The sequence below is a fragment of the Drosophila arizonae genome, chromosome X (assembly GCF_054131065.1).
Source record: "Drosophila arizonae isolate 15081-1271.41 chromosome X, UAZ_ARI_1.0, whole genome shotgun sequence".
NCBI lineage: Eukaryota > Metazoa > Arthropoda > Insecta > Diptera > Drosophilidae > Drosophila > Drosophila arizonae.
In genome coordinates this window covers 27,181,457-27,758,172 of record NC_142927.1, presented here as the reverse complement: position 1 = coordinate 27,758,172, position 576,716 = coordinate 27,181,457, and the positions used below count along the sequence as shown (strand labels likewise).

Sequence of the window (576,716 nt, the reverse complement as noted above, 5' to 3'; positions counted from 1 at the left end):
CTTGCCCGAGGTCTCATTAAATCCCCATCAAAATTATTTTGTTAGATCTCTAGCTGAACTAGGTGAGTCTTGAGTAGCACTTGTTACAGGGTAGCTGCTAGTGAGGTTTGTTGCTCACTCTCTGACGTTATCACCCCCCGGTCGCCTACCCCTTTGCACGTGGCTTAATCACGGTTCCGATATCGAAAACTCAAGCTCATTGTAATGGGGGCGACTGTTCCCAGTTGATTGACTCAGACTAGACCCAATCACAAAATGTTTAGTTAATTAGGCACCCGATAAGTCACCGCCGTAATACCAATGCTCTTCCAGTGCAATTGCCCATTACGCAAGTATTCCCATTGCCAGCGTTTTGTTTCCGGGCACAGCCTAGACTTTGTGGCAATCGTTGCCCAGTCTGACTAACTGAGTTTCTGGACTACAGCCCAACAATCCCTTCCCTTCCCCGCCCCATCTCATCGTTTCAGATCGCCTGAGCTGGAGCTGCGAACTACGTTTATCGGCAATCGCGATCGACGGCGTGTGCAGGCATCCAGCGGATCTGTCTAAGCACACTCCAACAAATATTGATATTCATTTATGCACATAATCCCAAATTAACTGTGTGTAAATCCCATACGCAAGTTTTATGGCCCTCCCATATAACAAGTTGGCCATGTGAAGGCTTTCAGTCGAACTCGAGTATCAATTGAAATTCAATATCTTCGAGTTGAGTTCGTTCGATTTCCGTGACTCATCCCATTCGACTCTATCCAAGTTTCCCGATTCTCGCTCACATTGTTCAAGTTAATCAAGCAGTCATTTTCATTTAGCTAACCTGAGTTACTTCGTTGCCACTCCGATTTCAATGATCTTTTCCACAATATATTTTATATAGTTCCTCGAATCAATAAACACTTCTTTAAGTCAAGCTCTTTAGCTTCTTCTTCTTGCTCTGTTGTACTGATCATCGATTCGCATTTCAATTCATCAATTTGCGAGCTGATAACTCAAAGTCAAAGATCATTTGATTGCTTTAATCAACCGATTTAGTCATGTAGTCTAGATAGGCCTATATACATATATGTATATATAAATTTATATGTAATATTATTTGCACCGATTGAGTAACAGACTAACTGAATGATTGACGTTTATGTTTTGTGTTCTAAGTGCAATTCGAATGCGATTCGATTAGAGATTCTAGGGCTGTTCCATTCGAATTCCCTATAAATCTGGTTACAGCAGTTTTGATTGTTCAAATACGTTTATATCTTTTTTAGGGCCATGCAAATATTAAAAGAGACACACTTATAAAGTATATATACATATATGTACAATATAAGTAGAAGCTTTACAATTTTCAGTACAGCTCTTATATATATCTACATATAATTTATTGATATATTCATCCGACTTGTTATATCCGAATGTTTTATATAGAAAATTCAATTCATATAGATATCATTATATAATAATATATAATATCATTCTATAATAGAATCTATATCGATTGATATATTCATAAAAATAATTATTTATTTGTTGAAGTACTCTTAGTTCAGTCGATTTGTTATATAAAGAAGACCAGCTCTCTAAACAGAAAAATCTTTATATTCGTAGTACCTGTATATGTATGTCAATTACAGTGATTCACTTGATCTTGTTTCAGATCGAGCTGCATTCAACTCATCAATTCAACGCTGATAAGCTGCTGTCAAAGAGCGATCGTCTCAATCAACCGATTCACTAATCTATTTTTTCATTTCATTCTCCAATCTATAGATCGTCTATATATATGTATATATAGTATACACATAAATATATATGTATATGTACGTACATACATATATGAAGCGAATGCATCTAGAGGCTTCAATCTGTTGGTATGTTCTACATTTTCGACGTTTCTTCTCTTTTCGAAGATCGTTACGATCGATGCCTGGAAATTTCCGCAACATAAATATTTTTGAAAACCGAGCTGAAGGCAGCCCCAAAGTCCAAGACGCGGCCCTGCATAGTTGCCAGCCAAAGGATCATTTGGCGATCGTTTCATTTACAGCACGATCTTGGCCAATTCCAGGTAAACACAGTGCCCGGACACTGGAACTCTGGGAGCTGCCAGTGGAGCCAACTGCTGACTGGCTGACTGGCTGGAACGCTGGTCGATCTCAGGCGCCTAATGGATAGTTCTTCTTGGAAAAGAAAGCGGCCTGCCTTAAAGGAACGTGGCCGGGGCCCATGGTCAGTCGCGTCTCAGGCATGACGAGGGTTTCAATGCTACATATATACATGTATGTATATATGTATACATGTGTGTGTGTGTGTGTGGGGCATTGCTGTGGCGAGAGACAGAGGCAGACATTGGGCCGCCGAAGCTGGAGGCGCATAAAAATGCACAAACATACACACACACCCATACATAAATATACAGGCATACATACATACATACATACGTATGTATAGCCCCTGTGTGTGTGTGTGTGTGTGAAAGGCGGCAACGCGCGCGAAGGCAAAACTTTTATTAACTTTTCCAAGAATTGGAATTTCTTGGATCCTGTGTGCCTGTTGCTGTTTCGCTTCGCTTCGACTGACTTTAAATGCGGTTGCTGCTCATGCGAAGCTTCGGCTCGCCTCCTCTCCTCTCCTCTCTTCATGTACGCACACACACACGTACACAATATCGAGTGAGCTTCAGGTGTTGTTAGGTTTCGATCTGGCATCTCTTTGCTAGTTAGCAAACGCCGCAAAAGTCGCCGTCGCCGTCGCAGTCGCAGTCGCAGTCGCAGTCCCAGCATTCTTTAGCTGGCAACTGACCTGACGTTAGCCGCTGGCTAGCAGCAGGGAGCGTGAGCAGGAGAGAGGACGGGTGAGAGAGAGGGGCTTGCGGGTCTTGGCGTTGCCACCGTTGTGTCCAACGTCGTCGTCAATTTGAGTCAATTTCTGTTCGGTGCCGCCGCAACGAAATGAATCGAACGAAACTGAACGAAAAGCGCATAAATAAACGTAAAACAAAAACAACAGAAACAACAACAGCAACAACAACAACATCAGCAGCAACAACAACTGTCGATTTAGAAGCTGCCCGGGAACGGGGCCCTTCAACGCCAACATATACACACATACACACACACAGACACATTGAGCCAGACCCGCGGACGCCTACGTGCAGGCAAACGGGTAAACTGCAATGGCGCTGCTTCTGCTGCTGCTGCTGTTGCTGTTGCTGTTGAGACTGCTGCTAGCACAGAGGGCGCAGCGAGGCATCAACGGGGGGCGACAACGACTGGCGCGCTGGCAGACACACTGGCAGCCGTTGCCGCTGCTAAAGCGCCACACAGTGCATACACATAAGTGTGCGTATGTGTGCTTGTGTGTACTCTGAGCGAGTTTTTTCGTATTACGCTCTCGCTCTCTTTCGCTGTCGCTGCTGGCGTTGCTGCTGCTGTTTAAGTGTGCGTTTGCTTTGCTTTGTCCGTGTGCATGTGTGTGTGTGCTTATGAGGCGCATGTATTTTTAGTACAAGATTGTTGTTTAAACAAACAGGTTTTTTTACACCGCAGCAAATAACTCGTCTGTCTGCCCGCTGCCCTCGCCTGCTGCCCGCAGCGCCACAGTGTATATGTGTGCGCCTATGTATCTGCGTGTGTGTGTGTGTGTGTGTATGCATGCCGGTTCTGTTGCTGCCGCCTCCGCCTGCAACGCTGCGCGCTGTTGTCGATTTTCAATTGGGGAGACGTCGACGGCAGACAGAGCGGCAGCCAGTTCCAGCTCTTAACTAATTTTCCATGGCAGCCCTGGCGCCAACAACAGCAACAACAACGACAACAACAAAACCAGTCGGTCGCGTATCGCACATGGCGCACATGCAACCCTGGCAATGTCCATGTCCGATGACCGATCTACAACAGGTTGTGGGGGCTACATATGCGTCGCACAGGAAACTGTGCGCTACCCGCTGCCCTGCTGCCGCGCAGCCCCACTGCCGCCCGCGCGCTGCTTTCGCAATTCACCGCCACACATATATACACACATATGTTTGTGTTTGTATGTATTTCGCTGCTTTTTTGGGTCCCCGATGATGCTATGCGCATTTCGCGTCGAAATAAGCGAACACCTTTGGTGTGAAATTCCGTTGTAAATAGTTCTGTGTATGGTAAGCAGTGGGAAGCGGGCAGCGGACAGCGGACAGCGGGCAGCGCATAGTGGACAGCGGAACAGCGTCGAGGCGTCGCGCTGCGCTCACGTAATTTCAGCCGCACTCTTAATGCACGCTACCCAGAAAAGCTTTTGGCCAACGAGCTTTTGAACTGCATTCTGTGTAGGATGATCCTCAAATTGGCTAACCAGTTAGAGTGAGAGCGTGCGCTACACTACGTGAGCTTTCATAAGCTTTTGCCACGTACATAGAAACGAGAAGAGCTTTTGAATGGTTGATACATTAGCGGCGCCTCAACGTCTGCGTTGGCGGCGACGTCGCTGGTGCTGCTACTACTGCGGTTGCTGCTGTTGTCGCACATACAGTGGCGATCCGGCAAGGTGTACCTTAAGCTAATGTTATTTAATTTATTTTTGTATTCACACGTTTCGTATCAGTCATACACACGCACATACACACAGAGACAGTTACATGGGGTTTGGGGACGGGAGCTGAGGCGATACGGCCAGGGCAAGTGACAAACGTTGAGGTGAGTGAGTGGAACGTTTCGGCAGTGGCAGCGGCAGTGGCAGCAACAACAACGACGGCTATAACGAACGTGGGCAGCGACGACAACATGAACAAGCGCCAAAAGCAGTTGTCGTCTTAATGTGCGCTTGTGTGTGTGCGAGTGGGAGTTGGTATGTGTGAGAATGAACACAGAATGAATTCTTAACTCGCTCGCTTGCTTGCTCACTCGTTCAGTGGCGCTGCTCTCGCCAGACATTCATCCGCAATTCATTTGTCGTCGTCGCTCTGTCTGCGCTCGCTATACGCTGCATGTGCATGTGGATGAATGTGTATGTGTGTGCGTGAGTTTGTGTTTTTGGAGTGTGGGTCGTTCGTTCATTCATTCGCTCTCACATACACAGATAGAGAGAGAGAAAGAGATACAGGTACTGCTGCTACACGAACAACTAGTGCGCGAGCTCATGCTCATGCTCGTAGCACTCAACACACACAGCATAGAGTGTGCGCTGCTCGCTCTGAAGTGCGGCAACAGCGCATCCGATCGGCACAGACAGAATGTCGCCAGTTCATGCTACGCCGCCAGACATACTGTCGTCGTTGTTGTCGCCGCTGCCGCTGCCGCTGTCGATGCCGTTGCCTTTGCCGTTGCCTTTGCCTTTGCCTTTACGCCGATCTGCCTCTCTCACCGTCGCCGCCGTCGTTGTCGCTGCTGCTGCCGTTGCCATTGCCGCAGTCATCAAATCACATTTCACACGCTGCGCCCCCTACCAACGCTGACTTTGCCCTACCAACACGATCACTGCCGCTACCGCTGCCGTTGCTGTAGCTGACCTGCCGCTCCGCCTCTGACTGCGCTGCACTTTTTAAATGATGTTTTTTTTTTTTGCTGTTTACTTTTTTTTGTGTTTTTAGCAGCATATGCAGAAGCTGCACTGTGGCCCCCTTCCTCGTTGTGCTGATGAGTTCACCAGCTCCAAAATGAACCAACCGACAATTGGCACATGCACACACACACACATGCGCGAGCATGCATGCGATTCTCTATAAGTTATGCGTGTGTGTGTGTGCTTTGCTTGTATACAGTGCGACCTCGACTTTGGCAACTGATCGATGCGAAAGCCAAGCTGTAGCCAAATATACTTACTACACACACATACAATCATATAACCACACGATATATACTTTCATATATAATGCATATATAGAAAAACGCGCTTGATCTAACATTAAAGACTGTCTGCAGTTTCCTTTATTTTGCTCAAGTACAGGGACCATGTTCTAGATTGAACATATCCTTAAAAGTATGTAAATTCTTTTCATTATCAAACGTATTTTTTATATCTCTGAAGGATCTGGTGAACAGTAAAGCTAATGCATTGCCACGATAGCGGTTCGTTAGCAGAGCTTTCACTGTACACATGTATGTATGTATGTATGTATATACATGCATGCATGCATGTTGGTATGTGCATATAGTTCACACTGTATTTGGCTCGATCGAAATAATTTCGTAACGCTATCGCATTCTGAAGTGCTACCCAGTAATTTTCCACACATACAGGCCCATAAAAGCTTAAACGATCGATTGGACTTCATTTTCAAATGTTCATAAAAAATCCATATAGGCGACATCGAAATCTGATATAGGTATTTCCTATATATGAAGTACGTATAAAGAACAGCTCTGTAAGAATTCGTTCTCAGACTAAAAGACTAATCTACTAGAGATATTTAATGTTTTAGCTTGTCGATATTTGCGAACTATTTCCGAACAAAATAGAATTATATATGTATATATGTATAGAACCTTTTTAATTATAAAATATTTATAGATATTTGTATCTCTATATTCTAGTGCTAAATTTCCGCGATGAATACTGGTGTATATATATAAATAATTTATATACGTATATACATATATAAATTCTTTCGACTGTTAACTACAAGTACTACAAGCCACTCGAGTGGCTTTTTGCCCAATTTTAATTGGCTCAAGGTTTACAAGTGGGAAAAAATCAATTTCGGAATGCCATTTTAGTTTATTTTATATGCTCGTAATACTGCTGAGAATAATATTGTTGAGCAGTTTTGATCAGCTCGTAATATATGCATATGTAGTATATAGTTAAAGAGTAAGTATAGTTTATATGACTTATATAGGCATTTCTTTACTTCTGTGCCTACAGGCCTATATCTGTACATTCAATCCAATCCAAATATACCAACGATGATCAATTTTCATTTCAACTTTGCATCACAAATATTCTCCACGGGGCATTTCCTAGTTCATATGATGTCATCCATTCTGAATGCAATTGCACTGATAACCCCAAGTTTTTCGATTCAAGAGTTACGAGATGATAATCAGCATTTAAAATGTGATTGAGTCTAGCATTATCTGCAATCTATTTAATCTTTGATCTATTGATGTCATCAATCAGGATTTACTAAATAGAAATATGCTGAATATTGAATCTAAACTTCAGATTGAACTTTGAATCCGACTTGTAATATATGAATTTAATCTAATATAGAAAAGTTTTGTTATATATGTATACTATTTGTATTTGTATTTGTGCATTTTTCTTAAAAATATGGGATTTATTTATTAATTTATAATGGACCTTTTTATTTATTCCCTATCATACTTAGTTTAATTCTATACAATCCAGTTAATCACATACAAAACTAAAGCTAAACTAATCTATATTGAATTATTAAATGTCAATAAAGAGATTAAGAGCCATAAAGAGCTTAGATCATATTCTCATAGTGGAAACTGGGTACCAAAGGCCCAAGCTTTCTTTGATAGAATCTAAATATGAAACAGAGATCAAGATGCAACGAGAAATATATAATTTACATATGTATGTATGCAATTATTATATAAATATATATATACATAGTCTTGCGCAGTTCTGAGCAACATTTTGTAATATTTTTTCCCCATTCGCAATTTTCTGCTACACTTGGCAGTAAATGTATTTTTGGGGACTTTTCTATATAGTTTAATGGCCTCAAACATCCGCCATGCCTGCAATTCTGTCCAGTCAACAGAAAGATCTATAAATATATATAAGATATGTATATAATATACGCCCACAACTTGTTGTAACTAAGAGTTTTGGAGCTGCTTTGACACCATCAGCATTAAATGCCGCAAAAAGTTGTAAACGAAAATTTTGCTAATTTTTTAACGATTCAGCTTTATGTGGGTGGTTGAAAACCCAAACTTCATTCCATTCTACTTCAGGTGGCGTTGGTAGTATTTGTAAGACCTATCTGACTATCTGATTAGTGGACTTTCTTTGCGTTCCGGTCTATATCTATATCTATTATCTATATCTATATCTATATCTATATCTATATCTATATCTAATATCTATATCTATATCTATATCTATAGCTATATCTATATCTATATCTATATCTATATCTATATCTATATCTATATCTATATCTATATCTATATCTATATCTATATCTATATCTATATCTATATCTATATCTATATCTATATCTATATCTATATCTATATCTATATCTATATCTATATCTATATCTATATCTATATCTATATCTATATCTATATCTATATCTATAGCTATATCTATATCTATATCTATATCTATATCTATATCTATATCTATATCTATATCTATATCTATCTATATCTATATCTATATCTATATCTATATCTATATCTATATCTATATCTATATCTATATCTATATCTATATCTATATCTATATCTGTTATCAACCTGCCTGTCTCGGCCTTGGTATGGCCTGCATTGAGATGGCGGCATAAGTTCTGTTGAATTGGTGAACCTGTAGAGGAATTGGCCTGGCAAATGCCACAACATGTGTTGGCCACCGGTCAGCTTTAAAATGGGGCTTTCCCGTACACCCGATCGACAGCCGGGCCGAGCCCGTAAACCAATCCGCATTGTGCCTTCGCCTCTGCCCTCGCCTCTGACATTGGCTTAGCCAGGCCACAAAATGCGGCTCAGGCCACGAACTGGGCTCGAGCCCAACCACCGAAATTCAATCTAAGCATCTATCTGCAAGTCAGTTCAATAACACCACACACACGCACACACACATGCACACACTGCTACCCACAGTCGCGCACACCATCCGGCGGCATTTGTTTTGGATTTCCCGTCGGATTAAGCAACTTAGTGCACAATCCGTCGCTTGGTTCGCGGCGTTTTGTTTCCTTCAGTTCCGCACTTTGCGCGAAGGTAGCCCAAGCGATCCTTCGTCTGTCCCTCCGTCCGTGCGTCCGTCCGCCATCGCCTCAGCCTCGGCTGCCTGCCCACTTGCCCGCTTGCCTGCCTGCCTGTCCGGCCGTGGGAAAACCCAATCAGACGCAACACTTCGCGCATTCCTTTTTATTAGGGTTCTATATTGGCGTAATCCAGATTTCGCATTTTATGCACCGATCGCATAAAGAACTTGGCATCGCTTTTACGACGCCGATCCCTAAATCAGCACCTAGTCCACCCTAATCCCAAACTGAAAGATCAATATTCCGACGGCACTTAGCACTGCCTCCCGTCCTGCCTACCCGAACAGCACTTGCATTTTAATTAAAGTAATCATGACTATACGATCCGTTCCGATCCATTGCGATTCGATCTGAATAAAAAGTCCCTCGATTCACTTCCCTCTGCTGCAGATTTCCATGGAGCGAATCGGCGTCCATTGGAGAATGTCTGTGCGGTCCGTGTCGAAGTCTTGCATACCAAACACAACCATTTATCATATGACCCACACTATATATCATATATCATTCGGCTGCAGGACCCTTTGACGCTTGGTACGTGCCGACGCCAAGAAATTATCATTAGATCTTGAATAAGAAATTACAAAAACAAAAAAATGAATTCTTGAGAACTGGGATTATAAAAGGCGGCATACAGTGTGGAACTGTTCAGAAGATTACGACTGGTTTAAAGAACCTTTATGCTATATAGGCGAACTAACTCATCCTTATCCTTATCATATATCTTATATCTTATATATGTTATATCTTATATCTTATATCTTATATCTTATATCATATATCTTACATCTTATATCTTATATCTTATATCTTATATCTTATATCTTATATCTTATATCTTATATCTTATATCTTATATCTTATATCTTATATCTTATATCTTATATCTTATATCTTATATCTTATATCTTATATCTTATATCTTATATCTTATATCTTATATCTTATATCTTATATCTTATATCTTATATCTTATATCTTATATCTTATATCTTATATCTTATATCTTATATCTTATATCTTATATCTTATATCTTATATCTTATATCTTATATCTTATATCTTATATCTTATATCTTATATCTTATATCTTATATCTTATATCTTATATCTTATATCTTATTTATATCTTATATCTTATATCTTATATTCTTATATCTTATATCTTATATCTTATAATCTATCTCTTCTATTCTTATATCTTATATCTTATATCCTATATCTTAATATCTTATATCTTATATCTTATATCTTATATCTTATATCTTCTATCTTATATCTTATCTCTTATATCTTATATCTATATCTTATATCTTATATCTTATATCTTATATCTTATATCTTATCTTATCACAGATTGAGTAAGAGTTTTTATTCAAGTCGGAGAACTGTGAAACCCGATGACAGGGGAATATGATGGATGGATCCATATCCGGTATAGGGAAGGGCCAAGAATGTACGTGGGTGAGTGAAGGAGGGTCTGAGCCGCATAGCAGGGAAATGTCAGCGTTTTTGGTAATTCATTTAACAGGTGTCCATTATTTGGCTTATTTAAAAGTTAAATCAGTGGCAGCCGATTCGAGGTGCAGACGCGTGCGGCATATGGAATTCTCAGTTTTGAAATATCAATTATTGTCTAACGCATTGCCATGGGGATCGCAAACAGTAGCCAGACGCAGCTGTCCATAAATCGCTCAAACTTATATAGATATCGGTCGAGGGGGCGGGGTGGCAGGAAGGCGGAGCGGGACAGGTGGCGACCCCTGAATAGTGTCAACGGGTACACCTTCGCAATACTAATTAGTGGCATGCAGCGCCCAGCGCACATAGCGAGGCAGCGCAGTGCGCCTTCAATGCATTAGATATACAATTTCTCTGTGTGTGTGTGTGTGTGTGCATGTAGAGATATGTATTTATATATAATATATACATATAGCCATAAATCAGACAGTGGGTTCCGTTTCGTAGGCGTTATGCCGCCATATCTGATCAGCGATTGCCAAAGAGGTGCCAGAGATTAGTGATAAGCATCTGACATTCGAGGCGCTGCGCCGCATACCAAAACCACGTTCCCAAATGTATCAATGCGGCCCGGCATTGCGCGGCTTGGACGGGGCTTTAGTTGGCTCTATGACAGCCCGTCCGTCACTCGTTAACTTGGTTTAGAAACTCAAATAGTGCCCATTAGCGGGGCAGACTGGCAGCCATATAGATCGATAAACATATACTATATCTATCGATGGAAAATATCTCTTTATTTTTTTTTTTAGATTTTACTTTTGAACTTTTCGAGCTTCTACAGAGCTCGGGACTTGTATGAAATGCATAAACTTTTCATGTATAGAAATATAGTGATACGTATGTATGTAAATATGAATTTATAAAATATGCAAATTGATCTGTAGAGCCCTACCTTTGTGTGTTCTCCCCAAAACAATATTTGATCTTTCAAAGTACAACATGAAATTTGTCTATGTATTAATTTCGGAGACGAAAATATTACTCCTATATTATCCACTATATATTGTAATATGTATTCAGTAAGTACATATATATGTATATATTAGGTCAACATACACATATAATAAATTAGTTATATTTAGTATATATATAATTAATTATTATTTGAATTTTTTATCTTTGTAATTAACGCGTTTGATCTAATTTTTATACTGATTCACGAAATAAATATACCGGCTTAGGGTTTTAATATCGGTCTGTCTGTTCGTCCGCCCGTCCGTCCGTCTCTCAGTCTGAGCGTAAACCTATTCACTGCTATTAAAACAGAAACTTGATATTTGGAATATATACATTGGTATCCATTTTTGACCGAGTGTAAAGATTTTTCCAGGGAAATATGAATAAGGGAAACGATATTACTTGAGTTGCTAGAAATAAACTTTAAACTTGAAATAAATATTTAAGGGTACAGCCCAAAAAAAGATACATATATTGTATATATCTTTTACTATTGATTTACCAAATAATATACTAGAAAAATAAATATTCTCTTGATTCTCTTGTTAAATTTGATCATCCCATTTTTCAATTGTTTATGTAAATTGTCGTTCTATATAAAAGTCTTTAAGGAACCTACTACAAACTCAAATATTATCGAGGCTTTCACTTGGATCCATGCTATATATAATATCAGTATATAGAATAAGCATATTTTCTTGCATTTTGCTCTGTAATCTTAATAGATGGTATATACATATATAGGTCTTGATTATAGAATTAATTATAATACAATATATTTGAGTCTGGTATCATTATTGTGTATGTCTGTATATGTATGTATATGTATATGTACATATGTATTTTTATATGCATATACAACGCTCATAGGTTTGTCAAATCGATCACTAAACTCTAATATCTAAATGATATATGCATAGTATAAATATAACAGGCCGGGATCATGATATATCTGGCCTGTGAGCCAGGATCTTGTATGGTTATTAGACGTATATGATATATACATACATATGTATCTACTCATATACATTTATGCACATATATATTAAGAGTAAATCATATACGTAAATGTATATAGATATGTACAATATAGCTGATTCCAAATGAATTTCCGTCTGCCTTATCGATGCACTGCACTGCATTTGAAGTGCAGTTTGTGCTATTATATGGAAGCTGCACTGCATTCGAAATTAGTTTTCTGCTGCTGCATATACAGAGGCTGCACTGTATTGCAAATGAGTTTTATTCTGTTCTAGAGAGGCTGCACTGTATTTATTTGAATTATTTCTGTTAAGGCCATGTTTGTGCACTATGGGTTGGAAGTGCATACAAATAGACTTGGACTTGGACTTGGCCAAACGGACAGACAGATTGACATTTGTCGCTCTCTGTCTATCTCTCTCGCTCTATCTCTCTCTCTCTCTTTCTCTCTGTCTCTCGCTCCATCTCTCTCTGTGTGTGAAGCATTTTGGCTGTGACTTGGAAGTTTTGCTGCAGCTTTGGGCATTTCATTCAAAGTAAATATTTACGAGCATGTGTGTGTGTGTGTGTGTACGCCTTGCTTTGCCAGGCTAAGCACAGTCACTGTCGCCGCTGCCTTCGACGTTTGTTTATGCATTGTATGTGAATATACATACATACATATACATTTATGCATATGTGTGTATGTATGCAAGCAATGCATGTGTCGTCGTTATTGGGATACCTACATTGCATATACTCACACATACACACACTCACACACACGCTGACACGTTCAAGAGAATCCATATCAGCACACCACACCGACAACAACAATAACAAGAACAATTATGCCCTCCCAAACGTATGAAAGTTCAAGCACACACACACACACACAGAGAGAAGCTCGTGCATGTACAGAGTTGCCATATAAAGGCAAACAAATGAGCGGCGACAGAGACGGCGACGACGGCGAATGCCCACAGGCCAGCCAGTCAGCCCAGGCCGAGTCGGCAGAGTCGAGCCAGACAGTCTGTCGCCAGAAAAATCTACACACAACAACAGCAACACATACAGCAGCAGCAGCAGCAGCAGCAGCAACGACGACGACGACGACGACGACGGCGACGACAAGAGCGCAAGCCGAAAAACGAGGGCATGGGCGGGCAGTGGTGGTGGTGGTGACGGTGGGCGGGGTCGGCGCGCGGGCGATGGCGTTGTTCAAGTCGTTTGCGTCGCTGTTGGCGTCGCAGCTGGCGCGCAGCTCTGTATCTGGTTAAGAAATCGTTCCAATGCGCAGAGCAAAGTAAAGTAAAGTAAAGCAAAGCAAAGCAAGGCAAAGCGAAGCGAAGTGAAGCCAAAGCCAAAGCAAAAGCGAAGCAGAATTCCATTTAGATTATATGCTTATTTTTTGTCGGTGTTGTTGTTGTTGTTGTTGTTGGCGCTTTTGACGTGCGGGCAACGTGTTGTGCGGCAGCTTGGTAGGTGTTACAATACATAATGCATACACACACACACACACACACACACATTCATAGAGTGAGCCCCATGTGCACACATGTATGTATGTATGCATGCATGTGCAGCGCTGCCAATGCGGACGACAACGACGCGCATTGCCAGACCGTTCGGCGGCGCGCACAGCCGTCACATAACGTCATCGCCAGCATTGGAGGGGGTCACGGGGGGCAGCAGCGGGGTGGCGGCGTGCACAACGGGGGGTGTTTAATGTTTAGGCTGCCTATGCTGCACCGCACACACACACACACACACACACACACACAATCTATGCGCGCTGTGAGTGTGCGGGTGTGCGTGTGCTAGCATCACACCGACGCCACCGCCCCCCCCCCCTCCGCCATCACCTACTTTAGCTTCTCGATGCGCTTACGCCCCTGGTCGCTTAGCTGTTTGCCTTTGTAGGTTTGACGACGCTGCGACGACCCGAGTACGAATTTTATCGCCCACGATTTGTGTTGTTTGTTTGTTTGTTTTTGATACCCTACCCTAGCCACGGCACACACCAGCAACAACTGGCATTTGCACACACACACATGCACACAGACATAGCTCTATTGCACATGGGCCACTTAAGTGCAGGCCCAGCAACAGGAGGGGGCCGAGCATGGGGCAGGGTTGTCGCCATTGCCATAAATCGCCTCGCTTTCGACTGCAGCTAACTAACTAATGTGCGTGTTTGTGTGTGTGCGTGTGTGTGGTTTGCTTACCCACAGCATACAAGCATACACTGCCCCGGCCACCCCCTCACCACATGCTGTTCAACAGTTCGCTATCCCCATAGACAAACATTTGCATCCGAAGCTCCCGATCGAAAATGAAATTCGATTTCGATATTCTGCATATGCCATACAGTAGACTCTGGCTGGCTGCAACTTTTAAAATTTGCTGGTTTATGAACAGGAAGACTTTGTTTTTAATTTAAATATCGAAAAAACTAACTCAAAATCCTTTTTTTTTTTTGACAAATTTCTTGATCCTATGGTTCAAGATTAAGTCTAGATTTTGGCTTTTATTCATAGTTATGTTATAGTTGAAGTTGAAACGTTAAATATCCAAATTTAACAATTTTATACTTTACTACTTTATAGAAAAGCTTTGATCTTAGTTCATGAAGATTCTAATAAAATTTAAATACTATTGAAAGCCAATTGGATTTTTGTTTTTTTTTTTTTTTGAAAAGAAGTTAAAATAAAATTCTAATTCTAAATAGATTTGTGTATCATACATACAGATTTTATATTAATTTATGAAGAAGTTTTGGGATTAGTTTAGAGTTTATAAATAAATGAAATAAACATATTATTAAAAATGGAAATTGAATTTTTGTTATAATAAGAAATTAAAACAAGATTCTTATTGTAAATAGAGACTTTTATTATTCGGACAAATTTTCAATTTCATTAGATTTGCTACAGCGAGTGACTACTGTAGCCAAATTGCACATCTCTTGCATTTCCTGCTTAGCCCGAAAGTCCGAAAATTGCAAAAAGAACCGCAAGGAGCTGGCGACCGAAGTGCGGTTAGCACTTCCAGGATAGAGCAGGCGAAAGCCGAGGAGCGAATTGGCTGGAGACGTGCTGCGGCAAAGGCGGCGAGTCCGGCGAGTCCGGCGAATCGCTCGGCATTGGGAATCGGGTCGCCTCTCGGGCAGCCGCAGCCAACTGTACTAAAGATAGAAGCGAGCATGAACACGTTCTCACTCACACACACTCAGACGCAGTCACACACACACGCAGGCAACTGCACACAGCAGGCGAGCAAACACACAGGAAACGTGGACACCAAGACGAAAAACAAAAACAAAAATTAAAAAAAAAAAACAACAAAGTACAAAAAAAAAAAGAGAAAATGTTATGGGACTGACGTGCGGTGTGGAACCGGGACGGACGCTGCATAAGTGCATCATGATGTGGTCTGAAACCCAACACTGTTGCCTGGCTGCGAATATTAAAATACCCACTTAAGACCAACAACAACAACAACAATGGTAAGTAGTACCCTTACACGCACACAGTCGCACGAGCTCAGCCCGATCGACTGCGGCCAGGCGACATCCAGACATTGGCGCCCTTAGCACTTGGGTTGCAGCTCTTGAGGCTAAGAATAAATTATAGTTAGCTCTTAGGGCGCAGGCGCGGATGTTGCTGGCGCTCAAGTAGTTGGTGAGGCAAACAGTCGACCGTAGGGCGAAACCAACACTTAGACCAAAATATCACTCACTTCACACAGTTTGATTTAAAAAAAAAAAGAAGAAAATCATTCAGCAAACAGCAGTTAAGTTTGGAATTTCCAAAATTCAAATTGCGCGCCTTGACAGCAAACAGTGTGTACACACAGCAATGACAGCTGCACAACATGAGTTGCAACGCAAAAATGCGCTCATCGTGCACACAGTGCGCGCTATCGATAGCCAATCGCCTGGAACCTATCGATTAGTTAGCCAATTTTCCACACACTGTCCTCGCTATTGTGTGTGCGTGTGTGTGTGTGAACGCGTTGATTTACAAGAAAGTACTTCAATAATACCAAAAAGAAAAAAACACCCACAAAATGTCAACAAATTAAATTGAGTTGCATTTTGCCATTGACAGGTGCTAAGCGGGCGAGCGACTGTAGCAGGCAGCAACAACAATTAACCAAGCGAGCAGCAATATTAATAGCAAGCAGCTGCTGGTGGGAGGCATTAAAACAACAACAAAGGCAAACACTCGCTCACACACACACACACACACACTCATACATGCACAGATAGACGAGCCAGCGCAGGAAAAACAAATACAAAGGCAGCTTTTCCAGAAATTGGGTCGCGTTCGTTTTTTTTGTTTTCTTTTTTCGAGATTCAAATTTGGTTTCCATTCGCCTTTTGTTATGGAAACTTTGAGCACATGTTTCGGTTAGTTTCCTGTCAATGTTGAATATATACATATAATATTTATTTGTATATATATACATATATGTGTATTCATATATGTGACTTAATATCAATCGAAAATAATCGTATTTTGCTTTTAGCCTGAAACGCAACTGGACCCAGTAGAGAAAATCCCTCTCCCTCTCACGACTCCACCAGCGAGCGAGCGTCATGAGTGTCGTTGGCAAGCAACTGAATCCCGTGCAATCGAATCCGGCCGCCGCCGCCGCCTCCTCCTCGGCAGCTGCAGTCGCTCCGGGCAGCAGCAACAGCAACAGCAGCAGCAGTGAGTCGAACGGCGCGAATGCTGCAGCTGGCGCCGCCGCTGGCATTGGCATCAGCATCGGCATTGGCGCCGGCGACGTCAAGCGCAAGGAGGAATCCAATGTGACACCGGAGGATGTGCTGCGCCTGAACAAAATCACAGACGATTATCTGTGCTCGGCCAACGCGAATGTGTTCGAGATCGACTTTACACGCTTCAAGATACGCGACCTGGAGAGCGGCGCCGTGCTCTTTGAGATAGCCAAGCCACCCAGCGAGCAGTTCCCAGATGGCCTCTCCGTCGAGGACACCATGCTGGCCGCCGCCGAGGATCTGTCGCTCGATGACACTGCCGATCCCAATGCCGGGCGCTATGTGCGCTACCAATTCACGCCAGCCTTTCTCAACCTGAAGACAGTGGGTGCCACGTATGTTGAATCGGAGTATTATATAGACTCGGATTGCCGTATATGTATTTACCATATGTCCATCTCCCTTCCAGTGTCGAGTTCACTGTGGGCAGCCAGCCAGTTAACAATTTTCGCATGATCGAGCGTCACTTCTTTCGCGACCGCTTGCTAAAGACTTTCGACTTTGAGTTCGGCTATTGCATTCCACACTCCAAGAACACTTGCGAGCACATCTACGAGTTCCCCAATCTTCCGCCAGATCTCGGTGAGTAATAGCTCCCATGCCCCAACTGCAGCTGCACATGCACATGCACATGCAAATGCGAATGCAAATGCAAATGCAAATGCAAATGCAACTGCTGCCAGCTGCAAGTCAAGGTCATGTGCCCAGGCACATGCATGTACAGTGCGCATTCGATATGAAGTATACGAAGTCAAATAGAGCTGGAAGAGCTGTGAAGAGGAGTGCACTATATTTAAATACCCTGTAATGCTTTAGAATTTAAGTAGAAGTACATATTCATAATAGCTGATTTGATTTTGGGCTTTACCTCAAAGAGTTTTGTGAAAACATGTCTTACATAAATAGTTGGAGCTTTAGTTTGAAAGGGAGTGCAAGATATTTAAATACCCCTTAAATATTTTCGCAATTTTAGGCATAGATAAAAACTTTTATTGAAACTGAGCTAATATTAAACTAAACCCAATGAAATTAGGTTTTTAAAACTTTAATTTGTAAATACCCTGTATAGCTTAAAACTCTTTTCAAAATTTAATAGATAAATTGAAAAGAACTGAATTCATTTTAGGCTTTAACTATGAAGCATATTAATTTAAAATGAAGTGTAGGACAAGTAAATACCCTGTAAAGCTCAAAAAAAATATAGTCCATTATTTATGCCATTTTGTAAAAATGAAATTGATTTTAAGTTTTGACTTATTCAAAAACTTTAATGAGAATAATTTGTTAAAAAATACTGAACTTCGCTTTCTTCATTCAACATAGCGAATGCACACTGTACTCATGTAACTAGGTCAGTAGTTATTTAATTTGATTTAATTACGCTTTGCAGTTGCTGAAATGATATCCAGTCCGTTCGAGACACGCTCGGACAGCTTTTACTTTGTAGAGAATCGACTCGTAATGCACAACAAGGCGGACTACGCCTACGATGGGGGCAAACCTACCTAGACCTACGCCGAGAGCTAAGAATTGATGCAGCAGCTACACTATAACTAAAACCTATAGCAGCAAAAGAAAAAAAAAAAAACAAAAAAAAAAAAAAATGAAAACAAACGAAAAAACATGAAAAACTAAACTAAAGCTAGCTGACTCTCAAACACACACACACGTACACACACACACCCAACACGCACATTAGCAGCATTCAAAACAAGGAACAAAAACAGAAAACAACATGAAAAATCTTAGTGGAAAAATCATGTTAGCCTTAGCACAATGTTTTACCCACCATTCCTGTTTATGTATTTATTATTATAAACAAGTTCACACACACAAAGAAACACACACACACACACGCACGCAAACTGTGTTCATTTATATGGAAAACGATAAGCGTAAAACAAAAAGGAAAAGGAAAATCGACTTTTAAAGGAAATATTTAGGTTTTAAGAGCTATGTGATTTTCATGGAAACACAGCCGCAATTAGGAACCCCCTCTCAACTTATTTATATTTTGTATTTAAATTGTACGTTAAGCCACACACACGCACACACACACGCGCAGACACACACACACACACCCACCCATTCACATTTGAATACATATACACATCAATCTCGAAATATCTCATTTACAAATTTACAAATTTATCCAAAAATTTGCTTCGAATGGGTTTGGACTTGTTTTTGATCTCTAATTTGTGTTTTAAATGTGTATAAATATTTTAAAAGTCCGTCTTTACTATGTATACACTCAAACACGAGAAAAAGAATTAAATTTACATTTAAAATGTATTCATGTTGCTTTATTTCTTTCGCCTCTGTTGAGCAATCGATTTGACATCTCGCTCTGATTTGTGCAATTACATTGTCAAATTTGGTAAAAATCGGGTGGAAATTTGCTCATGGATCGTTGAGGAATTCGGTAACAATCTGGATGAACTGTTGCGGCTTCTCCAGATGAACCAAATGGCCCGTGTCCAGCCAGTGGATGTTGGCATTGGGAAAGATTTTCAGCACCTCGGGCCACGACTCGCGTCTGTAGAATGCGTGTGTGAGAGCGAGTGAGAGAGAGAGAGCGAGCGAGAAAGAGAGGGAGAGAGAGGGAGAAAATTGTAATTATATTTATATTGATATGCAATTATAATAAATATAGCTCAGCTATTTACTCCATATATGGTGAGCGGGTGCCACAGATGAAGGTGGTGGGTCCCGTGTAGGGCGGCAAATTGGCAATGTGCTCGCCGTAGCGCGTGAAGCCGGGCAAACTGTTGAGCAGGACATTTACGTTGCAGGCCCAGTAGAATCTGTGTGGAGCGGCTTCAGTTAGAGGGGTTTCAGTTCACTCAAATGGAGCACTTACTCGCCAGTCTTTGGTCTTTTGCGCAGGTTCAGCAAAATGAAGTCCACCGAACTGCGATCCACGGTTTCACCCAGCTTTTCCTTGGCGGCCTGGCGTCCCTGGGATAACGACATATCCGGTGGCATATCGATCTGCAGCATAGCCTTGAAAATACCCGTCATATCCTCTATAGTTCCGGGTATGTAAACTGGCGAAATATCCACCACAATCAGACGCTCCACAAGATCCGGCTAAAGAAAAACCAAGATATCAGTAAAATATTTAGGAAGGCGCGGCTTCCACTGTTGAATATCATACGTTTGACAAGGTAAAGTGCATGGCAGAGCGTCCGCCCATGCTGTGACCCATCACACAAGTCTGGCTCAAGGACTTCGCCTGCGTGAAAGCAACCAAATCCGCCGTCATCCCAATCGAGTTGTGCGTGTCCGTGTGCGGACTGTCTCCATGATTGCGTAAGTCCACTGTGTAGACCTGAAATGTAGATGGAAGTGCATGCTAGAGTGTCATATGGCTGAGATGACGGGGAGTTTACTTGCTTACGCGACGATTGGTCTGCTTGGCCAGGGCCCTGCTGATGCTACGCCAGTTCTGCTTGGAACCGAATAAGCCGTGCATTGTGATCAGGGGCGACCTGCTGGCATCGGGAGTGGGTCCATCAAATTGCTCGTGGCTCATGGCAATGGCAGGGATGCTGGCATAGTGCCGGCGATGCTGATGTCCGACAGCTGCCCGGCCTACGCTCGCCAGACATTGTATATACGATTTGGTCGCACCACTCTTTGGAAGACAACGTAACGTTTCGTTCAACAGTTGCATTTCGCTAGGGCTGCACAACGGCTATCGATTGCGCAAATTATAGTATTCTCATAGCTACAAAACCATCGATAGCTTCGTAGTGGACCCCTCTATCCCGATTGTCAAATGTATTGATCAAATTTAAGTCAGACAATAAAAAAGAAAAAATTTGAGATATAGGCTACTTTAATTGACATGACTTACATAAAACATTCAATAAAAACAAAAGCGTTAAATTATTAATTATAAGTAGTTAGGTCATGGGATAATTGAATATCGATGAACAATCTTCAGATTAATAAATGCATTGAAGCATTATTATAATAGGTTACAAATCGCTTTATAAATAGTAGATTGTAAAATCAAATATGGTAATTTAAATGGAATTTGAATTCCTCGTTCCTGCACATTGAAAATAAAAATATCGATATCCTGTACTGAAGCGATAAAAATAACATCGAGTGCAGCTCTAGCAAACTTTGTTCACCACTAATATTTTCTGCAGTTGCGGCGGCTTCGTTTCTGACAAGAAATTTTTTGTTAAAAAGTCGCATGGCAATTTTAAAAATTTAATAGAGTACAATAAGGAACAGGTAAACGCTTCAATTCAGGATCATATATATTGCAAAATCAGCTGCAGACTTTCAACGCCGACAGCAAAAACAAGGCACAATCCGTGGTAAACGCAGCGAAAGCAAAGACATTCACAATAGCCGTCGACGGCGTACTCTCGCACACATACGCACACCACGTCTGTGACACACTCACGCACTCACTCACACACCTTTACACGAAGCCGGAGCCGGAGCCGGAGCCTGCTGATAGACCTTTTCTTTGGCCCTGGCAAGCCGAAGAGTGAGCGACAAGCTAGCGTAAAGAGGAGGAACGGAGGCAGCAGCTGGGGCAATTGCGTTTAGGTGAGCAACAACAAATTGTGCAAATTCGCAATGCAACCAAAAATTGATATATATATTTTCAAGTATTCTATTTTTCCCCTCCAACACTACGTAAGTGCAAAAAAAAGTATAAAAAAGTAAATAAAAAAAAAAGTGGTTTACACACATCAAAAATACCGAAAAAAGTATTAAAAATATTACACCGAAAGACAAAATGTATAAAGCTTCGTAAATCGTATAAGACTCTAGTGACTTCTGTGAAAAAGTTGTGTTTGAAAATCGGAAATCTCTTGCCCGTCTCCCTTCAGACCTGTGCTGAGAATAAAACTAGCGATGCGATTTATAGTTCAGTATCAATTGTTTAAATGTTTTCCATAACAACTTGTTTCGGTCGCGAAAAGTGCGAGAATTAAAAAAAAAAAAAGTAAAAAATACCGCAGAATAAATACCAACAACGCTAAAAACGTATATAGACGTCAAATGTCGATGTCATATACGAAGTAACCCATGTGTGTGTATATTTATATATATATGTATATATATAAATATATATACATATCTATATATATTTACATGTATACTGAGTAAATAAACTTCTATCTATATACATATATGCATATATGTATATTTATATTTATGTGTATGTGTGTACGTGTGTGTGTTTGTGTGTCTTTTTTGCATTTACTGTAGCCCTGAGAGACACGAGCAAACGTAGTTCTTTTATTATTATTCAGTAATTCATAAAAGCTATTGCTCTCTCTCTCTTTCTCTCTGTTATCTTTCGTTCGCGTAAAGTCGATATATATACGAGTTTAAATAAACAATCACAACACACACATCAAATAAAAAATAAACTATTCTAAAAAAAGTATTTAAAAATTAAAAGTACAATCATGAAGGTAAGAATCTAACAAAGTGAACAGAAAACTTAACGTTCAAAACTTTTCTTTCCCTATTAAAATAAAATAAAATAAAGTATGAAAAAGCCCAGTCGAATGAAATGAGGACAAATCATTTAGCGTCATTTCACCTGAACCTCACCTTCCACATCAACAATATAGAGAGCATCAGGTTCATGTTTAAGATTCCTCTTGTTTACCTTTCATCGCGAATCTTCCTGTAGATAAGCTTCCTCCATATTATTTATCTATTGCCATTATTGTTTTTAGATTATTTTCTTGGCCAAATTAGGGTCTGGATATAATGATATCGGAAGGGAACAGTTAATATAGATATAGATAGTTAAGCTTAAATATGAGAGTAGAAATATCTTGCCAGGGTTTCAGCTTAGATTAAAGCTAAACCATTCGGTTAACTGTTAGTTCATGTTAGTCAATATGCTTAGATTAGTTTAAGACAGATGCAAATAAAACACGAGCTAAAAGAAAATATTGAATTCGAAAATATGCAGAATTTGTGAGTTTCATACAATAGAATCCAAGCTCTGGCTGTTTTCCTTCCTTTACTCACTTTTCATGCTCTCCCACTCTTTCCCTCTCTCTCTCTCTCTCTTTCTCTATCTATGCTCCCTTCGCTCATTACCTTTGAATGATCAACGTTGCACAACTGTTTACAAGATAAAACCAAAAAAAAAAAAAAAAAGAAAAACCTATATATATATATATATAAAGATAAAGATAACCCACAACTTCGATCGCCGAAGTGGGATCCCGTTCTTTTTTGGGATACGTTGAAATATTCGAAAAGTTAACGAAGAAAAACAAAAAAAGTTCTCGATATTACGATTTACGCGAACTAATCTTTGGCATCCTTCGCAGCATATCAAGGTGAGCATAGACGAGGAACAAAGCGCGGCTCTGATTACGACATGGGCGTCAGCGTGGAGTCGGGAGATGGCAGCTCCAGGTCGTCGTCAGAATCACCTTCGAACTCGCGTCCATCGACACCCACAAAGGTAACAGGCGACGAGGACGAGGACTCCACTATGAAGTCTATTGGCGATAATAATGATCCTGGCATGGAAGTAGCTGGCGATGCGGATGAAACGAAGGCTGCACGCTCAGTTTCCAGCAGCTCCTCGTCCTCCTCTAGCAGCAGATCCAGTCGTCGTGGCAAGAGAAAGAAGAAAAGCTCTGGAAGCAGCAGCAGCAGCAGTAACAGCAGCAGCAGCAGCAGTAGCAGCAGTAGTTCCAGCAGCAGCAGCTCTAGCTCTGACGAAGACGATGAAAAACCCAAAGCGTCACCAACGGCAGCAGCTGTGCCAGCTGATGATGATGATGTCTCTGCAGCCCATGGCGATGCTGATGACGATGCAGATGGTCATGCTCATGGCGGGGGTGATGGCAATGATGATGCTGCTACTGCTGCCTCTGCACACACGAATGCAGATGACGAAGCAGATGCCATTAGCTCAGTTTCCGGCTCGCCAATCAAATCACATTCGGCCACATCGGCGCGTAGTCGCAGCAATAGCCCAGATCGCCTGTACAACCAGGGCGGAGTGGATCTGAATATTAGCCACGAGGATCTCAGTGATGTGAGCGACATCGACATGGAGAACAAGGCCACATCCAAAGACTCCACGATGGTTGGTGACGACGATGACGGCGCCCTCTCGAGCGACTCGCAGCCAGCCATTGACGCAACCCAAGCTCTCAATGGCAAGGATCGTCGCGGCGGAGAGGACAAGTCAGCCAGCCAACCCGTGACAGATAATAAAATGGTAACAATTATAATTAATTGATATAACATTGAGTCGATTGTGCTTAGGTCACGAATTCAAATCATTTATTTGTTAGGCAATTAATTCCCATATGTCGAATCAATATCATGTCAATTACAATCTAACGGAATTTCATTTAAATTGATATTCAACAGGAGCCGGGCAGCACCAATGGGTTGGATGATCTGGTCAAGGCACACGACGATGATGCGCTCGACTTTGAGGCTGAGGAGGGCGAGTGTCCGGAACTGAAGGAGGCGGACGCCGAGACGGATGGGGCTGCCAAGGTGGCCGCTACAGCAAATGGCAACGATTCAAATAAGAAAGGAATATCTCCGCCGAAGCAGCTCGATGAGAATAACAAGGTGGTGCAGCTCGATGGCGATAGCAATGGTGCGGGCGATGGTGATGGCGAGGTGTGCGACGAAGAGGAGAACGGCACGGGCGGCTCGGACAATGCCAAAAAGAAGAAAAAGGACGAAGAGCTGGAAGAGGGCGAAGTCTCGGACGAGGATGAGAAACGACCCGAGGAAACGGAACCGAAGCCCGTCTGTCGCTTCTATACGCGTGGCCAGTGCACCTGGGGCATGAGCTGCCGGTTTTTACATCCGGGCGTCACGGACAAGGGCAACTACACAATGTTCGAGAGCCTCGTGCGATCCGTGCCCATGCAGAGCGGCAGCGGAGCGGGCAACCCCTCGCGTGGAGCCGGCAGCAGTGCTTACAACAGTCATATGGCCGGTGTGCCGCCCGCCAGTGACTATCACGATTACCGTAATGAGCGTCCGGCCGCGCTGCACCATCGGAGCGCTGCGGCACTGCATCACGGTGGCGTGTATGCGCCGGGCGCAGCTGGAGTCAGCGCACACCATGATGCACGGAGTGGGCTGATCATACCCGACGGGCCAGTGGTGGTGGAGAATGCCTGGGAGCGAGGGCTGCGCACGGCTAAGGAGATGATGCGCAAGGCAAACAAGCGCAAGGAGCAGGACATGGACTTCGAGGACAAGAAGATGAATCTAACGCTTTCGCCAGATGAACTGGAAAAAGATCCGTATTATCTCAAGGAGCGCGCCACCTCGCCCGCCGTCGTGCGAGAGTTGCCGCCGACCAATCCAATCAGTCACGGCAATCCACGAGCCCTGCTGCCCTCGGTGTACTCCATGTACGGCCAGCCGGCGGATCGGTATCGTTTCCCCTATATGCCGTCCATTCCGTATGAGGATGTGGATGCCTATGGCCGTATGGCGCGATACCGCGAGCTGCCGCCGCATCGAATGCCACAGTACGAGGACGACCGTAGACTACGTCCTGCACGGGAAGTGATTGTGCAGCGCGTGGAGACGGTCGGACGTGGTGATGAGTGGAGCGATCCGTGGATGCGCTCAAAGTCGATTGGACGCGGTCCGTCGTACGAGCGCGATGACAGGCGGCGTCGGGATCGTCGCAGCTACAGCAGCAATTCATCCTACTCCAGCTCCAACAGCTCACAGAGCGATTCCAGCTCTGATTCGTCGCGATCTAGCAGCGCTTCGGATCACAAGCGCCGCTACTCGCACAAGATAATGTCCTCCTCCAGCTCGCGTCGCCATGCTGCCGGACGAGCGCGCTCGCCCAGCCAAATACCACGGCGACCCAGACACACATCAAGTGAGTGCACTGAATAGTTGCTATAGAGTAATTTCGATAAACATTTCTTTCGTTCTCATAGAGGGCAGCACTTCGTCTACGTACAAGCGCGCCGCGTTAGAGAAGCGCAGCGGCGGCGGGCACAGTCCCGCAGCAAAGCGCAAGAAACTCACCCCGACGCCCAAGAAGTTTGACAAGATGCGCCGCCGTCGAAGCTCCAGCTCATCTGACTCAGGTATGTCCTACCATTTAGCTATTGAGTAACAGACTGACTCATAACTTGGGCACTTCCAGATTCCTCAGACACTTCATATTCGGACTCAGATTCCGGCAGTTCCTCGTCGGACAGTTCGTCGGGCTCGCGGGAGACGCCCGCGAAGCGCATGCGTGCCACAGACAAGGCGCTCAACGAGCGCAAACTAATCAAAAAACGTTAGTATGAAGTAGATGTACTATGTACCATAATGTATCCTAATTGGGGCATTTCTCTGATCCATTGTGCAGCCACTGAACAATCGACCAAGAAGCGTTCACCCATTTCCATTGAGATTAAGAAAACATCGAACATGGTGGGCGTGTCGGCGCTAGTGTCGCCCGGCAATTCGCCCGGCCCCGATAAGGAGAAGGGCGCTGGCAAAGACAAGGAAAAGGAGAAAGAGAAAGACAAAGACAAGGACAAGGACGGCAAAAAGTCACGCCGAGAAGAGCTACTAAAACAACTGCGCGCTGTCGAGGATGCCATTGCCAAGAAGCGCTCCAAATTGACCTGATAATATACGTTTGCCCCCCTCCCAGACCCTCTCCACCTCAATGCACCAGCAACCTTAGCAGCCGCAGCAAACGCTCCTAAAATGCCAACCACCTTCAGCATTCAGTATACAATCTATAGGGTATGTGTGCGGTCGTCTGTCATCTAACTGCAGCCAGGCACACACTTGTGGATTGGGAGTTTATAACTGCAACTGCAACTGCAACTGCGACAGCGACTGCGCCTACGTCTGCAACTTAGCAATTGGGTCTGCTTCTGGATTAGCATTAGAATTAATCAGCTGCCTTCGAAAACAGCCTACAGTCTTTGCATACGTTTTTAAATACTTTTGTTGTTTTACCTAACATCGTAACGCTTGTGTCGATGTTGTGTCGATTGTCAGTTAAAATCAAACAATTCAATGCATTTAGTTTTAATAATCCCCACATTATTCACATGCCAACCCAGACCCATATCCGCACATATACACATACGCAGGCAAACAGACTGACACACAGACACCGATGCAAATAGACATTCACACACATCCTGCACTTTTTTAATCGCCGCTCGCCAATGATAATACTTCATTGATAATGCTAGATGTAATGATGTATAAATAAAAGGCGAATTTCATTGTATCAATTAGTGTATCGTCTTTTATTTTGATTTCTTTTCATTTCAATCTGTATGTATATATAATCTGCAAGATAACTGAATAACTACATCAAATATAATATAACTTACTGTTATTTAGATTAACAAATTCTCGTTGTTTTTCTTGGGCAAACGAATTCCCATGGAGTTGTTGCTGTAGCAGTTAGCTTTTGACGGTTTGTGCGGAAGTCCTTACCACACGATCGTTGGCTGATTGCTGTGTGACCTAAGTCTAATTCGGCTCGAGTAGCTCGTATATGCTGAAAACTTTTAAATTGTTAACTGATATTAATGAAATTTGATTGATTGATTAATTAATTGAGCTGATTTCGTAACTTTTGTGAATTACATTTGCTGCTGCTAATTGTCTGTAATGGTTAGCAAAAGGATGCATGTTACAAGCAGTCTAATTGGATTCTGCGCGCCATCTATGGCTAGAACTAAATACAGATCGTGTCCAATAAGAACATTTATGGGAAAGCTGAATTGAACCTAATTGGAGTTTATTGTTTAATTATTGAAGTTTTTGGAAATGAAACGAGTATTTTTAAAATATGGCAATGAATGTTATGAAAGGTTTGTACTGTAATGTCTTCAACGATTCGCTGGGATTTTGAAGAATCTTTGCAATATGCCAAATGGTTGCGGCATCTGTCAGAAATTGCAGCGAATCTTTTTTTTACGCAAATGTGTGTATGTGCGTGTGCTTGTATGTGGGTGTGCGTGCATGTAATGCGTTGTAATTTCACGGCAATGCGTGTGCGTGTGTGTGTGTTTGAACAAACCTATTTAGATGACGAATCACAGAAATTTGCCCTCATCAATGTGCGTTCGCGAATCGCAACTCCATTGCCTCGCTGCGACCTATATACATATATATATGTACGTATGTATGTATGCGTGTGCATAACGGCCACACCATTCCTCCATAGTCCAATCCCAGAGCCATCCAACCCCAACCCTCCGCCTCGTCAACCCACAACGTCGACGCTATCGACACGTTCTGTGCGTAACAAACTCCGACTCCAACTCCGATTCCGACTGTGACTTTGACTTTGACTATATTATATTACACGATATTTGGCGTTGATTTCAAATACCCTCTCGAGTGGTATTACGATTGTATAAGGAATCATGTGAACAAGATGTGGGTGAGTATTGCAGATTGATATATTCATATCTGAATATCAATATATCAATATATACATCGAAATTTAAATGTGTATGTATGTATCTACTGATATGTTCAACTGGTTTATAGATATGATAATTATAGATTAATATATGGATGTATACATACTTCTATAACTTTACATATGTACATATGCATATACATGCATCAATAGGACAACATATATCTTCCATATATCGAGCTGCCTATATGTATATGTATGTGTATTTTCAAAGGAAATGTGAGATTTAAGCAATCAGAAATCATATATCGAATCATATTTCCTTGGTTTTAGCTTTTATATACATACATTCAGCTGCTAAGAATGGAAAGAATCCTTTGTCCATGTATACATAGGTCTAATAGAGGGAATGTGTTTCTAAAACGTTTACTATTCGAGCATAAAATCATATATATGTATGATATGTATATATGATATTTATCCTTGAAGAGTATCTGCTCTTCGATAGCCTCTCATATGTGTGTGTGTGTTTACGTGTGTGCCAAAAAATTTTGCAATTTCTTGTTCTTTTCTCGTCATCGTCGCTCATTTTTTGCAATCACAGCCGCAAAAAGCTGTCAGAACACATTGTCATCATCAGGCTAGCGAGCCACCCAAACCACCCACCACCCAGCCAGCCACCCAGCTAACCCACCCACCTGGTCATGTGTGCGTACATGTGTTCGTAATCGTTGCCCCTCAGCTCAGGCCTAGCTGGGGAAATAGTGTAATAAAGGCCAGCTGAACTGAAACCTCAACCCCCAACCCCCAGCCCCTACCCCTACTCCTACTCATATCCCCGCCCGTTGGCCGTAGCGCAGGCAACCCCCCAAAGCAAGAGCAGTTTCTTGGCTGGATTAGCGAATTCCGTTGCCATTTTTTACGCACTTCCAGGCAGGCAGGCACAAAAAAGAAAAAAAAAAACGTGGTGGACACCTTGAGAGTGATAGACGGGGTGGCAGCAAGAGGGGGAGGGGGCAAGGTCTGGGGCCGGGGGCGTGGGCCTGGTGGCTGTTTTTGTTGGGCTCGGCCCAACATGTGCGACAGCAAAAACAATCACGAACAGATTTATCGCATTCATATTCAGCTTGATGCGATATGTGACCCAAGATGTGGGCGTGGCTGCTGGGCTGCTGGGCTGCTGCGGTCGAGTTACTACGGCCGGCACTTCCGGGCGCAAAAAGAAAAAAATAAGTATGCATATATATGTATGTATGTGTACATATACATGTGTATGTATGTCTATGTATGTGTGGGTTTAAAGAATTGCGTGCGTATGTGTGTCAAGACCACAAAATGGGATTACATTACTCAAAGAAATTTATTTTGACAGAACTAATATTTTTACACAGATCAGGCTGCTGCCGCTGCTGCTGATGTGTGCTGTCCCTTGTCCCCTTCGCTCCCCTTTAGCCACCGCCACCGCCACCACCACCGCCACCGCCCACACCCACACCCACAGCCATCCCCACGCCTTTCTGGGTCGGAGATTGCGGTTTTGCTGTAGAGCAGGTTTTTTATTTGATTTTTTTCATTTTGTTGTTGCTCTTGCAGCAGACTTTGACTAACTATGCTGCCCTAAGCCGCAGCAGGCGGTTAAATTGGCTGGCAATGCTATAGGGCTTGCTGCTTCAAATTGAGTCCAGAACTAAAGTATCTAGATACCTATAGTTGCATATATGTATGTATGTGCGTAAAATTGCATTGAGTTCTATTGGGCTTGTTCCTTAAACCAGCTAACCAATCCTACATCATGTTAGCGTGACATAGCAGTCAGCTTTTAGTCTTAGCTATTAGATAAACGTACTTATAACGCTAACTCGTAAGCCTAGGCCTGGTGGGTGTATTCCAAATTCGACTACCTAATGGATGTATATTATTGGTACCCAAATACTTGCATTTTTTATACATGAAACCAAACTAGGGATTTCATTCAGAGAGCTGCCATAAGTTGATCTTGAATATTTGTATATATAATACATAATATACATATACATAATACATATATAATACAGTATGATCTCAGCCTTTTTTGATATTAATATTGATATTAATATTGATATTCATATTGATTTTTGAATTAATATCACTAATATCAAAAGAAATTTGTCTTAGTAATTGCTGAGATTTCTTTGCTTGTCATAGCAATTAGCTTTTGTATGTGTGCCTAATAATCAAAGTTAATACGAAAAGCAATTTAAAATTTTATTGTTTTCGACTAATTCAAATTTGATTGATTTAGTTAATCTAGCATTTGAAAAGGTAGTTTTCTTCTTTTATTTATTCACATTAAATTGAAAAATATGTATTTTCTATAGGTTTTTAATTCCATGTACTTGCAATTTGATCTTTGGAAGGTAAATTATACCAGCATCAATATATAGACATAACGTATATTTCATAAAATTATTGATATTTTCGCAGGTAATAGCAAACGTCTCAAATAGCCGAATAAATACGTTTTGAGATATTTTTATATATAAATAACATCTCTCTCTCTATCTCTCCCCCATTCTCTCTATCGAAAGAGAAGATAATCCACGAAACTCTGGAAAACGTAAATATTGTAAAGATTTCCGACTCAAGTGATTTATGCTCAACTGATCATAAGGACGAAGAGCGATTGCTTTTATTCAAAATTCTTATCTATTACAATACGTGTTCATAGTTTTTAAGGCCTGTAATTGGCGCATACTATGCTCAGCATAGGGCCCAGGTGTTTTCCTTATGTCGATGGGAATTATGTATGTCTAACGTTGGGAATAATGCTCTCGCGCCAGGGGGTGACCTCCAATACTGTATTATGTATTATGTTAGTTCGAGAAAACATTATCATTATACAGGTGACATGTACAGGTAGCTTTAACTGTCTCAAATTCCTTGATTTACTTTCAGTTTAGGTGACTTAGCAGTGCCTTTAGCTCCGCAACTAAGCGCAACTAAGAATATTTATATTAGGATGGACAGAATGTTATTTCATTGATGTGCAGAAATTTACTTTGAATAATTTCGTGAAAGATTTGTATTTATATTAGCACAACAATTGCTAGACTACTTTACGCCTTAAACTTTACCGTTTACCATAGTCGCGAGCTTCTGTATGCCAACTGGAGCATGTGAGAAAAGTTTGCAATATAATTCAAGCGCTTAAGCATAGCATTGAGCTTTGCTTCCAGCTGCCAGCTGCCCGCCTCTGGCTAGAGGCGAAGCCTTGACCAAAGCTATCAGTTATGCTTAAACTGCGTTATCCTTTGCTTTGCCTGTGTGTGTGCGAGTGAGTGTGTGTGTGAGGCAGATCGAAATGGCAGCCAATTTCCGCGTCTTGACTTGATAAACGCGACTGCAAAATGAGGGGTTTGGGCCGGCTGCACGGATTTGTGGAATCGAGCGACGAGGCTGCGTTGCCGGCACGTGGGGGATTGAGTCTAGCATTAGCAATGTATATACATATACATATATGTATATATAACACTTATATGTATGTACTTGTGGGCATATATGCTTGGATTCTCGTGCGTTGTCCATGGCGTCGCATAGCCAAGGAAACGATTTTGTCAGCCCAGTTTTTTATTATTTGCACTGCGACTGCGTATGGTCGTGTGTGTGTGTGTGTGTATGTAGGAGTGTGTGAGTGTGTGTGTCCGTCCGTTTCCTTGTGCCCGGCACAACTTTTCTTTGATGCAATATGTACAAACGGCCCGGCCAGCAACAGCCAAAGGACCAAAGAGAAAGGATGTCGTCTGTATGCGGCTCGACCCTCACGTACGAACTTTTGCCATAACAACAACTGTGGCCATTACGACGTTGCCAGAGCATGTGAAACACACACAGACTAATACACACGCGCGCGCTCACACACACACACACACAGTTGTACGGGCTGCTGGTCCTTTTGGTTTCTTTCGCTACCTTTGAAAAGTCCAATTCGCAGGCCAAAAACGCAGCCCACAACTTTAGTCCGAGCGTTGCGCTGTTACTTGCCCGCCGCACCACCCCACCACCCCACCAGCTCAGCAGCTCAGCAGCAACAGAAGAAGCACCACCTCCACTTCCACCACCGAACAGCAACAACACCGCCATTTGCCATCAAAAGGCTTTCAATGGCAGACGGAGAGTTTGCTTCAAGCTCGGTCCAAATGTCGAATGGTCCTGTGTGGCATGTGGCATGTGGCATGTAGCATGCCCTTGCCTGGACCCGTGGCCCGTGGCCTGTGTCCCGTGTCCGTTGCACGACGGACAGAACAGGACAGGACAGCGATGGCGTTTGCTCGTATTTGCCTTTGCTTCGCTTTGCTTCTGCCTTTTTGCACTGGAAACCCCCGCCCATCCAGCCATCTTTGCCACCTCCACCCCCTCAGCCGACAGTGCTCTGTGGGCGTTTGGCCTGTACACGGGGTTGATTTTTCGCCATTATTGTAACAATTTTGATCAATGGCCCTATTTGGACCGCTGTCCGCCAAACGAAGCGAGCCCAATATCAGGCGAATCCCAACCGAAGGAAAATTCGGCTGAGAGCGACGTCTCATATTCATTCGTATGTTCGTGGTCTAACATTCTATTTTTTCCACTTTTTATACATATATACTTCCATCTTTATTTTGGGTATCGTTGTTGGACCTTTATTTTTTAGCTAATACCCTAGCTGGGTGCCCAACGGAGTTTGATAGATATAGATGTAGATATAGATATAGATATAGATATAGATATAGATATAGATATAGATATAGATATAGATATAGATATAGATATAGATAGATATAGATATAGATATAGATATAGATATAGATATAGATATAGATATAGATATAGATATAGATATAGATATAGATATAGATATAGATATAGATATAGATATAGATATAGATATAGATATAGATATAGATATAGATATAGATTAGATATAGATATAGATATAGATATAGATATAGATATAGATATAGATATAGATATAGATATAGATATAGATATAGATATAGATATAGATATAGATATAGATATAGATATAGATATAGATATAGATATAGATATAGATATAGATATAGATATAGATATAGATATAGATATAGATATAGATATAGATGTAGATGTAGATATAGATATAGATATAGATATAGATGTTATCACTTTAGGGTATTCGTTAGTCGGATATGCCCCTCTTGAAATATCTTATTTGTTTTTTTACTCCTTTTTTGTTGCATGTTTATTTTATTATTTATTTTTGCCGCGTTTGCTGCTTTTTGCCCGACGCGTGACTGTTATTATTTGTGCTTTGGCCTTATGACCACACACATACACACAGACACACTCTCTCACTCGCACACACACACATAGAGCACCCGCACATATGCGCGACCACAGGCCATGACAACATTTCGGGCTAATCGAAGTTAACCCTTGGCTGGCTTTGCCAATTTTTTATGCATGGCTCCCATTTGCCATTCAATTCGATTCGATTCCATTCTCGATTTCTGCTCTTGTTGTTGGTGTTGTCCATTAAATTTACGACACAAAACGCAGTCGGGCAAACAAACAAACAAACAAACAAATCGACGCATAGACAAACAAACAAGCAAACAATCGTGACGCAGGAATGGGAGCAACGAGCGGGGCGCGACGAGCGGGCAACCGGGAAGGAGGAGGGATGTGGGAGGGGAGCAAACATTTTTATAAAGTCGCCGTCGAAGATGACGCCAATGAGGCAGGCGCCCCACATATTGGATGAGCTTCCCAGAAGGGGGGAGTGCGAGTAGTCCCCCCACCCGCTCAGTCGGCGGGACACACATGTTTGCGGACAGTTATGCAAACTTCGCAAAATGTGAATTTCCAATTGGAATTGACGAGAGTTTCAGTTCACTCCGAATCGAAGTTTGCGGTTGGACTCAATTTGTTTGTCAGACCATCTGGAAATCGCAGACTTTAGCAAATTTACTTATTTGTGCGCTAGTGGTAAATGGTTAGAGTGGACATAAATATAGCCTAGATGAGAATATGTCTTTGTAGTGCTGGAAAGCGATTTGTGAGCGGGATTAACTCTAATGGGATTGTCTACATAAATTTGTATTCAAGATTTCTTAGGTAGAAATTGTATTCAAAATATAATTAAATTTGTAAAGAACACTCTGACATCAGACCCGATTTACCACGCCCTTAGTGCTCGATCCATAGAGAGTTTAAATAGAACCTTCGAAGTTGTGAAAGCTATAGTTTTACCCAAGTTATCACGCCCCCAATGGACAAATATATGATGTACCTAGTAGGGTTATTAGAGTGAGTAAATATTTCAAATAAAAACTCTACCTTTACTTTAAAAAATAATGCTTCTGTTATATCAGATATATCGTCTGTTTTTCACGTCCTCAGCAGGGTGTTGGGTGGCTATGTATGTTATTTCTGCAATGCACGTCAATTTGTCCGTCTACACGTATAATAATACTGAATAATATTTTAAATATGAAGTGACTTTTATGAATATTATATGAAACTGAGGAAAGCAAAAAAATATATTGCTAGCGATATAAAAAGCTATTGTAAAAAATTTTAATAATTAATAAAATAGAGTTGACCTGTTAATATATAAATGTAAAAATATAAATTACATATGGATCGTGAAAGATTATTATTTAATCTTAGTTACTATCCTCTTTCATATTATTTTTAATCATACTCACTATCGAAATATGTCCTCTTTCATATTATTCTTAATCTTACTTACTGTTGAAATATGTCATCTTTCGAAGCTCACAGTTAGGCGTATAGTATTTCCCAGAATGTGTCTCACTATATCAATTTAGAAGAGAGTGATCTATCTTTTGCATCTTGTGAGCATAGTTTTAGTGATCTGCTTTAAACTTTATCCTTGAACTTTTCACTCAAAGTAAGATCTATGTCTGTTGAATAAATAGTGAATGAATCTTCAAGGGCGTATCTCAGATTTTGATAGCAATTCATTTCAATTTGTTGGGCTATGTTTTCATAAGTTCGATTTCTTAGCCTCTCCTATGTTAATCACCCACATTCGGGCCTTGGCCAGCTATAGGCCAACCAGCATGAGCTGCAGTCCAAGCCATGGGCAGATGTTGCGCATGTAGCCAGCCAGCATAATGCGCTAGGTACACAGGCACGTATCACTATGTGTGTGTGTATAGTATTACAAAAAACTGATGAACAAGGTGCAAATTAAGAGAATTCAAATGCCAAGCTGTGGTCGACAGATGAAGCGAATGAGCGAGAGAGAGAGAGAGAGAGAGAGAGAGATAGACGGAGGGAGGGCAATGGAGTTGGATAGGGAAAATACGCAGATGTCCTTAAAAGCAACTTTTTTACACACACACACACACACACACACGCAGGCACGCACACATATACGACGAGTCCTGTTTTATTTTCAAATTATATGAAAAATTTGTAAGCGTTCGCTCCCGATCTCATATGACGAAACGGGACATGCAAACTACAAAGGACCTACAACAACAACAACAACAACAGCAACAGCACGCTCTCTCTCTCTCGCTCCCTCTCATTGTGTGTGTGCCGTCAGATTGCCGCAAGGTAGGCAAAAAAAAAAGTGCACACAAAATCAACGCCGAGCCCGTGTTGTATCTCTCCTGGCCCGTGTCCTGTGCGTAAAGGCTGCTCCTGCCGCTGCTGCTTCTTTCCACTTATTCATTTTTTTGTTGTGTTTTTTTTTTGCATATCACATGCCGGCACGGGGCATTGGCAAAAAGGGGTAGCTGCGGCACGGCGAGGGGGTTGAATCATCATTTGAATAATTCGACATTTGCGGCCTGCCCGCCGCCGTCCGACTGTCCACCCGGCTGTCTGCTTTGCCTGGATACCTTTTCCACCTTTCCAACTCTTATTTACTTTTTCTTTTTTCTTTCTTTTTTTTTTGCGCGCAGCTTTCCACGCGCTGTAGCCGCGCATCGAATGACGAAAATTTTGTAATAAATAAATAATCCTTTTCCATGTGGAAAAACTATGCCACACACACACACACACAGATGAATGTGCCTGTGTGTGTGCTGTTGAGCGGTAAAATTTGCTCTCAATTTAAAATTATGCTGTGCAGGGAAAACGAGGCCATACAAATGCAAATGCCCGCATGTGTGTGCGTGTGTGTGTGTGCGTGTGCATGTGTGTGTGGGTGAGGATAAGCTATAGCGGATTTTACAACATCAAAGCAACACCTGGTCAACATTGAGCATCCAAAATCGAAACGAAATCGCAATCGATTGGATTCATCTACTCGAAACAACTTTCAGCGATGCGAAATTTGAATATTCACTGAGAAAAGTCGAAGACGATGCGATTTGTCGCTTGGTCGCAGGCTTGACGAGAGTCACATGAGAATAAGACAGCAATGATATGTACGCATGTGTGTGTTTGTGTGTGTGAGCTGTCGCTAGATTGGATGACTGCTGAAAGTCTTCATAGCGTACTGGATTAAATTTACAACATTATTATGGACTTTTTGTCTATCTCTCTATCTGTCTAATTCTCTATATCACTCTGTCTCTCCTTAAATCTATATTATTCTATTGCTCTGATTGTCGCTCGTTCTCTCTCTGTTTCTTGTTCATTACATTACTTTGTTTTTCTCTCTCTTTTCGTCTGCTTTTCTATGTTTTTCTCTCTCTGTCCTTCCGTTTCTATCTCATTCCATATTACTCTCATAAATTTCCCTCTTTCTGTCTCTTTTTCTTACTTTCTCTCTCTCTCTCTCTCTCTCTCTCTCTCTCTCTCTCTAATTCGGCATGCAATCTACTTAAATGAAAATTGTTCCAAAATATAACATTGGTTCTTAGGATTAAATGAAGTCCATTTTTACAAGAATTGTAAAGCTTTACTTAGTGTAATCGATTCTGTGAAGTTTTTTTTTCCGGGAAAACTATTTTATTGTTTTGGTTTATAAAGTTATTTGAAGAGAGCTAAAGCTAAAAGAATTTCCTAATTCTGTTCAAATTTTAATTTTCGTTTAATCCATATTTTTTTTTTATGTGTGTCTGTGTGTGTATTTTTTTACCTCACACAATTTTATTAAATATGTATATTTTCAAATGTCTATAAATCTAAATTTAAAATTGTATTGTTACTCATATAAATATTTCAATATTTCGAATATTTTTTTTTTTTTCAGTGTATTTGCTTTGGCAATGATGTCACTGCATCATTCAATTGAATTTCAAAACAATTTTCTATTTTCAGTTTTCAATTTTCAATAGCTGCAACCCCCTGCAACCCTTTTCGCTGCATTTCTCGGATGGAAAATAAATTTGCCTGTCGGACATTTTGTTAGCTGCAGCAGCCGCAGATCCTAACCCCTAAGCCCCTTAACCCTTTACTATTTTTTTTTTCTGCACATTGCAGATTTTCGCTTTTTGCTATTATATATATGTATATAATTTTTTTTTGTTGGGCGAATGCACAAATCTATAAATCTGTATGAAATTCGAAATGGCAAATGCTCGCTTACATTCGTTCGAATTGGCTCAATCCATTAACCACTTGACTAATTGCATCAAGACCCAAAGAAAGAAAGAAGATAAAAAAAAAAAAACGGCGACCTTTTCACCCAAAAAAAAAAAAAAAACTCTGGGTTGACAGTTCAACAATGGCAGTTGAGAGAGTTCATATGGATAATTGTTAAACAGGACTATTTGGCGCCTTATCGCATTACACGGCTTGTCCTGGTCCTCCTCTTCCTTTCCCTCTCACACTCACTCTCACTGGCGGGATAGCCGCCGTAATTGTCCAAGCAGCATCCTTTTATGCCCTAAATCGACGGCTTCACACCTCTGGAAACAAAATAAAAAAAACAAGCTAAAACACCGCAAAACTTTTGCCAGCATCCGCAACAACAACAACAACAACAATAGCAACAGCAACTGACAGAACTGGAACAACAACAAACAGCCTCATTTTCACACGCACTTTGAACCTTGGCATCAGTTTCCGAGGTCCAGTTGCAGCATCCCCTAAGCACGATCTAATGCGCATAGTTTGTCTATTTCTCTCTCTCTCTCTCCCTCTCTCTGTCTCCTTCTCTCATTGGTCTCTTTTTGGGGTAAAAAAGTTGGTTTTTGACAGGAAACGTGCAAACATGATGCGATATAATACCATATAATATCATCTAATATAATGCACATAATTGCTTTGAGCCGGCAGCATCACTCAATTGCCTCATTGCCGGCGCAAAGTCAAGGACCCTTCAAATGATCTGAACAACTACAACAACAACAACAACAGCATAGAGAACGAATCCCTTTTTTTGTTTTCATTTATTATTTCTCCCATTTTCCTCGTTTTTTTTTGTCCTTTTTTTTTGGGTGTTTTGTTGCTTATAAATTGCCGCTAAATGGCTGATGAGTGAGAGAGAGAGAGGGGTAGGGGAAAGGGAATGTGGGGGGAGGGGGTTACACCCTGTCATTGGTTTGTTTAGGGTTTGATGTGTCAATATTTGACAGATCAAATTGATATTTATACTTTAATGCCATAATGTCTCATTGTGTATCTGTGTGCGTGTGTGTGTGTGTGTGTCCGGCCCTAATCAAAGTTGACTAATTGCCTGATTAATAAAAAATTTGATCTCTGTGTGTGGGGGTCGCTGAAAGGTCAGTGGAGGAGGGATGTCTAAAAGTAAATTGGATGCTTCATCTCTTGTTTCCATAGAATATAAATATGTAGAGCTCTCATTACAATTGTCTCTAAGAGGCCGCTAGAGACACAAATTTCTAATCTATTGACAAACTTGACGGAAAAATATTCATATTCCAAATGAGTTTTTAAAAAAAGTATAATGAAGTATGAAGTATGCTCACCATACTATATAATCGGACTATTCAATTTTATATAGATGTAATATATCATATAGATATGTTAATATATAGTCTATTCAGATGAAGATCCATTAAGAATACTTTAGTCAAAACTGACTGGCCTAGGCACTTAGTCTTCAAGATTCAAGCTTATCATTCAAGACTCCTACGACTCGGAAGACCGACTGCACAATATTCATTAAAGAATACGCACTAATTTATCTATTTTATTAGTTACCTTAACTTACCTTTAACAGACGAGGAACTGAACATGCCCTCTTCATCTATGATGCTGATCCGAATCAAATATATATGTGCTATATAAAGTTGACTCTCGTTATTTCGAAATTCAAGGGACTCCTGAAATATTTCGAATTGTCGAGTGTTTAACCATATGAGTACGAATTACCGCGTCTTAGCAATGATTTTTAGTTCGAATTACTGAGTGATAACTTTGAATTAATGAGAGGTTCGAAATAACGCAGGTTTGAAATAACAAGAGTCGACTGTATATGATCCGCAATAGCCGTGTCTGTCGATAACTAAAGAGTTCTATAATCAATGTTTCAGTTAGGTTAACACATACTAGAAATACATTACCTGATTCAATATACTCTAAGTACATAAAATATCATAATTTATGTTACCAGTTGATGTAATACCAAATCTCTCTAGATGCTGCTCAGTTTTGAATGGGATAAGAAATATATTTTTGTAATAACATAATCTTAAGACAGTCCACCCTACCCTGGGCCGCTGCACAGCTGGGTGTGCGGCACTGGGTAGGGCACCCTGGGACATTGACGCCTGGGCCCCTCGGTGAGGGATGAGGCCTCTGTCGCGGTTCCATGCCGTCACCCTGCTCTTGTTCTTTTCGCTGCGCTCAAGGAGGCGTCCGGCAACTGTTTCCTTTTTCCGAATTCGATTTCGGGCGCTCATTGTGCGACCGAACGGTACCTAATCATTATAAATTATGTGGCAATGGGCCAGCCTCAACCTGGGGCGCTGTCTGCGAAGGGGTTAAACTTTCTCACGATCTATAAAAATGGAAAAATGGAAATCCATAAAAAGACGAAAAGGGAAAACGCAAAGTCTTGAGCAATAATTCATGTACGCAAACCTTTTCTATCAGCCTTTATCTCGGCACGTAACGGGTTTTCACTTCGCCTTTTATTGCGCTCGGCATCGATCGATGGATCGACGGTTCGACGGATCGACGGATCGACAGTTCGATGCGAGGGAAAAGTGTTTTTTCTTGGATAACTGATTAAGTTTAATTGTTTGTCATGACAGAGGAGAGACAGGCATGCTTGAGGGTTACCTGGGCAGACACGACTGCTTGAGAGTCTCAAAATATTTGCAAGAAGGGTTACCAAGTGCTGCTGCTGCCTCTTCGCCTTGCGCATCCTGTGAGAAAGTGCAACAGGGGCAGCTGCAGCTGTGCAAATATTTCGATTTCAGCATCTTTAACTGAATGGATAACCTGATAGAAGCAACAGCAACAGCAACGGCAACAAGATTTTAATTGGAACTTTTAAATGTGATTTGCTTGTTTAGCGTATTTAATATTGTTGGGGCTGTATAAGTGTGTGTGTGTGTGTGTGTAAAGTTTAGAATTTCATTTGCTTGGCACGAATTTAGCAGCCAATGTTACAAGCACTGGTAGAGCAAAGGCAAACCAGCTAAAAAGCAGCGAAAGACAGTAAAAGAAATCAAGAAGCATCAGACCAGGGTCCATGTAAAGTGGATAACATTTCAGAGCAAAGGCAAAAAGAAGCAGCCAGAGCAACAACAGCTCCTGCTGGAGCAGCAACAGCAGCAACAGCAGCAGGAGCACCAGCCACTGGTGATGAAGTTGCTACGGAAATTCGTTATTGTGTTACCACAGGCGATGTGTCTGTGTCCCAATGTTATGTTGCCAGGGCCAGGGCCAGAGCCAGAGCCAGAGCTACAGCCAGAACCAGAGACGATGCGGCGACATGCTTACCCACATCTTTAGCCACATTCGCAGTCAGCGTCTGTCCAATAACAACAGCAAGAGCAACAGCAACAGCAGCAGCAGCATTCGGCTACCACGCACAGTGGTTCTTAAATGAAAATCGAAATAGATCTTTGTATGCAACGATAACACTGTGCTGCAATTAGAATTAGAATCCTCCAAATGATGCATGCTATTAAAAGTATTCCTGTTCATCGCTATGTCCAAAGTCTCTGGTAAATATATATATTTTCATCTGTATTGTAGGCATTGGTTACTGCTAAACTCCAGCAACTCAACTACTTAAATGGAACAGACTCTTATAGAACAGACTCTTATAGCATTATATCAAGACAAGCGTCCATTCACCAGAATGAATGATAATCAGCTTAGCTCATCCTTTATGTCAGCGATACCTAAACTATGAGATCTAACACGCCTCCTCCTGCCTGTTCACACTCTATATTTCCATGTTCAATGGAAATATATTGACTATTTAGCCAGGCCAGACCCTCTCTCTGTCCGTCTGTCTCTCCATCTGCCTTTCTCTGATCTCCTACATGCTATAGACTCTAAATTCCAAATGTATATTCGATCATATGCATTCACATTAATTGCTTCCAGTAACCCATCCCTCATTGCTTACTATCGATAAAAATCGATTTTAGTTTATTAAGCATAGCTTGAATATTACATAAGCTAAATTTCAATTTGTGAGTTTCTGAGATGTATACACAGACGATATATTATATATATCTGATATTTTGTATGTATCCTGAATTTTGAATATCTTCTTCTTCTTCACCTCAAATATGAAAATTTTGATTTCAAATCGCAAATGTCATCATCACTCGGTGCACTCTCAACATGAACAATCTTGTATATTTTTGATTATTTTCTATAGGATTAAAAACCACTCTTATGAAATTAAATTAATGTATGATCTAACTATGCACAAAATTGATTTTTAATATTTACGAATTCTCAATATACATATTTACAAATAAATACCCATATCAAATATTCAGAATTGTAAAATTCCATTTTTATTTTCGTCACATTTTCGTTGCCTTGGCCACACTGTGCGGCTGCTGATGCTGATGGCTGGCGCCGGCCACCTTTTGCTTCAAATAAGAAGTAGCGACCTTTTGCATGCACGACGATATTTTAATATGCAAAATTTCAAATAGTCCTCACACACACACATACACATACACATATACGTTGATTCCTTTGGTCATGTGCACGACGTAGGACATTGGTCGTTGAGGGAGAGTTGGGCCGATTGAACGGACGCCCGCTAGGCAGTTGGCATGCCCAGCGCGTGGGCGTATTTGGTCGCCAGAGTATCCAATTCAAAAATTTTGCAAACCAACCAAGCGGAATTGGCAGAGGCTGGGACGGTTGGCGGGCATGGGAGTTAAGCTTAAGAACCCGTCCAGAAACTGAGGCGGGGCTCTCATTCGCCTTTTTTCATTTCCTTTTCCGTTGGCAGGCGGCGGCAGTGGCGGCCACCGAAGCGCATCAACAAGCAACAAGGCAGCCAGCGCATATACACACACACACACATATATCTATATATATTTATATATATACCACACCCCCACACATATGAGGATCTAAAGGGCGTACGCAAAACGACCCCGGGGGCCAGACCGCTCGTTCGACTAACCGACCGACCAAGCAACCGTCCGTCCGTCCTTTCGTCATTCAGTCACTGCAGGTGGTACGACATCCGCCGGAGCTTTTGCTGAAAAACTGGGCCCGCGCTCAAATTGGGTTGCTGGGCATATTGAAATTATGTCTGTGCAAGCGTTCCTTGGCTTTCCATTTGCATTAAGGGCGACTTAGCTGGCTAAATGCGAGACCGCGCTCTTGAGACATTCCCTTGACCAGGGTCCTCCACTGTGCTCGCACAAACCAAGTAACGAGCCAACCAAGCATCTATCCATCCATCTCAGCATATGTCAGGGCAGTCAATCACAACTTTCTGCCCTGCTCGGGCACATTTCCTGATTTCCTGATTTACGCAGGTAGCATTCGAGTTGACTCCATTTGCGGCTCTATTTGTATTGTTGTGGGCAGGACAGCTAACACACACAACAAGGCACACACACACACTCTCTTGTGGGGTTGTTGTGGATGGATGTCAGTGCATTAGTTGGCCTAAACGAAATCCCCCTTCGATATAATGTGTTTGGCAAAGGCAAAGTTATTGCGTGCTTGGTCAACAGAAATGATTGGATAGACCGAATTGGGCATGAGATGGAAATCAATTCGATTATCCTATATATTCTTGCAGTATGCATGCATATGCATGTGTATGTATATAAATATATAGTGGGGTGCTTGTTGGGCACATGAAAAGATAACTTGTAATATTATTGGGAATAGGCTTAAGGCTTGAGTGATTAGTGAAAAATATACTTATATGTTATAAGCTGTATATAGGATATTTGTAAGAGCTCTACAGTAAAATATTGTGATATTTATGGATATGTGTCGGTATTGATGGTTTGATTGACTGATATTGAGTAGGTCAAAAAAATGTTGTAGGGGGTACACGACTAGGAATACTCTGAAGTCCGAATATACTACATTGTTTATACCTTATAACACCGCCTCTTCTGCCTACTATACGCCTTTCATTGCAATAGGTTCAGGGTAGAAAATTATTGAAAGTGTACCGAATTTAAATTTTCCTCAAGCTCTACTTACACCACATGGGAATCCATGGGAATAGGCATGGCAAAAGGATTTTAAATAAAGTGTGGAGTGGTCCTAGGTAGTGATAGTCAGTTTAGCATGGATCGCTCACACAGCAAGTAGTGCAGCATAGATTGGACTTATCTTTAATATGGTTATAGAAAAATAGGTAACCAAAACTGGAAGGCCCTTCAAATTTCCATAAAGACAAACTGCTCTTCCTATTCTTGATTAGTCCTAAGAAGGAGCTGACAGTAAATTCATACCAGATTATATTGTATATAAGCTTCTTGGAATTTCTTATATCTAGCTATCTATACATCCAAGTAATTCTTGACAGGGGGAAAATAAGATCGGCATTCAGTTATTTAGTATACTTGATGGGAGATTCTTTTTTTCAATGTGACTCGAAATTTAACTCAAATAAATTAGATACATTAACTATAATAGTTTATTAAATATCTATGTATATACAGTTTGCAAAACTTGAAATGCCGTGTGTTCCATCAATTAGCCAACAAGCTCAACTCATGAGACTTTGCTGAGCCTTTTAATAGATTTAAAGGGGCATGAATATAGAGAAGCGAATGCTTGGATGGCTTCACAAGTGTTTTCTTCAGTTGTTTTGATAAACCATTTGATATGCATTTAATTGGAGCTTACAACTGGCAAATCGATGCGCATTGTTGGGGCCACCTCCCACGCTCAGTGGAAGCAGGTGAACCAGGTAAAGCGAACGTAATGGACTTCAATATGGAGTTCCAGTTGTTTCTCTAAGAAAAACAACAAAGGAAATCGCCAACTTGCATTTATCGCTACGTATCAGTGGACGGGGGGAGGGGGGGGGGGGGAGGGGGATGATTCGTTCTAAAAGAAGGAGGGGGCTTAAAGAAACAGCAGTCGTAGCGACAGAGCTGGGTGGAGGGTCATGCTTCTGACATGGCCAGACTTTGCTGCCAAGCGCTTGTCTCTGGGCTCAGCTTGACGCTGGCCGCAGTCCGGATGGGACTGTGACTGGAACGGGGATTGAGGCTGAGACTGGGAGGCAGCGATGCTGGATGGGGTCTGTAGACAAGGCACAAAACAATATACGATGATATGATGCGTGTGCCATGCGCGCACTCGCATGTGTATGTGTGTGTGTGTGTGTGTTTCAGGTTGTTTTTGGAGCGCGACCGACGCGTTGTTGTTTTTGACGCGTTGTTGTTTTCGAAGCGCCATCTCCTGGCTTGCCCCCTCCCCCTGTCCGCTTACCCAGTGCACACACAAAAGAAAACACAAGCGTCGCATATGTGTGAAAGACGAGCTGTGGGGCTGTGGGGTTGTGGGGCTTGTGTTGGGTGGGCAAGAATATTTAACAGGAAGAAACCAATAAAACCTAATGATATGAAAAAATGCAATTTTCTGAAACTCAACCAACACACGCATTCACACAGACACACACATACCATAGACACAACAAATACAATGATACGAAGCACAGGGGAAAAGGTTTACACGTTCACAAGAATCGTGGCAACAGCAAAAGGCAAATACCGCTGACGTAAAAACAACTAAAAAGGCAGCAATATCAAGGCGACTAGCAACAGCAGCAGCAGCAGCAACAGCAAAGGAATAAGTAAGCTAACTTGCAGTAGCAGCAACTAAAGAACATGCTGTATCAGTGATATCAATAATAGCAAACATAATAGCAACAGCAGCAACACATGAGCAAGTAACAGCAACAGCATAAGTCGACAGCAGCAGCAGGAAGAGCCACTAGAGCAACATCACCTGATGCATCAGTGGCAGGATTCATAGTCAGAAGAAATGGCAATAACAACAGCAGCAATATAAGAAGAAGCATAACCAACAGCCAAAAATCAGATGCTGACTATTGCTGTTACACCAGCAGCAACATCTCTAGTAGATGCACGAACAGCAACAGCTGTAGTCTTGGCAACAGCAACAGCAGCAACGTAAGACCAAGCAACAGCAATAGCCAAAAATCAAATACCAGCAGCAAAATCTGCAACAGCAACATCTCCAACAAATGCACGATAGCAACAGGCGTAGTCACAGCAGCAACAGCAGCCACACATTAGCTAGCAACAGCAAATCATCAAATAACAACAGCGATAGCCCTGACAGCAACGTTAACAGAAGCAGCAACAGTTGCAGCACTGGATCAAGCAACAGCGAGGGCCGAAAATGAAATAGTAACAGCATATAATAATATCAACATATAAGTAATATCAACAACAGTAGAAACACTAGCTACAGCAACAGAACTAAACTGATTCAACAGCAGCAGCAGCAGCAGTAGCAACTGACCGATAGAAACAGCATCAATGCCAACAGAATATGTGAGCAATGATGTAGATAACAGCGACAACATCTGAAGAAACTCAGCAACTGCAAGAGCAGTACTTTGCTATATTAACGGCAGCAACAGCAACAGTGTTATGTAGAAGAGCAACAGCGACAGCAACAGCAACATCTTCATATTGCACATTGTAAGGACCAGCAACTCTTTAGTTCAAATGCTGTTATTATTGTTGATAATGCTGCTGCTAGTCTGTGTGGCAATGTTGCTGATATTTCTGTTGTTAAGCTTATGTTGCTGTTATTCTATATGTCATTCATATTGCCGGGTCTAGCAATATTTATGACCGCGTTGATGTTACTGTTAATATTGCTGCTGCTGTTAAAATTGATATTGCTGCTGCAAAAAGAATACATTTACGCTAATGTGGATGTTCCTGTTGATACTGCTGCTGTTGTTAATATTGCTGCTGTTAATATTGCTGTTGTGGCTGCTGTTGCTTCATCGTATAAACATTTCGTTGCGTTTGATTTTCCGCTTCAAAAAATCAAAAATATCAGAGCCGTCTTGGCCAAACATGATTATGATGATACATATGATGAAGATGATGATGACAATGATGATGATGACGATGATGATGGCCATGTCTTTGGCGCTTCTTGTGTTTTGCCTCAGTGACATGTTGTCCTCTGTTGTCGCTGCTGCTTCTACTTAGACTTTTTGTTGTTGTCCGCGCAAGTTGTCATATGTGAAGCTTTGCGCGTTGCTGAATTTTTATATTACGTGCACAACAACAACAACAACAACACAACAACAACAATGAATATGGAAAGACATACACGAGCCAGGCTTCAAAAAGAACGGACAAGGATGGCAACAACAGCTGCTGTGAGCGAGTCGCAGATAGAAGAGAACGTGGGAAACGTAACGAAATGAAATGAAAGACAACAACAACAACAACAACAACAGCAGCAGCAGCACCAACAACAACAACAACAATATAAACATGGCACCCAACACTTGTTTCATGTCCTTCCTTAGACGTTTGTCGTTTATACAGCGCCTGGCAACGTCCACTGCACGTCCTTTGGCCAGGCAGCAGCTTGCTGCGGAGAGAGGCTGGGCTATCGGTTATGAGTTGGAGGATGAAACGCCAGCCAGCCAGCCAGCCAGCCAGACAGACGCTGCATATGAAAATGTATTACCGTTAAACGGAGGGCGGATCATACCCAAAACCCGAACCCTGCTGCCAACTGCTTTACCCCCTTCCTGACCGCTCACAGGACACACAGGCGCAACGCATGTAAGCAATTTTCAAAAGTACTTAGTCAGCATCTTTTTAACCCTTACCCCATGCCCAAGCCCTCCCGCCCTTCCTTTGAAGGTGGCCGCGGGGTGACCGTTCGTCAGCAGCGCCCACGCATGGCGCTTCGTAGATACCGAAGGGTAATGTTATGTCCTGTCACTGGCTACAGCCAAACGATAAGCCAGACGACAGACCCACACAGCCCGCCACCTCCCTGCTACCTTCACCCCCCTCGCCAGATGCCCAATGAACGTTCCGGCTCTAGCTGACGCCCTCGCTTAGCGAATGATTCTAGGGCAAGTCGCAGGCCGAGCATTTTTTTTTTTTTGAATTGCGTTTCCGTTGACTTTGGCAAAGGTTTTTCTTTTATTTTTTCTCCATTACTCCCCCCCCCCCCCTCTCTCTTTCTCTCTCTCTTAACACATATTAAGCCGCAAAAATATTGCCGACTATTTCGCAGCTAGAACGAAAAAAAATTATGTATATAAAAACAAAGCAGGCTAGAGCATTTTGTTGTGTGGGACTCGACTAGCAGATACCCTAGTTGAGCTGCTGTTGGCACTGTACGGCTTCAAGTATCTGAGGCTGCTTTCCTTCAAACTTACAAAACTAAACAGATTTTCATCTCAACTACTGTTTTCCTTATAAGACTTTCCTTTGCGATTAATCGTTGTATTTAGATTTTACTTTAAGCTTGTTAAACTTTTGAGAAATAGAGCGGATCTATGATTGACAGAAGTTTGTCTACTCGAAGCTTTAAATTTTAGACTGTTTTTTTCCGAGCCAAGTCTGCATTTTATTGCGTTTGGCTTTACTATATTTAGAGAAACAAAACAATTTATATATGTCTTCTAATTAAAAAAAAAAGTAATAAAATTATAATATAACACACATATAACACCCTTTTCAATCAATTTCAAGGGGTATCACAGAAAAATGTTTATAAATATATGTCATACTACCAATTGAATACGCAAAACATGCTCGGCAATGGGCAAGGGGATTGGGGACTGATTCGGCTGAAGGGTAAGCAGAGTTGTGGTACGCAAAAAAATAAAAAAATGGCACTGGCCTTCTAATTCACTCGATAGCCATTCATTGGAAATTCTTGATTGATGCTCTGCCCTCGTCTGCAGCGCATTGATAAGCTGGCAAACACTGTGTGTGTGTGTCTGTGTGGGGGTACCACTCGACCTCCCCAAACCCCAAGCGTTGCTACCCAACCACTCAGGCAGCCCGAAGCCCTTTCTTCAGCACATTTTTACAACTGCTGCGTTGTCAGTTAGTTTTTCAATTTTTCATTTTACATATTTCAGGGATTAGAGGACGACAACAACAACTCTCAGCTACTAGTTGCAGGTTAAGGGCAAGAGAGGAGCAGCCCTGAAATGTGGTTATCGGAACTGCAATAAATATATTCATATTCATATGACCCCCGACATTCACGCACGAGTATTTTTCCCCAGCTCCTTGTTTGAGAGAGATATATACGAATATATTTATAATACCTTTCATTTGGAGTCGAACTAAATGTAAATATCTTTCGTTGAAGCCTGTTAATCAGGAATAAGAGTTCTTGTAAAGAAAAAATTATTGTTTGATTCAATATAAACATAAATTTTTAATCCAAGTCAAATACTTGGCAGTATAAGAAATTTACAATTTAGTTCAGCGAAAAGATTTATGATTCCTGGAATTTGTAGGACGTTATGTCACCTTGATGAGATCTCTCAAATTCTTCAGCATATTTGAAGTTTGCAACTGTTCAGCTTGTTTTAGATCGATCGTATGATCTGTGGTCGGCTTAAAAGAATCGTCTGGGATAATGAAACATGGGCATGACTATAATCATAAATGAAAATATGAGTCGAGTATAGTCCACTTGGTTGCCATCATCATCATTTTTCATTGTTTGCGCTTGTTTCGGTGACTCAAGTCTTTAAAATATTTTGCTGAGATGTCGAGAGACGAGTCATGTTTCCTCATTTCGGCGACCGAATTTCGTCGAGCTCCACTCCCACTCCTAGTCATATTATTATTAGATGTTGTCGCCTTGTAATCGGAGGTCCTGAGCTTAAAAGGAAAATCGTTGGTGTACGCTTCTTTCTTGCTGGTCTTTCTGGTTCGTGGTTCTTTCGGTGAGGGAGAAGCTAATCTATTAGCACGAACCTTGGTTGGCTTGAATGTGTAGTCAGAGGCTGTGTATGTGGACTCCTCGGTTCCATATGATTTGGGCGACTCCTCGCCACGCAGTGATTTTCGCTGACGATCGTGGTATAGGGATATCTTTTCCTCAATAATCTCATCTAGTTTGTGCAGCCTGAGATTCCTTAGCTTTTTTTCTACTGCCAGATTCACCGTATTACTAATCGTCTCGTACATATCCTTGACCTCCATTAGGTGCGAGTCGGTCGGTCTCGTCTCGGGGCGCAACTTATCTAGGGCATCCTCTGTGATCAGAGCAAAGCGCAACTTCGGATACCGTTTCGTGTTGCCGGCCATTACTGAAAGAATATCTCAATGCAAATGATGCGCGAGCGTTAAATGAATAAAATATTTGCAATTTTGGATAAGTTAAAAGTGAATTTAAAATTTAAAATTTTTTTCAATTTTTTCAGCCCTACAAATTTGAGTCTTGTTCGATAAATGTTTAGTAATGTTATGAGAGAAAAGATTTTGTTCATGTTACTCGACGACTGACCAAGTGGAATTATTTCTCATGGCCTACTCCACTTCAATCTTTGTACATATCTAGCTCTCTCTCTCTCTCTCTCTCTCTCTCTCTTTCTCATTCTGTCCCTCTTCGTCACTGATTGCCTTTGATTCGAGCACTTCCTTTGCGTCTATTGTTTTGGTGACATGTGACAGGCCGTACTTCCCAATATTGGCACGCAGCGCATTGTCCTCAGCCTTTTGAGTCGGGGCTGGGCAAAAACAATGCTCGAAGCGTGGGGTGAGACCAGCCGCTGAGACTGCACTGACTGGAGAGCAAGCGGCGCAGAGGCTTCCTTCCAAATCATGTCCGATGACATTTAACAAAAGCTCGCTGGAACAAGTCACGTTCTCGGCTCTCAATTAATAAAAATAAGCAGCTTTACCGAAACCCCTAAGCACCAACTATTGTATACTCTTTACATTTATATGCGCATTAAATAATTACATACAATTCTGTAAAATTAATATTTGTTTAAAGAACATTTAATGCATAATATATCATTTATTTTCAGTTGCTTATTTTACATACAACTTCTTTGTATTATAATATCTTTAGCAATTAAACGTCTTAAAGCAAGAAGACAAATCCAATTAATATGCTAAGTGCTTGCTTGGTGACCAGGCAAAGTTCCTGACATAGTTGTCACGTTCTTTGGCCGTCTTTAATGAATACATCGGTCGCTTCTTGGGCTGACATGTTCACCTTGTTGCTGGCCTTTAGTTGTATGGACTTGCGTTTGAGAGTCGACTCGCTTCTTTCGCTGATTCCGCATCTGGTTACCCTTCGAGTGGAACTTGCATTTTCATTTCCATTTAACATCTATGAGCGGTGACATTTCGGGGTTATTGTTTGCGATCTTCGGGTCCTGGGTCCCGGTCCCGGTCCCGGTCCCGGTCTCGGTCCCGTCTTTTGACGACGTGTCACAGGCACTTCAGGAAGCCGGCAGCCGATCTGAATGGAAGACGCGGCCGCAAGACCTTCCAAAGCGAAACATCAGCGAGCCAAGCGCAACCCCAATAACCGAGCCAACCAAAAACTCAAATGCAAAAAAATAAAAAAGCCGAAAACTGAAAATGAAAAATGATAATTTCCATTGACGCAATTTTTAACATTGCCCTCGTGTGTGTGTGTGTGTGTGCGTGTGCGTGTGCCGTTACCTGGTAGGGGATTCGTGTTTGGTTTTTAGGATCGGCATATGCATTGCGTTTACGGGATTAACTCGATTTACGAAAGGGTTACGCATGCAACGCGAACGTCCCAATAACAAAATATGCCAAAGTGTTTAATGTGCATTACCCGTTCCCATTTCCATGCCAGTTCGCATTCCGAATACTGGGTCTGCCAGGTAGTGGTTCTGTTTCTGCCTCTCAGTCGCTCTCTGTCTCGCTGGTTGGCAATGAGTGTGCACAAAAGGCGAGCTCCTTTGCCTGCCTAATTCGCGACGTCGAGAGGTCCCGAGGGGGTAGCACGAAGTGCTTACAAATTACGTTAAAAGTGAATTAACCCTGGCGCACAGCCACATCCCGATCGTAGGCAAATGTGTGGCGTCACGATCGCGCATTACCAAAGTTCTCGAGCACATATGCCGCAGAGATCGAACGTCTGTCGGCCTAACGGGTTGTGTGTGATTACTCGCTCTCTCTCTCTCTCTTTCTCTTTCTAATCGGCACTACTCAATTATCAGTCGCCATCGGTGCCTTATCGATTGGACCCATCAGCTCTGCGCATTTCACAGCTGATACTCGAGCGCGTTTTACGGGCGAACAGCTTCGACAATCCGATCGGACCACCCGATCAAGTCAAGTGGCCGCCGCAAAGTGTCATCAATTAGCCAATTTCCATTGTTTGCTTCAATGTTGGACTGTGCTTTTTCACGTTTTACTTCAGATGAATTTTGGAGATATTTCCGTGAGCAAAGGTTTCGTTGACAATGAGGGTCGCATACGAAAAGTGTTTGATTGGAAACTTTTGAAAGTATTCCCCGAGCAAAGTATTTATATAATTTGAGTACTGTGTAGTGATCTAGTTACATTTGATATCATTGCTATTATGTTAAATTTTATTAGAACCTATTTTAATGCCTTAACAAAACTATTTAAAGCAAAATTAATTTCATATTAGTAGTAATATGTTGATCGAGGGAGGTAGGTTTGATGAGCGTTTGAGCGCGTAAGTTGTGTACTTCTAATGAAGCATTTTTAATCGACTAATTCTAAAAGAATAACGGGACAGTAGAGCAGTATAGCAGAATATCAGTGTAGCAGTTTTGCAGTACAGCAGCATAACAATATAACAGTATAACAGAATAACAGTAGAACAGTAAACAGTATAACAATATATCAGTAAAACAGTATAACAGTATAATAGTATAACAGTATATCAGTATAACAGTATATCAGTATAACAGTATAACAGTATAACAGTATAGCAGTATAGCAGTATTATTTTCAACTGAATAGCTTCTTATTTTCCAGCTTTATTGAGGTGTATCAAAAGTTTAAAGACCTGTTTACATAGAAAAAGCAACGTTTGGGGCACATACATGCTTATTATGGGCAATTTGTACAGTATCAAATTGACAGAGTAAAAGGAAGTGAGTGCTCCACGTTGGGTGATGGGCTTACACACACACACAAACCGTCTAAGCAGCGATGCGAAGGCGGAAAACTCACTGTCAAAGGCCATTCGAGAAATTCAATTGTATTGCCTTTGGTTAGGGTATTTGTTTAATAATATGGCGAGTGTGTGTTTGTGTGTGTATGTGTGTGGGTCTATCTGTTTGTCTGTTTGATATCAGAGCGTAACATTTATAAATGTAATTGTATAAATGGGCTGCTTATGCCCACGGTCGAGCCCCCGCTGAATATGGAACTGTAAAGTGTACTTCGGCTTGTGCCCATAGGGTTGAAGTAATGGCCGGTTTGCGCTGTCCGTTAGCTATTAGGGGTGGACCATGGGCTCGGATTCGGAGTCGGAAACGGATTCGAATTCGGATTCAATTCGAATCGCAATAAAAATATGGCCACAGACAGAAGGAGAAAGGAGAGAGAGAGAGAGCGAGCGAGCGAGCGAGACTACTGCGACAACAAACAAACAATAAATGTGTACGATTTCGAAGCACTTCAAACGTTCGGCCCATTCGACTCCCACCACCACTACCCCCGTCACCATCAACAGCACCACCACCACCACTACCAGGTCCAGCAGCCACTTCAGGACTTTTACCTCGGTGCCGTCCATCAACAACACTAACGAGCTGGCAGCTTAGACTCAATGGCACAATCGAGTCGAGTCGAGTCGCGTCGAGTCGAGTAGAGGAGAGGAGAGGAGACTGACAGGGTGTGAGGGTGGGTTGGCTGGCCAGTGCCACTGCCTCAGCCATCGTTGTTCTGGCCGTTGTCCGTTTCAAGCAAAGGGGTCAATGCGTACTGCGGAGCTTTGGTCTTGGTCTGATCTGGGCTGTTCTGGCTGTACACATTCAACCCCTCGGACAGATTGACTTTTATGTTGATAGCATTCTCCCGCTCTTTCACTCTACCTCTCTCTCTCTCTGTCTCCCTCTATCTCTCTGTTGTTCTTTCTCTTTGTCCGCGTTGGTTTGTGTATGTCCACTACGCAATTCGTTGGCATACCCACCCCTCAGGTGGCCATTTTGAATATTGGCAGTGGCCAAATAACACCTTCCGTGGCACAACAATTGATTTTAATAACTGCGTCGAGCCATTTGACCAGGTTCAGCTGCCGTTACTTGAAAATTTCATCACCTTTGCGAAGTTTTCCGTTCATCTCCCAAGGTATTTTCATTTCCAACCTAACTGTAGCTCGCAACTTTACGTAGGTGCTTTTGGTGTAAATGGAAAAATCATATTCAAAGGACTTTCCACATAAGCTTATTTCACCATCACTTCAAAGCATCGATGTTCCTTTACTATTGGCATGTCGTACACGAATAGGAATAGGTATAGTAAATCTAACAATGGGGCTGACAACTCGTCTTCTACGTTGAAATTTCTTTGACATGAGTCCACCTCAAATGAATAATATGAATCTGATTGCTTAAGTCAGCTATACCAAACATCTTGTATCTAGATGTAGTATATGTTTTGATTGTTTAGTTTATAGTACTGAGCTGCTTGGTTAAGGATTTCCCCATTGCTGTTCATCAATCAATTGCGCATTAGACCCAAATTGATGAGGTCAAGTGACTTTGACAAGTCCACACATCGTACTTAATGTCAGTTGCTGGCACTGAATCCGAAAATTAGCTGCTCATGCCGTAACTTCGGCTTTACCTGTACCATTTTGCTAGCCACATACATGTGTAGCTCTAATAAGCCGCCCTAAGCCGGTGTCCATGGGCTGTCCGTGGTCCGTGGTCCGTGGCCCATTCTCCACAAATCCATTACACGCATCAAATGCTGCTCCATATGCACACGATATAGAGCTGGGCAACCTAGCCTGTGTTCAATGGGGATAGACCTCGTCCTGGCTGTTGCCGCCGCCCTGTTGCTCGTCCTTGGCTGTGTGCGGCATCGCCAACCCCATTGGCGTATTAAGACAAAAGGTTAAATTTAAATTTGAAACGCAAATGGAGATGGGACATCACGTCCACATTCACGTAGCTGTCCGTGAGCCGTTGGAGATGCGTGTGCCATTCCCCATGCGGCTTGCGCCATGTGCCTTGGTCATACGTTGCAATGTGGCTGGCCAAAATATCTCTTAACCCTTTCCCTCTTAACCCTCTGTGTGAGAGTGCGCCTCCAAGCATATTGTTGGCTCGGAATTGGATTGTTAGGCGTAAGGTGTAGCAGATGGTGTGGATTTTGTGTGTGCGTGTGTATGTGTGTGTGTCTTGGTTGTTGAGGAGCGTCCATGAAAAGCAAATGCAAAGGCAAAGGCGAGGCAAGGCAAGGCACGGCAAGGGTTTAGTCCGTAACCCGACCGATGCGAACTCAATTCTAGTCCAGGGTGGTTTACTCAGTGTGCGTGTGTGTCTGTGTGTGGAAAGAATAAAAGAAACTGCTGCTAAGGCCAGAGACGTGGCCAGAAGGAGCTATACGTATGCTAATGGACATTCGAGATTTTGGTTTTGGTATTTTAAGCAGCTCAGAGCCGCTCAGCACTGTTCGGTTTAGATGGGGGTCTGGAAAGCTGATAAGTACGTTTGATGCCGCCTCTCGAATGCTACGTGTGTCTGCCTGCCTGGTTGCCTGGCTGCCTGGGTGACTGGCTGACTGGCTGACTGACTGGGCCATGGCCATAGCTTCGATAGCTTGGGTAAGCTGGTCGAACTGAAGCACGGGCGAGGGGCCAGCGAAAGGGGTTAGGCGGTGGCATGATACTCATTTTGTGATTGTGTGATGATGGATGGGACATGTGCCGTGGGGACTTTTGTAGCAGCTTAGATGCTTCAAAATGCCGATAGCTGTCGAAAGGCCGAGCACGGGAATGGAATGGAGACCAAGAGCAAGACCAAGACCACGACCAAGACCAAGACTGAGACCGAGACCGAGAGCAAAACGAGGACCTTAGGCCAGTTGCTCTGCTTGTCCTTGTGCTATTGAGCGTGTGCAAAGTCCCAAGCTCTGGCTGTCCGCTCAACTGTGTCGGGCAAAAGGATTCGAACGATTTAGCATTCGAAATAAGTTGCTCCGTTGTTCTGTATTCTGTGCGGGTGTGTGTGTGTGTGTGTCACTCGGTCTGTTGTCGGTCGGTGTTTGTTTGCTCGCGCACTATTCATACCTGATATCCAGGACCATTAAATTCATAAAATATGCATGTGGATAAACATAATGCCAGGCCATGCGAATAAATACTTTTGTCAAGATTTGACCATGATTGAGTGCTTGCCGAGCCACCTCCAGCACCGCCCACGCCCACTCAAGTCGCCTCCCCCCATAACGCATGCCAACTGCCCATAATTCATGCAGTCGATTGGTTCGCACACTTTCCGGATTAGTTACGGAGCAGCGACCACTCGACCCTTGCAATGGGTCAATATTCAGGTGTCAAAGTTCATCTGGGGAGCCTTTGTCAAGCTGAACCTTGAAAATATGTAAATTTATTTTTGAATATTGGATTTACTTATTGCAGATATATGTAGTGATTGCATTATGATTGGAAATTCGTTAGTATTAGAAGGTAGTTTAGGCATATGTATGTATATACATATGTATTTCGATAGATAAGTCAAGTTTTACGAGTTGTTAAACATCAATTCTCTAAGAAGTAATTCGATTTCGTACTTAACATGTACTTTATAGAGCCTGTTCTCATATATCCTAGATTAATCTCCTCTCAACTACTCCAAAGTACCGGCTCCGGGCTTTGAGGTCTGTTATACAAGTTTCCTGACTGCTCATTGCTCCAGGATCTCGAATGTTATTTTTTTTAGTACATGTAAGCGGACTTTTAGTTAATGCTAACCATAGTAAAGTCCTTCTATTTAACGTTCAGGTAAAGGCTTTCTCAATAGAATCAAATTTGTTCTATTAAGATCACAATTCGGAGTGTATATTTATATACTTGTAATGTGCCTCCATTTAAGCATTGATAGAGAAAAGACACACACACATACTTAGCCATTCACACAGCCACACCCACAAGCACGACACAGCACCCACTGGGTGAATGGGTGTACTCATTAAAAATGAACGTTAGCATTTTGCAGACAATTTCAACCTAATTGGCCCATATCGAGCTGCTGCCAAGGCAGCCAATTTGGTGGGCGCTGTCACAAGGAGGCGTGGCAGGGGGTGTGCACTAAAAATTAAAAAAAGAAGCAAAATAATTAATAATACATAAACAAAGCGAAAATACAGCAACCAGTGTGGAAAAGTCGACTGCATAGGCTTAAAAATTGCGAGGCATAGATAAAGCGAAAGTACGCGAGAAAAGGACAAAAATAAAGAGTCGGACAGAGAGAGAGAGAGAGAGTTAGAGAGAGAGGAGCGAAATATTAGATAGAATAAAATAGCTGTGTCATTCGTTATTTTTGAGTGCTATTATTAAGCATTTGAAATATCATACCATGATGCGGGACATGGGTCACATATGAATACATGTGAATATGAATCTAAACATGAATATGCGCGTGTGTGTATGTGTGTGTGTGTGTGTGTGTGTGTTTGTGCTGGCGCGTTATCCATTAGCTTATATTAAAATCATTTTTTGCAGACTGAATGGCTGCCTGTAATGTCTGGGACGATGCCATACAAAAACCACGCCCCACAGACCCAGACCCACAGTCGGGCAGACGGACAGATAGACACAGCCAACAATCACGCACTCACACACACTCCCCCTCCCACACACACACACACACACACACACACAACAGACACTCGCTGGACGGAGGCTCGAGATGAATGGGCCGGGCCACAAATGTACCGAGTTGGTCGCATTGTTTAATGAAAGTTCTTTCCAAAACTTTTGCAAGCCGCTTACGGGAATGTGGACTCAGCTCTCGAAGCGAATCTGTATGTGTGCGCGTGTGTATGTATGTGGGTGTGTGTGTGTGTTGGCGTCGTGGGACGTTGGCCGCACGTATGCAAATGTGGCTTTCCCTGCAGCATGAGCTGATGGGCGCGTCTGCGGGGGCGGCAGGACGCCGCGACGTGTGGTGTCAGACGGCAGTTGACAGCATGTTTATTTGTTTTCCTGTCCCTCTCTGTCCACCTCCCCCGTTCTCCCCTTGTCATCTCATTCTCTCGCTCGGCGGACTACCTCCCACTCGAGCACTAGATGTGGGCACTGTCAATCTGAGCGTCCGAGTTGCAGCCTACCTTTTCGTATATTTTCCGGCTTTTCTGTACACTGTGCATGTGAATACACTCACATTTATTCACATTGGTTTAGCACACATGTGAGTGTAGAGGGTTTATCTGCTGCAAATGAGTTTAATGGATACATTCATTTTTTTTTACAGAAGTACAATTTTTGAGCCTTGAATGAACAGTTGTATTCATTTGCTCAATAAGGTCAGAATGTCATGAATCATAAGCTCATAAGCGTACATATAATAGTAATTCAAAAATTTAATTTAGTGTATATGTGGGTTTTGTTATTTATTATTATGTATGAATCGTTTGAATTTGACTAGTGAATACACTCATTGCAATATACATGCAAACACAATCGTAACAATTTAATTTTAATCATTTTTACAATGAGTATAATGGATATATTCGATTTTAATATTTTACTTATATAGTTTAGTAAATAGTTTAAATACAGAATAATAATCATGTGATTGAAATGGAATGCAATTACTATGAATACTAATAAACATATTCAAAAATTAAATTTTTTCTGATTTCAAATCATCCAAAATAATTTTTAATATTTCTTTGAATATATTTATTTACATTTGTTTGAATACATTTATTAGTCTATGGTGAATACTTACTTATATATACTTATATATATTGAATATGTTCATATATTCACACTCAATTGTATAAATACAAATGAATATACTCAAGAGCAAATTCAACTGTTGAGTGTTTTTCTGGTTTTGCATTCGCATATGAATACACTCACATGTCCACATTTCTGTCCAGTCGCTTGTCCGCCATATGTCCGATTTCGGACATGCGCGATATTGTGCTCACACACACGGCACACACACATACACACGCACATGCACACATACACATACAGTCGGCTGCTTTTATGCTTGTGGCTGGAGACATTCGTCCATTTGCCCATCTATTTCTATGTGAATATGTGGGTAGTGTACATATGTGAATGCGAACGCTCTTTCTCTCTCTGGGAGTATGTGTGCGTGCGCGTATGTGTGCAAGAGTCCTTTGTTATTGCTGTTGTCGCTTTACAGGACTTTTGGTCCATTTAACATGTCTCATAATAATTGTGATTGGGGTTTATTTCGCATTCATTTGAATATGAATTAGCATCGTTTCGCATTTGAATGTCCAAAATGGGCCACAAGCCACCCACTGGGTGGTTTCCCAAACTGTACATGCATATGTATGTACATATATGTGTGCAGGAGCGAGAGAGAGAGAGAGAGAGAGAGGAGAGAGGAAGGCGCAAAAGGACGAAGCTGCTGCTGAATGGATGAATAGACTAGAATTTTGCCAATTTAGCAAAAAGGGAAACGTTGCGATTGTATCTGCCAGTGGACCACACAGACACACACACACACACACACACTCATACTCATACTTGTACACAGATAGAGCTCTTTTAGCAGCACATCCTTAAGGAACTGTAGCAGCTGCCCACGTGAGTCAAGCGGTAGCCAAGTACCAAACGTCCGTCCGTCCGTCCGTTCGACTGGGTGGTTGACTCTCATAAAGACGTAAAAAACTATGCAACATTTTTAACTGTCAGTTTTGTGCAGTCACCAGAAGATGCTCGCCTGCTGTGTCTGTGTGTGTGTGTGTGTGCCAGCAGAGGATGCGCCGCATACCCGGACTGCCACACTCGCTCGCTTGGCCGCTCCGGGCTCGTCTGACGCTCGTTTGGGGAATTCGCTCTTATTAATTAGTGCAAAACGGCCCTTGGGGGACACAGACACAGGACCTCAGCCGGGCTTTCTGTGGGCTTTGATTAAAGAGTTAAAATGATTGCCGAGTGGTCAACTGTACACGGCAACTGCGTAATACCAAAATACCACCCAACCTCCCAACCACCCCACCACCAAGCCAGCCAGCCACCCAGTGGCAATGGCATTTACTTATCTGTGGCTTGCTCAGAGTTAGGCCATAATTCTTGTTATTCCGAGTTAAGAAAGGATATAGTAGTTACACTTGAGAAGTTGTTGAAACAGCTTTCCAGGGCTTTCTCTTTTGGCTATTAGCACACCTAAGTGCTTTGATAAGGCATGCTTAACACTAACATCAAACTCAGACTGATTGATTGATGACTGACACGATAAAAGCTGGATATTTTATATTAATAAATTATTGAAATTTAAGCTTCAGCATTTAACTGGCTGTGAAGCCATTAATGCAGATGTAGGTAGCTTGGGTTTTTGTCTGTTAAGTGCCAAAAAGTATCTCAAGCTGCTATTCTTAATTGCATTTGTATTGCAATATAGCATTTAAAATCTTATTGATATTATTTTGATTTATTTATTAGACCTTACAGTTAATATAAATTTAAACTGACTTAAGCAGTGTCTATTGGGCTTTTCGACTTGTCATTATAAATTTTTGAGAGCGGGCTCTACTCTTATGTAATCTCATTATGTTAGCCTCAATATCTGTAAACATCTCAGATCAGAAAACAGACCGTTGTGTTTTATTGTTCTACTCCCAAAAGAGAAAAAAACACTTAAATATATATAGGTAAACCACTTACTTAATTAATTTCGAGTATGAATTTTTGGAATATGCAATATGCTTATAGCATGTGAATAGCTCAGGAATAATTTAGTAGACTTTATTTAACGATTGATATATTGATTAAGTGAAAGCAGAGTAAGTCTATTTTATTATATCTGTATATGAGTTATCTTATTTTTTTAATTATTACTTTTACCATATTGAATACCATATTCAAGATTTAAGAATTTGTTTTATATTTGTAGCTTGAGCCCAGTAAAATGGGAGAATCATGGCTTACTGGTTTCGTTGAGATGTATCGATTGAAGGGGGCATGGCAGATATGAAATATATATGTTCTTGATGCAAATCATGTTTATTTCAAATAATTCGTAACTATTCCCTCTTTAATATTATCGATGTAAAATGATATCGAAATTCGGCAATTAAATTTTAGTTCGATCATCCTTTAATTTAGAGTCTCAAACTGTTACATTTTGTCTTATTTGTATTTTGTTCAATTTTTATTTTGTTATATGTGTACATTTACAATTTTCATTTAAACTCTTTAGAATTAAGTTCAGTGGCTGATATCGACAAGATGTAAATGAGTTATTTTTTCTAAATTAACAAATATTCAATCGAATATTTAGATCATATACTAAATATTTAGTTTTAATTCCCTGAAGTAACTTCTAAGATATGAAACAAACCATTTGGCCAATTGGTAAAGGCATGCAGCGTAGGCATTTTTGCTACACAGACACACACACACATATGTGAAATTTATTCAGTGAATCTTAATGTATATTGAGTTGTGCGTGGATTGTCATTGTTATTGTAGTTTGGATTTGCTTCTTTGCGTTTGAACTTTGATGTGGCGGTGTTGATAAAGCAGATGTGACTGGCTGAGGAGTTCTGAGTCCAACTGTGTTCTCAAATATTTTTAAAATTCTAAGTTGTGTTTGAAATGATTTTTGAATCCATTTCATAGAGATCGAAAAAAAGTTAAGCTGTAAATATCATAATAGATATCATACGGGTACGGCAAAGTTGGGGCTAGTGCGTTTCATCTTGCCTGATTGGCATCTAGAATACAGTAGAGTCCGGCTTTAGCGACTCTGCTTATAGCGTCTTCCGTTTATAACGACGGTCCCTTGAGCGTCGCTATAGTCGGAGTATACTGTATATTGACTTCATGTATGCTCTGCGCCTCTAACGACAACTCAAATCTTCAATGGACTCCAGACCGTAAAGAAAGCTCAGCGAGTGTTTGTTTTTGCCTCTTTCAGTTTGCTCACTGTCAAAATATTTCTTTCGCATTTTTCTCTCAACTGAAGCTGTTTATGTGGAATATGACTTGCTTTTGTTTGCCATGATTGTTTACGTTTTGCTTGTTTCCTGTCTAGGCCCCACCCCTTCGCATTTGCCAATTTCCCATTTTCCAGCTCTAATTGCTGCTGTTGCGCTTTGTTGTTTTTCACGCGCTGCCTTTGCGGTGAGCGTCTGGCGAAATTTTGAAAAAATTGCGCATCGCCCACTGTCAGGATGCGTCGGGATGCGACACGTAGCACATAAATTGTGTCAAAAGCAGATAAAACAAAGTGCAGTTGTTTTTCCACACATGTACATGTGTGTGTGTGTGTGTGTGTGTGTGCGAGGACAACGGGATATCAATCCGCAGAAACATGCCCTTTCACACCGCGTTATCGGCGCCCCTCACCATCCGTGGCAAAGGTCCTGCCGTCCTCGTCATTGCCAGCACATTAGATCATAAATAAAATTAGAGCAGCGCCTTTGGCAGCGCCTCTTGCGTCCATTACGCGCGTCCTATCAGATACGCCTGGTGTGCAAATGTATCTGGCTGCAACTGCTGTTAGTCCATCTGTAGCCGTGGCTGGGTTGGTTGCTTCGTTGTGTAATATTGATTAAATTGGTGAAACTCTTTTCTCTCTCTGCTTCTTCTTCCTCTCGCTTTTTTTTTATTTTAAATTACTGTAAAATTTCGCACACTCACCCAGTGGTAACTCAGTCTCATCCAACCTCTGTCTGTCTGTCTGCCTGTCAGTCTCTCTGTCCGCTGCTGTTCGTGTATGTTTCACCCTTTTGCCATTATCCGTTCGATTGCTGCTGCTGCTGCTAATAATATTGACACAAAGGATACTCTCTGGTCCTGCACTTCATACAAAAGGTATGAAAAAGAGGATGAAATACAGCAACAACAGCAGCAGCAGCCATGGCTTTGATCGGTGAAGTCAATTGTAACACATCGAATTGTTCGCATTGATAGATTTTGATTTATTTGCAGTTATTTATATGCCTTCAACCAGCCAGTCAGTCAGCTCTCTCTTTCTCTCTGTACGTGTGTGTGTGTGTGTTGTCGATGACTCGACGCCTCATTGAGTGACGGCCGTTGCGGCAAAGGCTCTAACTTTACCTACTTCACAGCGACATTAGATTATCCGTTCTTATCCTCGATTTTTGGTTTTTACCCTTTTAGTCGCTTTCCACAGCAAAAGATTCGCACACACTAAAGCAAACACACAACCAGAGACAGAGAGCCGTAGAGAGATAGAGAGAGGGAGGGGGGAGAGAGACTAACATGCATAGCAAGGACTTGCCACGTGATGCACATGGCCTACAGGACATTGCATCTGCTCACAAATATCTGCATACGACAGGCTGGCGAGGGTCCGCACATGAGTTATGCAGAAGTCTTGCATTGCATTTGCCATTATGTATTCCTGACGCAATTCTGTCATTGGATATACGTAAGCGTTTTCGCATTTTCACGGACAAGCTGCATTTGTTACATTGAAAACAGTTATGCGCATGTTAAAGCTAATGTGATTTAATAAGAGAGCTTTGCAGACTCTTAAAGCGCAGTTATATACATACAGGGCTGTCCATAGTCGATGAATCTATCTGGCAGCCCTGTATATTTTGACAGAGATGGGCACACGCCGTATAGGCTCAAGGCGGCCATTTGAGAGATATTATATTCAAATAAGGAGATGTCAACAAATTTACTTGAACTAAATAAAATGATTATTATATTCAACATAAAAAATTGTGAATTTTCTTTGATATAAAAATAAACATAGTTTCCTTGAATATGGACAACCCTGTAGCACACATGACTGAGATAATCTACTCATGTTGTTTAAAGTATCTATTCCTATGTCTGAGAGGCTAATAGAAGATTGGACTGATATCGGTTACCTCATTAGATATCGGTTACATCAGTTAATCAAGAGCAAACTTAAGGAACTTCTTTAGTTATCGTACAAAGTCCAGAGCAAACTAGTTTCATACTTTGATAGCCTTCCGACCTATATTGATGATAAACATATCTTTGACCTATGCATTGGTATTCCGTTTAAGATTCACTTCTATCTGTTCATACTATCTATTTAAAATACTAAATTGGGAAAAATTAAAACGACTTTTACTTCAGGCTAATCAACCCTATCTTGGAACTTGTAAGATCTGGAATTCATATCTTTCATCTATTGGTATTTCGAGTAAGAAGCAATTTTATCTGTTCACATCATCTATTGCACAGATGTATTCTTACATGGAATATTTATGTATTGATTTGTATGCTTAGTCTATTTAAGCTTTGACACAAGCATCACGAATATCTGCCCAAAGAACGCTGAGATAATTCTGCAATAAATAAGATATTTAGCTTATCAAGGCGTAACTGCGTCAGCTTTAGTCCCTTAGTGATTCATAAACTTCTTCTTAATGCAATTATGTATCTGTTATCTTTAGGCAGATTGCATTCATTGCAGATGCAGCAAAGTATCTGAGAGATACATACACTATATTCACATAGGCTTTCCTTGCGTAATCTCTCACTCTCTTTTCAGCCCTTTCTAATGCAACTGGAGTCCGACTTCAGCAAATGTCCAAGTGTCCAAACGTCTAGCTGTGTGGACGCCAACCGCATTGCTTGGCCATGGGGGTGGTTCGCGTATCTCCATAAGGCTTTGCAGGAATGGAAAGCCCACACATATGTGTATGTGTGTGTGTGTGTGTGTGTGCATGTGCTTATTGCATATCCTTAAGGTAATCACATTCACAATATAATAAAACCATGCGGTGACGTTCGTTTTGCGTTCCAGCTGCTGTTCGAGCCGCAGCGACTGCTGAATGCGCTGCAGCGGCACATGTATGTCCACGTGTGTGTGTGTGTGGGTGAGTGTCTGGGTGTGAGCATAGCGCATTTGGTCATGTGGTTAGAGCCGGGCCAAAAGCAGCAGAAGAAAGCGTTTGCCTTCATTTTTGCTTTACTTACATCTGTCCGCATGTGTGTGTGTGTGTGCGTATGTGTATGTGTATTTTTTTTTTTTGGAGCGTCTTCTTTTCGTTTATTTTGAAAAGTTTGTTGGTATCCGGCTACAAGTCCCTTGGGCAGCATTTGCCACCCCATTCACAGGCAGTTGTGTGAGAAGACAACGCTACAAGCAAACCACCCACACACACACACTCGCACACACACCTTGGGCGCTCGTTTGGAATTCTTCAAGTTAATGTTGTTGTTCCTGTTTTCATTTTTTTACTCCTTCTGCTTCTTCTTCTCTTTGGTAACTGTGTTGTTTTTTCCTTTTCCAAAATGGACATATGGCCATTGGCATGCCCAAGCCTCGGCCGCCCGCACCCACATTTATCAGTGCATAGCTGTGTGTGTGTGTGTGGGTGTGTGCGTGTGTGGTTATCTCCATGTAGGTTTTAAAACCTTAAACAATTTCGGCAACGGCTTGCGAATAGACTGTAAATTGGGAAATTAATGGCCCTGTTACGGCTCGTGTATTGTTTTTTAAAGGGTTTTTCTTAAACCCCCTTTGCCCCTTTGCCACTCCTGCACATGTTTTCCTTTTTCTTTCATTTTTGTTTTTTATTTTTATTTATTTTGCAGACTGACTGATAGGAGGCATTTGCCACCCACTGAGTGGTTGTCTGTTTAGCCTGTGCATCAGGAATGGACCTCGACCAGGACCAGGACGTGGACGTGGACTTGGCATTCTTGCGGCTTTTCTATTTGCAGTGGGATTTATGAATTTGTGTGGCACGGAATTCAGCGTCTGGAAACTTTACTTTTAAATAAGTTTTTTCTTACTGCCCATATGTAGCTCTGTCTGCTTGATGCCTGTAGATAGATATGAAATAGTTTAGTTAGGTCTTTGAAGCTTTTATTTTTGCGAGACAATAAAACTGTTCTAAATAAAAAATAAATGGATGTAAATATGATTATTTAAGCATGGTTTAGCTTATTCTATTAATATTTACGAGTATGTGTTTCCACTATCAAATATTAATGAAGAATAAAAGCTGAACAAAATCTGTGTTATTTATATGGTGCATGATAACTCGAATAAATATAAATTAACTCGAAATCTATGGAATATACATATTTGAATTAAATAATAACTAGAAATTTAGTTTACTTCTGAAAGTTGCTTACATTCATTCTTAAAAGACGGACCCTACAAAAGCCTTTTGTAATCATTAGACGCCTTCTATCTTTTCATCTTTGTTTCTTTACTTTTTTTTTATTATTTCTCTCCATCAAATTTTCACATACTTTCTTCTTCCTCTCTTATCTTTTGCGTTTTTGTATTCAACTCTCTCTTCTTATTTTCAAATTTTTAACTTCTCTTCGTCTTCTTGCTCCAGCTCACTACTTTGCTTTTCTAATATCAGCCACAGATGTTCAAATATTCTTGTTCTTCTCTATTCTTGTATCTACTCATTTCTTCTTCTCGACTCTTATGTTTTATATTTCGTTTTTCCTTATTCTCCTTATTCGCATCCGCTTTTTATTTCAATCTTAACTTTAATTGGGCTTTCATCAATATTCAGCATTCATTAACTTACTCTTCTCTTTTCTGCTATTTCTATTACCGTTTCTTCTATTTTCTTTCTTGATTATTTCTCATAGTATACTTATTCTTACTCTTTGTTTTCCTTCTACGTTAATTTCTTCAACTCTCCATATATTATACTTTTTTTGTTCATAATACTTCTTCAATATAAATAAGATACAGGAATAGATCAAGAAGAAGATCATAATACATGTACAGTCTCAGTATCCTTTTATAAGATTCATAAACACGATCGATAGAGTACTCAATAAATTATCTTTACTAACTGCAATTACAAATAGAAATACATCAAAGCTAAACTAGTCATGAAAAGAGTATTTGTTATTCGAGCTTATCAGTGGGCCTATCAGTGTTTGAATTTCAGCCTGGAGGGTTCTACAAATAGTTGGGACTATGCTCCACTTGGTTCTCTAGGAAGTCAGATAACATTAATATATGCGAATCGAATATAGGGAAAAAGTCTTAAAAAGAACTAAAAAGGAAACAACGAAGAGAGAATTGCGAAAACATGTTCAAGCCAGGGCATTAATATATGTATATATGTATATCTGCATATATATTTATGTAATATTGGTTACTGAAGTGGGCGCAAACAAACAGAAATAATAAGACACGGGCAGAGAATGAGAGAGAGGGAGTGGGAGAGGGAGGGGGTGAAAGGGGAAAGGACAAAACAACAGAGGACGAAGCATATGCAAAAAATTTAAAATAATAACAACCCAAAGGAAAACAACATTTGCAGATATTTTGTCCTTGTTTGCGGCGGGTTTTCTATGGAAAGGGATGGAGAGAAGGGAAGAGACAGAGAGATAGAGAGGGGAGTGGGGCTTGACGATTGGGGATGAGAGGACGTTTTGGCCAAACGGACCGACCAAACGGTCAGGATATGTGCTGCTCCCAGCGCAGACCATAAACACACTTGCACACATAGAGACGAAGGACTATAGATTGAATGGAATGATACACATCGAGAGATCCCGAAACGCGCTGTTCGGACTTTTGTGGGAGTTGTTTGTGTGTGGGAGTGTGGCGGTGTAGGGGTGTGGTCGTGTGGAAGGGCGCAGGACATGTCTTAAAATTTTAAAAAGGACCACAGCAGCGACCAGGCGACGACCAGAAAGGACCTTGGCAGCTGCTTTGCATATGTGTGTGGGTGTGTGCGCTCGTGTGTGTGTGCGTGTATGTGGACTTTTGGGTGTAGTTTTGACAACGAGCATTGGGCTAAAAAGTTTGTGCTTTGTATACACACACACACACACACATATGCAAGCCAAGCATATAGATATTTATATATTTCTATATATACTAGTATATATGCATGTGTGTGTGTGTGTGCGTGAGATGTGTGCTTTGTGGTCCTTTTGGGTGGCAGAAGGTCCAGATGCTTGTTCTGTTGCCCGGTTCCGTTTCATTAGTTGGACTGTCGTTTCGCTTACCTTCATGCTGTGGAGGCTTAAGGGGGAAGGGATGTAGCTCAGCTCCACATACACATACACATACACATACATATCTATACATATGCATATAGCATACATGTGTGTGTGTGTGTGTGCTTTGTGGCTCCGCCGAATGCCGAATTGGATTTATACGTGTATAATAAAAGTACTTGACGGGAGGGCCAAAACACTAAATGACTATAAAAAGCACTTTGAAGAGGGTCAAATGGAGATAAATTTGTGTGTGTGTGTGTGTGTGTGGTCACAAGGACTTGCGGGACGCTGTGTTAAGGATATTTGCTTGTGTCTAATGTGTTTTTATTTTCCAGCTCGTTTTCGTCTTACGTTTTACGATTTCGACGGTCACTTTTGTGGACGTGGCGAACGTTGTTGGGCTTCAAATGTCCTTCGTCCTTCGTAAAAGGGCTATTTGCATGCATGCATGTGTGTTTGTGCTTGTGCGCGTGTGTGGCTGCCTGTGGGTGTGTGCGTGTGTGTGTGTGTCTTGGGGGTTTTCGTTTCAAAGGGGGCATTGTGTATTTTATGGCCACACACCCAGCATTTCTTTTTGCGCCTTTTGACATCGGTCTTTCGGTCGTTGGACCAAGCCGACAACTCGCCCCGTCATTTGAATAGTACCCATCCATACGTTAGCGAAACCCAAATGCCCCAACCACCACAATGCTAAACTTTCCCAATTTCCCATTCCAATTTCAGATAGCGCATAGTGCCTAGGTAGTTTAGTCCAGAAAGCATTTCCCTCAATGAGACTAACAAATGCTCTTTCTTTCTGATTTTTATAAATGAATGAAAGAAGGAACGTTTTTTTTTTGTTTTGCCGGAAATTATTACAAAGCATTTAGTATATTCTGTTCCAAGTTCAAGTTGACATTTAAAGAACTAGCTGACAAAATCAATAATTGTAATTGCTTACATCTGTATTTAAGCATTTTGTTTACCGCATAATACGAGGTTAATTCGGAGGTTATCGATATTGAGAGATAGCTAATCAATTGATGCACTAGACCTCAGCTCTAGGAACTTTTTCCAAATATTGAATAATCCCAATGAGTTTCAAATGTGAGCTGAGCTCAAGCTAAGGTTCAAAGTTTTAGATCTCACTATAAACGTATTTACTAAGCTCCAATATAACTCCGTTATATAAGATATATAGAATACACTTTTCTGTCAACTGAACGATCTCTGCTTTGGACGAAGGCAGTTTTGCGCTCAGTTTCATAAATCACAAAACCTTTCAAAGGGGTCGAGCCAAGTTCTTAGCGCACATTCCTGCAGTACGAAAGGCATATGGGTCCTGAATGTCGAAAGTAATTCGATACTTTTTAGGGTTGAGTCGTAACTGGACGTTTGCATCCATTTCTAATTGCAAACTGTCAATTACTTTTGAGCAGGAGAGACAGAAGCAGCGAGTGTGAGCGAGAGAGAGAGGGAGAAGGAGTGTGAGTGTGTCGCAGAGTTATGGCTCAAGAAATTGGCCTTTTGGCAGTTCCCGGCGGAATATGCATGACGTACGAACGAGCGAGTATTTCGCTAGTATGGCCGATTGGCCCATCTGGCAAATGGACAGCGGTCCAAATTTGCAATTTTTATGGCTTATAAAAAAGCAATAACAACAACAACAACAGCAACAAGAACAAGAACATTATCGTTTCTGTAACCGGATACCCGATACATCCGCCTGTCGCTTTAGCCCCTTGTCCTAGCCCTGGGCAAGGTCACGCTCAAGTTTTCACGCATAAAACATGATTAATTTTTGTTCGCATTTTTATGCACTTTCAGCGCAGTTGCTGCCTTTCAAAAGCAAAAGCAAAACAAAATAGAGGTAAAAATATTAAAAAAAAAAAAAACATATCAATCATTTTTGCAGATTTTCCCCGAGGAGTTTTCCCCGTGAAAAGCTAAAACATGCAACCTAATTGGGGTGCCTGCCATTTGCCCCGAGCGCACTTTTCGTCCAAGTCATCGGACATTTGACCATTAGGCGAGGTCCTCCTTGACAAAACGGGTTTCGGCGACGGCGTCTTGGGGTTGCTGCAAGACACAAATCGGCAGGCCGAGCGAACTGGTCAACGGGATCTGGACTGGACAGCGGCATAGCAGTTTGTCCAGCTTCTGTCCTTTGGCATTTGGCTCGATCACCTTTTGATGTTCATCTTGAGACACGCGTCACAACACGACGGCAGAGTTCAAATTGATTAGATAGTTGATTAATTAGCAACTCATTCGCTCTGGTTACATACGGCAAGGTCAAGAGCAATGACAAATTTTGATAGCTCTATGATTTTCTTATGAAAAATTTTTTTTGTATACCCTGAATTTATTAAGGGAATTAAGAGTGAGATTTGAGGGATATTATGCTTACAGGCACAGGGATGTATGGCAGCACCATATATATTACTGTTGTTCTATGTGAACACAGAGATATAAATATAGTTTCAATAATTATAAACTATCAGCAGGACTGAACTTGGCCATATCAAATATCTGCTTTATCTCAACTCTATCTATGATATATAGCTTTAAATCATTCGTCTAATAATATTATGTATTCTGTACAAGATATTGTTCATTGCCTTAAAAAATAATTATAAATAATTTCTTATTAAACTAAGTTGTCCTAAACTCGATTCGTGACTATTACAAATATTAAATAAAATAAGGAATCGTAACATTTCATATTGACATTTCGTTCCGTTTACCTAATAACAATATTTTAATGTCTCAAGCCGAATGCTCAAGATTTCAGTGCTCAATTCTTGAGTTAGATTTCCTGCAAATTCCCCCAAGTAATTATGTTATCGCATGTGACATATGTCATGTATGTAAATAAATATCTAAGCAGAAAATGCCTATTTATTAGCCTAAACTCTTAAATTATTGTAATATACCATTCACAAAAATCTGTATATATCAGAGAGTGAAATAAATGGAAATTGAAATTGAATAATTCCTACAAAATAAACATATAAATTTTAGCTTGATTTTTAACCATAACTAGAATAGCATAAAAGCTGGCAAAACTAAATCTCAAGAATGGGAGAATCTCAGTTCTGTAATCGTGGAGAGTGGGCGAAATTAACAAATTTTTGCTCCAACTCCAAAACGAGTAAATATGAGTTCAAGTTAAAGTTCTCAAGTCTCCAGCGGGAATTCAAGAAAGCCAATATATATATTTTTATTTCTATGAAGAGCATAAGAAGCTTAGGCTAAAATTTTGACATCGAAAAGCAATTATATTTTAGTTAAAAAACATAACCTAGCCAAAACTCAATATAGTAAAAATCATTAAATAAATGTAAATATATTAAATATTGTTATTATTTGTTCAGTAACCTAAACCAAGCTGAATCTAACTTAACTTTATCAATAAATAAAAAGCGAATGTGTCAAATATTTTGTTATTAATTTTTCAAGTGGCGTTGACTAAATTTTAATTTATATATTTATAATATTTATCTTTATTAACTTATCCAGCTCCTTTATAGTGTGATCGCGCTTCATTCGACTGCGAGCTGCGCAAAGGAATCTCGACAACTGACGAATTTTTCAGCAGCCAAGCTGATCTGGGTTAGATCCTACAGTGCTGTCCAAAATATTTGCCCATTAGGTACAGGAAAAGGTCACGTAATTGTCACCTCCCCGATCTGATTGGAATCGTAAACTAGCCAATCGGGAGTTCTTGCTCTCATTGCTAGGGGTAGTTGCCGATCTCGACTATGAAACAACCCCTACAAAACTAAATAATCTAATTTTGCATGCTGAGAGAGAGCGAGAGAGAGTGAAATTTATATACATATATAAAGAGAGAGAGAGAGAGGGAGAGAGAGAGAGAGAGCGAGGGAGAGGAAGACAAGGGGAGAAAAAGTAGATAAGAATAGTTATGCTGAGCAGAATATTAGAACATTTAGAAAGTCGGCGAAAGTCGGGGTTTGATCTGGTTGCTCATATATGATATTGCCTTTATATTCTTTATACATCATATATCATAATGGTAATAATAATTATGGAAAAACAAAAGTTCCACAAGTGTATAAATGTTGAATAAAATGATTTAATTATGATTAATTGAAATTTTCAATTTTATTATTATTTTTAAGGCAGAGCAGAAAAGAACAGATGAAGAATTTCACTTAAATGCCAGGTAAGGCAGTATCCCGCGCTGTCGCTTCATATTTGCGCTTATAAATAAAGCAGCGCATTTATTTTTAAAAGACGAGTCCCACAAACAATTTCATAGTCTACATCTGGGGGACTGGGCCTGGGTAATTCCCAAATGTGTTGCCGGAATGTTGATCATAAGCAAATTATTTGCCTGACGAATGTGGAATGTGTGTAGTTGTTGCAGCAGTCGATGGCAGGAGGCAGCAAGGCAGCAAGGCAGCATGGCAGGAGGGCGCAGGACAAAGTGAGGAGGTTAGGGGAACGTTGGGCTCAGGCCAGTGTTTGGGTGGGTCTGTCAAGTCGACTTGTCTAGACCTAAAAACAATGAATGTCGAATATCTGTTTGTGATTTGTTTGAAATACTTTTCAAAGATATACACCTCCACACATACATACATACATACATACACACACATACACACACACACACACACACAGGCAGATAGAGAGAGACGCATTTAAATATCTTTCGAGTGCTCTCAAATTAATTTACACCCAATACAAACGCACACACACATGTGTGTGTGTCTGTGTGTGCTCACACGTGAGCTTGGCATCGGGTGACAACGAATAAGGACTATAAGAAGAATAAGATAAAGGGAAAGGGGCAACAATTAGAAGCCAAAAAACCGAAGCCAAGTCGCCAACGAGCACAAAAGGCCCCCAGCGTCGGCTTCTGTACACAGTTTTATATAGCCATGTGTGTGAGTGTGTGTGTGTTTGTCACATGTGTATAGCCAATAGTTGTGTGCGTGCGTGTGTGTTTTTTACGACATGGCTGCAGCTCCACATGGCTGACTCGCAATGCTCTCAATTCCCCACTGGAGTCTACCCATGCCCCACTCTGACTCCCAGTTCCGTTCACCGTCTCCCCCTCCGCCCAGCCTAACCCTTACGCCGTTTCTCTTCACGTTTACGTTCTGGTTCTTGTTCTCACGTTCGCGTCGAGAACAAAAGGTTAAATTCGCTTTCAAATGGTCAGAATTATTTAATGCGATGGGTTTTAGGTGGCTGGCTACAGCTCTACGGCTCTGACTATGGCGGACAGGCAGGCGCACTGCGTCCGACATTGCAAGAGTGGGCGTGGGTATATATATACATGAGTGTGTATGTGTGTGTGTGTGTGTGAAAAGGGTTATTGCCAGCGGCAAGCAAACACCACCGGCTGCTAGCTGCGTGGACATCGGACATCGGGCGGACAGACGACCATCGACCGTCGACGGCCTTTGGCTGCCAGTCGACCATCCACAGCCGTAAATCCACCCGCCGCCATTGCGATGCGCATCCATTGCCATTGCCTCTTCCGCTCTCTCTCTCTCTTTCTTTCTGTGTGTGAGTGAGTGTATTCAATGGTTGCCGCAACGGCTGCCCACTGCTTTGCATTAGCATTAGCCTCAACTTGTCCAGCTTTGTAAAGTTTCTTACTCACAATTAGCAAAACACGGAAGAGTGCCCAACAGATTTGAAGCTACCCAAATTAAGAATTTCGAAAATGTGAGACTATTTTCACCCAGAATATTTTATGCTGCAAATACTTATTTTATTCAAATAACATACAAATAATTATCATAAATGGCTATTGGCTGATAATATTGCAGCCTTTTAGCCAAGTCCACGTGAGAAGATGCTGATAAGCTATAAATAAATATTTCATTATTTAAGAAAAGAACAAGTAAGAAGGCTCCAGTCGAGACTGCTCGACTAGGAGATACCCTGAACCCTCCAAGCTGATATTCTAATCATTCTGCACTTCTTTTATGCACACATACATACACATGCTTCCACACGCACGCATAAGCCTGCACTCTGCTAACTGCGCAGTAAGCAGCGACTGCGCTTGGGCTGCGCTGCAGTGTGGGCAATATTATGAGAATTTATTTCTTGAATAATTTCTTTTGTAGACATACGATCTTAATGAAACTTTTAGGGCGTAATCATATGGTGAATATGTGTGTACATTCCAAAGCCCAGGTCTCTAGTACTTGAAATGCGTCTTTTACAAATTGGGGGTGAAGGGGGCGTGGTATCCAAAATCTGTAAATTACAAAAACTTTGTACCGATTAACTTTATATACAACGCAAATTTGAAGACTCCAGGTCTAAAAATGTTCAAATTAGGCCAAAAAAACAAAATCAATTTTTCGATTATTCTCGATAAAAAAGTTATCGGACGATTTATCGAAAAAATAAAGCAAACTCGTACTGCGTATGGTACTCACGAGTATGCATGCCAAATTTCAGCTCTCTAGCTCTTGTAACTTCTGAGATCGACGCACTCATACGGACGGACGGACGGACGGACGGACAGACGGACAGACGGACAGGGCTATATCGACTCAGCTCGTCACGCTGATCAAGAATATATATACTTTGTGGGGTCTGCCACGCCTCCTTCTGCCCGTTACATACTTTTTCACAAAACCATTATACCCTGATTTCCCATTTTCAATGGGTTCAGGGTATAAAAATCTAAAAACATCCAAGAAACATGCTGAAGAAATCATCCAAGTATATTTGGATATGGAAAAGTTCTATTGAGCTCGCAATCGAATCTGAGCAATATTTGAAGTTGAGCTCGAGCATATGCGCCAATGTGTGAAAATGTGTGGAAATGGCTCAATCATTTCATACCGGAACCACAACGATTGTCAGCTGAGTGGACTGCAGCTGATTTCAAAGCCAGCAAAAACGCAATATTCGGTCGGAAGGGTCATTAGCATTTTGGGATAAGCTTGCTATGAACATACTATATACATATGTATACCAACATGACAAAGTTGAGTCTGACTATAACGACTCCGCCTATAGCGTCCGTACGGATATATGAGTAAAGTTACAAGTGCGATATGTATGGTTATAGCGTCTCCCGTGAACGGAAACGGATACCGGATTTTACGTATATTTATTTATATTTGCATGACATATATATGCCCATGGCATGTATATTGGAGATGATATATATATTATACATAAATGATATATAGACATATATGACCAATCATCATGATCAATTTGAAAAGGAAAAAGCTGAAGAATGATAAAGATTTATTAAACTGGAAGTTATACGACAATTTTTATGCATTATCATACATAAGAAAATGAGACAAATGAGAAATGAGGCTTTCAACAAATATATAGGTTTGCTATTGATAAAATTTGATAAAAAGAGTATTTGTGGTATGGTATCAAAGTTAATATCGATTGTTGAATATTCAATTATTCGTGAAATTTCTTTCTCTCATTGTCCTTCTTTCACTCTCCCTCCATCGATCTCTCTTTTTCCCTCTCTCTATGCTCTCTCACTTTTCACATGTTTGTTCGTTCGCTCAATATCAATTTGAATATCGCTGGAATACAATAGAGCAGCTGTCAGTCTAATTAACATGAGGCTCAGCAACAACAATGTTTGCATTTCTTTTCGAATGTATAAAACGAAGCCTTTGTTGCCGTTTTGAAAGTATATCATATAAATGACAACTTTATTAGCAGATAACGTTAGAAATCATATAAGAGCATCATCCAGTCGAGTCGAATCCCTGAATAAGCAAAGAAACATTCAGTTGGATTATTATTATTATTATTAATATTCTTTTTTGGCAAGAAGTGCTCAACTGAGGGATACCGTGTAAAGTGGAGTATTTTAAAAGGCTCTGAATAAGCGAATATTCGGTGATAGAGCAAACTGTAGAGCTCTATAAGTATTAAATGAAGAGTCACAATTCTGGAGTTATTGGATGGAAATTCTTATACATAATTAGTTTATTTCTTATATTTCTTATATATGATGATTCAGATATTATTGGTTTATATCTCTGATGATATTATATGTCCTTCATTTAATATACTTTTTAATAAAATTACAGAAAAATAACTTATTTTAAATATTAAATTTTATTATTAATGGCGCCATGGAAATGAAGCGGAGTTACACTTCCATGTACAAAGATATCCTGCGCAGTTACTCCATATTTTAGTATGTAAACTTTATATATATATTATATTATATTATTTATATTATAAAGTAATGCACTTATTTTTAGTAGTAGGCAAGTTCCAAAAAGTCTATTTAATGACGGAAAATATCAAATGCTTTAAAATTAATTATTTAAAAAAATTATACTCTTTTACTGTGTACCGTATGCAAGAATATTCGACTATATATACGTTTGTGTGTGTATTATACTAAATGGAATTATTTTAACTGAAATATAGATGCATATGGCTAGATCATAGCTTATCTAGCTAATCGATATTACCTTATTGAGTCGCAATAGCCTTTTTACCCTACATTACCATTTGCAATGCCTTAAAGGTATGGAATGTTACTGTATATATATACATATATGTATATTTATTTATATATACTGGCTATGAAACAAATTACTGGCGGTATTGCCTATATTTTGTTGTTGTTTATGATAAGGCACGATCGGCTCACAAAAAACCGCAAAGTTTTCTATGAAGCGCAGTTGAAGGTAAAGATTTTCGGATATAGTAAAAGGCTTGACTTATGGATGTGGGCTTTTGGATGTCTGATTCTTACAAAAAACTAGATATTAAGGACTATTCCAACAGAGTACTGCAACCAATACCAAATTCTGAATGGAATTGCATGCGACTTTTACCTTCAAGGAAATCGCAAACCTTTTTTTAAATCTGATGAAAGTTATAGGTTACGATGATTATAAAATCAATTGGATGATTTGTGCAGTATCTGAAAATACTAAATTATCAAAAATACATTGTGAACGTAGTTGCTACTAGAATTACATTTAAATTAAAGGAAACCCTTATGTTGAAGCTCTTGAGTCAGGTTTATAGATCAGCTATCCCACAGAGTCTCTCGCTCATGTTTTCTCTTTTTTGCTTGGAAAGGGCTAGGGCCTTGAGTAGCTGACATGCAACAAGATTGTAATTAAACTAAGTAGTGTGATAAAAGTGTCCTTTGAAGTTGTGCAAGCAAGCTTAGAGTTTGTACATGTTCTAACGTATATAAATATTCAATTCAAATTTCAAATGTACATAAGTCTCAATTATATATGTATTTGAATGCGTGTGTGCATGTGTGTGTGACGCTTTGAGGGTTGATTGCTAAACTTTATAATGAGAGCAAGGAACACACGCGTGCCTCAAAATATTTACACACAATGGGCCGAGGAACGGCCCGGGCGAGAGGACAGGCACTGGCCGTTGGTCGCTCGGTCAGCAACTGCGTTGCCCTTTGGTAATTTGTTGTCCATGTATGCGTGTGTGTGTGTGTGAGTGTGAATCGGTTTTCAACCCTTGACAAAGCTGGCTGGTGGAAATGGTAACGGGAGACGCAGCCATTGCATCTGGTCGAACAGCTAGAGTTTGGGAACTGGAAAATATTGTTCGAGCCTTATAAAGCGCTGCACGTTCACAGCAGAAGGCAACAACAACAGCGCGAAGCTCGAGGCTCGAAGCTGAAAACGGGAACAGAAATAGAAATAGGCACAGGAACTGCCAGACAACTGGATAGGAAAGGACAGGCACGCACGGGAAGAAGAGATTAAAGGTTAGCACTCGCGACCTTGTCGGGGCCCCGGCAAGCGCTGCGGCGCTGCGGCACTGACTCGACGGCGTGGCAGCTTGGCAAAGCAGCTTGTGGCATGTACGTGCTCGTTGTTGTTGCTGTAAGCCGGACAGCGAGAGCAGCCACACAGCTAGCCAGCCCAAGCTGCCAGCCAGCCAGTCAGGCAACCCATTAAAGCGAATCGTAAATCAAATGAGTTGCATAAATGCCTACAAAATGTTTTCAATGTTTTCGAATTTTGCGGCCTACGCCAAATATCCGCAAGTAGGCAATAAACATTTGTACACCCAGTTTTTAGCCAGAGGGAGCGGACCGCAGACCGCGCAGGGAGTTGCCCGGATAGGTGCTGCTGCTGTTGCTGGTGTTGGTGTTGGTATTTAGATTTGGCTGATTATGAAAGCATTTGGCAGTTAGCAGCTTGTTTAAGAAGCACTTGACTGGGTTTAGTATCAATCGACGAGCAATTGAAGCAAATCACGACGAATGACATTATCTCCATTAAGAAGTCTCCCTGAGCAACTAATGGCTATGCGATGTTCTACAGCACTTGACTTGAGTAAATGGCTTACAGCACCTAACTAACATACGAGTAGGGTAGAGCTGGAGTAAGCAGGGAGTCAGGCAGATTCTAGAAAATGTTAATGTAATAACATGTCTGGGAAGCTTAAATCAAACTAATAATAATAATTAATTAACAACTTCTTAATACAGCTGCAATATTTGACATTTGACAATATCTGCACTAATCAGTGTAATTGAATAATTAAGAATGCAAATAGTCTTGTATTGCGAAATTCTGTGCAACGTTTTACAACACAGATTATATTAAAAGTGTATTTAAAATGTATTCGTTAAGTAAATTGCTTGACAGAGTTGTCAAACAGCTCAATAATCAAGTCTTTAACATGCTACTCGCTCTGGTATTAGCATTGCTTGTTTCAGGGCCAAAGAGCATTTCACAACACTAAGCCTTTAGTAAGCCTAAGTAATTGTCGAAAAATGAAACTTTAAATATAATTCGTTTGTTTGAATTTGCTTAGACCAACTGGTTGAAGCATACATAATGGTGTTTTACAGCACTGTATTTGAAAGTACATGAATGGTGTTGGTGTCATGAGGAATTGCATTGGCTATTTAGCCGAGCTTAGTTTTTGAGGGACTAAATGGAAAGCATATTGTGACATATGTAACTCATAAAAGGTTAAAAATGCAGTAATTTACAACACTGTAAAGTTGACACTATTTTCAATTGATTTCCCGAACATTTATTCGTTGCATTCACACAGAGATGGTAGATTTGCCTAACAGTTTTCGCAGCATTTTCCAACACTGCAATAGATGCAACTCTTTAAATTAGTTGTTATTATTATTTTAATCGTTGTTTATTTTAAACCCAACTTTTAGTTTTCGTATAGAGTTGAATTTCTTTTTAGCTCTCACACTCTCTCTGTTTCGGCTTCTGCTCACACTCTTTGTATGCTTTTGGCCGCGTGCAGGCTTTTTTGGGCCCTGACCGCGATGTGTAGGGGTTGGTCCAAAGGGGGCTGGGGGTTGGCCGTATTGGGCTGCTGCTAGCCTAGTCAAATAAAACACTTTCTAAAATTTGACTTTGGGCAGAAACCGCATTCATTACTCTTAGCCGAAAGGATGTGTAACCCTTGCAGGAATTTACCGTTTTTAATCTCATTTCAAAAGTCCTTTCCAGGCACCGCACACACACTCACACACACGCACACGCACACGCACACACACACACAGACACACACACGCGCGCGCGCTCCTATATATATGTGCATATGGTGTAAATATGAGTATTGGTCCATCTTGGCTAGTGTCAGATGGAAAAATAAGTTCTGGTCGACGGGGTTTTTGGGGTTCGCTGAATGGGAGCTGGGCTCGAACGGGAGGATTGAAAATGATGGTCCGACAGATTTTGAAAATTGCCAGTCGCTCGTCCTGGACGACAAGATGGGACAGACAGCCGCCAGGCAGTCGCTGCAAGCGAGCGGAGAGCGGCAAGTGGAAGTGGGCGAACGCAATGGCGTCTGCTGTCGCGCTGCTGTCGAGGCGGAGCTTGGGGCTGGGGTCTGCAGTAGGACTCGAGGCGACCGCAGACCTGAGCCTTGAGCTGGGTAAATATTTGTGGTTTCCGAAAGGATACTTTTAGCTATGCGTAAATTCAAAAAGGCAAATTGGCAACTTTTGAGCAGCCCTTGGTCTGACCCCCTCCTCCCGTCTCCCACCACCTTTCGCCGCCCCGGCAATCGAAATGCGGCCCGGGCTCATTTGCTGGCCGCTGCGACCTCGCGTGTCTTGGCTAGCGAGCAGAGCAGAGGATAGCAGCTGTTGAGTGTGTGGATGTGGATGTGTGTGTGTGTTAAGATACATATCTTCAAGCGTTGCGGCAAATACAAACACAAACACACACATGGGGCGGCTGCGCCAGCGGCCCCATTGAACTGGGGCGTCTGCCAGCTGGGTCTGGGGTTAGGGCTAGAGGGCCTTGGCTGGGGCGTTGGTGATTTCATTAGGACGGTGACCAAATAGATTTATTAATCCTAAGGCTAATAAATAGTGTTGCGACATTCACACACACAGAGAGCGAACCACAGCTTCCCAATGCTGGAACCGGTTGATGCTCGACCCCGCCCAGTCAAGGGTTGCGGCTGCTGCTGTTTATTTTCGGGCATTAAAGGGCAAATTTCGCAGTCAGTTTGGCCAGCATCACTGAGATCGCACCCCCTTGATGCTGCCGCTGGCGCTGCTCCTGTCCATTGGTCAGTTCATACCCCCTGCGAACGAGCCAATTAACCTCTGTCGGGATCGCATCTGATCGCCGAGTTTTCCTGCTCTTTCGGATGCTGTGCTTTAATAGAAAAAGAAACGGGTTTTTATTATCATTATTTCGAGTGCGTTTTGAATGGGAGGGGCTCGCCTCGAAGGCAGTGCCTTAACCTCCGGCTCAGCTTGTTGACCCGCTGACCTCTCCCTTGCCAGGCGGCAGCAAATTGTTGCACTTAGCTAGCAATTAGAGCGTCGCGGGCAAATTTAATTAAAACCGAGGCAAGCCAACTGCTGGGTGACAATTCGGCAATTCGGTAATTCGGTAATTTGGCAATTGCTCTGCTCTGCAGCAACTAAGCCAATCTTAGCTGAACGTGCAACAATGCTGCTTGCCACATGCCACATGCCAGCCAGCTCTTTGACGAGCTGTTGAAATGACAACATGTGCGCATTCATTACCTGACAGCTAACTGAGCCTGCTAACCAGGCCAGGCAGCCGCTAAGAAGGGGTTGGCATGGCAGGTGGGCGTGGGCGTGAGCTTGTAGCACAATGGGCCGAATCGGACTGGAGCTGTGTCCGAGCAATGAGCACGCGTCGCATTAATTAACGCAAATCGCAATTGAAATGGAAGGCACTGCGATTTTAAATTTAATTAAAAGACCAAAAAAATAAGGGTATTTAAATAGATTCCGGTATTTATATACAGACTTGAATATGGGATCTACTTCTAGATTTATGAAGAACCTGAAATTAAGACTACATAGAAAAATGAAATTTTTGGAAATTAATTATGATTGCTCTAGCCGGAACTGCTGGACTAGGACTAGATCCTGAGCCCAATGATGGGCTGGCATTCATAGCACGCAAAGATACGCGCTCTTCTAACTGCACAGTTGACGCAGCACGACTGCAGGACGACTGCAGAAAGGATGATACCATGGGAAGTTATGGGTTGAATAAATTTTCTTTTAGATGAACATTACTACTGATTTTATTAGGGCGTAAAATTGAGCTCATGTGTATGTATTTCCCAAAGAAAAAGTCTCTAGCATTCCAATTAATTTTTTTTTTGTAAATATTAAAGTCCCGAAAATAAAAATTCTCGGTGCTTACTGTATATCCATAGTAAGTCTGAAGTAAAAAAAAAATAAAAATAAATAAATAAATAAATGAAATAAAATAAATAAATAAATAAAAAAAAAAATAAATAAGTAAAAAAAATAAAACTAGTGAGAAAGCTCTAATCGAGACCTTGAGCCCTTCGAGCCCATTCCCTTTGAAAATGCGTCCAAGATATAAAAAAAGAGTTAAATATCTCTCAAGTTTATCTCCGATTGCGTTATCGAAAAAATGTAAGTTTGTACGACTTATGTTTAAAATTGTACATCTATAGATCATGGTTTATTATCCGAACCGGATCGCTGCGTTTATATAATGGTATATACGGGCGGATCGACGAAAGGACAGATAGAGGGATGGACATACAATCGAATCGCCCATCATCGTCCTAATATACATAATGGGATCTGCCACGCTTCCTTCTGCCTGTTACAAACATTTGAACAAAACCAGTATACCCTAAAATCTTATTTGGGCTCACTTGGGATCACGGCATAAAAACATTGGGAATTCGGTATCCAGCTCAGTTTTAGTTTGATCGATCCATTTCAATATATCTAAGAGAATTTTAGATAATTCGATAACAAGTCCTTTACTCCTCGATTTAATTATTTGTACACCATGTTGCATAACTCAACAACTAGCTCAACGTGGATAGATATTCATATGTATATGGCTTATAAAACATCCCATTTGGACTCTAACTAAATAGATTGGCCCGCCGCTGTGCGAGTTGGATCCCTTGGATGTGCTCCACAAGCAGTACAAAGCCAAAGCCAGAATCGTATACAGATGAAGATTTCATTGTTGTTGCGCTTTTAGGGGGCAATCGCTGCTCAAGCAGCTCAATGTGCGGGTCATTAAAGATGCCAGCAACAGGGGCAGGAGCTGTGAGGGGGCGTGGGTGGGGCTGCGAGTGGAACTGGTGTTGGGGAGGCAGGGGAGGGAGCCAGCCTGCTGTTCCCCAATGCATTGCCCGGTTGCAATTGTGCAACAAAACGTGGCGAGCGTAGCAGGGGGCAGCAAAGCAAAAGTCCGTCTGGCAATTGGAAGCAGGAAGCGGGGTGCATGCAAAAGTATGCGGACTCCTTTAGGCAAGGTGGACAAATGGATTTTCCAAATAAACGAAAAGGGGGCGATGCTCGGAAAGAGGCGTGAGTGGGGGCTGGGGCGGGGGCGGGGGCGGTCGGAGTGGCTGTGGCAATGCCAAAGTCGAGTCACAATTGCATTCGCATTCGCATTTGTTTGAAAGAGTCGAAAGAACAACAAAAACTCAGCCAACACGCACACATACACACACACTTAGGGAAAGAAAGAGATAGAAATATACACTATGTGGCAGCTAGAAGAAGAATGCACAAAAACCCACTGAAAAGTTAGAAAAGTCATTGAATGTCAGCCATGCAGCAAGCGCAGGCGGTGTGTGGTTGCTTGGCTGGGCGGTTGGGCGGTTGGGTGGCTGGGCGGATGGGTGGTTTGGTGTTTGTGTGTGGGCGACTGTGGGCTCAGCTCAGTTGCGCCAGTTGTAGCTACGTGTATATCCTTGCATCCTTGCAACGCCATCGCACACACATTCGCCGGCTTAATGATTCTTTTATTCATTATTTTCTGCTCTTCTCTTTTTTCTTATTTGAATACCCTGTAACCGTTCGAAATGGCACAACGGGGTATGCTGTTGTATACCCCGAAGGCAAAGTATGCGGCAGTCCACTTAATTTTGTGTATTTGCCTTTTTATTGGTCCCTCTATCCGATCATCTGTTCGATTTTTATTCATTTAGCTTGAGATCTTTCCGAGTTACTTGAGTTATTCATGGATCCTACTGTCTTTTCTTTCTAATTTGATGTAAATTGAAGAGATTAGTATCCTATCATTTTCGGACAACTTTATAAAAGAACAAATTGATTTAAATTATTTGGAAGGCCTTGGAAGATGAACACAGAACACATAAGCTGGGCCATGAGAGAGTTATATACAGTTTAATAGGATATTTAATAGATTTTTGGATTACGATTTAGTTCAATAAGTATGAAATATAATAGCTAGAGTCTTCTTCTCCTTCTGATCCCAACTTACAGTAGAATATGGTGCTTTAGGGGCCGTCGTAAAACCCGGAAGGCGCTAAAATCATATAACTTTGTCTGGGGACTAGAATTTCCGTCGCTATAACCGTACAGAAGCTATAAGCAGAGTCGCTATAACCAGAATCTACTGTACAATATATATATTCTTTTTTAGCATATATCCAAATTATTTATTATATGAATATGCTGTGAATATTCCAATTTTCATAATACCAAATGCAAATGGAACTAAATGAATTTTGTGGAACGACAAGTGCATTGACAGTCGGTCAAATATACATACGCATTATCAAGCCGAAGGCCCCATTTGTCAGCGCAAAATTCTTAAGTTGGTCCTAATAATATAAATATATTCATATATTAATACTATAATAAAAATAATTATTATAGTCTCTAATAATAATAATATATATATCATTCATATACATATACATTACGTGATTTTGGTTCCTTGAATAGAGCATGGCAAACGTTTTATTTTCATATCTGATTACATTTTCACATTAGACTAGGGTATCTGGTGGTCGGACGCTTTCGAGTGGCGCACATCAACTTGTTTATTATGTGTTTTTTTTCTTTCTCCATACGAACTTTGCATATATCGCATGTGCTTTGGACAGCGGCGCGCATTTAGCCAGAAACGTGGCGAGGGAGTTGGACCTGGGCCGGTGGGGCATGCGAATGGGGGCTCGGAGGGGCTTGTGGGCGAGCTAGGTGGCAGGTAGCCATGGCTAACGTGAAGGAAACGCTGCGAGGCCGCAGCGCCCGCTGGCAGTGGTGTCTGTGTGTGGGGACAGGGGGGGGGGAGGGGGCAGAGCCGCAGAGGGGCCTCGGGGGCTGTTATTAACGAGCCAGCGAATGCGCGAGCGAGCATACCATGTCCTGCCGTGTGTCCTAGTCCACCCGCCTCTAGCCCACTGCTCGGCCAGGCGACAGACCACTCGCAATCTCTCTCTCACTCTCCCTCTCTCTTTCTCTCTCTGTCTCTGCGTGCGTGTGTGTGTGTGTTGCTGCCTCTTCTCAGTCATTGCGAAGAGAGTACAATGTAAGGACAGTGCACTCCACACGCTATTTTCAAACAGAGCCACACTCGCACACACACACACACACACTCACATACTCACTCGCACACACACACACACACACACACACACACTTGAACATGGTCGCTGGGCAGACGAACAACAACACGAAATTTGTGCGCGCCAAAAAGGATGCATTGAAAGAAGGCGCGCTCAGACCGCTCTCTGTATCTACGTCACTACAAAGCCCATTCCTAACAACCTGCTCCGCGCAGCCCCGCTGCAGTTGGGGCTCCGGCTCCAAAGCCAAAGCGCCACAAAGGTTCATGGACAGCATGAGAGTCCTTAGCCGGGCACAAAAGAAAGGCTTAAGTTTCCATTTGGTCTCTAGAGCACGATATTCAGCGTTAGGACATGCACACACACACACGCACACTCACACACACACATATGTGATACACGTTCGTGTTGGCTGACTGAAGATGTAGCTGGAGCTAGAAATGGAGTTGGAGCTCCGGTTTGGCTTGGTTCGGCTGGGTTTGGTTTTGGTTTCCTCGGGCTGCTTTGCGGTGGCAATGCCCAATGCATCCCCTTAACTTATAGATACCCTGCACTAGAGGATATAATGGACTGGTGGGGCTGTACTTCTTACGATTCCACTTTAGTATTAGCTAAAGACTTGGAAATATATTTAAGTTTGAATTGCCGGTAGATTTCCTTTTATAAAGGATATAGACTTCCGACTAAGACGCTGAGCTATTTCTGTTTTATTCACGTCAGTTCAAGCTACTCTGCTATCAGATTGAATCTTGTATCAGAATGTATCGATTAATGAGTATATGGTAGTCGTTCATTATACTCTCCTTAGAATGTGTTATCGAATATTTCGATTCTGCTTTTCAAAATCTTGTATATATGCAGTATAATGTTATTTGTATAATGACGCCCCTCTATCCCATTTATGACATATTTTACAGGGTATATTAACTGCATCTCCCATATACATTTTTAATAGAATGGAGCATATTCTTCGGCTGCTCACAAAAGACTACAAGTTGGACTGGCTATTTGTTAGAGACAATTTGCAGGGTATTCGGCTGCCTCTTCAACTCTCACTTTGTCCACTTTTTGCCTTTACAAATGTTTTGTGTGTCCTTGCTGGATGCTGGCGGAGCCGTAGACATTTGTTCTTTGACTTTCTTTGCTTTCCGGGCTGCCCAAACCTATGCACTCCACCCATGCCACCCCCAAACACCCCCCTCATATGGGTGTGTGTGTGTGTGTGTGTGTGTGCAGAGCTCTGCTTCTTGCATGGCAATGGCCAAGACAAAATCCGATTCAAAGTTTGAATCCGTTTTTGGCCATTTTCTATTTGCTCTTCCAGCCAGTTTCATTGCATGGCCAGTCGGCGCGCCTCTCTGGCAGTGGCCAGCGCCCGGTCCCCTTGGAGCTCTGCCCCAACACTCGCGCGGTTCGTGTCGATGCGAGCTGTGCACACTCTGGGAATTCGCGTTCTGTGCCTTCGGTAATCAACGCATTTTCCCTGGACGCTCGCCGCCATATTTGGTTAACTGGCTGCGGGGGTTGGGCAAGGGCCTGAAAGGGTATTGGGCATGTGGGGTGGCCGCTGTCCTTGTCACATTTGGTCCGCCATGCTGGCGATGCTTTCAATTAAAACATCACCCGGCTCTCGGTCTCTCGGGCCACCCGCCACTTTTCCAAATTATTCAAGTGGTCAGATGGTGTTGTTCATTATTTCTGTAGTTGTTGCTGTTGCTGTTGCTGTAATTGCTTACACACTTGCGATAGGGTTGAAACACACGCACACACAGATACATATATATTCGACACAGACTCACGCTTGAAACCCGCATTTGTTTCTGCTCACAAAGTTGAGGCAGTTCACACGTACATACGTATGTGTGTGTGTGTGTATGTGTATAAGTATATGCATATATATCTATATTCATTTACATAACTTTAGTCCTGGCCTGGCAATGGCTGTTACATCCGCTTACATTAACAGCATTGGCTCGGTCTCTGTCTCTGTCTACGTCTCGGCCTACGTCTGCATCTCCTTCCTTGGCTCCGGCTCTGACTCTGGCTCCGGCTCTGACTCTGGTTTCTCGTTCTGGCTGCGAGTGCTTCAATTCGAACATAATAAATTAATTTATCATCAGAAAAGAATCTCTGTAAGCAAGCAGTAAAAGTTTCACCCTTATGGCCACACACATACACACACACACACACACACACACTCGCTCACTCACTTTGGGTGTAGGCTACCCGTGATATACGAGTATCAGGCACACACACTTGAATTGTTCGCTCTGCACGAACTGTCTCGCATCCCAGATTCCTCCAAGACCAATCCTTTGACTGCTCACCGGGCTCCACGGCAGTATTGGTCCTCCATTTTAGTTTTCAGCCTGCATACAAGCTAAGAGCAATTAGCTAGTGCATCTATCTTCCTTTGATTGGTTTGCCAATGGATTTATCATGAAAAGAGTTTTAATTCAACTTCTTACCTCTCAAAGTAATTCACTTAATTTGTTTTGTTCAATTGACATTTTTTTTATTCTTTTCTATTATATAATTAAATTTCTTTTAGGCAATGTTAATGTTGAGAATTCTATATAAATATCCTATGCAATATATCCTTCTATAGTTTCAATAAATATTTTTGTTGTTTGATTAAGATGAAAGAGGGGTAAGGAATAATTTCCAGGAAATAGCTTCCAGAGTGTGGGACTTTCTCTTTTCTTATTCTTCGTTATTCACTTTAATATTTCATTATTACCAAACTATGTATATAATGTATACTATGTTTAGCATATTCAATTCAATACAAATTGAAAACAAAGTTTGCTTAAAGAATAATAGTAATAATAAAATTATAGTAGTAATAATAATAGTAATAGCAACAATAATAATAATAACAATATTAACAATATTAATAATATTTATTTATTTATATATATATTTATTTCGTATTAGACATTGGCAGTTGTTATACATAATACAGTGAAGATATAAAAACTCAACCTCAAGTGGCTCTAAAAAAAATAAATTATTTGGAATTTTAGGTTTCATTAATAATTTCAAAACAATTGCTGAACTAATTCGGCGCCTCTCCTTAAGGTAAGTGGACAGGCTTTTAGCGCACCCAAATCGACTAGACCTGGCACACAACACCAAAAGGCGAAGGCTTACAAGGCTGCACCCTCTGGAATACAAAACTTAATAAGCAAATAAATAAATAATGTAAATAATTAGTTATAACATGTAAATACTGGCCTCTAGCTCACATATAGTTTAACTTTATAGAGTCATAGACAATAAGATGAAATAAATAATTCTTTAAAAAAATGTATCCGCATTGATACAATCCAGGAACAATGAATTCCAGTGTCTGTATTGTCATATAGTATAATAAGTATATATAAGTCTTACTTTTTTGAGTTGTTTGTATTAATTACTACGACTACTACAATTAATAAATGTTTAAAATTTTCATTTATATCAATTTACTTGCGACTGCTCGTGAGGAAATGTAAAACTCAGCAAAGTCAATTAAAGTCTTGGGGTACTCACAAATACAACAATGGCCAGAATGTGTCCGAGGATTATTAAATTTCTGAAATAGACAAATATAACAATAGCAATTTGGCGCAGCTCGCCGGGGCCGAGACAGCATCCGAGACAGAGAGCGAGACCAAGTCCGAGCAGAGCGAACATGTCTGACGCACAAGTTCGAGCCGGCCACAAGTCATTCGCAACCTCGGCCAGGGGGTTGCCATTGCTAGACCGGGCAGCGACGCGATGCGTTGACAGCGCTGCCAGCGTGGGCATCGGCTTTGGCTAGCTCTGGCTGTGGCTCTGGCTCTGGCTGTGGCTGGCCCACACATGCGCCGGCCACATGTGTGCTGCGAGCGTGTCGCAGTCGTTGGACTCCAATGCCAATTCCAATTGAAGTTTCCGCCCCGCCAATTGGGCGGCCAGTTATGTTGGATTGGTCACTGCTGGTTGAGTCTGGGCTGGCGGGCCGGCAGCCGGCGGAATTGGGGTCCGGCCACGGACGGTTTCTATGCCCAACGGCCAATGGGGGCCCATTGGGCAGCTCAGCGAGCAGAAATGTTTGGACACGCGCTCTATCTCGCTCGCACACACATAATAGCACATGTGTGAGTTGAATGGCATGCATGCATGCTTGCATGTGTGTGTGTGCTGTGTGCTTCTGTGTAGCATGTGTGCGTGCGAGCAATTTGCATTTCGTGCGTTGAGCTGGCGACATCTGGCGGATTTTTTGTGCGCGCTAAAAAGTATGCAATGCTTTTTATTACACGATCATTTCTGTTGACCATTGGCGTTGCCTACTTTCGTGCGTTGCTATAAAGTTTATGGCACGCGATCGAAAATTAAAAATGCGTTTGTTTCTTTTACATTTTTTCTTTAATTTGTATGTATTTTTTTTATATTTGTATTTTGTAACACAGACAACTATTTTAATTATTAATTTACGCTTTGTATTTATTATTGTTTATGTTCAAAAAATTACACACACTTGAAAAATATTTGGTTTTATTTTCGAAATTTTTATTTTTAAATTTTTAGTTGCACATTTCGCTCGCTTTTTATTTCTGCTGCGATTTAAGTATTTTTGTATTTGTGCATTGTTTTCTTTTGTTTTTTGTTTTAGTGTAAAGATTTTTTTCTTTATAGCTATAATTAAATTTTCTAATCATGTATGATAGTGTTTAGCTTGTTGGGCTTTGAATTTTGGATTTCTTTCGTCTTCGACTTCGATTTCGAATTCAAAAACTTTGTGTTTGTTGCTGTTAAAGAAAGAAAGAAAATAAAAACGAAAATGTTTTTCTTATAGAGTTGAAAATAAAACATAAGTATTTTATGATTTGTATAATATTTGCATTTTTATTCAATTTTTCTTGATTTTCTATATGAACTATATGTATAGGTATATAGATAATGTATATGTCTTGTCGTGTCTTGTCTTGTCTTGTCTGAAACATAATTGATTTGAAGAATTTCACAAAAACGAAAAACTAAAACATTCTCTTCTCTTTCACTCGCTCTTTCTCTATCTCTCTCTAATAAATTATGCACGATAAACTTCATAGTTGGAAAAATTGCTTGTAGTGTTGTCGCAAGGGGGGGGGGGGTTGACAGGGGTGTTTGTTTAAGGGGTGCGTGTGTGTGTGTGTGCGGCAACAGTAGAAGCAATTTTTACTTTAAGTATTCTTTTACTTTTCTTTTTTCTTTTTTTTTTGGTAAATTGAAATCCAAAACAAAACAAAAAACAAAGAAAGCTGAAAAACCAAAAAGGAAAAGAAAAAAATAAGTTAAAACTAATTTAATTCTTTTTCGATTTGAATTTTTCGCTCGCCAAATAAATTTGTACTAAAAACAATTATTAAATATTAATCAAAATGTGAGTTCTTTTTATATATATTTAAAAGTGTGTTTTCTTTTCTTCTTTCAATCAAATAACGAAAATCAACAGCAAAAACATTTATGCAAAAAAAATTGGTTCATTTCTCGTATTACTTGCTACCTTCTCCTTCGCTCTCTTTCTCTCTCTATCTCTTTCTTTATCTCAGGGAAGAAAACAAATACATACGTTAGTTCCTCAGTCTTCTAAATCTAGTTGTTTGTTGTTGATGTTTTTTGTTTTTGTTTTTTCTATAATTGTTAATTGCTTTTCGCTTGAAGTTTTACGTACAAATTTAATTAATTTTTCACACATTTTTCACGTGCTCTTTCTGTCCTTTTCTAATGCTCAACTGCAGCTAAATTTTTTGCTTTTGCCTTGTCACGAATTTGTGTTTTTTCTTCTGCTTCTTCTTCGATACTTAAGCTAATTGTTTACAAAAAAAAATTGTGTTTACATTTATAGATTTATTTATGTATGTAAAAAATTTGATTACTTTCCGTTTTTTTTTTTTATAGTTTTTTTTCTTCTTTTTTTGTTTTAATTACAATTAATAATAGAATTATTCTCTATGCAAAAAATGTCTCGAAATAATATTTTAAAAAATTATATGCATATATATATATATCTGTTAATATATATGTATATGCATATGCTCATATATCGTTATACCGTAATAATTATAGTTAATAAGAATTCTTTTATACAAGTGTTGCTCTTTAGTGCCTAAATTTCTAGATTTACTAAAATGTACATCGATGTTTAACAAATACGCGATCTTAAAACACACACAAAAAAAGATTTATATATAAGTCTACTATATATAGTATATAGTAATTATGTATTTTGTCGTGTCTTTTTTTCCTTTTTTGGATTTACTCTTAGTGTTTTTCCCACAGTAGTAGTATTTTTTAAAGTATTTTTTGTTGGTTTTTCTTTTATACAAATGTTTTGTTTCTTATTCTTTTGTTTTTTGTTTTTGTTTTACTTAATTGCTATAAATACACTGGAAAATGTGTCAGACGCAGTTGTCCTGCCGCATATATTCTTAATTTTTAATATATATATATTTAAATATATGTTTCGCATAAATTAAGTATTTTAAAAATATTAAAAAAAAAAACTTGGAAAAAAAATTGTGAAAATTAATCGTAAATACATATATTCATATATGCATGCATATATACATATATATTTCTATATTTAGGTATATGTAGTATAGTACTTCTTTAGCAGACACACACACATATATAAAACGTAATAAAAAAAAAATTGTTGAAAAAAAAATTGAGTTTTTTGTTTAAAATTATATTACATAACGGTTATTGCTTTGGTATTAAATGCCTCTGGTCGTGTTGTAAGTCGCCTTCAAGGAGCAGCCGAATGCTTGCATGGGGCAACAACAACTGCTGGCGCAATCTTTTAGAAAGTTGCAGTTGCAGGGGGCGAGAGGGTTGGGCCGTACCTGGGGAGGGGGGCTGTATCATAACCGTACGACAACTGTGCTTCACTTCATATGTACAAGGGGCGAAGGCGGAGGCGGGGCGGGGCGGGGCTCGAGGGCTAGGTGCAACATCTTTAGAAGATGCGCGACATGAGGCGGCTGCGGCTGCTGGCCAACGGATGATGGTGGTGCTGCTGCACTTGCTGCTGCTGCTGCTGCTGCTGGAGGTGGTGGTGCTGTTGTACGGGCGGCAGCAGCGCGTGTGGATGCGGCTGTAGCACATGTGCAGCCAGCGGGCCATGCAACGTGGGCGGCGGGTGGTTGTGGTTGTGGTTGCTGCTGCTGCTGCTGCTGCTCCAGCTGCTAAAAAGTCATGCCTCCTCCTTCAGCGAGATGGAGTGCGCCGGCAGGCTGGAAGAAGCGTTGGAGTCGTTGTCGCCGCTCACGCTGCCCGCCAGCGACAGATTGTGTCCGAATTGCGGCGGAAAGCCCACAGCCACGCCCATGGGGCAGGGCGACGACTGTGTGGGCAACTGTTGCTGCTGCTGCTGTTGTTGCTGCTGCTGTTGTTGCTGCTGCTGCTGCTGCTGGGCCTGGGCAGCTGCCTGCAACTGTTGCGCGGCAGCGGCTGCCTGGGCAGCAGCCACAGCATTGGCCGCATTCGCCGCAGCGGCCGCCGCCTTGCCCTGGTTGACGACGCACTTGCGCATGTGCTTCTCGAGGGTGGAGGGCACGCTGAAGGGCATGTCGCAGAAGCGACAGCGGTAGACGTCCTTGCCGGTGCGGCCGTGCGTCTTCATGTGGCGGGTGAGCTTGGAGCTCTGGGCGCAGGCGTAGGAGCACAGCTCGCACTTGTACGGCTTCTCGCCGGTGTGGCTGCGCCGGTGCACGGTCAGGTTGGAGCAGTTCTTGAACACCTTGCCGCAGAACTCGCAGGTGTCGTTCCTCTGGCGCGACTCCTTCTTCAGCAGGGGTCCCTGCAGCAGCGAGTTGGCGCCGCCCAGCCCGAGCGGCTTCAGCTTGAGGTTCTCGAACAGCGCCTCGTTGCGGTGCAGCGCCGACATGCCCCACCAGTCGCCGCCGTCCATTTTCATGCGCTTGGACAGCTCGAAGGGATTGGGGAACGGATTGAAGAGCGGCACCTGGGCGGGCCCGTCCTGCGGCTGTGGCTGGAACATGTTGCAGTTCTTGGCGAACTCGTCGCGCAGCCGCAGCGCGGCCACCGGCAGCCCGTTCAGCTTATCGCCAGCAGCGCCTGCTGCATTCGAGGCGCCTCCTGGCACGGAGGAGCCGCGGTTGTTGTTGTCGACGGCGGCGGCGGCGGCAGCAGCTGCGGCCACGGCAGCCGCCTCCTTGCGGCCCGACTCCTGCAGCGCCTGCTTGTAGGCCTCCGAGTACTGGGCGATGTTGGACAGGCCGAACTTGTCCATGAGCTCGCCCACCAGCGAGGTGGCGCCGGAGCTGGTCGTCTTTGGGCTCTGGCTCTTGCCGTCGATGCGATTGTTGACGCTGAGATCCTCGGCCTCGTAGTCAACGTCCTCGCAATCGTCCAGCTCGTCCTCGTCGTCCTCTTCCGCATCCGCGTCCGCATCGACGTCCTCGTCGTTGAGCTCCTCGTCGGAGTCCTCCGGATTGGGATCCTCGTCGTTGTCCGCCTCGTTCGTCTCCAAGGAGTCGGCGTTGCTGCCCCCGTCATGGCCATCCTGGTTGTTGTCGCCGCCGTTGCTGCTGCTGCCGTCCTGGCCCTCGGCGGGGCTGCGATGGACGCGCATGTGCTTCATCAGCTTCTGGATGTGGGAGCACTCGAAGTCGCAGGCGGTGCACTTGTACGGCTTCTCGCCGGTGTGCGTCCGCTGGTGGATGATCAGATTGTTCTCGAAGCGGAACTTCTTGTCGCAGTAGCCGCACGCATAGCAGCTCGCCTCCAGCTCCGCCTCGCTGCGCTCGCCCTCCAAGGGCTTGCTGGGCGGCGTGCTGGCCGTGCTCCGCGGCGTGCCCGGCAGCTGTCCGAGCTGTCCGCCGCCATTCTCGGCGCTCTTCTCGGGCGGCGTCAGGGAGTGGGGCCGCGGGGTCGCCGTCAGCTGCACAGAGCTGGCTGCGGAGCTGGGCGAGGGGCTCGCAAAGCGCGGCGATTGCTTCTGTCTAGGACTCGGCGAGCTCGAGTTAACAATGTTGCCAGCTCCAGGGCTTGTTGTGCCCGCAAGCTGACGCAATCGCTGCGAGTAAAAATCCATCTGCTGCGGTTCCAGTTGCAATGCGGCGCCCGCTGGACTCACAGCGGCGGCAATGGGTTGCTGTTGCTGTTGCTGCTGCTGCAGTTGCTGCTGCTGCTGTTGTTGCTGCTGTTGCTGGTGCTGCTGTTGCTGCTGTTGTTGTTGCTGCTGCTGTTGCTGCTGCTGCTGTTGCTGTTGCTGCTGAGAGCTGAGCGACGGAGGCGGCAACGCAGCGGGCGGCACTGAGCCGCGCTGACTGCTGTTGCTCGAGGGCGGCCGTGGCTCGACGCCGCTAGGAACATTGACGGCAACTCCTGGCAGCGGCTGCTGCTGTTGTTGCTGCTGCTGCTGCTGCTGCTGGGTGGTGGCGTTGAACTGGGCCTGGGCGGCGGCGGCGGCGGCAGCCAGATTGAAGCCGTGATGGCGGAACTGCTCGCTGACCAGCTGCTCCATGCGGTAGTGGTCGGCGGGCGTGGGGCGGCCGAAGAGGGGCGCCACGCTAGGAACTACATTGCCCTGGGCCAGCGCCGGGGGCAGCGGCATGCGGAGCAGCTGGAACGGGTTCGCGTGCATCGCCTCGGGCGGCGCCAGGAGCGGATGATGGCGCATGCCCGCTGCCATTGCCGTTGCCATGTTCTGTTGCTGTTGTTGCTGTTGCTGCTGCTGCTGCTGTTGCTGCTGCTGCTGATGCTGCTGCTGCTGTACGCGCTGCTGCAACAGTTGCTGTGTCGGTGAGTTGCCGCTGCTCGCAGTGCTGCTGCTGCTGGTGTTGGCCGAGCCGGCACCACCAACAATCGCCGTTGCGCTGCTGTTGCTGCTGCTGCGCTTCGGGGCCGGCGATGCTGACGCCGACTGTGACGTTGACTGCGACTGCGAGGCGACGGCCTGCGCCATCAGCGCATGCAACGGCAGCGGCATGCCAACGGTTGCTGCTGCTGCTGCTGCCGCCGCTGCTGCTGCTGCGGCCGATGAGGGGCTGAGGCTGCGGTTGGGGCTTAGGCTGGCGTTCGCGGCCGCCGACGCGGCTGCGTTGAGGGCGGCGGGCGTGGCCACAGTCAGACCTGCCTCCACGTAGATCTTGACGCCGTGCGAGTGCTGCACGTGCTGGATGAGGCGCCAGGCGGAGGTGTAGCGGGTCTTGCATCTCGAACACGTATAGTTGCTGGGCTCTGCACGGAGAGAGGGGGGGAAAGAGGGAGAGAGGTAGTTTAGTTATGTTGTCTGTCAAATATGTGAACTGGCAGGAAATGAGGCTGCCAGCAATTTGCCTTATTAATTATTAATAAATGCCAGCGGTGGGCGGGAGTGGGCGGAGGGGGCAGGGCGGATATGTTGCAGATATTTGCTGCTGCAAAGTTTCGGCGGCGAATTTATTTATTTATTGATTTTGTGTGCAATACGCACACACACACGCATACAGAGACAGAGATAATGTGAGAAAGAGAGAGGGAAAGAGAGGCGCGTGTTGCTGGCGTGCTTAGCATACAAATGGGCGCGCGGCAGCAACATCAGCAGCAGCAGCAGCAACAGCTGCAGGTGCTGTCCCTTACAGCAGGATATTGCCAAACACACCCACACACACACACACACACACACACCTACACATGTCATGTATCGTAATAGTTTCTGCTTCTTTTTCACTTCTTTTTTTTTTTTATGTGATTTGCCGTGCGGTTTGTCGCGACGTTTGTTAATTTGCCACGGAAACCGAAAACTGTAAACCGTAAAACGCCACTGAAAATCAGAAACCACCAAAACCACCCGAAAGGAGCCACATGTCCTGCGGCGGAAATTACAAGCCCACACATCCACACACTCACACACACACACACACATGTGGCCATAACTATCGACGAGGGTTCAATTGGGGGAGCGCAGGCGGGGGAGAACGCAACAGATGCGATTTTTAAAATGAAAAATGTGAAAATGTGAAAATTTGCTACGCCAAGAATATAAAAAAATAAAAAAAAACCGAAGACAGCAAAAATAATAATAATAATAATAGTAAAAAGATGCGAAGCGATGAGAGCCAAAGCGAAGCAAACGAAAAGCAAAGCAAGAAAACGAATTGCAAATACGCTAAGGCAAAGGAAACGAACGATGAGACTAGATAAGGAAAAGAGGAGGAAGAGAATGGCACATCTCTATTGAAGAATGAAGATTGAGATTGTGAAGAGAGAGAGAGAGAGAGAGAGAGAGAGAGAGAGGGGGAGAGAGAGAGAGAGAGAGAGAGTGGGAGAATAGCTAACAAAGAATAATTCCTAAGCTCAACATAGCCAAGAGCTAACTAGAGTAAGTAGATGAGGAAATGAGGAGACCGAATCCATCTCTCTATCTATATATGTATGTTATATATGGAATAGCTACAGGCCAGGCTGGAGGCCTTTGTGGCCCTGCCCGGGTTAGGGTATCAGCACGTAGCCAACGAGGCACAGACTGGGCACGGGGCTAATCGATGGAAGCTGCTGCTGCACAGGTCAACACATGTCACCGCAGACGCTGGCCATGCGGGCAACAAGGTGTTAATGCGCCTCTATTAGAAGCCAGCTACCCCTCGGGTGCGGGGAGGAAGCAGAAGCAGAAGCAGTAACTGTGGAAAACTGTGGAAAACTGTGCAACGCACTTTGCATTTAAATGACGCTTTAAAAAATATTGAAAATGAAAATGGAAATGGAAATGAAAATGAAACTGAGCGAGGAGCTGGAGGAGGAAAACGCATGTCGCGCACGAGTCCATAAAGGTTGAGCTCAACAGCTGAGCGAGAGAGAGAGAGAGAGAGATAGAGACAGGGAGAGAGATGAGGTAACTACACTTTTGCTTTTTCTTTTGTTTAGTTTTTCGTTGGTTTTATGACGTTCCGCGCGGCTGCAGCTTCTCGTTTTCGTTTTCGTTTTCTCTTTTTTTTTCCTCTTTGTTTTTTATATTTAACTTCCTGTCAAAGGTGAGAGCGTGCTGAACATGATTTGGCTACGACCCCGACGCAAGGACAATGCCGATCAATGGGTTGCTGGCGAGAGAGGGCGGACGGAGGGCAGGCGGATCTCTTGTGCCCAAAATCCTGGCCTGATGCGGGCCGCAGGAAATGCAAATGAATCTGACAGATACACATAACTCGATTCTCAAATAAAGGGTTGCTGCTCCTCAGGGGTTAGGGGTTGCACAGGGGGCAGCCAACTGCTGTTGTTGCTGTTGTTAGGGATCTCATGATCATTATCATTCGGGCACATCATGATTGTCATAAAAAACGAGGCAAAAGTTGTCGAAAAACGTGCGGCATTTGCCAACTGCTCCTACTTTTTGTTGTTTTTTTTTTTTTATAGGCATTTAGAGAGACGCGCGTTGCGCACGCGCCAAGCGCGCATCCTTTACGTCCTGGCAGACGCAACTGCTGCCTGCCTGTCTAAATGTCTGTATCGCTGTCTGTCTGTCTGTCTGTCTGTCTGCCTGTCTGTTGTCTGCCCTGCGCCTGGCACGCTCTGATTTTGGCAGCTCGTTGAGCGCTGCTGTTGCTGCTGCTGCTCGCCCGCTGGCATTGTCCTGCGGGAGTTGGGAGTCCAACTCCAGCTCCAGCTCCAGCTTCAGCTCCCGCTCAAGTGACCCGAGTGACTGCATTCAAAGCAGCTCAGACGGAAGCGAGCTAAACAAAGAAAAGCCAAGTCGCGTCCCGTCTCGGCTCGTCTCGGCTCGTCTCGAGCCAGGAAATGGCAAATTGACCGCCTGCTGCAAAGTGGAGCCAGGAAGTGCGCCAGGACAACGCCACGTATGAGCAATGCCAGGCAAAGGACGAGAGGTCAGCGGGTGGGCAGCAGCAGCAGCAGCAGCCACACAGTCACACACACACACACACGCACACACACACACGCACACACTTGAAAAAAGGGTTGCACAGTAATGGGATAATTGTTGCAGCTTTTTGCCGCATGTTGCCAACGCAGCCGTCGAGTGTCCTGCGGGCTCCTGCGGCGATTTGCATGGCTCGACCTTTGCCTAAGCCTTTCGCTGTATATCCTTTTCTTGTCTTCTTCTTTTTTGTTGTGTTGTTGTTGTCGTTGTTGTGGCACAAAGAAAGGCGCGCGCGTAATCCTTTTTGTGGGTGGACGTGGAATTGCATGAGCCGAGCGCATTAGCCATTGATTTCGATATTGAGATGGCAAGCAGGTGGCTCGACACCGAGGCGGCCGGAGGCGTGGCACTTTTATTTTATGCACACATATTTAAAAAAGGGGGCGACACTAATGCCTGGCTTAGTGCCAGCATGAGTCAATAATTGAATGCGAGTGCGGTGAATGCGAAAAGCGGACTGCCTGACTGAATGCCTGGAAGTGGATAGAAGTGGTCGACTGGGTGAGGGGAAAGGCGGAAGGGGGAAGGGGTGTGGTGGCAAGGGGCAGGCGAAAGCGGCTGAGGCTGTGTATTGATAAAATGGGTTCAAGCACTGTTGTCCTTTTGGCTGACCTGTGCGACCTGTGTGCCGTGCGGCACCCCCAACCCCCCGCCGAAAAAAAAAACTGAAAATGAAAATGAAAATAAAGGTAGAACTCAACCCACTCTCGGCTGATGGTTTTTCATTGTTGCTGCGGTCGCGACACGCTGTGCATTTGAAACTTTGCCAGCAAATTGATAATTAACATGACACACACACACACACACTCGCACACACACGCACACATACACATACGCATACATGTGTGCTGACAGGCGAACAGCGTAAAAAGCGTGTAAAAAATTTTTCGTGACATTCGCGCGCTGCGCAACAAATATTTAAATTTTCCCCCCATTTTGTTGACAGTTTTTCACAGCGAGTCCTCTGCTTCTGCGTGTGTGTGAGTGTGTGTGTGAGTGTATTCGTGTGTGGTAGCTATGGCAGCAGTCGCTTCATATTTATAATTACCAAATGGACAACAATTGGATGCGAGGACAGCCGCAGCAGCAGCAGCAGCAACAGCAGCAGCAGCAATTCTTGAATGCGAGCAGAAAAATACGAATCATGAAAAAAGTCAAACAATGCGTAATTAACGTGACAGCTACAGATACATCTGCAACTGTATCTGTATCTGTATGTGTATCTGTATCTGTATTTGTATCTGCGGCCACTGCGCTGATGTGCTGACAGTTTTGCATTGTCAGGAGTCAAACAACTTTGTTGCTGTTAACTTTTGTCGCTGCTGTTGCTGTTGCTGCTGTTGTCGCTGTTGCTGTTGCCCGTGTCAAAAGCGCAAAGTTCAAGGGTTAAATTGCGACAATGTATGAGTGTGTACTCGCATGCGGCATTCAAATGCGAATGACACGCATCAAGTGTCAAGCGCTGATGGCTTAGGCAAGTTCATCAGCGAAAAATTCACTTGGACAGGTTTAACTAACATGTGAGTGTATTCATGAGTGCACTCACCAGCGCATTGCTGACAACGAACATAAGAGCAGGTCAGCAAAATAATGATAAATGAATCAACTATACACATGCAGATATTTATGAATATATTCATAAGTATTCATGAGTAAATACTAGGAAAGGAAATAAAAAACCTGACATATTTTCTTTGATTTTAAGTTTTTATTCATCAGTGTATTTACGAGTATTCAGGAATGTAGATATGGAAAACACTTTCCAATTTCAATGATGAGGATCATGAGTATTTTGAGTGTATTCATAAGCAATCATGAATTCGATAATGACAAATTATCAAAAACTAAATATTTATATCAATCACTCAATTTCAATGATGGAATGCACTCATGTAGTAAGTATTCATGAGTGTACTCAAAAGTGTGCATCATTAGTATTCAGAGACGTTACTAAGTGCAACTGAATAACTGCACTCATACCTGCTGTGCACTCATTCATCTATTCACTCATTCAATTACTCAATCAATCAAGTCGAACTCGAACGGCGCCTGTCGATTGACGTCGCGTGGCTTGTCGCGTCTCACCTTTGACTCCGCTCAACCCGCTCGGCACGTGGCGCGCCTTCCGTTGGTCAAGCTGACCGCCTCAATGGTCAACGTGCGCCCCGACTTCTGACCCCCGAGTCCTGACCCCTGGGCCTTGCCTCAACCCCTTTAGCAACTTCTTGGCATTCTTCGCCTTTGTGCGTGTGTCAAATCCAGTTCGCATTCGCATTCCCGTTCCCATTCCCATTCCCGTTCCTATTCACATTCGCACTCGAGTGTCCTGTGTCCTTTGTCCACTCAAGTGGTTTTTTTTACCCACTCTTTCTCCCTCTCCTGCTCTCTCTCTCTCTCTCTCTCTCGCACATTCCTTTGCCTCTTTAAATTACCCTCGAGGGCAGCTCGACTTCTGTGGCTGCTGACAGCTTCTGCTACAGCTTCTGCTTTCTGCTGCTTTGTTCACTGTCCTGTTGGGCTTATCCTTTCCCTCTTCGCTCTTTGACCTGTCCATAACTCCACTGCCTCTCTCCCTCTCTCTCCCATGGCCGTAGTCCTTGTTATTGTTTTTATTGCTGTCTTTTGGCGCTGGGCTTTGGCTTTTCATCAGCTTCATCGTTCGCAGCATTTGCATTGAAAAATGTCAAAGTCAAAGGGCAGCAGCAGCAGCAGCCGCGTGACAATCGAAGCTCGCTCTCTCTCTCTCTCTCTCTCTCTCTCTTTCTCTCACTCTCTGCGCTCGCCTGTTGTCCGAGTGTCCTTTTTGGTCCTGCTGCACTTCAGCTTTATCAGCCGTTTTGCGCTTTGATGTCGCCCACGTTCTCATTTTTTTACTGCATGTCCTTCGACATTCTCTCAGCTGCTTTTTTACTTTTTTCCCTCTGTGTCGCAGGACAAAGCGTTTTACAGCGCAATTGGTCAGAAAGGTCCTGAGCGATGCTGAATGTGGGAATAGGGATGGGAACGGGGAGACGGACAGGGGCAGAGTCAGAGCCGTAGGCGAAGGGGGCTTTGTTGTGATAATGCAGCTGCAGCTTATCGCGCGCTCAGCAGCCCCGCGGCCCGATCAGCAAGGACTTATGGGCAGCCGCGAATGCACATCCTTTGACACACACACACATACACACAGTAACACACACACACACACGCACTTCAAACACATTTTTTAGTGCACATTTTTGCCGCCTCGTTTGATCTTGATTTTAATTTTTAATTTTTTTTTTTTAATTTTTATTTTGGCGCTGGTCACTAAAGCAAGGCATGGACATGGGCATGGTCGGTGGCTGGGTTCAGGGGGCAGGGGGTGGTGGCTTTCTGGCTTTTAATTTTGATTACGCAAATATGCGCATATAACAAGCATGCCACAGAATGTGGGCCCGCTGCTCACCTGTATGCACCGTGTTGGCCTCGGCATCGACGAGCTCCATTTTGGGTCGCTTGGCCAGCGGCTGCTGGCACTCGTCGCCCGCTGGCAGCACCTGCGACTGCTCCAGTTCTCGCTCCCGCTCCTGCTCCCGCTGCTCCTCCTGCTGCTGCTGCTGTTGCTGCTGCTCCTCGTCGAGCTGCTGCTCCTCTTGCGGCAGCTCGTCGTCGGCGAGGGGCTCCTGCTTGACCTTTGGCTTGTCGTCGAGCAGGGCGCAGTCCTCGATCGCAGCGCGTCCGATGTGAACGTCCTGCTCGCCGGACTGTGGACTGTGCGGCTGCAGAGGCAGCGCCTCGCTGTCCGCCTTGGGCGTTGTATTGTCGTTCTCTGTCGAGGACATGGAAGGGTTAGTCATGGGCCGCTGAGCTGTGCTGGGTTACTTACCATCCACGAGGCGCTTGGGCGTGCTGCTTGCTCCGTCCGCCAGCAGATCAGCCGGACTGGGCGGTGGTGTGTGGATGCGTGAGCCGCTCGCTGCGCTGCTCGCAACGGCCGCAGCAGCCGCCGCCGCCGCCGCAGCAGCAGCAGCTGTGGCCGCAGCAGCGGCAGCGGTTGCGGTGGGTGGTGCCACACCAACCGGAGCCGACTTGCGACCTGTGATTGGCGCCGATATCGATGGACGGCGATTGACCAGGCTCAGCGGACGGCCCTCGTCGGCATCGCGATCCATGCTGGGCGCCTGTGTGGTGCACTGGCCGTAGTTCTCCTTGTTGCACTGCATCACCTTGTGCTGTATGAAGCGGACAATGTCCGACAGCGCGAAGGTCTTCTGGCATGCGCCGCACGTGAGGATGTCCTGCGCGGCGACCGCATCGTTCTCTGTCGAGTCGGAATCTGCAATGGGCAAACAAATTGGTTACTCTCTTTGTCTTCTCGGCTTAGCCAACGTTATTCGACTCTGGTGCTGAGCCACCCCGCACCACCCGCACCACCCGCTGTTAGCTGTGTGACACTTTTGCACTTGCAGTTCATAAATTTGGGCAGCGCCTCTCGCTTTTATGGCCATCGCAAGTTGGCCATCAATTCTGGCTTAATGCGCCGCCAAGCTAACCACATGAGCTCTCCGCCGGGTGGTTGCACGCCCGTTGCCTAATCTACTTTTCCTCCACTACGTTTTCAGCTTTTATGGCAGCGATTCCCGCTCGACTGCCATGAATAATTGTCTCACATCTAGGGCAGAGTCTCTACCATTTGGAGTGGACGAATGGAGCTTACGAAAAATCAATATCGATAAAGGTATCAATCGATTTACAGCAACTTATCGATAAGTTTCGCTAATCAGAGTTTCCATGCATTAAGCACAGTAAATATTAATTGCAAATTGGCAATTGGCAATTGGCATTTGGCATTTGGCTTGCCATTCACACACACTCGTACACACACACACACACTTAGTTGGATGTGTCACAATTGATTTGCAACAACAATTTACGGCTGGCAATTTGGTTGGGTTTTTACGCTGGCAAAGTTGTAGCTGGCAGCACCCATGACCAAATGCCAAATGCTATGACAGCCCTGCCCAAAAGCCTCCTCCTCCTCCTCCTCCTGCTCCTGCTCCTGCTCGTACTCCCCCTCCTCCTGCCGCTACCCACTTATTTACATATGGACACTGCTCTGGGCGCTGATAAGAGGGCGTACTGCTGCTGCTGCTGCAGTTGCTGGGCTCGAAACGTGGGCGGCGGGGGAGGGGGCGGGGCCGGGACGTCGGCTAGTATTACGCGAATCGATTCGCTTGCACTGCTAATTTATGTATTTGCGCGCGCCCAAATAAAGCGACAAATGGTAAGTTCACCCCAGCAAAAACCACACTCAATCGAATGTAATCTATGCCCACACCTCCTCATCCCCTCCTTCCCCTCCTGCTCGGCACTATTTGCATGTGTGTGCGAGTGTGTGTGGATATATGTGCACATAAATTCCAGCGAAATGCCGAAAAATGTTGTGAGGCGCCTGCAATTAATTCGAGTCGCAATGAACTCGCCAAAATTGCTGCCGATTGTTTGTGCCACAGAAGAAGCAGCAGCAGCAGTAGCAGCAGTAGCAGCAGAGACCGCAGCCGAGGCAGTAGCAGTGACAGGGGCAGCGGCCGGGGCAGCTATGGCTGTGCCTGCCCTCGGGGCTAGGCAACTTTTGGTAATTTATCGATGAATTTTGATTGACCAAGCAAGAAGAACTTTACGCACCAACTAAACTCAAGCAGAGGGGGATGGAGCAGGAGTCGCTGAGAGGCGGGAGAAGCTGTAGCAGCAGCAGATTAGCCGTCAGGCATATGCGACCAACAAGGGTTTGTCTATGCAAAAAGAAAACCCGATTGAAATGTTCTCAAATTGACAAAGTTTTCCTCACATTTTGTCAATCCCGAAACCCGAAACCCGCAACCGAATTGACCCAATTCAGAGCCGATCAAGCCGAAGCTGCGACTGAGCTCCTATGAAATGCTAAGCACAAAATGGAATCTATGTATGAGAAATATTTGTCTCTTGTCTTTTGTTCAAGAAATTTATTTATTTGTGTTTTCCTATATATTTATTATACTATCTATATTTATTTTAAGGGCTTTTTGTTTTAATTATTTATTTTTATATTTTTACTATTCAATTTTATTTTATTATAGAAAATGTTGAGCATTTGGTTTATTTCATTTATTTATTTAATTTATACATTTTTTAAATTGAATAAAAATGTTTTCAAAATTAAAAAAATATTTAAGTCCAATAAAAAATATATATTATGATACTTGTGAATTTTAAAAACTGTTTAATTTTACTTTATTTCTAATCATAACATTCTCTTTTTTTTTAAATTTATATTTTTATTGTATTTAGAATTTTTTGTTTATTTATTATATTTTATGCTACTTTATTATATTTTTTTATTTATAATTTTTACATAATTATATGTTATATCATTATATATTATTTGATTAAATATGTAATTATTTTAAAGACATCGCACTGCTCTAATTTCTATTCACCTATTCTATCTCTATTTCTATTTACTTATTGATTTATTTCTACGCTTTCGTCTCCCTCCCTTTGGCTTCACATTTGGCTGCGCCCTTAAGCTAATTGCTCATCTTTTATTACGCACAGCCGCTGCTCGGCTGCAGGATTACAGTCTAGCCCTCTCCCACCTCAGCCCAACTCCAGCCTCGCCGCCTCCTGCTCGAGCTGCCTGACTTTGTCAATTAGCTGTCGCAACATTCATAGCAAAAAAAGGAAAAACAAAAAACAAGAAATATTTATTGACGCGCTGTCGTTTGCCACTTGTCAAGTTTGTTGCTGTTGTTGTTGTTGCTGTTTGGGCAGTTTGAACAATTTGCGGTTGCCCACACACACACACACACACACACACACACACATATATCGTCTAATGCGCCCCGAAGCGTTGCTCAACTTTTCTTTTACTATTTTGTTTTTTTTTTTTTTTTTTTTTGCCACGTCCTTTGTCCGTCTCGTTGCGTGTGTCCACCCCCACCCACAGCTGCCGCCCGCTCGTTTGCTATTTTTTTTATCAATTGATTGTCCTGCGACAGGGTGACAACAAGGTCCTCACACACACACACACATACACACATGCTTTTATTTAGCTCATATTATTATTATATGTTTATATATATTCCTTTTTTTTTTGGGTAATTTTTGTGATTGCTTGGGCGGACCTTGGCCCGCTGCCCGTTGCCCGCTGCCCGCTGCCCGCTGGACGTTGCTGACTTTTCGCTTTTGGTTTCTGTTTCAATAATAACAACAATAAAAAACATATATAGAGGAAAAAAGAATATGCTTTCGCTTCCCCTCGTTGGCCTATTGACATTCGCTTTTTTATACCCATTTTTTGTTGCTGTTGTCGTTGTTGTTGTTGTTGTTGTAGCTGTTGCTGTTGGGTATTTTATTTATTGATTGGCGATCATTGGCGTGAAATCGACGCAGGACGCAATTAGCCGCCTGTCTGACTCCATGAATTAAACATGTGTTGCTGTTGTTGTTGTTGTTGCTGTCAGTTGTTGCTGTTGGTAGTCGTTGCTGTTGTTGTAGTTTTTGGTAGTTGTTAGCTGCTGCGCGATTGGCCAGTGGACAGCCAGCGGGCAGGTAAAACAGACTTGTTACCTGCTTTCATGTTGTAGGCGTTGCCTCGCGCTAACTCGGGACTGGCAGGGAGCGAGAGAGAGAGAGAGAGAGGGAGAGTGCTTGAGTTTCTCTCTGTGTGCATTGGACAGGGGTAACCGAGTCGAGGGGGGCGTAACTATTTGACTAAGCGATTAGATTAGATGCGAGCGAGTGTGTGTGTGTGCGTGTGTGGCGAGAGATTAACGCGCGCGTCTGGCAAAAACTAGGTAAATATAAATAATATACAAAACTTATTGACAGCTCCAAAAAGTCTGCTGCAATATTAGGAGCGAGCGCAAGGGGAGGGGGCTAGGGCTGCAGCAACAGCAGACTGCGACAGCAGCTGCTGGCCAAAAAGGTGTATCGAAAGGGTGTTCAAAGTGCCAGCAACTGTCAAATGTCAGACAGACGCTGACAGTCGCCTGACAAGTGTCAACAGAAGGTAGCTCTAACTCTTGCTGTGTGAGAACGAGAGAGAGAGAGAGAGAGGGAGAGAGAGAGAGAGTGAGTGTGAGTGAGAGTGAGCTCACGTGTATTTGGCGAATATTTCATAAAGTCAGCTCATAAATTGAATTATCTGCACAAAAGGGCAAAAAGGACACGACCTAAAAAGGGTTCACCATACTCACACACACTAACACTAACAAAGGCGCAGCCAACAACAGCAATTTAAGCAGCCAGAACGAATGCGCTCAGCACCCCCTCCAATCGAACCCCACCCCCACCGCCGCCGCCTCCTCTCAGTTGACCAGCTGCGCTGACAGCCAAAAACAGTTTCGAAAATCTCTTGAATTTTTCGCACAAAAATGTCTGTGATGTCATCGCATATGTGTAATTAATTCAGCTGCGCCCCCAGTCCTCTATGCACACACTCTCACACATACACACACACAGAGAGACACACACACGCAGAGACAATAAATAAATTGAAGTGCGTCGATTTGTTAACCGCGCAGCTTAAGATTTATTTACGAGCTGCTGGCAAAAGAAACAAATAAAACTATCCTGCGGCTATTAATATGCGCCTAAGTGGGTGTGCGTGCGTGTGTGTGTGTGTGTGTGTGTGTGGGAAGTAGCACAATTAAGAATTAACATATTAATAGGACTTTTGCGCAAATTATCAGGCAGGCACAAATATGAAACTCAAGCAGGACTCAACTACAGATACACAGTCTAAGATACAGATACATCTCTCTCTCTCTCTCTCTCTCTCTCTCTCGTTCTCGCTCTCACACTTCCTATTTTTGTTATTTATAACATTTTCATGTTATTGACTGCACGCTGCGGCAACTGCCCCACCAATCCAGCCCAACCCCATAAAGCCAACCACCTCCCATATGCTGCCTCCAGCTTCTCCTTCCTCCTCCTCCTCCTCCTGCTGCTGCTGCTAACCCCGCCGTAGCTGCGGCTGCTTCTGCTGCTGCTTTTGTTGTAGGCGTGGCACAGGCAGAAAACAATACGTTGATTGTGCTAATTTATGCCCCCACCCATACACCCACACACATGCACATCCATACACACACACACACACACACATGTGGAGCAAAGGACGCGCTTTATGGCCAAAAAGGTTATGGGCCAGTCGAGGCTGGCTGCGCGTCGCCGTTTAGCTGGAAACCAGGCTGGCCATAAAAACCAGGCGAGCGCCACACGGACGACTGTTTTTAGGTGCCCACGCACACACACACACCCACATGAGCACTAACAGGCGCGGACCAAATGAAAAATGGCGACTGAAAAATAGCGGAAAATTGTTACGTGGAAGAAAAGCAAAGGGAAAAAGAAAATCGCCAACTGCAGCAGCTTTGATGTGCGCCCAGCGGAAGGTCAGCGCGAATGCTGCAGCACATGAGCTCACACACACGCACACACACACATGCAGACCCAGAGCTATATACCTATGCACAGTTCGCAGCGAAAGCTTAAAGCCCTTTAAAGTTCTATGCGCTGTAGAGCAAGGCCTGGCAGGAGTCTAATGCGATTCAGCTATATTTGATAAGGAAGTCGAAAGGAAGTGCTCAAGAGAGCTGAGGAATATCTGCAAGAGATTGCCACTCGCAGTTTCTTATGAAATGAAAATGCCGTTTTAAGTCAGTTTTAAATATTATTGTAGAAAATATGCAAGAGTTGCTGAAGTTCTCAGAGAGCTGCTCGATGACATATGAAATATGAAGTCATTGAATAAATATAAATGTATAACTATTTTTAAAATTTATAACTTATATTTAGCCATGATATACATTCATATTCATCGATATTTATAGATAGATAAATAGATGCATAGATAGTTAGATATTTGGTAATTGAAATCAGCCCCATGAGCTTTGCAAATGCAATATAATTTTTGATTCTTCCTCACTTTCTCTTAGTCTCAATGTTAGTGAGAATCCGAATTCACTTGAGGATCAAGAAATAAACAACTAGCACTTTTATAAGTATATTAAAAAAAGAAGCTTACGAACTGCTTTCTCTCACGCTCTATTGTAGGAGAAAGAGATTCTTACTATTTTTCATATACCTGTACTCTCTATATTTAATTTTATATATTTGCATCATTGTTTTCCCTGGAAGTTTTCGCTTCAAAGTTTTCCTTTCATTATGAATGGTTAGAAGAAATGCAAGAAGAAGCAGAGCTTATTATGACACCGAGTGCTCCATTTGTCGAGTCGTTGTCTATAGACAAATAAATTATGTACTAAAAAACAAGTTATTGTTGCTGCTGCTGTTGTTGTTGTTGTTGTTGAAAAGAAATGCTGTGTAAATATTTAAAAATGCTGAGCCACATTTTGTTTGTTGTCGCCTTATTGTATTGTTTTTTGTTTTTTATTATTTTTTATTATTATTATTGTTTCTGCTGCTGCTGTTGTTGTTGTTGTTGTTGGGTTTTGGCCAACGGGGCTGCTTCTTGAGCTCATTTAAAAAGTTAACGAACAAAAAAAAAAAAAACACTGACAACGAAGCGGGACAGACACAAAAAAAGGTTAAACAAATTCGAAATTTTTCGTTGCTATTGCGATAACACACACACACACATACGCCCCCACAAAGGTGTGTGTGTGTGTGTGTGTGTGTAGTGGACACAGTCACACACATAGCTTGACAGTGACAAAGCGACGTCAGGCAGCTGAAAACTCATGCAATGTGAAGGCGCGGCGGCAGGCAGCGGGCAGCGGGCAGGAGGCAGGGGCAGGGGCAGGGGTAGGGGGCAATGCCTTAATTTGTTTAAACAAATTACGTGGATAACCAACAGGCAGGCGGCTGGCGGCTGGCAGCGGCTAAAGGTGTTTCTTTCATTTCATTTTTGGAGCAGCTGAAACTACAACAAACACACATGCAATTGCCTCTATGTGTCGGTGTGTGTATGTGTGTGTGTGTGTGTGGGTGCCTTATCAGCTAGCTGGCGACCAGCGACGCGGCGTTGCCATCGCCTTCATCGCAAAGTGTTTTAGCATACAAATTTGGTTTTATTTGCCTACGTTGTTGTTACCTGGTGCTCGCCCCCTCCTCCTCCTTCTCCGCCTCCTGCTGCCCCAGCAGGAATGGCGCTGCTGCTGCTGCCGCTGCTGCTGGTGGCCAGGTGCCCATGGCATAGTCCAAGGGCAGCGAGGGAGCTTCGACACACTGGCTGCATGCGAGGGTGGCGCAGCGGCGGTTAGCCAAAAGCCAAACGCTGAATGCTGATAACACCCGCATGTGCTGCCCGACTTCGTGCCCATTCCCTCCACATCCTCACAGCCCCATGCTGCCGCTAACATAACCCCATGCCAGTGTGTGTGTGTGTGTGTGTGTGTGTGTGTGTATCTGGACAAACAAACAGTCCGCCAGGTTGAGGTTGAGTGAATGAGCCATATGCAAATATAGGCGGCCTGGAAGCGAGCATTAAATGTGGTCACATATTCAAACACACACACGCACACACACACTTACACTGTGTGTATATATATTGTGCTCTATATGCCTCGACACAGCAACAATAAACTGAGCAATGTGTGTGTCAAGCCAAAAGCTGGACACACACAACATACGAGGACTGTTGGACTACATACACACACACACACACACACACCGATATATACTATATAGCCAAGGCAAACGCTGCTGATAAGTACAAGGGAAATGAGCACAGCGACGCGCAAGTCAAGCCATACGAATTTCAGTTACATTTCAAATTAGCCGACAGAGGCATAAAATTATCGATAAATGTATCGCAGCAACTACAACGCAGTAATGTAATTTGAGCAATGATTTCTTAGCCAAGTCAACATAGAGCTCTAAGCTTCTTATCGAATTATCGATAAATAATGGGACTCTCATTGCAGAGCAATTCATCTGGAATGGCATTACTATGCCTGCCCATCGATAACATTATCGATAACAGCAGCTGTACATGTGCCAACTATCCAACGGCTGCAAACGCTATCAGCCGACTGGCTGGGCTTGCCCTGAGGGCGTGAGCTTGCGGGGGCGTGGCAGTGCCATGCGAAGGCTTCAGCCAGAGCGGCCAAGTCCAAAAGACCTGGACCGCTGTTTGCCTAGTGGCATGAAGCGTAGCTATTGTCAGTGATAAGAGACTGTTGTTGCTGTTGTTATTGTTGTTGTTGTTGTTGTTGCACGCTTGCGACAATGTTGTAATGTGGAGGTTTTACTTTTAATTTTTCCAGGTCGCTAAAATATTTGTATTTGTATTTGTGTTTGCATTCTGTGGTGGGACGCGCTTGCTTTATATTCACCCGAAAAGTCAACGACAACAACGGACATGCCATATGTAAATAGGCGCGATCTATATAAGAATGTCTATATGTATGCACTCATATATATACATATGTATAGCAGATAGGTTGGGTCTATGCCATATAAGACCTGGGTACACATAAATGTATCTCAGATTGTGTGGGTGCGGGCGTTCTTGTTGCTGTTGCTGTTGTTGTTGTTGTTGTTGTTGCTCTGCTCGGTAACGGGCGCTTATCAAAAGTACAGAAAGAAAAAAAAAAGAACGTGAAAAAAAGAAGGCACACGATTCTTGCTTCGCTGTCGCTGCGTCTCCCATGTGGAGGACGGCGAATGATTAAAGAGGCAACAAGAAGAGCCGAACAACCGGAAAGGTGAAGAATTCTTGGAAATGCTGCAAACTATCTTGAAAGATCGTCTATCTCAGCGCGACTTATTACGCGCAACATTGCCTCTTGATAAGCAAGCACACACTGCCACGCACTCCCCACCCACCCACTCACTCACACCCGTGCTCTGGGGCTAGCATTGCTCCGAAATTATTTTGGTACACTTACGGCTCAGCGAACGGAATCCATGATCCTCACTGATCGACAGCATTTTGTTGTACATTTTGTGGAATTTGTTGTTTTATTTTGTTCAGCTTGTGGAACTTCACTGTGTCATTTAAGATAGTTGGAATATTCGTTTGGTCAGTGTTTCAGTTTTTGGCACATCACATAGGGGTATCTCTATACACCGATATACAAATATAGATATATTGATAGAGTTCTTATCAAGGCACCGCGTTGCACACACACACGATCGTAGGTAATCCAAGTGTCCTGCGCTGTGTGCGGAGCCAACAAAAAAAAAAAAAAAGCACGAGCTGACGAGACGAATCTCGACTTCGGAACGTATTCAAAATTCTCGCACGTGTAACGGTTAAGTTGATGCGGTTTCTGTTTCGATGTCGTCGAGTGCGTTTTTACGTAGTTTTTGTCGTTTAGCCTAACAGGATCTTGAGCGCGTCCTCTGGTCTGTACGGGCTGAGCGCGTGTGTTGTTGACCCCACAGAGGCTTCACGTGGACTGACAATCGAAAGTCTTCCTGTGACGGTCGTCGACGGTCCTGCCCCTGTCTCTCAGTCTCTGAGGCTGTGCGGTCGACGTCGGCGTCGACAGCACGGTGACTGCATTCGTCTCTGTGCCAGTGTGAGTGTGAGTGTGAGTGAGTGTGTGCTGCGGACTGCGTTTGCCCTCGGTCCGTGTGCGGGACACACGAGAAAACACACAGAGAAAAAACAAAAAAAAAAACGTGTGTGAACGTACACACACACACACACACACGGGGTAGTTGCTGCTTGCCTCTCGCTCGCACTACTCACACTCATGCGTGTGTGTGTGCTGCGAGTGGACGTCGACTAAGAAAAGGGGGATGAAAACATCTTTGGACTCTGCGGCTCTGCTCCCTTGGCCAGCGCCAGCGCCAGCGCTAGCAGCAACTGCGCTGCTGCTGCCAACGTTCGCTGCCAGCGTCGCTGTCAGCGTCGCTCGCTTTGTTTGGCGCTCCTGCTGCTATCTGCTCTCCCCCACCTCCCCTTTCGCCGTCTACCCATCGCCAATTGAGCTGTTACACAGCAACAACTACAACAACAACAACAACAACAGCAGCAGGAAGAGGCAAGCGGCAAATGATAACTGAAGATCTAAAGGCAACAGGCTGACTGACAGAGACAGAGGCAGCAAGAGAGAGAGAGAGAGATTGAGTCGAGCAAATGAGCGAATCAGTGGCAAAATCTGACATAGTTCTACATTCAGATCTCCAAGAATTTATAAAAAAAAAAAACATAAAATAAAGAGATTTCCTCAGGTATCAAATATGGGTGAAATTATCAGGTTAAGGTTATATCAATTCTAATTAGACAGATATTTCGAATATGCCTAAACATAAATGGATGGCAGACTTTTCAAATATATTGAAAATACATCTAAGTGAATAAATATATATAAATATATATTATATTATAAATGTAAACATCTTTATTGTTATTGGAATGTATTTTAGATATTCAGTTCGACAAATAAATATGGTTTGTCTATAAAGCGAGCCTGCATTACATTATTAATTATTTATTAATTATTATTTATTATTTATTATATATTATATATTATTTATTATTTATTATTTATTATTTATTATTTATTATTTATTATTTATTATTTATTATTTATTATTTATTATTTATTATTTATTATTTATTATTTATTAATTATTATTTATTATTTATTATTTATTATTTATTATTTATTATTTATTATTTATTATTTATTATTTATTATTTATTTTTTATTATTATTAATTGATGTTGAATAAATGAAATGAATTTTAATAGAAATACCATATATGTACATAGAATTTTGATTTATGGCTATATAAGTTGTGCTGTACACCTATCTATACACTCACAAGAACTACTACAGATGCAAGTGAAAGTTAGTGCCCCGCAGTTGTTAAACATTATCTAAGTAGATAGCAAAGCAAAGTGAGCTAATCTCTTGATATTCCTGAGCTATTCCACTTCAGCAGTTAGTACCAGAGTCCGCATAACTTGTATATATGGTACTAGTCATACATACATATAGTCACAGTCTGTCTCAGCATCTATTGCGTATATTTGACATAGTCATAGCCCAATGGTAGCCCCATGCTCAGGCTGTTCCACTTGGCTGGCAGCATCTTTGATGTAGAGCTGGGAATCCTTGGATTGCGCATCCAACTGAGTTGAGTTTGTTGCCCTCTGCGCAGTGTTGAGGCATCTGCGCAGCTATAAACAAAGAGAGGGAAAGAGAGAGGGAGAGAGAGAGAGAGAGAGAGATTTGCGCTTGGTCCATATGGAAGCTGCGCAATAAGCGTGGCGGCCAGCCCCGAAATTCTTGATGCCCCGTTAGCCCCGACTGGATCTGGATCTAATAATAGACGATGCTCAGCTCGCCCAAGAGCGAGCGGGATGCACAGTTAGCGGGCAGCGGATGCCGTAATACTTTTCCATAGAATTTCCAGCCAACAGTTGTTGCTGCTGCTGCTCTGTGAGTGTGTGCATGTGCTGTGCGATTGTGTGTGTGTGTGTTTTTTTACTATAGCTTAATCCTTTTCGGGGGGTAAGAAATGTTTTTTTTTTTTTTTGTGTGTTTTTTTTTGCGCGCGCATTTCTTGCAATCGCCTTGGCCCAGGAGACGGCTGCGCAGGCGCCGAGCCGAATGCTAGGGGTAGGCCACGGTCACGTCTTGCGTGAGCTGCGCAGCGTGTAAAAGGATGCTGCTAATGTCCTGCCAGGCAGCGTACATAATAATAAAAAAAGAAAGAACGAAAAAAACGTGTCCCGCTTTGTGCGCTTAATCAAATGCCATTCAATGCGAAATGGAAATGGGAAATGGAAAATATTGCCAGGGGGTAGGGGGTAGTACGGAGTAGGGAGTAGGGGGTAGAAGGCAGAGGCAGAGGCAGAGCCGCCTTGCAATTTTTTATGCAATTTGCTGATCGACGCCTGATTTCTAGAGTTTCGTTTTTCTTTTTCTTGAGTTGTTTTCCATCAGCATTTTTTTTTTCGTTTTTTTTTTGCAACCCCGAGGGTGCTCACTCGTGGATCGACAGCTCCTTGCTGCTGCTACTGCTGCTGCTGCCTTGCCAATTGCTTTGTGCCGTGTGTCCTGGCCAGGTAGGCGCAGGCTGGCCTCTCCACCCCTCAGACGTCAGATGTGTGTGCGTATGTGTGTGTGTATGAGTGTAACGGCATTTTTTTTCTATGCAAATTTTTTTATATTAATTTTTTATGTCCCGCGTGCGTGTCCTGCTCGCGCGTGTGTGTGTGTGTCCTTGTTGTGTTGTTTTTTGCCCTGTGAGCTACTTCTTATTGTTTTTTTTGTTCGTCCTTCTTTTTTTTTGACTGTCAGTCGCTGGGTTCCTTGGGTGGTGGCCAAGATTTTCCCAAGATATGAAATATGCAGAGGAATGAGGCTGAGCAAAAAGGGAAGGTAGCAGGGCAGCCGTTGTCACATGTGAGGCAGACAAGGTTTTGCATTTGATTTAGGCAGGACGACCCAGAGCCGGGACCCTCGCCGGCTGTGCGCGACTTGTCCTTGCGCATTGATTACCGTCGCTTTTTTAATTCAATTCAACAATGATATAAAAAAAAGAAGCTGCTACTGCTATTGCTGCCTGGGTGCAAAGCCCGATATAAAAAAACAGAAAACAAGCTAAAGAAAGGACAACACACCCTGACAGGAGCTGCGTCCCAGGCCAAGCACCCAAGACGGGCAATTGTCGTCTCCGGTTCTTTGTGTCCCGTTTTCCCTATGTACATCGGAGCTTCAACTTTTTTCTCTTCACTATTTCCAGTAGTTTTCGTTTAAATGAGCAAATCTTCCCAAAAAAATGCATTCGTTTTTAACGGAAAATTTATGAGAACTCGAATCGGGTTAGCGAAAGGATGTGCCAGCCCTACCAGCTCCTAACTCTTTACTGCTTTTTTTTTTTGTTTATTTTTTTATAGTTTTTTTCTTGCATAATTTCCGTCTTGGTTTACCGTTGCGTGTTGTAGATAGAAATCCAAGAGATGCTGCGCATTTGAGCAAACCAAATAGATCTCAGGATGGAATGGTTAGGAATTGGCAACTGTGTTATAAATGGGGTAAAATAATAAAAAAAAGAGTTTTGGTAATTTGAGAAGCAAAAAAGTGTAACGGTTTTTCGAAAAACTTGAAAGATTATAACATAAAAACAGTTCGTTAGGCACAAAAAAAAAAGTAAATAAAAAAAAAATTAGAATCATAAAAAGATATTTCAAAATGAAGCTAAATAAAATATCTCTCTATAGATTTTTTAAATTTTATATAATGAATATGTAGTATTGAGATCTATTCAAGGTATGTATTATAATAAATTTAATGATTTTCCATAGTTAATACAATTATTGACAGCGAGAATGATAGAACTATGGTTGATTTTTTGCTATTTCATGAAATATTTGTAACATCATTTGAGCTGCATTTCAAGAAGAAGCAAGACTCTGCTTTCCATGGGCCTATCTGCGGGCCTTTGTAACCTGCTTGACCTGTGCAGGACCTAAGTCTGGAGAATTCGTTTAGCTGCTGTCATAATCAGGCGTATCAATCAGCTTTCCCATGCACACATTTTTTATTCTTTCCATATAGGTTTTTCCTTTTGAAGTGCTCGTCGCTTTGCTAATTCCCAGCAACAATGAAGGAGGCCAAGACAGAGAGAGAGAGAGAGAGAGAGAGGTGGCAAGAGTGAGAGGGAAATAGACGTGTCATAACTGAGTCTCATGCATAATAAACAGTGGCGAGGGAGTCTCTGAGTCGCTGAGTCTCTACACACCCGGGTCTCAAAACTCTCAAGTCCGAGCTCGAGTTCGAGCTGGAGGCCCATTCAGCGCTCGTCAAATGTGTTTTTGACAATTATTGTTGTAGGTGCTCCGTTTGCTTTATGTGCAGATCATCGTGCCGATGGTAAGCAGCAGGATGATCATCATCCTCATAATCATGATGATGAAATGTTGTCATTGGACGTGGACACAGGTCGGCCGACACCGGACAACTGAGGCGCACGTATGGGACCGAGGCACAAAAAATGAAACGAAATGAAATGAAAGAAAAAGAAAGCAAACTAAAGACGCAGAGGCTAACAATCAGATACAAAACACGCACCGATACAGATACAGATGCAGATACAGATACAGATACAGATACGGATACAGCTACACAGATATCTCGGATGGAGTTGGACGGAGACAAAGTGTCCAAAATAGCTGCACGTTGAGCAGCGTCCAGCGTATTGGACATGCCAAACGATCGCACACACCCGCACACTCACACACACACTCACACACATACACCGTCAGAGTTTGGGTCTGTTTGCGTTGGTCTCTTGGGAGCGTCTCGGTTGCTGATGGGATCAAGACGCGACGCATTGACACGCAGATTGTGCAACTGCCCAGGCACAGACTGGCAACAACGGCAACAAAGCCGCATGCTGCACATGTCCAACAGACAACAGACAACGCCCGTTTCTCTGTTCCCCTCCCCGCTCCCCTTTGCGCCCTTGCCCTTCACTATTTACTCTCCGACGGAGACAGAAAACTTTCTTCAATGTGCGCCGCAAGAACGAAAATGAAAATAGAAAAAAATAAAATAAAATAAGCTGCCTAGCGGAGGGGCAGGGCAGTGACAGTGGCAGGGGGAAGAGGGTCACAACAATTACTCCAAGTGACACATCTTCATCTTCATCTGCATCTGCGGCGTGTGTGGACGTGCCCCATGCGCCGCAGTATCGGTTAACCCAGTCGGGCAACGTCTTAAGACCTCTTTTCCTTGCCTCCTTCGCCTACGTGGGCAGCATTTTCGATTAGCAATCGTTGAGGGCAGGCACGTTTGGAACACGTGGAATGGAACAGTTTCGCAATCGGGCCATGCAAACAGAAAGAATGAAATAACACATCTCTTGCCTTTGGATTTGTCGACGTATGTATTGTTAGCTTTGGAATGCATGGAATGAAAACGAGAGCAAACGGGAAAGCACGCTATGAATGAAACTATAATGTCTAAGCTTCAGATTAGGTAAGTCCATTTAGAATACATCAAATGATGCATTTGAAAGAAAATATATGTAGTGGAATATTTAGTTAGTTAGTTTGGAACACTTGGAGTGGATCAGATTTCCAGTCCAGTGAAATGGAATAGATGAAATATTTGCTCATATGGAATGGAACACTCTTTCAATCAGAGTGTAAGATTTGTCCTGCTTTCTTACTCTCGAGCTGAGCCACTTTGGAACGCATGATATGAATCAGTAACTGAATTAATGTAAGACCTGTCAAGCCCTATGTGAATTGCTTTACATTGGTACATATGGAATGGAACGCTCTTTCAATCAGAGTGTTAGATTTGTAATGGTTTCTTACTCTCGAGCTGAGCCACTTTGAAACACATGGAATGAAACCGTAAAAGAGAGAGGACGAACACAGTCGGATTGTACCAAGTCGGTTCGAATTCGCGTGTTGTAAATCTGTGCTTATCGCATTTGTAGTTCCTTACCTGCCCTAATGGGCCGGCAAATGAGCGAGCCCTGGCCTCGGGCTGCTAGCAACAATGATTTACACGCAATAAACGCTGTTGTTGGCCCATTGTGGCCGCAACTTGTCACTGACCAGCGGCCAGGACAACGGCGCTGGCACTAAGGACATGCCGGCAAACAATAGCAACGCCCACAACAGTAGCTGCTCTCAAGCAGCGATGAGGGTGAGCGCCCAGCTGAGGGTGAGTGCAACTAGTCACAACACCTACACCAACACACACACACACATGGACACCTTTTGTTTTGATGCTGTGCGCAATCGTAAATATAAACTGCATTCGGGTAAACGACCACAACTGATGACAATCGAGTGCAGATCGAACAAGTGTCGCACAGCGAGCGGCAGCTGCAGCTGTTGCCGCATTGCGATGGTGGGCGTGGCAGCTCTTGCAGCCAGGCCGAAACGAGAAGCGGCTAAAGGACTGAAGCAGTTAGAGAATTGCTATAATTTCCTATAGATAACAAATTCCTTCGATGTTAATATCGAAATTATCATCAATTATGAATTGATGTAAGCTGATAACGTATCGATATGTTTATCGAATTGATCAAATTTGACTGCCGCTGCAACCCTTTATGACATGTGCGGCGAATCAGATCGAGAGTAAAGTAAAACTGATCATTAATCAAAATTGGCTCTCGGCCCTTGTGGATTTATCGAAATGCATCTGCGCAACGAATTTAAATTTGTGAATGCATTTTCCGAATAGTTACAGACCGAATGCATTATTGAGTCATGCGCCGCTGCGATGCGGGCTGCCAAAAAGGGTTAAATTGCGTTCTATGAATTTAGCTAATTTCATTTTACAATTTAATTAGGTTTTGGATTTCCACATGTCCCGCATCTGTGTGCCAACCAGCACAGGCAGAGCGGGAGAGAGAGCGAGAAAGAGGGGGAAAGCATTTAGACACGGGCTGCGCATGCGCCCAGGAATGTCTGGCAGAGGCGAACGCTTATCAGAAGAGTCGCTTGGTTAATTGGGTCACACACAGCATAACCAAATTTGGCCTCCAAGGTGGCTCGCGATTGACGGATTGAGTGAATGGGCGAATGACAGTCGCTGTGTTTGTTCTGTTTGCGTCAGCCACGCTTCCGCTTTTATGTTTTTGGAGCTGACTTAGGTTCACGTTTTTATTTGGGGCTCTCTAGTATTTTTTTCTTGTTTTCGTTTTTGTTTTTGTCAGGGCGTGTCGTCTGCTCATATTTCACGCTCGATTGGCCAACTCAAGTTTTGCCTATAAATTTGAAATTGTCATCAGCGTTTTGGGCGCATTAATTGCCGTATTGCCCACGTCCGCTCGTGCAGCAGCGGCGCCCAACTGCAGCTCCCAACTGCAACTGCAACTCGAAGAGGACAATACGAGTTCGTGAGAACTTGATGCTTATCGCTGGCCAGCAGCAACAGCAACAGCAGCAGCAGCAGCAGAAGGAGCAGCAGCAGCTAGCAGAACGTCTGGCACCATAGCGAGTGGGCAGTGGGGAGCGTCGCATCGTGGCCAACGTGGAGGCCAGACCAGACCGGGCTAGCCATGCGCCCGGGAGCCAGACTCAATTGACATTTGGCAATTGATTCGCCTGATTAACATTCGAATGCCACGCAGGGGCAGCTCCGGCGTCGATTGGGCGCTTGGTCAATATGAGACTTAGAACTGATTCTCTGTATCTTTAGCTGCTGATCTAGCCTATGAATATATATATCATGCTATTATATGTATAATACATATAAATTTAAATGTATTTAGTACCTAGTCTTTGTCATACATCTCTATTTATTGAATCTTAGAACTGATTCTCTGTATCTCTAGCAGCTGATCTAGCTTATTTTGCTATTGCATAAAAAAATAGAAATATTTAGACTTTACTCTTTATGCAGTCACAGTAGAGACTAGATTGAACTAGCACAAATAAATAACATAAATAAATATGATAAATCAATCATCATCTCCATTAATACAGTTAAGACTTTGCTCCTATCTCAATCCTTTGCTCAACTTTTAACACCAATTCAAAATGTAGTTAAATAGATTTCATCATGCGTGCATTGCTATTCCACTTCTATCATTAGCTTCGAGGCGCATTTCTATATAGTTGGTTGTGTTTGTGGTAGGCACAGCTGCCTCCATCGCTCACTCGCACACAGATTGAGCTGGTTCGGCTATGGCTTTGTTAGACACCTCTAAATGACAATTCTTAATCCTTTTTCTCACGCACCAAAAAACATTCGCTGGCAATAAAAAGTACATATATATATATATCTAAAGAAAGAGCAAGAAGCAGAACAGCAGCAGCAGCACTGCTAGGGCCAGGGCCAGGACCAGGGCAGGGGCAGGGGCAGCATATGAGCAAAAAGAAAGAGCCCTAAAAATGTTCTCAAGCATTGAAACTCACGGATGACACGTTGCAAATATGCCAAATACAGCAGCAGCAGCAGCAGCAGCAGCAGCAGGAGTAGCAGCAAATGCGCATTGTCATTGTCCTGGCGAACGGCGATTCCGCTACAAACTGCCCCAGGTAGGCAATTACAACAACAACAACAACAACGACAATCGCCAACTGCATCTGCATCCTCATTCGGAGCAACAATGGCAAATCACGATCAATTCAATTACGAACGGGGCGAGATGTAGTGCAGCGCTGCAGCGCGTCTCATGTGCGCAGGACATTCAGGATATGCAGGCAGCGGGGCCTCGAACTGGAGCCTGGCTCAGCAGCTGCACCTGCTCGATTTTCCCATGACTGTAGCAATTTTCCTGCGCTTCGAATTTTTCATTTTGCGAATCGTTTTTCGCGTCGAATGGCTAATCGGAACTAGAGGGAGATCGAAATCGAGAGCAAGAGAGAGGGAAAGTACAGGGGAGAGCTGCTGCGGCACCTGTAGCTACGGGCTGTCCTGCCAACTCAAGTAGCGGACAATGTCCTTGCCGAGAGACTCGAGACTCGAGACTCACGAATCGATCGAGAGGCTTTTGTCTGGCCTCGGCCTGAAACATGAGGCGGCCCAAGAAGTGGCAGAAGACGCGCTCGGATCCCTCATGTATCCTGCTAGTTGTAATGGGATAAGCAGCGCTAAGGCTCAGAGCGGGGGGCACTCACTTTTGTACGCACACACACACATGCAGACACTCACGCACACACAAGTGCTCGATAATGAAATTTTAGACTTGTTCCTGTAAAGTGCAGCAAATTTTCGGGCATTTTGCAGGAAAATTGTGGGAAAATCTTTGTTAATCTCTCGCTGATCAATTGTTTGATCGTTTTGCAGGTGTTCAATGTACTGCATGCATGTGTTTGTGTGTGCGTGAATTTTAGACCAGGTTTATACAATCGACTGATCGCAGCCAATAGCACTCGCAACAGCCTTACAAATATTGGATATGACAATCGGATTTAGTTTAATTACAGATCTAATGCATCTTTATGCAAGTCTGATCAGAGAAATTGAAGTTGATCGATTGATCTGAATTAGTAAGAGTCAAGAAATGTTCGTGATTTGATTATCTTCCTATTTGTAGGAAGTGGTCGAAAGATCGGCCTTAAGTTAATTGCAAGAGTTCAGCGGAGCAAAAATGGGTATCCCTTTTTAATAATGAATTGACCATTGATCAAGTCGAGATCCATCTAGTCAACTCTACAAGATCAATTGCCTAAATTGATCCTCGATCAGTGCTAATTCTTCAATTCTATCTTCAGTTGATTAGTTTAGACATTCCAATCGCTGATCATAACTTACTGATCAGTGATCGCAATTCATTCACTACTCGTTTCCAGTCACTGATCACTGATCACTGATAACCGATCCCTGATCATGTTGCCATCAGCCTCAGCAATAATTTCAGCTTTTTACCCACTTTGTACAGTTGACTGTTTAATTGCATGTGATGGGAGTTTAGCGGTAATGCCTGCTCCCAAAACGCACTGCGCGGTGCCATTAACCGTTACACTCACCTGCAAAGATAAAGAGAGAGAGAGAGAGAGGGGAGATGAGTATAAATTATTAATTAGTGGAGGTAAGAGTAAGAAATGGGAGGCAAATGCAAATAAATTAGCTAGAGCAAATGGTGAGAAAAAGCTGACGAGTCCGTTGCTGTCGCTGCTGTTGCTGCTGCTGGCCACGTGTTGCACGCGAGTAGGTGTAGGTGTAGGTGTGGGTGTGGGTGTGGGTGTAGGTGCAACGGGAACCGTTCACCAGGTGCCAGGTGCCAGCTGCCAGTGACCAGTAATGACCTCCAGGGGCCCCTAGCCAAAGGGCCAATGCGAGGCGCTGCTGCTGCGGTTGCTTCTGCTGCCGCTGCTGCTGCAGTTGCAAGTTGTTGTTGCACGCTGCAGCCATGTGAATGTGCTCGGGAATTCGCGCTGCTTACGAGTGCAAAAACAAAAGAAGTGAAGTTCGCATAACTGGAATTAAAGCAGCGCCAAACCACACACCAGCAACAGTAACAGCAACACCAACAATTGCAACTGCAGCAGCAGCAGCAGCAGCATTAACAGCAACAGCAACAGCAACTGAAACTGCAACTGCAACTGGCAGACACATTCAAAACGGAGCTCGTGGGTAGCGCGAGTGCTAAATGGGCCACAGAGTGGAGCCAGGGCCAGCTCACATGCAATCGAAGCCGCTGGGCAGTGGGAGCAACGGCAACAGCAGCAGCGCATTCGGATGGGCTGGAGTGGACATTGACGCCGTCGTCGTCGTCGTCGTCGTTGTCGTTGTCGTCGTCGTCAGTCAGTCGCCTCGTGGAGTCAGTCACCCCAGCGCCAAGGCGGCGCAGGGGAGCTGGGGGAGCAACAGGCCAGCCCCAAAGACAATGGTGGGAATATTCTCATATTAAGAAATCGCGCGATCTGCAGCGCCAGATGTGTGACTGTGTGTGTGTGTGTGAGTGTGTGTGAGTGAGTGTTTGTGTATGTTTATGCACATGCTTGTATTTGGTGCAACGGCAGGTCAACCCACCGCCCACTGCCCGCCAGCCAAGCTGCTGTTACTGCTGCTGCTGCTGCTGCAACAACGTTCGTGGCAAATTCGCAACGTGTCGTGGTCGTGCCTCCGTTGTCATGTCCGAGAGTGTAACAAAGACCTCGCTGAATAACCTGGTGCCTCAGTCGTCCCGCCGCTCCCCCAGCCGCCCCGCCGCCCGCCTTGGCTGGCCCATTCTCTGCTGCAAACGCCCCCGTCAAGTAGCGCGAATAAACATTAAACACAAAAACAACAAAAATGTAGCGGCAACAGCAACGGCAACAACAATAATTGCATTACACATAAAAATAAATTGTAATGAACTTAAGGAAGAGACAACAGAGCAGCAGCAGCAACAACAACAACAACAACAACTGCAACTGCAACTGCAACTGCAACGGCAACAGGGGCCAATGTGAAAATCGATGCGGAAGCGGCAACACGAAAGGGCAACAACAACTGCGGCAACAACAACAACAGCAACAATTCGTCGCTTTCTTCGCCATTTCTCTGCTCTACTCAGCTAAAAACAATCTGAGAATCTTAGCCAGTTGCCCATTCTTCCGACTTCCCTCTGTCTCCCCACCCCCCGCTTCCATTTGCATTTGCATTGATTAACGTTATTTACCCTCACATGCACCAAACAAAGCTAATTACATACATATTTATCTAGTCAAAGATATTATCCATCCAAAATGTGATTCAAATCAAGTTATGCTGAATCTCTTCATATAGAACTATAGAACTAAAGCCAATTGTGTACGTATTCCGTTTCTATATTTTATATATTAGCTGTAAGCTTATATTTCGTATTTCACTCTTATAAAACAACAGTTTTCTTAAAGAAAATATTAATTTCAATTAATTTTTTTTTTTTTTTTTTTTTTATAAATACGAAAAAATATATAAAGAAAGGAAACTCTTTGAAAATTTGTTGAATGCAGTTTCTAGACAATGTTTTCATTTCTTAATTTTTATTTATTTATTTTATTTTTTTTTAGTTTATTTTTATTTTATTTTATTTTATTTCTTTATTATTTTTATGTTAGTATTTTTTTGTTTTTATTATTATTTATATATATTTAATCTATATATTTTTTTGGTTTTAATTGCTTGAGCTTGGTTCTTTTTAAATTTTTTATATACAAATATAAAAATACATATAAGCCAAATAACTCTTTTAAATTCATCAAACAAAAAGGTTAATTACTCCACATAATTCATAAAATATCTAGCTAAGCTATCTTTAGTGCAAATATACTAATACATTTTTCCCATAAGCTCGATATAATATATAATATCTGTGAACTTAGCGATAGTTTTAGTCAGTTTTGTTATAGTAAAATTTACTTTACATTTCTGCAAAAAGCTTCAATCCATAATTAATTGTAATAGCTGAACGATCGCAGAATGCCATAGGAGAACGCACCCGTATTTGTATGCATATTTATTTAAATCTATATACATACGTACATATACGATCTTTGTTTGAAAGTTTGCAGTTGAAGTCGAGTAACTAGTAAAAATTAGTTCAAGTTGCGATTCGTTAGAGTCCTTCGGATGAGTGTAGGCGTGTGTGTGTGTGTGTGTGTATGTGTGTGTATTGTTGTTGTGTCAGTCAGCGAGTCAATTAATTAGCCATGATTCTCACGACCTCAAATTAAGAGAAAAGCCATAACAAATAGAAAATAAAACGGCAGCAGCTACGAAACGGAGGCAATTGTTGCTGCTGCCGCTGCTGCTGCTGCTGCTGCTGCTGCTGTTGCTGTTGCTGTTGTTATTGCAAGTCCCGTAACAGAAGAAAAGAAAAAGAAAAAGAAAACAGAGTACACAATGGCCCTAACCTGCCCTGGCCTGATCTGTGCCAGCTTTGGCTGCAGCTTGGACAATTTTGGCCTTTAGCCGCTGCCCCAAAACTCTGGCTGAAGCTGGCGGCGCTTGGCTCGAAACGATAAAGATTCGAGTGGGCTAAGAGCGAGCAGGAGGAGGCGAAGCTGGATGAGCTGCTGGTGTAGGCAATAGGAATGTCAAGCAGCTTAGTAGGCGGCGTTGGCGTTGACGTCGACGATGTCAGAGCCCGTGCAGCAGCAGCAGCAACAGCAGCAGCAGCGAGCGAGCAGCAGCAGCCGCTCGCTGGGAGATCTGATTTAAAACGAAATTAGGAATAATGGCAATGGCCTGCACATGACACACACACACACACACTCGCACACTAGTAATAGAGCATTCACAGTTACACAAAGAGGCAGCTAGAGCGGGAGAGCGGGAGGAAAGTCTTAGCCAAGTCCAAGCGTTGACAGGCGGCAAATGCGAACAAGACAGTTTTGTACCCACAATAGAAAAAAATGGAAGAAGAAGCAGCAGCAGCAGAGACTAGAGAAAAAATCAAATAAAATAAAAAAGAAGCAGCAGCAGCAAAAGAAATTATCTCACGGATAATCCGAACAACACGACTCCTCAGCAAACTCACCGGGCAGCCCTTGGCCCCCCTTCCTGCTCTTCCCCCCTACCCACTCCAGTGTGCCCCTCGGGCGCCCAACCTTCACCCAAATGCTAGCAGCTCACCCTTTTGGGCAGCTGCGCTGCTCTGATCTGGTTCGGTGCGGGGGCGCGTCGCGGCCCAAAGACAATGGCTAGCTGCAAATGCACCTGACACGGCACCAGCCAGCAACGGGAAAGTGTTGCCAAGTTGCATGCTGCAAGTTGCAAGTTGCAGGCTGCCAGTCCAAGCCCCCACCTCCCGCACCCATTGTGGCTGCCCCACTCCCAGCCGGCGGTGGTTCGCCGTTGCTATCAACACAAAAGTTATTTTGTATTTGTTTGGCGAGAGAAAGGGTAACAGATTCCCACAGTCCACGGGCGACGTGGCGGGAGGGGTGGGAGCGGGGGAGTGGAGGAGCGAGGCGAGCTGCTTGGGACAGGGCAACTGTTGACAACTGCAGCTAGAGCCCATTGTGCACCGAGCGACTCAGATATGAATAAAATGAATGAGTACTCGCACTCACACTCACACTCACACTCGCACTCAGTCGAGCCAGTTAAACTGTGTGAACACGCGGCTCAGCCTTAGCTGATTGATGAATGTCAGGCACAACCACAGCCCGAAATTCGGTGTCGCTCTCCGTGCATGTGTGCGTCTAACGGCACCTGAGAGGAGCAGGTGTCATGGGAACCCAGCAAATGGGTCGCGGTCACACACTCGGCGCGGCCAGCTCAAAAGCAACAGCCACTGAAGGTCGCCAATGGAGATCAGCAGCGAGTGGGAGTCAAAAACTGGAAGAAGATTGAATGGAGCATACCTAGGCGCATAGATGCTGGGGAGCTAGCGTGTGAGAGAGAGAAAGATAGATGGTAGCACAGGAGACCTCTAGAGTTAAAACCAATATATGTATATATAAAGATGGATCACAACTCATTTATATATCTAGAGGCATAGAATTGACAAGTGTTAAGAGCGGTAAAGAGAGTGATAAATGCCCACAGAAAGCTCAGCTAAATAGAAGATGTCTGGGAGTCAAACAAAAAAAAAAAAAATAATAATAATAATAATAAAAATAATAAAAAATAAAACAAATTTATTTATATTTATGAAGAAGGATCATAACATATTTGAAATGCAACTGATATTTATTCTATTTATAATATAATATAATAATATAAGAGAAATATTTCCCTTGCAAAAAAGTGAATATTCTCATTTCATATCAAATACCTTACATTATAATGTTAATTCTAGTTCTAATGCAATGAATCTATCATCTCTGACCTCTTTTAGTTGCTAAGACATACAACAAGATTAGGCTGCCACTAAAAATATCAGAAAAACCATTAAATAAAATATAAATATTAAGCAAAAAAAAAAATAAAAAAATAAAAATCTTACCTAGAAAATAAAATTCAAATTAAATTCTGATAAATTCTATGATCTAACATGGCAACATTTTGACTTCTTTCGCTGTCTTGCTGAGGTGCCTTAGGCCTGTTCAAGTCAGATGCGCTGCCACCCAGTGCTGCACAACGTAGTGGGACAGTGTTGTCAGCGCTTATTGAATTCGGCACACGTTAAGATCGGAGCAGTGCCACACTTGAGTGCGAGTGCAACGTGAAATACATGAGCATGATCTATGGCCCAAAAGCTGTCAATGCGAACAACGAAGTGCACAATGTGTGTGTGTGTGTGTGTTTGTTGTTCTTAGTGTTTGCGCAGCTCCTGCCGCAAAATGGGGCAGGCAACTTGAAGCAGCCTTCAATGCTGGGCGCATTAATTCAATTTCATCATTTGAACGGCAGCCCGTTCGAAAAATGCGCAAGCAAACGCAAACGAATGGGAAAATGAAGGTAAATAAATAGACAAGTGATGTGCAACGGGGTGGCACAGGTTGCCACAGGGCGACTCAGGTGGGCGGCGTAGGGGGGCAGCACTGAGGGCAGGCCTAACTCTAACTGTACTGCGCGCTGAGTAGAGCAGTGCAGAGTAACCCAAATAAAGCCAGCAGAAAACGAAGCGCTAAAAGCCCAAAGTTGAAAGTTGAGAGCCAAGCGCTGACTCAAGTCAGGCTAAAGTATCTGCCAGATACTTGAAAGATGCGCTGCAGTTGCAGTCGCATTTGCAGTCGCAGTCGCAGCTGCAGTCGGAGCTGCTCTGCGTGATCGACCGACTGTCGATGTTGGCCACAGACGGACCGACCTGAGCTGCCAGGTGCCATGCAGTCAGGGAGACGGACGGAGAGACGGACAGACATCCATCCATATGTATGAACTGTTTGTATAACGTTTGAAAGTCATGTTGCTGCAGATAGTTGAGGCAAGGTATCTGCATATCTGCGGGCACCTGCAGCTGCCCCCACAGCACCACCACACCACCACAGCACCGCCACCACCACAGCAGCGAGCAGCCAGTCTCTAGTCGCCACTTGCATATCAATGCGGCCAAAATAAAATGTGACGGCTGGGCGCACGATTAAAACTGCGATACATGCGATACAAGTGCAGATGCAACTGCATCTAGCAGATACTTTTGCCGCTGCCTCGGTGCCTCGGTGCGTCGACGACGACGCCCCCTCCCCCGGCTCTCTGATGCAATTGAAGGCCTCCAAGCACAGGCCTACATTATAGAATCAACAAAAACAGAAATCTATTCAAATCTGGCGCGAGCACGGTGCGGCTGGACTACGAGATACCCTTTAATTGAGCAGCTATTAGAGGACGTTCGAATAGCATTGCACCAAATGAAACTAGGTAACAGGTATTCTTCAACTGTAAGTTCATGAGTTTGATCGACTATGAGCTACCCTGTTACAGAACTTAACAGCATGAGTCAAAGTTATTTACTCAGCTTTCAATCATCCAGCAAGTGAAATATTGCCAGCATTAAGTTCCAATATTCCAATAATGAAAGAGTGTGTGCTTGCTTGGCTACGAGATACCCTTTACAAAAATAATTAATAATCTGTTAAAGCTTATATCTCCTACTCTTGTTTGCTTGACCCAATGGAAATTCTTAAAATAAATAAATGAATAAAATAAAGCTATATTATTTTTTTATTACATCAACAAATTCTCACAAATTCCGAAGAGAGTGAAAATTGAATTTGATTACGATTTGCATCCAAAGGGCTTTCGACTATGGCATAGCCGAGCTATAGCTTATAGGGTACATAAAAGTCGTAAAACATTAACAGCAACACATAAGACAAGCACACACACACACTTACCCACACACTCACACACAGCACTGGAAGTGCAACAACGTCAACAACGAGCGTCGTGTTAGTTTTGGCCCTCGGCCTGCTGTCTGCGGTCGGCAATTGAATTCATTCAATGCGGCTCCCGCACCCGCACCGCCTCTCTACTCGCTTCTCATCGTTGCGCTAACCACGCAGACAGTCGCAGGGACAGCAGCAGCAGCAGCCGCAGCAGCGACAGCGACTTGATTTGCTTTTTGGCTTAGTCGACCGCAACAACAGCATCAGCAAAAACAACGACAACAACAGCAACAGCAACAACCACGTTGGCAAGTCGACTGGGCCCTCGGTCGCGGCTGCTTCGCAATTTGTATTAAGGATTTGAGCTGAGTGGACAAACGGAGCTGCGGTCGCCGGCTGCGACGGGCATTTAACTAAAGCCTCGATTCCCAATTCAATTTTTGGCTACACACTGACAGCATTTGCATTTACACGCACTTGCCGCAGGTCGGACATGCCGCAAGCCCGCGGATGACATCAGCGATGCCCCAGCTCCAGCCCGCAGCCCGGCCCAAGCGATCAGGCAGCAGGCTCCGTGTCTGGAAATCAATCGGATGCCTGCATTTAAGGACAGCGCAGTGGTTGGCAAAGGCAAATTCGGACAGCAATAATCTAATCGATATCATAATTGCTAAAGCTCTAACACTGCTGAATATGGAAAATAGAAAGATAATCGATAATCGATCCAAATAATAGACAATCAAATTGAATATTTTTTAGTGAATTTTATAACAACTATCAAACTGACTAATTAAACTATCGATAATGTTATCGAAGTATTTTAACTATTAAAAATAAAAATAATTATCTGTACATAAAAATCAAATCCTAACTTTTATTTTTAATTCGTATTATTATATTCATAACTCTTATTTGGGGTCCTTGGTCTTAAAAGAGTTGAAGATTCGTCTCAGTATTAATTGTAAGTTGAATAATTATCGATAACCCTATTAATACCAGTGCGAACCTCTAATGCTATTCTTAAGTATAGCTATATGGTACTATATGAACCCATTATTGGCTTCCCTCGTCCAATTCGGGCCCACGGTGCGAAGCTGCCACACGGAAGGAAGCTCGGCAAGGGCTCGACGCGTTAGCCGGAGGGCCGTTAGCCAGCCACGCACATTGACACCTTTCAATAATTTCAAACACGATATGCCCAGGTCTGCAACCCACTATCTTAGACCTCAGTTGGCTGAGGGGGTGTGGCATGCCACGCAGCTGCTGTGATTTGTTTCACTTAGTCGTCGTCATTGTTGTTGTTGTTGTTGTTGTTGTCGAATGTCATCGTAGGTAAACTTGCGTACGTCGTCGTTGGGATTTGAATTGTTTAGACATGCACGCAACATTACCGCACATTCGTGTTCCGTCGTGTAAGCTGCTCATGCTGATGCCGATGCTGATGCTGATGCTGATGAGGATGATGACAAAACTAAACAAAGAGCCAAAGCGAGGGCCAGGCCAGAAAGATCCACACAGGAGCAGAACGGTCCAGTCAGACAGCGGCTAAGCGGGCTCTTAACAAAGAGTTCACTTTGGCAGCCCGTTAAATGCCATTTAACATTCAACAGACCAGTAGTCGACCGACTAGCCAGCCGACCATCTAGCCAACCATTTAGCCATCCAACCATCCATCCATCCATCCATCCATCAGTCAGGCGGCAGTCAAGGTTACTAATTAGGCAAATGTTACGTTTCGTCTCTGCGAGTCTGGCCCACGTGATGCTAATTAAGCGACGTTGCATCAAATGCTTGTTGCAAGTCCGTCAGTCAGTGCCACATCGTACATGAAATGAAAATTTTTGCGTCGCTATCGCAGTCCCGTTCCCAGCCAATTGACAAGCCATGCTCGGACATTGACAATGCGCCCTCAGAGGTTTGACATGCTAGGCCAGAGCCGCAGCTATTGAGATGTCATCGCGGGAGCAAAAGAGAGTAAGAGAGTGAGCGAGTGAGCGAGAGAGATGGGCTGATGGGGGCACTCGGGTAGTATCAAACACGCCGGCCAAGCTTTGCTGGCATTTGGGCAGGCGGCTAACGAGCTCACTCGCTCGCTCACTCGCTCGCTCACTCAGCTCGGTCGCTCGGCTCTAAGGATTTGACCGAGAGGGCCTTTGAATATGCTGCTGGCATAATTAAAAGGCCAACATCCAACAAGTTGCGATTACACGCGTTGGCCATGTTATGGGCCATGTACTTAACTTGTTGCAGCCGGCCCAGCCAACACAACCAGCCGTCTGATTGAAATGCCAGCGACTGGCGGCCATGTGACCGACCCCAGGCCCAGTCAACTCGGCCCCCTCCCATCCGCAGCAGCTGCTCGAGCACTGTATGGGAAATCAGAGCAATGCTCACGACGCTTGTAGAGCACAAGCAGAAGCTGCAGAAAATCGCTGGGAAATTCGCTTGGATCATCGGCGACGGGGTCTGGGCCTGGCTTGTGGTTTGCCTTTTCTAGTAATGAGGAAGTATTCATCGCGGATCACACGAGTCGAGTCGAGAACTGAGCCTACAACTAGAGCTGATCTATGTCGTAGTGCGCCCTACTCTCCCTCGCCTTAACCGAAATCTCTTTAATGACATTTCTGTTGAGCTGCAATCAAAATCTAATAGGACAAGCAAATATTTCACACGAGCAAGAGAAAATCATAAGCATCGACTTTACCAGGCATTCGAACAGGAAGTTCCGTCCGCATCCACTCGAAACTCATCTGAGCCACTCACCTGCAATGGAAAAGAAAAGAAAAATGTGCAAATTATTATTAAATGATAGGTTTGGTCTATTGCAAATCCATAAATATGCATTAAAGGCCACTCGACTGTCATATTTAGCACAACAAGTTCTGGCATTTGGGTTGGGTCCATTCAGACTTTAGTTAGGTGTGTGAGTGTGGCTCTCTGTGCTCGACTGTTTGGCTGTCTTTCTGTTCTGTTTTGTCTGTGGTTTCATTAAAATTCTCCCACGCATCGCAGACTGGTCGCCGATGCCGGGTGACCTAAGCCTGGCCAGAAAAGCCAACTTGGCCAAGAGAAACGTCGACAGAGACAGAGACAGAGACAGAGACAGATATAGCCAAACAAAAAACTAAAAACAAAAACAAACAAAGGCAATTGAACGATCTGTGATCTGTGACCGGTTCTTGTGTGGTGCCAGCTCGAGCTGTGGCTCTTCCTCGGCCTGTTTGCTGTTCTTGTTGCAATAAAATGAAACGTAAATGAAATCTATTGTATTCTATATGAATAATGAGACAATTTTAATAATTTATAGACAGCTTTCGGTTAACCGCAATAAGCCAGAGCGATGTGCAGACAATGCATCAACACCAAACCCAAGCAACAGCAACAGCAACAGCAAAAACAATATCCCCACCGCAAAGAGTTCGATGATCCTATTGCCTAAGTCGGATATGGTTTCTCGAGTCTGCAATCGTTCAGGCTGCCAACTGCAATTGCAACTGCAACTGCAACTGCAACTGGGCAAAGACGATAACAAATCGCGATTGGCATCGCTTCCGATTTGCGACAAAGGTGAGAAAGCTGCCTCTGTCTCTCCTCTCGACTCGACTCGTTGCCAGCCATTCACTCACTCACTCACTCACTCATTCATTCATTCGTTTCGGTATTCATTCATCCATTGACCGCAGGGCTTTCGGGGCAATCGCTCGTAATTGTATCTGTCGCAGCAATAACTCAGCGCTAGCCCCGTGTCCCGTGTCCCGTGGTCCGTGGTCCCTGTCCCGTGGCCCGTGGCCCGTGGCTGAGCTTCAGTTACAGTTTGGGCCACATGATCCCGGCTGGCTGCTTTGGTCCGTTTGTCTGCTATCGTTTTATGGCTTGGCTATTAGCTGCAGGAACAAGCAATCTTCTGCTAGCTGCCAATGGGACAACAACTGGAAATTAAATGGCTTCGTCGCAGCACAGGTGACGGATGCTGGATGCTGCTGGATATTAGACCTGCAGCGGAATCTTTATTATTTATAGCTACAAATGTGGTCGAGCAATACTTTGTGGCATGGCATTGCACAGCGACCGTCTCGCAGTTTTGGCTGGCAACAATTGCAGTCAGGATTGATTGGAGAAAGCGACTCAACTGTAGAGGAACTTGGGCAAGGGTATCCTATAGACCTGAATGATCTATGGGAATTCTAGAAATCATTAATCCCATTATCGATAACAGTCATTAGTGACTTGAATCTTTGCTTAAAACATCACGAGTCTAAGAAATTTCATTGAGAAACTTTATCAGATCCATGCCATAATTACTTATCACAGGAATGATAGGAAAAACAAGTAAGAAAGCTCCAGTCGAGACTGCTCGACTAGGAGATACCCTGAACCCTCAAAGCTGATATTCTAATCATTCTGCACTTCTTTTATGCACACATACATACACATGCATCCACACGCACGCATAAGCCTGCGCTCTGCTAACTGCGCAGTAAGCAGCGACTGCGCTTGGGCTGCGCTGCAGTGTGGGCAATATTATGAGAATTTATTTGTCGAATAATTTTTTTTGTAGACATACGATCTTAATGCAACTTTTAGAGTGTAATCATATGGTAAATATGTGTGTACATTCCAAAGCACAAGTCTCTAGTACTTGAAATGCGTTTTTTACGAATTGGGGGCGAAAGGGGCGTGGTATCCAAAATCTGTAAATTACAAAATCTTTGCATCGATTAATTTTATATACAACGCAAATTTGAAGACCCCAGGTCTAAAAATTTTCAAATTAGGCTAAAAAAACAAAATCAATTTTTCGATTATTCTCGATAAAAAAGTTATCGGACAATTTATCGAAAAAATAAAGCAAACTCGTACTGCGTATGGTACTCACGAGTATGCATGCCAAATTTCAGCTCTCTAGCTCTTATAACTTCTGAGATCGACGCACTCATACGGACGGACGGACGGACGGACGGACGGACGGACGGACGGACGGACGGACGGACAGACGGACAGGGCTATATCGACTCAGCTCGTCACGCTGATCAAGAATATATATACTTTGTGGGGTCTGCCACGCCTCCTTCTGCCCGTTACATACTTTTTCACAAAACCATTATACCCTGATTTCCCATTTTCAATGGGTTCAGGGTATAAAAACCGAAAAAACCCCAGAGAAAAGTTGGGCAAATAAACGTTTTTGATAAGGAGCATTATCTTTGGATATTATTACTCATCAAGTGACGAATGCAATGAACTAATATAAATATTTGTGCTACGGTCTCTATTCATGCTAGGGCCTTCTGCTCTTTATCTGCTGCCAGCTCCAAGTGCTCAGCCAATGGGCGGAGTCTGATGCTGGACAAGCCGAAATGTGAAAATATCACGCATACGTCGACTGACCACAGCACACGCCCATTTGTCCAATGGGTCCATGCTCATGAGAGCATCCCAAATTCACATTCCGTCCAACCCCAAACAATACACACACACACACACACACACATACAGGCACACACATATACAAATGGCACATTTTGCACCCAACTCAACAACGCATCGCAGCTAAAATCAATAGCGCCCCAAAGTCGGCTCTGACTGCGAGTGTGTGTGTCTGTGTGTGTCGGGGCTTTTTGGAGTTGAGGCAAAGAGAGAGAGAGACAGAGCTCATGTGGTATCTCGCTCTGACCGGATGCGGCACTTAAACGCTGACGACGATGACGTTGCCGGCGCCGAGTCGAAGTCGAAGTCGAAGACGGAGCTGGAGCAGGAGTTGGGGTCAATCAGAGTCTGGGGCACGGGTAGAGTCAAATGTGGCCGATGACGTTGATAGTACACGTACGAGCTATCCCCACACACACATGCACACACAAACACACACACACACACACACACACACATGCAATGGTCGGTAGCATTTTTCGCCTCGGGTTCACAATAAAAACTTGAAGTCCTGTCGATTCTATTTGCTTTATTTGCCTTTCTCTCATTCTGCTTTTCGCTCCCTCTCCCTCTCCCTCTCTCTCTCTCTGTCTCTACCTCTCGCTCTATCTGCATCTTTCAGTCTGTGTGCTGGCAACTGTTTTGCAATGTGAACTTTATGCGGCTGCGGCTGAGTGATTCCTGGCTGCAGCCAATGCCAATGGCAGACAATCCACACATCCCATGGATCGTTCCTTAGGTCTTAGCTTCAAGTTATGCTCGCGCCGAAATGGACCTTGGCTAAAAACTGTTTCAACTTTGCAGCAAACTGGCAGAATCCAAATAGATGTATTTATGTATATATATATATGTGTGTATGTATATATATATATATATGTCTCCTGTTGTCGTCGTCGTCTCTGACTGCAATTTGGAGAACTTAACCGCAGCAGCCTCGACCGCAGGGCAGGACGCAAATTGTGAACAAATGAAAGTAGCGAAAGATGCTGCAGCCGGGCCTCCAATGCTCCACTGCAAGAGACGTACATGTGCATACCCTGCCGGTACATGCTCTCTCTCTCTCTCTCTCTCTCTCTCTCTCACACTTGATGTCTGTCTGTCGCAAACATCTGTCGGTCTGACTGTTTGCTCGCCCGTTTTTGTTTTCGCGTCTGCTTCCTTTTTTCGGCGGTTCAACTGGAGGTCAAGAGAAGCGCATCGCATCTGCAGCCCGAAAATGCTGACGCATACTCCGAATGCTCTGGCAACCGGCAACCGGCAACCGGCAGACGGCATCCGCAATGGGAGTCCACGTTGGTCATTGTGGCCCATGTGTGGGTGGGTGAGCTGGTGGCCTGGTGGCTTGGTGGCCTGGCTGCCTGGCTGAATGATTGCCTGCTCCGTGGCTGTTGCCGCCTTCAACCGCAGGCGAAAAAGGCACCAAATAAAATGCACAAGTTGAAATAATTGAAAAGCGGGCAAAGTTTATGGACGCAAATAATTTTCGGGCATTGGACTTGGTTGTCAGAGCAGGAGTAGGAGCTGGAGCAGGAGTGGGCCTGCCTAGGACATCCAAAACATAGTTGTGCAGCTCTTTAGCTGTAAAAAGGATTGCAAAAAGGATTCGCAAGTAAAGCAAATAGAATATTTAGTTATTTCTTGAAATATTTTATTGAACTTAAGCTGAATATCTATAAAATCTTTGAAAACGTGTGATAGAATTGCATTCGTAATTTCAATAAGGCTGCAAAAGTTTCAATTGTTCATCTTCGGCTGATGAACTTGATCATTGTATTCATGCTAACTGGTTCATGAACGACACATACTACTTAGTAGTTAAGGAACTTTATTCACAATAGAAACGAGCTCCAAGACAAAACTATGTATTTTATAGCTGCACATTGGTATCTGAACTGGCTCTTTTAAAGAACAAGTTCAATTGAACTACTGCTCAATTTTTTTCTATTACAATTACAAAAGAAATGAGACATTTGCGAACATTCAAAAGAACTAGTTCTATTGAACTAGTTCATCACTAGTTCAATTTAACTTAATTCCAGCTTTTTTTTATAGTTGTAGTCAGAAAATATTCATTTAAATATAATTCATTGAAACTGAATTTGTTCTTTCCACGAACTAGTTCAATTGAACTAATGCTCGAGGATAAACAATGGACTAACACATATATAAAGAAATATAAATGATAAATTCAAATAACTAGTTCAATTGTAGTTATGCTTAACAATATGATAATATGTATGTATGTATGTATATGGACAAATATATTTGTATGAATGTATATATGAGTTTCTTAATCAGCGCCAAGACTTATTATAATTGTGATACTCAGATAATTATAGCAAGATTCCAATAAGAATTTAATGACCTGAATAAACTGCTTTAAGTTGCAACTGTGAATTAATTGAGCTTTTTTTGTGATATATGTTTGCATATTAGCCTCATAATTGGATTTGAATTTTTATTGTGTCTGGCTCAATTTGTAGCTGCGGCTGGGGCATTGTTGCTTATTAGCAAATGCCAAGAGCTTGTGGCAGTGCAAGTCATAGCCAAAGCACACACCCAGTCACACACACACACACAGACACACACGCACAGGCACACAGATACACATGCACAGCTGGCATATTCAAATATGCGGTTTGGCACTCTTCAATTTACAACAAATCGTTCAACAGCAACCCAAACACACAGCAACAGAAACAACAGCAGCAACATAAATCAGACAGACACACACACACATACGCATACTCGCACACACACACTTACACATACAGCTGGCATATTTCTTACACACAATTGTCTCTTTTCTTTTGGCCTCGCGCACAATGCACAGCGAGTCCCAGTGAGTCGCAGTTGCCTCCCCTCCTCCCTTGGCTGCCCCAGTCGCCCCCTCGGCCCCTCTGCCCCTCTGCCCCTCGTCCCCTGGCTGGCACAGCTGCCTGCCGCCTTGTCGTTGGCTTTTGTGAATTGGTGTCCAAGCGTTTTATGTTTCAATTATGCGCAACTTGTGCCCAACAATGGCGACGCTTTAGCTGCTCGCTCGCCTGCGCTAAATGATGATGCAAAGTGACTTGGCCCGGGCTCGAAAGGATCCTGCCCATGCTCCTGCAGCTGCGTGTGGCAATGTCTCTGCCAGTTGATGCATAAATTTCTTTAACATATGCCACACACTGTCACACACACACACACACACACTTGCACGCACGAACCTAGATTGACACACGCATATGAGCCGGGTGTGCCTGCAACTGCGTTTATTTGCCTGCCTGCCACACGAGGTGGCAAGGTGGGCTCAAGTAGCCAAAGGTAATTTTGCAGCACACCAAGGCCTTTGCACTCTTTGCCTTAACTTTAAACCTTTGGCGCACGGCCAGCAAAGCCCACAGGATACTCACAGCCCACAGTCTTCTTCTTCTTCTTCTTCTTCAGCTGCCACTTTAATTTTTCTTTTTTTTTTTTTTTTTTTTTGTGAGCTTATGGCAACACTTTTGGCCAGAGCTTCAAGTCCCAAGCCCGGGCGAAGCGAAGCCATTCAACATGCATTCACATGGCACAATGCGAAGCCCGGCGAACTGTGAATACATTGCGAGTGTATTCAAAAAGGCAACAAGCAACGGCAACAGCAACGGCAAATGCGACTCTGAATGGGAATTGGGGCAATGTGGGCGAAAGCATTGAGAGCTAGAAATGAGATCCATAAAATCTATTAACTAACTATTATAGCTATTAGCAGTCCTGAGAGAGAGAGTAAGAGAGAGCGAGACAGAGAGAAGGTAGATATGCGCATATCCGAATTATAGGTTAAGGAACTTATCTTTTAAATATCATGGATCTAGTTCACTCCATCATCTGTTTTAAATATATTTTTTATCTTTCACTATTGTTATTATCTTTTCCATTTGCTTCATTGTTTTGAGCCCTTAAGCATTTAGCCCTATTTCTCAATCTTTTCATTCTCTCTTGCTCATCTAAATGTATCTCTCTTCTTAATCTCTCTAATACTGTTTCTCTCCCTCTATCATTTTTAGCTCTCTCTATCTCTCTTTCTCTGTCTAACTGATCTATCTGCATCTCTGATTCTCTGTCAAATTTTGTTTCTCTGTTTTATATGTGTATCTTCTTCTTGTATCTCTAACTTCTCTCTATATATATGATTTATCTGTATCTCTATGACTCTCTCTGTTTCTCCTCTCTTTCTCTCTCTCTCATTCTCTCTCTTTCCCTCTTTCACATTCTACATCTCACTTCGCTCCATCTATTCTAAGTGCTGATTACTTTCTTTTCATATTCTTATGATCTTTAATAAATTTTGATAATTTTAATATATTTATTATGTAATATATTTTAATATATTTATGAACAATTAGTCTACATACGACAACTTTACATTATTTTACGGAATTCCAAATACCTACCGTAAAAATAGATATTCATTGAATTTGTCTTCAAGTTTTGTTTTTATGGATTTCTGTTGAGCTCTGACTTGCTGCTGGACTACCCCTAAAAGAGTTTGTTATGGCTTCATTCTAGCTGGACCCGAATCTCGAACCCCTTCCAGACTTCGAGTCGCCGGCCAATAAATGTCGCAGCTCAAGCTGTGCCCGCTCAGCGCCAGCTCGCAATTGCCCAAGCAAAAGGAGAAAAAACTAAATAAAATGGGCAAAAAGAAAATCTTTTGACTCTTTCGCCAAGCGAGTCGCTGACTCAAAATGGCGGACAATTGATGTGGCATATAAATCGGAGCAGCGCTATATAGAAAGAGAGCGACATGTGTGTGTGTGTGTGTGTGTGTGTGTGTGTGTGTGTGTGTGTTGTCACATGCAAATGTGGGCATGCTGCGCAGTCGCAAATGCCAGGCCCAGTTTTGAGTCGACGAGCGATGCTGCTGCTGCTGCTGATCATGAGCATAATGATCGTAATGACCATTACGATGTTGATTATGATGCCGAGCCCAGAGACGTCGCTGAGCAACGCACGACAGCCGTTGGCTGGCTGTTGTTTCTGTTTTGGACGCAGCTTTGGTTGGGCTTGGCCCGGCCCGGCCTCGGCCTATGTACAGTCAGAGATATCAAGGTCTGGCCAATCAAAAAGCCAACTAAGCACTCACACACACACACACACACACACACACACGTTGTATCGAGGCTGGGCAGATTGAATGGTTCGTGCGGAGGCCGCGCGATCGACAACGTCGCCGACAGACAGGTGTGAAGCCCCAGCGCTGGCGGGCAATAACAAACCGTAACACGGCTGCAGATAAGCTTACTCACCCGCCGCCGCTCTCCCGCTCTCTCTCACTCTCACACTCACACTGCCTCTCTTTGCGCTCTCTGTGGCCAGCCAAAAACCTGCTAAGTGCGCTGACTCCCGACTGCTGCTGATATTCATTCAATACGCTGGCCACAGCTCAGCCCGTTCGGTTCGGTTCGCTCTCGTGCTGTAGCCCTCTCTCTCTCGCTCGCTCGCTCGCTCGCTCGCTCAGTCTGGCTCGCTCGCGCAGACGATGCAGCCAACCAGCCAGCCAGCTAGCTGGGGCTGGGCCACGGCCAGGCAGCCAACGGCAAACGAAGCGACGCGACGGCAACGGCAACGGCCAGAGCCAAAGCCCCAACCCAAAGTAAATAAGTTATCAGTTGAATTGTAACTGGAAACGAAAACATAAAGCGAAACAAAACAAAATGCGAAAGCAACAAGAAGAAAAAAAGAAAAATGAATGAATATATAAAAGGGGAGGCGTCAACAACGGCAACAGCAACAGCAACAGCAACAACAACAACGACAACAACAATGTGAATAACAATAAGAAGACGACAACAACAACAAAGCGAGCTTCGCCGTTGACAAAGATCAGAGCGCGTCTTGGAGACTGAACACACACACACACATGCATTTGGGGAGTCTGCATGTGTGAGTGTGTGTGTGTGTGTGTGTGTGTGGGACACATGTGAAGCAAGCATAGCGAATGGCGAGCAAGCGATTTATAAGTCGCGCGTGCCCATTCAAATCTGAATGCGTTTGCAAAGGGGGCAGAAAGCGTATAAAAAAAGGAGGAAGGAAGAGGGGGAGGAGGGGGGCAGGAGCATCAGGAAGGGGCCCCAATCAGTGTGTGTGTCTGTGTGTGAGTGTGTGAGTGTTTGCATTTGGGGCAAACTGCGCGAGCGATTCGATTCGAGCAGTTGACAGAGGGAAAGCCAAGAGCAATAAGACCCAAACACTGTCTATCGTACAGTGAAGCCCGCTACACAATGAACGGAGGCAAGCATATGCTAAAAGAGTATAACTTCTCACTGCAAATAATTGCACGAATTAACTCGAGTGCGATCGTAAAGCTAGAACTGTAGACTTTAATTAATTAATTCGAATCGAATGTGCATATATATTGATCTATCTATACATACGATATCTTATCATTGAAACATTCGTGATGATAAGTAGATGATTATTTGAATCAAATGCTGAATTCAAGCTGGCAAAGTCTCATTTTCTCTATTGTAATAGTATTTATGAACATTCATGAATGCATATGAATACACATGTATGGGGTCAAACATGCGTTGAGTATGTTTCAGAAATTAATAATTGCATAAATGTATACTCACAGGTATTTAAGCACTATTGAGTGCTTATGAATACACTCACGCACATTCAAAAACACTCATTAGTTGCACATGTATTCACATATTCAATATTTATGTGACATGTATCTGAGCACTCATTCTTACTTATTTGAAAACACTCACAATTATTCATGAATCAAGCATTCATTCTCACATGCACTCACTCACCTATTGAGCATTCTTAAACACTGAATGCACTCACTTGCACATCAACTACAACTTGAAATACTTCCTTATTTTGCTGAACAAGAGTATTCACATTTATTCGCTTACATTCTAACCTGATTCATTTGACAATTCAAAGCAAAGTCTGCCTGACTTTGATTAAAAGGAATATTTCTATAACTTGATGCATTGAGTGAATATATTAAAGAGCAGTGGGTGTGAATATGCACTCGCTGTCAAATGTATTCATTGTGCATTCAGTCTGAGCACTCATTGCACTGCAATCAGCGTGGAATGCTGTTGCAGCAGCACCTGGACCAGCGGCGCTCCAGTTGAGGTGTGCGGCGACAAAGGCAGTTTAATGATGATAATGATAATGACAATGTGGACGATAATGATGCTGAGGCTGATGCTGATGATTATGAGGGCGGGGTGGGAGGCAATATGAGTTGAGCGGGTCTTGTGGTGCCATCTTTCGATATTAATCGCTCAGGCAAGCGGAAATGGGGTGTGCCACGCACACACACACACACACACACATAGACACACACACTTACACTCTGTTAGTTTCGAGGTAGGTCTCCAACACAATTGTTGTTGTTGTTGTTCGCCTGCAGCACGAGAGAGTGGCATGATTGATTTATTTATTTGAGCTGCGGACGCACGCGTCGCCTTGTTGTCAGTTGTTGTTGTTGTTGTTGCTGCTGTTGTTGTTGGAGCATTGGCAACGTCATGCGACGTCTTCGTTTCATTTAAAATCAGTAATCATTGAATTAAATTATGCCAGCTAAGCAACCAACCCAGAAAAAAAGCAGCGAGCCAACCCAAGCAGACCCAAGCCAACTCGAGCCAAGTGGAGCCATCCATCCATCCATCCATCCATCCAGCCAGCCAGCCAGCCAGCCATCGAGCCGGGGCTGGGCTGTGGCCGCACCCACACCTACGAGCAAATCTTCCGAGATTGCAGCACGCGTCGCCAAGCCAAGAACTCGACTGCAGCAAGTCGAGTCGAGTGAATACCCTGGGCCGTGTTAGCCCCAAGCATGAGGCGAATGCCACTGACAGCTGTGCTATGTGGCAATGCGATCTGCACCAGATATATCCAGATATGTACAGCAAATGGACAGGAATATCCTGCATTTCATATGCAATTGTCACATCTTGGCTATGAGCACGCATATACCCTTTGTTAGCGTGTGGCTGAACTGCTTATTGGCTGTGAAGCTTTTATTGAATTCATCTGCAGCGTTGACACCCACATGCATGAGAGGAGCAAGAGCAAAAGAGAGAGAGAGAGAGAGGGAGAGACAGAGAGACAGAGAGAGAGCTAGCGCGAGTGAGATGGCGATTTTATAGAGGGGTATACCCCTCAGCTTGACAGCTGCAGCGTCCACACACACACACACACATACAGCGCAGACACACGCACGCACACCTTGACCGTCCGAGACGCAGCTCCAATTCGAGTTCCAGTTTCAGCTCTCAAGCTGGGTGCGGCGCAGCGCGTGGGCTTCAGTTTCAATCTGCGCTATTTTTATTTTCTATATATAATGAATGAACAAACGAGCGCGCGACTGAATGAATGAACGAATCGACTGCCGGACAGGCGGACAGGCGGACGCATGGACGGACAGCAAATAATAATTGCGCGCAGCTCAATTAAAAAGGTAGACAAAAAAAGCCAAGCGAAAACCGAAAACCAAACCCAGAAGATGTTACCCAAGAAGGGACAGCGGCGACTGGGCAGGGGCAAAGGGGGCAAAGGGGGCACAGGGGGCACAGGGGGCGACGGGGGCATCGCTGTGGATGTGGATGGGGGCATGTAGTGTGTGCTGTGTGCTGGTGGGGCCTTTGCTGCTCTCCACATTTTGACATTGCGTGGGCGGCAGAGCCAAGCCCGTTGCGGGCCCGTTTAATGAATGACTCTTGGCCCTGACTCCGACGCTGGCCCTGGAACTAATCAGGCTGGCTTGCTGGCGGGCTGACTGACTGTGAGCGAGAGGAGAGACGAGCAGAGACGCGGGCTAGGCCCTAGCTCTGGCTTTAATTTATGCGCAATTGACAAAACGGCAAAAGAGATGGCAAACAAAAAAATACCAAAAAAAAAAAAAAAAACTGTAATTTTCGGCATTTTTTTCGGGCGCATTTCCTGGCCGGAAGCAGCGGCTGTGGCAGCCAGGCTCAAGTTGCAACTTGTGGCACGTGCTCGCGGCGCCTGACACAGGATGCGGGCCAGCAGCAACAAAAGCCGAAAGGTGTGCAAGGCGCGTGCGCTGTGCGCGGGGCAGACGCGCGGGGCATGCACCTCAGATAGGCTACGCAGCAAGGCCGACATTTCTGCCTCCTCTTGCCTCTTCTTTGTGCCCTCCTCCCATCTGCTTCATTTTTTTTTCCTTCTTTCTTTCATTCAGTTTCTGGTTTTTCTTTGGCGGCATCTCCAGTAAATAAACTGTGAAATACATTTCGCGTTTTGTTTTGCTACGCAAATTTCACGACCCTCCCCCTGCCCCATTCCCATTTCCGCCCAGCAACCTACGCCTCCTGCCAAAAGGTGCCAAGTTCTCTTGCAGTCTTAAAGCAGCAAGTATGCGGTGGGTGGTTGGGTGGTTGGGTGGTTCGGCTAGCTGCAGCCGTCATTGAAAGTGAAAAGTTTGCCAAAGTGCGAAGTGAGCGACGCTGGCGCCGCTGTCGGCGTCTACGTCGGCGGCGGCGCTGGCGACGCCATAAAAAATATGCGCGTCAAAACAAACGCAGCAAAGATTCATTAAGTCTGCTCCTGCTCGCCTCGCAGTTTCCTTTTCATTCGCTGCTTCTCTTTGCTTTGCTCTCCTCCTTTGCCGTCCTTCCTCATTTTTTGTTTTCACTCATTTTCGCTTTCGCTTAAGCACCGCCAACAGCAACCGCAACAGCAGCTGGTCAGCCAAAACAAGCGCACAGCTGCTTGGACATTGCGTATACGACACTTTGGCTCGACCTCAGTCGAAAGGATCTTGAGTCAGTTCCAAATCAAACAAAATGTAAGAAAAGCAGCTGCAAGTCTTTCGGCTAAATCTAGCGGCTTTTGACTTATTTTGAGACCAGCTCAAGGCAATGGAAGTATTAAGTATGTGAACCAGAAAGGAATCAGCCATGGGAAATAGATACATATGTATGTTATATATAGGCAAGAATATTTTGAAACTATTTAATATTGTTTCATAAAAAGCCAAGTTAGCATAAAAAGGTTAGTTCAAATGAATATAAGTGAACTACTTTGTGAGTCACCTTAGAGTTTGAAAAATAAATTAAATTCAATAAAAAAAAAATGATTTATGCGAATGGTTTCGCTTTGATAAACATATTGGAACTAGTTCATTGAGCAACATATGTATAAATAAATAATATATTCAATTTCAAAAGCTCAATATATCGGCAATTGTTTACAAACATCTGAATCTTGAACTACAAATTTATGCGTTATAGAGGCAAATTAGCAAAGTTTTTGAACTAGTTCTTTGAACCAAAAATAAGAAAAAAAAAACAACTATAATAAAATTAACAAAAATTAATATAATACATTCAAATAGTATTCAATATATACATTTGCAAAGAAACCCATATTTCTGGAACGACTTGGCGAACCAGTTCCAAAGTTTTGAGCACAAGTTATTTGCAATGAGCACCTAAAGCTGGGACTTAATTGTTCTATATGCATTCAATTTTGATCTAATACTATACTTTATCAATCTTATGGGCTTTTTCCATGATGGACGATTTATCGATTTATGGATCGATAACGACCTTTGATGATTTGACTGCAGCTGTTGCGCAGCTTTGATTCATTTGTGTATTGTGAAACTCTTTGCATGCATGTGCATTCTATATATGTGCATATATACATATATTTATATATTTACGTGTTATATCATATATTTTGGACAGACCATAGAGAGAAAGAGTGTGTGTGTGCGTTTTGGGTTGGGGTATTTTTTTAATATACACACACATATGCAAGTATATTTTTTATTTCAAACTGCGCTTTGTTTGGTTCACTTTTTTGTTTCGCTGCTTTTTATTTTTGGACGAAACTTGAAAACTGAACTGAGAGCAAAAAAAGAGAGAGAGAGAGAGAGCATATGTATGTGTGTGTGTGTGTGTGTGAGTGGAAAACAATAGGCAAAAACGTATTTAAAACAAAAGAAAGTGCAAAACAATTCATGCGCCTGGCCGGAATCTGTGAATGTGAATGTGAATGTGACTCGCTGTGAATGTGAAGTCGCATCCGAGTCGAGCCAAATACGAAAAGAGTCGACTGCAGCCAGTGTGGCTGTTGTTGTTGTTGCTGTTGTTGTTGTTGGCGTCTGGGCTGGCCGGCCGACTGGCTGCGACCGCCCGCTGGTCCCGAGTGTCGAATAAAAAACGGACACGGATGCACCTAGTGCGGCGGCTGGCTGACAATTGCCGAAGAAGCGGGACAGGAGGCGGCCGCTGGGCGGCATTGGGGAATTTCGGGCGGGGGCTGCGCCCGTTGCAGCGGAAGCAGCTTGCTGCGCGCTGTTGTGGCTGATTATGCTGCCAGTGGCAGGAGCTGCTGGCAGAGTCTTTGACTGCATGACGAGCATATCAGCACACACACACACACTCACACACACACCCGCAGCGCCTGCAATTTGCTGTGGCGTGGTGAGCAGGAGGCATTGGTGGGGGTAGGGCAGTGGCGGCGAGGGGTCGCCCTCCACAGATGTCCTGCAGGCTCCAGTACAACAGGCAAGTTCCAGCCAAGTGCCGTTTAAGCAAAAGCAGCTGGACAAAAGTTTGACATCCACATGACGACAGAGGCGAATCGGATCGTTGGCATGGGAAGGGGACGAGGGCACGGGGAGATGGGGGATGGAGGTACGGGCTGCTGCTCTGCTGTTATTTGTTATAACAATTGCGAGAGGGGGAGCCGGGGGCAGCGACGTTGCCATGGCGCTCTTGCAACAGGAGCTGGATAACAATGCCAAGCGGACGGCGACGGCCGCGGTCGGTCGCTCATTTAATGGACACTGTTTGGTCGATAATCAAATTAAAGCCAGCAGCGAAAATAGTGACACGGAGAGGAATGACAGCAGCAGGAGGAGGGGCGGCAGCGGGAGCGGCAGCGGGAGCGGCAGTGGCAGTGATAGCTGGGCCACGGCAGGTGCCGGCACAGAACGAAGGACTCGTGCGTCCAGCCTAACTATCGATTCAACTACTTCGAGGCCAGCTGCTCGGACCGCGCGTGCCGCTCGATTAGCCACTGACCGTAGTCAAGCGAAACGGGCGCGTGGACTTCAAAGGGGTTTGCCAAAAAGCCAGACACGACCGACCAAGCCGAGGACGTTAGTCAGGACAAACAACTCACGCCAGGACAACACCAAAAACACTCTCAAGTTTTAAATTTACGAAAAATACTTTGCAAAACTCTCTCTCGCTCTCTCTTCTATTGCCACAAATACGACTACTTGGAAAGTAGACCAGTCTAGAAATATATATATCATATATATCACATACCATACATATCACACATACTATATATACGATAAATATCACATATACTATATATACCATATGTATATCACATATACCACATATATCATATATATCATATAGATTATTAGATTATATAAATCAAATAGATCATATATCATCTCATATATAAGACGAATTTCTAATTTCAAGAGCAGTTCGACTTATGTCCATTGCACAGGTCAAGAGAGCTTGATCGATTTGTTCACAATCAAAGACGAATTCGAGTCTAGGTCTATGATATTATAGTCCTTAAATATTCCACCCCAAAGCTGTAAAATAGCGTGAAAAGCCTTAGAAAAAGTTTGATCGATCAATAAACTAACAATCTTCAAACTAAGTTGCGTTGATTTCGATTTTTAATAATAAATAATATAATAGTAATAACGCATGATAAAGATAATGCCTAAGAACGAAATCTAACAATGATATTCTCTCATTCCTGTCGACTATAGACAAAATCCTCTATCTATAAATATATACATGATTTGAAGGTATTTCAATTCGTATCGAAACATTATCTCTTTAGTCACCAAAGACTCCATAAACTAAGTTTAGCATCCGAGCCAATATTCTTCGAGCTCTCTATAGGCAGGCAACTCTATATGGAAAAACTGCCTATTTAGAGCTCAACTTGAATTTTGAATATAGCAAAATATGGTTTGATATAAAAGAAAGAGTAAATATAAAGTTTTCTGTCGCTTAAATTATATTATAAACATTCAAAAAAGAATTCTTCAATCAGCCCCCATAGCCTACTCCATTAGCTCCAACATTGCTTGACTGCTCACAGCTTTCAGGTCTCGCTTAACATTGTTTGATTGCATTTGGCAATGTGACTTGTTTTTCCCCAGAAGAAGACGAAGAAATACTCATTAGCGTCTGATAAGAGCGTTGACGCGACTTGTGACGAAATCTTGTAGAGGCAAAGATCGAAGAGATTTCAAAAATTGTCGAAAATGTGAGGGAAAATTGATGAAATTGTAACAATTAATTATGAATGGACAGGGGAAGGGGCCGGAGGCAGGGAGTAGAGAGCGGGAGGCAGAGCAGACGAGGTGTAGGTGTATAGCCACAGACAACAGCAATTTTGGGCGTAACATCGATATCGATAACATCTGAGACCCGAAAAACAACAACAAGAATAAAATGAAGAAAATGAAAGCAGAAACTGAAAGCGGGTCCACGGCGTAAGCGATCGTTGGTAATTAGTCGTTGGGTCCACAATTTGCTTCTTATCGCATTGAACTGGGTAGCGAACCACCCAAGCCACCCAAGTCACCCACTCGACACCGTCTCCAGTGACTGTTTCTTTTGATTTGTAACACAAATAAACCGAAAAATATCGCAACGAACTGAATGAGAGGCACAGCGACAACAATAACAAGGCAAACAACTTTGCGAGCAATTAAAACTGTTTGACGACATTTCGGGAAGGCTGGCAGGTGGGGCGCAAGTGGGTGCCGGTAGGGGTAGGGCCTGGAGTAGTGCTGCGTCTCACCTGGTGCACAGCACAGCGGCAGGGGCAGGGGCAGCAGCAGCAGCAGCAGCAGCTCTGATAGCTCTGGATGGCTCTGATAAATGGGCAGCAGCGCGAAACGTGGCAAACGTGCGTCACTGGGCAGCTCAGGGCTGGACGGCATGTGTTATCTAGATAACAGCGAGATAACAAGAAAGGTGCAAGAGAGCCATGGGCGTGGGAGGGGCACGCACATATACACATATACATATATATATATTTATATATATAACATATAAAGAATCTCTGCCAAAACTAAAAGCCAGTCATATTTTATGGCCAGTCTGATACGGATATACATATACATATACATATACATATATATGTGTGTGTGTATTGGAGTTTATGGATATACGGCTTTGATTTTGCTTTGAACTAGCCGTGACCAGATACAGATACACTGATACAGATACAAAACGAAGTAAATTTGTCATGTTAATTGTTGTTGTTGTTGTTGTTGTTGTTGCTGTTGCTGTTGTTGCTGTTGTTGACCCACCGCCAAATAACGTAAATAATAATAATAATAAGAACAACAATAACAATAAGCAGCAATAAAGCAACTAAATTGCGGCCAACGTCGCGCCCTGGCCAAAAAGAACCGTTAACTTTACAACCACCAACGCAAAGCAAAAACCCAAAAAGCAAAAAAATTAAAAAAAAAAAAAAAAAAAAACAGCAAAAAATATAAATCGCGAACAAAATCTGAGAAATCATGGCAATACACACCCAGAACAGGGGAACTCTGATTTCAGTGCAATATTGTTGCGATAACGCGAAAAAAATAAAACACACCAAATAGGCCAAGAATAACTGGGAAATAAAGCCCAACGCATACTTATGGATATGGAGCAGAGACAAATGATATATGGGCCATGGCCTATATCCCCTTACATTATATACTATCAGATTGTCAATCATATTATGTACATAATATAATATAATATATTTCATAATTATATATGAAATACCTCTGAAGTGATCTTCATATGAAACTATGATCGCTTTGTCAATTGATATCAGTATTTTTTATGGTGTTTTCTAGGGTTGGACTGTTATGGTTAGGAAATCCCCAACAACGTTAACTTATTTACTGTTATATTTTTAAGAGCTTTTCTATGCTCTTATTTCTAGCATACTTATACAAAATTTGGTTGATTTGCTAATGAATATAGTATGTATTTTATAACAATTTTTATAGCATATTTATGGAACATTTACGGTCTTTTAATATCTGTGTCTTCTCTTCCTTTTCCCTCTCAAAAAGGCTTGTTGAGGGGTTTTTAATCATGCAGTTATCATTATTTGGATATATTTATTTAGTTTAACTAAATAGAAATTTTAGGTTTGTGCGTTTATAAAATACTGTATATAAATTTTCTTAAAAAAAAAAAAAAAAAAAAAAAAAACATGTATTTATTTTGTTTATTTTTCAAACTAATTATATGTTCATTAGCTTAATTGATTGTGTAGCTAAACTGAATTAAATAGAAGTCGTGTCCAGACTGAGAAATATATAAGTTTCATATGGTATCATATCGTGTTTATAGAACTGTATCTCATGTAACTGAAATCTAAAGCGAAAACTTCATAGAACCTAGCTCAACTCGAATGCGCATTCACCTGTTTAGGTAAATTTATAAACACAAACTTACATTCATGGAAAGTGTAACTGACTCATGGCACACATCAATACATGTATGTATGTATATGTTATTTATTTACGCTATATATATATATAAATAATTAGCTTATCATTTGCACCTCAGCAAAGTGTTCACAGCAAGTCTCATGCTGCGCTCACAGGTGCTATGCCAATTTTGCCTACTTCTACTTCTCCTTCTTCTTCCTCCTTGTTTATCACTCTAATTCCACTTGGTGCCATTTTCCAAAAATATTCACTTACCTTGTGCAATTCGAACCGCAGGCATTTTAATTCTCATTTTTGTTACAATTTCCAAAGGGAGTTTCAAAACTTTTCGAGCGCTCGCCCCACTGGCAGCTGGGCGGGCAACTCCTTCGACTCCTTCTTTAGTCTTTGAGCTGTTGCTCAACACTGGTCAAATGTTTTTTTTTTTCGTTTGTTTTTAAATTAGTTTTGTTTTGCTTTTGATTTCTATTTAGTTTTATTGCACTTTGTTGTTGCAGTTTTTTCTTTTATGTTTCCAGAGAGAGAGAGAGACAGAAAAGAATGCACTGAATTTTGTTTAGATTTTCGCTTTTATCTCTTATCTGTGGCCTCACATGGGCTCCACTCGGTCCCGCAGCTTTACTTTGAGAATTTTTCTCGTTGTTTTTGTCATTTTTCCACCTTTTTGTTGCTGTTGTTGTTTTTGGATTCAAGACATTATTTTCATTATTTATTTATAATATTTTCATAGAATTTTATTTACTTTACGTTTTGGATAAAACATTAAAAAAAAAACAAACAAACAAACAAATTTTCGCACTTGAAAAACACTTTTTGCTGCCTTCTTCTTCTTCTTCTTCTTCTACTGCTTCGCCTACTATTGCTTCCTGCTTAGACTTTCTTATAGGAACCGTATGCACTCTAGTTGTTGCTGTTGTTGTAAATCTGATTAGCATTTGTTTTAGCTGTAGTTGTTGCTGTTGCTGTTGTTGTTGTTGCTGTTGTTTTTGCTGGCAGTTTGGCAGCTGACGAAATTGTTTTTGCGCGTTCCTTTTGGCCACATGCTTTGTCGGCGTTTTGTTGTGCTAAACAACTTTATCAACACTGTGTTGCTGTTTCTTGGCTCGCCTTGCTGGTAGCGCGGCACAATCCAACTGGCAATTGGTCATCCAATTGGAATCGAACATTTGTTTTTGTTTCTTTTTCGAAAATGCACAAAACACTTGAAAAAAAATTGTAGCTGATTGCGTATGTGTGTGAGCGCGAGTGTGCGATTGTAGTTGTGTGCGTGTATTAACCGGGCTTAGTTGCTAACGGGCGGGGATCGAGACGGTGAGTGTCGAAAGATGTGCGACCAAATGAAAAAAAAACTCTGCTCGAATACGTATTTAAGCACGCGTCATTATTTGTCGTTGTCCTCTGGCTAACTGTTATTGTTGCATTTGACGTTCAGCGTTTGGCGCTTGGCGCTTGGCGTTTGCTGCTGCTGCTGCTGCTGCGTGCACCGCGACGGCGGTGGCAGCCTCGTCAGAAATGTGTGGTGCTAACGGTAACGGCGGAAGTACGCGACTACTACGAGGCGTCAAGCGGCGAGCGCGTCTTCGCTGGCTCTGCTGCGGCTGTGACTGCGGCTGCGGCTGCGGCTACGGCCACGGCAGTCGCTCTGTTGTCGCAGTTGTTGTCGTTGTCCAACCAACAAAGCGCCGTGACGACACCAACACTCACACACACACTCCAACACCAACACCAACACCAACACCAGCGCACTCACTGACTGAATGGGCAACGGGCGGCAGTGCGAGAGAACTTATGCTTCGTGGTCGTGGTCGTGGTCGGTCGTCGGCGTCGTCGTCGTCGTCGTCGTGTCGGCTAAGCGAAACGAACGAAAGCTTGACGAGTGGACGAGCACAGTGCGTGAGAGAGCGCACTTTGAGAGCGTGTGTGCCTGTGTGTGAGTAAGCGAGCGAGCGAACGAGCATACGTCTAAGTGTGTGTGTTTGTGGAGAGAGGCAGAGCAACAGCAGTGGCTGTGACTCTGGCAGCGACTATGACTGTGACTGTGACTGGGACTGGGACTGCGACTGCGACTGAGGCAGCGGCCAAGCTTATGCGAGAGCCTAGAAAAGCCAAAGCCAGTGACAGAGACAGAGCAGCGACGAGAGCATGTCCGAACGCGACGATGTCCTGCGAGCGACTGTGGACGCACACGTTCAGATAATTCAATTTTATTTTAGGGTTTTGCACTTTAATGCCAATCTGAAAATTTGATTTTGGCTAAGCGATGCCGCCGCCGACGCCGACGCTGACGCCAACGTCAAAGCTACAGCCCTTTTGCTATGGTGTCGTCGTCGTCGTCGGTGGTGATGGTGGTGGTGGGTTGTTGTTATTGTTATTATGCTCGTGTTTGTTGTTGTTAGTGGTGGTGGGTCGGTGGGTTGGTGGGCTGCTGCTGCTGCCGGTGCTGCTGCTGACGTCGCTGCCGCTAGATTTGTTTATTTGGTTTGCTGCCACTCGTTGGTCCGTTGGCCGCATGTGTGTGCGTATGTGGGGGTGGACACACACATACGCATACGACCACGAGAGCGAGCCAGTGTATGCGCGAGCGAGAGCGCTGCAGTCAAACAGATAGATATATAGCGATAGAGAGGGAGAGCGTGAGAGAGAGAAAGGGAGAGAGAGAGCGCGCGCCAAGCTCGCGTCAGTTGAAACAAATGAAAATAGCCATGTTCGATGTGGCGACTGTTTCATGCCAGACTGCACACAACGTCGACGCTAGCAGCGCGGCGACTGCTCAAATTTGCCACTGATAACGGTTCACACATGTGTGAAGCGTGCGTATGATGCATGCAGAGAGATGGGGAGGCTAAAGGATAGCGCGAGGAGAGAATCAACTGTGGGATAGTGGGCAGAGCAGCCGCTTCTTCCGCTTCTGCCGCTGCCGCTGCCACTGCCACTGCCACGGCTGCTGCTACTGCTGCTCGTCAGCGCGTCGCTGTCCTTTGTCCGTTATACGCAGCCGGCGTTTGACCGAATGCGCGCGCAGCTTAAAGCGACGACTGCGCGACGTTTGCCGCGCAAAATCAAAGCAACAACGACAACGACAACGACAACGACAACAACAATGAACTGGAGTATGCATAACAGCTTGATTTGGTGCCGTTACCCAACTAAAGATCCAATTGGAACTCGAGCCAAACACTAGCTATGTACATAGAAACACATTTGCCGTTGTCTTTCATCTGTTTCGCTTTCTCGTACTTTTGCGCGCGCGCTTCCCGTAGGCCGGGCAGAACTTTAGCAGGAACTTGTGGCGCACGTCCTCACAACGCGGCTGCTCGTGTGCATCTAATAAACTAAACTTAGTTTATGCCCATCTTCCATTCAACAAGAGGCCACTGGCGCTGTCGCCGCTGCCACTGCCACTGCCACTGCCACTGCTTCAGCTTCAGCTTTGGCTCCGGCTCTGGCTCTGAGCTTAGCTGCCGAGCGAGCAACCAACCAAACCACTCGCAACGCCGACGTCGCTGCCAGCGCCAACTGACGGCCGGCCATAGCCTGCCCTCGCCTGGCCGCTTCGCAGGCCCCAAACGCCTAGTCAGTCGGCGTTCGAACAGCAGCTGAAGCTAACGCCAGCTGCAGTCGAAGCTGGAGCTGAGGCTGGAGCTGCCGAATGGCCCGACGCAGTCGGTCCGACGAGTTGTACGGGTTGAAGTTCATCTGGCTGTGGGGGCAAATGAGAGTACTGCACGTAGCCTATGTACTACTACTATTACTACTACTAGATATAGCATTCAATTAATTCAAATAGATAAGCCAATTAAAAATAGATTCATATATGAAACTAAAATGAAAACCCAGAAAAATGTATGTACTCACGAGTGAATGTAGCTACCTTTTATTTACTTTTGATTGATCGAATGCATTCGATAGTTCAGTAGAGATTGGTGCAAATACTTGTTTATTCAAAAATACATTCAAGTTAATATGTATGAAAATATACATATATCGAAATCATATATATTGAATGTTTTTATTGGAACTAATGAGTGTATCAGCATTTTTATTTATATCTATGAATATATCTGATGTACATATGATATGGATGTACATATAACACATATTTAGATATATATGAGACTTGTAATTTAGTCACGAATACATTCATAAGTGTATGCATGAGTATGTTTTTTTTTTTTTTTTTTTTTTTTTTTTTTTTTTTTTTGAGCATGGTTAATTTGAATTTATTTCATAGTTAGATGAATACAATTTGTAAATTATGAATACATTCATGACATCTTTGACATCTTTGAATTCATAGCAATCAATTATATCTATTTAAATACACTTTGGACTTAAAAATAATAAAGTATTTGAATATACAATTGCTGACAATAAAGAAACAAGTGTTTGTATTCATGAGTGTATTCATGTTTTTAGCTGCTCGTAACCAATTATACTTTTTTGAAGTAATACCAATTTACTCGAACAATTGTACTCGTGAATACATTCACTAGCATTCATGAATGTATTCACGAATGTACCCGAGTGTATTCATGAATGTGCATGTAAATTGAAAAAATAAAATGCATTTTTACCAATCAGAGCATGTTTCTGTGTGTGGGAAAGACATTCCAATAGCCACAATACATATATTCGCATGGTATATTCATATCCATATATGTATGTGTGCTTGTGTGTCTGTATGTGAGTCTAGGTGCGTACTAACTGCAATCGGAGTCTGTTGCACTGGAGTGGAGCTGCTGCTTCCACTTGAGTTTAGTGCTCGCCCACCGCGGTCAACACCGGCTAATGCACATTAATAACTGCGGCAGCGGCGTCAGCAGCGCCGTCGACGGTGGCAGTGGCAGTAACAGCGCTTCGGTGGGTGGGCGCTAGGTGGGGTGGTTGGCGGCTTGGCTCGTGCAGCATGTTGCAAGCTGAACGTTGCGAGGCGGACCACGACTGGACGCGAGCAGTTCGAGCCATACACACACAGACACACACACACACACATTGGCACTCACACTAGCTGCTGTCAACGCTGACGTCGCCGCCGACTTCGCTGCCCAAGCATTGCACCCATTAATGTCAGCGCTTTGATATGAGAAGCACAGCACGTACTCGAAGCATGTGTGACTGTGTGCGAGTGTGTGTGTGTGTCTGTGTCCGTGTGTGTGTGTGCCCAAAAGTGAATGCGAATTGTTTTTATTGCAAAGGTTTGCGTTATTGTTAATTGTGCTGTGCGCTTTGTGAGTGTGAGGCAGAGCGAGAGGGCGAGCAAGGTAGAGCGAAAGAGACAGCACGTGAGAGTGTGAGTGTGAGAGAGAGAGAGAGAGAGAGAGTGAGAGTGCAAGCGAGACAGATAGAGATCATTAGCGCCACACATGTGTGCTCATGAGTGTATTGTGAGTGTCCACTGAGACGCAGTCCCAGCCCCACGCCCCACGCCACAAGCCCCAAGTCTTCGACTGTGAATGTATATATGTATGTGTGTGTGCCGTATGTGTGCACAAATATGCACATACATATGTACATACATATAAGTGTGACACTTGCACGAATGCTGCGCTGATAACCTCAAGCTTAACCCATTGTTTGCCGCCCACTCCGCTCCCCTCCCAGCCCCAATCCCTTCACTCCAAGGACCCCCATTCCCCCCACTCGACACACGCATGCCTCGCTGTGTCCATAGCTATAACCTACATGGCTATAGCATATGTATCGGCGTCTTGGCTTATATGTACACGCATACACTCACACACATTCACACACGCACACACACACACACACACTTATGAGCACGCACTCACATATGCGTCGCACTCATATGAGCGTCGCACACGCGCGTTCTCCCCATCGATTGGCCATCGTCGCTCTCGCAGTTCGAGTAACTGTCCCAACCCAAATGGCCTGCCCCCCCTCGCTCCACGCCCCCCGCTCTAACGGCAAGCTCCCCATACGCTCTGCCGCCTTGCACTCAACCTGCCGTTAGTCGCGCTCTCGCGCACAGGTAGCCGCTGAGAGCGACAGAGACTGAGAAAGCGTCAGAGCAAGAGAGCGAGATGCTGCGACGGCGACGGCGACAGCAGCGACGACTGCTGCTGCGACTGCTGCTGCTGCTGCTACTGCTGCTACTGCTACTGCTGCTGCGGTCGCTGTCGATGGCAAAGCTACCCCTGCTTGGCCCAAAAGCGACAAAGAGAGACAGCTTCACAGAGAGCGAGAGAGAGTGCCGCACCAGAGAGAGCAACTGAGAGCGAGTCGCCACTCGCCACTCGGCTCGGATGGGGTTAAGTGTGCAGCCGAGCTTTGGCATCCACGCCGCGCTTATCAGTCGTCGCGCCAGCGTTGACAATGCCGGCAGACGGCTAACGCATGCCACATGCCACATGCCACAAGCTGTAAGCTGTAAGCCACGTCGCCAGCTCAAGACGTTGCTGTTACAAATGATCAGCATATAGAGCCTATTTCATTTATACTAATAACGTAATCTCCTCCTCATTACGTAATCTACTCCTCATTAATCTCTTCTCTTGCCTATTTCATAGCTGAAATTACATAGACTTAAAAACTTATCATACTCTCTCTATTGATACTCTATCGATTTCTAAACTATTCTTTGGATTCTACGTCTTAATATTCAAAATTTTATTTATAAATTTATTATATTTCAATTTTGTTTTTAGATTCAAATACATTTTTAAAAATACATTAAATGGTTTCCCATATTCATTGGGTTAAGAATATTATTATGTTATTATGAAATGTTAAGGCTAGCATTAAAATTAATGTAAAAAGTTCTTTAAAACATTTCATATAGGTAGTACTCCAATTTCATGCCAAAAAGCACTTTCATTTTTACACGTAATAATCCCAGTTAGTCAGTACTTGAGCATACAAAAAATTATCAAATTAAAAATATTTAATAATATTCAATATTAAATATATTATATATATTTTAAATATATATATTTTTTTAAATTTATTTTGGTAAAAATATTTTTAATTCTTTAAAAATATTAAGAGGAATTCCATCATACCTTAACTGCCTTTTGCTCATCGAGTTTTCAAGTTGAGCTTGCAGAAATCAAGACTTTAAATAATTTTGCTTTGTGGTGAGACAAAGAGGGGAAGAAGATAAAATTGTTCTGCTAGATTTTTACCTTATTTGATAATTCTCTGATCAGGAATGTATATGAATATATTGTATATATTTAAATACATAACCCTAATCAATGCAATGCAAAGATTTTGCCATTCAAGCTGATCATTAATATTGTAATTTCGATACATGATCAAAAGATTTGAAGAATCTTCGAATTCGGAAATTTCGTCGGATTATGTAAATGGTATTTGGATTGTAGAATGCATATAGAATTGTGTATGTATGTGTATATATACTTACGATGTTGGTTTTTAGGGCTTGTCCAAAAGGTTGTGCGCTCTTTGACAGTTGTGGGCGTGCGGTGGTTTGGTGGTGCAGTGGTGCGGTGGTGCGCGGATGTCTTTAGGTATGCGGCAACAGTTGCCAGATTTCGTTTATTGTTTTGCATTTTTTTTTGTATTTTTTCGCATTTTGTTGTTGTTTGTCAACACTCGGAATGCGGCGACATCAAACAAAGCCAGCGAAATAAGGAGCACTCGTAATTACCCTTCGCATCGGCATTTCAATAAGTAAATAATAAGTGCGGTAAGGGGGAGGGGCAGGCAGAGTGTATATAACGAGTATATATGTATATATGTATGTATATATACATGTATAAGTATATAAATACATATACATGTGTATGAATCGCATAATATATGCACAGCCTCCATGTCGGCAAGATGTGAGATTTTCAAAAAGCGCGACTCAACTAAAACAACAGCAACAACAACTGCAGCAGCAACAACAACAACTGCAACGTAAATTACAAGAATTGCCAACAATTACCAAAGCCAAGAGGTATAGTTGAGCAGGCAAAGGGGGTTGCTCGGTTGCTGTGTGACATATGCAACAGCAGCAGCAAAAGCTGCTTGAGTTTTGAGTGCACTCCTTGCAACTGCAACTGCAACGGCAACGGCAACGGCAACTGCAACTGGGCTTCATTATATAATCCTGCGGCGCATGTCCAGCATTAGAAGTGTCGACAAATTGGCCAACAATCTAAGCTAAGCTCCCTCTCTCTCTCTCTCGGTCTCTCTCTCGCTCATTCTCGCTCTGTCGCCCTCGCTCGGCCCAAATGTCTGACGATCTGGCCAACGGGCAGCTGCTACATTAGCATTAAGCTGCCCCAGCCGAAACAGTGTTGAGCAACGTCCGCTTTCAGCTGTTGAGTTTTGATTTAGTTCTCAAGATATTCTTGAATAAAAATATGATTTTTATTGTTTCTATATTCGTTATTAAAATATGATGCTAGAATTTAAAAACAAAACAAAATTTTAAGAGGATTTTTTCCGACAAATTTTAAGAGAAAGTGTTTTAAAAAACTTTGACGGGGAGCTATAATATAATATAATATAATAATAATAAATTTGTACAGCTTATGTTTTAAGTTGAACATTTATTGATATTTTTTAAATTTTTTAAATTTTATTTATTTTTTTTTATTTTTATTTATTTATTATTTTTTTTTTTTTGCATGTAGAGCGATAGCTCGTAGATTTACAAATATATTCTGATTTTATAGTGCTGTAGTATTTCTAGTATTATTATATTAGCTGAAATATTCTGTACTTCTGAATTAGGTATATATAGTATATGATTTCTGGGTTAGGATTGGTCTTTCGATATAAATTGAGGGAGATAGGGAGATAAATATGAGCAAAAATTTATAGCAGGAGTAGAGAGGGCTGAGCGTGGAAGGCTGAGATCAAATTAGAGTAGGGCGTACAGGTTAGGATTAATTTTCTGATGTGGTCTATTGAATCTGCTGTTAATATGTTTGCAGGAATTGGTCACATTGCAGATTTGATTAAGCCAATATTGTCATAATATATACCATTGTGTTAATAAATAATGGTGCCACAAATATACTTCACTAACTTGGCTTAATAATCTATAATGTAAATGCAGACGAAGTGAATGAGCATAAATTTTATATGAAATTGCAGCTCAATGAATCATTTGCAGTCTAGCCTTTTTTAGCTATAAAACTAGCCTTTCTTCAACCAGCACATGCTGACAGCTCTGCATCAGTTTGTCCCTCTATCCGTCTGTCCGTCTGTCCGTCTGTCGGCCTGGCCGAGTCGCTGGTCATGATTGCCGCTTAAGTGGCAGCCGCTCAATCGCTGCCAATTTGCAATTGGCCAAGGGGCTGCACAAGCTGGCCATTATCACGGCTACCGTTGGGCTGGCTGCTGCAGCGAGAGCAACAGCAGCAGGAGGAGCGGCAGCAGCAGCAGCAGCAGCAGCAGCATCTGTGGCAGTTGCTGTGGCAGGTTCGGTGCCAGGCGTCGCTGAGCGCGTTGCTTGGCCATTAATTGTCGCGTGAACAGCTTTGTTGGATCGATTGCGGGTCACAGTCTCGATAGCACCGCTATGTCAACCCACTGGGCGAAGCATCGAGCGACCCACCGAGGCGACCCACCTAGCCAACCCACCGAGCGACCAATTGAAATGTTCTCAATGCCAAGCGCTGGCCGTTGATCGATTAAACGAGCTGCCACACAGGATGCGGGTCGTCACATAACGAACATTCCATTCCATTACATTCCGTTACGTTTCATTCCATATTGTCTCGATTGACAAAATTGTTTGATTGGCCTTGCGTAGCCATGGCATCTATGAGCTCACATTGCGTCCATAGCATTCTATTTCATTGTACTCCACTCCACTCCATTCCGTTCTGTTCCATTCCAATTCGTTTGCGTTGACAAATTGTTGATTGACGCAATCCGTTGGCCAGGGCCGCGTAGCCATGGAATCTGAGAGCTCTGCCTCGCCTGTGGTTAGCCCCTCACCCAAGCTGGTGCAGGTGGCGATAGTGGCAATGGTGGTAGTGGTGGTGGTGGTGGTGGTGGTGCTCTTAGGGGCCGGCTGATTCTTGTTGTTTCCGCGGGCTAAACAAAGTTTATCGATTTAACAAAATTCATTGAGCCCAAGTGCCACATTTGGCTCCTGGAACGACCTGCACCGGCCGTGGCCGGGTTTGGGTTAGGGTCTGGGTTTGGGTCTGGGTCTGGGCCTGGGCTTTTGGTTTTGGCTTTGTTTAGATGACCCAACAAACTCAGCGCTCGGCCCGTTGGCCGGGCACTGCCGGCGCCGGAGGCCCACCCAAGTGATCGATTATACATTCGATGGCCATGAAGGCTAACAACTATAAACAGCTTTGTCCTCAATGCCCTTCTCGCGGGCGTGGGCACCCCTTAGCCGTAGATACCATAGATACTACTTGGCTGGCAAATATTAAGCCCAAAGAGAGAATATAGCACTCATATGTGCAGAAGAATAATCATGATATACTCTTCCCATTTCACAAGACTTCATGCCGATCGGAGAGTCTAAGATATTCGAGTCTGCCGTTATTCACCCACACGCAGAGCACTTAAGTCGCATTCCCAGTGCTAGATACCGCTGCTACTTAATCAATACCCGACCTAGTCTCCACATGTGCAAGGATCTGTGGCAAAGTCCTTGACACTCGCTGGCCTCCGGACTTCGCCGCCTTCTCTTCAATTCTCATAACATGCTTAATTGAATTTTCAAATTTTTTTACAAGTGCCACGCACTTGGCGTCTCAAGTGGACAAGCAATTCGGTTATTCTATATGTCGATCGGGTCACAGTCGGCGCCTACGCCTAAGAGTTTTGTTTGAACATTTGCGGTTGAACAGCTCTTGAGAGTGAGGACAATCCTTCAATCCTTCCAACAGGTTATTAAGTGCATTTTCCCTGAGAAAAAGTAAAACGAAGATAAAAAAAAAGTTAAGAATTTTTTGGAATGAGCTAAGATTGTGTAAAATAAAATAAAATAAAGAAAAATAACATAATAAAATATATATTAAAAAAATAAATATAATATTATAATATAATACCAGTAAATTTAATTAAATTAATATAATACCATTATAGGATCACAGTTTCTTCGTTATGTATGATATGATTTGATATATGATATTATATTATGTGATCTGTTTCAATGATTTTGGAAATTCTTAGAGCAGTATATCTACTTTATGTATGATAGTTTTTTCATCTTCTTTATATATGTTATGATATGATAAATAGTATTATACTATGAAATATTTTTTAATGATCTCTGCAATTTTATAGAAATTCCAATTTTGATTCGATTTTGAGTTTAATTGACTTTTAATAAATTATGCCTATAGATCATCCAATTAATATGTCGTATTTATGTACATATAGATCACTTTCAAAGCATAAAGTTCTTTGAAAATGACTTGATTAACTACAAACTCTTTTAATAGAAGATGCCAAGAATATGAACTCATTTTTGATTTCGAATGCGGTTTCTCAAGTGTTTTCGAGGAGACCTGTGTGTGTGCGTGTGTGTATGTGTTTCTCTTGTGTCTCTTGCTGTGAAATTGTCTCCCTTCTCCATTTACACGATGCGACAATGTCCAAATGACATTATTGGGAACTGAGCAGTGGGTACAAAGAGCGCGACGCAATGGGAAAGACAAAGAAGGGGGAAACAAAAAACATGAAAAAAGAAAACATGAAAATAGTAGCATTTGCCATAAAAAAAAAGAAGAAACCAGTGGCAAAACAACAACACATGAAATTTTGGTAAATGGAAAAATAAAATAAATATTTTTGAATTAATGGAATCTCAAGTGTGTCCACAAATGGAACACTGACAAGATGAAGCTGTACAAGCAGCAATGGGGTCGCCTGATCGATGGAGGCGATGCGACCAACTCGAGAGGCAAATTTTTGCGGCCCAGCGACAATGTCAAAGTCGCCAGCGGCTGCAGCAGCAGCCAACAGCCCCACGGCCAGCGACTGCGACTGCGATTGCGGTGGCGGCGACTGCGGCAGCGGCAGAGACTTTACGCGGCGTCTGTGGCAGTGTCAGCCGTCCGTTCCGCTGGCTGGCAACGGCTCATGGACAAACATGTGGCAGACACATGTGTGTGCCCGCCCAGCTCTGCGGCGGGCAACGCAGTCCGGTTGTTATTTTTAAGCATCGATGGGGATGGGAGGGGGCGCTCGTCGGCAGCCCAGATCACAGATCGCCTGACAGTGAGAACGGACGCGGACTCCGAGTGAGTGAGATTCAAAGTCGAATTGGTATTCGTATTCGTATTCGTGTTGGGATTCAGCTGCAGTTGCTGCAGCAAGCAGCATTTGACCAGGCGGCGACAGTTGCCGAGCCACAGGAAACAGCCCCCAGGTTCGGTGCCAGGCCGGAGGAGTGGGAGGGAGCCGAGGAGCCGGGACACGCAGCGGGGGGTGAACTTGAAAATGTTAAGCATTAAGTGGGAGATATTTATATATTTCCACTAGGTTTTCCTCTTCTGATTTTCTCCTTTTTTATGGCATTCAGTACAGTGAAGTACAGTTGATAGAGAGAGGGGCAGAGAGTGAGAGGCACAGAACAGCTGGAATGGCTAGCATGGGAAGGTCCATTGAGTATGGATAAATTTGTCACAGTTTCTATGAGAACTGATAGAAGTAGTCCAAATTCTAGTACTTCAGCCTCACTTTCTTCTGCTCTATATATTTTGATATCTCAATATATCGTATTAGTTCTGATTCCATTTGGCGTATTTTACTGCCAATTTCTGGCCACTTTGGTATTTGGATGGATGGCATTTCCCTGCATGGCAAAGGCGTTGAGCTCTTTAGCTAGAGAGTTGGCAACTGGGAGCGGGATTTGGTTTGGGAATCTGAGATCCAGCTAGCAGAGCACAGTCACGATGGCATTACTAGCAGCAACAACAACAACAGCTGGTGACAGTTACAAAGCCAACAACAACAGCAACATAATAATAGAACGCTCAGGGGCTAGCATTCGAATGGGGGGCGAGGAGAGCTGAGGAGGGGCGCCCAAAGAGAAGGGAGCGGTGTGTAGGGCAAGAGCCATTGCGCTGGCTAAATACGCTTCGTATATACGGCATTTGTGGGTTTATCTTAATTGCAATATCTCTGGATATCTCTTGATTGCAATCTGAGGTGCATCATAGTGCACAAACTGAACTTATCTGGCCAGGCATGCGATATACGAGTATCTATATATATAAGTATATAAAAAAAAATATATATATATATACATGTGTATGTGTGTGTGTGTGTGTCTCCCAGGCGCATTGCGATCGAAACACAATCGAGGCGGAGCTGCAGTCGTAGACGTTGAGACAATTCGAGCATTGTCATGTGTATGCTCTACAATACGAGAAGGTATTGCTGAGACTCTGATGTGAAATGTAACACTATATATACATATATTCTTAAGATAAGATTCAGCTACTAGTCGATGCTCTATTGATATAACTTTTTTCTCAAGACTCTGAGAAGTCTTTCATAATTGGTATTATTAGTGTTATAGTCTCATATATGTATAGAATTCCATACACATTTTTTTTTTTTTTTTTTATATATGGGACACTTTATTTTTAACAAAATTTCAGTATACAAAAGTGTTTCGTTTTACATTTTTCATTTATGACATAAACTTATATATATTGGATAGTAATATGTATGAAAGAAAGAAGGGGGAAAAACGTTTATAAGAATCCCATAAGAAATATCTTAAGTTAAAACTACATTACACTACATAGTTACTAACTTTAATTAAATTCTTAAATTCTTAAATTCTTTATACAATATATACTACACTTTGAATAATAAAACATTTTCAAAACTTGGAGAGGTCTCAACTAAATTCATCATTATATAAATGAAACTGATACCTACTTAAGAGCAATCGATAGTCGACTTAATCCTTAATAAGTTAGTGGAAATTGTTAATATTATATCTTGGGAGTCTCTTTTGTTTTGTTTGCTCTTTAGCTTAAGCGGCGGCAGCCCACGCAGTCTGCCTATGAATCGAATGACTCGCCTGGCTAAGTCTCAGCATAATGAATGAATTGCTGCCTGCTTGACTGACTGACTGACTGAGTGACTGACTGGCTGACTGGCTGACTGACTGAATGTTTAGCTGGCTAAATGACAAATGGGACTGGCAAAAATGCTGTTAAGGTGGCGCATGACACTAAAAAACAACTACAATGTGGAAGAGCAACAACAATTACTACTGCAGGCCAGCATTTAGTCAAGCCCAAGCTGCCGTTGGCCAGGCCCACAAGCACAAGCAGGAATAGCTCTGGAAAGAGATCTGCGAACATCGCTAAACGGTCCTCAATGTGCTCTATGGCTAGCCGTTGTGCCAGCCATCTGTCCCCAGTCTCAAGATCAGATAGCGAAATGGAATGCTTTGATTGAGAGTTGAGTTCGTTTATATATTAATAGAATGTAGTTCGGTCACTCAGCAGTCAGATCTCAGCCAAATCTCTGACAGACTCCATTTGTTTCCCTAATAGCTCAAATTAAATTCAATACTTGAAAGGTGGGTACGATAGGCCTTGGTCGCCTTTGTCATTTCCTGTGCTTGTGCGTTAGGTGGGCATTTGGTGGGTGAGGTAATTGTAATTGCGGTTGCGAATAAGCCGAGAGTCCTCCATGGCTGGCACTTGCACACGCACACGCACACGCACACATGGAGCATGGAGTGTGGAGCGTGGCCGTGCCCCTGGCCGGAGCTGGAGCTGGAGCTGGAACTGGTGCTGGAGCTGGTGCTGGTGCTGGTGCTGGGGACAGATCGGACTCGCTGCTCCACATCAATGAATATCAAATGAGCTAAGGCGTACCTGCGATATGTCTTGCTCCCATTCGCAGCGATATCTCTGCATCTGTGGCCCCAACTGTGGCCCGAGCTTTGGCTCACGCACACGCGAGCGGATGAGAAATCAGAAATCAGCGCCCAGAAATCATTTTGGGCCCCAGCAACAACAACAGCAACAACAACTGAGTGCAGCTGAGCGTAGGCTGGGACAATTTTGTACTTGTAAGTGATCGCACTTGGAGCCGAGGCAGAGGTGGGCGGCCAGCGGGTGCAGCGGCGCAGCGGCACAGAGGGACTCCGGGGTATTTCAGCTTGGTTTTGATTTAGCTTTTGCTTTTTTTTTTACTTTTCTCCTCGTTTTTTCAGCTTTTTTTGGGTGTGCGCCCATGCCCAACTTGGGTGTATTGAGGGGCATGCCTGCCAGCCACGCCCAGTTTTTGTGGTCATCAATGGCACCACAAGCAAAGGCAGAGGTAGAGGCAGAGGCAAGAGCAGAGGTAGAGGAAGAGGCAGTGGCAAAGCACCAGGGCACAGATGATGATCATATTGTTGTTGTTGTTGTTGTTGTTGATGCCGGCAAGCCCGAGACAAAACGAGACAAGACGACGCGAGACGCGAAGCGAGTGAAGAGCGGAGGAGTAGAGGAGTGGAGGAGTGGAGGAGTGGAGGGTCGGAGGAGTGGGGAGCCGAAAGCTGAGACATGATTCGGTTGGGAATGGAACTGGCGCTGTACTATTTTCAGTTGGGCTGTCATGCATCGACGACGTCGAACTAATCATATGGCACCAATATGCGTGAGCCGGCATTGGAGTCCATGACTGAAAGCAGCTCGCAGACCGAGCTGAAACTGAACTGAAGATCTGGACTGAAGACGCGCCGACTCATGGGCAGTTCATGTCGATGGCGCTTTTGTGCATGTTGAGCTCATTTCAAGTATACCCTGTAGTCGCTCGACAGACAGCTGGGGCATGTTGAAATAGCATAGATCATAGAAGTCATAATTGGGCAGAGCTGTCTCTGAATCCAGTATTATTTAAGAGAACCCCTTAAGAAGAGGAAAAACAAAAATGATGTAGGTCAGGCTATATATAAAGTTACACACTGGAATGGTTGTTAGTATAGTATAACGATTGAAGATGGAGGATCTGAGGAGCTAAAGAGTGACGGTGTCCAAAGTGAAGTCAAGATTTGGAAGGGTTGACCTTTCAGTTCTTGTTTGCTGAAGCTTCCCCTATCGGAGTCGCTTAACTAAGCAAATTTTGAAATCGAAGATAGCTAGTAAATTGTATTATGGAATCCCAAGTGCCACCTCACCCTCTCCACAAACACTACGTGGTAAGTCATAGTCCGTCATTTCAATGTGATGTCATTTTGGTCTGTTAGCGTCACCCGGCGATCGTCGTCAGCGGCAAACAATAAATGTCAGACTTGAGTTGGCATTTGACGATCGTCGTCGCAGCTTTTGGCCGGTCAATTTTCAAGTGCATGTGTATGTGTGCGACTGTGTGTGTGTGTGTTTTAGCAGCTGCCTTTGCAATTTCTCGCTTGAGCAGCGATGACAACGACGTCAACCGATGAGGTCAAAGTGCGCGAAATCGCATATAATTCGGACAGAAATTGAAAGTGAGCCCCGAGAGAGACAGAGAGAGAGAGAGAGAGGGGAAGCTCTGGACAACGCAGCTACGAGGGACGGTGCTAGGTAGGGACAGGGATCGCCTGGCCAGTGACTCGGCACTTTGCATTGCGGCCACACTGATTTATAATTAGTCATGCCTCAGGCAGTGCCACATCATTAGGTAATGAATGCCCAATGGCCATTGCCCAACTGAGCGAGGCAGCTGCCGAGGCTTAGATCTGGCTGAGCGAGAGGCGAACTCTTCAACTGGGTCGCATCCACATCCAAATCCATATCCATCGATGACTTGCTGTGACAGCGGGCTCAACCACAGATCTGACGCCGACTGCGGAGGTGTGTGTATGTGTGTGTGTGTGACTGTCTGTCTCTCTGCTTGGGTGTGTGTGTGGTGTATGTGTGTGTGTGGCTGGCAGAGAGTACGACTTGCGGCCTCGACTCCATGGCTCATTATTTAAACGACGCTGGCTTGCCTGTTAAAAGCCATCAATAAAAGACAACGTATGGGCTAGCCGACGATACCCACAGTGATCCGCACAGTGATCCACCGAGATCCACACACAGTGATCCGCTGACCAGCGTGGAGGGCTTGGCAATTGCAACATGCAAATGTGAGTGGGTGGGCAAGCTTTGCAGTTGTCGGACGCTCCCCAAACGGTTTGTCGATTTGTCGGCTCTTGGCAGTCTGGGAGCAGCACTCGGCTACAGATTGACGCTCAGATTTCTGGGTATATGCCGATGTGAATCGCTGACAGAGGCTACCACACTCCACACAGCCGATAGCTGGCGTCAAGGGGCGCTCACACACACACACACACGCATCACTCAGAAATGCACCTAATTGAGTTCTCTTCGTGCCTCGTGTCAGACCATCCATCTATGTAATTAAATATCTATTTCGAAATTGTATTCACACTGTTGGAGCAATACGAAAAGCAAAGCTTAAATGCTTACATCACGTGGAATCAATATATGTTTAAATGTACATCAATATATATTTGAAACAGCTTGCTTGATGACAGACATTGAAATAAGGATGTCATGAATATAGAGGAGTTATTCACTGATACAACTTGACCCGTATAGCACTCGATAATAGTTGTCCCCAATCAGTAATGCAATTCAAGGCACTTCTTCATCTGCCTCGTATTTATATTGCTCTAGCTCGATGATTCGCCAATCTTTTCTCACAAGTACATCCAGATCTCAGTCATTCTCATTCTCAACCTCCCCCCTCTACTCAACTGATTGACACATCTTAGGGCGCTTTAAATTGATTGAAATTTCCTTTGCTTCTGGAGACATCTCCATTAGAGCTAATGGCCAGCAATTGGGATCAGCTCACGTGCGACTCACAATTAAACTTTGCGGCAATTTTAAAAGTGTTCCTCGAAAGCCAATTTGTGGCTTTCACTTGGCCGGCGCAGAGGAATGAACGGGCCTTCCGCTCGCTTATCCTTTTTCGAATTTCCAGTGCTGTCCTGTCGGCCAGGCGATGCTTATCGGCAACTACATACGTTGGCGATAACTGAAAAAAACAAAAATTGGGAAAAAACAAAACTTTCGCCTCGCATTGCTTCACGTGCTCCAGCAGAGGGTAACTGGGCGCAGGAGTTGGGGATTCGGATTCGGATTTCGTTGGCCATTTGTGCGGGTACGTGTACCTGACGGCGATACGGAGCCCTTGGCCTCGTCTTTGGTAACTTTTTTTCTGTTTTGTCAAGGCATGCACAGCGTATGCGACAACGGGAAGGTTGCTCTTGTTGTTGTTGCTCTTGTTGTTGTCTCTGAGCTGGGCCAGCTTCACACTCGAGTGCCCACAATTAAAATACAGCATGTCCAACTGATAAGCCTTCATGCATTCTTTTCACTTGTCGACCACAAGAACCTGAGCGAACCACCCCCACCCCCCCACCGGCCGCCCTCTGGCCCAACAAAAGCCACTTTGGGTCCCTCTGCTCGGGCTCGACTTTTGTCAAAACAAAAAATTGAAAAGTTTTGCTAAATCGCAAGCAAATTGAAAGGCCGAGGGTGGTGCGGGTGGTTCGTGTGCCAGCAGGCACAACATGAAACGGCACACTTACACACACAGACACACACACATGTACACTGAACAATTGACTTGGCCACGATACACTTTTTTGAATTAGTTAGCCTGCACCGCCCAACCACCCTTCCCCGCCCACGCACCCACTTAACGACTCATTCAAAGACTCTTCACACACACACATACAAAAAACTTTTAATTTGGCCAGTTTGAAAGGTGAAAAGGACATTTTAGCTGCTCCTGCGATAAGCTGCTTGGCCTCCCAATGAAATATTTATGCCGGACAGCATTAAAGCGCCCTCCGTAGAATATGTGGGCGAGCGCAAGGCCGCAGTTGACCGAGAGCTGCGCGTATGAGAAGTTTGCCAGGAGTGGAAAGGAAACGGAACACCCAGCAGTGTCCGTTAGAGCTTGAGATCTTAAATGTAGGATTAGCATTTGGTAGCTTATCATAATAAATCCCTGTTAATTGAATATTTTTTTATTCAAGCTGAATCTACTCATCGCTTGCATATCTTACTGATGGATGGCACAAGCTCATGGATCATCTAAGCCAATACTCTGGGAACGTTAAACCTTGTTCGGGAATATATAGGAAATCAAATCGCTATCAACCCATCGGAGTTGAGTGTCTGAAACTGGGCTACGATCGTAAGGCGGCTACTGCGATCGACAGACGCTGCCAATCCGATGGATCGATCGAGACTCGCGGCGAGTGGGGCTTGGTTGGTGGCTCATTTGGCGGCAGTTGATGAGTTTCTGTCTGTGTGAGTGTGTGTGTGTGTGTGTGGGCGGCAGAACATTGCAGCCGAATGTGAGCCACACATGCCACATAATGGGGCAACATTGAAGCGTCGTTGCAACTGGATTTGTGCCAAAGTGCCAAGTTGCAGTTGCAGCTCAGTTGCAACAGGGAGAGGAACACAAGACTCGAGACTCAAGACAGAGCGGAAGTCATGACTAGCCAAACACGAAGCGCTGAGATGAGCTGCCGTGTCACAGTGCAGCAATCACAGCAACAACAACATCAACAACAACAACAGCAGCAACAGCAGCAGCAGAGGCAAACAACGAAGCGCAAAAAATAAAATGGAAAATTGTTAGACACAAAACTGAAAATAAGAAAGTTCGTAGATTATTTCGGGCAGAAAGACCACAAAATGCGGCATCGTATAATTTGTGCGCGTGAAAGTGAGAAAAGTTCCAATTACTTTGATGGCAGCGCGACGCCTAAGCATTTAGAGGATCTACCCCTCGCTCTCTCCCTATCACTAACTCTCTCTCTCGCTCTCGCTCTCACTCTTTGAGTCTGTCTGTCACCCACATTGAGAAGCAGCATCCACCCCCTTAGCGAGACGTGTTGCATCCAAATTTGTCATAACCACGATTACGATTACACCGGGTGATTGTGAATGTGAATGTGAGTGCCCGAATGGCGCGAATGAATGCGAGTGTATTCGAGCGAGTGTGAGCGAGCCGAACACGAGCATCTTGTTCCGCGTCGCGTTATACCGCGTGGCGAACTTCGCGCTTGTGTCCTAATCGTGCCACAGATAGATTCGTGAGTTTAGCATACATATGTCGGATGTAAATCATTTGACAATTTCGCAAAAGCTACGAGGCTCGCTACTGTTCGCTCGAGTGGGTGGATGTGGGTGTTTGACAACGGGGCAATCATGAAATTGTGTTATCGATAGCGGACAGTCGATAAGCAGCATGTAAGCATTGGACTGTGTGGTTAGGCGAGTGTAACCATTCGAATTTCGAAACTAAATGCAGATGCTTTTAAAAGTTTTCAATAAAGAAATTGATCGATTACAAGAACATATCGATAAATGTAATCGAAAACTCCGAATGTAATCGATATTGGTATGCCGTGAGCGTATATTTACTTATAAAACATATCGGACATTGTTATCGATGTTATCGATTGTGTATCGATATGTTCATTTATACATACTGCATTGTATATCCATATATTTCATGCTTATCTATAAAGTATGAGCTATACCATCTTATTGAAAATGTTTAGCATATCGATCAAACGATTTCTAACAAGGATCTATATATTGTTATAATCAATATCTCAATGCTCTAGATCTTTTACTTCTCAACACATGAATTAATCTATAGAAATCGATCATGTTTCCGCTACAATAATACCTAAATTGACTGAATTGACATCGATAAATGCGGCATTCTCTTAAGCACTGCTATCGATAAATCGCTCAATTTCCGCCTCGAATCAATCCACTGTGCGTGCTGCCCTAGCCCACACACTCGTCCCAGAGCCCATCGAGAGCAGCAGAAGGCACCGAAAAGTGCCAATGGGCCGCGATTAGCGATTGGCTTTCATTGATTGGCTGGTTAACCGACGCGCCGACCGCATCGTAGAGCGATGCAGAAGGGGCTACTGCTGCCTGGGACAAATGGAAGCGGGGCTGGAGCCGAGGCTGGGGCTGAGGTTGGAGCGGAAGCTGTAGCTGTTGCTATTGCTGGCCCGGACTATTATTAATATTGCTGGGCATTTTATTGTGGCGCGACTTGGTCGTTGGGTGCCTCGCGGTTTTCGTGATTTATTTTTTAAGCAAATTGTCGCCAGCGAAGCCGCAAGCTCTAGCAAAAACTGTCGCCAAATGGCTGCCATGTAACGGGGCCAATGAATAAACGACCGTGGGAGTGGGTAGGTGCCATCTGGCAGGTGGGGTAGTGGAGGGCGACATAGGAGACATAGGGTATATGGGCTTTAAAGCCAGCCTGCCTGCCTGCCTGAATCGTGCATGGCTAAGGCAATGTGCAGCAGTTGCATCTGCTAAAGATTACCACCTCCCTGGACGGTCGACGACTGCTGCTGCTGCTGCTGCTGTTGCTGAGCAAATGTCGCATGTGATTTTCCAAACTGTTTCCACGCTCGCTGCCCACAATGCCAACAACAACAACAACAGCAACAACAAACGGCGGGACAGCAGCTTCTGCTTCTGCTGCTGCTGCTGCTGATTATCATCAAAAGATCGGAACTTGCGCAGAGACAAACGAAGAAGCTCTCATGTGGCTCCATGGAGCGCTCCAACTTGGCGCTGACTTCTATTTGCTCACTAGCAATTGTTGCTGCTGTTGCCAGTATGCCCTGTAAAATAGACCATGCTTGGAGTGGGCTATGATGGAGCCAATGCCACAGACAACAAGCATCACAAGTTTTTGACGACTTTACTTTTGCTGCGCTATAGCTATTATTATATTAATAATGATTCAGATATATTTTTAATAATTATTATAAGTGAACTAGTTAATTGTGATTTTAGTCTATTAATTATTATTTTAATTACTATTTTGTTTAATTTAATAATAAATATTTAAAATTAATTAGTAATTATTTATTTTTTATTATTATGTATGTTTATTTAATGCAAACTACCATAAAAAATATCATATATATTTTAATAACAATAATACTAAAATTGATTTATCATTTGATTATGATTTATAAGATTAAATAATAAAAAATTAAAAAATTAAAAATTTTTTTTTCTAATATTATTAATGAATATATGTTATTATTATTTATTAAATTAATTTATTTCATATTTGTATTCTTATCAATCAATTATTATTAATATAATTATATTATTATATTATCGGTATATATGTCTATTCTGCAAAGTCACACATTTATGCTACATAAATTTAACCTTCTATATTTAAAGGCAAGCCTTAGAAACACATTATATTGTTTAAGGGCCCATTGCAAGTCACCTTTACATAAACTAATCGATAAAAAGAGGTTGTCAAATTCAATTGGTCTTAAAAATAAAGTTTGACTTTCGCAGGGATGTTAACAACTATGCAGGGTATAAGCGAGTCGAGCTTGTTCGCTTTCAATGCAGCTAGCTTTGGCTGTTGTCGTAGATGTTGTCGCAGTGAAAAGCGTTATGCCCTATAGCCACAGTTCCATGTGGCACAAACGAGTGCAGCGTGCGGCAAGCGGAGCCAAGGCGGGCGAGCGAGCATTTTCGTGGCAAATTAAAGTCCAAGTGCGAGTGCGAGTGCGAGTCAAATTATTTCTTTACATGTGAGTTACTGTTTTCATTGCGGCTCTTAATGTAACTAACTGTTTAGAAATATTTATTATTATTATTGTAGGTGACGTTGCCCCGCTACTCGCTGCCGCCGCCGCCGCCGCCGCTGCCGTTGCCGTTGCCGTTGCCGTTGCCATTGCCATTGTTATTATTTAGCGTTGTTGCTGCCTCGTTTAATCGCCTGATGATGATGACAACGGAGACAACAACAATTATTAAAAAGCACTCGAAATCTTGAAGACGCAGGCAGGCGAACGAAATTAAACGCCGACCAGGCGCATCTAACCGCTACAGACCGCAACCACCGCCCCACCGACACACCACCCCGCCGCCCCACCGCCCCACCATCGATGGCCATGTTCCGATAAGCCCTCAAGGCAAACTGTAGCATCAGGATTACGTGCATTAGTTGAGCGTTAGGCGTTTGCTTCAATTTCACGAAAACACTTCAAGCATCAGGTACAACTGCTTTATCGTGGAGCAGAAGACACTTCATAGAGCTGCAGATTAAACATTGAGAACAGCTCTAAAACGGATAATAATCGATTAGAATGGGTTAAAAATAGAAGCTAATGGAGGTGGGACTAGGCCAGATTGCCTAATTCTACAATGAATTGCTAAATGCTGCTTGGTCTTGAGACTATTTAGGAAAGATATAAAGTAATTGATTAAAAATAGAAGCAAAAAGTAAAAGAGGTTTGGTCTCATGCAGATTAGTTTCTTAACTGACTCGAAATTTATTTTTAAGCAATTTTTATTTTTGTGGCACTTCTGAAGTTAACTTGATATAAAATTAAGTGTTTAATATAATTAATTAGATATAGATATTTATCTATTTGTGCTTTCTTAATCAGACTATACATTAGAAAAGTCTTCTCTTGAAATTTTAATTAGTCTTTATCGATTTCACCCAAATATAAATTATATACAAAACTGAAATTTACAGATTAATTTCACACGAAGTATCAAATTGTCTATCAGAAATAAAATTTGCCTAACTATATACCAAACTGAAAGTCTTATTATAAAAAATTATTGAAAATCGATATTTATCGATTCTGTATTAAAATAGCTTATCCGCTATAGTATCAATACACAGGCATAACATATAGATAAAAAACCTGTTATTAGATTTGAAATAAATTTCCTTAATTAACTTCATCTGATAAGCCCTATTACCTGTTCATTCCCATTTGTGGGCATTTTCAGAAAGTAATTAACCTATGTATTTAAATCAGCAAATATTCTTATCAATAGGGCTGGTATGCCAGATTTGTTTATTCGTATCAGAAAAATGTGCTTAATTTTCCACTCTATATTAAATCTATCGTGCAGAGTCTAAGAGATGGCACCTCTAGTGAGTGTCATGTAATGCTTATTGGCCAATATTCAACTAAATATAGAGCTAATATCTGATAATCTGAGCTTTTCATCCATCATATAAATAATTGTTAGTTATGCGTGAAGTATTTGAGAATTGCCGAGCCAAGTGCAACGACTCTTCAACTTAACCTAAATTAACTTGTATGTCATAAGCTTGGACATTGCCTCTACACACACACACATACACACACACACGCACCTTCATAAGAACAAACACATGTATAGATATGGAGACAAAGATAACAAAGCAGAAGAGGACCGTACTTGACGCTGGCTCTGGCTGCGCTTTAGCTGGGCTCTTCCGCTTGTGTATGGGGCAGGGTGGTTGCGGGGTGGGGATGTGGAGGAGGGTCTCTGAAGGCGCTGGTCGGCTGCCCTTGTCGCTTTTGCGGCTCAGTTAATGTTAATGTTAATGCGCTCCAAACAAACTATTTGTACGCCTCTACGGCGGCACCCGCCCCCGCCCAGTGTGTGTGCGAGCTTGTGTGCGTGTATGTGTGTGTGTGTGTGGTGCTGTTGTGTGCGTGCAATTGTGACCAGTGGGTTAAACCAATTTCACGCCGGTAAAACGCCAAGAGCGTTGCAACCCCGGGCAAAAGCATTGAGAAGGTTCTCGTGTCATCTACCTTGGCCGTGAGCGGTGCATGGGTGGTGCGTTATGAATGCACTGTGTGGTTACTACTAGAGCTAAATGTGCATGACGTACACTTTTGGACACACACAAACACACACACACACACACAGACCCATTCAAGTAGGTACGAATGTCGCGCTGTGATCTTTGGGCGTCTGAAACCACTGGAACCACTGTAACAACAACACGTCAACCACTTTCATTCAGTCAGTGGAGCGCGAAACCTAGACAACTGAGGCTCTGGACGAGCAAGTCTTGACTTGGCCACATTATCAAAAGCGTTGACTGGTCGCGGCTATTGTCAATGCTTAAACGACACACATACACGCACACACACACAGAGGGAGAGAGACAGCAACGAGAACTCATATTAGGCCATTAAAAGAGCGATAAGAAAGTTCAGCGGAACTGAAGCGCGCAATTTCAGGCTTAGTTTAGTTTTAGTTGTTAGAGACTGGCTAAGGGGGCGGGGCGGCTAAGAGGGCAAGTCAGTGGTTAGCTACGACGTCTAGCTGTTGCTGTTGGTGAGTGAGAGACAGAGAGAGCGAGAGAGAGAGAGCTAACGTGTGTCCACTACAAATATCACGATCTGGCAATACATGCCACAAACACATGTCGATAGATCGCGCGGCGTGCACAGCTTTTAAACATAATTTCTGGCATGCAGCGGCGTTGGATGCGGTGCTGCGCGGCTGAGCGGCCGGGTGGGGGTGGTGCTGTGAGCTGTGAGCTATATGCCGTGTGCTCTGTGCTGTGTGGTTGTTTGGGCAAAACAATTTTATTGATTAATGAACCATAATTAGAGACATTTACAATGAGCCACAATAATTCTTCATTACCCCCAAAAGCAGAGCGACTCGTTGCCGCAACGAGCTGTGGCACAAGTGGCACCACATGCCGCACCATCACAACACGGCAGCCAACAGGCAGCACCTACAACTAGCTCTCTGGCTAGCCCCAAGGCGACCGCGCTGACCGGGACCCCGTCAGGCCTCTCGCGCCTCCACCTGCTCGGCCCGCTCTGCCTGCTCTACGCAGTCGCTGATCGTGGCTCACGCGCACAACTCATTCAATTTCCATGGCAGACACGATTCGAGGCAAGCCACCAAGCCACCGACCAAGACAGCCAGCTAACCAAACCACCAGCCAGTCTGTGCAGTGGGTTCCATTTCGGCTCTTGAATGAATGAATTTCGCGTCTGTGCATTGCCAGCATTCGCAGTCGCTGTCGCAGTCGTCGTCGCTGTCGCAGTCCCAATCTGAACTTTCTGTTGGAATCGGCACATGGAACGTGTCAATCGCACACACACACACACACACACACTCTCTCACACAGAGAGAGAACAAGTTCTGTTCGCGAAGGTGGACGCACACGGACTCTAATCACTTCCGACTACAAGTTCATAAATCGAACCATTCCATGCCATCTGCAACCCTCCGCCGCTCTCAGCTCTGCTCCCACTTCAGTTTGAAGCGCCAAGCAAATTGTGTTAACGCATTTTCCCAGCGCTTCACGACTGGGCACAAGTGGATGTGGACTTGGTTTTGGCTGTGAATGTGGTGTACAAGATATACGGCTAAGCAAGCTGTCAGCCGAGTTGCTTGCGAATGTCCATTTTATAATAAATCGATAACATTAATTGATGATCAAAGGGGCTATTTATCGAGCGCATATTATATTGTCTTAAATCATCTAATTACGTAGCTTTCGATCAATTGAATACCTTAAGGCTATTAATCATTCAGTGCAAATTTGAGTCTGATTATCGACTGCGGTTGAAGTTATCGATCAATCAAAAGTCCACTAAACATGCAGTTCAAAACGATAGTTGATTTTAATGTATTTACAGTTGTGGATGTCTTATATAATCGATTAAACTATCGATATCACATAAGCTATCGGACTTCCGTTTTATCGATGCAAGTGTCTGTAATTGAAGCTTTGTGAGCAATCGATACAAAGACAAGACTTTGAATAGATACTTTTGTGGTCCATGTAAAAGTGCTTAATAATTTCTAGAGTAACTCAATTTATCGATTCAAAAGTCATGCTCCCAGCATTTTATATAATATTTTAAAAATTGTTTATACATATGAATTTCAAATATACATACATATATATTTTAGTAAGATGATGTTTCTTGATTGATAGCTGAATAAGATAATCCGCCAATTTATCGATGACATACCGATCACACATTTGAATAAAATTTGAAAATTAATTTGGCCCATGTCTCCCTGATCTATTGAAGTTCAGTAGTTAATGTTACTTATTTTACCTTTGACTACTGAAAATATGATCGATATACGATATATATTTGCAATCGATACACCTTGCTTACTTGCACAATGCAAGCGTGCTTCTGCCTTGGAATCAGATTCGATTCAATTACGCGAGTCTCTAACGTTGGCTTCGTTTATTTGCTCGTGTAGGCCGTTCGATCGATTAACGATAACAAAAGCATCGACATCGACATCGACATCGGCAGCGGCACAGCCATCCCCAGCCACTGCCAATGCCACCGCCGCAGTGTTGGTTGTCGCCGATGCGATGGTCGTTCGATAACCGCAAAGCCAGCCCAGCCACCAGTCGGCAGCGCCTCTCAAATGAGCTTTACTGCGCAATTCACAATGCATATTTATTTTGGGAAAATAAGTAATCAATGGAAGGCGGCTAGAGGGCAGCGGGGGCGGGGGGCGAGACGCGGGGGGAATTGGGAGCAGGAAAGAAGCAATTGGTATGGGAAAGAGCAGCCGAATTGGCACAGGAAGCCAAACACCAAGCGATGCTCCCAGGCAATCGCCCGGCCAGCTCGCAACTCAACAAATGTATAAATAAATAAAAGCTGATTTATGTAATTTCACAAATTGCGAGCACTTTGAGTAAGAGTCGCATCTTGGCTTTGTTTTTCTTTTTGTTTTTGTTGTTTCTTAGCTTTTGTTTTTATTTTTTGTCGAGCCACCTCATGATCCAAATCAATGGCAATTATTAGCGGGCAGTAATCGTGTTTGGGCTGACCAAGCCGCAGCGAACCTGACCTGGCCCAAGCAGAGCGAGAGAGGGGTAGAGCGAGAGAATGAGTGAATGAGAGAGTGCGCGAAAAGAGAGAGAGAGAGAGAGAGGACGAGACAGAGAGAATGAGAGTGGACTTGGGCATCGAAACAAAGAAGCCAAGACGCTGAACTCGCAGCACGACGATCTTCAACATCATCATGATGAAGCAGCTGATGCTGATGATGATGATGATGCTGCAGCGGTGCGAAATTTAAATTTTCGCTCGAAACGCTTCTGGGGACATTGCTGCTGCTGCTGCTGCTGCTGTTGCAACAACTCCAGAGCAACTCTCGACCAGCACTTGCCCGGCGACGGCGGACATGGACGTGGGAACTTTGTATCTAGGCAGCTGCCCCATGGCAAACGCTGGGCAATCGCTGCCGATTGTCGAGTGCTGCCTCGGCTGCTTTGGCTGCTTTGGCTGCTTTGACTGCCTGAGCTGCCTGAGCTGCTGTGTGCCTTGGGGGCTGTAGGCTTGGCGGAATATCGCGCACGATTGAGGAGCCACTGGCAGTCCAAAACAATGCACTTGGGCCCCCTCTCCACCCCTACCCATCTCTCTTCCTCACCTGTCAACCCTCTGTAAATGTACAGTTGTAGCTGCTGCTGCTGCTGCTGCTGCTGGCTGCCCACTCCCAGAGCTCAAGTTGTAGCCATAGCTGTGGCTGTGGCTGTGGCTCTGGCGGAGCCCAGGCTGTGTTGTCCAAGGCAACAACAATGGAGCTGTGCGGTGGCTTGGTGGATCGATTAAATTGGTCGCTAAAGGTCGAAATTAAATCACGAAATAATTGTTACACCAAATAAGTTCTTCTTCTACTTCGTCTTCAGCTGCTTCTTCTTCGCCGTGGCTTTGGGCTAGTTGGCATCTTCGTGCCGCTAGCTGATCGATCTATGGACCAAGCAGCAGACTTAGCCTTTGACTGACCGTCACTCGTTTGCTCTCCTCCTGCCCCCGTGTGCCCCTCTCTTGCCTGGGCAGACTACCTCATCAACATCTCAAGCATTATGAGAATTGTCTGCTGGCCAAGGCATTGGACTCTTGGCCGCCTGTGTTATTGGCCTTAACGTGTCCGTTTTGGACAAAGTAGACATAATGCAGCCCCTGGCAATTACCTCGTGTCACAATAAATTGTTTTTGCAGCAGTAGCTGGAAGCGCGACCGGGCAACTGGCGGCTAGTGGAGCCAGCAGGCGGCGGAGGCAGCAGCAGGCGGCGATAGCCGTGTTGGCCAATGGCCACAAATCTTGTTTCGACTGCCGTGTAATATGTAAATTGAAAATGCTAAACACCAGACATTAAACGTAACAGATACACAAACAGATCCAGATACAGATACAGATGCAGAGGCAGATACAGATACAGATGCAGATACAGATGCAGAGATACATAGATACACAGGTACGTAGAGGCAGCAACAGATACTGATACAGCATAGATAGAGCGCTGCATTTGCAATAAACCAAAACATGCTGAGCCCGCTGAGTGGGCGACAAATTTTAGATCGGGGCAGAGGCTAAGCCTAGCTCCAAATGTGATGCATTATCCATTATCCATACTCGAATGTTTCGCAGTACGACATGGGGGCTAAAGTCTCTTGTCCATTTCAAAATTATATCAGATGAAAGGAAGATAGGTGTGTAATCGCCTGATGTATGCATTAGTCATTACATATGTATGTATGTCTGTCTTCACTGACGAACATTTGTACATATGTTGTTTCTGCGATAGACTATATAGTCATCTGTTGAATACATTATTATTAAATGTATGTCTGCCTTTCGCCAATTCCTGTAGACATCCCTATTGATGGATACATTATTATATGTGTAGTGTGTACTCATTCATCATATACTGTATGTATGTCAATCATCAAATGATTAAACTCTATGTAGATCATGATCAAGGGATGAAAACATCGTTGAATGTGTCTGTGTTCAATTGATGCATACATCACTATATATGCCAGATCTTATCTACATTCTAATTCTATCCACTTACATATATGTAAAATGTAGTACGTGGACAGTGCTATATATATTATATAATATATTTATTATACGTTCTATCCTTCTATATTATTTATTATGTATGTATGTATTTAGAATATTGATATACATATATAGAGTTATTTATATTCCTAATGTAATCAACCGTAGTAGTAATAGTAGTAGTGTAGTTATATCGGTTTGGTATGCATCACTATACAATGTAGTATGAATTAATTTGATGTATACATCAATGTATACAGAATATTATTAATGGATATATATATACATCAGCCCACAAGCATATGAAGTATGCACCATTACATACATATATACACAATAAAGTAGGTATTCATCTGATGTATACATCATCAATTTCAGCAATATGATTTTTTATACATTTCTTTACATTCGTTCTCCAAACTGAACTCTACATCAATACATCCATGATCCATGATAGTATAGAGATGTAAACACCAGTATATGTACATATAAATTGCGTACATCATTATACATCATGATACTTCATTATCAATTGATGGACATATATTCTTTGCTTTTAGTTGATGTATACATCAAAATATGTTTCTGTCTCTTTTTGACTTGATTTTGGAGCAGATTATCCAACACTCTTGGAGCAGATTCCATTCTCTTTGCCTTTCTCTTGCATGCGGCATGACGCGGCAGCTAATTGAAAACTAAAAGTAGAATATTTTTTTCCCTTTTTTTTTTGGACAGAAACATAACTGCAAATGTTGCCCGTCGCCAGTTGCCAGTTGCCTGTTGCTAGTTGCCTGTTGCAAACGCACACACACACACACACACAGGCAGACAGACAGAGAATTGACAAAACGATTGCCAGCGCACAGTGCCAAACAAATTGAGCTATTGTAATTGCCCAAAACGTTCAAATCCATCTTGAGTGCTCCACTGTAGGCCATCCACTCCCCCACTGCCCGACTCCCCCTCGCCCCTGGCACCGTGCCCTGGTGCAATGCAAAGTACGTGGGGCATGCGAGCCGTACTACTGGGGAATTCAGTGCCACGACTTCTTGAGTGGCATGTGAACAAGCAAACGTTGTTGTTATTGTTGTTCTTATAGCCAGCTAGCACTGGTTGTTGTTGCTGTTGCTGTGGTTGCTGTTGTTGCTGTTCTTATTGTTGTTGGCTGGGCTTGCGAAATGCGACCAGGCCACGATGCACTGGTCCTCAGTTAGTGGGTGAGTGATGCGATGGCGCTGCAACCAGATTCAAGGTGCAATGCAGCCGAAAGTCGAGGCAACTACGCCTCAGCCTCAGCCTCTGCCTCTGCCTCTGCCTCTACCTCTGCACCGCCTGCCGCTACACAGATGCATGTAGTGTATCCCTCTGTCCATCTCCGGCTCGCAATGAGTGATTGCCAGCGAGTCGAGCTGAGGTCAGGTGACAGACGACGTTGGCGACTGCGACGGCAACTGCAACTGCCACAGCAGCAACAGCAACAGCAACAGCAGCAGCAACAGCAGCGGCGTGCCATGACTTCACCGTACCCACATGTTTGAAAATTACACACGATCATTAAAAGATTGTATTCATGTCGAGATATTTTGCGCACTACAGTTGCCGTTTCTATATATGAGCGCTGTGTATATAGTATGTACATATATATATGTATATATTTACTGTCAATATATACCCCATGCACACGCTCTCGAGAGACGCACGCTTCGCGCCAGACTCTTTGTTTAGCAGTTGTCAATTCAAAGTTCATTCCATACATGGAAAATCATTAATAACTTTTAATATTTTATGCACTAATGCAACGGCAGCCGCTCAATGCGAAGAGCTGCGCTAGGGAAAGGCTACGGACTATCAAATTATAAGTATCACTCTTTGCACAGTTAATCCACATGATTGATAGCTCATGTAGATATAATATAAAAACCCCCCGGCAAAACTGATTCATTTCAATATGTTTAGAATCGGGAATTAAAAAGTTTCAAGTTTCTCAAACAAAGAGATGAGCTCTTACTAGAGGTGTACTATTTCAAAGCCGAAATCTATTCAGAAGTCGTTCTGATACATTTGTTATCTGTTAAAATATATTATTTTGGATTAACACTAGTTGTCAGAGAAGCGCTGTTGAAAGTATTTATCCTAAACTTAATATACCAATCGCTGTTAGTAAAATCTCAACTAACACTTTTGCGTCTGTATGCAACATAGTCATATGCTAAAAGTTGGATAACATTAATATCCAAATGTTAAGCGAACTTAACAGACAACTCAGAAACGTAACTGAATATTTAACATAAAACAATACTGTTGAAAAATGATATAATTGAGAAACATGTTAGCAAGCGATCACTGTTAGTAAAAGCTTAGCTAACATTTTTGCGTCTGTTATGCAACAGAGTCACAAGTTAATAGAATCATTAAGTCAATATTAAAATGTTAAGCGAAATGTGTTAAGAGACAACTTAGAAATGTAAGAGAGTACCTAACATAATACAATATGTTAGACAACAACCTAACTTAGAATCATGTTAGCTTCGAATCAAACTAACTTATCAAAATTGTTAAAAAATATGTTCACTCCAATTCTAACAGAAGCCAGCTTCTAAGATTTTTGAGCCTAACAGAGTCGAATGTTGTTATCTTTAATGTATAACGACGACTGTTAAGTAGCTGTTAGCGTATATAGACTACGGTCTATGGCATTGCTGATGCTATTGCTGCTGCTGTCGCTGCTGCTGTTGCTGTTGTTGTTGCTGTTGTTGGTTGCATGTCGGGCGAGCGTGCATCGCCTGTCATAAGCGGCAGCCGCGCCAAGCTTTAATGGAGCAGCAGCAGCGGCAGCAGCAGCAGCCGCGGCGGCCACATTAGCGCCACGAGGAAGCAATGACAGCCTCGGGTAGCGGGCAACCAACCAACTAACCAACAACAACAACAACAACAACTGCAACAGCAACAACAACAGCGAGCAACCAAACAACTCGGCAGCAGGCATCAGGCACCGGCCACGGCGAATGGCAAACGGCAACAAGGTTGTTTGTCCGACATGATGATGAGTGTTTTAGGCGGCTGTTGCAACAACAACAGCAACAGCAGCACAAACAACAACAACGATATAATCATGACTGCCCAAGTTGTAGCCAAAGTTTTTAGCTGCAAGTGATCTGCGTCTTGAGCCGCCACAGATTCAAGAGCGCGCCGCATGTAAATGAGGCAAAGAGCCAAAAAATAATGAAAACAAAAAAAAAAAAAAAAAAAAGAAAAAGAAGCACTAAGAAGAGAAATTGTTGGCAAGCCGAAATTCAAATGCTCTATCAGCGGAATTTGAAGCTGAGTTACTCGCTTTGAGTTGAATCTCGAGTCCTTCATCCAGAAGAAGTCAAAGTAGTCATCTATGCCAGCCAGATAAATGAATATATATATATTGCAAAATAAGGCATAAATATGAGAAAATAAAATATTGAGACAATTCCCGTTAGCTGGTTAAATATGGAGAAAATGATGTCTAAGCTGATATGCCCTTTGGCAGTGCATCAGAAATCGTTGAAGCTGTCGATTGCTCAAAATTATCATAATGATGAAGATGACAACACAATGATGATGATGCCAACAGTGAAGATGATCATGATGATGATGCCTCGACCACTGCTGCTGCTGCTGCCGCTGCCGCTGCTGCGACGTTATTGTGCCAAGGTAAGAGACGGTTCCGTTGCCAAATAGTTGTTGTTTCTATTATTTTTGCAAATTCTTAAAATAGAAATGAAGGCAAAAGCGGCGGGAAGGATTTGTAGCTATTACTTCTGCTGCTGTTGTTGTTGTTGTTGATTTTCCCATCTGTATATACATATAAATATATTTATTTAATTTTTTTTTTTGCCAGTCACCGAGTGCAGAAATCTGTGCAACAAATCGACAGCCTCTCGCTGAAGCTGGAGCCCAGGCCGAAGCACCGAATGCTGCCACAAATCCGTTGCACAACTCATAGAGCACAATGAGAGAGCGAGCGAGAGAGAGGGACAGAGAGGCAGAGAGGGGGAGAGAGGGGGCGAGAACGTGGCTGGGTGGCGGTGGGGGAGGCGATCTACGGCTGCATGTCAGCACAGCGCTGTGGCCGCATGCTAAAGGTGAGCGCTGCTGCTGAAGAATCCTTTGGATTGTCAAAATATTGTATGCCAGATTCACTCACGAGTTGGCAACTCGCTGCCGCGCTGCCCGTGCACCCGTTGCCAGCATTTTCCCAGCCGGTCATGGGGCATGCCACAAGCTGAAACTAAAAAAAGAAAAACAAAACGAAAAAAAAGAAGAAGAAACCAACAAAAAACGAGTTGAAACAAAAAAGTAGACCTAGCAGTGAGCGGCCCAAAGTCAAAAGCTAACAAAACATGAATAAGCGAACGAGCAACGGACCCGCAATCGATGCTCGACTGCTTGAATCGATACTTGTGGCTGCGATACTCGATACTAAATGGCAAATGCAATAAATGTCCAGTTTGAAGCTATTGACACATTTGCATGCGGCATGCGGCATGCGGCATGCGGCGTTCGATGGGTTCGGCATTGAACCCACAGACAACAAATGCGAAGAGCAGCCGCCAAATGTGGCACACAATTTTCAACGACAGGTGTGTGTGTGAGTGTGTGTGGGTAGCTGGGTGTGTGTACTAACATGTGTAGCCTGTTAAGTTGGTGCCACTTGTCTCTTGAACACCGAATGGCCTTTAACGCGACTTGACCAACCCAACAATGGATTTTTAAATACATTTGGTCTCTCTGGTGGAGACCTAGATAGATCTCTTTATCTCACTCTGTCTGTTCTACTCACTTTATTTCGCTCTTTTTCTCAATTAGCAAATCTCTACTAATGTGTTGCTCTCCCTCACACATACGCGTACACCGGCTCTCTCACAGTCTCTATCTCTTTTTCACAGTTTCTCTCCATTTATCTTTTTTCTATTTCTATATTATGTATTTCTCTCTCTATCTCTCTTTCTTTGTGTCTCTTGCATCCCACATCTCCCCTTCTCTAGGTTTCCTCTTGATCTCTTTTCTATTTATTTATATCATTATCTTTCTATCTCTTATTTTTATCGTCTATTTCTCAATTTATGTCAGTCTGCCCTTTCCTTTTATATATTCCTTCTCACTTTAATATTATCTATTTAAATATCTATTTATTCTTTAATTTGCTCTTCCTATTTTTCTTAAGATCTGTTTGTGTATCTCTCTCTCTCTCTCTCTCTCTCTCTCTCTCTCTGTCTCTCGATCTGTTTTTTAAGTCTTCATCACTCTCATCTCCCATCTCTCAGCACTCTCATCACTATCGTTATGCATGTAAAGTTTTTATTTCCCTCTATATTCCTTTCTCTCTTTTATTTGACTCTTTCTGTGTCTGACTATATATTTCCCTCTCTCTCTTTGTCTCTTTCTCTCACTATTCCCTGGTTAAATCAGTTATCACTCTCTTTATTGCCGCCTCGAAATTTCTTGCCTTGTTTCACACCAAACTCCCATCTCTAATCTGAATATTCCTCCTTTAGTTTTATGAGCACGTCCACTAATATTGCCAAACTTGATTATTTCGGCTCATGAGCGTGGTGCATGTTGCAGCAGTTGGCGTTGCACCGATTGTACGTCTTCATATAAGTCGATATGCTCTGGTAATTTACATGGCTACTTGGCGCTGATTCCAGCTGTTTTCTAATGCAGATTCAAGTTGCATGATGAAAGTCGCAAAAGAGGAGACTTATGTATGCATAATGAGTCTCTAGGAAGACAGAGTAAGAGAGAGAGAGAAAGAGGGAGAGAGAGAGAGAGAGTGGGTGCATTGAGTAGGGGGACTGGACCACATTCCTAATTATTGATCATGACAATGTTTCGAAATTAGAATCTGCTTTGAAGCAACACTTTTTGGCCAACTTGTCTTGGCCATAGCCATGTGCACAGCTCACATAATGTGACTGCTGTGAAATGCACGATTCAACCGTTTTGCTGCCAGTTGCCGCATGCCACAGATCGCTACGGCCTGCCCCCCACCCTTCCTCCTGCCTTCTGTCTGCTGCCTGCATCCATTCACTGCCCTCCACTCTTTTGGCAGCCGGAGCCGTGAGCAATGGGATTTCTATGGTTTTGGTTTTGGGCTAGGAAAGTTCAAATTGCTTAAACTTTCTGGTGTTCCAAATAGACCGAACCAACTGGACGGCAGGTTGTCCCTTTTTTGGCCATCATGACTCCGACTCGAGCTTTGGCCAGCAGTTGACCAAGGGCCAAGAAGACACCGTTCGACGCTTCGTTTCGTTTTGCGCTGCTTTTGGCGCTTTTGCTGTGCCTAATCAAAAGTCAAAATCTTTGCTCGCTGCCCACAAAACGTGATGCAGTAGGAAAATGCTGACGATGACTTGTTGCAAGCCGACTGCTGCCTGCCGCCTGCCGCCTGCCGCCTGCTGCCTGCTGCCACATGATGGCATTTTGGTGAATGCATAAGTTTGGACAATCAGCCAAATGACTAACTGACTGACTAACTGACTGAATGACTGAATGACTGACTCACTGGAGGAGCGTCTAGTCTAACATGGACCTTAGCCATTAGCCAAATGGCGCAATTGCTTTTATTGGCGCTGAAGCAGAAGCCGCTGCCATTGTGGCCGCTCCCGTTGACAACTTGGCAAAATTATGAACATTTATTTGGGCTTGCCTGCTGCACCTCCATCCCCTGCCCCTGCCCCTGCCACTGCCATCCGCTCCCCACCCCACCTCGACTGGCCATGCCACACAACCAGTTGGCGGCAATCGTCGCCATCATCGTCTTCATCTCTGTCTGCGGGCGCGAGATCTCGCACAATGCCCCACTGCAGTGGCTACCACAGTGCACTGTGAGCGGCCCAGCCCAGCAGCGTTTGCTGGCCAACTGGCAGCCCGATTGTGTCTCTAGCTCTTCCGATTGCCTGGAAAGTGTGAAATAGATGAAGACATTTTCCCAAATATCAATCGAAGCTATATATATTTGATGTTTGTTATATAATTATCTAAGGAGATTTTTATAGTTAGTTGAAGCAGGAAAACCAAATAAAAGGTTAGAGGAAAGGAAGGAAATGGTGTTCTAAACTGACATAATCACAATTTCATAAAGGAGTGAGAGAAAGAAGTGGAACCTTGTGCAAAAAAAAAACTAATGAAAATTGTTTCAGCTGCCTGTTTTGTCATTTGCAAGCAAACAGTCTCAAGATGCGAATCGAGAGATGGGTGTATCCCTTTCTCTCTCTCCCTCCCTCTCTCTCACACTCTCTATGCCTGCACATGCCGATCGACAACCGGCAATCGGTGATCGGTGCGTCTCTGTGTCTGGGCGCATAATCCCATCGGGCAGATCTCACATGTCTAATGGATTTTGCACACATTACGACAACAGTCTTGCGATTTTCAGGACAACAGATGCAGCACACGTAGGGAGAAGGCTGAAGGATGTCCCCTGATGTTATCCAGTGTTAGAGCTGCTCTAAACAAAACTCAACTACTGGGCAAATAGCATTTGGCATTGCGTAGGCTCTGGCCCGCGTCCTGCTGCCCCGGCTGCTTTTTATCCTGTCTGTGCTCGGGTCCCCAATTAAGATCAATCACATTTTGAATGCGCAGCGAAGCGAACCGCTAAGCAGATAAACCATTGAAAAATGATCATCATCGTGATCAGTGCTCCGTCTCGCCCTCTCGTACTCTCTCAATCTCTCCACCTCTCTTTCTCTTCATGTGGTTAGTTTTTTCTTTCTTTTCACATTTCGCCGGCCCTTTTTTAAGGAAACCGGACTGCGTGCGAAACTGAATAGAAAGCCGAAGGAGCCGCTGGCTGCGAGTGAAAGAACCAAGTGAAAGAGAGGGCGTGTATCTATGTGCGAGGGAGAGAAGGCTGGCTGGCATTGTGCGATATATGTATGGAAACAAGAATAGAATAAAAAACCGCTAGGCATTTGTTCTTGAAGTATGCGATCCATCCCACGTCCTCAGATGACGGTGCTTCGTCCGGCGCGGGTCCATTTTGCTATTTTCTGCAGGATGATGGGGCAGGATGTTGGTACCGCTATAAAAAAATGAAAGAAAGACAACAAAACGTCTTAAGTTTCCTTTTCATCACATCTTGTTTTTGTCCACAAGCGAAATGGGAACGAAACTAGAAAACAGATACCGTAGAACGTTGCCGTCATAGGTGGTTACAAAACCCCAGCCTCCAACCCCCGTACCCCCATACCGTCAGCCACATATATTATACTTGTCCTAAGGATAGAGAAGATATGAAGAGCTGAAGAGGTCAATGCCATTTCGACAGGCACGCCATTGATTAGCCGGGATCACCGTGGTGCTATTAGAGAGAATTGATTTTTCAGCTCAGACGGTGCAAATTTTGGGCCTAATAGAATAGTAATAGATCCGTTTGCTTCTGTATGTTACAAAGGCATCTGCCTCTTTTGAACCATCTCTCGGAATTTCACAATAGGAATTCCAATGCTCAAGTCGCTAAAAATAGTTCAAGTCGTTCAACAATGGACTCAACGAGTTGACACTTCGTTTCAGGCAAATTTCATTACTATCCATTGTCCATCCCGTGGGATAATTCTCCGATCTCAACTTTCAAAATATTCACACTTCGTGGTCCAGAGTTGCCAGAGATCGTATCGTGTGGGTGTGCACCTTGTGCACTGTGATTGAAAGGAAACGCCATGTGTGTTACAAATTTCCAATCCCAAATGCCATGGAAAATATGAAAATGCACTGGCCTCAGGGGAAGGGGCAGTCAGCAGGACAACGATTTCCGGTAATTCCCACAGTCCGCTCATATTAATCAGAAGCAATGGCACCTCTCCCTCTCCACCTATGTCGCGCTCTCGCTCCCACTTGTTGAGCACCCGCAGCCAGCAGCAAGTGCAGCGCACAACTGTGAGTCCTGCGAGGACCTTTGTGTATGCTGATCGCGTTCGTATCTGGCTTTGATCTATTATTCCATTTTCAGCGTGTTTACAAACACATCACAGCGCCAGCAGAGAGGTCAGCATCTGCTACCTGCTGCTGGCTCTGTGTCCTACCTGCAGCCCGGGCTGGAGAGAGCGAGCGAGAGGGAGCGAGGCACAGCTGGTACCGTTAAGTTGTGGGCAGCACAGCAGGAGCCGCACAAAGGTCAGCGGAGGTTCAGGGTCAGTCAGAAGGCGCAGCACTTGGCAGTCGATTCATTTCCGTGTCGATTGCGGTCAGTGGACTTCCTGGTCCCATGGCTCTGCGTACGTTCTCTGTGCCCTGGGTCTATTGCCCGGCACTAATCCTGCGTGTGTTTTCATTGGATTCTGAGCGAAGAGCGTTGATGAGCCAAATTGCTTAAGCAGGTATCCCGGGCATTGTCTGCAATGCTTTGTCGGTATGCGCTACTAATTATTGCCGGCGAAATCAAATGATCCTTTTGCGGATCTACACCTTAATTGCGTTTTAAGGAAACACAGAGGAAGCCCAACTGGACAACAATCAGCACAATTCGTAGTCAATGAAATCCTTCGAGTCAATCGATTTTCTACATTGCAAACCAATTGCTCGAAACACCAAAACATCCAACATTTCTCTAGCGGAAGAAACAGCAGAGATTAAACAGATGATGACGATCGTGTTTGGTGTAGCGAAAGGGAAGTCTGTCTAGGTAAAAGTCAACTGACTTTGAGATAGTTATGCTTGCATACGAGTTTGTCTATGTGGGAGCTCAGGCATGAAAGATTGCTTGAAAAACAGCAAAGTTTCTTTTGCGAAAACTCGCTTTTAAATTGACTTGGAATATATGTAAAACTTAATTGCCAGCCGAGTTTATGTCTTATGTTAGATCACCTAGTCTTATATGCTCATATTGGAGAAATGGAAATATTCATGCAATTGAGAGTCTAGTTGGGATGACAATAGACAGCTGGACGAACTTATGGAACTTATGGTCAGTTGATATAGGCACATATAAGAAGTTCCGATCTTCCTGTATGGAATACCTCTAGACGATTCCTCAGGAAGGAGCTGACTGACTCGTGAGCAACTCAGTGCTGCATAGAGATGCACATCATTGGAGAATAGATAAGTCTAGACTCAAATTGTTTGCTGTCTCATAGGGTAACCTCACTAGTTAGAAACTAAGTGTGCTATAGAGTCTAAGATAAAATAAACACATGAGCATAAGAATTAGAACTAAGTTTACCTCTACTTAACGAATAGAAAATTCTCAAAGAACTTGACAGCGCTTTTCACTATGATAAGCCGTATGAATAGCAAGAGTTAGCAATAGACCCATTCAGAGTGAGAAGAGCCCGCTCAGAGCTTTTCACTTTCCCAAGGTTCTCACTGAAAATTGGCCGCATGCAAACCAGCATGAACGAAACGACAACAACAACAAAACTGGAAAATAATTTGGAAAGAGTTAGAGAAAACTGAATTTGAATAGATAGATTGATAAACATGGAAATCAGTGTGGAACCACCCCTCGCGCTGGCTGTTGGTTTTTCACTTTTTTGTTGTATAGCTGCTTCATTTTTTTATTTATGCTTATTTTTTTGGTACCTACATGACCTGCCCGACAAAAAGGCAAACGGCGGCGAGGAGGGGTGCGAAATTGGTAAAGAATGTCGCGGGTCATCGAGGTCTGAGGTCCAATGGAGTTACCCCGAAGATGCGACCGCTGACAACGAGCCCGCGACCCCGGCTGCCCCGCTAACCCTTGTGGCATTCGCATATGCAAAGGCCGCATGTAAATTAATAAATTATAGTCAACTAATGAAGGGAGACGCAAAATGCGACTAGAGCGAAACGGAAGATGGGAAGTGCACATAAAAAACTGCCCGTGTGATCCATGTCAAATGCCTATAAAAAATTGTCTACGACCTTTTCATGCATGCGCATTTGTGTGTGTGTGTGTGTGTGCGTATATCTCTGTGTGTGCTTCATAGTTTTTTCTATTAGTTCCGGTTTATTAGGGGTAAACGTTTTTTCTTCTTTTTTGCGCAGCCCTTTGGCTCTGCACCACTTCGGACGAGGCGACGCTTATGCATATTTAAAAATTAAAAAAAAAAAAAAAAAAAAAAAACAATTCCTGGTTATTCAATATTCGCGGGTAGCGCCCCGCAGGATCCGCGCACAGGAAGTGCATATACATATCCGCATACGCATACACATTCATATGCACATCCACAATTACAAAATGTCTATATAGAAATTCTGCATCTGCATCGCCAGACTTCGATATCTGCCGCGGCTCTGTCGTGGGAATTGAAATAAATCAAAGTGCAACACCAACAGACAAGACCCAAAGATACAGCTACAGCGGCAGCAGCAGCAGCAGCAGCTAAAGATACATCTGCAGGCAGCGAAGCTGCATCTCGCTCGGCATCTTGGAGCATTGTCATCATTAGCAAGCGGATGCAGGCCTCGCTGCTCCACTTGAGAATCAAGCCCCGAGCTACCCCTAACTGCCAAGAGAGCATTCAATGAGTGGCGCTGGGTGCAGCAGGGCGGCGAGAGAGAGTGAGAGAGAGAGAAAGAGAGAGAGGCATCCAAATGGACACACACATGTGTCATATGACCAGAGTAAGCATTCCTCTTGCCTTTCTCTCCCTCGCTGTGTCTTGCAGAGTCTCGAGGCAGGGCTTCTTCTTCTGGAGTGCGTACTGTACGGCCTCACCAAAATGATCGCCAGGCACATCCTGTATGTGCACCCAGCTCACATGTATTAAAAATCTCTAGTAGGGCAACCAAATATACATATACATATATTGAACTTTGACAGAGAAACATAAATCATAATAATATGAACAGGAATTTCAATATATTTAAGGGCAATAAAATTGGATGGGAAACATATAATTCTATGCATGGTACTGAACAGAATTTAGAGAATATGAGAAATATATATTTAGGTGTTATATTAAAGATAATATTACACAAATACTTGACTTCTGTTTAGATGCCCTTTGACGTAAAGCTACTTTTGACAAATAGGCATTTAGGATATTCTAATATTTATTAACACATATTCTATTTGACACTCTTTATTGATTTAATGAAATTCTTGATTTCTGATCATCTTCGGAAATTAACTCTGCTATAAGCAGAGGCATAGCGAAACTCCTTATAATTGTGTTGCTCTTCGTTTGAGATTTCCTTATCCCTCTCTTTATTTGTATTCCTTAATTATTTAATTAAAATAAAAATTTTTATTATTATTAATTTTTTCTTTATATATACATATATGGTAAAATGGAAGTGAAAAACCGAATATCCCAGTAACGATAAATTTTGTGTGTGTTTTTTTTTTTTTCAGTTTATATATAATTTTTGATAGTTAAGTTAATTTTAATATATATTCCTCTTTAAAACTGCCATTTTTCAATCTCAACCATTATAACTTTTTTAATTTCAATGGCTTGAAATTGAATTAATGTTAGACACTGTTGATGAATGATTTATTGAAATCTTAACAAGAATATATTTTAATTCATATATGATCTAGATTTAAGCTCGCGAGTAGGCTGGAACTTCGTTGTAAATATATATAATATGATTATATTTAAGACCTTAACTCTTTTCTTTAGCTCTTTTCATTGACTCGTTTTTCCTTGAACTGTTACAAAATCCTTCTCCATTACATCTATGTCGGAAGATTGGAATTGCCTCTCAAGAGCTGTCATGTTTCGGTTCAGAATCAACAGGAAGGGGCCGAAAGCTTAATTTCTAGTTATAAAATAAGCAAATCCTATATAAATATAAATAAGTAAAATAAATATATTATTTTAAAAATAAATAAAGGCATCAATTTTTTAAGATAAAGCTAAAGCTTTAAGATAAAGCTAAAATTTTGTTCGTGATTTCACTTTAATTATTAGCTGTTATTTTATGTATTTCTAGTTAGCTTTTTCTATGCTATGTAGTGATTAGTACTAGATTAGTGAACGTTAATGTGTATAACTATGCATGATTGTACGTTTGTATGTCCAGGCCTTTAAGCGAGGCGGAGGATTATTTGAATATTAAGATGAATAAAAAACTTTTGAGTATCTTATATTATAAAAAATACATTATATATACATATATATTTAATAATAAAAAATAAAGTTAAAAGTAGAACTACTAGGATATTTACTAATATTTCTGAAACCTTGAAACCCCAAAGGCTAATAACATCCGAGAAATATTTAAGTTAAGAAAATATTAATAATTATGTAAGAGTTTTAAACATTATTTATTTTTTATTTTTATATGAGACTTTATTTTTAATTAAATTTCGATACACAATAGAGTTGTGTTTCACATTTTTCATTTAATAGTACAGAGTACTAAGGCCCCTTCTGCCAGTGCCTAACCCTTATCAATTCTAACTTGTTAATAAATAAACAAATAATCAACGGAAATTGGTTTGTAGAATTTTAAACACGTAAATAAGATTCTAATGTAATTTATTTATATTTATTTATTTAAGTTAAATATAATGAACAGAATCTATGATATAAACACTACATTAGATTACCAAGTCGAAAACCTTTATAGGTTAATTATATTTGTATATCAACTCTAGGTTCTAAATAAATAAATGAAGATTCTGAAGTGTGCTTAAGAGAACAACAATCTTAACTTAGCTTGAAAATAAAATCTTAATCATTCCATTCTCATGCACATAATTTCTTCATTAAATCTTTACCTTTAAATATGCACCGCATATTATAAATCAATAAAAAAAGTGAGGCGAGCTACTGTATCAGCGCTCATATTCCTATCCGTATCTGTATCTATATCTGTGTCAGTGTCTGTGTGTGTGAGTGTATCTGTATTTATATCTCTATCTGTGCCTGTAAGACCGCGGACTTGGAGTGGGAGCAAGGCGAAGCGGACACACAAAGTACAGTAACACAAATTGAAACGGACACTAAAAATAGCCACCCCTCGACGGCTGGGGCGCATCAATAGTAGCGACTGCAGTGAGCCCCGGGGCTAAAGGAGCCGCGACAGCGACTGCGACGGCGGCAGAGGCCGCTGCTGGACGTGGACGGCTACACGAATAAATGAAAGACGCACCAGATACGAAATGACATAAAGTAAACAGAGAGGAGCAACCATGTCAATGTCAAACGCACTCGCCACATGGGCCATGCCTCGGTTGCAGCATCTTCTGCTATACGCACACACGCACACACACGCACACGCGCACACACACATGGCTAGCTATGGCACACATGTGAGGCCATGTAACGGCAAATGTTGCTTCAGATACTTTTTGGACACCAGCAGCAGGACGCGCATCGCTCGACATGCAACATTCGCCCCGTCAATTGTTGTTGTATAAGTATCGAACACACTCACACACATACACACGCACACACACTCACACACAATGCATTACGCAGTAAGTCGCTGGCAGCGAGTGTCGCCTCCTCACGGTCATTGCGTCCACGCATCTGCAGCAGGCAACTCGAACAAGATTTCGTATCCAACGGATGCGACTGTTTATTTTAGTCACTCGCAACTGTTCGAGTGTGTGTGTGCGTGTGTGTGTGCTGTACCGCAATGCTTTACTGCCACACTCATGTGCAACGGCGTCATTAACGAAACCCCCATGTCGCCGTCCTCCCCCTCCCGCTCCCCCACCCCAATGCGCTCACGTTTATGCTCAGAGCACGGCACAGCCCTCCCTCCCGGCTAGTCCTAGTCGCACGGAATTATCTATTTTGGTTCGAGCTGTTGTTGTTGTTGTTGTTGTCGTCTTCGTTGGCGTTGCCAAAGTCAAAGTCAAGTTCAACGGCGATCGGCGCTCCAAACATTCATATGCACACTTCTCTCACTCTCTCTCTCTCTCTCTCTCTCTCCATCTATCTCTCTATCTTTTTCTCCACATCTCTCCATCCCGCTCACTCTTTGACAACACGTAATTATAGTTCTCATCTTCTTTGCGTTTAGGGAGAAGGAAGTAAAACATTTCCGCCGCTCACGACTCTTTGATTTTGTAAACCAACAGATTTCAGTATTACTCAATTCAATTCTCTGATATTTTCTGAATTTATACATAGCAAGTTTGAATGTGAGAAAATTACAATTTGAAATTATCAATATTTTCGAATCAGCTCTTGAACTTTGAAAAATGTTTGAAGGCTAACAAAAAAGGAAAAATATTATTATTTACATTTTAAAATATTATTATAAGAAAAATTTGTATTTTTAGATACCTCTATCATCTATTGATTTGTAAAATATTATCTTTGTATTCAAGAGGCATATCGCGGCATATTGCAAATAAAGGAAGTAAACATTTTAAAATTTGGAAATTATTTAGTCTATAAAGTTTGAATACAATATTATGTAAGCAATATGGATAGAATATATAAGATCAAGATAGAGTATTTAAGATAAAGATAGAGTATTTAAAACAGCGGTTTTTATGCAACTTTGTAACTGTTTAAACAGATAACAAATACTGTATACCAAAACTGATAGAATCTTAACTAGACTACTACTATTACTACTAGACCTACATAAGATTCGTAAAAGATCTGTCTTCATAAAATCATCATCGACTATCTTTCCAGATGTAAACTGTGCATCTTTATCAAGTCAAGCCACAGCTTCAACAAAATTTGTTTGCCCCAAAAGGCTTTGCTAACATAGGAAATCCTTTTTGATCAACTGTCTTCATAAGTACGAAATTAACTTCACTCAAGATGCTCTATGCCTAAAACTAATTGCTGTACAACTTTTATAGTTATCTTTTGGTTAGGATAGGTTTAGCTAAGCATCATGTGAATATAAGATTATATATGTAATGTAGACTGAAGAGATCTGGGACACAAATGATTCAATTCGGAAATTAGAATCACTCTTGGCATGCCCCATAGTTAAGTGCATTCGCTAACTTTCAGAGTGTGTGTGTGAGAGAGAGAGAGAGAGAGAGAGAGAAAGTTAGGTGATTAGAGTGCAACTGCAGCTACGGCTGCAATTGACCAGCTGAGCAAACTCGTGCTTCGTAGCGCATTTTGACTTTGCGCCAGGATTTGCCTTTTTACGCACACACACACACAGACAGACAGAGGTACTTTATGTGTGTGTAAGTGTGTGTTGTTATGTTTTGGACAACAAAAGCGCACAACGGGCCGGCAAATTGTTTTATTGACAGCCGCCGCCGCATTCGGCTCGGCGATAAAATCAATTTGCTGCCCGCTCAAATCTCTCTGCGCGGGGCATTGTGGGCCGGGCGTGAGGCTCGAGTTGTGTATGCAAAAATTTACGGCCTTGCGGCAGTCGCACGCACGATTTATCTAATCCATATTCAAATTTCGGACAGTTCCCCTCGACACCCTCGACCGACTCGTTCGACCACTGTCCGTTTGCATGCGGCACTCTGTTTGCGGTTGGGATTTATTTTTATTGAATTGCAAAAAATTAGCAGCCCCTAAACAAAAAAAGAAGAAGAAGAAGAAACCCTCAACCCTGACCAGGTTGGCAAAATTGTGCAAACAGTCGAAATGTTGTGCAAATTTCTTCAATTGTTTTTGCTTCTTTCACAACCTTTCTCTCTCTCTCTCTTTCTCTCTCGCTGTCTGTCTCTTTCTCTCGCTTGTTTAATTATTTGCGTGGCTCATTTGTGGGCTGTGTCGGGCTATGAGTACAAGTCGGCACAGATAGTTGTTATAGGGAATATACATACACTCGATTAGATAATGCTGGTCTCGGGCTCTTAACAAGCCTCGAGCTGGCAGCTATTTTTGGTTGTTGACTGCAAATTACTTTATGCGAGAGAATTTTTGTTTTTAACAAAAGCTATCAGCTCTTACTTTCGTTGATTTAGTTCTGTCTTTCTTTATTTCATTTGATATTGTAATTTTGACTTAACTGTACTTCCAAATTTGTAGAATTGAAATAATAATATTGAATTGAAATAAATAAAGCATCTGGTATCTTTATGAGAATCGCAAAGAGCGGCTGTAGACCAAATTTGTATATATCTGCCAGGAGATAAGAGAGTAGCTAAGTAGAGTAAGCTGAAGCGAAGAAGGGCACGATGTGGCATCTATGAGAATCGCAGAGAGAGACTATAAACGAAATTTGTATTTGCAGTAAGGTTTTCAAACTGAGAAATAAAACGAGATAAACAAAACAAAGAGTAGCTCAGTAGAGAAAATTGAAGTGAAGGAAGGAATGCCATGATGAGTATTTATAGAGTTCATAGAGATAGGATTTAGGGACAAAATTCTTTGTTGATAAACTAAACTTAGTAGATTCTAATACCATATTGAGAGACTTAAATACTTATGCAGCCATCAATGCCCACTAATAAGCCCCATTCCTGCAGCGCTGTTTAGCCATCTTTATTTGGGCATTAGGCATTCGAGGGAATCTCAGCTTGGCTCTTCGCATACCCTTTCAGAGCTGGCTCTGATTCAGCTGCTCTCAATCAGATCAATGATGAATAGCGAGCATAGCCCACAACCCATTCCATTGAATTGGCCATTGTTGATGGGTGGCCAGCAGCAGAGTAGAAGAGCAGCAGCCGAGCAGCATCCACTTTTTGTCCAGCAACAACAATTGAGCATTTGTTATTGTTGTTGTTGTTGTTGTTGCGTTGCGTACGTGCGTTGAAGCGAATGCTGGCAATATCCTTAATATCCTTATAGGCCGATTGCATGCTGGCTGGCCTCTGTCTACTCATGTTTTTTACGAGTCTTTGCGCCAGGACAATGCCCAAGCCCAAAGGTCAGCATTGCCTGTGTGTGTGTGTGCCTGAGTGTGTGTGTGTTGTGTTTTGCTAGTGATTTGCTGTTGCTGCTGCCCTTTGTTTCGCATATTTTGCGGTTTTTTATGTAATCTCACGTTTGACGTATTGGTTTCAATATGCCCCGACTCTGACTGGCAAACGTCTCAGACGCTGCCAAGCTGTCAGAATTGCAGCGACTGCCTGCATTGGGTGGTCCTTCCCGCACAGACAGCGGCAACACGTACCACGCATCACGCACCACGCCCCTGTCGCTGTCTCTGCCTCTGTCTCTGCTGATGTCTGCTGCCAAGAAGCCCATATGCAAGAGGCCATCACATTCGCTGCGTGGCTGCATCATCAAAATCAATCAGCTGAGCCTTTTGTTATCAATATTCGATACGGCTGCAGCGCCGCTAATTGGCATCAAGAGCAGCCCAGCCGCCCTGTCGCCCTGTCGCCCTGTCGCTCTGTCGCCCTGCCGCCCTCTCCTGAAGCCTCTCTCACCCACAGATCACACAGTGCGACAATTTGACAATCCCACAATCAGAGCTGTCTATTGTCTTTGCCGGCGCGTATGCAAATGGCAAACCCCTCCTGCATTGACATGGGCTAATCGGAGCAGCGGCACTTGTCAAGCGATTCGATTTGGTTCCACAATTCGACCATAGTGGTTCATCAGAGCAATCGATACTTTGCCTAGCACTTGGATAACACTAAATTGTGCCATCAGCAATAACTGTCAATGCCTAATAAAGGGCTGGGTTTCTGTTTTATGCTTAAGGCTCGTCTTTCCACAGACCCACATATCCAAATTCTCTAAAACAATCATTTTATTTGGTGGTTATTCAATTTATGGATATCAGTTTTTAGTTTCAGTTGAAAACCTTGTGAAACCCTAAGATAAGTTCAAATTACGTAAGATCTCTATAGCTAATAATATCGAGAACTATCCTTATATATTATATAATTATTGATGTTTTTAGTGCTATTTGCTATTGATATCGATTATGATATTCAAAATTATTATTAGGATAACAGCTATAATAATATTGCTAATGAATTAATGATAAATAAAATTAATAGTGTATAAAATGCTATATTATATTTCAATATGATGCTAGTGTTAAGACAATGCTTATACTAATAATAATATGTATACAACAGAATAGGTTTTTTTTTTGTCAAGACAGGGATAATATTTGTATTAAAAATTATCAAAATTATATGCTTATTATAATGCTAATTTTAATGGTTATGCTAATGCTAATGATAATTATTGATTATAATAATTTGCAATAATAATAATAATATATTAACAACGATGATAACAATGATGTGCTTTTGTAAAGACAATGCTAACAAATATGTTTATTCTCATGAAATGAAGGGGATAATGTAAATAATATTATATTACTATGATTAATAGTAAATGATGATGATTAGTTATAACAATGAAACTGCTAATATTAATTAGAATGACGAATAACATAAAAAATACCAATAATTAAAATGTAAGTAATATGCATTTGAATTAGAGCAGTATAAGACTTCTCAATTGGGCAACTAAATTTAAAAATCTGGATGTACCAATCCTCAATGAATAAATCTGCGTTCGATATTATTGACAACCGATTTAGGCAACTGTAAACGCCCGTATTTGGGTTGAGTTCTGGTTACAATTACTGTCTGATGTTTGTTTAAAAAACATTGTAAATGCATAGATGTCTTTAGGCACATTTTACAGCCGTGGAGCCAAAAGACACTTGAAGTTGCGGCATTGATTTTCGGTCTTGCGATCAGTTGAGAGTGTTTGGAAATGTCGTCGCTCGACGTAGCTGCCGCTCGAAGCGCCAGCCTTGTTGATGATGGACGCAACCAACTGCAGGATGTTTATCAATGTCACTTGAATCTCAAGTTGTCTGATTCCCATTGCATCGGCTCGTTCGTCCACTGTTCGCGGGGGTGTTTATACACAGACAGATAGACAGAGAGAGTGAGAAAAAGAGAGAGATGTTGAATCCCAAATTCCTTTGTCAAGCCATGCTCCTTTTCTATATATCTCTAGCTCCCTCTCTCTCACTCTCTCCCTCTCTCTCTCTCTCTCTCTCTCTCTCTCTCTCTCTTAGTTTCTTATTTTAAACAATTTCCTAGCTTACACGTCGTTTTATTTATGTCATCTATTTTAGTTAAAAAGAGAGCAAGAGAGAGATAGAGACAGGAGGCACATTGTGGATCTCTAATGTCTTGTGGCTTGTTATGTTCGGGCATCCAAAAAGAAGATAGAAGTTGAAATACCCTTGCCTACATTTGACTCCGAAATTTAAAAAAAAAGTAAGGTTTCTTGATTAATGAAAGACTTCCTTAGTAACTGCCCAAGAGACAGGCATGAGGCAATATAAACATGATCGTTCACGCTATTGGGGAATATATATTCCTATTATTCGTTTATGGAAATATCTCATATCTACTGCTTAAATCATGATACCCTCCACTAGCGCATCTAAGACGAGTTGAGGCTCTTCTCATTCAACAGTCGAGCGACTTGTTCGTCTTCGATGCGCGGCTCCGCTTGTTTTTTGTCGGTTCGCCGTCCGCTTCAAGGACCCGCCAAAAGTACAGTTATGCAAGGATCACACAGGCAATTGATCAATGGACCGTTCGTTTGGATGCCATCATTGTGTGCTGAATAAAAATATCATCTAGAGTTTCATGCCAAACAAAGGTCACTTGAGTTTGTTTAGCTATGGAGGAAAAATATTGTTTGGTATATATGGTATTTAGTATGGATGTATATGGTAAAATAGTGTAAAAACTTAAAGTTCTTAAGTTGGAAGTTAATAACAATATTGTTACAAAAACGCTTAATCAAATTCAACTAGTCTAGAAATCAGCATTAGCTCGAAAATTATTTAAACTTGAATATATAAATAAATTTGTTTCATATACTTATATTAGCCTTATGGTAACCTGAATAAAAAATTAATTGAAAAGAGAATTCCAGATTAAAAGAGCTTTAAATGAAAGACGATTAGGCAAATTTGATTTCTAACTCACATTTTCATTTATTCAACTAAACAGATAATGTTTTAGCTTATTAGCAAGTTCATATGATTATCAAATATTATATGGTGTTTTTCATATGATATACATAATATAAAATATTTATTAATCATATGAATTAGCTCTAGTAAACTAAGTCAGCTTATCATAAACAAAACATTATTTATTCAGTTTATCACAGAATTTATTAAAAGGAATATTTGATATAGTCTAGTAGGCCTAAAGAGTGTTGGCTTTAATCCTTCCGAAAATGCTGCCTAATCAATGTATGTATACATAAACTGATACCAACATATTTTGAAGCTAATTAGACTCTTATTCAAAGCATATTTACATATCTCAGTTTATCTATCAATATTTACTCAGTTTGAATTTTCTTGAGCTAAGTCTAAGGATTTAAGTACTCGCATATGTCCACACACACACACACGCACACACACATGCATGCATCACATATATGTGTGTGTACACATTTGGCATGTGTGTGTGTGTGTCCAAAAAATCCACCCCAATGTCGACGGGTTCATGCATGCCCTCCAATTGGCATTTACGTGTGCGCGTGTCCAATCAGTTAAACTAGCGCCATCTGTGGGCATAGCGGCGAACCACAGCTACGGCCAACAGGTGGCGCTTGTCCAGCCCGGTATAGAAGCAAATCATATCGTCGAAAATTAATTCAATTAATGCAGAAGACCCTAGAAAAAGGAAAAGTTTAGTTAGCTTATCATTTCATGCTGTTGCTTGCTTTCCAATTAGACTCAGTGTAAATTGAGTGGAAATGCAAATGCTCACGCCTTATTAGATTTCCGCCGAAGAGTATGCTACATAAGATCGTTGCTATAAAAGTAGGTGCCATAAAAGAGAAGAGGAGCGCAGACACGAACCGATGATCAATTTCTAGGTGCACCTGGAGGAGCTGATGGCCGAGACCAACTAAGTCAACTAAATCAAGTCACACACACACTCACACACCAACAAATTCGTATGTATATGTGTATTTGCCGAGAGAGCCACCCTCGCCTTTACATATGGCCAAAAGTTGACGTCCGTGCTAGACGTGACCGGGTGGTTTTTGCCCAAGGGCCACACAGTGGTGCTGGGAGCGGTGGGTGGTTGGGCAAGGTGGCTTGCAACTGTTTGGCTGGATACACATGGCCGCTCGTCTATATGCTAAATATTTTGCAAGTATGTCTCGCTGTACATATGTGAGGCATGGCGGCGGCGGCAGTGGCAGTGGTAGTGGTGGTGGTGGTGCTACTGGCTGTGGTGGTGGTGATTCGCACTGGTCACACGGCCCAGTGGTGGGTTGTCTACATTTCGCAAATGTTTGCCCAGACAGACCGGGCAATATCTGAGCTGGCAAACAGCCACCCACCCAACCCACTCGTTCGTTCGCTGGCTTCTTCTTCTTCTTGTTCGTTTTGTTGTATGTTATGGCCATATAATGGCAGTCCACACACACACACATAGAGAAACCACCCCCACACACACACATACACACATACAAGCTCCCTTAGCTACCTTTTTTGCTGCTGCCCCTGCCCCTGCCCCTGCCCCAGTCACAGCCCCTGCCACATCCGGCTGCATCATCAGCGCAACAATGTTCGCAAAAAGGACATTTTATATGTGCGCCATAAAGGCATTAGCATTATCGCTCGTTATGTCCTTGCGCGCTTAGCCCCCTACCACCCCACCCCACGCCAACCCAGAAACTCTCGTTCCCTTGTTCTTCTCGGTGTGTTTGTCCACCCTTCGAGCCGAAACGGCATATGCAAATGAGGTAAATTCGCAGAAGCCATCAATACACATAGTTGGGCACTTCCAAATTCGAATCGAATAACGTCCTCTCGCCAAGGATATTGAACTACTGCCCAGCTGCCAGCTAGGGTTGCCACACGACACGATTCGATGGCGTTGCCAGGACCATAATAAAACCTTCTTTACTCTGATGGCACTTCCTTTGATAATGTTTATCGCATTTATCATCTACCACGTCGTTCTAATTGGGCTGTACAGAATCCCGAGCTTTTGCTTGAACTCTCATCTATAGCTAAGTTTTTCAATGTCTGCTTTTGCTCTTAAATCACCATTTGTAGGAAATTACTTACAATACTTACAACTTACTTGCCAAAATGCAGCAGAGTAAAATATTTCAAGTGATTTGCTTTAATGAGCTTATAGAGCTTTTAAAGCTTTCACATTCAAAAGCTAAAGCAGAAGAGAAGGAATGAAAGAAAGGTGAGAAAATGGGGTGCTGAGAGAAATAAGGATGCAAAGAGAGGGACAGAGATATGCCACTAAGAAACCGTCCGGGCAAGACAGTGAGAATGAAAGTTAAAATGCTAAATATATAGCCTAATAACAATAAAGTAAATACGAGAAAAATGCGTGCAGAAAGAGAGAAATATAAAGACACAGGGACAGCTTTAAAACGACAAAAAGAGAGAGCTAGAGGGAAGAATACATATAAAGAAAGCTGTATAATAGAGACTCTCTAGATCTTTCGCATTGCTTTTGCCTGTTTGTGCTCTTCACTTCCTTCTCTTCTCTCTTTCTATCTCTCTCTCTCTCTCTCTCTCGTCGTCTTTCTCAATCTCTCACTATTTTCTTCTCAGGCTTGTTCTGGCTTGTTCTGGCTTGTTCTCTGTCTATAGTTCACTTCTTCTCTCAATCTGTCCAGGCAGAGCTGGAGTGTTCGATAGAAAGAGGGAGATAGAGGAAGAGAAGATGAAAAAGTGAAAAACAGCGGAATGCACAGCCAGAAAAACTGAGAAGAGAAGGATAAAGAGAAAGAGAAAGAAAAAAGTGAAAGTGAAAGAGAAAGTGAAAGAGAAAGTGAAAGAGGAAATGAAAAATAAAGAGGAGCAGAGATAGAAGAAAAGGGAGCGAAAGAGATAGAGTGCGAGGTAAAGGTAAAGAGAAAGATATATGCATGAATATAGTATATAACGATAGAGCATTGATGTATGTGCATGTTGAGGTAATCACAGAACATCAACTAGTCGACTTGGCCTAACTGATTTTGGCCTTGATATGTTCACACTCAAGCGTTGGCCAGGCACAGTATACACTCACACAGACATACGTCAGCGACAAAGCATTGGCCGCGGCTTCTGGCCGTTATGTATGCTGCTCAAGCCGAGAGCCAAACCAATAGATGGCCCCAGCATACATGCGTTTGCCTGCATGTATATATGTATGTATGTATGTATATGTATTCGATCTACATACATAGATTTTATATGCTGGCAAGCTTCCAAAGCGCATTAATCTAACGACCACATCCGGCACACAAAAGCTAAAGCCGCGCCTTCGCACAGACGACTCCAGGCTCCAAGCTCGAGCTGTGGTCTGCGGTTCAGTCCCTCTCTCTCTCTCTGTGTGTGTGTGTGTGTGTGTCTGTCCTTATACATTGCTTATGCTTATGTCCTTTACATATTTGTCATTTGGATGGCGCTGGCGATGTTCGCAGCGTTTGCAAATTCCCGATTTTGCACAAATCCAGCAAAACTGTCGCTCCATCTGTGTATGTGTGTGTGTGTGTGTGTGTTGCTCTCTCGTGCATACGCCCTCTCTCGCTCGTTCGCTTTGTTTGTCGCTATCTCTTTCTGACACTGTCCCTCTCTCTTTCCCTCTTGCACTCCCTCTCTCACTCGCTCTCTATTTGTGTTTTTTTGCGCTCTATGCAAATGCGACGGGCTTGTCCACGCCCCTGAGACGATGTGTACGAGTTGTTTTGCATATCAAAAATATAAATCACTTGGCGTAAGACCAGCATCCAAACCCTAGCCGCATTTCTTTGCCTTGCTCTCCTGCCCCTCCCCCTCGCACTCTCTCCACCACTCCACCGCCCCATGGCCGCTCGCTAAGCTAACGGATCTGGCTCCATGAATGGATAGATGGATGGATGGCTGGCTGGATGGTTGGATGAATGGATGAATGGATGGATGGCGGCCTCTGCTCCACGCGCTCGTTTCGTATCGTTTGCTTTTTGCAATTTTTATTTTTGGCCTTCCGCTCCGCTGGCCCCACCCCAGCCACCCACCTTTCCATGTGTATGTGTGAGTGTGTGTGTGTGTGCTTTATTTTGAATTCGACAGCTCGTTCCATCTGATTTCATGGCTTGAACCGCGAACCACATTCATGCCAAACATTTCAGCCACTTGGTCTGCCGTCCGCAGCTAACAGCATTCCGCAATCGACTAACGTTTGTTTCCCCTCCTCCTCCTCTGCCGCTTCTTCTTCGGACCAGCCATCCAACCACCCAACCAGTTACCCAGTCGGTGGGCACAGTTAGCGCCAGTTTGAACACTTTTTGCGCAAATGTTTTTGGTTTAGCATTCGAATTCCGAAACAGTACAGTTGAGTATGCCACAGCATGGCATTTTTGTAGCACACACACACACACACACATGTTTTCTTTGCTATTGTGTGTGGTACATGCGCACACCCACACATATACATACATGCACATATAAAGCCAGCGAGAGGGTTGACTGGGGCAGAGCCAGGGGAAAATGCTTTCAGGAAATTGTCTTGTCGAGAGGTCAGCCCAAATCAACCAAACCAGCAGGAAGACAGGGAAGAGGGTGAGCAAAAAACAAGTTATTGAATACTCTAAAAGTCTTTATATGTATGCATTAGTCGATATCGATAGATATATCGAAAAGAAATACGCAATTCCACTAGGATTATAATGTGAAAAGATTTTTTTTTTTTTAATTTATGATTTGCTGACTCCACTCAACTGGAGGTATTTTTAATATACATATATTTCATTTTCAATAAATTCATCGGTGTCTTGTGTCTTAGGTAAGTGAAAGTCTTGCATCTGACTGGTTGAAGATACTGAAGATTAAAGAGATGAAGCTCTATTTTGATTTATCCAACTTATCTATAGGTTCACGAATTCGAACGAACCTATTGCCGGGCAGACAGATAATTTAGATGAATAACTCTAAACGGAGTTTCATCACTATAGACTTCCATCAAAGATGCTGGAAGAATTCCCAAGATTATTAGAATTTTTAGCTTACTTAGATTTCAATTTCCAAAAAAATTATCGATGATATGAACTCAGAATTTACAAACAATAGTAACAGCATCTATAAACTTATTACTTTAAAGGAGATTTATTTAAACTGAAATTGATAAGTTGAGAATCAATGTAAAGACTAACCTAACCAGTATATAATATGGCAGGAATAAGAACAGCAAAATCTTTATTTAATATCAGCAAAGCAGTGTTTTTTTTTTTTTTTTTTTTTTTTTAATCATCAGACTAGACAGCTGTGCCCCGACTCACAGCCATATATGGTATGAAGTCTATATTGAATTTTTCATATATACATAAATAGCATGCCTCATAGACGTACATATGTATAAAATAGCCATAGTAACGTACATAGTTGTAAAAGTTTGATATAAGAACGCTTACCCCAGAACTGGGGCCCTGCATAAATTGTAAATATGGTACAAATAATTTTACATTTCACAGATCCCCTCCGGCACGAATGGCCGCAGACGAAAGCTCTTGGTATGGGTGAGGACTAACGGAAGGCGAGCTCATCATAGACTGCGCGGCAGTTCTGGGAGAGACAGCGAAGGAGTAGAGGGAACAAAGGGCCGATCTATAAAAACATGTCGAAATCGAATCAAATTTTGAATCTGAATTCTGGAATCTAAATTTAATAAATGTCACGGCAAATTTCCGCTGAATGAATTTGAATAAAGAGACTCATGATAATTAGTAATGTTAATGTATTGGCTGACCAAAAAGTTGTACAAAACAGACTTAGGGAAATGTTTAATCTCTTATGCTCATTAGACATATAATCATTCATTCACTACAACTTCTTCTTCTAAATATTCTTTTTCACATATACCTAAACGTCCGTCCTTCCTCGATTGCATGAAGTACAGTTTGACATGCTTGCAGCTTACTTAGATTTGCTGCCATTTGCTTACAGCCTCTCTGCCTCACTCACCCCCGCCTTCACTATCCCACACTCTTTGATGTCTTCCATTTTGTAGTTTCCTGTTTTGCCAATTCGTTGAAATGCGTTACGAATTCGGCTAAAATCCACCCCGAAACGCGACGTCCACGGAAATGCAATTGCCATTGACCACACCCTCCCTTTAGTCCTCACGCCCTCCCCTTGCTTGTTCTCTGCCCTCTATGCCTGACTGTCTGACTGCCTGCCTGCCTGTCTGACCCCTTGTCCTGCTCGGCTGATGTGTGGCAAGCGAACGCGCGGACACGAGCCTAACATATTTGCCTATGTGCCATGTGGGTTGTTTCTAACCATATAGAGAGCTAGACATGTGTGTGTGTGTGTGCGTTTCGATTGACCAATGTGCAGCCTGCTGCTTGTAGGCGATGGCGTCAGTTGCAGGCGCAGGCGAAGAGAATGTGAAAACGAAGAGAAATCATAACAGTATATAGATAAAGTCAGATTTACCACAAACATATATACTCTGGCTGATATCAAATATATATATATATATATATATATATATATATATATATATATATAAATGGATTTATCAGATATATAATTTAAAATTATATAAATCATAAATAGATAAAGTCAGATATACATATCTAATATATAAAAACAGATATATCACACATATATAATGTGGGATATATAAGTTATATGTATGTATGTAAACTCACATATAAAATCTTAACATAAAGTTTAATACATGCGATTTAAATATCATATATAGATATCATTAATCAGATGATAGCTATATAAAGATACATGGGTAAAGTCAGCTATATCAGATTATATAAACTTTTTATATAAAGTTGCATATATACGACTTTTATTAAGTCGGATATATCATATTATATGAGACTCTTATAAAGTCAGATTCATTAGATGTATACAGATTAATCAGAAATATAGAAGAAATATAGAGACAGATATTTATTGTATGTACATATTAAAATATAGTTTACATACTTTTACCCATATTTATAGTACCATAAAATTATCTTCAAATGCCTGCAAAACGTTTACGAATGCAACTCAACTCAACGCATGATTGCTAATTCGAATGCTCAACAGCAAAGTCCCATGTAATGCAAGCATAGAGTTCATAAGACTAAAAACACATATGAAAAACATAAATTATTTGATATACAATTGCTAATCTTGGGTACTTTATATATATATATATATATATATATATATATATATATATATATATATATATATATATATATATATATATATTTATATGTATATATAAATACATACATACATATGTCCAAGGCTATCTTATCTAGCATAAAGAATTGAAATTCTTCTACGAATTAGAATGAAGAAATGGGTAGTAAACATGGGAAGAGTTCATATAACTCAAAACACAAATTATTAACAAGTTTTAAGAGAGCTAAAAATGTTTACTATTTCGTACGGTCTAAAAGTTATCATACAGTTAACTGTGAGTTGTGTGAACCTCTAAAAGTATCAGATAATCTCCATGTAACCTGACTCGAGTCAAATGTTGGCCAAGAATAAGTTGCAATAGAGAAAGCCATTTTAAAAAATAAATTAAATGCCTTAACAGGCTTATTCTGCCTCTCTCTCTTTCCCTTTCCCTCTCTCTATCACTCACTTCCCTCCTACGCACTCGACCTAACTGTGCTAAGTACAGCAATTAGTGACATTCTTTAAAAGATCTTATATTTAAGCTTTAGTTAAAAATAAGAGCAAAGCAGAGAGAGAGAGAGAGAGAGAGAGAGAGCGAGAGTGAGAAGCAGAGTGGGAAAATCAAGAATGAAACCAGCTAATAAATTATGCAGCAGTCAAGAAACTGTGAAATTTCATGAGTTCATTTTACAAGCCAAGAGTGCAGCTACCTGCCCCCTCTGCCCCCTCTGCCCACACCCCAGCCAGCCTACGTACCGCCCTCCCCCTCCGCTGTGGCCACACAGCAACGAGCTGGCGCCACTTTCACTTTGCCTTGGCAGCAAACTTGCCAACTTGTTGCACGCACACAATTTTTTCTCTACTTTTGTTGTTTTTCTTTTCTGCCTTCTTATCTCATTTGAAATTATTTGCTGTAATAGCAGGAGCAAGAAAAAAAAAACACACACACAAAAGTAGTAGATGCAGAGACAGAGGCAGAGGCAGAGAGAGAGCGTGGGAGGGTGAGTGAGAGAGGGGGGTGGAGGGCGCGTGAAAAGTGTGTAAAGCAGGGCAAACAACGCGGGCAAGACAAAACGACGCAAATAAATGGCGTCTCGCGCCTGCACCACGCCCCCAGCCGCCCGCCTAGTGCGCCCTCATGCTACGCAAACTGTTGCGCGACAAGCAAAAATAAAAATGTGAAAAAAAAACTTTTTCATTACATTTCCGCATTAAAGAATCGCGCGATGCGACGACCTTGAAAATGAGTAGCAAGAGGAAGAAGAAGCAGCAGCAATAGGAGCAGAAAATACGACAACAAATGAGAGACGAGTCAAAGAAATAATCATAATAATAATAAAAATGGCAGAAAGAGCCTGCAAATAAATCAGTCTACAGTTACACACACACACACACACACACACACACACACTAACAAGGCAGACGGCTGTACTCCTCTCTCCCTCGCTCTCTCAAGCTCTAAAGCTAACAGCATTCAGGCTGAGGCAGCGCAGTGCTGGACGAGGGGGGGAGCGGGACCGCTTACATTATCCACAGCGTAATTTCTAACAACAACAACAACAACAACAACAGCAACAGCCAAGCAGAAAGCAAAAGCAAACTGAAAAAAATACTAAGTAAGGGGAGGGGGGGGGGGGGGAGTTGCGCTGCGTGCCAGACTCTGCTTGGCTCGTTGAGGAGTGGCCAGGGCAAGGGCGGGGAGTTGGCTTGTCGGCTCAATGTCGTCAATTAGAGACTCATTACGCTCTCATTGCAGACGGCGGCCAGACTTAATACATATATATGTATGTGTATGTGTGTATGTACTTATACAATTACAAACACATACACAAATACATATATATGTATATATTTATTTTATGTTTTCTTTTTCTTTTTTTTTTTTTTTTTTTTGCTTTTTTGCGTTTGCTTTGGGCCGTCTTTCGTCCTTGCCATGCCGCTTAGTCCTGCATTCTTTTATTGTTTCTCTTCTGCTCGCGCCGCGCTTTGTTGTTGTTGTTCTTTTAATTTTTTGTTCTCGTGCATTTTTTTTCGTACAAACGTTCATTCATGAAAAGAAAAGCGTTAAGTGTGAGGCACTTCGACAACTTTTGGTGTTGCCGTCCCCCTCCCTCCCGCATCTACTCCACGGCCAAGCGCAAAGCAAGTGTTTGTAGTTCATTCTAAAATGGCGCACAGTGTGGCAACATAATTAGGCAGCGAGCGTAAATTGAGCTCAGCGTTTATTAACTCCATCCATGAGCAGTGTCTACAGCATCTTATAAATAGAGAAGACATTCACAGTTAACTTACAATTGCAAACCAATGAGAGACAGGCGAAACATCCGCCCAAGTATACACCAGACGCATCATTATCTATTAACATGGTAACATTTAGATGGACATTTAGATGGACCCATTCATTCACTGATGCCACAAACACAGGCAGTTTTAGGCAACAGCAGCCAGTGTTTAAGTTTAAGGTTTAGAGAGATACGAAAATTCAATTTAGCTATATATACATATAAACAAAATACGAATCTCAGAAGAGGGCCCTTTCGTCAGGAATGAAGACATGCTCATGAAAGACTTATTTGATGTATAAGTCTTTCATGAGCATGTCTTCATTCCTGATTATGATATAATCAGAAAAATACTATATATACCATATCTTTGTTTATAAGTATTACAAATTATAATTAGAAAATGAGCAACAAATATTCCTTTTATTTATTAATTATTTCCTATCCTATCTATGCAATTCTCTGATATTGTCATAAATTATAAATAAATCTGAAATATATCTAAATAAAACTGACTTCAAGCTAACATCTAATCAACAGTTAGCTAGCACTTTACTTAGTTTTCCACCGCCTGTGCACCACTGTGCCGCAGGCAGGGGGCGCGCCGTGTCGCTCCGGCTGTAAATAGATGGAAAATTGTGGCATTTAAAATTAAAATTCAAATTGAGACTTGACTGGCAAGGACGTGGCAGCCACCAGCCAACACTAGACAAGACTCGCTGCCAGCGACGCGTCAATGGGACGGGGTGGAGAGGGGTGTCGGTGGTGCCGGTTAGTGCTAGTGGGGGAGGGGAGGGGTAGCTCTGTTACAGCCAGCACTTTTCTATTTGCATTTCGCTTTTCTTTTATACACGCTTTTTATGGCGTCGCATTTTCAGGTCGCATTTTTTAAATACTCGCGGCAACTGTTGCTGCTGCCCGTGTCTGTGTGTGCGCCTGTGTGTGTTGCAAGTTCAGCTTTTTTAAGTGACCTTCAGCTGCCACGCCTACCGCCTACAGCGCGAAGCAAACAGCAGTGGCAGCATTCAATAGCCGCGCCGCGTTATTAATGCGAAGTGGCAGTCGTGCCTAAAGGACACTCGAGACGCAACGGGGCGATTTCACTTCTCTTCTCAGTTTTGGAAATATATGTATATAAAATTATTATAAATAGTTTATATACACGCACACATATGCATCCAGAATCTATATACATACAATATATAGCGGGCCATTCCCTGACAGACTTGAAGACCACTTGAATAATTTACATTTCCTGGAAGCGTCAAGCGTAATGATGGTTCCTAACGGCCGATGGTCGATGGTGGTGACTGCCCAAACAGAAAAGTGTAAAGCATAAAAAGAGGAAACAGAAAAGGGAAACTGAAAATTAGAGCGGTATCTGCATCCCAGCGGGCAGCTCTGCCAATCGCATCGACAGCTGCTGGCCTCTCGGCTCTATCGATATTGGCAGGCGACAGTGTGTGAGCAAGTCCTTGAGCCCTGAGGATCGTCGGCTCAACGCCTCAGCGGATCGCGATAAGCTCTATGAACTACTTGAAAACACTTTCATCATTGGCCTGAGATTACAGCCGCAGTATCTCCGTGTGGAGAATCAGATAGGGCCTCGTGCTCGCCAGGGGTACTTCATAAAACACTCGATGCTTTCATTATTTACATCTTAGTTAATATGTATCTAGCTCATAATGTCTTCAAAGTTGCAAAGAAACTCCAAGATGGGCATAGCAGCTCCTCTCCCTTGCAAGGTCTTTACATTGCCCGGAATATCAGACTGAATTTGCCATAGCTGATTATGCTCTCTCTCTCTCTTTCTTTCTTTCTATCTCTCTGTCTCTCTCTCCCCCTCTCTCCCTCTCTCTTTCTGTCTCTCTGTCTTTGTCTCTATTGCTCTTACTTCTCCATGCTCTTACTAAACACTCTCCTCTGCGTTCTAAGAACACCGTTCTTACATCCACTTCGACTTTTTCACCGCGAAACTATTTCAACGATGTCATTTCTCTTCTTTTTTAACACTTAGTGTATTCTGCTTTCTACTTTGACATCACTTATCTAGTGGAACCAAAAGTGTGAACTACACTCTCCACAGAAGTAACCAGAGTGAGTAACCGTAAGTCGGTAGCGTTTCTCTCAAATAGAAAGATGTTTTAGAACTGACTCGGGGTTATCTACAGTAGTTCATACATTCCAGTCGGGAAGGCAACCCCAAACCATTTCATTTCGGGATAGTGATAATTTTTAATTTTTTATAGTAGAAATAATGATAACAATCACAAAACTATTAACAATACTAATGATGATTAATGTAAGTTGTTTTTAAATTATATATATATTATATATAACGTTAGCCTCTAGGAACCAATTTTTATTTAATATTTTAATACTTTTCATGATTCCAGACCCAATCACTTGTAACTATGAAACAAAAGAATTGCTATTTACATTTATGTACAATATTAATACTAAGAACAAATAAGATAATGATGATGATCATGAACAAGTGAATATTTATAAAGATTTTTAGATATTTATATATTTTTTTATAATATTAATTCATTATATATATTGTTTGTAACATCATGAAACGCTTTAAATCACAATTTATTCCCATATACTATGTATGTATGTATAATAAAAGTTTGACTTTGGCATATTTTAAATGAGATGCGACGGCCATGCGGGATGCGAGTGTTCCTCTCTGCTCTGTCTGCATGGGATGGGGTAACATCCATAAATACATGCATACATACATACATATGTACATGTGTATGGTATATTGCATACGGGTCATGCGATACGCAACAAAAGTAATAATTTTCACGGTGTTTATGGTGCGTGTGTCATGTTACATAACTCTAGGCAACCACTTGCACATGCATACACAGATACACACACACACACACACACAGACACACACTCACATGGGTAGACGACACCCTTCCCTTGGCTGAGGAAATTTCCTCGTTCGCTGCCCAATTTGCATGGGTAATAATTTTTGTCGGCAGATCCGCAGCTACAGTTAACCGTTACAATGTCTGTCAATCGCGCTCGAAACCGAAATTTATACCTTTTTTCGAATTTTAATTAAATGGCATCGTCTGACTGACTGTCTGACGGTCTGACGGTCTGACTGCCTGCCTGAGCTGTCGAGCTGTCGCCTGTTTGCATATTGCAATTTTTTACAGTTGCGACTCGGGGGAAATGCGCCTTTCTCTAATTGCGGCGCATATGTAGCGAAGGGTTTTCCTCCACACACACACGCACACACACATACGCAGAGTCACAGACGTGTGTGCATCTTGATGCATTGAGGGATTGGTCTTCAGATTGCATATCCATCAACGGCCCAGATAATTGAAGTCGGGCGCATATTGAAAATTTACATAGGCTCATGGCACAATACATCTAAGGGACACAGCCCTATCGGAACCCCTACCAACCCTCTCTGTGGTTTTTCTCGACTGTAATTTGATTACGCTGCCGAAAAGACGCGACCGAAAAGACATCCGAACGCTGCTAACGAAGGGCAGGTTGCGTGCGCCCCTTTCCCTTTCCCTTTCACAGGGCCCTTTCCTAATGCATTATTACCATAGCCTGTAGCTCCTACATGGCCCTCGGATCCTGTAGTCGCATGCAAAGTACCCGCGGTGCAATTAATGCCAAAATCAAAGGGGTGCGAACTCTGTCTCTCAAATATTTTCCATTCTGCAAGACGGCGAAGAAGAAGAAGCACCAAAGCAAATGATTTCTTTCAAGAAAATTCGCACGATAAGCAAATGGGTAAAAATAATTTAACTGGATAATTTGCATTGGCCTAGACCTAACCCTAGCCCTAGCCCTGTCCAGGTGACAATTGCGAAAATGTTTGATTGACAGGCGGCTAAGAAAATCCCCATGGGAAAAGTTGAAAGATTAACATACTTCCTAGATCCGATGAAATTTTTTACTAGCATATTCAAAGAGTTTACTTCTAATGAAAACAGTGCTCAAATAATAAACCAAAAATGATTTGCATATATCTGTAATACGAAGTAAGATTAGAAATATATAATAAGCATATTTGAAGCAAGGGCTAGAATAGGTTGTATATTAAATTTTCAAGACTCGTCTTGGGCTAGTCACATAGGATACACTTAACGCTGTTAGTCACATAGGCTACATTTAACGCTGTCATTTAAGAGTTTGGATCAATCTCTTTGCAAGACATTCATATTTGATAGGAAATTGCGATCATTCGTTCTCTTTTCTCTCTATAAATCAGAAGCTTCTTTACTTTGTAGAGAAAAGGGACGAACGAATAGTAGAATACCTCTTCAAGCAGCCCGTGGTATGACGCAACGTCAGTTGGATTATGCCTGAAAACCTCGTAGAGCGCAATGCCATAATAAATAAATCACAATTCCCAGTCCCTCAAAGTTTATAATTAATTTTATGAACGATAATTGATGGGATGCTAATGTACCTTATAAAAATATAATTATTCAATTATATATAGCTCTTTCACTTTTGAATATTATTTGACTTGATTTAAAGCTATACAAAAAATCCCGGCAGGTCAACAGGTCGCATTAACCCCTTGTAATATATGGCGACCTATTGTAGAGTTAGACATATGTATGAGTTATACAACTTATACCATATATAAGAAATTATATACAACTGTGTTATTTTTATTTATTAAAAAACATTTAGCTCTAACAATGTAGTACGAAAAACTTTAATTAATGAAATGATGTATATAAAATTTGCAATACATAAATGTAGAATATATATTTATGTATCCCCATATATAATATCTAAGGATAAAATCCCCTTAAACCCATATAAATAATATTGGAAGCGCCATTTGAAACTGTTCAATTCAATTCAATATCCATTATATCTGTTAAAGTTTGAGCTAGCAAAGAAAAAGTATTTATTTCTCATCTGTAACAGAAGATATATATGTTCCCGAATATTATAAAGAATATGCAATGTATTAGTAAATAATAATCTACTCTGCTACTTCAAATTGAACGCTTAAGGAATGATACACAAAGGAGAATTGCGAAATGCTCTCGTGAGAATTAACTCATAAATAAATGACGCAGAATTATACATTGCTTTCATTCCGTATTTGAGTAAAAGTCACGGAAAACATGGAATCCCAAGTGGGCGTGGAACAGAGAGAGGGAGAGAAATGTATAATTATCAAGGGACAACAGTAAAAAGAGATTAAATGCATGATATCAATACGTAATTATGATATAGAAATTCTTATGAAGCAAAAAGAGGCTTTGAAATAATATTAAGTAGTTCCTAATCTATAAAACCTCTATACTTTCTTCTAGAAACAATATCTCCAATAAGCATTGTAAACTACTTTACATTCCTGAGAGTTTCTCTCCTCGTAGTATGTTGCCCAACTTTAGTTAAGAACGTACTTAATTAGTTATTTTTAACGAACTACTTAAAAAGCGAAGAAGAAGAAGAAGAAGACGCGCAGCAGATAAAAGAAAAACGTTGTGTGAAAATGTTTTTCAAACGCGAAACATTTTTCGTGCGCCGTCAAAAGTTGTGAACTGTTCGTTGTAATTGAAAACTGTACCTTAGTATAGATACACACACACAATACAGCATAGCACACACACACACATACGCACACATACATGCACGTATGTACAGTCACACGTCAGCGAAATGTATTGACTTTTAACTTGGCAACCCCTTCTCCAAGCTCAGCACCCAACTCCAACAGCACCACCCGCACCACCCACGGCTTAATGCCAGTTGTTGTTGTTGCTGTGGTTGTTGTTGTTGTTGTTAGAAAGAGGACGCAAAGCGCAGCAGCAGAGATGAACGAGCAGCAACTGTCTAAAAGGTGGAGCAGGGGCTCGCTGAGCGCAGATAACTTGTGCTTGACGTCGAAACGTTAGATGAGGGGGCGCGAGGGGCGTCTAGGGTCCAGGCTTGACACACACACACACACACACACACACATACACAAAGCAAAGTTCGGCATGTGCGAGTATTGGCCCAAATGGAAGCGACTCGTGAATCCTGACAATGTCCACACAAACACACACATACACACACATGCACACGCACACACACATACACACACAAGCGCGCACAGCAGTTGTTGAGCCAGCGAATTTTACTTAATTTGTTCAACGCTCACAGCCAGGCCCATTAACATATTGAAATCGATTTATACACACACACACACATACGTACATTGCTCCCTGTGTGTGAACTTAATTAGGAGCCTACTGACATCCAGATGCACACGCGCGCATACACACACAGACACTCAAGCGTGAATGTATGTGTAGATATGTTACAGTAACGGCTAGAATATTGAAACAGCTTGTGCTTCAATTAGGCTTGAATAAAAAAGTTATTTACAAAAGAGTTTATAAAACAATTGTAATATGCAATATAATTTATTTCTTTGTTTCGTTTTACAATATTTCGGATAATTCCATTTGATGTTCATAATTAGAATTTGGTTTCTCTATTTTGCATGTGAGCAGCAGATTCAAAATTCACAAATGCCAAAGAAGCTGTCCTAATTACATTTTCATATGTGAAATACTTTTCAACATTTGTTTCCATGACAGTAATTTGGTTTTCCCATGCGGCAGATTTGCTCATATAGAAGATATTGGGACTGGGAGGAAGAAAAATGGATGAATGGATGGGTAGAGAGGAACGAGCTAGAAAAAGAACAGAGTTGGTGAAGAAAGGATGGAGAGAGATGGGGAGACAGGTAGGAAAACAGACAGCGAGATGTGGAGCACCAGATAGGGAGATGAGAAGAAAGAATGGGCATAGAGAGACAGAGAAAGATTGAGAAAGAGAGAATCTAGAGAATAGGGAGACATGTAAGATATAAGGATAATGTGAAAGAGAAATAGCACAAAAGGGATAATAGAGAAAGAACTATACAGAGAGAGGAAGAGAGAGCGTCAGAGAGAGGGAGAGCGGCAGATAAAGAGAGACAGACAGAGAAGAAGTCAGAGGGAGCGGCAGACCGAGAGAGAGAGAAAGAGGGAGAGAGAGAGAGAGAGAGAGAGAGAGAGAGAGAGAACGAGAGATAGACAGAGAGAGACAGACAGAGTGAGAAAGAGACAGAGAGATAGAGAGAGAGAGAGAAAAAGACAGACAAAGTGAGAAAGAGACAGAGAGATATAGATAGAGAAAGAGAACGATTGGAGCAGTGAGATAGAGGGAATGACAGGTGCAAAGAGGCAGATAGAGTGAAAGAGACAGCTAAAAAGTACGGTTACAGAAGGGAAGAAGTAAGAGAAGTGCATAGCGATCTAAAGTGAGTGAGAGAGGGATACAGATAGAGAAACAGAGAGAAAATAAATATATTGAAAACTAGAAAATTTTACAGAGATAAAGATGGGAAGACTATGTAAGGAGTAATAATAAGAATGTTTGAGAAAGTTAGAAAGTTAGAGAGAGTAAGAATTAGAAAAGGCCTGGATGAAAGAAAGAGATGAATCAATATTCCGAAACATAAGAACCATTTTTTTCACAGAAAAATACCTGTGATACCAAACAAACCCCATGCTTTCTACTGACATTTCCTATAGGCTGCGTATAGTATATACCGTCGACTGTATGTATATTAATATGTACATACATATATGCAGATTCTATCTTCATATTTATATTTTAAAATTTTATTTAAAGAAATATTGACAGAGCCTTACAATATTTTTAAGAAATATTGACAGAACCTTAATATATAATTATAAAACCAAAAATATAATTCTAAAGCCTAAAAAGTACAGAAAATTATTACAATAGGATCTCCAGCCTGAGGGGGGTATTTTATTTGCCAGTCCGGCAAACGAATAAATGTATGCATAGATAAATATTTATAAATATACGTTGATAAATATGCACATGTATATAAATATAAATATTCGTTTATTAAATTTCTCTTGCTTCTTCATTTCCGTTTCTGGAGTGCGCTCAGTGCGCTGTATGTATGTAGCTATTGTGCTTGGAGAAGATCCTTTGGTCATGCTATTCACAAGGCTGCGTGGGAGTGTGTGCACATGTGTGTGTGCTCATATGTGAGCAAAATGGCCGACGTTCCATTCATTTGCCGTCAAACAAAACTAATTTATGCGCAGCAGTAGCAGTACTAGTTGGTTGGGGCTGACAGCCGTGCGTTAGCTTGGGGTTGCACTGCGCCGAGGGGGTGGCTGGGCTGGGGTCGATGTGGGGCCAGTGGAGTATGTTAGAGTTGGCTGCCTAATCAGATAGCCGCCGCGTGCAGCGGGCAGCAGGCAGCGAGCAGGCTGGCAGCCATGTCATGTGTGTGGTCGCCATCAATTTAGCTGGCAGGGGGTGGGGTGGTGCGGGAGGCCGGCAGCGCCGAGTGGTTCGCTGGCGTCAGAGAACAGAACCAACCCCCAACAAAATAGCAAGTGGTCGTCGACTGCGACGGCGACTGCGACTGCAGCAGCGAAAGCAGGCAGCGGCAGCGGCAGCGACGTCGGCTGCACCCTTTTTCGCATAAGCAAAAACTGAGTTAAAGGTGGTTTGGCGGTTTGGTCAGGTCATTGAGTGGTTGGACCTGGTGGGCCGGGCCCTAACAGCGGCGCGCACTGTGTGTTAGATGGAGTGACAGCAATGGCAGCCGCACACACACATGCACACACACACACACACACACGCGCATATAGAGAGGCTCACATGTGAGGGTGTGTTGCCTATATGCATGTCCCGCTCGCACACATGTGCGTGTGCCTGAGCGGCTGAGCGGCTGAGCGGGTGGGCTTTGGGCCTAAGCGGGCCTGTTTAAGGGAAGCAAAATGTATTGCTCATCGAAGGCTATCGAATGTGTGTGGTCGTTCGCCTTCTCGTCCTCGGCCTCGGCATCGGCATCGGCGGCATCGGCGCCAGCGTCGGCGTCAACGTCGTCCTGCATGTGCTCGTGCGCCGTCGGTTCTGCTCGTGTGCCCATACGAGATGCTGCTGCTGCTGCTGTTGCTGTTGCTGTTAACAATGGCAGCAACATTGCTGCTGCTGCTGCCGCTGCTGGCCGAACATGTTGCGTTGTCGTTGTCCATTTTGTTGTGCGTGTGTGAGTGTGTGTGTGTGAGTGTATGTGTGTGGCACACACATGTTGTCTCGCATGGCGCTTCTTGTTTTATTACTCGACCTGCGTACTATTCGAATGCGAAGCGCCCAAAAACACGCACACACACATACAGGCACATTGAATATTAGTCGCAGCCGAAACTTGGCTGCTCAGCCACCCACACAAACACAAGCACACACACACACACACATGTGCTTCGCTTTCGCACATTTTGAACTTTCGTTTGCTCCATCTCGCTCGCCATATCGCCGCATCTTTAATTGAAGGACTTTGCGCAGCTCACACACACACCCTCTGCCCACACCTGCCGCCCACAAACTCATTCGCTAGCTCGCTCTAACTCCAGCCACACACATATGCGCACGTATATATGTGTGTGTGTGGGGGAGTCCATAGCAGTGGCTACATATGTGAAGAATGGAGAGCAAATGAATATCTCATGCTTATAATGGGCATTGCCCGGGCCATGCGAGGACTTGTGTGTGTGATGTGTGTGTGTGTGTATGTGTGGAGGACACGAGAGGACATGCGAGGACGTCAGCGCTACAAACAAAGCCCGCTGTTGGCAGCGGGCAGCGCTGCCAGCATCGCCGTCGCTGCTGAGTAGCCCTTTGACTACTGTGCAGCTGCCAAGCCAGCCCCACCCCGCCCTCCGCCCCCCGCCCTGCACAGCCCACAAGCGGAGCCCACTTCACATTGTCTCCTGTACGCCCGCCACCCCGCGCACATGTATGTCCTGCGGGTGCGCCCTCACACACACACTTGGAGAGAGTCAGACATGTGTGTGTGTGTGTGTGTGTGTGTTGGAGCACTTTTAAGCATATGCACATTTCGTGCTATCAGCGACGGCCACATGAGTGCAATAGGGAGCGTGCGAGTGACAGAGACAGCCACTGGGAAGGGGGTGGCGTGCTAGAGAGAGTGAGTGAGTGAGAGAGATACGGAAAGAGAGGGAGAGAGCGAGAAAGAGTGAGAGAGAGAGGGAGAGTGAGAGGGCAAGAGAGCGGTCGAAATTCACGGAGAGGCCAGTGAAAAGCTTATGTAAGCCAATACATACACAATGCGCGATATTTATGTGCCACACACACACACACATACACACACACACACACAGCAGCTAGACATCGCACATGTGGCAGAACTTTCATATTCGATTTTTCGTGACGGTTTGCTCAAAAGGTTTTCCTTGCTTTTCTTTAGTTTTTTTCTTTTTCCCCTTTTTTTCCTACTTATTTGTTTTCCATTTTTCCCACACACATGTTTGGCGCTGAGAAACAGCTTACATAACTTCTTCAATATGCAAATAATTCTTAGTTTAATAAGCATATAAAGATTTTCAATCGAATTCGTTTAGATTTCAATTTGAATTTGAATATGAATTTGAGTTGGAGTTTGAGCTGGCGCATCAAATTCTGATAGAAAATAATCAGCGCGTTCAAGAACTTACGCTTTAGTCTAGTTTAAGATCATTGATTAAGCTCGTGAATAGATGGATAGAGATAGGTGTACAGATTCATTTATATGTATGGAACCATTAAAGATTCAATTTAGATAATCATTTTGTCTACATGAATAATAACTATGTTAAGTTTAACAGCTCTGAACAAACGGGAAGGGAAGGTCTTGAAAAGCTATACAAGGCTATGTCCTAACATACTCATATGCATACATATAATTCTTGTTAGTTATGGTAATTAAACTATTTTGATATATACCATCTAAATAAGTTATGCTTCCCATCTATGTTTTTTCCATTTACACTCTTTCAATTTAAATTTATAAGATGTAAATAATGGCTTCTAGCCTACATACAGGTTACGGTTTAGTCATGACTGCGCTATAAAGTCATAAACAAGAAGTTTCAATAAATAATTCTTAAAAAAAAAAATAATAATAATAATAATAATAATAATAATAATAATAATAATAATAGTTTAAAAAAATTCAATTTGTATTACATGTTTTATTTGCGCTTGATGTTGAAAAATAAAGAACCCAATTACCAATGTTACTCACAGTATATATTTAGGCTTTATCACCAGAGTTATTATAAAAACTACAATTCTATTTACATCAATCCGTTTTGAGTTGAGATAAATTAAAATTGTTGAAATTTAACCTTTAAAATAAATGTATTTAGATTATGTGTTATTTTATTCAATCAACTGAATTACTTTACTAAACAAATTATTTCATTTTTAATAGTTGCTTTCACATTTCTTTCGGAAATCATTCTTCCTAATCTTCTATTTGATAACTATTTCCTTTATCATATATCTTATAGGTTAAAAACTATTCCCATATTATAAACATGTTTATCTGCCGATATTTTACTCTTAAGATCAAGATAAATAGAAGTAAATAGTTTATAGCGTGTCTCATATTGCATTTTCCACAATATAACAATAGCTGAACATCGTATATTTGCTGGTGAGGGACAGCTTTATTAACATATTGTACATATTCCTTTGACAGTTAAGCAAATGATAGCATTGCCACTAAGTATATGACAAAGAATTGCCATATCAACAATATTAATATTAAAACTATAACAGTTTACTTCAAACTTATTCATTAAGATTAAATATAGTTTGTTATCTTATAAAAACTAATTTTTTAGATTATATATTTCATATTGTATTATAATTGCATCATATCATGAATAACATTTCATACTTTACATCTACGATTTAGACCAAAGACTAGCAAATCAGACAATCTAAAAAAAAAAAAAAAGTATGAACGTTGCAGTCGGGCGTTACCGACTGCGGAATACTCATTCACATCCCATCAGCAATAGCAACGTCAGCAGTAGATAAGTTTCGCTACTGCAGAAAATTCAGTTTTTCCCGACTTGCCAAGTCCCTACTGGGCGTAGACACCTCATTTTTGACAGTTCTTATAACGAGCTCACGGTACCCTAACTGCAAAATTAGAATGCCTTCGCTCAAAAAATGTGAAAATTACATGGTATTTTTCTATATGCCATGCACCTAAAGGGACGTAAAAATTTTTTTTTGGTCATCGATAGAGGAGGATACTAGTAACTTAACTATCTAAATTTGAATCTTCTAGCTGCTATTTTTTAAGAGATATAAACTGTTGTGGTATGCCACGCCCCCTGTGGGCGGACATATATCCGTCGAAGCTTGGTCTTGGGTTGTCCCAAATATAGCAGAATTTAAATAATCACTTTATCTTCAGCTCCGATTTCGATACATCGATCTTTGAGATACAGTTATATTCGCCATAGCTCCTGATCTTGGGTGGTCGACGCGGATCTACTTTCCAAATGTCAGCTTTCTAGTTAATCAACTAATATGATTGCTGGTATATCGGAAAATGCATTTTCCGATTTTCCACGCCCCCAGTGGGCGGATCGCGAAAATTTTAACACTTTCTAAATCGGAGATATACACGAGTATGTGTTCGAATTTTCAAGTTTCTAGCTTCAATAGCGCCGAAATAAACAGCGTCCATACGGACAGACGGACAGACGAACAGACGGACGGACAGCAAGACGGACATTGCACAAAACCAATATACTACTAATTCACTTCCGTGAATGAGTATAAAAAAAAAATCATATACAATTACAAATATTCGTAGCTGACATAACATTCTACCTTACTCTTGGTCAACTAGCAAAAAAAGGCAGAGCTCAGTACTTTAATCGAATCTTATCATTGCCATCAATTAGAAGGATTTCACACCTTTGAAACAAACATGAAAAAGCAGCACAAATCAAAGTCGAAGCCGAAATCCGAGCACAAAGTTCCGGGCCCGAACCTGGAACCGAAAACAAATGCAATGAAATTGAAAATTGAATTGAAACGGAAGGGTTTATGCGAACGGGAGGTTCGGGTTATATTAGGAATAGGGGTAGGGGTATGGGTAGAGGCAAGTTAATAGGACATATGCAAAGTAGGTAGGCCAACGGGTCGTGCCGAACTGGGCTGGGCCGGATATGCAAACGTGTAGCCTGTAATTTGAATATTCAAATTTGGCGAATTTCAAATGACGAATGTCCTGGATATCAATTATTTGCGAATATGATGGAAATTGGAAATGGAAAAAGCGCGGAACGCAGTGCGCGAGAGGCGAGAGAACCGTTGCACACCCCGAAACGCGATCCGCAAATCGCATTGTTGCAAAAGGATAACAACAACAACAAGCACAATATTGCACATTTGCATATTTATTGATTTGAATGGAACTTGGGCAGGCAGGAAGCAAGGGCAGGGAGGCAGGGCAGCAACAAAAAATGCGTTTAATGACAGGGCATTTGCACTATGCTCAACTCTCTCGCTTTCTCTCTCTCTTTCTCTTACTCTCTAACACGCACGATCTCTTGCTCTGCTTCTTCACATCCTGCCAACTGCATCATTATAATCTTTTGTTTTTTTTGGGTCAGGGTTGAGCCAGAAACTAAAAACTGAATCCGGAACAGGAGCCACGTAGGAAAAGTTTTTTTTAATCCCCATATTGCGAGAGCAACAACAATGAGCTGAAAATGCAAATTTGCATAAGTTTTGCGCGCTTGAAAAATGGAAGAAGAGAAATTTGAAAATAACAAAAAACATCAAATAAGTAAAACTGAGCCCAAACGCGGAACAACAGATGTGCCAAGGCAGCGCAGTCCGATGAGAGTTAAAGTGAAACAGGAAGAGAGAGAGAGCGAAAGAGAGAGAGAAAGAGAGAGCGGATGAGCGAGAGGCTGCCAGAGATAAAGGCTTGAGAGCCTAGAGACTGGGAACCAGGCAGTCGTCGTGAGGCAGCTAAGCAAATCGGAGCTAAAGATGGATTTGCGCTAGGATGGAGGCAACAAAGTGTAAGAGGTATGTGATCATATGATGTATCAATAGATAAATGTAAACTTAAGTATAAATGGTACATACATAAATAAGTAGTTGGAATATCCCTTAACACACCCATCAATGGCGTAAATATATTATATTGATGCAGCTCAGAACATTGCAGATCATGATAACGAGAGCAGGTGTTGATGAGCTATAGCAGGCTGTGATGATTCGGAATCCCCAATCAATGATTGAGCCATCCCATCGAAAGAGTTCTAATGCGGTTAACTCAACACTTGATCAAATAGAATAATAGATCAAAAGAATGCCTTTTACCTTTAGGTATGAATTATAGAGTTAAAGGAAAACGTATACTGTAGCTATTAATATTTGTTTACTAGAGTAGGGAGTTATTCAACAAGAGAGATCCACTTCAAGTTACCTCATTGAAATTATAAGCATTTGTAAAAAATTAATAATAAATCTCTTACCTAATCTGAGCCTTAGATAACCAAATTTGACTAGGTTTATCTGAGCATTCATTTTGTTCTATACTGCAGATAGTACATATGTCTATATAGGACATACTGAACCACCAGATAACTTATGGGGCTACAAATTATTGAATGTCTAATTTTGGAATTGATTAGTTCTTACCCAATTCATGAGCTGTTCTATTCCATAAAAGAGTGAATTGCGTAATATTTATTGAATTTTAGTTGGATTGCTAAGATGTAAGACTAGATTCGTTTGTGTAGCCGAGGTGAGGCATTATTGCACTATGAGAATGGACATCTGAGATGAATGTTATATAAAAAGACCTGGTGTAATAGATATATCTTCTTAAGTCCATTGCGAATTCTTCTGTGAAGAAGAGTTCTATTGTCAAGTTTTATTACTCAAGTAGTCATAAAAGCGCTTTTTTATCACAGTCTAACTGTCCTACCGAATAGTCCAAGGGAGTTCAATTTGCAGCTTGCTCAGCACAATACAAAATCTGCTCGCGTTTGGCTCGAGTTTTAAAGAGATAATATCCTAGTAAAGGACGCCTCAGTATTTCACAAGCAACATTAACCTTAAACTAAGTCAAGCTCACTTTGAATTGAGCGGTACTCGATGTGCTTGTCGAGCTTTTTTTTTCAATCAATATCAATATACATATTAGATAATATTATATAGTATCATAAACATCGTCATGACTTCTGAGGTTCTGAGTTCGAATAGGTTCTTGATCTCTGCAAATTGGGAAGCCCACTAAAGAATGAGCGCTATGACAGGCTTGCGACTATCAATTTGGATTATGCACACATATCACTATTACAATGGCTGTCATGTGTCGCCTGAAAGGACGAAAGAGTTTCGTGAGACGTCATAGGGCGTAGATGAGGCCCATGAGGAACGATCGAAAGGCCTAGCCCAACTGACTTCGAGTCTTGCTCCGGCTCTAACGTCTTGAGGCTCCAAGCGAAAGGGTTGGCAAGAATACAACAGAAAAACATAAAATCAAGAAGAAGAAGAAAAAAAATCACGACACAGGATACCGCGGGAGTGAAAAAGGGTGCAAAGCTGCGGCGCTGCGGTAATATTTTTCGCTGCGTCAAGGACGACAAGAAATGAGGACGCGTCCTGAATTAATGAGCGTGAGGAGTGCCACGAATCGAGCGAAAGCAACTCCGCTTGATTGACACGTTGACAGTCCTCGGCTCTCCGTTCACAATTCCGCGCCCGGTCAGTCCAGCCGTTGCCCGCTGCTGGCGGACTGGCTGACTGATTCATGAGTTCAGATCTGGATCCCGTTGCGATCCTTCAATGAGATTGTTTTACCCAGCGACACAATGCACCGTCCCGCCACGTCACAGAGAGCTGTTCCCCGCTGTTGAATTGTTTTAATTTTCAAATAATAATGCCCAGAGAGTGTTCTCTGCTTTAAGTGTGGGTCGCCAGCCCAGAGCTGAGAAACTGAGAGCTGTACCAGTGCACGCGGTGCCCATTCATACAGAAATGCTCTAAAGAACTCCACATCCGAAAACTGAATTAATTATATCGCTAGCATAATCAATAGGTTGAATTCATTATAACTGAATCGTTAAATATCATCAATCTCTGGGCCGTAACAGCGTCAAAGATTATACTATTGTGATAAAATAATAGATCAAATGCCCTGACTGGATTTACAATAAGACCTTCTGCTTCAATTCCATATCAAATGGATACACATTTTCACAAATATCAAGAAAATGCCTCACTCTATGTTAGCTTAAAGCAATTTCAATCCTGTTCTATTTCAAATTTTAATGGTACAGTTGATCTGGTTTTCATCATATTTAAACACAAATTCATAGCATTGCTATTAAATGCTAAAATTGGAAAAGACTTGTGATCATCATTATTATTCTAAAGCGATAAGTAATCGATAATTTATAGCTAACTCTGTGAGTTATTTTAATTATTTTTATATCTAACCCAATTAATTGAGAAAGTGATATATCTATAGAGCTCACCCTATAGCTCATATTTAAATGTATCTAGCATTTATTAAGATACTTTTCCACATCGAATTACTTACCGATAGCTGTACTATACACCCATAATAAGTATATTCAAATCAAACAATATCATCAATATATTTATATATATTTCTTTTAATAAATATATGACATGATATATTGTTATTTATTTCTTCTTATATCTGTAAAGTTTTTATCAAAGTACTGACTTGTAGCTTATATCTTTTAAAATTGATCTGGATGAAATTGTTGTTAGGAAGCACATCGCTCCATAGCTGCGTCTAATCATGATCACTTAAAAAGGGCTCCCTAGCTCCCTAGCTGCTCCCGCCTACCACCTGCCGCCTCCTGCCTCCTGCCTTCCGCCGCTCTTCTAGTCTCTTGCATGGCTGTGGACTGCGCTTAAGCACTTGTCGCTCGTTGTTTTAATAAATTAAATTCCGGAAAATCCACAGGAAGTCTGTCTGTGCATTTCTGTTTTTCTTTTTTTTTTTTCTTCATTTTTTGCGTTTCTCTTGCTCTGTTTGTGTATGTGTGTGTGCTGTTTTTCTCTGCTGTTTTTCTTTCGCTGGCAGTCAAGCTAGGTGGCAGCAGGAGGTGGAGTTGGAGCAGCAGCAAGAGCAGCAGCTAGAGCAGGGGCAGAGGGGGTACAGATGTACATCTACTGCAGCGACTGGCAGCCATTCATTCTATCACTTCCTGCCTGGGCGCAGCAGCGCATGCCGGCACGGACTTAATTTCATTTAAGGACTCGCCTTGACTGCGGCTCATGACGCCAAAGGAGGACGCACCTCAATGGCGGCAAAATAAATGCAATAAAAATGGTACAAATAAATACAAGTAGACACACACACACACACACACTCACACGCACAAAGGCGCGCACGCTCTCGCATAGGAAATCAAAAGGCAATTGGCAAAGCAACAAACCAGTTCAGTTAACTTTAAGCATATTGAATAAGCAAATGACCAGATGACCAAATGACCAACACGTGCCAAAACACAACACAGCACAGCGAGCAGAGCGGAGCACAAATCCCGTGGACATGCTAACATGCGAACATGCGAACATGGCCAAGTGCGAAGGTCACTGCACACCAAATTTCTGGGTTAATTTTATGAAAAATGAAAAATTAATTGAGAAATAATGTTGACAAGCGCTGACCACCACCGGAGCAGCAGATCAGCTCGATAGGGTGTCCAGCTACCAGCGACCAGGGACCAGGGACGACCCCCTGCCTGCAGTGTCAATGGGCCGACAAATGCGATTCTTGTCCAAGATGTTCGCACAGCGTCTTCATAAGTCTGTGCGTGTGTGTGCTGAGCGTGTGCTCTTTCTGCTGACCATTGGTCAAAAGTTAAGTCCGAGTCGCATGTGTCGGCCATTTTGCAGGAGGCTGCCGCACCAGGGCTAGACGAGGGGTAGACAGTCCAGCTCGAAAGGTCAGCCATCATCATTATCACGCTTATAAAGGAATCAGAGCGCGCAGGGGCTGAGCAGGGCCAAGCAGGGGCTGCTGACCAGCGGGCGAGCGCAGCCAAGGGTCAGCAACCCCCCTTTGCAGCTGCACGGCGAGCAGAAGTAGCGAGAAATCAAATCAGCTCTAGGGGTTGCTACCCCCCGCTCGCCGAGCAAATCAGTCCAGCGCAATTGCTATGCAAATTGAAGTAAACTTTTGCTCATGAACTGCGCTGATCGTTGTGCGTTTAATGAATTTGTACCGGTTCCGCAGCGCTGGCCGAGGCCCATTCGGGTTCAGCTCCTTGGCTCTGGGTCTGCTCCTGCCTGACCGGCGGTCAACTTGATTAGTGACCAGGCCCCGGAAGGTCGCTGCGTCATCGGGGAGTGATCTCTCTGGTAAAAACATTGCATTTTTCACATTAAACAGAACATAAATCACCGAATTAATGGTGGAAAAGTGCCTCGGCCAGTGGCCAGCCCCTTCAGCGCGCCGGCTACCCAACAAATTGAATAGGACACGCGAAATACATGTCCGCATATGTGTATGTGCGTGTGTGTCTGTGTGTGTGTATATATATTAGGACATTGGTCAGCCGAGTGGGCTGGGCACACGATCAAAACATGAAAATATTTGACTAACTGCTTACAGCATTTAGCGTCACATGAATTATTATCGAAGCAGGGGCAAGCAGGGGCGGACATGATGCCGTCGTTCTATTGGTCCCGAGCGATACCAATTACCCCGCTCTCTCTCTCACTCTATCTCTCTCACACTGCCGCTCCCTCACTCAGCTCTCCTGTGAGTATTTAAGGCCCTGTTAGAAGAAGAAAATATAGCTTAGAGACTTTTATTATTATAGCTCATATATCAAGTGCTGATAAGAGAAAGCCTAGAGATTCAATTGAACTAAAGTATATAAGCCTATTTAAAAACTTGTATTTCAAAACATTTTTTTGCATTTGGGTCTTTGAACGGCATTAATTAAACCAAGTAAACCATATGTATTACAAAAGTTAACTAACAATGAATAAGAAAGTTTGTAGATGAAATTTATCAGAGCGTAATAGCTGCGATTTATTAGACTATACAACTCAAATTACTGTATTCCACCTCTACATTTTTATGTTATTACCTGTATAGGGGGCAAAAAAAAATATATATATAAATCTTATATTAAAATAGGACAGTAATGAAAATATTTTTTAACATATAGTTTGTATTATGTTTAGTAAAAACGAGTATCTACGGCATGAAGCGTGTTCACCTTTATCATACTTCACTATTTAGAAGCTGACAATTTAGACTAAATTTAAGGATGTGGAAGATAGATGGACGAGCGAACAAATAGACGGACGGACGGCGCTATATCGAAACGTCTGCTAATTCTGATTAACGATTTAAACAAGCCCATTTTATTCTGATTTCCCATTTTCAATGGGTTCTGAGTATAAAAAGGCAATCAACTATATTTCTTCGACTTACTGTAGCCCAGTGTAAAAATAGTATTCGAAGAAATGGCCGAGCTCGTTCATTTTAAAGGCAAGGACTTATCCATATTTGCGTGCTCCAGATTCATTTATTATTAATATTAAATGTGTACAGCTCTATAATCCGGGCAATCCTTTAGCGCTCATTTCTGTTATTTATCCAACAGTTTCTTACATGATTATGCACGCTCAGCATTCTGTTTTTCAACTGTTTCTGCCTATGTGGCCCCTCCTCCTGCGTTCCGCCATCCGCCATCCACCATCCGCCTTCCGCCTCCTGCTTCCAGCCCACTGCCATTTCCATTTTCATTCTCATTCCCATTTCCGTTTGCCATATCAGCCTACCCATGCCATGCTCATGTTTTCGGTGCTCGCAACGCTTCAACTATGGCGTAGGGCATGATAAATGCTGTTGACATTTGAACTAAACCCGTTTTCTTATAATATGGCAAATAATAATCCCCAGCCAGATGCTTAAACGGAAACTATGCCACTGACAGAGCTTATAGAACTTTCCGCCCCAGCTAACTGAACTGCTTGCGGCACGATGCGGTCCTACCTAGTACACACACTAGCCCCCACTCCCTACCCCTGAACGCCCTTACCACTACCGCACCGTTACCGCTGGCAACCTCACATATGCCACCCAATTACGATCCCTGTGCACCTTAAAGCTTTTGCTGAGCAGCTTTTATTTGCCAAGGCGAATGGCAAACAAGGCGCTCCAAGAAGAAGAGAAAAGACTAGCACAAAGAAAGAGTACGAGAGCAAGAGAGGCAGAGAGAGAGAAAGAGAGAGAGAGAGAGAAAACAGTAATCCCAAGGAAAAGTAAATTTTATTTCTTAACAGACTTGTTGATGTATGTGCGGCTACAACGTACGTGTTTGTGTGTATGTGTGTGTGTAAGCGGTTACGTGCCCTACACTGCAAGGCATATGCGAAGCCTTATGGAACCGCATAAAAGTTCCAATCGAGAGCGAAATGCAAGTGCGAAAGTTAAATGAGAATATTGCGAAGTTTAATAAATTCCAAAAGCTGAAACTTAGTCTAGTGTAAATTGAAATGCCTTGAGTGTAGGGTGCAACAACAAATAGATACTTAATCATATATTCACACACACACACACATACACATGCGCACACTGAGTCTGTTCACATGTCAACTGAGTCTCAAGCTTATGAATTCATTCTGGTTGGAGATATGCGGTTAAAGCCTTTTCGTTGCTGTTGTTGTTACTGTTTTATTTTATTTTTTTCTTGTGTTAGTTAGTGCTTTGGATACCACCCTATGGTGGGCAGAGCATCTTAAGTCCTTGAAATGCTCATCACGAATATGCTTCGTAGAGGCTGAGGCTGAGGCTGAGGCAAGCCACTTGCCCCGGGCCTGGCAGCCAATGTTAATAACAAACAATGGCAAATCATGACTGAATTAAAAAGGGATTTGCTCAAAAGATATCAAATCAACAAAAACTACAGCTGAAACTAAAACTAAACTTATACATGCTAGCATTTCCGGGTCAACAAACCGTTGCGAATGTAACTGAAACCTAAGCTAAGCCTAAGCTAATTCTGTTATGAAAACAATGAACATCTGAGGGACGGGAATAGGAGAATATGGGACTTGAAAGTATGACTAAATGAACTAACCTAAATCTTTTTAATAAAGCCAAGCTATTAAACTGTAAATTTAAAAAATCGGATAATGTATAATTGGGGAAAAATTATTGAGTTTTAATATTTTATTTAGATTCTATAGTCAAGTCAGATATATTGAACTAACGATTAATACAAATTTTTTAATGTATAATCATAAAGAATTCATAAGTTTTGATATTTCAGTGCTTACCTTGTCTCAAGATCTAGTTAAAATCTATAGAGAGGATTCAGTTAGATATTTGACCAAATTGACTAGCTCTAGATTCTATAGCTTTTGCAGCTACAGTCGACTCTTGTTCTTTCAAACCTGCGTTATTTCGAACCTCTCATTAATTCAAAGGTATCACTCATTAATTCGAACTAAAAATCATTGCTAAGATGCGGTAATTCGTACTCATATGGTTAAACACTCGACAATTCGAAATATTTTAAGAGTCCCTTGAATTTCGAAATAACGAGAGTCGACTGTATAATATTTATTTTTTTTCTATACAAATTTAGATTATGTAGAACAGACTTATAATATAATTAAAGCTAGAGACTTGAAATGTGGATTATATAGCCGTGTATATCTGTCCTATAAAGTCTAAAGTATAAGGTTTCTCAATACGCCATCTAGCGGCCAGGCAAAGAGGTAAATACTGTCATCACAACATCTTTATTATTTTGAGTGCTAGAAACTTGGAACGTAGAACACCAAATAATAAATACATATATACATAGTGTAAATATATCTATATATCTATATACCTATATATCTATATATCTATATATCTATATATCTATATATCTATATATCTATATATCTATATATCTATATATCTATATATCTATATATCTATATATCTATATATCTATATCTATATCTATATCTTTATCTTTACCAAAAAAGCGGCCATATTTCGACTTAAGAATTCTTCTTTATTTTATTTAAATTTTTATATCTTAATTTCAAGCTAATATTTGAATTCCCAGTTCCAGTTTTAGTTTGAAAAATAGTTTTGAATCCTAGAACTTCTACGAGGCTTCGGCTTTAGCTTAATTTCCTGTAGATTGAAGTCGAATTTCCCAAAAATTCTCTCGCAGTCCAAGTCCCATATATTGCAAGAGAAACTGCGAATAAAAATGTCCAAAAACAGAGTTGGAGTTGGAGTTGCATTTGTGCCATGTGTGCCAGTGCAAGGGCTGTGGAAATGGGAAATGTGTATTGAAAAAGGATTGGACGTGCATGGCTAAGGGTGGGCATAGGCATAGTGGGCATGCCCAAAGGAGCTGGCGGGTGGATGGCTCGCAAGTGCCGGATGCGGGCCGAAACTTCTCGACGTCGCGACGTCGTCCGAGTTGCCGTCTTCGGTCCTTGCTGCTCGCTGCTGTGGCGTTCTTTGGTCCTTCGTCCTTATGCTCGCACTCGCACTCGCACTCGTTGTCGTCCTCGTCCTCGTCCATGTCGTCTCATCAGTACTAATGGAACATTTTCCATAACACATTGGTGCACAACAACAGCAACAACAACAACAACAACAACATGTACGACCACACTCGCCCAGCCAGCCAGTCATTTGGTTTGGCATCTCTACAACCTCCGCCTGCTCCGTTCCGCCGCTTTCCCCTTTCCCTTCCAGCTCCCCGCTTCGCCTAGCATTTGATGTCCTCGTCGTTGTCGTCCGTTGGCTGCTACTCAAACCACTTGGCTCAGCTCCACTCCAGCTCTCCACTTGGCTTCCGTTCACTTGATGTTTTCACGAGCTCACAAAGTCGATAAATATGTATACACATGTACACACACACACACACATAGACACACGTGTATATACATACATGATTCGCTGTATATACACATCGTATGTGGCTCGTTTCAGTTTGGGATTGAGCCTGAGAATGGAAATGGGTTTGGGTTTGGGTCTGGGTCTGGGCTTGGGCTTGGGCTTTGGCTTCTTTGATTTGGGAATGAGCCTGGGGTTGCCATGTGTGGGGTAGTTGCCGGGTAGTGCTGCTGAGGCGAGAAGTGTGTGGGGGGCGGGGGTCTCTCTCTGTGTCGGCTGCACATGTCAGGCTCAAAGTTTTTAGTAAAAGGCTTCGGCGTCTACTAACGCCCGCGGCTGCTGCTGGCTGTCAGGACAACGGTGCCTCGGCAACCGAAATCCGTACGACATGCTCTGCTCTGCTCACAGCGAAGATCCAGCACTTTGTCGTCTGCCTAACGACCAGCGGGACCACAGCCGCCCACAACCACGCCCCCAACCACTCAGCAACCAAATCGAACAATATGCTCGAAGTGCTGCAACGACTGCAGCTCAATCTCCAGCTTCATTAGCCTCCATCTTAAACTGATTATAGTTGGATAAGAACTTTATAAATAGTATCCATAACTAATTGCGAATCTTAGGCGCCCACTCAGCAGATAGGCAAAACAATAGACTGCATTATCGAACACTCGATAAGAGGCCCATCGTGCATCATTTATCTATACCGTAGCTATCGCAGGCTCCTTCTCCTACTCCTGCTCCTTCCACACCTTTCTGAAAGCTTAAGACCTAAGCTAAATTATGTGAGAGCGAGCGGGAACTCGAGTACGAAAATTACAAAGAAAATGAAAACAAAAACAAGGTAAAGATGAAGATGAAGAAGAAGAAGAAGGAAAAGACGACGACGACGAGATTTTCAAATTACAAAAATTTCACAAGTTAGTTAGAAACTCTTCTGCTTCTTCTGCTTACTGTTCTTCTTCTTATTCTTCATCTCCATCTTCAGTTTTCTCTTGTGTTTTATTTTATTTTAGTTTTCGCAAATGTTATATGAGTTAAGCATGTGTCCGTGTGTGCTCGCCGAGTACATAGCAGTCAGTGCGAAAGAGACATCTATACACATACATATAGAGAGAGAGGGAGAGAGTGCGGGAGCGAGAGACTGGGAGGCGGTTTTGGTCGGGTTGTGGCTCACATGCATGGGGTTCCGAAAAGGATTTTAGACCTTTATTTTCACATGGAGGACGTCAGTTGGTTTGCCACCGCACGAATTTCAAACTTTTCACACACACACACTGAGACATGCACATTTGCTGAATTTTCATTTGCATGTGTATGCGTGTGTGTGTGTTTTTGTGATTTGAATTAAACTTTGGAACTCACACACATACACACACACACACATAGAGAGAGAGAGAGAGAGAGAGAGAGAGACTAACACACGCCACACACACGCAACGCCCGAGCATGGAAAATTTTACTGCAGACAACAAAAGGCTTGAGCCGGCAACCGGAGGACGATGGGCTTGGCGCTGGGCGGTTAACGGTTTGCTCGCAGTTACTAACGTTGTTGCCCACTGCTCTAGCTGTAGATGCTGCCACACACACACACACATACAGAGAAAGACATACACCTCCCCCTCTTCCGCTGTTCGGCCCGTGCTCTGCTGTTCCATTACGTTTTGCTTTTCTACTTTTGGAAGTTTTTGCGTCAAAGCTTTGTTATTGCTGTTGTGATACCCATTGAAAATGTATGCGCAAATGGGTAGCTTCTTGTAGAAGTCGATAGCAAGTAATTTGTTCCAAAATCGATAAATATCGATAAAAGCCTTGAGTTTCCTAATGAAGTCGGTTTCTCTGGTTGAGGTAGGATCATCAATACTTCCACTTTTCTCTCATTGATATCCTCCAGGGTATCTATGAGTCAATCACTCTCAGCCAACGCTTGTTGTTGCTGCTGTTGGACAGGCATGTACCATATATAAGTGTAGTACACATGTCCGTCTCGGGGTCTCTGTCTGTCTGTCTGTGGAAAGTTGTGCCACACACACACACACACACACACACACACACATACACATCCCCAAATATAGGTATATATTTATGTACATAAGTGTATACACATATGCATGTATACATATGTGCATGTCGCATGTGGCAGAGTGAAACGCCTGTGACAGCTTGTGGTCTGCCTGCGACATTTGAACATTCATTTTGTTTATTTTGAACACACGCGTTGGGCTTAATGCGACGCACTGAGCAAACGCACATATTCGGCCCCGATGTCAACCAGGAGACCAGGGGGCCCACCCCCACCGCCCAACCACTCCAACCACTTCATCTCTTTCATCTCAAAGCTAAGCTTTAACTCAAGCGTTCAAATACATATATGTATCTCAATATATATTCAAGAGCATCTCGCAGATTAACAGTCGAATTGGTTATAAGCATTTACAAATTATATACAAGAATCATCTATCAAAATAATTAATATCTGAAGCATAAATAAATAATTCGAAACTATAAACTACATATACATAAGAATCAATCATATCTATCATATATGTATATCCAAAGGAATTCAAATATGCCTTAAGAAATATACATCAAGATTTATACAACTGAAGGAATTGATTTGAAATTGAAAATTATATATAAAGATTATTTATCACATATTCAAGGAACTCTGGTCTGAAAATTTATTAGCATAAGAATTATCTACTCATACATCAAAATGAATTAATTTTAAATCAAAAATCATATACATACATATATCATATATCATCATATATCCCATGGAAACTCTTATCAAAAGCCCAATTAACAAAAGACATTAACATTGATTGGAAATCAAACTGATTTACTATACAAGAATTATCTAACATCATATATGCAAAAGAGCTCTGTTCTGAAAGTTGTTTAGCATGCGAATTAATTGGAAATAAAAAATTTCGAATTAATTAGAATAACAAAGCATAAGAATTATTTATCAAAATATAGCCCAAGGAATTTTTATCTTGAACTTAATTAGCATACGAATTATCTATTCATACTGCGCAATGAATTGACTTGAAATTACAAATTATACATATATATATATATATAACCCAACTTAAAACCCAATAATCATAATCATTAATTGAATATTACAAATTACGTGAACAAGAATTGACTAACAAAATATGTGCATCCCAAATATGTACATGCCTCTTATCTAAAACCCAATTGAAACATACATAATTGGATATCAAACCGATATACTATATAACTGATTTACTATATCTATCATCATATATGGAAAGGAACTCTGATCTTAATCAAAAAAATTCCTGCCCAGATAGACATTTATGGCGCAGCTTTAACTTTGGCATTTCTTGACATTTTAGAATGATTGCTTGAAATTGTAAATGCTGTCGAAATCCCCATGTTTAAAGCCTTAACTCGCTTAAATTGAATGTGGGGTTAGCTAATGGCGCTGCCGAAGCTCAGCTCCCTTGCTAAATGATGCCAAATGCCGCATCTAAATTTACAAGAAATTTCAATGTGACGCAAGAAATCAATAATTACCCCAGAGTTTACCTTTCGGGCAACCCCTTGCCCGCACTACCCCAGTCGCAGTCGCAGTGGTCAGCTGCCCGAAACAAAATGGTGGACGACACAAAATGTTGAATCAGCAAACAGCAGCCGCCTGCCCCCGCGACGAGTGCCCAGACACATAAACAACTCGATTTGGCTGAAAGGAAAGAGACATCCAGTGGACCGCTAAGGAGAGCTGAGAGCAGCGAGGGGGGCGCTGAGGGGTTCAATCACTGGGTGGGGAGAGTGCACTGGTCGCGAGTTCATATTTTACCCTCAATGTGCTCGCGTGTGTGTGTGTGTGTGTGTGGCTGGCCAACGACTTGAGCCAAAAGCGTCACGGACATGGCCGTGGTCGTCGTCCAATGCTGGGGATAAGTAATAAATATTTTACGTCAGCCCTACGGATCAGGAGCACGTTCAATGTGGCAGCAACTACCCCCCGCCCGCTGCCTGTGCAACACTTCCGACGAAAATGGAAGCAAAAAGTTTTGCGCGTCGAGTCTGTGACGCGACCGCAAAAAGCGGTAACAATAAATACACGACCACTGTCAGCCCGTGTCCTGCGTTCTGTGTGCTGCCTCCTGCCTCCAGCCTCCTGCCTGCTGCCTGCTGGCTGCTGGCTGCTGCGTGTTGTATGTCCTAGCCGAAACCATGGCCAGGAATAACGTGGCAGACACAACTCGCCACTCGCCACTCGCCACTTGACGCTGAAATTCGCCCTTGAATCATTTCAATTTCAAGCAAATTGACATTACATTGCCCAGCTGGCTTCCTTCATCCCAGGGGCTGGACCCGGGCGGGTGTGGGCTGCTCGAAATTGGAAATACTTGGGTCCACTGCCCTGCCTTGGGCAACTCAATAACTATCAACGTCGACGGCAACAACGAATCGAAAACGAAGCGAAAGTTTGCGGGACTTGCTGCACGCCGGGCCCCCACTGGATCCCCACAGACCTCCGCCTGCCTTGGCCAGCCGACCACCCGCCACACCTTATTCCTTGCTCGCGAATGTTTCTTGGCCACGGGGCAGCCACGCGTTGACTGACAGCCGGCCAGGGAATTGAACTGGCCGAGACTTGGGGGTTGCATGGCCATGACAGCACAACGAAACGATCCGAAAACGGGGTTGCCCAGACGCGACAGTTGGCGCTCGACAGACGAGAGCGGGGTCCTCGAAGGGAGACGGGAGCGGAGCCGCCTTGGATGCGAAATGCCAGGCAGTCACTTAGAAGCCAAGTCCAACAAGGGCCAACACTTAATTTAATCCAACGCTGTCCATGCTAACGACTCCACACACACACACACACACATTCGTCCGGTAAATGGTTATTCAAAATGGCCGCCATAGCTGGACCCAAGTGCCTACGAGCGACAGCCCCAAACAGGGACAGCAACTGGACCCTGCACGCCAGAGCCAACAAAATGAATCAAGAGAAAAGCGAAAGCCGCACGGATAGATGAATGATTGAATTGCTTAGGTACAAAGGTGTACAAAGCACATGAATATACAAAAGGACTGAGTCAAATAGGAGAATGAGAGTAGGAATCGTATTATAAAGGGAATGGGAATTGAAAATAAATTAATTATAAGAATACATTTCGCAAATACATATCCAAACACAAAGGTCAAGTGAAGAAATATATATTTAAAAATTCCAATAATAGATTGATTTATCATTTTCAATGGGCTCAGGGTATAAGAAGTCATATCAGCATATAATAAGTCAATCAGCAGGACAAGCCGAAGGCCCCAGTTGCTCGATTCTTAATTTAGTCTTAATTTTATATTAATTATCACCTCTGATAAATAAATAAATATCTATATACATGGGAATCGAGCAATCTCAACAACAATTATTCAATTGATGATAAACTCTTAACCTGAGGACTGACCCCTATTGGGAGATGTGAAATATAAACGTAAATAATCTCATCAAAGAGTCACTGAAACCGAATATGTACACCAATTATCTGTAAACTTATGCGTATGTCAAAAAATTCAATATTTTTTGACATATCTATCATGGACAGATAAATAATATATTTGTATACTTAGAAATATATATACATATATGCAAACATTGTTTATGTTATGGAATGTTATTATGTATCCACAAATATTTTTTTAAAATTTATTCATATAATAAAATCTCTGTTTTTATAAAATAAATATCTGCTAAATATTAAAATATTTATAAATACTAATAATAATATACAAAATCTTAATAACATTATAAATACAGTCTAATTATCTGCTTATTATCTAATTAATTACTTTACTTCATACAAATTTATATACATCAATAACTAACTATTTATATTTACTTTTTAAAATTATAAAAATGTATCTTTATTGTATACAAAATTTATATATATCAATATGTCGATAAGTTGAAGAGTTCAAAACGAGCAAAAACAATGAAAGTGAATATTATTGGCACCAATAGTAGATCGGATCAACAATTTTCCGCCTTTCTCAATATATACGAACGATACTTGATTATATTTATGGCCAAAACTCAGCGGAGATGATTTAAGAAATGTGACGTGTTATAGTTATTGATATAGCTATCAATGCCTTTTCTATGCATTATTCTCACATATGTATATGCAAATTTAGATATATGTACATATCTACAAAAAAAAATGTAAATCATTCAAAAGCAGGCACAAGTGCAGATGAAATCATAGCATAACAAATGTGAGTTGAAATGTCATTGATATATTATATATAGCTCTGTTTATATGTTATCTGATATGCATATATTTATTCATACTATGTATTTTAAAAATATAATACAAAACACACTAGCACCCATAAGTACAACAACATCTATGCCATGGCGAAGACTCCGCTGTGCCGCTACAGGCTTTGCTAAGATTGTTGTTAGCGTGCAAATTTATTGACTAGCGCGCTTATATGTTGGCTAAAAGGGTTGCCAGATATTTGGGTTGCTTGATTAAAAAAGTAATTAGAAAACTAAATGAAAGTTTTACGCAGCGCGGCTCAGGAGATGAGGTCGAGGCAGCTGGCAGTTGGCAGTGGGAGGCAGTGGGAGGCAGTGGGAGGCGAAAGTAGAAAGTTGAATGTGTGTAGTCGTTTGGCGAAATGGTAAATAATGTAAAGTGAAATAACTGTACATGGTCTGCACAGCCACCCACCCACACACACACACACACACACACACACGCACTCACTAACAGCAGCTCATGTGTGTGTGCGTGTGTGTTGCCTTTTGTTCTGCTGCGCGAACAGGAGCTGGGCAGGAAGCTAAATGCTCACCCCTTTCGGCTTGGGTGAGGAATGTGTCCTGTAGGGCTTACTACATACCAAATGAACACCCACACACACACACACACACACCACACATGTGCTGCTGTGCATAATGGCGCTGGGAATTGGATGGGGTTGGCATTTGCCCGGCTCTTGTCCTCCAGCCCGTTCGGTGGGTGAATCGGGTGGTTCCATTGGGTTGGTCATATGTAAGACAAGCCGAACGAGCTCAGCTCAGCCGAACAGCCATGCATATGTGAGTGTGTGCGTGTGTGCCTGGGTGGGTGTGCTCGCGTGTGTGTGTGTGGCGCAATAAATGTTTTCGAATGTCATTTGCTGCAAAGATGGCGACCATTAATATGGAACGAAAGGATTTGTTTTAATTTCATTGTATATGCGCGTGTGAGTGTGTGCGAGTGCGTGTTTGTGTGTGTGTGTGTGTGTGTGTGTGTGTGTGTGTGTGCGTGCGAGGGTGGCAAAGTCACAATAGTTGGTGCCGAGCAGAGGGCCAAACAGTTTTCGTGGCAACAACTTCTTGAGCCATTTCTGTAAATTTATCACATACTCACACACACACACACACACAGTGTCCACAACTCATTTAACTAACGAAGCGCCAACCTTCCCCCAGCTGCAGATATATACATATATATGTATATACAAAGACAGACGGATGTATGTGTTTGGCTCCATTACATACATTTAACAATTCTATATGGCTCTCGATTGGGGCCCCGCCCCTCGTGCTCCCTTCTAAATTGAGTAATTAAGAGCGCCAAAATGTTGAATTACATTTGCATAAATGGCAAAGCAGATCCAGCATTCAGCAGTAAATATGTAGAGCCCTGAGCAAAGCATTTCCCAATGCCAACAAAGACGCAAATACATATCTGCATACACATATTTGAATGTATTCATGGGGAATATGTAGAAACTATTTTGAGCAAATCCAAAGCAAAACATTTAACAATAACAACAAAGATGAAGCCAAACGCAGTTCGAGGAGTTCTTTGAGTGCGATTGAGCAACAATTGAATGCTAATAACTCCAAAGTCCACAAACTAAGCTGCGAATATAATATAAATATAATAGGGATTTAACTGACAATGGATACCCATTAGCAGTGCTCCACTAAAAGATATCCTCCAATAGGCACTGAGCTTTGATTAGGCAATTCAATGTATGCAACTTGCGGAAATCAGTGAAATTCTATAGCTTTTATGTTAACTGATAAATAATTTGAATAATCGATATTTATCGATTTATGGCAAAATGATTATGGCGGACTATCGAGCACTCAAGCAATCACTCTTGCATAAAGAAGAATAGAATATGACTACAGCAAAAGATAATACATTTCGCATAATTTATTTTGTATTATTCATTATTTTATATAAGAGTATATACCCATATATAAGGGTATATACATATACCCATTGAAAATGGGAAATCAGAGTATAATGTTCTTTAATCCTGGTCAGAGTATAAGGTTACTGAAAGAAGGTCATGGAAGGGTAATGTATTCAGGCTAATTCATCGATCTTTTGTAGTATTTGTAATCCAAATAATGATCTGTGATGAGAAAAAACAGCAAAAGTACATCTCTCGCTCTACCTCTTTCTATCTCTTTGGTTTTTATCACTCTTTCTCTCTCTCTCTCCCTCTCTTGTTCTCTCTTATAAAGATCAATATAAAGAAGAAAACAGAACTTGATCTTATCGACAGAGGAGCTCCATATTTACTCAACTGTAAATTTTTTTCTAGATTTCTAGCTTTATAATTATATAAGATTCTACTTAAAAGCATATATGCGCAATATATAATATATTATATATATATTTACTTTTTCAAAAGTTGAGAATGCCCACGAGTAAACTTATTTCATATTTGTAGTTCCTACTCTGAAGTTTACATCGGGTGGACGGATAGACGAACAAACAGAGAGACGTCTGAAAAGACATGCAATATACTCTTTCGCTTCTTGCATGGATCAAATAAAGATAATTGAAAAACTTGTCGACAATTTAAGTGAAGTCGATTGGCCTACTGGATATCATAGCATATTGGACTCAACATCATCCTCGATACTATGAATAAGTCATTGATTAATTCGGAGTGTATGTTAGCTAAACGACTTGCCATGTCCAATGACACTCGGGAATATGCCTACATGAAAGATTAATACAACTAAGTGAATTGATATGAGCTTCCGTTGCTGCGTCGGCGATGGGCGGCAATCGCAAATGGAGTGGATATTCATCTGGATGTGGGCGAAGTCGCATTCGGCAAATCATTTTGAGGGATCTGCTCTGGGATATGTGCACGGACGTTGCTCGGCAACAGCTAAGCCAACCAGACCAGCCCAACCACCCAGAAACCCATCTACGTAGGCCAAGTCCATGACAACATTAGAACACCCCACCCGCACCTGCTCCTGCTCCTGCTGCTGCTCCTCTCCATCTGTACGACACGCCTGGAGCCGGGGATTCGAGTTGGTGCGTGCCTGTCGGCCCATAACGGATATTTGCGTTGTCATATCAAAGTCCCATATGGCCCGTAAACGTAGCCCCGCGACGCGGAGAGGGTGGCATAGCTCCCTGTGCATGTGTGTGTGGGTTAGCAAAAGTGTCATCAAAGCCTAGGGCGCTCCAAGGATGCCATCAAAAATGCCAGTCGCACGACTATATGCGAGATATACTTATGTATATGCATGATAAAAAGTTTCAGTATATGTATAGATGGACGCCACAGACACGCACACACATACAGACAGACACACTGACACACACACACACACACACACACACACACGCCGTAAGACAGTTACATGGCGTAAAGCGCAGGAATAAACGAAATGTGATAATAAAATACAAAACCAATAAAGGAAAGAGCTCTTTACACTTCACTTGCTTACCAAGAATCGTCGGCACGCAAACACCCACACAGAGACACACACACATATATACGTGTATGTGTATATGTAAGTACAATATACAGACTGTTAAGGACGCCACTGTTCATCAGACGCGGCCCGGGCGAAGACTTCCGATGCCATTCAAACGAAATGGTAAAGGGCCTACGGTTATTCGATGAATCCGTGGACCAGCGTATCGCAGGGCCCTAGCTGCTCTAACGGTAATAGCCCAGCAGCCAGGAGTGTGGGTGCTGCTGCTGGCGGCGGGTGGGCATGGGTGGGGGCTGGCGTGCACAGGAAGCGGCGCAACGGTGCGTTACACATGGGGGCCAAGCGCTGAGCTGTGAGTGGATCATCATTTTTTATTTTCCGCTCAGCGCTGCCAAGCAAATGTGCCAACGACAACAACAGCAACAACAACAACAATAACACATGACGCCCAATTTCGGCCAGCGGCAACTGTGGCACAGCTGTCTCTGTGTGTGTGTGAGTGGGTGTGTGTGTGTGTTACTTTTATTTTCGCTATCAGCCATTTAAGCAACCCCTAACACCCCGCCCACAGTCGACCACACACACACACACATGCCGCCCCGCCACACCCCATTTGCACATCAACTGTCAAGTTTACTGATGCTTCGCCGACCTGCCCCGCGCCCACTGTGCCGCCCCCCTTGCCCATGCTGCCAGGGATATAAACATTTTTTATCATAAGCGAATTTCGCAGCAGCGTGCAAAAAACAGCAACACCAACAGCAACCAACAACAATAAAAAAGTATGCCAAAGCGCAAATAAGAAGCAGAGAATCGCAGCTTTATAGCGCGGGTGGACCAACCCACTGCCAAGCCGCCAACCCACCTGCGCCAATAGATGGCGCTTTGCCATGTTTGACAGTACCACAAGTGCTGAGACTTTGCAAATATTTCCTTAGACATATTCTTTATAATTAGTTATTCATTTGTAAATGATGAACTAATTGAGGCAAATAAGAGTGGCTAGATCAAAGTATTATCGACTACAATATATCCGCTCTATATCTGGCAAAATGAAATAAAACTTAAGCTAAATAATTATATTAAAATCGAAATGTGAGCGAGCTGTGACGTCTATTCTCCTTTAATTTACAAAATTAGGTAAAGTAATAATGGTAAAACCGAAATATGACTCACTACGAGATACCCGGCCTCTCCAGATTAATTAATTATTTTCTTATTCATTTTGAATGTCTGCTTTTAATGTCATAATCAAATAAACTTCACACAATTAAGAATATGTAAAAATAATAATAATAATAATAATCATTAATTAATATAAAAAAATTAATAATAACATTAATAATAAATTAATAGTAAATAATAATTGAATTATAAAGTAATAATAAATAAATCATACAAATAAATTAAATTAAAAAGTAATATTAAATAATTAATAATAAAAAATATAATAATAAATAAATAAAGTTAATAAAAAAAATAATAATAATGATAGTTAATATTCTCCACTAAATCAAAACATAATAACAAAAAAAAATTTATATAGCTTAATTATATGAATGACTGATAAATTTTTAATAATATAAATATAAATATATAAATATAAATATTTTTCAATTACTATAAGAGATATACAATTATTTGCATGCTACATAATCACTATTATTCAGGTAAAATTAGCTATATATATTATATATAGATGTACATATATATATGTATGTATATTCATCATATACTCTCCCTTTATATTTGAAATATTTTCTCCATCTCTATATAAATAAAATATATAAAAGATATACAATTATTTGTATGCTATATATATTATATATACATATACATACATACATTCATCTTATACTCTGCCTGATATCTGAAATATTTTCTCCATCTCCATAAGCTTTATCGCAAAATACTTATATTCATAATCCGATTAGACAATTCATTTCGCGCTGCAGCTTGTGCCAAAATACAGCAAAAATTTGCACATCTATCGACTCAAACATCATCTGCCAGCATTGCCACATCACAACAAGCACAACCGCCTCCCCTCCGCCCCTGCGACACTTCCTGCAGCCCTTCCCCATGCCAATCGCCAAAAGCGTTTCGCAGTGCCATTTGACCTGCGTCCTCGATGTTTAGCATCTGAAAAGGATGTTTACCTTTAGCGCGTGTGGCACAACATAACCGCCCAGTTTGCCCAAATGGGTGGTTGGATGGCAGTGGGTGGTGCGGGTAGTTCCTGCTGCCTGGGCAGCGCCCCAGTAAATTTTGAATATATTATATATGCAAAGTATTCGTGAATTGGTTTTTTCGCTTATCCAACTGCCAATTTTCTATATGGCGAGTGTGCGAGTGTCTGTGTGTGTGTGTGCGTGTGAGTGTGAGTGTGAGTGTGTATTAGTGTCTGCGCCGCCTGTCGAGTTATCTTATGGCAATTTCGCATTGTTGGGCGGGGGCGGAGACGGTGGGCTGGGGGCCAGGGCGACGGTCCGCGGCACATTTTGCACACCCTCTTTGCCAGTTATTTAAAATGGGTTCCGTTCTGCTTCTTTTTTTGCCAATGTTATTGCTGTTGTTGTTGTTGGTGTTATTGTTACGCTTGAAGTAGAAGAAGCAGCAGAGGACGACAGCAAACACTGTAAATCCGAAGGACTTGGTGCGGAAGCCAAAGATAACATTTTTGCACAATTCTCTGGTGTCATTTCCATCCATGCACATGCCAATTGATGTGTTTTTACTTTCAGCTTGCCAAAAACCCACCCACCCATCCAACCACCCATCGAAAGAAAGGCACCCACCCAAGCCCAAGGCATGGGCCATAAGGGCCAGCTCGTAATACTTAGAAATTGAAGATTGAAGAGAAGAAAACAGAAAAGAAGAGAAAAGAAAAAAAAAAGAAAAGAAAAGAAATGAAATGAAAAGAAAAGAAAAGGAAAGAAAAGAAAAGAAAAGAAAAGAAAAGAAAAGAAAAGAAAAGAAAAGAAAAGAAAAGAAAAGATAAGATAAGAGAAAGAAGAGAAGAGAAGAAAAGAAAAGAGAAGAGAAGACAAGAGAAGAAAAAAGAAGAAAAGAAAAGAGAAGAAAAGTAAAGAAAAGAAGAGAGCAGCTACCCGTTACTGGATTGCCATTGGGCCAGCATGTCTGCCAGGTGAATCTCATCATCGACCTTATCAACAACAACAACATCATCACCATCATCATCATCATCATCTACGGGAGCAGCAGCAGTAAAAATCTGGCATGTGGCTGGCAGCAACAACAGCAGACCCTCCACCTGCAACCGCTGCCAACTCAACTCGAACCCACGTCGAGGCGCTTGTGCCCTCCATTTGATTTGAAGGCTTGGATTAGGGAGGGCGCTCTGATAAGAGGAAAACCTAGCCAGCTAGGTGCAAAATGTTGGCGTTGCTTTCGCTGCAATCGCAAGCACGACATGGCACATTAGTCAAAAGGCAAACGCTTCAATTCGAGTGCTGATACGACTGCGCAGCGGGAGGAGGGGGCCTCATAAATGTTCAACGCCTTGAAAAGAAATTGTTGTAGAACAAGAACAAATCGCATTTATTAAAATGGTAAAATTTTGAACAAAACAATTTTCCGAACAGGTCCTCAGCAGCAATAGAACCTCCATTGGTTTCGGCTAGCCTAGCTTAGGTATAAGCGTATGAACTTCAGCTTGCGAGGATCTCCGCCCATTAGGATGATCAGGAACAGCGCCAGAATCAGGAAACAGCATTCAAACAGGCACACAAAGCACTGGATGGCCATGGTCACGAACTCGCGCAGCAGCCGAGGAGACGACACAAAGTCCATATTGCAATAATTCAAAAGAATACAATTATTTATTTTTATATATAAAAAGATGTTGAATTTTCAAGCGTTCTGAATATAACACATTTTCCGAGTAGATGGAAATGCTCAACTTCTTTTCTTTTAAACACTATTCTCAAAGATTACTTGATTAAGGTTTATGTGATGACTAGGGACAGAAAAAGTATCGATATTTCTAATATCGAGTACGTTCGTACGGTGATACCGATATTTCATACCCTATATTGGTATCGATAGCTGTATCGAGTAAAGAAAAACGGTGATACGCTAAAAGCTCAATTGGATTTTTGTACTATGTAAAATGCAATGTAAAATTCAAAACTCATTTGAATATGTAGATTACGTGCTCTACATAGGCTCTACATGAAAGATATACTGGTGAATACAAAACTGCAAAATTGAATGCAATTTGCACAAGCATGCACTATCAACCCCTTAAACGAATAGAATGAACGTGGTATATCTAACCTGGCATATAAGTATTTGGGAATTTCTGCGACATCTGTGCCCTATGAAAGCTTATTCTCTAAAAATGGAAGTACTATTGCAAAACTCGCAGCCGATTTTCACCGAAACGGCTTGATTAACTTTATTTTTTAGGCGTTTGCGCGCAAGAGGAGTGGGATATTTGGCATAATGTTTTCAATGTAAAAGTAATTGAAAATCCTTTTTTAAATACCCGATACCTTGTAGCATCGATTTTTATGAGTACGATACATTCCTTTTGATACTTCTTCTGAATACATGATCGATATATTGCATTCCATATCATGTCCTTACACACAGCTTCAAGATCGAGCATTAACAATCGATCACAGATGATAGAGACTCTCAGATAAAAGACAATGAATATATTCTTATTTGTACACTAATATAATATAATACAGTACAAATAAGTAATGGAGATACAAGCCAGGAAAGTTGGATCAGTATTTTCTTTTTTGTACACTAATAAGTAATACAGTACAAATAAGTAATGGAGATACAAGTCAAGAAAGTTGGATCAAGTTGGAGGCAAGGGAACGCAAAAGGCCTAGAGCTAATACTACTCGAACATGGAACCCAATGTCAATGGGTAGAAGAGGACTTAAGTCAGTATAGCAAATCTATAACAAAAGACGTAAATAAGAGCGAAAGAACACTTAAAGATACCCAAGATGAATAGCAATAGGACTTAAGTCAGTATAGCAAATCTATAACAAAAGACGTAAATAAGAGCGAAAGAACACTTAAAGATACCCAAGATGAATAGCAAGAACCAAGCCCAAAAATTAAATCAGTATAAGAAGAAAAAATGTCCCATGTGAAGTACTATTCAAAGATGCATATCCGCACCCAAATCCTCTCTCAGAAATCAATTTCTCAAGGTCTGCCTCAAAAGCCAAACTAATTTTTCAATATATTATGCAAGCTTGTATCGAACGGAAGACGATTTTCAGCATGAGAACACATAGTTCTCAGCACTAATCCAAAATATTTGCGTGCGCTTGGAATGTGTTTGATACAACACAAAGCGGGCAAATAGTTGCCTAAGACCCGCAACGAAGCGCCCATCCGTCCGCCCGTCCGCCAGTCCGTTCGTCAGTCAGTCTTAGCTGCTTTGAGTGTGTGGCATTTGGAAAATGTGTTGCAAGTGCCCGGCGGTAATAAATAAAATGAACTCTGTGTGGCACCAGTGGCAGAGACTGTGGCAGCCGCCACAGCCGCTACAAAGCAATGCAATCAATTTCAAGTTACATTTTTGGCATATCGAGACTTACAACCCCCAAGCAGAGCAGCAGAGCGCCCCCGCCCCTAGCCGCCCTACACACATGGCCAAAAAAAAAAAAAAAGAATGAAAAGTAAAACGATGGAGGAAGAAAAATAAATGGAAAGCGGGAGCAAAAAACATTCACCTATCGACATTGCCCATCACCGAGCAGCTCCCCCAGCTACCCTAGCTGTATATGGGCGGAGGGGAGGGGGGCCCAAACATCCCCAAAGAGGATGAACGCTGCTGATGGCCACAAAAGACATCATGGCTGCCGAGAAGCCAGCGTCCTAACGCTTCACTGGATACTCGCTGTGAAAGTAGAGCCATTCAAACATACACACACACATCCACACTCATACACACACATGGGGATTATATGTGCGTGTGTGTGACAGCAAATGCCAAAACCCACCCGCAGACCAACCCAACAGGCCCAACGTTCGCACCACCCGCATACACATGACTTTCACATATGACTGTGTGAATGTGTGTGTGTGTGTGTGTGTCTGTGTGTGGCCATCGCCCAGCGCGCGCCATGTTGGCGCGGCAATGGCAGCAGTCATGTTAAAATTTAAATTCCTCGCCCACTCAATTTACTGCTACCCCACCCCCCATCTGGCCCCAACACACAGTTGTCTGGCACTCAGAACATGTCCCCATGTGTGTGTGTGTGAGAGTGTTTGTGTGAGTGGGTGAGTGGGTGAGTGTGTGTATTGTGTGGAGTCTCGCTTGGCCGAACAAACGCCCAACTCCCCAATTTGTCCATGCTCTATCTCTCGAGACCTTTTTCTCTTTTCCTCTTGGAGCTTGCGCTGCGTTGCTCTGTCTAACTCGTATAGCTCACCTATTCGCCCACCCATCGTGCCCCTTTTTCCCACTCTCTGCCCTTTTCTGTCGTTCTCTCTCGCTCTCTCTTTCTCTTTCTCTCTTGCCCTCTCTGTCTGTCTGTGGACCATGTGAAGTGCTTTGACGGCAAGCAAAAGGCTGCTCCTTGTCCAGGTGGCATCGTCTGGGCTTTGGACTGCCTGAGTGCCAGCGACAGGCATCCTTAGTGTATCAGCTCCAAGTCCCCAGCCCCCCATCCAGCCTGACAAACTCCCCGCTCCACGCTCTTTCCCCGTGCTCAGCTGGTCTGGATGAATGCTGTTGCGGTAAGCAAGGACCCAACTAGGACAAAAGAGCAATACTATTCATCGCACAACATGCCTGTCTGTCTGTGTGTGTGTGTGTGTGTGCATGTGTGTGTTCTCTGTGTGTGTGTTTGCATTAAGTACATGGAGCTCCACTTCACATGTATTTGCATGTGACTAGCCCCGAAAGAGAAGCAAACCGCACAAAAATGAAACGCCGCAAAGCGTGCGCCATGACATGTGATTGAGGACGACGTTTATATGCAGCGGCACACACGAACAGCTACTCACACACACACACACACACACACGCAGACATTCGCATTGAGAGTTACCTGAGTTAGTTAGTTCGTTAGCATTTATGCACTCAGCCAGCCCTCCAAACTCACTTTGCCCCGCTTTTTGTGCTTCCCTTGAATACGTCTTTAGCTCCTCAAATGTTTTCGGCAATAAATCTCAGCGTGATTCAATGAGTTCCTTTGCTTTATCAATTCTAAGCTGCTGTTGGGCCTATTGATCATGTTCCACGTGTGCATAAATCAATCGATAATCTACCTTTTAGTCTCATAATTGTTACCAAATTTGAAATATTCATGAGAAGAGTTTGTCGGGATTAAAATCGTCAATGGAAGGCAGCCAAATTTCTCATTTCTTAGCTAACTTTTGCCATAGTCAAAGAAATTTCTTGGGCAAAATATAAAACTTAATATTCCGATATAATAAAATGAGCCTAATGAATGCTTCAAGCATCGAAAAATATTATTGTTAGTTTATCAATTTTTAGAAATATTTAAAATTGAAATGAAATGAAAATGCATTATGAACCATATAAAACTAGATAAAGGTAACAAACTAATGAAGGTAACATAACAATTAGTTTTAGCTAAATATACAAATTCTGATTTAGGGAAAAAAAGAAAGCTATCTGAACCAAAAACCTTTCCATATGTGTTTCCTTTATTATACTGGATCTGCCTTTTCATTAAAGAGTTTCAGTATCTTCATTCCTGTCTTCAGACCTATACTTCAGATCTCTTATCTTAAGACTCACTAGCACTCTTGGTCATCATATGCGAAGCACTTTTTTTTTTCTAAAGCAAATTTTTTTTTTTTTTTTTTTATCAAATACTCTACTTAGTAAGCTTTATTCTCTTCATCACCATCGTCAGCATACTTTCCATTTTCAGCTTTGTACTATAGGTCTAGAGAGTATTACTTTACGCACTCTTCTGTTGCATATTCCAGTTTGCTGAGTTTGTGAAGCCTTTTGTATATTTATTTGATAATGAGATCTACAGTTAATTTGGAGTATGTTGCTGAACTGTTCTAACTTCTATTACTGAAGATCTCGATTAAGTTCTCTTGATAGCTTAATAGATTGTTCGACATGGGAAGCTCTTCATTGTCACAGCGCGCAATTGTCATTGCACACATCAACTCACATTATAAGGGTGCCTCTTCACCTGTTTCTCCTTCGATAGGGCTCTCGTTGCTTATGCCCATAGAATGAGATCAGCCGAGACGTGTGTGATTTGGCATTTAACTGAGCTCAGTCTGACTGTCTGTCTGGCCGTCTCTCCGGCGAGCAGCTAATGAAGCCGAGTGTTGCATTCTTAGCGCTCAGATGCACGCAGATATTTGCATTGCCATGCAAATTTATCAGCTGGCTGACAGATTGGATGCCGGCTGATGCACATCTCCCGCAGAGCAATGCGGCGCAACCGCAAAATCTCTCGATGTGTCTGGGTGCGCGCGACCTTTCGAGCAGACACGTAGACACGTGCAACGGTAGTGCCGTGCGGTTCAATTAATTATACGTGCGCAAATACCTTAATCCGCATATTCACAATCAAAATTTGAGAGCAGCATCCGCAGTAGCCGAGAGATACTTGCAACAAACGGCGCATTCATATGCAAACAACTCGCACATCGAGAACTGCGCCTCATCAGTCAGCTAGGAAGGGGTGCATTGGGCACGGCAGGGTAGGGTAGGGTCGGGTCGAGTCGGGATCGCAACGTGGCACCGTGGGTCGTGGCACCATTTGCTAAGGGTTCTTATTAACATTTCTTCGACGCAACTGACAAACACAGCTCTCATCCTTTCCGCTCTTCATTTGAGCGGCTTGCGGCCTGTCATTTGTCCCAACAACCCCTCCCCAGCTAGTTCTGCTCTATTTGCTTATATTATGGCATTACAGCTACAGTCGCAGTCTTGACTTGTTCCGCTCGATGATCGATTTGATGCACTTCATTTGAAGGAAAACATTCGACAGAAAAGCTGCGCAGAAAAGTTTGAAGAGTAGAGCTATGATATGCCAAGGAATATCTCTATAGATCTATAGAATACCATTCTTATGACGGATAGTAGACAATAAATGTGGGAATAATTATTCCAGATATATAGATATAGATATATAGTAAAACAAACGACTGGAAATTTATGAAAAAAGTCCCGAGAGTACATCATAGATATGCAAATGTATATTTCAATAGACCTTTAGAACACCATTCTTATAAATTGATAGCAAATTTAAAAAATGAGAATAATTATTCCAGATATATAAATACTCTTGTGAAAATTTAAGTAGTATACGATTTTCCATCCATTTTAAATTAGTTTTACTATTGAAATATTACAATAAAATACTAAAATATGATTTAAATGAATACCAAAAAAATATGTATAGAGTATTTCAATTTTTAATAGCATATAAAGTAAATGATCTCATTTAGAAGCAAAAGAAAATAAACCAATAATAATGAAAATCATAAAATTAATAGTTAATGGAATAACTTATTTCCAATCAGATTTCTTCTCTTAAATCCATATAAAGAACTCTCCAATAAATCCCCATAGTAAATATTTTTACAGAAACAACTCCATGAAGCTTTTAATTCCTTACACATTAATTTTTTACTACATATAATTTTTTATAAATATATTTAGCCGTAATCGAATCTATTATTAGAGCTCTTATACAATTAGAAATTCATAACAAATTTTGGCAAATGAGATGTATATTTTTATATTTATTTTTTTAGCTGGGCTAGGCAACGCAAGAGCCTTAGTCAATTGACTTTCATAATGGGAATTCTAAGAATAATCTATTAACATAATATACATTTGATGGCAAGTCAAGCGATGCTGGCGCAGAATGTCCCGCATTCACATATTAACTTGATCAAACAGAAAGCGTGAATGCGTCGCGAATGTAAATTGCTGCGACAGTCAAACAGATATGGAGAGAGATGAAGAGAGAGAGAGAGAGAGAGAGACAGATAAAGATACAGCTACATCTATAAATACAACACGGCTTCAGCTGTTGTCGCAGATAGCAATTCGAATCTGAATAGATAGCTGGCAATTTGGATACGCAATCAATAATTCTAATCAAGTGCGAATGGTGACGCATAAAAATCGCACCGATTCGCTCATCTGCCTGACTTTCTATATATGAATGCTGCTGCTGCTGCTGCACTGCCAATAAATATTGGTCCTGCCAAGTCGTGTTAACCCCTACCTCCTTCTGTCCCGTGACCGAGTCGGGCCGCTGTGCCGCGACATGACCGTAAAAACATCACACAGCGGCACGTCCTGTCAAGCATCGGGACAGAAAGAGAAAAAGAGCGATAGAGAAGAGAATGAGAGAGAGAGAGAGAGTCCATGGGGGTGCCCAACTTACCACAGAGCTCAAAAGGGTAACAACAACAACAAGAACAGCAATTGGAATCACCAATAACAACAAGAGCACAGCATCTATAGACCGAAACTTTTATACCCTTGCTATGAGATTAGCTGAAAATCATATCAATTCTACATTATATACAATATTGAAGTTAAATAGAAATAGATATGTATTATATATGTTCATTGAGAGGTTTGGTTCAACATTTTTGGTGTATGAAGTAAGATCTGTAGCACATGTTTCTTGGAACAAAGTACATGGTAATATAATATATGGTAGATTGGGATATTAACAATGGTACATGATGCACATGTACGATGGTACATACTGTGTATGAGGCATGGTGCAATTTATGCATGGTATGTATATATGGTCCATGATAGATGGTAATTATGCGTGTTGTATAGGTACCTGGGACATGTAATGTATTGTATATAGTACATGATACATATGGTGTTACATGGTACATCAGGTATATGTGATGTGTTGTATATGGTATTTCATACAGAGTATTTGGTACATTGTACTTGGTACATGGCATATTTTTGCCATATGGTACAATGCTACATGGTACAATGCACATAGTGCATGGTATATATGGTAAAGGTGTATTTGTTACATGGTACATCAGGGACATATGATATATTGTATATGATACTTGGTACATGGTACATGATATATAAAGTGTATATATGTTGTTAATTATATTTGATACACGGTACATGGTACATGGTACATTATACATGCCATATATGCAACATGATACATATGGTAGTACCATGTGGTGCACGGTACATATGACATATGATATAAATGATAAATGGTACGTTTCATATAATACATTTTTCTCACTCTCTTTATATCTGTCTATCTCTCCCTCCCTCTCCCTCTCCCTTTCTCTCTCTCTCAACCTTAGCTATTAATATATCTATATATGTATGTACATCTTGCTAGCCATAGCTCTACGTTTTTAAAGAGAGTTATGTTGAGAGAAATAGAGACAAGCAGACAGAGAGAGTTTCAAAACAAAACTTGGCTAAATATATAAAAATATATTATAATAAAAAAGATATATATATATATATATATATATATATATATATAATATATATATATATATATATATATATATATATATATATATAATATATATATATATATATATATATTATATATATATATATATATATATATATATATATATATATAGAATAATAATTTATAATACATTACAATATATTAGAATATTTCTTCTACAATTCATAAAAGTTTGGCTGCTCTGTACAGCTATAAGGATGGAATATTTAATATTAAATATAAACCCCATTTGATTAGCACTTATATCTGGACACACTATGTTCAACTTTCTTCTGATCTACATTGATTCACTCTATCAAATACTCCACCTCTCCCAGCTACAATTGTTCCGCAGTTTATTGCAATATGATGTTACCCTTTGGCAAGGGTATACAAAGGAGATGCGGAGTTCTCGTTTTGGCAAACGTTTCGGTATGTAAATCAACTTTCATTGTTCGATTTAAACAACGCACTGGCATTGAAATACAAAAAATCACATTTCATTGCTTACAAAATAATAAATTATCAAACACAAAAAAAATAAATGTCTGCCAGCATAAGGACCACTCCGACCCAGGGGGGGAGGACACAAAAAAAAAAAAAATTGCAACAGCTAGGAAAAAAAAACACATATACATAAATATGTCTAGAGAGAGAGAGAGAGAGAGAGAGAGATAGAGAGAGAGGAGGTAGCGTGAAGAGATTGTGTTACCCTAACTGCTAACCCCTTGTGCAATCAGCGTGCCTGACATTTGCATGTCCTGAAAATAGGAAAAATCGGAATAGGACGTGGTAGGGGAAGGGTTAAGGGGTAGCACAAATGCCTAATGGAAATTTGACACACAAATCTCATAAAACAAAAAAAAAGCGAAAAGAAGAGGAATGCAAAATGCGCATTGTATCTATTCAATGTCGATCTATCTATAACTATAAGCAACGAACCGCCCGTTCGGCGTTTGCCAACCAAATCCATAAATCGCAATGTTGCCAAAATGGGATAACAAGCTCGGATAAACATGACACCCAACTGTCAATAGATGTTTCGCGGTTCCTTCCATAATGCTGCACACGCGCATTTGAATGCCTATATGGGCCACAGGATATGCATGCGTGTGTGTGTCTCTGTGTGAAAGGATGGCCCTTGACTGCCTGGCTGGTTGGATGGATGGCTGAGCATTGCTGCTGCTATTTGATTTATGTCAAAATTCTAACGAGCTACTCCTTTACTGCTGCTGCTGTCGGTCTCTCCATTTTTACGTTCATTCTTTTTTTTTTTTTTTTTTTTTTTTTTTGTGGCTTTCCTGGCTCTTGCTCGACGCATCCTTTTGTGCGCTGGCAAGGATGCGAGCGAAGTAGTTGTAGAAGATGCTTATCATTAATCAAGGCTTTGTCAATAAATGTCAGCGTTGTGAAATTTCAATTTCACACCAAAACAGCTCGCATGCATGCGCGCCTGCCAATTGACAATTTGCCCTGTTATCGTTATCGTTATCGTTATCAGTGCGCACAGAACCGCAGCCGAAGTTGACATCTCTATTAAGAGAGGGCAAATCAGTGACGAGCTCAACCAATTTCAGCACGCAATGGGTAAACCATTCAATCTCAGGTAGGAAACGATGTGGAAAATATCTTACGCACAGGTTCACAAATCAGTTTGCAACTATTAATCGGAAATGATCGGAAATTTTTGGATGTCTTGAAAAGCAACTTCTTTGAAAGAATTTGTAAAATCAGCTAAGAGAATCTGAACGTTTCATTTACATGTTTTGCATATCGATTAATCGATACGCAATCGATAACTATTGAGAAAATAGGCTTTATTTCTTACTTGCAGTAAGCAATTCAGTAAGCCTACATTAACTAGATAGTTATGTGGAAAGTGTTTCATCACACAAATTAATTAATGCACTATCGATAAATTTTGAGAAAATTTGTTGTTTGTCCTACATGGAGTAAAATGATCTTAAATTTATCGATACCATGTGTGTATATGTATGTTTTGTTACCGATAACCTTGAGCTCGGTTTTATGACAAATTAGTTCTTCAGGAATATTGTATTCAAATTGAGATGACGAATGCCATAAACATACATATATGTTAATTATAGCAATAATTACATTTATCGAAGATTGTTAAGTTTAAAAATTCAGTAGAATTTTAATAATTTATCTTCCAATTGTATTATTTCTTTCACACATCTTGGTAATCGATAAAGCTTGAATTATTATTTAATTTCTTTTCTATATCTAAAGCCCAACTTTTCTATATAGACGACTTTAAATTAGTATGCATGGAAACATTCTTGTATAGTAAATGTATCGACAGACATATGTAAATACTTTTTATTTCAATATAAATCCGATAAAAATAAACATGTATCGGCTAATCGATATAATTTCAAATCGCATAAAATTATCTGAAACCATAAAGGCTAGAAAAGTTTTATAGAGCTTAACTATTGGAATAATGTGCCCAACTAAATGAAAAGAACGGACCACACCCAACCTGATTTGCGTATAGTTTTTGCTTGCTTCTTGGCTAAGAAACTTGCATTATTGAACACACACGATGTCACAGCCCTCACGTCCCTGAACCTTCCACACATACAAGTGCACACACACGTATACAAACACACATACACACACACACACACACATAGCTAGCCACAATTGCGAGCTAGCGAACGGGCTGTGGCTTTGCAATTAGGAGGAGCTTCAACGACGTGCAAGACGACGCCATCCTAAGCAACGTGTGCACATAACGTTGCCAACGCCATCGTCTATATACTTGAAAAGCTCCACCAATCTTCCACTCAGGCCGCCCCACGCCTCGGCACCCCTTTTCGGGTACAAGGCAGGACTCTGGCTGTTTTATGCTGCTGCTCGTATTCATACTTAGCCATAAACTTTGGTAGCCAGCGACGCAGCTAACAGTTAAATTACCACACATGCTCCACAGCCAGTCCACCCCATCTCCCTCCCCCCGAACCGAACCGCCTGCATGGATGGGGCGGCCGCTGTTTGTGTGCGCCAATTAAAAGCGGCATTAACGTCGCTGCTGCTGCTGCTACTGCTGCTGGTTTAGCTCCTACTTCTGCTACTCCTGATGCTCCTGTAGCTTCTGCACATGGAAGCCACCGAAAATTTTGCAGAATCTGAGCATTTGCTTCGCTTTGAGGCGTTCCATATGCAAAATTTCTAACCATAAATTGCCGAAACAAAACTTGTACAACAGTTGAGTTGAGTGGAGGTGTGTAAGTGTGTGGGTGTGTGTGCGTGTGTGTGTGTGTGTGTGGGGTAAGCTCCTGCTAGATGTTAACCAAAACAACGAAGCGCGAACGAGGCCAAATCTGCATCTGCATCTGCATCCTGCATCCGCATCCGCATCCGCAGCCCAAAAGCCCGCATATGCGGAGCCACATGCGCTAATGAATGCGCCACAGGGCGCTGCCTGCCACACTCACTCCCTCTCTCTCGCTCTCTCTCTCTCTGTCGCTCTGTAGCTCTGTGTGTGCGGCAAGTTGTTGGATTGCTGCCGTTGGTCGCCCCAAGAACTAGTATCCATTTATTTCAAATTATTCCAGCCAAATATGGATTTATATATCTATATATATATACATATATATATATATATATATATATATATATATATATATATATATATGTGTGTGTATATATGTGTGTGTGTGTGTGCCACATGTGGCAGCTGCATCCATTGCCACAAAGGCGTCCAATCGGCGCACGCACCACCCACAGCGCATTCTTGTTGTTGTGCCGGAATCTAAATAAGTTCTTTGTGATTACATATAAAACGCAATTCCTCATTGTGCAACACTGGCAACAGAAACTGGCAACTCTCAATGCGAATACCACATCAATAGAGCTGTGCAGCAGAGCGCTTAAATAATACATTCTGATAGATACTTCATTGACTTGCTCTACTTCTTTATTTGCTGACAATGTTAAGGCATTTATGAATTCATAGTTGAGCAATCACAAAGAAAACGAGTACTTTGGCTGTCAGTTTTTAAGCCAGAACTTTAATCGATAAATAATCGCATATTATATAAAAGATATATTTATGCATATATGCCCCATCGATAAGCTATCGACTTTTGGCACGATTTGAAATGTGTATCAAACTGTCCTTGGGCTATCTAGAGCTGCCTCTAAAGTACTATTACTTATCGATAATGTTCGATAACTATACTGAATAACTGAATAGAGAAAATAACTATACCGAATCCACATTTATCTCGCTCGCTTAATTACGATAATAATCGATAACAACACTATCAATAAGTGATTACTACCCAATATGACTATACTATCCATAAATAATTCTTATTAGCTCCGAAAAACATTCTTGATTACAAAATGAAAGTGAGTTACATTCAAATTACTCGATAATCCTCTGATGCAAAGTAAGATAAGACTGAAAAGTAAGATATAATCATCGATTTATCTAATCGATAACACACAGGTTCAATTGGAAAAAACTCAAGTGAGCTTCATTGAAAGTGTTCGATAATTCTTTGATTTAATCATTGAGAGCTAACGAAGACCTATCGATTACAGTTTAACGCGTGATAAGCTGCTGCGGTCGATTTCTCATCACAGTGAATCGATATTCGATGTACTTGCATCGATTACTCATCGCACTGAATCGATCATTGATATACTTGCATCGATTACTCATCACATCGAATCAATTATTTATATACTTGCATCAATTATCGATTCAGTTTGATGACTAATCGGCTGGAGTAACCTATCAACCAATAAACTGTCACTTATCAAACAATAAACTGTAATCGATGGGCTTACTGTAGTCACAGAAGATTAAATTCAATATAAATTAATTTAAATAAAGTTATCGGTTTTCGTGTAATATATCGATAATTCTGAAAACATTTGATTGACGCTTCACTTCTGCGCTTTTAAATACATTTTGGCTCGATGTCCGCCCACACGTTTAGCGCCTTAAATGCTGTCAAGCCTTGAAAATGATTGATATGGACGCTGTCCGACAGAGCAGCAGCGCCAACGTCAGCAGCGACGCTTACTGCGTAAACGACAGAGGCAGCGATAGAGGCAGAGGCAGCAAACAGCAGCGCTCAAATAAATGTACTCAACAGCAACCCTAATCCAACTAGTACACAAATACATTAGCCCACACACACACGCACACTTAAGAGCGCCTGCATACATGTATTTACACACACACACACACACACATAGATATGATGCTGATGGGGGAGCTGCCATCCGCACGCAAATTGAAAAGATAAACTTTGTAGACCCAAACTGAGGGCCCGTTGCCCACACCGAGCCTCACCTGCTGCAGTCTCACTCATATGTACACGCACACACGCGCACACACACACATATATTGATGTTGGCAATCGGTTCGCAGGCAGCGCGTGGGTTCCACTTGGGTTTTTGCAAATGGCACTGATAACATTTACCAGCCCCTGCCACGCCCGCGCGCACGCTATCATCCCTCTCATTCCAGCAGTCTCTCCAGCTCTCTCTGTCGCTCTCTCTCTCTCTGTCTCTGTCTGTTGCTCAGTCTAAATCTCATTCTGTCCAGGACGTGTGTGTGCACATGATAAATGAGACAATGCGCGAGTGGAGCCACCAAAGGAGCCGTTGGCTACGGCTCTTTGCTACGCAACCAACCCACCCACACACACACACAAGCACCCACCCACCCATACACATATATGTAGCTACTACAGCCCCAGTCCCCCTCGAGCAAAATCAACAAAAAGCAACCTCATCCGGACGAACGCCACCCACATTAATAAAACTTTGGCTGCCTTCAGTCGCAGTCGTCGCCATCGTCGCAGCTTCGTCCTCGCACAGACACTAAACTGATACTCAATTATACACACACACACACACACACGTATGTACATGTATGTATATGTATATAGCATACATAGCACACATGTCCGCAGATACATACAACCCTCACTTGTGCACGCGGCTCTGGCTCTGGCCATATATGTATTGGCATCGTTGTCTCGCGTCCTCGCGTCCTTTCGTGTGTATCCTGGGCAGCAGCAGCAGCAGCAGCAGCAGAAGCAGAAGCAGGAGCAGCAGCCATTGCCATTGCCAGCCAAAGCTGAGCACAAAAAGGACACACACCCACATGTGCACACAAGCACAAGCACACGCACACAAACAGGCAGACAGCTCATATATACATATACATATGTATACATACATGCAGAGAGTGAAAGAAAGACAGAGAGAGAGAAAGAGAGAGAGAGAAAGAGAGAGAGAGGGAGAAGGAAAGGGAGAGAAGGATGTAGAGAATACATTGAAAACGACGCGCTTTAGCATGTTCGAAAGTCCTGCAGGACCTAACGAAATAGCAAAATGTCAGAAATCAAATATAAAGAAAACTTTTCCTATTAAGACTATGGATTATGATTAGATATATTTATAGACCTTATAATAGGCATGTGGGAATGTTTCCTTAAACATACGCCAGGACAAACTCCCGAAAGGATTATAGTGTTTCATTCAAACAATAATCGACGCTATAGAAAGAATATATATTTTTAAACCCATTTATTTTTAAACCATTTATTGAAAGAAATCATGATTTATTGATTACAAAGCGAAACAGAATTATGAATCGATAGAATAAAGACTAGATATAGATCAAAACTATGAATAAAAAGCTCCATTAAGATATACGATGGTATATCATATATTTATCTAAATATATCTAGAGCAGTCTATGCCTATCCAGATAAATGCAAACTATCCAATAACAGATTTAAGAATTGTGAATGTTTCGATATAGGTAAAAACTTATTAATAAAATTATATTATATGTATAATTCAATTATAATATTAAATATCTTTAAAAAGAACAAATCTGAATTCCTTATCAATTGCTGCAATTCAGAGTTCTATATTCCATATCGAATATATATATTTACATGTATTCAAGTGAGACTTATGTTACATCTATGTTACCCAAAAAGTGGCTTAGTTTCCAGTTTATTATACTTAAAAACCATCTATATACTTCGTAACATTGATATGTTAGTTCATATAAAATCAGAGATATGCTGACATGATGTGTCATGTATAAAATCGATGTTAATCCAAAATGTAAGAATTCATTAAACAAGTTTGAAATTGATATGAATCGAATACATGAAAATGTAAAAAATTTTTGAATTATAATTTATTACAAATTTATCGGATATATGCCCAATTAACGACTTGATAGAAGTTTGTAAGACTTAATTAATATGACTAAAAAGTATTACGATTAAAATCGATAATGATCGATTTAATATAAGAATTTATTGATCAAGTTTCAAATCGATATTGATCAAACTGATAAAATTTTAGGAATCTTATGATTTTATACAAATATTAAGTACTTAAGTAAGCATGCAGAAGCATGCACAGAAGATCAATTCATGATCTAAATAGATATAGTTCATAGCTTATATTCGCATCGTCAGTCTGAATCTGCATCAAGTTCCGTTCAGAGATCTTCAAGGCTAAATCGAACTGTCGCAAATAAGAATCATTCAGGCAAATGCAATTTCCTATATGTAGGTACATTTCAGAAAACATATCCAAAAGCTTTTCTCCCCCTCATCTCAAATAAACCTTTGGCAATTGCGCATTTCATTTACTCTAAAATGGAGCTGTTTTCCGACTTGGCCTGAACAGTGACGTCTGTCAAATTTGACATATGAAATCAACTGGCACTTGCAAGTGACAGTTGCGTGCTCTCGCCCACAGGGGGCGCGCATACAACAGAAATGAAGAAAAACCAACTACGCGGAGCAGAGAGACAGAGATAGAGAGAGATAGAGAGAGAGAGAGAGAGAGAGAGAGAGTGTGTGTGTCAGGCTGCTCAATCGACTGCTACGTGTACACCTGGGGCACAGGTAAGGCGCGACGCGCGTTTCGGGTTCACATTCAAGCTCGAGCTCGAGTTCGAGTTCGAGTTCGGGTTAAGATTCGGCGTGAGCGAAAACATCTGCCCCGTAGCCGACGGGATTTCGGGCGGGTGCGTACTCTATGCAAATTAGATGGGCGCGCGCTTATTTATAAGTAATATTATGCGTACATATATATACATATAAATATATATAGATGGATGGATGTATGTGTGTGTGTCTGGCAGTGCTCTACCTTGCTTTGTCTGTGTGTGTGTGTGTGTGTGTGTGTGCGCAGTACACTCCATAATTGCGGCCGAAATTTGTATGGCAGTCGCTGGCATATGAGCCGCAACGGTTAACTCAAAATTCCGTTATTCCAACAAACTGCAAACAATAACAATCACGCATAAAATATACAAAGCCAGCACCGCTGTCGCTGGCGCTGCCACAGTCGACGTCGCTAGCGGCAGAACAGATTGCCATCATTGCGTATACGCCACGTAGCTGCCCAAAAAAAAAAAATATATATATATATATATATATATATATATATTTTTTTTTTTAAAAGCGAAAACGAATATACACTCTCTTTAAGCGAAACTTAAGGTAAGCTGGGTACTATTTACAGTTCCCATATTAAGCGGCTTTGCGCAGCTCGAATTTTTCATGACATCGCGCATTTCTAGTAATTGAAGTCTAGCGAGATCTGAATGGAATTGCAGGAATATTGGGGAATAAAATATGATATTTCAATTGCAATCTAAGAACCCGTTAAATATTGAACAATCTGAAGAAGCATCAACCCATAGAAACTATATAAGCTTAATTTGTATTCAGTTCACTCGACTCCCCCAGATTTCTTGATTCATATGTTTTTTGAGGATATATACCTAAAAGGGCTTTGAAAATGATCGTACGATTTTTAAAAATGTTAAAAAAAAAGTTTTATTCCAATCACTGTTATTTATTCCGAATGAAATTCTTACGATATAAAGGCAGTGTTCACTGACAATGGGTTCAGGGTTCTAGAAAAAAAAAAAAAAAAAAACAATTTTCATCCAGCTTTGTGCGTGTATTTCTCACTGTTGCAGGTGTAAGTCTTATCAAATATAAATCAGCAATCCAAATTATATTCCTGCAAGTAGATATGCTAAGGAAGAAAATAAGCTCATTCTGTGAAAGATTATTTTAAATTTAATTTAAAATTCTGAGATCGGATGACGAAAGAAGAAATAGAAGCTCATATATACTTCTTTTAGACTAATTTTCAGTTATTAATATTCACATATTGCCCATCAATCAGATGAAAAAGAACATTTTCCGAACCAACAAAAGATCTCGACATAAATAATTTGAATATGAATTCCAAATTGGTTTCATGATAATACGATCAGAGACAGAGAGTGAGAGAGAGAGAGAGAGAGAGAGAGAGAGAGTGAGAGAGAGAGAGAGAGGGAGAGAGAGAGACACTGAGAGACATAGAGATAGATATAGAGAAAGAGAGAGAGAGGGAGAGAGTACATCGCATAATCCAAATAGCAAATTGTCTCTTACTCACTCCTTCCTCTCTCACACTTCCCCTGTATGTGTGTGTGTGTGTGTTTACGTATGCAGACACTGTAAATGTATTTTGCATACCTTTGCATACTGAAAAAAGAAGAAGAAGAAAAGCGAAAACAAAAAACAAACACTATTATCCCGTCGCCATTATGCGCAGATTGATGTGCGTTCAAGTCAGCCAGACGGAGGCACGGACGGACGGACGGAGAAGGATGGGTGAGTGGGCGGTATGGATATGCGAAACACTTGCCCGAATGGTTTATATAAATGGAATCGATGGCTGTTGGCATCAGCTGGGTTAGATTGTCTGCCTGCTGGATGATGCCTGATGTGATGGGGTGATGGGATGATGGGGTGATGGGTGAGGGGTAATGTCGGGCTGGCTGTCGTTGCACGCTTCGATGACCCGATAAAAATGTTGCCGATGTTTGGGCGCACTTTTCCTATCGTAGCTGGAAGGTACTTTGATTTTTCTATTAATGGATGCCAGCCAGCCAGGTGAAACAACAAGAATAACAACAATTTGCAATGTAATAAATGCAAAACATAATCAAAATTCTTAGCCCATTCCCAATCCATTCAATTCGTTTCGGATTGAGAGCGATCTGGTTTCATATTCAAATTGATTTGCATTCATCCACAAGCGTAGTGCAGGAGAAATTCGGTTAATATATAAATCTAAATCTATATATGTCTTTGATGTTGAAGTTATTTTTATAAAGAACAAGAAATTTTCTAAAACTCTCAGAATCTGATAATGATTTGGATTTGAAGACAAACTACCCAAAATATCTAAAGTTGTACAAATTCTACATGAATTTTTATGAAACATTTTCAGACTGTAGCTCAAAAGATGTAGAAGATATAATTTGATAACTGGTTTTGTATAAGTATATATTTATCGATTCTGTGATACAAACTTATATACTCTGAAGTCTATAGCTCTTACAGATTCTGAGATCGACGCGTTTACTCAAAGGGAGAGACGGACAGACCTAAGCCGATCGTAGACCTTATCAAAAAAGTATTCTGTCACGGTCTGCCACGCCCCTTTATGACTATAACGTAGAGTTTAACCGGTATACCCCGATTTCCTATATTCAATGGGCTCAGGGCATGAACTATATCTATATAACTATATTGATATTGCAGATGCAAAAATTGAAAAACTGAATAGTCTATCTATTATTCGCTATATGATAAACCACCCATACTATCAAAATTTTGGCTCAAAGTCCTACGCTGTCATAACCTGATAATTAATATAGTACACACGAGCTAAAAATTGACCAAGAATTAACCTGAACACCTTTGACAACAACAATCGACAATTCCAGATGATGCCAACCCCACTTCGAAAGCCAGAAAGCAAACAGCAACTGGACAGCGGACTTGATGAACTCAAGTACGGGGCGTGACACATGCTGCCCACAAAAGCCTGTCAGAGTGCACACACACACACACACACACACACACACACACACACACACACACACACACACACACACACACACACACACACACATTTGTATGTGTATGTGTATATACAGTTATATACGCGGCATTCGCGTTTGCTTTCATATAAATCAAGTTAAGAATGAGTTGAGCGACCCTCTTCAAAATATTTAATACCGCAAGTGACCCCTGTCCGGTGGTGCGACCGGACCCAGACCCAGACCCGCACCCGAACCCGAGCTCGAGCCCGGTCAAAATATGTATTTCTGAAAAGTGGGGAGGAACCGAGTGCGGACAACATGGACGACATGGATCGCGCTAAGCTAAGCTGCAAATCGGGTTGCAGCAGCGAGCGTGGAACGAGTCAGTGGCAAAGGTTACGCGCGCGCTCCGTTCGTGCCCATCGTCAGAATGGAGATGGAAATGGGAATTGGAATTGAAATTGAAATTACGGCGACCGCGACGCCCGGCTTTCGGTCAGTAGCTGTCGACGCAGGCGCAACAGCAGCAACAATTTCGAGTATGATTTATGAGCCGAGCAATTGCAGTTGATTAATCGTCGGCAAACACAATTTGATAGCAGTTAGTTGAGTTACCTAGCCTGCATTGCAAATATTCACTCAATAAACACTTGAAGTACATACATACACACACATATATACATATCTCATTTCATCTGAGGCGATTGCAAACATTCGCCTATCTGCACTACAATATGTAGCTCTCGCTCTCACTCCCGCTGTGCGTCAAGTGTACTGCGACGTGCGTAGGCGCAACAGGAGAGAGCGAGAGCACAACTGTGATCAGCCGATGTTGTTGCTCTTTGCTTTGCTTTCTAGTTTACGCTCACGCGCTACCTGCTTAGACTACTTGTATATGTATGTATGTAGGTGTATGCATTTATGCATGTTGTATGTATGCGTTTTTCTATTGGATTTGCATTTTGCACACTCTAATCGCTTGCGATCAGTGTTGACACATTGGCTATATTCTCGGCGGGAATTGTAGCCACATTTATTATTGATGGCTTTTTTTTGAGGTATTTATTTTCTGTACTCAATTGATGTAACTTAAATAAATATCAATATTCATACATCCGCTTTAGCTAGCTTTAACTTTATTTTTTAGCTATTCTCGAATTTGCGTTTAACTTTTTTAACTAGGACGATCCATGTCGAAGACCCGAAGAGTTGGCAACATTGCCTGGGATCATTGTATTGTCTCAATTGACCGTTTAACATTGCGACAACATACACGTGTGCCATTAAAATAAATAAACGCAATCGATAACAGTGTCTTACGCTAAGCATCAGTCATTGTCGACGGCATGTCGGCACTTGTACTTATGATAATCTGACAGCTCTGCCGAGGTGTCTCTAGGTTAAAGAGAGACTTTGTAGCCTTCAGTGGGCCACAGACCCAAAGCACATACACGCACACACACACACAGACAAGCGACACCCCCTTTGTGTGTTGGGCCCAGACGCGGCAAAGATTTTCCCTTTTTTACACACATTTTTTCGCTCTTGCATATCAAATAAAAAATTAAAAAAAGGCGCACAAAAATTGTGGCAAGTGCAAAGTAAAAGTGCAAGCACGTGCATTATGCAAAAACATTCATAAATACATACACAGTCGCATGTATATGCATGCATATGTACATACATGTGCATGTTAACATTAACAGTGCTGCGTGTATTTGTTTTTCTGCTGTTGCCAGAGCCTCCTCAGTAGACATTGACCTTAAAGCTGAGATACATACATACATAGTAACATGCCTGCCTACGTATGTGTGTTTGCATGCATAGATACATATGTACATGATGGCACACGCATACATGCATGCGTATGTATGTGTGTATAACAGCAATTTTATGTGTAGCGCAGCCAGCTTAGCTTGATTTTTCAGCTAGCTTCCAAATCAACAGAATATGGAATTTCCACATTATAATTGTTTAATGCTATATAACAATATCAAATATATGTATGTATGTATGTACATATATACTACTCCTGCTAACCGGTTTCTGATTATCGTAATATCATATCACACACACACACACGCGCGCGATCCGCTTCACTAACAAGTTGATTGAAATTTTCATTATTTATTATAAAATGAATCCAGCTACTCATAGACTCAACCAGTTTTCTATCTCTTTGTTCAATCTGTAACTGGTTGAGAGCTTCAATGTCATTTTCTATTTAGCATTTTTTCGCTTTCTATCTGCCTTTGTAATGCCCCAGACGCGCCCAGAAGCATGCAACAGCTTCGCCCCAGCATAATACGTTTTGCGCCACTTGTTTTCATTGTGCCAAAAGTATGCTCCATACTTAACTAAATCAGCAAAAATATATATATATGTATATGCATATATATGTATGTGTATATATAAAAAAAATAAGTTGAAAAAAGTAAATAAAGTAAATAAAGACTCCGCGTATTGTTGGGTTGGCAGCACTGACTTCTCATACTGAATGGGGGGCGCTGGTAGTCTGGCAACGCTGGCAACGCCGGAAGCCGGCGCCTTTGCGTGCCAGGTGTAAATGCAGCAAGTGCAAATGAGGCAAATTTCAAAGTCAAGTTTACACCACGCAGCGAATGTTTTGTGCTCCAGCCCGCCCAGAAGCAGCACACCGCCCTCCACCCCCACCCCTAGCAACACTCGCACTGTGAAGCTTATTTCACGCCTTCTATGAAGGCGTTCGCTATGCGCCAACGTTTTGCTCGCTAGAGTTAAAGATGCCAAGTTTCAACTGGTAAATACAGCGCCCTTCATCCAACTGATGCCACATCAGACAATATGGAATAAATAAGAGCTGCAGTATTTTTATATTATCAATTTCAAAAAGGCATAAAAAAGATATTTTAATATTTAAGATAGGTACTTTTCAAGTATATTTTATACATTCGAGTTTATTTTTATGTTTTCTTATTTTTTATTTTTATTTTATTTTTAAATTAATTTTATAACTTATTTCTATATTATCAGATTTAATCTGTTTCTATTTGTGCGACGCGCACTGTACCTGGCAACCGGTAAATGCGATGCGCTTCGCATTTTTATTTTTTCCCGTCACTGACTTTCCCACGCCTCTATTACATATTTACTCTCCCTCTCGCTCGCTCTCTCGCTCTGCCCTATTTTAAGTACATGTGTTAGACTTACGACGAAGCAAGTAAGGCTGAGGAGGAGGGGGGAGAGCCGTCGCTATGTAGGTAGGTAAAAGAAAAAGAAGCAAAAGCAAACAGTGCAAAAGCTGTAAAATAAAAATGCAAGAATTGTTCTAAATCTGTTGGGAAGGAGGCCGGACAAAAAAGTGAAAGTGCAGAAACAAAGAAAGCGCCAGCTGAAGAGGTTGCGAGCGCAAAGACGTTGCGAAAACAAAAGAGAGAATACAAGTAGCAGAAGAAGCTCAAGTGTGAAGACTTTCAGTTGCAAATAACTGTAAACGCCGTGGGAGAACGAGCTGACAAAATGGAATTGCCAGCATTAAGTAGAGAGCGACAATAGGAATTGTAAATTAATTTGTATGCATGTATTGTGTGTGTGTGTATGTATGTATGTATTTATATTTAATCTATTTAGTGCATGTGTGTGTGTGTGTGATGTATAATCCCTTCCCGCGCTTCTGCTGGGCGCATGTGTTGCTCTTTGTAATTGACGCAAAACAAAAAGGTGAAGAAGACGACCACGACGAAGAAGAAGAAACTTTCATTTGCCTCTTTGTAATTAATTAACAGTTGCCCGTTGCACGAACAGAGCAAATCCGTAAAGAAGCGTGTACATATATATGCGTGTCTGTATGTACATATATCCTTGCCACACGCACACGCATATATGTTTATATGCATGTATGTATAAGCACTCGAGTACATAGAATATTTCCGTGTGCACATGTGTGAATGCTGTCACATGCATGCGCGAGTCCTGTGAGTCCTGCAATACATAAACGGCCGCACATACTCACACACGGATACGCGCGCATTTGCATGTATATGCTCTCACGTACACACACACATATAGACTCACGAGCAGCCGTTACAAATCGCTTGTGTGTGTGTATATGGGAGAGTCCACAATACACGTATCGCACATACATGTACACATATTCGCGCGTGTGTGTGTGTAGGGGTGAAACGAGTTCCATGCGGATAAACATAGCACACAAACGTGGGCGTGGCCAAAATATCCCGTATGCTATGCCTGCACAATACTCCATGAACGTGCGAGTGAGACGCATGCACTCGCTTTAAATAACTCTCCCGAAAAGCGTTTGACGATTGTTTCGTATCAATGTGTGCATGTGCGTGTGTATGTGTGCTGGTCTCTTTACTGCTTCACTGTTATGCTAATGCAGAGGACACTAGAGCAGGACAGGCTACTGCCTACGAGGACAACACAAGCTGCGATATGTGCCGTGATTTGCGTTTATTGTGAAAATATGAAAAGTCCGTGTATGCATTCGGTTAGGGTTTGATAAATAACTGAATGGAGAATGAAGAATGGAAAACAAACAAGAAGAAAATAATATTTATGTAGTAGGTACAGGTTAACCATATTCCAATTTCTGCGAAGCATTATTATTTATGCATGTGCTCAATGAATGTATTGAACTTTATTGACTTTAATCAATGCCCAAATTAAACCGCGCAATTTCATTTCAAATACTGTGTCCGGAGAAGATTTGGGAAATCGCTAATTTTTACCGCTGGCAGCAGCTTACTATCTTCCGAAAAATTCCGAGAGAGGGCGCTGCAAAAGCTAATCAAAGTTGCGTTAACATACTCTAATTGTCGTTAACAGTGCTAATGTCAACTGCGCATTTTTGCGTTAACAGCATTAACGCGAGTAGATAATAAGATTCATGTTAGTTAAATAGATTCATAAATGTGAAGTTTTTTGTTTTTAATTAAAGTGATTATAAATTTAAATAAATAGTTTCGTCACCATACCTCCTACGGATAGTTAAAGGTATTTGAATATCTAGGTAAATATGTTAACCGTATTCCGATGATGCACTGTTGCACTGTTAGTATGAAACGAGAGAGCAAATTTTGCGCAATTTATATTTGCTGAAAGCGGTGTAACGCAGAAAACAAAGCAACCAACGCACATTTAAGACATATATATCTTAAATATAGAGCAGGCTAAATCCATTAGTCTATGACATTAATCAATTGTTGAATTGTGAATGTCTCTCATAAGCCACCTACGTGTAGTATATTTAAATACGTGAATACGGCGGCTTGCGCATTTTATGGCACATCTGTGTATCGCGCGACCGCCACATTTTGTCGATAACACAATCAGCAGCCGCCACCCTCGCACACACACAATCGCGCATTGATATTGACGACGACATCGTCATTCCGTTTAAATTCCTCGAGATTCTTTATTTATTTTTTGTTATATTGGCGCGTGCTGCATTATCCAGAGCAACGAGAGCCGCCGACACAGCAAGCCTGCAACTACAGCAAACAACACAACAAACAAGTGAGTAATGCGCATCAACATAATGTACACAAACAGAAAAAAAGAGACGAAAAAATGGAAATGGAAAAGAAACGAAGCGCCCGCTTCTCTTTGCCTTCTCGTTCGTCATGCACTTTGTTTTTGTCAGTCGCTGTCTGCATTAGTCATACACAAATTTGGAATACTCTTTTTTAGTCTAGTTGTATTTGCGTGTGAGAAGGATTCTCTTTCATATTAATGATTTCGTAGGCCTCTCACCGTAGCTGTTGATCGATAAAATCAATGAATTAACTGAGTCTGAGCCTCGTGACGTCACTCGCAACTGGCTCTGCATTGTGTCTTTGCAGCACCACTAACTAAGTGAAACAGAACCACATCCATGGCAGCTGGCACCACACTGCAGAAGGCCATCGATCTGGTGACGAAGGCCACCGAGGAGGATCGCAACAAGAACTATGCCGAGGCGCTGCGTCTCTACGAGCACGGTGTGGAATACTTTCTGCACACCATCAAATGTGAGTAGACGCCCCCATTTGCTTTGGCTGCTAGCTGACGGCATTTTTGCAGATGAGGCGCAGGGCGAGAAGGCCAAGGACTCGATTCGAGCCAAATGCCTACAGTACTTGGACCGGGCTGAGAAGCTCAAGGAGTACCTGAAAAAGGGCAAGAAGAAACCGATCAAGGAGGGTGGCGAGAGCAGCTCCAAGGACGACAAGGACAAAAAGAGCGACAGCGACGACGAGGATGGCGATGATCCAGAGAAGAAGAAGCTGCAAAGTAAGCTAGAGGGCGCCATCGTCATCGAGAAGCCACACGTGCAGTGGTCTGATGTGGCTGGACTCGACGCCGCCAAGGAGGCGCTCAAAGAGGCTGTCATCTTGCCCATTAAGTTTCCGCAGCTCTTCACCGGCAAGCGCATACCCTGGAAGGGCATTCTGCTCTTCGGTCCTCCTGGCACGGGCAAATCGTATTTGGCCAAAGCAGTCGCCACCGAGGCGAATCGTTCCACATTCTTTTCCGTGTCCAGCTCCGATCTGATGTCCAAATGGCTGGGCGAGTCCGAGAAGCTGGTGAAGAATCTCTTCGAGCTGGCGCGCCAGCACAAGCCATCGATTATATTCATCGACGAGATTGACTCCATGTGCTCCGCCCGTTCAGACAACGAGAACGACAGCGTGCGTCGCATCAAGACCGAGTTTCTGGTCCAGATGCAGGGCGTGGGCAATGACACCGACGGCATCCTGGTGCTCGGGGCCACCAATATACCCTGGGTGCTGGACTCGGCCATACGCAGGCGTTTCGAGAAGCGCATCTACATTCCGTTGCCGGAAGCGCATGCGCGCCTCGTCATGTTCAAAATACACTTGGGCAATACGACACACGTGCTGACCGAGGCGGATCTCAAGGAGCTGGCCGGCAAGACCGAGGGGTAAGCTACCACGATTATTGTGAATTCGAATAAAAACTCATGGCTCCTGCAACTGCAGCTATTCGGGCGCTGATATTTCAATCGTAGTGCGCGATGCGCTAATGGAGCCGGTGCGCAAAGTCCAAACGGCCACACACTTCAAGCGGGTCTCCGGCCCATGCCCCAGCAACAAGGAACAGATCGTTGACGATCTGCTGGTGCCCTGCTCGCCGGGCGATCCGGGTGCCGTCGAAATGAACTGGATGGATGTGCCCAGCGACAAGCTCTTCGAACCGCCCGTGACCATGGTGAGTAGCTGAACTACCGCGTCTGATCTTTAACCTTATCTTCGCTTCTGTTTTGCTGTGCAGCGCGACATGCTCAAGTCCTTGTCACGCACGAAACCCACTGTCAACGAGGAGGACTTGATAAAGCTGCGCAAATTCACCGAAGACTTCGGTCAGGAGGGCTAAGCCGATCTGCACGGAGAATACTAAAGTCCATGTCGCCATCATCATCAACAGCTAATTCTAATTGTTGCCTATTGCATAAACACGCTGAACACCCGCTGGCTCTATGGATCCACACAAACACACTCACACACATACACTATATATATGCATATATATATATATTAATTTTTTTCTATACCTTTCAGTTTTTTTTTAAAATCCCAAACACGATATATTAATATGCCTTACTGATCGATCGTTGATTTATATGGCTAAGATTGTAATTCAAGTTTTGTGGCTTGCAACACTTTGCCCCTCACCCCTCTCTGCTGCTGGTTGTTGCAAGTAGAAGTAGACGACGACGAAGAAGAAGAAGTAGGAGAAGAAAGAAAATTGAAGCTGATGTATTTTTATACTCTTAATGTTAAGCAAAAACCCGAAATGAAATCGAGTGTAATTTATCAAATATGTGTTACAGTATGTGTTCGCGCGCGCCCCTGTGTGTGTGCGTGTGTGTGTGTGTGTGTGTGGGTCTGTGTGTATGTGTGTGTCCGAGTGTTCGTGAGTCTGTTAAGTGTATGCCACAAGCGCCGCTGCCCTCATACCTGGACACCTGCCCGCCTCCTCCATCCAGCCAGCCAAACAGACAGACGAACTGACCGACAGTTGGCCAATCAACTAGTTAACCAACAACAACAACAACAACAACAAAAAGCAAATTTAAATGTAACCGATCAAAAATCCGAAAACAAATCATAGAAAAAAAGCCTATATTGAGGTGCTTCTTGCTAGCACCACGAACACCTCAGCGTGACTCGACTGCAACATGCCCTGTCATCAGAATGAAGATAGAGAGAAAGAAAGAGAGAAAACACATTCGAATTGCTTGTCTAAATTTTAATTAAATATTGCCTTATTTTCATCTCGTCTCGGTCATACATTTTTTGTTTCTCCGTTTATGCTTAGAAATTACAAATTGTTAAATAAATATATTATGAATCTATAAGTATTTTAATCGAAATCCAAGCGATTTGCCATTCGACTTCGATTTAGAATTTAAGTTGTGCCGAGAACGATGTGAATTGATTCCTTGAAGATCTGTTGAAAGGAAAATGAAGACTCGGTTTATATAAAGTGTAGTAAGTAAGAGAAGCATAGGATAGAGGCGGAGCTTAGCCATAATATCCAATCCATTCGTATAACTGTCTAATCGCACTTGCTCAGTTTAAAATCTTTTCCATTGAGACTTGGCATGGAACATCTCACCGTGGAATAGAACATATATGGGATATATGTATATAGAGCTTAGGTCATGAAAATAGTAGTACGACTAAGCAATAAATGATGGATAAACATAATAGAATATTTATTATAAATTACGATTAAAAGAAAAAAGTAGTATATGGTTCCTAAAAAAGGAAAAAAAAAGTACTTGAACACTAAGGTCATATATTATGTTTTACGCGCAGTTTAACACTACTTGTAAGCGATGAGGTCCTCTCAACGCTTCAGAGGAATTTGCTGCCACACCTCCCTGTGTGTTTAAACCTGGATTAAAATGGGAAATACTTTACATATGCTCGGTGCATGTTCTACTGATTATAATTGCATTTCTAGGTATATCTATATAACTTGCTCCATCTGTCTATTGAACTATTCAATAATTTATAGACCAATAAATATATAATCCCTACACTACCTATATATTGACCAAGCCCAAAAGTAGACTAACTCTATTTGAGCGTTATCTGCTATAGATTCGTAATCAAAATTTATGATATCTGGGAATGATTCATCCAATTGCAAGGAAATATCATATTAAAGTGAAAAAAAAAACTTTCAAGTAATCTGATTCAGCTATCAAAGTTAGCACGGAGTGTTTTTGCCAATTTGATCGGGCAAATGCTCCAATCTATAAGATTTTATGGTTAAGAGCGAGATAGCTGTATATGAAAAACCAATGCAAAATATACTTACACAAACTATGTTGGCAAGGCATACAAATCAATTCTATACCCTGTAACCCTTACGACTGGTTAAGGGCATGTTCGACTAGTGGAAATTCAAATAAGTAAACTCGGAGATGGGAGACTATGTATGACAGAGCTTTACTAAAAGAATATGAAAAAGAAGCTGGGGTCATATGTCAGTCTCTCTCTACCTCTATATCCATTTGTCAAACGGGGTGGATTGATTTGCGCATAGAAATTGAATTCTACAATTTACAATTTGAAAAGATTTAATACCCACAAATTCATAATTCAATTTCTACAAAAGCAAGTTGAAATTTTTCAAATTGCAAATTGGGCACAGGGTATCATATGGTCCATATGTTTTCGTTTTTCTCTTGGGTTGCGTGCTTGAATTTTCGATCGGGCAGCTAAGTGGGTCAAATTAGAACTTTCTGCGCGCAGCGAAGCAGCGCGTGGTCCGATCTTTAATGGAGTCAATTTCTGTCTTTGTTTTCAGCTTTGGCTATAAATTTAGTGAGTATTTGCACCTGTATACAAGTGGGAGCTCACCTGTTTCTCTTGCCCATACGAATGATACCTCTTCTAACTTAAATACCCTTGAGCGTAGGGGTTTCATTTAATGGATGCAATTGAGGCATTACAGCTTGATTTACAAAAATTTCTTACTTTGTATAATTTATGCTTTTTTATGATATATGAATATGATATGCTATGGAAGTCGAAATTATGCAACTACTGTATATATCTAAATATAACGCAGCTATATGAACTATCTTAAATGCTATAAGTCTAAGATAAAATTCTATTAATAATATATTATAATAATATATTATATATAAATATTATAATAATATTTAACAGATTTAACAAACTGATATAATAGAATGATATGCAATGCTCACTATTCTATCTTATCTGAATCGCTTTCAATATACAGAATACTTTAGAAAACATTTGTAGAAAAATCATCCTCTTTAAGTTACCTGAGTCTGATTATTGGCATATTACTTATCTATTATTGCTTTTCACTGACATAAAGTAAAATATCTTCAACTCTTATTGAAATGTTAGTATATCACATAGCTTATAGAATCGATGGAAACATAAGTTCTCTTCTTTATACATATGATGCATTCATATTCCGATAAACTCTTATCATCTCATCTATATTAAATTGTATTTTTTAGTAAAAAGTCAGACTCAGTTTTATTATTTGCAATAAAAGAGATAACAATCAAATATATTCATTGTCTGTGAGGGTATACAGTGTTCGCTTTAAAGAAAACTGGCTTCTGATACCCTGAAGCTTCTGAAACGTGTATACAGTTGTCATATTAAACAGAAGGAGACAACTTACATACAAGTCGAACGTCTATCCGTTAGTCTAAAGCCTCTTGAATAAGCTGGAACTAGAATACATTTAAATGAAACTTTGTTTCAAAGAATTAAAATTTGTCTTTTTGCATCAATTAGGAAAAATTACAATTTAGAGCTATTGAATATAATAAGAAAAGATCTAGCTAGAATTTAATATCTATCCATATTACAGTTTATAAAGTTTTATTGCTTTTGGCATAAATAATATTGCAGGTATTAAAGCTTTGGAGGTCTATAGAGCTGGAAGGAAAGAGTAGATTGTACAATTAAGATTTTTAAAATTCATATAGCTTGCAAGGTGGAGTAAGGCAAATGCAAATATTATTTTACATTGTATATGATATAATGTATATCTAAAATCTTGTAGAATATTCTACAGAACATAAATATATTAAGATATACATTTATATACAGCATTTATAGCATGCTCACAACAGCAGCTCAAGGCGTAGTTAGGGTATTAGGGTATCGGCTAGTCGGGTTTGGCGCACTCCTCCCACTTGTTGCTTTTCGTTCGTCTGCGATTGCCTTTTCGCTTTTTGCAATCGTACGTGCTGCGACGCCACGAGTGGCCACTGGGCAGCGCACGCGAGCAATTCGGACAGCGAACGCAAAAATCGAAGTCGAAGTCGAAGTCGAAACCGAAGCTGAAGCTTAAGCCGAAGCTTGGCCCAATACAGGCGACCAGGGGTGTCATTTTAGCTTTTTTCCCGTCAGATCTGGCTTTATTTGAAGTCCCAATGCGGGAAAAATTTGAAAACGGCGGGTTGCGGGAATTCTGGCTTTAAAAAAATTAATTTAGCTCTATTTTAACTTTATTTAATTTTCATTTACTTATTTTGATTTATTTTGTTCTTATCGCTGTCAACACAAAAAATCATGAATACAAGTATCGATACATGATTTTATATCATACAATCTATAGAAATCATTTCGTGGTATGAGCAATAGGTCTCGTGTGTCAACAAAAAAACACTAACGTGCACGAATTGGATGGGCACAGAAAGAAAAAATTGATTTTGGGCAAACTCCAACAAAAAACACAGCAACAACCAACAGCACATTTCCTCTATGTGGCAAATCACACATTAATTGCTCTCATCAACAACCTAGGTACTCTCCGCCAAACAAAATTATGCGACAGCATGAGCGTTTAGCGATTTAAACTACACCGTACTAAATGTACAACATAATTAAACATTCGTTGGCTCCTCATTTTCTGGAAGAAATAAGATTGGAAGCGTTAAATTTATTTTGGTTTTGGACGAATCAAGTGACAAAGCGGCTTGGTAAATAACAATTATTTATTAAACACCTGACCTCTCTTTAAAAGATTGAATACTTTATAATTTGTATATATGTATATGCATATACATATATCTATAATTTCTACGTTAATGGTCTTAGGTGTCGTTATTAAATACGTCTCTGTTGAGAGTGGAGTGATGATTTCGACGTTCCTGATTTGAATATTTCTCTTGAAAGTGGAGATATAGTTGAAGGAATCAAACAATTAAAAACAAATGAATAATCATAAATGAATTTAATTAAGAAAATAGTGTTTTTTAAACCCAGCTTTTATTTTGGCTTATTTTTTCCTGAATTTAGCTTCTTTTAGCTTCTTTTTTTTGCCAATCTGGCTCTATTTGCTCGAAAAATTATGACAGCACTGCAGGCGACAGACAGCTCGCTGCTTTGATTTGCTCGGGCCGATGGATTGGGGGCTTCGTGTGGCTTGGCTGCGCTGCGTCGTTTCAGTTGATCTTCAGCCGCGACGCCAAGCGGTTCGTGTTTTTGCAGTTCGCTTTGAGTTCGCTTCGTTTCGTTTTCGCAGCGGTTAATTTGCAGCGGCTGCGCCTGACGCGCTGCATCTGAAGATATTTTTTGTGTCTGCCTTTTTTTTCGGTTTATGCTTTGCGCAAGTTTGAAAAAGAGTAAAGAAAAAATACAACAAATTTAACAATAATACGAGTAAAAAGTGCGTAATTGCAGTTGCTGTGTGTTTGTTTATGCTTTTTTTTTTCTGTGCTTTTTGTTTTTGTTTTAATTTTGTTTTGCTTGCATTTTTGGCTGCGACTACGGCGGGCGGCGGCGGCGGCGGCGGCGGCGGCGATTGCGGCTTCCAGCTTTGGCTTTGGCAAGCCCTTTTGGGTACCTTTGTCTTTCAATTGTCTGTCTTTGTGTGTATTGTTGTTGTTGTTGTTGCGAAGCGCAACTTTCACGCGCTTCGAGTGAAACTGTAAATCGAGCCCGGACCCCAAAGCAGAAGCAGCAACAGCAACGGCAACGGCAGAAGCAGCAGCCACAGCCAACGCCGACGCCGCCGCCGCTGCCTCGTCTCATGTCGTTTTGGCATCTGTTGCTTATCACAAATTACAATAGCAAGAAGAAGAAAAACTGAACTTACATTTGTTGTTATTCATATATTATAGCTTAAACAGCTTTTTGGTGGCTCTAGTATTTTAATTACATTTTTTATGGCTAATTTATGTTTTTTTTTTTTTTTTTTTTTTTTCATTTCATTTTGTGCACCTGCCGTTCAAGTTTGTCGCTTAAGTCTTTTGCTCGCTGCAGCAGTTGCTCTCCGATATTGATATTATGCATATTTGCTGTTGTTGTGGCTGAGGCTTGAAACTAGTTTGCTGACAGCCTGCAGCCTGCAGCATGCAGCCAACAACAACAACAACATTAAATATTTTTAACAAATTAATATAACTAATAATAAGAAAATGAAAAAAAAAAAAAAATAAATCATGCTGACATTGACACGAATTGCAGAGCGAGCGACCAAAGAGACAAACAGTAGCAGCCAATTCATGGCTTTAAGTCTAAATCAACCAAAGTGCACACACACTAGTGTGCACAAAACTAGTAGCAGCTTTTCTCTCAGTATGCTCAACGGACAGTTACCCTGTGTTCTATATGAAAAATGAGCTAGAGTTTCATATGAAATTCTTTTCAGATACATGATATATATATTTAAATATACCTTTAACTAATATGTATAATAGATCGACTAGAGGTTATCTGTATATTGAAGAATAGATCTACCGTTATATAAAAACTTGTTACAGCTACATCTCTAGCTGGAGTTTGATTACGCCTGCCTACAGGGTATTTAGCTATGCATGCATGCCTTTATTTTTTTATTTTTTAAATTGTTTTCAATTAAAGTGCATAAATTCCTTCATTGCCACTCACAAAAGAAGAAGAAGCAAAAAAAAAAAAAAAAAAAAACATTTTAAGTTTAGTTAAACCCATTATTGTGGTTGTCGCTTTTGGAATAACACGACTTAACATCATTTTCGTGCTGTAAACTGCCAATGATTGAGACTTTATGTCGCTTATGTGGGTTTTGTTGCTGTTGTTGTGGCTGTGACTTTTGACATAAGCAAGGTCGTCAGTCAATTGGGCGCAACAAGCACTGGAAAAATCACTCACACAAAACTTTCAAACTATTTTATTTTCACTTGAAAATTGTCTCGTTAATGCATGAATTTAACGAGAATTACAAGGCTCAAGCATTGGAACTAAGGAAATTCAAATGGTAATTCCGTATTTTGTATGCCCACATATCGTATTAAATTGTTCAACAAAATATTATGCAATTTGCCAAAGAAATAAGTTTTAACAAATGTAAGACGACAAGTTCTGAGTACATCTTCTTTATATATATCATATTATGGAAGCTTAAATTAGTTCATTGAGGCAGAGCACATAGGATTTCTAGTGACAAATCTTTAATATAATATTTGGAAATCTTAAAACTCAATTTATCCTTGTTCTAGAGAGATGTCTTAAAGATATATACGCGCTTAAAGTATGGACCTCTAGAGAAGTATCTTAAAGATATATGATACTCTACAAAGCTTGATCAAATCTCCATTTTAGTTATTAAAAATACAAATCTATTAGTTAAAAGTCAAGGATGGTAGGAATATCTTAATGATATTTGGAAAAATAGAAGTTGATAAGTTAAAAGTTTTAGAGAGGTATCCTAATGATATTTTGCTAGCTTTATTACTTCAGATCTAAAAATATTTGAGGAAGAGCGGAACTCTAAAAAAGTATTTTAATAAAATTTTGAAAGCTCAAAAGGTCCATATTCTAGAGGTGTATCCCATTGATATTTGAATAGCTTGATCAGTTCATATAAGGAAGTATAAAATTCTAGAAAGGTACCCTAATGGTATTTTGCTAATTCCAATTCGTATCTATAGTTCATATTGAATATCATCATATCTCTAATGAAGTATTATATTTTAGTAAGTATATATTATATATCAGAGAAGTAGCTAAATGATATTTTGATCGCCTTAGATCTTTTTCTTAAACATCTAATAAGTTGATATTAGAGGTCATTGTAATACCGAATCCACCTAGACATGCGAAGAAACTAGAACGTATTTATTTAATCAATCACAATAGCCGACATTAATTCTTATATCTATAGCATTTATCATTTTTCTTCCAGTTCCATTTTGTATGCTTAACTTTTACTTCCTTAATCGCTTGAGAATTATTTTGAAAACTACTTCAGCTCAAACATCCGCCTTGGATTTTTTCTCTCTTCAAGTTTTCTCTGTTTCCCTTAAGCTTTCTATGAAATGTTTTTGTTTTTTTTTTCTTTTCTACTTTTTAAATGAACTGAACAATTATTTTGCATTATACAATTATATAAATAAATATATACATAAATATACATGATTGTTCTAATGCTCTGTAATGGGAGACTGAGATTGAGTATTGGGGTCGGTGGGGCAAGTGGTTAGACGGTGTCAACACGTTATCAGCCGTGGTTTATCTTACGCTTAGGCAACCAGAGACAGCGCAACGCAACGCAACATGAGACAATGCGATGTGTAATTGGATGAATCTAAGCTAACATGTTGAGTACATGTTGAATTGGGTCATGAGAACACGAAAGCTGAAATGCTCTTGCAAATGTTTGTCAAGTCATCGACCGAGTTGATCTCCAGGCGAGCACCAGCTACCGGCTTAGCTCCCGAACTGTGAAATGTTGTCTCAAGATCTGTGAGGAAAAGCTAGCTGGACATGAAAAATCTATTTTTATAGCCAAATTTATATATGTAGCAAGAATAATGCTTCGAATTGCATTGAATCCTGATTAATTACAATTGGAATACAAATTAATGTATTTAATTGTTAAGAGTCTAATATACATACCTTATTGTGGGTATACGATCTTATGATATACACTATAGTTAACCTCATATAAATAGAAGCACTCAAAAGAGTCCATTCCTTGCTTGGAATAGATTGCCACTATGAAATAATCTTGTTGAGAAAATAGTGGAATTTATTTCATTGGATTTTTTGCTATTTCTTTAGAAAGGAACATTCGAAGAAATAATACTAAATGGCTGTATGTAGTGGGTTATACATGCAAGTATATTGATTATATATAGTTATATTTAGCTTACGGAAATTGATTGTATGTGCAATATTTTATATTCTAGTGATAAAGAGAAGTATCAAAGCGCTTCTATTTTGATGAACACAGCTGTTCGCATGGATTACTCGGCTGGCAGTCGCATGTCAGCCCACGCTTTCTTGTTGCCCACTTGACCTGTTCTCAGTTCTTTGATCTCTTGCATCTCTCTCGCTCTCCTCCTCTCTCTTGCTCTTGGAGTGCTCTGGGCCTGAGCCCAGCATTTCGAGCAGCAAATGGGCCACGACTGTTTGGGGGCCTGTGCAGCCAGGCTTATGTGGGCCCCCAGCCTAAAAATAATAAAAAAAAGTGTGTCGTTTGCCATTGCTGCTGTAATTGTTATAGCCATTGCTGCTGTTGTTGTTGTTGTTGTAGTCATATTGCATTTTACCGTTGGCTGGGTTTTACACAGCCAACAACGTTTGATTTATGGCGCATTGTCTTTTGGGCTAACTTTACTTCTTCGACTGCTTCTTCTTCTTCTTCTTGTACTGCTTCTTCTTCTTGGTTGCATGCGTTGCATGCTCAATGAGCGTTGTGGAAATTCTTGTGAAAAACGCCAAAGCAGCGACAACAATAACTAATATTAGAAGCACCTAATTGTATAGAGCAAAAAGAGCTAACAACAACAAACAGCAACAACAACAGCTACTACTAATATAACGGGCGGAAACTTCATGCGCTGCTGATTTTTTGTTGTTGTTGCTGTCCAGCGCTCGTTGACTGCCTCCCTTTAATCTACTAATTTTTTTTGTTTACTTTTTTTTTTTTTTTTGATTTTTTACTGGCCCCTCGTAACAAACAGGAAACTATATAGGCGACTTGCCGCTGCTGCTGCTGCTGCTGCTGCTGCGGCTGTCATGCGAAAATTGGCTAAGGAAATTTGAACATTTTTCGTATATATTTTTTTTTTTTTGGCTGCGCGCCAGCGACTGCAAGTTCGTTGCCTAAGTCTTTCGTATTGCAAGCGATTGCTGCCATTTAAATGGCACACACACACATACACACACGCACGCACACTTGGCTAGATAAATCAATCAAAAACGATTGCCCAAAACTTGGACACAAAGCTGAAGCATTGTTTTCCGATTCGCCATATAAATTGGCCAAGAAGGTGTATCAAATGCTTGAGTAAATCTTGCCAAATCGGCAGCTGGTGTTGACTTGCCAGCTTTATTAGCAATATCTATGAGCTGGATATATACATGATATATGTATATACTAGTTTTCTAAGTTTCCCAATTCCGTTCGTGAGTGCCTCCTACTGTTCCAGTGGTTTCTGTGTGCAGCTGAGAGCTTGTCCGACTGCAAGCTTCTCATTTCTCGTTTGTATCCTCTAATTCTCACTTCGTGAGGGGGAGAGGGAGACGCATAGATAGCGATTGCCCAACGTAGTCCATTTGTGCAGGGGCTCGTTGTGATTGCCTGTTTACGACGAGAAGGCGTCTGGAAATGGGCATTCCACAAAAACACATTGTGAAATAGCACACACAGCTTGAAATCGTTGCGAGACGGTGTTGTAAAAGCATTTAATTAGAATGAAAGCCGACCAAATTGCTGTGAAGCGAACTTATATATAAATCTGTAACATCAAAGCAAGTCTATATTTATGCCAAGTTCTTTTTTTTGCTAGATATCGATTATTAATCAACTGCCCATGCCTCTACATCTGCGCTGGTAGTTAAGCCTCTCTCTGCATGTCGCTAACGGTAACATAATTTGATATATGCATATAATATATTCTATATTTTATAGCTTAAAAATACTGTATCTGTAGATGATTTATGGGGCTAGTTCACTTGCTACATTTTTGGCATTCCAAAAGCTTTAAAACTGCATAATATAATTTCCGATCAGCCAAGCCCCCCAGTGGGCGCATTCCAAATATTGGACAGACACGAGTAAATATATACACACACAAGTAAGCTAAGCACCCCTCTTTGCCACTGCCTTGGCATTTCGAGTTGCAGAGTCCGAATCGGCTTGGTATTCAGTGGTATTCAGCTGCTGATACAATATTCAATATTTAAGTAACTGTTTGGCGTTCAGTCTGACTGAAAACTAACTTGATTCAAGTTATATAACATGCCTGTTCGTGTAAACTTGAATAGCATATCAAATGCTTTACATTTGTGTGAATAAGCCGAAAGACATTGAACAAAGACGAATGAACCATTTGCACTTGACTAATGAGTATAATGATATGTGTAAACATATATAACATTGGACTGTTAATATGATGTTATAATACTTTCCTTATATACATAAAAGGGCGACCGAGAATGGGAATTGAAAAGCCGGCTTACAATAGGTATTTAGCAGCATTTGGTGTTTGGTAAGCTCAAGACGAATCTTGTTTTTCATTCCGGTATCTGAAATCATCCACTATAGGCTTTTACTGAACAGCTGCGCATCTCTCTACACCTCTTTCTCCCTCTCTATTTCTCTCCTTCATACTATCACTTGAACCTCTCTCGGCGATTCGCTTACAAATCTTGTCAAGTTTGTGGAGTCTGTTTCCCTGATTATTTCTGACAAAAGCTTTAAGGAAATTGTTAATTGATTTTTACGTGTAAGAAGTGAAATCATATATCTTATCATATCTCTAGATCATAACTCTTCAAAGCAACTTGCGACTTTCTAGCGCTGAAATAGGATTTATAAATATGACAACAACGTTCGAGTGCCTTGAATTTCAATTTTGAAATGCTTTTCTTTCACAACTAGGAGGAGCTCAGGGAAAGCGAGCGTCGCTTACAAGACCTACTTTAAATGCTACTCTGATAAATATAGTAGATAGCTAAATGATATATGATGGTGCTTAAGTTGAAAAGTGCTAAGAAATTATTAAATGATTTCCTTGGTATTTTAGTATTTAGTATTTTAGATCGAGATCGTTCGATGCTGTAATTGAAAAACATATATGGTATATTTAAGTCGAAGGCCCTTCATTCCTATTAATGATTACTAAGTAAATAAATATGGTATACTTATTTCTGTGAGGTCGTTTTCAAATTATTTTTGGCATGATTTCATAGCTTAGCTTTTACTATTGTATTTGTAGCTAAACAGTTTTCGATTATCTATATGAATATATACATGTATATAAAATACTGCTCAACTAGAATTTTCATTTCTTGGCATTGCACTTTTCTTCTGGCATGGTTCGATTAGCGGCATCAGTTTTGTTTTCTCTTTGAGAAGGGACGAGCTGCTCAGTTCTGTACGAGCGACTATATATATATGTGTATATGTTTATATATGTAGAAGCAGAATTGTATTTAATGAGCAGAATTAGTCGCAAACGCGAAAATGAGTGGAGGCAAGTGGCAAGTGGCAATTGGCGGCTGGCAGCTGGCACTGCTTGAAAGCGGACGCGGCACCCAAATTGGGTTAATCTCCATTTGAAAGTGACTGATGAGTGAACTAGCTGACAGACAGATAGACGGACGGAGGTTGAAACAGACATCTTAAGTAGAAGTCGTGCGAAAGCGGCTTTAGAAGCATTATAGTCAGATACTTTCCATTTTGCCCATTCGTCTTGTCTGTGGCTTTAGCTTTCCCAGCGCGACAAATGCATTGATCTCTTTCTCTTTCTCCCACTCTCCCAGTTTCTCTTCATCCCTTTAGCTGTGCTCTTAACGCTTCGTTAGTGCCGCCTTTCCACAACATCTTGTGGGTGGCCACAAGTGTTGCCATTGATTGATGGATCCGTCGAACAATTTCAATTGTCTTCACTGTGAATGAACTGCAAAAGCTTCGCAGACCGTACAACTCTGCCTAGCCAGCGTGTCTTAGCAGTCTTAAAATATTTTATAAGACTAAAGTCGGGTTTTGTTCCATTATTATTGTCTAGGCTGACAAGCTATTAACATTTTATGAATAACATTTTATTAATTATAATGTTAAGAGCTATTTTATATCAACTTTGGCATGTTAATGACCCGGAAATGCACTGCTTGATATTTGAACTGGTTTTGAATGTTTTACTAATATATTAACAGCTATGTTATGTCACTGTTAGCAGTATAAAGCTAGAGTAAATGAAAGAACATAGCTTGAACATGTTAACTTTTTGACTGAAGTCTGCTTTAGACTCCCTGGTATGCTAGCGGTACCAGTTAACATTAGAGCATGTTAACGAAAGAATGTTAACTTTACTCTAGCATATTGTGCGCTATGCATGTTATTTAAATCTAGCTCATAAAATCTATCAACCGAAGAGAAGAATTGGTTCGCTCTACAGTCCTGAATGGAACTTTGAACTAAATGTATGTATTGAAGTTAATAAGGAGTTTTGTTACACTTAATCTTCAGGCTAAGCTGAAGAATCTAAGCTGACTATAAAAGAAGTAGTTACTCGTAAGATACTGTCGCTGATCAGTCGCAGAGCATCGAAGTGGTTCGTTCCTACTTTTTGCTATCTTGTCAGTAACTTTTGCTCCCTCACTTTTCGTCTATGTCATCTACAATATAATACATACATTTTTAAAACTGATAATATACAGGCATTGTACTCAAGTCTTTTTTTTACAAAAAAAAAAAAAAAAAAAAAAAAAAAAAAAAAAAAACAAACGTCACTAGGTAAACTCAAGTTCATAGCATTTGAGCTGTAAATAAAGTTAGTAAACGCAACGTTTATTTGCCTGAGTGTGACAACGGTTGTGGGGCTTGCCTAATGTTTCGACATGGATGCTAATTGATAAGTCACAGCGCCAATGAAAGTGAAGCGCCGTCAATACATCAATAAATCTATCAAAATACAGTTTTCAATGTTGCTGCTCCCAATATTGCGGCTCGGCGTTAAAATCATCTGCGGCTGCTGCTCTTTACGACTCTCCAAAGATTTTCACTTTCGTTAGATGGCACCCAGTTTCAGTCACAGTCTCCAGCACAGCATAGTTGACTCATGTCAAGTTTCTTCTTTGAAAATTAGCTATAGAAAAAAAAAAAAACCAACAGCAAAAAAAAAAAAAAAAAAAAAAAATGAATATAAAAAACTTGATGACAAGAGTTGATTTTCTGAGGTGTTTTTTTAAACCTGTTGTTGTTGTAGTTTTTTTTTTATGTTTTGACTGCCGTCTGCTGTTGACCCAAATGTGCACATTCAACTTCCAATGTTTAACGTTTAACACACTGAATTACACTGTGCAACAAAATATTTAAATATCATTCTCAAAACAAAGATATGAAATGATCAAAGGTAATTTAAGTTTCTGATATTGTGAAAATTATTTCGGATGAAAATAAGTTGTATTTTAATAACCCTATAATATTTTTGTCTTATTTTTGCATGATGGATAGGTCTTCTTAAACAAAAAATTGAGGCCTTCAAAATTGATTTAGATAAAGAACATATTAAAATTTTGAATGAATGAATTTTGGAATGGATGCAAGTCTGAGTTTTATTAGGTTTCAAGAGATATTTATTGTAATTAGATACAATTCTATTTCTACATCTTCAATTATAAAGTTAATTTGGTGTCTAGTATTTATGATATTGTTAAAAACTGTGCAATGCGACTCAACTATATTAGAAGTGTTGCCATATCTAGCAGTCATCTGGAGAGTCTAATAGTTAAATTGAAATGTAGGGTAATTATAATAGAAATATGACCTGGAGCTACAATTTGGACTAGAAGCTAGAAATCAAAGAGACCCAGAAAGAGAGAGAGAGAGAGAGAGAGAGAGAGAGAGAGAGATAGAGAGCGTGTGTGAGAGAGAGAGAGAGAGAACGTAGATAAAAGGATAGAGAGCAAGATAAAAGGTTAGGAATATAGATATAGATTATGAAAGAGAGGGTATGAAGCACACACACACAGAGAGAGAGAGAGAGAGAGAGAGGGAGGGAAAAAGAGAGAGAGGGAGAGAGAGAGATAATGAGAGAGAAATAAAACATAAGTTTCTTATAATTTACATACACCTTATATATAGTATATATTATCTTGTAGCAGAGTGTAAGATCTGTGTGTGCGTGTGCCTGCGCTTGTTAGCAATGTTTGGCTTTTAGCTATAGTTACTTTTATTGTTTGTTTAGCTATTGTTGTTGTTGTTGTTGCTGTTGTTGCCGTTAGTGTCACTTGGTTAGCTGGAGAATCAGTGAAGCTAAAGTCAATAAGGTCATTGGCCCAAAACGCTTAACGCACATCCTGTCAACGAACCGGGTTATTATACAATATGCAGACAGCCAGACGACGAGAGCAACAACAACAACAACAACAACAGCAGCAGCAACAACAACAACATCACTTATTTAGCTAAACATGCAATTGATAATTGTTGTTGCTTCCTGTAATTGCAGGCCACACAAAGCAAAGCTCATAAGCAATCAATCAACGGCAATCAGCATCAATCACAGCGTGAGCAACTGTCGCAAATTGGAGCTGCTGCTGTTGGTCAAGTGAAAGCTGCGACAACAACAGCAACTGTTGGTGCTGTCGCATGCTGTTGCTGCTATTGCCGCTGCGTCTGCCACATAATTCAATCAAACAGCAGAGTCAACGCCATCGCCACCGACGCCCCAGACGCGGTTCATAGAGCGGGCACGCACGTTCCCCCGCCAACCGTCCCCCGCCAGCAACAATCCGCAACAAGATTGGCAACATCGGCAACATCTGCAACGGCTGCTCAGTCAGTCAGTCAGTGAGTCAGAGAGACGCAGACGCCGCTGCAGACGCCATTGGCCGTGGCCAGGAACCAGTCGCCAGCGCGACCAGCAACCAGTCACGAGCGCAGCAACAGTTGCTGCTGCGACTGCCACAGGTTCACAAATAAGTGAAAGTGAATTTGTTTACGGTGTATTGCTATTACCAAAGCGAAAGAGACATAACACCGAAATAAAAACATAAGCCCCAGCAAAGCAGAAGAAGAAGCGCCAGCAGCCGAAATCGTAGACCAACACAATAGCAACGCGAGCAATGCAATTGTAGTTGGGCTGAGCGACAATAAAACCAAACAGCAGCACATAGCTAGGGAAAGAGAACGACCGAGAGAGGGAGAGAGAGGGTGAGAGAGAGAGAGAGAGAGAGAGGCAGAGCGAGCTGGCGGAGAGTGTCGCTCGTCTAGAGCTCTCAATGCTAATTGACACTGTGCGCGCGTTATTGGATAATCTTTAGCGACAGCAACAATTGCAACTACAACGACAACAACAACAACATGCAACACATTTGCCTAGCGCTGTCGCTGCTGCTGCTGCTTGACACTGGAACTAGTGGTAAGTAGAAACCAGATCAATTAACTAATTGAGCCAGACACACACACTCACACACACACGCACACGCATAGCTCTTCTGCTAATTGATTTATTGTGTGCTAAATTGAATTTGCCTTCATGGAGGCTGCTTTCAGTTTTTCAACTTATCTCTCGTGCGTAGGCGGCACGCCCACCTTCCTTCCCCCTGGCCACTGAAGGCCGGCGGGCGAGCTTTTTGGGTGGAGTGCGCATCTAGTGCGTCTCTCTGTGGGTGTCTTTCGACTCGTTTGGCCCCCGACGAGTTTCACTTGACGATTTTTGCCATTGAGCGACGCGCAAAACACTTCACAGATTGCACAATCGCCATAAACACCGCACACTTACACTCGCACACACTTACACTCACACACACTCATGTAGTCTCACTCGCATTCACAGAGTGTGCACACATGTAATCGGAAACAGTCAACAAGACGAAGAAGCGATTGCAATGCCAAAAACTGACAAAACTTTAAATGGCAAATGAAAACAAATGGAAAAAAATAACGAAAGTCACAAAGCGCACCAAAAAACAATATATATATCGTTTGCAGACACAATATATATACATATCTATATTCACCTTAACACTATATACATATATATGTTATATAGATGAATATGTGTACATTGATATAAATACGTTGATGAATGAATTTCATTGGATCTTTAAAACTGTTTTTATTAATACCTAAAATTACCAACATATAAACCATATTTGCTATAACTATGCATATTTCTATACTTATACATATATCTACAGTTTTTCTTTCTTTACTAAACCATATCCCAATTAGTATCTTAATCTCTATCCAATCAGTATCGTATCCTATCACATTCTCTATCCCATTTCGCACCGTCTGTCCCTTTATCTATCTCAATTCCATTCCCAATCACTGCCTCAATATCTCACTTCATTGTTATCCTTATCCCTTTATTACTCTATATTACTCTTACTCCAAATCATAGTCCAACTCCTTATTCCTATTCCTATAACTATCCCAGTCCGTATCCCAGTCGCTGTCGCTATCTTTATCCTTGTTCCTATCCATATACCTATCTCTAGCCCTATTTAAGTTACATTATCAATCGAAATTCCACTTACTTTTGCTATTCAAATTTCACATTTTATTGATCTCTATATATATAACTATACCCGTTTCTATTCATAAGACCATTTTCGCTATGTATACCACTAATGAGATAGAGCTATCTTTGCCGCTATCCTCTTAATACTACTAATAATCCTATTATTGCCTTTTTCTCTTCATATATCTATCTCCATCTATTACTCTCTCCTTCATCACCTGTTTTCATCTCTTCATTCTTACTTCAATTTCCATCTGCATTACTATCTCCATCTTTAGCTATATGTATCTCTCTACTCAATCTCCATTTCCCCCTCCACTCTCGTCTATATTTCTCTCTCTATTCCTACTTCCATCTCAACTTCTTCTTTTCTCAGCTTTTCCAAAGATTATTTTTCGTAATTGCTTTTTGCGCCGGGCCATAAGTTCCGCTTGTAAGTGCGCGAAATGTTTCAACGATTATTTTAAAGCACCTGTCGCATGGGACATGAGCGTAAAGTGCTTTGCCATTGTCGCTAAAAACTTGGATGCATTTGGTTGCATAAGTGCTACAAGTCGCGTTTAGCTGATTGATGAAGTGCGCTTGGCGCTAATGTGGCTCAACGGGTGCATTAGCCATAGACTTGTCATCTGTGTGTTATATATATTATATGAATACATTCGTTTTGGATACAATCTAATCTGGTCTCTAGTCTAGTCTGGTCTCAAAATATTCTACCCTCTCTGCAAATCTAAGCTTTGCTCATTCGATCTCTTCCTGATTGCCCAGTTTGGAAACACTTTGGCACTCCATCATTTTGAGATTCTCGATCGTCTGGCCCATTACCAGATGACTATCGTATGCATATTTATTGCCATTTGGCAACGCGTGTGGCATGAGTCGTGGCGTGGACAGTTTTATTTCTGTTTTGATTTGTAGCTCCTCTTAGACGCTTCTCCCTTTTGGTTTCCAGGCGCTTTAAAAACGCAATCACGCTTCGGTAATTTCAGCTAACGTCCATATACATACGCCTATGTGACTCTATGGCTGTATATACATATACATAGGTATTTTGGCTGACTTGTGCTGGGGTTATGTCATCTGCACGTTCCCAATTATGGCGTAGTGTCTGAAAACGAAATATGGAAACAATTTTTCACGTCTGCCATTAAAGAAATTTCAAAAAGTTTTTTGTTTTTATTTTTTTCTCATTATTTTTATTAACTTTTTTTTAATAGGCTTTGACAAAACGCAATTACAGATCTCCCATTTCAATTTGAAAGCTGTAGACAATAAATTTTTAAATGTGCTTAGACTTATTAAGTACGATTATAATTAAATACGCTTTAAACCTAAAAACATAATTTTAGTTATTTATTTATGTACATAATTTGCTTACTTACTAAATATTTGCCTCAAGAATAATGCAGTTATAAGAAGAAGTATGAACAAGTTTCTTCCTCTATATTTCTAAATCAACGTAAGATGAGCTCTATATCTAGAGATACAAACGGGAACAATAGCTACCTCTATCTTTCGCTCTACAAGTGGACTCTTCTCCTCAGATAGACTTATAATTATAACTTAATATCGAAGATATTTCTTACAAATGTTTAGCTAAGCTGATTAATAATAAGTTCGGAACAAGCCTTAGGAATAGGGAACCCTCGACCCACGAGCGCATTTACTTCCCAGTTTATCGATATAGCTCATTATTTTCCATATATTGTGATTTTATGGCTGTTTATATTTTCTGCGTATTGTGAATGATTTTTTTGGACGCACGTGCGCAGAATGCAAAGTCTTCTATTTAAGAACCTTTACAAGTGATTCATAAGCAATTCAAAATTCAATTAATGCAGAAACTCGATTAATCATATGTTTGTCTGTTTGCAGCGGCCACGCCCACACCATTAACTTATGCAAACTTTACGGAGCTCTCGGAGGCGGTGCACGCCTCCCTGCTGGCGCACGAGCGGCAGCAACAGCAGCGCCAATCGCTGCATGGCCGGGCCAAGCGGGCGGTGAAGCGTGTTTGCTACGGTGAGCTCGGATGCTTTGAGGACTCGGGCCCATTTGCCTACCTGGAGATGCTGCCCTCGTCGCCGGAGGAGATAAACACAAAGTTCTATTTCTACTCGACGCGCCAGCGCTCGGATCGGCCGCTCATGGAGTTGTCCTTCTTGAACATGACGGCGGCGTTTGCCAAGGCCAAGGCCAAGCGCGAGTCCGACAGTCCGCCAGCTCCGACGGTCACAACGAGCGCCCCAGCGGGCACAGCCTCGATGCCTGGCCTCAACACGAGCACAGAGAAGCTGCCCGGCATGGGTGGCAGCCCGAAGAAGCCGCCGCAGCCTTCCATCGATGACCTCGAGGGCTTCGATGAGCTCTCCGTGCGCGTTATTGTCCATGGCTTCGGATCGGCCTGTCCCCACGTCTGGATCTACGAAATGAAAACGGCACTGATGGCTGTGGTAAGTCAGGATCGTAACTAACACATATTTAAAGAAATATATGTAAATTTGTGCAGTAGTTGACCGCGTGAAAGCTGGAGAATTATTGATCTCATATCACGGCGTAATTTTGTGTCTTCATATACTTCATATCTGATGCAAGGCTTATTTCAAATACGATCTGGAAATCGAGAGCTCCATGTTCACAGCTCGAAGAATTTAGTTTGCTATCCTGTCATCCGGTTAGCGTCTATCCGTCCGTGTGTACGTCCGTCTGTCCGTCCACTCGGCTGTCCGGCCGTCTGTCAGTATGTCCATTCGTCTGGAATATGGAATATGTACCACATATGTATTTGGTATATAAATATACTAGAATACAGTAGAATACGATTATAATGACGCTTAAGAGACCGTCGTTATACCCAGAATACACTGTAACCATATATAATAGAATTTTCGTAGCACACAGACGCTATAGGCAGATTCGTTATAGCCGGACTCTACTATATTATGATATTCCCTATACGCTCAATCGGGCGGTATACTAGAAATGATATTTGAGCTGCGAGAGATTTGAAATTTGGCATATAGCTTGTTTTGCGAAGAGAGGAAACGTAATATACAATAGGTATATGCCCATTAAGGGCATGCAACATGGGGAAAATCTCTATCTTCCACGGTTATAGAAGAGATCAAAATTAAAATAGTTTTGTTATTGAAGTCCCGACACTGACTTGGTTAATCAAGATAATTTCATTCGCTTTCTTTTCTATTTACATTCCTTCATATTAATTGCCTTTCAACGTGATTCTCATACCGCTTTGGAGTATTCTACATTCGTTTTCCTCTTCTTATTATTTTTTAATAACCGTCTTTCAATGCAATTCTCATAAAATGTAATGGTATTTTCTCTATAATACTCTATCAATTGATACGTCCAATCCGGAATCTCGCAAACGCCGATTTTAATTCACATATCCAACATTTATATTAATATCTACCACTCAAATCTCTTTGTGCAACTATGAACAGGAGGATTGCATTGTTATTTGCGTGGACTGGGAGAACGGAGCCACCTTTCCGAATTACGTGCGTGCCGCGGCGAACACGCGTCTGGTGGGCAAGCAGTTGGCGATGCTGCTCCGGAATCTGCAGCAGCACAAGGGCCTCAATCTGATGCGCACGCATGTGATTGGCTTTAGCCTTGGGGCGCATGTCTCCGGTTTTGCGGGCGCCGAGCTGCCCGGCCTGTCGCGCATCACGGGCCTCGATCCGGCTGGGCCGCTGTTCGAGGCGCAGCATCCGAAGGTTCGGCTGGACAGCAGCGATGCGGAGTTCGTCGACGTTATCCACTCGAATGGCGAGAATCTTATATTGGGCGGCCTGGGCTCCTGGCAGCCCATGGGCCACGTGGACTACTATCCGAACGGAGGGCGGGTGCAGACGGGCTGCTCCAATCTGTTTGTGGGCGCGGTCACGGACTTCATTTGGTGTAAGCTGCTCACTTCATTCATTCGAGTCATTCGAGTTTAGCTCAACTTCCCTCTCACTTACAGCTGCCCAGGCGGCCGAGGACGAGGAGGGGCGCTCGCTCTGTAATCATCGTCGCGCCTATAAGTTCTTCATCGACTCCGTGGCACCACGCTGCATGTTTCCCGCCTTTCCCTGCGCCAACTACGACGACTTTCTGAAGGGCAAGTGCTTCCCGTGCGCCCAGGACGATGAGGATCTGGCCGAGGGCGTGCCACGCTGCGGCAACATGGGCTACTACGCGGACAGATCGACGGGCCGCGGCCAGCTCTATCTGCTGACACGCGAGGAGGAGCCCTTCTGCGCGCATCAGTTCCAGCTGCAGATCTTTAACTCGTTCAACGATCTGCCCCTGCGCACGATTGGCCGCCTGGAGGCCATACTCGAGGGCGATGGCGGCCTCAACGAGACTTTCGAAATATCCGAGTGAGTAGCAGCTGTGCCTCTACGGCTCTGATCATATTTGGCAAGCAATACTTAATCCTTGCACTTGCAGGAAGGACGATGCCGAGTTCTTTGCCGGCGACATTGTATCCAAGATAATTGTGCCGCATCCGGCGCTGGGCTTCCCCACCACGTTGAGCCTGCACTACAAGTCCTACAGCGGCTGGCTGTCGAAGGGCCTGCCCCACTGGGACATTGACAAGGTGGTGCTGACGGACAGCTTCGGGCGCAGCCACTCGCTGTGCCGCCCCAGCACCAAGCTGAGCAGCGGCAGTCCCGTGCGCATGCGCCTCCAGGCGGGCAACTGTGAGCTGGACAACCAGGAGGACTATGGCGCCTATACCACCACCCAGCCGCCGGCCTCGTTGTCTGCCAGCACGGACGCGCCCGTGGCCGACTCCAGTGTGCAGGAAACGGGTCTGAGTGCCAGCGTTGACGGTGTCGAGAGCGTCAAGCAGCGCAAGGACATCTTCAACCTGGGCACCAGCTTCAAGCTGGCCGAGAATCAGACCTACCCGCTGGACCAGACCGATGAGCTGCCCTGGCAGCCCATACTCGTGGGCAATTCCCTGGACAAGGACAACAATGAGGCCGAGGCAGCCGAGTCGAGTCGCAGTCTGTCCGACGCCCTGTCGCCCGGTCAGCAGCCCGCCGCTGAGATTTTCGAGCCCGTACTCAAGGACCGACGTCTGGCCGTGAACCGTGGCCGCAACCTGCATGAGCTACACGCCAGCGCCGGGGAGATTGTCGAGCCGGTGCTCAAGGCCACCACGCCGCGCACCAAGCACGGCAAGGACCTGCAGCTGACTGAGCCCGAGGATAGCAATGCCACAGCCAGCTCGACGGACAGTCCCATCAGTCCAGCGAGTTCGGCCAATCCAGCCGTGGCTACGGTACCCAAAATGATGGCTCAGCTGTCGAGCGGCTCCGATGAGCCGCAAACGGTGCAGCTGCTGCCCTTCCGGCTAGGCGAACTGCTGCAACGGGCCGAGCGCTACGCCCGGGAGACGCTGCTGCCGCTCATCTCAGTGCAGGCGCCGCGATTCTTCGGCTTCAATGTGACGCCGCACGAGCGGGTCGGCGAGTCCCGCAAGCCTCGCTATATACCGCGCTACGAGGAGTCCGCTTTCATCAACAGCAGCAGCAGCAGCGGCAGTAGGCAGCAGCGCCGCAGCTCCGACTCCCCCGAGTCCACAGACCAAGCGGCCCGCCGCAATCTATTCCGGCTGCTGCGCTCCGATGCAGCGCGTGGTCGTGCCGCCCAGCAGCCCATCACGGCCGCCGCGCCAGTGGCCAGCAGCGAGACGCAGCCGAGGGACTTCAACTACTACACGAATATGCTGCACTCGGAGTCCCGTTCCATGCGGCCCGAGGCGCCCGAGTATCGTCCCGTTTTCATTGAGCTGCCCACGTACCGGCCGCCAGTGGGCGGCAAGGCGAAGGCCTTGCGGCGGGCGCGCAGCCAGCTGAGTCCCTGAGAGACGAAGGGGTGCGCGGGGGGAGAACAGCTAGGAATATATGTATAAACACTATGTGATATGGATAAGCCGAGTGTGGGGCGCGGCGCGTCTGCTCAGCGGCTGCGTCGAGTGAAATCTGTCTGTGCTGGCCTGAAAGGCCGAGGCCCGAGCGCATTTGGGTTGGTTGGTCCATGGCTCGTCGAACCAAAAAACTTCACCTTGCACTGTAAATAAACGTTAAATCGGAATCGGATTGGAACTGCGTCCACTACTGAGTTCCCTACGCCTTAAGTTTACCTAATAAGTTTCTATATGTGAGCAATTAAATAAATTATTAGCATGCTAAGCAGAAATCACTAGCTTAGCCTACAAATATATCTCACTAAGCGCGGATTTGCTTGGATTTCCCATAGGAAAATCTGAAAAATCTCTTGACAAAAAGCTTGAATCTCTGTAAGTATCCAAAATGTAGTTAAAGCAGGTATGGAGCTAATATATCAAATGCCTCAATTTTGTGGTAAAATTACGCTAGACCTTCCCCGAGCTGGGCCTAGTCCTTAATGAAGTAGTTAAAATGTTGAAATTTTTATTGAATTACTGTTTTTCCAGCTCTTATTGATTTCCTGTATTCAATGGATTCAAGGTATACACGAGTCTATATTTATAATTTAAAATTCTTAGCTCTTGTACTTTCTGAAATCTTTTATCCGGAGGAAGGCATAGACGAAGGAATAAACGGACGGACATGACCATGTCGACTCGTCACACGATGTCCTTATTGAGGCCTGTAAACAAGTATACCTAGATTTGCTACTTTCAATGGGTTCAGGGTCTAAGCAAAGAGTAATTAATATACAGTAGGCCCTCGGTTAACGAACTCAATTCGTTCCAGCATCCTGTTCCTAAATTGCATGCGAAATAGTACCAATAAATGCTAAAAAGGTCAATGGACAGCACTATAAGGTGTATTCGGGGTTTCCCCAATTGCGTTGTCTAACACAGACAGAAATTTAGCGTACAATAAATTTTCTCAAATTTATTTTTGGTCGTTATGCGAAAAATTATTCGTTATGCGAAACATTACCTTATGCGAAATGGTCGTTATCCGAGGCGCTCGCTAACCGAGAGCCCACTGTAGTTCCATTTAAGTCGTCGTGCCCAGCTATGGCCTTTGCTGAATAAAAATTCATCGCTTGTATTTTTAGTTGTATTTTTGTAAGTTGTTCTCTTTAGCATAATTTATTTTTATATACTTTTTCATTTAATTTGCTTTTATGTTCATAAAGTAACGTGTGTCTGCTTCTGTCTGTGTGTGTATATGTATGTGTGTGTGTGTGTGTGTGTGTGTGTGTATGTGAGTATTGTACTTAGATTTGATCTGCTTTCTCAACTGATGCCTTTTATTACTTTGAATGTATTACATTTACCTAACTTTTGTCATTTCTAAGCTGCTTTTAATTTCCAATTGGCTTACAAATTTAACATGGCTTGTAAAAATGCTTTCAGATTTGTTTTCTTTGTTTGTTTGTTTTTTTTTTTTTTTTTTTTTTAAGTCAAACGGTAAATTTTGTGCTTGCTCATTTGGTATTGTTGTGTGTGTGTGTGTTGCTTATTGTTCTTTGTGTTGTTTCTGTGTCTGTTTGTATCTTAGTTATCTTTCTTTTTTTTTTTTCTTTTTTTTTTTTGTTTGGTTTCTTCATATTTAATATATAATAATTTTTTTGTTTCGCTTTTCTGTTTTGGTTTAACTATTTATAAAACATTTCACTTTTAGAATCTTAACAACGTTTTTTATTCTTGCTTACATTTTTTTTTCTTAATTGCTGCGGCGTATTTTATATATATATATATTATAAATATCTTTTTTTTTCTTTTTCATTTGTTTATATTTTTTTTATTGTGGTACGCATAATTTACATGGATTTTCATTTTTTCCTTGCGATAGTTTCGCAATTTTCATTTTGCGCTGCTTCCTTTTTCTCTATATATAGTATATATACATGTGTATATATGTATATATGTATATTACTTGATTTCTGTTTTCATTTTATTCTTTTATAACTATTAAAAAAAATTGGCTGTAGCTGACGCTTGAAACAAAATTGTATTTGCACGTGTTCTAATACTTTTCTGTATGTGTGTGTGTGTGTGTGAGTGTTTCTGCGTATATGTGTGTGTATATATTTAAACTATGCATAATTATCATAATTATTTCTGTTCTTATACCCTTGCAGATTGCATTCGAGTCCAATACAGGCAGTTTAATCTGGAACATTTGGAATCGGAACAGTAGTTGATTTAAATGTGCAAAAATCAGGAATGCAATGCATTTTGCAATTTTCCAGATTGTCAGTTATTGGAAAATAAAAGCAAACAAGTGGAGTTGAAACACAATACGAAATTTAATGATGTTTTGTTTTTATTATGAAAATAGGTAGGAGATATATGTATATGCATATCAATTTGCGTGGAGCAGGTGGAAACGAAACATATTTGAGCTGGTTGCAATACACTTAAAACATATTCCATCATGTCAGTGATAGCACAAAAATATGAGTTGGAACAAGCGGAATCGAAACAAATCATATTGTAAATTTCTTATTGTATCATATTGTAATTTCTTATCGTGTCAGCAATAAATATAAGTATATTATTACAATCTTTTTGGAACGTGTGGAATTGAAACAAGAATTTACATATGGGCATATCTGTAAGGATATTTGAAATTCGGCTCGCCGAAATCGATTCCTCTGGACTTTAATTTATTGAGCTTAGTAATTGTTTCATTTTCGTTTTGTTTTGTTCTCTTGTGGAGCCTTTTGAATTGGAGAAATTAATAAAATTGTTATCAAAATTATCTCGGGGCGTAACTGGCTGGGAGCTCTACATGTACTATCACATACGCACCGTATGCATATATACACGATAATACATATGTATGTATGCATATATGTATGTCTCTGTATAGTTGCTTCCTTGCTTATGAATGCCATTTCGAACGCTGCGCATATGTATTTGTATTGACCTTGTTCTCATTTATATATGTAAGTGTGTACACATACATATACATGTAACTATGTATATATGTACATATATATATGTATATATTTTGTGTTGTTTTTTCTTTTGCTTTTATTCCAGTCTTCTTTATTAATGAATTTCTAAATCAAATTCGAAAATAGACAACGCAAATTGACAACTTTATTGGTAAGATTAATCTCTCATTGTTCTCTTTTATATTTGTGTTTACTGGTATTTTATTGTTAGCATTATGTATTTTTAGTGATAGTTTGGTTTTGGTTTTTGGTTTTTGGATTTTGGATTTTGGATTTGGGAAATTGTTATTTGATAGCAAAGCTCAGCTTGAAGGTTGCAGTATTAGATTTCATAATGATTATTATAAGTATATTTTTTTAGTATCTTGTTGTTGCTGCGGTAGTATTATAAATAGTATTATAATAAGGATTGCCTATTAAACTAAGATATATATTTATGCGGCTGTTGCTGCTGGCTGAACTCTTATTACATACTTTAGGCCATAGACTAAACGCTTTCTCAGCTATGGAGAAGCATAGTTTAAGTATTTTATTTTAGTATTTTGTTTGGTTTCCTGTTGGTGTCTGTGTTATGTTTAAACTTAATTATTTTGGCAAGTTTAATTTCCTTTCCCGCTTTTCTTTGCTTTATATCTTTTTTATATGTATGTTTTATATCACTTTTGTTGTGTCTGGCCTGGCCAAGCTTTAGCCCAGACAAACTCATTTGTTGTCTCGCTCCCACTCGCTGCATAGTGCTAACTCACTCGCGCTCATGCTCTAGCCTCTCGCTCTCGCTTTCTCGTTCTGTCTTTTTTTGTTTTCGATTTTTTTTTTTCTTTTCTTTTACTACTTAGTAAGCCTTGTCTAGCATTAATTTACTTGGTAAAAAACAAAAAAAAAAAAAAAAAAAACATTTCTTGCATGACTTGAAGACGATATGTTTTTATTTTTGTTTGCAATTGGTTTACGTGTAATGTACTTTATCTCATTTCGATATTTATCTATATGTATATATATATATTATTAGTATTTATAATAATTTGTATGCATATTATATGTATATCATCATTGCTCATTGTTGTTGTTGCTGTTGCTGTGGTTGCCTCTCCTGCTGCTGCTTCTTCTTCTTCATCATCATTTACTAATTAATTGGCTTTGCTGCACTCGTTTGATCTCAGGAACCGAACCAAAAAATTCACAAAACGAATCACAAAATCAAATATCAATATATATCTATATACATGCACATATATATGTAATATATAATTTACAAAAAATACACGAATGGGCGCCCAAACGAATACTTCAACTTTTGTTTCACGTATAACTAAATTTCGCATATAGCATATTATATATGTAATTGTTTTTTTTTATTTTATTAATTTTTTTAAGGCCAAATTAAGTATACGTAATAATGTTTTCTATATATTCTTTGCAGTTTATCTCTCATCGGTATCGCGCTTCAAATTCATCTGCTCTTCTTCTCTGGCTCTCTTTCTACCCTTCTCTGTCTCGCCGTCTTTAGCTTTAGAGATCAGCTCTGCATTTGCTTTATTTTTGTTTACTGTGTGCGTGTGGACGGTATTCAAAGCTGTAAATTGATTTGATTTATTTTACTCTTTTGTCTATTATCCTGATTTCTTTTTGCGTTTTTACATATTTACATTATGTTTGTTTTTTTTTCTGTATTTTTTTTTTTTTTTTTTTTTGTACAAATATTTTTATTTTAATTTTTTCTTAATTACAACAAGCAGCAAATCAATAAAAACTTTGTTATTCAGTTCTTCAGTCGCAACATACTCTATATATATATATATATAGATATTTATATATATGCCTTGCGTATGTTTCAGTTTAGTTAAATTTGTTCTATTCGTTTGTTGTGAGATGTTTTTACCATGGTCCAGAGAGTATATATAATATATATATATATTATTTTTGTTTCAACTTTTTGAGGTTATGTTTCAAGCAAAGCGCCTTTTTGGTATTTGAGGGATAGTATTTTTGTTATAAAGTTCCTCTTCTCATTCTCATTACAGTTATCTGTTTCAGGAAACGGTGTAGTTCATGGAAGCATACGAAGTAGATGTGTGAAGATCTCGAAAAATTTGAATTCAAATTAAGTATTTATATATATAATATCTAATATTTTGCGTGTATATTGACTAGAATCATAAAGGTGCCACAAATTTCATACATATATACATATATATATCAATATTTGTAAATTTCTGACAAAAGTTGAAGTCGTTAGTTTTGAACGTGAAAATTATATATTAAGGATAGACGAATCGATATTGAAAAGGAAGATAAATTACATAAGACTTTGAACTCATAAAATGAGGCATTCCTTAGCTTTGTTTTTCATTGTTGTTTTGCTTTGCTTTTTTTTCTTTTGGTTAGACGAAATGCAGTTAGATAAGATCTATTATAGGTTCGTAAGTGTGTGAGACATAAAGGATATACATATGCATAGATACTGAAGCGATTTATAATTTCTAATTGTGACCTAAATTTTTGGTTAAATTTATGCTAGAAGCATTTTTTCTCAATTTTTTATAATTTGTTTTAGATAAGTTGTTTTTATTTATTTATTTATTTATTTAATTAATTTATTTTTTTTCAGTAGGGAAGGCGACGTTTGAGTTGGGTCTGTTGGAAGATCGACGGCCTTATAGTGCCGTTTTCTCTGGTATTTTTTAGGGTAGTGTGTGTGTTTGTATAGGTTGTTGTTGTTGTTGTTGTTGTGTAGCAGTTGTAGCTAAATTTAATTATTGTTTTTGTATCGTTAGCAGCTTTTATTTTTTGGTTGTAAATCTTTTATTTCTTGTATTTTGTTTTATTATTATTTTTTTGGTTTCTCTATATATATATATATATTTTTTTTTTTCATTTATGTTTACACATATATATGGTTCAGCTTCAGCTCCGACTTACTTATTTACAAAATAGCAGTTATCGCATATACATATACACATTATGTATATATTTGTTTTAATGTATACATAGTTTTACTCATATATACATATATATCCTATATATATGTATAATTCTTTGCTTTTTTTACTCATTTTAAACTTAACGGCAGTTTTGATGTTTTAGCATTTTCATGTGTGTATTAGTATGTATTTATATTTATGTGTGTAGGTGTGTGTGTGTGTGTGTGAAGTGTGTGTGTGTTTGTGTGTGTATTGAATGGCGAATTAGCTTCGACCACGTCATCCTTTTGTCCAGTTTCATTCATAAGAACTGCTGCCAATTGGGGCACTAACTAAATTATATGTACTATATGTTCTATAACCTGAACCCACTGAAAAGTTTTTATATTCTAACGATTTTTCTCCTGTGCTTTGTCCTTAAGCGTTGCATTGCCTGTCCTGTTTGAATCAGCTCTTCCCATGCTGTGCGCTCAAACGTTTTTATGTCTTCCGCAAATGTTTCACAGAGCTATCGAAGACCTTATTTGTCAGACTGATCACTGCTAGAGCTCTATTAGATGGAACTAAACACAAGCAAACTAATCTCAGAGTTCGGGCTGGGGACGTCGTCAAATTCATTCGCACTTCATATGTGTTGTTGTTTTCTTTTTCTTCTTCTTCTTCTCCTTCTTTATTTTGCCATAGTTTCCGTTTCATTTGGTTTAGTTTTTACTAATATTTGACTAATATTTAATAATAGAGCATAATTTAAAGTTGAAAATAAAATTAGCAGATATTGTTTGTTTGTATGAATTGTTGCTTTGTTGTCTGTTTTGTTTGCTTTTGTTTTCGTTTCTCTTTATTTTTTTAATTTTTTTATATTTATGTTTTTTTGTTTGTTTTGTCTTAAATTTTTGTTTTTTAGCTAGCTTCTAAAGAAAGGAAGAAACTCCAATTAGATTAGACTACTAAGATAATTCTTTTTTTTTTTTTTTTTTTTTTTTGTTATTTTGCTTCCTCTGCATTCTTTTCATTTTGTTTTGTTTGTTTGTTTGACTATAACGATTGTTAGTTCTTTAATTGCTAAATTTGAACATAGGTATAAGTATTTCATATATCTGTTTTGTGTTTGTGTGTGTGTGTGTGTTGGTGTTCGTTGAGCAGCTGTGTAAATTGTGGCTGCCGAATTTGAATTTATTAAAAAAAGACTATCGCTATTTCGACTTGTAGCTACTTTATCTTTATCAAGCCGCTGCACTAAATGTGTGCGTGTGTGTGTGTATGTGTATGTGTGTGTGTATCTGTGTGTGTGCGTGTGTGTATGCGTGTTTAAGTGTAGTCTGTTCTACAATTTGCTGTTTAATTTACAACTACGCTGCTTATTATATTCATTATTATTATAATTATAATTATAATTATTATTATTACTTTAATATTTATTTATTAATAAAATTCTAAATTAGACTGCTTTTGATGACGTTTCTGGCATCCAACGTAACATTTCACTGCGCAAGTTTCGTCTGCTTTCCATTTGTTTGACTGTTTACAAGAAAATAAGATTAGCACAATGAAATAGATAAACAATTTGTTTATTGAAATAAATAATGTAAGCTGATCAAGTAAATGGGTACAAAAGCTATGCATTGGGCATGGTTAGGAAGCTTCTTAAGTTCCCTAGGAGATAAAGTAATTTAGACTGAGTATTTATTGTTATTTTCTACTATCTTTTCAGATGCTGGTTATTTCATTGATTAAATATCAAATAGTTATGTATCTAATCTAGGTATGTGAAAAACAAGCTTAAAACTGATTTTCTGATTTGATTGTGAGCCGAAAATGTTTGATAAATTCACCTTAATGATGAGCTTAAAGCTTTTTGGTTCAAAGCGTCACACTCTTGAATTTTTAGAGAGCTGCATAAGCTATAAATTTTAATGTGTATTGTCTGTACCTCTACTACAATTTCCGCAATTTCAAGCTAGCTAATTTAATTTAATTTAATTAGGGATTCAACAATATCAATTTAAAATAAAAATCAAATGTGCTTAAAGCTTTATATGCACCAAAAGCTCTCATAGTAAGGGGCTGTCTATATTCGACGGACCCATTTGGCAGCCCTATATCTCTTGACAGTGACGAGCAAAATACACCGCACACTCTCAAAGAGGTCATTTAAGGGCTACCAAATAAAATGGGCAACTTTTTACGCCGAATATGGAGAGCCCTGTCGTTTTGAGATAATAATATATTTTCTAACATGTAGCTATAGTTGAATAAGCTTTAAGCTTTTAGTTTGTCATGTTGAACTTACAGTTTAGTCAGGTTAAGCTCGCTTCATAATGCAAAATAGATTAATGGAAGACAACAATAAAATTAGATTTGATTTTTTGTGATCTGACACCTATTGCACAATATTTAAAGCCAAAACGTAGTCAAATTTCAAGAAGAAGATTTATTTTGTATCGTTAAAGCTCTCCATACTATTCAGAATCACACTGTTACTGAACTATGCTCCAATTAGTTATTAGCTCTACAAAGTCTCAACGAACTTTAAGAAGATTTGAGCTTTAGCTGAATAAGCTTAAAGCTTTTTGAAATCGAACTTGAGCTGTTTTATCTATAAGTTGCACTAGACTCTATAAGAGAAGTCCGAGCTTTAAGCTGTCTTAGTAAGTGAAGTACATTTTTAGGATTAAAACCCATACAGCTTTGCCATGAAGTTGTAAGAGAAAGAGAGCTCGCACTCACCTAGTAGTCAGACGTCGGTCTCAATACTGACGGCCATTGCGTTATTATGCCTTAACTGTAAGCTGTTAGTGCTCCTCAGGCCGTTCTGGCCGAGCTGCTGCTGCTGTCCCGGCTGGAGTCCCTGCTGCTGCTGCAGTTGCAGCTGCAGCTGTTGCTTCTCAAACGATTGCTGCGTTCTCAGAAATGGCACCATGTGGCGGCCCGTATGATCAGTCAGACCTGGCGTGGTTGCATCAATGCCATCATCCAAATCCATAATGTCCGATGACGATTCGGATAGTGAGGATTTTTTCAAATGTTGACCTAGTATTGGGAGTGTTTTTTTTTTTTTGTTTTTTGTGTAAGTGTATTTATCAGAGAAGGCGCGTTCATTGGAAATGATATAGAAAAGGAATCGATTAGCATTGATTTTATTCTTATAATACAAATGAGCGTGTTATTTTTTTTTCAGTTTTTTTTCTATTTTTTTAGTAGTTATATATATATGTACCTAGTGCACCAGGTAAATATGAACAACTTGTAACGTGGTTGAAATTTTGGCTCTGCATCTCCTCCTGATCCGTTTCGCGGTGATAGAAGTAATTGAAATTACTGACGATAACCGGTACCGGCAGTGCGATTGTCAGCACACCAGCGATCACGCACAAAGAGCCGACAATTTTGCCCCAGAAGCCGACGGGCCTATTTGGTTAATCATTTTTTTTTATTATATTTGCATTTTCATTTGCATTTATATCATTTTTTTCGTTTTGATTTTTGATTATTTTTCATAAGGCAATATTCAGGTATTCGATTTTTGGTATTTTGGTATTTTGTATATTTAAAGTTGGTATTTAAATATGCAAATTTGTTTTCGATTCGATTCAGTATATATAATATATAGAGGTTTTCGTCAGTCATCCATATGTGTATATATGCATCAGATTATGTATATATATACATATTTTTATATATTTTTATATTTTAACATTATTTGTTTAGTTTTTATTTTATGTTATATATAAATTTTTATTTTGTTGTTGTCGATTTGGTATGAAGAAGAACGTAGAAAAAGAACGCAGTGTGTAAATAAGGTAGTATATATTAATATATTGAGATATATAAAATGAGAAATAAAATAAAACACAAACAAACAGACAAAGAAAACAATTGAAAACAAAAGTGAGATCGTAAGTTGGTTAGTTTAGAATATATCATCAGGATATCACTCAAGTTGAACACAAAGAACTGTTAGAAACGATATTCATATGTTGATAAGATTTCCAAAGGAAAAATTTAGTACATCGAAACATATAGAAAAAGCCAAAAACAAAACTTGAGTGTATGTGTGTGTGTTTTTTTTTAACTTGAGGTATTTAAAGTAGTGTGTGTGTATTGGTGGGTGTGTGTGTGTGTGTGTGTGTGATTGAGTGATTATTGTATATATATTATTGTATATATATATATATATATTTGGTATATATTGGTATATATTAGTATGTACACATCGAAAGCAAATTGCTGTTGTTAATTAAATTGCGCTTGGATTGTACCGCTTGCACGATATGGAACTCAAAAAGTTGGCTAGATATAGAGTTGGCTAACAAAAAATCGAAAGCGTATTGCCAAAATGGTAATAAACAAAATGTGCCGGCGTTTGGCGTCGTCGCTGTTAAACTTGACAAATACGGATAAAAATGAATAGATCTATATATATGTTATGTAGGCATATATATAGATTGACAGATAGAGAGGAAGAGATAGATATAGAAACAGAGAGAGATAGAGAGAGAGAGAGAGTTAAACCAAAGCAAATCCGAACTGAACCGCGAAACGATTCAGTTCGAACCGGCGTCGACTTGTCGCGCTTGCAATCATCAATCAGTGCCACAGCAGGCGCGATCACTGATCAATCAATCACGCGCTCTTCCAGTTGTGTCTTCGGCAGAGGTTTGCGACGAACGCTTGCAGAAAAGAGAGTTAGTAATTGGCATGATAGAGACAGCTATAGAAGAGAGTCAGTTAGAGTGTATCGGTGTGTCTGTGTGTGTGATCGACTGCATGACTGATTGTTTGATCAATTTTCTTGTGTGCTTTCAACAAAAATCGTAGGTGCTCGAATTGTGCCAAATAAGGAACGGGCAGCCGAACAGACTCCAGAGCGCTGTTGCCGTTAACAGCGAGGCGCTGTTGCCGTTAACAGAGCCCGCTTTGCGCTCTGTTCGCCTTATGGGGGAAGGAATAGAGTTGGGTGGAAGTGAAGATGTGAATGGGCTTTAGGGGGATAAGGTGTTTCTTTCGGTGAATGTAATTGTAGCAGCTGCTTCAAATAAGTATAAATAACTATATATATATATGTATATAATTAGTTAAATATATATATAGATAAGCGATTTTAAGTAGTTAGGCAAGTAAGTGGAAAATGCTCATTCGAGTAGAGTGGACTAGAGAAGAGTAGAGTTGAGTAGATTAGAGTATTTGGTAAAAGGTAAGCGCATAAAATCATGTCACAAATCAAAGCGTTAGATTTAAGTGTATTAAATGGAGTAAGGCAACAAAATCGATAAGTGTAGCATTTGTCAATGGGGCAGTGTGTGTGTGTGTGTATGTGTGTATGTAGCTGATGGTTAGTTAGTATCATATGCAAATGTGCTAAGCGTGCGCCAAGTGTTGTTAGTGTTGTTGTTTGTTGTAGTTGAAGTTAACTTTAGAGAGCGGTTGGTATTTTTATTATATTTGATTTTATTTTTCTGTTTTTCTTATCAGTTTTTCATTTCGACTTCTTTGCTTTCGTTTTGTTTGATTGTTTTTTTTTTTTGCTATTTATTTTAGCTTTTTTTTGCATTTTGCATTGATTTGCTCAGTTTGGTTTTGGTTATTGTGAGTTGTCGATTGCTCGACTCTAATTATTTGATTATAGCAACTTAACGCACATGCACCGGATCGGGAAGCACAGGGAAACGGGACTTAGGAGCAGAAGCAGGAGCCGTTGAAAGCCTCAGCCATAGCCAGATAAGCCAGAGCAGTCGCTTTTCTTTCACTGTTCATTCGTTTTTCATATAAATGTTTGTTCATTAGCAAGCTGTTACTGCTGTTACTGTAATTGCGCATAATGATGTTAGCTCTTGCTGTTACTTTTACTGTTACAGTTACTTGAACTGTTACTGTTACTTGTACTGTTACTGTTACTGTTACTGTTGCTGTTGCTGTAGCTGTAGCTGGATTTTGATGTCGGCGGGTGCAGGCAGCGCTAAAGCGTTTTTTGTACAATTATATTTGAAGAAAACGAAATGAAAATAAAAAATAAAATAAAATCGAAACCCAAATTCAAATATTAAACGAACCAAAATTAAAAAGCATTATAAGAATATTTATAGATATATTAAAAAGAGTAGCTTTACATATTTATATATATATATAGAGTACATATAGGTTGGGTATATTAGGTAATATTGAAGGCTGGCCAAGTTAGCGTTTGACATAAGCTCAGCGCACGAACAATTGTATATCATACGGATCTATATATACTTGTGCATATGTATTCATATCTACATACATACATAAGCACACATACATATATATGTATATGTATATATATATACATCGCATGATGTTCAAATCAAAGTTGAGTGCGCGTTTCCATAGTGCATTGCGTATGATGGGAACCAGAAGCCAATTCAAGTTTACGAATAGGATAACTATTTTTACGATAACGATAACGACGATAATAACGGTTACGAGACACCAGCTGGGCACACTTTTTTTGTTTTATTTTCTTTTACACAACGACCATGTGGGCACACTCACCATTTGTGGAGCGGGGGGCGTGGCATCTTAGCTCAACATTCAGTTATTGCAGCATGTGTCGCATCAATGGGTGGGTTTTCAAGGGTGGGGTAGGGGCTACATGTCATATATCACATATATATCATGTAACGTATATCGTATATCGTATATATATGTATATATGTATATCTTCCATTACTCAACACTACTTTTGATGGTGGAGGACTGAACTGGTCTAGACTATGGTTGCAACTAGTGGGCGGGCATGTCGAGACTTGTACAATGGGCATTGTTGGATGTAAAGTCAACTGTCATGATTGACTGGCTGATTGATGGTTGACTGATTGACTGATTGTTTGATCAATGCTACAATATTAAAGACTTAATGACATCTTAAGACTAACGGCCGAGGCAGATCTGGGCTCCCCTAGAGCCAATGAGCTCTCCCGATCGAGCCCAATTCTGCGCTCGAGCCTCTTACTAACCGTGGCAAACCCAAACTGTAAAACCCATGCAGTCGAAAGGAGTTACCATACATACATATATATGTACATATGCACATACATATATGGCAACGAATAAATACCAATATGAAGAGTATTATAAAAAGATCTACTAACAATAGCTACACGTTACTTAATTAGTAATAGGAAACAAATATATACTTAGCGATTAACTAATTTACAAATTGGAATGAGCTTCGCTTGGACTGTGAGACTTCGATCTATCTTTTCTATACATATATATATTTTAATTTGTATCGTGTGTTGGATGTTTTTCTTTTTTTTTTTTTTAATTTATTTTTATTGAATAACGATTATAAAACATTTCATTTTTAATCTTAACAACATTTCTTTTTTTTTTTTTTTGCTCTTCGTTTTTAATTGTTTTATGCTTGCGTTTTCTTTTTTTCTTTTAATTGTAGTCACAATATCTTATGATGCGTAATACTAATTATTTTTCTTTTCCGTTTCTTATTTATTTTTGGTTTTTAATTTTTATTTTGGGCTTTTGTTGTTTTCATATTTTTTGTTGCTGCATTTTCATAACTGTTAGTTCAATGCTGAATATTAATTTTTTTTTTTATTTTCTTTGGTATTTTTATTGGTATTGCTTTTGACTATTGTTCAGATTGATGCTCTGGGCTGGCCAGGAATGTGAATGGGTGTGAATGAATGTTTAACAGAAAGAAAGAATTACTATATCTAATTGCTTGCAGTTAATCTGGAATTTTTTCGTCTGGTATTAAAGTATTACTGGCTGCAGTGAGCCTTATTGCTGGTATCATTTGTTGGTGTTGCTGTGGCTGTTGCGCGGCTAACTAAAACTAAGACTAGAACTAAACTAGTTTAATGCTGTACTAATGCTCGTTATACAAAATGAATATACGCATACCTATACTCATATCCAGGTATTCATGTTATGCAAGGCAAAGCAAATGCACAAACTAAATTATGTATAAATGATATTTTGGCAAAAGCTTTTTGCGGCTTTGAATGAACGACGCAGCAAAATAATGGTCGAAAAAAAAAAAAAAATGTTTTTCATTTTTATTTATTGAATTTATTTCGTTTTATATATTTTATAATATTCTTTTTTATTTTTAATATTTTTAAATCTCTATTTGCAGTCTTTGTCCTTAATAGAAATTTTGTTAGGTTTTGTTTCGTTTGTTTTTTTTTTTTTTCATTTTTTTTTTGTATTTTTTTTTTTTTTTTTATTATATTATATTTTAATTTTTTTTTGTTTTTGTTTGATAGCATTTTATAAATCTTGAAGCATGGAGAAGAGTGAAAGTTGTGCCATGTTCTTGTATTTGATGTTGTTGGTGTTATTGTTGTTGTACGTACTTCTTATTAGTTCTTTTTGATTTAGTATTTTAGTATTTTTAGTAAACATGCATGTAAGTAGGTATATAAGTATTGTTTGTATTTTTATAGTTCAATACATATTTTTACGTTCAAGTGTTTTTACTTTTTATCAATTTTTGCTCTCATTTTTTTGTATTATATTAATTTTGTTTTCGTTATTTAGTAATTAAATTTAATGGAAAACTTGAAAAGATTGTTTTGGGTTTAAATCGAGGATTAAAAAAGAGTGTTTCGCCATTTGCTTATGTACGTGTGTAAGTGTATGTGTGTGTGTTTATGTGTTTTACTTTTGATATTAATGTTTTCTTTTTTTTTTTTTTTTTTTTTTTTTTTTTTTTTGTATTAATATTTTGAGAGATAATTATGCGGTAAGAATAGTATTTATGTATTGTGTTTGAGTTTATTTGTAAACGATTTTGGTATTAATGTGCTTCATTTTTTAATTTGTAATTTTTTTTTTTTTTTTTTTGCTTTAAATAAATTTGTCAATTATAGTACTTAGTTGATTAACAACGATATGTTTGCTTCTCTTTTAAATTTTTGTTTTTTCGTTTCAATGTTTTTATTTCAGCTTTTTTTTAGTTTTGTTTTTCTTTTTCCGTTTTTGTCTTTTTTCATATTTTTTAGTTTTTGTCGTGTCTGGCATAGCTCCTTAAATACTGGTAGCTGAGCACCACTGTACTCGTACTCCCAAGCACATTAAGTTCTATTAAATACTAAAAAAAAAAATACTAAGTCGAAAAACCAATCAAATGCATTCATTTCTTTTCTTTTTTGTTTTTAGCTCTAATTGCATCTAGTTCGCTGTGTGTGTGTGTGTACTTGTCTCTGTATGTGATTGTGTGTGGGTGTGTGTGGATGTTTGTGTGTGTGTGTGTGTGTGTATGTTGACTTTTATTGTGCAGTACTCTAGACTACATATGTTTAACTGGAATCTTGGAAACACTTGAAACATTCGTGAATACATTTCTATGCATTTGCATTTGATTTGAGCGAATACATTCGAGTGCCTTAAACGGAATGAATATATTCTATGAATATATATATTCTATGAATGCTAAAATCGTTGGCATTTCAAGTCAAACTAACTTGGAAATCAATCATGTCTCACTGACTCTAGCGTGTTTATACATATGTAAGTACTACGAGCTAGTAGAGAGACTAAGTGATTTGCAGTGGAGTAGATTAGATAGTTAGTATTTGTAACTGTTGTATGGATTGCATGATATGATATGCTACGATATCATAAGCACATAAGAGTAGTATATGTATATACTACATAAGTATGCACATATAGATAGATAGGAGCCAAAGCTTGAGCTCAAGTAAGTTACGTAAAATTCGTATAATATATATACATGAATGCGTATTTGTGTCCGTGTGTGTGTCTATCTGTGTGTGTGCGTGTGTCTGTTGTAAGTTTGAGCGCTGTTGACATGTTAAGTATTAACTAAGGAGTTTAAGATAGTCTACAACAAATTGTACATGAATTCAACTGACGATGGCTAAGAATACGAGGAGAGTTTCTCTGCACACATACAAAAACCAATTACAATTACTATTACGAGTACGATTAGTATTACGATTACGATTACAATTAGAATTACATATTTACAGGTCGGATTGCAACTGTTGTACAGTTTTCAAAAATAAAATACAAACGATTAATTTTCTTCTTTTATTTTCATATATTCTTTTCTTTTTCGTATTTTCTTTGGGAGGTTTGTTTTGCTGCTTCTTTGGTTTTTGCTGTGAGTATTTTCTTTTTAAAGTTTGTGTTTTTTTTTATAATCTTAGATGAGCTATGTATATCTGCTGTTAATTTACAATGTGATATTGCAATGATGTGGTCTATATTCTTTGCTCTTTATCGGGGACTTGCGTTAAATGTATTTACAATATTGAATTGTTTACAATTTGTTTCAATTTAATTAAATTAAATGTTTGTGTTTTTCCTAATTTTGTTTTGTTTTTTTTTAACTTATTTAAACATATAATAACATTTTCGTTTTTTTTTTTTCTGAACACATTTATTCCAAACTTGCAAGTTATAATTTCTTTCTATTTCGGGTTTATTGTTGTTCTTCAGTATTTGCTTCCTTTTCTATCTTCTGTTCCAGAACTGCTTCTTGAAAACTCTGCCCTGAAAATAATAATTTGCTTTGCATCTCTGGGTATTCCTGCTCAGATCCTTACTTCATTATACTTTATATTCATTTTCCTAGTTTAATTCTAAAAAAAAAAACAACCTTATTTTACACACATTTGTTTTTTTTGTTTTTTTTTTTTTTTTAGTTTTTTACTTTTTTTTCCTAATGCTAAAATCCTTCACGCTAAACCATAAAACTTAAATTACATAAGCGAATTCTTTCCTTTTTATAAATAATAAAAATTGTTTCTAGTTTTTTATTCATTTACCATTGTTGTTGTTGGTGTTTTGCCTTAAAATGTCAGGGGGTTGGTTTCTATTTCTATTTTAGATACAGGGTGTTTATTCTTTCTATTTGGTTTCTGTTTTTCATTGTGGTATATCTAGATACAATAAAGTATACATATATAATATAATATACATCATATGACTGTTTGCAATTGTTGATAATTTCTTGTTGAACTTGTTAATTTTGTTTATATTTGCTTGATCCGTTTATGCTTTGCGTACAAAATACCTAATTTGCTGTGTTGTGGATAGGTTGAAAGTGTTTCTTTGAGTGTATTTACAGCAGAGTCTTAGGCACGCTACAGTGCAGGCTGGCATTGTGTTGATATGGTTAACTATTTTGCTTGGTTTTGCTTAGCTACAAATTGAAAAGTTCTATATACATATCTGGCCTGATATGAATGCTCGGTGTTTTGGGCTTGATTTGTTTTTGTTTTCATCTTCAATTGAACTTCAGGCTGACGTGTTCTGTTTGCAGCGAGCTTGCACTGTAGCATCACTAAATTGTGTCTAGTCATAATATATATTTTGTTTTAATTTTTTAAATTTTATTTATTTATTTTTTTAGTATTAGTTTATAACAATTTTCGTTTTATTTTCATTAATTAATTTAATAATTTATAGTTTTTTTCTGGCAGTTTGCTTGCCCAGACCCAATCGTAAGTAGTTGGCAGCTGTTGCTCTGTGAGAAGCGCAGAGAAGGGTTCCTTAAGGCACTTGCACTTGCACTCGAACAGCTCCCCTGCTGCTTGACCATAAACCGCTTTTCAGATACTTCTAAATTCTTCTTCGGGCTCGTCACAGCAACAGCAGTTAACATAAGTTGCCAAACTCTTTGTGAATGTGTATGTGTGTGTGTGTGTGCGTGTGCGTGTGTTGACATTGTTGAGGATTTGGTATGGCAGAGGACCTGCTCATTCGCCTGTACTCTGCAATTTTCGCTACTCATGTGTGTATGTCTGCGTGTATGTGTATGGGGTGGGAGGGGGGTGTGGACTTGTAAGTGTATATATGTATGTGGACGGTTCTCAAAGCTTTAACGTTAACGCTTGAACGCTCCTACATCTTACCCTTGTCGCTTCGTTTTACACAAAATAATTTGCAATGTGCCTCAAAATACCCTTGCTGTGGGTCTTATTAAGTTGCAAGGGAAAAGAACTATCAATAGAATATATATGTTTCTGGCGGTAAGAACTTGAATTAATTGTATTTCAATTAGTTGTATTCGGAAAACTGGGTAGAGCAACCTCTATAACTTGGTTCAGTTGACGTCAAAGGGAAGGGTATTTCTTTATTCTACTAGCTCAGTTCAGTTTAAAGTTAATGTTTTAGCTCAAAACAATACTCTTTTCGTTTTTGAACAGCTAGGGTATTCCATATACGGCATGCCGCATCATGGCCTCTTTCTCTATAAATATTTTTATTTATTTATTTATTTATTTTTTAAATTTTTAAATCTCTTTTTACATGTACACATACGTTGTTAGACATGCATATACACATACCCAAACACATATGGGCCGCTATCTATGCAGATATATATAGCTATATACGTATTATTATACATGTGCCTATAAGTAAGTACAGTCCGTGCAAATGCACAGTGTTTCAGTCGACTTGTTCATGTATTATAGATAACATTTTCTATATTATTTTTAATATTCTTTGGTTTTGGTAGACGGCATTTGAAATGTAATGGGCGTGGTCGTTGGTCGGGGAGTGGGAGTAGGAGTGGGATTGGGGATCGGGCGGTGTCATGTCACAATGTCAACACAGGCACACGCTTACACAAATAGCAGAAAAAAGTAGACGTAGAAGAGAAGTATTTCATCTATATAGAAACTCGTTCCACTCATTCGGGCTGTGCGGCAAGCAAAGTTTTTGGGCAAATGTTTTGCTGCTTTGGGGCAGGGGACTTCGAATTTGTGACACTTGCTGCACATAGTATGCCTATATGTGTTTCTCGCTGTGTATGTGTGTGTGTGTGTATGCATGTGTGTCTCGGTTTTATGTACATTGAGAATTTGCTTGTTTCTTCACAAACAGTTTTATATAGTATATCATGCTTTATTATAAAATCATAAGAGCCTTTGCTTTCTTCTACTTTGTTCTTAGTTTCATTTTTGAATTTATTTATATATATGGATTTATGTATATATATTTTTTTTATCTCTCTAATGCTTCTTTAAGTTCGGTTATCTGTATTTTTTTTATTTTTGTTTTTAAGTTCTTTGATTTTAAGTTAATATCAATTGAATTGCAGTCGATTTTTGTTGTTTTGCTTTGCTGTTGTTCTTGTTCTTGTTGTTGTTGTTGTCTTTAGTTAATATCGTGATAAATTGTTTGCGATAATGAATATTTGTACTTTTTATTTCGATTTTATTCGGGGGGAGCTTTAAGCAGAAGGTTTTCTTTTTATACATAGTACATATATAGAACAGCAATAACTGTGATATCTTTCTTCTTATATATCGCCATGGCGGGCAATCGGTCGGTCGGTCGGGCGGGCGGGCGGGTGGATTTTAAGTTGAGCTTGGTTTAGGTTTCTTATCTTTCGTTTTTGTGGGAGAGTTGCAGACTGAGATAGTCGAAAAAATGCCAAGGGATTGAGTCTGCTGCTTTCTGGGATCAAGATTACTTTCAAATAGAACTCCGTAGTCTATATACTGGGTTTGCTTTAGTTTGTCGAGTATGTTAAAAGCCTATATATGTGTATATATAAATATATTCTATATACATACATATATATGTATATATACATATATATATATTGTATTTCATGAATTATCTGTCAATAACTATACATCATTTCTGTTATCATATTTGTTTAATATTACGGCAGTTTCTCTTTGACTATGCTTTTAATTCACGTGACTGTGTCTCTGTCTCTGTGTGTGTATGTGAATTAGTGCTGTGTAACGTTTCAGTTTGCATAACTAGACTCTTTAGTTGCTGTACCCTGCAATCAGCTTTGTCTTATAGCTACTGTTTCGAAATGCCTCAGCCCCACGTACAAGGAACTGAACTATTTTAAGAACTAGTTATGACTAGTTCCAACTTTGAACAAGTATCTGGCTATTGTACTCTGGCTGGAACAGCTTTAAGATGGAACTTTCCATGGATCTGTTGTGAACTTTTCATGTCTCTGTACTTGTGTCTGTGTGTAAGGCCTACTTTTATGCATTTCCCTAGCTTTTGCCATTATGTTTTCCTTCACAGTAGCCGGGTTCGCAGTTCTCTTGATTTCTATTGTGTGATTCAATTAAATTTAATTAGCTTTTCCTTTCATGTTTTTTTAACTTTATTTCATTATGCATATAAAGTTTATTTATTACGATTTTTCGATGCTTTTATGTGTTTTAAATTTAGGTAATTCTTTACGCATTAAAATATTAATTATATATTTATATATTTATATGTATATATTAATTTATTTTACTTTTTTTTTTGTATTTTTTTTGCCTTTTTGTGTCCTGTTAAATTTTAAATTTTAGTTTAATTAAATTAATTTAAATTTAGCAATAGTTTAAATTTGTTTGTTATTTGTTCTACTTAAATTAAACTTAAACAGCTTTTGTAGTCGTTTCTGGCATCCAACATAACACTTGACAAGGCCAATCTTATACCACTTAACATCAATTTAACTGCCCCACGATCAGTCGATATACATATTTGATATACAGTTACACATATATAGACATATACCAGCCCAGGGATGTGACAGATACATAATACATAAGATTATACACAATCATATAATAAAATTTAATGTTAATAAAATAGAATGGGACATACGTATATGGGTCATATCGCGTGGGAGGGAGCAAGAGAGCGCGCGCGTGGATAGAAAAAAAAGAGAAAATTGTTTAATTTTTATAATAAATCAGTGATTTTCAATTGTTTACGAATTAATAGAGAGAGAGAGAGAGAAAGAGAGATATTAGCATACGCCTCTTCACTTTGATATTCATATATGATTCAGTGACGTTAGCGGAATGTGAGCCAAGTTACTAGTTCGATCAGTGTTGGGAAACTAAACGAAGATAGGTTGTGGCCTCAAGTAGTGTTGATAAATGATTAGCTATGCCAGTTTACCTTTACAATACTGAAAATATTTGTAGTATTGCATATCACATTTAGCTAGCATCATTGTGACTGAGTTGTGAAACTGAGCTTCTAATGATGTTAGTTGAATGTGTTGCATTGCTGTCAAATTTATCAACATGTGCTGTTATACCCGATTTATCATAGTTGAGCAACACTCTTTGGAGCCCAATAGAAAATTCCAGTTGTATTTGGAGTATTGAAAATCTTTTGAAAATAGTTGCTAGCTTTTGGTCAATATAGATCAATATACTGCTACTATCAATATACTATACTTAACAGCTTTAAGCTGCACACAATTCTAGTAAATCTCTGGTAAATCTCACATTCAGCTAACATCATACTAGAATTTTTATGGTACACAATTTGTTGAAGTATTGATATTTGTGCAAACGAAATAGGAATCAAGACTTGTGCTCAAGACAGAGAGTTGGAGAGAGAGAAAGAGTAAAAAAGAGAGGGTAAGGATAAAAGATAGAAATATAGCTCTATATGATAAGTTGGCACTTAGATAAGCATGTGAAATGCTTTACATATATGATTCGAGTAGGGAATAGAGGGAATATTTTCATTTATTTTGGAATGACTGAGAAAGAGAGGTAGAAAGTGAGAGAGAGAGAGAGAGAGAGAGAGAGAAAGAGAGGAAGGGGGAAGAGGCTCAGACAGACTTAGAGAGAGAGAGAGAGTGTGTGCGTGTGTGTAAGTGAGTCAAAGCGAACACTTACCCAGTAGTCAAACGTCGGTCTCGATGCTAACAGCCAGCGCATTGTTGTGCCTCATTGTGAGGCTGCTCCCGGCGCTGCCCGTAGCTGCGCTGACGCTTATTGTTGACTGCATTTGCTTGAAGCCATTCTGCTGCTGCAGTTGCAGCTGCTGTAGCTGCTGCTGCTGCTGCTGCGCTGGCGGCGGCTGCAGTTGCATCTGTGTGGCTCCCAAAAATGGAGCTGCTCCATTGCGTCCAGGATGCGTTTCAGTTAATCCTGGCGTCGATTCAACACCATCATCCAAATCCATCATATCCGATGAGGACTCGGACAACGATGATTTCTTCAAGTGTTGACCTACTTGTAGTTTTATGCATTTGTTTAGTGTTGTTGAACGTTGTTTGGTTGTTGTTTGGTTGTTGTTGTTGTTGTTATAGTTGTAGTTGTCGCAGTGTTTAACAAAATTGAGTGTGCGTGTTTGTGTGTGTGGGTGTGTGTGTGTGTGGGTGTGGGTGTGTGTTACAGTGACATCGAGTGTGGATGGAAGATGGAGGGGAAAGGCATGGATCGAATCGGATACGTTTAGGGAGGGGGGAGGGTAGAAGAAGGTAATACACACATAGAATTTTGGATGACGGCACGGTTATCGGATTGTTGGTAATTATTTCATATAATTTGATTGTTTTTTTGAGGTTCAGGTTGAGGTTATATCGATATCGATAGAGTTATCGATCGAATTAGCATTACGATTTGACGGAATAAAGAGAGAAACAAAAAGAAGAGAGAGAGAGAAGAGAGAAAGAGGAGATCACACATACAGTTGTAATGTATTAATTACAAAAATGCTTTTGTTGTATTTATTGTTTACACACAAAACACACAGTACGTGTAAGGTACGTATTTGGTAGGTCCATGCACACTACACAGTGTTGCCCGATGCGAGCGCCCGGGCGTTGCCACCTGTGCGCACATTTGGCAAGACGGTGTGCGGTGATGCGTTCGTGCTGCACGCATTGCTGCCAGTGTTGCCGCAGTGGCAGCACTGGTTCGCTTAGTACGGCAGCGCCGACGCATCAAGCATACGTCTAATGCCTACGATTCGTTCTTTCTTCGTAAATGTTTCTATTTTTATTCAAATTGGATTCTATTCAGTGTTCAGTAGATATGCAGGCGACTGTGTGTATATGTATGTGTCTGTATCTGTATGTGCGTGTGCGTGTGTGTGTACGAGTCGAGTGAGAGTTTCTTGTGTCTGTGTGTTAACTGTATCTGCGTGTGTGTGTGTGATGTGATTTTACTTGGCAATCGTCCAGTCGAATGTGATTGTGATATCGAGTAGTAGAGTGGAAGATGCTCGAGGCACAGTGCACATTTCAACTTACCTAATGTACCTGGCAAATATGGACAACTAGTAACATGATTAAAGTTTTGGCTCTGCATCTCCTCCTGATCCGTTTCGCGGTGATAGAAGTAATTGAAATTACTGACGATAACCGGTACGGGCAGTGCGATAGTCAGCACACCAGCGATCGCACACAATGATCCCACAATTTTGCCCCAAACGCCGACGGGTCTGTTTTTATCGTTTATCGTGATCGATATCAATTTCATATAATTTCATTTCAGTTGGTTTGCATATCGTATGTCAAACGAATTTCAATGCGTTTTTTGTTGATTATTTTAAAATTCCAATTTTCATTCAATTTTCCATGAATTTTCCGTTTAAATTTTTTGGGTGTTTGAAATAGGTTAATTTTCGGGTGATATATTTCGGATTTTTATTGGTTTTTTAGATATTTGTTTTTTTTTTTTTTTTTTTATTACGATTAGAAAATTTGATTTTATTTGTTTTGTCGTTAAATTGATTTAAGGTATAGATATATATATGCAGATATATATATTTATATATATATATATATATAAATAGATTTGATTTTTTTTTATTTTTTTATTTTTGTTTGTTTGTTTTGGATGATGCGAGCGATGTTATCGAACGTACGATAAATAAAATGAAAATACAAATATATAAGAAATGTAAAGTAAAACTATCGATTCTTTTTGTCAATTTTAGTTTTTTGGTTATGCTTGAGATACATTTTTGCTTACATTGTATACATATATATAATATATATAATACATATATAAAACATATATATAATATATATAATATATATATGTATATCAGTATATTGTTTTTTCTTGGATTTTTCGATTGCATTATAGATAATGTACGTATACAGATACGAGTATATTTGGTTATAGGCAATAGCAGTAGAAACAGTAAAACGAAATAATAGTTTAGCAAAGAGTACTCGAAATTAGGCACAACACTTAGAACGAGTAGCGTTACGAGTGGTTTTTGGTGAATTCTATATATAAATTTTTTGTTTGGTTTTATAATATTTTTACTTTTATTTATATTTTTGTTTTTGCATAGGCTTTGGGTTAGGGTTTCCTTTTTTGTTGTTGTTATATATAAATATATATTCATATATAACGGCATAGTTGTCTGTGTGTGTGTGTATGTGTTTGAGTGTATTGATGTGTCTGTGCGCGTGTGTACATACATATGCAATATAACATTATAACGGGCGAGTTATACAGGTGCACAACGTGTTAAACAGGGTGCAAGAGTGATAGGAACAGAAAGAAGTAGACAGAGCGAAATAGAGAGAGAGAGCGAGACAAAGGACAGTGAAAGAGAGAAAGAGAAAGCAGAAAGTTGTGTTTGTTTGTGTGTGTTTCTGTTACGAAATTTCTTGTGACAGAACTACTCAAAGTTTGGCGCAACTTTTAGGCGGGGGCGTGGGCCGGAGGGGGCGGATGGGTGGTCTTAGGTTGTTTGGACGACAGTAGCATGTGGTAAGTAGCGGTTGCTCTATTGCACGAGCAGCGGCAGATTGTTTTGGCATAGTTTGAAGGCGTTGGATTAGGAGTTGACGACTTGGGTATTAGGCACGGTTACGGCTGACTAACTTTGTGCGCGCGTGTGCATGTGTGTGTGTGTGTGTGTGTGTGTGTGGTGGGCGGGAGCTGGGTGTGGGTGTGGCTGTGTCTATGTCTGTGTTATTTTGCTCCTTGGCATAGGCATTTGGCATATATATGGAGGACATGCAGCATGCGTTCGATAAGAGCAGAGCTAAAATAATATTGCGCAACATGTGTTATTGTATCGATTTGTCTATCGATCAATCGATCGATTCGCTACAGCCACGGCCAGGCAGTTGCTGCTGCGGCAAGCATGGCTTGGCATGCTGCACTATATACGCAAGTCGAGTTAGATAAAATTCTTTCAACTGCAATTGTATATAAATGCATGTAGGTTGATATGGAGATCAGATGAGGCTATCGAGTAAAGTTATCGATAACTAGACACTGCATGAGATGCTTCTGTCTGTGTTAGTATGTATGTGTGTGGCTGGGTTTATTTTACTGGTTTCTTAGTTTCGACTTTATGTGAACTAAACAACGACACAACGTTACATCGATAATGAATAGAAAAACTGATTAAATAGAGCTTTTCTAAACACTTTTCGTTTAATTGATGTCGCTTAAGGCTGTCGTTGAATTGAACCATAACAGAACAGAATGGTACGCAACGGAACGAAATGGAACGGAACAGTAATAGAATGCTCTGGCAACACAAAATTGTATTAAGTAGACGGTTAGAGGTACATAGACAGGTAAATAAGTGTGTGTATATAGAATATACCAAAAGGAAACGAAACGAAATGGAAATGAAACAAAACGAAGTGGAATTGAACATAATAGCGTAACGAGTCAAATCAAGTTTAGCAATCGCAAATCAAAACCAGAATACGTAACGCATAAAGCAAACGAATCTTGAAAAGCCTCTTCTTCTGCAACTTTTGGATTAATTGAGTATTGTGAGGTTTGGTTAGTTTGTGATAAGAAGTAACTAAAGAGCTTGGCTTAGCGAAACAGTTAATAAGTAAATGACAACACTTGAGCGCAATTAGCACGCACGTTAAACGAACGAAAGAGTTGTAAGTGTAATGGAAATCAAACTCAGAATTGAAAAGAAAATCGTAAAGTCGAACGTAAACAGAATCGTAATCAGAAAAGTTAGAATTGTAATTGTATAGATTTGCATACGTCATGTCACCATATCCAACGGTGGTCATGGTAACGACTGCCCACCAAAATGCATCGGGTATGGACTTGAAGAAGGAATTTTCGCTTCCAGCTTCCGCAAAATAAACCGCTGATGAGAAGAGTACGACGCCTAAAAAAATTGATGGGAGAAAGTGCTTTGCATTGGTTCCGACTCGATAAATTCATAAACATAATTTTTTTTTCTTTTTTTACTGTATCAAATTAATATTCTTTTTTTTTTTTTTTATTACAAAATTTAATTTAATTTTTTTTTTTTTTTTTTTTTTTTGTTAAATTAAAATATATTTGAAATGAAAATAGTTTTGTTTATTGGAGATTCGGCTTGGTGTCCGGGCAAGTCCTTGTCTGTGATTAAAAGTCTCAGGCTGGATACGTATGAACGGTCCGGCAGATAATTCTTTCTCTACGTGTAACTAGGTATATATATATATATATGTGTGTGTGTATGTGTGAATGTGTGTCTGTTCTGTAGAGCGTGCTATGCAATGAGTTAACGGACTAGCTGATGAGCCGGCTAAATAGCGGACAAAGCGGAACAAAGTTTACAACTGAATCCGGAACCGGAACCGGTGCCGGAACGTTATGACATTTATAGTTATGGCTGCAACGCCATTGCATAGCATGCTTTTCAGTTCGTTAGACGCCTAGAATGAGCGAAATGTGTGTCAGTGTAGTAGAAAAAGAGCTTTGGAGTCTATGCAAAAATAAACTGAGCCACGACAGTCCCAAGCAGAAAAGAAACGAGTGGGCAGCACTGTTCAAGAGCAATTAATCAAATTCTGGTTTCCGGTGTGCCAAGCCCCTGGGTCTAGAAATATGGTGATATTGCAGTCTGAAGAGCATAAAGAGAACGACAACGATGACGACGACGACGACGATGACGATGACGACGGTCACGACGACGATGACGATATGAATTTGAGTTCAATTGTTGAGTGTTTTATTTGTTTTGTGTTTGGCATTCGACTATGGATGGTTAGTTAATTATTCTGCTTGGGGGACATTTGGGAAAAATCAAAAAGGGAACGAGACAAACGAAATGGAAGAGCACGAGAGAAAAAATTTAAGTGCAGAACATGCCAAAAAAGAGTTGAAATAACAAAAGAGCAAACGAAACTCAGAACTGGAAAGTAAATCAAAACCCGAAAATCTACAGAAAACCAAAAAATTATACAAAAATTAACTAATTAAAAGACAATATTGACAAAATGAAGAATGAAAAAAGTGCCTGGTTAATGACATCGTTATATAGACCAAGTAAACGACGAGGACACACAGAGTGAAGGTGAAGGGGAAAAAGAACAGGACAGAGAGCGCGAGAGAGCGATGAGGAGCATGGATTACAACGAGCGATCACAACAACAAAATACGACAAGGAACAGAAATAAGGCTATACAAGGCACAGACAATACGATAAGAAGATACAGTTATGGATACACAGAGCATAGTTATAGATACAGAACTTGTTATATATAATGTAGTAGTAGTAGGTAGTTAAGACATATATAGTAAGGTATTTATATACATATTTGCACAGGAAGAATATGACGGACTGAATCGATACCTAGCTGTAGGGACTTTTTAAAATACTCGTTTTATCAGAAACACAGTTAAATAAGAGCTGAGATGGGACAGAGAGATTAATAATGTTTGGATTTGTAAAAAAAAAAAAAAAAAAAAAAAAAAAAATTAAAGCAATGAAGTCAGAGAATACTATTAATCTCTCGGATTAGCAGGAGACCATAAGCGAGTAAAAGAAAGATTGATATGTGATAGGCTATTAGGAATTGATAAGAACTCTATGAGCTGCATATGCGATTATTATTCTCTTGGATATACTGGAGATACTAGAAGATATATAAATAAAGAGAGAGCGACAGACAGAGAGAGAGAGAGAGAGAGAGAGAAAGAGCGATATTTAAAAATGACATGAGTTTGACTTATTCTCCTAAATATATATTCATTTGATAGTGAGTAACTTAACGGACATGACATGATGAGAGAGAGAGAGAGAGAGATAGATTTAATATACAAAAAGGGACAGAAACATGTATAAAATATAAACAAAGAAAAAAAAAATTGACAGAAAATACAGAGAGAAGACGAAGAAGAGATAGAGACAGGTAGATAGAGGTAGAGATAGAAAGGAAATAGGGAAGGAAGCAATAGAGATAGAGCGAGAGACACCGCTAGAGTAGTTGTAGCGTTATACAATACACGGAGAGCAGTTAATAACTTGGTTAGTTGAGTAGACACACAAATAAGGCAGCACAGTTGTTATTAGAGTTGGTATTTTGTTGTTGTTGGTATTTTGTTGTTGCTATTGTTATCACTTTTGGATTTGGAGATGTTGATGTAAGTTTTAAGTTGTACCTCATATCACCATATCCCACCGTAGTCATGGTCACCACGGCCCACCAGAATCCGTCGGGTATGGACTTGAAAAAGGAACTTTCGCTGCCAGCCTCCGCGAAATAAACGGCCGATGAGAATAGTACAACGCCTGGGCGCAATTTCAAACAGAGATCAGGCGATAGATTAGTTTCAGTTTAATTAAATGTTATATATATATATATTAATATACACATATATGTATGTTGAGTGGAGTATAAACAAAAATTATGATATTGACAATAATAATAGTGGTATGGAAAGACAGGCAGAGAGAAAGGCAGAGAGAGAGACAGACATAGAGGTAGATATATAAATAGATAGAGATAGAGAGTATATTTCAGTTAGTTTTCTGCTTGGGTCTGAGCTCGTTTTTACCTGATGGGGAACTGTTTAATATATAAATATCAACATATATACATAAATATATATGACTGAGAGTAGCCCCAAGTGTACAGTATGTATAGAGTGCTCGCTAGTCGGCTATAAGCGACTAGGAATTCATTTGAATGTATGAATAGTTTTAGTACTATATGGTGTGTGTATTCAAAAAAAAAAAGAACTGATTATAGAGAGAGAGAGTGCGATTATTGGGCTTGTTTACTTTGATATTATTCTGTGCGCAAACTATAAAAAGGTGTTACAAAAAGACATTTTGCAATGTGAAATAAAGTGTTGAAAAAAAAAAAAAAAAAATAAAAAATAAAAAAAACAGTTTGGATCACTTAATTATTTCGCTTTAGAAAGCAAGTAAGTCTGTTTATGTCGGTTGCTTTAGGTTATACAGGTAAATAAGTGTGTGAAAGAGTGTGTGTTCTTTTTCATAGATCGCAAAATATTACAAATCGAAAAAAGGGGAATGCTCACAGCGAAAGTCTTCGGCTGAGACCGAAGGTTCAGTGCACAAATGTTGAGAAACAACCGAAAGAAACTCTACGATTTGACTAACATTTGTGCAATATATAGACTGATCAGCGGGAGAGGCAAATGAAAAGTTATCGATCTATCGATCAATCGATTTGCTTGGCCTTCTTTTTTTCGTTTAATGTTAGGTTAGTATTGCTTCTAAGTTGTTGCAGCTAGCTATAGTATCTAGTATATTAAGACATTATTTAGTTATCTTTTGGTAATATTTTTGTTGTCGGTATTTTTTTTTTTTTTTTTTTTCATAATTGTACAGAAAAACAGAGAAATTATCTAGATAATTACTTTGTACAATACGAAATACATATATAAATATATTAGTTAGTATGATATATGTATAGGTATATATATAGGTATATTAAATATATACTACACTACGGCAAGCCAAATGATATTCGAAATAAAAGAATAAAATATTTATATAGAGAATATGTTGTTGCTATGCATATCAATTTGGCCGCATCATCAGTGAAGAAATATCTCTCCATAAGCGCTCTAGAATTTCCGTTCTCTTGTGAGTTCTGTAAAGTTATTCTAAACTAGTTAATAATATATGTATTTATATGTAGGTATAATTAGAGATGCATAGCAGGCGCTAGTACTTAACCAACTATCCTGCCATTTGATTTTAGCCACAAGAAATGAACACCAAATATAAAATAAAATATTTTAAACGAAACGATAGTCAAACACAGACAAAACTCAACTCGAACGCAAACTCAAAGACCTCGCTTGAGATAACCTTGTTTTTTTTTTTTGTTTTTTTTTTTTTTCGTTAGTTTTTTTGTTAATTATATTTAAGTAGGCGATATACTATATATATCATATATACATTGAGAGGTAAGTATTTATTAGTCAACGTATACAACAACAAACTATAAAACTAAATGAAAGCCAAAGAAACGACATCAAAAACAACGTAGGTGAAGTTACGGTTACAAATACGATAACGAGTACGGTTACGAATACGATTATTACGATTACGATTACGGTTACGTTTACGTAATGCGAAACAACTTGGTTATGTTAATAACGTGAACAACAATACACAAAATATATATATATGTTTATAGGTAGAGTATATGTTATAAAAAATATTCTTTATTTTTTTAGCTTTTGAAAAACTCTCATTTGAATATAGGTTTTTGCTAAGGTTGGCAGTATTTTTCTAGTATTTTGCCAGCGTTTTTCTAGTATTTTTGCTAGTATTTTCTAGTGTTTTTTTTTTTAGTTTGTGTCATCTTGGACAATTCGACGCAAAGAAGATTGCCAATTTTAAGGCATATTGTCCGCAGTTTGTGCAGAAAAGAAAGACAGACTATAAGATATGAAAGTGTATTGTGGTTGATGATGGTGAAAATAAAGCTGAAATCGAAAAATATAGTACAGATGATTATAGATTGTTATAGATGGAGTTAAAGTCAAATAGAGTATTATACTGCAACAAAATACGTATGAACCTTAAAATTGCCAACGACTTTAGCGGTTGGGGCGTTCATATAAAAACCATAAAAATCGTGTTTTTACACTGTCAAAGTATATCAGGAGTAATAGACTAAAATTCGAGTACATTGACATTAGATTTGTTTTCTAGCCAAAAGACGATGGAAAAAAATGTTTAAGTTGGCATACATACAATGTATATGTATGTATGTAGGTATATATCGATTTAACTGTTACGTTTACTGATACCAATACTGTTATCGACTAGCTAAAATCTTTTCCGGACCCAAAAATTAACAAATAAATCAAAATTAAAATATACATACATATAAATAAAAATAAACATCGAAATGGGATATTTCATTTGTTTTTGTTACTATTACTTAAGCTAATTAGTAGACGACAATATTGTATACTATATATGTATATTCGTAGCGGGTAATTACACATACATCATATATGTATCTCTCTATAAATATGGAGATATAACGCTCTAGAGGCGCCTAAGTATTGTATATGCTGCATCTGGTATTTAATCTATATAAGCTACTCGTATACTAAGTAGTTGGGTTTCGTATAGTTTAGTTTTAGTTATAGTTTTAGTTAGGTATATAAATAGTATAGATCGTATATTGTATAGACATGTTTTATTCTTGATGGTATTTGCATGTATACGTAAAATATACTGTAGTTGTTAGGTAATAATTAGCAATAACTAGACTTGTAGAGTAGATTACTTTAATGTATTGTTTACTTTAGTTTAGCTTGTATATGGTAAAATAAATTTATCTATATGTTGTATATATAGATAGCTCATCATATGGATCCTACGTAAAAGTATATATGGGTAACTTATTCAAAAATACTGGCAGACAGAAAAGATCATTCGTTTGAAAGATGATCTTGAATGCGATGGAGCTTCGGTTTGGGGATTTTGATAATTGAAATGACAAATGAAAATTGTTAAAAAGCATATAAATCGACTTAGTATATCAGCTCGATTTGATATCGAGCAAAATTTTCGTTTTGTTTTTTTTTTTTTTTTCATGAGTATTTGTATTTTGTGTTTTAAACAAATAGTGAGGAGTTCAAAAATGTGCTGGCTTTTTGTTTGTTATGTACTTAAATTATATGATGTATAAATATTTAAATGTTTACTGTAGCTGTAGTTTTGTTTGTATCTCTTGGTATTTTCAAAGCAGGATTTAAAAAAAGTAAATGTTTCCTGGTATTCTTAAGTGGTAAATTGGTCGGGTCAGAATTGTTGTTGGAGTGGGTTTGTTAGAGTATAGGTCGCTCGTCGTAAAAGTCATTATTTAGTATCAAAAATAGTTGTTGTCGTTGTAGTTGTAAGTTAACAGTTAGGTATAAAAATATGTATACAAAGTATATGTATGTGTGAGTATATGTTTAGCTGTTGTGCTTTCTTTTTTTTTTTTTGTTTTTTTTTGGTTTTGTTGGCTGCTTTGTTGTTAACTTACCTATAAATAAGAAAAATATAAGTAAACCTAATTCCCGCATTGAGGCTTTCAGAGTTCGTCCTAATATTTGTAAACCCTTCGAATGCCTAGATAACTTAAATATTCGAAATACTCGAACTAATCGTATCACTCGTAATATTGCCAAGGACATAGCCTGATTCGATGACTTGTCCTAAAAATTTATAATTATTTATAGATTTGTAGATTGAGATGTATGCAACAGGTTGTTTTGATAAGAAAGTAGTTCATATAGATAAGATGTATGTAAATACATATATGTATATATATATATGCATAAAGAGAATGTACATATATATATACATGTATGTGTATATTTGTATGTGAGAGAAAGTGTGTGCCACGAATTAATCGCTTCGATTTGTGTGTCGAGTATTTGATTTTAGTTAGAGTTAGTTAGTAGTTAATGTACAACAATGATTCGTACTGTAATACGATATTGCAAGAGCACTAGGATAGGCATTTATAGGTAAGTAGTATATATATCAAGTATATTACGTAGGCAGAAGCATTGCTATCAAATCATAAGCTGATTACATATTTAGGTATTCGTATATGTATATGTTCAATGTTTCTCGCAGTTGAGCACATTCATATGGTAAATATATAATTTTAGAGAGAAATCATAAAGTTCAAGGCAGGCAATTCATTTCTTACTTATCAACAAAAGAAAAACCAAAAAAGAGATTAGTTTCGCAATTTTTTCTATGAAAGAAATTTGGTATTTTTTCTTTCTTCTTTTCGAAACAGAAAAACATATTAAACATAACACAAATGCAGTTTATTATTCAATTTGTATTTTTTAATATGTACAATGACATGTTTTGTCGTGTGTGTTTGTGTGTGTGTGTGTGGGTGTGTGGGTGTGATTTAGCTTTACAGTTTTGGCCAAACAAAAATCTCATACCTGTGGACTGACTGGCGCTTTTGGAAGATTTAAAGTATCCTCCTCTTCGGCAACGACAGTCGCTAGTGTTATAAAGTACGGAATGATGGCGATTATGTCGATAACATTCATGACATCCCTGCAGAAATTTAATTTGTTCGGACATGCGAGGAACCTGCGCGGTCGCAACACAAAAAAAAAAATATAAAACAGAAAAGAACAGAAAATTGTACCAACGCGTTTCGACAGAGGCGTCAAAGAAACACAAATACACAGAGAGAGATAGAGAGAGAGAGAGCGAGAGCGAGAACGAGAAAGAAAAAGGGAGAGAGAGAGAGAGAAATAGTGAGAGCGAGAGACAAACATAGTATGATTAAGAGTAATACAGTGTGGAAAAGAAGAAGCAAAAAAAGAAAACGTACAAATATATTACATATATATATCAAGATGTTCTATCCATTGTATGCAAATGTATTTAGATCTAACTAGATATTATAATAAATCAATCAGAAATAATTTAGCCAAACTTGGTATCCTTTAAACGTCAAAAATTTGTTATTTAGTTAAGTTCCCTCCCTTTGAGCCTTGAATATCCAACAACTGCTTGTATACAAGAGTAATTTAGTTTCGAAATCAAAAATTTAGTTCCAGATCTAGGATGCAGACGCCCATTAATGTAGCCCTCATTGAGTTGTGGATCACCACGAAACGAGTCTAGGTCTTATTAACTGATTTATGGATAGGTTAGTGTGTTCTTAATGCAAATTCATACCTGACAGTTAGTTCAAATGTAAACCAAATAATACATAACGTTTCTATAAGGAAGAAAGGATCTGTGATGTCAGGCACCTCGTCCTCCTCGATTTTTGTGCCATTTGTTGTTGTATTGAACACCTGCAAAAGACAAACAAGCAAAAACAAAAACACACAAAAACAGAGAAAATGTCAAGCGGTTTGAATTACAATTAGAGTGAGTTATAAATATTGGAGTAGTGTTTGGATGCTATGTTCGTCTGGTACGTACCTTGTAATGCTTAAATTCGGGTAATGTTTCTAGACAAAATATAACAATTGATAGCAATATAACAAATACACTAATTATGGCTACAACTCTGGCGGCTTGCGAGCTCTCTGGGTACTCAAAGAGCAGCCAGACTTTTCTTTGTTTCTCATTATCCGGTAATGGTCTTTCTTCCTCTTTAATAAAGCCTTCATCCTCTCTGCATGGGAAGATAATAAAAGATTATCGGTGGTTAGCGACATTCGTATATGTACATATATGCAATGTGGTGTATGGGTGTGTGTGTGTGTTGAAGCTTTCTGAAAGCTCATTTCGACTTGTCTTGGTGTTGGCCCTAAGCAGCGTTTTGGTTTGGCAGCCAATCGGGGAGCTCTACAATTACAGTCTACAAATTCAAATCAATCGCTTATCGATAAGTCGCAAAATCAATAACATAATATTGGGTCGAAATGATAAACATGAAGCGTTGCGTTGTGTTTTAAGTTTGATACGGTGCAATTTGAGTCTACGCTTAACTTCCGGCTTGCTATCTGGCTTCCTCCTCATCATCTTTGCTCCGGTTTGGCTAAAGCGACGCCGGCCACAGTGCCCCCTTTTATTGCCGTATGAACAAAATTTTAAGCTGGTGGTCAAGTGATTAACAAGTGATTCGACAACGGCCTCGAGCTTTCATACTCTTTAGTTCGTTCTATTGTCATTGTGCAGCTGTCGAGTGTGTGCGTGCGAGTGTGTGTGTGTGTGTGAGTGTGCGTGTATTGGTCCTTCTCCCTTTCTCTGTATACGTCCTTTGTGTATTTCCTTTGTTTAATTCAATCCGCATGAAAGCCACAAAGTATGTAAAACGTTCAATAATTGCCTACTGCAGTCGCTTGAATGAGAAGCCACAGATTTCAATACATAGTAACAACAACAGGTTTAACAATAAGTATAGCTGCTATGAGGGTCCGTCTCTGTGTGTGTGCGTGAGATATTTCTCGTTTCATAATATGAACTATTGTGGCTTTAAATGTGGCATTCGAATAGCTGAGCTCAGGTGAAAGGAGGGTGGAGACAACATAAATAACAGGAGTGTCACACTTCCAAGGTGCATGCTAAATACTATGCATGTTTATACATATATATCATGTTCAGTATTTAGTTCTTCAACATAATACATAATATATTATATTACGAATGAATAACACATTATTCCAATTATGGAATAATAGCATTAATTTATGGTAACAGAAAACGTAGTATAACGCCCATGTCGTGTTCCGTTATCCACTTCATTTCACATTTATCCTTAAAAATTGGCGAATGTTTGATTTTTAGTGTTCCATTCCATTGTTTCATTATTAAAAAAGTCTTGGTTTCGTATGCCACATATTCCATTCTTATGTTTCATATATGTAAACACTACTTCATTTCATTTCCCATACTTCGAATATCACGTCTCGTATATTCATATAAGTTATATATGACATGCTATGTTTTAGTTAATGTGTTCCATTCTCATATTCCGTAAAGAACAAAATTATTTCAGGTATGACGAGTTTGTTTACTCTGACGTTTCTTTCTATAATTGAAATACTATATATACTATATACAATATATACTATATGTATAGTATACGCATGTCATGATTTCATGTTCCATTCTCTTGTTTTAAATAACTAAACTCTTGCTGTTCATTCGGCATGTATCAAATGCCACATTTCATATATTACATCTGGTTTTTATACATGTCCTGTTTTCTGTCATGTTTGATTCCCGTGTTTCGTATATCATTTAACCCAAATATATGCCCTGTTTCGAATGCCACACTCCATGTACACTACGATATGTTACTATGCAAGACATTTAATAGATAATAATGTGACACCTTCAAAGACGTTCCCATGCTACATACATACATATGTACATATATTAAATCAATATTTATTAATATAGTTTAGTGTGCAAAGGTGTAAAGTGGAAGTAGAACTGATATTCTACTCAACTAATCAGATTATGCATGTATCAAATACTGTTGCGGTCTAATGTGCAATATATTTGTTAGTTTGTCTGTTTCTGTGTGTGTGGGTGCGTGTGTGTGTGTGTGTCTGTTGTCTTGCGTGTCAGGTAACTAGGTGCCGTGTTGCATGCCTTGTGGGAAAGGAACTTGGGTCAACAATCAGCTGCCGCCAATGAGCAAAACCAATTCGCTTTTTGCTGCATTTCAGTTTTTGAGGAAATCTTCATCTGTGTTTGTTGCTTTTAATTTTAACTGTGTAGAAAACAAGTGGGAAAGCTTTAGATGAAATGCCCGGCTCAAAGATACGGCGCTACCATGACTGTGAAGAGCAGTCCGTGGGTTTCAAAAATAATTCGAAAAAATTGAGGATAAAAGAGATTGAAAAAAAAAACACTTGTTTTTAAATAAATTATAAAAATGATTTTGGAAGATTTTCAAAATTTAATAGAGTACAAATTTCTTATTTTTTTTTTTTTTTTTTTTTTTTTTTTTTTTTCAATGCTGAAATTTAAAGTCTCACTTGCATTATAAAGAATATGGATAGTTATTTTTACTAGCTATTTGGTAGTTCACTGAATATGCCAAAGTGCAAGGGGTATTTTTCAGTCGGGCTACTAAAGCATGCTCACTTGTTTCGTTGTATTTTTATAAATTGTTTTGGAATTTTTGTAGTTTTTGCTTTTAGTTTTGTAGTTTTTTGTTTTTATTGGGTACATTTATGGGGCAACCGGCTTACCTGAATTTATTAATTGCTTGATCACCTAATTCATAAAATTTTATTTCTTCACTAAATACGTCTAAAGGGACATTGACCGGTCTCCGTAGTCGGCCACCTGTGAAGTAAACGCAAGCGAATCGTAATCGTGTTGCATGCGTGTATGTGTGTATGATGGGCGTGGCATGTTGTATACAGAGAGTGGATGTTTGGTTTGTTGACATTGGTATGTGGTATGTTGTATGTGGTACGTGGGAGAAGAGAAGAGTAAAAGTGAAAAGACATTAGAGAATCGTTCGACAAAAGTAAGTGGCACTTCAGTTGGTATTCTACTCATCTGGCTGGCAACTTACCACTCTGATAATAGTATAAAATCGCATCGAAGCTCGGACGACTACGGTCAAAAAAATATTCATTTCTAAGCGGGTCAAAGTACCGTAATCTTCGAGCTGGATCCCCAAGCAGTGTGTCCGGGAACTGATTTAGCGTACGCAGTTGTGTTTCAAACCTTAACCCGCTTACCTGGAATGTAAGCAATAACGCTTGTGCTATATGAATTGGTTGATTGGACCGATCGGGTACTTACATTTATAACGACTCTCTCGCAGAAATCATGATCGTGAGGAATGGGTTCAAAGTGTTGTGGTCCGCCACCAAAGCCATGACCAGCCCCCCCTTCTTCGTCTTGACTGCTCAATTTGGGCAAAGACCTGTTGATGAAACCAGACGAAATTATTTAATTAGATATGTTACTTTAGAGGATTGACTTAACAGCTTACGAAATAAACAGCATCGTGCAAAGACAGAGTGTTTATTCTACAAACTATAAGTAACGATAAGAGAAAGAGGGAGATATGTATGGGCACAGATGAGAGTATTAAAATAATGGTGGGATGAAGAGACGTGGAGCGAGAAAGAGAGAGAGACATAGAGAGACAGAAAGAAGAGAAAGTGAGATAGGAAGCATTAAGAAGGTGAAGGAAAGAGAATAAAAAGGGGTTAAAGGGGTATAGAGAGGAAGATAGAGAGAGAGAGAGAGAGAGAGAGAAAGGCGAGTGAAAGGTGATATAGTAAGAGAGAGGAGTGAAGAGATGTAAGGGACAAATATGAGAGTGGAAGAGAGAGAAAGAGAGAAAGGGAAAGAGAGAGGGGGTGATAAAGGGATGGAGAGAGGGCAGACTCTCAGAATTTGAGAAGAGAAAAGAGAAATAGAATGAGAAAAGCCTGTAGAGGAAAATATGAAAACAGAAAGACGTACACAAAAGGAGAGTGATATAAAAGGACTCAGTTGTACCGTGATTAAGCCCTAGCAAGAAAGAGATAGAGATATGAACCTTATCTCTCATTATATAATTTTCTCACTTTAAATCCTAATTGTCTGTCTGCCTTGATTTCTACTTATAAAGAGGGAGCGACAGAGATGGACAGAGCTGATCGGACTGAGATTTAGCCAGAGGAAAGGAAATGCCTAGCTTTAGCTGTAGCAGCGTATCCACAGCATCCATTGTGAATGCGGCAACAAAAGTGAACAATCCAACTGCTGCAGCCATTTTTTAGCTAGACAGCCCAAGGTGAATGGGACGGGAGGAGATGAAGCTGGTTAAGCAAACTGTTATTTGTATGGAGTATAAATCTGTTGCCTAAGCGATGAGTCTGAGCTGGTTTTTCCAGCTGTCGCTGCCATCACTTCGCCCCAATTAAAGATGCTTTTTCCAGCAACTGCTGCTAAGTCGCAAGTGACGCGCAGGGAAAACCTGTCGGATTTATTTGACTACAGAAAGGCAAATAAACGGATAGAAGTCGGGCGCACATTCAGCCAGCCATCCAGCCAGTTAAGACTCGGGCTGGGCTACTCACTCTGATGGGTTCTTTGGGCGACAGCTCCAAGCTGCGGCTTAAAAAGTATTTACAAGTACTTAACTCTCAAGAAATTCACAGATATTTGTCATGAAGCGAGCCAATTGGATTAGATATTTAAATTTGCTTGAGAGTCCACAGCAGCAGCAAAATGTGAAACTGAATTTCAATTTGAATTCGAAGCGAAAGCCGAAGCTGAAGCTGAAGTTAACGTCAAAGCAGATGCTGATGCTTGATCTGAAGCTGAAGCACTTTGACAATCGTCTGTGCTTGTCACACATTTTTGCACAAATATTTCGTTTGTTCGTATGTGCGGAGGCTTTGCCCCTATTTGTCAACTCAATCTATTAAAACGAATGTCAGAAATTGGAATTTGTTTTGAGTGAATTTCGTATGCAGAATGAAATATGCACGAGCTGCATTATGCAGCAATCAAATCAAATGCTGAGCTGTAATTGATATTTGATGTTTGATATTTGATGGGCTGTGCGGTATTTACCGTTTAGTTGTTATTCATTTGGCTTTGCCTTTGGCTTTTGGGGCATGCAGTGTGGCAAGCCGCACCTGCAGCAGTCTCACCCCCAGCCCCAACCCCAACCGCAGTCACATGTGGCATACCGAGGCCCATTGAAAACCATTTAATGCGCATTCAACTGGCGGAAAATAGCAATACTTTTTGGCCCAATGCCCTGCCACACGCCATATGCCACATACACCCGCACACCCACATAACTCTACCTTCTGCACTGGCTGTTGCTGCTGCTGTTGCTGGTCTTGAGCCCGCGGCAGCACAGGAAGGCAATAAATGTTTACACATGTAATTGAAATTGTATTACAATCCACATAGATATGCCCACTCACTACACATATATATACATATGCATGCACATATATATATTGCAGCTGCAGTGAAAGGCGTTGCATATGAGGAGGCGCCACGGCTGGCAAAGTGCCCAAAATGGCAGCCAAAAGAATTTTATGCAGCCTTTCGCCCTTATCGCTGATGTTGCCAACAACGTGCAGCTGTTTTCCCTGTTTTCATTTTTTATCGAGCTGCGGGTGTCCGGCCAGGCAATCCTTTGATACCCTGCACACATGCAAAGGTTTATCGAATTCTTAAATTGAAATTACAAGTGAAATTGCCCTTTTATCTTACAATAGCTCAACATTTATTAAGCCATCAACTATAGACGAGCTAAGGAAGAGATGTGAAGAACGAGTGCAAGTCAAGAGAGCATCGATCAAAGCAGAGCTGTGGCTGGTAGTTCAGAAGGCGTGGCATCAAATTTGAAATGGATTCTGAAGTTGTGTCAGCATCTCTTTGATTCCAATTCTACGCAGGAGTCCAGCCAAAATAGATAACAATGAATTTCGAAATAAATATCAGAAAAAAAATAAATAATAATAATAATAATAATAATAATAATAATAATAAAATAAATAAATAAATTAAAAAATAATAAAAAAAATAAACTGATATGAATTTTACTTAAAAAAGAGATAAAATAATATTTAAAAATAAAAAATGAAATATGAATAAAATAATGGAAATTTATTAAAAAAGATATTTAATAATATATAATAATAATAATAATAAAATAAAATGATATAATTTTATTAAAAAAAGAAGATAAAATAATATTTAAAAATAAAAATATAATATAAATAAAATAAAAAAAATAAATTAGTAAAAAAGATGCTTATCTTCATATTCCCATCGAACTGCTTTTAAATTGTTTTATTTATTACTAAACATATTTTTTTCCCCAATTTATGACGTAAAGCTGAATGATAGATAATGTATCTTACTATTGGGGAGGTTCGATTAAAAGCTTAATTTATGACTTTTTAATAAAAATAAATAAATAAAAATAATAAATATATGATCTAGCTCCTTTACTTCAAGAGATATATCAATTCAATTTTTATTTTCAATTTTTAAAATAAAAATCAAATCATAAGTCTTATTTTTGATTTTTATAATAAAAATCAAATATAAGACTTATGATTTGATTTTTATATAAAATTGTTTTGTAATAATTATTTTTGATTCTTATCATAAAAATCAATTTTAATTATTAAAAATAATTTTTTTTTAATTTATCAAAAAATAATAATTATTTTTTAATTTTTTCCTATAAAAGTTATAATCGTTACGGTCCCTGCTTTTTATACCCTGAACACATTGAAAATGGGAAATCAGGGTATAATGGTTTTGTTGAAATGTATGTAACAGGCAGAAGGAGGCGTGGCAGACCCCACAAAGTATATATATTCTTGATCAGGGCGACGAGCTGAGTCGATTTGGCCCTGTCCGTCTGTCTGTCTGTCCGTCTGTCCGTCTGTCCGTCTGTCCGTCCGTCCGTCCGTCCGTCCGTCTGTCCGTCTGTCCGTCTGTCCGTCTGTCCGTATGTTTGAACGCGTCGATTTCCGAAGATATAAGGGCTAGAGACTTGAATTTTTTTTTAAAATGACCGTATATACAGCGCGGACGTCGAGTTTGCTTTTAAAATTCGATAAATCATCCCGTTATGTTTTTATCGACTAAAAACATTCAAGTTCAAATCAGATGCCTCTATAGCTAATTGTGAATGATTTTTTTTTTTTAAATTTCTCAAATATTCAATATAATATGTAGATCATATGCTGAAAGTTTCATTAAATTCCGTTCAGTCAAAAATTAATAAAAAATAATCAAATATTTCGCCAATTAACAAACGCACGTGCAGCAGCTACAACAGAAACATTCGTTTAATCACATCAGCTGTTAGTTTCGTTTAGTTTTGGTAGATGGCGCAGCAGCAGTGAATCTATTTGAGTTTTGCCAGCGCCACCAGCAGGAGTGGGGTGGCCTAGTGTGTTAGATGCATGACGCTCGATCAAAAAGTCGCGGTTCGAATCCCGATCGGTGCAACACTGATGTTAATTTTTTTTAATTGTTTCAAAATATTTTTATATTTTCATAAATACTTTTTCTATTTAATTTATATTTTTAAATACACCGAAATTGAAATTTTAACTATACTTTATGTGCGTTTTTAATAGTTTGGTTATTCTAGCAGATTCTTAGAATCACATCAGCAGTTAGTTTCGTTTAGTTTTGGTAGATGGCGCTGCAGCAGTGAATCTATTTGAGTTTTGCCAGCGCCACTAGCAGGAGTGAGGTGGCCTAGTGTGTTAGCAGCATGACGCTCGATCGAGGAGTCGCGGTTCGAATCCCGATCGATGCAACTGATGTTAATTTTTTTTAATTGTTTCAAAACATTTTTATATTTTATTAAATGAGTTTGGTATTTTATTTATATTTTTAAATACATCGAAATTGAAATTTCAGCCATACTAAATGGGCATTTTTATTTGTTGGGTTCAGGGTAGTATCTAGTCGAGCACTCTCGACTAGAGTTTTCTTACTTGTTATTATGAGCTGAGCTCGTGGTCATTATGAAATATGAAAAAAAATAAAGTTAAGATTTGCAGAATGGTAAACAGAAAGACAGACAAATGCAGCTTAACAGGCGATTGCTCCTACATCGGAGAATGTTGTAATTGTAATTGTTTTATTTATTAATTTTACCACATAAAATTGTTGTGTTGTATACTAACTTTAAAGTGCAAAGGAAAAAGGAAAATATATGCATATGTCTACATTCACTCATCGACCATCATTCGTAGGGTATATGTGGCCGTTGAGCAGATGCCGCTTAAATTTTGTCTCTCTCAATTTTTGGCCGTCGAGGCGTTGTTGCATGGCATGTTGCCTGCCTTTGGGCGGAGGCGGGGGGTATTTAATTAAGCGTGTAAGTGCACGGTCGGCGGTGCAAGAAATGACAGACGAGCCGAAAATCGCCAGGCAAACCAGCAATCTAGTGAAACACCTGCCCACGCCCCACCACCCACGCCCCAGGCATGGAGGCGTTTGGATGGCTTAATATTTTGGCCACATAATTGCATATTTGATGACTCGCATAGATACACAGCTCCACTTGCCACAGACACGATGGGCGTGCTAGGTGTGGGCGTTAGTGTGAGGCAACGAAATGCAATTCTGCATAATTGAGATGCCAACTGAGCCGAACACTTGGCCAAGCGGCAACGCCTGTGACTGACTAGGCCGACTGACTGACTAGTCGACTGGGCGCGATGCTAACCAACTCAGTTTTGAGGTTATGCTGCATGCGTGTCGCGTTGCGTGTTGCATGTTGCATTGCGCATGACGTCAGCGTCACGCGTCAACTGACATACATATGTATATGTGTGCGTGTGTGTGTGTGTGTGTGTGTTTATGCCGCCTTATATTTTGCCATAAGCACAATCTGTGCATACGGATAATTAAGCACAGGCGACAGCGGTCAGGCAGACACACACATACACACACACACACACATACACGGAAACACACACATGTACATGAAATGAAATGTCAACAAACAATTGAAGTTTTATGCAAAACGCCAACACAAAACTGCATACGTGTGTGCGTGTGTGTGTGTGTGTGTGTGCTCAGGTTGAATATTCATTCACACACACACGAACTACTTGATGGGCGGCCTGCTTTCTCCCTATGCTAGTGTTAGTGCGTGTGTGTGTGTGTTTATCTATGTAAATGTTTTGGCTGTTGCGCTCTCGCTCCATCACATGCCGCAGATCTGCAACTATATGCATATGCATGTGTGCGTATATGGGTCAGCGGCACGACTGTGACGTCATTGTGCAAGCATCGCGCAACGCCACGCCGTGTCTCGACCTATTTTTTAAAGCCGGGCTAACATTTTCATTTGCTTTTACACGCTGCTTCGCATTCGCAGTCGTAGTCGCATTCGCATTCGCATTCGCATTCGTATTCGCATTCGCATTCGAATTCGGATTTTGTTGCTGCACTTCCGGTTGTGTAGCAGGCGTTGCATAAGCAGCTACGGCTTCTGCATGCAGCTGAAGTTCAATGCGATAGCAGTGCCAAGTCGAAAGCAGGTCGACTCTAGAGCAAAATCACAGCTCATAAATCTTATGGACAGCATCATCTTGGTAGGCTGCCCACTCCCCACTCCCCACACCCTACCTCCAAGCCCCAATACCCGAGGACCCCTCTCCACGCCTTGTTAAGCCTCTCACTCTGCCTGTCTGCCTCTGTGTGCGTGTGTGTGTGTGTGTGTGTGCTCTTGTCTGAATGCATGCCGGTCAAGGCAACACGAGTAATCTGCTCTCGCACTGGCACTGTCTGTCCAAGTTCCCACTCTCCCCCCGCCCTCTCTCGCTAAGCCTCTCGCCTGCTTGTTCGACACGTTTATATATTGCAGCAGACTCTATTTTTAGTCCATGTCTTCGTATAGGGTATATGCAATGTGCATGTTCTGCACATTTCTCATGCTGCGGCACGTTTTGCCACATAAATACATATATATATATATATATATATATATCTATATGTACATATTTTGCTTCTGCTGCTGTGGGGCCAATTAATGGCGAAAAATTAAATGCAAATGCAGCAGCGGCAGCAGCAGCAAATGCTGCGACACTCGCGGACCAAATACGTGACATCAATTTGGCCAACTTGTCCCCAAGAGCCTTGAACTGGCGCATCTACTTAATCAACTGCGAGTGTATCAGTGTATGTGTGTGTGTGTGTGTGTGTCTTTGTGCGAATGCAGTTAATCAAAATTGCTGACAATAAAAACTACTGCAAATGGCAATCAATGAAGAAGAAGAACAAGAGGAAGACGAAGTAGAAAAACTAGCTGAAGCAGCAGCTTTTTAGAAAACAAAATCTATTGCATACCCCAAGGCGCAGCCATTTAATACATTGTGTGTAGATATAAATCTTTTGTTACAGATGCGACAACTTGACATATGAATTTATTTAATCTTACAGCATTGATCAAGTGTAATTTCGTATATGCATGTACAAAAGGGAAAATATGGAAAATCGATCCATCATTGGGCGAAAAACAGCTTAAAGCCCATTACAATCGAATGGATTTTGGGCCTGTAATGAAAGTTATTTGATTTAATAGCTATGATATATGTAGCACTATATACCTAACAATCTGTATATAAACATAATTTTTAATCAACAGCTTCTCTTTGCCTCTCTCGACTTCTTCTCGATTTCTGAAATCTCATATGTCTTTCAGTTTATCGGCAACTGTTAGAAAACTAATTTTTGTGCGTCTGTAATAGGAGAACTTTACAATTTAATTATTGGCGGTTTTATGCACATTGATATTTACCGAAACTTAGTGCTTTTTGTTGAGATACATTAATACTTTATATTCGAGCGAAAATAATCCAAAAAGTTTGTAAACTCGTTTATAGTTGTTCGCTTGGTTGCCATAAACTTTTGCATGAGGCAACTTTATGCAACAATTAACAAATTATTAAGCTTGAAGACTTCATTACATCAATATGATATGATATTTACATAGATACATGAATGTATTTATGTACTCATATACATATATATATTTATATATTTGAGTATGGAGCAGCACTTTATTCGGGTCGCTGTCTAGAATGCTGATGCCGTATCTGCAAGTGCATTGCGGAAGAGCATAGAGCAATTTACGACTATCCCCGACATACAAAAGAATCGAGTGCTGGGACATGGGACTGGGACAAACCACAATGACCTGCTGTGGCAGGCCATGGCAAAAGGAAATCATATGAAGTTTTAATAAAAAGCGTCGTCCTAAAGAGCAAGGACAGCAAAGTTGGAGAGCTTTTCCGCCAAATATGACTAAAATTATATTAGAATCTAATTTTTAGACTAAACATTTTTATTTCACTTAAGTTGCTCTTGATTAATTTTATTTGACATCGAAAATAAATTCACATTTGAAGGCATTAGAGGAGATAGCACTATAGTTACCTATACCGATTACCTATTACCGATACCTGACTATAAGGTTATCGATACTTCATTATAGCGTCATAGAGACTCATCAAAGTTGTGTAAATAAGTAAAATACAATTGAAACAATGCTATTTCGAATTATCGGGATTCTACTGTATACAAATTGTTTATATTTATGTCTATAAAGGCTTAAAACGAACTGAAGATCCTATAAATCATATACATTATAGATCTCGATATGCAATACATATAATACGTAAAAAATACAAAATTTGTATATACATTTAAATATAAATATATATGCATTTATCAATGTGATGGGCGATTATTCTTTTATTATTCTCGAGGAACCAGATCAAAAATCAGACAGTATGGCCAAGGACTGCAGTTTAAGGATATCCTAGCACCCGAATTTGAGAGCAAGCTCATATCCAATCGAATTTATACATACTGAATCGAGTCTATAAATAAAATTTATCAATCTATATAGTCCCTTAAACTTGACCTGCATAAATCATTGTTTCATTGTATATATACTGTATTAATAAGTCTTAAAAAAAAAAATGTATTGATTTCTACTCGAATGAAGTTGCCAATGAGATAGCAGTCCATTAAAATTTAAGATTTAACTGTGAATTTAATGTACAATACTTCATAATATGACGAGTATTTTCTTGATAACTCTTGAAAAGAGTAATAAAACTCAATACAAAATATTGCCAATTTCAGATCTCCTAAGTGCACAAATTGCACTTTAACTTGAAGTAATCAACTTTATCGCCAGATATATATATGTATATATATGCACTGTGCTACATTTTTCTTTTTCAACAAAATGAAAAATCACTTTTTTCTCTCCCTCCCTCTCGCTCTATAGGAATAAGAATATATAAGTATATATATATATATATATATATATATATATATATATATACATATATATGTATATATGGATGTATTTGTATTTGTGTGTGGACGTTGCTTGAAATGGGTTTTCGTTTGAGTTTGCATTTGAGCTCGTGGCATTTGCCGTGGCAGCCAGATACAAAGATAGACACTGAGAGAGAGGGTGGCAGAGGCAGATAGTGGCAGGGATAGGAGCAGACACTGGCGTCGCGTGGCAAGTGCTGAAGACAGCGTTGCAATCAATCGCCAAAGCCAGGCAAAATCACGGCCAAAGGAGGCGGCGAATTATGCAAATCTAACTTAAAGCTTGAAACGTGTCTGCCACATGGGGCAAGCTGCTCACAAGTTGTCGTTGTTGTTGTTGCTATTGCCGTTGTCGTTGCCTTTGCCGTTGCCGTTGGCTGACCTTGGCTAGCGCAACTTTGCGTGCGCAATTTGTGTTGCTGTTATTTTTGGCAGCAGTTCTCAAATTGTGCGGTGGAAAACATGCAAGCGACGCTTGTTGCTATTGTGCCATGGTGGTGCAGGTGGTGCAACCCGTGGGCAGCGGAGCGTGCGTGGGTGGCTGGCATTTTAAATGTGTTCCGCTGTGCCGCCTTGTTGAAACTTTAGCTCAGCTCGTTTATTATCCAAACAGCAGAGCTGATGAAGCAACTGCCCCCAGCTGAGCAGAGGCGAGTGAATGCGACCCGAAATACCCTGTAATCCTGCAGTCGATACTAAACTAGAACAATTTCCCCAAGACTCGGCTTGCTCCACCTGCAGGCGCCAGCAAGCCAACCCAATTGCCAACTGGCTAGAGGGTATATGGACAGTTAACGGAGCTGCGCACGGCCAACAACTTGGCCAAATATCTTCGAAGCGGAGCGTGTCCAAGTGTGCCACAACTACATGCAGCAGTTGTCCTTTTCCCTACACACATAGCGCTTTTTTGCTCCTGCCATGCAATTTTCTTATGGATTTTCTTTCGCTTCTGGTCAACTTCAGGCAGACACACTCAAGTGATGTAACTGCTGGCAGTCGCTCGAGCGAAGAGGCGATGTCAGCATCGAAAGGTCTAATTGGATTGTTTCAATACTGCTTGCCGACAGCATTTCCATTTAGAGCCAGCTTAATTACTGTTGATTGTTGTTATCGATATGAAAATCGATTATTAAAGCTATACATTTAAATTTGATTATGCATTCAGATAGTATTATATATATTGTTATTCACTGTAGGAATATTTCTAAATATATATGAAAATCAATGAATATCGATTCTTAATTGAACACAGTTAAACCAGCTAATCAATGTTTGCCTATAGATCAAACTAATTTCAGTCGATACATTTCTGGTATATATGTATATTTATATATATAAGTTATTCATGTTTAATACAAGGCACAACACATCTAACGTCTTTTAAGCAATGCTTTCTTTGTGGCAAAAAATTGACGAATTATCGATAAACTATTCAAATCGAATTTGATTGCTATAGGTAAGCTAATCCACGAATCACAAAGGTTAAGTTTAGTATATATAATTACGAATATATCAACTGACTTCGTGGGAATATAATTCGAAATCTACAATATCGATAATTTTAGTTATCGATTTGTTTTGTCTATAAGTGCGAAAATGAAGCGCAACACTTAAATATTTCCCATCTTTTGCTCTATTCCACAAACCAAAATAAATTTAATCAAATACAATGAATGGTTAACGAACAGATATCGATAACTTTCAAATAACATTTGATATGCAGAGCTAGGGATAATATGTCTATCTAGATAGCTACTGCAATTGCTTTTCAAATATGTTTAATTGAGTTCATTATGGAGATGGTATCGACAGGTATACGTATGTGCTTCAATATGTCAATTCCAATTATAACTGTTTATAATTACGTTATGTTATCTAATCAGTTTGCCAGCGACTCTAATGAAATGAGATTTGTTAAGCTTCATTCGCTCTGATTACTTTTCAAATTAGTGTAAGAATACTTGAAAGCTTGACAGCTGCTTGACTTCAGTGCAGTTAGCAACGAAATGAGAGAGGGGAGTGGAAAGTATTTTCAAATATTATCCAACCCTGGCGGCAGTTTATTGTGCGATTGTCGACAGCATTAATCAGGCTGATTTGCAGTGTCAGCTAATGGCAACAATGTGGCATGTGGCATGTGGCATGCGGCAAGTGGCATGCGGCATGTGGCATGTGGCTTGCGGCCGGTGGCGTGTGGCATGAAGCTAGTTAATAGACTTGATAAACACAATGAACAGAATTGGCTTTATGGCTTTCTGGCTTTCTGAACTTTCTGAACATTCTAAGCAATGCCAATTGTTCCGCTTGGCCATTGGCGAACTAGCTGAATGCGCGGCCAAGTGCCAAGTGCCAAGTTTTCATTATGTCTTTGACATGCGGTGTTAATTTTTATGCCCAAACGAAACCGAAAACGAACGAAACGAGGAGGACGAATGAGGGAACCGAGGAGGAAGCTGATGAGCAGCAGTTGATATAGATAACCGCTTGATAAAGACGTGGCCGTAATAAAAGTAACAAGCAGAATGTAAACAACAAAAGGCGACAAAGTTAAGCGAGTGAAAGCGAAACACACAAAGCACAACAGGCCAGACAGAGCCAAAAGCGAGCCATATATCTATCTGTGTATGTTTGTGTGTGTGTGTGTGTATCGTGTGGCATTGTTATGGCCTTTGTTGCTCATGTTGCTGACGTTGACGTCGCTTGTCGCTTGTCGCCTGTCGCCTGTCGCTGCCAGCTAGGATCAAAAGTCAAGAACAATGACAGCAGCTGCGAAACAAAACAAAGCAGCAACAGCAACGGCAACGGCAACAGCAACAAAAGGTTGAAAAGTCAAGTTGCAAGTTGAAATATGCGGCAATTGTTCGACTTGGCTGCCACAACAGGCGCTAGAAAGAGAGACAGACAGAGAGAGAATGTGTGAGACAGAGAGTGAGAGAGGGAGAGGGAGAGCTAGGCAAGCCGGCACGGGATCGGAACTGGGAATGGGAATGGGATTAAGTGAAAGTCTAAGCATTTTAGCTGTTTGGCCCCAATCGGCTTTGCTGCGAGCCTCTCGTGCTCTCAATAGTTTATTTGCACTCCAAGCCAAGTGCCACACAAGAAGGGCACGAGAGCGGGCGAGGGAGCGAGGCACACATCTCATTATCAATGTCAAACGGATGTCAATACTCATTGACTTGATTATGGGGCATATTATCAAAGGATATTGTTATGTCTCAATGAGAGGCCCAGCCAACAGCCCCCACAGCCCCAAACGACGACTGGCTGTGGGCTGTTAACAGCTACTGCTGCCGCTGTTGCCACTGCCGCTGCTGCTGCGTTGACTGCTGATGCTGCCAATGTCACGTTGATGCCACATTGCGCATACGCCGCATGGGCCATCATCAAATTGGCCATATATAAACACACAGCTTACACATGTATCGCGTATGTGTGCGTCTCTCTCTCTCTGTGTGTGTGTGTGCGTATTGCCGCATACATGCCATTGTGCAGACTACTTGGCATGGACAACTAGCCATTGGTGCCCCTTTTATACGCTGAGCACCCATTGCAAATGTCAATAGAGTGCATATTGGTTGTGTTCAAATGTACGCAGCAGCTGGTGACTCCACACAGTCTGCATATATGTATGTACAATAGCTGAGTCCCATGTCAATCTATTCATCTGTCAGTCTGCCCATCTGCTAGCGAGTCCCTATCGAAATTGATCTCTGACTACAGCATTCAAATTTGATATAAATATTATGTATAATATAGTACATCCAAATCATTCTATTTTTATTGGTAAAATCGATGTGTCATAGCCATAAATCTAATCAAATCTATTTGGCATATCGCCCTCCAGTTCGCTCGTCTAGCATACGTTGAGCTGCAGCTCTGCTCTGGGTGCAGGGTATTCTCTAGTTGACCATGCTCGTCTACTTACACTCTTACGTGTTTAAATATAAATTGCACAAGGCACAAAATGCCAGCGCCAGCGCCTGTCGCTATGCAATGCAATTTTGTGCACACAGGCAAAGGGTCATATATGTATATGTGTATATGTGCATGCATTCGTATGCTCCATGTTATATATATGCTTATAATGGATGTACAAAAATGTTCCAGAAATTGCTATGTCAAGTGCTGGCTGCTCTTTAAATTTATTTGGGTCGGATTGAAACCCCTAAAAACTTCCAGATTTCTGGATTTCAGAGTTTTCTTGATCAATTAACATTCTATTAACATGGTGCCGCAATGTTAAGTAAGCCCCAACAGACTTTCACATTGAGTTCATTAATTCATTCCATTTCAATTCATTTCATGCATGCGCTTTTATTGAATTTAATTGCAAGCATTTAATTTCATTGCTTTGCATGCCATTTCGTTTCACTCTATTTCACCCATTCCAGTTCATTTGCTTTGTAAATCTGCGCTCGTGGATATTGGAATTTGTGTGGCATGAACTAAGCCTCTGTTCATGTCTAATTGTGTTTCGCTGCTTCCCATCGTTCCCCACAAACCGAAACAGCACCTAGCGCTATTAAATATAATTGTTGTTTTCCTTAACTGCTTCCATGCTTATACATTTGCCTTGTTTCAGCTCGCTTTGTTTCACATTTAACTTTTGAATGAAACAAAATGGAATTCAACTAACTTCTTGCGTTGTTCACGCTTGGAAATGTTTGATTCATAGCTGTTATTGTAGAGCGCTACAGCTTTCGCATATTTCTGTTATGCTTATATTCAACTACAAATTCCCGAAATTCCCAAAAGTGTTTTCATTAATCGAGTAAGAGAAGAGAGAGAATGTTACCTATCACGCAGAAGAGGGGGCGAGGCGTTGGATAGATTTTCACCGCTCAAGGGTTGCTCCTGGCGCGGTCGCAAAACCGGCGTTAGGCCCCATCTCTCGATGAAATCGATGCGGGAAATGGTTGAGGACGAGCAAGTTGGTTGAATTTGTAAGTGCGCCAACGTTCACTAAGCGCTGGCTGCTGCTGCTTATCGTCCAACTAGTTCAGCTGGCTGCCAGTTTTCTGCGCTCCAAATGGCTCCGCCTCCGTCTCCTGCTCCTGCTCCTGCTCCTACTCCGGCTCCTACTCCGGCTCCTATTCCGGCTCCTGCTCCGGCTCCGGCTCCTGCTAGTGCCTGCCACACCGTGTGGCATACACACTTTGCTGCTATTTGTAGCTGCGTCTCAGTTGCGGCTGGCCAACAAAGCGTTGCATACTTTTGGGCGTTGCCATTGAAGCGTTCGCATTTGTTTCCGCTGTCCTCGTCAGCGTCGTTGTTGTTGTTTCTGTTGTTGCTGCTACTGTTGTTACTGTTGTTGTTCTTATTAGTGGTGTTGTTATTGTTGTTAACATTTAGTTGACATTTGCTGCATGGCTGCAAGCAAGGCGCTTTAACATTTATTTATTTACATACATTTATCTTTATTTAACTAAACTTATTTATTTTTCTGTTTAAAGCTGTTTGTTGTTGCTGTTGTTGTTGTTGTTGATGTAGAAGACTTGTTTGATTTGTAGTTGTTGTTGTTGTTGTTGGCTGTTTGTTTATTGTTGCTGCTGTTAGAGCTGTTTTTGATTGCAACACACTTTGTGGGGCAGACGCATAGCTATAGTTGTTGTTGTTGCTGCACTTTTGTTTGTCACATGTTGTTGTTCGCGCAGCAAGTCGATTGTTATTGTTGCTGCTGGTGCTGCTGCTGTTGCTGCTGCTGTTGCTATCTGCTTACAGCTCGCTGCATTTTATATCATAATTTTCAGTTTTTGGGCCAAAGCTGCTTTAATTGATTTTGTAATTAGTCGATTTTGGACTATTGTAAATAAATCTGGTAACACACACACACACACACACACACACACATAAATATACATATACGCGCGCGCGCGAACTGAAACACATATGGCAACAACTAGGCTGGGTCGTGTCCTGTCGTGCTGTCGCTTCGTGTCGTGGCAACCGGAAACAGCAAGTGAAAATGTTAATTTCCGCTTTTAGGCGTAGCTCACACTTCCACACACACACACATAGACAAACACATGTACAAAAATGTATTTATATATGTTGTTTTGAAGTTATTTCATGTTTTATAAAAATAGGCGCAACGATGTAGCTGTTGTTGTTGTTGTTGTTGTTGTTGTTTGCTGTGCGAATTCAAGCGGGACGCTTGGCGTGGGTGCGAGCGAGAGGGCCAGCACACATACATATGTCCTTTGCCTATTGATTTTCAGCAGCGACTCCGTGTGCTTGTCCTTTTGCCACACACAAACACATATACAAACACACACACACACACACTTATACACCTATTTTCTCTTTCTCTACCGTTTGTCGTGTTCTTCTCATTTGCCGTTTAATTATTGCAATTGATTTGAAGTTGCTTGCTACTAGTTTTCGAGAGGGGCAGGCAGGGGCTGAGGGGGCTGCGCTCTGGGTGGTTGAATTTGTAGGCGTGTTCGGGGTGTTCTTTTTGGCGCGCTTTGCTCACGTTGCTGTTGTTGCTGTTGTGACTGTTTGCTCCATTTTATGCACTGAACTGGACAACCTTGAACCTTTTGGGGCCACAGCACAGAGCAAGGAATGCCAGAGCAGGAGAGGGAGATAACTGTCGCACAGGTACGACACAGAAAAACACGAACATAAGCACTACAACACACACGCACAAACACACACACACACACACACACACACTGACAGCTATAAATATCCGCAAAAGCATGCTATTTTCATATAGATTTTGCCAGTTTATTTGTAATTGGAAGTTTTCTTTTCCTACGGCTATTTATATAATAATAAATCATGAACTATTATTAAAAATTTATTGTTTATTTCTCCGTTGTTTGATGGCTTTCGTGAGCTGAGATTTGTTGTATTTTTAGTTTACTTGGACTCTCAGTTTGACCAAAGTTAAATGTGTCTCATAATTTCACTGAAATTGCACACTCACACGCACACAAACAGAGACTCACACGCACGCACACACCTTCTCCTACTGCTAGGTATAACAACAGCAATTCAATCAAATTATGTAGAAGAAATACCAACAAAAAGAAAAGTGAAACAAATACAATAAACGCTGACAACTGCGACTGAAACGTGGGCTAAACGCAAGCGCAACAAAATGGAATTGAAACATACGCACCGTACAACAAACAGCAAAGGACGACAACAACAACAGCAAGAACAACGACAGCAGTAGCAGCAGTAATAAAGAAAAAATGCCCAAAGCGGACCACAGCGAAAAACAGTAGTAGAAGAGGAAGCAGCAGCAGCAACGGCCGAGGCACCAACGCGCTTCTGCTTTTCCCCCAGCGAACAACAAAAAGCAAAAGAAAAAAAAAACAACAACACAAAAGCAAAAGCAAAAGAAAGAAAAAGAAAAAACCGACAGCAAACAAAACGACGAGGACGCACGACGACAAAGCGTGGCACGAGCAGCAGCGACAGCGGCGGCGGCGGCGGCGGCGGCGAAAAGAAGCACCGCGTCGCAGCAGCAAACGGTAAAACGCTGTAGCGAAAACGCAGGCAATGGCAACAAGCGACAACAAACGTGTAGCGCAAAGCATACAGCGAAAATGTGTGCGAGAAACTGAAGCGTGTAAGCGCTTAACAGTCGTTGTAAAAGGCCCACACACACACACAGCTATATACGTGTATGTGCACACACACAATTATACATGTAGAGAGGCCTATGCATGCCTGCGCCAGTGCCAGCAGCGCTGCTGGCGTTCACGAAACGAACTAAGCACAAACAGGCACCTCGCTCGCTCGCTCGCACGCTCACTCTCACGCTGACTCTCACTCTGCCTCGCTCTCGCTCTCGCTCCCGCTCTCGTGCACGCGACGCTGCAAAGCGCGCTATGGGAGAGTGAGAGTGGGAGTGGGACTGGGAGAGAGAGAGAGAGAGAGAGAGCGCGCGCGTGAGAGCGTAAGGCTAGAACAGCAGCCACAACAAAGCGACGGCAAAATGGCTGCTGAGTGGGCGACGGGCGGCCGTTGTGGGAGTGGCAGGCCAGGTGGCGGCTGGCCATGCACAATGGGAAACTTGTTGGCGGATTTATGCAGCACACGCATATACGCACACAACCGCAAGCGACCGCTGCGAAAGGACACGACAAACGCACATGGCCTGTGTGTAGATGTGTGCGTGTGTTCATGCGTGTGCGTGCGCGTTTACCGTTTCACACTGCCGTTGGCTTTTGCAGCGCCGTTTATTGGCGTCTATTGCTGTTCGCACGCTGCTTCGCTGCTGTGTGTACATACACACAAGCCAAAAGCAGCTAAAAGCATTCGTGTATGTGTGTGTGTGTGTGTGTGTGTGTGTGTGGCATCTTTAAGCAGCAGCAAAACAATCGCTCGTTGCTGCGTTGTTATTCTTGTTGTTAACGGTATTTTTTAAGCTTGAAGTGCTTAGCAGCTGCCTTGTTTCCATTTACTCTTTGCTCAGCCATTTCTTTCGGCATTTCTAGCTGCCTGCAACTGTATCCCTTTGCAACCAGCAGCTTTGCCCTCTCTATCTCGCTCGCTCGCGCACTCCCTCGCTCTTCCTCACTTCGCGTTCTGTCTCGTCCCATCTCGCTCTGCCACTGTCTGCGCCCATGGGGAACGGATGTCCATTCTACACTTTGTCTCCATTTCTGCATTTGGAATTTCGTTTCCCTCTCCTTCTCCTTCTTCTTCTCCTCTTTTTTTTCTCTTCTTTTTGTTTAGCAGCATTCACTTCATCTACTTCACCTTGCCGCGGCGCCGCCGCTTGAAAGAAGCGCCCGAAACAAAAAGAAGATGCAAAGAGGAGGAGAAAATGAAGGTGATGAGGGAGAGGAGAGGGGGAGGGGGGTGGCAGGGAATAGGGAGGTATCAAGGAGAGAGAAGTGAACTCCCTAGCGGCCGCACACACACACACAAACACAGTCTAACGCCTCTTGCTTGCTTTTTGTCCTGTCACGCGTTTTTATGGCCTATGCCACAGAGCTCGGTCGGCGCTCGGTCGTTCCGTCCTTTAGCACAGTGTCAGATTGTTCATACCTACATATATCTAAATATACACAAACACACACACGCACCCATGCAAATATATTTATATATATATGCGTATATTCGCGCATAGATACACTGAGATCCGAGCAACTGTCATCTATAATGGAATTTTCCATTCGCACAGCAACTAAACAGAAATTTGCATATTTAAATAGAAAATAGCATTAGAAAAAAAGAAACCTATGGCACTTCCCTCAATCAAACGACAAAAAGAAGCGACAACAACAAACTTTTCCTGCTAAATCGGGTTTGCAGCAATTTAGACAGCATATGAAATCAAGTTTTAGTTTACAATTTCCATCAAGTCAAGTCAAATTATTCAAATATTCCAGCGACATTCTCATTCATGAAAACAGTTTCTCGCATCGAAATTTACATTGCAAGCGAAATCGACAAAGATTGAAACTTTTACTGAATAGCCAATTGAGCTATAAGTGATGCTTAGCAGAGGAGAGGTGAGCAGTGAAAGGAAAAAGGTCATATATATGTGTATGGATCCAGAATTCAATACATTTCAAAGAACTTGAAGTTAAAGAATTTAAATTCAAGGTTCAGTTGATGCACCGACACGTGTCAGTTGAGTTTATTAGTTGATGACTATTTATCGGGTTTATGAATGGATTCGAGTCTATGAAAACTTAAATAAGCTCATATGTACCGTAATATGCAGAAAGGTCCTTTATTTATTTATACATATATATTTCAAGATACAGCGAAAATAGCTAGGCTGCAAAGGCATAGGAATTTCTATTTATGATCAATCTTATGTGGCGATAAAGCTTTAGAGACTACCAAAAGCGACTTTAAGCAGAAGAATTGTGCCGATCTGCCAATATACATAAGGTGAAGAGTCGATAACGTTTTCGAGCTATCGAGCTATCGAGTATTGCTGGACATTAATTAGAGGATGAGGAGATAAAAATCAATGAAAATAGGTCAAATATAAAGAATGAGAAATCTTCCGTTTCAGGATAGTCCAATGAGTGGAAAATACGTTAGGCAAGTGTAAGATTTATAACACTTCATAAAGCCAAGATAAAGTATAAGTATACTCATAATGCATATGTAGAGTACAACTATATTTCTGTTTTCTCCTGATCTTTAATAGAGTCCATTATCGATAACAATTTATCGAATATATACCTATGCTTCTTACATTCCCAAGTTCTTTGATAGAAACTTCTATACGAACTCAATCAATCAAAGGCACATGCAATACTTTTAGGTAACAGTCTTATATTTTTAAGGACTCTTTAGAGACTTTTCTCTATTACGTTAGAGTGAGGAACTGACATCGAAATAAAACATTAAAATTAATTTAAATAAACTTAACATTATTAAATCATAAACTTAAACTTTTAGCTGAATTCCGTTTCAATTTTTGCCACAATAAAAATCAATAGAAAACTCAAGAAAAACAAACAATAAACTCAAATTGAAAACAAATTAAAAATACATACAAATCGTCTAGAGATGTTGCTGCTGCCATTGCCGCTGCCATCGCCTCCTGCTCAATTACTTAACGTTATTAGAGAGTCCTGCCCTATTATTCCCCTATAAACTGGGCTGCTGTCGCTTGGCCAGCAATTGAGTTGGCCAGTTGGCTGAGGCTGTCAATTGTTGCCGCAGATGGATTGATTAACTAACTGCATTTCGTAGCTGCTAATCAATTTCGATTAGTGACGATGTGTGTTTGAGTAGGTGTATAGATGTGTGTGTGAGTGTGCGAGTGTGCAGCGCAACAGCTGAAACTTTACTCATGAATGTGGCAAGAAGTGAGTGCTGCAACTAACGCATAAGGTCATCCTTCAATATGCACCTGACTGTATGCACATATATCTCTATAGATGCGTACATATGTGTGTGTGTGTCTGTGTGTGTGTGGGTGTGTGTGGCATTGTTCAAAGGTCAGCTGCTGTGCATGGGAGTCTGTGAGCGCAGCTGTCAGTATGTTATTTAATTGAATGCTCGCTAAATGTCGAAGCAAATCAATAGTCAACAACAACAAGTTGTTGTTGTTGCACACACACCACAACAACAACAACAACAACAACAACGACAACGACGACAACAAGAAGAAGAAGAGCAGCAACAGCAAATCGAATGGAAAATGAAATGTTAAACTGAAAAAAAAAGAAAAAGAAATCACCCTATCGACTCAATGAAATTAAATCGTTCAATCAAAGTGAAACTCTTCTGCACGAAAAGGAAAAGTCAAAGAACATAAAGTGCACATTGAAAGAGAGAGGAGCAAGGAGCAAGAGCGTGAAATATAATAATTTAAGTAATTCAGAAAGTATATGATAAATTCTCTTGAGATAAAAGTTGGACAGCTAATACAAACTTCAACGCCAATATAAAATGCTATAAAAGAACACATACATACATATACTATATGTTGTGAAGTACAGAGAATATTGTCAGAAAAGAAACCCAATCGATTGTAAAATCATATTTATAGGTTAGATATCTGAGTGACCTTAGACAACTCAAATGTGGAGAAAGAAGTCGTGGCTAGTTTTCTTCATATATGTTAGACATATACATATAATATATATATTGACATGCCAAATATTCCATAGTCTAACATTTGACTATCATAAAAAAGGGGTTTCTAATTTCTATACATGTTCTAAAAATAAAATTATATTAAAAGAAAATTTTTAAAGGAATAGTACATAAAAAAAAAAAAAAAATTCGACCATTTCACTAAAAATAATTACAGATTTTGCTGAACTTCTTGTAATGCAAGTAGCGCGTCATCATTTCTACAATATAGCTCAGGGGAATAAGGTTATCTTTCAATAAGTATAGAGGTCAAGTATATTTTGTAAGTATCTACTCATATAGAATATTTGCTAGGTCATTAAACATTATTCTTCTTATTATAAAAACAAACTGAGCTCTCCTCCTTCGGCAAGTATTTTCGAAATAAGCTTGAAAAATATCTTATAGAAAAAGAGCTAATACAAATTTGGTCACAGGAGCGCACCAAAATCAATTGTGAATATCACGATAAATTGGAAGACTAAAATTTTGCAGTGTCATCAAAGCAAAGATTGAAGCTTACTTTGATTTGCGACTATATAGACTACAGAAACTTTTATTTAGTGTTTCGAGAATAACAAACTCTGAATAACAGTAATAGGTAAGACAGAGAAGGCAGCACACTGAGAAAAGCATCTACTACACACTATTTTTAGGAATGAACTCGTATATACATATATACATATATGCAAAGTATGTATATAATATAATACAGTAGTATTATATAATACAGATATCTTATTATAATATCACATCGAATGCAATATTTATTCCAATTATGCTCATCTTTAGTACAATAAACTAGAACACTTGAAAAAGTTCAGTTCAGTTCAGTTATAGATTGCTGGGGATTTTGGGGCTTAAGAATGAATTAAGATAGGCGTAGAGTCGGTCGCAGTACTTGAAATCAGCTAAAAAGGCAGCATAAATAAAATCGGCATCACAATGAGGATAAGGCGACATCAATTTAGAAATCATACTTGAAATCTCCCTCTCTCTCTGTCGCACTCTCTCATTCCATTCAGCACTTTTGCTTCTTTGTCTTTTCTGGCTATTTCGGACTTGTTCTATACAAATCTGAGAAAATCCTACACAAAAATCAACACAAATTTTAAATCCATTCGCCCAAGCGAAATACGCAAGTACAGTGGCAACTCACTAAGACTAACGCATGTTGAAAAGAAAGCAGAGGCTATAAATTGGTAACAGCTTTTCGTATTAGGCTCTCCTAGAGCTAAGCTTGACTAATGTGGTAGAGGAAAACGATAAATTCACTAATTGGAAATATTGGAGAGTTTATGAACCGAGAGAGTCTATGATATTCCGCATCTAGTGATATGAATTTCCATTCCATCGAGTAAGCACTGTAGCGCTGGCCATCCAATCAAGATAAACAGATTCATACAAATGGAGCACAGTGTAAAAGTTTATCTATTGAAAGCTTTTGCGCTGCGGCACGCTTATCCTTGAGTCCTGTCATTTGATTTTAATCAGATTTCCAATTATTAGATTGACGCGCGCTCTTTTAAGCGGTTTTCGATTTCAGCGATTTTCACAACATTTTTGGGGTTTCCTTTTCTTATTTTCTTCTGCTGCTTCTGTCTTTTTCGCCTATTTTTTTCTATTTTTTTTTCGAGCAATTCATTTTCGTCTTGTTATGGGCGAGTGAGAGATGGAGAGAAAGAGAGAGGGAGCAAGAGTGAGAGTGAGAGATAGGGAGAGAGGTAGATTGTGTGTGGGATTGAGCACACAGGCCAACAGAGAGTGTAGCACACGCACACACACACACACACACACACACGCAGATAGCGGCTGCTGCAGCCAGAAAATTGCCTTTGGAACGTCCTTAAGAAGGATATGCTCGAAAAAACCGTTGCTTATGAAGGCGCCGCTGGCGCTGTGTTGTTGTCGCTGTCGTTGTTGCTGTTGTTGTCGTTTTTGTTGCTGTTGTTGTCGCGCAGGTGTGTGTGCTTGAAGAAACAACAACAACAGCAGCAGCAACAACAACAATTGTAACATCAGAGGCCAAGGCAGAGGAACACTGTGTGTGTGTGTGTGTTGCCTGTGGCTCAGCTGTTTGGCCATTGGTTGAGTCTCATTATATATATTTATGTGTATATATATATATATATATATATATATATATATATATATGTGTGTGTGTGTGCTTAACAATATGTTATATTTATGCTGTGCTACAACATTTTGCATTTAACGAACCACTTGTTCTCTATTGTTGTTTATAAATAAATTGCATTTGCTTTCGATTTGCTTTGATTATTGAAATGTTTGGCATGCCACAATTCATTCACACACACACACACACTCGCACGCTCATACATACACGCATACGCACAACAACAACAACTTTGATCAAGTATTTGGATATATATATATAGAGAGAGAGATATGTGATATATTTATATTTAAATTCAGTTTATGTCAAGGTGAATTTCGTTTACTTTTGCACTTGATTTCTATTTATTTAATTTTTGTTTTTCACACAATTTTTTTGCATTTGCACTTTGCACTTATTTTCACCAACAAAAAAACCTTTACTAATTTTGCAAAAAAAAAAAAAAAAAAAAAAAAAAACTAGAAAATTCCTTTGCACTTTAGAAACACACGCGAACTGTGTGTGCATATAGATATTTATATATTTATATATATATTTTCGATTATAATTAATATTTGTAATATTACTATCAATTAAATTTTTAGTTACTCTAATACTTTTCTATTAATTCTTTTTGCAAATATATTTCTTGAATTTCTTTTTGGTGGCTGCTGCTGCTGGTTTTGTTGCCCGCGGCTTTGTGTTTGCTTTGCTTTCGCTCTTTTTGTTGTTTGCGCGCAACGAAATGGCAGCCGTTACGAAATGGAACTGAAACACGACGCACTTTTTGTTCTGCTGCTGCTGCTGCTGCTGCGCTGCTATTGCTGCTGCTGCTGCTGCTTACTGTTCTTCTTCTTGTTCTTGTGCTTTTTCTGCTTCTTACGCTTGCTCGCTTGCTTTTTGCGGTTTACAGTTATCGTTTGACGGACTCGCACTTTGTCTTCGTCAGCGTCTCGGTTTCGGTTTCAGTTTCAGTTTCGGTCTCGTTCTCGGTTTCGGTTTCTGTTTCGGTTTGTGTTTCGGCAACTGTTTCTCGTTTCTCGTTGCTCGCTTGGCGTCTTCCGTTTCTCGAGTTTCGGTGCTCTTGCTCGTCTCGGCATCTGCTGTCGGCTGCTGGCGGCGCGCAACTAAACATCACAGGGCCCGAGCTTTGGTTTCGCTCGTTCCACTTCCCATTCGTTCCGCTGCTGCTGCTGCTGCTGTTGTTGATGCTGCACACGGCAACAACTGTGCGGAGAGCAGCACCACAGCTGAGCCGACGCCGCATCGCCGAACAGAGCCGCTGGAAGTTAGCCGTACTGCCTGTCGGCTGTCGGCTGTCGGCTGTCAGCTGGCGCAGCCTTCCATTCGAAGCTATCGAGTTTTGGCCTTCGTCGCCGCGGCAGGACGGGCGAGCGTCCGTGTGGGGCCTTTGCGTTTTCTCAATGAAAAAAGCTTTTGACTTTCGGGTCGGGAGAGCGTTGCCAATGCCGACGCAGACGCCGATGCCGACGCCTTCGCACGTGCTGTGCCGATTCCACTGTTCCACTGTTTCGCTTGACCGCAGTTAGCTTTCGCTCGCTGTTTATGCTTTAGCGGTCGCATCTCTGTTATTATTGCTCTCTCACCATGCCCACTGTCACTCTCACTCTCACTGTCTCCCTTTCTCTCTCTCTCTCTCTCTATTTGGCTTTTGTCTGTTATGCAGCGTCATCTGTCGCCGGTATGCAATGGCATGAAACGTCTGTGAAGCGCCAAAGCTTTCATTGGAAGCCGGAAGCTGTGCACAGCTTCCAGTCCAAAGCTATGCTCAAGCTCACAGCCACCAGCCACAGATGGCGCCACTCCAGCTGCAGCCGGAAACTCGAGCGCCCAAAATGGCGGCTAAGCACAGATGCTAAAGCGCGCCAAATTCAAATGCTTGAATTCGCACAGCAAAGCTCAAATGCATTTCGTTGCTGTTGACGTTAGTCGCGTTCCCGTTAGCCGGCAATGCGATGCACAGCCCGCTGGCCGGCTCTGACGTCAGTCACCTGTCGTCTGGCGCAGCCAAGGTGAGCCGCCCCTAAGCAGCGCGCCTAACGTAAGTTTAGCCACAATTAAATCAAACATTAAAAATTCAATTGATAAACCTCATTATAAACGGAACTAACCACATGTGGCATCCATCTCAGGTGCGCTATTAATTATTTTGTCTTCAGGCTACTTACTGCCGTATCAATACACATACATATATACATATATATAGTACAGTTATGTATATATATATTTATGATATGCTTGTTTGAGGGCATTTTCATCGCCTGCCCCATCGCTTGATTGCATTCAATCAATACTTTTTATGATAACCGCCACTCAAAATGTAATTTTAAGTGCACTTAAAATGCATATTTTTAGACTGCGGCCCGGAAGTGTCCATTAGTAACCGATTTTCAAATTCAATTTCAATTTCAATTTCAGTTTCAATTTTACTTGTTAAATGCAATTTACATTTATGCATTCAAACTGTTTGCCTCGGTTAGCTAAATAAATGCTGTAATGCTTATACTAAATATGAACATGTCCTCACGCCATATTAAGCCAGCCCCGAAAAGTATGCTATGGAAATGTTTAGTGCTTGAAACATGTTTTGAGGCATTTCAAAGAGAAGTACAGTCTCTCAACAAGTTGATAAAGTCAGATGAATGAAAATCGAAAGGAATATAAAGGAACTTTTTTCCATGACAGTTCTTAAACTTGACTCGGAGGAATTGTATACAGCTGTCATAGATATTATTATAAGATAATTAAATGTGTTGATCTATGAGCTAGCCGAGGATAGCTGAAAGATCGACTGCAAATTGATTGATCTGATGATGCCTTGGGCATGCAATTATTGATGCTCTTTATTATGGCATATACCATATACCAATAATACAATAATACATAATCACAGCCGAAAATCGCGTTAAAACGAAAAAATGTTATCCCCTTGAAAGAAATTCGTTCTCAATAATTCTCGATAATTTGAATTTCTGCGTGAATAAAAAAAAGAGAAGCTTATCTCTTTGCCATTTCGAGCTATGGGGATTCTACAGTATTGTCGAAATTTCTTGAAGATGTATGATGTATATTATGAATATAATTTTCTCACTCATGCACTTGACTTAGCTTTTGCTTTAATAACTAGCTCAGTGTTTCAATAGTAAGGAAAAGATGATTTGTTTAGTTTTATATTATAAGATTTTCTAAATGAATTCATCATATACATAGTAAATAAAATAATCATCATAAAATCTAAAAAAAAAAAAAAATATACAATAAATAATAGTAATAATAATTCCTTAAGCTGTCTTATCAATATTGTCGATGGTTGAAACTATCATTTGTGGTCTTGAACCTCTAATATAGAAATAGACGTATAGTTACAGATATCGGCCTTTGATAGACACATACATATATGGCCGACATTTCCCCTTAATAAAAAAAAATAATTAGTAACAAATAACATTAATTTTATAATAACAATTACTGCGTAATACATGGCTTATGGGAACATTGAGAAATTAACATCTAAATATTATCTTCTTTTAATTAGATGATATGGATACGAATATAAGAAACTGTAAAATTGAAGGAAATTTGAGACTATTTTTGATAGTCTTATTTCGCCCTATAATACAGTTAGTATAGTCCAAGCTTTTAGTAGTGGTGACTTTAAAGAGGAGAAGAATTCACCACGCTCATAGAGGTCATTAATATATATACAAATTAAAGTCGATCTGTCGGGTAAGTCAATGAAAGTTGTAGGCTATAGTGGATAAGAGTATATAGATTTCAACATACGAGTCTGTAGAGGTCGATTCGTATATTGCAGATTCAAGAGCTCACTTGCTACAAGACCTGGTATATTTTCCCTTATATCAGTTCTCTCATTGGCGCTAAATAGCTTCTAGGGCGAAATGCTCGTTCACTGAGTGGATTGAGATTGAGAGCCAAGACACTGCAAGACACTGCACAAAATCCACATCCTCATTTTACATCACGAACGAGCGAACGATAATGAGCATGAGGCAGTCTTACTCGTGCAGCAATGCGTCTAACAGTGAATCGAATCGAATTGAGCTGAACTCCTTACGAATGCAGTCGAAACTTCTATAACTAACTAGCACTAGAATGGCAGCTAATTGAAGAAATAATTGAGACTTTGGTTTGCCAGTGCAAGTTCATTCACACACACACACACACACACATTCACATGGCAATTAAATGTGAACTCGGCCAAGTCAAGCTCAAATTTTGAACCATCTCTTTGTTGCCATTTGTGGTAGCAGCTGAGGCCAAAAATGTATCAATAGATATTTTATTCGTGCTCGTCCTGCCACAAGGACAGGCAAGTAACACGATGCATTTAGCCGCAGGCTCCAAAGGCGCAGGAGAGGCACTCGAGGCAGCCAAGGCAGCCGAGGCAGCCGAGTTGGGCTGAGCCCAGAGTGGATTCTATGCTTTCATTTTCGCTTAGTTAACTTACGAAATTGTCAGTGTCGTGTTATGCATTTGTCTCTTAAATCAATTCCTAAAATATCCCAGCCAAACGGAATGATGTTGCATGTGCCTAGACTGGCCGAGGGGGGCAAAGGGCGAGAGAGAGAGGCGAACGTGCGATGGCTGCTATGATGGAAGAGCAGTGAAAAACGCCGCTTGTTAAGCTGCAAATTTATGGCACAATGTGACGCAGTGGAGCAGGAGCTGAAGGGGCAGGGGACAGGGGGCAGGGAGAGGGGAAACTAAGTGGAGCAGTTGCTAACCTGTAAAGCACGAACCGCTTGAGCCAAAGCAGAGGCGGGCGGGTGCTGGGGCCCAGCTGCAGTTGTCAGTTGGCAGGCAATTAGCAGTGAAAGCATTTAAAATGTCTCGACACTCGTGTAAGTTTAATTGCGCCAAAGTCAAGTCAATGAATGGTAATATATATATTTATACACATTTATATATGTATGCACATCTGTCGCTTTGATATATACGTATATATATATATGAAAAGCAGCCGCTAATAATGCTGCCCCAAGCTTTGGCCGACATTCGGGCCCCGCCTCCATCACGCTGCTCGTTGCGCTGCATAATATATGCAGCCCCAAAGGCAGCCAGAGCACGATGAAGCCAGGCAATAAAAAATTAAAAAAAAAAATATATATATATATAAAAAATAATGAAAAGAAGAAAATAGGGGAGAGTGGAAAAGCTGGATTGAAATTCGAAAATTTAATGCACTTAGATAAATTTAATTTAGAGACATGTACATATACATATGTATGTATGTATGCTTCAAAAATAATGTCATCTCATAAATTTGCGAAGTTTACATATTAGCTAATGTATAAGAGGTTTTTTATTTTAAATTATCTGAACTGTCCTTTAGCTGGTTTGAATTATTTGTGCACAGATTTTTAGTTGGATACTGCGCCTTTTAAGAATTCATTAACATTTTCGAGCTACTCTTGCAACGCTTTTACTGGACTGGGTTTGGCTAGAGATTTTCAGTAGACAATACAACATCATAGGATTGATAAATAGATAAGATAGAGAAATTCTTAGAATCACAAAGCAAGTTCAATTCTTCATATTAGATATAAATTTTTTTATATAGGATATGTATTAAGCGACATTAATCATATAATATGTAAAATATATAGACAAGAAGAGGATCTACATAGCTGCCAGACGCATGAAAGTATCAAAATGCTGCAGGCAAAGTGTATTCAATTGAAAATTATGATGAATACATAGATTTGTATACAGCTGTATACAGTGTATATCTATATTATATATATAAGCTAAATATATGTGTATGTGTATGCATGCAGGCAGCGTAGAAAAGTGAAAGCGAGCAGAAACCGAAAAAAAGAAGAGAAAATAACTTGCAAAATTTATGGCAAGTCCTTCGAGCGTGTTGCAGTGGCAAAAATTGGCGCCTCGGCGGCCAGGAACGAAGCCAAAACGAAAACGGCAGAAAGCAGAGTGGAAAGCGTGGAAATGCCAAGGGAAAGTCAGCGAAAGTCGGGCGAAGGCAGCGAACGAGGAGCTGCTCGAGCGGGCATTCCGGATATGAATATGAGCAGAGGCACAACATCTATCTCTATCTCTAACTGTCTCTCTCTCTCTCTCTCCCTCTGTCTCTGTCTCTGTTTCTGTTTGTCGGTGGCATCTTTGCAGCTTAAATTGCTTGTCACTTCCGGTTGCCACATGCGGCAGCCCGCTCCGTCCAGCCCGCCGCTGGCTCCAGCAACTCTAAACTTGGCCTTCGATACATATATTTGGCTTCGATGTATATTGACTTCACAGCCTTGCCTGGCCTCGTTCCTCGCAAGCGCAGCTCGTGGCAATTGCAACATGCTCGCTTGCAACGTGCCGCAAGCAGCTTTTATAGTGTTTGTCGTAACCGGACTACTTAATATGATTGATGTTTGCATTTGAAGTAGACGAGAAGGAGAGAGAGAGAGAGAGAGCGTGCGAGAGAGAGAGAGAGCGAAAAGCAGGAGAGCTAAAGGGAACGAGTGAGAAAGAGAGTGACAAAGAGTTGGAGTGAAATGGATATATATAATATATATGTAGAATAAATGGGCCTTGTGCCAGTTCTCTTTGCAAGCAATTACTAAACGGACTTGGCTCACAACTCGCTCTAGATGCTGCCTGATGGATGATGCTGCAGCTCCACACTCACACACACACACACACACACACAGTAAGCGAGTGAGAGAGGGAGGTAACCTTAATACGGCTGCATCAGCAAATATGCCGCTTTACACCTGTGGGGCAGCTGCATTTAAATGTGTGTCAGCTGTTGTTAATTTGCAACTCAAGCGCCCAGCCGTGTCCCTCCCCCGTCCTACTCTCCACTCCTCTGGCCAGAATTGAGAGTTGAGAATGCAATATTGAGAAACTGAGAAAGTGAGACGTTAAATTGCTGAATCGTCAGTCTTAGGCTTGCCGCATTGACAGCAGCATCGCCAGCCGAAAGCTGATGGGCTTTTAGGCTCTCGCACAGCTGTTTCACGTTGTTGTTATTGTTGTTGTTGCTGCTGTTGCCTGCCACATTTTGTGCGGCTTATGAGCAGCTGCTCTATGGGACCATGAATCATGCACACATTTTGGAACTAATTTCATTCGGAGAACTCGAATGCAAGGAGGAATTGAATTTGACTTCAGAGCAAATTTTAGAGTGCTTTAAATAATTATAAATTAATCAACATAATTTGTTCTGAATTTAATATGTACATATATTGGCATAAATATATGATATGATATAATTGCATTACGAAATTGGGTCACCTATTTAATTATTAATTAGTAAATAGCTGAGCTTTAATTAAATGATCTGAGAGGTATGAATCACTTGGCTGGAATTGAGTTATTTACTCGAACATACTAAATCACTTGAATTATTTGATTCACATTATCGTATACTCACTTAAGTATTCTTCAGTGAATCATTGAATTTCTTCAATGAGTCATTGAATTATTAAATGGATCATTGAATTATTAAATGAATCATTGAATTATTAAATGAACTATTCCATTCAATTTTGATATTAGTGAATCCTTTTATGACTCATTCAAAATTTTGAAATCAAATTATTTTTTTTATGTATTGAATCATTTAATAATAAAACTTTATAATGTCGTTTTAAATTTCGGTTTTTAATCATTTATTCACAAATTATATGATGAATCATTCACTAATGAATCACCCGATAATTTAAATTCATTCGAGTATTATTGCACATCAATCAGGTGATTTATTGCATTATTTTTTAAAGAATCGTTTAAACATAGATAAATGATTCGCTTCTTTTGAATCATTCATTACAAGAAGTCTATAGTACTCACAGATAGTAAATACTATACTACTGAATCATTCATTTTCTATAAAATGAGTCATTCACTGGTATATTATAATTCATTCAAATCATTTAGAAATGATCTTACCGTTAATTACAGTTTGAATCATATGAGTACTTAAGATAGTCTAAAATGTATTCATGTGCATGCTTAAATTAAGAAAGATGCGAAAAGTTGATTATATGCGTGTGACTCACTTATTGAGATTAGTTATTCACAGTTGACTATACGAATGATTCGTAATATGATTCGATTGACTTTTAAGCTCTTACTTTCTATCTTTTATGCTATGAATGTATGTACACATCAAATATCATAGAATTTCCAGCACATAAGAGTGATTTACACACATTTAACGAGCTGTGAGCAAATTTCTCAAAGGGTTCAAGGAATCTTAAGTACTATTTCAAAGTTTTGAGGCAGAGGAATGCAGAATTGTTGATTTTTTGTTCAAATAACTGCATTAGCTACTTCTTAGGCACATTTGCTTGCTCGGCTGGCATTCAAACGATTCAATGAGTGTTATTTTTTGACTCTCGTGTGTATGTGTGCGTGTGCGAGAAAGTGTGTTTGCATACGTGTATGTGTGTGTGTGTGGCACGTGCATGACCCGAGCCTGCTTGGTGCCTGGCAATTTGCAACGCCTCGTTGTCGCGCCATTATGGCCAGCTGGGCCCCGGCCACGCCCATTGACAGCAGAGCGCAGATCTGTCCACCCAACAACGCCCACCACTAGCACTAACATCCCATGTAGCTGCACCAACAGCAGCAGCAACAGCAGCAGCAGCAGCAGCATCAATGCAGCAACTCCGGCACTGACACTAATGCAGCAAAATTGAAGTAGATGCAAGTGAAAATGTCCTTGAGGCAACGCTGGCGCTGCTGTTGATGCTGCACTTGCACACACACACACACACACACACACACAGGCATACACAGACATACACACACACACACTTGCGCGCTCACATATGTCGCTGTTTAACCGTTGCCCAGCAGCAAAAATTCCTTTTATGCTACTTCTCTCTTTCACTCTCAGGGCAGCAGCAGCACTGTGCATAGCGGCTGTGTATGCCTATGTGTGAGTGCGTGTGTGTGTGCCTTGCTCTCTAATATATGTGACTGTAAGTATGTGCTGGTATGTGTGTGTTAGTGTGATTGCTTTTTATGGCTCTGGGAGTTTTGTGTTGCAGTTTTGTTTTCCTTTTTTTTTTTGTTTTTTTGCAAATGCACGTGACGTCACACACACACACACACACATAGAGATGCAGGCTGGCTACTGATGAAAGTAGAGGAGAGCAGAAGAAAAGCGTATATGTGTAAATTGCAGCTGCGTTTTGGGCATGTTTAATGTAATTACCAAAAGGCTTTCAATGCACACGAGCATTAAAGTCAGCATCACTTGACAAACACACACACACACACATACACAGGCACACTCTCATCGACTCTAGTTGTGCTTGGCTGCATGCCAAAAATATCATTCTATAAAATACGAGTTTAAACACAAAGCCAAAGTCCAATAAGAAACTTCGAAATGTACGCCAAGGCAGCTGCCGCTGTTCTGATTGTTGTTGTTGTTGTTGTTGCTGCTGCTGCTGAGTTTTGGGGCAGGCTTTTGAAAAATACATGGCTTGCTACATGCTGCATGGCGCCAAAGTGGCAGCAGCGCTGTCAGCGTCTCTGTCGCTGCCGCCACTCAGCGAGCGACAGAGAGAAAAAAACAAAACGAAACTGAAACGAAAATAAAGCGGAAAATAAAAGTAAAATGAATAAATAACAAGTAAGCCTCTATGCGACCGTCCAATGTGATCGACTAGCAGATACCCTACTGCAACAGCAAACTGCACTGTTTCTCATGTTGAGTTTGTGTGAAACTAGAGCTTTGATTGACTTGACTTGATTGACTTATCCTATACACACTAGGTTGGCTCACTTAGTTTCTTCTGCCGAAATTCTTTTCGCTCTCGAGTTACTGCATTGCATCCCTGACGAATCTCTCCAGCCTTCATTACAGCTGTAACTGGTACTGCATGACAGGGATGGAATAAAATAAAAATGGCTAACATCAACAACAACTGCAACATTGCAAAATTCCTGAGATAACTAATTGTTGTTAACTATTTCGATCAATTTTAGGATAATCTTATCGAGCTATCGATTGCTTAAAAACAAATCATATTTCTTTAAACTGAAGAAACATTTGCTTCTTTAGCTTTTATGGGCAGCCAAGCCCATGAAAATAGAGCTAAATAAAATCAGCAATTGCTACTGATGGGAAATGTACGTTAAATTTCTATTTTACTCTATTTTATTTATTTACTTTTATTTTTTTAATAAAACATTGTATGTATATATTGAAATTTAAAAAATGTAAATGGTAGGTTATAGATTGAGAAATTACCTTTTCAAAGATGTATATGTTAGTAAATTATATTTAAAAGATCTATAAAAAAAACTATACATAAATAAATAAAAAAAAAAAATAAATAAAAAATTCACCATTTTTGGCATTAATTTAATATTCGGTTTTACATATATATATTTTCGGGAGCTATTTTTTGCCTATAGCATAAAAGTTATTTATCTTTCCTGCACTTCCCACTTTCAGTGGACTTGGAGTCCAAAATTGTTGAGCTGCAAAGTTTTTACAACTTTTGCTTAAACTTGAATAACTCCAATGCACTGCGCGGCATCAGGATAGCGCAGCTCAAACTTTTTTTTTTCGTATTGCATTCCGATTGTGTTTTTTAGCTTTTATTTTGGTATAAACTCCCTGACAAAAAAAAAAAAAAAAAATGTGGCTTGCTTTGCTTTTTAGATGTCGCTCAATTGGGCAGCTAAAGCTACGAGAAATGATTCGCGTGAGCCAGAGATGGAGCAGAGACAAAAGTACTATGCATATCTGTAATTATGGCTGTGTAGGATCTTCCTTTTAACCTTTCATATATCAATTTCTGATCAATTTAAAGGCCAATTCCAATTCTAAATAAACTATCGCTGGATATATATGTACATCAGAATAATACATATACTATAAGGAGATTCAATCTACAATTATAAAACTATCTGGATTTTTATATATTTATATAAATGTACAAATGTATGTATGTATAGCTGTGTTTGGGTGCCACAGCTGCTGCCACAGTCTATATACCCCGCTTTGATCAACTTTAATCTCCTAAAGGGCGTAAAAACATTCTGTTTGCAGTTCCTGTTTCAGATTGTTGTTGTTGCTGGTTGCTGGTTGCTGGCGTTGCACAAATATATGTGGCCATATAAATGCAGCTGCAATTGGCTGACATGAACATGCATACATATGGTGTTTTGCTTATGTATCTGTAATTATAAATGAATCTCAATCTGTATCTGTAACTGTATCTGTCGCTGCATCATAAAGCAGTGTGTGTGTAAGTGTGTGTGGTGCATCTGCATCTGTATCTCAATCTGTTTTTATTTTTGCCATCTGCATCCGTATTAATGTGCATGTCCTGCAGGTGCAAAGGCTGCAGCTTTATGTCGTATAGCAAGGCCAACAGACAGTTAGACAGCCAGAGCCAGAGATAGGGATCGGGAAAAAGGCAAAAATAGTTTGCAGCCCTCAAAGGTTGAAAGTTTATTTGAAATTTGCATAGCAACATTTTCATTGTTCATTGAAATTTATTTGCAAATATTTTGATAAACGAGAATATGCCGTCCCCTCCAGAGGAGTGCGCTTGACAACATGTTCAAATTTATTGAAAAATATTTTAATGGAAATATTAATTGAGGCGCATATGGAGAGGTAATCGGAGCTGAGGACAGCAGAGCTGCAGGCAGAGAAGTCGAAGTGAGTGGCACAATTTATGTATGAATTCCTTAGCAGAAATGCTTTGTTTAACTATTGAAAAATCTTTAAACAACCAAATCTGTGTAAACATTTTGCTTATAGCCGTTCGCATCTCACATTCTGATCAATTTAAATGCCCATTCGAACTCTAATTAAGCTCTCTCCAAATATGTGTATATATATGAAAATGTTGAACAGAAGAAGATTCAATCTATAATTATGAAATTACAGTTACCTTACATGCGAGTAAAATGTATTAACTACATCGAAGGCTAAAATTTTATTATTCTACCTATGTAGATACATACATATCTCAGCTCATATATATATCTCTCTCTCTCTCCCCTAAGGGAGAGCCCTTTGTCAGTCTATCTCTATCTCTCTCTCTCAGTCTTTCTCTCTCTCTCGCTATTTCTCTCCCTTGGTCTGGCTATCTTTCTCTTTATATCTCTCTACATCCCTCTCTCTCTCTCTTTTCCTCTTTCTCTCCCTTTCTCTGACCCTCTCTCGCTCTCTCTCTCTGTATCACTCCGTCTATTTCTCTATATATCTCCCACTATTAATTTTTTATTATCTCTCTTTCTAACTCTCTCTATATGTCTCTCACACTTTTTTTAATGTCTCGCACTCATTCTTTCTATCACCAACTCGCTCTAGATGGATAATGCTTCAGCGCTCTCTCCCTCCCTCCTTCTCTCGCTCGCTCGCTCTCTCTCTCTCTCTCTCTCTCTCTCTCTCTCTCTCTCTTTCCCTCTGTCAAGCTTTAATGACAGCCATAGTTTCTGGCCATCTTCGAGAATTTCTAATTTCTTTCTTTTCTTGTTATACACATTTACGAGAATAAAGGGTATATTGGCTGTGGGACTTGATGTCCGTTCGTTCGTGTATCCGTGTGAACGCACACTACTTCACCGCCACTGAAGCTAGAGAAACTTGCAATTTATACCCGTGGGTATTCTCCCCTGATAAAGTTGTAAGAAACCTCGATGCGCCTCCTAGGGACGTAGCAAATCCAAAAATACAGTTTTGGATATTATCCCAGACCCACTAGGGATTACATCTGATCTGTTTGAGCTTCAATGCTGACCAGTTCGATAGCTCGATATTTTATTTGAATGTGAATCGTATGAGTCGAGTAAATAAAATAATATCATTATTGATACACTTAAAATAATATAGAATAAATAAGAATACATAAATATATAGTTAAGTTTAGGGAGTGTGAAGCATACCCATAGCCATCGAGAGAGTTGCGCTGCTGCTGCTGCTCTCGTAGCTGCAATTTGCGCTCGGCAATCTTCTTCTGCTCCTCCTTCTGCTCGAGCTGTTCCTTTTGGTGCTGCTGCTGCTGCTGTTGCTTCTTGCGGTGCTGTCGATCCTCGCCGAGGCCGTACAGGCCAGCAACGGCGGCCATGGCAGCAGCTGACTAACAATTGTTGCTGTTGTGTTGCTGCAACGGCAACTGCTGCTGTTGCTGCTGCTGCTGCTGCTGCTGCTGCTTCTAGAGGCAGCTTAGCAAACGTGGCGCCCCTTCTGGCATTGAAGTGTGGCGCTCACTGATCTGCTGCTGCTGCTGCTGCTGCTACTGATTGATATTGTTGATGCTGTTGTTGTGGCTGTTGCTGTGTCGCTTGCTGTTGCTGTTGTTGTTGTTAGAGTCGTTGTTGTTGCTGTTGCCATCTTTATGCACTTCACTCATTCACATTTCATAGCTCGCGACTCGCAACTGCAACATATGCGGCATTAATTTATTGCTGCCGCCACGGCTCGGTCTCCGCTTGCAACACTTGCACCGCCCCCCCTCCCACAATGCCTGCTGCCTGCTGCCCTCGTTGGTGGCTGGCGCCAAGCAGTCGACTTTCGGTTTCTGCTTCTGTTTTCTTTTGCCTCTTGCTGATTTACGCTTTGTTTTCGCTTTCGGCTGCAGCCGCAGAGCACAAAAAGTGGCATGCAACATGACAGACTTGAGCCTTGAGTGCTGCCACAGTGGCTGCCCCAGTGGCTGCCTCGGCGCTTGCTGCTGCTTGCCACATCAATTTTTCGTTGTCTGCAGCAGTCGCTGCATACCTTGCGGCGCCGCAGCAAAACTTTTCTTTTGCCCGCGTTTTCTGCGCAGAAATCAATTAGCAGCCGCCTAGCAGCCCTACACCCCCCCCCCCCCCCCCCCTCACCCATCTATTTTGCTATGCCCTCTGCCACCGCAATTGGCGCACATTTATGGCCCGATTATGTGGCAAGACTCGTGGCGTTACGTAAACTTCAAAGTGCGTTACGTAAAGAGACGGTCATAAATTGCACGCGTCGCGCCGTAACATTAGCATGTTAATCTTCATGTTAATGCGCCTGTTAATGACGCAACTTAACATGCTGCTCCTAGCAGGACAACAACAACAATTGCGTTGCTGCTGCTGCTGCTGCTGCTGTTTCAACTAATTGCAATAATTGTAAGCATATCGAAGCAATTTCCATACCAATCGAGAGCCGCATAAATAAGTGCAAGCAAATCAAATCGAATCGCTTGCCCAGCTAAACACACACGCACTCATCGATTTCAGCAAAGCAAACAACACTCGGCCCTCGGGCTGGGGACTGTGAATGTGAATGTGAATGCGAAATGAACGCACATTATCTCACATTGAATCAGTGGCAATTTATGTTCGATTACAGAGAGAAAAGTAGCAGCTAAAAACGGAGATAGATATAGCTAGAGCGAGAGCGAGAGAGAGAATGGATGAGCGTGGGTCAGCTGACAGTGTGTCAAATTGATAAAAGACCTGCTTAAAAATAAAAAACAATTGCACAGAACTCAGATGCAACAACTCAGATACCAGAAACGTTGAAAGTTGAGCTCGACTCAAGTGGGCGTGTGTAGGATAAGTGGCATGTTGCAAGCATGCAATGCACATTATGTTTATATGTCAGGCTCTTGTTAGGGCCTTATGAGGCAACGTCGAGCGCCGAGCAAACCATAAGCCCTGAGTGAGCCGTGCAGCCGAGGCAGACTTTAAAATAAACATAGCTGCGAGAGATGGGCGTGTAATATGGGCGAATGGAGAGTGGAACGAAGCCAAAGCAAATATCAATCAGAGAAGTGCGTCAGAAAAGACAACACGGAATGCGAGTCGAGCTAGGGGCAAGCATGAGCACATGTCAGACGGTAAGGCGAGATAAGCTGGAGATTTCATTATAGGGCAGCAAATGGAATGCCGACTTATAATTCAGAGATAGTGTGAACTCAAAAAGACAGAGAGAGGTGCTTAATTAAACACTTAATTAATTTCATTACTTGCAGCTCATTCAGCACTCATCCAATCATTTAACTTAATCATCTCATTTCATCACCAATTCTAATGACAAATTTATCATGATTTCTATCCATTTAACTCCTTTAGCTCTCCAATCACCTTTCCAATTTGTATCATAACACAATATCATCATTATATATATGACTTATTCCTCTACTCATGTTCAGATTAACAAATAGGCAGAATAGACAGTTAAAGGTAAAAAAAAAAGAAGGGAACGGACGTGACAGGCCTAGGGTCCCGACCCTACTCTAATCACACTAGTTTTTACCTTATTAGATTCAACCAATAATAAAATATAGTCTGGCATACATATTATAAATATTTTATTTAGCTCTAGGATTTTTCATTGATAAAGCTCTATGGTATGAGCTGACTCAATTTGGTATCGATATGATCTATTAATATTTTATTGCATATACGTCTAGATTTTCTGTATAAATTTCACTTTCAATATTACGTTATTAAATTACAGCTTGTCTTGGAAAAGCAAGAGTGAAAGGCCATAAAGCTCAAAATTTGGTCCAAAAGATCTTGAGGTTGATGGCGCTTGAGTCCTCTACTTTTTATGTGGTGCTAGCAGATCTCTGGAGAGCAGGACCTAATTGAGACTCGGGTGTCAAGATATATTAATTCCTATATTAGGGAAACTGCTTTATCAAGCAAACGGAAATTTCTTCACCTAGTTTTGGAATTCTAGTTCTATATTCCAGCTACCGTGCTGGATTCCTTATCCTTATCTTTTTTATACTTTTGGAATGCTAGTTCCAGCTGGTTGCAGTGCCAAGGTAACCGACACCAATCAAACTGTTTCTTTGGTTTCTCGAGGTCTCCACCTCTCGTGTGTTATGTGCAGTAATTTCCATAGCACATTCCCGTTTCATTTGTCAAGTAGCTTGAGCAGAGCAAAAACTCTTTAAAACAATACAGAAATGATAGCAAATCACAGGTTAACTGCGTTCGATCATGTGGCACGCGCTCGTCGTCGCAGGTGACAACGTGTAACCCAGCCGGGCAGCATTTAAGGGACCACAGGCGGTGCAGCAGCTATTGAGCCAGCTCGGGTGGGGGCAATCCCTGGGTATTTGAGGCGGGTGGTCAGTAGCTGGCACTTGTCGTTGGTTTTGCTGGGGCAATGAAAATTGCTTCCGTGTCGAAATTGAGTTAACAATGCTCGGCTGCCTGCTCGCCAGGTTGCCGTGTGGCAAGTGGCAAGTGGCTGGTGGCATGTGCCAAGTGCCAAGTGAAAATCGTATATGTGTGAGTATGTGTGTGCGAGCTGCAGGTGGAACTGCTCCCATTTGGCATGTCGCGAGCCATTCTATTGATTTATGTGCCCCACACATCATGTATACGACGAGCTGTACAGCTGCTATTTGCTGTTGTTCTTGTTGTTGTTTTCGTTGTGGTTGTTGCGCTGTTGCACTAATCTGACTATTAAGTGCATGGCTTACAATGCAATGCCAAACACTTGCATCAGCGTCGACGTAAGCGTATTAGCTTGCAAACCGATTCCCACCCAGTTTCAAGTGCAAGTCCAAGCACCCACCCAGGGTTATGTGCTGGCTGTACGAGGGCTGGGAGAGGGGCCCTTGGGCCCACTCAAGGTCAGGGTCAGTGGTAAGCCTAAACTGAATGAGAAAGAGAGGCAGAGACAGAAGAAAGACAGATAGAGAGAGACAGAGAGAGGGTGAGAAGAGGAGAGAGGGAGACAGTACGTCAGTGGGCAGTCCATTAGAGACGGTCAGTGCATTAATGCCTGCACGAGTGTGTGAGTGGGCGGTGGGGCGTGGCTGCTTGTTATGGCATGTGCATATTAGTTTGCGCGTGTGGGCTGTATTAGTGATGGGTCATCATCATTCATTCTGTGTATCGATATTTATCGACATTTCTCCCATTTACAGGAATATTAATCTTATGGCTTTCAACATGTATTTTTGCATTAGTGATGGACCATTAACAAATATTTAGGTAACTATCTCTAGATATTTACTGGCTATAATTACTTTGTACAATAACATGCAGATAGATCATATTTATTTTGAAATTTTCATAATCCATTGATATCTTCTATATATCAATAAATAAAACATTATTGATATATATCAATGAGTTTTAAGATTCACACATATATACAATCGGAGTTTCTTGATTTCTAAATCACTTTCAATTTGCTTTACAGATAAAGCTGCATTATCCACGAATCCCTTTTTATATTTCTCTATCGACAAACATCGATTATTTTTACAGTTCATGTAATTTTAGGAAAAATCAAAGAGAAAAATTTTTCTAAAATAAATTTATTACTCAGACCTTTTACACTATTATAGAAAAATAAATGTTTTTAGTTCTTCTTTTCCGACCAATTCTATGCCAACAATATAAAATAACATACTTTCATATATTTCCAATTTATTTTAAAATAAAGTCATACCGTTTTTCCTATCTTTCTCATATCAAATTTAATTTAAGATCACAAGTTAAATTTTGCGCACATCTGATAGCTGCAATACAAGCGATAGTTAATCGATAATTGATTTTCCCCCACTGCTTCATTGGCGTATCTCACACGACTATCGCAAAGATGCCATCTCTAGAGTACTTGGAGCATCATTCAATGCTCATCAACATTATCATTAACATTAATATGCTGCGGTTATCGCAGCTGCCGCCGCCGCTGCATCTCAACTCGTGCAGCTCGTTATTAAATTAGAATCAACTAAATTAAATGAGAGTGTGCACACGTGTGAGTGTGTGTGTGTGTGTGTGTGTGGGTTTGTGGGCGGGTTGGCATGTGTGTAAGTGTTCAAGCAGAAAATAAGCGTCGAAGCGCATCCAGGCAAGCAATGAGTAGTCACCCACAGCCATTGCCCATCTCCCACACCGCCCACCGCTCGTGCTCCGTCTGACCTCCGTCAGCTATCGTCAGCCCGCTCAGCCCCCCTTAACAGCTAAAGCTTTTAATTGAGCTCTGCGCTAATTTGAAACCAACGACGCGGCTCTCATTGGCCAAAAGTGCGAGAGAGCGGGAGAGAGAGAGAGACAGGGAACGTTACAGAGTGAGAAAGAGCAAACGGGAATGAGTGGATATAGCTGCTGCTGTAAGAGTTTTACGAGTGGGCGTACGACTGGCCACATAATGCGTATTTAATGCGCTTTAAGCGGCCAACCTTTCCAACAGGTAAAAAGGCAATCCCCGAAAAAAGAGAAAGAAAGGTCAGGTGTTAAGAAGACATAAACACAGAGACTGAAGCGACTGCCAGAGGAAGAGAAAGAGACAGAGAGAGAGAGATGCACGCTCCAGTGCTGTGTAATTAATGTTTATGAATCATAAATCTGTCAGCTGCCAAACGCTCAAACTAATGGGAGTTCTGAACGGCGACAACAACAACAATACAAACAACAACAACAACAATTTGCAATACTCATCGAATAATAATTAAAAGTCCAATGAAAATTCATTTGGTTCACCGCGTCGTTCCACACAGTTTTAGCTATTTTTAGCTAGCTTTGCGGTATTTTTCATTAACGGGGACATATTTATAGTATATATATGTATATATAAACATATTTATAGTATGAATATGTACATAAATATGTGTGCATAGACATGCAAAGCGGGATAAATTGAATTAAAAGAGAAAACTCATTTGAGCTGCGCGTTTTAAAGACTTAAATTTGTGTGAACACTTGAATTTTTGTTCAGTGGAAAGCTCTCTAGTTGTCTTTAAAGTGGTTTTGGAGATTTGTTTATGGCAAATTTTCTCTTAATACTTAATTTGTATGTACTCAACCCAATGAAAATGGGAACTTAGGGCTAAATGGTTTTGTTAAATATATGCAACACGCCGAAGGAGGCGGCAGACTCCATAAAGTATAAATATTCTTGATCAGGCGACGAGCTGACTCAGGTGATGGCACGATTAAACATGTGATACGCATTAATCGATTGTTTTGCGTTCATGGGCGATTAGCTGAAGCCATAATCGATTGCTCTAAAAAATAATAGCCTCGGTCTCTAAAGTATTTTCGCGGAGAAGCATCAGGAGCTTCAGCGCTAGCAGAGCGACTTTTCTTTAGAGCGGGTGCTACTATGACGGTACAGATTAAACATGATACATCTTACGAAGTTATTGTTTCTTAATAAATATACAAAAAATAATTTGATTCATGATTAATCGATTATTTTACATCGATTAGTTTAACTTAATAATCGCATTGCTTAAAATAATCCCAAGATTTAATAATCGATTAATAATTTTTATTGGCCATCACTTAAGCTGAGTTTATTTAGCTAACTCCGGCTGTCCGCATGGGTTAACGCGTCGATCTCAGATCATTTAAAAGCTAGGCAAGTTGTTATAGGTTTCTGCACACGCACTTTTCTCGAAAAATCGATAACTTTTCTACTATCGAAGTGTTCAGGGTTTTTCATAGTCTCGACTAGAGTATCCTTAGTTGGTCAATGTAATTTAATTGTGATTTTTCTTTTTTTTTTTAAGTTGAGTGTAGATTTAATAGCCCACAACTCTAGCTAGCGTTTGAGATTTTATTGGCCATAATTATAAAATATATGTATATAATTTCATTGTGTTGTGTATATAATTTCATTGTCACTTTATTTCTACATCTCTTGTTTTCTTAAATTCAAACTTAACTCTCTCAGCTTCTAATTTGCCCTGCCGATATCTCTCTTCCTGTTCTATTGCTCATAATGGCACGCCAAGTATCCACCTTCTCAGCCATCGATATGGTTGACTATCTATACATGTGTATCTATCGATGGTTAACCATAGTGCTAGTCCCTCATATATTATACGGGCCTGCTACAACTGATTGAACACACTTGACTGGCATTATAGACTAAGCACTTAAGTAGCTGCAGTTTGTATCTGTGGTCAGTTTTCTGCCCAGCTGATTCCCCATTATTACACATATTTTCAATATAATTATTACTCCAAAATTGTTTTATAGTCTCAGTTACGCTAAGCACACTTTAGTAATGCCTAATTGGATTCGCTTGGCCTCAACTGGCAGGCAGCGGATTCTGCGAACCGTTCGAGTAGCAGCATCTCTTGGTCAGCATCTCTGGTTGGGTTGCAATAGCCGCTTTATTAAAAGCATATTTGCAAATTTGTATAGTGGAAGCACCCTAAAGTATTCATTAGCATTTCATAGAACTTTAGCTTTCTCTCTCTCTCTCTCTCTGTCTGTCTCTCTCTCTATATATATTGTAATAACTAAAAATAGAGCAAAAAATTGTCAAACTGACGGCAAAAAACAAAGAAAAATCCTTTGAAACTCGCCGAAAGCAGCGTAATGATCCCATAGGATATTCCCGTCTCATGCTGAGCTTGCCCGCTGAGCTGCTGTGATTATTCGTGTAATTTATGCTGTGACAGCGTGCCGTCTCTCTCTGTCTCTGCCTCTGTCGCCCTCTCTGTATTCTAATATGCAGCGCATTTTCCGCGAAACGCTTTGAAACAACAAACAAAACATGTGCATAATTTATACGCATTATAAAAGGACCGCACCGAAACAGTTGCTCTATGTTTACGTAGTATATGTGTGTATGTACGTAGCGCAGAGCCCAATCTGCCGCTTAAATATAGCCCATGGCATTGGCTGCGCTGACCCCGATCCCCCAACCCATCGGCCCCCGCCAACCCCTCGCCGGCCACTCCCCAAGGTGCCATAAAGAACTTTGTGAGCTTCGCTATAGCTATGCACAAATTTATTGTTCTATTGCAAAGAGAGGGTCGTCATTATTTATAAACATGACTTGTAGAGTGTAGCAGGGGCGGCTTCCCTCTTCAGATCAGCCATCGTGCCAAGGGGGGCGTGGCCGTCACCATGGCTCTACTGATTGATGGACGAGCATTTGATGTGGCCAGCACAGTTGCAGCAGCAAATTGCGAATGGCTAACACGGCTTTGCGCTAAAATGTATGCTATGGTTTTTTTTTAGCTCGGCTGCTGGATCAATAACTGAGGACATATTGATTGATATTGATATTGAGCATCTGCCAGTCTGAATGATGATTTTATAATGGAGTCAATGGACTGCATACGCTTAAGCGAATACGCTTAAGTGCGCTACAGTTTGAGAGTCACAGCGAATGACAATTTGGGAGTCATTAAGTGAAGTTATGGTCGTAGGTAAAGAGTGACTGGAATTGCGTATTTATTATGCAGTTTTAGAGTCACAAGGAGAGAGAGAGATCGATGTGCACACTTTGAGAGGCACTGCTATTGCCTAGATTAAAGTTTGTTTCTTTGCTTAGCTGGTTTGACTTGGCAGAGCTTCACAGTTTTATAGGAACTGCATTGATTCTTGATTTGAAGCAGCAAAGTAAAGTGAAAAGATCACAGTTTTACATGTACTGCAAACAAGTTACAGTTGCAGAGCTCGAATTCCTGATTCTAGTATTAGATGAAAACAGTTCTGCCAGCAAGAGTTGTAGAGCTAACGGTATTAGAGGCATAAGACTCTCAGCCCCTGTCAATTCAGTGTTTAGCTGAGCACGGGGCATTAGGCCTGCTTTCTGAGTGGAACAACAGAAAACCATTTCCGTTTTTCTTTTCATTTCTTTGTTACCTCCCCGCCTCGCCAGCAACCTTCATGCCTCCTGCCACTCTATCGCTGTGTCTATCTCATTTACAAATATATGGGAATACAACAAATTTATCGATTAGTAGCAGTCAGAGAAAGGGCACGACAGCAAATTGGAATTGACAGACAAACGCCAACAAATATCACAGCTGGGTAAATGTGTGCGTGTTAGTCTTTCTCTATATCTCTCTCCCTCTCTCTCTCTCTCTATCTATGTCTATCTGTGTGTGCAGGTAAACTTCAACATACCACGCTAGCTATCCCTTCACCTCCCACCATCAAACTGAGTAAACAAACCAAAACGCTGAAAGGAAGTAAAAAAAAAGTCATTGGAAAATTTTTGCGCCAGCGTTTATGACATTCAATTTATGGCTAAGTATGCGTGTGAGTGTGTGTGTGTGTGTACGTGTGCACGCTGCAAGCACTGCATAAACTATATACCAAATATGCATGCAACTACCACGCCCACTGGGGCAAACAGAGCTGATTTTTTATGGCTGAAATTCTTTGCATTTCCACTTTGAGGCAGGCAGGCAAAGTTGTTGTTGTTGTTGTTGTTGCTGTTGCTGCTGCTTTTGCTGCTGTTGCAGCGCTCAGTGTGGCATGCCACTGATATGTGCATAAGCATAAACATCAGCTAACACCCAAACATGCCACATATCGATATTCTGTTAGCTCGTGCAAGCGTCAGCTTATGTGTCGGCAGGAAGCAAAGCGGAAGCTAGGCAGCTCTGTTATGCAACTGCTAAGCGCATAAGTCAACAGCTTATGTTACGGACCTGTCACATTAACATTGAACTGTTGCTTAACATTCCTGAAGCGATTGCCTGGAGTCGACTACGATTTCTTCTATCCATTTATGATTGCCCAGAGCCTGCACAGATTCATGGCATAAATAATGGACTTGCTAGGCAGCTCTGTTATTCAACTGTTAAACGCCTAAGACAACAGCTTATGGTACAGAATTGACGACTTGACAGTATTAGACTAACAATTGTCACTTAACATATATGAATTGATTGCTTAAAGGCTGCGTTAATTTATGTCTCTAGTTTACTTGAATCCGTAAAAAAAAAAAAATAAAATAAATAAATAAATAAATCAGAATTGAATCAGAATTATTGAATGAAATAATATTCGAATTGAAATCTTCTTGCTTCGCTCTTAAAAAACATTCTTCTTTTGGGAATTTAGTCAAATCGAAAACTTTAACTTTGATTTACATTTTCATAAAATATAATTTAAAATTTCTTTATTGAAATCTTTTTGCATGCTTCCCTATTATTATTAATTCATTTGCAATTTAAGTAACATAATCTTTTGTGGGACTTTCCTTTGAAAGTAAGTATGGACTTTTTGCACAGTCTAATAATTTCCTCCTTTAGATAAATACTGAGGGATAAAGCCTATCTAACATATTTTCGAATATTGCACAAGCAATTATTTCAATTATTTAGTTACAACATTTATAGCCGAGCAAAATGCCCAAAAGCCGCCCCAATGCCAGGCTCAGTAATGAAAAGAATGTTGTGTGTCGTAAAGCCAAGTCGTTTTTGGCTTTGTGCATGAATTCCTTAAAGTTAATGCTAGTTGGTTGAACGATTTTCATTTAGGAAGCTCGTATGTGGCATGCGGTGTGAGGTGTGTGGTGTGCGGTGTGAAGTGTGAGGTGTGTGGTGTGTGCGGGACTTAGCTAAAGCTACACGTGGTGCACACGGCGTATACGCAATTACGGCAAAACATTTAGTTCGAGGAGATTCAAGACAGCTGCAGCAGCTGCAGCAGATGGAACTAACGAATGCAGCTGCTGGCAATTAAAATAGTTGAACACAAATTGGGATTACAAGACAAAAGATAAGGGAGACACACAGAGAGAGAGAGAGAGAGAGAGAGAGAGAGAAAGAGCGGGAGCTGCAATGAATGGATATACAAATTAAATTGAATATGTGTATTTGCATATTTATTGCATAAAAAACACATTTACTAATGGGAATTTTCAACATAAATAACAAGCACGCAAAATGCACAGGAATGCAATCAAAAGTTGTAAGAGATAAGCCGAGAGAGATAGAGATAGAGATAGAGAGAGAGAGAAAAAGAGAGAGAGAGAAAAAGAGAGAGAGAGAGAATGAGATGGCATTGCAATCAACACGAATGCATATTTAAATCGCCTATTGTCAGCAATATGAAAAGTTCAAAGGCTGAGGATATTTCTATGTATATTATATATGGTTATGTATGTATGCGAAGGCGTAGGCGAATAGGCAATTGGGCGAGGCAATGAGCTATTCGATTCGTTTCGACCCACTGAATAAATAATCATAAGGATAATTAGCCCACGACTCTCGAATAATTGACAAATCAATGGCCAAATCAACTTCAATGGGGTACATCATTCCAGTCGAACGCATAAAGAGAGCGATAGAGAGAGAGAGAGAGGGTATACATTAGCGCAATAGCTCAAGAGCTAGAAAGAGCCTCAAAGCGAGGGTCGGCCAAGCACTTAGCCTCTGTTGCTTGACAGCGAACAGAGGCTAAGCAGGCATGTGAAATTGAATGAATGTGGGACTCACGCTTCAGGCCAGAAAGAGACTTATCGATATTTGGAAATCAGCTCAGTGTGTGATAAAAGACAGGGCAGGAAGCCGAATATTATGGAGGAAGGTATTTATGATTCTAAAAGTTGTTTATATTACACATGTTGTATATAAATATGCTATCAATTTTTAAACCAAATTGGCTTTCGAATAGGTTCAAATTTCAGGCTAACTTTACAAGAAGCTTTTTTGAAATTTTTATACATTCTGTCCGAGTTGTTTGGATATATTAATAATTATGTCGATAAGTTTTGCTACAAATAGCTATCTCGATATATTTTCTAATTATAAATTCTATTTAAGAATAGTCGATAAAACTACCGATTAACCATATATCGATATGCTGAAATGAGCTCAAAACTTTCTTGATAAAATAATACTTAAAGTTAAGAATTTTTTCAGCACTGCGTTGCTTCTATATTGCGATATCTGTATTGATATGTTTTGGAGTTACAATTAGACTTATAGCAACTTCTAGATTATACAGATCACGAAGACTATCGACTACGCTCTTCATTATCCTGATTACAATTCTCTTCTCTCTAGCGTCTTTATTGAAGTGCTTATAGTGCTTATAGTTTACGTAAATTTAGGTACATTTACACACATTAATTATTTTCATTTCTATGCTGTTAACTCTCTGCCTTGCTTATGGTTTATTAACTATAGAAGTGTTGCAGGTGCTTAGTCCGCCCTCGCATAATTAATATGCACATTATTTATTTGAGTTTCGAGAGTTTCTAGAATTCGCTTACGGCCTGTCAAGCTGCCAGTTTGCACATGCTCGAAAGGGGGGCCAGGGTGTTCGCTGGGGATCGGAGCTTGGTCATGCGGTTGGGGTTTTCAAATAAGTTTTTGGGGGATTTTTTGTTGGTGCTTTTTATACTCTCAGTGCTGTGAAGCATTTGACCAACTTCCGTTAGCCTCCGTTTTCTGCATTGCCCCAAAATGAGGAAATTGCAAAAGCCAGGACACACACACACAGAAGGGAGAGAATGAGAGACTGAGAGAGAGGTAGAGAGGACAGACCCATATGCCCGGGACCAATTTTTGCAACAACAATGTAAAAAGTCCTAGGGCTGACTCCAAGATGCCCTAGAAAAATCGGGCCAAACTTCGCAATGAACTTAAAAGCGGAAGTTTGATGGAGACAAGCAAAATGAAATAAATGTTTCACAACAAATCGAAACTCTTTAAATGGCCTATGAAGCGCCAAAAGCAATCACGGACGAGTGAAACAGATTTGGGCCGAGTTCTAGCCTTATCTAGCACGCTCCATGCCCACAGAGCGCACAAAAAAATGCTCAGCTTAAAAAGTTGTAATCCCTTTGCGTAATGCACAAACCCATATACTAATAGCACTTGGAATGAGTTAATATTCAAGATCCCAAAACTAATTGCTTTTAGTTGACAAAGCTAATAACAAAAAATTTCAACTTTTTGCTTTTTACCAAAAAAAAAAAAAAAACAAAAGAGTTAGTTTTTCACGTTAACAAATAGGATTTTTTCTAGTTTTGTTTTCAGTATTTGTTGTTTTTTTTCGTGGGTTTCCTTTGGCCTGTTACTAATGGTCGTTGAGTAGGTATGGGCGCACTCTCTGTGTGTGTGTGTGTATGTGTGCGGGTCAAAGCGAGATTGAAATTCATAAAAGTGCAAAGGTTACAAAGTTGGCTTCAGTTGTTGTTGTTGTTGTTGTTGTTGTTGCGGTGAGCCACGCACGCAACTTTCGGTTATTACTTTTGTTGTTGCTATTGCTGTCGGTCTCTTTTTTTTTCGTTTTGCGGCTTGCCACGTGGTCTGCTGGGCGGGCACAGATAATTGGCACACATACACTCGCACCTACACGCACACAGACAAGCACACATACACCTATGCAGTACCCATGCCTCACTGCGTCCAAATAGAAATAGGCAAATAAGACAAGCACGAATGTTGCTTTAGTTGATCGAGATAGCAGTCTAGCAGATACCCTGCACTGAGGGCATAGCTACGAATTTAATCATTGGGATTGTGATATATGCATATATACTGTATGTAAGCCGCCCTGCTTTACGCTAGAGACTCTATTGGATAGAAAGAGCTGCCTAGATACACAGCTGACCCTTAGCTAATACACACTTATATTTATGCAATACAGACATTATATCTAACTATACAAAGCCCGAAATAGGCTTTTCATTCAATCACTTTCCATGGATGGATACATCAAATCAAACTATATGCAATTTCAAGAGCAGAGACAGCGGAAATATTTAGTTGCAGTCGCTCAGAGTTTGTCACCTCGTCGTTGTTTTTGTTATTGTTGTCGGGCCTTAAAATTAATTTACGACAATTTAAATTTAAGTGCATATTTTATAACGGTATAAACAACAGCAACAACGGGTGGCAAGCTGCAATTACATCGCCAGCCCCAAAAAGTATGCAGCAGTTTTTTTTAAATTTATTTATTTGTTGTTTTTTTTTTGCTTGCTTCCCCTTTCCAAATTGTTTTGCATTCCCACGGCAAATTGCACACAATAGTAACTGTCTGTGTGTATGTTTGTATACTTCTAACTTTACATAGTTTCTGCTGTAGCTGTAGCTGTTGTTGTTGTAGTTGTTGCTGCCTCGCTGCTAGTATTTTGTGTGTTATTTTTGGCTTGCTTAATGCCATTAAAACTTTTTGTCTAACAGCAACGGCAACACGACTCGCTTGTGTCTAGCTGGTGGCACCCTCGGTTTGTGGATGAGCCATGTTGCTAGAACAGAAAACGAGGCAAAAACCTGCTAACAATGTTGCTTGTTATTAACATTTATAGTTTCGTGTCGACTCCAGTCTGGCTCCGTCTCTGTGTGGGTGTGTTTAAAAATTTGTAAACTGTCTGCTAAGCTGACAGCAAGAGTGAGTGAAACTCAGATGGAGAGAAAGAGAGAGATTGAGAGAAAGAGAGTGTGTGTGTGTGTGTGTGTGTGAGTCTGAGAATGTCTGTACGTGACATTCAAAGTTCGATTTGCGTTCTTGTTGCACGTTGCGCGTTGCACGTTGCGACACAAGCCTTTCTTCTGCAACTTTAGCAACCAGGTGGCCAGCTAAGCGACCAGCATTTAATTAAGCTAAGTGCAAGCCCCAAAAATCAATGAGCCCAAACAATGGACACTGCCAAACCACCACCTACACTGACCGAGCTGAGCCGAACCAGCTAAAACCAAGCTGACCTAACTAAGCGCCTGCTTAATAGAACTCAACTCGTGTAAACAATATGATCTACACACACACACACACACACTCGCATAGATAGGGGAGTGAGAAAAGGGCAGTTGAAGCTGCTGCAGCAACACCTAAAAGCCGCAAAAGCCGCAAACATGCTATGCCCTGCGCCCTGCGCCCTGCGCTCTGCGCTTAGCTGAAAGGCTTTTAAAAACTGTTTATTCACCTATAGAAATCTAGCTAATAAAATCCTTAAAGTACATATTATAGCCATATAATATGTGTGTGTGAGGCGAGAGAGAGAGAGAAAGGGAGTGAGAGAAAGTGAGTGAGAGTGCTACATGATTGGCGCCGGCAGCAATGAGAAAAGTTTGTTAACAATTTCATTTCACTTAGAGCTGAGAAATCTGAAATCTACTTAAATATTTTGGCATTTGTTTGCAGCTGAAAATATTCTTTAATATACAATATTATAATTTTAATTTATTTATAATATTGTACATTATTATTATATTTTAAATTTACTGCTTTGAATTCTCATTTATTAAATATTTTTATTTATTTATCATTTAGTTGTTTATTATTTTTCATTCACTTATTTATTTATTTTATTTTATTTTTACTTATTTATTTAGTTTTGTATTTATTTTAAATTTTATTTTAATTATATTTATTTGCATAGTTTTTAGCCTCTTCAGTATTGAATTTTTTTTATTAGTCTAATTAACTCAACAATTTATTGTTTAAGAAGTTTTTGAGTATTTTCTAAAATTATTGTTCTGAACTGTTTATATTAGGCTTCAAATATGATTGAGGATTTTTTTTTCGAATCTCCGAGTTAATATTCAGGCCTATTGAGTAATACACATTCACCCTTTAGTTTTGCTCCATTTCTGCCGCAGCTTTTTTTTTTTTTTTTAATTTCTTACATCAGCTTTTTCTTCAATTCAGTTTCTGCTTCAATTCCTTTTTTGATTTTTCTTGTCTACCGCTCTTCTCAATTTCTCTCCTGCTTCTTCAGTTATCTTTTGTATGTTCCTCTTCTATTTTAATTATTTTTTTTAGAGCTCATCAGTTTCCTTGAGTTTCTTCTGCATCCTCAACTTCTTCCCAATTTTTTTTTATCAGTTTCTTCCGTAGTCGTTTTCTCTTTCTTCTTAAGTCTCTGACGGAGGAACTGAAAAGGCAGCTTGAAAAGAAGCTAAGCCTGTGGAGAAAAATCCAGCCAAAGTGGGGGATATAACTTGATTATTTTTCACAGTTTTAACGTATTTTCAAGCTACTTTCTTAGAGTCTCCTGTAGTTGTCTTTCAATTTCTGCATTGATTCTTCAGCTTCTTTTAATATTGCTTCTTCAGTCTATTCTATAATTGATCTTTTCGGGGCTTTTTCTTCAGTTCATTGTCCGATTTTTTTCATTTTTATTTATTTATTCTCTGTTCCCTTATCTTCTCCTTGAACCTCCTTCAACCTTTGACGATTTTCTCTCTGATTTCCGTTGGTATACTGAAGAATTCAGCTTCTATTCTAAACACTTCTACAATTTCGAGCTCAACTTCTTTACTTGCTCCTCAAAGCAACTCATAAATTCCTAAGCTTTACGTTAAGTCCGTAAATAAGTGCAGCTTAGTTGTCTACCTCATTTAGCTTTCCTGTGGAGTATGTTCAAAGTATCCAGAGTCAATTGTGAGAGTGATTTATTGCTCTGGGTTCGTTCGTTCGTTCTATGCTTTGGCAATTGAACAAATATTTCACAAAGGATACATTTAAGCCAACCTGAAATGAATAAACATTTCATTTCATATTTCTTTCTATTTTTGCTATTTGCTTTTGTTAGCCATCTGAAATTGAGTGCGGTCCTCTGGCAACCGCAAATGGGATTGAAGTTGATTCAATTGGAAAATTATTGCGAATAAATGCATTTGTTGAATTTATAATTATTCATATTATTTTCGCAATTAGGCAAGGTGAAATGAACCCAAATCGTATTGCAAATATCAGCATATTAAGTGTGCACAAATAAATATGTATTTATTGGTGATTAACACAGGGTATCAACAGAGCAAATCCCCAATGCAGGAGAACATATCAAATTGATATATTTATAAGCTAGAATGTAGTTTTTCTAGAAATATTCAAATTACCAACAGCAACAACAACAAAAACTTGACACATTTTCCTTGGCAGTTATTGCTGAGACTACTTTACAGGGTATCTGTTGACAGCTGTTACAAATCTGTGGATCTATACTTGAGCAACTTTGCCTCGAGTGCCGTTGTTGTTGTTGTTGTTGCACCTGCCTCACAAACAGCGCCGCAGGCGGCATAGCGTAATTTTTTTGTAGCCAACAAACAAACACACACACACACACACACAAACACAGCAAATACAAGCACATATACAGTGCTGTTTGGCATTGGTATGTTTTATGTTAATTTTTATTGCTCGCTGCTTGCTGATTTTTATTATTCTTGTTGCTGGCGCTGTTGTTGTTGTTGTTGTTGCTGTTGTAGTTGCCATTTGAATTAATTTAATTCGTTTTTTGGTCTTATTTCGGCTGCTTCAGCTTCTCCTCTCTCTTTTTATAAAAAATTTTTTGGTTCTTTTTTTTTTTTGTTTTTTGTTTTATTTAATTTGTTGTTTTTTGTTGGTTGTTTATTTACTTTTGCTTAATTAGGCGCGGCGCTTGTTTATATTAAATTTCCCGATCTCTCTCTTTCTCTGTCTCCCTCTCTCTTTCTATCAGCCTCTCTCTCTCTCTCCCTAAGTCACTCTCTTCAACAGCAAAAAATCCAATTTCTCTCTTACACACACACACACACACACACACGCACATACTTAAATACAATTATAGACAATCTGCCTAAATACACGCAAAGCTTTTCATTGTACCTTTTTTCATTCTACCTCAAGCTAAATCCCCTTTTAGCTCTTTTCGGGTTCCGGATTTACAGTTTGGGAACCTGTCCCCTTTCCAGATGAGCCCCCTCGCTTTTGGCGAGCTGCAAAATGCGATTCCGCATTTGCGAGTGCTTCAAAATCAATATTCTAGCTATTGTTTATTCTGCTGCTGCTAGTTCTTCCTCTTCTCCTCCTCGTCCTGCTCCCCTACTTCTTCCTCGTGCACGCCTTCACAGGTTTGCTCGTATTTGTGCAAATATTTTTGAAATTCAAATGAGTATCGACAGCTTCTTTTCTTCATCTTGTTTTGCCTCCATTAAAGTCCAAGTTGTCTGCCAGCATTACATTGACAACCAGGTCCGCAACTGAGATCGTATCTGATTTAGTGTCTGACTGTGGCATAATGAACCACATGATTCACTTTTGGAACTAGTTCAGACATTAAATCTAATGTTTATTATGAGAGTCTGTCGGAACTAAATAGTTGAACTAGTTCAATAATAACTATAAGCTATTATTTCAGTCATTGCTATTTATGAACTTGTTAATTTTAATGGGAAGGAATGAAATTAATTATTTTAATAATAATTATAAATCACTTTATGAGCTAATTCATTTTAAGACTTGAATCAATAAATAGTTGACTCAAGAGAACACACATAATTCTTTATATTTACCACTGTAAGCGAACCAGCTAAATAATGAATATTAACAGTAATTGTGTCTTCTGCGAACTAGTTCACCGGTTCACTTACGAACTAGTTCATCTGCTCTCACATTACGATCCCAGACAATAACAGTGAATATTGGTAATTGAGAAGGTAGAGAAATTCCAACTTGTTACGAATCACTTATTGAACTAGTTCGCATAGCTCACGAAGCAAGATATGATGGAGTGAGCAGAGAGAAGAATATATGGCCAAACATTCCGGGTAAGTAATCAGGTGGGCAATATAAGCGAACCAATTACAAATCACTTTTCGAACTAGTTCGAAAATAAATATTAGCTAGTCAAAGCGATGTTATTTCGATAGAGTTCGCCGCGCCAAATGGGCTGGAATGGATTGTGGTTCGACTAACTGCGGTTCTGTGGCCATATATTTGCTTGCCAGTTGCCAGTTAGCAGCTGCCACGCCCCCAGTGCATAGCGCATAGCGCGCAGCCCACAGCAAGTCGATGTGGCTGTGCCCCACAGCCCCCATCCACCCTCTCCATGCCATTCAGCCTGAATGCCTGCATAATTAAAAGCGATTCCTCGACTTCAATTGATTGACCTGCGGCTAATGCAGCAGCTGCTCCACAGCTTGCCCCAGCTCCATCGCTGCATGCCGCAAAACCGCCTGCGGAGGCGACGGCGTTAGAGTGAGTGTGGCTGTGGGGAAGGGGGGAGGAGGGGTAGGGCAGTGTCGGCGGCACCAGGCGAACAGCTGCGACGCGCAATCGAAACATCAAATTGAATCGCAGGCAGCGCAGCAAATCGCAACCAAATCGAATTTCTATTTAAGCAATAATAAAATGTCTCAACAAATCGCTCACTAAGCCACGCCCCTGGCCCAGCAAAGTGTGCACACACATATATACACGTATATATATACTTGTTGCGATATTTGGCCAGATTTGAAAGCGAGCGAGTTTTCGCTTTAGCGATTTTTATTGCTTTTCCTTTTAGATTCTCATTTTTGGGTTCGGCAGGGCGATTCGAATGGGGCTTGCCCCAAAATCAGCCCCTTCCCGGCGACAAATTTCTTTTGAAGTCAACTGCTGAGCCAAGGTGGCACCACAGCAGGAGCGGTGGGGCGGGGGGCGTGGTACGAAAGGGGCAATAGATATGGTGCTCCCGCTGTGCCAGAATAATGCGAACAAGTGGATGAAAATGTTTGACACGGATAGAGCAAAGTGCAGTCAGAGTTATCTCTCTAGCAGCTAGATGGCTCTCTGTCTCTGCCAGTGTGTGCGTGTGTGTGTGTGTGTGTGTAAGAGTGTGTGAGTTGATGTGGTGTATTCTGTTCTGTTCTGTTCTGTTCTGTTGTGCTGTTTGTATGCCGTGCTGTGGCCTGTCTTGTCGCTGCTTCCGTTTCCGCAGCAGATTTTGCAGCTGCTTGGCCTTTGGCGCAAAATTTGAAAATAATTTGCAATGACGTCATCGTTGCATGCGGCAAGTGCCATGTGGCATGACAGCAGCAGCAGCCCCAAAAAAATAGGAGGACGCATCAGCTCTGCTGCTGCTGCTGCTGCTGGCTGGCAGCGACTGCATAATTGTTTATGTTTATATAACAATGCGGCGGAGACTCAAGCGAGGAGACTCAGGCGAAACTATGCTCGGCCCACGGTGCGTATGCTTGACCTTCAATTTGGCGGCCCGATCAATAAGTTCTTGTATTTGCTTCTTCATTTCTGCATTTTGTTGTTGGCTTCATCCATAGTATATGTTTGGTTGTTTTTGTTTCTACTGCTTGTTGAGTCGTAAAAAGAATTACGCAAAGGCCAAGTGAACAAAAAATAAATGAAAATAGGACGCAAATAAAACAAGAGAAATGCAAAAAACAAGAAGGAGCCAGAGCTGGGCATTTCCAAGGTGTATGTATGTGTGTGTGTGTGATGTGTTTGTTTCATATTAAAATCACGCAGCGCACGTGAAGCTTACACACACAGAGAAAGACAGCTCTGTGGGTCACGGCATATTAAAAAAGAAATAAAATAAAAAAAAAATAGAAACGAAAACCAAACCAAACTGAAAAAAAAAACTCGCCGCAGTGCGTAACTTTTGGCCATGCCTTAAGCTGCTGCCTGTACACATTACACACGCACGCACACACACACAGACACACACGCACCTCCTCCTCGTCTCTGTGAGCTGCCAAAAAATATGTGCCACAAAAAGGTTTTGGCCAGCAAATAATTTGTAGCGCCCAGTCAGCAGTTGAAATGAAGAACAGAGCAGACAAATGCAAAGTTAATGGCCAACCAGAGAAGAACAGATAGAGTGAGAAAGCGAGAGAGGGAGAGAGACAGGGAGAGAGAGTGAGACATATTGGAGCATGGTTCCCATGGCTCTGCATAGGCAACAAATTTGAAAGTCAAGTCAAATTCGAATATGCTACAAATATGTGCAGCAGCAGCAGGAGCAGGAGCAGGAGCAGGAGCAGGGGCAGCTCAAAAGCCGCGCACAAATGGGGCATGCACGACTAAATAGATGCCCCGTCCACAAGTAATTGCAAGTAATTAAAAACGACTAAGGCAATAATTTAAGATTGTGAGACGTGATTTACACGAGGACACACTTCTGCAGGGTTGCCAAACTAATGTATGTATGCATATGAATACAGCTATTAGCAATACAAATACAGCTTGTCCTCAAAATATTTCAATAATGTTCGAATGGCTTCTTCATCTTTACCCATGTGCGGGCTGTCCATATTCGACGAACCCATCTGGCAACTCTATTTCCTTTGACAGAGATGGCGTTCATATTAGAGATATGAGAGAATTTTTGATTTTCTTTGATGGCTCCGTCGAATATGGACAGCCTCGCATAAGAGCGTGCTTAGAGTTGCCATAGAACACAAATACATATTTAGAGATCAAATTTTGGAGTTGCCATAGCACAAATGCAGATTTCTATGATTCCAATAAGTTTGGGTTGCTTCAGTTAAAAATAAAATTGCGTAAAGTTATTTTTATATGTAGAAAGCTATATAAGAAACAGTAGAAAAACTAATATGAGAGAATATATGCATTGCCAGAGTTGCCACAAAATGAAAAAGAAACACACAGAATATTCAAAAGTATTTTCATTGCAGCTTCAGAATCTTGTTTTGAAAATTCTTTTAAGGTATATTTCGTTCTTGTTTTCTTTTAAGTGTGGCAACTCTGGATGAGCTGAGCAAAACAACTGCAATAAAAAGCAGAATTGATGCACTTTCAAACTAAATTCAGTTAACTCTAGTGTGTACTGCCAATGGTTAGTTGCAGAATTGCCAATCAGCGCTGCCAGCCTACAAAATATTTCAGCTGCATCAAAACTATCGACGGCCACACGTTCAAGAGCCCTTGCTATAAGCCACATCAGCTATGTTTCCACTCAGCCTCAAAATAACAATGGTAAAACTAGAGAGCGTAAATACCAATTTTCATGTTGGCCAATAAACAGTTAATTTCATGAAAAATCCTTTGGATTGCGTTTCAATTGCGTATTGCTTAATTTTCTCCAATGGGCTGTGGGATGTGGAATTTTATACTAAACTATGCATCTAATTGAAGCCGAAGTAAACAAGATATATGGCATTAGGCTCCATGGAAATAACAGTACTGAGTATTCAAATTGATAATGAATTACAAAATCCATTTAAAGACAATGCAAAATCAAACAAAACACGCTGGGGAAATGCTGGGAATGCGTTTATTTCAATTTGAAATAACCAAACAAAAAGCATCGAAACATCGAAAATAACGGAAAAAGAGTGAACAAGCCGTATATGAAGAGGAAAATCAATTTCGAATTTAAATCAACTGAGAAAAACAAAGAGAAAGAAAAACAAAAATGAGGAAAATAGCAGCAGAAAATTCAAATTCAAATTGTTAATGGAGTTGCCGTAGCGCAAAAATTTCGAGTGGCTTTGGGCCTACTTTCATGAGGCATTCATTAGCAGCGCCACGCACCACCTAGACCGACCTGCCCCACCCAGAGCAGACCATTCTACCACAACAGCAACAACAACAACAAAGCTGGCGAAAATGTGCGTGCGAATCGTTCGCAGTTCTTCAACTGCCCCTCAACAATGCGCGAATTGTTATGGGCTGTTTTTTTTTGTTTTTTTCTTTTCTTGATTTGTTGCTCATGTTGTTGTTGTTGCTGTTGTTCGGTTGCATGTTGAAAGTTCAATCAAAGTTAAGAAGCGTTGCTTAAGCCAAGGCTAAGCAAGCGACGCCGTCACGCCAGCCTTTAGCTTCAGCTTGCCAAATGGCACATGAAAAGTGCTCAATCTATATAAACAAATATGTATGTGTGTGTATGTGTGTGTGTTTGTGTGTGTGGGTATATGTAAGTATGTTTTGCTAATTAAAGCGCTACCTGGCGCCAAGAGCAACTCGTTTATATATTAACATATAATAAGTCCACTTTTACTAAGTACACATGCTTGACTGTTAATAAAGATTCGCTTTGATTGCCTAAATCTAAATATTTTTGAATTCAATGCGCACTTAATTATTTTTTAAGTCACAAAATGACAAAATAATAAATATTATAATAATTTTATAATAAATATGTAAAATTTAAAGAATAATTCCTTGGTTCACTTTGAATATAATTTTCAAATTTATTTCAAGAAATTCAAATTGTAATGAAATCAAATAAATAAAATAAATTTGTAATGAAATAAAATAATTAAAAATAAATTTTAAAGATTTTTAATACAATTTTTTGTTAAACTAAAGGAGTTTTTTGTTTTGAATTTGGAAATAAGGGGCTAATGGTTTTGTTAAAATGTATAAAACAGGCTTAGCTCCATATAGTATATATATATATATATTCCAAATCAGGACGATATAATCATACCCGTCCGTCTGTCTGTCCGGCCGTATAAACGCCGATATCTCGTAAGCCATAAATGCTAGAGATTTGAAATATTCTTGTATTCAAAACGCTGTACAAATTGAGCATAATTTTCTCGATAATCCACCACAATTTTTTATTATCGATTAAAATCAATTAATAGATTTTGATTGTTATAATAATTTTGTATTGTCATTCCTAGATACTTCCACATAATGAATAACATGATTTTTAGTGTATATATTTTGTATACCACGCCCCCTTCGCCCCAAATTTCGAAAAAAGCCTGTTAGGGACTTTTACTTTGGCAAATGACTGTTATTATCACGTTCGAAAAGTTTGGTATTAAAAGTCCACCTTAAAGGGGATTTATTCAATAAATAAGCTCTCATAGCATAGTAGCTGTTCTTGTATGTATGTATAAGCGGTTACTGGGATATCAGCTCTTTGCAGGGTTTGGAGTCTAGGGTTCAGGGCCCTAACTGGGTTGCTTTCAACATTTATAAATTTATTCTTAACATAAATTTTTTTTAACAATGATGTTAATTTTAAACATTGAATTGTTTTTAAAATACATTATCTGATCATTACTACCAATATAAATGTATATTTTATATAGATGTTTTTTAATGGCAATTTTTCTCTGCATATATTGTGATATTTTAAGTGTTTTCGTTTGCGTAAAAACAAATTAGGTAATTAATTTTATATATTATATGTATTTTTAATGCAATATATTTAAACAGTAACACTGTTGTCACTATATTCAATTCAATTAATCAAGTAATAAAAAAATTAAAATAAAAAATTACACACAATATTCAATATTCCTGAAATAAAATGAACTCTTGCATTTAACATTTTTTGTATTTACTTTTTTTTTTCATTTAAGCTACAAATTGAATTAAATGAATATAAAATGTGCGATTTTTGCTTTTTATTAATGAACAGGGTAAAAAATCAAGTTACATATATACAAGAATATATATGCATGCATGTATATATTTTGTAACTTAAAAATCTTCAATGTTCAATGGAATACGAATTTGATTGGAGGCGTTTCAATGATGATTAAAGCGCCATCTGGCGCCAGTTGGCGGCGAAGGCTTAGTTTGAGTTAGTTTTTAGTTGGTTTTGAGGTAAATATACATATATCTCTTCGATATGCACATATGATACTTTGTGCTCCTTTTCTTTGCTGATAAAAATATTTAATTTGGGTCAACGGCTGGTGACGCCGTCAACGCGTCGTATGCGCAACATTTGTATTTTATTATTCATACACATAGATATGTGCATGCATATGTAAATACCCATATGTATGTATGTGTAAATAAATATAAATACACGTATGTAAACTGTGATATTATTGACTCTTTTGAAGTTGTTGCCGTTGCTGCTGCTGTTTGTTGGTTTCAGCGAAACGCTTTGAGAATATTTTTAACTTGTATTCATTTAAATTCAGACAAATCAAAAATGGTATATTTAGTATATATAGAAATTTGAGTCCATTTGCAATTGGCAATTTAATTTAGGCTTCAATTGAAGCTAAAGCCCCGAGGCTTATGTAACCCAAACAAAAATAGAAATAGAAAAAGGAATAGAAATTGAATCGGCAAAAAAAGAAATAGAGATTGTAATTGAAATAGCAAAAAAGCAAATTAAAGTCAGAGGCTAACTTCAGCTTCGATGCCTGCTGCGAATTCGAGCCATGGAAATTAGCTTGGCTAAAATATTCATTAAGTGCGCCTCCAACAGCTGAGCCAGTTAGTGCAGGAGCCGAGAGTTGCTAGGCAGCAAAGTTGCAAGTTGACTTAAGGGGCAGGGGCAGGAGTAGGGACAGGGACTGGAACAGGGGGCAGGCAGCAAGGGCGAGCTGCTGGGCGCCTTTAGTCTACGCAAATTATGCTGCACGTTGCACGCTGCAATTTGCACGCTGCACGTTGCATTAATTAAGGTAAATAAACAAATGACTAAGAGCAAAGGCGAGAGAGCAAGTGGCCTGTGGGGGGGACGCTGCAACGGAGACGATGCGAAGAAGCTGCGTCACAACTGCTGCAGCAAGTCTCAAGACTTTTATTGGCATGCAGCAGTTGCAGCTAAATTTCAGCGACTTCTTTTTCTATTTTATTTTTTGATGTTTTTCATTCTTCTTCTTCATTTCATTATTTTCTTTATTTTTCTTTTGCATTTGGGAGTTGCAGGCAAAAGTTTTGAGCGACGCTATATGCACCTGTCTCAAGCTGCAGTTCACGTTGACACGCATAACAACAACGTCAAAAAAAAAGTAGAAAAAAATCACACGCACACACACCAACACACACGCGCACGCAAGCGAGCGGGAAACGGAATGTTGCACGCGGCTGCCGGGCCCCGAGGCGGGCAACTGAACGAGGCACAAAAACACAAACAAACAAATGACAGCCCGATTGACTGACTGACTGACTGACTGACTGACTGATTGATTGACTGGCTGGCTGGCTGACTGACTGATTGATTGACTGACCGACTGATTGATTGATTGAGCGTTCGTTTTGAATTTATTTAGCTAGCGATCGAGTAACTGCGAGCGATGCGACTACCGACTGCCTCGCTTGGCGTAACGTAAACGACAAGAGCCGCCGCGTGCGCTACGTGAAACGCGGTACGTTGCGACGACGTGACTGCGACTGCGACGACTGAGCGCTGCAAATGGAGTCGCTGGCAGAGCCACAGTCACAGCGACAGCCATAGCCATAGCCATAGCCACAGCCACAGCCGCTGCTGGCACAGCCAATGCCCCAGCACGCTGAGCTGAGCCGAGCCGAGTCGAGCCGGGCAGCGGCAGCGGCAGTGGCAGTGGCAGCCGCAGCCAGCCGAGCCCCAAAATACAACCGAAGGCCCAGTCGACACGTTGCCCGAGCCGCGCCACGAACGACCGACTCACAGCTCGTTGGCCGAGTCGCAGCTCAAGCACGTGCGATTTGCTGCAATGTGCTGCTCGGCAGACGCCGTGCTGCTGCTGCTGCTGCTGCTGCTGCTGCTGCTCCTGCTGCTGTTCCTGCTGCCATACAGCTGCACTCTGCGTGTTGCGTGCCGGGCAGGTGCCTGCCACAGCCGCGCCAACAACAACGAGCCACTGCCAAAAGCGAAGGCAAATAGTTTTAGTGCCACTTGGCACGAACAAGTAAAAGAACACCGAAAAAAAATAGAGTTAAAAAAGCAAAAAAAAAAAAAAAAAAAAGGAAAAACAATAGCAACAGCAGCAGGAGGCGCAGGAGAAGGAAGAGGAGCTCGGACTTAAGCAGAGGCTGGCGAAAAGTAAACGGAATAAAAAAGCAAATTTAAACGAAGCACTGACTGAACATGCCTGAGCACAAGTGGGTAGGGGCTGACGGGGTGGGGCGAGGCTTGCCTTTTGGTCAGGCTAAAAGCCCTGGCAAACGGCTCCGGCTCCGGCTCAACTGACCAAAAGAACGCGGTCGCGACTCCAATGAAAGTAAGTGCCAGCGCCAACGACCAGAGGCGGCGACCAAGGGGTCGAGGGGGTCGAGGAGGGGGCCTAACAGTCAAACAGGCGACACGCCGACCAGCGCCGGTCAGCGCGCGCAGTGAAGCGTGTGGCACGAACAACAATAATAAAAACAACAATAATAGGCACACACGCACACACACTCACTCACACTCGCATACAGGTGTAGGCCAAAAGCCGAAAGTAGGTGAAAAGTGTAAATGAAAAGAGAAACAGACGACAAAAGCGAAAATCGAATTCAAAAAAGTCAAAGGGCTATATGAGTGTGTGTGTGCGTGCGTATAAGGCAGGTTAAAAGCGTCCACACTCACCACACACACACACACACACACACTCACACTCACACACTCACACTCACACACTCACACTCTGCCAGCTATCTGTATTATTTATGTGTTGCTTTAAAAAGCCGCCGGGCGCCGTGGCCATTTTTTTTTTTCTTTTTATTTTGGCCTTTGGCACGCGGCGTATGATTAATATAATGCAACTACAACTCAATGCAAGCGCCGACTCGCTTACAAGCTCTCTTGCTCTGCCTCTCTCTCTCACACACTCTCACATTCTCTCTCTTCCTCTCTCTCCTTCTCTGTGCTGCGCTTTGTGTCACGTGTGCACTTGAACGCGCCAAGCTGAAAGCCACTGGCGCCGCAGAGGCCGCACACCACTGCCAACAGCAACAGCAACAGCAGCGTAACAGCAGCGGCAACAACAACAACAGCAACATCGACTACAACTACAACACCAATAACAATTGCATTTGTAGCGGGTCCACGCGGCGTATGTGTAATGCAATTATTAATAAGCATATGCGCAAATGCATTTACCAGCCTTCCCTCTCACGGTCTGTGTGTGAGTGTGTGTGTGTGTGTGTGTGGTTAAAGCTTTTGTAGTTATTGGGATTAACGCCCAAAGCTTTTTGTTGAAGACACACAAAAGCTCGCATAAAGCTTGCAAGGCTACACAGGACGCAAACCTCAGCATTGAGCTTCAGAGCTTCGATTTTTATGCAGCTCAAGGGCTAAGCAAGTCAAAGCTTTTAAGCTAAGTAAGCTTGAGCGCTTTTTGAATAGAAATAAAGTTAAAAGAAAGCGTCAAATAAATGTGATTAGAATTATATGCTTCAACTATTGAAGAGCTTTAGGCTAAGCTTGAAATCTTAGAAAACTTCCTGGGATTGAATGAAGTTTGAAAAAGTAACATAAATATATTTATTTTATACTTTATATTTATATTTTATATTTTATATTTTATATTTTATATTTTATATTTTATATTTTATATTTATATTTTATATTTTATATTTTATATTTTTATTTTATATTTTATATTTTATATTTTATATTTTATATTTTATATTTTATATTTCAATATTTTATCTTTTATATTTTATAGGTTATAGTTTATTTTTATTTTTATAGTTATATTTTTATATTTTTATATTTTTAATTTTATATTTTATATTTTTATTTTAGGTTTAGGATTGGGTTTTAGTTTTAGATTTTAGATTTTATATTTATATTTTATATTTTTATATTTTATATTTTATATTTTATATTTTATATTTTACATTTTATATTTTATATTTCATTTTTTATATTTTATATTTTATATTTTATATTTATATTTTATATTTACGTTTTACATTTTATATTTTATATATTATAATTTGATTTTCAATTCAATTTTTTTTAATTTATTTTTATTTTTTTTTTTATGTACACAAAAATTGAAATTATCAAGGCTTGTCGAGAACGAACTTTGTCCAAGGGCATAGATTTTCGATTTATCGCGATTTTCGATTTAGCGGGTTACGAATTAACGACACTCGACTGTGTGTAAAGTTTTTGAAATTAAAATAATCCCTATTTATCCCTCGATGGGAAGCTTTTGACTTTAGACCGTTTTACAAACGTTGCTATTTTAAATGTGAAGACACAGCACCTAAATACGCTTAATCTGAAGACATTATATGTATATATAAATTTATATTTCATATACATCACTTAATAATGATCAACAATAAATCGAAAAGAGGAAGAAGAGCTTTTACGTGTGCCGACGGAACGACTCTGTTGCTCTATATCACCCTCTATCACGCCCCCTTTACCTCCCTCTATGTGGGCATTCGAGAAATGCAGATAAGGCTCAGACAGCAGACAGAAAGCAAACATTGAGTTCAGCTTGACGTCTAGCTCTCAAATCAGACTGCCTTCGTTCCCAACATTTTGTTTCTTATCGCGAGGGAAGGTTAAGCAGCTGACAAATGTAAACTCATGCTAAAGCAATATATAATAAAGCAAGGCAGTTCAAAATATGACATTGGTTGCTTCAACAACGACTATTCATATTGATACATGTTTGTTTGGGATTGAATCAAAGTAACCAAGAGGAATCACAGACTGGCTGTGGTCATTGGTGTCAGTTCGGGCATTGGAATGGTCGTACTCAAGTCTGCTGAAGTCGCAGCGCCCGCGATGTAGCAGTGGATCATCAAGTGATCGGGGCGTTTGCCTGGATCTGCCAGGAGATTGGCGACACCCCGTTGTCGAGGGCAACATCGCTCCTGTGCATGCAATTCTGAACACGAATGTGCTCGGCTCCAACTGATGCACACACGAGGAGTGACACGTGCTCATTGTCAACAGCTTATCCGGTCATCAGGTGCCCATTGCTCTGCAGGTCAGCCTCAATCATTACTAATCAGCCCTCCAAGCACACGACCACCGTAATGACCGCGGTGCTGCTCCAGAGCTCCTCAGCAAAAGCACACACACAAAGATCACAGTGAGTCAATGATCAATGACCGCTCACGACTTTCCCATACTGTGTACTGATCCATAAAGAATTTTCTATAAATTGAAGATTTTCTTATCTTTCTATTATATAGTTAGGTATTTCTTTTTTTTCAGTCACATCTTGGAATAATCATGAATTGATTAAGACTAGGAATATTCAGTTGTTATACTCATTGTCCAAAGTGAAAAAAGTATATTGTTTTTCTAGGTCCATGCATATCACGCGCATATCGAGTTTTTCTCTCAATATCGATAGCTACACCCTATATTTTATTATCGATTAAAAATCTTATCGAAAGCTAGTAATTAAATTATATCTACTGCACCTTTAGAGCTAGAGCTTGAAAATTTTAAATGAAGACTTATATGTATTTTATACAGTTTCGGTTTTTGTTAAAATTTACCCCACACCCTATATTCACCCCCTTACCCAAACCTTTATAAAAGGCGTATTTTAAATTCTAGAGACTATTGCATTGGCAAATGCATGCATATCATGTTATAATCATGTTATTCCATGTCATAATCATAATCTGAAAGTTTCATGAAGATCGTACGTCCACAAGAAAAATTATTAAGCAATTAAGTTCTCATAGTAAGCGCACACTGCAGCCAATGCGTGTTTAGGCGTGGCTGCTTGTGTGTGTGTATGCGTGTATGCTCGAAGGGTTCAGGGGATCTCGTAGTCGAGCAGTCTCGACTAGAGCTTTCTTACTTGTTATTATAAAAAATGAAAATAAGAGTTATGACTTGAGTTTTATATAAAAATTGATCTATAATAATTATTTTTGATTTTTATCATATAAATTATTTATAATAATTTAAAAAAAAATTTTTTTAATTACTCAAAAAATAACTCTTATTTTTTTAATTTTTTGCTATAAAAGCTATAATCGTTACGGTCCCTGGTTTCTATTAAAATAAAAAATTAAAAAAATATTAAAAAAAAAAAAAAACAACTCCAAATTGTTCACTCATCTGCAAACATTTCGAGGCGGAGACTAATTACCGACCTATAAACTAGGCTATAGATGACTGCGCATGTTTTTTTCTGTGTCTTTCTAGCTCCATTTACCAATATTGGTAAATAAATAAATGTAAGTTTATTTATACATTTACCAATATTAACAACAGCTGAAATAGAGCTACATATATTCAACTGTTCGTTAAACAATTTAACATAGATTGCTAGATTGAAAAGTTATTAGTACTCCCACAAGGTCTTACACTCTGTTATATTTAAATGTAAATATATACAGCTGTCAAAACTCAGCTCTTGATAAAGAATCAATATATATATAAATACTAATGAGCATGGAAATAAAGAAAATTGTGTTCTTCAAGCAGTTTGTAATTCACAAAGGGTTTTAACGTCAAATCTTTGAATACCTCTACCTCGAGTACTACGCAGGTAAAATACATATACGTCTTATATTTATATCGTTTCGACTTACCTGAAGGTTGCAGCATATCCATTCGTGTTGAGAGCATTCGTAAAAGGGAAAGAAAAAGAGAGAAAGAGGAAAGTCAGTGATTAGTCTGGCATTGAAGTGGTCTAATAAATGGGCAGAGCGGGAAACGGAGCGTATACAGTACTACATCGAAATGCAATTGCAATTGCAGTCGCATCGGCAAACTCAATCGTAATTGCAATTGCAACTGCAACTGCAACTGCCATCGAGCGTTAAGCAACGAGAAGCCAACGAGAAGCAATGTGCATGATGCGAGAAAGCAAAAGCGTAGCAGAAGCCTGAGCCAGCGAATTGATATGCATATATTGGGTTTTGCGAATCGAGGCTTTGATTGAGAGCTGCAATTGGTTAGACATCGAGTTACGTACAGATTCCTGTGTTACACAGACACAGACACACACACACACTTACACACACACACACATAGATGTTGAGTGGGGCTGGCATCCATTGCCCTTTGGCCAGAGTTTTCTAGCGTTTTTTTACTCACCCGCCAGCAACAAGTATCATCTGCATGTTGCTCGATTGTGCGTGTGCAGCTCGTATATCCTGGTCGGCACTCACACACACTCACACACGGCTGACGGCTGCTCTGGTCCTGGCCACAGGGGCTGCTCTTGATGCTGGTGCTGTTGCTGCTGCTGTAGCTGCTGCGGCTGCTGCTGCTGCAACATGTCGGCCAGCACACAATCCTTGCTGCCTTTCTAGCCGTTTTTCCAATATATTTGTACTTTTTTTTATTTATTTGTTGTTATTATGATTATTATTGTGATTTATTGTCGTGTTGGTCGTGCTGGCTGTGCTTCACTGTACTTGCGGCGCACAACTCCATTTGCGGCACAGCATTTGCTTAGTTTATATTAACACTGCAATACACACACACCCACACACACACACACACACATTTAGTTGGCGGCCGACAAAGGCAAATTGACAGTCTTTTGCCTTTTGCCTTTTGCCATTCGCCTCCTGCCTTGTGATCTGGTATCAGCACAGCTCTCGAGTCTATTATTTAATAAATTGCAGTCTTATGCGGGCATCTAATGACTGCTCTAAGCAAATGCCAGTCAGAAGTGTAATCAAAAGAGTTTGAGCCCCAAATGACACCAGCTGAAATCTTGGCTCGAGCACTTTGAGCCTGAGCAAGACCTCAGCAGAAAATCAATTTATTGAAATGAGTCAGAGTACCAGCTGGATTTGCATATTACGTGAAGAAGTTGCATGAGATTCGCAAATCTGCTGAAAGTGAATCCAATGCGATACTCGCTCACTCAGCGAATAGAGTATATTGGGTTTGTGCATCGACCTTCTTTCTTCTACAAAACAATTTGCTAGAGTGTAAAGTCAAGAATAATGCAAACTTTTAGAGCATAGTTTGTATGGCGACATATATGACGCAATTCTATAGGAAAGGATTTTAATGTTTATTGAGTTATACATATATAGATATACATATATAGCTCAATCAACATTAAAACTAAACATAATATGATATGAATAGCAACGCGCATCAGGGAGTGCTGCAGGTCACTTTTTTATTATGCGGGTATAAGGAATTAGCAACTGATAAAGTTATAGCACATACCATAGATACATATGTACAGGTGACTCTCGTTTTTTTAAACCTGCGATTTCGAGCCTTTCATTTATTCAAAGTAAAGCGCTCAGTAATTCAAACTGAAACGCCGTAATTCATACTCATATGGTCAAACACTCGACAGTTCAAATTGGCGAAAGATCTTGGCTTGTTAGTAAGAGCTGTGGATTGTAATTTTGGACTCCGCTGCAACTACCTTTCTTTATTGTGCGTGGTTGCGTGCTACGCATAACTTACAAAACGATTATCTACAAAGCGAAACTGATGAAACAGCATATCAGACACTTTTTCTCCTTAAAAAATTATTGAAAAGTCTGAGCAGCAACAATATGCTTCGAAGCAAATGCGTATAAATGAGTTCCTTTCAAAGATTAATTAATTTGAACATAAGTAAGTACATTACGAATATGTAAAATATCAGCTGTTAAATAAAAACTCTCGATAATTCGAAGTTGTTTCTTTTTATTTTCTCTCAATATTTCGAGCCATTTAATATTTCAAACATTCGATAATTCGTAATATTTTAAGGGTCCCTTGAATTTCGAAATAACGAGAGTCGACTATATGTATACATGAACTATATCAGGGTAAATGAATAAACGCTATGATAAAACTTTAGTACACTTAACAACGGAGATCTTGAATTCGTTTGTACATTTTACTAATGTAAAACATTTACATAAAAAGTGAATCCTAAGCTATGGTTTATCCAAAATTGAATAGTTTTCTTTACCATTTTTCCCACATATTTCCCGTCTCAATTCGTATAAGTAACTTTAGTCAATTTTAAAAATAAATATTTAATGTTTTCACTTAATAAGAATATACATTAGAGCAACATTTGTTATATACAGTGATTTGCCTTATATCTTCAGTCCAGCTACATACATATATATGCATCATTATTTGTTTATGTATTTTGGAATATTTCTACAAAGTTTGCCAAAACTTGCAAGACCATAAAATTTGGTCTGGAGGTTGAACATAATTTGCATTTCATTTACTGCTTTTGCAAGAGTTCAGCTTGTATACTTGACTGCATACTTTTATGACGAACTATGATTTCAAGCTTAAAGAGCCAGCGCATGGGTAAAGGTATAACTTTTCACTTTTATGGCCATTTTGAATATCAGTAAAAAGGAAACTTTGTGAAGTGCCCGCAAGTGCTGCCAAAGTCCAAAGTCAAAATCAAACTCCAAGACTGCACTTTTCATAACATTTTAATGTATATATAGTATAGTAGAGTATATATTGAAATCAAGTCTTCAAGGCAAGCTGAAAGTCTACCTTCTACTGATTGGAACAAGCGAATAAAATGCGAGATAACGATATAATTTGCGACTCGATGTAGTATATGAACTTTTTCTTCAAATTGAGATAGTGTATACGATGCTGCAGAAAACAGAGAACCAGGCAATGTCTATACCGATGCTGGCTGATAATAGAAGTGGTCAATAAACAAATTTGCATACTTTTTATCAGTTGTGCACCAAAAGTAGAAAATCAAATAGCAGAGCTCGAAATTAGTAAACACGCACGAAATTCACAACCCAAATGGCATTGCATGCAGCTTTTCATTATAGACAGTAAATTTCTTCTTAATTTAATATACAGTAGAAACCGGTCACAAGGACTTCGCCCATAGCGTCCGTACGGTTACTGAGACAAAAATTCTGGTCTTCAGATAAACTGGTATGAGCAAGCTTATTTGGCTATAGCGCCTTCCGGTTATAAAGACGGAGCCTTGAGCGCCGGACTCTACTGTATTATTTAATATATTGAAGAGTATTTACTATAGCCGATGATAATGGCATCTAAAGTATCTATAGTATCTATGGTATCCATAGTATATAAAGTATCTACAGTGCCTATAGTATCTATAGGATCAATAGTATCTATTGTATCTATCTATAGTATCTATAGTATCTACACTATTTATACTATCTATACTATACCATACAATCTATGCTATATATACGATCTATACTATCCATACAATTTATACTATTCTTACTATCTATACCGTATTCATTACCTATACAATTTAAACCACCTATACCTATCTATACTATCGCATTTCTCTATCTATAAGACCTAAACTATTCTATAAATATATCTGTGTATATCGAATAGCTATAGTAGCTGCTCCCTTTGCATTGCACTTGACAATCTCTCCTCTCTTTTCCTGGTCTATCTTCTCTTTAAACGCAAATTAAAAACTGATCAAACTTTTCCATATTGCTCAACCGTTATTTAAGTGTGTAACTCTAGCCTTAGAAACATTTCTTTTGTGGCTTGTTTACAGTTGTGCGACAAAGTTTCGTTGGGTGTTGCTCAAAGTTTTGTGTCAAACTTTTTGCCGAGAGACCCAGAGAAACTATGCATGTGTATTCCCCATGTTAATCTGCTGTCCGAGTGCTTTAAACAGTGCTGCATATAAGTGTAGCTACACGTACACACACACGCATATACATATATCACATATAAATATATATACAAAAATTGCATTTTCGTTAGTTGACAACTAGAAAACTATTTGTATATGGTAAAAAGTTGCTGGTTGTTGTTGTTGTTGCTTGGTTAATTTTGCTGTTGTTGTTGTTTGGCCACATGTTGCTGTTGTTGCTGTCAAACTTTAGCGTAGCCTACGTTTAAGCGCAGCCTGACACAACAACATTTGCTAAATGGGTTTCGTCTTTATTTCGTATTTGTTTCTCTCTCTTTTACTTTATTATTTTATTTATTTATTTTTACTTTTTGTTTTGTTTTGATTGCGTTTTTCCTTTTGTGTTGTGTCTTTGGAATTTAGGTTTGTAATTAATTGCGCTTTGTTTCGCATGCTGCTCGCTTAACTGTTTGCCGTTTCATTTCATTTCATTTCATTTCATTGCGTTTCACAAGGTCGTTGGCATATATGCGTCTCGCTCGCACACGCGCGCTCAGCTGTTTCTCGCACATCTGTCGCTCTCTGCTGCTGCTGCGAGCAGCTGTTAAGCGGGCTTTCCCGCCGCCCGGCAGCAGGTGTGTATAGTGTATGTGTGCGTGTGTCTTTGTGTAGTGTGCATCTGAGTGTGTGTGTGTGTGAATTAAACGCCGTCAACTGCAAACGCCGTCGAGCTGCGCTCAGCTTGGCGCCACGCGGCAAACTAATCCAGCGGCAAAACGGAACAGACAAAAAACAACAAAGATTGTCTCTGTTGTTGTTTTACAGTTGCTGCTGCTCTGTTTTAATTAATTAATTAAGCACATTTTGGCTTGGGGCAGCGCATATAATTACAAAACTAAATATTAAGTATACGCCACCAGGCGCCACCAGAGCCCCAAGAGACACAACAAACACACACACACACACACACACATAGAGAGAGATCTGTTTATAGACACATTCACATTTATGTATGTGTGTGTACACGCAGACAATTAAACAGTTAGTCGCTTGACATTAAATAAACTTAACTAAACGACGACAGTTGCGGCAAATGTGTCATTGTTATGGCTCTTGCGGCGAGGCCAGGGCTGCATCGCTGGTCAGCGCGGGTGGCGGACGCCGGACGCCGGACGGTGGACGATGGACGGCCGGCCATGGTTTGGCTTAGCGAAATATGGGCTAAGCATGCGCCAAGCGCCAGAGCCAATACAAATATATGTACTTTTATTTATATATATACATATATATATATAGTATATACAAGTATACATATACATATATACATACGTAGTATATGTATGTAGGTGCATATATATTTATAGCAAATAAGTATATATATATAGACATGCATAGGGAGCACTATGTGAAACGCGCTATCAGCAGCTTTTGTTTTTGTTGTTTATTTTCTTCCCTGTTTTTGCTGCCAGGCACAAAATTTGTTTACATTTGCAAAAACAAAATAGAAGCAAAACCCGGCACGAATATGAAGGAACATGTAAGACGCGATACACACACACCTACACCTACACACACACATACACGATTAGCCTCTCCGAGAGTGGGAGCGAAGAGAGCAAACAGCGCGCTTTACATTTCATTCATTTATTAGCGTGGAAATATTGCTGATTTACTTTTACTTATTTTTCGGTATTTTTTAATAAATTCAGATGCACTTTTCGCATTGCTGCTTGGAGCTGAATATCTCACAGAACGAGAAAAAAAATTTAAAAGAATTTACACAAAAATCCGCTTTCGATTTCCGCAAAACGCGCCACACGTTGCGTAAATGCCGCGCGCGCTGTGCGGATGCCCCAACGCAATGAGGAAAACAACAGCAGCAACAGCAACAGCAACAGCAGCAGCAGCAGCAGCAGTAGCAGCGCAGCAGCAGCAACAACAACAACGACATCGAACAGCAGCAACGACAACGAGAACAACAGCAACAACAACAATAGCAATCACAATAGAAACTAGTACAACAATTCTATTTGTGGGCATGTTCCAAATGCCAAAACGTTTCCAGCAGCTGAGGCGCACAGCCAAAGGACAAGAGGAACAGTTTGGCAATGGGCAATGGGCAATGGGCACTGGCGCCGGCTTTGGCAATGTAACACTGACACAGTAACATAGAACACACACATATATATGCATGTGTGTGTGTGTGTGTGTGTGCGAGTGCTGCCAAAAACTTTTGTTTCTTTTTTTTGCGGTTGTAAATTTTGCAACTTGATTTGCATTTTCGACAATTGTTTGCGGCTTTCAAATGCAATTAAGTGTGCCACAATCGCAAACAAACACACACACACACATGTATATACACACACACGCACACATACAAACACAGTCTTTGCGCAAGTCAATGCAGGCGCGTAAAATACTTTTTTGGGCTTGTGCCTAATTATTGCCAAAAAACAAACAACCAAAAAATATCAAGAACTAAAAAAAAGACGCGAATCAAAATAGAGAACAAAAACATAATTTAAGCTGTTCAGTTGCGACGACAGGCGACAAGCGATAGAGGCGACGCACGCGACAAACGGTAAACGGATAACGGATAAGGGCAGCGCAACAACAAATAAGTTGTTTTGCATGTTTCACAGTTTTGCCAAAACGTTTCCAGCGGCCGTTCAGACTCTGCGAGTGAGCTGAAGATGCCCACGGAGAGAGATAGAAGAGAGCGGCCGCATGCCACACTGGCTGCGAGAGCGAGAGCGAGAGGGAGAGAGAGAGCGCGCGCGTCTTTGCACACGCTCAGCGTACGCACATGGGACTGAGCGAGATGCAAGGCAGCATGCGGCAATCGTTGCTCCGTTTGATTTTGTTATTGTCTTAGCATAAGTTAACCGTTTGTCGTGCAGCTAGATTCATGTGTGTGTGTGTGTGTGTGTGTGAGTGTCACCGTGCGTAATGGGACAACAAAAGCAACAACGAAGGCCGCCTTCCGAAACCTTTTGATACGTGGAGTCACGCTCTCGCGCTCTCGCACTGGCCCAAACTTTCTCTCACATTCAACTGGACCGCTGCTGTGCGCCTTGTTGCTGCCGTGTTGCTGCTGTTGCTGGTGTTGCCGTGCTGCTGCTGCAGTCGTCTTTAAGTTGTTTTTACTTGGATTTTTTGTAGTTTTAGTCTTTTACCGTTTCATTTATGTAATTTTCATTAAAATTTTCGCTCGTTTCATGCGCGTCCGCGTGCGCCGTTTATGCAACTGGCAACGACGATGGCACAGAACATTTTCACCAGCGCAACGAGACACACACACACACACACTCGCACACAGGCGGGCATACAACAGACACGGACATACATACATACACACACTCAAACACCTCGATAAGTTTTGGCTGACTTTAGAAATTGAAATGGCAAGAAGAAGAGGAAGAAGAACAATAACAACAGCAACAACAATAACAACAGCAGCAGTAAGAAAAATGCCGACTAGAACAACGACCCAAAAAAAATTGATTGCTAAACGCCGAAGGACTCGGAAAACAATGCAATGAAAATGCAATGAAAATGAAAATGGCAAAATGAAAATAACGTTTAACGTTACTTTGGCGCCATCAACTAGCTGCACACACGCCCGCAAGACACCCAACCCGGCGCCCCACTCTCCCTCTCTCTCTCTCTCTGTCTTCCGCTGGCATGCCGATTGCCGCTACCTGCAGCAGCTGCTGCGTCGTCTTCTTCTTCTTCATCGTCTTCGTCTTCGTCTTCTACTACTTCTTCTTCGTCACTTGCACTTTAGCGCCCAGCAATTTATGCTTGTAATTTGGTCGTAAGTGTCAGACTAGAACGTGTGCAAGCGAGACGGCTGTCGGGCGGAAATCAGTGTGGGAGTGAGCGTGACAGAGCGAGTGAGAGAGCGAGATAGATGGATTGGAGCGGGGAGGGCGAGCGTCAGCAAGTGGCGCAAAAATTTGTTTCTGCTACTTTTACTTTTAATTTTATTGCTGTGTGTAGGTTACACAATTCTCTATAAACAGACCAAAATACACACATACAAACACACATGTGTGTGTAATTATAGACAGCTGCTCCACATTGGCAAGTTATATATGTACTTATATAGATATATACATATATACATAAGTATATATGTATGCACATAAATTAGTATGTAAATGCCATACACACACAAACACACACACACACACACACACATGTATATATACACTACAAATATGCCCGTCCGTCTGCATTTACAGACCGTCTTGGGGCTTAGACAAGCGAACAACAAACAGCAGCGCAAGCAATAGGCAAACAAAACACGCAAAGTGTTCGCTTTAATGGCGCTTTAGCTGCCACTCAGTCAGTCAGTCAGTCAGTCAGTCAGTCAACCAGTCAACCAGCCAGTCAGTCAGTCAACCAGTCTGCTGTCTACTTGTCTGTCTGGCTGCCTGTTTGCCTGTCAGTCAGTTAGACGGCCAATCAGCTTGGATGTGTTTGGCCAACTGTTTGTTGCGATTGTGGCGAAAGCAATGGGTGCAAAATTTGTGGTTTCCCATTTCCTTGTTTACTTCCGCTTCAGCACTGGCAGTGGCTCAATTAGCATTTCGATAAGATATCGATAGCATATCGATTGGCAGCGCTAAGCTGCCTGAAGCCCTAAACGCCCCACGCATCGATTGGCCGCATAACGAACCGCAAAATGAGGCTTGATGAGGAGGCAAGTGGCCCAGTTGGCATTGCCTGACTGCCAGATACCCTGTATTTGACCTACTAAGCTGCCTTAGCTTTAGTATGTAAGAACATATACGTATATTAATATTGGATATAGGTTGAAGTGAGAGTAAGAGTTATTCATTTTAAATATATACAGTCGAGTCTCGATAATTCAAATTGATTCGATAAGAAAAGGATTTTTTATTGCCTTGAAAGAAATTTGTTCTCAATAATTCTCGATAGTTTAACTTACTGTGGAAATCGAAAAGAAAGCATCCCCTTGCAATTTCGAATAATCGGAGTTCTACTGTACTATTACATATTTTTTCCAACCATTGGCATAGCATTTAGTTATTTCTTTAAATGGAGTCAATCGGTAAATAGTAAAAAGTTAAACAAATTTATTTATAAACTCAATATACCCCTTCTCAACATTGCAGGGTATAACAAATAGGAAGGCTCTAGTCGAGACTGCTCGACTAGGAAATACCCTGAACCCTCTAAGCTGATATTCTACTCATTTTGCACTTCTTTTATGCACACATACATACACACGCATCCACACGCACGCATATGCCTGCGCTCTGCTAACTGCGCAGTAAGCAGCGACTGCGCTTGGGCTGCGCTGCAATGTGGGCAATATTATGAGATTTTAATTGTTGAATAATTACTTTTGTAGAAATACGATCTTAATGAAACTTTCAGAGTGTAATCATATGGTAAATATGTGTGTACATTCAAAAGCACAAGTCTCTAGTACTTGAAATGCGTTTTTTACAAATTGGGGGCGAAAGGGGCGTGGCATCCAAAATCTGTAAATGCCAAAATCTTCGTATCGATCAACTGATATACACAGTAATCTGAAGTATCTGAAGTCTCTAGTTTTAAAAGTGTTCAAATTAGGCTGAAAAAACAGAATCAATTATTCGATTATTTTCGATAAAACGGACGGAGAGACGGACAGGGCTATATCGACTCAGCTCGTCGTGCTGATCAAGAATATATATACTTTATGGGGTCTGCGATGATTAATTCTGCCCGTTACATACTTTTTCACAAAGCCATTATACCCGGATTTCCCATTTTCAATGGGCTCAGGGTATGAAAATGCATGATTTACAGCCACAATTTGCGAATATCAAATGAATATTTCTTTGCACATTAAAGAATATTATTTTATTACCAGCAGCAGAAGCGACACAGCACGAAAAAAGGACTTGAGAGGACGTTGATAAAAATATATTGAAATCATATAAAAGTCGAAGAGGTTGATATCCTATAGACATGTTAAATTTATAATAATAAGCCTTTACGAGAAATGTGTTTATTTACAAATGAAATTTACATATTTATGTATTACCCAGAAATGTCTTTTTGAGGCTTTAAATTAAAATTGGAAGTTTCGATAATAGCAAAAACTTGAATAATGACAATACTAGGTATATAGTATATATGCAAGCCTACTTTAAAGTGGAAGTTATACAATGAATATAAATCTCACAGAACTCTGACTAGTCATCTGGAAATTTCCTTCTTTACTTTTAGCTCTATTAAGCTCGAAAAATTAAAATTATTTATTTTCAGTATTATTTACTCTTATCTAATTTCAAAATAATATTCAATTGCCTTTATCGATTTTGTAGTACTTTTTCAAAATTTAAGAGAGAATTGAAAAAAAAAAGACGAGACTGCTTGACTAAGCGATTCCCTGTGACCTGCAATCAGCTGATATTCCAATCATACTTCGCTTCTTTTATGTGCACATACAGAAACACATGCACACATACATACGCAAAAGGACACGCTCTGCTAACTGCGCAGTTAACGCAGACACTGCGCTTGAACTGCGACTTGGGAATATTATTTGTTCTATAAAACACCTTGTAGACAATCTTCATCAAAATTTTAGAACGTGATAAAAGCATTCAAATGTGTGTATTTGTATTTGTCCAAGCACAAAACTCTAATACTTGAAATTAGTCTTTTCAAATTTAGGGCAAAGGGGGCGTAGTGCACAAAATCTATCAATTTCAAAATTCTTGTATTCCTTACATAAGACTATACAAATCAAATACATCTGAAATCTCTAGCTCAAACAGTTTTAATGCCACACAAAGCAAAACTATCGATTATTATCAATGAAAAAGAAATGGGATGAGTTTTTTGAAAATTCTGATAAGTTTGCACTGCGTATGGTATAAATTTGCATATATGTAAAATTCTCTAGCATTTTTAGTTTAAATCTCAGTTTCCATACGGGAGAACAGGAAAGATGGGCGGATAGATTGAAAAGTCTATATCGACTAAGAATATATACACTTTATGGGGTCTACTACGCCTCCTTCGGCCAGATACATACATGCTTAGAAAACCATTATGCCCCGCCTACTAATTTTTAAAGGGTATAAATAGTGAGTCATCTAAATATTACTAACAATGCTTATAAGACCGATTGTTCTTCCAAATGATATTATTTAAAATGGATTGTATTTTAAATTAGGGCAAACTGTTTGCCCTAATCATCCAATGCAATTGGTTATAAATATTATTTAAAATATGTCTTATTACAATCTGTATACATTTTTTTTTGCAATATTATATGTTTATAATGGAAATGCGAAATGTAAAATAGCAACAGTAATTATAGAGTATATGTCAAGTAAATGTTGCTAGACTCTTTCGCTCAGTGTAAGCAGTTCGAGTTGCGAGTCTGGAGCTGATGTATGCCATTATTTTTCGTAACGAAACGGTCAATAAAGCATGTATTTTATTTTAGACTGGGTCAGTCGACCACACACACGCACACACACACACACATACAGAAATTTGATTTGCGTACCGAATTGATTTTCTGTGTGTCGTTTTTAAGATTTCGACAAAATACTCGAATATGCAATCTGCCTGTAAATATTTGATTTTTGGCAATCTGTGTGAGATGAGAGAGATTTGTGGAGTGGAATGGCAGTGGCAAGTGGATAAGTGGAGTGCTTGGGACAGGGGGAGTGTGAGTGGTGGATCGACATCGCTTACATGTTGTTGTACAGGACATTCTCGAGGGCGCTGCAGATCCTTAAAACGTCGCCCACCAGCCGGCTGTCTGGCAGCAGTCGCTGTAGCCGCTCCACTGCACCACAATGGCAGCGCTCTGGCACCACACTAAAAAGGGTTGCTAATACACTCAAACAAAAACCAAATGGAGCACAGCACCGGCCGCTGGGGCAGTCGCCTCCTGCGAGCCCATTTTATTTCACTCTTTGGCGGGAAACCCAGATGAAAACAGCAAAAAAAAAAGCGAAAATAAACGTGTGGAAAACCAGGAAACGGGTCACGTTCGACACGAAGTGTGCGTATTGGCTCAACACGCACACACGCACACGCGCACACGCACACAGGCAGGCAGCGCGTATGCGGAACGTGTTTAACTGGCGGCGCTTCCGCTTAGTTTATTTGTGCGCCGTGCCGCGCCGATTGCAACTGCAACTGCAACAGCAGCGGCAACTGCCACAGCGCCAGCAACATTTTGAGGCCCCAAAAGAACTGTCAAAAAAAAAAAAAAAAATCGAAAGAAAGAAAAACCATAAAAGAATCTAAATAATCAAAGAACACACACACACACACACACATGGCAAAAACTGCTGACTGCTGACAGCTGAGAAGGCGCTCGCACACGCTCTACAACAACAGCAGCACAAGCAGCAGCAGCAGCAGCAACAAGAAATGTTTGTCACCACAGCAGCAGCAGCAACAACAATCTCTTGTAAGAATGTCAACTCAATAGCAACAACAACAACAACAACATGCTGGACTGACTGCGCCAGCAGCGACGCTCATCAATTGACGCGAGGCGCTCAGCCACAGGCAACAGCAGCAGCAACAGCAGCAGCAACAACAGCAGCAACAGCAACTCACAAAGGAATTATAGAGCGCAGCGCTGTCGGCGTCGGCGCTGCAGTTGCTGCCCTTCTTGGCGTTTGAACTATGACAACAACCGCAACAACAACAACAAGGAGAACAATAATAGCAACAACAACAGCAGCAATAGCAATAAATGCTGCCACTTGAGTGCGCAATAGGTCTATGTCTACAACTTGTGTGTGTACGTGTGTATGTGTGCGTGCGTGTGTGTGTGTGTCGCGCACATTTAAGCGGACACTTTGTCATACGAGGCGCCTCAACAAAAATGTTATTTATACAGGCCAAGAGTTGTTGCTGTTGCTGTTGCTGATGTTGCTGTGGTGTTGCTGCTCATTGTTGTCGTTGCTCTTGGCTTTGCAAGTTTTCTTGCTGCTGCGCCATTGTTGCTGCTGCTGCTGCTGCTGCTGCTGTTTCTATTGCTACTTTACAGTTGTTGTTGCTGTTGTTGTTCTTTGGCAGTCCTTTGGCTGCTGCTGCTGCTGCTGTTGTTGTTGTTGTTGTTGCTGTTGCTGTTGTCGCACGCCCTTTAGTCAATGTGCTTATTGTTTGCCCTTTTTGACATTTGACTTTAATTTGTTAGCTCTATTGTACTACATTTGTTTCCTTTGAGCATTACACAAATACCCTGCTGGCAGCAGCAGCCAGAGGGTTGCTCGGCTCACTCAGCCCAGTGGCGCTGTTCATGAAAGGCAGAGCTTGGCGCATTTGGCTGCTTTTGGTAAAAAGGGGTCTTATATGATAATCTATTGCAATTACAGGGTATGTGCTAGTTGTTCCTTGGTTTCAGCACGGGCCGGAGCTTAGCAGCTCAAGCACAAAACATGAACAATACGAGCAGCAGCTGTTGGAAAACAACAATCGCATTTCAACTTTTGATTAAATGCTGAAAAGGAGAGAAATAGAAATGAAAGAGAGAGAGAGAGAGAGAGAGAGAGAGAGTGTGTGTGAGAAAGAGAGAGTAAGAGAGGCTGAATGACACAGAGTCAATGAAAAACAAATCTCCCTTTCCCTCTCATAACTTTGGCAAACAACTTATAATTGTGATGGTTGTTGTTGCTGCTGTTGCTGCTGCTGTTGCTGTTGTTGTTGTTGCTGTTGTCCTCGCAGGGAGTCACATATAGTCATTGAAAGTCAATCAGCAGGCGGGCGATTTAATGCAATTTGAAAGTTGCTCGCGTGTTGCGAACCAAAAGTTGCTGACGGCCAATAAATGTCGACATCAGCAACAGCAACAATAGCAACAACAGCAACCAAAGGCAGCTGCAGCAGCCAAATGACAACAGCTAAAAGTCAGCTGCAAGCCATAAAAAAAGATGAACGACAGCCCGGCTGGCGAGCGGGCTGGCTGTTTGGCTGGCTGGTGGGGCAGCAAATAAATCGGTGCCGACAGCAAACTGTGGCAGCAACTTTGTCGCAGCGAGCAATAAATAAATGCAAAACAGTTGCAGCAAACACAGCATAAGACAAAGCTGCGGCTGCGGCCCAGGTGAGAGCTTGAGAGACTTGGGCCAGTGGCTAGACGCTGTGCTGCAACGATGACGTCACCGGGCGACATTAGCAGGAGTAGGAGCACGAGCAGGAGCAGGCGAAGGAGCAGGCGAAGAAGCAGGAGCAGGGGCAGGAGCTGAGGCACAGAGTGGCACGTTGGCAACGTGGCAAGTAGCTGAGCTAATGGCTGTCGCAGTAGCGACCTTCGTCAAAGGCTTGCAGCATGCGGACAACAAGCACACACACACACACAAACACACACACAAACACATACACTAACACACACACACACACGGCAGGCAGACATGTGCAACATTCACATTATTCATGCAGCTATGCCGCATGTGGCACTGACGACGTGCAACTTTTACTTTCATTCGACTGGCGCGGTGTTTCGTGCCGGCTAAAGCGAGTTCAAGGCCAAATTGGCAGGGGGTCAGAGAGTGGCCAGGGCGCAGGGGGGCCAGGTGCAGCTATGTAGCTTGCTTCGTTAACAGCGACAGCTAATTGGTAGCACTTGAGCTGGAGCCATAGCCAGCACACACACACACACACACACACTCACACACACACACACGTGCATATAGAGCGAGGAGTTGCTGCAGTGCCTGGCACACATTTTCATAGCGTACTTTTGAGCGCGAATCAAGTTAGCTGATTATATGTTCTTTAAGGCGCACATTCATGAATATTCATTCGCACAGCTTTGTTGAGTGCGCCCAAAAAAATAAAGAAATATATTATATATATATATTGAATGAATCAAGGCAACATTAGATATCTATATATATGTACATATATATATATGTACATATATAAATGCATATGTGTATGTGCATGAGCAGAAAATACCAAAAGTCAATTTTATGTTGAACAATTCATAGTATGAAACTTTAACTTGCAGACGAGTGTAATTGATATACTATACACTATATGTACAGTAGTCACCCAACAAGGTGAATATTTAGAATTTAAAAAAGGCTCTATTACAATTTTGTACTAATTTTGTAGACTGTTTAAGTATTCGCTTTGCTTTTCCAGTTCAATGGAATTGGTTTTTTGTTTTTTTTTTTTTTTTTTTTCATAATGAGTAGAGCATCGAGGGGACTGTAGTTAAGTATCGATAGTTTTATACATAGGTATCGATAGTTTACAACACTACTATCCCCTCCAATTCCTATTGAGGATCTACATATACAAACATACATATTACACTTAGGTTTGTAGGCGAGTGTAATTAAATATATACCAATATGGATAGTACTATAAAAATACAGTAGTTACACAAACTAAAGAACTGCCCAAAAAGTATATTAAAATATATTGTTTGTAGCCGAGTGTAAATAAATATACATATATACATGTATATGACTAGGAGTATAGTGTAAATACTATGCACACAATACGAATTTTCACAAATTCAACAAAAAAGAAAACTTTAATTGAGAGGCGAGTGTAATAAAAATGATACACACATATAAATATAGAATAATGAGAAACATTTTCTCAGAAAATAATAGTTACACTACACAACAAACATATGTATATGTATATGTATATGTAAATAAAAAATATTATTAAACTCGAGTTTGTAGGCGAGTGTGGAAACAAACACACGTCAAAACAAACTGTCCGAAATTCAACAATAATTTCTATAAATTTTTAGTTTGTAGACGAGTGTTGAATAAATATGTAAGCATATAAAAAAAAGTAGTAAAACATACTAGTAATTCAATGATGACGCATACTTATTCAAAGACGAAGTCTCACAAGTTAAACAAAACAAACAAAAAACTTATACAAACAACATAAAACTATAACTTGTAGGCGTGTGTAATTGATGTGCACTTATACATATGCTCAGCCAATACGGTGGACTACACCGCCTTCAATGTAAAAATATACACATATTGTCTGTATGTAAATTCGAAATTTATAGGCGAATGTGAATAAATTTGCATATATTTATAGCAATAGAGCAGTACAGTAATCACTCGACAAAACTAACTTTAATCAATTCCACAAAAATTAAATGCCCATTTTGTTTGTAGGCCAGTGTAATTAGTGCATATGTATACGTATATTGATTACAGTGGTTCATGGAACCACTCGACTCGACTTTGACTTTTAATAGTAATAATGTATATTAATAATATTATATTTTATTAATATACATATATATTTAATTAATAATATTAATATTATTATTAATTTAATATATGAAGCAAATACATATACAAATTGTTTCATAAAAAATACAACATAAATTTGCACAAAGCCGGCTATCTAATATTCTTTCATAGGTAATATTTGGGAAGGGCCCAAGTGCCGATGGGTGAGTCACTTAGTGCATCTGTAGAGCAGTTAAATAGTTACACAGCTGATCTCAACTTTTTCATTCCAGTAGACACAAAACCAATATACTCCATTCACTTGGTAAGCGAGCATAAAACAAGTAAGAAAGCTCTAGTCGAGACTGCTCGACTACGAGATCCCCTGAACCCTTGGAGTGCTAGCTATTTCAATAATTTTTCGCGTCTTTCAGCTTACACAAGAAACACACACACATACACAAACACATACACATACAAGCACCCACGCATAAACACGCATGGGCTGCAGTGTGCGCTTACTATGAGAACTTAATTGTTTAATAACTTTTTTTGTGGACGTACGATCTTCATGAAACTTTCAGATTATGATTATAACATGAATATGCATGTAATTGCCAAAGCACAAGTCTCTAGTATTTGAAATACGCGTTTTACAAAAGTGAGGGTGAGGGGGTGAATTTAGAGGTGGGGGGTAAATTTTAACAAAAACCGAAATTGTATAAATTGCATATAAGCATACATTAAAAATTTGGAGACTCTAGCAATAAAGGTGTAGAAGATATAATTTTATAACTGGTTTTCGATAAGGTTTTTCATCGATAAAAAAAGATCGGGATGAGTTATCGAATTTTAATGATAAACTCGATATCCGCGCTGTAATTACGAACATTTTACAAAAAATTTGAAGTCTCTAGCTCTTATATCTTCGGAAATCGACGCGTTCAAACATACGGACAGACGGACAGACGGACAGACGGACAGACGGACAGACAGACAGACGGACAGGGCCAAATCAACTCAGCTCGTCACCCTGATCAAGAATATATATACTTTGTGGGGTCTGCCACGCCTCCTTCTGCCTGTTACATACATTTCAACAAAACCATTATACCCTGATTTCCCATTTTCAATGGGTTCAGGGTATAAAAAGAAAAACAATGGCAACTTCCACAATTTGTCGTTTTAGTCACATTTTAGTTCTGGTAAAAACAAACAATATTCGACTGCATTTGTGTTGGATAGTGTTTTATAGATGAAGCGCCGAGGCGTTGAAAAATGCAAATGCAGCTGCCAACTGTGTGCCCCATGCAGTTGCTACCCAAGCCAAGTCAAGCCAAGCCAAGCCAAGTCAAGTCGAGTCAAGCCAAGTCGACCCACGCAGATATGGCAAGCCCAGAAGGAGAAGAAGAAGAGCTGGAGAAATCCATTTGCCTAGTGACCTCGTCAAAGGACTCGGGCAAAGCAATATAGGGTCGAATGCCACGCCCCCGCCCCAGAACCCACTTGTAATTAGCTTCAGCTCCAAAGTGCAAAATTAAGTTGCGACTGGGGCATTGAAATGTATTATTTCACTCTAAATACCCTGTAATCGAGGGGAGTCCATGTGACTTGAGACATGAGGGTATATAGAACTTAGGGCAGAAAGATGGTGGATGGTTGATAAGTATATATGAGTATATGGATTTCGAATGTCAATATGTCTTATAGGGCATGCGATAGTCGGTCATTTCAACACTTCATTTAAACAGCTTGGATTGTGTGTTTTTTTTCAGTTTTGCTTATCGCGCCACAAAGATCGCCACAAAGGCCATGTTACGAAATTATTGGACATACTCACACACACACACACACATACAGTCATATTCACACACACACACGCTGCGCCGCTGACATGCAATGCAAATAGTCAACGCGCCGCCACATGCCGTGCACACAAATCAAGGGCACTTGTTCCATGTTGCCCGTCTGCCCAGCCCTCCGACGGCCCCGCCCCATAGCAACCGATGCCCCCGCCAGCTCCCTGCCCTCAGCTCGACCCACCCCACGCCCACAATAACACAACAATACTGGGCGAGGTCGCTGAGGGCGCTCGAGTTGCCGGGCAATTCAAATGGCGGCTAAAAGTCGCGTCCCATGTTCTTCTCTCTCTCTCTCTTTCTCTTCAGCTTCTGCTTGTTTTTTTTTTTTGTCGTCTAAAGTTGACGGGGGTCAGCAGCAACTACAACACAACTTCCCTGAATGTGTGTGTGGGCGTATGGGCGTGGCTGGCTGTGTTGGCGTTGCCAATTAACAGAAACTGCGGAGTAATGTTTGCCAGGCGCGAAGCAAGGGAGTCGGGAGTACGGGCTGACTTTTGCATGTCTGCACACACACACACACACCTGCAGCACACGTGATATTATTTTAGTTATTGTTGTTAGCCGGCTATTGTTGTTGCCGCTGCCGCTGCTGAGTGGCATTGACATAAATTTTGGTTGGCCAAATGAAATGGCGGCAGCGGAAGCAGCTAAGAAACGCGCGCGAAAAAAAAAAGAAAACAAAAACAAAAGCAACACACAAGGCAACAACACTTACAAAAATAACAAAATAACAACAAAGCAAAGGGCAAACAACACACGCGAAACACAACACACACACAGACACACACGCAAGGCACATTAGAGCAATTTTCTCGCAATATTTTTTTATAGCTTTCGCTGGTTGTCGTTTGTTGCTGTTGTTGTTGTTATTGCTGTTGTGTGACACATTACATAAATACGAAACATAGTATTATAAAAGAAAAAAATACATATACATGTATATAATAAAAAATAAAATAGAAATATGTACATGACCAAGAAAATGGCATTCAGAGGCTAAACTGAGGCTAACCATTCCACTCAATGCGAAAATCGAATTGAAGCGGCGGCAGAGGGGCAGAGAAGCCGCTAAAGAAAATAAACAATCAATGCTCAAGGCACTCAAATCAGCCAGAATCGAAAATCGAAAATGGAAACTCTAAATTGATTATTATTTCAATAAAAATTGATTAGCCCCACGAGCTGCAAGGCTATGAGAGACAAATCGTCGTAAAAGTAGAGCAAAAGGAAAGACTTTGAAGTAAAATTGAAGGGGGAAAAATCATATAGTCGAGGGGTGGCGTAAGCTCTTTAGGGTTAAGCTAAATCGAAGTTTATTTTCTTATAAATATCACGAACTATATGGAAGGAATAAACAACTTCATTGGACCTCGAATATAAACTGCAAATTTCCTTGTACATTTTTTTTTTGTTTTGTTTTTTTTTTTGTTTTTTTTTTTTTTTTTTTTTTTGAACACAAGAATGTATATCCTCAACTATTTCCGATAAATGTGTTAAAATCGAGACAAAACTCGACAGAAATTTAATTAGAGATTGTAAAATAAAACTCTTTAATATGAAGAGTGCTCTGCTCTAGACTGCTCGAGACCCTCTGAACCCTTTGATGTACAGCTATAATTCTACGTTTCTTCTCTGCATTCAGGGCTGTACATATTGGACTCTGGAAACCCCACAAGTCATGCAATGTACACATGTGTACGCGCTCTGCTAACTGCGCAGATGACGCAGCGCCTGCGCTTGGAATCATAATTTATGGTATCATAATTATCATCATTATCTTATTTTGTAGATGAAGTTTCGTAATCAAACTTTTCGAATGGAATAATGACATTTATATGTGTATATTTTCCAAACTACAAGTCTCTAATATTTGAAAAAGGGAAGACTTGATCTTCACAATAATCCAGACTGTATAAAATATATGTAAATATATGCTTTAAATATGATGAGTCTAACTCTAAAGAAGAACGATAGTCATATAAATTATGTTCGATTAGGATTTTAATCGATAACACTAAAATGAGAATTGTTAAGGTATCCATATATTGCATGTAAAGTTGACAAGCTTTGTCGCGCGATGCTGCATCCTGGTTACACAATCTCAGCAGAGTGTCAACACCAGTTCAAGAAGAAGAAAGTTTGAGAAGAACTGTGATAGAGTACGAGTATAGATGTTCGCACCGGTGATTAAAAGATGTTAAAGTATTCACAGTGTTGTGAAGCTGTTTAAATTGAGTCATTATTGAATCATGCCTGTTCATGCCTGAACATGGCATTAAGAAACATCTCAGTCCGTCATTTTAACTGCTGTGGCGACGCCTTCATCTTCAAGGACTACAGACCCTCCTCAAAATAGAGTAGAGCGACGTGAGAGAGTTGCGTGTGTCCCAAATTCCAATTACACTTCATGGGAGACGATGGCAATAGGAAAAGGATATTTTTAGAGGCAAATGGTAGATTATGCATAAGAATGTTCTTATTTTATAAGGAATTGAAATAGAAATGGTCGCGCTTTGCTGCTACGTTATAATTAAAATATTTATATGATATATCAAATCTCAGTCATTGAAAAAATGATCGCCATTTTAGTCAAGTTATATTTGTTAAGCAAAATTAAACAGATTAGATAGATTAGATAGACACATGAATTATCTATTCAAATAGATTAACTTATATCCCATGCTCCTTTGACGGCTGAAATATATACATATTTCAATGTCAATGATAATAAATTGAAAATAAATAGATTTGGCAATGGCTTTTAAATCGCATGGAAACAGACTAACAGAAATCATAGCTGTCGTCAAATATAAATATCGATTTGCATATGGAAACTGTTCAAGATATACAAGGCTGCACTGCCTGGCGTAGATTGAAGGAAATCGAATTAGCTCTTGTTGCTGTCAGGATGTCAAACAGCTCAAATAGTTGTCCCTAAATTAGACCAATTCAGATATTCAAAAAAGATTACAATTGCGATAGTGGCTCTTCGCATATCAATAGATAGATGATTAAAAAAGATACAGATGAGGGAAATTTCGGACTATCAAACTCATTTTAGCTTATAAAGAAAAATTTGTAATCTAAAAATTTATGGCTAGCTTAATATATATGTAAGCTTTGTGTACATGTAGTTCACTGATCATATGTTGGTGAACTTTACATATGTACATGCATATGTGAGCCACATATCGATGTATGCAAATAACCTATCGAATAAGATCAGCTGGGTAGCAACAATACTATTGTATAACAAGAGAGAGTTAACAAAGTGAAGTTCAATAAAAAATTAAATGAATATTATATTATATCAAATATTATAAAATTAATTTTTTGTTAAATAATTATTATCTCATACAAGTTAAGCATTAATTGAAGTCTCAACTGAATAAAGAATATGAGCATGAACATTTAATTGTTGATTCTCTTATTTTAGGTTAGTAACCAAGTGTAACTATCTTTTAATTGTAATAAAAAAAAAACTCTTATTTTAGACGAATCAAATTGTGTTGTTGCTCCAAGGGAGCCCCATCATTATATGTATATACATATATGAAATTAATGTGACTAGCTACAGTTTAGTCTCGATAACTTGTATCAAAAAAAATATATTCCCTTCAAAAAATTCGCCCTCTACAACTCTCGATAGTTTTTTTTATCTGTGTAAATCGAGAAACAAAAAAATGATTTCCCTGCCATTTCGACTTATAGAGACTCGGCTGTATTGGTAAAACAATTTGCTATATAACAGATAACTAATTAATCTATTGAAAATGTAAGAGCTATGTGTTATTAAAGTAAGAAAAGAATTTAGGTCAAGTAGAAGGATATACAAATATAGGAGATACAAATATAGAGATAGAAATATAGATTCATATATACACATTCCCAATCAGCTGAATGAGCTGAGTCAATCGCAGCATGTCTGCCTGTCTGTCTGCCCGTATGCCCTATATCTCTCTCGTCAAATACAAAGGTTAAAGACAATGTCAGACAATGCGCAGCACGAGTTTTACGATAACTCAGTCCATTTGCTTTTTATCGTTGCTATGAATTGGTTGAAAGCCATGAAACCAAGCAAGCCCATCGACCATAAAGCTTCGTGTGGCAAAACGCTGCCTCGAATTGTTTGCGGATATGTTGTACTGGCCCTCTCACAGCAGCTATTTAAGAAAAAATTCAAAAATAGCTTACAATTCAGATTTGTTTTTTATGTTTGGAATTCCATTAAGATATTAAGAGTAAATCTTAAAGAAAATTGCTTGAATAACCAATTTGGCAAAGAGCAGACCAGCAGCAGCATAAGGTGTTTGCTTAAGTGTGTGTGTGTGTATGTGTGTATGTGTGTATGTGTGCACAGAATTCAGGGTATCTGTTAAACGAGTACACCCAACCATAGTTCCATAGTTATCTCTAAACATCTACTTAAGCACAAATATTTGCCTAATTGGAGTGCTTCACTTAGAAGTTCAAGGAGCTCTTAAGCATTTGAATTTCCACACTCAAATTAAACTAAACAAAAGCGGAATTAATTTGCTAATCAGCCGAAATTCGTGAAGTGAAACACTTTCGCGACATTGAATTTTGCATTAGGGGGAGAGCCCTTGACGTTGACCTTGAACTCATGTGTGAAAACACTTAAGCACGTGCTCATATGTGCGTGCACCTACTCACGCACACACACACGCACACACACACACAGACACACACACATGTATACTTATGCATATTAATTACAATAATTCGTCTTATGCAACACGGCGTATACGTAATGAAGCATTTGCTATTAGGCAATTGCTGTAGATGTGTGAGTTGTGTGTATATATTTATATGTATGTATGGGTGTGAGTGCTGAATTATGCCGGCTCCAGTTAGTCGCACAGATGACTACGCACATTCGTTGTATTTGTGCTGCTAACTCGGCTCTGGCAATGGAATCAGATATTTGCGAGTTTTTGTGACTTTCTGCGACTTTTGGCTGCGACAATGGCGACACCGACGGCGCCGTCTGGCAAAAATGTGTTTTAAAAAAATAACAATAAGAAGAAGAACAGCCAGAGCCAGAGGCAGTGAAAGGCAGAAGAAGAGCGCTCGACTGGCTAGGCGGAAGTTGCCAGCCATTGTGAAGTCGTTGTCTCCATGCGGCAGGGCAATGACTCGACTCGACTCGGATTTGTTGAACCCGTTGCGCCTGCAGTTTGCTGACATTACGCATACGCCCCGCTGTGCAGCTGCAAAAGCAATCAGTGCAGCCAGAGCTGAACAATCTTAAGCCTGTCATACCAATTCTTATTTGGTTAGCTAGCAGAGCATGAAGTTTCCTTTTGATAAGCAAGCATCTTTTTTGATTTGCCTCGTGCTATAAATGAATTGGGCTATAAATCACAGATGTCATAAACTTCATTAGTTTATAGTTCACAACCGATTCAAGTAGATTAAATCTATGACATCACATAAGCAATTAAACACAGCACCTACACCAAATCATCAAAATCTTTCAGTTGTTGCGGCAAATCATAGAAGAAAAAGTTGTGATTGAATTTAACGTCTGCAAAGGTTAAAAAACTTGAAATGAGCCAAGGCATTATGTATGATATATCTAATCTGTACTATATGAGCAGTCAAGAAAAACAGGGAATGACTTCGACGCACCTATCTGGCAACCCTATATCATTTGACACAGACGGGAACAATACGCCGTACCGGCTCAATGCAGCCATTTGAGAGATATCATATTCAACAAATTTACTTGCACCAAATAAATCCAATATTATAGTCATACAAAAATTTTGTTTTTCTTTGATTAAAATAAAGAAATTCCATTGAATATAGACAGCCCTGTAGGGCGTCGAATATGGACAACCATCTAATTTATCATATAATAATTGTTAAATCACTATCTCTTTCCCATTGTGATCCTGCAAAATGTTAATTTCCAGTCACCTACTCTACGTTCACTGAGACTATGCCAATCCTCTACGAATGGCCTCTCTAGCTATCTCGCTCTAACTCAGAACACCTATTAACAACGCCCATATCATTTGTAGAGGCTCTCAGCCTTACATTAATACCACTGCAGCACTACTCATCACAGTCTGAGAGAGTCACGAGTTGGAAAACGTAGAAAAGATACTCTGAGAGCATGCAATAATATTGTAGTTATACAATACTTATACATAATAGAACATCACGACCTTTAATATTATTCAAGTCAGTTTGCAAGTCCCATCTCATCGTGATCAATTCATAGCACAAGTATATTCAAGCCTGACATTGATATTAACTAGCTGTATACTAACTCAAGCTGCAATTTATGGAGAGGAGAGTTCCTGATTCCTTTAAATGACAAAAAAATATACACCTCCAAGCATACAAGACTCAACCTAATCCTCTCATCAGTTTCTAAAATCGCATTTTTTATGGACTGTATTGCATTGCGATAATATTGTTAAAGGTAAAAATATGTATAATTCAAGAACCGATAACAGAATTAATTCAGATTACAGTCAATAGAAATATAAAATGAGTCTTCAGATGGATACAATTATAGACAAAATAGTTCCTCCAATAGCTGGTAATTTTAGGTATACAAGACATTGTATATCTAGGTAGATAAACCCAATATATGAGACAGTTCCCAGTTTAATTCCATTCCACTCACAGAGATATTCTCACTGTTCCTTCAGACTGTCATCATATATGTAATATATTTATATTTAATAATATCAGAATCAGCTTAGATGTTAAAACTTAATTGCAAAGCAAGCATATGTATTATTTAGTATATATTTTTATTTATTTGTAAAGCCAAACTTTGTATTAATATAGAAGCTGTGCAAAGGCTACTTGTTGGTGATAATGATGATATGCTACTATATATACATATATGTATATGTATATATTCACTAATTATGTGTTTGAGCTGAGCTGAAGCTGAAGCCGCAGTGGATGTTTACAAAGGAATAAACGAAAATAATTGAAGCCAAAGAAAACTGCAAACTTTGATATGCTTTAGATAATCATTTATTCAAATTGTTGCCAACTAACAAAGCCAACAAAGAGAGAGAGAGAGAGATAGATAAAAATATAAAGAGACATAAAGAGCGAGAGAGAGCAACTTAAGAGATATAACTTAAGGCAAAAACATTAAATATAAATATTTTTTAAGCTAGTTTAGCAGGTGGATTTTCATCATTTGCTTTTGTAGCAGGTGTTGCTTGATTATTTTGATTGGTTTTGAATAATTTGTGCTGTGTTTTGGGTACTTCTCATAGCCATAGTCCTTGTAGAAGTCCTTCTCCTTGTCCTTGTCCTTCTTCTTGCCAGATGCCGGCGTGCTCTTGCGCGGCCGATTCATTAGCGGATCGTCCATGGTGCGCGATGCCTGCTGGCGCACCTGTGGGGGCGGTCCTGGCGGCTTCTTCTTCTTCTTCTCGGGCTGCGGCTGCAGCAGCAAAATCGCTGGCTGTTGCTGCTGCTGCTGCAGCTGTAGCTGCTGTTGCTGCTGCTGCAGCTGCAACTGTTGCTGTTCGCGCTTCTCCAGAAACGCCGCGTTCGCCGAGGCCACCGTGGCAATGCGCTGCTGCTGCTCGAGCTGCTCCATCTGCTGCTTCTTCTTGTGGAACTGCACCAGCTGCGAACTGCGGCGCCGCAACGCGGAGCCGTACGGTCCAAAGCCATCTCCGCTCGCTGAGCCGCCGACGCCAAACAGCTTGCGTATGCGCCGCTTATTGATGAAGCCACCAAAGTTGACAGCCACTCCCAGCGCACCACCCGCCGCTCCGGCCGCGCCGCCGCCGGCCGCTGCACCACCCGCCGCAAATGCCATGGGGCAGGGACTGTGCGCCGTGGAGCTGCCCGCCTCGCTGCCGCCAGCCACCATTTGGCTGAAGTTGCTGTCCAGATCGCAGCTGGCGCTGCCGTTGAAGGTGCCGCCGCCGATGGTGCCCGCCGAGTCGGCCCCACACGGAAACAGATATGTATTCAGGGTGCTGAGCGTTGTCGTTGTTCCCGGCCGACTGATGGCGCCCAGGCTGAGGCCGTTGCTGCTGCTGCTCGGATTGCTCTGGTCGGGCAGCAGCTGCAGCGTCAGCGGCAGCGGCAGCATGATTGCCGTCGAGCCGCTGATGTTGCCGCTGCCGGTGGTGCTGTTGCTGTCATAGCTATGCGGATTCACATAGATGTGATTGTTGTTGCTGTTGCTGCTGCTGTTCGTGTTGCTGCTGTGCGATATTGTTGCTGCCGTGTTGTTGTTGCTGATGCCGCTGACCATCAAGCTGCTGCTGTTGCTGCTCTCGCTGTTGTTGTGATTGTTGTTGCTGGCCTGATGCTGTTGCTTTTGATTGTTGTTGCTGTTGCTGTTGCTGCTGGCTGGCAAGCTGATGTTGTTGCTGTCATTGTTATTGTTGATGTTGTTGTTGTTGCTGCTGCTGGTGCGTCTGCCACGCTCCGGCGCTGTGGCAGGTCGCGGCATGACAGACGTTGATGTCGTTATTGTTGTTGCTGTTGCAATATCCACAAATTGACGCGTGTTGCTGGCAGTAGTTGCAGTTGCTGCTGTTGCTGTTGCTGTTGCTCGTGCTCGTGGCTGTGGCTGTGGCTGCTGCTCTCGCTCATGGCCATTCCCATTGCTATTGCCATTGCTGTTGCTGTTGTTGTTGCTGTTGTTGTTGCTGTTGTTGTTGCCGTTGCTTGCACTCATTGTTGCGCGTTTGTTGAAACCAATTGATGCAAAATTTTGAACTTTTCACTTTTATTTATGTTTATAAGTGGTTAAAAAATATTTTTTTTTTATACATAAACTGTTTATGTTGTTATTAATATTTAAATGTTGAAAATAAATTCTTTGTGGCTATGTTTGCATTTATTTAGTATTAAAGTTTGATCAGTATGTTGTGCATTAAAAATTTAGAGTTTTGGAGTTTGGTATTATTAATATTTTTAAAATTTCATTATTTAACAAATTTATTTAGCTTTGTTTATTATTTATTATTTGAGTATTGCATTTAGTTTGAAAGTTTTTTCTTTTTAGTTGTATTGGTTTAATTATTTATTTACTTGTTTAAATATATTTTTATTATAAATTTTTACATTATTTTAGAATGCTTTTTTACATAAAAAAATATACTCTTTTGCATTTGCGATAATTAATAAATGCTTGAAATATTGCAATTATTAAAAAAAAAAAATTTGTGATTTAATATTTATGTCATTTTATTATTATATTTTATAATATTTATATTTAAGAGAGTTTAATAAATTTGAGTTATTAAAACTTTAATCTTATCTTTAATATTATCTTTTATTTTTGCCAATTATTATTAACTTTTATTTAATTTCATTTTCATTGTTTTATTAACAGTTTTAACTAATTGTATTTTCATTACATAACATTTAATTTATTTCTCTTTAATTTATTTAATTTATTTCTATTTTCTTTTGTATATTTTGTTGAGCACAGTTGAAACACATGAGTTTTCATCTACTTTTCACTGCGTTTTGCACTGTTGCACATGAGAAGAAAGCAAAAAAAAAACACACACATGAGGAAAGGTTTTCGTTCGATAGGCCACTTGTTTATCACAGTGTTGGTCAGTGCGTTGAGGATAAAAAAAAAAAAAATTAAAAAAAAAAAACAAACGAAATTTGAAGTTTGAATTAGCGCGCGGCACTTAGAGCTGCAATGAATGTCACACGCATGCACACATACACTAACACACACACACACGCTCACATACACACTGTGAGCCAGAGAGAGTCGCTCGCTAGCCTCAGACTGGGCCGCTGCTGTTATCAGTCAGAGCCACGTGCTTAACGGGCCGCGTGCCACAATTGTATGAACTCTGCGGCGCGTTGTTGACAATGCCGCAGCGCCAACAGCCGCAGCAGCAGCGAGCTGACTGCGAGAGCGAGCGAGCAGGACAGAGAGAGAGAGAGAGAGCGAGCGAGCAAGTCACTAGCGAAACTCATGCACACGCACACGCACGAAGTCATTCGCGCTGTTAGCTGCGTGTAAATATGTGTGTGTGTGTTGTTAACTGGGCCGACGAGCTGGCTAACAGGAACTGGGGGCCAGACTCGCGCTGTCTGCCAGCGCGTTGTGACTTCTTCAAAAAATGCCAAACAATTGGCCAGAAATCTAAGCCAAAAGCAGAGCGCAGACAAACCACTTGAAGCACACACACACACACACACACACACACACTATGTACATATATACATATATATAGCTGTAGTTGTTGTCGTGCTCGGGCTCAATTTCGGGAGTGTTTCGGTTCAGTTGAGTTCACTTCATGGCTAACTTAACTAAATGCCGCGCTGCAGCATGAGTAGCAGCAATGCACACATACACATACGTGCACACACACACACACACACTCGTACACAGTTACACACACATGCTTGACTTTAACTCAACTCGGCTGCTCATCGGCTGGCAACTCGTGAACTCTGACAAAGCTGTGACTGTAACTAATGTATTATAGTTGCTGTTGTTGTTGTTGTTCCTGTTAGTTTAACATGTTGTTGTTGTTGTTGCTGTTGCTGCTGTTGCTGCTACTGCTGCTGCTAGCCGAGGCGGCAACATTTCAATTCGGATTTTGCGAATCGTGCGGCTGTTCCGCCTGCCTTATTCATAGTTGTTGTTCGCCTCGTCCTCAGCAGTTGCTCTTTTTTCCCCTTTTCAGACCACCTCCTAGACACAGACACACACACACACACTCACAGAGATACATATATAAATATTATTTTTTTGTTGATTTCGTAACAGTTAATACTAAAAATGTGTGTGTGTGTGTGTGTGTGTGTGTGTGTGTGTGTGTGTGTGTGTGTGTGTGTGTGTGTGTGTGTGTGTAGCAGCTGCTGCCGTTGCCATAAAGCAGTCGTTTATTCAACTGCTGCTCCTGCAGGTCAAATCAGCAACATCTGCAACATTGTCAACAACAATATCTGCTGCTGCAGCTGCTGTTGCTGCTGCTGCTGCTGCTGTTGTTGCTGCTGTTGCTGTCGGTCACATTTAACCTCCATATGCATATATGTAGTAGACCCGCATATTTCTTACAGCATGCACTGCCGAGCTGCGACAGCCAATGGCTTTCAATTATGACAAATATGAAATATGGATTGCAATATTAAAGTAGCTCAAATTTGAGATATGCTATTCAAATGCCTACGATATTTTCTAATCAAATGAGAGACACCTTGACACATGTTTGTCGGTTATACAACAATATTCAGCTATAGGCAGGTCGTGTATAAACCAATTCCTAGAATTTCCCTAATGTATCACAATTAACGAGGACTGATTACATCTCAAATCTTGTTTTAGTTATGGTATCTGATTATCGAGACATCTATAACATCTATTATAAATTAAAGCTCAATTCTTGTCAACCTATAACCAGTTGACAATCCTAAGCCTGATGGATTTGCAAGTTTATTCCTGTATTTATATTTTCATTCACTATGCATTAGAAATTAACTGCTCCATATACAATTCCGTAGGGAGCTGTAAGGCCCAAAGGGGGCTGTAAAGCTGAAAACATTCAGAAAGCATTATAGATTTCTTCCAAGCTGAATCGATCATTAGAAGACGAGATGATCTATCGAAAAAACAGGATATGCCCGAGAAACATATATAAAATATATGTAAATTTCGTAGTTAAATCTTTTAATATTTATAAAAATGACGTACAGATGCAAATGGAGCGAACTACAGCTTATTTTAAATCTCTAGCACCTATTATGTTTGGTCTTGAATCCAGAAATTGGACAATTACGTTATTGTAGAGTCCCCCGAAAATTAATAAATCCACCCAAAATTGAAATCTAGGCAATACGGTAAAAACTAATCAACTACCATTGATCAGCTATATTATGTATATAACAATATAAAATGTAGAAAAGAGCTTCAGTTAAGTAAAAGATAAGTATCAAAAGTAATTTAACTGTTTTGCAAGCGTGACCGAGTATTATGCAGTTGGTCGTGCAAAATGTCTAATGAAGCTCAGATATATCTCAGATGTTCATAGGAAACCTAACATAACTTTCAGCAAGTTGTATGCCCGATAAATATATATCTGTATATGTTAAGGACTTCCTGCCTTTTATTTTGACCACACACAATGCCAGCCAGAAGAAGAAGACGTAGCCAACGCAAATATTGTTAATGCTTGATGCTTGGCATGGCCAACGCGTCGCATGCGCAATTTGTTGAATTGTCGTGACGCATACGCAACGTGGCGCGCCGGAGGGGCGCGCAGAGTGGGGCATTAGTATGAGGAAGTATGACTGAGAGCGTGTTTGGATCATAACAAATATGCAAAGCACTTCTGTGTGCATTCTCCATATTGTTTTGCCCGCCTGCCTGGCTGCCTGGCTGCCTGTCAAAGCAAATTGACAGTGTCATAGCAAAGAGTTTTCCATTTTAGTTGATTTTCATACGCTTATATATATGTATATATATCTATATATATTTTGTATACCCTGAGGCCATTGAAAATGGGAAACTAGGGTATACTGGGCTTGTTAATATTCATGTAGCTGGCAGTTGTATTCCTGATCTCCTTTTATGAAGATGAAGTCGGCAGGAAAAGCGATTAGGCAAAAAGGTTCCCAAAATAAGCCCACACAGTAGCTGAGGTGTGTGTGTGTGTGTGCAGGTGTTGTGTCCTGTCTAAGCAAAAAAGTTTTGAAGAATTATCGAGATATCAGTTGCTCATAGGATTCAGGGGATCTCCTAGTCGAGCAGTCTCGACTAGAGCTTTTCCACTTGTTTTATTATGCGATTCTTTTTTGCCAGGCTGTTGCTGCTGTTGCTTTTGTTGTTGTTGTTGTTATTGTTATTGTTGTTGTTGGTTCGCTTTGCGTTTTTGCGGCAACCTTCATGGCTAATAAGCAGGCTGGTAGCAGTCACGGCACGTGGAATAAACTGACTTTGACTCCAACAAGAGCGAGCGCCAGAGCGAAAGAGCAAAAGAGAGAGAGAGACAGAGTGAGAGAAAGAGAAAGAGAGAGAGATAGAGAGTATGTGTGTGTGAGAGGCAACAGAAATATTGATCAAATTTTTGTTTGTCAGCGTTGCCACAGCAGCAAATGGGACAAATGAATTGGTGGAGCTACATACCTCACATCCAACCTACACCCTTCCCCCCGGCCCTCACCCTCACCCCTCACTACCCAATGCTCAGCGGCGACAGAGCAAATGTCAGACAAACAAACAAATAAATTCTCAGCACCCACCCGTTCATTGTAATGGATCGGCAGAGAGGCTCTCTTCCCCTCTCCCTCTCTCTCTCTCTCTCACTCTTTCTCTTAGTTTACATGCTCCCCGCCACGCCTCTTAGACAACCGCTGGGAGGCTGCTTCTGGGCAATCTCCAACTGCAGCTGACGAAGACGCTTTGCATTTGACAAAAGCAAACAGCAGCAGCTCGCTTTCTGCTGCTGTCCCCTCCGGCCTCTTCCTCCTCATCCTTTCACCTCTGTCGCCCACTCTCTCTCTCTCTCTCTCTCGCTCTTGCTCGCCTGCTGCTCTTGTCTGAGGCGCATACAATGGCAAAACGATTTTCGTGCTAAAAATAACTAAATTGATGGCGTCTTTCAGAAACCCCCCGCCCCGACAACGACACACACACACACACACATACACATACACTTGCACACGTACGTAGCGCACTTGCATGAGTCCGCGTGTGCTCCATAAAGCCAGCAACGCGAGGGCCATGTGGGCGTTAAGGGCGGGGCATTCGTCTATCGGCCAGCTGGTCATGGCCACGGTGAAGGCAAAAACAAAAACAAAAACAAACACAAACACAAAGAACACTAAGCGCAAGCAAATCAATTAAAAATTTTGCGTTTAGCACAGCCAAAACAAAGACATCGCCTCGGCAAATACTCACAAAGTTGATTTGTGGGTCCCCACTGCCCTCCCCTCTGTCAGCCCCTGCCCCTGCCCCTTCCCTGAAAGCGACAAATGTTGCTTGCTTGCTCGGGGCAATTGGCCCATTGCAACACCACTTGATGGCATTCTCTCGTGCCGCTTGACATTTCCGTCTGTGATTTTCATGACTTGCCAACTTCAGCCCTGCGGTCGACTCATTATGCTACACTCTGACAGCGAGCCCAACATCAGACGTGTAAATATGTATATATAGCTATAGCCAGAAGTTAATTGTGAAGCATTGGCAACAGCTAACTGTTACTAACTGCGTCGGTTAACTGTACTCAAGGCGAGCCAGTGCTGCACAACGTCGACAGCTTTATTAGGATCATTTCATGAATTTCAGATTGCTATTATATTGTATTAAGATTATACTTTTTAATAGAATAGAATTCTAATTGCAAAAGTTATAAAATTATTTATTTATATTCAGTATCACGATTGAGTTGATTTCAGCTTTTAAAGTTATTTGTCATGTTTAGGATTCTATAATATTTGCAAAGTGTCTTTTAAAAAATAAATTTAATTTAATAACTGGCTGTTGATTTATAAAATTCCCATATCAATTAAAGTAAAATGATTGAATGATAGATTAACTGATGAGAACATGGAGTATAATTCACTGTTTAATAACTCGTGAAGGATTCTGGTATAATAATGCCATTACTTTGTCAAGAATATATAAATTAGATTTTCAAATTAAATAGTAGATTAAAGACATTCCTTGAAATGAATCCTTCACGAATTACTAAAGAATATATTCTCAAGTCAGTTGATGAAATTATTATATTTGGATTACACCTCAAAATATCTATAACTATACTATACTATATCTATTACTATTATTTTGATCAATTAAAGAAAATTTCTCCAATTTAATAATTATATTTAAAATAAATTTAATTTTTTAAATTGATCAATAGGATTTGTTTCATCTTTTAAATACATGTCTGATTAATTAATTAATTGATTGATCGATAAATCAAATAAATGTTACTTATGCACTAATAGATTGACTAGTAAATGTATTGATAATAATTAATAATATCGACTGACATTTAATGCCAATTTGTCTCGCTGATTAGTCAAGTTATTTACTTTAGATTATTTGTTATACGATCTGTTTGTTATATAAAGCTGATGATTGATACCGATTGCTTTTAATGTTTTTTATTAAGAAATCATATATCGATTGATTTGAAAATTTTAAATATATATTTAAAAAATTATATATTAAATGCATTAGTGAATAATTTATATAATTATTCGCCATTTGAGTGAATTTCCTTTTATACAGAGTTTCACAGCTGTTAAATAACTGAGGATGCATATCGATATCGATTATCGAAAAGAAACGAAAGTACTTGCGGCATCAAATCCACGATATGTCTAGCATAGAGTTTGCATGGCTTAAATATTTCTAGCATAGGGATAACGTTTCTCTGGAAGCCAACTAGCTCCAACTACGCTACAGATACTTGAGCCTATGCTTAGTGATATAGTAATTGATAGATATATTTACATCATTTTAAAGTTATCCTGCATGACAAACTGCTTTTGCCTGTCGTTGGTGATGCCGTGCGATTGGCCGGTTGATTGGTCGGTTGAGTAGTCACGCACACAGAGAGATACAGATACAGATACAGAGATACAGATACACACACACACAAAGCAAATTATACACATGCAAAAAAAGAAACGACAACAACAAAAGAAATTTTAAATATTTTTTCATCTTTTAGCATATTTTATACAGAGCTTGGCATTCTAATTGAGTTGCGTTTGGAACTGGCTGTGGCCAGCTTTGGGCTAGTCTTGGACCTGGCCTGGGCTTGGACCTGGCCTCGGCCTGGTTTGGTCTACCTCTTCTTCTTCTGACGCATCTCTGCTGGCGAGCGCACAGCGGGCGCCGCGTGCATAATTCCCGACACCAGCTTTGTAGTTTTCTAACTTCGCCCTGCACCGCAATTACAATGGCAGCAACAACGACAAACAGTGCGAATTACAACAGCAACAACAACAATAGAGCGAAAAGCGCGTCGATGTGTACGGGCGCGCGCCTCTTTAAAATGTGACAGCAAACAAAAAAAAAATCCGCAGGTGCGACAGCATTTGTCATTCCATTGAGCCGACTGGGTAGAGGCGGCAGAGTGGGGCCCTATGGGAGGGGTGGCCGAGAGCGTCTGTTAACGCGGCTCTATGATCGTTGACAATGGTTTGTTTTTTGCGTTTAGTTTCTAATTGAATTTTCAAGCCTTGTCTTTGGCCCCTAGCCGGAAATGAAAGAAAGCTCACAAAGCGACAAGGGAGGAAAGAAAGAAACAGAAAGATAGAGAGAGAGGGAGAGAGAGAAAGGGGTAGAGAACGCAAGCAAAAATATGAGTGCACAGGCCTCTCACATGTCCAATGTCCAACAGCCAAGCAGAGAGCAACAAATTGCAGGCAGAGAGACTAATAAGGTAGAGGTAGAGGTAGAGGTAGAGGCAGCGGGTGCCGAAGGGTTGCTTTAATACGAGCGACAAGCACGCGCGCTTGTTAGCGCATTTTAAGCTGCGCTCAAGGCCAGCCGCTGTCCGTGCTTAATAATCGGCCGCAATATGGCGCGAACCCAAACCCAAACCCAAACCCAAGCCCAAGCCCAGCCACACAAAACCCTTAACCTTAGGCAACCCTCTCCAAGCTACCAAGTTAGTCTTATGCATATTCAGCGTTAATTGGCTGCAAGTGGCAATCGATGATGACAAGTGGCAAAAACATAACTGTAAAAGACACACACAGATACTATATACCCACTCATACATCCACACAGACACACGATTTCATTGCTTATCATTTTGGGTCTTTCAACAGATTGAGACAAAAGCGAAACAGGTAAAAACATTTCACAGGCTTGACTCACTAAGCAAGTGTGCCAAATGCCAAGTGCCGAGAGGCAGGTGACAGCTGGCAGGTGGCCGGTGGCAGGTGATAGGGGTAACGGTAAAATACGTCAGGTTGACAACTGTTGAAGTGGCTTCAGCACTCCAGCATTTCGCATTGGCATTAGCCAAAGTTGTTCACATTTCGAATTTCACTTGAAGTGGTAAACAGTTATTTGAGCCACTTTATTGGGTTAAGTGGGATTGAACTGAATTGCTTAAACTAATATTTGCAAGGCAGCTAGACTCTTGTCACATTATAATGTTGGCTCATGATGCTACTCGAACCACTCGAGCTTTTACTATGCATTGAAGAAACAAATTGAAATCGTTTTTCGCATACCTCTTATACCCTGAACCCATTGAAAATGAGAAATCGGGGTATAATGGGTTGCGTAAAATGTATGTAACATGCAGAAGGAGACGTGACAGATCCCATTAGACCCATTTGCATATTCTTGATAAAGGCTGAGTCAATTTAGCCCTGCCCGTTTGCCTGTCTCTCCATCTGTCCGTATGTTTGAACGAGTCGATCTCAGAAGCTATACGAGTTGCAGACTTGGAATTTTTGTGTTGGTCGCACAGATCAAGTCTGTTTCCAAATATCGATAGCTACTTTCCTTTATTGTTATCGATTAAAAGCCTTACCGAAAATCCACTCTAAATATTAAATCTTCTACATATATAGAGCTAGAGTCTACAAATTTTAGATATGGATTCATGTGTATTTTACAGCATTTCGATTTTTGTTATAATCCAACTACCACCTCTCTCTTTACATTTATCTCTGCAAAAAATTACGAAATTAATCTATATGTACATATAAATAGATACATATATTGGACTAGTTTCATTTAATTAATTTATATATACAAAGACTTTAATTGCATATCTCTAGGAATTTTAGACAGACAGACGATATCTGGATGCCGAATGGATATTAGAGAGCTGCATGAGTGCCGAAAAAACGGCTTCGAATTAACAATGCTCATATTGAGATGAGTGGCACCGAGCGCAAAACGAAAATTGTATGAGTGTGTGAGTGCGCTCGTATATGACTTGGATGCACAATATTGTGTTGAGCGAAAAAGAATAAATAAGTTTGAGTCTGAGTATATGAGTTGCTTTGCCGAGTGTATGAGTTGCTGCGCTGCCAGCAACGAAAAAAAAAAAAAAGGAAAACACGAAGGGCAATGTAATTGTGTGTGTGCAAACCAGACGGCTGACACACGGCAAATTTAGCGTTGCAATTTCGTAGCGACAACACATTCTTTATGCGTACGAATGGTTTCATACCCGAAAGACTATGTAATTTTGTAATACAATATATTTATTTGTTTAGTTCATATTAGAATTGAGAAACATAATTTTATTTATGTGATCTGGATTCGTGGCTAGTAAACAGCGTTTTTCAGTAATCAAGCTTCTAGCCTTAGAAAATACTCTCTCTGAATGCTCAATTAGATACTTTGTATTATAATTAATTAATATAAAATTTAATAAGATTATGGATAGATCGAAACATAACATAATGACATGAAAACACTAACATGCATGAGCAAGGCAAACCCTTTCAAAAGTTCGATATACTCTCTAAATGGAAAAAGCAGAGAGAAAGAAGGAAAATAAGAAAAAATAAGTGCGCAACCAGGCCTCATATTAAAATGCGTGCTTTCTGCTTGACCGCTCGCAGCGCACTGATTTTGGCATTAGCTTTTTTCACTCCTCAACCCTCAAGCGACGGAGCCGAGCAAATACGAAGTGTTGACACGAAGATATATGCATGCAAAAACTCAAGTGCCTCGACGCCTGTATGCTTCGGTTAAATGTTGTATTCCTATTTACGTCTTATTTATTCTCATCCTTTTTACTTAATGGAGTGAGACATGAGGCATTGAGTCCATACGAACTCACATTCTATCAACTAGTTTGTATTCCCTCACTCACTCACTCAGTCTCAATTCAAATGGACTCAATTTTGCTAGGTTATGAGTGCTGCCATGCAGCTCTCTAATGGATATGCCTAGCTTGCTCTCAGCTATCCAAATTGATCGGGTTTGCTGCGTTTGCTCTCTAACCATGCACTTAGATTTCATTATTCAAAACGCAACTCTTAATCTATTCCTCACCTTTTTGCTTGAGTAGTAATTTGATTATTCGATTCACTTCTTTTCATATCATTTTATATAATCATCACCAAATCTAATAATCTAATCCCATCCAATGGAAGCCATTCGATCTGCTCCTCTGCGACTTCTGCTCACAATAAATTCCTCTAGTTCATGTTGGTTAAGTGGTTAACGATTTCAGAATCACGGCAAAGTCACGGACCCGCACTACGGCGATGATTAGATTTGCTTAAGGCGAAATGCTCTCGGGCAAGTGTTTACGCGCCCATAAATTATGCTGAGTATTTATTTTATTTGTGCTGTTGATGTTTGAGTTTTATAAATTTAATTGATATTTTCGATTTTTTCTTTCACTTTTTTAGTTTCATAGATTTTTGAATATTTCCATCGGCCCACACGACGTATGCGCAATAAACGGAAAAGCAATTAAATCTTAGATAAAGCAAATGGAAATTACGAAGCCGGCGTCTAATATGCAATGTTCGCTTCAGTAAACAATTGTTTATTTGTTAATTAAAGCATAAAACATGCAATATCGCGAATCAAAAAGAAAAACGTACGAAAATCAACTACGAAATTATAGAAATTATGAACGAACAAAATAATCGGAAGAGCAAAAGAAAAAGAGAATGGTAAAAAGAAACAAATTAAAGTTCTTGCATATGGCAGTCTGTGGATCGTAAATCGCTTGGAATTTAGCTAACCTATGTAAATATTTAGATAATATTTAAAAAAAAAAAAAAACATACGGAATTTTTTGTCTCGCGCTTTTTTATCAAGTGAGGAAGAGGAAGACGGAGTCGCAGCAGAAGAAAGCAAAATGTGACGGAGAAAGCAGCTGCAATTGCAAGAAATTCAAGCCAACAGCAACTCGATGTAGGCGCGATGGGCGATGGGGGCAGTGAGCGCGTTGCTAGAGAGGGATGTAGGCGTGGCGGCAATTGCTTTGGCAACATTTGCTGCTTACCTTGGCGCTTGGCTTAAGCTGCCGTGCGTCGTCGTGATGTGGGCCATGCAGGCGATCCATTAACTTACTCCTCTGCGCTGCACTGGGTCAAATCTACACATATATATGTAAGTATGTGCATATGCATATATACATGTATGTATTAGTTTCTATACACACACATATGTATAGCAAGTGTTGGTCCTATGTACAGCGGGGTTATATATATATACATATATACAGATCTAGGCTGTTTTATGACACACACACCCGCACACACACACACGCACACATTTATACTTGCAGAGCTATACATAAATACATTTAATATGTTACGTATACGTAATATGGTCATTGCTGTGGTTGTTATTCTCGTTGTTGTTGTTGTTGCTGTTGCTGCTGTGTCTAGCTGAGCACATATTTATGGAGCAGACATATAGACAGACGCCGCAATATATATATTTATTTATATTCAAATTCAGATGACAAAAGAAATGAAACGAAACGAAACAATTTTCTTTCTTTAGTTTTTTTTATTCTTTATTTTATTTGTTTTTTTTTTTTTCACGAGCTGCAGACGCGGGTCGACGGCGGCAACATTTGTCGCACACATTTTTCACATATTCAGCAACAACAACAGCAACAACAAGAGCAACTCATGAATTCCACACGACAGCGAAGCTGTATGAAAGACGGCAACGTGCACAGGCTAACACAGGCAGTGAGTGAGAGAGAGAGAGAAAGAGAGTGAGAGGTGTTTGTGTGGGGAACGGGGAACTAGTGTGCGTGTAGGTGGGGTGAGCTGTGTGCCGGTCGGGTAGGGAAGCTGAGAGGGTGGGGGGCGTGTGTAGCGAGCGCGACGTCATTGGCGACACTTTTTCACATCATTTACTTTTGGGCTTAATTGCCGCCTGCTGTATGCATGGAACAAAATACTGCACGCACCGTGAGGCCAGCCGGGGGACACAGGAATTTGGTCACAAGAAAAAAAAAGTTGAAGAAAATGTGGAGAATGCCGAATCGCAGCGAAAAACGCGCACTGGAAAGATTTCGCTCAACGTATTGCGGATTGTGAAGGCAAGTGCGAAGCGTTCACCGGCGTGCGAGTTACTGAAGATCGCCAGCGACGGCAGCGGCAGCAGCAGTGGTAGCGACAGCGGCAGCGGCAGCAGCTGTGATGCCAGCGGCGACAGCAGCAGCAACAGCGAACGGACTACGGACTAAACAGCAGACCAGGAGAAGGCGCTGGCAAACGCCAAGGCGAAAATGTAGAAGACGCCGATGCTGCTGAGCAGATCCAGCGCAGATCACTCATGTCTGCGCGTGTGAGTTTGTGTGTGTGTGTGTGTGTGTACGCTCTGTGCACGCAAATTGTTTTGCAACAGTCAACGTCAAACCGGCCAAAGCTGCTCCGCAACGCGTTCATACGGCGCACGTTTGCAAGATCAAGAAACAGGAATCAAATTAACAAAAAAACATAAGTTAATAGTGGAGAGAGTGAAAAAGAGAGAGAATAAGGCAGAGAAAGAGAGAGTGAGAATGAGAGAGGGGACGAGGGTGAAAGAAAATAAAAACGACAGAATGAAACTGATAATAGAGAGAGAGAGAGAGAGAGAGAGAGAGAGAGAGAGAGAGAAAGGGCGAGAAAGAAAAAGAAGGCAAGAGAGAGTAAGAGAGCACAAGGACAAAAAGAGAGATTCAATTAGACAGAGATAGAGACAGAAGGAGACGGAAGTGAGAGGGAAAGAAGATAAGAAAGACAAGAAACGAGCGAGTCAGCTAGATCAAGAGATACAGATAAAGAAAGTTAAAGTCAAAGATGTAATATAGACGGCAGAAAGCCAAAGAAACATACAGTACTACAGGAAAAGTTTGAGAAATTGAGTTAGAGCGAGAGATAGAGATAGAAAAGGAATGAAAAGCATAGGAAAATGAAAGCAAAAAGTTAGGAATGAATTATGAAAGTCTTCCTACATCATTTGATATAATATAAACACCTGCTCATAGAATGTACCGTTACTACTCCTACTAGAAGTAGATCCCTATATGCTAAGGTGAGCAGGGAGAAGGATTGAGTCGAATAAGGGCAACTCTTCGCCATACACACTATTATCACATAATAGTAGTACTCTAGGTCTATGATCTAATATATCAAACTCGTATTACGCCTAGATTAATTAAGTGAATGCTATTTTATCAGATAAAGTCGCTGATTGAAGGTACAGTTAAAAATTTGCTATTTCAGTTTATAAATCCTCCAAGATATTATCGTATTCGTATCAAAAGAAAATATTGAATTGACTAGGCCGAAATAGGGATTGACTTTGCTTTTGCTTTTCATGAAATGTCCGCCCGTGTAAACGTAGGCAGCGTTTGCTGAGCTCCAACCTTGTATTTCCATCTCGAATTGCAGTTCAACTGCATTGGGCCAGGAAGGCCTCGGCCTTGTCGCTTAAGTGCTTAGACAACGCACAAGTGAGCAAAAAATCAAAAAATCAAAATGCTTTGCATGAAGAGATCATTGACGAATGTCTTTCCGATCTATTCTAGACAACAGCTGCGATTATCAAAATACGATCACAATAACATATATTTATACACCTTTCAGTTTATTGACATATTTGTTGCTCAAGTCAATATATTGTATATGTATATACATATAGGGAGCGTCGTCATTAGTCATGCGCACATTAAGACTGAAATATTTTTATTTCCTCAATTATTCAAGAATTACAGCAAACATGCCAAGCAGCTCGAAGAGTAATCTACTTGAGAGTGCCCGACTAGGATATACCCAGCAAACCATAGCTAACGTAACTTTTATACTTTCCCCACTTTTTATCAGGCAATTGTCCTTTGGTACTTAAAGAGAAACAATTAATTAACTAATTACAAAACTCTATTTGGAATGCGTTTCTGTTCCTGTTCAAAAAATTCATATTAGGAAAGACATTATTCCTTCCTCACACGCTTGAATAAAAAACTATTCAAATTATAGGCAAAAGTCGATGGTTTATTGAAAGAAAAGTCTATAGATATCACAATGCCTTATATTTAGTTGCATATATTAATATTTGTATATATGTATGAATTTATCTATATAGAAATGCAAATAACCCCATTCCCTGGTAAATGACTGCATAAAAAACTTCAAGGCAAGCAATTCAATCAATTATTCGTTTTCAAATAACTTTATTGATGAAATGAAAAAAGAGAAAAGGGAAAACTCATTTCGACTTTTTTCATTTCATTTAATTTCATGTGAGTTAAGAGTAGTTCTTTACCAACTGGCTCAACTAGCTTATATAATTTATATATTTCAATATATTTATAGTTTATAGCCAAAACAAACTTTTAAGCCAACTCTATCTCAAGGCCTATAGCTTATATAAGCCAGAACTTGAAGATGAATATGAATTTTGAAGCAGATTGCATTTGATTTCAGATTTTACTCAATATTATTTTGATTCCAAAGTGCCTTCCCATCTAGTTTAAGTTATCTATTAAGTCGGTTGTTTCAAATTAAAATCTATGTAAATATGATATATCAGCTGCGAAGACATAAAATAAGTCTAAGCTCCCTATAAAGAAAAATAAGCTAGCCTTAAGCAAAATTATCTAATACCTTCCGACTAATCGCCTGTCTTTCTGTTTCCGTTTTTTTTTCCTCTATCTTTCCATTCTCCTATTCCCCTGAAACTCTTAAATTGCTAGAGAATTGATTTTTGAATTTGATATATCTCTATTATTTTAAGAGAATGTGGTGAATATTACTATTCTTACTGTTTTAAGTGTCAAGGAATAAACAGAACATTTTGACTACTTTCACTTACTCCTGCAAAAGGTAAATACAAACAAGTACAGTCCAAGCGGGACTTGCACGAAACCAATATGTTCTTTTAATTACTGAAATATGCCTCAAATAAAAGAAAAGAAGAAAAAAAAAAACACTGGAAATTTTAATTTTACACACGCACAGTAATTCTCGATAATTCTCGATAGTTTAAATTTCTAAATCGAAGAAAAACTGATTCCCTTGCCTTTTCAAATTATCGGGACTCGACTGCAATTTAAATTTAAATAAATTAAAAAGAAACGGAATACCTATAGAAATCCACAGTCCGCTGTATGGAGAATCAGTGAAGAGACTCTTGTGGCTGACGACAAGGAAGTCAGGGTATTTTCAAGACGTTCACTATCCATTGGAGAAGAGTTCCCTCGGTTTATTTTTATTCTTTATTTAAGTTATTTAAGCGATTCGGGCGACAGTTTGACAACTCATTTAGCGAGCATTGCGATGGGCTAGCCACACATACATGAATATGCATGCATATATTTATGCAGAGACTTTTGTCACGTATTTGTTTAGCTGAGTGAAGCATTCATCCAGCACACAAATTGGAAAACTATCGATTAGACAAAGTTTGGGGAACTGGCAAATGAGTAAAGTTGAATGCAAACATCTGCTTAAGCAAAAGTTGGCCAAAATTGATATATGCATTGCAGATACTATGCATACACATATATATAGAGAGGCAGAGAGAGAGCGGGCTGGAGAAATCGGGGGTGGCAGGCTGATCTCGCATGGCAAATGACGCAAAAAACAATTAGAGAATTTTGCGAAATGCACAAATTTCTGCACTATTTACTTTTTTCAATGGTATATGGTTAATTTATTGTATTTGTTCTAGATGCAAACGTCAATGGATGTGCTGCAGACAGAGAGAGAGAGAGAGAGATGGAGAGATGGAGAGAGTGAGATTGGGGCAATAGCTGAGTACTTCCAGCTAAATCTTTTAGCATATTTTTGTTTTCATGAGTTATTAATGCGTTTTATAGCCCAACAGCAATAACAACAACAGCAACCGCAAGAGGCCTAAGTGTGAGAAGAGGAAGCAGCAGCCAGCAAACGAGCGACCTTCACTTGCATTTTCCATTCCATTCCATTCAATTTCAATTTCATTTTCCCACTCGCTAGCTGCGCGAACGCACATTGCGTAAATGCTGCTCAGATACTTTGCCTGCGGCCACACAGATACGCAGATACATCCATCTATCTGCGGATCGATCTATCTATCATCTGATGGCTACGCAGCAGAGAGCCGTTGCCTTGCTTTCGTCAATTGTCGACAATATCGCTTTATTTGTTTCAAAAGCCAAAAGCCAAACAGCAAAAAACAAAAAGCAAAAAACACATGAAGCAAAAAAGAAAAAACAAAAAACACGAGCACAGCGAAGCAATTTTCAAATAATTTTAATGCATTTTCATTCTCAAGCATCGCCGATTGATTTGCTGTTGATTTTTGCCAGAAAAGTGATTTGAGCCAAACAAGAAGCATACCCATTGAGCATGGCTATGCTGGGTATGATGATTTTGTGTAGTGGTCTGTATGAATAGTCTATGAATCATGCATATATCTATTTATATTTCCCTGATCAGCTTAAAAGGCGACAAATGTTTGTCGTTTCATCTCAGATGTTTTTGGTTATCGATAATTATCGATATTTAAAACGTAATGTGCTCCAAAATCAATGACTACGAAAGATAGAGACCCCAAATTTTAGCTATAGACTACAGTATATGTCACTTTGTCATGTCATTGTTATATCATTTCCTTGTAATCGATAAGTATCGATACTTTTACTTTGTTTTTGAAGCATAACTTGAATAGCCTGATAGAGCTTCCAAATTTGGAATATACTTATTTGTATTTGAATTTACGACTTAAATAAATATAGCATATACCTATTATATAAGTATAAGTTTTTATATGCGTATAATTATACAAGCTAAAGGTCTGGAACATTTTATAAAGCTTTGAATATTTTTGGGTTTGGATGCTTTGGATATTATACAGAATTAAAAATATATAAATATTTTTTTTCGAGCATCTGAATCTTAAGGTTTAGTATATACATATATACATGATTATATGTACATACTTACAACCAGAAAATTCAATTCAAACATACATACATATATCTGGAACCAAAATCATGCAATCAAAGCAGAAAGAGAATATGTAGAGTATCTGTAGAGTAGCTGAAATAGATATACATGTACATACATAGAGCAATACACACTCAACAAACAATAGCTCTACACACGGAGCTCAGGGTATTCGCTAGTCAGGCACACCCGCTTTTTCCTTCAGTTTGCCTGGTGAGGGCATTACCGCGGCGGGGGCGTGGCCTCAGGGGCAACGGGCTGTTAATGGGTGCGAATGGATCAGTTGCAGTGCAAAGCACAGCTCTAGGGCAAGACTGGGGGCGAGAGTGGGCGGGGTCGATATTCATGTTTAATTGAGTCATTTTGGCATTTGAATTGCTTATTTGTTTTTTGTTATTTGTTTGTTCGACAAGTGTATTTGGCCCCATTGATTGATTGATCGAATCTGCGCACTTGATTGATGCACCCAGCATGGCAGGTGCAACAACTTTCGCTTCTGCCTACATTCGTGCCACAACAGAGTCACGAAATGAAATAGATTAGCGACGAGTTCCTACTATAGATGCATATAAGGGAGTTTTTAGCTTTTGATGTATTTCTCTTTGTCCCCTTGACAATTCGCGTATATGACTAAAGAGGTATTTCAGTAACACTTATATAAATCATGTATATCTACAGCCCAAGGCTCGGATATCATCATAAGTGAATATTCATTTAATTTTTTTGTGACGTCAGCACTGACACAATAGCCCTTGTATCACAGCAACGTAAAAAGGGGGCAAATAAAAGCCAGGAGGCGTGGCTGAGCTGAACGGAATTGCTATAGCAACATGGCCAAGCAACATGCTGCAGAGCAAACACAATAGCAACATGCTGTAACACTTATTGCCTAGCAACATCCTCTAGCAATATTTGCTTAGCAACATGTTCTAGGAGCTGTGAAGAATTGTGTAAGATATAGTTTAGTAGCAAAATGTCACTAAGCCGTCTCTGGGCAACATGCAGGACGGACATGCCACATTTCAAAGGCAACATTCTGGCTATAGCAACATGTGTATGTGTACATACATATGTATACATACATTGCTGTGCATAGCCTTAGCAGCATGTCTTTAAGTTTATTAGAAATCCCATTCGAATGCGCAACATGTAATAGAAGGGGTCCAAGCAGCATTATCTGAACAGCAACATTGGATGACACCAAGTGTAAATAAATTTGCATAAATCAACTGTATATTGATCTCATTTACTACACGCATTACGCATAGTAGTTCTAGCAAATCTTTGCTACACATGCAGCACATATCGCAACCCTTAGCCTAGACACAAACCGCATTATGCTCGTTTCGTTTGCTTACGCTCTTGTGTGGGGGGAAGGTCTATATACATATGTATGTACATAGATTCAAGTACTCACCTGCAAAGAGAAGAGAACATGAGAGAGATGGCATTAGTCAAGTGGCGATGTCAAAAGTTCAGTTGGCTTTGAGTTGAGGCTAAGCGCTGACGTCACATACAGCTTAGGAGCGTGACCTCGTTTCAAGTTCGTCGGCGAAATGCGAAACTTGAGCGTCAGCAAAGTTCAAGGGACATTGACACATGCACATGGATAGTGGGGCAACTGTGACGTCGGCAGAAGCTTTAATTACAAAAGCACTCGATCGGCCGTGCAGCTTTCTGTGACGTCGACGAGCTTGCAAAGCGGGTGGCCACTGTTACGTCACACTAGCTGCAGCGCCCTCTGTGCGAAAGCTGGCGCAACGAAAGCTGTTAAAGTTTTGCCTATTTTTCGAACTTCCAGCGGCTGTTGGCTTTTTCGAAATTTCAACAAGTTTCGCTGCGCACCCTGCAGACGGACGTCGGCGTCGACGACAACGCCAGCGTCGACGTCAGCGGCGAAGCATGTGTTGCTCTGTAGCAGCAGCGAGCACGTGCTTGCTGTTCGGCTCATCGCGATTCGCCATCCGCCTCGTTGCGCTTCGGCTCGAGTCGGCTGCGCTCGGCTGCTGCGGCAGTTTTTAAGACACTCATGCGCTGCGTCTCAGCCAGCTGCGTGTCTTCAGCTTGTCTCTCTGCCCATGCGAGTGTGTGCGCTTAAGTACACGTATGTGTGCGTGTGTGTGTTCATTCTCAGCAATAAAAAAAATGCTGCACTGCCGGCACGGGCTGCTGTGTGTGCTACGTGCCACACTTGAAACTTATCAGTTCTCAATGCCAGCCCCTCGCCAGCTTCCTCTTCCTCTTCCTCTTCCTCGTTAGGTTCTTCTCTTCTTTTCTTTTCTTTTTTATATTTTATTGTCTGCTGCCGAAACTCTTGATCCGTCAAAGGACTTCAGCTAACGCCCTCTTGCCCCTACCCCCACTCCCACACCTACTGCTTGGCTCCCCGCCTCCTGCTCCCACACACTGCACATTCCTGTGCGTTATTGAACAGCAGCCGCAGTCGCAGCCGCAGCAGCGACGCCGGCATCGCCCTCATAAATATGCAAAGAAAATGCAAACGAACTAAACGAGTCGAAAAGAGTAAAAAGAATAAAACAAGAAAATCGAGCGAAAAACGTTAAAAAAAAAAAAAAGAAAGCAAACCGAATTGAGGGAAAACCAGCTAAAATGTCGAAATTTCAATAGCCGAGGAACAGGTCCTGGCTGAGGTTGGGGCTGGGGCTGAGACTGAGGCGTGGCACGCAGGGCGTGTGAATATTTAACTTGTTCAATTGCCACGCCCACAGCGGCAATTAGGGCAATTTAACAAGAAAATGTCGGCAAACGAAAACGAAGTCACAATTGCCAAGAGCAAAATTTCTTTGTGTCGCGTTTCCCCCATTCGTTCTCCTCTTCTTCTTCTGCTTCCCCATCAGCTTTTAATTGAAGCCTGCAGCCAGAGAATGCAGTCCTGCCGCATCCTTTGCCTCCACTAAGTACCTTCCATTTCGGCTCGAGATCTGAGGCGAGCGATAACACAAGCAATCTTAATGCAATGTAAACGATTTTCAATGCTCAGAGAGTGGAGCATATATAAGGATATACATATATACATATATAAACGTATATATAGGGATAAGCATTTAAGATGTACTTTAACTGAATATGAATGCATTTCTTTAACCTATACCATTGCTGATGATGGAAGCAAATAATAGGCGCTTGTTACAATAAATAATATAATGTATATAGGAGTACATCTGGATGAAGAATTGATTCGCACCAGCTCATTGAACCTAAAAGAATATATCTAAAACTGAAAGTCAATAGCATTTATTGGGTAGCTCTTTACTCAATCTGAACTCTGATCTATAACTTTGCTCTAGTAATCTAGTTATGGAGAGCAGCCGCAACATCGATACTTGAGAACAATTAACGGGACACGATACGATACGATTGTATGCAGAGAGAGAGAGAGAGAGTGAGAGTGCGAGACAGAGAGAGAGAGAAAGATATCTTGTATGATCTCAGGTTGCTCAGTCTTAGGTTGGCCCGTCTCCGTCTTAACGACTTAGAGCCCCTGACCTAAGTTTGGAGAATGCTCAGAGTACAGTCCAAACATTACCTGTTAGGCTAGGTATATTTTCTGAAAATTTAAAAACCCAAAGTTTTTCAGGCTTTATAAGAAAAGAGCTAATAAATAACAAAGACAATTTTACAACAACAACAAATTCTAATCAATTCAAGTCTTTCTTTAGACCAAATAAATATTTATCGATAAGAAGCAAATATCGTAAATTATCGACAAAATATGTTAAATGAAGTGGAGAAATAGACATAGCTAGGCTTCCGCTTCATGAGCTGATCAGAAGATATGCAGGGCTCAGGTGAAACATATTCAGAAGGTCATAAATTCATAAACTCATTGGAGAACTAATTTTAAAATTTGAAAAGAAATTTAGGATTTTAAAAAAAAAAAATCGGGTTAGTATTTTACAGTACAAAAAAAAAAAAATAAAATAAAATAAATAAATAAATAATAATAATAATAAAAAATAAAACTCGCTGCTTAAACGAATATTAAAACATAAATAATTTTACTGATTTCTATTTCTCATAGTTAATATGTTAAGAGCAAGTTAAAGCCAGTTAACCTACTTCCAAGAGCAACTCATGGCATGAAATGGTAGTTGATGATGCGATAAAGCTATTATTGAAATGCTTTAAAGTAATTCAGCTGGATTGATTCGAATGCAAGTCAACTACTGCAGCAGTTCGTCGCTGGCGTAGGCCGTGCTTGAAACTAAAATTAATTGAAAACTTCTGCCGTTGAGCAACTCAAGTCAAGTTTCTCGAGTGCAGCAATAAAAAAACAAAAGCAAAAACAAACAAAAAATAAATAAAATTAAAAAAAAAAAAAAATATTGCAAAGTCTCCAGCGACATTTTCAATTTCATTTTTTGTTTGGCTCAGATGCAAACTGTTGTTTGCCTTCTTCTTCTTCTTCTTGTACTTATTCTTGTTCTTTAACTTCCACTTCCATTGCTGCGCTCACAAAGAGCAGTTGAAAGTGCGCCTGGCATAGTCGTAAAACCCTTTAGTTTATTTCATCGCACATGCAACATTGTAGCACGGGACTCCGCACGGCCCCGTTGACTTATGCCAAAGCATCCCCATTCAAATATTTAAAGCATTAACAGGCTAGTCCTTAAAGCTAATCTACAGCTACCTAAGCAACTACGCGAACTGGCGCGACTTTGTATGGATTGCACGTTGATTCATGACGTCTGAAGTAGATGTAATGCAATATTATCCACAAGACTCTGAATAAGCATTATAATAAGCATCTCTGTTATAGCCTATACTGATTGTTTCTCTATATAAATTGACAATGATATGCATTGATTTACAGTATATTTTTCGACCGTCTACTCTATTATAGCTGCAGTTTAGCCACACTTACATTAGTTTTCTATACTTTTATTTCTTTTTATACCCTAAACCCATTGAAAATGGGAAATCAGGGTATAATGGTTTTGTGAAAAGTATGTAACAGGCAGAAGGAATAATCGCAGACCCCATAAAGTATATATATGCATTCTTGATCAGCACGACGAGCTGAGCCGATATAGCCCTGTCCGCCTGTCTGTCCATTCGTCCGCCCGTCCTCCGTCCGTATGAGTGCGTCGATCTCAGAAGATATAAGAGCGGGAGAGCTGAAATTTGGCATGCATACACGTGTGTACCATGCGCAGTACAAGTTTATCATATTTTTTCGATAACTCATCTGATAACTTTTTTATCGAGAATAATCGAAATATTGTGTTTTCAGCCTAATTTAAACACTTTTAAGCCTGGAGACTTCAGATTTACTGTATATATACAGTTGATCGATACGAAGATTTTGTAATTTTGTATTGTTTTAGTCTATATAAGTATATTTCTTATTTCCCAAACCCATTTTCAATGGAAAATCTGGGTATAATAGTTTTGTTTTATTTATTCTTAGTTTGACTCTTATGTAATAAATACATCTTTTAAATAAATCTACATCTTTTAATTATTCCTCTTATCATTTCATTCAATTTAAGCTGCACCAACACAGACTAAGACTCATTTGCTCACAAATAAATTTTTGTATAGCCCCATATAATTCATTATTCGTATAATTTCGAGTATATATATTAATTATATATCGCTTTTCGTCCATTATTCTATTGCAGCTTCTCAAGGAGTATACCCTTTGACATATTTTTCAGCCTGCATTTCCAATACAGTTCTTTAAAGTACACAATATCTTCTAGTCTATCAATTTCCACAATTGCAACTTATTGAGTACAGAACGCACTATTTGTGGACCTAATTTATTTTTAGTAATGTGTGTAAATTAGAGGGTATTTTCCGGTAAATCATTCTGATATACCTTAACCCAGAGCACACTCATACTATTTAGCCGATGAATCTACAGTTTCATTCTACTTCAAGTACTTCAATAGGAGTAGAAGTACTTGTATAGACAATATGCTTGTAGTCTATCAATGTCTATCTATCTATATATGTATATATATCAACACTATCTGTAAAGATTACTTGAATGCGTTGTAAATTCTTTTCATTATTCAGTCCAACTTATTTTCTGGCCTATTATTCACTTTCGCACTTTCTCACTCTTTCAGTTGAGTGGTATTTAGTCTATACCTAATATCAATAGCAAAGAAAAGCAATAGTCAAGATATATTTTTACAGGATATATTTTATCTTCCACTCTTTTTAAGCTGGTCAATATATATTTTAGTCCTGCACTCCCTTAAGCATTTCTTAGTCCATACATAACTCGTGTCTGGCCTCTGAGAACAACAGAACAGAAACCCTATTTACCATCCATTTAACTTGTGAAATATGGAAAATGAGAAACGTATGAAAATCTTGTTCATTTTATTTTCACTTTCTCTATTTTCTTTTGTAAATCTTTTTTTAAGATACTCAAAGCAAGCTCAACAATTGCAAATTTATTTACACACCAAAATTGATTACATATATATATCTGCTATTTGTCCGTGGAGAGATAGAATCTGCTCTAGCCACGCCCCTAATCTCATCTGCTGCCATTGCTGTTGTTTAAAAGCAACTCAAAGGCAAGAGCAACATCTTGACATTTTGATTTATTTTACTACAGACTGTTGCTGCAGCAGCTGTAGCTGTTGCTGTTGCTGTTGCTGCGGCTTGTTGCTGCGGCTTGTTGCTTGGCATAAACATAATCGGCTTATTGGCATTGCCCTGGCGGACTTGAATCCAGTTGAAAGCTGATTTCGTTGCCAAATAGCTGACACAGTTGTTGCTACTATATATACTATGGATACTGTTGCTGTTGCTGTTGCTGTTGCGGCTGCAGCTGTTGCTACTCACCTTATCGCCATGGTAGCCTTTGTCCTGCGGCTTAGCTGCCTATTGCCTGCTGCATGCCCCAACTCGATGGCCTAAGAAGCAGCTCTAGTGCTTATGTAACTAAAAATCAAATGAATTGCTATTGTTGCTGCTACAATTGTTGCTGTTGCTGTTGCTGTTGGCATTGCTCTTGGTGTTGGTGTTGTCACAGAGTTAACGAGCTCGTTACGTCTCATTGACTTCGGCCGTGCTTTCTGTGTGCATTGCAGACTAATGGAAATTGAATTCACAAACCGATTTGCCTCCACAAATGCAAATGAAGTGCAAACTACTTACAGAGACTGGGGCGTGGCAGCGTGTGGGCGTGTGGGCGGACTGAGCAATTGTTTTCTGTATAAAAGTGCAAGACTTGCCACCTGAATTGCAAAGGCAGCGTAAAACAACAAAAAGAAGAAAAAACTTCTCAAAGTGTCAGCGTCTGAATCTGCTCTGCGCTTCCCCTCCTCCATCACCTTCATCATCGCCTACAGCGTCATCATCTACTTCATGTTCATCGTGTTCATCATCATTGCCAGTTGAAACAACAGCTCCGACAGTTCTTACCTTACTTTTTGTGCCTATGCAAACAATCGAGGATTGTGAAGAGCTTGAACAAATCTGAATGCCCACTTGAACGTAGCTGAAGTCTAACAAGGCTAACAAAAGGAAAACAATGGACTGAAAAACAGTTTGAAGTTGAGATTTGTGCAGCGAGTTTATATATCAGCGATTTAAGTCACGGGATCTGCTTTAAATTAGCATTATAATGGACTCCTGAAGAAAGTTTCGAAGTAAGCAGATAATAAAGGAAGAATTTAACGAGCTGTAACCGAATTTCATGTTAAATACAATTTAATTTATGTACAGATACAATATGAAAGCGAAAAAAAAAAAAAACTTTAGCTTGATATACGAATAAAATATAAAATAAATCTTAATACAATTTAAATTCATAAACAACTCAGAAAATAATAATAAATAATTGATTGTAAAACAAGATAATTGCTTTTAAATTGCCAGCGAATGGATCAAAACTAATTAGCGATTTAAGCTGTAGCTGAAAAATAGATGTTTTTCAATATTCCCCGACTAGATATGACTCAACCTCCATCGATCGAGGAGTTCAATAGTTTATTTTACCAAGTTTTATGTTATAATGTTGTCCAATGCCAAATGTTAGGCTAAGGTAGGCTCGGGTCAGGAATCATATGGATTTAATACTAGTAGCGCCAGCTATGTTGAATTTTCTGTTCTCAATATTCATTAGCTTCGCTAGCTACTTGGTATTTAAATTATATAATTATTTTTTGCCATAAGCTGAACGAATAAATGAATGCCAAAGCAAAAGTTTCTAGCATTTTCTTCTTCAAATCAGGGCAATATTAAAAAATTACAATTCATTACAATGTAGAACTATACAAAAAAAATCTGCAGTTTATATCTTTAATATTGTAGTATATAAATACTTATTAAAAAGAAATCAAATTAAATATTGATAAAAAAAAAAAAAAATTTAACGCATTGGGATAAGCTAACGCCAGATCTTTTATTTTCAATGGGCTTTAATGAGCGTATCAGGTATAATTTTTTCTGATTTTCAATATTTCCCATTGCCAAAGTCAGTTTTAGTAATTTATTTTATATATAATTTACAGTTATATTTAATAGTGCTGACACTTAAAAAAAATATAAACTTTCTAGAACTTTAATGAACGAATGAATGCTAGGAGGAACATTCCAGAATTTGCAACAATGCAAAACGAGAGAAACAAACTATGGAATATATATTTATACATACAATACATTTACATATGCACGTATGTAAATATTCTCCATACACAACTAATTCAAACTAATAAAAAAAAATTGCTTTTTATCCTAGTATCTTAGAAAAGAACTTGAAATATCTAAATGGAATCATAAATATTTAGCTGAATGCAAAAGCAAATGCAAATGTGAGAAAATAGAGGAATATAAATTGGATTGAATTGGATTGACAGTTGCAGCTTGATAAATGGCAGTCGAGTGAAGCTCTGAGCTGTGAGTAGTCATCTGATTGGGGCATTGATGCTCTCGCTTTCATACTTGTTGAGGACATGTGGGCTTCGTGTATGTGTGCATGTGTGTGTGTGTGTGTGGGTATTTTGTGGGTCGAGAGAGCAACACACGATTTGCCCACTCATATGTTTCGAAAGCAAACAAAGCAGAAGAAGAATCGGAACATGTGCGTCCCTTTTTTTTCTTTTGTTTTTCTTTTTGTTTTTCGCTGCTGTCAGACTCCCCCCGTGCCTGCCGACCCCCGCCGACATGGACTCCAGGCGGCGCTCCTGCAGTGTTGTGGCATGCAACAGGACGCATGCGTCTGCCTGGCTGAGTAAGGTAAATAAAGGCGCTCTGGTCACATTGGCGTCCTCTATTCCCCACTGAAAGCTGTTGCTCGACCTGGCAGACGTTTCTATTTTTCGCTTTATATTTAACTTTTATTTCATACATCGCAGGGATAAATAAATTAAAATAAAATTTATATCAATCGCTGTTCGCTCAGCTCGCGTGCTTTGACTCTCTTGGAGTTGCGAATGTGTCGAATGCCTGGTTTGGCTCTCTTATAAAAACAAAAAGTAAACCCCACACACACACTTACAGTGAGAGCGACACACACACACATACACACATACAGAGCGTCCGCTTGCCGGCGAAATGGAAAATTGTCGCACACAAAATTTTTAGTCGGAAATTAGACGCCAACGCGTTCGCAACTCAGAGCGCGCGCGCCTCTCTCTCTCTCTCTCTCTCTCTCTCACTCACTCACTCTATCTGTCTCTAGCGCTCACACGTACTCGCGCTCGCTCAGACACACGCGCTGACCGCCACAGTGTGGCCAGCAAGTGTTAAAAAGTTGTCAAACGCAGCGGATCGAACGTATGTATGTATATCGAGATATATATATATATATATATACATATATACATGTATATATATATATACGTATATAGTCGCAGTTTGTCAACAAACATGCAGCGGAAATTAACGCAGAACTTGTGAATTTTATACTAGTTCCGCCCTCGGCAGTAAAAAAAAAAAAATAACAACAACTATTGACTCGAGTGTCCGGACTGAGAGCAACAAGAAGAAGAGGAAGGCCATAGAAAATAATATAAAGCCTTTTCGATTTGAATACCTAAAATCGTGTCGAGAGCTCGTATAAATAGAGCGCGCCCACTTGAATGGTCTAAAAATACGAGCGAGTGGTTCATTTGACACATCTATTTATCTATTAATTTATCTCTGTTTTATCCAACGGCTGCACTCGCGCCGCATAAATCAGGAGCGCCGTTTCAATTGAACCGATCGAACAGTTGCCCGCCAAACATGCTGCTGGCCGTTAATCAGAGTGTGAGCAATTCGAAGAAGCGACGCGACGCAGAGGCAACAGGCGAAACATCGACAACATCGACTACGGCAACATCACAGAGCAGCGCCTCCAGAGAGCTGACAGATTCCAGCACGCAGCTGGTGGCCAACATGCTGCTGCCGGATGAGGCGAGTGGCGTGGGCATGGGCGGCGTCTGCCAGAGTTGCCAGCATCGCCAGCGGCAGAGTTGCCAGCCGGCTGGCTGCAAGTGCAGCTGCAACTGCATCAACAAACTGGACGCCCCGCCGCCCACGTCCCTTGTCCTCGTCTATTTGTACTTGGGCGCACTTACTCTGATGCTGGCCACACTGTCGATACTCTTCTACACGTACACCCAGGCGGGCGAGGAGTCGGTGACCGTGGGCGTTCATCAGCGTCAGCGGGAGCAGCGGAACCAGTTCCAGGACGAGTTGTTGCGCTCCGAACACATTCTGCGCGCCATGGTCACCCAGATCATGGAAAGGGACTATCCCATGGCGGCGAGGTGCGTTTGATAATGCCAAGTTCTAGTTCCTCTTCAATTTACAATTCAATTTTCTGCATTCTACTAGTCCCGGTTCAATTTAGTTCTTTTATTACTAGTTCCAGTTCTAGTTCCAGTATGAGACACTACCGGAAAGCATTGATAATAGATTCAGTTCGTCTTATAGGTTTAGTCCCAACTCTAGTTCCAATTCCTTTTCCAGTTTTCATTATTAGGATTCGGATTCACTCATTCGGTTCATTGAAATATGAACAATCCAAGTTTTATCTACAAAATTAGTTCCAGCTCAGGGATCTCAAATATTGCCTCTCGTTTCCTCTCATAATAAGATAAGCGCTATGAAGTCTTCTGCTCAGTTAAAGTGGCATCTATAATTCATATATGTGATTCAACCTTAGTTCATTTATATATTCCAATCCCTTTGCAGTCCTACAACAGCGCAGCCGATGAGCATAGTCCGCAACGAGCGGAAGATGAACAACAATTTCATTAGCCAATTGCCAATAGAGAAGCGCTTTCGCAGAGACATCGCCTCGTCGTCTCCCGCCTCGATGCATGGTAAGTCAAGCAATGCCAGAACTAGTTCAATCCAGTTCAATGACCGAACCAGTTGAATCTATATATTGTATGTACTTGCAGCAGATCCATTGATTGAGTTCTTTAATCCCAACCATCGCAAGGCTCTGGAGGAGCAGGACACAGAGATACGCAAGCGAACGGGTCTGAAGGGCGCGGCCCCAGGCGGGGATGAATGGATCTATTTGAATACGTATTGCCGTGTGCCCGAAAAGATTATCACGGGCTTTTGCAAGGGCACACAGGAATACTGCCCGCCAGCCCCAGCTGGCCCAATGGGCCCAGTAGGACCCAAAGGACCCACCGGCAATCCCGGCCTGCCGGGCATACCCGGTCCCAAAGGGAATCGCGGAGACGTCGGCCTGCCGGGAGCACCAGGCGTCGACGGTGTGGGCCAGCAGGGAGCACCGGGTCCTCGTGGCCCCAAGGGTGATCCTGGGGCCGTGGGCCGCGCCGGTCTGGATGGCCGAGACGGCGTACCCGGTGAGCCGGGATTGGATGGGGTGCCGGGTCGAGCTGGAGCCGACGGCAAGAACGGTCTACCCGGACGCGATGGCAAGGATGGACTGAATGGCAAAGATGGCAAGGATGGCATGTCCATAACAGGTCCAAAGGGTGCTCAAGGTCCACCCGGTGAACGAGGGCTGAAGGGTAAGTGAGGGTAAAGTTAGCTTTCGATGATTTCAACCTCCCCTTCTCCCACACTCTCGCGCTCACAGGCATAGCGGGTCCACGCGGACGTCCGGGCAAACCGGGCACCAACGGCACACCCGGCGTGCCTGGCATCAACACCTGGAAGATGCAGTATCCCAATGGCAGCGCCTCCAATGATCTGCTCATACCACCTTCCATCACAGGTGAGTAATCCCTGAGAGCTTTGCGTTGCCCTTGAGCTAAGATCTACCCTAACGGCAGATGTCAATGCGCCCAACTTCCGACGCAATGTCATCGTCGAGGAGGGGAAGACGCTCAACATGAGCTGCTCGGCGACGGGCAATCCACAGCCCCAGGTGGAGTGGCGTCGCGACGATGGACGCACCATCAACGTGAACGGCATCGAGCGTAAGTAGAAAATGCCTGCATAGCTCTGTGAGGTAATTCCTAATAAGCATGTCTACCGTGCGACAGTGAGCTCCATTAGTGGACAGTTTCTCAAGTTCGGCAACATTACGCGACATCAAATGGCTGCCTACACCTGCTATGCCAACAATGGCATTGCGCCCGTTGCCAACGCCACGTTCCTGGTCGAGGTGCACTGTGAGTAGCAAAGGAAACCAATTCGAGCAGCTTGTAACACCTTCTCCCTCGTGGCAGTTGCGCCGATGATATCTGTCTACCGGCAAATGATCTATGCGGAGTACCAGAGCAGCGCCACCCTGGAGTGTCAGGTCGAAGCCTTTCCGGAGGCTATACGGTACTGGGAGCGGGCCTACGATGGCAAAATACTGGATCCAAGTGATAAGTATCGCATTGAGTCCTATCCAGATGGGTAAGTCACTCACTCTTATAGAGCTCTTCGTAAAACTCATATACAACTAAATATTTCCCTGCAGTTTCAAGACCTCCATGCGTTTGACCATAAACAACCTCCGCAAGGACGACTTCGGCTACTACCATTGCGTGGCACGCAATGAGCTAAATGCGACTATGGTTAATTTCGAAATAGCGCGTAAGTTCGACTCCTCAAATACGCGTTCAGATGAGTGGCTATCAAATGACTTCCTTTGGTATTTATAGCTCAGGATCCAAACAGTGAGATTCCCTATGTGGGCAACAATGTCAAGATCTACGGACAGCGGCCGCCCGAAAGCGAGTGTCCCGTTTGTGATCAGTGCCCAGACCCTAGGTGAGTAGTGCTACTTCATTGCCCGCTATCTCAAACAGAAGTCCTCTATCTACCTATGCTCATAGCTTGTATCAATGCAAGGATTCCATACTCAACAACTTTGAGATACAGCCGACAGGCAATCGCAGTTACCCGGGCTTGCCGAAGCGTGTGAAAAGTAAGTGTCCGATGGAGCTTACTAGTTCAGGGTTATAACATATCCTCTCTTTGTTCACAGCCTGTTATCTATATGCAGTGGGTAAGCCCGTTTTCCACAAGGTGGTGAATGAGAAATATGGCTCCTGGCTGCGCGATCCAGCGCCAAGAGAAGTCGATCGGGAGAAAACCTTTGTGACCAACGAAAATGATGCCTATAACCTATTCGAGTTCTCCACGCGCACGCAATATCGAGTGAACAGTGTGCCCAGGCACAAGTACGAAATATCTGAAGGTTTTCAAGTAAGTCGATGATGTAATATCAGCAAATCTGTTCTCTAGAACTATCGAATTCCTAGGGCAATGCACACGTCGTCTACAACGGTTCATTCTACTATCAACAGAAGAACTCCGATTTGGTTGTCAAACTGGACTTGACGACCTCCAAGAAGATAAGTAAGTGGCTCTCCTTTATGAGATATACAAATATATGTATATTGATAGCTACAAATATGAAACTCTTATAGGCGTTCAGTTGCCATATTCGGGAATTGCGACTGGCAATCGACTCTACGCAACTGACTATAATTATATGGACTTCAACGTGGATGAAGTCGGTCTTTGGGTTATTTACAGCACGCTCGGTTCGAACAATACTCTGGTAGCTAAGGTAAATCTCTCTCTCTCTCTATCTCCCTCTCTATCTCGTCTCTATATATATGTCGCGTCTATTTTTGTAGCTGGATGCCGAGACGTTGCGCATGCAGTATAATTTTAATATAACACTTGATCATAAACAATTCGGCGAAATGTTTATTGTCTGCGGCAATTTGTATGCCATCGATTCGGGGACCGATAAAAATACACAAATTCGCTACGTCGTGGATCTCTACAAGGGCAAACTGCTCAACGCGAATCTGCCCTTCTCGAATCCGTTCAGCTACACGACGACAGTCGGCTATAATCCCCTCACAGTGGTAAGAGTCTAGCTGCTGTCTGGTTTGGGCCCATGTTGAGTATTATCTATTTTGTTTTCAGGAATTATACTCTTGGGACAAGGGTAACGCACTCACATATCCTATACGCTATAACGAACATCGTCTAGTTACAGATAATATCTAAGTCAAATGTTTACTACAAATAAATACAAATTGTTCTTTTTTTTTACCACATATATTGTCATTGATTATCTTAATTAGCGCGTCAATTTGGTTGGGTTAGGTTAGGCAATGCTGGGTTCGCTATTTTCTAAGGTATGTGGAGATAGCGGAAAGTTACTTTATACACATGAAACCATTCCAGCTAAAGGTTAGCGAACCAGGTTAAGTAGAGAGAGACAGCAGAAACATAATTCATGACATATCTGAAGATCTTAGAAGTTGGGTCTGAGCATAATATGCATGGTTAATGACATGGAAAGTTGAGATGGACTAGAGCTAAGAGCTCTTGAAAGCTGATTATTATTTGTTTGACTATTAAGCTCAATGAGACAGAGCAGACTTGAGTTTGAAAATATCATAGGATAGACCATATTTTATAATGGATATATCGTCTATCAACGAGGAATATTTTACTGTAAATTACCTTAGATGAGTGCGGGAGAACACAATTCAGAGTGGTTGATCAATTCACGAACTGCCACTCACTCTGGCAGTTGTATTAATTAAGCCATTTGAATGCATTTCATATTCTATTACAGCCATCCATAACTCGATGTATTTACTTATCACACTTGCACAAACAATTTCCGCTCAGCGATTGCACTTCTCATCAGCAACTTGAAACTGAGTATGCATAATGAAATACGATATTATAGCAGATTGGCTAGGTGCGAAATGTTTATTTGTGACAAGAGTCAAGCAAACAGCAGACAGAAATCACAGCTTAGCAAAGGCAAACAAATGTCTCAGTCGACACAATCAATAAACGGAATAATACAAACAACAGCTCTGATAACCTGGCCAATAAAGCACAAATACAAAGTATACATAATAAAGTCGAGTATTTATTAGATGCAATTTTAAGCTGACTAAGATGATGACGGAGCCCATCATACGAAATCTATATAGTGGAAAAGACTATCTTTGCTAATATGTATATCTATCTATACGTGCTAAGAGCTGTTATTCTATGAGCCCAAAGTGTCTGACGAAAGAGACAGAGATATACAGCTGGCAGCAAACAAACTCAAAAGTTTACACCAATGGAGCTTACTTGGCAATATTTCCACAACAACAACAACAACATATATGTCTATATTCCTTTGGATCTATATACACAATGCAAGGCAAATTGAGCAATGAGCTTCAAGCTCAATTTCCCATATATGTTTTAATAATAGTCGAGCAATTTCATTGTTTGCCTTTTTATACACTAAACCCATTGTGTATGGAGTTTAGGGGTATACCGTTTTTGTATAAGCGTATGTAACAGGCAGAGGAAGACATTAAAAATATAAATCTATTTTCAGCAGGGTGACCAGCTTGATCTCGATAGGAGAGACTTGAGAGATAAAATGTTGTACCTTAGACTGTACGAGTATGACATTTATTATTTCGATTACTCATTCCATTTGCAATATCATCGATAACAATCGATTACTTGACTCAGTTTTAAAGCGTTGCTAGAATAACACAAACCTAAGACTTAAAATTCACAGTGATGAATAAATGTTTCCTTCTTCGAGTACTTTAGCTTTCCCCAAATTTAAAATTAATGTATTTTAAATGGTAAAAAGAAATGTGCATTGGCAAAGACACACATCAGGATGTCATTATCATGCTCTAAAAATTTGATTAAAAAAGTTCAACAACAACAAAATTTGTTCAACAACTCAATTTTCCATAATAAAGCACATACATAAGCGCAGCCCAAGCCACGCCGATTTTTCAGTGTGTGTGACTGTGTGTGCTTATGTGGATGCGTGGCTGTATATGTGTGCATGTGTTGTTTGCGTTGGGCGTATAAAAGAAGCATTAAATGATTGGACTACAAGCTGTTCGCAACGAGCAAGGTATCACCTGGTCGGACACACCCGACTAGGGCACTCTTATGGTAAAATTGTTGAACTTATATGCATATTATCCAACTATCCAGAAATATATACTTGTAGTACTTGTTTCATTTTCAACATTGACCTTTGACAAACAAAAATGCGAATTTCAGCTGAATAAAATTCAATACAGAGAACGCGTTCGAACGTTGAGTATTATGAGCGCAAGAAGTTCTGTTGATTTTAAGAAATTTAGCATATCAAACACAGTCAGCTCATTCAAGGAGAAGAAGATTTAACTGACGATGGACGAACTACAAAAATTGAGCACAAAATGGAATTCGTCTACTGAAATATATGTATATATATTTATGTATATAGCATAGTCTTATTGCTTATAAATATTTCGTGCAACTGTGAAATTAATAGCAAATTCTGCTCTCTATGTTAACAAGGTCGTACCATCGCAATAGTATTAGTGAAGCTAAAGACTTGTCCAAAGTTGATGTTAAAATATTTGCTAAGGGAGTTTGCATCCTCTCATTGCTCTAGTTTATACTCTAATTCTCACTCCGTGAGTGGGAATCGAAGAAAGTGCAGAGCGTGAATCTCTGACGTTGCTGAGTGAGAATAAGATGGCCAGTTAGGCAATTCAGATACGGAAGCTCGACCACGTGACTGGATATTATTATTATATAGGTACATTGCAAGAACACTTCATGAAAGACGGAGATCAAATTTAAAAAATTGAATGAAAGTAGACCAAAGTAACATAAAATATTTTCTATGTATGCGCATCCTTAGTTAGGTGCTCTCCCAATCCAAGTCTCTTTTCCTCTCATGCTCTCACACTCCATTATAATTTAGATTATTTGATCACACCTAGAGCACAACGAGTAGAAACTCGGTGTTTCATTCTCAGACAGTTGATCTGCTAGGGGCACGTTTACTCTTTTTTACAACACTGGAATACTAGCCTAATACTATGTTGCAGTTATTGCCCATTGAAATAGGAAAATCATGGTACAATGTTTTGAAATAATGTTCTACTTTATTCTACTTTAATTTACTAATTTACAGCTCTTCGAGCTATTCTCATATTGAATTATATTATATTCGGATTTATTAATTCATTTTTTTATTCTCATTCGTATATGCAAATAGTCTTACTAATTTTTGAGTGGACATTGTCTTTTCTTATTGCTAATTTAGCTTGAAAAAAAAAAATGTAAACGGGACCAAATTGTGTTGCGAAAAATACCATAATAGGTTTATACTCTACTATATTATGAACACTATAATTCAGTCTATTTAGTCTTCAGTATAGTATATATACTGTGTCAATAAAATAATCTCTCACATACATACGTAGCACAGTTTTGTCCCCTCTAGCAATAGCCCCAAATTATTGATTTTTAAAATCGAGTTTAGCTCTTGCTGCAACATGAACGAGGCCCGGGCGCTGCACTTGTGCTGGTGCTGCAGCTGATTGATTGCTGCACTTGCAAAATAAATACAGATTTCTTTGTTCAGCTGAACACTTTGGCTGCAAACTGCCGTTGGCAACATTTCGCTAACTACATTTACCTATTCGAGCTGAATGCTCGGGGACTAGTCTCGGCTCATTTGCAATTAGTTGCAATAATGTTTACATTTGCCTCGTCTGCTTCATCAATTATGTGTGCCTGGCAGTTCGACTGCCCAGCAACAAGTACCTGGAGCAGACTGACTGACGTGAATGACTGATTGATATGCTGATTGAGGGACTGACTGACTGATAGACTGATAGACTGGCTGTCAGTGCTTGGCATCGAGCGTATTTCATGTCCTGACAGCCGCCCTCAACGGGCAGCCAGCTGTCACCTACACTCAGCTCCTGCTCCTGCTCCTGCTCCGGCTCCTGCTCTGGTATGCCTTTTACCAGCTCCTGCTCACCCACGGCGTGGCAGCTCTCATTGATTGCTTTGTGCTTTTGTGCCCAGCCAAAGAGTTGATTTTGTATCAAGCCACCGCCCACTCGCACAGACCCGCACCGCCCCGCCCCACCCACATTGGCCACATTTCAATTCCGTTTCACATTTGGGCTCATGTGCGTGTGCGCCGCACATCATACATATTTGGAGGCAGACACAGGCTCCTCCGCTTGTGCTGCATGCCTGACAATTTGCATTTCTCGTTTTCTTGCTGCAGATGCAGCTGCAGCAATTGCAGCAAGACCGCCCTGCCTCTCACTCGCCTCTCGCCCCGCGTCCCGCGTCCCGTGTCTCGCTCCTCTGGCCCAGCTGTATTTGCGTTTGTAATTGCGTGAGCAATTGCCAAATGCTTTCCTCACTGGATTTTCACATGCTTTTCGTATTTTCAGCTGCCTTCAGTCCCTGTTGTGTCTCCCCTTTAATCAACGGGACAAGCAGCTGACGGAATTGATTAAAAGTTTATCGCATTAGCAATTTGATGCCAGCTGCAAATGCAGCTCTGGACAAAATTTGTCAAATAACTCGAAATCGTTTCGTACTCAGCGTGCATACACAATCATCAATATCGAATTGTTTCCTTTGATGAGTTTTCGAATTTTTGCATTTACAATGGGATTAAGGCAATGGAGAAGCCTTTGAATTGGATTCCAACTATTTGCCCTTGTGCTATCTGCTTAAGTGTCTATAAAACTTGCAGTGAACTAGATAATGCCTGCTGAGTGAGCCACTCAGAATGCCAGAGCAGAATTTCCGACTTGCTGATTATGTGAAACTATGCAAAAATTGCCAAATATCAAGTTAAAGCAAGTGGAAACGAATTTCGTACAAGACAAAAACTGTTTGAAATATATAAATTATTGTTACGAATTGTATTTTTAAGCGTTGTACATATTATCTTCATTTGATTTTTTGATATTTTTCTTATATATCACATCATTAATTTTAAATGATTTACTTCATGATAGACGCTTTAATAGCATCTCGAATGTTGAGCTCAGTAAAGTGCAATCCTTCCCTGGAGCATAGGTATTAAGGGGTTAACTGAGTTGAGAAATTAAATATTTTTATATAGCTATCGAAAAGAAGCTCACTTTTATATATAGCTATATCAGAATCGTAGTCAAATATCAGAAACGTATAGTTATGGGCTATATAAATTGAATATATCATTCGTATTTCCAGCCGATATTTCAATCAGTTTATTAGTGATTCCCAAACACATGGCGCATGTTATCGATAACTTTAATAGTTTTTGATAAACCTTTAAAATAGTAATATATTCAATCTTAATATAGAACATTGGAATCTTAACCACTATTAGATGACTGATTGATTGATATTTAGAATTTCGCCCTCACAATTTCAGCATCTACCCCCACAAGTTACTTTAAGCACTAGGCATGTTATCAATAATTTAAATAGCTATTACAATAGAGCTATCGAAAACAGTCTCACTCTTGACTGATCTAGCTCTATCTACTGCAACTGCAGCTCAGCAACTTTTCCTGTTCACTTGACGTAGTTTTGCTTATCTCCTTCACCCTCTCTTCTTCAACCACACACACACACACACACGAACACTGTAGTACTTGCAACATTAGCCCCATTTATGCTAGCACAATTTGAATCATTTATCATTATGAATTTTTCATTGTTAGCTTTCATTAAATCGTTCTTTTTCAATCCGTGGCTAATTGGGCACCAACAGACGCTCACTCTGGCTTTATTAAATTACCATTGGCAGTGTCAACATTTGTTCCCCTCCCTGTCTCCCTCTCTCTCTTTCTCTTTTGGCGAGTGCGTGTGGTTGTGTATGTATTTTGATTTATGCAGTTTTAAATATATCCGTACAACTTGGCAAAACGCCAGCAAAAACAGCTTGACTTGCCGTGTCTCTTCCTCGCTCGCTCGCTATCTGAGCGACATTCACATCATTTTTCAAATACATATTTTTCTCTTTCAAGTTTTTGGAAACAGTGGACTAGGCACTTGGCGCAGCTGTTGTCGGACAACCATTTGTAAGGATAATGCGCCGTTGTCAAATTGCCAAGAGCCTGAAGCTTATAGAGTCGTGGCGGGGACTCGGGCTGGGGCTGGGGTTGGGGCCATGTGGCGTGTGTTTGGTGCGGATGTGGAAACAGCTGTTTAGCGCTTAAGCGTGTTTTGGCATTCGCTCTCACTTTGCACAGCTGGCAGCTGATCAAGCCACGACCCCAACACCCGATCCAGCCCCACTTCACCCGAGCCCTAACCCTGACCCTGAATGGCCACCTTCGCCTTGCCTCTGGCCTCTATTAACAGCTCCAATTGCAGCGCGTGTGTGAGTGTGAGTGTGGCAGGAGTTTTAATCAAAATGCAAAATATAATTGCAATTCTTATGCGTGTGTGTGGGTGTGTGTGTGGGTGCGCAGCTCACTGGAGCATGAAAAGCAATACAATTCCCGACTCGATTTCTATCTATCATCCCCAGCCGACAGCCGACAGCAATTACAATTGAAACAACAACCATTTGGTGTGACAATAATCAGGGCACAAATATGCAGAAGCCGCCGAAGCGTTAAATTATTTTTTTGCTAGTCAGCCTAAAGTGGGCGTCTAGAGCTATTTGAGCCTGTGGGCGTGCCACACTCACACACAACGCACCACACACATCTGTCATTAAGGACAATGTCATTTTCATGGAGCTGAGCGTTTAAAATTTGAGCCCCAGATGACAGCATCAATGGCATTCCCGATGGGATTTGAGTTAAGGTAGCATAAACTGTCTGAGCGCAACATTCAGTTTGATTGATAGATTCACTTAATATTGAGTGTATAATACGGCTGAGTAATATGTGGAAAAATATCATAAATTTCATTTTCAATAAAATATAAACATGATAATTTTTTTTTTTTTTGTGTTTATGGCCTGAACGCATTAAAAAATTAATGTCATGAACCATGATAGAAAGGCTCTGTGAATATGTAAGTCAAAGGCAGCAAGAGGCGTGGCAGTATATACATATATATTAATGATCAGTTCGACGATTTTTGGCGACCCCACAAAGAACTAATTTGCCGTATGCTTACGATAACTCATAAAATTTCATTGTTATCGATAGGAAATCGATCATTTAATTTATATCTCTAATCGAATTCTACAAAAACTGGAAGATTATCATTATGCTATACAACATTATTTTATTTAAAATGTAGGTAAGCAAAGTTTGATGAAATATATATAATATGATATGATATTTCGTTTATGAAAAGATGAGATGATTAAAGGAGCGATAATTATTTTCGATAATCATATCTTGGCATCAAGGCAAGTATTTTATTATTAGTATTACTAAAGGTATTATTACCTTCTATAGAAAAAAAAGGGGGAAGAATGAGAAGTGAGAAAAAAGTATGGCGGGAGCCATCTATAGAAATTAATAATACCTTTAGTAATACTAATAATAAAATATTTGCCTTGATGCTCACATATCTGAAACGCCTTAGCTCCCGCCATACTTTTTTCTCACTTTTCATTTTTCTCCCTTTCTCTCCCACTCCACACCATAGGCTATACATATTCCTCTCTAGCCCCCCACCTCTCTCTCTCGCTCACTCTCTCTCTGTCTCTCTCTATATATCTCTATCTCTCTCTCTCTCTCTCTCTCTCTCTCTCTCTCTCTCTGACTCTCTCTATCTCTCTCTCTTTCCCACACTCGTGTGGCATGCACTTTAATGGCTCAATATTCTCGGCAAGCGTTTCCCCATTTTGTGTTTTTGTGCTGGCTGCATCTAAGCATCCTTTTTGGAGAGCCTCATCTCAATTGCCGAGCACATTGTCGTCAACGTTCACATGGTGCCGCATTGTGTGGCAGACAATGGTTCACGTAGCCGCTGCCGCTGCTGCTGATGCTGATGCTGTTGCTGTTGCTGTTGCTGCTGCGTGCCACAAACAAAAGCTTCAGGCGCACAATGCACAGCAGCAACAACAGCAACAACATCAAGAGAAACAACAGCAACAGCAATGCTTGTCATGCCTGAAAATAAACACACTCACACCCACTCACACACATTCGCACACCCACACACGCCCATACATTCCCAATCAACACACGGCCAAGTGCAGCCCAACTCAACTCAAAGGAATGTGGTAGCGCTCTGAGGTATTTACAAGCAAGGGGGCGTGGCAGTTGCTGCAGCATTGTAGTTTTAAATGCGTTAATTGAGTGCTGCCAATTTTTCTTGCTTTTGTTATTGTTGTTGCTGCTGTTGTTGTTTCTGTTGCCTCTCTGCTCTCAGGCAGTTTTCTTTGGCCATCCCTCGAGACCCACGTCAAGTCTTTAGCCGCTGCCTTTGTCGCCTTTTTATGGCTGCGCCAATTGAAATGTCAGCCAAAATTGTTGGCCAAGTTGTTGAATTGAAATACCCCGGCATGTGCGCGGTATTTCAAGTGGGGCATATGCAAATCGCTCAGCTCCACTGGAACCTTTGGTCCCCGGCATGAAAGGCGTTAATGTTACATAATTTCAAATATTACTGTAAATTCACTCTTGGCTTGTCCTAAATTAACTTTCGCTTTTCGCAATTATCATATGAGGGGTTCTACGAGGTCTGTTAACTGTTTGGCTTGGACGTGCTTTGGTCCATTTTCAATACATGCCTCTTCTGTAAAAGGAATCCATTTCCAATTTTACTCCAAAAAAACATTTATGATGCCGCAGCTATACTCTACACCTGGCGCGCTGTGTCCTTTTCTTGTACTTGAAATTTGAAGAGGCATACTGAAAGCATAATTGGGTTGAGATAGAGAGCTCCGAAGAAAAATTATCAAGATAAAAAACCTTGACAAAAGTCTATATCAGATGGGAATTACTTTAAAGTGAAAAATAGTAGATATAACTGCGGAAGTAAGTAATTGGTTGTTTCTATCTTTTGCGTATTTCAAGTTATGCTTAAAATATGAAGTTTAATTATCGATTTTTATCGATAGTAAAGAGAAGAGAAAACAACTTTTACTAAGTTTGTTATATAAGAGTTCAGATGCAATATTTCAAGGACAGATAGGAGGATACCGATATAGATGCATCGCATCTTAATTAAATTTTCAATCGATCTATTAATCAACCAAGCACTTAAACGGATTTATTTACAGTTATGTATGTCGATATATGCTCATAGATCGAAAACAGTCTGAACTTATTCACACGAGCTCAACGAGCAGCTGTAGGGTATCTGGCCGTCGTGCTTAGCCCACTTTCGTGCTGTCTTTTTCAATCGCTTCGCATTGACACTTTGCGTTTTATGACCATCATTAAAATGCCAAATGACCAGCTGACAGGCAGACAGATAGCCTGACAGAGTGGCGCACACACACACACATGCATGGCCTCCCTGTTGCTGGCAGCCGCTCCCCCCGCCTCACACCACCCAGGGCAACCCCTGAGCCTGCAGTTCGACTGTTCGCTTTAGTGCACTCCAGTGGACGCCCCTTGGCGCGTGTTATGGCCATTGAGGCCGCTTATGCGCTCATTAATTTCGCTTGAGCGAAGTTCAATGGAACTGTCTCACACTTGCCCCACACCGCACATCCCACACCCCACTAATGCCCCGCCCACACGGGCTCGTCCACTTTGTGAGGCTTGCGAATTTTAACTGGCAAATGAAAAATGATTTTAGCGACCCTAACAAATGTGTGGCCCGAACGATTCGCTAACTTGCCAAGTTGTAACAGACGCGGCGTCGCGTGTTGCGCCACGGATAAGCGGCAGTTAGCAGCAGGAGCAGGAGCAGGAGCAGGAGAAGGAGCAGGAGTGGGCAACGTCAGACGCGGCATTTGCCTAACAAATGACCCGCAATTAGACAACTAAAATGCTTAGCAACAGCTCAGCGAAAAGCGAATATAAATGGAACTGCCCCAACGCTGACCAAGGCACGAATCATCATTTACCACAGCTGAGCTCAGCCCAGCCAGACCAGAGCAGCCCACCTTTCTGCTCCTTTCTTACCTATGTCTGCAACATTATAATACCACACAGATATGTATATATATATATCTAGTGCTAGATATCTCAGTATCAGCAGCCCTCAGTTCCGTTCTCATTGCTTCCCGTTGCGTGCGAGGCGAGCTTAATGTCTGCATTTCGCTTCAACTCTTAACTTTGTTGCATAAATTCCAGCGATTTGCATTTAAGTTGTGCAAAACTTATTTATGACGAGCTCCCATTGATTTCTTATGCAAATTTATCTGTAACAGCAAGCTAAAAGCAATTGCATTGGTTTTCCATCAAAATTTCTTTCTCAAATGCTTAAATTTTAAATCTTCTTTGCTTTTGATGCCCTTTTTGAGTCTCTTTTCAAGCAGGGAAAGAATCTCAGTTCGCCCAGACTCTGTGAGTATCCAAATACCAAATACTTCAATCCTTCAAATTCCTTAAATATATTGTATAAGGAAATGATTTCCCATTGAAAGTGGGTTCAGGGTATATAAAAGAAGAAGGGTATAAGAGATACCCCGAGTCCCATGCAGAGCTTAAAGACCGAAATAAAATAATCGATTAGTAATGATAATATGATAGGCAGATAGATATGGGACAAGTTATCGATACGACAATGATAAACTCGTATTGCGTATGGTACTCAAGCATATACATGTAAAGTCGCTAGGCTTATGGATTCAAAGATTGAAATGATCGAGCAAATGGACTGACGGATGAGCTATATTTTATCAATCGAGCTCGTCATCTTCCTCCTGAATATATATATATATGTTCTTTATAGAGTCTGCCACTCTGTCTCCTACTTGTTACATACAATTTCACAGAACCATTTCACCCTGAAGTTTGAGCTAATTTAATTGATATATTTTCAATTATAAGTCTCTAATTTAGTCATAGATAAGTGATTAATTCTATATTCAAATTTGCATGCATTCAAATAGCTTTTCAAATCGGAGTAGACTATCATGAACAAGAAATCGCTTCACTCCATCGGCTTTCCTAAAATAAAACTTACTTTATGACCAATAATCATTCCATAGTCAACAGAAAGTTTTTGGAATGCTTATTGAATAGCTACATATGTTATATAATAAATCATATAGAGATTTATATATACAGTTATACACATATAGCATTTAATATAGAGTGTTTTAGCTATCCCTCCGCATTTAAATCTAAGAAATAAGTTTAAGTGTGAAATAAAAAGATCCATTTTGCCAATGAAGAATACATAATAATTAGATGTTGCACACATGTTGACAGCAGCAGCAACAGCAACACTAGCAGCAGCAACAACAACAAGCATTTGTAACTAGAGCAGCAACAACACAATTTGTTGAGAGTAAAGTGTTAAATGGGCCGAGATTTTCTGGTAGACTAAGTTAGTTCGTTTAGTATGATGTATAAAGTAAATGCCGCTTCACATCAACAATCTGTGCGTGAGAGAGAGAAGGGGAGAGAGGAAGAGAGAGAGAGAGACATTGACAAGAGCCGCAGCTGCCTTGCTTCAACTAATGATTCGGCACAAAAGCTGCGAACATTTCAATTTCAATGCAAAATAGTTGACTGACTGTCGGCTCTCCAACACACACGCACACACACACATGTGTCCCTCTGTGTGCATGCGTGTGTGTATGTGTGTATGCTTGACATTCTATGACCAAAGTATCTTGTTGCGTTGGTGTTAAGTATTACAACTACGTCTATTCCTTCTGTCTGCCACCGTTGGGCGTACTGCGCGACCCTTTGCATAAATAAAGCCTTTCACACACCCAGCCACACACACACACACACACACACACATACACGCACTCATGGGGACGCATACAACTACATTTGAGAGGCTTATAAAATATTCATATGCACATACCAGTCCAATGCTTTTGAAGCTATCAACACACCAACACACACACCTACACACACACACACCCACAAACACTCGAGCGAAGGCAACGCTCAAACAAATGGAACAAGTTTTTCGTGCACAATTCAACAAATTCCAAGTTTAGCTACAAAACATGCCACACGTGGCCAATGAAGGATTCTAACGAAACTTATGCAAATTTCACAAATGTTCAACTGTTGCATACAACATAATAACAACACACACACACACACACACACACATTCGCAACATTCACGCTGAAATTTTCGTTGCCTACTTCGAGGCGCACATTTCAATTGCTTGCCCCATGCTTGATCTCGCACGGCTCGGCTCAAGTCGCCGGCTTGAGGCATGCTTCAAGTGCTCCGCATGACGGTCCACATTGCATTCCCATGCCCTTTCCCATGCCCATTTCCATTCCCATTCTTATTCCCATTCCCATTCCCATTCTCATTCTCATTCTCTTTTCAGAGATGACACACAGCCTGACCCGAGCGGGCTAAGAGCCCTTTTTATGTCAGCCTTTGCTGACCTTCGTCGTGCTTATGCATAAATGTGCGCTTTGTTGTTGTTGCTGTTGTTGCTGGTGTCGGCTTCTGTTGGCCTCCTTAGCATGTTTGCTTATGTGTAAGCGGCGTGGGCAGCAGCAAATTATGGCCAAAGTGATAAATGTATTGCAACATTTTGCATTTTGCCTTCTCACGAAAGTTTCCAGAGATGCAATTTGAGATGTAAATATAATATATATACCTATATATGTATATGTATTATGCATGGCCACTACAACTTATTGTTTGCGTTGCTCTGCCAAGAATCATCTGGGACTCCATCAACATTATTTGCTGCCCAACAATAATTTTCTGTTTGAGTTTGTGCACTTTATGAGTGATTAGTGTGGATGTATATTTCTCTACTGCCTAACAATAATAATACATTATTAATGAGCTAACATTAGCTCACTTAATATGCTCCAGGGACCTTTCACTGCCTTCTGCATAAGTACTTCCATCAACATTTGATTCCAATTTACTTTAGGCAGTTACTGAACTGAATTTTTCAATCAAGTGAAGAGCGCTGCCTCTTTTAATTTGAAGATCTAATCACATTTAAAGCATACTTATACTTACGTTAAGTACACCACTTTCACCTTTGCTGCCGCCATGCATACATAAGTACGAATGTCTGCTTCTGCAACTTTTCTTTTCATCTTACCTACTTTCCTTTTTTTGCTATCACTTCATTTGAAATCATGTTGCCGCAGAGCTCAATTGAAGCTGAGGCAACTGCAAACTGGCGGAAAGTATAGAGCCGGGACTCATATCATTTAGCTAAACTCAATCTGAGAGTCGCCTTCCCAGCGCCGTGAAGCTCTAGTAACGAGAGTTTCCCATTCTGAGCGAGTCGAATCAAGTGGTTGCCCTAGCAGCAGTTGCCCAAGGGTAGCTTAAAACACTCACAAATGTAGGAAAAGCAGGAAAATATATATGTAAACATAAACATAAGCGAAATTCTCATTTTCCATTTGCTTTCAAGTACTTTTCATTAGCCACATTAATGCGCCTGGTCTACAGTTGATAGCCGGAGGCACAGTTGATTGAAATAGCTGGTAATGAAACAGTCATTGAGAATGATATACGCCTAAATAGAGCTATAAAGATTCCGATTGTTGGTTTCGCGATTTCTATGTTGAAAGCAAATGTTAACGAAACAGACGTAAAAATATTGACGCTATTCAGTTTAAATGATGTAATTTGTATTTCGGTTTTGTGGATACCATACGTTGAAACAAATGGAAATGAAACACATTTAAATATGCGATATAGGCAATTGCAATATGATTTTGATAATAAAATTGAATTGAATTTTGATTGAAATAGCTGGAATTTTTTTCAATCTATTTCAACAATGAAACAACTGAGAATGAAACACGCTGAAGTACTAACAGATTAAGCGACTTATGCACTATAGGCGATGGAATTAGCTGGGAGTGAGACCAAGATTAGTATTTATAAATTACATTGAAACGATTGGAATTGAAACATATCTCGGTATTTGTATGGTTCATAATGTATGCAAATGAAACATTATTAGAGTTATGTGGCTAAGCCCATTTCGAATTCGAATTTACAGTGACTTAAAACTACTGGTAATGAAACACGCTGAAGCATGAAGATGATAGAGATTAAAGACGCGGAAAGTCTTCAAAGTCTCTGTTTAATCTTTAAAATCCAGTCGGCCAGTTGGAGAAATCCAATGAAAACGATATCGAAAATCAAAATGCAAATAGGACAAATCATTCAGGAATGCGACAAACAATATTGACTTTCCAAGGAAAACAAGACGGGCTTTAAATTTTAAAAGGCTGCATTGTATGCTCATGGCGATGCTATAGAAATATTGTGATTAACTGTGTACTACAACGAAACGAAGCAGAGCTGAACGTACAGATACCCTACATATTTGGGACCAATCAGCTATCAAACTGTAATCGCTCTGTTTGCATAGCTACACCCTGAAGCAGATATGTAACTATATACGAGATCACACCGCACTATGGTGTATATCTAGTTGCCAATAGCTTAAGCTCTGAAAGGGTATATACAACATATAGATATCACACTACTCCTACTACTATGTATATAGATGCAGTTCCCATTAGCAAGGGTATGCAATAGTCGTCTGGCCTTTTCCACCTGTTTGCGTTAAATATTGAGCACAATAAGCGAACGCAGAGCAGCGCACGGTGCGCCATTTGCCCAGCGTCAATATGGTGGTGCGGGCGTGGGCTGGGCGTGGCATAATGGCAGCATGTTGCTGCATGCAACATGGAAATGGAAATGGATTGCAGCAGCGAGCAGCATGTACGTAAATCCATTTATGCTTCAGCGCATTTATAGCCAATTTTAAAAGCCCACAGAGCCGCAGCGCCGCTGCTGTGGTGCACTGGTGCTGCTGTGGTGCTGCTGTGGTGCAGCCAGGTGGCCGGACAGTTGCGTTGATTTGTGTCTGCGAGAGAGTGCGGCGCAGTTACAATTCAATGTACTGCACCATGTAGACCCATTGCTTTTCATTAACAATAAGCAGAAGAGACAGAGTGAGACAGAGAGAGAGAGAGAAGGAGAGTGAGCCAGAATCAGAGCCAGAGTCAGAGTGAGTGCGACAGATTTGGCCATTTAATTGCGCAATTGCCGCATGTTTTACGACTACTCACTCGAAGCCCCCACACATTCGTATGCATATTCACGCACCAAGACACAATGTTGCATGCCTCCGCTCACAGCAAGCAGAGTGTCGAGTGCGTGCCTGCACGTAAAAAGTTTGCTTGCCCATGGACGTCCAGCTATGCGAAATGTTGCTTATCAGCGCAAGCTGGGAGGAGGTGCCAGGAGGAGCGGTTGGAGCAGGAGGAGGGGTCGGGAGATGCCTCTTACATGGCAGCTTAGACACTTTTGCCTTCAGTCAGCATTTTTTCAGCTCTTTATGATTTGCTTTTTTCACTCGGCTCGAAAACGCAATTTAAATTTTCGAAATTGTTTTCCTCTCTTCCTAAAGAAACGCAGCTAGCCCGAAGTGGATAGTTAGACTTTGTTCGTAGTACAGAAATGGCTTATATACATGACAGCTGACTGCAGCTAATTTCAATAACATTATCTTGATTTAAGGCTGAACCCTACAGCCCATATAAGACAGTCAGCTCAATGATCTGCAAGGATTTTTACAGTAACTCACATACCGAATGTTGGGGATGTAATTTTATAGCTGCAATTTATATAGTTTTACTTTAATTTTCACACGTAGATACAGCCAGCATATCTTTTTGATTTCAGGTTTTCAACACGATTGTATATGTATATGTTAAATATCATATATCTCTCAAAGCTTAAGAAACAGTTTTCCTGATATACAAGATATATTTTCCCAATTTCACGCGCCTCTTGACCGCATATCAGGGACACCTTAAAACCATTCAGACAAGGGTCGGATTGTCATGTAGATAGAATGCGCAATAGGAAAATGAACAACAAAAGAACAGAATCACAACACTGTTCCATGAAAAACTCATACTCATTTAGTATTCTCATATGAAAATTGGATTAGCTAGTTTGCGTATTTAGCAGCACAGAAATATGTAGCTCTTCAGATTTTTAATAACATATTAATGATCATTAGATCACAAATTGTTCTGCCGAACAACTGGACATTTTGGGTATACTTTGAATGGAGTCAGATTGATTGAATAAAATTAATATTCATGATATAATTAATGCATTTCCCGAAAGCAAGTGTAGAAAACGACGTGTTTAAAATGCAGTTAGTGATATTATTACATTGTGACCAAAAATGTTGTATGCAAAATATACGTTTGTATTTCGGTCGAGTAAAAGAAGTTGCCTAGGGCCCGTTAAGGGTCAATCCTCATATATAAGTTAACACAATCGACCAGCAAAACATAAATGTTCAGATTGATCACGCGCCGTCAGCATGAATGTAGCCGTTCCCAGCGGATATTGCACAACAGCAGCAGTGGCTCCAACGCGCAACAATGTTGTTGCCCGAAGTAATGCGATGCCTCGCGTAAATATGCAATGTCAGCATAATCAGGGTTTAGGGCTAGCTTTGGATATAAGAATTTATGTCACTGTACTTTAGTTGATTTTTGATAATAAAGAACGTCGGTCGTCGCCACGGGATTATTGAAGTCTACTCATTTTGTGCAACACCGCACACTAACATCTAACACTTACAGCAAAAAAGCTTAATTTATACATATATTCAAAGTTTAAGTTCAAGACTTTGCACAAAACCAATATACCCATTGCACTTGCGTGAGCGAGCATTAAAATTGCATAAACAAATTTGGGATGCAATTCGCAATGGCGCAACGATGCACGAAACTATCGATAACAATTAATTCTAAGCTGTACTCACTGATTCAAGTTGCGCTCGTTGGAGCCGCTCTGGCTTTGCACATTGTCCGTGTGTCGGCGCTCCTTGTGCACGATGCCCATCAGCTTCATCCATGGATTGTTCTGGGAGCCATGGCCTCCCATGCCGCCACTCTGCCACATCGTCATCTTGGCGTTTGGTGCGTGGTATGGGCTGTGACAGCTTTAGCTCAAAACGAATGGCGGTTTAACCGGGCCTTAGAAACCTGACGAACGCGACGATAATTGCATAGATTCAAGGATGTTTTGTTGTTGGCTTTATTTTTGAATTTATTATTATTTTTGTTTGCTTTTGGTTTTAACTTTTCTATTACAAATTTTCAATTATGTTGTGCTAGTGTTTTTTGCTCTCAGACAGACTCGAAAATTGAAGGGAGAAGCGTTGCTGCTGTGGTTGCTGACAGCAGCAGCATTAAAATTTCTGTTGCATACCCTTAGGAGGCGCTCATAATTTTATGGCCCGCAACAATTTGATATCTTGGATGGAATTTAGCTCAGAGTTTATTGTGGTTCAGTTTGCTATTGTGTTGTTCCTTGGCTTATTTAATTGTTGTTGCTTGTTGGTGTTTTTGTTGTTGTTGTTGTGGGCGGCTGGCGTTGCGTTCTGCGTTCTTGGCTTATAATTTGCTGAATTTTCTAATTTGCCTAACTGGAATTTTGCCTTTCTTGGTTCATTTAAATATATATATATATACTATATATATACATGTGTTTCTATAGCTCTTCAAGTTTTGCGGTTTTTGGTCATTTAGCTTTTATTTTTTATGGTTTGTTTTATTTATTTATTTATTTATTTTTTTTGCTATTTTTTGGCTCGATTTATGCTTTGTGGCTGCTTCGGTTTCGTTTTGTTGTTTTAAAGCTTTCGTAAATTTTGCATTTTTAATTAAAAATTTATTATTTATTTAATAATTATATTTTGTTGTTGTTTTGTCACATAATGTCTAAAATTAAGAATCACAATGGCGTAAATTGGGTTTATTAATTTTTTTTATTTAATTTATTATTTCGTAGCTTTAATGTTAAATTTACTATTTCAATTTGTAACTAGTATTAATTTAATAATTCTCGTCTTGTTAACCATTTAATGCTAATTATTGTTAAACGTTTTGTATTCTTGCTTTGCTATTTGTTGCTGTTCGCCTAGTCAAACGTAATTTAGTTAATTATATTAATTTTGTATCGCTTATTAGTTGTTAATTCATTAATTATTATTGCCTTGCTGTATATAATCTTGTATATTTCTTTGTTATTTTAGGATTTATTTGTTTTTTTATTTTTACTACGTTTCTAGCTAAATTGCGGCTGGCCTTGATTTCTCTTTTGTTTTTGTTTTCTTTTACTTATTTTGTTTTCTTTTTGGCTGTTACTTATGATCTTCTCCGAGTATTTAGTAAAAAAAACTTGAATAAATTTCCACATTTATTTTTTACTCATTGCTCAGTTTTCTAATCATTGCATTGGATTGACGATATGAATTTGATATCCGGCATATAGACAGCGGCTGCAAAATAAATAATATAGCACATAAATTAATAACAATTATAGGTAACCGTATAGGTATATATAAGTATATTATAGGTTAACTTATTATAATAAATTTTTTATTTAGTTTTTTTTTATTTATTTATTTTACAATTATTATGTAAACTTCTTCGGTTATATGTAGATAAGTATAAGAAAAAGTATGTAGCAATACTGAAGAAATTATTGAATATTATTAATTCATATATAAATTAAGACTTTCGACAATCTAAGGAGGCTGGAGAGTCTAGTCAGACACTCAAGGGGAGAACCTAACCAGTAGAACAGATTTTGTTCAAGTCTATATTCGGACTAGAGAGAGTTTAGACCTATTGTTCCAAATTATATAAAATATATTATTTCATTGAACACAAAGTTGTTATATATTCACAAGAACCCAACACAGCGTCCCCAATCACTAGTACTCTAGTGTGGGAGCGCTTAACTTATATATGTCATATATTGTATTTTGGACTCTGGTATAGAAACTCTTTAGATTGCTCAAAATATTTTTATGTCTGTCCAAAGTAATTTATGAATTATGCGCAGCAATTATAAATATCCCTTAAAAGCCTCTTGTGTAAAAGGCTTTTTAGCTTCGATGTGATTCCCTTTCTAATTTAATCAAAACAAAATACAGTAGAAGCCGGCTATACTGACGCTCAAGGGACTATAACTATATAGGCTTGCTTATATAAGTTTGTCTGGGCACCAGTCGGTATAATCGGATACTATTATACATACAAATTCAGAAAGTTACATATAATTTATATATAGGCATACATATATATTTTTATATGTATACGTACGTACTCCTTTATCAGTTGTGTGTATGTGTGTGTGTTTTGTGTATAAGCTGTTGTCCAGCTCGACTGACAGTTTTATCAACAAAGTAATAGAATTTAAAGGAAAAGCCAGAAGCAACGCAGACAAAGCCTCGCTGAGCTGCTGAGTAGATTGTCAATCGTTGCAATGGTCAACAACAAATTATATATATACAAGGTATACATACGATATATATACAATATATATATATAGTCAGCAGCTGCGAAGATAAGTTAGGATAAGATGGATATAAAGTGAACGAACACGCTGTGTGTGTGTGTGCGTGTGCGCGTGTGAGCGTTTGCAATGCCATCAATGTCACAGAAGCTCATTTTGAGCTTTTCCCCAAAAGAAAATGTGTAATGTGTCTTTTTACTTGCGGCAGTTGGTTGCCCACAGACTTTGACTATATAATTATGAAATCGTGCCAAAAAACTGACCAGCCAACGCTTGCCAACACACCAACACTCACACACACACACACACATATGCATGGATATTAAAGTAAATTGACTGTAATTAATAATCGTTACACTTTGCAAGCAACTGCCTCAGCTACTGTGCATAGGCAAAAGAGCGAGAGAGAGAGAGAGAGGAAGAGGGAAGAGTGAACGTGCCTGCATTGACTGCCTTTGGCAAGCTGCCCGCTTAACTGGCTGGCAATGCTCCATGCTCCAAGCTCCATGCTCGAAGCCGCAACAGCATCAGCCGCCGCAACAGCCAGCGGCAACTGCACAGCCACGCGAACAGCAATTTGTCAAGAAGCTGACAACAACAACAATTTACATGAAAAAATGCTGTTCGAGGCGGCGAAGCGAAGCGCAAGTACCCTTTTTATGCAGACTGATCCAGGTGAGGGATAGACAGGCAGTCAATATATGTAGTTATCAACAACAAAAGGCGGAGACTGGAAGGAGTACTCCTTGTAGATCCTCAGCGCAATCAAGAAATCAAATACTATAGAGCAGCTTGGCATTAATAATAAATAATAGATGTGAAATCTCATTAGCCTAATACACTCCATTTAAATCAGGCTAGAAAATATTTCATGGCCACACAAAATTCTTTACCAACTAGGTATATTAAAATATTATTCACAAAAAGAAAAACAACAAACTACATATTATATTATTGTCATTTATATGTACTCATTCAATATTTTTTTTTATTTACATTTGAATATTTTTTCCGTTATTTTATAGACTGTATATAACAATACTTAAATATACAAAATAAACATTTGTTGGCCTCATTTATACGTTCATCTATGAACCTTACAAACTATGCCATCAAGCGCATGGACTCATTGTAAGTGTATGCGAAAGAAATTACATGAAAATTAAAATGAATGGGGTAGCTGGGAAACTGCAATGCTTCAACTTTAACCCGACAGAAAACCGAAATGTGTAAATTCTGAAAACTAATAGAACTAGACATATCTACATATTCATACATATGTATGTATAAATATATGTACACAAGTATGTTCACAAATATAGATGAAGTCGTATTATATGCATGAATATTTCGAAATACTTAGCATGTTTACTTTTTCAATGAGTTAACGCCTAACGGAACATTTAACTCCATTTCCCTATCCCTGTCTGTCTCTATCTTTCTCTCTCCATTCGTAAGCAATTTAATATCAGTTTAGGTCTGTTTTTATTTTTCTCCTCTTTCGTCATCTCTACGATTCTTTCATCTCTCCTTTGCTCTCATCTTCGATTTTCTCTCTCTTATTAACTTTCTTCTCATACTTTGCTAACTTTTTCATTTTCTACTATCTTACTCTCTCTCGCACTCTGCCACACTCTATCTCTCACTCTTGCACTCATTGCCTCCTTCTCCCTCTTTCTATCCCTCACACGATCATTCACTTTTTTACCCTCTCTGTCGCTCTTTAGGTTTTACCTAATCTTTACATTTCTGTCTCTCTTAGTCTGTCTCCCTCTATCTTTCTCTCTCTCTCTCTCTCTCTCTCTCTCCCTGCATTTTTGCAATCTCTCCTTTCTCTCATTTTCTCCTCTCCGTCCTCTCTTTTCCTCCGTCGCTTTTTACATGTTCTCTTCTCTCTCCCTATTCACTTTTAAACTTGCAATTTTCCCTTCCCCTCATTCCCTTTATACTGTATTCTTAAACGTTTCATAAGCTTTGCTCAGTTATGCAATCAAATCTTGGCTATTTCTGGTTACATTTTCTTTTCATTAACTATGAAAGGTGAATTACTCTTACGATTTCCATACAAATATTACATGTTTGTGCATGTGAAATAAATTGAATTGGGAGCTCGCATATGCTAGGTGCACTGCAGCGTTGATAAATACAAATTTAAATTGGCTTTCACACAGTTGCGTCAATTTGGGTTAAGCTGCATTACAAACAGAGCTCGATCCAGTTGACTTGAGTTGGAGCTGAAGTTCACGCTGCTGCGGACAGCTACAGCGTATATATATATGTATATGTATGTATGTATATATACATATATATACACTTACATTTACATTTATATATATTACATTCACGAATTGTTGACACATTGCAAAGTGCGCTGAAGCGTGCTGCATTCAGAGTGAAGGCAGATGTATCTATGACTGTAACTGCTGTCGCGCTTGTCCTTTGTCCTGCGTCCCTTTGTCCGACGTGCTTCGTCCCTCGTCCCTCGTCCTTTGTCCTTTGTCGTTTGTTCGCCTGTCGTCAGCCAGCATCGCTTCAGCTCAACGATCTGTCAACGTCAACGGTGCGTATGACAAATTTTATATTGCGCTGCCAGCACTTCAGCTGAAATGCTTCAGCTGCCCGCAAATGAAATGATAGCAAAAACGAAGCTAATTACGCATACGGCTTTATCATTATTGGGCATGCAAACAGTATTTCTTTCTTTCATCTGCTGCCCCATTCTCTCTCTCTCTCTCTCTCTCTGTCTCTTCTTATTCTCCGCCTCATATACATGTGTGCTATAAATATATATGCGTATGACTGACTGTCATATATATCACTGCGTAGCTGGCAGCTGGCACCAGCTTTGTCACAGCTTACAGCCAGGATTATGCACTGCCCGCTGCAGTCAAATATTTAACTCAGAGCCATGCATAACAGCAGCAGCAACAACAGCAGCAGCAACAACAACTATATCAGCCGCAATAAATTACATTTGAAGTGTAATATTTTGTTTTTGCTCTGTTTTTGCAGCAGCTTTTTGTGAAACTTACTTTACGCTGTAGTTTTTCAACTTTTCAACTAAATTTGATCAAAATAGCAAAGATTCTAGTACTTCTTTAATCAACAACATTTGTTAATTGTGCTGTTAAGTTACATAATTTTAATAACATAGACTCAACATTTATTAAATAATATAAGAGAAATATTTAATAAAATATATAAAATAAAAAAAAGTAATACAATTTTAGTGAAGACTATTAGAGTAATAAATCTCTTAAACCAATATTCCAGTCATTCTACTCTTCTTTATGGCTTATGTAACACAACATGCACACCCACACACATTCACACACTCGAACGCAGGCTCGCGCTCTGCTGACTGCACAGGTGACGCATCATGCATAAGAATGGATAGTCAGGCGGAAAGAACTGAATCGACTCACCTCGTCGCCCTGATCAAGAATATATACGTTATAGAGTCTGCCACGCCTGCTTCTATTCTTAATTCTCCTTACTCGTTTTATGGTATTTTTTTAGTGAAATACCAGAATACCAAAAGCTGAAAAACTGATTGCTCTGGGCTAAAACCAACTGCAGTAAAAAGAGCGCGTGCTTATGTGTGCGAGGAAAAAACGCAGAGTGATTAGAATAACAGCTTATCGCAGGGCTCGGCGTATCTTTTAGTCGAACACTCCCGATTAACCAACAGTGTTTATTTTCATTTGCTGGAAAAAAAGCTAAAAATCCTCACGATGTGCCAGAGGAAAATAAAGAGAAATAGGTTTCCAATGAAGGACCAGTAGAAATTTAAGAGAGACTGCAAGAAATAACATAGAAGCGTTAACAGTCTGTTAAAATAAAAATGTTATTTAATAAGCCAAAACATTTGTATTTAGCCAAACTTCCATATTTCCATGTTAATCTTAAGAAGTGAATGAATAGCATTAAAATAAAATATCACACTTCATACGAACATATTTTCGTTTGCATAATTATAGCGATTAACCCATTCACGCAACTCTTTCCATTTTTATCTCGTCCGTGGAAATTTAACATATTAGGTAGCGCAATCTTTGCTGCTAGCTGCAATCGCTTGACGTCACCCCAAAGCGCTGCACATTAAATTGATAAGCTGAGCTTGTGGCTCTGGATGCGGCAATTAGCCGAAAAATGTGAAATGCGAGTCTGAGAGGCGGAACTGAAGCGCTGTGACCTGCTATTTAAATTGCCAGGTAATTAGCCCTCGTTGTCACCTTACCTTTGCCTTTGCCTGTGCTTTAAGTACCCGCACCTGCCCTGCCCCTCCCACACTGCGCACAAACTTTCTGCTATCTGGGACGACACGAAAACCTGGGCGAGGTCGCAAAAAAGTTCAAATTAGGCGTAAAATAGAAAACCAAAAGCAAAGGGCCCAATCAGCGAGCACAGACTGAATTTGAGTTTGAGACATGCTGATGAATAAAAAAAATTCCTCAGCTCTATATAATGTAAATTCAAGAAAAGTTGCATGCTCAACACTTCAAATATATATATGTAAACTTTTCTGATAGAATTCCCTTTGAATAAATAATATTATATATGTATATAATATGTACAGTATATGAGTAAATTGCCAAAAGTAATTAAAATTGAAAGGCTGTTACTAAGGCAACATATCACGGAGACCTTAACAGCAATTTACCTTAAGTCTAACAGATAAATATGTATTTGTGAAAAGTAATGTAAAATTATAAGAAAATATATCATGTTTAATTTGATGAATAGAGTTGAATAGAATAAATTAGAACGTGAGTGCTGCACTCTGAGCTGGCAAACAAATACCCTCCAAATAACCAACAAGACTACTAAATATTGTTTTCAGGGACCGCAAATAAGTGTTATGCATTTTAAAAAAATTGAGGGTCAAAAGAACTCCCAAGAAGAGAGAGGAAATCACAAATAAGGATTTCTTTTATGGCGAATTCAAAAAAAGGATAAACTTTTATTTTTTATTAAAAAATTATATTTAATTATTAAAATTGATTTTTTATGATAAATATCAAAAATAATTATTACAGAACAATTTTTATATAAAAATCAAATCATAACTCTTATCTTTGATTTTTATAATAAAAATCAAAAATAAGAGTTATGATTTGATTTTTATTATAAAAATTGAAAATAAAAATTGAATTGAAATATCTCTTGAACTAAAGGAGCTAGATCATATATTTATATATATATATATATATGATCTACGCATTAATACCTTTCATTTGATTTATAAGACGTATGTAAATATGTACATGTATATGTACATATACATATATATTTAATTATATGCTTGGACGCTTGTCCAGGGCACTTGCGCTGTGCACTTATCCGTACCTATTCAGCAGGTAATGTGAGGGGGAGACAGAACAAATATAGCATAATCACTGTACATACATATGTTTATGTGTATATAGATGTATTATTGTCACCTTTTCCAAATTAATGATGGCAAGCAACATTCATAGTGAGGATCTAGCCAAAAGCGTAGGATCTAGCAAAAGCTCCTAATCGAGCAGTCTCGACTGGAGCCTTCTTACTTGTACATGATATCTCTCAAATGTCCGCGTTTATTCTGTACAGCCTATCTTGAGCCCGTATCGGTCAGAAGCTATAGGGTTGCCAGGCGGGTCTGTCGACTATGGACAACCACGCAAAAGACTCGAAAGGATATATATATACCCTTAATTATATTTACTTATATCGATCAAAGCTGATCACAGCATGAAGATCGCATTGATCTACACTTAAATTAGCATTCAGCAATCTTTGCTGAACAAAACTTATTTAGATAATGGAGCATAACTGTTTATCTCATGCCGCCACACTCTATCGTTTTGAATATTGAGATGGTCGTCAAATTCATGTGCAATCTTGAACATTAATAAGATAATCAATGAAAATTAAAACTCTCTTTGGTGTTTGGCGAGACTTTTATATTACTTATGTAATGTACATATTTCTTTTTATAAGCATCCATCTACATATATCTCTGCTCTTTAGCTCCATCACGTCGATAGCTAAATTGAAGAGCTTAAACTGAAGCTCTGATTGCATAATTTACATAAGTACACAATTTTTTCACATTCATCTCAAAGATTTGAAATTGCTGCTTCCATCAAATAATTATCGTGTGGTTATTTAAGCTTGTTTCACTTCGAGCACCTGCAGCAGCCCAGCAAACAACATCCATGAAATGTGTATCACAATTTGGCTTAGCAGAGCAACACGCACACCTTGTGGCTGGCGCATGTGGACATCAAATTGCAAAGGATACAGAGTGAGGGGTGAGAGGGGGAGACAGAGGGGCAGAGGGGCAGAGAGAGAGCTGACAGCAGTTGGCAAGTTACTGTTAGCTGATCCCCGGTAGCAGCTTAAGCCACAGGGGCATGACGTGCAAATCCAATGACGCCTTCCATCATGATAACCGCAAGACCGCTCACGCCCTGTCTCAGTCGCTCTCTCTCTATCTGTGTGCTGCTCTGCTCTTCTCCAGTTCGCCATCCACTGGATGGCTGCCAACAAATGCAAAAGGTTAAAGGGCACAAAGCTCGCAGCCCCCAAAGGAATATTTAATTAGGGGCTGTAGCTGCTGCCACTGATACTGCAAGCTGAAGCTGCAAAACTGTTTTGATGCTTTGTGTTGGCCGGCTATGTTTGTGTTTTGGCCAAGGGATTTGCTTGGCGCAAAGCTAGGCAACAGCAACAAACAGCTAACAACAGCAACGACAAAAACGTCAACAACTAGCTGTAGCCATAGCTGCAGCTGGTTGGATCGATACCTGGCAGGTGTGTGGCAATTGGTTTTGGGCATTTGGCATTTGGTATTTGGTATTTGGTATTTGGTATTTGGCAACTGGGAGCGCAACATCATGGTAAGTGGGCGTGGCGAAGGTGCAATTTGTAATTGAAATGCAATTAATATGTAATGCAAATGGCATTGCAGCCGCCCAAGAAGAAGCTGTCGAAGAAGGAGAAGGCACGCCTCGAGGCCGAGCAAGCCGAGATGCTGCGCATCGAGATGGAGAAGGAGAAGTTCGTATGAAAGAGGCTTGCGAGCAGAGATAATCGCATGTAATTGAGAAACTTCCTATCCATAGACTAAAGAAGCTGGAGGAGGCGCGTCAGCGCAAGAAACTGGAAATGGAACAGGCCAAGCATCGCCAGCAGCAGGAGGTGGCTGAGAATCGGCTGCGACGGCGCCAACTCAAGGACAGCATGAGATTCTTCGATCAGGTGCATACGACCATCGAGGCCATCAAGGCCGAGGAGCGCCAGCAGCGCGAGTGGGAGAAGTACATGCGCTGCAACGGGCTGCCCAATGCGGCCAGCCCCAGCGACCTGCGCAAATACATCCACCAGTGGCACGCGGACATTGCCCAGCGGGAGCGCGACGAGCGCAACTGGCTGCTGCGCACGGACGAGCGCACCCTCCTCACCCAGGATGTCCAGGTGGAGGACCTGACGCGCGTCTCGCTGCGACAGCAGCAGGGCAACCTGGGCGATGTCTATGCGCAGCGCATCAAGGAGGTGCTGGGCGTAAGTCGGGCGGACATTCCAGCCGGAGGGCCACACTAAACTCTGCTCCCCCCGACAGATTCTCAGCGAACTGGACGAGTCGCTCGCGTACACGAAGTCCCGCTCGGCCCATGTGGCCGCCGACCTCGTGAAGCTGAAGACGGAGATGCGCGTGTTCCTCAAGCAGCACCTGGACGAGTTCACCCACAAGACAATGTCGCACATCGAGCGTGACATGGAGTCAGTACTACAATCTGCTATCTAAGTGCCATAGATCTTGCTCAGAGTTGATCTTCTTTCTTTCTTTCTAGAATCGATAGACCTGGCGTCTCCAAGCACATCTACAGCTCCGATGTCTTTCAGAGTTTCGTTTGGACGTTCTCCAAGGATGCCCAAATGTGAGATATTTCCATCTAATTAATCAATTGGCATTTGAAAAGTGTTTTTATACCCTGAACAGATTTTCAAAGGGAAATCAGGGTAAAATTTATGTCACAGGCAAAAGAAGGCGTGGCAGACCCCACAAAGTATGTATATTCTTGATCAGGGCAACGAGCTGAGTCGATTTAACCCTGTCTGTCTGTCTGTTTGAACACGTCGATCTCATTTATCTAAAATTCACTCTCTCTCTATTCACAATCTTCTGTTTCTCAATTTCTATCTCTCTCCCTTTGTACTTCTGTTCTTTTTTCGATACCTCTGTCTCTTCCTCTTTTCGGCATCTCTAATATTGAACTTGGACGTCGAACTGAATCGATCGGGTCCCTTCATCTCATTTGCCCTTCCGTTTGTCACTAAAGATCAGAATTGAAATGTGAACTGGATGTTCTTCTACTCACATACCCTACAGCAATAACACATTTTACATTATCGATAGATATCGATATTTCAGATTGAACTTAAACTTGAAGAAGATAGATATCGATAGATAGATATCGATATTTCAGATTGAACTTAAACTTGAAGAAGATAAAAGCTTTAGGCTTCTGTGTTGAAGACACAAATTCCAAATGTCCCAGATTTGTTATGCCTTCATAATTTCAAGGCTGAATAGACTTCCTAAGGTAAGCAGTTCTGCATGAGTTTTTCCACAAGCGATCCAAAGTTATTAAATAAAGCTACATACTTCCTGCTAAGCCTCTCATAGTTGAGCTCTTGCCTGCCACTCATTATTTTAATGCACTTTTATTCCCTTTCTTTCTGTCTTCTCCTCATTTCGACTATTGGCTTACCACTCTAACTTCCCTTCGTCCTCTTCCCTCTCGCATGCAGCGCTGTCAATCCAAAAGCTCGCATTGGCGAACAGTCGGCCCACAATGAGATCGATTTTCCCACCATCGAGATGAACCTCTCACTGCCGCCGACAGTTCAGCTGCAAAGCTCGGCGCTGCGAGGGCTCTGGCTCAACTATGATCACTTCAGTGACTACTGCAGCAGCTTTCAGCTGAAACACGCTCGCTCCGAAAATGCCAGTAAGTCTGCTCATTGGCTAATCAATCTGAGCCGTTTGGGAGCTGCAGTTTTATACTATTCTGGCAGCTATTTTACGGCAAACGAAGCGGGAGTGGCGCAAGCGCAAGGAGATTCTGCAGTCCATGCTGGATGAGTGCGCCCGAGATATTCCGCTGTCCGAGCTGGAGCAGCTGACGCAGGAGCAGCACTCGTCCAGCTCGCAGCCGCCACGTGAGCGCAGCTACGATGTGGACAAGCTCTACGCCCAATACGAGGATGAGCTCAACAAGGCGCGCCGCCGAGCCGTCGGACCAGAGGCGTATGGCCTGCTCGAAACAGATGTCAACTTGCGCAAATACCGCATCATATCAGGCGTCTACTGCATCGATTTTCTGGAGACGCCGCAGCAGGATAAACAGCTGAATGCTCGCTCCTTCATACGCACCAGTGGGTAGACCAAGCAGAGAATACATACATACATATCTGATAGTAGTTATATACATATGTATAACTGTTGTTGCTGCTTCCGCTTGCAGTTTTTGCCACTAACAATCTGATGCACAAGGAATACTATCAGACCTATAAGCCACCGCCTCCGGTTTTGCCTGGTGTGCGTCGCCTGCCCGAGGAAATTGAGGCTGAGATGCGCATGATTGAAGCGGCATTGGATAAGCTCGCCTTAGTCACACTGCAGTAAGTAATTGACTTGCCAGTCTAGCTAAATGCATACTCGTATATATGTATATGTATATGTATGTATATACAATATTATATGTTGTGACCTGCTACCCACAACAGCATCTTCAGTATTCGTTGCAAACCGTAAGCCCTATATAAGATGAAAAACATTTTATTGTTGTTTACAAGACATTTTTTTCCGCCATTTTGGCTTTGCCGTTTAATCAAACTGATTTTGTATGCCCTGCAACCATTGAAGATGGGAATTCCGAGCACAATGTTTGAGCAAATGTAAGGAGCAGCCAAAGGCAGCCATTCAGTCAATGTCTCTGCGTCCTTTCCGATGTTTCGTCATCATCATTTTTCGTTTTACCGTGCAACTGACTCTCTGTCTCAACGTCAGTCCCACCGTCAATGCCTACGTGCATTCCACTGTCCGTTCCACTGTCCGTTCCACCGTCCGTTCCACCGTCCATTCCACCGACCCTTCCACCGTCCGTTCCTCTGTTCTTTCTAGCATCCCTTCCGCCATCTTTCCCACCGGTCGTCGCAGCATCTGTCCGTCCAATTGCTCCACCGTCTTTTCCATGATCAGCCCCATCCTCCGCTTTACCGTGCACCGTTCGTCTCACCTTCAGTCCCGACCTTTGTACCACCGTCTATTCCACCGGTCGTCGTATCGTATATACCACGTTCTGTTTCCCCGTCTATCCCATTGTCTATCCATTGTCTATCGTCAGTTCGTTCCACCGTCCGGTCTACCGTTCGCTCCACCGTCTGTCCCAGCGTCTATCCCATCCGTCCCACCGTCCAGTCGATCGTTCGTCATATCATCGATTATCCCTTCCCCCTTTTACCGCGCCATCTGTTCTATAAAATAAAATTCTTTTCCGATTTCCCTATTAACCATATAAATTGACAAATTTTTTATTTTTATTTTTTTTTTTTTTTTTTTTGCTCCTTGATTATATATGTATGTCGTAAACAAGATTAAGCCCTTCGCTAGGCCCACTAATCAGGTCTTTCTAACTGGAGTACTAATTAAGTACCCAGACCCCAATGCATAAACATTGCCAATTTATTGCTAAGCTCAACTTGAAACCAAGAAGAAGAGAAACGAAATGATAATAGGCTATATATCTAACAGATGATATCTAATATATATATGTAAATACAGTCTTTGCGCTGTCTGCCTTGCAGATTGCCCGATTCAGTTATTTGGTTCGAGCCACCGATTGCCTGTCGCTGGGAGACGGACATCGAGACGCTCGAGTCGCAGCTGGCGGATGGCGTAAAGCCCGACGCAGCAGCGGCGCCAGCAACGGCAGCAGCTACCACAGCCACGCCCACCGAGGCCACACCACTCTCGACCAACGCGCAGCCCAGCCCGCTAAAGAGCTCGCCGCGCGGTCCAGCCAGGATGCGTTCCCAGAAATCCGATCTGGCCGCATTGCAGGCGCAAACGCTGCGCGAAATCGGAGACTTTGATTTGCGTGCCATACCCCGGAATGTGGACCTGTATGGGCTGGTCAAGGACTTTGTGGTGCCACGCCTGCCGCAGGGCTTCTGCGTGCGCCTGGAGCAGCAGACGCCGCAGTCGAGCAGCGGGCAGCCGCAGCGACAGGTGATGTTCCTGGCGCGCCAGACACACGTGCGCCTGGGCCAGGGAGCGGCAGCTGCGACAACGTCGGCGTGTGCGACAGACTCAGCGCAGCCGTCGAGCAGCTTGGGCATTGGCGCCGAGTTCCTGGACACAGCGGAGCCGGCCGAGCTCTTTCCCCCCATCTGCTTCGACAAGCTGCTCAAGTTCCGCAGCCTGGCGCGTCCGCCGCCTGTGACGCCCAGCGGCTGCTACCTCTTCTCGCAGCTGATCGAGGACATGGATCGGCTGTGGCGCATGCAGCTGCCGCGAGAGCAGCACGAGGAGCTGCTGCAGCAAATATCCGAGCAGCTGTCGCCCAGCGGCTCTCAGCAGGACGTCAGCGAGGAGCTGGCCGACGAGCTGCGTCCTCTGAGCCAGGAGCTGGTCGAGGTGCTGCAGCCAGCCGCAGCGGCTGCGGCCTTTGCCTACTACACGGGCATCTCCTTCATCCGCGACACACAGCTGCCCGCACATGACCAAGACCAGGCCACGAAGCCCAAGTCAGCTGGCAGCCAGGACAGCAGCGACGACGATGCGGACGATGATGACGACGAGGACAGCCTCCTGGAGCTGCTCGAGGGCAACGTCGGCAACGATTCCTCAGCCGGCGGCACTCTTCAGCAGGCGTTCAGCGGGAACAGCAACAGCGACAACTGCGACAGCGAAACGTAGGCTCTATATGAATTCGTGGTGGAAATCCCTTATCAGCTCCCGTTTCCTCTTCTCTCCTCCCACTAGCCGCCGGCAGAAGCAGAGCAGCCTGGCGGCCATTACACAGGGCAAGTGGAGCACACGCGATGTCCACGACACCAAATTCAATGAGGACAAACTCTCCATACAGTTTCGCACGGGGCGACTTGGTAAAACAATTCCCCAATGATTCTCCAGTCATGTTCACCTGGCCCCTTTCATTTCCAGGCATCTTTGGCTTCGCCCTGAACAAATACAGCAACATGCCCTACCAGACCTGGGACCTGAGACCCGATATGAAGAAGTATGTATGCTCGACAGAGTCCATGTGATTTAATATCAAAGTATCATTTGCCAGTCCGGGCACCATATTCTTCAGCTTGACGGCCTCGCTGATCAGCCTGGAGATGACCATCACTGAGGCGGGCTACACTGTGCATAACTTCCAGGGCGGCAGCACGCAGGGCCTGACCGATATGCTGGGCAAGACGTTGAGCTTGAGCGAGTTGAAGGCGACGCTAATCCTATCCGCCGTAGACATCTTTCCGGATGAGGACGCCTTCTGCTACACGGAGGGCTCCTGCGAGAAGAACTTTGTGATGGAAATGCACACCTACGCCTGCATCTCGACCCTGGCACTGTCCCACAACTTCAGCTGGTCCCGCTGGAATCTCTTGGCGGGCTCACGCACAGCTGTGCTGCTCATCCGCGAGCTGCTCGAGGGCAAAAAGGTGCCCTACTACTCCACGCTGCTGGTTACCCCGCTCAAAACCTCCATCATCGACTGCACCGAAGTGTCGGCTAGCTTCAATGCAGTCGGCATTGCTGGCATGGAATACTACGCGGATCTCTATCAGCTATCGCAGGCCCACGCACAGCCCGTCAGCCTGGAGAAACAGCGCAACATGAGTCCGATTCTTAGGGAGAATGTGGCCAGCATTCTGACTGGCATTAGACCTCTTAGCTTTTGTTAAGCCTTAAAGAGTAAATGATAATAATGGGTTTAACTAGAATTTTATATCCAGCCATTTGAATTCAAGTATTTGAATTTATAGCCCTTCTATACGATTCTCATTAAGGCATTTTAGACTTTAGTACAACTTTGTCAATTTTACCATTCAATTTATTTACCCTTTCCCAGCCAATAGATTTAGCTGCTTAGTTTAGCTTTCACATTGATTGATGATCCAAATATTTAGCTGAAATATGAGCAATATTTCCATTTCAATTAAAAATTCATCAACTTGAACTCTGCTTATACACTATGAGAACTTTCATCCAATTCAATATCGCTGTACTATACGATTCTCAAGAAATCGGTAAGGACTGGCAATATTAGCCACTCTCTAATTTACATTTCCTTACATTCATATATCGTTTTATATATCTCCAGAAGAATGTTTAAAGTCCTTTTATCAGCAGCTTTACATTAATATTACTTATCTGCCATTAAAACTCTTCTTTGCATTTTTCTTTTGTGCCTCTTTCCTTAACAATAAAAAAAAACCGTCTCGCCTCTCTTTATCGACTCATAAACTTTTGTAGGTCAATTTATGTTTGCCCAAATGTCTGGGGATGAATGTAATTTACACCTGGCAGTTGGCCTTCTTTCCTCTAAAGATGTACATCATAAAGCTTAAGTAACTCTCCTTGACACCCTGAACCATTCGCACACTCATTGGCCAAGAGGGCTTAGGCGATGCTGTCTTGGCTTAGTCAGAGTCTTGACAACGTCGCTTATCGTCGAACTGTTTACTTTGCACAGGACTCGGACCGTACTTTACTTATTTCTTTCTTCTCGTTTTTTTTTACCGTTAGCCTTAAAAGTTTGCCCAAATATGATGAATAGCCAAGAGTGAAAATTATTCATTCGAAAGTGCTCAAATCTTTCAACGAGTTTCAACAGTTGCCCCGGCGCTGACCACGTCGAGTGTCAATTGGCACACACAAACACACGCACACATACATGCACATACATGCACACACACTTTGGAGTGTTAAAATAAATATGGCTACATGGCAAAAATGTTGGCCAAGCGTTCATATTTTAGCCCACTTGTAAATTTATGTAAAATGAAATGCAAGCCAAGTTGGCTAACGTCCGCATGGGGGAATGCATATCAAAAGAGGCTAAACAGACCACACCCACACACGCACACACACACACTTTTACATATTTGTATACATACACCTTTCATATGAAAGTTTTTTCTTCTCGATTTTCCAACTTTGAGCTGCGGGCTGCCTGCAAAATTTATGCTCCGACAGCTAAGCGGCTTCCCAAAAGGTCACAAAAGGCCCAACGGCCAGTCGAACAAAACAACAACAAAGCAAGTAAGATACCGCTAGTCGAGACTGCTCGACTAGGGGATCACCTGAACCCTTAGAAGAACTAGTCCTCCAATAATTCTGATCTTATGGATGGACAGTTTTCATCACACTTTCCGAAAGAGCTATCAACGTTCATTTGTGTATATTCACTAGTAGCATCCGGCTATAACGACTCCGTTTATAGCGTCCCTACGGTTATTGAGACGAAACTCTGGTCGCCAGACAAAGTTATATAAACAAACTTAAATGGTTATACCGCCTTCCGGCTACAACGCCGTCGTTATAGCCGCATCCTACTGTACCATAAATACTTGTTTGCGAATTTTAAGCGAGAGGGATGGGTTTACGGCCGGTGTTCAAAATATGACGAAAATCAATATTGTATACACAAGAATTTATATGCAAAATTTGAACACTCCAGCTCTCAAAAATGAAATATGATTTCATTCATTTTCAATGAGGCTCTTTATCGATAACACTAAAACGATAATATTTATCGCTTTATTTAAACATGTTATGTGCATGTTATACACGAGCCTGTAGAGGGAAATGGCTATATCGACTTAGCTCGTTGCTCGTTGTGGAGTCAACCACGCCTCCTTCTACCTTAACAAATCCATTATACCCTGATTTTCCATTGCAATGGGTTAAGGGTATACATAATAAAACCAGGTGACAGTATAACATTCCAAATACGAATTTCGCTGCCACACAGGAGGACTGTGAGCGCTTTGTGGGCGTGGCCCCAGCAGGCAGCAGCGCTGTTGTACACACTCTGGCAAGTGAATTAGCTAGCATTGAATTTCATGCGCCTGAGAGGCGAAATCAAACGCAATGAATATTTCCAATCTATAATACACACACACACACACACACACACACAGACACACAAAAAGTTTGATTGCTCATTATAAATGAAAGCGCCATGAAAAAATAAAATATGAAGAGCAATAAAGTATGCGAGTCGCAGCAGAAACATTTGAAGCCACATTTTGGCACAGTTCACAGAGTCTAACAGCAACAGGAATATTTTCAGGAATTTTTAGTATTATGATTCAATTCTAGAGACTATAGCTGCGTTCCACTGTTCCATATATATTGATGCACTTCAATTTGAGTTATTATATACAAAATTTAACTACGGCAATAATGTTTCTCTTTCGATTATTATCTAGTCTACTTCTTTTTAAGATTAATATTAGCTTGATATTATATTCCCATCTTTCCGTACCACACTATACATATTTAATTATTGTAGTTTACGTTTCTACAGTGTATGCTATCAATCTATTGTCTTAAGTTATCTTTAATCATAATTCTCTAATGTTTTCAAAAGATCTTAGTAGTATTGCTTTATAGTCTATGTATATTTCTCTTTGTTTCGATTCCATATACCGTCAGTACACTTAAGTTATACACAATATTCGTTTCAATTTTAATAATACAAACTTTCCCAGTTATAAATCCCTAGTGTTTCACATTCCGTTGTTCCATTTAACGTTAATATCAATTTGCCTACATAATCTCAACGTTCCCCGTCACAGCATGAATTTAATCTCATATAGATCTATAACTTAACAGTGCTTATGCTATGAAGCCTCTCTTCCATTATTCCAAAGTTTTTTAGCACTACCAACCATGATCATAATATCCATTGTTAGCTATTGTACAATCCTTTAATTTTCGTTCTTTTATAGTTTCGTCTTTCATAATCGCATTGCTGTGTTATCTCCCGTTTCATGGCTCTATTGTTCCATCGTGCCATTGTTTCATGGCTCGTCGCTTGGTCCCCAAATGGATGACGGAATTTCGGCTCATCTGGTTGCCGAAAACGAACGACTATTGTGGGCAGCGCTGGCGGTGCTGTGGTGACGTAGTCGTGCAGTCCGGAAAAGTAGTGGCAGGTGTCAAACACGGAAACGGAAGCGTAGTCGAAAATGTGAATGCCACAAACTAAACCAACCACACCTCCCCACAGCCGGCCAAAACGCTGTCAGCTCTTAACAGGTAACCACACAGCCGTGTTCTGCGGCTTTGTGGCATCCTCTTCGAACCAAACACCCACAGTCCCAAAATATAATGAAAAAAAACACAAAAAAAAGGAACAGAAAACTAAAACGAAACAGCAGCTGAAAATATTTGAAAATTAATTGCCAAATGTGTCAGCGGAAGCTGAATGGCGCTGATATGCAAAATCTTGTTGTGTTTCGTTTCGTTTCGCTTCGTTTTGAAACAATTGCAAAGTTTACCTGAGGGCAGACGACGAGAGGGCGCAAACGTTGCGGCTGCTTAGCTCAACCAGAAGAACAAACACTTTTTAATTATTTATTCATATGCGAGCTGGGGCTGCTGGGACATGGGTGAGGCGTGGGTGGGCGTGGTTCAGGCACTCGCTCATTAACAAAACAAACGACAGCCCAAAAGCAGCAGCAGCGGCAGCAGCAACGGCAGACAAACAGGCGCCGCTGGCAATGTGCGAATGGGGCCCGGCAGAGGTTAAGACGGGTGCAGGGCATGGGGTTTAAGGGCAATGATTGCTGGCACTCAGACAGCGGGGCACCCAATGTAGCTGGTGACCTTCACACACACACACACATATACAGAGAGAGAGACGCATTAAGGCGCGCATACGCCGCGTGTCACTGTCAGACTGAGCAAAAGAAACTGAAAGATGGGACGCCGCATTAAGGGATAACTCGCTCGGAATATGTTAATTTGCCAGTCAAAGCAGTTAACAAACACACACGCACACACACACACACACACACATTAATGCTGTGTTTCGCTGTTGTGTTCGACATATGGAGGAGGAATGCGACGAGTCTTATACATATTTAACGATATATCACACATTCGCATAATTTAATAGGTCGCATTGTGAAACATGTCTGCATAAATACATACATACACATACCTATACATGTACACATATATGTATATGCATGCAAATAGGGTTGTGTAAGTCGAATAAAACGTAGCCAAGACGAGCTATAATGCTAGAATTACCTTTGATGTGGTTTATAAATAATATATTAGCTATATTATAGAGTTATCATATATCAGCTAATCATTTATATAAATTTACACGTTATTCTTATTGCAGAATACGAATTCAACAATAAATGTATAAGTATTTAGTAATATTTCTCGAATTCCAAATACGCTGAATACTCTGCTCATCCGTCATTATGTATATCCGAGAATTTCCATAGCAATCCAAAATTCGAATTTAAAGGTATCCCAATTCGATACCTTTGCGCTAATATGAAAATAGTAATTCCTTTAATCTAAATGCAGTTAGACGATAATTCAGTTTTCTGCATAATTCTTTATTTTGGCCGAAAATCTCTCTAAATCAACAATTTCATGTTATCTTCAAAAAAGATGCTCTTGTGCTTCCTAATAAAAATAAAAATAATAAAAATAAATAAAATAAAAAACGAGACCACTGTAAGTCGTCCTTTCAACAACTTATATCATCATCGTCAGATTATAGTTCAGGTCACCACTTAATGCATTATTATTAATAATCAGTTCTTCAGTCATTTGACTGCCATCGTTTGTTCATCATTCAGTTCCTTAATCTGCTCATTAGTCAAATCATTAGTTTGTCCAACTTTCAGCTCATCAACCCAGCGGCCAATACATTGATCAATTCATTAGTCAGCTCATCAGTCCCCAATCCACAATTCTATTCATCAGTCAACTCGTAGTCAGTCTGCTCAGCAGTTTGTTCATTAGAAGCTTGGCTGATTTTATTACTCACTTCATCAGTTACCTTATTATTATGCTCATCAACCAGCTCAACATTCACTTCATCGGCGAACTTATCAATCTATTCGACTCGTAGTCCACTCATCAGTTTGTTCATTAGGTAGGTTATCAATCACTTTATTACGCACTTCATCAGTCAACTCATTATTCATTATTCAGGTCAGAACTCATTCCCTCAACCAACTTAGCACTCTTTTCATTAGCAATCATCATACCATACCATCACCCATACTTCAATCGACTCATAATCTCATCAGTCAGCTCATTAGCTTGTTCATTGTAAAGCTGATCAGTCAATTAATTGCTCTCTTCATCAGTCAACTCATCATTCCTTTAATCAACTCATTAGACTGTTCATCAGCAAGTCATTAATCAGATCAGCAGACTGCTCACCAGTCATAACAAACCAAATATATTAATAGAATGTTTATCACATACAGATTTATATATATTATTATAGAAACACACACACACACACACACACATATATATATATACACACAAATATCTTTCACTTAACATGATACATATATTGTGATATTTAATTTTTTTCGGCTAGCGCCAAATGCTAAGCGCCTTGGCAAATTGCCTAAACTAGTCCATTGTGCATAGTTTGGTACGCCAGAGTTGCCAGATCGTTTGTCAGCTGTCGCTTAGCTAAGGTTTCCGGGCTAAGCACAGCTCTTCCACGTGCCTTAAGATATACGTATGTATGTATGTGCACATATATAGTGAAATGCATATACATGCATATATGGGTATATATATTTGCATGCCATAAGCAACATTCTCTGGGGTATTAGCATAGTGCCATAAATGTAACGGTACATCCATTTTCACGAAACTTTTTTTTTTTTTTTTTGCACACATAATATTAAAAGTTGTTGCTGAAAGTAGTAGAGGAGTAGATGTTGTTGTTGTTGTTGGCATTGCAAGACTTTACATAACGTCAAGCATCTTGTCTTTGCTGTTGTTGTTGCTGTGTCTCCAATTGTTGTTGTTGTTGCTGCTGCTGCTGCTGCTGCTATTTGGCATTAAACATTCGCGCATTTTCACAGCAGGCGGCCAACAACAAAAGCCATTGCCGCGGCTTTACATGTGTTAAACGCCAAACATAGCCGTGCATATGCTCTAGCCATATGTGTGTGTGTGTATGTGTGTGGGTGTGTGTGTGCGTATGTGAATTTTTACTTTAATCAAGGCAAAGGCAGCTGGCGCACTAAAAATGTTGCCTGGCGCAAACAATAAATTTTGCTGCTGCTGCTCTATGTATATATGTGTGAGTGCTAGTGTGCGTGTGTGTGTGTGTGTATGCGGGTGGCTGGCGTTACCAGGACAGGTGAATTTAATGCGCTGCTTTTGTAAAATTCGCTACTGGCATTAAATTCACTCGCATGCGGCGCACAAAAGTATGCAGCGTATACGTAATTTAAGTTAATAGCAAATGACTTTGAGGCTGAGCCAAAGCTTCAATGCGTTGCGCCCCTGCATGCGAGTCTGTTCAAATTACAATTCATTATGTCAACGCTAAGTGTACGCGTGTCTCACTCGCTCTCTCACTGTACCTCTCTCTCTCTCTCTCTCTCTCTCTCTCTTTCTCACTTTGTATTCGTCTCGGCTGCAGCTTGAGAACTTCCGTTTCGCAGGCGACACTTGAAATGCATTGTTGTTGTTGCTGCTGCTGCTGCTACCGCTGCCGCTGGCATATTTTTCACGCCACGCCCCTCTAGCGACTTCGCCCACACGACATTGTTGTTGCTGCCTAGCCACTTCGCCCACACGACATTGTTGTTGCTGCCTAGCGCTCTGCTTCTGCAATTTGCGTCAAATTTCGAGTTAAAGTGTCAATTACAACAAGCAAAACAACGCGAACAGCTGCTCTCACTGCTCCCGCCACTCCCTCTGCTCCCGCTGCTGTGGCAGCAACTATCGCTGCAGAGCTTTTACACCTGTCTGTTACACACTCTAACACACACCAACACTCGCCCACATATGAGCGTGGCCCCCTGTCAGCGTTCGTCAAGCTGTCAGCTTTTGCATTTCATTTCGTTTTCTTTCCGTTTCATTTTGTGATACCATGTAGGAGAGCTCAAATCACTTAAGCGCATTAGAGACATGCTCTTGTGTCGCTACATATACTATAACAGTTTAGTTTAGCGGTACTCAGCAATGTTAGATCTCAATATATGAAGTACAGCCATTAGAAATCGAAATCATTTAAATTGCATATGATATTAATGTAACCATTAATGTAAAGAGCAGCATTTGGAACCGCTCTCTCACTCTCTCTCTCTCTCTCACTCTCTCTCTCTCTCTCTCTCTCTCTCTCTCTCTCTCTCTCTCTCTCTCTCTCTCGCTCTCCCTATGATGGCCTTTAAACAGAATCAGTGGGAAATTGAATTCAACTTTTCCATATATAAGATATATAAGAAAACTATATATTCATTCAACTATCTTTATAATCCAGCAGAACATGGCTAGTCTAGATCATGTATAAAATGTAGTATACCTTAAAAAATGTTATATTTATTTCCCTAATATCTGTTTAAATTAAGTTGCTTATATGTAACAGAACGTTAACCAGTTTTTTCAATACGAGCATCCAATATCATCTTTTAATTAAAGAAAGCATTTTAATTGTTTTACCTAATATTTTCGCGTAGTTTTCTCTCCTATATATGGTATAAATATGTATATGTATAGGCTTAGCACTTGATGTTGTGTTTGTATTTCTATACATTATTCTATTCTTTTTTATGACTATCTTCCCTCTGCTCTATATATATTCTAAATTTATTCAGCTAATGAACCATTACATCAAAATATTTTCAAATACCCCCAAACACTCTCTCACTCTCCATTCTCAATAAGGCCTCTACTTTCATCTACATTTAAGACTATTGTATCTCGATTGCTTGCTGCCATCATTAGAGCTCATTGAACAAGGAAACTCAGGGTATAATGTTTTTGCTAATATGTATGTAACAAGCAGGCAAATTAATATATATTATATATACAAGAAGATCAGTCGCATATATAGGCATTACGTAAATGAGTTGGCAACTTTTATAGAATTTTAAAAATTCTATGGAATATGTGAGTCACTTGCTGAAAGCATCATTTAAATTCGTTTAGTCATACAGATGTTATTAAACAAAACGCTTGACCAACGAGACACGCAAAACTAAGCAGAGCCTTCCCATACGTCTGCACGCATATATATGTATATTTAAATATTCAACCGTTTTTCTCTCAGCTGCATGCTTTCTAACATTGTCTAAGTATCACAATTGCTATTGAATTGTGCTTGAATCTGAACCGCTTCATTAGATTCCCTAGATGGCGCTATAGCAGTGAAATTTTGCTGGAACAGTGGTGGCGTTTCTCAGCTCAATTCCATTATTATTATTATTTTTGTATGCTCTGAATCCAGACATTAAAGTGGGAAATCAGGATACAATGTTTTTATGAAAATGTATGTAGCAAGCAGAAAGAGTCGTGTATATATTTTTAATCAGGGCGACGAGCTGAATCGATATAGCTATATCCGTCTATTTGTACATCCCTCTCTCCGTATGAGCGCCGAGATCTCAGAAGATATAATTGGAATTTTATGCTCGCCTACACCATACGCAGAATGGTATCATATTATTTTTGATAACTCATCCCATTTCTTTTTATCGATAATTATCGATAGATTTATTTCGTTTTTTCAGCTTAATTTGAATACCATTAGACCTAGAGACTTCAGATTTACTGTGTATATACATTTTATGAAGACGAATATTTTGTAATTATCAGATTTTGGAGACTACGCCCCTTCGCCACCAATAAGTAAAACCGTATTTCAAGTACTAGGGAATTCTGCTTTGGAATATTCACACACTTGATCATTATGATCACGTTTGATGAAGATAATTCGAATACAAATTCGGATACTATTGCCCACACTCCGCAGTTAGCAAAGCGTGCGGGAATATCAACTCTTTGTAGTGTCCAGGGAGTCTCCTAGTCTAGCAGTCTCTATTAGAGTACTCTTACTTGCGTAAATATGATGTGGCGGCGGTTGTGCACCCAACCAATATCAGGCTCGGGTCCAGGCTGCTATCTGTTGTTCTTCAGTTCATATTTTTCTTATATTGATTTTATTTGTTTATATTTCTTTAAGCAAACATGCTCCATGCTCAAAAATGTAAATAATTTCCCATCAGTTTATGCTATATATTTGTGTAGTATTTATACAGGGCTCAGGGAATCTCCTAGTCGAGCACCCCCCGTCGAGGGCTTTTTTACATGTTTCGGCTTGATTTCGCTTGGCTTTTACTTTAGTTTTTCCTTAACTTTCTGCCTCGTTTGCAGCAACAATATTTGTGCCTAGGATGCTGCCTTCCACCTGCTTGGCAGCGTGTGTGTATGTGTGTCTGTGTAACATTTTACTTGACTTTTATGTGAGGGTTGATGTTGCAGTTGTTACTGAGGCTGCTGCTGCTGCTGTCGCAGCTGCCTCTTGACGACGACTTTTGACTTTCTGCGTTGGCATTTTGACACAGTTGATTACAGCGCCACCTAGCGACCGCACGCAACTAAGCTGGGGTCATATATATATGTATATATAAATCTGATGTACATATAAACATTTAAGCTGTGTGTGGGGCTAAAGGGCAGGGCTGCTAGCAATATTTATGCAAATGGGGCACAGGGGACGAGCCACGCGCAGCTCAAGCGGTTGCATAAAGTTTTGTCATACATTTTGCTATCCATAGGCGGACACACACACGCACACTCACACGCACACGCACACGCATCGTACGAAATTTGTGTGTGTTTATTAATTGCATTCCACAATTTATGCATTCGAGATTGTGAATCCTGTGCAGAGAATTGTAAAATTTTAATGCAACAAATGGACTTAAGAGGCAAAAACTGGATAAATATACACATTGGCAGGGCCAACACATGTGTATGTATGTATGTATAACCACACGTACATATGTAGCCCTCCTATATTGATAAGAGTTTATTATATGGGCCATACCCAAAGGCCTACCAAAAGCTAGCAGACCCTGAGCTTCGATTACTTTTATTCAAAATTTAGAATCAGGCCAATTTATGAAGCTCTTTTGTTTGTCAAGTTATTTATAACTATGTAACTACTTAATTTTAATTTATTAAATTAATGAGATAGAATTATCTATGTTAAATAACGAAGGCAGAATTCATAGGGCATCAAATTGTTCATGCTCAACGGGATATGTGATAGATATGTCAAGATCCAGTCGAGTAGGTCTAGAGGTCGGTGACATCCGAATCTTTTCCTAGATCCACTGCGAAGGCCTAGCCTAGTCTTTCTAGGCTATTTTGGGTGAAAGTTAGTCTTCATTCAATTTTGTTTATTCGTTATTTGTTCTTCTTTAATTTTTCTTTTTCACTCTTCTTGTTTTTGTTTCTCTGCTTTAAATTCTCTTCCCTCTGCCTCTTCTTGAAGTTCAAGCAAAAGTATTTAGTCAATCATGAAATTATCGTTTTCATACAGTTATTCGTATTGGTTGGTTATTGCTTTATGTTTGAATAAAGTAATGTTAATTATAAATAAATATTGATGCTCGAATCAAGGACAAAGTCTTACAGTTTCAGTCCAACATAGATTGATGAAGCTCGCTTATAGATATGTATATCCCTCATATGTACAGTTTTATTGTATACAATTTTACTTTAAATGGTCGGAAGTCTTTAAGGCGATTCAAAATTAAATAAATCATTTTTTATGTTTACTTGTACTTTGTATATATATGCATTTATATATATCCAAGCAAACATGTATATACATATATTATTTTTCAATTAAAGCACAAATGTTAATAAACAGTTCTAAGGTTGTATTTGCCTTAATTAAAATCTACTTGAGAGGGCAAGCTGAAGCGGCTTTTAAGTAGAATAGCTGATGAGAGAATCGCACTTAAAGTGTCCACCGTGACGTATACTTAATTTGAGCTGCTAGGCATTCAGGTGACACACAAACACCCACCTGCAACACACAAGGGCCAAATGTGGGGCAATGGGGCGTGGCCTGACCTCAGACCCCAGCAAGTGAAGCAGAGCGAGGCGCAGACGAGGAAGCATCCGCAGCAGCAGCAGCTGCGGCTGCTCACCAAAAATATTTGGACTAAAAGCAACTGCTTGGAGCCCAGCTACAGAAAACCTAGAAGAAGAAGAAGAAGAAGAAGAAGAATATATGTGTGCCCCGTCTTCTGCTTTCACACGTGTGTGCATGTGTGTGTGTGTGTTTGTGTGGTTTAGAATGTATGCTGTTGTAATCTAAACATTCCGAGGCAGAGAGCACTTGTGCGCGACTCTGTATGTGTCTCGCTCTCTCTCTCTCTCTCTCTCTCTCTCTCTCTCTCTCTCTCTCTGTGTGTGCACGTGCGTGTGTGCGTAATTCGAGCATCTGCACGTACACAGCTCAAGTCGCAGGATCCAGCAATAAAATAGAAAAATTTCACAAGCTGATGAAAAGGAAATGACCACAAATTGCCGTCGCTATGTGCACACCGCAATGCACACAGACAGACGCACACAATAAACGATTTAACGTATTTAATTTCTGACAGATACACACACGCACACACTCACACGCTCACACACACGCCAAGTTACAGCTGGCATAACTGTTTGGGATTCTAACGAGAGGCCCGTTTCCTAACAATTTATAAAATGGCGTGCCTGGAAAAAGTTCAGCAAACCCTAACAACGCATATGCTCTACGCTGTCTCTTACCGTTATATTTCCTCCCTACTCTCCCTCTCTCTCCCACTCTCTCGCAGTATCTCTGCTCGCGTGTGTTCGCCTGTTAGAAAATAATTAAAAGTTTTCGTGATTTCGTGCCAGTAGCTGCGATTTTTCTCAATTTAAAATGGATTCGGGCAACAGCAACAAAAGCGAATAAACACGACTGGAAGAACTCGACGTACAGGTACTCTATAAATCAGCCAACTTTTGCAAGTCTAATTACCCAATCCGCCCATTAGGGGCGTGCCGAATCGGACAATGCACTTACCGGTATCTCAGAAGCCCGAAAAGTCGTCATGCTGGGTAGTTGAAATTCGGAATATATACATACTAAAATTAACTATTCAAGATCAAAGAGATATGCTGGATATATCTATACTCATTGAGGGAATGGCAAATCGGTTAAAACTTTATTTTCTATAGTCTTAGCGCAACTAACTTAAAATTTAACAACTAAATTACTGTTGACATCCTCATGGAAAATCGGAAAATGGATCTGACAGCATTTCGGCCTTGATTTAATGTTGTACAGTCGAAATATATATATGTATATATTTATGTATAAAATAAATTTCATTATAGAACAATTTTTTTTATTTAGTATTTATTTGCCTTAAATTAAAAAGTGTGAGGCGTAATTGAAATTGAATTTGTTGCGCTTAGTATATTTATATCTGTATAATTTCAATGCTAGCTTTAATTTATTACACATAAATGTAGAGATATTACATATATGCCGGAGACACATTACAACATTTTTCGAATATAAATATAGGAGCTCGGGAGCCACTTTGAGTAGTCCAGTAAGAAGAAAAATGAGTGCAGGTATATGTATAATAATAAAATGTATATCAATTATGTTTCTTATTAATTTTTTCTTTTAATATGCACACTTTACTTTTATAATGTTCTCTGATTTTCATTGATATATTTTTTTTTTCGATCTTTATTTACAGGGTATACTAATAACGATTTAAGCTGCCGGCATTGCTCTAAGTCCTATACAAATGCATGTTGTGGGTGTGTATATACTATGTGTCTATGTGTGTGTGTGTGTGTGTGTGTATGAGTACCTTTCACTTTGCTACACCCTTGACCAGCCAGCCACCGTTAACTCTGGCCACCCACAGAGCGCTGGCTTTTGATTAGTTATTGCTGTACTTTCTTTATGTTTATGTTGTTGTTGTTGCTGCTGCTGCTGTGATTGTTGTTGTGCTTGCTGCTGGCACTGTTTTCAACATTCGTGCAGTTTTTGATTAGCAGCAATTTCGCCACTGTTGTTGCTTTGGCTAAAATAATCGACGCGCTTTCAAAACGCTTCCGCAACGTTTTCGCCTTTAATTTTGTTCTTTCGCATTTCGCGTTTCGCTTTTTGCGCCAATTTCAATTTATTTATTGATTGATTGCGTATGTGGGTGTGCTATTGTGTGTATGTTTGACCTTAAAACTCGCCCAATTAAAACACTGCATACACCATATTGGCCAAAAGCCTGAGTACATTAAAAATTGAGAGCAAACAAAAAATAGCAATTTGCACTCACATTTTTTGTCGCACGTTTTTTGTTTTTGTTTTTTTTTTTTTTTTTCTTTTTTTGCTCTTTTATTTTATTTGCGTATTTTTTAATTCAACCAAAGAGCCCACGTCGACGTCGCAGTCGACGCCCACCTCGGCGGGGTCTATAAATAAATCCTATAGTACGAAATAAACGCGTCCAAAATCAAATCGAAATCAAATTTAAACCTCAATACCCGAGCCGTTGCGCCACTTTTTATCAGTGAAATCTTTTTAATCTATTTATATTCATTTCATACTATTGAAAGTCGAATTTGTAAATTTGATTTATGAAATCAATATATATATTGAAATTAATATTCATAATATGAATTGATTCATTTTAATGTGTAATTTTCCCTATCGATTCACTCATTGATGTGTGTTTATAAACAAAAAACATTTCTTAAAAAAATATATAAATCGTGTCTTTTGCCTCCCTTTTATCTATTGTTAATTGTTGGTTCTTTGTTTTCCACACTATCTTTTCCTCTTTCAATTTCTTTGACACCGTAACTAGATCAGCACTTATACTCTACTTAAAGTATTCTTCCACCTACTCCAGCTTTCATTAGCTCTCTTTATCACCCTCAGTATCTGTCAGCCTGTCTTTCCCCATGTCTCTTTGTCTGCCCTTCCGTGCGTCGTTTTATGTTTTTCTTTCTTTCTCTTTGGCTGTAATCGCTATCTCACTCTCTCATTTTCTCTCACTGCTCTTATTTCTCTCTCTGTCTGTCTCTCTTTCTTTGCTATCCACCCTTTTCCACTTATTATTTCCCCTTTGTGTTTTTCATTTCCCTCTACTTCAGCTTCTGTCAATTTGATCTCTCTTTTTGCGGGTTCTCTCTTTTTTCTTGCTTTTTTCTCTCCTTTTCTCCCTCTCTCTTTCACTATCTCAGCCCCTCTCTCTATCTCTCATTCTCTCCCTCTCTTTTCTCTCTCTCTCTCTCTATCTCTCTCACTCTTCCTCTCTGTCTCTCGGTCTCTCTCTATCTATTAATATTTCTCTCTTCCTCTCTCTCTCTTTCTTTCGTTCTCTCTTTTCTCTCTCTCTCTCTCTATCTCTCTCACTCTTCCTCTCTGTCTCTCGGTCTCTCTCTATCTATTAATATTTCTCTCTTCCTCTCTTTCTCTCTCTCTCCCTCTCCCTCTACATCTATCTCTCTCTGTCAACTTCTGCTACTTTTCATTTCTCTCTCTCAATTCTTCGTTCTATTGCTTCTTGTTTTTCATGTCTCTCTTTCGCCACACAGCTGCCTATACATATGTTTCTCTCTCCTCCATTATCTCCCTTTCATTCTTTCTTAATCCTCCTCTCAGTCGTCGAGTTATTTGGCACATGAAATAAATTCAATTACTTTTTACGACATATCCTTAAACATTTTGCCATCACTTATCAAAGAGCCAAATGCTAAAATAATTGAATTTTCTCTCGCTAGGTTCTCTCTGTATTCTTTTCCAACTCTAGACCACTCGACATATCTTCCTCATTACTTATTAATTACACAATAAAATTGAAAGTATGTCTTAGCACTGTCCTTTCCATACTTAAATGTTTTACCTTCTACTTAGAATCGATGCAGTCTCTATTCCTGCAAAGCTCAACAATAAAGTCGAGTAGATTAATGGGCTAATATATGACTTGATCTAATTATGCGTTTTTCGCTTTCAAATTAACCACATTCTAGGGTCCGTACTATGTGTGCTAGAAGAGATTTTGGACTTTTGTCCAGGGCTTCTGGAGTTGTGGCCAATTATTTTGTTAGCTCTCAATTTGTTGTCGATTTATTGCGCCAGTGGCTGTGACATTCGCCATCGCAGGCAATGCGAGGGATGGAGACAGATGGGGTCAGTCAAGGGAGTAGTCACTGTTCGAGCTGCTGTTTATCAATTGACACGCGCGTACCATAAAAAATGTATCTCGGCAAGTGTTTCGATGGCTGTCGAGTCGGGCCCTGAGGGCCCTTTGACTCTGTCCTTCGCAAATGGGCGCGTCGCCGGCGAAACTCCTATAAATATCGTTGACGATTTATCAATGTATATATATGTATATACACACACATATCTATATACATCTATATGTATTCGTTTAAGTGTGTATCTATTGCTATTGCGCGTGGGCCTATAAAATAGCTGAAACAAACAGCAACAACAAGCGGGCATTTGCTTTTTAGACGGTCGATCGTTTGTCGGCCCGTTTTCAATTTGTTTGATTTCGTTTGCCAATTCTCGACTTGTTCTCAATATACCCTGTAGCCATGAAATCGATAAGAGAGTGTAGGTTGGCGCTATATACATAAATAAAATAGGATAACAAAAGTTCTTGGTACAGATAAGAGATCTGAATACCCTGTAAGAATCTTACTCTGATTACCAATGCTCGTGATGTTCTTGTTATACCCTGTAGCAGTGTCCTTGACCTGTATACGAACTCAAACTATCAGACTATGTATACTATATATACCCTTTAACTGCAACTACAATCAAAAGAACGCTATAGTGATTAGCCCAATTACAGGGCATTAACTGGCCCATCAATCCTCATCACTATCAATACTATTTGGTCTACAATCCACTACACCGACTGCCCCCACCTGATTGGTCCACTAATGAAATTCGCCCCGAACAATCGAAGCTGCGAGCAGCGACAAATGATCGCTGATCAACTTTAGATATCTGTGCGACATTTGTTACAACACGTAAATCGGTTTGATTTCCCAGTGCCAACTGTGTCAGTTGCATGTGAAATTTACCGATGTGTGTGTGAGTGAGTGTGTGTGTGTGATTGAGTGAGTGTGGGAATACATTAAGTCTATTTAAAAACTATAGCTAAAATATATTCCAGCCAAGGTGACGCTGACATTGATCTTTGATGTTCACAGTGCGTATGCGTTATTTCCTTAAATCCAATACATGTGCTTCAGGAAATTTATATTGGGTCGACTCTATCCCTATGTTCCTCTCCTTCCCTGCATCTGTATCCACATCTCCCATTTTCCTGTCTCCCGTCTCACTGTCTCCACGTCTCTATTTCTCGCAGTATCTCTGTCTCCCTCTGTTTTTCTCCTTCTCCGCCCATTTCTGTGTCTCTGTGCATCTCTCGCTCTCCCACCCAGCCGCACTTATACATATTTCATTTTTATCTCTCGCCTTTCCCTTTCCTTTATGAATCCCTTCAGTCTTGCTGCCCACGTGAATATCTGAGTGGAAAAAATGAATATAATTTCTTAATTGGTTTATCACCTCACACGATTGGGATAAGTTGATGGGCCCAACCGCCTGGGTGTGCAAAAGGCAGCTTATTTGATTACTAGCTACACCTCTACAACGTCTCTCTCTCACTCGCTCGCTATCTGTCTCCCTCTCTCTATCTGCACCTGTTTCTTTATCGCTGACAACTCTTGGCGAATACTCTGCAAGCAAGCTGCGATATTTTTATTCCATTTGCATACACACACACACACACACACAAGCTAGCACATAGTAGTGTGTTAATTTGATTTCCCCAAACTAGAATATGCACCATATCGCAAGCAAACCTCGCCCGCAGCTCGATGCCCGCTGTGAACCCTTTTATCTGACATTTTATGCATCCCCGCGCGGCCGCAACGAGCCATTAAATATGCAGAGTTGCCACAGTTTAAAAACCGCAATGTAAATTAAACAATTCAATACAACGACCTCTGGCAGGGCGGCTCTACATGAGTGCTACATATGTGTATACAAGTCAAATGCGAGGGTCGGGTCCGAAAAGGTCACCAATAGACAATAAATTCGGCTTTGATGCGGCCATTAATTTATAATAGATATCAGCTTGTCTATATATCACTTTGGATGGAACAACAAAAACAAAGCTGTCCAAAGAAATTGAATTATTACTTAACAACTAAAGCACTCAAGTATTTACATCTTTGCTCTACGTGAATACATTTTTAGCAGTTGCAGTTGCATGTATTTAAGGCAATTGAGAACAATCATGAAACAAGTATGAGCAACTAAAATACAGATTTTTAAAGTAGACACTGCACATATGTGTATTAAGGGATTATATCAAATATGTAGTTGTTGCCATTGAAAATGGCCAAGATATATTGATTATAATCAAAATTATAAATATAAAATATAAAATATAAAATATAAAATATAGAATATAAAATATAAAATATAAAATATAAAATATAAAATTTAAAATATAAAATATAAAATATAAAATATAAAATATAAAATTTAAAATATGAAATATAAAATATGAAATATATTAATATGTTCGTGATTCTCTCCTTCGCGCACTTTAAATACGTTTAAACTTATTTCAGAGGTGGGAAAATTGACTTGGCTAGTCAAACCTTAACGTATCACAGCCCTAAAGAGATCTAGCAAAACGACATTCTAGATACCTCACCAGAGTAAATTTCCATGAAAATTATATGGCTCTCAAGTTAACATACATTAATATACTCAGCCCATATATACATATTCAATATCCCATTCTTCCCTTTTAGCCAAACCCTTTAATAATTTACCCTTCTTAATGGCTCGCGTTCTCTATTGCATTTTCTGTTTTCACGAATTCTGTTAGATTTATTTTAGTTTTATGTTAAATAAATTAGTTGCTTTAACACAAATTTATAAAAGAAAGAGGCAGCCATTCCAGTCGGAATTGATCGACTAGGCAATACCCTTGAAACACAAATTCAAACATTATTTTTATCTTTTTTCTGAGTTCTTTTAATGTGTATTTAAATATGAAACTATAATTTTATTTTTATTCAAAAAATAAATAAATAAATAAAAATAACAATTTTGTAAATATCAATCGATTATTAGTTTTAAGTATCTCACTATTCAAAGATATTTATTCGATGGGTTCATTCCTAGAGTCCTAGATGAAAGGGGAGAACAATCTGTGTTACTAGTTCCTATAGTGCTCGAGCTATGCCGTATGGATCATAGATTCAAATCGATTTAAACCAATATTTCGATAATAGAATATATAAATAAACTATAAATATATTAGCGACCATTTATTCTTCTTGAGATCAATATAAAGGCCAACAAAGCAAATGTGCTGGAATATATAAGCTCTCTTAGCCAGATTTTCATTTATTCATGACTGATATACCCCATTCACCTACTTTTGTATTCTCATTGAAAAAAATAAATAAATAAAAAAATAAAATGAATGCGAAAAAAGACGCGCGCTCACATAAAAAACTCTTCAATGCAAATAAAAATAGAAAAGTGTAAAAATGCAGGCGCTGAACATGAATGCAGCTGGCTGGTTTGACTTGCCACATGAACAGCAACAACAACAACAAAAACAACGTCTACGGCAATACAACCATAAAAATTAAAAATAAAACTTACATAAATTTAGAAGGAACTCTGGCGGGCAGCGGAGCAGCGTCATTTGTCGCACTGCTCCCAAAATGCCTTTTATTTTTGGACAAACGGCAACAGCAACAACAACAACAACAACATCTGTTGCAGTTGAAACAGCCACGACAAATTGCACTCCCAACTGTTTAGCAAGCAAACTGACTTTGAAATACCAAGCAGGAGCACGAGAGTTCTACCCAAATGAAATGGCAGTGCTTAGCCTGAACAACTTAAACGGCTCGAGCGGCTTAAGGTTTTAGCCGCTTTGGCTTTGGAATGAATGCAGACGCCAAGCGACGCAGCGCACCGCAACAATCGAATCAGAGTTGAGACTTCAACAGCTCCAACAACAACAACAGTTAATAAGTATATACAACATATCACAGATATATACATACGTATATACTTGTGTATGTAAGTCTATGCATAGATATTCTATAAGCAAGTCAGCCCACTTAGATGCTCAAACAACAAGTAAACTCATTCCAGTCGGGCGCTACCGACTGCGTAATACTCATTCACGGTCCAGGAACTGTCGCTCAAGTCCAAAGCTTAGAGTTTACCCATGCTCCCACTTGACGTAGATACATATCAATTATATACGTATGTTATCAAAGTGAAAAGTATTCAAAATATGCATTACTAAGCTACTGATTTGCCACGCCCCAGGAGGAGGGATCAGAAAAGCTGTAATGCTCTTATTACATATTCAAAATTTCGGTACTGACGGGCAGACAGACCTTTTACAAAACCAATATACTTCAAATACGATTCGTTAATATGCAAACTGTAAACAGAGTAAGATCATTGCAGTTAGGCAATAAACCCATTCCATTTGATATTCTCCGATGTGCCAAGTCTTCAATGGACGAACCACATAATTTATAGACCTATCTACATATAAGATAGATGACCCTGATGATCTTGACTCAGGCACGGCGAATTGTATATGTAGGTTTGTCATGCACCATTCCAGCACTGGCTCCAATATAATTTGTAATCCCTCTATGAATCCGTGGATGTATAGTCTTTCTCTATAAGCTAGATCTGGTACACCCCCAATATATATTTCAAATCTCAAAGCTCTTCAAACCAATATGCTCTCTTCACTTGCTTAAAGAGAATGGAAAGCAAAGATATAGTCGGCACTTGTCGCCATGGCCAAAATAAGTAGATTGGGAGTTGGGGGCCATCTATTTCGGCTGCTGCTGCTGCTGCGATGTGGGTGTATCTCCGTGAGCAAATGCGTGCGTGCCTTTGTATGTGTGTGTGTGTGTAAGGCTTGTGAATGCCATTGGATGCTATGCCACTCTAAAATTCCAGGCACATACACACTATAAGCAGTTCGCAGCGGCGATGAGAACAAAAAGACAAGCGAAGACTCCAGCGAGTCATAAAAACTGTGCAAGCGGGGCTTGTTTATACCCTGGAAAAGCAGCGAGCATGCTGAAAGGGTATGCACAATAACTGATTAAAAATTAAAAGTGATGTAAATCTGCAAACAAATTTACATAATTAACTTGTAATTTTTATTAACTTTTAATTGATTTTATTTGATTAACTTTTATATTTTCTCTGTAAAAAGAAACTCTATCTATCTCTTTCTCAACTATCAACTCTAACATTAATTTGTCGTAGGAATCTAAATTATATGAAAAATGTATTGTATAATTTTATAAAAATCATAGAAAATATATAAAAAAAATATATAAATACAATCATATCTAACGGTATTACATACACATATATATTAATAGCCTATAATTGCTTATGAGCCATAAACCACAACACTACCTCTTTATTTTTCCAGGGTATCTCACCTAGCCAAGCCCACACTCTGCTCAACTGCCAAGCACTAAGTTATTATTGTTGCTCTTTGTCGCTGTGGGCGGCTGAGGGAGACAACGGGTGGCAATGCGGATTGGGATTGCGATTGGGATAGGGGATTGGGGATTGGGCTCGGGAGCTTAGGACTCGCATATTTGGATTCGTTAGTGAGACTCCAGCTGCGAGAAGCGTTGAGGCAAATTAAATACAGGAAGTTTGCAAAAGCGACTCTGAGGCGAATGCCAGCAAGCGGCAGCATATTAATAGAAATGAGAAGTGCAAAGGACGCAGCAGTTCGCAACTGTTTCGAGAATTCGCAACAGCGACAACAACAACAGCAGCTGAGTTAGAGAAGTGTGGAAAATATTTGGTAAATGTTGTTAGAGTTTTTGGCGTTTGTGGCGCAACAAATTTGCACACAAAGAGACTTTCATAAAACATAAGCAAAATATACGAGTCTATGTGTATGTGTGAGTGTCTGTGTCTGTCTGTGAGCACTGAAAATGTTTATGAGCACTTTAGCTGGCCACTGTCCGCTGTTGTGCGGTCCCTATCCGCCCATCATCAACATCATTCACATTTACGACGGAGGCCCACCCACAACGGGCAGCAGTCCCTGCTAGCGAATTTCCTCTGCTTGCTGTGTATACGGCGTACAGCATACCGTGCAGCTTCTGGGGCTTTTGCTTCTTTATTATTGTCAATGATTTGCTTTTGGGCTCATAAAATGGAGGCAAATTGAATTTTTTCCCTTTTGCTGTTTCCTTTTGCTTATCTTCGTCCTACTGCCTTTGGCTTTCCTGTTGCTTTTAGTGTTGCTGTTGTTGTTGGCCATGTTGTTGCTGTTGTTGTTGCTGCTGTAGCTCTTTCCTGGGGCACACGTGACGTATGCTTAATTATGTTACTGCATATTGCGCATACGCCATGCTGCACGCTGCGACCGGAGATCAAAGCGGCATGTTTTCAAGAGTGCAACGGACAGGGCAGCTTGCATTAGTTTCAAATTTCATTATATTATTTGGCACTACATTAGGTCAAGGTCAGCACTATTGATCGAAGCCTAACCAAGCGAATTTCTCAAAACAGAACTTAAAGCTGACGGAGTTAAAGTATAAACATTATGTTTCGATATAAATAGATAGACTTATTTGTCATTAAGCTCTGTTTTTATGAAACTATTATACTGTGGACGAAAATTGCTTCAAGTATCTGATTTAAGATTTTAAGACTCGTTGCTATATTGGATTAGTTCACTGCCTGCCTTGCTCTCCGTCCGTTCGTCTTTTGGTGTGTCTAGAGCCAGCCTCTTTAAATTGATAATGTAAATAAATCAGTGAATATTCGTGAGGACCTGCATCTATTAAGCCTAATACCAATTGGGAAATACTATTTTCAGTATCTCAGGAGCTGTAATATTTAGATACTCACGTTGATAACCTAGCAGAGCGAATATCAATCATAATATATATCATTCACAATTTTTACCATCAGAAGGTTAGGCTCTATATAATATATTATAACTGTGTTGTTAAGGTACTACACTTGCATTGTACAGATTCAGCGCTTAGAATAAATACATATAACAAAACAAAAAAGATAAAATAAAAAATTCACAATTTTTATGATTGATTGACAATTAAGTTAATTCTAACATTCTCTGTTCTCTGTTCTCTGAAAAAATTACAATATAAAAACTTTTGGAGTCTTACTAAAACTATAGGCAATTGCCAATTCTCATCATCAAAATCTCGAAATAAAATCATTGGAAGACTCTGTTTAGCCTTCGATTAAAGGCTAACACAATTTGATAAGCCCAAGTAAATTATTCAGCCATGGAGTGTCGCCGCTTGCAAAGGAATTATCCACTCAGCGCTACCTAATCAGCGCTACCAATCTGAAGTTTAGTTTCAAAGAAAACTATATTCCCCCGTTGCTTTGAAGTATAGATTACAGTAAATTAAACTCTGAGCTTTGCGCAGTTGGGGTGGCAGAAAACGAAAAGGGCCGGATTCCGTGGACGTAAACTTTTCGCCAATTTTAATTAAAGATTAAAGCTATTCAACAGGGGCGAGAGCTGATGCCTGATTCGAGCAGACATTGAGAAATCGCAAGTTGATTGCATTCTCCAATGTTCCTAATGCTCGACTCCAGATAGACTGTGCGAAGGGTGAAGCTAAATACAATTAGACGCATCGCACTTGACGAGCATTGTTGAGAAATGGATTCAGTGTCAAGATTAAGGAGGGATGTGTTGGCATAAGATGCCAATTACTTACCCAAGCGGTTGCTCTGCTGCTCACGTTGCTTAGTTGATTTTTATAATAATATCAAATGGATTGCTATTTGTTGAGGTAAGTATTACCAGCTTTAGTAATTACTATTATTATTATTATTTTATGAATTGTAGCAAGTGTTCATTTTTTACATAGAAAACGAAAGATAGTTCAGATATATAATATATATATATATATGTATTTCGATATTGCTTTCGAATTTCTTTGGCTTTTGCTTTTAGTTAGTTTTCACTTTGACTTTGGCTTGCAGTGTGGGCAGCATTATCAACATAATCATCATCCACATCATCATCATCATCATTTTGGGCTTCATCAGCATCTTCAGCACCAAGCACATTACTTTCATTATCATCTCATCATATCATTTTTTCCATATCAATTTCAAATATTTCTTTCTGCACGTCACTTTTGAGGCGAACGAGAAAAAAAATGTAAAAAAAAAAATAAATAAATAGACGAATTTTCAATCGAATCGAATGTGCGAAAAGCGCGCTATACAGACGGCCCATTCACACACACATACGCACACGCATACGCGGACAGGCACTAAACCCACATACACGCACACATGCACACTCACACAGATACAGAGACACGTGCGCGTTCACGTTCGCGTTCGCGTTTTGGGCGTTCGAGTTAAAGCGTATTCGCATCGAGCCTTTGTCAGGGTGTCACGTTTATTCATAATTATTCAATTATCATTTATTGCTGCATTCATTTTGCTTGCTAATCGCTGCTGCCGACGCTGCTGCTGCTGCTGCTGCTGCTCTTGCGAGGACTCGCATCCCGTTTTCATTTTCATCCATGATTTTTTCCTGCTGCTGGCCGATATTTCCAGCTCATTGAACGCGTTTAGCTCAACTTGAACTGAAATTTAAACTGGAACTAGAACAGGAGCTGGAGCTGGAGCTGGAGTTGGAGCTGTGGCCCTCTTGGGCTTTACCTTCTCTGCTCCCTATTTTAGGGAGTGGGCGTGCCTCGCCTGCGGACGGCTCTTTTTGTGTAATGCTGCAATGGCAACGGAAACAAAAAGGAAACGGAAATTTTTTATCGGCTTTTCAATAAATTTGCAACAAAATGAGGCAAATTGTGCACACGGCCAGCATATCACTCTCTCTCTCTCTGTCTATATAATATATATATATATATATATATATATATATATATATATATATATATATATATATCCCTCTCGCATTCTCTATATGTGTGTGCTCTATATACATGTTTATAATTTTATATTTCAGCAAGTACTTCAAATAGGCAATTGGCCATTTGGCTGCCTTTTTCCCGTTTCGCCATCCTCGCTTAATTGAATTCAAGTATATTTTCCCTCATCTAATAACGGTACTTTGTTTTTATAGCTTCCGAGCCCACAACGAGTACATTATATATACATCTGAGTAATATTTGTAATTCTATTTGTCACAACATTATTTCAAGTGCGTAGAGAACTCTGAATAAAGCAGACTCAAATGTATTACAGCCATACATATGTATGTATGTGTGTGTATCATAGGTCGTTTGTACATACATATACATACATATATGTAGTCCTTATATTTTAATAGACTCTCTCTATCTCTATCTCTATCTCTATCTCTATCTCTATCTCTATCTCTATCTCTATCTCTATCTCTATCTCTATCTCTATCTCTATCTCTATCTCTATCTCTATCTCTATCTCTATCTCTATCTCTATCTCTATCTCTATCTCTATCTCTATCTCTATCTCTATCTCTATCTCTATCTCTATCTCTATCTCTATCTCTATCCCTATTTCTATTTTCCTTCTTTTTCCATAAGACCTATAGGGAATCCTCTCCAGTTTCTCTTCCAGTTTTTCATTTTCATTCCCACCTTAATTGTTTCTTGTTTCAAGTGGCTCACTCCCATATATAGCATGGCACATTTATACTTTTTGTACGTTTTGGAATCACAGCGTCACATCCTTTTTAGCATCCTTTCAGTCACATCCTAGGCTAGAACTTTGGCTTTACAATTCGCATTTTATTTCCACTCTAGTTGCGTGTACTTTGCATTTAGTTAGCAAACTGACTTTCTCTATTTACTGCCAGTTGCCACTTGCCCTTGCCTCACTTCTCACTTCCCTTTCACCTTGTATTACATCAGCAGCTCTTCTCTTTGCCCATCCCTATCCCCATCCCCATCTCTATCTCTATCTCTGTCTCTCTCTATGTCTCTGTCGCTATTTTGGCTGCTGCCATCTTCCTTTTACTTAATGTTTTTCACAAGGCTTTTAAACTTGTCATGCATATTGATATAAGTAAGTAGAATTTGCCCGGCGGACTTCACGCTGTCAGCATATTCGAGCAATACCAAGCCTCTTACTTCCCTGCCCCCTCCACTCTAGCCTTCTTTCCAAAGTTCTCCCACACCACCTATTCTCCCACTCAATGCTTAGAGCCGAATATGCAAACTCGGCGAGAATTTCATATCGCAATTTAACTGAATTCGCGTCGTGACGTCCGATGCTTTGACTTCAGATTGACTTTTGTCGCCTGCAAGCGCTCTTCGGCTTCATCTCTTTAAGTTTACCAAGAATTCACTTAAAAGATTGACAAAATTTTCTTTTTTCACCTTTAAACGAGTTTACCAATAAATATTTCGGATCAGAGCTATCGATGAAACGGTTTCAACACCCTAAGCATTTGATGGCTCTAGTTTAAATTACAGAGTTTCAAGATTTGGTTGTGCATAGTTCACTGCTATACCGCTAGGAACAGAGCATGTTTGCTATCTCTTCTTCTTTGACTCTATGTTTACTACAGACATGTTTACACACATTGCACATTTTTGTGGCTTGATCGGGAATTGTTTGATTAACTAAATGTTACCCTCTATGTGAACAACGATAAAAACTTCGTTTTGCCTCAGTCGACTTGTATATTAGATTATACAGACAGACATATTCACATCCAACCAGTATACCTCTCCATATGTAATGAACATATAGGGTATGTAACAAGTAAAGGAAACTTTCCAAATAGAGGCTGGACTTTTCCCTCATGGCATCACTCTGTAACAAAATGGCGAGCTTGACAGATGCTTGTCACACACACACACACACACACACAGACGCACATGTATGTAGGGAAATTTCAAGGACGTTTGGCAGTGCGCAAAATACTAGATAGAACCAAATAGACTGTGGACCTGAGCGTAACCGAAACCGAAAACCAAATTCACATTAAAATAACATTTGATGAAGCATTTCAAGAAACCAGCAACAAGAATTCACATGTGAAAGTCATAAAAGTAAAAAAAAAACACACACACGCATACATTGAGTAGATAATTGTGCCTACGATTATATAGAGTCTGGGTCTCCTGCAGTGTTATGAATATGAAAATGATTTTTAACGAGGCAACACGTCGAGAGGCGTATGTATCTATAAGTAAATGTATCTGGAAGATAGCTGCAAATTTGTTGGACGCTGTCTCTCGATTTACGTCACAACAGTTTTATGGCTCTTTAAATACTAATTAAAGACGTTTTGTTGTTTCTCTTTTTTCCCGATCATTCAAATAAATATTATACTAGGCGGCCGCCAAAAGCATGAATCAAGTAGGTGGCGTATGGGGGCACCTACCTCAAATAAGACAGCAGCGCAGCGCATCAACAAGCAAAACCAAAAACCACCATGAAAAAAAAAAAAACTGTATTACCCCAAAATAAAATATAATAAAAAAAAAAAAAAACAACAACAACAAAGTGTTTTAATGTGTAGCGAGATTTTGAAAATAATTCTTCAAAGGCCGCGAGACACGTCGAGGAGTTCTAAGGTCATGAATTTGCACCAGAAAAAAAATACAACAGTAAAAAAATAAAGATTTCTTGCAGGTTAGTTTCTTGAGAACCGTTAGGCGCTATGCAAATTAGCGTTCTTCCTCTTTCCCATGCATTGCAATCGACAGCCACAACGACGGCGACGACGACGACGACGACGACGACGGCGGCGACAACAACGGCGACGGCGACAGCGACGGCAACGGCAACGGCAGCGTTCGCGTTGGCTGCTGCGACGACGATGGCGGCTACTAACACAAGGCAAACGCTGAACGGCTGAACGGCTCGACGGCTCTGCGACAGCCTCTGCGGCTGTAGAGGCTCAACAACAGTTAACTGCTGCGTGCTGCGTTTGGCGTGTGGCGGCTGCTGGTGTTGCTGCTGCTGCTGCTGCTACGTGCTGCTGCGTGCTGCTGCGAAACGTTGCGTTCGCGTTCGCGGCTCTTAACATCGCGGCGTATACCCAACGACTATTTGGCCACGGACGCAGCGGCCGTGCTGGAGACCCGCCTGAGCAATGCCGCTGCCGCCGCTGCAGGTTCGGCAAACGCACGACGCGTACGCTGAGCGAATCCGAAACGTAAATTGGCATCCGAATCAGTGTCCGAATGCAGTCGCAGTCGCTGGCGCTGTCGCTGTCGGTGTCACTGTCGCTGCCACTGTCGCTGCCACAGTCGCTGCCACAGTCGCTGTCGCTAGTAACAGCAGCTGATGATGCTTTCACCTTGAGCTTTTGCCACTGCCATGCTCTGTGCCTATTGCGACTTTTTTATCTTCATAGGCAGCATAGCGACTGCGACAGCGGCAGTGGCAGCAGCAACAGCAGCAGCAGCAGCAGCGACAGCGACAGCATCGGTATTCACTTTCGATATCGAAAATTAAAAAGCTTATGCGCCGCAGCGTGGCGACAACAACCGAATTTGAAGGTCAGGCGGCTGTCGGCAGTGCTTGTGCTTTTCTGAATCGAGCTGGCAGCAGGCGCAACAATCCGTTGCAAATGCCACCAACTGTGGCAAAATGCCGGCAAAAGCTCCTCCGACGCGTATCCCTTTCCTTGTCAACGACGGGAAGTAAATGGGGCAACGCGGCAGCCGCAACGCACTGCAGCAGCGCATTTTCGAAATTCCACATTCCATTCATATAAGCTAGCGGAAAGCTGTTCGTGAAAGCTTTGAAAAGCTTTACTCAACTGATTCTGCTTCAAATTAAATAAGAAACTCAAACTGCTACGAACATTTACGAAAAGCTTAGCTAATTCAAATTTATATACCCCAAACAATATACGAATTACAAAATAAAGAATATAGAGATTTTATACACTATTTGCATGGACTATTGCATTTTTCAATGTGGCCCACTGAGGTCTAACAAATTAAAAATGGAAGACGAAAGTTTATATACTCGTATCTAACACCGCTAATCAAATATTATCGAAGTCTGCGGTCTGGTGAAATACCAATAAATTATACCTAAATTATATATGTCAATTTCGTAATTACTGCAAGTTTAAATACAGGGCTGCGGATATTTGATAGCACCATCTGGCAACCCTACAAGGTTGCCCGCATTCGACGGATCCATGTTCGTTTTTTTAAATAAAAGAAAAATACTATGTTGTTTGATCATCATAATCATAATTTTCATACAATGGTAAAACTTGCAATTAATTCGTTACTGTTCAGAGATGGGTCAATACATATTACAAGACTTTACAACTTATCAAAGTATTCACTTGAATCCGAAAAATGTGACTCTAGCGCGGGCATTCTTTGCCTTTTCAAATATATTATATATACGTATGATTCCAAAAAAATAAAAAATTCTGTGCTTGAATTAAGAAAAAAGCTGGAATATTGTTGGATAGAGATATTTATATCTGGCGTTTGTAAGTGTATTAGAAAGTTTGAATGGTTTGAAATAAATAGTTACTATAAGCTTTTAAATAATTGCACTTGATTTATTAGGAATTTATTTATAAATGTAAACCTTCAGCGCTTTACTTTTCGTCAGAAAAAAGCTCTTTGCAAATAGTTAGCTGCAGGCTAAGCTTAACGGCTGCCATGACACCGTATCGGATGCAAATGTAGCCGTTGCCTTGGCAAAGATGGAAAACAAGCAACAAATTCAATAGTTGCCAGGCGAAGCCTATCAAATTTGTTCTATATATATAGATATATCAATTAAATGTATTTATATATATATATATGTATATATGTATATATGTATATAAATATGCTAATTGATTCGTCTACACTGCAGAACCATATATTTCACTGATTGTTGGGCCGTTAAGTGCGCAAAATGGAGGAGGACGCCGTAGCCGAGAAGAAAGCTGCCCCCCCACCGGAAAAACCCCGTCATGTCGACATGTACGTGGACAGCGACAAGGAAGATGAGAGAGATAGAACCGTTCAAAGTGTGACCCCGACCTCAAGGGCTACGAGCAGCATAGCGAGGGAGTCCATCATGCGGAAGAGTCGACAGCGGAGCATGAGGGCGGTTTTCAAGGAGCGGTCAACCAAATCACTCACCGACGTCAACCTACAGATTAAAACGGGCGCGTCACTAATACCCGACTTGAACCTGATCATTAATCGGATGCGCAACATGAAGGACGACAGCTTTGTCTACTTGGATTATATGCTGCCCAAGGATAGCGAATTCTTCACCCCGTACAGTCTGCGCGAAGTTGAGTACTGCAATTTAAACATCTATAAGCCCTACTATACAGTAACGCGGCATGGCGTTACCTATTGGCGCGTCTCCGAGAACTTCTTCACGCCGCTCAATCAATGGCAACAGGAGTTCCAGCAATTCCTGAGCATCATTCAAATACGCACCTTCTCCATCTTTCGCTTGTGGAAGGGCTTCAAAGTGTGGGAGAAGACAATAAAGTGGCGCAAATTGAACTACGCCCGCAACCACTTGCAGAATAATCTATTCATCGTCATTCCCCAACTGGCCAAAGCAGTGCTTCGGATGCGAGCCGATCTTGTTGTCCTGGAGCGTCTCAGCTTTGTAAATACGGAAAATATCGAGGAATGGCATCCCTTCTACTTTCTGGAGCTTCATATGCGCATCTATGAGCAGCTGAACTTCCTCTTCCACGAATTTCGAGGCTTTGTGGGCAAAGCTTTATGTGCGTATAGTTTAACTATATCTATATGGATTTTAATATTCCCTCTATCCCCACAGATCGTTCATGCACTGAGGCCATTATGGCACGTGGCTTCTATCCCGATGATGAGATCAATTACTATCCATCTGTCAAGAAAATGCGAGAGGCACACAGCTTTATGGATAGAGCCCGGAAGCGCGCGTTTTGCAAGACCTTAACCAAGTGAGTTCAAATATCTCTGTGATCTGAGCTTCGATGATTGCAACTATTCCAGTTGTACTCTCAATGACCACATTCTCAACTAACTCACATCTTCTCGCTCATTGGCAGCTTTCTCACCTACTGCGACATGATGTTGTATCAAGCGCTATATCGTGTAACCATTCAGAGCTACGAGGACCTGCATCAGGCTTTTGATGAACACAACAAGGTGGCGCCATCGGAGGCGGAAATAATGAGTCACGATCGTCTTGACACGAAAGTCGAAAAACCGCGTCCACCCGATGCACCACAAGCTCCATTTTTCCTGGCACAGTTGCGCCTCCTGCCCGATCGCATTGAGGTGGAGCCCTTGGAGGATGTCTTGAAGCTGATCTTTCAGCGCATTACGGGCTTGATCTTGGAGACTGTCCTAGACATACCGCCCTTTACCACAGACCCGGAATTCACCCAATACACAGCGTAGGCTATCGTAGCTATCATGACTAATTTGACTGACCTACTCCAATTTACTGTTTCATTTCATCTAGGCCATCGATCATGGGCCGTCAGGAGGAATGTCTGTATCAGTCAGCGCCGGAATTGACCTTCCTGTTGAAGCAAGATGCCACCTTCACTTTCAATCGGTAAGCTGCATTCGTATTTTCTCTAATTCTTATCATATTCATCATCATCATCAATCGTTCGAGCAGCAAAGATATATTTGTACTGATTCACGCGGCATACGAGATGGCTCATCTTTATACGGCACGCTTTCATACAATACGTGAGAACTACGAGATTGATGCCACCACAGATCCGGAAGAGCTTAGCAGTGAAAGAGGTAAGAATGCAAGCATTAAGTAGATGCTATTAGAGGGTATTATTAAAGATAAGCTACCCGTGCATATCCATGTAGAGCTTACAAGAAGGTACTAGGGATATTAACTAATCTATATGAACAAGCAATTTGGTAATCTCTTTACAAATACATACATATGCATATACTTCAATTTATTCATACTTAACCCTATAAACACATACATACATACATATGTATGTACATGTATACATTCCTCGTGTATTAAGAATTTTTAGCTTAACATGCTTTGCACAATTGCATTATAGCGCACACATCCGCATATACATACATACATATGTAATTATACTCATGTGTATGTCTGTATGTAATTTAGCAATTAATTTACACACACTTATTTAACACAATATTCAAAGCGTTTGCAGCCGCGGTCAACGCTAAACTGAGAAAATTGCAGCATTTTTAAGCTGCGCTCGCTGCAATATTAACGGCACTAACAAAAGCAGCACTGGCGATTACAGTTATTTGTGCGCCAATTTCTTAGCTCTGCATGGCACAGTGGTACATGAATATGCAAACAGTTGATATGTTCGAATGTTAAGTTAGTGTAGAGCAAAGTTCTAAATTAGAGAATATAGGATTATTTAAAACTAGGTGACCCGGCGAACTTGGTATCGCCTAAAAGTCAAAGACTGTCGTGTTACTCATTCACGTATTGATCAAATATGCATGAATAATTTTTTAACATGAGAGCAGGACCGAAAACTGTCACTGTTATCAAGCCTACTGGGTAAATTCTCAATGAAAATTTGACAGCTCCGAAATTAAAGAACCTTTAGGGAAAATAACGCGTTTTTCAAGTATTCGTCAATTTTGTAGTATTTTTTAAGATATACTCTCCTAATCGGGGCGGAGACAATTAGAACAAATCAAAAAAATTGGTCCAGCAGATCTGGAGTTATAAGTGTTGTAACACATAACACGACATAGTTTTATATATTTAGATAAAATTACGATTAAATACAGAATTAAGGTTTTAAGTTTGAACTAATTTAAATTAATTATTAAAATCAAATTTAAACATGCTTTATACTGTGTTATATACAACATAGTCTCTTAGTTTTATTTAATTGAATTAATAATTTTTTCTTTTAACTTGTAGGGCATTTTCTGAAATATTATAAATTTGCTTATTATTATTTTATTTTATATTTTATTTTTGGTAAATGCATTTTTTTTTTATTCGATATTCATTTTTAAGAAATACTATTTTTAACTGCGGTCTGCACCACAGTGCGAGGACAAAGCAAATTTGGAGACAATTGAGTCCAGAGCGCAAAGCATAACGGATTTTAGTTTGCATCAAAGCAATGAGAGCAAAGAGGATAGACGGTTGAATCTGTATGTACATATGCATGTATATACATATATGTGTGTGTAGTTAGTAACTTAGCCCATAGGCAAATCGAAATGAACTGTGAGAAGTGTCTCTGTGCAATGCAATGGGCGGGCTTAGTCAAAGGGAGACTTGAAATTTGTTCTTCTTCAAGCAGAGTTTACTCCTCTCTTACTAACTCGCTCTTCTCTTCTCTCTTAATACTTCTCTTTGCAGACCTCACGGCGCTGCGCAACTATTGCGATCGCTATTGCAACAATCTGCAAGCCTTGGATGGTATTTTGGATCAGGTATACCTTGGTCTCTTGAAACTGGGCCAGAGCGGATTTAAGGATGCGGTGACGCCCGTCTGTCAGCGCCTGCAAAGTGTTTTGGCCATTTACTTGCCCCAGCTGGCCGAGGAGGAGACTACGAAGCTGTATGAGGATGCCCAGGACTTTTTTGGCCGCATCGGCTTTGAGCCTCAATCAACGCTCCCGCTGGTTGCCCACCTTCGCTTCCTTGATAATTGTCACTTGGAGCTCGATGGTCTCTTCACCGTTATTGACTATATACACGATTTGCTGATGATCATCAAAGACTTCAATATACCAATTGACGATGAACGCAAAGAGGACTACATGGACACCGAGGACTATCTGAATCGGACCAGAGAAACGTTGGCCGAGATTTTGGAGAAACGTCAGGACTTCATCAATCAGCTGGACGAAGCTATGCAGGAAGATATTCACAATCTAAAGGAAAATATACACGAAGTAGCTATCCAGGCCATCGAAGAGTGGCTGCTCATGGTAAGTTCTGACATTGGGTCGATCTCAGATTGACACGTTGCTATAGCGTGCCAATGGATTAAATTGGGGTCGTTTGGGATGGCATGACACTGAGTACCTGGCTATGGGGTATCCTTACCTTTTGCTGTTATTTCTAGTCTGTGAAGGGGGTCTCTCACAGTACATTTGTACATTTAATTTGAGCTCTATTCACCTCCACAGAGTCAATCAGATCGCAAAAAAGTTAATGAGAAGCTAGATGATTTGCTGACCCGTATGAATGAGTGCCGGGAGAAAGCCGATGAGCTGCTAGGATATCAGAAGGAATTCCGAATCGATCTGACCATGTATGAGGAGATGGACGAAGGTTTCTACAATATACGACAGCGGCAAAATCTGTACAAAACATTAATGGACTGGGAGGAGTCGCTTGCCAGCTGGCTAGCAGCCGATTTTAGCACTCTGCCCGTGAATGAAATGATGGAGCTGAATGCAAAGACTATTAAGAACTGTATGCAGTTCCAAAAGTATTTACCACAAAATGATATAGTGCCCGTACTACAAAAATCTGCCGAAGACTTCAAGGAGAAGTTGCCGGTTATTGGTTATCTGCGAAATCCGAATCTTCGTGCGGTAGGCATACAGAATATACAGCTAAGAATTAAACGTAGGACTCTTGAAAATAATATTATCCTTCGAACAGCGTCATTGGACTGAGGTTGAGGAGCTACTGGGCCGCAAGTTCTTCCAGGAACCAAATATCAAGATTGCCACCTATGATGAGGTACACGCATTTGACGACGAGAACAATGCCGAGAGCCTTATGCAAATCTCCTCGCAAGCCACTGGAGAAACGCAGCTGGAGAACATGCTCAAGGGTATCGAGACGATGTGGAAGGAGACAGAGCTCTTCATTGTATCGCATCATGATCAGAAAGATGTTTTCATTCTTGCCGGTACCGAGGAGCTGCAGGCGGTGCTGGATGATGCCAACGTGAATATCAATACCATAGCTGCATCCAAATTCGTGGGTCCCATCAAAGCACGTGTGGAGGAGTGGACAACGGCTCTGGATCAATTTGGCAAGACATTTGGTGGGTAAATTAGAGTATTTAGCTGGAGTCTAGCCTAACTATTTCGGATCATAGAGGCCTGGATGGATTGCCAGGGCGCCTGGATCTATTTGGAGGCCATCTTTGCCTCGGCTGACATACAACGGCAGCTGCCCCACGAAGCCAAAATGTTCAATCAGGTGGACAAGAACTTTAAGGAAATACTGCGCCATGCCAAGAAGGTGGCGTTGGCACTACCGACCATGTCTAGCATAGAAGTCTACGAGATGCTTATGGAGGACAATCGCTTACTCGATGCGATTTCGCGTGGCTTGGAAGCCTATTTGGAAGTGAAGCGTGTGGTGTTTCCCAGGTAAGAGACTCAGTCTTTCACTTAAGCCAAGCGGACTCATTTAAACTCTGTTGCTCAGATTCTACTTTCTGTCCAACGACGAGCTGCTCGAAATTCTCGCCCAGACGCGAATACCGCAAGCTGTGCAGCCGCATTTGCGCAAATGTTTCGATGCCATCTATCGCCTGGAGTTTGGCCAGAAGGAGGGTGGCGATGGCAAAATGGTTGCCACAAATGACATAATTGCCTTCCTATCGCCCGAGGGCGAGAAGCTACAGTTCGGCAAAGGCCTAAAGGCGCGTGGTGCCGTCGAGGAGTGGCTTAGCAAGGTGGAGGATGCGATGTTTGTGTCCGTTAAGCGTTGCATGCGCTTTGGCTATCAATGCTATGCAGCCAAGGACCGCGACGAATGGTTTCAAGATCATCCCAACCAGGTTGTACTCACCGTCTCTCAGGTACAATGGGCCGCCGACATACATCGTATATTCGAGGCTAAGGATTCGAATGCAGTCAACACCGTTGACAGGATGATCAAATTCGAGATCAAATGCCTGCAGGATCTTGGCGCCCTGGCCGCCCTCACACGCAAAAATATCTCATCACTATTGAGAAAGATCCTCTGCGCACTAATCACGATCGATGTCCATGCCAAGGACTCAGTGCGCATGCTTATAGAAAAGGGCGTCCACAATCCGTAAGTATCCATGCAATAGAATACCTAAACAGAAATGAGGGGAATCGACAAAATGTAGTGGACTGAATGATTAAGTCTGAAAGTTTTCCCGCTGTCCCAGTGTATCATTATCATTTATTTTCTATAATGTCGGTATACCACTATTAACAAAGCTCTTCGAGTCAATTATCGCATTTCCGATAGAAAAATTGTTTACTCTGTGAAACATGTGTGAAAAACTAATCAATCTATAGAAGAAGGGAATCAGCAGATCTGCGTAGAGTGATGGGTATTTTGTATTCTAGCTTACCCAGTTGTAGAATCACTAATCCTCTTTTCATTTAAATAAGAAATACCAAAAATCTATGATTGCCTTAACCTGATTTTCACCTTCGCTCTCCAGCTTAGACTTCAATTGGCTGAAGATGCTGCGCTTCTATTGGGCCGTGGAAAACGAGGCGGTCTTCTCTCGCATGGCAGCTGCTAATATACCCTATTATTACGAGTACTTGGGCGCGGGAGGTGTGCTGGTGCTGACACCACTCACGGATCGTTGTTACCTCTGTCTGATGGGCGCCTTTCAAATGGACTTGGGTGGTGCTCCTGCTGGCCCGGCTGGTACGGGCAAAACGGAGACAACGAAGGATTTGGCCAAGGCTTTGGCAAAACAGTGCGTCGTATTCAATTGCTCAGATGGTCTCGACTACAAGATGATGGGTCGCTTCTTTTCTGGCTTGGCACAGTGCGGCGCCTGGTGCTGCTTCGACGAGTTCAATCGTATTGATATCGAGGTGTTGTCTGTCATTGCCCAGCAGTTGATTACCATACGAACAGCTAAGGTGATGAAAGCCAAACGGTAAGCCAATCAAGATATATAAGTAGTTATCGACATTATTGTGGCACTGGGAATAGTTTTTGGATATGAAAGAATTTGTATTATGCCTCAAAGTCGGATAGCATATAGAATCCTTTTCATATCCCAAGTCCCTTGGTGATTTGAAAATAGTAAGAGCTCTACGATTATGCGATTAGAATTTTTATATAATAGACTTTTTTGGAGAACCTAATATATATAATACAAAGGATTTCCATGTGATTTCTTAAAATGATTGAGTCAGAGGAAATCCTATTAATTACTTTGCCTTTTCGAACAGTCAAATGCTGAGAGTCTATGAGAAGGCTCATCTAGAATATACTTTTAATTATCTTCACATTTAACTTTTTTATTCTCATCCCATAGTTTCATGTTTGAGGGTCGCGAAATAAAGATCAATCACTCGTGCTGCGTCTTTATAACCATGAATCCGGGCTATGCCGGCCGTACAGAGTTGCCGGACAATTTGAAGGCACTCTTCCGACCCATATCTATGATGGTGCCCGACTATGCGCTCATCTCCGAGGTTATTTTGTATTCTGAGGGCTTCGAGGATCCCAAGATATTGGCCCGCAAAATGGTGCAAATGTACCAGCTGTGCAGTCAGCAGCTTAGCCAACAGAACCACTACGATTTCGGTATGCGAGCCGTCAAATCTGTGCTGGTAATGGCCGGCGCTCTCAAGCGAGCCGCACCCAATCAGCGAGAGGATATAACACTGATTGCCGCGCTGCGCGACTCAAACATACCCAAGTTCTTGGCCGACGATGCTATACTGTTCCGTGGCATACTTAGCGATCTGTTTCCGGGCGTCGACCTGCCCGACTCGCAGCATCCTCACTTGGAGGAAAGCCTGCGAATTGGCCTACGTCAAAAGAATCTGCAGGCAGTGCCCACCACCATACGAAAGTGCCTTCAGCTATATGAGACCATGTGTGTGCGTTGGGGCGTCATGACGGTGGGTCCCACGGGAGGTGGTAAGTCGGTAGTGCTGCATGCACTGGAGTTTGCGTTGGCCCACCTGTTCGAGAACGAGGTGCCAGATCCAAACTTCCGGCCTGTCGTCATACAGACAATGAATCCGAAGGCCGTTAGCATGAATGAGCTATACGGCTATGTGGACCCCAAGACCTTGGAGTGGCAAGACGGTCTACTGGGTCTTGCAGTGCGTGTTGCTACTCTAGTAGAGGGTAAGCGCCTAAGGACTTTTGTGAAATTCGAATTACTCTTAATTTTGTATACTCACAGAGGAAATTCATCAGTGGATCATGTGTGACGGCCCCGTAGATGCCGTGTGGATTGAGAACTTGAACACTGTCCTAGACGATAACAAGATGCTGTGTCTGGCCAACTCAGAGCGTATCAAGCTAACTGCTTGGATACACATGCTCTTCGAAGTGCAGGATCTGTTGCAGGCCTCGCCAGCGACAGTCTCGCGTTGCGGCATGGTGTATGTCGATCCTGGGGACCTGGGCTGGATACCGCTCGTCGATACCTGGCGCGAAGTTGATATGGGCAAGAAGCTGAACGCGAATCTGTCCGAGTTTCTGTATCAGCTCTTTATCGGTTACTTTGAGAAGGCGCTGAAAATCGAACGCAAGCGCGCGTCTTACACCATACACCAAGTGCTCGGCTCCAAGGTTCGGCTCTGCTGCTCCCTGATCTCTTCGCAGCTGGAGGGCGTCAACTGGTACACACTGGGAGACGAGCCGGCCAAGAATCTGCTTACAAAGATCTTCACGTGGTGTGTGCTCTGGGCGATTGCATCCAACTTGAAAGATGCGGAAAAACTGTCATTTGAGGACTTTTGGGGCAGGGCCATGGCTGTGCATCCAAACATGGAGTAAGTGCCTCAAAATCAAATCCCTAAAAGAGAGTTTCACGATATTTTCTCTTCAGCATGCCAGAGCGTTCCCTGTGGAACTATCGCGTCGATTTGGAGAATAACGATTGGGGTAACTGGAATGATATTATGCCCAAGTTTGTATTCCATTCGGACATATCCTACTATGACATGCAGGTGCCAACCGTGGATACCACAAAATACGGGTAACTGAATGCCAACTGAGCTGGCTAGAGCGCCATTTCTTTGACTCTCAATTTCCTTTAGCTATGTAGCTGATCTGCTCTTCAAACGCGACTTCCCAGTCATGGTCACCGGAGAGACGGGCGTGGGCAAAACAGTGCTGGCCATTAGCTGCATGAAGCGCCTAGCCGAGGGCAAGGTCATACCCGTGGTGCTCAATTTCTCGGCACAAACGAGCAGCTTACGCACACAGGAAATGATCGAGGGACCGCTGGAGAAGCGTAAGAAGACCCAGCTGGGCGCCCCAGTTGGCAAAACTGTTATCATCTTCATCGATGACGTCAATATGCCCAAGCTGGATACTTATGGCAGCCAGCCGGCCATTGAGCTGCTCAGGTTTGTGCGGAGCTAAAGTAGATTTGTTAAATCGAATAAGTAAGCCAGCCCAATCCAATTGCAGGCAGTATCTGGACTTCAAGGGCTTCTACGATCGCGAGAAACTCTTCTGGAAGGATATTCTGGACGTGGTCTTGGGCTGTGCCTGTGCCCCGCCTGGCGGTGGACGCAACTTGTTGACGCCGCGTTTTGTGCGGCATTTTGCGCTCTTTTCCCTGCCCAAGCCCAACGAGGAGACGCTCTCCCAGATCTTCAACGGAATTCTGCTGGGTTTCCTGCAAACGTTCTCGTCCGCGATTCGGGCGCTGTCCGAGTCGATAGTCAACGCCTGTGTGGACGTCTATATGCGTGTGACGAAAGTGATGCTTCCCACGCCAGATCGCTCCCATTATATATTCAACTTGCGAGACTTGTCCAAGTGCATACAGGGCATATTGCAGGCGAATAATATGTACTACAACCAGGAGAATCAGATTCTGCGGCTGTTTTACCACGAGACAACGCGCGTCTTTCACGATCGTCTCATCAACTTGGAGGACAAGGCGATCTTTCGCCAGCTGATGAATGATGTGTGCCTTTATCATTTCAATCGCGACGTTGTCGGACTCGAAGAGCCGCCCATACTCTTTGGCGACTTTATGATATTCGGCAAGCCGAAGAACGAGCGCGTCTACGAAGAGGTCAAGGATCATACCAAGCTTGAGAGCGTGCTTAACGATTATATTGCCGACTACAACTCGATGGCGGTGGGCAAGTTTATGAAATTGATACTTTTCCAAGACGCCATGGAGCATACGGTCCGGCTGGCTCGCCTACTGCGTAGCGATCGTGGCAACGGACTGTTAGTGGGCGTTGCCGGCATGGGCAAACAATCGCTGACCCGACTTGCCTCGCATGTCAACGAATACAACTGCTGGCAGATTGAGATGAGACGCAACTACGATCTCAATGCCTTCCACGAGGATCTGCGCGTCCTCTATAGAATTGCAGGCGTAAGTATCAAGCCAATTAGTACAGCCATAGTTTATTTTTTCAACTCGCTTGCCTCCTTTTAGATTGATAATCAGCCTGTTACCTTCCTGCTGATTGACAGCCAAATCGTTGAGGAGGAGTTCCTGGAGGACATTAACAATATTCTCAACTCTGGCGAGGTGCCAAACTTGTTCGAAGGCGACGAGTATGAGAAGATTATACTGGATGCGCGTGATGCCTGCAATGCGTCCAAAAAGGACGAGGTAATTGCTAATGAGCCTCAATGTAACTCAACATATTTAATCTAAGCAAATTACTGGCAGAGCTGTCCACGCGATGAGATCTACAAGTTCTTCATTAACCGCGTGAGGAACAATCTACATGTGGTCATGTCGATGAGTCCAGTGGGTGATGCATTTCGACGACGCTGCCGCATGTTCCCCTCGTTGGTTAACTGCACCACCATCGATTGGTTCACTAGCTGGCCCACCGAGGCCCTGTACTCTGTTGCCTTGGGCCTGCTCACAAAGATCGCACCCAACTATAACGAGAGAGTGGCTCTGGCTAGCACCACTGTGTTTATGCACAAGGTACGTAGCTAAAATTTAACATTGGAAAGGCTTAATCGTCCCTACTGAATCCTGCAGACCGTCGAGGATGCCTCTGTGCGTTTCTACAAGGAGATGAAGCGGCATTACTATACCACACCCAGCAGCTATCTAGAGCTGCTCAAGCTATACGAGTCTCTGCTCAAGATTAAAACTCAGGAGATTATAGCCAAGCGGAAGCGCATTGCCAGCGGTCTTAACAAGTTGCTGGAGACAAATGAAGTGGTATGTTGATCACATCTAGATGCTAGCATTCATACATCCATGTGGCATCCATAACTCTCTTGCTTACGCCTTGCAGATTGCAGTAATGCAAAAGGAGCTAGAAGTTATGGTGCCTCAGCTGGATGAAAAGTCGGCCATGATGAAGTCCTTGGTGGACAATCTAACCAAGGAGACCAAACAAGCGGACGCTGTCAAGCAAGGCGTCATGGAGGATGAGGCCAACGCAAAGGAGAAGGCAGCCATTGCCCAGGCCATATCCGCAGACGCCAGCAAGGACTTGGAGACAGCCATGCCAGCTCTGCGTGACTCCGAGGAGGCACTCAAAGGTCTCACAAAAGCCGACATCAATGAACTGAAGTCGTTCACCACACCGCCAGCCCTAGTGCAGTTCTGCATGGAAGCTGTTTGCATTTTATTGGGCGCAAAGTAAGTAGAACGCAAAATATATACAAGAAATAAATCTGATCAGCTTAATGGTGTCACTAGACCCACCTGGGCAGCCGCTAAGGCCATTATGGCAGACATTAACTTCATCAAGCGACTGTTCGAGTACGACAAGGAGCACATGAAGGACGACGTCGTCAAGAAAGTCAAAAAGTACATCGAGCATAAGGATTTTGTACCCGCTGTGAGTATGGTCTAGCCTAAGAGAGGACTGCATTTGATTTCGATCACTTTTATCGACACAGAAATTCGAGAAAGTATCCAAAGTAGCCAAGTCGGTGAGCATGTGGGTCATTGCCATGGACAGCTTCAACAAAGTCTACAAAGTGGTGGAGCCGAAGATCAAGCGCAAAGAAGCAGCCGAAGCGGAGCTCAAGGAGGTGATGAAGGTGCTGCGACAAAAGCAAAAGGAGCTCGCGGCTGTCGAGGCAAAGATACAATCGCTGCGCGACAGCCTGGAAGAGAAACAGCTCGAATTTCAGGCCATACAGGATAATGTGGATCTCACCTATGGACGCATCAATCGCGCCGGACGACTCACCTCTGCGTTGGCCGACGAACAGGTTCGCTGGCGAGACACTGTCAAATCTCTTACAGGCGACCTGGGCTGTGTGCCCGGGGATGTGCTGGTGGCAGCTGCCTGTGTTGCCTACTTAGGCGCCTTCTCCAATCAATATCGTCGCGAAATGAGCCAATTGTGGGTGGACAAATGTCGCGAGTACACCATTCCCTCCAGCAAGGAATTCAATTTACTGAAGGTCCTGGGCGATGCCTACGAGATGCGGCAATGGAATGTCGACGGTCTGCCCAAGGATAACATATCCATTGAGAATGGTATATATGCGACGCGTGCCTTGCGCTGGGCCCTCATGATCGATCCGCAGGAGCAGGCCAATCGCTGGATACGCAACATGGAGAAGGCTAACAACCTGCAGGTCATCAAGATGACAGACCCCTCCATGATGCGCGTGCTTGAGAACAGCGTACGGCAGGGTAATCCAGTGCTGCTGGAGGAAATCGAAGAGACCATAGATCCCTCGCTGCGTCCCATACTCCAGCGGGAGACGTACAAGTCTGAGGGTCGGATCTATCTCAAGTTGGGCGACCAAGTCATTGACTACGATGATAATTTCAAACTGTATATGACCACAAAGCTGCCCAATCCCCATTACCTACCCGAGGTGTGTATCAACGTGACCTTAGTTAACTTCTTAGTCACCGAAAGCGGACTCGAGGACCAATTGCTGGCGTAAGCAACCAGAGACTGGCTTTCTTTCCACCTCGCTCTAATATCCCTTACCACCCACAGAGACATTGTAGCTATCGAGCTGCCAGCCATGGAGGCGCAACGTAACGATCTGGTGGTCAAGATCAATACGGATAAGCAGCAGCTGCTGGCATTGGAGGATAAAGTGCTGAAGCTTCTATTCAACTCTGAGGGAAATATTTTAGACGATGAGGAATTGGTGGAAACACTAAATGATGCCAAGGTAAGTTCCTGATTGGGCTTAGATAGAAACAATTATAGATTAAGACTCAAACCTCAGGGGTTTGATTATCGAGGATCTCTCTCTCTTAAATCCTTTTAAATGGCTTAGACCACCTCAATAATCTATCTTATATCTCTCTCATTTCTAGGAAACTTCATTGATCATTGCGGCTCGTCTTATCGATACAGAGGAAACTGAAAAGATTATAACGGCATCGCGTGAGCGTTATCGAATCCTATCGTCTCGTGGCGCTATTCTCTATTTCGTTGTCGCCAGCTTAGCTGAAATCGATCCCATGTACCAGTACAGCCTGAAGTATTTCACGCAGGTCTTTTGCAATGTTCTACGCATTGACCATCCCGCTATGGCCGTAGAGCTGCGCATCTCTACATTGATGGTGGATGAGTTGAAGGCTATTTACGATAACATATCGCGTGGTCTGTTCGAGAATCATAAACTAATCTTTAGCTTCCTGCTGGCGCTGTCTGTGGAACGGCAAGAGGGTCGTGTCACTGAAGATGAGTTTGGGTTCCTCACGCGCGGCGCTGTTGGCACAGTGAAAGCCAAGCCACAGCCACCGGAATTGAAAATCAGTCAGGTTCAATGGGAGGCGGCACTATTTTTGGAAATGCATTTTCCGGAAGCCTTTTCGAACTTCACCGACGAGCTGGGCACTCCGTTTTTCATTCAGCTGCAGGACAACAGGGAGGAGTTTGATTACGCCCAAACCAATGCACCGCCCACGGACAAGTGGAATAAGCGACTAAAGAACTTCCATAAGCTCATGTTTATTGCAAATTTCCGAAAGCCACGTTTCGTTCTCAATGTCGTTAGTTACCTGCATGAGACGGTGGGTAAATACTTTACAGAAGTCTCCGCCGGGGGCACACAGCTCAGCACAGTGTAAGTAGAGTTCTTAGGAGAGTGCGAGAGACAGTTCTCTTTTAATTAGAGTTGTTCATCTCCTCAGATATCTGGATACCTCATCGGTGACTCCATTGATCTTTGTGCTGTCCACCGGCTCGGATCCCATGTCTGGTTTCCTTAAGTTCACCACAGAAATGAAGTTTACGGATAAATATTACTCCATTTCATTGGGCCAGGGCCAAGGACCACTTGCCGAAAGTTTGATTGATAAGAGTTTGCGCATGGGCCACTGGGTATTTCTGCAGAACTGTCACTTGGCCACGTCCTGGATGCGAGTGCTAGAGACGGTAGTGCGGAATCTAACTCTGGGCATTACAAAGGCACACGCAGACTTCCGTTTGTTCCTTTCCTCCATGCCCACCCAATCCTTTCCCATTAGTGTGCTGCAAAACTCTGTTAAGATTACCAATGAGCCGCCCAAAGGCATCAAGGCGAATGTCATTGGCGCCTTGGGTGATCTGAAGACTGAGTTCTTCGAGCAGCACATCCAGAATGGCAAATGGCGTGCAATTGTTTTTGGTTTGTGTATGTTCCACGCGGTTCTATTGGAGCGTCGCAAGTTCGGACCACTTGGCTGGAATATAACGTACGAGTTCAGTGAGAGCGATCGCGAGTGTGGATTAAAGACTCTGGACTTCTTTATCAATCGTGAAGTCATGAGCGATATACCGTGGGAAGCCATACTCTACATCAATGGCGACATCACGTGGGGCGGTCGCGTTACGGACTACTGGGATCTGCGTACACTGCGCACAATATTAACCATCTTCTCATCGGAGCGCATTATACAGCCGGACTATAAGTATTGCCGAGGCGACACTTATTACAGAGATCCGCAGGGCAAGACGCTCAAGGAGTATGCGACATTTGTGTTGGGTTTCCCGGTGTTAGAGGATCCCGAGATCTTTGGCATGAATCAGAACGCCAACATTGTGTTCCAGACCAAGGAAACCGAATTCTTTATCAACACACTTATGCTGGGCCAGCCACGCTCCGCAGCCGATGAGGGTCAGGCCATGGAGAATGACCTCTGTCAGTCTATCATAGCGCGCATACAGCAAGTCCTAACCAACAAGATACAGCGCGAGCCGATACACGACACTCTCACTGTGGTAAGTTGCTTAGACTTGGGTTAACGTGAAACGCAAGTCCGTAAAAGCATCTATATTCCAGTTGGACAGCAAGGGCCAGATGCCATCGCTGACGACTGTCTTAGTGCAGGAGATCGATCGCTTCAACATTGCGCTAGGCATCATTCATGATAGCTTGATCAATCTGTCGAAGGCAATCAAAGGTTTGGTTGTAATGTCCGAGGATCTGGAATTGGTATTCCGTGCACTGTTAGCCAATGTTGTGCCCGCGAGCTGGGCCAAGCGCAGTTTTCTGTCCATCAAGCCGCTGCCCAACTACATTGTGGACTTCCAGCGACGCATCGACTTCATCCAACACTGGGCTGAGAACGGGGCACCACGCTCCTATTGGATCAGCGGCTTCTTCTTCCCACAGTCGTTCCTCACCGGTGTCCTGCAGACGTATGCCAGACGTCGTGTGCTGCCCATCGATTCGCTGAAGATTGATTTCCAAGTAGTCGAGCTGGAGCTAGTGCAGCAGGACTTCTTCGAGCTGCACAATGCACATGTCAGCGTACGTGCAGAGACGGCCACACTATAGATGTGATCAGCTATGTAAATTGCTAACCTGTTTCATTTTAGGACGCTCGTCTTTATGGCAATCTGGAGGACTGCACGGATGGCATGATCAATGTACACGGCATCTTTGTGGAGGCCGCTCGCTGGGATCTGAGCATGGGTGGCCTGACGGATGCGCGCTTCGGTGAACTATACACCCGCATGCCTATCATTCGCTTCTTCCCATGCCTGGAGGTTAATCCCATTGTGCGTTACGAGGCGCCTCTCTATAAGACCCAGCAGCGTTCCGGAGTGCTCTCCACCACGGGCCACTCCACCAACTTTGTGCTCTCCATACTGTTGCTCAGTAAGAACGATCCAGAATTTTGGATAATGCGCGGCACCGCCCTCGTCTGCGCCGTACTGGAGAACATTTCCTGAACACATTGAAACATGTTCACATATATGCTGCATATAACTAGGCGTCTTTATTTCGTACAGTTCGTTTCAATTATGTTTTGGGTTCTCTTTGAGGCATAACCCGGCTAATACAATTATTATATGTATATTTGCATATGTGTTATTCATATTTCTAGAGCTTTAGAGTTGTGTATATATATAAATATTTATATGTGGTATATATGGGATATATATTATATATAAATATTTATTATTATTAACAGTTCTTAGTTCAGTTCTGTTTAATATAGTCATGCTTTTAGCTATTTACAACATTTAGAGGCAAACATAAAGAAATTAACGGACACAAAAGGGGATATTGCGAAATTGTTCAGACTTAAGTTAAGACAAGGCCGCTCACTAAAACTTTCTACCTGGTACGATAACGTTACACGTTTTGAAGTCTATTTGTGGATTTTATAAAGAGTCCCTATAAAATGTATACAATTTGAAATTACTACGCCCAAAAAGCAGGCTACTCAAAGGAATTCTAGAAATCTGCTGCAATAAAAATTCATATATCAAAAGTGGTTTCTCGAATTGAATTTGAACTAAAAATTCATAATAATAATATTAATGTTAATAAAGCACAACTCCACGAAACTACTAAGTACAAAAAAATTGACGCTATTATTTAGAAATAGAAAAAAAAAATGAAATAATTGTCTAAATCTTAATTAAGGTTTACCTCTCATTTTCGTTTTGTGTTTTTCTTTTTTTCAAAAAGGAATGTTTTGCTATTTGGGATTTTGCCAATTATTCGTATTAGTATAAAGGGTATTAGGTCTGGACTTACTAAGTAATACTGCCGCTCTATGGGAATGATTGGGAATGGGTTAATCTTTTGGGTTTCTTTTCCTTTTTCTTTTCGTTTGGGGCTGGGTTTTGGTCCATTGTTAGATGCGTTTATGGAATGCAATTTTAGTTTTGTTTAGTTCAACTTAAGCTCTAACTATTTATGTGTTTTGCTCTTTAAGTACTTAGTAACTAGACGTGTAAGCATTAACTAAAATCAACAAAAAGAAGGGGAAGAATTGGTAAAGATGCCACAAAAGGAAATAATAAACCGTTCGTTCAGGAAGCGCATGAGGTGTGTGGGTGGGGGTGGACCATATCATTTAAAGCTTTTTACTGCCATCAATATCAATGCTGAGATCCGGCAGTGAGCCACGTGCTTGCAACAAACTACGCTTCTCCGGATCCTTGATCTTCTTTGGCTTGGGTCTGTTCGTTTTTGTGTAGCGATTGATTACACCATCCGTCTCATCCATCATGCGCAAGATGAGCGTCTGATCGGACGAATCAAGCGGAGCAATGGAAATATCTCGCACGGCACGGAATTTACCGCAGTTATTCAGATGCTCGTTCTCCAAGCGGAAGAAGTTCCAAACGAAACGGCTAACAAATACAAATACATAATAATAATTAATGAAAAAACAAGGCGAAAGAAGTTTGCATCTTGGCTTACCGAAAGACTTCCAGGATGCCTGTTATAGAGGTCATTATATCGCCACTAACGATTTTCATTTCAGTCAAATAGAAGGACAGCGCCCAGATGAAGCGCAGCGCCAGATCCTCCAAGATGGCGAAATAGTAGAAGCCCTAATCGGATAAAACGAAAACCAGTTAAGTACAAATCTCGTTTATATATCTCGTTTATGGCACAGATTTTAGGTACGCACTGTGGACGAGTAGACGACTTCCTCGCGCAGGAACGTATTCTCGCCCGCATTCTTATCGAACAGGCCCCAATCCATTTTGATGTCCCATGTGTACGAGTAACAGGAGGAAGCTATAGACGCCACTATCCACAGCCAAGTGTAGGGATTATCAAAGGTGCTCGCATAGTTGGCTGACATGACATAGAAAGAGATAGAACTACATCGAATGCTGTGCAAGTGAGACAGATATAGAGGTCTGCTTACGACTGTTAAAGCTTTTGAGCGTGGCAAAGATGACAACCATGAAGGTCGTCGAATATTTGCCCGCATTCACCAGATGTGGAAAGGCTTCTCGTGTGTCCCGATAACGGCGCAGACACTGCGCAAATCGGAACCAGGCAGGCAGGCAGTTGACAATGGGCCGCACTATAAAATCTTTTTCCATACAAATGGACGCATCCACCGCCTCCGACCAGTTGCCATTGGTGAAGTAGAAGCATATGAGATACTCAAAATCTAAGATGGCGGTGGCTAGCGAGTTCAGCTGGTCGCCCAGCCAGAAATCGGCGAAGCCCACATGAAAGAACGGAGCAGCAACACAGCGTCCAGTGATGCGGAGCAGCCAGAAGCGTGCGTCATGATGGAGCACATGAAACGGATTGACCAAGAAAATCAGCATGATCAGGGTCAATGTTAATGGATTGATAAACGCTGGTATGCTCAGGCTGGCGCTGTACAGAAAGCTGAGCATGCTCAGTGTCCAGACGACGCCGAATATGGCCGCCAGCTCCATCAGATGCTGTTCGGATAGATGATTGCGAGGATCCAGCTCGAAGATCAGCACATGATTAACACCCGATGAACGCCAGCCATAGATGTTAACGCCAATCAAAAATATAAATTCGATGATCAACAATGGACCGCGATACAGACGAAACGTGACCTTCAAATTCTCGCCGGTTATGTCGTGAAATATAGCAGACAGCACAACCACAATGCCGAGCACAATGAAGCTGCCCGAGAAGAGGCCAACTTTAAAGGTGGTCCACGGACTCTGCTGCTCGCCAAGGGGCGGCACACGCAATCGTTTCATCGCACGCTGCCGGTCGCCGCCTTCCAGCTCGCCCGTGACCGTCGTCTCCGTTTCATTGATGATGTTGTCAATGTCTTTGTTGATAAAGAAATGCGATGCCTCGACATATTCCTGACGCCATTTGGCACCGGTGTCTACGCGCAGCAGCTGCAATAGCAGAAGTATTTTAAAAGTTGCTCATCAAATATAAAGACATCTCTTACCTTGTCGTGCTTTTTAAGAATCTTGCGAAAGCCCGTATGATTCAGATTCTGATAGTTCTGCAACAGTATAAGACTCAAATAGAATTCGCTAAAGGCTAATTTTAGCTCGCGTGCTTTGCGATCTGGCAATGCGGCATGTCGTTTCTGCCCCTTGGACTTCTTGGCCGTGCGCTCCGACTCCTCGATGCTGGACTTTAGCTCCGCATTGAGTGTCGCAAATTTACGCGTTGCCTCTGCCAACTTTTCCGAATAGAACGTATTTATCTTCTTCAGCTCCTTGTCACAGTAGTGAAAGAAGTTCTCGTCGAAGTTGGCAAAGTGGCGTTTGAGCACCTCATCCTCCACGCTGTCCACAGATGGCGCCTCCTCGACAGCCAAGTACAGCATGGCCTTCATTTCCTGTTGAGCACATAATATTTTATAGTAATGCCCAATACATAACGATATGATAATATCTATCTCCCTAAATCTACTATTAAAGTATCTACATGATGATATGTTAATGAGAAAGAATTCAAGATTATAATCTAGCAGTCTATTGTAAGTTACGATCTAGCGTTAAGAGTCTCCAGAACACAGACAGCATCTTTAGTGATCTATGTATCTGTACCGCTCTAAAGCTATGATTTTTCTTCTTTTCTGCTCCTCTTCTACTCTCTTCTATAAAACTTAGTTTTTATTGGGTATGGCAAGCAATATACCATTTACGATCTATCGATTAGACTTTACGACATTCTTAAATTATATATCTATAATATTCTTACGCTTTCCATGTTCTCTTTTGTGAGAAGTTACATACTTTAGTCTTAATATTCTTTATATTCCCTTGGATACATATAAATATATATTCATGCACAATGATCCACCATCCTTATATTGTAACCGACTATACATCGATGAGTTTCCGAAATACCCTACAATCTTTTTTTTAATGATATATTTACTTTATGCTTCACTTCCCTTCTATAAAAACCTAATTTCGATTATAGTTTTCTCTAATTATAGTACTCTTTGGGTATGTCTACAATTTTGGAACAGTTCAATTAAAGTGCAATTTTATCGTTTCATCATCCTAACTGATTGATGGACTTATTTTTATGATGCGTTGTAAATCGCTTGCCATGCCAACGCCCATGAAATTTGATTAATTCAGTTTTAATTATGTGTATATATTTTGCCTTATCTATCTATCTATCGATCTATCAACCCAGTTAATCAATTTAAATGTAAGATTAGCTATAATTTCTCCTTCAGCCACTTAGGTAGATTATATATGGAAATTTGTTGATATGTCAATAGAGTACTATTGACATATCAAAAAATTTCGAAGAGGTCAACCAAATTTCACATTTCATGCCTTCTGTCAGCGGAATAGATTGATGGATTATTTATTGTGATTCATCATAATAAGTCTTGTTTACCTGCCTCAATAAATACATATTTGAGCTCTGTCTGGCTCTGCGCTTATAAATAGAGTATCATCTATGACATATCTAGTCTTAAGTAAACCAAATTCATTTTTGTTGCTAATCTGCTTCGCACGAAACTTGAAGTCTTCTTCTCCCCCTCCTTTTTTTTATCTCTCTTTTCGTAGTGTGGGGGCTGTATGACAAGTCTCACCTCATAGTTGATGTACTGCTTGCGCCACTCGGGCGTTATGTGCGCCGACAGATGCTCAGCGAACTTCATGGTGGCGGCGACGACGACGACGGCGGAGGCGGTGTTATCGTCGTGTCCCTGGCTTTGTTCTTAGCCAACTGCGAGCCAACACTGCGAATGCGAAACAAATGTAAAATCAGTTCATATTTAACGGCTTCCACTCAGTCGCTGGTAATTTAACGCCCGACTGCAGACGCCGAACAGTTTCTACATATATAAAGAGTAATTGGTCAAATATGCATGTGGATAAAGACTAAGCAACTGAACGATTAAGCACTAACAACTTATTTGTAAAGGACATAAGGAAGAACGTTGCGGCCGAGCATAGCCGACTGCATAATGCTCTTTCATATATGCATATATAAAATATGTAATATAGTACGTAAAGTCCTCTAAAGGGAGACATTATGTAAATGTTCTAAATTACCGGAAAATAGATTACCTGATTAGCTACGCCTCTAATGAGAGGGATATACGTGTATATGTTCCAAAATTCATACGGATAGACGAGACACACAAACGGACATTGCACAAAACCAATATACTCATTTCACTCTCGTGAATGAGTGTAAAAAGAATTCGCTGTGTAAAGCAAAACAGTTGACAAATGTAATAATGAGTATGCTCTTAACAGTATATCATTTTTAGAAGATATCGTCCAACAGCTAAGGACACAAGTAATTCTTCAAAGAGCAGATAAGCAAAGGAATTTTTAACCTCGATACATATAGATATAGATAATTTATAAAATACCTATTGATACAATTAAATATATTGTATATGTATATGTGTATATGCCTACAAATTTATTGATATCTTAAAAGGTGTCTTGCGATTAAGAACGATTCGCTGATGCTTTAAGTTTTTGACTTATATATTAAGGTAAGGCGTATTTAAAAATATTTTGGCTTTAAACATATTTAAGGACCACATAACAATGTTAGTATACAATGATTTACATTATTTGGATTAAAGAAATTCAGCTACATGTATGTAACTATCCAATTAGAATTCTATTATTTAAGTACTTAAGAGCTGTATAGCTAAATATCTGAGATGCGAATATATAGTTATAAGTTTTTAAATCGCTAAACGCGGATCACTAATCTTGACTATATTATAGAATATAGTTAGGGCTGAGTACAATAATCAATCTGAATATATACAGCTCTGTTCATATTAGTGTTGCATTGCACAATACCGTTATGATAAAAAATTTCAATTTCAATATTTCAATAGTACATTTAATATTTGGGGAAATGTTATAACAAATGTAAATAGCTAATACATATATTTAATTGCAATATATATGTGTGAGCAGTTTATATAGTATGTATATAATCAGTATAATCAGTAAAAAATCTAAATTTAATCAAATATAAAAATTAAATGCATTTAAATATTATATTTGGTCACATGAAAAAGTATATATTTAATCATGTTAGGATGCATCTGATTTCGCGCTATTATAAACTAACAAATTGAACGCAATATAATAGATAATATCATTTAGGTAAAACCACTTTAAGTTCTAAAGATCTATAGGGTGTAAGCATTTTTTCTTTCTCTTTTTGTACTATATTACTAAATATAATATTAGAGATTCTGAGAGCGGAGCAACAATTTGTTGTCATCTCCCTGGTAACTGTTTTATCATGTATACAAAGTACATATGTATGCATATAAAGATTTTTTATGCTTGTTTACTTTCATTAGCGCCGACCGAATAATAAGCTAAACAAATTGGAAAAATTTTGTCGCTACGCTGTGCAAGCAAAGACGTTAACATGTTTAATCAATTAATTGGGCAAATATTTGCTACAAAGCAACAACAACAACAACAAAAGCCGTTACAGCAGCTGTTGGGCTTAAAGCCAAAGTCTAGTGGAGCAACAATTTCCGCTTTACAATAGGACAAACACGGACACACACTATCGACATATATACATACATACATAGTATATATTATCCGTACATGGGCATATCTGTATATATATAGGTACATTTAAACATACATGTAAACACCTGTGGGCGTTAATTGATTGTCTGTCGATATGTCAATTGCGTGCGTGCACTTAGTTAACATCAAAATTTAATTCCAAATATAGATTTCAGCGTGTCCAGTCTGATGGATTAGGCCATATCGCACAAGCATCAATAATTGAAACGATATTTACAACAACAGCAAAGCAAACGTGTTAAACACTTGTTGCTTGCTCTTTTCATTTTGTTTTTTTTTTTTTTTTTTTTTAAATTTAATTTTTTGTTCTTTCCTTATCACTTTGCGTTTGCTCTGCACACGGATTTTGTCTGCTAGCCTAATTATACGCGCTGATAAGGGAGCAGCCAACACATGCACACACACTCACAGAAACAGACACATACACACTCACGTATGCAACTACATGCACGCAAATATTTGATCAATAAAGTCAAAAGAAATGCACAGCGCGCGCCTCTGTCTGACTCACAGCTGCAATTCTGGAAATGAAAGCAGCGGACGGCAGTTAGCGCTGCCCGAAAGACAGCGCCTGCGTCGCAGAGTGCTGATAAGTCCCGTTGCTGCTGCTGCCGCTGCTGTTGTTGTTGTTGTTGTTGTTGTTATTGATGATGATGAAAGCGCCGAGGCTGTTGATGCTGGTGTAAGGCAACTGCGTCTGCGTTTTGCGTGATTGAGTCAGTAAAAACTGCTCGATCAATTAACGGAGAGCGCATCACGAGATTAGCTTTGACAACATTGTTTTTCAATTACATAAATATTACACACATATATTTGTACATATGTAGAATGCACCACGGGGCCACTGTTGACATACAAACGTTGGCTGGCTGCTGATGCCTGCAGCGCTGCTGCTACTGCTGTTGCTGCTGCTGGTGCTGCCCCTCTCACTTCTGTGCTGTTAATATTATTATTATTATTATTTCGGCTTAATAGAGGCAGCAGAAGTTGCTCGTTATTTGCATATATTAGCTGGCGTGCATTTAGGACAAGATCTAATCATTACTAATTAAAATAACATTAAAGAATTGGTTAAGTACACTTTATCACAGAATAGCGCGCACGGAACAACAAAGAACAAAAAGCAAACGAAACAAAGTACCAGGGCGCTATCGCTACACTATGCTAATCGGAAAATTAATAATGCGCGCTCGTCACTCGCCGACTATCGATAAGTACACTTTTCATAATTATGATAACACTGGTACGGATGCTCAACAGCTAAGTGCAAAATGAATATAAAAAAAATAAAATAGATATCAATCTAAATATTTATATGTATATATGTTAAATGCTTGATTTAAATCATGTTTCTGAGCAAGTCGCGGGTATCGGTATTTATGCAGCGATACTCTGCATTCGCGGTTATCGATTCTTTGGCCACTTCTTGCGTTAGTTCTTGGATATCGCAAGCGACGCTAGCTCGCGAGTGCCTCTCAGCTTTTTTATACGCAAATAAATTGCAGCGAATTTCGCAAGCACAACACACGTGAAACTGCGCAGCTCTGAGCCGCTCGAAATGAGTGCGAACCTCAAGAATCTGAAGATGAGCCACTTCGGCACTGCTGGCTTTGGCATCTCAGCTGGCAAGTTGCTTGCAAACAATAACACCAACGGCAATAGCGGCGCAGGCTGTGGAATCAGTGGAAGTGGGGGTGTGGGTGGAGGCGGAGGAGGTGCGGGCGCTGGCAGCAGCAAGTCAGCGTCCCATGTGGTGGCTGATACGGACATCTTTGTGACGCCGAGTGGTACGGTAATACCTCTAATACGCAGCAGAGATGTGCCGAAGCAGCTGCCAACGATTGCTGCCGCGCTGCAGCGGCCAGCGGACGAGCACTTGGCTGCCGAAGACCTAGATGCGGTGCAGTTGGAGCTGGAGCTGATGCTGTCAAATGTGGCCTTGCGTACGCGCGTACTAAAAGCGGAATACGATAGCCTGGATAAGGACGAGAAGCGTCAGGATCGTCGGAAATTGGAACGCGCGCCGCCCGGCTCACCGCCCACAACGCTGGGCATGCTCAACGGCCTGCTGGGATTGGGCAGCAACAGTGGCGGAGGCAGCAGCAGCGGCGTCGGCAGCCCAGCGACAGCAACGGCCAACAGCAGCACGAAGAGAAAACTGCGGGACGAGCCGACGGGTGTGCGCAAAAAACAATCCTCCATGACGATACTCAAGCAGCAGCAGATGGCGGGCTCCAAGCACATGGCCAAGAACAGTCCCCTGGCCACGCACACGGACGACAGCATGGACTACATTCCGACTATGCCCGCCATCAGCCATCAACAGCAGCAGGCGCAACAGCAACAACAGATTCTACCAAAGGTGGCGATGCCTAAAAACGACATGCCGAATAAGTTTTGGCTATCCGTTGAGCCTTATTGCATGCCACTGACCAACGAAGATCTGCGACTGATTGACGATCTGCTGGAGCAGTATCGGGGTCCGTTGGTGCCGCCGGTGCCGCCGCTGGGGCCACACTACTCCACGGTGTGGGCACAGGAGGACATGAAGGCCTTGCAGCCGGGAGGGGCGCGCCAAAAGTCACAGAATGCGACGGCCATGCTGAAGAAGGCCGAGGGCATGCTGGAGGAGGGCATAACGGGCCCATTGACCCAGAGACTCGTTTCGGCGCTGATGGACGAGTCACTGCCCAGCGAGCAGGCGGCGGTGGGGGAGCACAGCAACAGTAGCAGCAACGAGAACACCCATTCCTCATCCACGAGCAATGCGGCGGCCGCCTCTGGCAATTTCCGCTCCCTGGCCATGCTCAAGCACGGCGTTGGCATTGAGCAGCGGCTGAAAAAGGAGCTGATGGACAGCGGACTGATCGACGCGAATGAGCTGGGCGCCCACGAGGATGTGGATGAGGTGCTGCTCGAAATCAAGCGGGTCACCGCCGAGATCAACACGGTGGCTCAGTTCAATAGCGACGAACTGCAGCGACTGCGCGCCGGTGCCAGCGAGGAGATCAAGCGCATCGAACTAAAGCGCAAACTGGACTGCATCGATCAGGAGATCCTCGAGTGCTACAAGCGAATGCAGCAGTACCGGGCCAAGCGCAAGGTCCACACGAACGAGGAGAAACAGGAAATACTCCGGCTAACCAGCGAGCAGCGGGCTTTGGCCGAGCAGCTGGAGCGCATGCAGCTGATGAGCGGGGTCGGCGATGGCAAGTTGTAGGACAGGAGCTTGGCCTGGAGCTGGCGTCAGTTAATGGCGCTGCATCGGGCGGCAATGCTGCTGCAGCAGTGGGAACGTCATAGCATTTGGAGCGATATTAGCTTCCAATTGCAATGTGTATAAAGAAGGATCGAGGGCAACGCGGGCAACCGGAAAATCGAAATACCGGAGTATCGGAAAACCGGGCAACAGAACAAACGTGAATGTCGAGAGGATCTAATCAAATTTCGTCGCTGCTTAACTCGCCAGTTTGTAAATTAGCAAACCAAACACAGACACACACACACACACATATATATATATAAACAATACACAATACACATGCACACACACTCATACACACATATATATACATACACATTATATATATATAGTTCGTACATACAATTTTTATATAGCTTAAGTTAATTGTGTCAGGCAATAAACAATTGTCGCTGTCACCCAAAGTGCGCATCCGCATACGTCAGTGTTATTCCGGATCTCTATTTTCCCGTCTTTCGTTTCCCGTTCTTCTAGGCTCTTTAGCGGCACACCACATTCGACACCACCCGCACGGCACAAGCGTTCGATGCGCTTTAAAAACGTCGCAAGTCGCCCGGCTTGGCAACTTGGCAGCTGCAGCTGGCGGGGCCGAGCCCGGCGGATCCACATTTATTTGCCCGTTGATAAGACGCCTGGAGTTTTCGCCTAATTAAAATTAAACACGGAAAATACATAAATTATCTATCTATAACGGCCGACTCTGACACCGACAGCCAAATACGCTGCTCAGATAGCCCCTATCTGCTCCTATCTTGCGCTTAGATAAGTCGATGTCACTTGATATATGGCTGCGAGCTTATCTGCTCACCGATCGGGCAAGCGTCTATTGGACCCCATTGATTCTACGCACAGCGGCAACGCCATAACATACATGACTTTTATATAATATATGGCCAACTCTGCTGGACATTTCGATCAACTGTTCTCTGTTCCCCCAAGAGTAACAGAATCATTTAAAGCGGAATCAGAAGGAACTTAGGAGCATTCGTTAAGGCATCTCTCTCACTCTCAAGTGCTTTATCAGCTCACACTCGAAAGGCAAACAGTTGATTAGTGTACAAGGTTTATTGCATATAAATCTGTGATGTCTATTTTAAGCCCAATCTGAATATCTATATGTATGACTATTGACACGTGAATGTTTGATATATATATATATATACATATATGTATGTATAAGTTGTACTTCGTGTTGTCAGCGGTGCAGTGGCTCGGTCCACACGTCCATCACAAACGCATTCCTCGACTAGTGTCCTCCACGCTCTTGGGCTAGGATGATGGGGACAATGCTTCGAACTGATATGGATAGTCGTGGAGCAAATCGGAACGGCAGGACACTTGTATAGCTGAGGCGTTGGCCTTGAGGCGCAAATTGTTGTCGTTGGTCAGCAGCATCAGATGCGGCACCTGCGACTGCAGCTGCAGGCAGCAGTTCACAATGCTGTCATCCGGGCAGTCCACCTCGATCAAATGGTTGGCTTCCTCCAGCGCAGATTGAGCTGCATCAATTACATATGTAATTCAACATCGATCGAAACTCTCATAATGGAATCACATTTACAGACCTTGAATTTTGAGAGTCTCGTCAAATTTCTTGTTCAGATAGTGGATCGCTCGTATGGCCGGTTTGCGCTTGCGATCGTTATCGCTGTGTCTCTCCTTGAGCTTGTCCAGCTCCTTGATCACTATATATGGTATATACAGCATGCTGCCCTTTGTCTCGCCCAGTGTCACGCGGCACAGATCCTCCACAAACTCAAGGTTTTCCATTAGCACATTCGTATCCAGCACAAAGTACAGGTAGTCCACACAGCGCGCGGGCAGCTCTTGTCTGGTACCCAATAGTCTTTGTAGCGTTAGATCCGATGTATTTTCCGGCTGGCTCCGCCTTTTATTCACACTTAGCTGGAAGAGGAGGCATCAATTAAATTGTATTGGATCTAAAACTGGCAGGAATACGATTATAGCACAATGTCCAATATCTCCGTGAAATCCACTTGGATATTTTCTTATCATAAATTCTTACACTGCATTCCTAATCAATAGACAATTTGCATAGGGAATGGATCTGAGCGCCTTCCACATCCCGTACTACATATCGATCTTTCGGATGTTTCTTATGAATGACATGTACTGTGGTATGGCCGAATTAGTTATATGCTTTACTCGGTAAAAGATTTCACTTTGTTTAGGCTAGGCAATCACATGAACATTGGATGCAGACAAGTTGATATCCACCGACCAAACAGTCCAAACATTCATCTATCGAACCTCCTTGGAGATTGCTAACTCAGTTGTGAAGTGGACAGACTTGGTCAGGGTAAACTCGAATTCCGGAATGTGTTTTAGCCAATCGGTATGGTTTACTGGTTCAGCCAATTTACTCAGCATGCATAATTTACCTAAAATGCAATATTGACTGGGCATCTATCAGCCTATTGGTACGACAGAGGTGAAACCCGTACCTGAATCGTGAATGATTCAGTGGGATCGTGCTTCCCAAGAACTAGTATTCGTGACAGGATAAAGTTGAACGAATTTAGCTAGAGGCATCGATCGATAATAGCTATGAAATTTTACTCATCATTGTTAAGTCATGTCTCAGCATTATTAGATGATCGTAATTAATGTATGTATATTCCTAATTTCAATTTTTTCAGGTGGATATTATGGAAAACCAATATACTCATTTCTATAAAGATATATAAAGCTATGTGGTCAAGTCGAGACTGCTCGACTAGGAGATCTGCAAAGTACATATTCCCATCATTCAACGATTCTTTATGTTCTTGTAATAACGGAAGCCTTTACCAGATTTATATCGACGATCTTCCAAATTAACCTTTAGCTCTTCGTAATCGTCCGTGCGAAACGTATGAACAAGAAAAGAAGCTCTATATAAGACGATTGCATACATTCTCATAAAGTTGGCAGCTAGTTGCTTGAGTGAGTCTCGACAAACAGGGGTCTCCATTGGAATCTGTGACTCTTCTCTTTCATGTGGCGACAGCCACAAAAGCAGGGGCGTCAGTACTTACAGCACTGGCAGTCGATTTTAGTAGTTTGACAAAGAGTCGAATCACTTTGAATAATGTAGCCCGCGGTGGCACGTCCACATTATATTCCCTAAGAAGGTTGACCATATCCTTCTTGGTTACACCATACGGCACTTGCAATTGATGTTGCATGTTAAAGTACTGTTTAGGCTACCCAAAAGTCAGTTCTGTTAGTTTGTTTAAAGCACACAGCTCAATGGTCCATGGGAGCTCCCTGATTCCCGAAAAACAGTCCACTGTAGATTAACCGTTAACTTTGCTATAAACTACTTTTACAGTCCTAATCGTCAAAACATAACATCACAACATAACATCACAATACGTACTACTGTACAGCTGCTGTCCTGCTGCTCTTCCTTTTCCTCTCGCCTCTCCTCTTCCGTGAAGTCTAAGTCCATGGGCTCCACATCGCCCTTGGGACTTGATAAAGCGGTCGCCCTAACAGTAGTTGTGACAGTTACAATTGGCAGTTGGTTGCTGTCTGTGTTTTTATTGTAATTATTGTTCGCCTCCCTTTGCTGCTGTTGCAGAGTCTCGCGCAGTATTGAAAGGCGTTGGTTGGCTGGGGATTGCAAGACTTATTAACAAATGCACGCCTACATAATCTCAATAAATACCACTTGTGGATCGGCTATTTTCCAGTCTATTGCTAGCATCAAGCAGCGCCTTGGGCTTTGCCCAGGCATTTGTGACGGGAGTGCGTGATCTCGGATTCCATCTACGATTTGGCAGTTGCTGTTTTGTCACATTGAGTGGGGTCTGGACTTTGCATATTGTGTGATGTGTGGCAGTGGCGCTTGGGCTGTCCGAATTGCTGCGGACGTTGTTACTGCTGCTTCTGGTGAGTCTCTTGGCCACGCCTCGTTCTTTGTCAACTTTTCGGTCTCTCAATTGCTTTAAGCTCGATTGCAGACGTTTCAGCCTCTCCTGGGCAGGCTGATTCAAGTTTTCTGCCAGGGAGTAGGACAAACAAACAATGGTTCTTATATATAATTATTTATGAATATCCAGGGAGTACTTACTTTGCTGCTGACGTAGACCTAAGATGATTTTGTCTTGGGCGTCGCAATCAATTGTTTTGTGAATTCTATTTTTCGGATTTCCTTGTTCCATAGCTCGCCCGGCAGCCTAAAAGCACGTCACAAGCTAACCGTACGTTTTATTTAAGAACAGCGAAACTAAATAAAAATAAAAACAATGAAAACAGCTGATTTCTTACTATCCTAGTCTATCAAAATTAATCGATAGCTTAATACTATAGGCTACAAAAATATTTATACTTCTACGGTGCGCTTGTTTTTTATTGACTCTTCCTTCATTTTGTATTACTATATATATTTCAACAATTTTTCTAATATTTTAATAGACAATTATCTGTAGTCGATTGTCTGTGAACTGTCAATTATTTGAATGATTTGGTACTTGTTCGCTCAACTATCGATGAGCTTCCTGAGCGATGTATAGATTGTATTATAGTCCAGCCCTGGAGCTTGTCAAAGCAGCAACCGGTGTTTTTCCAATAGAGCCGCAGTCGTCAGCCAGTCTTCCAGATTACTCTGCAGTTGTCTAACCAATTGATTTAAATTTTTCACAAATTCATTAAACATGATCAAGGTAAGCTCATAGTATGTGCAAAAACAAAAAACAATAAAAGAAGGGAAGCACTAAACAAATCGTCCAGCCTTTACCAGATTTGATTTGAACTCTAGCAATTGAGTACAAAGTCCAATTGGGACAATCATTGTCTGCTAAGAATAACTGTATGTATGTGTGCCGTGTACAGTGTACCTTGTACCTAAAGATCTGATTCGACGCCTTATCGTTACACAATGATTAAAAATAATTAAAAAAGATTCCATTATCTGCCAAATTTAATGCAAATTATTAATATCACTTGTAGAACGTTGTTTCCCTGGTGACTGGTGGCGCCTCTGGCCTGGGCAGGGCCACAGCCGAGCGTCTGGCCAAGCAGGGCGCCAGTGTTGTGCTCGCCGATCTGCCTTCCTCCAAGGGAACTGAGGTGGCGAAGGAGCTGGGCGACAAGGTGGTCTTTGTGCCCGTCGATGTCACCTCCGAGCAGGACGTGAGCGCCGCTCTCCAAACGGCCAAGGACAAGTTCGGGCGTCTCGATTTAACGGTCAACTGTGCGGGCACCGCAACCGCCGTGAAGACCTACAACTTCAATAAGAACGTGGCTCATCGCCTGGAGGACTTCCAGCGGGTGATCAACATCAACACGGTGGGCACCTTCAATGTGATTCGCCTGTCCGCCGGCCTAATGGGCGCCAATGCACCCAACCAAGATGGCCAACGCGGCGTCATTGTGAACACCGCCTCGGTGGCTGCCTTTGATGGGCAGATTGGCCAGGCAGCCTACTCGGCCTCGAAGGCGGCCGTTGTGGGCATGACCTTGCCCATTGCCCGCGACCTGAGCACCCAGGGAATTCGCATTTGCACGATTGCCCCGGGTCTCTTCAACACCCCGATGCTGGCTGCGCTGCCGGAGAAGGTGCGCACGTTCCTGGCCAAGTCAATACCGTTTCCGCAGCGTCTGGGCGATCCCAGCGAGTACGCCCAGCTGGTTCAGGCTATCTACGAGAATCCGTTGCTCAACGGCGAGGTCATCCGCCTGGACGGTGCCTTGCGCATGATGCCCTAAAATGGAACTGTCACTCTCAAATCAGTCTTGCATTTATAGCAGTCACCGTGTGTTTTTTTTTTCTCTGTTCTTCTCTTAGTCAATAAGTAAAAAGTTGTTGCCAATTTTAAATTGTGCTAAATAAAAATTGTCAAATTTTCAAAATTATATCGATTGTTTTCACAATGTTTATTTGAAAACTAACATATACATATATCGATAGCATATAGTGTTTATAAAGTGTAGCCCAAAAAACCGCTGCTTAGCATTTTTGCCATTTGCCGGCGCTGGTCACACTGGGAACGACGCTGAGACGACGTCGGAGTTTTGGACGAATGAAATAATGCTGAAATTGAAAGCAGCAGCCGAAAAACAATTGCAATGTGTGCAAATGCAAGCAATCAATATGTGTTTATTAACAAAGTGCGTGTGTTAAGCAAAAAGTGCGATCTGTAGGCGTAGCAGTGCAATCGCAACAAGGCAAGAGAGAGCGCCAGTGCCCACAGCCAAGGCAAGTGCAATGAAAATTGTATGCGCCGTGGAATTGTAATGAATGCTAATGCATTTGTCATGTGTATGTGTGAGTGAGTGCGCGACACTCGTATTAAAAGTAAAAAAGTGTGCATGTGTGTGTGTGCCTTAGTGTCTGGCTATGTGTACGCGAGAGCCAGGAGAGCAATAATTAAATTAAGCTAAGGTGTTACGTTCATGTGAGTTGGTGCTGCTGCTGCGTCGCTGTCAGCGCGTGTGTGTGTGCATGTGTGCGTGCGCCCAGTTGTGTATATACAAAGTGACAAAAAATTCTAATAAGAATATTTGTTATCACTATCGCCTTCTCGCTCCTGCACGCTTTTGCCATAATAATATATATGTATATATTCATTTATATATATATGTATATATATATTGCAATAACGCTTGACTGGATGCAACGCATTTTAATAGCGGCATTCCGTTATAAAAAAATACTACACCGCACGAGTTACTACGAAAACGACGACAACGACGCCAACGACGAGGATGCTGTTAACGTCGGCAGCGGCAGCGCAGTAGCGTCAAATTTTCCGGCTATTCCTTTTGGCTGATGCTGCTGGGCGGTGCTGCTCCTGTGTTCGTGTGTATATACATATATACATATATTGATATATATATATTATATATATATACATATATGTATGCGCTTGTGTATGTGTGTACTACACACAACGCAATATTTTACGCACTCAAAGGCTTTAGCATTGTGTTAGTATATATATATGTGTGTGTGTGCCTTTTCAAACTGCCAGAAATGGAGAAAAAACGTAGCGAATATCTACGCCCAAAATCTACTACTAAATTGACAACAATTTCTGCGCACAAGCGAATGCTGTGCGAAATGCTTTGGCAGAGGGGGAGGCGCGGCCGGTTGGGTGGGTGGCTGGGCGCACGCAACTGTCATTGACCTTCAATTCGGTGCAGCATTCGTTGTTGTGCAGCAGCAGCGGCAGCAACGACGCCGCACCCAAAGGTCATATGATGTGTGCGGCGCGCTGTGCGATGTGTGTCATCAATTAATCAATTTATCAATTCATCAAGCGTTAATTGGCAATACATTGAAAAGACATGTAGTGCGAGCCGCTAGCCGAGGCAGCGTTATCATAATGAATGAACGAATGAGCCCGGAGTGAAACCGAAAATTGCTCCAGCTTTGATTTGTGGACGAAGCCAATCAATTCATCAATCAATCAATCTGATGATTGACAGCGCTCAATCGAGAGCCGGCAAGTGTGTGTGTGCCGAATGTGAAAGGCTGCTTGAGTAGTTTTTGCATTGAGCTAAGCAAACGCAGACTGAAGTGTTCGTCAGACTTATTAGAGAACAGAAAATATAGCCATACGATTTGAATTCAATTACTTTTCCTATTATAAATAGCACAAGCAGACTGAAGAAAAGCGGAGAGCATCAACTCTTAATCAGATTTAATTGCAATTTGCATTTGAGTCACACGAAGAGCGAATCAGATGAAACGTTTGTGTTCTCTTTTGGCTCGGCTCAAAGCAATCAATCGATCAGTCAATTAATTAACTAATTTACTCTACCTCTACCTTGCAGCACACACACACACACACACACACACTCACCCACACACAGCACACACACACATACTGAACATGGAATCGTCCATTAAGCTTAAGGAGTGCAACAACTCGAACGGTAATCCAAATCAGAGCCTCAATCAGAGCCAACTGTGCAATGGGAACAGCAACTGCACCACCAACTCCGGAGTCACCGGCAACGGTGGTGGCGTGACCGTTAGCATTTGCAGCAGCGACAGCTTTAGCAGCATGATGCCACCGCCCGCAACGACGCGCGACCACGAGCTGGTCAGCGCGAACAGCATCGAGCTGAATGCGGCCGCCTCGCTGAGCGATGACAGCGGCGTCCCATTGACCACCAACAGCTCCATATCCAGCGGCGACTCGTATCGCATTGGCATGTGCAAGTTCGAGATCGAGGTGAGTGCGCCATGAGCTGCCTGCGGGCCCAGCTACCGCCTCTCAATTAACCGTTTCGTTTCGCTTGCAGATGGTGGAGAGCGACGGCGAGGTGTCGCAGTTCGATTCGCTGGACAACTGCTCGGAGGGCGGCATGAGCGCGGAGAACTTCAATACGCTTAAGAAGGGGCCGCTGGCGCCAATCGATCCGCCGCCCGAGTTCCAGGACTCGCCGCAAACGACGCTCGTGCGCTCCATCTCGAAGAACATTGTGAACAGCCTGCGCCGCTGGACCTCGTCGCAGTCGTCGTTCGAGCATCTCAAGGACGACGTGACCATGGTCAGCGCTGCGGTGGCCAGCGGGGCCACAGGTGCCAACCAGGAGCTGGTCCTGCTGCTGGCCAAACCGGCGCTGGATGTCAGCGGCACCAGCACCAGCAGCAGCAGCAGCTGCAAGCTGTCCGGCAGCGATGCGACCTCTGCTGCCGCAGCGGCAGCGGCGGCGGCGGCTGCTGCTGCTGCTGTTGCGGCCAGCCACTCGAGCCAGCAGTGCGCTGCGCTGTGCCAGGAGCGCACGCTCAAGGAGTCGTATGCCATCAACAAGCACCTCTACTCGAGCGACTCCATACTGAACAGCCACACGGACAACATATACGACGAACCAAATAATATCATAAGCAGCTCGCTGGGCAACAGCATCGATCTGCTCGACGACGACGAGGACGATGAGAACGACAATGATGAGGATGATGCTGATGCTGATGCGGACGACGACGATGTCGAGGCGGCCTCGGAGCAGAGCAGCTGCTCGCCCTCGCTGCCATCGCCACCGCCGCCCGTCTCGATAATCAAAATCAAGCAGACGCTGTGCCCCTACTACCAGGATCACACGCGCTACTTCAAGGCCATTCCCACGGAGCAGGACAGCATTGCCAGCGCGAAGGCGGCGGCGGCAGCGGCTGCGGCTGTGGCCCAGCAGCGCTTCAACAGCGCCGGCCTCTCCGAAATACACGACTACGATCTGTACTACGGGGCGCGCGGCAGGCAGTCCGCGGCGCTGCAGCCGCCGGGGGACAACGGCAGCAGCAGTCTGCAGCGGCGGCAGCTGCTGTACAGCCCGCTGGGCCACACAAGCCACTGTCACTACCACTCGCACCACCACCACCACCATCACGGCCACCATCATCACCAGCAGCACCACGGCCAGCGGCCGAACTCGCGCAACTCGCTGAACAGCCGGCTTAGCAGCTCGCACAACTCGCTGAACGTGTCGTCGGCGAACAAGCCGGACGACTCGATCTTCATAACGCAGGCGATGTCGCACGATGCGCTGTTCACGCGCGAGATCTCCGACTTCTACAACGTGCCCATCGACTCGGACATCTATGCCTTTCCCGTCGACATGATCGAGCAGCAGCTGGAGAAGCAGCAGCTCGAGCAGCAGCAACTGGAGAAGCAGCAGCAGCCGCTGGAAAAACCGCAGCAGAGCGTGGCGTACCACAAGGCCTCGAGCAGGCGCAACAAGCGGAACAAGCGCAAGCAGCGCTACGCGGCGGCAGCTGCAGCAGCAGCAGCGGCGGCGGCAGCGGGGTCGACTACGGTGGTGGAGACCAGCGACGATGGCGGCGACAAGACGGGCAAGCATGGCAAATATCGCACGCCGGTGGTGCAGAGTGGCGAGGCGGAGCCGCTGCACATGACGCTCGACGAGGTGAAGCAGTTCTATCACACGCTGTACTCGGACGCGGGCAAGTCCTCGTGGTGTGGTGCGAGTGGTGCAGCTGGCAATAAAATGCTCGGCACTGCCGCAGCTGGCGTCGGCAGCAAAGCGCTGGGCGTCAAGTCGAGCAACGAGACCATCTGGAGCATGTCGACGAACACCACCAACACGACGAACACAACGACGACGACGGCGCGCACGCGCAGCAGTGCGGGCACCACGCGGGCGAGCGGCGGCGGTGCCGCGAGCAGCGACACCACCGCCAAGTATCTGAGCAAGCAGAGCAAGCACAACATCGACAATGATAAGCTGAACAACAACAACAACAACAACAGCAGCAGCAACAATTACGCACAGCAGCAGCAGCTACCGTCGGCGGCAGCAGCAGCAGCAGCAGCCGCTGGCAGCACCACGCAGCTGCCCAACTCCTCAGAGAAGCTGCTGGCCGAGCAGCAGCAGCCGAACAACAACAAGCATCTGCTGCAGTCGGAGAAGAAGTCGCAGTTCTCGCTGAATCTGAAGCAAAAGTTCTGCAGCATCTTTCGCTTTCGGCGCAGCAATCACAGTCGTTGTCGGAGCTCCAATGCGTCAGTGGCGGCAGCAGCAGCCGCCTCAGCGGGTGCCGCCACTGCCACAGCTGCCGCTGTCAGTGCCACAGCGTCCACGACAGACGCCGCCGATGCGGAGGAGGCTAATAATCAGTGTCTCAGCCGCAGCGAGCCCAGCGCCGATCTACGCAAAAAGTTTCAATCGCGCGCTTTGCCGCCGCTGCCACGAAAAGGTGAGCTGGCATCTTCTATGGAGTGATTGGAGTCACTTTAATCCTCTGATGCACTCTTTGCAGCTTATGCCATTGATGCCGCCGAAGCGGAGCCGGAGGAGCAGAAGAAGAGCGCCGGAGCGCAAGAGCCGCGTGCACTGCAGTTTACCTCAAGCATTGAGAAAGTCAAAGACGTATGTGATCCATCCCAATCGATATCGTTGATATGTTTCGCTTTACAGCCCTTTAATTCTCTTGTCAAATGTTAACTTTCTTTTATTTGTTCCTCCTCGCCAATTGTTGTTCCTTTCTCGCGAGAGGAGCTGAATCGATATAGCTCCTTCCGCCTGTCCGTCCGTCAGAATGCATGAACACGTCGATCGCAGAATATATAAGAGCTAGACACTAGAGTGAATCGATAATCGCTATAAAATGGGCTAGAGCTATAATTTAGATGGATAATTTGACTCCGTTCTCTATTTTGCCTTGTACACCGTTAGCGTTAGGGATATAAGGCCCAAGTCAAGCTCGACTAGACTGGAGCACTTTGAATTGTTTGCGTCCAGCTTGACTCCATATTCTCGTTATTTAATTTGATTCATTTAACTTATCGTTCGCCTTTGCAGTATGGCTGGTACTGGGGTCCACTGTCCAGCGAGGCCGCCGAGAAGGTACTTTCCAACGAGCCGGACGGCTCGTTCATAGTGCGCGACAGCTCCGATGATCATTATATATTCTCGTTGAGCTTCAAGCTAAACAACTGCGTGCGGCATGTGCGCATCGAGCAGGATCAGGGTAAGTTTGAGTTTATTATGAGTGACTCTCTCGCTCTCGCTCTCGCTCTCACTCTCACCCTCTGTCTCTCTCTCTTTCATTGTCTGTCTCTGTTTCCATTGCAGGCACATTCTCGTTTGGCTCGTACGCCAAGTTCAAATCACAAACTATAACCGAGTTCATTGAGAAGGCAGTCGAGCATTCGCGCAGCGGCAGGTGCGTTTGATCAACCCGAAACACAAACTAGAATATATCAAACTATAAATCCGCATTTTCTTGCAGATATTTGTTCTTTCTGCATCGTCGGCCGGAGCATGGACCAATGCGTGTGCAATTAACCAATCCAGTATCTAGGTTTAAGCATGTACAAAGCTTGCAGCATATGTGCAGGTGAGTGGGGCAGTTCAGAGAATTTCTGAATAATGCTTTTATGAACCCACATTGAATGCGATTCGTTGTCCTTTGCACAGATTTGTTATACTAAAGGCGGTTATACGAAAGGATCTAATACAGACATTGCCATTACCAAGAAGACTTCTAGACTATCTTAACTATAAGCATTGCTACTCCGAGCAGGTGGAGAGCGACAGTTCGCACTCTCAGGTGAGTGGGCATAGGTATATACATATATGAATAATTCCGTCAATAAACTGTCTGTCTTTGTAGATATCTGGCGATGGCTCTATGTAAAATTAAGCAAGGCGAATGCCGGCAAAGAAATTGATCGAATGCGAAAGCAACAGAAATTATTACATTATATAAGTAGTAGAATTTAACAAACAAAACAAGTAAATGATAAAATCAAGGCAAGAGCGAAGGCATTTAAAAACACGAAACACATAAGAGCAATGGCAACATAAACAATTGTTGATAAAAGGATGCAAGGAAGAAGAAGAAGAAATTCAAAACTCTGTTTATTGATCATTTTTGTACTCGGTGCTATACTATAAATATTAACTAATTAATGACAAAGCAAAAGCGAAACAAAACATAAAACAAAACATATATTAATTGATATGATTATGCGTAGTCAAGTAAAACAAGAACAACAAAACACCAACAGTAACGACAACAACAACAACATCAATAGCAACAACAGCAACACACAAACAATGTATATACTTATGCATAACTAGAATCGATAATAGATAACAAATAATAATAATAATTATAATAACAATTTACACAGCCAGCTGCAAACTTTGAGCACGATGAATTTGGCGAGCGCGTTGAATTCTCGATTTCTAGATTATTGTATAAAACTTGAATGCTTGCCTTTTAGCTGTGATTCTTAGCTGTTGCCACCCGTACATCTAAATATATATATAAATATCTATGTATTTGTTTTTATAAGTTTGGCATAAGATGTTTATTCAGAGCTATGCTTTCTTACCGATTCAAACAAATTCAAACTGTAAATTTGCTCAAGTGCTCGAAGCTCAATGCAATAATATCGTTTAGGAACTTGAGACATGACCCACAAGGGTTGCGACATTGTTGTATTTGAAACCTTAGAAGCAAGTTGAAGTAAAAATGTTAGGCGAGATGAATTTAAGGTCTGACACTTGGATGAAATGAAATACTCGACAATTGCTCAAACGGAACCAATGTTAATATGTATATTTATGATTCTTAATTTATTGTTTTGTATCCCTGTTTTTCGTAGCCTTAATTAATTAATTTGCTAAGCTTGTGTCGCTCTCAGCATCGTGCCCAGAGTGCAGCAAGACCCAAAAAAAAAAAAAAAGAAAAAAGAAGAAAAGCAGAAGGAAAAGTACACGAAACGAAATGTAACGAGAAATATGAAAGTATGTCATTTATTATATAGATCAATGTAAACATCTGTATAATGTTGATTGTAATTGATAATCTAATGATTAATGTATCTGTATCATTAGTATATATATTTATTATTATGACTTAGTTGAGCAATTGCGGGCTCCAAATGCAATATGTACATTTATTTAATTGATTGTTAACCATATTTGTTTTCCTTTTTGTACTTATTCGTTATTTATGTTTAAAGCTCAGTTCTATAAGTATTCAATCATATATATATTTACTTACTGTATATCTCCTCTTTATATTTTTCTACTGTATATTATTTGTTTTTAATTTTATTGAACTACACCTTGTATATATTTATTTTAAACATGCAAAAACAATCCGATTTAAATCTGTTGTTTTTTGGTTTATGCTTTTTCTTCGAACTTACAACAATGCAGCGAATACAATAAACACATTCAATTACACTGTGCAACAAAGTTTCTCACCACAAATAACAAATAGCAAAACCTTTCAGTTAGCAATTTCATTTGAGAATACGAAACGTTTTTCTTTCTGTTTTCTGTTAAAAATTAAACCCTGTTGCATAGTGTTAATTGTTCATTAAAATGTAATAAGCAGGACATCATTTAAAAAATACAAAAAAATTAAAAAAGAAAAAAAAAACACCAAAAAAGACCAGCGAAATGAAAGCAAGAAACATGAGCAATGGAAAGGCAATATAACAAATTTTTAATAATAAAAATTAAACGAAATTGTTGCTACGCTTCTGTTTTTACTGAATGAATGGGATAGACGCATTGCTAGAAATAATTTAGAGAGAGTAAAATTTTGTGTAAGATCAATACATATACATTTGAGGACTACTAAAATCAACGCTTCGAGTTTACAGACTGTTACTTAACATGACTTTCTTGTTTAGAGAACGACTTAACATAATGCCAAGACTTTTGCCAACATAGTTAATATCAGTGCTCCAATGAATTGGCTCAAGTATTAATGGATGGTCATTTTACTTTTTGCCTATATTCACCAAAGTTGTTAACGTACTCCACCTATTGCTAGCTCACTTTGTTTAGCGCCATCTATTGTAATAGTTGCTATGCGACTTTGACATCATGCGGTGGCAAGTGGCGCCATCTATTAGTCAGCTTAACTTTACTTCCTGCAGAAAAGCGTTTTTTTTTTTTCAAACTGAGAATAAAAGGCAAAATTGACTTGAATTGATTGAACTAGTTAAATTATGATATAAGTATATTTTATAATACTTAACGATCATTAAATCATTATTCGAAAGTAAAATAACAAATAGAATTGGTTGATGCAGCGGAGAAAACCATCAATGGAATTAGCATAATATTATTATAATCATCATTGGATCACACCTTTGGTCAATCATCTTAGCCTTACGCAGAGCTAAAAAACCTTAATTTTAAACAAATGAAAGATCTATATTCCAGCATTAGCATGTAATTAATTGCCTTTGTGCACTGAGCTTCAATATTATCATAAGTTTTACAATAAACTGTAACGGTCTTCTATGGTCAGCCAGATAAAAGACAAGTGGTGGTTGGAGTGGGGGTAGCGGCAGGGTAGGGGTATGCCTGAGAGATGGGGGGCGCCTTTGCATGCCGCGGCTTTTGTTGCTTTTCTTGTGGCTTTTCCATCGATCGATTCCAGCAGCGAGAGACGAAGACGCACAACAACAACGAAAACAACAACAACAAGAGAAACAACAACAACAACATCGGCAAGCTGTTAAGGTAAATGCAACTGCAACCGCCTTGTGATTAATTACATTTTCTTTTTAGCCAGTTTTCTCTTTAGCCTTTTCAATTTTTTCGGCTGCTTCAGCGACGTCAACGTCGACGTCGACGTTGCGATTTGAAATTAAATTTTGATTAATTGCAGCCGCCGCCGGTCGGCACCTTTTTGGTCAGTCGGCGCTACGTGAAAAGTGTTTTTGTCTCTCGCTCTATCTCCCTCTCTCTCTCCTTCTTTCTCTCCCACTCTCTGCTTGTTGAAATTCGCTGCACTTGTACCGCCGTCCCGCTGGCTTCGAGAGCGTCCGTCAACCTTCTTGAAACGAAACAATTTTCAGGTGTGAAAAATTTTGAAATGCGCTTTCAATTTGCGCTGCCTGCGTCGACAGCGGCAGCGGCAGCGGCAGAGGCAACGACTGCGGGCCCATTAACGCAGCAACCAAATAAAGTCATTACCAAGTGCCAGGCCACAGCTAAGGGCAGCTAATAGAGACAGAGAGGCAGTGAGGGAGAGGGAGGGAGATGTCGGGTGGGTGCAGGGGGATGGGCGGGGTTCCTGGGCGGCATTGCCTTCTAATGCGCCCCAGCAATTTGCTACGTAGCCCGGCCACACCTACCTGCTGCCAAACATGCAACACGAACGAACAGCCCACCACCTGCCCCTGCCCCTGCCCCTGCCCCTCTCACTCTATCTGACCCCCCTACTCCTGCCAGTCTGTGCCTAGCCTAGGTCTCGTTTGTAGCTGTTGCAGCTCATTCGTGTCTGTCTTGTGGCTAGCAGGGGATCAGATAACTCAATTATTCGCGGCGTAAACAAATGCTGCCTTTCAGGGTTTTTAGCCAACATCTCGACTCGACTCGACTCGACTCTTAACTCTCAATTCTCGAACTGGAGCCAACGTCCAACTGCAACTGCGTTCCGGTGCCAGGTCCAGATCCCGGCCCAGGCCGCCGCGGTCCATGGGGCAGCTTCTTCCTTGCGCCTCAGTTCAAAAGAGATGGGTTATTATCCCAGGCATAAATGGATTGTAAACGTGATTTTTATAGTCATTTAGCATAATAATGCATTTTATGGCTTTGCCAGTCCAGCCAGCTAGCCTCTCGCAGTCGCAGTCGCAGCCGCAGCTCACTCGCTCCGTCTCAGTCGCCAACTTCGCATCTTCGCATCTCGGCTGCATCTTCCGCTCCTCCGCTCGCCTCTCCCACAGTCTCCAACAGTAAATTAAGCATTGCTACGTTTGGCTCTTTTGGCTCTTTGACTGCGGCTGCTTAGTGCAAAGATTTGTTTTCTGCTTAACTTACCAATAGAGAGAGAGAGAGAGAGAGACAGAGAGAGAGAGAGAGAGAGAGAGAGAGAGAGAGAGAGAGAGTGCAATATCTAGCTATTGCAGAGAGAGAAAGAGAGAGATAGTCCACAATTTCAATGTTAGCTCATGCGTGCAGCATTATATGAAAATAATTTATATCATTTCTATCGATAATATATATCATATATAATATAATTCGTTACTTTAGCTCTGCTTTTTGATACAGATAAGTTTTATAATTGAAAATAACTATATATAGAATATTCACAGTTTTTTTTTTTTTTTGTGTTAGTTATTTAAGGAATTGTTGAGTACTATGGAGCTGTGGAGCTATGTGGAGTAACTCTGTTACTTTAGAGCGACTATGAAACTAATTGAGTTACCACTCTATGGAATTATGGAATTGTGGAACTATGAAGCCCTGCAACTATGGAGCTATGCAGCTATGGAGCTAATGAACTATAAACCTATTAAACTATGAAACTATAGAACTTTGGAGCAATATGTAATAACATCTGACACAGTTTGGATGGGATGCAAGTCTCTTTTTCGTTAGATGATTAGAAAGCTGATTAACTTAATTGTAATAATACCATAATATCATGCTCTGCATATCTTAATACCTTTTCTGAAAATTGTCTATGGAAAGTTTAGTTTTCTGTTACATTTTATCTTCTAAACTATGCAAATAAACAATATTTAAAACTCTAGATAAAATGATGCGTCCTTTTTGCTAGAAAACACCTGATTTCTATGGTAGCTAGTAACAAGCTATGTTTACAATTTTCCAGCTAGATATTAACCAGATTCTGTTTTATTTGTTTGTGCTTTTCAGAGATTGTCTTTTGCTGTCAATAAATCTAGCCGTATTTTTCTTTCTAGCTTGAAAACTAGCCCTGTTCGCGTTTGTGGCTAGAAAACTAGCCATATTTAAAGTTTGCAGCTAGAAAAGATTCTATCCATTTGCTATAAACTTTGAAGCCAGATAGCGTGTCAAATTTGCATGTTTTTCAGCTAGAAAATAAGTGGGATTGGCCTTTTTTACTAGAAAGAACTAGGTATATTTGTCTCTTCAGCTAGAAAACTAGCTATATTCGATTTGGTAGCTAGAAAACTTGCCATATTTTCGATTTCAAAGCCAGAAAAAGAGCCAAATTTGTTGTTTCCCTAGTCAGCATTGGGTCAAATGCGCAACTATCATGATTTAGAGGGAACACAATCTCTGTCTGCGCATAAACTGAAATCTCGCTGAACGAAGACGTCGCTTGACTGACTTCTTAGCCAATTTGCGCGTTTGCGGCCCGTTCACGTTTGTTATTCACGCTTTTCAATTGAGAGTGCGCCGCACAGATGTTCGAAGGCCTCCTTCAGCCGGCTAGCCAGACAGCCAGCAAGTCGAGCAGCCAACCAGACAGCATCGAGTGTTGCGCTGTGCCGCTCGAGAAACTTCATCCTGGGATCCTCGTTTTATTGTTTGTCTTCTTTATTACTCAACAAATATGCGGCAATTTGCGAGCCTGCAAGCGAACCAGCTCGAGTTGGCCAAGAGAGGCATACTCCTGCTCCTCCTACTGCTCCTGCTACTCCCTCTCCTTTGGCCAGTTGGCCATTTTTCGTGCTGCAGAAATCAATCGGCCAAATGCCTGGCCGCAAAATTGTATTTATTTATTTATATCGCTTTTGTTTTTCCCTCTTTTTCTTGCGCCTCGTTTCTGCCCCGCTTGATCTTAGCCGACACAGTTGTTGCTGCTGCGGCTGCTGCTGCTGCTGCTGCTGCTACGGCTCCTGCTGTTGCTGCTGGTTTGCTCTTATCTGACCGCATTGAGAATGAAGTAATCCAATTTGTGCGCAGGTTGTCATTTTGGCGCGCCAAGGTGCTCATTACTGTCCGACGCAGTGGTCGTACCTTGAGCTGGAGACGCTCATTGGGCAGTGTTGGTAAATGGCACATGCATTAAGTGTTGCCTAACTAGCTTCGTATTTGAAATGATTTAACCCGTTTTGTTCGCATGCCTAGCTATTCATTTACGATAGCTCTTCGTCTTAGATCCTACATCGGGTCGTTAAAGTGCTGGAAATATGACTTAAGTGTTGAGTAACTTTTTCTTGATACAATTACACCTGCATGAAATTTTGATATACTATATATACTTTTGCGTATTTTATACATCTCATGCAAAACAGTGTTGGTAAACATGCTGTGCTTTAAGTGTTGGCTAACTAGTTGCCTAGTTTAGAAAGTATTTGAATTGAATTAATATTTTTGGTGAAAATGTTTATCGGACTCAAATTATTTATTAACGACTGCTCTATATGTAGATCAAACTGTATGTGCTTGCGTGCTGGGCCAGTGTTGGTAACTACAATCACAAAAAGTGATTGTTAATTATACCCAAACACATTTATAGCATACTTGAATTTTAATGTGTTTCTATCTCTTAGCTTACCTCAAATATCTCATTCAAGACAGTGTTGGCAAGAATGTAATTAGCCAACATTAAAATTAAATGGTTAGTATGTATTTTGAAATAATTAGAATTAAAAACAATTTATTACAATATTTTGCTTCACTATCAGTGTACTCATTCCTCTCTTCACCTTAAAAAAACAAGTAAGAAGGCTCCAGTCGAGACTGCTCGACTGGGAGATACCCTGAACTCTCCAATCTGATATTCTAATCACTCTGCACTTATTTTAGGCACACATACATACATACGCACGCAACTCAAATTTCGTATCACACCAGTGTTGGTTAACACAATTTGCCTAGAATGCTGGCTATTCAATGCTATTTGCCAGCTACTTCTAAAAGAAGTGTTGGTAAATGTCTTTCTCGTTGTGGTATGTTAGGCAACATATACTGTATATATATTTAGAAAAACTTCTTTGTTAATGGGATTAGTAATTGTTTAGTAATTGAGCAAGAATATACAGAGGTGTTTCTCTGTTAAAGCAGTGTTGGATAACTATAACTATCACAAGTGTTGGTTGACTTTATATGAGTTTCGAAGCAAATTATAGATAAGACCGAGTCATAGCCAACATATAGAAAGGGTTAGTCAATATCAATTTTCTGACAGTGTTGGCTAGTGACTTATAACAAACTTAATTCCATATTTCAATTTTTTATACTTGATTTGGCAAATCTAAAGCAACTATTCGTTAATGCTCCATTGTCTTAATGGTTTTGCCTTTTAAATTGATTAAAATTACGATTTAGCTTCGAGTTTGAAATGAGATGCATATGGAGTGGCTGTTGCCCAACTAGTTAGGCATAAATCTCAATTGAGTTAGCTGATAAAAACCCGTTTGGCCACCCCCCGGCACACCCTGTCGCCCCGCTGGCAGCGGGGTGTTAAACGCTGCGCTCTTTTGGGCAACATTTCTTGGCCATTGTTTTCGCACAGCACTCAAAATATTATCAAAATACTTATCAAACAATAAAGCAAACTTACCAGCAGGCTGGAAGAGGAGAAGGAGGAGGTGGAGGAGGGGCAGGAGCAGGAGGTTTGGCATAGGCTAGAATTAGGGTTAGCTTTTGGTCTTTGCGCTATGTAGATTTACTTGATTTATTATATACACACACATATATATGTATGTATGTATATATAAAATTTTGGTTTGGCTTATCGAAATGATCAAAATGCAAACCGCACGCGACCTTCATAAAAATGTTGCCCTCTTTGGAACAAAAGTAATTTTGAAATTATTTCCAGCAGCTTTGGGGTTGCCAATGAAATTTTTGATTTCGACATCCGATTTCGACTTGTTCTGGGGTGTCGTTTGACACGAGACACTAAACACGAGACACGAGACACGAGACGAAAGGACCATCGACAATCGAGAAGCGAGAAGCGACAAGCGACGACGAATGTTTATCAAAACAAGCAAATCGCATAAAAATTGAGCCATTGTCAAGGGGTCCAGAGTGCTGGGCCCGGAGGGGCGTTGCGTGGGGTGGCTCGCCCTTTCCGGCTATGTCCCAAGTCAGCCGAAACAAAAGAGGCGTCGAGATCTGATCCTAAGCCCCGATTAGTTATTATTATAGTCGCATTTAGGCCATTATAAATTTCGAGTGCCATTCATTTGTTTTATTTGGCTGTCAAGTCATCTATCTCTATCTCTATCTCTATCTCTATCTCTATCTCTATCTCTATCTCTATCTCTATCTCTATCTCTATCTCTATCTCTATCTCTATCTCTATCTCTATCTCTATCTCTATCTCTATCTCTATCTCTATCTCTATCTCTATCTCTATCTCTATCTCTATCTCTATCTCTATCTCTATCTCTATCTCTATCTCTATCTCTATCTCTATCGCTTAACTGCTCGATCTTCTCACACTAAATACGTATCTCTTCTAATTCATTTCATTTGACTTATTTCTCTCTTATAATTCGTTTACTTTGTACTGCATTTATATCGGGTTAGCTGTTAATTCGGATTTCTGTGTGGCAAATATATAATTATGGGAATCCTGCTTAAGTACTTTAACTATTTATGCGTACCATATGATCTATCTCTGAAAATATCTTGACACTTTCTCTTTTTATTAAAATCAATTTTACATCTCCTATCCTAGGCGTTTCGTGTTTGGTTCCACTTTGGAATGTCTTTCTTGTCCAGTGATCCTACCCATCTACTATTACCTCTTTCTCTCCAACTCTCTCTCTCTCCAACTCTCTCTCTCTCCAACTCTCTCTCTCTCCAACTCTCTCTCTCTCTCTCTCCAACTCTCTCTCTTTCTCGCTGTCTATCATCCTCCTACTCTTCTTCATTTCTCTATCTCTCGCTCGCCATTATTCTCTCACTTTCTCTCTATCTGTTTTATCTCTTTTTCGTCCCATTCCATCTATGTCTCTAATTCAGAAGGAATTCGATTTCGTTTCTGCTTCTTCTCTTAATTCTTTCAATATAACCCTCTATCTCTGTCTCTTTTTCTCACTTTCCATTTCTCTTTATCCCTCTCTCCCTTCTTCCTTCATGATCCTTGTATCTTTCTTTTTCTCCCTCTCTATTTTTCTCTACTTCAATCTTTCTCTCTCGCTCGCTATCTCTCTTTCGCTCGCTTTCTCTCTTTTTCCCTCCCCATATTCCTCTCTCTCGTCCTCTATCTATGTACCTCCCCCTCTCTCAGCTGTTTGCTTATAAATTCCCTACCTATACTCTACCCCCACCTTTGACTATCCCAAACGCTTAGTCTCTTTCCTAACTGCGCATTTTTCTCAATTTCTTTCAATACTTCCTCCCGCCCCTTTCGGGAAGCTCTGTTCTTTTAACGTTAGCCAACCTCATCTTCTCATGCTGTGGTAACAACAACAACAATAACAAGGACAACAACAACTATTAGCTGGCCACTTTGTTCAGGCAACTGGCGATAATCCGACGAAGCCACCAACAGTCGAGAGCCAAGTCGAGTCGAGTCGAACCGAGCCGAGTCGAGCCGCCTCGAGAGACGCAAATCCTTGTCGATTGCTCACTTTAATACGCGACACCCCGCAAAGCTGGCTTCCATTTGGGGTTTGGCATTCGGAATGGCATTCCCCTGTTCACTATTTACGTCATGTTGTACATGTTAAGCCGACAAATCGGTTGCGATTGATTAAAGTGTGTCGAGGCTCTGGCCTGGCGTCGTTCTTGAATGCCTTGCTTTGTATCCGGGTCGATTGCAATCTTGACTTCATTATCGGCTTTTCGAAATTTTTGGAAAATTTGAAATCTGGCCAACGTTCGAGCGGGTCGGCAAGTTAAGCCGCTGGCGACGTCCACCTTAGCCACCGGTCGGTGAGACCCAAAAAGGACGCTCGCCGTGAAATTTGTCATATCCTTATCTGAGCATCTGGCGGTGGTTGTTTGCGCTTGTTGCTGCGCCTGCCAAAACATATTTCACTGGGCCACGGAGGCCAAAGGAGGCGTGAAATCCGCTGTCGCACGTTGCCGTGTCGAAGCAGCAAAGCCTCGACATGCGCCCACCGCCAGGATTTGCCAGGTTGTACAGCATGGCCAGAAACCAGCATCTAGCTTCCAGCTTCCAGTTCCCAGTTCCCAGTGGAGCACTAGTCTCAACTGCGGCTGTGGCTGCCCATGAAATCGCTGCATGCGTCTAGGATTAGGCAAATTTCAAGCCGTGTGTACGCGCAGAAGATTTGGCGTGGCTCGATGTAGATTGCATAGTGTAGGCTAGGGTATTTAATTGAAGTATATACTGTAGGTGTAGGTTGTGCAGTGTAGGACGAGAATGTAGCTGTGCTTCGGTTACTAGCTGAAGATTGTAGCGTATTTCTCTCGGGCTGATTGGAGATGAATAGACTCGCTGGTGTAGTACACTAAATGAATGTAAATACAATATGGAGGGTGCTAGATGTGGTAAACTAGATTGATACTAGACGGAGGGTGCTGGGTGTACTACATCAGATGTATGTAGATGCCAGTTGTAGGGTACTAGGTGTACTACACTAGATGTATATAGATGCCAGAGAGAGGGTGCTAGATGTACTACACTAAATATATATAGATGCCAGAGAGAGAGAGTGCTAGATGTACTACACTAGATGTATATAGATGCCAGAGAGAGGGTGCTGGGTGTACTACACTAAATATATATAGATTCCAGAGAGAAGGTGCTAGATGTACTACACTATATGTATATAGATGCCAGAGAGAGGGTGCTGGGTGTACTACACTAAATATATATAGATTCCACAGAGAAGGTGCTAGATGTACTACACTAGATGTATATAAATGCCAGAGAGAGGGTGCTGGGTGTACTACACTAAATATATATAGATTCCAGAGAGAAGGTGCTAGATGTACTACACTAGATGTATATAGATGCCAGAGAGAGGGTGCTGGGTGTACTACACTAAATATATATAGATGCCAGAGAGAGGGTGCTAGATGTAAACTGCTAGACCTAGGCTACTATATGTAGGTTATTTCATGTATTGATTAACGTGGTGTACGGTGCTGGAGGTAAGACCATGTAGGCTACTAGTTGTAGAGTGCTGAATGCTGAAAAAGCTGCAAATATAGTCAGCTGTAGAGTTCGAGATGAAGGTCTCTCTGTCTAGGGTACAAGATGTATGATAATGAATGAAGCGGTGTTAATGTCTGTCGGTAGCTGTAAGGTGTCGGACGTAGGGTGCTAATTGTAGATCGGCATGAAGCTAATAAAGAAGTTGATGTCCATAATTTAGTAGCCTAGCCTAAGGGATGCTCGATCGTGCATCGAAGTACATATTGATGTAGCGTAGAAAGTATGATATATGTACATAAATATATAAGAGTATAACATATAATAACCAAATTACGTAATATGTATATTAGATCTCAATCATGATCTCTGAAATATATGAAATGTTAAATATAATTTGTAATTTGTAATTTTCATGTTACATGGATGGAAGTTAGCTGTAGGGTAAAAAAGATATACTAAGTTATGGTTAATTTTTAGAGCACAAAAACACTGTCATTTGTGCAGGAGATGAAGTACAATGAGAAGAGGGACTAGGATGCCTGGTACTAGGTATATGGATCTATAGATGTATGGTATGATATATGTGTTATAAGTGATATGATATGATGTGTTATAAGTAGACGTACTACGTTGTGTATGGGTGCAAGTAACAGGATAAAGAATGTAGGACATCAGCTTGATAGATAGAGTGTATGGTATAAGTGCCTAACTCAAGGGCGGACTATAGATTGAGTGTCGATGACAAATGAGGATGACAATGGATTCCAGCTATAGGATTTCGTCTTTATGTGTGATGCTGTGATTACCATTTAAGTTTAGGTAGTCTACTACACTTAGAAGGGAAGAAAGCGGACTCTAGGTGTAGGGTGCAAGCCCTTAGTGTATTGCCCAGAAATGCAGGGCTGTGCTTCTGTAGTTCACCTCGTTGGCTGCAATCCCTAAGCTGCTGGACTGCGGTTAGCTGGGGTAGCTGGGCTAGCTGGGGTTTACGCTGCCAAGTTGGGGCTGTAAATGGAGGCGAGGGGCGGCGCTTGGCTTTGGGGCTCGCCGATTGCTCCACTTGCTCAGCTGCATCGAGCACTTGCACTAATTACAATTGCAATTACGCGTCGTGCGAATTGCAAATCCGCGTCCGCGTTCGCTTGGGAGCCAAAATGCGTTCGCACTTCCCATCATTAGGCTGGGTGAGTGAGTGAACGATAGAGGGAATGCCAGATGGAGGGACTGGGGCTGCATGCGTTGCATATTAATCAAATTAGCTCCAATTTTTTTTATTTTTATTTTATTTTTTTTTTATTTTGTGGTTCACTTTGTGTTTTGCTCGCCTTTGGCTTAGGCAACGCTTTTTGCTGCGGCGATCGCAGAAATCATTTTAATGACATCGGCAGCGGCCAACAGCAAACAGCAAACAATTGAGTTGTCAACTGTTCGGGCCTGCGAGCGGGGCGTGGCTGCCGGGCAGCTGGGCGTTGATGACATTAATAAACGCAGTTCGCATATGCAAAAGGCATCAAAAGGCGGGAGAAGCCAGCGAAAAAAAAGCGGACAAATGCAACTGCAACTGCAACTGCAGCAATGTTAATTACCAAAGCCAAAGCCAAAGCGACAAAATTGTAACAGTGGCAATGCCTGAGGCGCTCTGCGAATGGGCGTGGCCAGGCCGAGAAACTGGGGAGCTGCTGGAGCTGAAGCAGCATCCGAGCATCGGTGCTTGGTATGTGGAGCATCCGCATCAGCATCAGCATCAGCAACGGAAAAGGCCCAAGGCCGACCACTTGAAGTGCATTAATTGCCTTCCTCGGCGAGCAGAAGCTGCAGCTGAGAACGGAGCGATTGAGGGCAACACTTGCACCACTTGCACCACTTGCAGCACTTGCAGCACTCGCCCCACTCCACATCTAAGCCCAGCCGCCTCCCCTGCGTGCAGCATGTGCTGTGTGTAGCTTAGTGCTTATGAAAATGAATGAGGCCACAATTTGATTCAGCCCCACAGCCCCACAGCTCCACATGCTCCCTCCCAGCTTGACAAAGCAGCCATAATGAGAGCCACTGATGACTTCTACGTGTCCATCAAACGCCGCTACATATTGGCCGGGTGGCGGCGGCTCCAAGCGCTGGGCGCCAAATAAATTGGGCCAGCCAATTTGGCAAGCGATGCGATTTGTGGGCGGCCCTGGAACAATACCCATCCGAGGCCCGAGCAGATTGCTTGATGAGTTGCCAGCGATGCTCGCAGCCGATAAAGCCCGAGCACACATTGCTGCCATACTAATGCAAATAATAATAATAATAGAAATAATAATAGTAATGACGGGCATTATTCAATCTAATTATATCATGCACTCGCTCTGCAAGGCCAGCCCAGCTGATTGTGGTGGATTACTTAAAGGAAATCGGAGTATGAAATAGGGAATCTCTATTTTGACTGAAATGAAACATATATAGTATATTCGAAATTTGTTTGCCTCTTCTATTGCACCCACAATTGAGATCTTTGCTATATACAGATGTGTTCACAAAAATAGCAGTGCCTTAACTTGCCTTGGGCTTTGACTACGATTTAAAGCGTTGATGAAATGCGGACTTACATTTTTTTCATTCAGATATTGGGCATTCAAAATAAGTAAATATAAATTCATATGAAAACTGAACCGAACAAGATATTAGAAAAAAATCAAAATTTAGTAATATAGTAAATGTAATGTAATGTAAATTTAAAAGTAATATAGTAAATGTAATGTAATGTAAATATACAGTAGAATTCGGTTATAACAATGGTCCCGTCGCTATAACCATAAAAGTTTTCTCATATAAGTTAGTCTCGTGACCAGAATTTTCGTCGTAATAACTATATGGACGCGATAAGCGGAGTCTTTATAACCGGAATCTACTGTACCTAAATAGCTTACAAAAGTTAACAACAAAATAAACAAAATATTTTCAGATGAAATAAATAACTAAGAAATAAATAAATAACTGAGAAATAAGTAATTAATTAATACAATTCAAAATTTGCATCCTGAAACTAGAGAAAATGAATAGAAATTTTTGTTGCTCAACACTTTTTTATTCGTGCTGGCTAGAAATATTTAGGCCCTCGTAATTTTGTATTTTTCAATAGAAATTTTGAAATTCAATTAAATTTGCAATTGATTTCCGTTGAGTTAAGATACTCCAAACACTTTCTTTCGGAACTAAAGCTGGAGCTTCTGAGATTCTATAATAAGTCTTATTGAGCTTGGAGCTGTGTGGATGGGCGCATCGTAGCCGCAATGCTCCTCTCCTTAAAGACGAGCTCCAAGAAGTAGTTGTCATTGTTATAAGTTAATTGACTCTTAATGCAAACTAACAGTTCTGGTAGAGAGCAAATTAGGCTAATCAAATAGTTGCTTGCTTCGATTGAAGTTCAACTTCAACTTTAACAAAGTCCTGAATTGTTGTCTGTTTCGTTAAAATGTTGATTAAAATGCTTCAATTATGTCGCTGGGCTACGCTTCTGACAGTTCCAGATATTTGCACAATCCTTTAATAACATGTTACCGTTTAGGACGGATGCGCAGGCATCAGATCTTTGGGAATAGCCCGGGCTTATGCGTGTCACGCCCTCCCCAAAGCGAATTGCCAACAATAATACAAACAGAATAAGAATGAGAAAGAGAGAGAGAGAGAGTGAGAGAGAGAGAGAGAGAGGTGGAGAGGGAGCAGGGGAAACTGGAAAAAAGGCCGCGCCATTTGCGGCTAATTTTGTAAATCATGATATCGTAATTAATTTTTGCAGCCCGCAACACAAAACTCAAAAGACAGCCGCGTCGACGTTGACGCTGACGTCGACGTTGCTGTTGCCGTTGCCGTTGCTGGTGCCGTTGCCGTTGCCGTTGCGGTCGCTGCTGAAGTCGGCGTCAGCGTCTTTAGCGAGAAATCCTCCAGCTTGGCATACAGACAAAAACCAATTAATATTTGAGCAATGCTCCTGCGGCAACAATTAAAGTCAACTCCAACAACAGCAACAACAGCAACAGCAACAACAACAATAACAAGAAGAGCAACAAAGGCAACGCAGAACAAGATTTTTATTGAGATCTCAAAGATGCAAAGTGATTTGAATTTGATTGTGCCGCGCGTGCGCTGTGCCCCAGCTTCAGCTGCAGCTCTAGAGACAGAGAGAGAGTGTGAGCGAGAGAGGGCGACGGACATCAACAGTGAGAGCGAGATGGATAGACGCAGTGGGGCGCAAAAGGTGTGAAAACCCTGCTGCGTTTTAAATGCAAGCTAATAAGAATGGGAACGGCAACGGCAAAGGCAAAGCAAAGGCAAAAGCAAAGGCGAAGGCAAAAGGCAAAGCCGAAGGCAACGGGAAACTGGAAGGGCGAAGGGAAAGGGAATGGGCGAGAGCGAGGGAAAGGAACGATTGAGCCGGCACACAAACAAGTCCCAGATCTTGGGCCCGCTCCTCGTGATCGTTACAACCGGCCGACAGTCGCGACGAGATGAGGCGACTGAGACGAGATCTGGACAGCCATGACCAATGTGTGCGGATCGTGGTCGATGCCAAAATGCATTTTGTTTTCTTATAGTGCTTCCCAAATTCTCAAATAACAAAAAGCCAACAGAATAACATTGCAGATGTGCCTAGTCGACTGCATAATGCTCGCCCAAGCTAAAAAAAAATGCTAAAAAATGCTAAAATGTTCCTAATTAACGTGAAACGTTTAATATGTCGGTCTATTCCATAGTAACTCCTTTGAATTCTCTAGGAGATTTTGATAACAGATATCTTCTTCGCCATTTTGACACGCCTTCAAAATGAAATTCTTCATTATTTGAGGCTATTTTTTATAGAAAGGAAATTTCTTGTGATCTCTCTCAAAAAGACTCGAGATTTGTGTAATATCTACCCTATTGGGTAAGACAACTTTAAAGCTAGCTAGTCCCAGAGAGAGTCTATATATAACTGAATAACGGTTATAATTATATGATATTATATATCCCAAGATAGATGCACAGCATTTTCAAAATAAGTCCTACATGTATATACTCTTTTTTTTTTTTTTTTGATAAACGAGCATAAAAGCCAGGTATATAATGGATTCATGATATGTGTATAAATGTTTTGTACCCACATGACCCACATGAAGTCTTTGAATCCCATATTAAGTATAAATATGCATAAAATGCGAACTTATTGTATTAATCTATCTTTATATCTTTAAAGTGAACCCGACGAATAGATACTGTGTAAGTTTAGTGAATTTTAATTCGATCAATACTATATTATGTCACATACATATGGTAAATGCTCTTATCGATACATATCGCATTGGTACAGATGATATTTTCAACACCCTTCCTCAATGCGATCATATTACATATATCTGAACATATAAGATCATCATATACATATATGTACATATACATATGTATGTACGTATGGAAATTATTTTCTAATTCGTATTAAATTATATAAAAATATAATAATATACTGGCTTTGTTAAAATGTTTTTAACAGGCAGAAGTGGGCGTGGCAGTTTTGTGCTGAGCTGAGTAACTTTAGCTATGTCCGTCTCTCTGTTCGTCCATCCCTCCGTCTGAACGTTCTAGCTGATATTTTTTGTAGGTCCCTGCATAACGCGTAGACCGAGTTATACAAAAATATATAAGTATAATTATTCCCATTTTAGTGCTATCGATTACATTCCTTATATAAAATGAACTGTAATATTATATCTTTCTCATCTCTGTAGATTTTATGTTTAGAACTTCATACAATAGTTTGTTGTATTTCATATACTATTATAATATCAGTTCGTGGAAGGCTTTAGAGGATCTCGTAGTCAAGCAGTCTCCTATTCGGTATATTATATCATATATTATTATATCATTAGGTATATGTATATAAAGTGTACTTGTATATATTACAGCTATATATACAGGTGTACTTGTATGTATATTAGTTTCGGACTTGAATTATATGTATATCTATGAGGCGAATAATCAATATCTTCTACAGCTCTAGAGCTAGAGTCAGCAGCATTGATCATACTACATCATACTACTGCATATGCGCATGTTTATGTTTCCGATCTATACACCTTTTATCAAATTTTTCACTAATGTATGTCAGTGTTCAGGTCTATTAGAAATAGAGGTATTAGCTAAATGGTCCACCCATTGGGGCATGACAAATGGAATTGGGATGCTTTATGAATAAATTTTTCTGTTTTGGGGTCGGTTGGAAGCTGCATTGGTGTTATAGTATTATTATACTTCTAGCTAATTAACCAATCAATCTTCTTATATATGTATGTGTGTGTAATATGTAATTATTGACCTTCTCAACTTGATACGAAACGAAGGCATTGAAAAATCTGATGTTGGCTGTGGCCAGTGAGGAATTATGGGAGCTGTAATACGTTTAAAGTACAATCACTTAGCTGTGTATCAGTTAAAATTGGTCAGCTAATGCTGCCAAACTTGTCATGGCAAATAAACCGCAAGGGGCGGGCCAAATGGGCGGGCATGGAATGAAAAGGAAAGGCGAGGCAAGGCAAGGCAGGGAAAACGTGCCGCCAACGAGCGGCTGGGGAACGAAATCAAATCAAGCGACAAATAAATGTAACAAATACGACAACAACACCCAACGAGAACAGCGGCAGGAGCAGCAGGAGCAGTGGGAGCAAGGAGCAAGGACATTCAAGCAAGCAACCAAACAACGGAGTCACAGCCACAAAAGTCGACCTCAAAACGGCTGCCTAAAAACTCAATTACATAACAATCTGTTCACATTTTTTCACACACCATCAACTTTAAATGAGCTCACAGCTCAGGCAGAAGAGAGCAAGTGAAAGAGAGAAAGGGAGAGTGTATGAGAGAGAGAGAGAGAGGGCGAGGGCTGCTGGGCACGTCGCCAAGCTAAAAATGAGCAATGCCAAAACGGTGGGCGTTGGGCGATGGGCGTTGGGCAAAAGGCACTCGAAATCAAATTACGAGCATCGCAGCAACAAGGAAACAAGAGGGTAGAACGACGGTCTAGCCAGGACAACAACAACAACAACAACAGAAGCAACAACAACAATCACGTCGAGGACACACAAATTACAATGTAATTTATTTGCCGCCAGCGTCGCGAGACGAAGAGTAGACACAACCCGAAACAAGCACCAAGAGAAAGAGAGAGAGAAAGAGAGAAAGAGAGATAGAGAGAGAGTGAAGGAGAGAGAATGCTGGTCAAAGGCTGCCCGCAGGATAACGTTAGAGAAAATCAATCGCGACAGCTAAGTAGAAGCAGAGAGAATGCGAACGAAGCGAACGACAAAACATTTGGCCAGCTTTAGTTTTTTGTTTGGGGTCGCTGCCAGGGCCATCAAACTGGCCAATGAATGTCAATTGTTGTCGTTGTCCTCCTCCTGCTCCGTTGTCCTTGTCGTTGAAACCAGAAGCCATCCGTTGCCATTCCTCAAGCTGTCTATCTGGCAAATGCTCGCTCACGCCGAGCTGAGCTGAGCTGAGCTGAGCCTGTTGACTGTCACTTGAGCTTGGCGACAAATATTTGCCGCTCTTCTATTCTTTCTCTCCCATATACTCATGTATATATTATATACGTATATTTTGTCGATTTGCTGCACAAAGTTATATTAACAACTTATTGCTGCTATCTTTTTATTCATTTATTATATTTATATATTTCTGCTACAATTGCACAGCTTTTCCATATTTTTGATCATATTTCTAGGTAGCCCACATATTTCGTGCTTTTCTCAGAATCACCTGTGATATCAGTGGATCTATCTCATTATCTTTAGGAAGAATTAAAAACCTTTTAAAGTTATCTTAAATATAAACCAAGAGAAACTTAATAAACCATTATAATTTATAGATATCAGAATTCGTCTTCTCATTTAAAGGGTATTACCAAGTCGCCTAGCTGGCTGCACTTGCCTTGCTTTGATTCTCATTGTCTCTTGTATGTGGCTTTGATTTTGGGTGTTGTTCGACGATGCCAAGTCTTTGCAATTTTATGAGCCTAATGACGAATTTCCATTTGCACACCCTCGCTTCTGTTGCCCATTGCTGGTGGGCGTCTGGACTATTTGGCTCGACATTCAGGGCCGTCAACGCCTCAGCCAAAAAAAGAAGAAAAAAAAAATGAAAAATGAAATAGCAACTGAGAAGATGGATGTACTTCTAGATTATAAGGGGTATATCTGATTAGCTTTTATATGAACTCAATATTTGTAGTTGAAATGAAACTTGATAATTCAAGATAATTCCAAATACTTGTATATATGTGAGCTTTTCTTATTGAGTTTAGATTCAACAGAAAGCAAAAACGATAATCCAAAGCTTTTATATATCATATAATATTATTCCTCAAAATTTGTTTGTTATTTTTCATCAAACCTTTTCGCCTAAAGTTTTATTTTCAACCTAAAAATTTCAAAATTTTTTGCTGCAAAGCTCTTTCCTATTATATACATATATAGATATAGATATACTTACGTCTCAAAGCTGAAATCTTAAAGCTTAAAGAGCTTATGCTTAAGCTTACGACATTCAATCCGAAAATCTCGTATTATTACATGCTAATGCTATTTATATTCATAACAGGAGCATTAAGCTTGACTTATATTAGAATTGATATCTTTTAAGTTACCTGTCTATAATAGCATTAATATTTTGATTTTCTGATGATCATATTATCTAAGTTAAGACTATCAACAATCTGAGGAGGCTGCAGAATCCAGTCAGATATTTAAAGGGAGAGCCCATCCATTAGAACTGATGTGGCTCAGTTCATATTCGGACGAGAGGGAGAGAGATAGTTTAGACCTATTATTACTAAATTATATAAAATATATTACTTCATTGAACAGAAAGTTATTTATATTTACAAGGACCCACTCCCTAGTACTCCAGTGTGGGAGCGCTTACCTTCTATATATTGTTTTTAATGTTATAAATATTTACTAAATATTTAATTTAACTAATTTTTTTTAAGCTACAGATACTTTTATTTTTATATACCAAACGCTTCCTGTGTAAGACTCTATATGTAAAGGGTATAGCTTAGTCGTGCATTTGTCATTGAACTAATTTGTTCATTATTTGCCCATCGAGTGTCAAATGGATTTTCGAACTTGTGTGTGCTAACGATATTGTTGACATGCATTGCCTTCGAAATGTCTCCCTCTCTCTCTCTCTGTCTCTCTCTGTCTCTCTATCCGTCTCTCCCTCTCTAGCTGTGTGTGCTTCACGCTGCTGCTGCCCCTGCCTCTGCCACCTTTGCTAGTTTCAGTTGTTGTTGCCGCAATTATTCATAATTCGTGGGCCTCATAAAAATAAATGGCTGCTTAACGTAATTGCCATAATTTTGTGTGACTTCGACTTTGTCCGCTGGATGCAGGCAGCAAAAACAACAACAACAACAGCAGCAGCAACAACAACAATCAGTAGTGGTAGTAGAAGATGAAGAGTGCCACACGCTGTGGCTGTGGCAGGGGCACAGTCCCTGAGGGGTGCGCCTCCTCGCCTGCATTCAAACGATTTTTTACGAGCAACAACAACAGCATCGATTGCCCCCTTTTGCAGTGGGCGTGGCCCAGATTCCGTACCAAATTAGCGACACATGTGTTTTGTTTTCGTTGTTCCAAAACCAAAAAAAAAAAAAAAAAATACAAAAGAGACGAACTCGCATTATAATAATAACAATGCGAAGATGCGTCGAAAATTTTGCGCTGCATCTGTTGATCCTTTGGCTGCTGCTGCTGCTGGTGCCACATTATGTGTCAAGTGGGCGTGGCATTTGACTTTTGATATGGTGCGACCACATTATGGTTATGGTTTATCTCTGTGCCCTGTCACATTTGACGAGCAATTAACACGGCTATTACCGCTGCCATTTAATTGAAAGCCCAACTGTTCCAATTGCAACATTTTGTGGCAAGCACTGACTGCCTCGACTTCAGATGACGAAGGCGAAGCTGCCGATTAGATCAGCAAGAAATTAGATTCCTCCAACTTTTCTTACGTTAGAATAAAGTCAATAATATAATCAAAGATATAAATATTTTACAGAGATGGAGAGAGAGATAGAGAGAAAGAGAGAGAGAGAGTGTGTGTAGTAAAGTATAGTGGAAAGCTATCTTCAGACGTGGAGAGCACAAATTTAGGATACTGAGAGAAATTAAGATAGAGATGGATAGCCAGAAAGAAAGACGGAGATAAAGAGATTGACAGAAATAGAGAGAGAGAGAGAGAGAGAGGGAGAGAGTTCTATCCATATATTTTTCACTTTTTTAAGATATCAAAGCCATATTATGTGAGAGGTTTATTATATATTATTATTTATTATATTGAATACTATTTTATATTATGATATTAATATAAGAGCATATCATTTACTTATATTATAGAAAATTTTTTTTGACTAAAAACCTAACTAGTGTGCTTCCCCTACCAACTACCAGCTTTAATATTTTAATATTTACATCTACACCTATCGATGTTATGATTATACATGTATACTTACTTTCTTAATTAACGAAAAATCATATATTTTATTAACT

The 576,716-nt window shown here is 41.0% G+C and overlaps 17 protein-coding genes and 1 long non-coding RNA gene across 52 annotated transcripts; 10 read left to right on the top strand and 8 right to left on the bottom strand.

Annotated features, from left to right (window-relative positions):
* Window positions 1-16,337: 16,337 nt before the first annotated feature.
* unc-119 (unc-119 lipid binding chaperone) lies at window positions 16,338-19,460 on the top strand. Its single transcript, XM_018016972.2, has 4 exons — window positions 16,338-16,790; window positions 16,910-17,500; window positions 17,575-17,747; window positions 18,556-19,460. Exons 2-4 carry the CDS (start codon window positions 16,980-16,982, stop codon window positions 18,672-18,674), a joined length of 813 nt encoding a protein of 270 aa, XP_017872461.1. The 5' UTR covers window positions 16,338-16,790; window positions 16,910-16,979; the 3' UTR covers window positions 18,675-19,460.
* Window positions 19,450-21,005, bottom strand: LOC108620099 (sn-1-specific diacylglycerol lipase ABHD11). The gene is made up of 5 exons (XM_018016971.2): window positions 20,569-21,005; window positions 20,326-20,499; window positions 20,029-20,258; window positions 19,835-19,972; window positions 19,450-19,704 (listed from the first exon to the last, which is right to left on the bottom strand). Exons 1-5 carry the CDS (start codon window positions 20,842-20,844, stop codon window positions 19,569-19,571), a joined length of 954 nt encoding a protein of 317 aa, XP_017872460.1. The 5' UTR covers window positions 20,845-21,005; the 3' UTR covers window positions 19,450-19,568.
* A 254-nt stretch (window positions 21,006-21,259) lies between these two features.
* LOC108620037 (uncharacterized) lies at window positions 21,260-27,424 on the top strand. 4 transcript variants are annotated; one of them, XM_089472945.1, is made up of 7 exons: window positions 21,260-21,416; window positions 21,481-21,740; window positions 23,498-24,402; window positions 24,558-26,052; window positions 26,114-26,266; window positions 26,326-26,463; window positions 26,536-27,424. In XM_089472945.1, exons 3-7 carry the CDS (start codon window positions 23,548-23,550, stop codon window positions 26,799-26,801), a joined length of 2,907 nt encoding a protein of 968 aa, XP_089329071.1. In that variant the 5' UTR covers window positions 21,260-21,416; window positions 21,481-21,740; window positions 23,498-23,547; the 3' UTR covers window positions 26,802-27,424. The 4 variants fall into 4 exon arrangements, with proteins under 4 accessions (XP_089329071.1, XP_089329072.1, XP_089329073.1 ...); XM_089472946.1 differs by adding an exon at window positions 22,515-22,618 and having other exon boundaries at window positions 21,292-21,740; XM_089472947.1 differs by adding an exon at window positions 21,804-21,830 and having other exon boundaries at window positions 21,292-21,740.
* A 21,884-nt stretch (window positions 27,425-49,308) lies between these two features.
* Window positions 49,309-50,408, bottom strand: LOC108618497 (uncharacterized). Its single transcript, XM_018014528.2, has one exon. The coding sequence runs from the start codon at window positions 50,217-50,219 to the stop codon at window positions 49,623-49,625; it is 597 nt and encodes a 198-aa protein (XP_017870017.1). The 5' UTR covers window positions 50,220-50,408; the 3' UTR covers window positions 49,309-49,622.
* Window positions 50,409-50,893: 485 nt separating this feature from the next.
* On the bottom strand, window positions 50,894-52,435 carry LOC149268088 (uncharacterized). Its single transcript, XR_016271005.1, has 2 exons — window positions 51,591-52,435; window positions 50,894-51,500 (listed from the first exon to the last, which is right to left on the bottom strand). It is a non-coding gene; the product is annotated as an uncharacterized LOC149268088 (long non-coding RNA).
* Window positions 52,436-88,942: 36,507 nt separating this feature from the next.
* Cph (BCL11 transcription factor chronophage) lies at window positions 88,943-152,068 on the bottom strand. 3 transcript variants are annotated; one of them, XM_089476148.1, is made up of 5 exons: window positions 148,993-152,068; window positions 130,537-130,595; window positions 101,592-102,041; window positions 101,172-101,534; window positions 88,944-95,070 (listed from the first exon to the last, which is right to left on the bottom strand). In XM_089476148.1, exons 2-5 carry the CDS (start codon window positions 130,580-130,582, stop codon window positions 92,060-92,062), a joined length of 3,870 nt encoding a protein of 1,289 aa, XP_089332274.1. In that variant the 5' UTR covers window positions 130,583-130,595; window positions 148,993-152,068; the 3' UTR covers window positions 88,944-92,059. The 3 variants fall into 3 exon arrangements, with proteins under 3 accessions (XP_017872421.1, XP_089332274.1, XP_017872423.1); XM_018016932.2 differs by lacking the exons at window positions 130,537-130,595; window positions 148,993-152,068 and adding an exon at window positions 110,599-112,068 and having other exon boundaries at window positions 88,943-95,070; XM_018016934.2 differs by lacking the exon at window positions 130,537-130,595 and having other exon boundaries at window positions 148,993-151,822.
* Window positions 152,069-268,690: 116,622 nt separating this feature from the next.
* On the top strand, window positions 268,691-271,828 carry Vps4 (vacuolar protein sorting 4). 2 transcript variants are annotated; one of them, XM_089474140.1, is made up of 5 exons: window positions 268,691-268,983; window positions 269,212-269,477; window positions 269,530-270,391; window positions 270,450-270,678; window positions 270,742-271,828. In XM_089474140.1, exons 2-5 carry the CDS (start codon window positions 269,342-269,344, stop codon window positions 270,841-270,843), a joined length of 1,329 nt encoding a protein of 442 aa, XP_089330266.1. In that variant the 5' UTR covers window positions 268,691-268,983; window positions 269,212-269,341; the 3' UTR covers window positions 270,844-271,828. The 2 variants fall into 2 exon arrangements, with proteins under 2 accessions (XP_089330266.1, XP_017871577.1); XM_018016088.2 differs by having other exon boundaries at window positions 268,698-268,983; window positions 269,310-269,477.
* A 4,082-nt stretch (window positions 271,829-275,910) lies between these two features.
* Window positions 275,911-296,352, top strand: LOC108618343 (uncharacterized). 5 transcript variants are annotated; one of them, XR_016271037.1, is made up of 7 exons: window positions 275,911-276,150; window positions 285,926-286,837; window positions 289,820-290,397; window positions 291,409-291,868; window positions 291,933-292,332; window positions 292,403-294,263; window positions 294,420-296,352. XR_016271037.1 is itself a non-coding variant. In XM_089474137.1 (7 exons), the coding sequence occupies exons 3-7, from the start codon at window positions 286,780-286,782 to the stop codon at window positions 293,826-293,828; spliced, it is 2,922 nt and encodes a 973-aa protein (XP_089330263.1). In that variant the 5' UTR covers window positions 275,911-276,150; window positions 284,681-284,827; window positions 285,926-286,779; the 3' UTR covers window positions 293,829-296,352. The 5 variants fall into 5 exon arrangements, 4 of the variants coding, with proteins under 4 accessions (XP_089330263.1, XP_089330264.1, XP_089330262.1 ...); XM_089474137.1 differs by adding an exon at window positions 284,681-284,827 and having other exon boundaries at window positions 292,403-296,352; XM_089474138.1 differs by adding an exon at window positions 281,258-281,333 and having other exon boundaries at window positions 292,403-296,352.
* Window positions 295,462-306,983, bottom strand: LOC108619481 (potassium voltage-gated channel protein Shaker-like). The gene is made up of 3 exons (XM_089474141.1): window positions 303,005-306,983; window positions 302,515-302,817; window positions 295,462-301,305 (listed from the first exon to the last, which is right to left on the bottom strand). The coding sequence occupies exons 1-2, from the start codon at window positions 303,060-303,062 to the stop codon at window positions 302,522-302,524; spliced, it is 354 nt and encodes a 117-aa protein (XP_089330267.1). The 5' UTR covers window positions 303,063-306,983; the 3' UTR covers window positions 295,462-301,305; window positions 302,515-302,521.
* A 1,468-nt stretch (window positions 306,984-308,451) lies between these two features.
* Window positions 308,452-515,127, bottom strand: Sh (Potassium voltage-gated channel protein Shaker). 13 transcript variants are annotated; one of them, XM_089474131.1, is made up of 14 exons: window positions 514,687-515,127; window positions 510,806-511,228; window positions 472,346-473,866; window positions 330,994-331,117; window positions 330,761-330,929; window positions 330,429-330,525; window positions 327,700-327,895; window positions 327,448-327,569; window positions 326,697-326,850; window positions 325,772-325,943; window positions 319,512-319,641; window positions 316,778-316,968; window positions 315,417-315,755; window positions 308,452-314,231 (listed from the first exon to the last, which is right to left on the bottom strand). In XM_089474131.1, exons 3-13 carry the CDS (start codon window positions 472,489-472,491, stop codon window positions 315,424-315,426), a joined length of 1,833 nt encoding a protein of 610 aa, XP_089330257.1. In that variant the 5' UTR covers window positions 472,492-473,866; window positions 510,806-511,228; window positions 514,687-515,127; the 3' UTR covers window positions 308,452-314,231; window positions 315,417-315,423. The 13 variants fall into 13 exon arrangements, with proteins under 13 accessions (XP_089330257.1, XP_089330258.1, XP_089330256.1 ...); XM_089474132.1 differs by having other exon boundaries at window positions 514,706-515,127; XM_089474130.1 differs by having other exon boundaries at window positions 514,891-515,127.
* LOC108619476 (uncharacterized) lies at window positions 450,853-455,765 on the top strand. 3 transcript variants are annotated; one of them, XM_089474202.1, is made up of 16 exons: window positions 450,853-451,061; window positions 451,464-452,034; window positions 452,462-452,592; window positions 452,677-453,261; window positions 453,330-453,467; window positions 453,526-453,672; window positions 453,739-453,867; window positions 453,925-454,099; window positions 454,164-454,279; window positions 454,348-454,456; window positions 454,522-454,613; window positions 454,674-454,894; window positions 454,951-455,047; window positions 455,119-455,261; window positions 455,332-455,568; window positions 455,630-455,765. In XM_089474202.1, exons 2-16 carry the CDS (start codon window positions 451,508-451,510, stop codon window positions 455,711-455,713), a joined length of 2,931 nt encoding a protein of 976 aa, XP_089330328.1. In that variant the 5' UTR covers window positions 450,853-451,061; window positions 451,464-451,507; the 3' UTR covers window positions 455,714-455,765. The 3 variants fall into 3 exon arrangements, with proteins under 3 accessions (XP_089330328.1, XP_017871562.1, XP_089330327.1); XM_018016073.2 differs by having other exon boundaries at window positions 450,854-451,057; window positions 452,674-453,261; XM_089474201.1 differs by having other exon boundaries at window positions 450,854-451,061; window positions 452,674-453,261.
* LOC108618342 (uncharacterized) lies at window positions 481,835-488,754 on the top strand. The gene is made up of 11 exons (XM_018014314.2): window positions 481,835-481,935; window positions 482,001-482,439; window positions 482,498-482,658; window positions 482,730-482,816; window positions 483,691-483,890; window positions 483,958-484,317; window positions 484,407-484,563; window positions 485,749-486,858; window positions 486,929-487,050; window positions 487,109-487,184; window positions 487,239-488,754. The coding sequence occupies exons 1-11, from the start codon at window positions 481,835-481,837 to the stop codon at window positions 487,852-487,854; spliced, it is 3,429 nt and encodes a 1,142-aa protein (XP_017869803.1). The 3' UTR covers window positions 487,855-488,754.
* A 1,636-nt stretch (window positions 515,128-516,763) lies between the features above and the next one.
* Window positions 516,764-533,519, top strand: Dhc16F (Dynein heavy chain at 16F). The gene is made up of 27 exons (XM_018016321.2): window positions 516,764-517,773; window positions 517,830-517,974; window positions 518,083-518,433; window positions 518,502-518,597; window positions 518,664-518,794; window positions 520,383-520,957; window positions 521,159-521,569; window positions 521,640-522,030; window positions 522,085-522,361; window positions 522,420-523,034; window positions 523,417-523,869; window positions 524,254-525,077; window positions 525,136-525,730; window positions 525,787-525,936; window positions 525,998-526,309; window positions 526,374-527,301; window positions 527,365-527,544; window positions 527,605-527,871; window positions 527,929-528,114; window positions 528,191-528,540; window positions 528,601-528,742; window positions 528,804-529,807; window positions 529,868-530,048; window positions 530,197-530,951; window positions 531,019-532,087; window positions 532,149-532,619; window positions 532,688-533,519. Exons 1-27 carry the CDS (start codon window positions 516,936-516,938, stop codon window positions 533,042-533,044), a joined length of 12,054 nt encoding a protein of 4,017 aa, XP_017871810.1. The 5' UTR covers window positions 516,764-516,935; the 3' UTR covers window positions 533,045-533,519.
* A 250-nt stretch (window positions 533,520-533,769) lies between these two features.
* Window positions 533,770-543,399, bottom strand: LOC108619637 (solute carrier family 53 member 1). 6 transcript variants are annotated; one of them, XM_018016325.2, is made up of 7 exons: window positions 543,244-543,399; window positions 537,640-537,789; window positions 536,020-536,418; window positions 534,988-535,963; window positions 534,745-534,914; window positions 534,531-534,664; window positions 533,770-534,460 (listed from the first exon to the last, which is right to left on the bottom strand). In XM_018016325.2, the coding sequence occupies exons 2-7, from the start codon at window positions 537,706-537,708 to the stop codon at window positions 534,181-534,183; spliced, it is 2,028 nt and encodes a 675-aa protein (XP_017871814.1). In that variant the 5' UTR covers window positions 537,709-537,789; window positions 543,244-543,399; the 3' UTR covers window positions 533,770-534,180. The 6 variants fall into 6 exon arrangements, with proteins under 6 accessions (XP_017871814.1, XP_089331879.1, XP_017871813.1 ...); XM_089475753.1 differs by lacking the exon at window positions 543,244-543,399 and adding an exon at window positions 540,446-540,805; XM_018016324.2 differs by lacking the exon at window positions 543,244-543,399 and adding an exon at window positions 540,495-540,805.
* On the top strand, window positions 540,901-543,315 carry Ada3 (transcriptional adaptor 3). The gene has a single exon (XM_018016327.2). It carries the CDS (start codon window positions 541,197-541,199, stop codon window positions 542,856-542,858), a length of 1,662 nt encoding a protein of 553 aa, XP_017871816.1. The 5' UTR covers window positions 540,901-541,196; the 3' UTR covers window positions 542,859-543,315.
* Window positions 543,400-543,946: 547 nt separating the features above from the next.
* Swt1 (Swt1 RNA endoribonuclease) lies at window positions 543,947-547,376 on the bottom strand. Of its 3 annotated transcripts, none has more exons than XM_089475757.1 (6): window positions 547,237-547,376; window positions 546,979-547,134; window positions 546,574-546,906; window positions 546,283-546,518; window positions 544,466-544,805; window positions 543,947-544,399 (listed from the first exon to the last, which is right to left on the bottom strand). In XM_089475757.1, the coding sequence occupies exons 2-6, from the start codon at window positions 547,067-547,069 to the stop codon at window positions 544,170-544,172; spliced, it is 1,230 nt and encodes a 409-aa protein (XP_089331883.1). In that variant the 5' UTR covers window positions 547,070-547,134; window positions 547,237-547,376; the 3' UTR covers window positions 543,947-544,169. The 3 variants fall into 3 exon arrangements, with proteins under 3 accessions (XP_089331883.1, XP_089331885.1, XP_089331884.1); XM_089475759.1 differs by having other exon boundaries at window positions 546,577-546,906; XM_089475758.1 differs by lacking the exon at window positions 547,237-547,376 and having other exon boundaries at window positions 546,979-547,203.
* A 37-nt stretch (window positions 547,377-547,413) lies between these two features.
* Window positions 547,414-548,762, top strand: scu (hydroxysteroid 17-beta dehydrogenase 10). The gene is made up of 2 exons (XM_018016328.2): window positions 547,414-547,570; window positions 547,857-548,762. The coding sequence occupies exons 1-2, from the start codon at window positions 547,562-547,564 to the stop codon at window positions 548,613-548,615; spliced, it is 768 nt and encodes a 255-aa protein (XP_017871817.1). The 5' UTR covers window positions 547,414-547,561; the 3' UTR covers window positions 548,616-548,762.
* Window positions 548,763-548,870: 108 nt separating this feature from the next.
* Window positions 548,871-556,871, top strand: Socs16D (Suppressor of Cytokine Signaling at 16D). 4 transcript variants are annotated; one of them, XM_089475752.1, is made up of 9 exons: window positions 548,871-549,074; window positions 550,686-551,089; window positions 551,160-553,569; window positions 553,633-553,742; window positions 554,175-554,343; window positions 554,448-554,538; window positions 554,605-554,712; window positions 554,793-554,925; window positions 554,989-556,871. In XM_089475752.1, the coding sequence occupies exons 2-9, from the start codon at window positions 550,745-550,747 to the stop codon at window positions 555,010-555,012; spliced, it is 3,390 nt and encodes a 1,129-aa protein (XP_089331878.1). In that variant the 5' UTR covers window positions 548,871-549,074; window positions 550,686-550,744; the 3' UTR covers window positions 555,013-556,871. The 4 variants fall into 4 exon arrangements, with proteins under 4 accessions (XP_089331878.1, XP_089331877.1, XP_089331876.1 ...); XM_089475751.1 differs by having other exon boundaries at window positions 548,871-549,105; XM_089475750.1 differs by having other exon boundaries at window positions 548,871-549,168.
* The last annotated feature ends 19,845 nt before the right edge of the window (window positions 556,872-576,716 follow it).

Coding starts and splice junctions, on each gene's coding strand:
- unc-119 (XM_018016972.2), top strand. CDS start 16,980: ATGAGTGTCGTTGGCAAGCAACTGAATCCCGTGCAATCGAATCCGGCC. Junction 17,501..17,574: donor CTGAAGACAGTGGGTGCCAC/GTATGTTGAATC, acceptor TCTCCCTTCCAG/TGTCGAGTTCACTGTGGGCA. Junction 17,748..18,555: donor CAATCTTCCGCCAGATCTCG/GTGAGTAATAGC, acceptor TACGCTTTGCAG/TTGCTGAAATGATATCCAGT.
- LOC108620099 (XM_018016971.2), bottom strand. CDS start 20,844: ATGCAACTGTTGAACGAAACGTTACGTTGTCTTCCAAAGAGTGGTGCG. Junction 20,500..20,568: donor CCAAGCAGACCAATCGTCGC/GTAAGCAAGTAA, acceptor TCTACATTTCAG/GTCTACACAGTGGACTTACG. Junction 20,259..20,325: donor TGCACTTTACCTTGTCAAAC/GTATGATATTCA, acceptor GTTTTTCTTTAG/CCGGATCTTGTGGAGCGTCT.
- LOC108620037 (XM_089472945.1), top strand. CDS start 23,548: ATGGGCGTCAGCGTGGAGTCGGGAGATGGCAGCTCCAGGTCGTCGTCA. Junction 24,403..24,557: donor CCGTGACAGATAATAAAATG/GTAACAATTATA, acceptor GATATTCAACAG/GAGCCGGGCAGCACCAATGG. Junction 26,464..26,535: donor GCGCAAACTAATCAAAAAAC/GTTAGTATGAAG, acceptor TCCATTGTGCAG/CCACTGAACAATCGACCAAG.
- LOC108618497 (XM_018014528.2), bottom strand. CDS start 50,219: ATGGCCGGCAACACGAAACGGTATCCGAAGTTGCGCTTTGCTCTGATC.
- Cph (XM_018016932.2), bottom strand. CDS start 110,653: ATGTACAACAAAATGCTGTCGATCAGTGAGGATCATGGATTCCGTTCG. Junction 102,042..110,598: donor TGGATTCCGTTCGCTGAGCC/GTAAGTGTACCA, acceptor TGCCCATTGCAG/ATTCCGACTCGACAGAGAAC. Junction 95,071..101,171: donor GGCCAACACGGTGCATACAG/GTGAGCAGCGGG, acceptor CTCTCCGTGCAG/AGCCCAGCAACTATACGTGT.
- Vps4 (XM_089474140.1), top strand. CDS start 269,342: ATGGCAGCTGGCACCACACTGCAGAAGGCCATCGATCTGGTGACGAAG. Junction 270,392..270,449: donor CTGGCCGGCAAGACCGAGGG/GTAAGCTACCAC, acceptor CTGCAACTGCAG/CTATTCGGGCGCTGATATTT. Junction 270,679..270,741: donor TCGAACCGCCCGTGACCATG/GTGAGTAGCTGA, acceptor TTTGCTGTGCAG/CGCGACATGCTCAAGTCCTT.
- LOC108618343 (XM_089474136.1), top strand. CDS start 286,780: ATGCAACACATTTGCCTAGCGCTGTCGCTGCTGCTGCTGCTTGACACT. Junction 291,869..291,932: donor GGTCACGGACTTCATTTGGT/GTAAGCTGCTCA, acceptor TCTCACTTACAG/CTGCCCAGGCGGCCGAGGAC. Junction 292,333..292,402: donor GAGACTTTCGAAATATCCGA/GTGAGTAGCAGC, acceptor TTGCACTTGCAG/GAAGGACGATGCCGAGTTCT.
- LOC108619481 (XM_089474141.1), bottom strand. CDS start 303,062: ATGCAGAGCCAAAATTTCAACCACGTTACAAGTTGTTCATATTTACCT. Junction 302,818..303,004: donor ATATTTACCTGGTGCACTAG/GTACATATATAT, acceptor TCCCAATACTAG/GTCAACATTTGAAAAAATCC.
- Sh (XM_089474128.1), bottom strand. CDS start 424,112: ATGAGTGCAAGCAACGGCAACAACAACAGCAACAACAACAGCAACAAC. Junction 331,118..422,676: donor AAGGACTATGGCTATGAGAA/GTACCCAAAACA, acceptor TTTCATCAACAG/GTCTTTGCCCAAATTGAGCA. Junction 322,036..325,771: donor TATATTTTTCTTATTTATAG/GTAAGTTAACAA, acceptor AATTGCGCCCAG/GCGTTGTACTATTCTCATCG.
- LOC108619476 (XM_018016073.2), top strand. CDS start 451,508: ATGCTGCTGGCCGTTAATCAGAGTGTGAGCAATTCGAAGAAGCGACGC. Junction 452,035..452,461: donor GACTATCCCATGGCGGCGAG/GTGCGTTTGATA, acceptor ATCCCTTTGCAG/TCCTACAACAGCGCAGCCGA. Junction 453,868..453,924: donor GTTCCTGGTCGAGGTGCACT/GTGAGTAGCAAA, acceptor CCCTCGTGGCAG/TTGCGCCGATGATATCTGTC.
- LOC108618342 (XM_018014314.2), top strand. CDS start 481,835: ATGGCATTGCAGCCGCCCAAGAAGAAGCTGTCGAAGAAGGAGAAGGCA. Junction 482,440..482,497: donor GCATCAAGGAGGTGCTGGGC/GTAAGTCGGGCG, acceptor TCCCCCCGACAG/ATTCTCAGCGAACTGGACGA. Junction 483,891..483,957: donor CGCTCGCTCCGAAAATGCCA/GTAAGTCTGCTC, acceptor CTATTCTGGCAG/CTATTTTACGGCAAACGAAG.
- Dhc16F (XM_018016321.2), top strand. CDS start 516,936: ATGGAGGAGGACGCCGTAGCCGAGAAGAAAGCTGCCCCCCCACCGGAA. Junction 521,570..521,639: donor GAAATCCGAATCTTCGTGCG/GTAGGCATACAG, acceptor TCCTTCGAACAG/CGTCATTGGACTGAGGTTGA. Junction 527,872..527,928: donor CCACTGTGTTTATGCACAAG/GTACGTAGCTAA, acceptor TGAATCCTGCAG/ACCGTCGAGGATGCCTCTGT.
- LOC108619637 (XM_018016325.2), bottom strand. CDS start 537,708: ATGAAGTTCGCTGAGCATCTGTCGGCGCACATAACGCCCGAGTGGCGC. Junction 536,419..537,639: donor AGCAGTACATCAACTATGAG/GTGAGACTTGTC, acceptor TGTGCTCAACAG/GAAATGAAGGCCATGCTGTA. Junction 534,461..534,530: donor GGCATCCTGGAAGTCTTTCG/GTAAGCCAAGAT, acceptor TGTATTTGTTAG/CCGTTTCGTTTGGAACTTCT.
- Ada3 (XM_018016327.2), top strand. CDS start 541,197: ATGAGTGCGAACCTCAAGAATCTGAAGATGAGCCACTTCGGCACTGCT.
- Swt1 (XM_089475757.1), bottom strand. CDS start 547,069: ATGGAACAAGGAAATCCGAAAAATAGAATTCACAAAACAATTGATTGC. Junction 546,519..546,573: donor AAATAGCCGATCCACAAGTG/GTATTTATTGAG, acceptor TGCAATCCCCAG/CCAACCAACGCCTTTCAATA. Junction 544,806..546,282: donor AGGACAGCAGCTGTACAGTA/GTACGTATTGTG, acceptor CTCCTCTTCCAG/CTAAGTGTGAATAAAAGGCG.
- Socs16D (XM_089475749.1), top strand. CDS start 549,770: ATGCGCTTGTGTATGTGTGTACTACACACAACGCAATATTTTACGCAC. Junction 549,837..550,685: donor CTCAAAGGCTTTAGCATTGT/GTTAGTATATAT, acceptor TCTACCTTGCAG/CACACACACACACACACACA. Junction 554,926..554,988: donor GCGACAGTTCGCACTCTCAG/GTGAGTGGGCAT, acceptor CTGTCTTTGTAG/ATATCTGGCGATGGCTCTAT.